Here is a 576,716-nt window from a genome sequence, read left to right on the forward strand (position 1 = left end):
GGGGACAGAGACCTGACACAAGGTATTGAAATTATTTGTGGGATTTCTCTTCTTTGGACTTTGTTTTGCAGAAAAGAACCCGTGGGTTACAGTGGACAAGAAGCTGGATGAGTAAACAGTGTGTGCTTGTTGCCAAGAAGGCTAATTGCATATTGGGCTGCATTAGTAGGAGCATTGCTAGCAGATCGAGGGAAGTGATTATTCCCCTCTATTCAGCACTGGTGAGGCCACATCTTGAGTATTGTGTCCAGTTTTGAGCTCCCCACTACAGAAAGGATGTGGACAAATTAGAGAGACTCCAGCAGAGGGTAACAAAAATGATTAGGGGGCTGGAGCACATGACTGATGAGGAGAGGCTGAGGGAACTAGGCTTCTGTACTCTGCAGAAGAGAAGAATGAGGAGGGATTTGATAGCAGCCTTTAACTACCTGAAAGGGGGTTCTAGGGAGGATGGAGCTAGGCTATTTTCAGTGGTGGCAGATGACAGAACTAAGAGCAATGGTCTCAAGTTGCAGTGGGGGAGGTCTAGGTTGGATATTAGGAAAAACTTTTTCACTAGGAAGTGGTGAAGCACTGGAATGGGTTACCTAGGGAGGTGGTGGAATCTCCATCCTTGGAGGTTTTTAAGGCTCGGCTTGACAAAGCCCTGGCTGAGATGATTTAATTGGGGTTGGTCCTACTTTGAGCAGGGGGTTGAACTAGATGACCTCCCGAGGTCCCTTCCAACCCTAATCTTCTATAATTCTATGACTTTCTGTTACCCTGGAAGGAGTGAAAATAAAACGTGACTCGGCTGGAGGGCCAAATCCCGAGAAGAGGCAGACCACCTCAGTACTGGAGCGGCCATTGGCACAAAACTTTAGAGAGAAAGAGCTGCTGTGTCGCACCCACAAGGGGATGGGAACCAGCTGTGAGGCATTTCTGCACTGAGCTACAGAATCTGTTTTAGAAAACCCTCCAGTCTTGATTTATAGTAATAATACTCTACCTATCTGGTGGTGCTGTGAGACATAAACATTTGTGAGGTGTTTTGAGATCCTCAGATAGAAGGCGCTGTCTGGAGTATTTAAGCCAACAAAAATTACTGGTTCTTAGCTCCTCACTATTTACTTTCATGTGGGTTTTGGTTCATTCATTGCACTTAATTTGATCCGTCTGGAATTCAAATACCCAACCGCAACTGGGTGTTCCACTAGTGCAATGTTTTCACTAAACATATATTTACATTCTGCCAAATTCCATCCTCACTTACACCGGAGTAAATTTAGAGCAACTTCACGGAAGTAAGAGTTATTCTGGATTTGTGCTGGTGTTAGGAAGGAGCAGCATTAAGTTGTAGCCAGCACTATCACATCACCAGAGCATACAGCTGCTTTTTTCTGATGCTTCAAAGTTTGCTCAGACCTCTGGGATTTTAGTATCACTGCCTTAGTGTTCTGTTAGCAAAATCCTCAAGCTACTGATCTCCATTTGGGTGTGGTGCAATAGAAATGCAGACAGAAGGCGCTGGGTTCTCATGGCCACTAATCCCAAGGAATGTGAACTAGATAAAGAGAAATGTATCTAACAGAGAGTCAATTTTTTTAAAGGAACCACTCTAGCTAGCGCCAAGCACTGCTGTATCACACAATGACATGCATTATGAAACAAGTCTGCTTCTATTAGCAGCACAGATGGGCTAACCAGTTTGGAAATGTCTGTGATGCAGTCACAGGGTGTCCCAACTGACAGAATTGTTAAATTACATGGAAATCCCCTGCTCCATCCTTGGTCAGGGGGACTTACCTGGGAAGACACATAATGCATTAATTTAAACATCCATAATACTGCATCTTCCAACAAAAGTTCCCCAAACATTTCACAAACACCTCCATAAAGTATAGTATAGTATCAGTTTTAAAGATGGGTGAAATGAAGCATCCAGAAATTAAATGACCTTTTCATGCTCCGGAATGAATCAGTGGTGGAGTCAGAAATAGAAGCCTAGAGTCTCAACTTCCAGCACGTGCTCTGATTTCTGAAGACAATGGTTCCCATTAAAAGAAATAAAATTTTCAAGTGTTTGCATTGATCAGCAGGGTAAGTAATTGTCCCATTTTCAGAGCAAAGAACTTATCTTTGCCATCACAGCTTTTGAACTATATTTTTTTGTTCTTTTGCATCATCCCATCCTCTTTAATTTCCCTTTATCTTTGTGATGGTCCAATATTAGTATTGATCATTTGTACTGAAGTAGTGCCTAGAGACCCCCAACTGAAATCAGGGTCTCATTGTGGTAGTTACAGCACTTACATGGAGGCAGGGAGAGTCAAAAGAGCTTTCCCAAGGAGCTAACGGTGTAAACAGGCAAGACAGGCAAAGTGGGAGGGGTATGGAGGCACAGAAAGGAGAAGTGATTTGCCTGATGTCACACAGCAAGTCAGTGTCAAAGGGTTTCTGAGTACATTTGGATGAATAACTAATTTTTCAATTTGCTGGCAGATCTGAAAAATTGGGGGGAGAGGAATTCAGTTCAGCCCAAACTACAAAACTCCGCAATTTTCAGTGAATCAAAAAAGTCAACAAAAATTTCATTTCAGATTGAACAAAATGTTTAATTTGACCTGAAATGAAATGTTTAGTTTCCAGGAATTTTTAACCCATTTTAATAAAAGCAAAGGAAGTTAAGGGCTAGATTCCCAAAAACCACTAGAAGAGAAAAAGGTGGTGCCACTTTGTATAATATACTTAAATAATGATTAAACCAGAGAGAGAGGGAGAGAATGACTCTACATCCCAAAAGGACTAGAGCAGGGATTCGAACGTGGGTCCCTCAAATCCCAGGGGAACACCCTAACCACCTCTTCCAGATGTGTGAATGGCATCTAAATTCCCTTGTGAATCTAGCCTGATTTTTTTTTGTCCAAAATTATTCTGTGAATTCATGTCAAATTCACCAATAGTTTGGGTTGACCCTAACTGCGTATTTCAATGAATAAACTATTGGCCTGAAGAATTTTGCCCAGCTCTATTCCTGAGTCCTAGTTCAGTGTCTCTCCACCTGAATTATGTTGCCCACAAGAAGACTGCTGCTGATACCACATTGGTACTCTTGATGCATGTAACATGGTAGGTGGGGGAGACTTGATAGAAACTTGACATTAATTTCTCATTTTCTTTGAGGGATGAAGGCAGAGAGCATTTATGCCATTTCCACCTCTGTGCTTAATGTTTTGGTCCATAATCAATTTCCAAGTTAAATAGTTCATTTGGTTCTTATATTCAAACTGCACAGCAATAATAGTTGAGCAAAGTGCTTGCAACCTGATGGATAAGGAAATAATACATCAATTATCTCCAATATAATCTACCAAATGTTTCTTTAGTGTTTTAGACATGCATGGAGGAACTGAGATCAGGCTATAAACTGAATATATTGTGCTGTGGTGGCAGTTATGTAGCTGATCAATACATGAGCTGTTATCACAGCCAATCAAGAAGTTAACTAAATCATTTTGTAATAATGAAATGAGGGTATTTTTTAATAAACCCCATTGAAAGAAGATTTCTTCACTATTATTAAAAGAAAAATTGTAAAGGAATTAACCCAGTAAATGACCCCTGTAATTTAAGAACACTGAAATAGTCTAAAACATGTTTGTTTCCAAGGCCAATAATCCCTGCATGCGAGGCTCTAGAGGAATTCTTGGCTTGCAGATGAGGAGTGATTGGCACAACTTGAAGGGATGAAGGTGCAAAGGTGGCTTTATGTCACTTTTGTGCTCCCCTAATTCAGAGGCCATAAGGGTCATTTTGGGGCCAGGAGAGTCCGCATGAAGGTACTGGTTTGGATCTAGAGTGAATTACAGCACTTTGAAGGTTACTCTAATTTACTGTAGTTGTAGAGCAGGCTGAAAAAAAAATTGAAAAATGCTCATATATTTTTCCCCTTTCTGGGGTCAAAATATCAGATTTTGTAACATCATAAAATTGCCAGGTTGGAATTTCAAATTCCCAAAATGTGATGAGCCAAAAGCATGAAGAGCCTGTTTGGTAGCTGTAGATTGGTAGACCACACCTCTTTCCCTCAGCCACACGCCCTACACCGGCAGCTGGACATGGCCAAGGAGGGTGTCAATTAGTCCCACCTGTGGTGAGGGTTTTGTTTGTGAAGAGGACACCCACCCACTAGGAACTCGGACTCCCAAGGTCTTTCTGCTCAGCAACCACATGATAATATTTTGTCACTGCCCATCTGGACATGATTCTAAAGGAAAATTTTAGGTAGTGAGTGTCAGTTTCATGAACCATCTCGTCCCAAGCCAGCAATGTATTAAATAATAATCATTTAAAAGTGCAATCTCAGGAGGGCACCATTTGTATCAGCTTAAAACAAACTGGGAAGGTGCTGACATTACAAACACTTTCAAGAAAAGCAGTGTAGAACAATTCCAGAGGGCCTGCAGCCTGTTTTGAGCCTGACCCAGCAAATGGATGAAGAATACAGAGTGCCCTTGGCAGGGAAATTCAATTGAGAACAAGCATCTGTCACTGACTTGACACTGTGGCTGAAGGATGCCGCTCGAATGTGGGAAGTGTGCAGACAAAGGTCCCATCACAGGCGCCCAGTATGCAATACTGCGGTTTCTGTAAAAGGCCATCACTGGTTTAAGCCCATTATCTCTGACACACAATCATAGAAGATTAAGGGTGGAAGGGACCTAAGGAGGTCATCTAGTCCAACCCCCTGCTCAAAGCAGGACCAACCCCAATTACATCATCCAAGCCAGGGTTTTGTCAAGCTGCACCTTAAAAACCTCTAAGGCTGGAGATTCCATCAGCTCCCTAGGTAACCCTTTCCAGTGCTTCACCACCCTCCTAGTGAAAAAGTTTTTCCTAGTATCCAACCTAGACCTCCCCCACTGCAACTTGAGACCATTGCGCCTAGTTCTCTCATCTAGTACCACTGAGAACAGCCCAGCTTCATCCTCCCTGGAACCCCCTTACAGGTAGTTGAAAGGCTGCAGACTAAACAAGTCTAGTTCCCTCAGCCTCTCCTCATAAGTCATGTGCTCCAGCCCCCTAATCATTTTTGTTGCCCTCCGCTGAGCCCAATGATCTAGCCAGCTTTCTATCCATGTTATAGTCCATTCATCCAACCCATACTTCTTTAACTTGCTGATAAGAATACTGTGAGAGACCATATCAAAAGCTTTGTTAAATCAAGGTATATCACGTCCATTACTTTCTCCACATGCACAGATCCAGTCATCTCATCATAGAAGGCAATCAGGTAGGTCAGGAATGATTTGCCTTTGATGAATCCATGTTGACTGTTCCTTATCACCTTCCTCTCCTCCAAAGCATTGAGTACTTCAACTTTTTCCACATCATCTGTCACTAGTTTGCCTCCCCCATTCTGTAAGTGGTCCACACTTTCCCTGACTGTCTTCTTGTTGCTAACATACCTGTAGAAATCCTTCTTGTTATCCTAGCTGCAACTCCCATTGTGCTTTGGCCTTCCTGATTTCACTCCTGCATGCTCGAGCAGTATTTTTATACTCCTCCCTCATCATTTCACCAAGCTTCCACTTCTTGTAAGTTTCCTTTTTGTGTTTCATCTCACCAAAGACTTCTTTGCTAAGCCAAGCTGGTCACCTGCCATATTTGCTATTCTTTTTGCACATCAGGATGGTTTGTTCCTGCGCCCTCAATCAGGTTTCTTTAAAATACAGACAGCTGTCTTGGACTCTTTCCCCCCTCATATTAGCCTACAAGGGGATCCTGTCCATCAGCTCCCTGAGAGAGTCAAAGTCTACTTTTCTGAAGTCCAGGGTCCATATTCTGTTGTTCTCCTTTCTTCCTTTTGTCAGGATCCTGAACTTTATGTAAGTGAAGTATTTCGTGCTAGGAGTTTAGGGCATTTCCCTGGGCTCATGCTTACTGAGTTCATAGAGGGTTTGTTTGCAAAGTATAATTTGGCAGGCTTTCTTAACCAACTAGGCCTCGGCCCTGAAAGGAGTGCCACTGGGCAGACCGTCTTGCAGAATCAGGGCCTTAAGTTATCAGCGGGAGAGGGCTACAAAGCTGCTAATGTCATACGCAATGTGCTGTATGTAGCTGTGCAATTCACCAGTGGCTCAACTGCGACTTCATCACAAGCCCTGTGTAAGGGGCAGCATGACTCAGTGCTGCGCCAGGGCAGACCAGGAACCATTCTGTGACTCCTCTGGTCACAGTCGTGTCACTGGTTTCCCCCTTGCCAATTTGTGCTAACCCTGAACCTGCCTCAGTAGCATGTTCAGACTCCTGTGCTACACCTTGTAACTTAAAAATTTCAATGCTGTCTTTTTAAAAAAGGTTGAGATGTAAAATTAAGGTCCCGGCCACCTTCTAGTCAGTAAGGGTCACATTCTCCCTCTCCCCACAGTTATGAAGGGTCCCCTTGCAGCGGAGCAGTTCTACAGCATAGAGATAGGGGCAAACTGAATCTGGGGAGCTGAACAGGGCATGAGGCACTCCCTGGCTGGAGTTGGGGATGGGACCAGTGTGAGCGGAGGTGGGGCACTGCCGAAAGATCCACCACGTGGAGAACTATGTAGAATATAAAAATAATAGTTAATGGGTTTTGTGCTTTAAGATAGAATAGTAAAGTATATAGCTTGGGGAAAGGGCTGGAAGGACCTGATAAGGGCTGTCCGGGTGCTAGCACAGCACAAATAGAGAGCAGGCATAAAAACAAAGGCTGACCAGAGCTGACTACACCCGGCTAAGTAACACTTGAAAGTGCCTACAAGTCAGGATGACTCAGCAGAAATGCTCACTGATTGGTTAAGCTGACCACAAAAGTGACACTGTTCACTAATTGATTACATACTGATAGCAAAAGTGACACTGTTCACTGATTGGTTACATACTGATAGCAAAAGTGACACAGGTCACTGATTGGTTACATACCGATAGCAAAAGTGACACAGGTCACTGGTTGGTTACATACTGATTAAGCTGATCAGTTTGGTGATCAGCCTGAGGGTATTTAAACCCCCAAAAGTCAGTGGCATTTTGGACTGCAGCCTGCTGGGATCCTCGGTAGCTGGACTGAGCTCTTCTATGAACCAGCAGCATCCAAGGGATGGCTAACACTTATCAGAGTCAACTCGGCTCAAGGGGCTTAAGGAGAGAAGCGTTTTTGGTAATGTATGAAAGTACACTTGCTTTAAGATAACAAACGAACATCTGTCTGTTTATCTGTCTGTGAAGAGTAACTAGGATTTTACAAGCGACCATCTGTCTGTAAGCACGAGGTAGTAAGTAATAGAATTGTGTACTATAAGAGAGAGTTTGCAAGCTACCATCTGTCTGTAAACACAGTTTACAAATGACCATCTGTCTGTAAACATGAGGCAATAAGTAGTGAAATTGTACAAATGACCATCTGTCTGTATAAGGTAACAAGGAGTTTACAAACGACCATCTGTCTGTAAACATAGTTTACAAGCAACCATGTGTCTGTAAGCATAAGGAAATAAGTAATAGAATTGTGCACCATAAGAAATGAATACATGCATGGTAGAGTATTAGGCCTTTGTATCTTTTTCTGATTTTGTGTTTGTATTAGTTATGTCTATGTACTTTGTTCTTTACTAAGGAATAAATAAATGAGCCATATTTCTTCGATTGAAACCTTGTTCGCATTCTTGTTCGGTCACCCCCGACCCTCGGTTGAGGCAACTCCTCTGCTCCCGGAGACCCATGATCCTAAAGCTAAGGCCTTTCAGCCTGCTCTGAGTTCACGAAGTACTATGTCAGCCAGTAGGGTTTGGGTTCCAGGTTCTAGTTCTGGCCCGTCTCTAATAGTTGTATATGTGACATGGCTCTTTGAATATGTTGCGTTTATATAAACTGATATGAGGAGCCTCATTCTGCCCACAGAGGTGGATGTCTGATAATGATTAATTATTTTTAATATTGTAACACCTAGAGGCCCCAACCAAGATCAGTGTCCCATTGGGGTAGGCACATAGTAAGAGACAGTACCTGTCCCAAAACACTTTCAATCAAATAGACAAGACAGAAAAGGGCAGGAGGGGGCAGATAGGTGATGTGACTTGCCAAAGGTTGCCCATTGGGCCTATGGCAGTGCTGCAAATAAATCCAGGTAATTTGACTCCCAGTCCAGTGCCTTATTCAGTAGACAATGCTGCCTCTTCAAATGATTCCTGCGTGACTCTAGTAGAAGTTATATACACAAATTCAGGGGCAGAATTTATCCCCACTGCATGTCTATAAAATGATTCATAGTCTTGTGCCTCTGAAAGTCACTTTTATAAATAAAATGTATTATTATTAGCAGTAAACAAATCTTCAAAAATTACTGCCCATTTTATTTCACACTTCACTCGAAGGCAACAAAGTAATCCACTTTTTTAATATTTCTAAACAAAAGCCACAGGCATGTCATATTTACGACTAATTACAATGCACTTTATTATGCAGCCCTGATTGGAGGGGTGGAAATTTTGAAGTCTAAAGTGTCAAGTGAGAATTGCTTCATGAAGTAAACAAATGTGTTTCCAGGAATGTATCTATAACTAAAATTTACTGGGAAAAGCAATTAAAGATCTGTCAACGGAACCCTTCCCATTCCTTGGTTAGGTGCACCCAGCGTACACTGAATAGTGGCCCAGTGCATCCCCATTACATGTATCCCATGGAGCACATCTTCCAGTGAATATCCCTCATCCACATAGAGGGAAGGAATGTTGTCTGTGTGGCACCATCTCCCCAACCCTCTGGGACCCCACTGATGCTTTCTATATGGGAGAGAGCATGGTCTGGTCCAGTATGTGCAAGTGTGCATTCAGCCTTTAATTCCTTTACCTTTGCAGACTCCGCTGTTTCACTTGGCAGGATGCTCTACAAGCCACGGATCCTCCGATTAGTAATGCATTATTTACTGTGCTTTTGTGACACATGATTTTGCTTCAGACAAGCAAACAGAGAATGGCTTGTTCCTACAGGGTTTCCTTATTCAATCCCATATCGTTTTATTAGTAGTAATCTGCTGGTTGCTAGAACTATACAATTCTCTCTGCAAAATAGACAGAGATCCTGATGTACCCCGGTGGGAATAATTAGGCCCCTGAATCTTATTAAGCAGTATAAGTAAAACAATAGGATGCTGTGTTTTAAATTGAGACTTTTTCTGGAAGAGTTTCAATACTTTTCAGTAACCCACATTCTAAGAAGCTTAACCCGCCCCCCAACCCTTGTAATGTCTTACATTTGACTTCATGTCTCACACCTATACTTCAGAAAATGTTGTACAAACTATATAGTAGGCCAGACCCTACTCATCTTACTGGTGTACTAATTTTGATGGACTATAGGGGCCCAAAGAGTCAAAGATGTTACCATGACCTTGAAGGTTAAACAACATTAAACAGGTTTAAACAAAATTCAGGGTTTGGTACACTGAGCACTCAGCCACCTTAGTACCATGGCAAGCACACCACTGAGTATCTTTTAAACCTCTTAAAGATACAGAAAGAGAAGGAAAAACAGTTAAAGCACTTGAAATGTAAAATATTAAGTAAGGCTTTTATTTTAACCATAGCCCACGTTCCCTTCGCCTTTAGCTGTAGAGAGGTTTTATAAGGGAAAACTCCTTGTTTGGCAGTCTTTTAGATAGCATTACAGTTGGTAATAACTGTCCTTTTGGGGGAAGAGAGAAGAAGTTAGTTGAGATGGGCTGTTGTTGTTAAGGTCTGATCCCATTTCTTAAAAGACGAAACAAACACACACAGGAGGGGAGAGAAACGAACAGCAAAGATAAGAAATGGAACTTCTGTCTCTGATGTTGACTCTCACTAATAACCTCACAGCTAAAGGGGCAAAGGCACAGCACACAGTCTGATCAGCCACTCTGAGACCTGGCAAACTTGTACCAGTATCAGGCTGTTTAAGGTATTGCTCTCTCCGGTCACAGGCTTCCAGCAGTGTTGCAAAATATAGTCTTGGCTCGCTAAGCCAGATTTTTATTAGACCAGATTCTTATCAGACAGAAGGTAAAAGGAGAGGGATAGGAAATAGGAGAAGAAATAAGCTGGGGAAGGAAAAGAACACTTGGAGGATGTAGGACAAAGTGAGGGAATAAGGCAAAGTCTCACATCTCAGGTAGTGTTTGGGACTGAGCCAGAGCTGATGGAGTTGGCGATGTCATCTGGGTCCCTCTCTCTGGCCTGGTCTGCTCAGAAGACCTCTCAGGATCTGGACAACGAAGGTCCAGTGGTGTTACTATGGATCCTGGGGTTCCAGGAGAGAGGGATGGAGGCAGTGGTTGTTGGCAGACACTGCTTCTTCTGCTAATTTCCCCTCAACAGTCTTTTTATTTTGAGACGCCCGACTGTGAGCAATGGGTGGAATAGGCCATCCCTTCATTATTTTATTCACCAATTAGGCCTAGTTTTTGTCACACCAAATTTGGTTCATTGATTTCTGATTCCATGCTTTTCTTGTTCACACTAACCTGTCCTTGAATTATATCAGTGGGTGTTTTTGTTTGGATTAATTCAGTCTGTTTTTTGCCTCTCTCCCCCATCAACATTTGTTGTTATAGGTTATAGTGACATTTTATAAACATTTATCACCTTTTCCACAGTTAGGCTCACAAAGGGAAGGTAAATTTGTAGGCCCAGTTATTACACCATTACTCCCATGAGACGTCTCGTTGAAATCAATTATGACTATTTGCATGAGCTGAGCAATTTGTGGTCCCCTGGACAAAGATCACTTGAGTCATTACAGTGAGCCATTGAGATCACTTGAGCCATTGAGCTCTTACATACAGTCACCCACCTGTGGTGCAAAAAACAGTAGGAGCCGTGTAACAGTGCACAAGAATGTTACACAACAGCTTAGAATAGGAAGTAAAGATTGTAACTCATTTTAAACAATAGGGAGTGTGTCTCAGGGTTCACTCACCGTTGGGCACCTCCTGGTGGTTGCATCTGGGGATTAGCTCCACTTCAGGTCTGATACCCCCTTCTGTCGTTCACTTGCCCTGTGGCCTCTCTCTCTCTGACTTGAGGTGCCTCCCGCCCCTTCATGACTCTGGCCAGATCACTACATAATCATCCCTTCTGGGGTATCAAAATCCCTCTGGACCAGCTGTTCAGCGGTATTTCTCACAATCCTGTGCCACTTCCCAGTGGCTGGTAAGGAAATCCAGACCCATCCTCTACACTTGGTTGCAGCCTAGGGACCCTATAACAAACAGCTCAGTCCTACTCCTTGCTGCTGTTTCCCTGCACTTCTCCCTATTCAGCACTCTCAGGCTTTTTTTCTCCACAGTTCCTCTGGGACTTCTTCCAGGGCAAGGATCCAAGGCATATTCTTCCTCTTGGGTTTTCTCCTCCCCTTCTCTCTGCTCCCAGAAAATGACTGCTGACTGCTGACTGTCTTCCTGCAGCCTTCTTCCGCTCTTAACTTCCTGGCTTTATACTAAGCCGCCTGCTCCTGCCCAGCTGGGCTTCGTGTTCACTTAAGCCTGCCTCTCCTTCCAGATGCAATTAAATGTCATAATTGGCCACTCAGGCCCACATTAAACCTTTCATAGCCTGTTTAGGGTCCACATCCTATCATAGAAGGAAGACTGTGTACTCAAGTTAAAATTTGTTCAGGACTACATGTTTGGTGCATGGAATTCCTTTGAAAATGACTTGATTCTAGATGGGCTGTCTGACGGTCCCATGGGATGCAACCCAAAAACTGGGAATTGTGTGCCTCTGACTTCTCCATTCTGGGCTGTCCCTCACAATGCCTTGCTAGTGAAAAGCAACAAACCCCTCCAGGCACTGTTATCACCTAGCTCAAGTGCATGTGGAGCACCACACCCAACTAGATCACATGAATGTTTACCTGGGTTGCCTCTAACTCTGTGATGCTGTCAGCAGGGTACACTTACACAAGCATCCACAGGCAGGGACATAACCAACTGGGATATATGAGTGTTTTGCCCGAATCAACAATAGAGAGGCACCAGCTAATTCTCCAGCACTATACCCCAGAATTATACTGTCTTGCACTGGTCAGAAACCTGGACCAGTATACGTTCATTATTCAGTTCACCACTTCATCAAAGGAAAGTGGACATGCACCAGCCTTTATAACTTGAGCAGATTTCCCAATCACTTCAACCAAAAACACTGTTTAGGTAAAATATAAAACAGATTTATTAACTACAAAAAGATAGATTTTAAGTAATTATAAGTGGCAAGTGTAAAGAGATTAAAAGAAGTTACCAAAGAAATAAACATCAGATCGCCGTCTAAGCTCTACACACCAACACAATTTGAATATAAAAATTACCTCACCCTGAGAGATGGTACATTCAGGCTACCAATCCTCAGTTCACAGGCAGAGTCTGCTTTCCCTGCCTGGGACCACCCCTCCCCCAGTCCAAAGTTCTTTCTCTTCCAGATGCTCCTTCAGGTTTTGAATGGAGGGGGGGGAGAGAAGACAAGTTATGATGTCATGCCCCCCTCTTTTATAATTACGCCTGCCCAGCTTTCTGGAACAGTCCCTGCATGGGACGTGGCAGCTGCTTCCCGTTGGTCAAGCAATCCCGACTGTGAACATGCATCTTAGGGTGAAGCCACTGTAAGCAATCCCTTGTAGTGCAGTCATTAGCACCTCTGGCTACTCCATGGTTGTACCTGAAAAGCTGGTTTAGGTGGTGTTAGAAATAACCAAAAAGGTTGTCCCTGGGGTGGATTGGGGAGACCGAACCTTTTATTGCCTGCTCGTTCCACCTCGACGCCGCGAGTAAGCAACGAGAGGGTTACTTTACAATTCTTTTAGTCATAACAATATGTAAATGTATACATTTTTAGCAACTCCCCTTAGACCCTTCTGTGGTTACATTGACACCTATAAAATGAATATTAACAACTACATGATGAATACAATTATACCCGCCCCTGTTTGTTGTTTACAGGATTACCATACAGAGGGCAGGCACATCACCTCAAAACCTATTAATTTTACCCTAACATTCTTTGAAGTAAAGGCATGCTAGAGGGGAAGGAAGATAATGCTTTCTTCCCACCAAAGGCCTTGTGCAGGAGTGGTGATAGACTCATTCACTGCGCAGATGGCTAGGAAGGGAGGAGAAGAAGAGAGATAATAGACTCTAACTAGAATTCACACCAATTAGAAGAAACAAGATTTGCCCGTGCCTTGACCCCGTTCCCTGTGGGTTAGGCCTGACCATTTGTCCAGCTTTTAACTCTTTATTTTCCTACAGGTGGTTTTTCACCTCACAACATGTTCTAGTAGCATTTACAGAAATATTTTATATCTTCCCATACAATGATAGCACGTACAATTCGACAAGATAATAATGTTTAGCAGATCAGGACTTTTAAAATAATACCAAACAAGGCATATTTTGTACAGAACATACCATCATTATATCACATTGCTGAATATGGGTTTTTTTGGGGTGTTGTTCTCAGACACAGAGTGTCACAGACTGATCACTTTATAAATAACACAGGTTCTTAAATTCAGTGTTGGTACCTGACTACCAGTGAATTTTACCTCTCAAGGATCCTGAATATGTTGCCCCTGAATACTTGATCCTGAATACCTTGCACACTGAAAACACCCACTGACTTTAGTGCAGGTTGGTCCTCTTGGATGATTTAGTTATTCTTATGTGTACTTAGATAAACTGATAGAAGAGAGAGAAATAATGGCACAGAACCAAAAGCGTTTTGAATAATTTAAGCCAACCTCTTAGCTCATTAAATCATTCCTGTTCTAGCTATATGAGTAGGACACATAGGCAATTCTGTCATGGGTAGCAGACCCTCAGGATACTTGTTCTAAAGGATGTAGTATACCCCGTCTGTACCTGTCCCACCAGAACAAAGGGAAATTAAGTAAAGGATTCATAGTGCAAAAGGAAGGACTGGTGCTTTGAAAAGGAGATGCTTGGACAACTTCCAAATCAATCAAATATCTTTGTTGGTACATTCCATTCTGAGCCTAGTGGATATTCCAGTGCCATATGGCTAGTCTCAAGGACAAAAGTTACCTGTTGGTATATTTTGTCTTATTTATATGGACTGAGATCGATGGAGACCACATGTTATTCTGTCTTGCTTTTTAAAATGTAGATAGTGTCTCTTCTCATTTACATCATCCTTGCTGCCTCTGGGTCAGAAAACTAGGTGTCACATAAGCTTGGGACAAAGGGGTTGTTTCAGAGATCTCTGTTTGGTGCTCATGAAGTGTCTCTTGGCATTAGTACATTGCACCAATTTCTTCTGCTTCTTCTCCTTTATGCCTTCTCCTTTTTCCTGGTGAGGGTTGTGGCTGCAGCATGGAGAGTAGGGGGCACCAGACCTCCCTTTCCTCCACAACAGATTCCAGCTCCTCCTGGAGGATTCTCAGGCATTCCCAGGCCAGATGGGAGATATAATCCCTCCAGCGTGTCCTGGGTCAGCCTCAGGGCCTCCTCCTAGTGAGATGTGCTCAGTATAGTTCCAAAGGAAGCTTACCTGGGGGCATTCTTATCAGGTGCCCAAACCACCTCAGCTGACTCCTCTTGATCTGGAGGAGTAGTGGCTGTACTCCGAGACCCTCCCAAATAGCTGAGACCCTCACCCTGTCTCGGAGAGTCAGCCCAGCCATGCTGCGGAGAAACCTCATTTCTGCCGCTTGTATTTGCGATCTTGTCCTTTCAGTCACTACCCAAAGTTCATGACCATAGGTGAGGATGGGGATGAAAATTAATCTGTAAATTGAGAGCTTCATCCAAAAACTTAGCTCCTGCTTCACCACCACGGGTCAGTTCAGTGCCTACATCATTGCTACCGCTGCACTAATCCGTCAGTCAATCTCATGCTGCCACTTACCATCACTTGTGAACAAGATGCCTAGATCCTTAAACTCTTCTACTAAGGGCAGCTGCTCCCCCTTCATCTGGAGAGAACACTTCACTTTCTTCCTGTAAAGAACCATGACCTCTGATTTAGAGGTGCAGATTCTCATCCCAGCCGCTTTACACTCAGCAGCGAAGTGTTCAAGTGCACGTCGGAGATAACAGTCTGAAGAAGCAACATCATCTGAAAACAGCAAAGATGCCACCTCCAAGTCCCCATACCACATACATTCCCCAAAACGGCTGCACCTTCATATCCTATCCACAAAGATCATGAACAGGAGTGGGGACAGGATGAACCCTTAGCAGAGTCCAATGCCCACCTTGAATAAACTTGACTTAATGCCAAGAATGTGGACACCTATTTCTAGTAGTAATAAATAATTATCTGCAGTACCATCCATGACACTGCAGTTCACTCTTCCCTGATGTAATTACCCCCGTGACATTGCTATTAACCTTGCATGTAGAATGTCATCTAATGTGTTTTCTGAGCTGAAAGCAATTTTATCTTTTCATATGAAAATTTGTAGTGGTGCTCCTGAAAGATTTCTCATGTTAATCCTCTGATTATGGTCTCTGTTCCCTCTTTAAGTATTACATTTCCAGATGGAGGCTAACAGAAGTTCCTTCTGCTGTCAATCCTGGCATAAAAAGACTTTGACAGCTTCCCTTCCGCCCTCACCCTTCCCCCTCAAAATAGAGACAGTACTAATTTTCATGAATAGTGAAGAAATTCATTTAGCAGATACAGATATATTAATCACAGACAGAATGGGTTTTTTTAAATATATATTTAAAGAGCCCGGGATATGGTTACTGAAGGAGCCTTAACATTACAGTCTTCTCAAAAAGATGTCTGTATAATTTTCTGCTTTATTGCACATCTGACAATTATCCACGGTGAAAACCCACCTGAAATCTGAGATGAATTTGCAAAGGAGGCCCTTACAGAATGTCAGGGTCTAAGACCCTGCATAGAGATGCAGTCTTATGCTGTTGATTCACCTTAGTATCAGGTGTGAGAAACATCCCAAGAGATGCAGTTTTTTCTGCCAGTTGACTTTGTCAGTTGGACCTGGTCGCTTTTTTAGTTCCAACCCAAGAGTATCTCTCTGAGGCAGGAATCTAGGGGTAAAGGAGGGTGCTACAGGAGTCAACCCTAGAAACATCCAAACGCATTCTGAAACTGAACACCACTGTTATTTTAGTTAACAATTAAAGCTGGTTGGGAATTTTCCATAAAAATAATCTTTCAATGGAAAATGCAGTGTCAGCAAAATTGAAATTTTCTGCAAGAAAATGTCAGTTTTATGATTTTTTTTTTAAATTTCTCATCAGGTTGTATTGAATCTAAACATCTGGATTAGTCGGAATGAATTGAAACATTTTGTTTCCGGTCAGTTTGATGTTAATTGGTGTTCAGCTGAGCTGCCTTTGTGTCTCATGGGAGCTGTAGTTAGGGTGTCCCATGCCCCATACTACTGTATGGGCTAGGATCCCTGGCTGAACTATATCTCCTATGATGCACCATGGTCTACCCTCTAGCTAAGCCACAACAATATATCGGGGAGTCTCATGACTACAGTGCCATCTTTTGGGCAGAGGGTTCTGGCCTATAGGGAAGAATGGGGGCATGATATACTTGAACTACAACTCCCATGATGCGCTACAGCAGTTTAGGTGGGTGCAGTTCATTGGTGAATGGAGCCAGAATGATTTTTTTCAACATTTCCAGATAGAATTTTTTCAGAACTTCCCCTTCCATAAAAATAAAAAAATGGATTTTAATATTTTGTCTGATATGGAATGGCAACATATGTCAAAATATCAGAAGTTCCCATGAGATAGAAATCCTGATTTTTGACCAACTATACTAACAATAGAGGAAACTCCAGGAAGGGTGTAAGTTTGGACCCTCTCTAATGTGCATGTATTGTGTTAGTAACAGGTTGGGAATGGAACCTGCTTACAGAGCCATAGCTCATATCTTCAGCCTGCCTCTATGTTTAGACAGAGCACACATGGATACTGCAACTTCCATTGAATAAGACTAATTAAAATATATCCTTCCAGCTCCACTTACTGCAAGGAGCTGAGAGCTCTCCAGGGAGCACTAAAAACAGCTGGTTGAAATTTTTCACACAAGGTTTTTTTCATAGAAAAATGGCCTTTTTACAGAACCAAATCTTTCCATGAGAAATTGCTGACATTCTCAATGTGCCATTTTTCATGACATTTTCTGTAATGTTGTGATCAACTTTTTTTCTGAAAAGTTCCAGAGGGGTAGCCGTGTTAGTCTGTATACAGCAAAAACAACGGGAGTCCTGTAGCACCTTAAAGACTAACAAATTTCTGCGGGCATAAGCTTTCGTGGGCTGCAACGCCCTTCGTCAGATGTCTGCCCACGAAAGCTTATGCCCGCAGAAACTTGTTAGTCTTTAAGGTGCTACAGGACTCTCATTGTTTTAACTTTTTTCTGAAATTTTTGTTCTGTTTTGTTTTGAAATCCTAATCAAAACGGTTATAGAAATTTTTGATTTACTGAAAACAGAGATTTTAATAAATGAAACATTTAATAAATCCCAGACATAACTTTAATACACATTTTGGTGACGATTTTGTGAAAAACAGAAAAATGTATTTGTTTTCAAGCCTGCTAAATGAGAACTGAACCTGATCAGAGGGCCCAAGCATAGGTCCATCCTTCCTCTCTTGTTCCATGGTAAATCTCACATTGACTGAAGTGGGGGCAAAGTTAGGCAGACACTGAGCACTTTTGGCTATCCTGCCATATATATTTATATCTAACATTTTTCTTTCAACATTAGGGATTACTTGATTTCACCAGCCACAGGACAATGATTCCCTTTAATAGGGAGTAAAGGGATAGGGCAGTACTGAACCACACCAGCATTTATTTCATTTCTCTGCCTCATCTGCTAGTTGATCTTGAGGGTAGGTTTCAGATGAACAATACCGTAGCTCTTCATCTGATTTTGTCTGACACCTGTGCCCCTAATGTGAGTTGTGAAGTCATATTTACTTGCATTGCTGAACACATTTCTCCTCTCTTCTTGGAATTCATGCTTTTCACTTGTGTTTCTGACCATCGTTTTGATACAGTACAGTAACCCAAAAAAGTCACATAACAATAAGAGAATAATAATCCACCCAGCCCAAAGCATTCAGCTACTGCTAGAAGCCATGGGCCAGATTTGGGGTATGTCCTCACCCCAAGTGAAGTTGTGATTGTGGCACAGACTGGAAGATCAATGCTAGCTTTAACCTAGCTAGCATGGGTAACATGGTAATGAAGAGGCGACTACAGATTTTAGCACAGGCTAGCAAGGAAAGTACTGGCGGGCTGGTTGCTAGACCAAGCTGCCATGTCTTCACTACTATTGTTACCTGTGCTACCTAGATTAAAGCTAGTGCAGGTATGCCTACCCATGCTACAATATCACCTTCAATACCATGTACCCATACCATGCATGGGGAAAGAGAGTGTAATGAGCTGCTTCTTCCTCCTTTCTCCCTCCTGCCCCAGACAGCCCCATCCGTATCTGGACTCCATGTGTCCTAGCTCTCCAGAGAGTGGTAGGAGATAGATAAGTTCCTGCTCAGGTTCGTCCACTGCAGTGTCTCAGGGCCTGGCGTGATGGCTAGCAGCATGGTTATCTCTCAGCGGGTTAGTGTGTGTACCACCGATCACAACGAGTACAAGCCAAAGATCCTTTTGAAAGGAACAGCAGTGCGTGCCCCAGTTGGGCACCCCTTTAAAGCAGTCTATGGAATCCTGAACTGGCCGGCAGGTTTCTAACAGAGATGCCACAGCCTCTGGCCCTCTCCCCCTTTCATCATTATCCAGGGAAGATTTTGTCCTTAAATAAATACAGCCAACACTGAAGAGGAAAGCAATGGCCTTTCAACAGTGCACAGCAACCTTACCCACCACGAAAGAACGGGCAATTAACTCAGCAGGCCAAATTCTGCTCCTAATGCAAACCTCACTGAAATAGGTAGAACCTCTGAGGTTCCAAGAAATAAAAACAGAATTCAGCCCAGTCAGTTTTGCTGAGGTTTAACTAAGAGAATTTGGCTTATTTTATACTATTTAGGAAAAGTTGGAAAGAGCAGATGCTTTTCCTAAGTGCATTTAAAAAAAAAAGAATAATTTCAATCCTTTTTAAAGCAAGAAGCCCCGTTCCATTTCTCTTTTCTTCTCAAACACCAACAGGGCTAAGACTTGTGATAAGAAACCCTCCAAATCTTCAGAGCCAGATTCTGTTCTCAGTAACATCAATAGAATTCCACTGAAACCAAAAGGGTTGCTATGGGCTGATGGTGGCGTAATTGAGAGCGGAATCTGGACCTCTGCCTTCCCCTTCCTGGGAGACAGCAATCAGGGTAATCCTGCAGATTCGTGAGAGTAATTTGATTTCTATTCAGCCACAAAAGCAGCAAAGCTTCTGCTCGACAAAGATGCAGGTAAGTGACACCTGGCAAATTGAGAATTACTTGAGAAATACTGATTTGCAACACGCACTGAGAGCTTAAAGATTCCCTTTCGATCTCTACTCTTCTGCTTTATCAGAAAGCTTCTATCCTCTGCTCTCCAAAGTTTGTGAAGAGACTTTTACTTAAAGGGGAGTACCTGAATCTGTGTGTGATCTTTTCACAGTTAGTCTCAAAGAAAGTAACAATCCTTTTTCCATTCTCATCTTCCTAGCCTTTTTTCCCCTCTTAAATACATAAGGGTGATAATTTCCAAGGCAGGTCCTTACCTGCAAGTAAAAGATTTGCTTTCTATTATTTGCTACGAGAGCTCCTATGGACTGTATTCTCCACAGGCTGTCAGGTATTGTCTAGAGAGAGACCTGCTGGGTAAGATGTAAATCACGAGCTCTACGCCTTCGCAGTTCAGAAGAGTTCAGATCCAGGCTTATTATAGGAAAAAGGAGTTAGCCACAATATTCAGATATCTATGTGGGTTCAGGATCAGAAACACAACCCCCTTTCCACTAAAATGCAGGGGTATTCAGGTCTGGGGGGTTGACTTTGAGCCCAACTGTGTTATTAACTCTTAGTGATGGTGGATAAATCTCAGTAAGTGTATAGCTTAGAAAAGAAGGACAGTTCAGTGGGAGATGCAGCTTCAATTCCCTGCTCTGTTACAGAATTTCTGTGTCTGACCATGGGCAGGTCACTCAATCTCTTTCTTCAGTTCCCCATCTGTAAAATTAAGATAATAATTCTTCCCTACTCATATGGTGTTGTGACAAAAAGTATATTAAAGATTGTGAGGCACTTGGGTACTATGGTAACAGGGGGGCATATAAGTACCATAGATAAATAAGTTTGATTCACTTCACATAAGTAATCCAAAATCCGGAGGTGAAATTTTGATCCCATTCATGTCAATGGCAAAACTCTTATTGACTTCATTGGCTTAGGATTTCACCCTGGACATTTATCCAAATCTCTTGGGTGAGTGGGCTGGAAGGCTGAAGAGAGCAAACCTTCTGCTGAGGTTGAGTAGAGTTTTCCCATATGGCTAAAAATACATATGTCAGAGAGTATTGTGAGCACATTTCTTAGTTAATAACGCTGAAGCACTTTGAAGATTAAAAGTGCTATGCAGTATAGATGCTACTATTGTTGTTATTCCACGGGGGGGAACCACCTGTAGGAGAATCTGACATTTGCACAAATAAGCACTCTGATGTAAAAGCTAAGATTTGCCCTTTTTGCTTCTTCATGATGCCACACATGTAGCTTAGAGAATATTATGAAAGTTATTTAAGACATAATATTTGATCATATAAAAATACTATATTCAAAGTCACATATATAAAGGGACACAAATAAAGTTGTGTGTTCAACCTTAAAAGTGCAAAGGATTGCTTACAATTTGGACTAGTGCCCTTTTTTGTTTCTTATGGTGACCAGAGAAGGCCTGGAAGGTGTGTGTGTCTGTGGTGGTGATGGAGGTAACCTTTTCCGTCTCGTTTTTACCTGAGACAGCTCTGATATGTAAAGTCTGAGCTTCTGTTTCTTGGGTTTTTTAATGCCTACTGGGAGGTCTAAGGATGTTTAGTATTTGTTCTTAACACCTTAGTTGAAGAGGCTGAAGTTGACTCTTTAACAAGATCTTCTTTTATTCACAATGGTAATTACATTTAATAGAGATTAACAAAAACTCAGAGTGTTTAACTTTCCAACTGAAGCTCCTTCCCTCCTATTAGGAGCTCAATTTACACACCCTTGGCTTTTCTGATGTCGCCATGTCATAATACAGTCTTCCAGACTAGACAGGTCCTGAATTTCTAGTGTAAATTATATTCTCTTTCCCATTTGAGGTAGATATGTGTCTACTTTGCAGCTGGGGAAATTGAGTGAAAGAGACATTAAGGCCAAGATTCAGCAAACTGCTTTAGTGCTGTGCTGGTTTGGGGCCTCAGTGACTTACTGAAGTTCCCACATCAAGTCAGTTGCAAAGCCAGAGCAAAATTCAGAATTCCTGACTCTCAGTCCCTGGTTGTAACCACTAAACAAGGCTCCTTCCAAACCTTATGCCACACTGAGAGAACATGCCAGCATAGTCCCCCATATGCTTTTATATGATCTACTTGTAAACATTTCTGCCAGTCAGCAAATTTATGGCATTTGTTTTAACAATTTAGGTTCTCCACTCTCATCCTGCAGATACTGTGATGCATGGTCTACCATACCCTGCACCCTGTTATGATTCTGCTATGTGTGGTATTCAACAGCTATGCTTTAGTCAATGCTAATGCGGCTGTATTTCCTGTTCTCAAGGTACTGATTCTAAGCTGTGTGACACGTTGCTGGGGACACTCAGAACTGTGAGCCTCTGTGTTAGCTCTCTGCCTCAGCAAGGGTGAGTTTTGCTAGAGATTAGACAGTGTGTCAGCGCCTTGCCACACCAGTCTGTCTTCCCAAAAAGGAAACAACTCAAGGCTCTCCTGGCCCAAATCTTACCAAGCAGGTAGCAATCAGTGAATGGCAGCTGCCAAGGTCTTTAAAGATGTTACTCTGCAATGCAAAGCACCTATCACTGTGCATTCACAGAAGGTGTTAAGTTTGCTGCTCTATTAAAGAGTCAGTATGTTACACCTTATTGATTTAACTGGGGTAAATACACCCTTCCCTTCAAACACTGCACTGAGTTGTTTTATAGTAAAAGTAAAACACGTTTATGAATGGAGGAACATGGATAAAGTGATGCCAAGTAGTAGGAATAAAGGCAGAGATGGTTACAAGCAAATAAAAGTGAAAGTGAAATAGAAGTGAAAACACACACTTGAAAGCACAATACTTGAGGTTTTCCACTGAGCCATTTATCTGTACAAAGTTTATAGACCTCAAGCCTTATGCTAACTTGCTGAAGTTTATGTCTTACAGTATATACAGGCCTTTAGGTTATTTGCATTACTGCTGAATATAATGGAAAGCAGTGAATATAATAAAGGCAAGCTAGCCTTATTGACTACACCCTGGGTAGTTACAGTACTCTCCAATACTGCAGCTCCCCTACTGGCATTCATGAAGCAGTAAATCTAATAATTAAAGCAGAGCGCTAAACAGTGAGAACTTCTGGATTCTGTTCCTAGCTTTTCCAGAGATTCATTGTGTAACACAGGGCAGGTCACATGACTTTGGTGTCTGACTGTATCCATCAGTAAATGAGCATAATATTTACCCATTATTTTTATAGCGAAGCCAGTGTACCTGTTGCTGTATGGGACCTGAATTTTGTTAATCAAGTAACAGGCTCCTTCTGCAAAGAGTTTACAATCTAAAGATGTGAGTTTTGAGTGGATATGTATAAAGACAACCTAATGCAGTAGAATACACAGTGTCACATGAATATTATACTCCAAATGCTCCCTCGAATACATGCTGTGTATGGTATTTTCCTGCCACATCCATGGAAAATTATATTGAATTAAGATTATGTAGCTTTGGATTCCGTTGTATTAAATGAATGGTTTATGTATTATTGTGGGTCACAATTGTGTGAAACCGCTCCCTAATGGGAAAGATGGGATGTCAACCCTTAGGAGTGTTATGAACTTCAAAGGACTATATTGAGCAATGTGACAGATAAGAATGGACATTTGAGACAAACAGGAACAAGTGGTTTGCCTGGGTAATCTCTAGGGGAAGATGAATCAAATTCCCCATCTCTGGTGATGCAAACTTCCAGCGTTTTGAACCTATGCCCTGAAGAAGGGACCATTATTAGCTGATCAACTGTTTCTGGAATCTCAAGATCAAAGGCTCATGCTCATAAAGGAAAGACTAATCGATTCATGGGGGTGCTAGTTCTGAGCTACGGCTGTTATGAATTTGTAATCACAGAGACACCCGTTGGTGGGGTTTCAAGGACTGACTCCTACCAGGGTCTTCTAGGAATTGGAGCTGATCTCTGGTAAGCTTATTAGCATATGTGTTTTTAATTTCTGTGTGTTTATTGTTTTTAATATTTTTTCTCTGTAATGCTTTCATGTAAAGAATAAATGTGCTTGCTGAGTGTTAACTTGTAATTGCAGACAATTACAGCTGTTCATAGCCTTTGGAGAGAGAGCAAAGGGCAGTCTCTCTTGTTTAGTCAGTCTGGCTTGCGGCAGGTACCACAACGAGTGTAGGCAGAGAATTGTGCAGCCTGGAAAATAATCCAGACAGAAGGACCCCGTTCTCTGCCCAATAGAGGTGATGGCTGAGGAGGCAGGAACCTACAGTCAATGCTTTTTTGGTGGATCTCAGAGGGGGAAATACCGATGCAATTGCCCTGAACAGTGACACCTGGGTTCTGTAGAAGTCCTTTGACATATATGAGGGAGTAGTGACTCAGATGCTGTCAGACTTGCATGCAGCCAATGGGAAAATGGTCTGATAAGTGACAGAGACAGTGCTCTGAACTGTCAAGACTGCCACTGATGACACTAAAGGGGTGAAGAGCATTGTGGGATTGCACTGGAAGGACTAATTGCACCATTACTACCGTTACTAATACCTGCTGTCTACATTGGCACAGCAACAGTTCAGAATGACAGGTTGGTGGATAATACAATAATTAGTCTTACACAGAGAAAGTATAAACCCAATGCTGATGTGATGGTAGCAATGTTGTGCACAGATGCCTGGTGTGTGGCAGGCCTTCGAAGAGAGTCGATGGGGCTTGTGACACCAAAATTCTTTTGTGCAGACGAAGCTGCACAGGAAGCAGCAGCAAAGTTTAGCAAGGTTCAGGATGGGTGAGGAAATGGAAAGAGAGGAATCAAAGATGATGCTCAGTTTAAGGGAAGAGGAAGGCTGGATTGAGAATAACAGAGAAAAGGAGGGTGGTGCGTCTTAATTAACTGTGTATATATTAAAGCATTTTGATCTCAGCTGAGAGGAACTCTAGGTAAAAACTTCTATTAAGGCAAAAATGACAAAGATGACTAGCTCATGTTTATTACATAAATGGACAGATACCTTTAATCAGAAGGAGCTCAGACCTGCCTGACACCCCTGGGTCTGAGTTCGGCTGGCTAGCCCAAGCCTCCATCACCAGTGCAACAACATACATACTTCTATTTTTAATGCTCTAGCTCAACCCCAGGTAGCATGAGTCTGTCTAGACAGGCTGTGAGGCTTGGTCCCAGCTGCAGTGTAAATGTACCTTTAGGTTTTAAAGTATGTTGCAGTGATTTCATAATCAAGGATTAAAATAGTTCTATTTTCTCTGCTTAACAGGAAGTTTCTCTCTTTGTAAACAGAAGAATATGCATCTGGCAAAATAACACACATTTTAAAACATGTTGGTGTTTTTCTGATTAAGTAACAAATTTAGTTCTAATTAAGGATCATTTCAGAATCTCTTACGGACTGAAATTCAGATTTTTCTAGGTATTTTCCTACCTCAGCAGCTTGTTAGTGTCTGCTGGTTTTACTGAAAGAGTAACAACAAACTAAACACAATCTGCTTTAAATATGAAATTGTAACAAGTCATTTGTTAACTTAGCTTTTAGAAGTATTTAAGCACAGAGCTACTGTGCCTGGGGGGAAATTTTATAATAAATACGAACAAAATAGTTTGGTTTTAATTAGAAAAGCACTAAAAATACATTGTACATTTCCAAACATCTTTAAAAATAAAATAAAATGGCCTGGTTATTCGTCCAAAGTGCTAACTAGTTGTTTTGCCAGTTCTGAGTGAATTAAATGGATTTTTAATTTTGTGTGTGCATTAAAATTTTATGTTGCTCATGAATTTGGGATGACAATTTGATGGTTTATGCAGTATTGCTGTAGCTGTATCGGTTCCAGGATATTAGAAAGACAAGGTGGGTGAAGTAATATCTGTTATTGGACCAACTTCTGTTGGTGAGAGAGACAAGCTTTCAAGCTACAGACAGGTACACAGAACATAACCGTTAATAAAGACTCTGGATTTATGGCTTTTTACAACAATCTATAACTTGTTAACCTCCTTTTTTGTCCTAAGACTACAGGGGTGTTAATGGGCCACTTCACCTACACTGCCGCCTATAAGTACGTCCACATTGCACACTCGTATACACTGCACAACCCCCAGCATAGGTATAAATAACAGTGCAGACAGTGCGTGGCATTGCTTAGGTGAGACCCTGCACAAGATTCTTACAGCATATATACCCTACCTGGCTCTCTGCTCACACACACAGTGCTTCCCCGTTCCACACTGCTGTTTTTAGCAGTGTGGGGTCCTGCTGCCTCACTGCTGCCTGTGTCTTTCCCCAGCACAAGGAAAGACTCCAGCTGTGGGGAAAAGCTCCAGCAGCTCCTGTCGTGTGGAAAGGCTCTGGCAGCTCCTAACATAGGTCAGTTTAAGATTGTAGTGTAGACATGCCTATAGAGTTGAAGGCCAGAAAGGACCACTGGATCATCTAATCTGATCTCCTGTACATGAAGCATGACCTTTGACTGCCTTTCACATAGTAGCTGTCACTAATGATCTCATTCAGGACTATACAATCACGAAGCACCTTTCTTAACCTAAAAAAAGGGGGGGTTAAATTTTATGCTCATGAAAGCTGCTGGATGGAATGTCCTTGGAACTGAAATCCATAGCACAGGATACTGGAGAGCCGAGCTGCCTGCCTCCACTGCCAATGTGCCTCCACGCAAACTCGGAGAGAACACCATAATCAGGAAGTCAGTCTCCATGCCCATTTGTTGCTTGGTTTCTCGACAGCATCTGCAAACTGGAGAGTGCTTATAGACTATAAGGTCAGAAGGGACCAATATGATCATCTAGTCTGACCTCCTGCACAATGCAGGCCACAGAACCTCACCCACCACTCCTGTAATAAACTTCTAATCTATGACTGAGTTATTAAAGTCTTCAAATCATGGTTTAAACACTTTTAGGTACAGAGAATCCACCAGCAAGTGAGCCATGCCCCATGCTACAGAGGAAGGCGAAAATCCTCCAGATCCTTTGCCAATCTGCCCTGGGAGAAAATTCCTTCCCAATCCCAAATATGGCAATCAGTTAAACCCTGGGCATGTGGGCAAGACTCACCATCCGGACACCCAAGAAAGAATTCTCTTTGATAACTCAGAACCCACCGCATCTAACATCCCTTCACAGGCAATTAGCATATCTACCACCAGTAGTCAAAGATCAGTCAATTGCCAAACTAGGCATATCATCCCGTACATAAATTTATCAGTTTTGAAGCCAGCTAGGTTTTTTGCTGCCACTGCTCCCCTTGGAAGGATATTCCAGAACTTCACTCCTCTAATGATTGTAAGTCTGCATCTAATTTCAAGTCTAAACTTCCTGATGGCCAGTTTATATCCATTAGTTCTTGCGTTCACATTGGGGCTGAATTTAAATAATTCTTCTCCCTCCCTGGTATTTATCCCTCTGTGCTCTTCATTCTGTGAACAGAACTCTGCTGGGAAGTGCGCAGAGATGATTGGACAGGGAGATTTAGCAAACCCTTCTAATAAGCCTGCTGCAGCCTTTGACTCAATGACCTCTTGTAGTAGTGTTAGTGAATCTCACGTGATGACAGTATGCCATGGGAAGCCATATTTCTTTATATTTGCTCTGCATTCACCTGCCCTTTCACTTCACATGTCCCCTAGTGTTCTTTAATGGCAGGAGAGAGAAACAAAGGGACTTCTAAGTTTTCATCACACCAACCTTAATGGCAAACACGTCAATAAGATCCCCTCTAACTCATTTTTTTAGCTTGTGCCTGCTTCTGTATGTCAGCTTACTTTGTCCACTCCCAGGGGTCACCAGTCAACAATAATTTCATTTGAAAGATAACATATTTTTACCTGCAATTTTATTTCTTGTATGGGAACCAGACTTGGTTCTATTGAAGTTAATAGGAGTTTTGCCATTGATTTTAATGGGAGCATGGTTAAGCCTTTAAACATCTGAAATCTCTTAAGTGCTTTATAAGGTAGCTTTAGTTTTTAATTCTATATACTAATGCATAGTTTTGTACATCCCTCTCCCCGCTGCCACCCCAAAGTCTGTCTTTTGAAGTATCTTGGAAGGTGAGTCAAGGAATATTTCACGTCATCAGCACGTAAAAGCTGAGACCTTGGCATACATTTCTATAGCTCTCACCATTTTCAATTTCCTTTGAATTCTAGTGAATTCAGATGAAGAACAAGAACTTACTAAAATGATATATAATTTCAGTATTTCCCAATTAAATATGTTTTAAAGCTTTTGGCTAACAATGCCTTACTCCACTCATTTGCTGATCTATTACCCTTTGAAATGAAATAACATTTCATTAAAAATGTACCCTCTTCTGCTCTCCATCCCATAACTTCATAACGTTTCTTGCTTTCAGGAATAACTTTGGTAATTACCGACAATAAATGCTGTTTGCCACTTAGTTTTTCTTGCCCAAAAGCAAAGCATGTATTTAAAAAAAAAAAATCTTTAAACAATGACATCTGCAGCACAATCTGTTGTGTGATTCCTTCTGGTATCATCAACAAACTGCAGATTACTTATTATCCCCTCTGAGTCATCTAAGGAGATAAGAAACAGCGTGCATCCCAGAACTCATTTCTGCACATCTCTCGGTTACTAATCCTCTCCCGTTTGGCCTTTTTTACATTGCCGTCTATTTTTGTTTTGTGTTTTCCAGTTTAGCTTCTATGCATTTGTCTGTTTGCCGTACTTCCTTGCTCATCTCTGATAATTTCCTGCAAACAGCTATATTACTCGCTCTTTGATCGTCCGCTGTGGCTGTGGAGCATTTGGGGCAACCAAGGAGTTTTTAAGCCACCTTTCTGCTCCCCCGTATTCTGGGGCATCTCTGCAATGGACGAGTTTCGAACACAAGTTTAAAGCAGCCTGCAGCCCCAGTGGGGAGATGTAGCATTTGGGGATCACTGGAACATAAACATGCTTTAACCACACTCCCTTTCCCTCTGCCACCTGACTGCAGGGGGTTGTAGGAACCACTATGGGAAACCGCACAGGGCAGCTCTGGAGCTCACATCCCCTCTTGTCTTACAGACCCCAGGTCTTGTTAACCTTCAGAACATAGGGCAGCACCCATCTGTGCTCTTGAAGTATTCTGGAAGTGGTGGGCTGAGAGTGTTGTGGTGCCTGACCGTGAGGCGTTGTGATTTATGGGAGGCGTTTAACTGTCCCATAGGCTATTATGCTGTGAAATGTCTTGGGCAATAGAAACTTTTGTATTAAGGGTTTTTATACTTGTTTTTTTTTAATACTTGGACAGGCACCAAGAACAGGCAGATTTAATACATTGAGTTTATAGTACATTGGTAACATATATATTGTAACAGCTTTGTTAAAGAATAGAGGGGAGGGGAGAAACTTCAGGGACAGTTTAGGGAGACAGACGGTTATCACCCAAGGTGGAGTTTGAGCAGGAAATGGGAAGCCTTCCCCACTCTCATATCATAGAGTGCCCCAAGGACCTGTATATTTAGATCTAAACAAATCTACTCTATTGGCTAAGCTATAAGACTCAGCTGTGCTAGTTCAAAGCCTGTAGCAGACGCATAAATCTCCATGAGCTTCAGCCACTTGAGGGAGCCAGACAGCCTCACCATGAGTGGGGCTGATACTTGCGGAAAGTCTCATGGGATATGTAATGACTAGAAGCGGTCAGGTTCTCTGTTTTATGTCTCACTCACAAGACGGCACCTCCAATAGAACATTACATCTAGGTGCATCATTAATGGCACAAAGAGAAGAGAACTGCTTCCCGAGGCCTGACTCAAGGCCCATGGAAGACAGTGGAAAACATCTATTGACTTCAGTGGGCTTGGGACCAGGCCTTGAATCATTAATACCACTTTCTGCAGCATCTGAGGTTTTTCCTTGGAGGTGTCCTCTTCAGACACTAATCAGGCCCAACTGTGTGAAATTTGATGAACTCACAGACCCGTCTCTTGGTCTAAAGCTAGAACACCTTGAAGAAAATATTTTTATTCGAAAGCAGGTATTCTGTGGGGTATATGGCCCTGTTAGGAACCTGTACGTGGTAGAACGCCCCTTTTAGGAGCTTCATAAGGAGCGCGCATGTGTAAGTCTGCTTAACCCTACCCTGTGGCTGCTGCAGGGTGTGTCTTTCTAGCAGGCTGGTGCTCAAACCTCCGGCCAAGGCCTCTTGGCTGTTTGGTCCCCTCTCAGGGTCTCAGGTGAAACAATGAAACAGCCCACAGTCAGCAAATGAGGTTAAACAACAGAGAGGAAAAGGAAAACCTATGGGCAGCTCCCTCCAGGATATGGGCCTCTTTAACTTCAGAGTATCATTGTCCACATTACAGTTCACTGGGGCTTTTCCATCTTTTCAGTTAGGGAATCTGCATTCTCCTTCTGCAAGGTCAGGGGCTCTACAGTCTGCCAGTTCTCTCTTCAGGACTGGAGAAGCTCAATAGCCTGTTCCCTTCCCAGGGTTGTCCCACCTGAATGGAATTCCTTCCTTTTAACTCCTCCTCCAGTCCCGGCATGATTTGCAGATGTGGAAGGGACGGATCACTCCAGCCCAAAGCAGCTCCTTAGCCTCTTCCATGTCGATGCGTGGTTTATATTTCTCATCACAGGTACATCCTATACTAAAAGGTCTCATAACATCTGTGCACTTTATCATCTGTAAATGTTAGCTAATTTAAGATCATACAAACTTGTTTCTAATACAGATTATGAGTAAAATTTTCAAAAGCCACTTAGTCCCAAATTTTTAAAGATATTTAGGCATTGTTCCACCCAATGTTGCTACACCTAACTGACTTAGAAATCTAAGACTCATTTTCAAAAGTGACTTAGGTATTTTAGGAGCCTAAATCAGCTAGCTCTTGCAAAGTTGAGCAGAGCAATACACAACTTTAGGTGGCTATATCACTTATGATCAAGTTTTTCCAGGTATTTAGGCACCAAAAATTGAAGATAGGTACCTAGTGGGATTTTCAAAAGCACGTAGGCGCCTGATCTGAGTTGACCAAAATCTAAATACCTTTAAAAATCTGGGCCCAAGTCACTTTTGAAAATGGGTCCTAGCCTCCTAAATCACTTTTTAAGTGCCTTTTAAAAAATTTAGCCTTTATTTATATAGGTGGCACAAACCTGAATATGATGCTCCTCTTTCCCCAAGAGTAACAGATTAGGAATCTGAAGCCAAGTGATTCTGAAATTTGGTTTAATGAATGCTGGAAAAATCAACTTGATTTTTGCTTTCATGCCATTTGCTTCAAAATACTGATCTTTTTTTCCACTCAAATAAATTCTCAGATTTCTGTTTACACTCTGATCTTATCATGTTTATATACCACTTAAAATCTAATATGATAATTATTGTCAATTATAATTAAAAAGTAACTACTGTCTTATAATTACCATCTTCACTGCCATTAACATTACATATAAATCATAACTAGTTATTCCAATTTAGAAGGAACAGTCCTAGAATTCTAAATTATTTGTCCTGTATCTTCTTGGGGGAACAAACCAAGAAGGATTATCAGACTTATTTTCTTTGAATTTTTCTGCAGTTTTCTTCCCTCGTGATCTTGTTTTTTCAATGTGGCCCCTCCTCTGTTGCAAATAGGACAGAGACCACTAATTAATTTTACACAGGCCACTGAACAGGTGTCAGATGGTAATTGTTTAGGTCATTTCTGAACTGGATTATACGTGAACTAATGATCTAGTCAGTAGTAAATATATCAAGATTCAGCATGGGCAAATGCTGCCATTAAAATGCCGGGCAATGTAATTTTATTCTGTCAAGTATTCTGTATAGTACAGCACAATAAAGATAATGGATTTTAAGAAGGCAGACTCCTTAGCAAACTCAGGGAGTTGGTAGGTAATATCTCATGGGAAGCAAGTCTAATGGGAAAACAGTTCAAGAAACTAGGCAGTTTTTCAAAGAGACATTATTAAGGGTGCAAGAGCAACCTATCCCACTGCATAGGTAAGATAGGAAGTATGGCAAGAAACCACGTTGGCTTAACCAGGAGATGTTCAATGATTTGAAACTCAGAAAAGAGTCCTACAAAAAAGTGGAAATGAAGCCAAATGACAAAGGATAAATATAAACAAATAACACGAGTATGTAGGGAAAAAATTAGAAAAGCTAAGGCACAAAATGAGATTAAACTAGCTAGTGACTTAAAGGGTAACAAGAAAACATTCTACAAATACATTAGAAGCAAGAGGAAAACCAAGGACAGGTTAGGCCTTTTACTCAATGAGGGGGAAAAAACAATAACAGAAAATATGGAAATGGCAAAAGTGTTAAGTGACTTTTTTGTTTCAGTTTTCACCAAAAAGGTTAAGAATGATTGGACATCAAACATAGTGAATGCCAATGAAAATGAGGTATGATCAGAGGCTAAAATAGGGAGAGAACAAGTTAAAAATTAATCAGGCCTGGTCTACACTGCCGAGTGCTGGCGACAGAAGATACGCAAACTACATATTGTAACTTGCGTATCTCCCGTCCACTTAGTTATGTTCATAGAATCATAGAAGATTAGGGTTGGAAGGAACCTGATAAGGTCATCTAGTCCAACCCCCTGCTCAACCCCAACTAAATCATCCCAGCCAGGGTTTTGTCAAGCCGCACCTTAAAAACCTCTAAGGATGGAGATTCTGCCATCTCCCTAGGTAACCCATTCCAGTGCTTCACCATCCACCTAGTGAAAATTTTTTTTCCTAATATCCAACCAAGACCTTCCTCACTACAACTTGAGACCATTGTTTCTTGTCCTGTCTTCTACTACACTGAGAACAGCTTATTATATCCTCCCTGGAACCCCCTTTCAGGTAGTTAAAGGCTACTGTCAAATCCCCCCATATTCTTCTCTTCTGCAGACTAAAGAAGCCTAGTTCCCTCAACCTCTCCTCATAAGTCATGTGCTCCAGACCCCTAATCATTTTTATTGCTCTGCACTAGACTCTTTCCAATTTATCCACCTCCTTTCTGTAGTGGGGGGCCCAAAACTGGAGACAATACTCCAAATGTGGCCTCACCAGTGCCAAGCAGAGGGGAATAATCACTTTCCTCGATCTTCTGGCAATGCTCCTACTAATGCAGCCCAATATGCTGTTAGCCTTCTTGGCAATAAGGGCATACTGTTGACTCATATTCAGTTTCTTGTCCACTGTAACCCCCAGGTCTTTTTCAGCAGAACTGCTGCTTAGCCAGTTGGTCCCCAGCCTGTATCAATGAATGGGATTCTTCCATTCTAAATGCAGGACTCTGCACTTGTCCTTGTTGAACCTGATCAGATTTCTTTTGGCCCAATATTCAATTTGTCTAAGTCAATTAAGCAATCAATCTGCAAACACCTGGAAGATAATAAGGTGATATGTAACAGTCAGCATGGATTTGTCAAGAACAAATCATGTCAAACCAACCTTATATCTTTCTTTGACAGGATAACAAGTCTTGTGGATAGGGGGGAAGCAGTCAATGTGGTATATCTTGACTTAGTAAGGCTTTTAATAGCGTCTTGCATGACCTTCTCATAAACAAACTAGAGAACTACAACCTAGATGGAGCTACTATAAGATTGGAAAACCAGTTGGAAAACGGTTCCCAGAGAATAGTTATCAGTGGTTCACAGTCAAGCTGGAAGGCATATCAAGTGGGGTCCTGCAGGGATCAGTTCATGGTCCGGTTCTGTTCAACATCATCATCAATGACTTAGATAATGGCATAGAAAGTACACTTATAAAATTAGTGGACGATACCAAGCTGGGAGAGGTTGCAAGTCCTTTGGAGGATAGAATTAAAATTCAAAATGATCTGGACAAACTGGAGTAATGGTCTGAAGTAAATGGGATGAAATTCAATATGGACAAATTCAAAGTATTCCATTTAGAAGGGAACAATCGGTTGCACACCTACAAAATGGGAAATGACTGTCTAAGAAGGAGTACTGCAGAAAGAAAGTTTGGGGTCATAGTGGATCACAAGCTAAATATGAGTCAACAGTGTAATACTGCTGCAAAAAAAAAAGCAAACATCAGTCTGGGATGTATTAGCAGGAGTGTTATAAGCAAGACATGAGAAGTAATTCTTCCGCTCTAGTCTGCGCTGATTAGGCCTCAACTGAAGTATTGTGTCCAGTTCTGGGCACCATATTTCAGGAAAGATGTGGGCAATTTGGAGAAAGCCCAGATAAGAGCAAGAAAAATTATAAACGTCTAGAAAACATGACCTAGGAGGAAAGATTGGAAAAGTTGGGTTTGTTTAGTCTGGAGAAGAGAAGACTGAGGGGGGGACGTGACAACAGTTTTCAAGTATATAAAAGATTGTTCTTGTTAACCTCTGAGGATATTACAAGAGGCAATGGACTTAAATTGCAGCAAGGGCAGACTGGATAAGCACTGGAATAAATTGCCCAGGGAGGTTGTGGAATCTCCATCATTGGAAATTTTTAAGAGCGGGTTAGACAAACACCTGTCAGGGATGGTCTATATAATACTTAGTCCTGCCATGAGTGCAGGGGACTGGACTTGAGGTCCCTTCCAGTCCTACAATTCTGTGATTCTATCTTTAATAAAAATCAGAGTATATGTCTCACAGCACTTCATAAAGAAAGGGAAATCACCTCAATGCTTTTAGGATCTGATCCAAATCCTATTGATGTCAATTGACTCTCATTCACTTATGTAGATCATGCCCTACACCTGCAAAAGTCTATGCATCACTTATGTCTTTAACATAGGACTTAAATAGTGCATAGGCATTTTGCTGGCCCTGTGCACAAGGGGAAATTTTATACCTGAATTAAATAATTACGGTCTTGATAATTTACCCTAACATCTGGGAGACCCATTGCAGTCTACTGAATTTTGCAAATTAGTAGTACACAAATGAACACAAAAATCAAGAATTTGGCAGGAAATCTACTTTATTAATTTATTTTGACAACTGTGAGTTAGTAATTATCGGATACTCTTAGATGTACTAACTATGTATAGGATATTCATAAATGTACTTAATATATTTTATAAAAATAAGGAAGTCTTTGAAATAAAGAAGAGAAATTCTTAGAAAGAGACTGTGTGACAATCCTTTGCTGTTAAATCTTTGCTAATAAGCAGAAAGAATCAAATATTTTTGTGAGGGTTATAAAATGTAACAAAGAGCAGATTAGTGAGGTTCTACCATTTCTATCTATTTAACTGACCTGTAAGAAATCTGTGCTCTCCACATGTTGGAATCTGGAGATCTGGAAATTAAGGAACAGAGAAGGATGTTCAAACAGATGAATAAGGATTTCAACAGAGACAGAGTCAAAGTAGTGAGGTGCGACGCCAACATGGTGCAGATATAGACAAGGATATAGGAGGTCAGAGTCAAGAAGGGATAAGAACATAAGAATGGCTTTAGTGGGTCTGACCAATCCATCTAGCCCAGTATCCTGTCTTCCAGCGTGGGCCAGTGCAAAATGAACAGAACACGGCAATTTACCAGGTGATCCATCCCGTCATCCAGACCCAGCTGCTAGCAGTAAGAGATTTAGGGACACACAGAGCATGGGGTTGCATCCCTGACCACCTTGGTTAATAGCCATTGATGAACTTATCCTCCAAGAACTTATCTAATTCTTTAATGAACCAGTTATAAATTTGGCCTTTATAGCAACCCCTGGAAATGAGTTCCACAGATTGACTGTATGTTGTGTGAAGAACTTTCTTATGTTAGTTTTAAACCTGCTGTCTGTTAATTTCATTGGGGGACCCCTGGTTCTGGTGTTGTGTGAAGGGCTAAATCATGCGTCCTTCTTCACTTTCTTCACACCATTCATGATTTTATAGATCTCTATCACATCCCTCTCAGTCATCTCTTTCCAAGCTGAACAGTCCCAGTCTTTTTACTCTCTCCTCAAAAGGATGCTGTTCCATACCCCTAATTATTTTTGTTGCCTCTTTCTTTGTACTTTTTTCAATTCACATTTTTTTTTTTTTTGAGATGGGATGACCAGATCTGCATACAGCATTCAAGATGTGGCTGTAACATTGACTTATATAGAAAACATCATAATACCACTATCTTATTTTCTATCTTTTTCCTAATGGTTCCTAACAGTCTGTTAGCTTTTTTGACTGCCGCTGCACTTTGAACAGATGTCTTCAGAGAACTATCCACAATGACTCCAACATATTTTTCTAGAGTGGTAACTCTTTCATGAGTAGTATCAGCTAATTTAGACCTCATCATTTTGAATGGATGGTTGGGATCTTGTTTTTTAATGTGCATTACTTTGCACACATCAACATTGAATTTCAACTGCCATTTTGTTGTCCTGTCACCCAGTTTTGTGAAATCCTTTTGTAACTCTTTTCGATCTGCTTTGAACTTAAGTATCCTCAGTAATTTTGCATCGTCTGCAAACTTTGGTCCCTCACTGTTTACCCTATTTTCCGGATCATTTATGAATATGTTGAACAACACAGGTGCCAGTACAGATCCTCAAGGGACTCTGCTATTTACCTCTCTCCACTGTGAAAAATTACCATTTATTCCTACCTTTTTTCCTTTTTTCTTTTAACCAGTTACTGATCCATGAGAGGACCTTCCCTCTTACCCAATGACTGTTTACTTTGCTTAAGAGCCTTTGGTGATAGACTTTGTCAAAGGCTTTCTGATAATCCAAGTACACTATATCCACTGGATTATCCTTGTCCACATGTTTGTTGATGCCTCAGAGAATTCTAATAGATTGCTAAGGCACAATTTCCCTTTACAAAAGCTGTGTTGACTCTTCCCCAACATATTGAATTAATCTTTGTCTGATGATTCTGTTCTTTCCTATAGTTTCAACCATTTTGCCCAGTGTTGAAGTTAGGCTTACCAGCCTGCAATTGCCAGGATTGCCTCTGGAGCCTTTTTTTAAATTTTAAATCAGCATCACATTATCTATCCATCAGTCATCTGGTACAGAGGCTGATTAAATGATAGGTTACATACCACAGATAGTAGTTTTGAAATTTCATATATGAGTTCCTTCAAATCTCTTGGGTGAATACCATCTGGCACTAGTGACGTAGTACTGTTTAATTTATCAATTTGTTCCAAAACCTTAGCTATTGATACCTCAGATTTATCACTTAAAAAGAATGGCTCAAGCATGGGAATCTCCCTCACATCCTCTGCAGTGAAGACCGATGAAAAGAATTTATTTAGCTTCTCTGCAATGGCCTTGTCTTCCTTGAGAGCTCCTGTGGCACCTCAGTCATCTAGTGGCCCCACTGATTGTTTGGTATATTTCCTGCTTCTAATGTTCTTAAAATATTTCTTGCTGTTAGTTTTTGTGTCTTTTGCTAGTTGCTCTTCAAATTCTTTTTTGGCCTGCCTAATTATACTTTGACATTTGACTTGCCAGAGTTTATGTTCCTTTCTTTTTTCCTCTGTAGGATTTGACTTCCTATTTTTAAATGGAGTCTTTTTGTCTCTAATTGACTCTTTTATTCTGTTGTTTACCCATGGTGGAATTTTTTCCCCCTCTTATTGGGGTATACATATAGTCTGAGCCTTTATTATGGTGTTTTTAAATGTTTCTATGGAGCTTCCAGGCATTTTACTTTTGTTACTGTTCCTTTTAATTTCCATATTTTTTGTAGTTCTCCTCTTTGAAGTTAAATGCTAATTTGGTGTGTTTCTTTTGTGTTTTCCCCGTTTCAAGTATGTTAAATTATATTTCATTTTGGTCGCTATCCCCAAGCAATTCAGCTATATTCACCTCTTGGACCAGATCCTGTGTGCCATTTAGGACTAAATCAAGAATTGCTCCTCCACTTGTGAATTCCAGGACTAGCTGCTCCAAGACACAATCATAAATAGTGTCTAGAAAATTTATCTCTGCATCCTGTCCTGAGGCGACATGTTCCTTGTCAATAAGGGGATAGTTGAAATCTCCCATTACTATTGAGTTTTCTGTTTTTATAGCCTCTCTAATCTCCCTGAGCATTTTACAATCACTGTCACCATCCTGGTCAGGTGGGCAGTAGTACATTCCTACTGCTAAACCCTTATTATTCAAGCATGGAATTTCTATCCCAAAGGTTCTATGGTATTGTGTGATTCATTTAAGGTTTTTACTATATTTGACTCTGTGCTTTCTTTCACATATAGTGCTACTCCCCCATCAGTGCAACCTACTCCATCATTCCTATATATTTTGTTCCTTGTATTACCAAGTCCCATTGATTATCATCGTTCGACAAAGTTTCTCTGATGCCTATCATATCCATATCCTCATTTAATACCAGGTACTCAAGTTCACTCATCTTAGTATTTAGACTTCTTACATTTGTATAAGAACACTTATAAAATTAGTCAATATTTAGCAGTCTGCCTTCATGTGGTGTAGTTGAATGAGACTCTTTTTCATTTGACTGTTTCCCTTCAGTTCCTACCCTGTACTTTACCAACTTCTATCCTCTCCTCTTTACTAGAATATGGAGTATCCCCTTTAATAAATCATCTGCTCCAGGATGTCTCTGCACCTGTCAGCTTTCCCTCAGCACTTAGTATAGAAACTCCTCTACAATCTTTTTAATTTTACCTGCCAGCAATCTGTTTTCATTTTGCAATCATCCTTCCTGTATAGGCTCCTACTTCTCCAAAAAGTTCCCCAGTTCCTAATAAACCTAAATCCCTCTTCCAAACACCACCATCTCATCCACACATTGAGTCTCAGCAGTTCTGCCTGGCTAACTGGCCCTGTGCGTGGAACTGGAAGCATTTAAAAAAAAGTTACCATGGAGGGCCTGGATTTTAATCTCTTACTTAGCAGCCTAAATTTGGCCTCCAGAATCTGTCGTCTACCTTTCTCTATGTCATTGGTACCTACATGTATCAGAACCACTGACTCCTCCCCAGCACTTCACATAGGTCTGTCAAGATGTCTCTGCAACTTTTGCAAATGGCAGGCAATTCACCATGAGGTTCTCTTGGTCATCACAAACCCATCTATATTTCCAGTAATCAAATCCCCCAATATTATTACCTGTCTCTTCCTATCAACTTGGGTTGCCACCCCAGAAGTCAGTGCTAGAGGATACCATGACATCATCTGAAAGGAGGATCCCAAATACGGGATCATTTCCCTCCACTGCAGCTTGATATTCTCCTTATCCAAGACTTTCATCCTCCTCAACAGCACAGAGACTGTCAGACTGTGGATGAGACTGCTCTACTGCATCCCAGAAAGTCTCATCTACGTTCCTTTCTGTCTTCCTTAGCTCCTCCAGTTCAGCCACTCTGGTCTCAAGAGCCCGTACTTGGTTTTTGAGGACCATGAGTTGCTTGCACTGAATGCACACATACACCACCTGTCCACAAGGCAGGTAATCATACATGCTGCATTCAGTGCAATAAATTGGATCACCCCCACTCTGCTGCTGGACTTCTGCCTGAATTATTTTTACTCCTGCAGGGCTTTGTTTGGTTGGTTTTGTTGTTTGTGTTTGTTATTTTGTTTGATTTTTGTTTTGAGGAGAGGCATTTATTGGCCTAGGTTTAGAGAATATTTGTTAGGTGTATCTGGCTCTCATGAGCCTTCTCTAAACTCCCTTGCAAAAGTCTCCTGTTTGCTAGCTCCTCGTGTCACTTAGAAGATGGTTTTTAAAACACTGAGTTAGCCCCACCTCATCAAGGGACTCTAAAGATATTAGGAATCAAGGATGGCAGGCTAGAGCCCCTTTAGGAAGTTCTCAGCCTTGCCTAGCAAGCTGCTAGGCTCAGCGCTCAGCCCCCCTAACAAATCCCACTATAAACTTAAATCAAACAGGCACACGGCCAGCAAGCAAGCACATAACAAACAAATGAACAGACAACAAACTCACTCCAAGGATCATGTAGTCTCTCCTCCTTCACCTGGAGAACTCCCTTGCAAAACTCTTGTTTGCTGCTCCTGTTTGCTAGCTCCAATTTAGAAGAGATTATTATGGTAACACCTAGAGATCCCAATCCAGATCGGGACCCCATCGTGTTAGTTGCTGTATAGCAAGAGACAGTCCCTGCAATAAAGATCTTATAATCCAGGTTTGCAATCAGACAAAATAAGAGGGTGGGAAGGATGGAAGCTGGGGTACCAGTAATATGAAGACATTTTTGCATACATTGACTGTATGCACTGTGTGTCAGATTATACCTGGTATTGTTGCTCTTTCCTGAGTGAAGAACTGTCTGGCATATTTAACTGCAGACATGTTGAGATAAAGCACAAATTTACTTGGTCAAGACCACAGAGTGAGGATAAAAATGGGAAGGGTCATTACAGGTGTCAAAGGATCTTGACAGTTGAGAATCACATATGTTCATGCAAGAAAGCAGGAGCGAATACCCAGGAGTGTGCTTAAACTCTGCTGCTTTAAAGAGGAGTGTGCTTGTTAGTCTGTTCTGCACTGTGATCTGCTCATAATGGAAAACTGGAGACAGTAGCCATCAGGAGGCCTACTCTAATGGATAGGAAGTATAATGACCCCTCCCCAGAAGGGATTCAATCTGTGTAGTGCTGTAAAGAGCAGAATGAAGTTCCAAGGTCGTGTTCTGACTTTGCAGGGTTGGAATAAGGTTGATGTCCTAAGGAAACGTTTAATGTTGAGACTTGTACAAAACCTTCCTTTTCTTGAACGTGCTGGAAACATTATATTACAGAGACTTGACCTTTTTGCTCGGTCACTCTTATACACCCACAATAAAACCCCACTGAGGGAATTCAGGGCTACTCTTCACTCATTTAACATGGTAGTTAAACTATGGACTTTGCACCAGCCACTAAAATAAGTCTGATTTGTTGATTTCTTTTTTAGAATTCATAAGAGCAATAATCACTTCATTCAGGAATTCATTTTAAAGTTGTCTGGTCTTAGGTGGGGGATAGACTCATAAAGTTCAAGGCCAGAAGGGAACATCATGATCATCTAGGCTGACCTCCTTCACATTGCAGGCCACAAAACCTCACCTACCCACTCCTGTAATAGGCCCATTACTTCTGACTTAGATACTGAAGACCTCAAACCTTGATTTAAAAGACTTCATATTACAGAGAGTCCATCATTTACTCTAGTTCCAACCAACCTGTTACCTGTGCTCCATGTTGGAAAGGAAGGCGAAAACTCCTGAAGGTCTCTGCCAATCTCACCTGGGTGAAGATTCCTTCCCAACCCCAAATATGGCAATCATATAGTCCCTTAGTAGGAAGGGTGAGACCCACAAACCAGACACCTGGGAAAAAATTATCTGTAGTAACTCAGAGCCCTCCCCATCTAGTGTCCCTTCTCCAGCCATTGGAGATATTTACTAATAGCCTGGTCATAAATGGGCCACATGCCATTGTAGGCAATCTCATTATACCATCCTTTTCATAAACAGATCAAGATCAGTCTTACAACAATTTAGATTTTTTGCCACCACTACTGCCCTTGGAAGGTTGTTCCAGAACTTAACTCCCCTGGTGGTTAGAAACTTTCATTTAATTTCAAGCCTAACTTTATTGATGGCCAATTTATGTCTGGCAGCAGCAGACCACCTCTGTGAAACAGACATTTGAAGATCCAACGCTAGGTTAATGAAGCCTGAGAGCCATAGCATCCTCAGCCAAAAAGGCATAAACAGTATCACTAAAAACATAAGGACAAAAGAGCGGCCATACTAGGTCAGAACAATGGTCCAACTAGCCTTCCAACAGTGGCCACTGCCAGATGCTTCGAAGGGAATGAACAGAACAGGGCAGTCATCAGGTGACACATCCCCTTTTGTCCATTCCCAGCATCTGGCAGTAAGAGGCTAAGGGACACCCAGACCATGGGGTTGCTAATAGCCATTGATGGACCTATTTTCCAGGAACTTATCTAATTCTTTTTTTAACCCAGTTATACTTTTGAGCTTCACAATGTCCTTTGGTAACGCGTTCTACAGGTTGACTCTGCGTTGGGTGAAGAAGTGCTTCCTTCTGTTTGTTTTAAACCAGCCGCTTGTTAATTTTATTGTGTGACCTCTATTTCTTGTGTTATGTAAAAAGGTAAATAACACTTCTTCACTTTCTCCACGCCACTCATTAATTTAAAGCCCTCTGTTATATCCCCCCTCAGTTATCTCTTTTCTAAGATGAATGGTCCCAGTGGTCTTAATCTCTCCTCATATGGAGGCTGTACCATACTTCTAATCATCTTCGTTTCCCTTCCCTGTATCATTTCCATTTCTAATATATCTTTTCTGAGATGGGGCAAACAGAAATGCACACAGTATTAAAGGTGTGGGTGTACCAGGGATTTATATAGTGGCATTATGATATTTACTGTCCTATTATTTATCCCTTTTCTAATGTTTCCTAACATTCTGTTAGCTTTTTTGACTGCCTCTGAATATTGAGCAGATGTTTTCAGAGAACTATCCAAGATCTCTTTCTTGAGTGGTATCAGCTAATTTAGACCCCATCATTTTGTATGGATAGTTGGGATTATGTTTTCCAATAGGCATTACTTTACATTTATCAACATTGAATTTAATCTGTCATTTTGTTGCCCAGTCACCCAGTTTTGTGAGATCCCTTTGTAACTCGTCACAGTCATATTTGAACTTAACTATTTTGAGTAATTTTGTATCATCTGCAAACTTTGCCACCTCACTGCTTACCCTATTTTCCAGATCATTTATGAATATATTGACCAGCACAGGTGCCAGGACAAATCTTTGGGGACCCCACTATTTAACTCTTTCCATTGTGAAAACTGACCATTTTTTCCCTACTCTTCGTTTGCTGCCTTTTAACCAGTTACTGGTCCATAAGAAGACCTTCCTTCTTATCCCATGACAGCTTATTTTCCTTAAGAGCTTTAGCGAGGGCCTCGTAAAAGACTTTCTGAAAGTCAAAGTGCATTATATCTACTGGATCACCATAGTCCACATGTTTGTTGACCACTTCAGAGAATTCTAATACATTAGTGAGGCATGATTTCCCTTTACAAAAGCTATGTTGACTCTTCCACAACAAATTGTGTTCATCTCTGTGTCTGATAATTCTGTTCTTTACTGTAGTTTGAAACAATTTGCCTGCTGCTGAAATTAGATTTACAGGCCTATACGTGCCAGGATCACCTTTGGAGCCTTTTTAAAAATTGGCATCACATCAGCTATCCTCCAGTCATCTGGTACAGAAGCCGACGAAAGTGATTCATGGCTGTTATTCCTATCTTTTGTATTGTCCTGGTGTGACAGACTCTTGGGAGCTAGTAGGTGAGCCATCACTCTCACACTAATTAGTTCCCCCAGAGAGGTATGATTGAGGAATAGAATAGAATAATCTAATCAGGCTGGCAGGCCAGGTGAACTAAAGGATTAATTAGCCCATCAGCTGAGGGCTGATAAAATGTCTTAGCAAGGTCTGTATGAGTTCTCCCCTGACAGCTGATGATGCAGAGAGGGAAAAGACCTCAGGAGAAAACTGTATTTGCATAGACCCACCTACTCTGACTTGGTGTTCATCAAACAGACCTGCATTGCCACAGAGATCAGTTTTGGCTGCTTTTGGGTTACAATTCACATTAGTATTGGGTGCAGGCGTAAATAAATGTTGTTATCCTTACTGTATGAATAAAGGGCATCAGAACTGTAGTTATCCTGCCCTGATCAAGGGGGTCCCCCTAAACTGAGCATTATTTGCTAAGCAAGGGATAGGGATGCCAAATCCCAGTGAAGATGAGAGGTTGTGGGGAATGTGTTTTTGTTTGATGGTATGGGTGCTGTTTAAAGGCTCTTAGACACTATTGAACTCTTTCCTTCTCTCCCCAGTGTTTAAAAGCAGAGCTGATTGGACCCAATTGAGAGCTCTTGTTTCTATTCAGTAATTATTGGAGTTGATATTGCTGATGAATAGGTCCAGGGTTAAACTTTAGGCCTGCTATGGAGACAATATTGCAGTGAAAGATAATGAAGAGGCAACAGCACAGGAGTGCCCTGCTGCACAGGGAAATCATGAAGAGCTGGGCTAAGTGGGGGAATCTCAGAACACGGCCTTCCAGAAGTGGCAGTGAGCAACAAGTGACAGCAGAGATAAACAGCGGTAAAGGTGACAGCTTGCGGCCAGCAGAGGCAGAGGTAACAGTTGCTGCATTAGCAGAAGCATTTCTTTACACCTTCTCCCCCCTTTCAGGGGTGGGAGGTGAACCCACTTGAATACACCTTGGAACTCTGGGTCTTTGCTAACTAAGGGCAACCAACTGTGAATGGGGTGCAATGGAGGGAAAGGGGAGTGGTGTGTTGAAGAGGCATTTATTTGGACTTTCCCACCACAAGGTAAGAAACAGAAGCAAAGAACACTGCTCAGCATACTGTGGGGTGGATGTTTGCTTATGGTTGCATGCTTTTGAATGTGGCTGTGGCATTAATGTTGGGTTCCATTTTAATAAAAAGTGTTCTTTTGTTACACACAGACTCAGTGTTTCCAAGAGGGGAAGGATTACCTCTTAGAGGCAGTCAGGGATGGTGTTAAATTTTCCCAGATTACTGGTTGGGGGCTCGAGCCAGTTCTGTTTTGTATAATTAAGAGGAACTCCTAGATACTGAACCCGGTCTTTGTTGCTGCTGACTACATGTGGCAGAGGGGTTACAAATGCTACAGCAAGGAAGCTCCATTAGGATCTTATTTGGATGTTTTAGACAGAGCCCTGCTCTACTTATCCCTAATTCTCTGATGATAGAAATAGTTGGAGGAGGGGGTTATAATGCTCCAATCTGAAGTAGATAATGGATGCTTTCATTCATGTTTTGGCCTTTCCCTGGGGTGTTCAGACTGGCGATGGGACAAAACTTCCTAAAATTCTTTCACTGTTCCATAAGGTATCCCCTCTGGACAATGTCCAGTGACCTCATTTGGTCAAAGCTGTAGGTGGCTCTTTTTCCCTTAAATGGAGAGAGCCTACCACCAACTTGGGGTCTAACGCCAGATAGGCTGGTTATGAGACCTTCAGACAGCTGTGAAGCGATAGCGACAGCTACTGATCCGGCACTTATTCTGGTTACTACTTGCTAGAGGCATTTTCTCCTGTTGTACTACACAGATGACAGGAGTCAGGACTGTAAGTTGAGCCATCTGGGAATTATTTGACAAACGGTTTTCCCTCAGAAAATGCCAATTTGTTGGAATTGAAACTTTTGGTGAAAACATTTTGATGAAAGTTTCTCAGGTCCAGGAAAGAATTGCTGGTTGAATAGAGAGAGAGTGGGGGAGACCCCAAAATACCTGATAGCCTAGTGATTAGGGCTGTCTTCCCCCAACCCCCTACACATACTTTGCCTGATTAGTAACATTCATTCCCTAAGTAAATTCAAGAAATAGTCCTGCTTCTGCTAAGTATCATAGTCCACTTCTTAGAAGTGCTGACAATCTCCGTGCAGAGTAGTCATGTCATGTCTATTGTGATCTGCTAGATGGTCATTACTTTACCAAATGCTTCATATTGATCATTCGATCTTAGCCAATGCCATTTCCTCTTTTTTGGTAGAAGTTTTCTCTATAATTAGTGTCTGGGAGAAGGTGGAGGAGATATTTATATATAATCTGACTCATTTTGGATCCCCATATTTAAAAGATGATCCTTCCCACCCTGGAGGCACACTCCTATAAGAATCCCATTGTAATAAATCTGTGAACCATAGCATGAAGAATAGGAGAATGTATCCATTCTTGCCTAAGAAGTTTTCCTTCTTCAAGTAATGACGTCCACAGATCCAGATCACCCCTGGAGACAAATGGAGCATCTAGAATACAGATGGAGATTGTCATTCAAGGATTTAGATGTGTGGTCATTAGGTGGCGTTTACCATGCTGTATAGTAGGAACGTTTTTTTTCCTCCTCAAAGAATATTTAACTCAATCTGTAATTTGGGAAAGAAGATTTGAATTATCCTGGTTTATGTAGGTTATCTCAACTGGAGGGAACTTCAAGAGGTGGGGCATTCCTTTAGCTGCTAGTGACTGACAGGCTGGTTAGGTCGACTTACAGCCACTGAAGTAATTACTGGGGTTTCTCACATCCACACTGCTCCCCCTCTGTTGATGATGCACATCCTCACCAGGAGCGCTTCCACCGGTTTGGAAGGGGCAATGTTGGGAGCTGAGAGTCCAGGGGAACAGTGGGGCTCTAGCTGGAGCCCCCCACCCACCCTGGCTTTCTTGTCAATTTCAGGGCTCCCAGAATTGCCAAGAATGACAGCCAACAGCCGACGTAAATAACCCTCAGTGTCCACATGGACACCAAATCCCAGTGACATAAGCCCTAAGTCTCTCACGGAGGTGTGGAGTTATGGTGTCGTTGTAGCAGGGCACTTACATCAATGGGACCAAGGCTGTAGTGTGTTCACTGGCATAATTAAGTCGACGTAAACTGCCTTACGTCGACCCTAACGCTGTAGTGTAGGCCAAGCAGAGAGAGCTTTGCATAACTGGAGGTTGCTCCAAAAGGACGAATGGATTCCTGCAGCAAAGTACCTTTGCCCCTCACTCCCCTTGCCTCCAATCCCTCCCACAACAGTGATAAGTGTCCCAAACCTGGCACTCCCTCCCGGCTGCCAAACACCATGTGACCCCACCAGGACCGAAGAGACAGATGTACTCTTTGTGAATGGGACTCGTACAGTCATGATTGCCCCCACCCCATGACTTTCATGGTCTCATGCCCTTTTAAGCATTTACTGAGCACTAAAGACATTCATCTGCTATTTTACTGAAGATATAAAAAGTGACAAAATGTGTCAAATGTCAGTAAGGTTCGATGGCAAGGCGAGGTCATTTAAAAACACCTAGTGTAGCTCCAGGGTTACGCTGATGCACCGTACTGTAAGGACACGATCCGGTAAGATGCTGAATACCCTTAACTCCTGTTGTCTCCACCAATTCGAAGAATGAGGCCCTGAGTGGGCATTTAGCTATTTATCACCCAGGCTTCATTATCTATGATTTCTGTTGTGGGGGTACTACCTACAGGCACCAATCAGGGCCCATTTTACACACACACACACACACACACACACACACACACACACACACACACACACACACACACACGAACTGCTCCAAACAGCTTTCAATCAAAGCTTTGCAAAAATAATCACACATCATAACATCGCTGTTTGCTTGCATAAATGATGTTCTTCTGACTTGCATTGCATTGTTCTCCACTGCCACACTGTAATACGTACTGTCATGGAGAAAATGAGTAGTACAGACCCTGCACAGTTACAGAGGGACACCAAAAAATAGAAGTGTTTTGAATGGTGTGGCTATAATTAAGCCATCAACACATCTCACAGAAATAAAATGGACCCTTTTAATTAGCTGTTTGAATGAGAATAAAGGCTTCATTATTCTTAACCATATCAAGCTGAGAACATTATTAAAGTCAGAAGTAATAATGAACAACACCATGACAGAAAACACATTAGCACACATGCGGGAATGCACTCACCTCTTAGGCATTTTGAATGAATATGTCTATCCTTGCTGTCTAGGAAGAAAAGAATAGCAAAAGAAACAGTGAAATCAAAAGGAGAGGACGCACATGGTTCTTATTTTCCTGTAGGCAAAGAAAGAGTCAGTCATAAAGAAATGTACCATTTGCTGGAGCTGGGAGACCATCAGGGCTTGGCAGTCAGTTGTAAATAAGCACCCAGGAGTTTGGACGCCTTTAGTTAAAGTTTATCTGAACTTCTTGGCTGATTCTCTTCTCAGTACATTTTCTGTGACGTCAGTGCACTTATTCCCAACTTACTGTAAGTGAGAGGACGTGCCCCGTAAACGGCTGGAGCAGCCTCTGTAGCCCTGATATGATTCCCTCTAATGAGGGCAAGGATCAAAAATCCACATGGTGGATCCTCCATCCGTGGTCCTGGTTCCCCTCCCCAGCATGCTGCCCTACTGTCAGCTCTCTCGGAGCAGGGGTCCGCACAGTGGATGTGCACCTGCTGCACTGCTCCCCCTCCCCCACACACATGCACAATCAGTCCCACGCCAGTCCCACTGCTTGTGGGGCCTCGGCAAGCAGAGGTGGGGGGGATGGGTTTGAACCTCTCAGCAGTGCTGGAAGGCCTACAGGTCTGCTGGCAAGCTTCTCCTTATGTGATGGGATTGCCCCAAGCGAGGACCAAGTTTTAAAACATTTTACAGGAATAACTGGAGGGAGCTTTACTCAGAGTTATCAGCTACTGATTAAAAACTTGGCACTGAGAAATCCCAACGTCAGGCAAGACGAAAAGTTCAAGAAGAGACTCCTACTCAGACATCACATCAGGCATTTTTAGTTGTCTGTTCCTCTCTGCTGTGTTCACAACATAAGCCAGACACCGCATATTCTAAGAACTAGCACATATCTGCATGGGTTTAATTGTTTATTCTCCCCATATCTTTTAGCTGCCTGCAGGCCTGCCGACTGAAGGTTTAAGGGGGGCAATTGCCCAGGGGCCCAGCGATTTAAAAGGGCCTGGGCAGATGGGAGGATAGATATGTATCCTCCTCTCTTCCATAGCCCCCCTTCCCTCAAGGCCGCCACCGCTCGCGCTCTCCTCCCCTCCCCTGAGCCGAGATTATTTATTAAACACCAGACACGTTCCCGGGCGGCAGAGGAGCTGGTATCTGACTGCTACTCAGCTTTCCAGGTTCATCAGTAATCTCCCTGGGGAGTCCAAGGGGCTTGGGAAACTGAGCAGCAGAAACCGCCTCCTCAGTTGTCTGGGAACTTGCATGGTACATAATGAATAAGTAAAAACCTCCAGCAGTTGCCCACTTGGACCTCAGCCCTCCCTTTCTAGGAGGGCAATTGACTGTTCTGCCCTGGGCCTGGAATTTCTGCTGGTGGGCCTGGCTGCCTGGTGGCTGCCTCTGTCTCCTTGAGACGGACATTAAGAATCACATTTTAAAACACAATTTTTTCTGTAAAAATCCCTCTCGTAGCAGATATTGGTTTAGCTGAAACTTGAACCTGCATCACTGAAGACTTGAAAGAGGGGTGGACCTCAGTGGCCCCTTCTTGCCAAAAGGAGCACTTATTTATAGAAACCAGCTGGGACGCCCTCGGGGCTATGTTGACCCATTGTTGTCACTTGTATTATGTCCCATTTGCTTGGAGAGCTTCTTGAATTAAGATCCTGAGGCTGAGAGACGTACAGGGTGAAATCCTGGCCCCATTGAAATCACCAGGAGTTTTCAACTGCAAACTTTAAGTCTGATGCAAAGTCCACTGAAGTCAAAGGCGAGACTCTCATTTAGGGTGACCAGATGTCCCGATTTCATAGGGACAGTGTCGATATTCAGAGCTTTGTCTTATATAGATGCCTCTTACGCCCCACCCCCGTCCTGATTTTTTTACACTTGCTATCTGGTCACCCTACTCTCATTGACTTCAGTGGGCTGTGAATTAGGCCCAATGATATTTATTAGCCATGTCTGCCTGCATGGCTTTTCACAGGGCAGTTCTGTCCCAGAATGCATTGAATGCAGTTTAAAACCCAGCGTGCATTCTCTGGGACACAGTCGCTTTGGCTGTTCCAAAACTGGAAACTGGATGGGATATTCCCCAAGGCATTACCCTCGATCTCAACTCAACCAAAAACCAGCTCTCTAAAGTAACTGTTAGTGTTCAACCATATAGTTTGACTTTTGTCTTTGCTCCAATATACCCACTTCTCCTATGTACTGGAATTTTGATTGAGAGGATCTGCAATAATTATTTAAAAAGCAGTGATTTTTATAAATACTTTGTGAGATTCAAGCCATTTTTCAGAAAGTGAGCTTCATTCCTAATTAATGTAATGGGATGGAACAGCTAATGTATCAAATTTCATGCATTTGAGCCCAGAGGGGATCAAGAGGCAGGGCTCTCGAAACAAAGACATGATTCATTATATGAAGCGGAAAATGGAAATAATCACATTTGTGGAAATGAATTGTGAAGGAGATTTAGGCCAAAAAAAGAATTAAAAAAAAAAACCAAGCTAGGATAAAGAGCAAGAAATGTACCTGTTGTTAGCAAAGAGAAGAGTCAGAGCCTGGAAAAATATTGTCTGATTTTATTTGTTACCCTCCAGTAACTCCTATCCAAAAAATCATGATAAGAAATTGGAAAAGGAAAAAAACCCATCTAGCAGCATGAATCAGAAAACATTGACTTTCTTGCCATTTTAATGTTCATGAGTCTTTTTTCTGAACCTGCAAGGCATCTGCCTTCTTTTCTCCCTATGGCAAAATAAAATAAGCAACCGCTTCCTGCAGAAAAAAACCCACACAACAATCAAATTAAATGCTACCGTGCTGCTGGGATTTCATACTCTTTCGCCTTCCACCACTGACTGCTGATAGCTATGTTTTCTCTTCTGTCACCCCTTAGTCTTTGTATGACTCTCTGATTCAGGGGCTGCAGAGCACTATTTAAAGTGGGAGACTACAAAATTGCCTCTCTGCATGACCCTTCTCTTTCCCTCTCAGGTGCCTCTCACTCCAGCATCCCAACCCCCCTGGCCCATGAGTTCCTACACCCACCCTCTCCCAATATGAGTGAATAGTGGTGTGACCTGGTACACAGGGTCGAAGTGCCTCTCAGGTCTGGGCCCAGCCAAAAAGTGGCTGAGCCATGGCTGGGTGCCCTCCTTACCCTATGGCTTCTGTGATCTTTCAAGTTTCATAAACAACATACGTTTTTCATGTATTCAGTGTAGTTGTTGCCATGTCGGTCCCAAGATATTAGGGAGACAAAGTGGGTGAGGTAATAGCTTTTATTAGACCAACAAGTTTCGAGCTACACTGAGCTCATACTGAGCCCCTGCTTCTGGCCTTCAAACAACCCCCCAACCTCTCCAAGCTCATCATCAGAAGCAAACTCCCGACAGAGCAGTTCACCCCAACTCAAAGCGGCACTAGACCCTGCCAGAACGACAGATGCAAAACCTGCAGATCTTTCTCCACTGCTAGAATGTTGAACACCCCCAAAAACACACCTCTCAACACACCTACCCACGCCTGTCACAACATGTGCTGGGCCTCTTCCAGTCCCCTAAATGCTGCAATAACAACTATGTGGGTGAAACCAGACAATCACTACGCTCTCAAATGAACTCCGATAGAAAAATGATAAAAGACACAAACACCACGTCGCCTGTGGGTGAACACTTTTCACAAAGCCATCACTCCACACCTGGCCTGTCAGTCCTCATCCTCAAAGGAAACCTGCACAACGCTTTCAAAAGACGAGCCTGGGAACTTAAATTCATTACTCTGCTAGACACTAAAAGTCATGGACTGAACAGAGACACTGGGTTTATGGCTTATTACAACAATCTGTAACCCACAAACCCATTCTTTTTGTCCTATGACTGCAGAGGTGTTATGGGCCACTCTACCTTGAATGGTCCCCACAGGGTGTGTCTACACTGCAGTTAGACACCCATGGCTGGCCCGTGCCAGCTGACTCGGGCTTGTGGGGCTTGGGCTGTGGCGCTGTTTCACTGCAGTGTAGACACACCCTGGAGCCCGAGAACTGGGACCCTCCCATCTCCCAGGATCCTAGTGCCCAGGCTCCAACCCCAGCCCAGAAGTCTACATTGCAATAAAACATCCCCGCAACCCAAGCCCTGCGAGTCCAAGTCAGCTTGCATGGGCCAGCCACAGGTTTTTCATTGCAATGCTGACATACCTTTAGACAATGTGCTAACTCCTTACACTAAACAATCTGCTCCATCTTGCATTGAGCTGTGACACTGGGAGTACCTTTCCCAGACCTGAAGAAGAGCTTTGTGTGCCTCCAAAGGTTGTCTCTGTCACCAACAGAAGTTGGTCCAATAGAAAATATTACCTCATCCACTTTGTCTCTCTCTAATGTGTTTTTCATGTCCTTTATTTGCTGCTGATGTACTGCTGCTCTTTCCCTGTCCTTATCTGCTGTCACTGTTTCCTGTCTCTTTATTTGTAGACTGTAAGCTCTCAAAGCAGGGACAGTCTATCTTTTCTGTAAAACATGGTGAATAGACTGAGTGACTTCCTTAAGAGAGCACACAGACCCCGAGTTAGTGTTTAAACACACCCCCTGTTCTGGTAACTACTGTTCTCAATCTTCCTGCCTGAAGTTGGTTGTCCCTAGGGTTTACCAGCAGGACCTTCTGGCCAAGATTTTCAAAAATGGCTAGTGATTTTGGGTACCCACTTTGAGATGCCCACTCAGGGGGTCTGATATTTCAGAAAATGCTGAGCATGCTCCCTCCCAAAATTGAGTTCCAATGTATTTCTAAGAGAGCATGCAGAAATGGAGGCAATCAAATTCACTGGTCATTTTTGAAAATCAAGGTCAGAAAGTCCTTGCTGTTCAGTTCCCTTTCCCCACAGGGTCACTTCCATCTCCTGGGTGTCCAGGATAGAGTTCTGTTGATCTAAAGAACTTTTTCACTAGGAGGGTGGTGAAGCACTGGACTGGGTTACCTAGGGAGGTGGTGGAATCTCCATCTTTAGAGGTTTTTAAGCTGCGGCTTGACAAAACCCTCACTGGGATTATTTAACTGAGGTTAGTCCTGCTTTGAGCAGGGGGTTGGACTAGATGACCTCCTGAGGTCTCTTCCAATTCTATGATTCTATATGGACCCCATCACCAGAGTATCAGAGCACCTCACAATTGTCCAGTGAAGTAAGTAAATACTATTATCACCACATCACTGATGGTAAACTGAGGCACAGAGAGACTAAGGAACTTGCCCAACATCACCCACAAGGTCTGTAGCAGAGCAGGGAATTGAACCCAGGTCTCTCAAGTCTTAGGCTAGTCCCATGCTCTGATTATTGAACCCATGCCACGTTCTAATACCAGCTTGGATCATAAGCATACATGCGCCATACAAACTTTTGTTACCATATATGTATTAACTAGGAAAAGAATGATTACATGTCAGTTACTGAAACGAAAATGGTATGGAGAATTCTGAATACAACTTGTGGCAGTGAGCAATGAGCTATACACGCCATGTTGTGTTGTAATTTGTGGCAACAAGAGAAAAAGTAAGGTTGTGAGTTAGAAGTTCTCTAAAACTGCTAAAGAGTTGTTACTTTTTTGTTACTTTTTCCATAAGAATACATGGACTGTGATGTGAGAATTAAATCTTCAAAGAAAACCGAGGTGAAGGTTTACTCTGTGGGATGGAAACATTATGTTCAAACACTTTTGGAATTAGAATTGCACATTTCCAGTGTGAAAGTGGCTGTGCAATATAGTGCAGCATGTTATCTGTCAGGAGAAAGAGTTATCGCAGATTATTTGAGTCTGCACTGCATCCACTAGCAATTTTGTGTATCTATCATTGATTTGGAAGAGAAGGGGAGGGGAAAAAACACATGAAAAAGATAGGAGACGGTTTTTGATGTCTGGGTTGGAACAGCAGAGAAGGAAATGTAATACTCAGTGGGTATTTGAAATACATACATTTTTAAAACTTGCATTATTCAGTGCTCAGAGATTTGGAATTTTGGAAAGATTCATAGGTCAAAGAAAGTTACACATTGTTTGGATTCGTTGTTTTCATTTTGGATATGCTTTCTATACATTTGATCTTGTCCATCCATCCCTTCTGTTACCACCAAGGACAGACTAACTGCGGCCTGGATCCATTACATTTTCCCTTTTCCCCAAACTAAAACTGCTGATTTTCATCCAGCTACACCCAAGATGAACAAGTACAAAAAGAATGGCTGTTTTCATAGTATTTCTAGCCCAGCCAGAAACAAGCACTACTGCACACCTCATATGAACTATTATTTACTAGTTATGTCAAGGTCAAGTCATGGACCAGGACCCCTGTATGCTAAGTGCTATACAAAGACAACAAAAAGGAATGCCTGCCCCAAAGATCTTATGATATACACAATTCTTGATTTTGTGATCAATCTGGTTGAATTTTCTTTATTTTTGAGTTTTCAATAGTATTTTTCAGCGAAAATTTGATTTTTTTCATTAACAACAAAACCAAAAGTATTCATGTAAGTTTTTCAGGCTTTTTGATCAGCTTACAGAGCTCGTGAAATCTGCTCTTTAATGCTAAATTCTTTCACACTTTCCATTCAGTTGTGTGTTCTCTAAACAGCAGTGGAGCATTTGAAATGGAAACAGATAGCAGCCTCACATCAAGAACCAGCATGGTTGCTGAGTTTGTCATTCAGGCAAGAATGGGAGAAGGGAGCTGGTGGCAGGGTAGGGACTGGGAGTTATTAAGATTGCTGTTTGCAGGAGGGTGATAGCCAGGAGGTCTTCACTTAGTAACCTTCATCTAGCGAACTGAAGGTATGTCTACCCTGCAATCACTGGGTGTGACTGCAGCTTGAGCTGATACCCTGGAGCTAGCTTTAATCTAGCTAGCTCGTGTTCCCAGAGCAGTAAAGCTACACAGGGAAAGCTTCAGTGCAGACTCCCCCTGCAAGTCAAAGCCCCATGCTCACCAATGTCATATTATTATGGTATGTTCCGCACAAAGGATGCCTTGTTTGGCATTATTTTAAAAGTCTTGATCTGTTAAACAATAATATCCAGGTAGGCGTGTACCGCCCACGCTGACGCTGCCTCTGACGTGGCTTCACTGCTCTGGGACGCAAGCGCTCTAGATTAAAGCTAGTTCAGGTATGTCAGTTTGAGCTGCAATCACAGGGTGTGACTGCAATCTCGACACACTCTAAGACACTTTGCCCTTAATGTTGGGAGCCACTGTATTAAAAGCTTCCAAGATCCAGAGACAAAGCCGCTGTCATAAATGTCTCTACATAGATGTTTCTTCTTTGGGCTGGCTATCGATCTCACTTACACAACACAATGGAGTTACCCCAATGGAAAATCAGTGCAAATGAGAGGAGAATCAGGGCCTTTGTTTTAAACCTAAAAGTCTGATGTGCTATGCTCATTATTTGCCTGAAGGCAAGAGAATCATGCTCATTATTGTAGCCTGAATGACAAGGTTCACCCTCAAACAGCAAATATTGCTCTTAGGTACACCATTATAAATCTGCAGGAATCCCAGATATCTCCATGGAATTGCTCAGGATTTACATCAGAGTAACAGAGGGTAGAAACAGTGCCTATCTCTTTAACATAAGAGAGAAGTATTTCAGAAAATGCTTTAAAGAAGAAAAACCCTTAGATAATGAAGCAGATGAGAAATGTAAATCCCGATCTGGTCTTTTCCTCAGGAAAAACATATATTAAAGGGTGCCTGCATTTTATTGCTGTAGAAGTGTGATTTACTATACAACAAGCACTTTGTGGCATCTTTGCATTCAGCTCCACTGATCAAGAAAATAAATTAGATCCTGGAATCTTTGTACCCAGGATAGTTGCTTAATATAAGAAGTCATTAATGCAGTAAATTATACGCACAGCTGTTAACAACCTGTAAGTATCTTGTTTTCCTTCTTTTGGTTCAGATGAGCATCAATTAGTTCAGTGATATTTACACTAATATCTTTATTTATTGGGTGCAATTGTCCATCTGTTTCACTGAAGACTGAATTACAATGATTCTGCCAGGAGTGAAGGCATTAGACTTGCTGATTGTTAACCTCTCCCAGGAGATAAGAGGAGCCATGTTTACAATTTTCCTACATACAGGAGATAACAGAAAGGTAACATGACGGCTCTGAGTGGAGGGATTTGAGAAAAAATCCTAAACAAGAGACGGGGGCAATTAACAAACTTGCACTTGCGAGTATTCTGGCTGAAAACGATGGCCAAAGGAAAATCAGGATAAAAAATGAGCCACATCCGATTAAAACTCAAATGGATTGAAATGAGTGCAGATCCGTGCCCCATGGTATATTGTGTGTCCTCTTTGCTTGCGTATGGAGGGGGAGAACATGAATTTAAATTGTTTAACATGAATTTAAATTGCTTGCGTCTGTGCTTCTCTGACATCTCATCCCAATTTCTCACTGTCAGTTTAAACTTATCTTGGACAAATGTGAGGTCCTGAACTTCCTTTCCAAACTCTCTTCACTTGAGAGTTGACAATATACCAACCTCCCTGTCACCTACCAATCCAGGAAATGGACTTTTGCTCCTCCCTCTTCCAGGCTGCATCAAAGGCTCTATTCAGTGCTCTGCTAAACTCTGCCCTTCCCTACTCATTTATCTTGTCTCCTGTTGAGGTGACATCACCCTTTCCTCCACCAGCAATGGCATAAATTGTGCCTATTGCTAACCTTTGTAACTGCACAGTGGGGCCCTGCCTGGGGATTATGAGTGCTATCAACTTATAATTAATAAATAATTCACATTTTGCAGATTTTTGCCACAAACACAAAGGCTAGAAACTTAAGAGAACAATGTAAATTTGGCAGACACTTTATGGGTTCACCAAATAATTTTTGTGATTTTCAAACATGGGTTTGAACCATAAATTTCTGATCTGAATGTGAACTTCCCCAAAGGTTGAGGAAGATTTGGATCTGATGTTAAAAAAAAACAAATTTTGTGATTTTTGGGCATGAGCATTTTATTTTCAGTATGGGCATGTGGTTTTGGACAAGGGCATTTGATTACTGGGCATAAAAAACAATTTTTGTGATTTTCAGGCATGGGTTTGAACCATAAATTTCTGATCTGAATGTGAACGTCCCCAAAGTTTGAGGGAGATTTGGAACTGAAGTTCTGGTTTAGATCCATTTGTTCTTCGACCCCACCTTCATCAAAGTAATGTGGATCCCAATTTCCCCCGCATATGAAATTGATGAGGATATTCAAATTTGGGCCGCTGCCAGGTAGTTATGAATAAAGTGCATAAAAATTAATCATGGCTCTGTCCTTTTTAAGTACTACTTTTCCTAAAATGATGCAATATAAACATGATTAGGAGCTGGAATTTTTCTGATGTGATTTCTTTGTCAACAAATAAGGTTAGTGCGTGCTTCATTTATATTGCTACAGCTGAGTAATTTACTGTAAAACCAGCACTCTTTGTCTTTTTTGCAGGCAAATCCATTGATCAGGAAAATAAATTGGGTCCCTGAATCTTTTTGACTACAAATAATGCTCTCTATAGGAAGTCATTAATGCAGTAAATCACATTCACAACTGTTGAGACCATGAAAGCTTCTTTATGCCTCCTTTTGATACAGCTAAGCATCAGTTAGTTCAGTGATATTTACATAAATATCTCTATTTAGGGGGTCGAATTTTCCATCTGTTACACATAAAATTTAATTAGAATGATTTTGTTGGAAAGGAGGAATTAAACTTTCGGAATGTTAACCTCTTTCCATGAAAGAAAAACAGCTATTTTTACAAGCTAGGTGCAGTTAGATAGGATCTGCTGAAATGTTTTTGCTTTAGAAGACAGCATATTTATTTTTTTAAGAAGTTACTTTTCAAATATAACAAGTCCTAATAAACTGAATCAAAGTTAGATTCTTAGCCAGGTGAAATTGACTTCTATAGTTTGGTGGACACATGTCCATATCAGAAAAAATACTATCACATTTTGTTACCAAGTGGTATCTTTGTTTACAGTCTGAAAAGGGGTCAAAGACAGTGAGAAAGACATGCTGTTCACTCACTTACAAAGGTGGTCCCTTCAGACCCAAATGAGGCAATTGGAGGGATTGTGGTGTGGAAGCTTGTTCTGCCCATATTTGCTATGGCTGCTACTGAAATCTCACAAGACTGGCTGTTCTCACCAGTTTTCATCAGAGGTTTGTTCAAGTATTTCAAGATAGTTGTTCTCATGAGATTTCCATCCTTGTAGATGGCCTCCAAGACCACTCAACGTCCTTTGCTGTTTCAGGCAAAAAGCTCTCAAAAACAGTTCATGAAGTTTCGGTGCTATCAACTCTGACATTCAGCATGAATCAGTCACTGTAAAACACATTCTTTGTATGTGTCATCTTGACACCATGTACTGACTCTCATTGAGAACAAGGGACCAACTGCCAAGGCTAGCCAGGAGAGATCTCCTTCACCCAAATGATAAAGGCCTTTATTTTTGGAGCTGGCAGATCAGGTTTCTAGTTTCCTTTCCTCATCTGTCATTTTTTAGTAATTGTGTTTTTTGTTTGCAACACACGGCTTTGTTCCATCACCAACAAGACTCTGATCCTTAACTTACACGTAGGACCTGATTTTCTTCTCTTCCAGAGTAACTTTATTACGTCAGGAGTAATGCTATTAAAGTCAGTGGAGTTGCTCTGATGTACAATTGGTGTAAATGAGAAGAGAATCAAGTGCTTAATCTGGATTCGGAGATGAACACCACCTTTTTGACCAGTCTCTAACTAAAATAAAAATGAGCTGTAACAAGCACTCAACTCATCCTTAAAAAGTGCTCAACACTGCCCCTTTTCTGAGTTGTTTCCACATAATGCCGGATTTCCTGCAGGACTTTTCATGTCAGCACAAGTTTTGTCTAAATTTGGCGATCACCAGCCCCCCAGTCTCTGGATATTGGTGAAAATTTCAGTGCAATTGTTCATGGTGTATTTTTGAACAGTGAGCCGAGTTTGCTGATGTTTTGTCACTGGTGCAAGTCCTTGATTGGCTGAACCTATTGTACATGAATAAGAGGCTCTGCAGAAGCTATTTTAACTTCTTTGCACAAGTCTTTGCTAAAGAGCGGAGAGATGCCCCCTCACAGACATTAAATTGGGAAAGAGAGTGTCATCTGCTAAAGACTAAGAATAGGAGTGGCTGCCAACCCCACAGTAACAAAATGCCTTTCGTTTCACATAGTTGTAAGTGATACCATGATAAAATGTAGACAGGAAAAATAAATCAAGAGAGCTTCACTACATTTCCAATATGTTTCCAGATGCAAATACAACAGCAAGAGATTAATGAAGGAGGAGATTGCTATAGTAACGAAGGGATTGGGGGGGGGGGGGGGGGAATAGAGAATATCAGAAGCTTCTATATAAGATGATTGATTTTTTTTTCCTGACAATGTACTGACAACTGCTGGCACTGCTACTGCTAAGGGTTAGTCAGGGTTTCCATTATAAACTCCTGTTTCTAAATCTTATAACTCAGCTGCAAAAGCAGAGCACGTGTGAACACTGCAAATATGATTATAGGACCAAATTCAGAGATGAATCAAAAGGAATCTAGAGAAGTTCTCAGATGGTATAGTTCACATCTTTTTTTGTCTCCCCCAATATGGGATACCAATGCAGATTCATCCAACCAAATTCTGTTTCAATTACATGGGGTTAATTTGATCAATAGGAACCAATGGACTTTACTGGAATTCCTCTTGATTTGCACCATTGTAAATGAGAGCAAAATCTGGCCTCCTGATTTCAGGCCAAATTCATTCCTCACTTATCCCATGGCAACTCCTGAGCCTTACTTAGACCCATGCCTGTTTACCAATATGTAATTTATACACACACACGCTTTTGCATTACCTCAGAATTTGTCCCTCAGGCTGAAATTAGGGGAGGACACACAAATACAGGTCAGTAGGCTGGAAACCTGCCTTTTGAGGGAGTAGATTAAATTTAGGGAAAATCTATTAACTCATCAGATCATGTTATGGAAGCATCCCCAGCTTCTCCCTGTCTTCAGCAGCAGTATGTTGTACATGAAATGTGTCTGCTTGCAGAGGATATAGGGCAGTTACTAAAACCAGTTCTACTTTGAAGATTTTTATGTATACAAAAAAATTGTTTAGTCCTCTATTCCTGGTATCTGGTTGTTATGCATCCTGTCTTAATGCATTTATTTCCCCTATCCCTGTACTCATGTAGGATCAGCTCAGTCAACAGAATACTTCAGTACCAAACCAAAAATACCAGCATGTCTTTGTTCCAGATCCCTTAGATGCCTGGAAATGTTAACTTTTAACATACATCGCATATTTTTGTGATGGCTTTGTTGATCCTATTATCTCTATCTTCAGAATTTCTATTGTCTTTCCCTGCCAAGATCATGGCCTGATTTTGGTAGCAAGCAGGAATTCTAAAAGGCAAATGGGTCAGCTACTTTTATGTTTTCGGTTATAATATGTTTTCTCTAAATTGAAGCAGGAAGTAAGAGTGTTCATTCTCAGCTTTAAGCAGGAGAAACAAAAACTACTCATACTACAAGTACTTTCGGAATTGAATTGATTAACTGTTGGCAAAGTGCTTTCAGAATTTAAAGCACAATGTCCCAGATCCTCTAAGTTATTTAGATACCTAATTCTCATTGAAATCAATGGGAGTTAGGCATCGAACTGCCATTGAAAATCTGGATCTATATACTTACTAAATAATACTGTGATAGTTAGAATAAATTTATTGAAGATCTTTCTCTTACCAATGTTAATTTCAAATTCCATTCTTAAACTGGCAAAATTGGCAAAATTTTGGGAGCGGTGTGAGGGAGAGTCTTATTGTAACCCAGACATTTCTCCTAGCTTCAATTTAGGCCTAGTCTACACACCATTTTTGCACCGATTTAGTTAAACAATTTCAAACCCCGGTGTGGACATTCTTATTTTAAGTTTAGTTTCCATCAATTGGGATTGGTTAAATCAGGTAAAAAATTTATTTATTCACGTGGAATCACTGCAACTTCTCATGAAAAAAGAAAATAAGAGGATTTTCCTTAAACCTTTTCCTAGTCAGTTTAAGACAATCCAAAACAAGCCTGTTTAAACCCAAATAAGAGTGTCTACACAAGCTTTTCTATCAGTATCAGTTTAAAATCAAAGCATTCAGACCTGTTCTACACTTAAAAAACTGGTTGACCTAGTTACGTGGCTCAGGACTGTGAAAATTTCACACCATGTGTGATATATTTAAGTCAACTTAAGTGCCACTGTAGCTGCAGCTAGGTCACTGAAAGAATTCTCCAATCCACCCACCTTTCTGGGCTGGTCTACACTGGTGGCGGCAGTCAACAGGAGATACGCGAGCTACATAACATAGCTTGCATCTCTCCCGTCGACGTACTTACCTTGACGTACCATGGTGTTTTCACAGCGCTGCATAGAGGGGAGATACCCTCCTGTTGATGCTGCCTTCTGCCTTTTCTGGAAGTGGACTACTTGAGTCAACCGAAGAGCGCTCATGCATCAGCTGAGCGGGTCTACACAGACCTGCTCAATCGATGCTGCTGCATCAATCCCTGCCGCCACAGCAGTATAGACATACCCTCAGGGATGTGGATTACCTACACCAATGGAAAATCCCCGCCTGTTGCTGTAGGAAGCATACCTGCAGAGTCGTAGCCATGCTGCTGTGGCCACTGTAGTTTAGCCATGCCCTAAGTTAAATGCATGAAACTCTGCATGCAGGCAAGAGGTTAGGCAATGGTTCAACTGCTCACAGATGGTTATTTATGGCTCAGGCTACTAAAATTTGAGTTGCATTGTTGTGTCTGATAAAGAAAAAAGTCGATTAAAAAAAAGTTTAATTGTTCACTTAAGGTCTTTTTCAACTCAATCCAGTGGGTCAAGTCCACAACCATTAGCATGAACTGACTGCCATCCAAAGGAATCAATACAGTAGGAGTAGGCAGCAAATATGATGTCTCTATCTATAAAATGCTTGCATGTTCCCAGTGTTAATATGCACTCCGTTGCCAAACTCTACTGATTTAGACACCATGCAATCCCACTGGTCCAGATCCTCAGCTGGTGTAAATCAACGTACACCACTGAAGTGAATGGTATTACATTGATTATCCCCAGTTGAGGATTTGGCCCAAAATGGAGGCACAGGGTGTAAGTCAGTGCAACAACCTGCATTTGGTTGCTAGGAAATGTCATGCAGAGCTGCGCCCAACTCAGTGGAGTCACAAGGTTGTGTGACACTCTTCTCTAGTGTTCAGTGGGTTCACATCATTGATGCAAAAATCTCAGCCAAAGCCTGCAGGTTTCAGCTAATTTCTCCTGGAAAACCTATGGTTTCATATGATTTTATAGATTATAAAGCCAAAAAGGGACCATTGTGTCATCATCAGCCTCACCTCAATCCCTGGAAAGATCATGGAGCAGGTCCTTAAGGAATCCATTTTAAGGCACTTGGAAGAGAGGAAGGTGATCAGGAACAGTCAACACGGATTCACCAAGGGAAAGTCATGCCTGACCAACCTGATTGCTTTCTATGATGAGGTGACTGGCTCTGTGGATGTGGGGAAGGCGGTGGATGTGATATACCTTGACTTTAGCAAAGCTTTTGATACGGTTTCTCACAGTATTCTTATCAGCAAGTTAAAGAAGTATGGGTTGGATGAATGGACTATAAAATGGATAGTGAACTGGCTAGAGCATAGGGCTCAACGAGTAGTGATCAATGGCTCCATGTCTAGCTGGCAGCCGGTCACAAGCGGAGTTCCCCAGGGGTCGGTCCTGGGGCCGGTTTTGTTCAACATCTTTATTAATGATCTGGAGGATGGGGTAGATTGCACCCTCAGCAAGTTTGCGGACGACACTAAGCTGGGGGGAGTGGTAGATACCCTGCAAGGTAGGGATAGGATACAGAGTGACCTAAACAAACTGGAGGATTGGGCCAAAAGAAATCTAATGAGGTTCAACAAAGAAAAGTGCAGAGTCCTCCACTTAGGAAGAAAGAATCCCATGCACAGCTATAGACTGGGGACCGACGAGCTGGGCAGCAGCTCTGCAGAAAAGGACCTGGGGGTAACGGTGGATAAAAAGCTGGATATGAGTCAGCAGTGTGCCCTGGTTGTCAAGAAGGCCAATGGCATATTGGGCTGCATTAGGAGGGGCATTGCTAGCAGGTCACGGGAAGTGATTATTCCCCTCTATTCGGCATTGGTGAGGCCGCATTTAGAATATTGTGTCCAGTTTTGGGCCCCCCAATACAAAAAGGATGTGGACAAGTTGGAGAGAGTCCAGCGGAGGGCAACAAAAATGATTAGGGGCTGGAGCACAGGACTTATGAGGAGAGGCTGAGGGAACTGGGCTTGTTTAGTCTGCAAAAGAGAAGAGTGAGGGGGGATTTGATAGCGGCCTTTAACTACCTGAAAGGGGGTTCTAGGGAGGATGGGGCTAGGCTGTTCTCGGTGGTGGCAGATGACAGAACAAGGAGCAACGGTCTCAAGTTGCAGGGAGGGAGGTCTAGGTTGGACATTAGGAAAAAGTTTTTTACTAGGAGGGTGGTGAAGCACTGGAATGGGTTACCTAGGGAGGTTGTGGAATCTCCATCCTTAGAGGTTTTTAAGCTGCGGCTTGACAAAGCCCTGGTTGGGATGATATAGCAGAGGTTAGTCCTGCTTTGAGCAGGGGGTTGGACTAGATGACCTCCTGAGGTCCCTTCCAACTCTAATATTCTATGATTCTATGATCTAGCCTGACCTCCTGCATGTCACAGACCACAGAACTTCCCTGAATTAATTCCTGTTGGAACTAGAGCAGATCTTTTAAAGAAACATCCGATCTTGATTTTAAAATGACCAGGGATGAAGAATCCACCACATCACTACATGTGTTCCAGGTACAAATGTATACCTTATTTTTAGTCTAAATGGTCTAGCTTCCTTCTGAAGCCATCTGATCTTTATAGCTGTGTCTGCTAGACAAAAGGACCCATTGCCATTTTTTGTTCCGCGTGGAGTATTTATGATCATGGGTGTCATAACCTTGGGCAGGTGTTGAATTTTACGCCCCCTTGCCTCCCCATGTACAGATCCTTTGACCTGGCTGGAGCTACCCTCCCAAATACAGAAGTCAAATTATGCCTACGCTTGAGACCTGTGATCAAGTCACCCCTTAAACCTCTTCTTTGTTAAGCTAAATTGATTGAGCTCCTTGAGTCTACTACACACTTGTTGTCACTGATATAAAGAGAGGCAATTTTTTTTTACCTCAGGGTAACTAAAATGCATGAGGTATCTCATGGTAAAAACACAGTGAAGATCAGGCACTTTAGTTTTACTGTGAGGTAAACTCGCTGAGGTCAAGCCCTGGAGGGGGGAAAGGGTTGTTTACCGTGCAGTAAAACTACAATGCCTGGTCTTCAGTGTGTTTTTACTGCACGATAACACATGCATATTAGTTACCCCAAGGTAAAAAACACACGTTTTTTCAGCCGTGAAGACAAGCCCTATCACTATAAGGCTTGTTTTCCAATCCTTTAATTATTCCCTTGGCTACTGTCTGAACCCTCTCCAGTTTATCAACATCCTTCTTGAATTGTTGACACCAGAACTGGATTTAGTATTCCAGTTGCAGTCATTCCAGTGCCAAATACAGAGGTAATCTAATTTCCCTACTCCTACTCAAGTTTCCCTGGTTTTGAATACATAAATCACAAATAATCCCAGGTTAATTAGGAACCAGGCTCACATTTGCTCCACAAACTTTGTGAGCCTTTTTATGAATCTGAGCTATCAATCTTTCTCCATAGTTTTTGTGCACTAGTCCCCATGGTGCCTGCCACAAGAATTAAAGTCTCATAATCAGCCTAGCAGGCTGAGTTTCAAGTTTATGATGAAGCCCCAAAACAAGAAAAATGCACCTAGTTTTGAGTCTCATTGCAAATGTTTCGTGGAGCCCTTATGTTTCGTTGCATGCTCTGAATATGGATTAAACTACATCATAAAATATGCCAAGTGCAGTGGGCTAAATGTACCTCTGGTGTTATTTCACTGCTTTCAGTGGGTTTATGTCAGGGATGAACTTGGCCCAGAGTTTTTTATGGCTCTTACTCTTCTTCATGCACTATTCAAGATAACAGCCTATGAGTCCCAAAAGTACTGTAAGAACATGCGTCCTGAATGCACACTCAAAATAATAATACACAAATCTCAATGAAATATTAATGGATTGACTGACAAGATATCATGTCCGAAGGCGTTTCAGATTCCAGAGTATTTAAAATACCTAGATAAAATGCGGTTGATAGTGAAGGACAGCATTAACTCTGAAATCATTTTAGTTTAAATCAGACCTTTAATGAAAGTATCTGTGAGTATTAGTTTTCCATTATTTGGAGGCCATTTTGAAACAAAACTGACCATTGTAGGTGAGTTGTCCTTGATTGTATCTGCATGAAATATAACCACTTTAACAATTCCTTACCAATTTGCTTTATACAATACTTGTTGTCTCATTATTTCCCTAATTCTTCTTTTCTATCGACAGCATAGACAGAGGAGACACTAATACATGTTGTGAAGTGCTGTGAATTACTATGTGTGAACATTATGCTATAATTCTGCTGTATGGAGCTGTATCAAATCTCCACTTCCTGTGCCTTCTCAAAACCAAGCACTTGCTCATCTCAAGTTAAATACCTTGAATTTCTAAGGATAAGATCCTCAGCTGGTGTAAATCAGCATCGCTCCATTGAAATCAATGGGACTATGTCAATTTACACTGGTTAAGATTTTGGCCCTAAATATCAAGATTTTCCGCTTTAATTACAGTACATGACTTCTGAATCTGCCGCTGGGGGGAAACAGGGTATCTGTCCTCTTGCTTTGTGGAGTCCCCATGGTCGATATGGATCCTTGGGTGTCCCCTGGACGTCAGGATCATCCACACATTGATCCTGTGTCTCTATGCCAGGTCTAGAGACCCTTTGCTCCTTTCTTAGTGTAGGCACCCTGTACTTCAGGGGCCTTGGAACTTGATTGGGAGTTTACAGTTGGGAAGAGCCTGGGAGACTACAACTCCCATGATGCCTTGGGGAAGAGGGGAGAGACACTTCCCCCTTCCAGAGAGACAGGGAATAGCATGTGGGGGACTCCATTTGGGTGCTAGGGTGGAGTGCAGCTGAGGCTGGAAGCTGCTGGCTGCCTGCTGCTGGCTACTGCCTGCTGCTGGAGTCCCAAAGCTGCTGCTGCCTGCTGCCGGGGTCCCAAAGCTGCGGCTGAGAGCCTGCTGGAGCCTGTTCGAGCAGGGAGCTTCGGAGGTTGCTGGCATTGCCCAAGCCAGGGCAGGAACTGAGCCTAGAGCTGCCTGAGGTGGGCCTGCAGTGGAGGTAGTGTGAGTGCCACCCCCCGTGTTGTTTGGGGCAGGGCGTGTAAGGGAAGGGGCACTGCACAGAGACTTTCACTGGGCCTGAGAAGAGGCAGAGGGAGAGTCTTTTCAAGCAGGGCCAGGACTGCAGACCTTTGGTTGGGCCAGCTCCAAACCTCCAGCGTGACAACTGAGCTGAACTGGAACACCGAACCCACAGAGTGCTGTCTTCTGCAGATCTTCAAGCGCGCCCACGCAAGCAAGGGGTTAGGGCTCTGAACTCTTGGGGAGTGTACACTCTGCAGGTGGGGTACACAGTGGCAGTGCAAATGGAAGTTTAGACAAGTTTCATTTGTTTTCATACTAATTTTATTAATTGGTTTATTCAGCTGCCCTGTGGATTTAACATAATAGTGATGTTTAGTTTCAGTCTGTTATGCCATATTTCTTTAATTTGTTAAGTAAAGTTGTGTTAACCCTAATTTAAGTATATTGGATGTTTAGTTTGCATAAGTGCAATTGTTAAGTTAGACCTGTCTCAGATTATTATTATCATCAGACTAGGTTTAGTCCTGGAAGCTCCCAAGGCCCGCTATTAAGCGTGTGCAGGGGCCAGCCAGGTGGAGGCACCACCAATTTTAAATTCCTTTAAAAGTAAAGGGACTGCAGCAGAGGGGTGGATAGAGGATTCCCACCTATCCTACATCACCGCTGGGATACTCAGGATCTCCTTTGTTGTTAACAACCTTAGCGCCCTTGCACACAGGTGAGTGTTGCTGGCTCCCAAGTAACCCAGAAATAGAAGGGGGTTACATTAGGATTCCCTCACCATTGGCAGCTGCTGGAATCACCCATTAAAAGGGGTTTCCCAGAGAAGAGGGGATGATGCCCATCACCCCCAGATTCCTCCTCAGCACATAACCAATTGAGCTGTGGATTTCTAGACCTGCAGACAGTCCTGCAGGTCCAGGGATAAGGCTGCCAGAGAGGTGACTGCCATTCTTGGCCTACACATCTGGGCACAGACCCTTGTTCACAACACATTCTGGCCTACTATTAGAAAATGTTTGTTATCCAACCTAAATTTTCCTTATTTGCTAGTCATATCCTATCAGAGCAACTCCTTAAGGGAACTGTATTGCCAACCTCAGGAGATCAAAAATCATGAGATTGGCCTCCAAAATCATGAGATTTAAAAACAATCAGATTTTTCAGTTTGTCGTTGGAGTTTTAAACTCTGCTGTATTCCTCTCCTGATGTGGGTGAGAAAATTTCAGGTTGAAAAGCCAACCTTCAGTGCGCACAAAAATGCACCTCTCTCCCTAGCTGCTCAGATGGAGATTTCACTTACCCTCTCCTCACCCCTAAGATAGGGCAACTGCCATCCATTTCCTATTACTGCCTTGACCAGCAGCAACACTTCTCTGCCTCCTGCTGCCCCAGGACTCTACCTGGGACCACTTTCCTGATTTTTCCCCCTTCTCATGACTCCCACTGCCCCTGTACCCTCTTTCTACTATATGACCACAGGGCTCAGTGACAGGGCAGGCCTGTGACCTTTGCCCTAAGGCTCCTGGAAAGTGCTCACATGCCCATCCCTGGGAAGAGTTTCTCAGATCATCTCAACACCTCCTACTACAGGTGCCAAATTCCAGGGACTCGTGATCAATTTGCAGGAGTTGGCAACACTGCGACACTGCCTTCCCTTGGCTGACTGGAGGGACTCCCCTTCCCCACCACAGCCTCCAAGCTGGGGAACAGCCATTCTACTCCCTCCATATCCTACCCTCCTCACTGTCCTTTGATGCTGCTCAAGCTCCCCACATTCCCTGCACCCCATTCCCCTGTAACCCCTAAATCCACCTCCTATCCCCCTAGTGCCTGATCCCACTCACTCTCTCCCCCATCCACCTTTCACAGTGCCTCCTCACAGCCCCTGTGTCCAGTCTAGCCCCCTGAACCATAGCATGGCAGCCATTTTTCCTATGGGCATGGCTTCAATCATACTGAAAAAGTGGCAATTTTATTAAGTGCAGCCTCACTCCCATATGCAGATAGATTGTAGGGAAATGGCGGCCATCTTGCTGGCTTCAGCCCTATTGACAGTAATGAGAGATGGAGGCCATTTTGACTAAGGGAAAATTCACAAATTGGCACCCATTATTGTGGTTCATGAGACAGGTAAAAAAAACCACCCCAAAATTGCTACAGTCGCAATAAGATCACAAGAGTTGACAATAATGAGGAGAAAGAGCCGCAAAGCCCAGTAGCAATTTTGCTATCACTGGTCTGTCATTCAGGGAAGGTGTTCAGATGCTACTCTGATGGACACTGCAAAACCCTAAGACAAGATCTATAGTTTTTACTCCCTACAGATACTTATAATTATCACGCTCCCCCTTGGTTCTTCCTTAGCCAATGAAAATATTTGTCCATGTTCAGTTGTTTCGATGTCACCTCTTGAAAGGATCATTACAGCCACAAAAGCATTTTTGTCACTCTACTAAATTCCCAAAAGTGCAGTAACATCTTTTTGGTCCTCAGGTGTGAGGAAGATTCTAGAAGACTGGGGACACACACAGAGCATGGGCAACACAGATTAGCCCTAAATTCTACATCTGGATAGGACTGGAACCCACCAGCCCTGGATCAAGTTGGGTGTAAAGGTGTCTTAAAGCCACCGTTCCACTCCCAATCAACTGAGCTAATAGGAAAGCCAAAACCCAGGAAATGGTTCCATGTATTTATTCCAGATTTGCAGAGGTATAACCAAGAGCATAATTTGGTCCTGTGGGAGGATTTGTGATAAAAGAGATCCAGGCCTGTCACCCGAAACATAAGAATGGCCATTCTGGGTCAGAGCAATGGTCCATCTAGTCCAGCATCCCATCTTCTGACAGTGGCTAGTGCCAGATGCTTCAGGGTAAATAACAGAACAAAGCAATTAATGAGTGATCCAGTTCCAGCTTCTGGCAGTGAGAGGTTTAGGGACATCCAGAGGATGGGTCACATCCCTGACCTATCCTCCATGAATTTATCTAATTCTTGTTTGATCCCAGTTATAATTTTGGCCTTCACAACATCCCCTGGCAATGAGTTCCACAGGTTGACTGTGCGTTGTGTAAAGAAGAACTTCCTGCTGATTGTTATAAACCTGCTGCCTATTAACTTAATTGGGTGACCACTGGCTTTTGTGTTATACAAAGGGGTAAGTAACACTTCTCTATTCACTTTTTCTATGCCATTCATGACTTTTTCTATCATAAAAGTCTATCATATCCTCCCCCCTAAGTCATCTCTTTTCTAAACTGAACAGTCACAATCATCTTAATCTCTCCTCATATGGAAGTTGCTCCATATTTCTAATCATTTTTGTTGACCTGATCTGTACTTTTTCTGATTCTAAGATATCTTTTTTGAGAAGGGTAACTAGAATTGCATGCAGTATTCAAGGTGTGGGCTTATCATGGATTTCTATAGTGGCATTATGAAATTTTGTTTTATCATCTATCCCTTTCCTAATGATTCCCGACATTCTGTTAGCTTTTTTGACTGCCGCTGCTCACTGAGCAGATATTTTCAGAGAACTACCCACGATGACTCCAAGATTTCTTTCTTGAGTGGTAACAGCTAATTTAGACTCCATCTTTTTATATGGATAGCTGGGATTATGTTTTTCAATATACATTACTTTGCATTTATCAACGTTTAATTTAATCAGCCATTTCGTTGCCCAGTCACCTAGTTTTGTGATATCCCTTGTAACTTTTCACAGTCTGCTTTGTACTTAACTATCTTGAGTAATTTTGTAACATCTGCCGACTTTGCTACATCACTGTTTACCCCTTTTTCCAGATAATTTATTAATATGTTGAACAGCACAGGTGCCAGTACAGATCCTTTGGGGATCCCAAGGTTTACCTTGTCAAAGGTGGGGGTTTTTGAAAGTCCACGTACACTATATCCACTGGATCACCCTTATCCCTGTGCTTGATACCCTCAAAGAATTCTAATAATTGGTGAGATATGATTTTCCTTTACAAAAGCTGTGTTGACTCTTCCCCAACATATAATGTTTTTCCATGTGTCTGATAATTCAGTTCTTTATTATAATTTCAGCCAATTTGCCTGGTACTGAAGAGAGGCCTGCTGGTCTAAAATTGCCAGGGTTGCCTCTGGGGTCTTTTTAAAAAATCGATGTCACATTACCTATCCTCCAGTCATCTGGTACACAAAGTTATTTAAGTGGCTACATACCACAGTTAGTAGTTCTGAAATTTAATGGGTGACTATCGTCTGGTCCTGGTGACTTATAACTGTTTAATTTATAAATTTGTTTCAAAACCCTCTCTACTGACACCTCAATCTGGGACAGTTCACCAGATTTCTCATCTAAAAAGAATGGTTCACGTGTGGTAAACTCCCTCACATCCTCTGCAGTGAAGACCGATGGAAAGAATTCATTTAGTTTCTCCACAATGGCCTTACCTTCCTTGAGTACACCTTTACACCTCGTTTTCCAGTGGCCCCACTGAGTATTTGGCTGGCTTCCTTAAAACATTACTTAAATTTTTGTTGTTGTTAGCTTTTCTGTCTTTTGCTAGTTGCTCTTCAAATTCATTTTGGCCAAACTAATTATACTTTTATCCTTGGCTTGCTGGAGTTCATGCTCCTCTCTATTTTCCTTACTAGGATTTGACTTCCAATTTTTAAAAAATGTCTTTTTGTCTCTAACCACCTCTTTTACTCTGCTGTGTAGACATAGTAACATTTTTTTTAGTCCTATTACTGTTTCTTTTTTACCTGATTCTATTTTCATTTATATCGATGTAACATGATTTACTTCAGTAGATTCCGAACGTACAACTGTGTAAATAAGATAAAAATTAGAATAAAAGAATTATAGAATAGTAGGGTTGGAAGGGATCTCAGGAGGTAATCTAGTCCAACCCCGTGCTCAAGGCAGGGCCAACCCCAACTAAATTATCCCTCCCAGGGCTTTGTCACCATCTCCCTAGGTAGCCCATTCCCTAGGTACCCCATTCCAGTGCTTCGCCACCCGCCTACTGAAAATGTTTTTTTCTAATATCCAAACTAGACCTCTTCCACTGCAATTTGAGACCATTGTTCCTTGTCCCGTCATCTGCCACCACTAGATCCATCCTCCCTAGAACCCCCCTTCAGGTAGTTGAAGGCTGCTATCACATCCCCTTATTCTTCTCTTCTGCAGACTAAATAAGCCTAGTTCCCTCAGCCTCTCCTCATAAGTAATGTGCTCCAGCCCCCTAATCATTTTCATTGCCCTCCACTGGACTCTTTCCAATTTGTCCACATCCTTTCTGTAGTGGGGGGCCCAAAACTGGACACAATACTCCAAATGAGGTCTCACCAGTGCTGAATAGAAGGGAATAATCACTTCACTCTATCTGCTGGCAATGCTCCTACCAATACAGCCCAATATGCCATTAGTCTTCTTGGCAATAAGGGCACACTGCTGACTCATATCCAGTTTTTTGTCACTGTAACCCCCTGGTCCTTTTCTGTTGAACTTCTGACTAGCCAGTTGGGCCCCAGTCTGTAGCAGTGCATGGGATTCTTCCATCCGAAGTACAGGCCTCTGCACTTGTCCTTGTTGAACCTCATCAGATTTCTTTTGACCCAGTCTTCTAATTTGTCTAGGTCACTCTGTATCCTATCCCTACCTTCCAGTTATCTACCATTCCCCCCAGCTTAGTGTCATCTGCAAACTTTCCGATGTTGCAATCCACTCCATCCTCCAGATCATTAATGAAGATGTTGAACAAAAGCGGCCACAGGACCAACCCGTGGTGCACTCTACTTGATACTGGCTGCCAACTAGACATCAAGTTGTTGATCACTACTTGTTGAACCTGATGATCTAGCCAGTTTACGGGCCACCTTATAGTCCATTCATCCAACCCATACGTCTTTAATTTGCTGGCAAGAATACTGTGGGAGACCATATCAAAAGCTTTGCTAAAGTCAAGATGTATCACATCCACCGCTTTCTCAACATCCACAGAGTCAGTCATATTATCATAGAAGACAATCTGGTTGGTCAGGCATGACTTGCCCTTGGTGAATCCATGCTGACTGTTCTTGACCACCTTCCTCTCTTCCAAGTTCCTCAGAATGGATTCCTTGAGGACCTGCTCCATGATTTTTCCGGGGACTGAGGTAAGGCTGACCAGTCTGTAGTTCCCTGGATCCTCAGTCTTCCCTATATTTGCCTTTTTCCAATCGTCTGGGACCTTCCCCAATCACCACGAGTTTTCAAAGATAATGGGCAATGGCTCTGCAATCACATCAGCCAACTCCCTCAGCACCCTCGGATGCACTGTATCTGGCCCCATGGACTTGTGCATGTCCAGCTATTCTAAATAGTCCTGAACCTGTTTTCACCACTGAGGGCTGCTCACCTTTTCCCTATTCTGTGCTGCCCAGTGCAGTAGTCTGGGAGCTGACCTTGTCTGTGAAGACAGAGGCAAAAAAAGCATGAGTACTTCAACTTTTTTTAGACCCTCAGGCTCTGGTCTACCTTGTTTTTCCTTGACTAGGTAGTTATTGAACATGTTGAGGTAGGTAACAAATACAGATTGATATTAATGTACATTTATAATTTATTCTTTGTGACTTTTCAAGATTTCCATAGTTTTATTATGCTATGTTATTACCTTTATACATCCTGACACCTAAGTCAGAGAAACTACATAATTATGAGGCTTTTATATGCATTACTCTTATCTAAAGATAACCAGCAGTGCATTATCAAAATTACTATTCTAAGACCCTGTTTGAAAGTCTGAATATCTTAGGCCAGCAGACACAGTGAAGGGGGAAAAAATAGCTATTTTGCTGTATTTTCTTATTATACCCAGCCAGGTTCAGTGCCATTTGAAAGAACTCATTCAGCTAAGAAAATGACACAAAATTGATATGATAAAGAAAAGTATGACAGAATCAAAAATATTTCCCTTCAGTTTGATTTATTTATTAAATTAATTCCCAGCAGACCGAGGGGACCCAAATATCATTTCGTGGCAGGATGTACCATTCCTACCAATGGACCAAGGTAATAAGAATGTACATGCACACAACATTGTTTGTACACAACAAGCTAGATTGTGACTTGGGCAAGGAATAATGTGCAATTTGCACCACTCATCAGGTACTCTAGGAGAAATTACGATTGAGAGACACTCCTCTGAGTCAGAATTTCTCCTCTTCTTCAGTGACTATGGAGGGATCCCATGGCTGTATGCCAGCTGTAGCAATCTCTATGGCTTTTCCCCATTCCACACCCTTCCCCTCCACGCCCAAAGAGAATGCCTACTGTTGTGTACTTTGTGTCCTGCCTAGCTTGCCATAGCTAACAGGGATATCTTAGCCAGTTCTGTCCAGTCTTAGAGTAGAATAATAAACCTAGGCTGTGTGTGTTTACACCTTTGTGTTTTCCTGTCTGCTGGTTTCTCTCTGAGTGCAAGTAACTTCCAAGTATCCAAACGTAACAAAGTGGTGACAAGTATGACGAACCTATGCCTGCACTACCACTGGCTACAAGCAACAGCTAAAATGTAAGGAAAATCTTTTGCTGTTTTGGGTGGCTCTGCTGTTTGTGCTGATGGCACAAACTGAAAATAAAGAAGACAGATTGAGAAGGGAGAGGAAGGAAGCCGTGCTAGTGAAAGAAAATTACTAGTAATTGTGTGTGAACGACCCCCAACACACATGAATAAAAGACATGAAAAGAAAAAAAAAAGGCAGCAATGGCTACACTTTCAGGGCCCCTGGGATATTTTGAAGAAACTGTGGAGCAATGCAGCTCATATACTGAGCGTTTTGAGCTTTTTGTTGTTGCAAATGGAATTGGAGGTGATAAGAAGGTGGCAACTTTCTTAAGTGTTCTGGGAGCTAAAACATTTCGTTTGCTGCGCAGCTCAGTGCAACCTGATAAGCCAGGCACAAAATCTTACAGTGACATTGTGAAAATGTTGGAGGCACATTTTTCCCCAAAACCACTGATAATTGCAGAGAGGTTTAGGTTCCACAAAAGGAATCAAGAAGGTGAAACAATTGCACAATTTGTAGCAGCTCTTAAAAAGTTTGCGGAGTACTGTGAATATAATGATGTGTTAAATGACACCCTGTGTGATAAGTTAGTGTGTGGTTTGTGTAGTGAAGCAATATAGACACGCCTATTGGCAGAGGCCAAGCTCACCTTGCAGAAGGCCATTGAAATTGCAGTTTCCATGGAACTGGCAGCAAGGAAGCACAACTAAGTGCATCACCCAGAATGCATCAGGTGTCACAAGAACCTACCAACAAGACAGTGGGGAGCCAGGAATGTTACCGCTGTGGAAAACCAGGTCACCATGCATCAGAATGCTGCTGTAAAGACCTAGTGTGTCAACAATGTGCCAAAAAGGGACACATTGAGCATTGAAAACAGAAGAAAGGAGAGTGAAACAGAACAGGCAAGCAGGAGAAAAAGAAGCCTGCTGTCCGGCAGACCAACAAGAAAAATCTGCACACGGTAGAGCAGACTCAGGATGATCAAAGTGACACCCAGTCAGAAGAAGAAGTGCCACTCCACATCTTGTCCAGGGCAGTTGGCTCACATGAATACTGGGTAACCCCGCCGTTGGAAGGTAAATCTGTACACATGGAACTGGACACAGGAGCAGCAGTTTCACTGGTCTCAGACACTGTGTATAAGGAGAAGCTAAAGCATCCTCCGCTTAAGCTGACAAAAATTATTCTAAAGACGTACACTGGAGAAGCTGTACCTATGTTGGGTACCACTGATGTTAAAGACTGCTAAACTGCCACTGCTTGTGGTGGAAAGCAATTACCCTGCCTTAACTGGAAGGTCATGGCTTAAGAAGATCTGGCTGAATTGGGCAGAAGTGCACATGATGGCTAAGGGAGAACAGGTCTGGCAGCTGTATTAAAGAAACGTGCTGCTCTTTTTTGAAGATGGCCTGGGAAGTATGAAAGGAATCACTGTGAAATTGAACATTAAGCCTGACAGCCAACCAAAATCTCTGAAAGACAGAACTGTGCCTTATGCCAGCAGGCCAAAAGTTGAAGCGGACTTGGAGAGCCTGGTCAAGAATGGAGTCCAGTTACCCACAGCCTATGGGCAGCACTAATCATTCCAGTATTGAAGAAAGATGGCTCCATTTGGATTTGTGGGGATTTTAAGATTACTGTTAACTTGGTGTTGTGTGCAGAGCAATACCCCCTTCCCTGCATCGATGACCTCTTCGCTGGGTTGGCTGGTGGACCAAAGTTCAGCAAGACTGATCTGTGTCAGGTGTATTTACAGATGCACATCGATGAGAAGTCCCAAGAGCTATTGACTATCATGACGCTTAGAGGGGCTGTACCAATACTGTCACTTGCCCTTCGGAATAATGTCTGCTTCAGCTTTGTTCCAGAGGGCTACGGACCAGATCTTGAGTGGCTTGCTAAGAGTCCAATGCTATCTTGACAACATCCTGGTCCCTGGCAAGAATGAGGAGGATCACCTTAAGAACTTAAGAACTTAAGAACAGGGATGCTGCCCTGAGAAGACTGGAAGAATACAGCCTACAAGTCCGCAAAGATAAATGTGAATTCTTCCAGCCCTCTGTTGAATATTTGGGACATGTCATTGATGCTACTGGCCTTCGTAAGGCTTCTGCAAAAATCAAGGCTGTTGTGGAAGCTCCACCTCCTCGAAACGTGAGCGAACTTCACTCTTTTAGGGCTATTGAACTATTATGGAAAATTTATTCCACAGTTAGCAACACGACTAAAATCACTGCTAAAAGCAAGATTTTTTCCATGAGGCTCATACTCAACTGTCCTCTCCAATATTATTCAACGCAGGGTGGACAGCAGGAGAGGTGTCCCACTACACCTTGTCTCACTTCTGTCTGTTGTTTTGCTGGAAGCTCTTTGGTGAAAAGACTGCCTTTATTTGTGTCCCGTGCCATGCTATGCCTATTGGGCCTGATTCAAAGCTCACTGAGGTCAATGGAAGTCTTATCATTGATACCAACAGGCTTTGGATCCTGAGCACTGTAAAGTGCTTGGTCAATAAGAAACAAGCAATAAAAGGGACTGATCCCAGAGAAAATAGCCATACTGGGCCGGGTTTGCCTACCCACTCTCAGCTGGTATCAGCCTCCACACCTATTTCAGTGGCCTTTTGGTCCCGCGTTTGGCCTAGACTTGCACTATGCTAAGCAGTGTCTGGTGCTGAATGTCCTCAACATCCAGTGAAGTCTATGAGAGAATAGGGCACACAATGCCACTCAGGAGGCACTCACAATGTTAATCCTTACTTGTTAACAACACATTTCTGTATTCAGCTAGTGAGAAGTCTGAATTGGCATCACCACGGTTGTTTCAAATGCTTCTACTGCCCCCGAGCGAAGACCTGACTAGGGGAGGGAGAAAGCGTTCATGATTCATCCTCGACAAATTCTGTCATCATTTAGCAGTTATGTTTTGATTTGACAGTAAAACTGTGGTGTGCATTCTTGTATGAATTCCTGCAGAGCTTTTAAGATCAGCAGCTGATTAAAGCCATTATAGGTTACCACTTTTCTTCTATAAAACATCCAAGGACAGGAAAGAATCTTCATTCAACACCTCTTCTTATCCCATTGCGACAATGATCCCATTGTTGTGCTTTCTGTATTTAGACAAACATTTAATGGCTTTTGACAGTCACCTCAAACCGGGTCTTTTGATGCACATTTCTGATTCATATTTTTTTCCTTCCTTTTATATTTCATTACCAAAAGTTTGAAAAAAAATTGCTTCCTGTCAGGTTTGAAAATACTAATAAGCCTCTGAATTCCCTTACACTAGACACAACGGCAATATCAAACATTTGTTCTGGTTATTTATGTTCCCCTTCCAGTATTTCTGGTCCATACAGGGCAGGATTTCATGGACACCTTTGGTGAAATAAAAAAATAAGCAAGAGCAAATCAAAAGCAAAAAATGTTTATTTTCTTCTGATAATCCCATGCCCTTTTTTCTAATAATCTTTGACATTTCAACCATAGCTTTTTCCCCAATTGACCTCTTTCCAAGCACAAAATACTCCCTCCCCCAAGATTTTTTCCTATGAAAACAAAGACCATGTACGTAACATGGAAACTCTACTCTGTCTCTGGAGGTGCTGCCACCAAATATTAGTTTATTTGATGAATTAGTGACATATTCCAATTTACAGAGAAATAAATCCAGCCCCCAGCCAAGCAGCCATGGACAGGCTCCTGGCAGAGGAAGTGGTGGTCTCCACTGTGCAAGTGGGGACTGGATATCAGGGGCAGAAGTGCTCTGGGAGGGGTGGGGGAACCACCTGCGTGACACAGAGCCAGTCTTTGCCAGGGACCCTCTGGACAACAGACAAACAGGTTGAGTGGGGTATGGAAATGTTGGGGGTGGAGCCAAAGGGATTTCTGCTAAACCAATCCTCCTATTCTCGCCCCATCTGAGGGAAGCTGGCATATTGGTTCTACTTTAGTAGCACCCATGGAGCAGCTCCGTGGGCTGGAGTGAAAGGATTCCTTCTACCCCAGCTCCCTGTGACATTATTCATTGCACAGTTTGGCATTCAGACTGTGTGCTTGAGCAGTGGATTTGGGCCAGGCCGCACATTAGCTACTAGTATTAAAATGAATGTGCTTGCTGGCCTATGATTGTATGATTGATAGCAAGTGTGACTGATATTATTTATCTGGCAGAGAAAGTATTGAGACTGCCGGCACAGCTGTATAATCAGCAGTTATAACAGCTCTAAACGCTGGAATAATTTTCAGTTAAAGCTGGAGATTTTTATTACTATTTTACCTTGAGGAACCTGTTTAATTATCCAGACAGTTCTCTTCAATTTACCACATTATTTTTCACAGTATACAAGGGTCCAGGAGAAGGTAGCATGGTTTAGTGGATAGGACATGGGTCTAGGACTCAGGAGATCTGGTTGTTGTTCTTGGCTCTGCCACAGACTTCTTGTGTAGCTTGGGCAAGTCACTTAATCTCTCTGTTCCTCAGTTCTCTCTCTGTAAATGGAGATATCTCCCTGCCTCACAGTGATGTTGCAGGTAAAAATCCATCAGTGATTGTGAGCTGTTCAGATATTACAGTCATCAGGATCTCATGAGTACCTGGGTAGACAGGACAACTTTCAAGAAAGATGAATCTGAGCTGCAAAATTTAGATCTGGCTTTTCAACACTCCAGTGTTCAGACATGTTTGGATCCAGAGTTTTGGTTTATCTTTTTATTGAGGTAGGACCTTTCCTCAAAATTCAGACCTGGTTCCGGTTCAAATAAGGGAAATTAAGATTTATGGGTTTTGGCTCAAATGTCTCCCTAATTTTCAGCAAACCATTACATCTTCTTTCCACCACCGAACAGACAAATGAATAAATGATTACTGTCATCAGCATTTAATCAAGGACCTGGGATTTATTGCACTTACTTTCAAGTATCTTTTCAAAGAAAATCATGACATGCAAAGAAAAAATCTGCCATTTCCAAATACAGCTCCCTGCGTTTTAGTGCTCATAGAAAGGTGCCAGATTAGTGGCCTTAGAATTTGAACTCTTCTGTTTGTCCCCCCATACAGCAAGGGCAGCAGAATTGTAAGCGCTGCCCACCATGACCCTGTCAGTGTGCCTGTCACTTCTACTAGACTTACTGTCAAATCCCTGTTTCCTTCTATGGTTCTCACTCACCAGAACTATTGTGACCTCCTCTCAGTTCTCCGTGGCCCTCCAAGCTCCAGCCTGCCCAGCATTCAACAAATATAGTGATATGTCTCTCCCTCAGCTCTGACCATGCCACCCCTCTAGCTGAGTCCCTTTCTGAGCTCCTTGTCTCTTGCTTCATAATGTTCCCACTCCTCATCCCCACCACTGGCATCTGCTCAACTGTTCCCTGTGACTTCTCCCACATCTGCTCTGCACATCACATCTGCCCACCTTAGGGTGACCAGATAGCAAGTGTGAAAAATCATGACAGAGGGTGGGAGGTAATAGGCGCCTGTATAAAAGAAAGCTCCAAATATAGGGACTGTCCCTATGAAATCAGGACATCCGGTCACCCTAGCCCACCTTGTCTTCACTCCTTATCCCTCCTTCCTACCTTTCTTTCCTGCTGCCCCCTCTATCTAGAATGAAACCCTCATTCTGAGCACACCCACTCTCTTCCTCAAAAGCCACTTCTGACTCCTTTCTTTCTTGCACTGGATTCCTCTCCAGTGCTAAGTCCTCCTTCTCTCTCACTCATCTTGGGCTCAGCTTAAAAAAAGCTACTCAGGAAATATTTTGCTCCTACAAAACACTTCGTGAAAACACTTTAATTTTCACTGAAATTTTCCTACAACTTTTTGCAGTTTCTAGCAAAAAACCTGAAAATCTTTTTTTTTTTTTTTTTGTTTCTCACTTTTGGCAACTGAAAACAAAAATGTCAACTGATCTAGCCAAAATGTTTACTTCTACCTAACATTTTTCAGTTGCTCAAAACCAAAAAATTTTCAACAATTTTGGGGATTTTTTAGCTTTTCAGTGAAAAAATTGCAAAAATATCAAAATTAGACATTTTTCATAAGAATTTTCATTTGGACTAAAAAAAATCATTTTTGTCAAAACAATATTTCAAATGAAAAATTTGGACCAGCTTTAATCAGTACTAATGAGATTCATAGAATCATAAAAGATTAGGGTTGGAAGGGACCTCAGGAGGTCATCTAATCCAACCCCCTTCTCAAAGCAAGACCAACCCCAACTAAACCATCCTAGCCAGGACTTTGTCAAGCTGCACCTTAAAAACCTCTAAGGATGGAGATTCCACCCCCTTCCTAGATAACCCATTCCAGTGCTTCACCACCCTCCTAGTGAATTTTTTTTTTCCTAATATCCAACCAAGATCTCTTCCATTGCAACTGGAGACCATTTCTCCTAGTTCTGTCATCTACTACCACTGAGAACAGCCTACCTACATCCTCCCTGGAACCCTGTTTCAGATAGTTAAAGGCTGCTATAAAATCACAGAGGTCACAGCGGAGAGGCAGGTAGCAGCGGAAGATGATGGCGCAGGACCATTGGTGACGGAACAGGCGATAGCATGGTGGAGTGAACAGTAGCACCATGAATGACAGCAGCAGAGTGAATGACGGCACAGTGGCGGCATCAGGCAGTGACACAGAGTGAACAACAGCAACTGTGAGCCCGTGGCAGCGGCAGCAGCAGCGAAGGCATTGCTCGATGTTACCCCCCGCCGCCCATGTGGGAGGTGAACTCACATGAATGCACCTCTGAACTCTGGGTCTTCACTCACCAAGGACAGTGTTGCCCAGGGTTCTGCCAACCCAAAGTTCATGGTAACTTTACTTTGTGCGAGGTGGTGTCAGGAAATAAGTCAAATGGAGACACGGCTGTCCAGCCGATAGATGGACTGGTAGAAACAGTATAACACAACAATGCTCTTACTGCAAAGTCATACCTTTACTTAGGCTCAAGCACCACACGAGCATGTTCTTACTTTGAAGATATACTTTTACTTGGGCTCAACCCCTACACACGTCTGCAACAAGTTAGTAAAACACCCAACCCTCAAACCTTAAAAATTACCGAAGTCTGGAGTGCCTTTCGGGTGGGAACAGCGATGGCTTTCCGTTTGGCCAGATCTTCCTACTGTCGTTGTAGGATCCAAATAAAACCCCTGAATCCAAATAGAGATCCCCCCACTCCATTTATCCTTGTTAGTAGACAATCACACGTCAAGGAAAAAGAAAAAAAGTTTCATAAGCTCGACCTAAGGTTACCAGAATACTTAATCAGCAAGGTATGTTCTGGCAGAATTTGCATATCTTGAGGCCGGGACAAACATTTCCCCCAGGGCATGCATAAATAAGCTTATTGGTCTTTTACCTAAAACACAGATCCCAGCACATCCACCAGAGCGTCAGGGAGGCAGAGCAGGGTCAGGCAAAGGTTGATAAAGGGGCTCCCCTCCCCTCCTGGCTTAGTCATGCCAAGGCTACACAGGTTTGCTGAAATGCCTTCCAATTTGGGATGCTGTTAGCAACAAGAGTGATTCACTATCACAACATCCTTGGCCTTTTTATTGGTCTATTCAAAATCTTCCCAAACAACAGCAGTTGTGAGTGAGGTGCGGTGGAGGAAGAGGGAAGTAGGGTGTTAAAAGGACATTTGTTTGTTGGACTGTCACACTGCAAGGTGAGAAATGGAAGCAAAGGACACTGCCCAATGTACTCTGGAGCGGCAGTTTTGTTCATGGTCAGTGTTTGAATCATGGTTATGGTGTTTTCCGAAATTAACGCCAGGGTCCTTTCCTTTTTTTATTAAAAGTTTTCTCTGCTATCCACAGCATCAGTGCTTGTGAGTGGGGAAGTATTACGTCTGAGAGGCACCCAGTGATGGTGTTTAATTTTCTCAGATTACTGGGTGGGGCTTGAGCCAGTTCTGTGTTATATTGCTAAGAGGGACCTCAGGATATTGAACCTGGCCCTTGTGATTGCCAACTCCACCTGGCAAAAGGGTTACACAAACAACTTCACATGGATTAAGCACACGCTGCATGTCCGTCTGCATTGAACATGATGAAAACAGCATTATCTAAGAAAGCAAATCTAATACATTTCTGCTTTGGCAGCTGGAGCTTCTCTTTAGTGTTTTGCAAAATGACAAGTATCAAGATCAGAGAAAGTTATGACATAAAATGTCTCAAGAAAGGTCAGATGATTACTAAACAGCAAACCTAATACAATGGCAAAGTTACTTGACTGTGGGAGAATCCAATGATCTATGGTTTCATTTGCTTGATTACCAAGAGACATGACCTCCCTTTTCCTCCCCATCTTAATGAAGTGTTAATTTAATTTAATTAATGAAGTGGGTTAATTTATCAAAGTTCTGCCTTGTTTGATCCTATGGGACAAGCTATATATTTAGAAAAGCTTTTTCTATATCCTAAGAATCCTGCACCACTGGGTCAAAGTCACTTTTTCAATATTATCAGGTACTGGGGGTCAGTGAAAGGAGATGGAACTGTATCTAAAATGATTAGTTATTAGGGGTGGTTGAACTTTTTCCATTAAAACTGGGGGGGATCCCAGAAAATTAAATTTTTGATAAAAAAATTTCACAGGAAGCATCTGTTTTCCTCATTTTTTTCCAGAGAACAGAAAATATTCAGCCAAAACTCAGAAAATTTTCAGCTCTCAGCAGAAAATATTTTAATTTTTGTCAGGTTTTAGGCAGAGGTTTTTAGTTTCCTGAAAACCAAAAAAATTGGGCTTTTAGGTTTTCATATTTTTGATGGAAAATCAACATTTTCCACTGAAGATTTCAGCAAAAAAGGGGGAAAAAAATCATTCTGGTCTAGATTTTTAGCTCTATCATTTATACATAATGGTAGACAGCAGAAGAAATAAATCGTTTAACAGACTGCCGAACTTTTCAAGAAAAAAATACTGAAAATGATTCTCACTGACCTACTTGTGTCCAATCTCCCCCATGAACTGATAATCAGCAAGAAAGAAATAATAAATCAGGAACACAGGCATTCAGTTTCCAGTTATGTAGGTTTTTCAAAGAGCACCACAGCATGGCGAAGATGGTAAAGGCTATTCAGCTCTTCAAAGAATACTCCTAGAATCCTAGAAATTAGTGATGACAAAAACAATGGAGAAAGAACAGTTTATTAATTAGGTCACAGTCCCTTCCCTTTTCTTTGCAGAATTGTTCTCTATAGTCAGCAGCTTTCCCTAGTTTATCATGTTATCAAGATATTTAATTTAGATTGTCTTTTCCTTGATGTTGACCCATTATTCTTAGTTATACTGTATACTGGATGTCACGGGGTGAGCTGGCCCTGTAAGAGGGTTGAGGATTCAGGCTCACCCATGCCAGGTGTAACCTCCCTCCCCAAGTAGATTGAATGAGTCTAGGGGTCAGGTGACAGGAGCAAGTGCCTCAGAACCAGGCCTGCTGGGAGATATAAAGAGCAACCTGAGCTGAAAGAGGCAGGTACATGACCTTGGATCAGGTGAGGGAACGTGGGTTTTTAGTTGACTTAGGAAACAACACCTCCGCTTTTGAGAAAAGAGATTGAACTCCTGCTGCTGTGAGTGTCATCTGATGTGTGAGTCTCTCTGCTGCCTTAGCCTGAGTGATTAGGCTGTGTCCTTTCTCAACAGCCCAATATAGCAGCCATTCTCAGACTATTGGAGCAGGTACATGAATAGTGTTTCTAGGCTTGTGAAGGTGGCCAGATTCTCCTCCCTGCTCATCACAAACCAGGGCAGTGGAGGCATGAGATTATAATCTAAGGCATTTTAGTTTAAACTGATCTTTTAAAGACATGGGGAGCGGGGCCTGTCTGTATTATTATTATTTTTTTTTACCTTTATGATTTTTGTTTCTCCAACAAAAAGAGGGGGAAAGTTTGGTTTTTTTGTTTGTTTTGTTTTAATTTTTAAAGAAGTGAGGAGAGAAGAAAAATCTCCCACCCCCCCCAAAAATGTAGCAATCGTGTGAAAAATTGTGTTTTGTTCACTTTTCTGAATTTGTCTGTGTGTACATTTTTTTTTTAAACTGACTATCTGGACTTGAGGCTTGTGGTCATTATAATCTAGGCTAATGAGAATAAGACCAGTAGCATGATACAAAGGAATGGCTTCATATTATAAACACATCAATCTTAATTGAAGTAAGAGCTGTGCATTTAAATGTGTTAGTAATATGGAAACATATAAAGAGTAGCTCTTTTTGGTTTTATATGGATGTACTTGCTTTGAATGCAAAAAAACTAACTGAGATGTGATGTGGATGCTGTAGGCTTTGCATGGAGATACTGTGCAAGTAAAATTAAATTGCTTTCCTTTTAGTGGGAGGAAGAAAAGAAGGTGTGAAGATAAAGATACAGGTGGTTACAGGAGTGCTCTATGAAACAGATGTCTGTATAGCTGTAAATAGATAAGGTGCCAGTAGATGGAACTCACAAGTAAGCTGCATTGCTCCTAGGTTTTGTAGGAACACTTAAACTTTTTCTTGAGCCCTGCAAAATGGCTTCTTGTGCAGCTCTTTACAGATAGCTTTTAACATGGGTAACAATGATGCTGCTACATCTTCATAGTCTAAGGAGTCCTTATTGTTCCTTTTCCTGTTAGAGCAGGGCTGCCCAATCTTTCCCCCACAAAGGGCTACTTGAGCATCTTGCTAGGAGCACAAGGGAAACAAGTAACATGCCTAAAATTAACCAGAGTTCATGTGCCTTCATCTCTAATACTGAGGTGTGGTCCATGGAATCTGCAGTCTTTGGCATGCAATGATCCATCAGGAACTGAGCAGCCTTTCCCTCTGCTAAAGATGGAACATTGCAGATTGGATTTGCCATGGGACACTCCTCTGAAATAACAGTGAGGAAGGACACTGTATAACGTCACAGACAAACTGAGATGGATGGGGTGCACTTCAGTCATCCCTCTGATAGACTGAACAATTGCACTCACTATATATAGTGAATTCCCTTCTGATCTTCTAAACTAGGCTCATGATATGGGATGGCACTGCCACGTGTAACTTGGCATGGATGCCCTATCAGACTATCTGTTAGGCTGCATTAAACCAAGAAATCACTCCACTATTTTTTTCAAAATGGTTTATACACCCTTATGGTGCCATTTCAAAAAAAAAAAAAAAATACATGCAGGTGGATTGCAAAGTTCACCATCTCCTTCCATTCCTCCCTGATTGCTCCTCTCCTGAAGATGGTCCTAAACATTAGGCAGTGGCCTATAGAGGGCCTGCAAATGTACAGGAAGCAATCAGGGGTGTTTTTGTTCCTGGCTGATTGATAAATACTTCTCGCAACTTGCCTGACAGTTGAATTACTTTGTCTTAGTGAAACTCAATTGACTTAGCAGTGAGCTAAATTTCACCTAAAGTCAAATCAGCTATAGCAGGTGCAAAGCCACTTTTCTTTTTTCATCTGCATAAATTAAGCCTGCCGGTTTTTCCAATCTATTTGACTTCAGGGTTTGTTCAAGCATTCTTTTATTCTTTTCTTGCCAGTGACTTTAAAATGATAAATAGGCTTTTTTTTCCACTGGATTTCTCTTATCTGCTTGCCCTTTCGGAAACGTAAGTGGGATGCCCTTTCTTTAGCTCAGTTTGAAGACGACATCTCTTGTCACGTAACTTATATTTGGGAGACAGAAATGGTAATACTGTAATATTTTATCACCGGGCTGATAGCGAACAGTTATGACGCTCTTGTCATAATAAGCTTTTTTTGTCTCCATTGTGCTTCTTCTTTGGTTTCCTCTTGTCTGTTCACCTGCCTTATTTAAATGCAGGACTGTTTAGTCTCTATATTGTGCTGTGTTTTCTTCTGAAGAACTATTTGCTTCCCACTGTTATATTTCCACTATAGGCCCAGTCCCCTTCAACTCTTCTCTAATTACTATCTCAAATACAGAACAAGTGAATTGGCTTAGGGTATTTTCTTGCTAGCAAATATTGTGGAAAAGAACAAGCTGCTAACATGCCTACTTCACCCGTAACAAAAATATACGTCACTTAACAAGTGCCTTTGTCAGTTTCCATGCCTTAACAAATTTATGCATCGCATTATTTGTACACTCCATTAGCTCTTAGAGCAGCTCCAACTGAGATCAGGATCACATTGTGCAAGGCACTGTAGATACATATGGTAAGAGACAGTCTCTGTCCTGAAGTGCTTACAATCTAACTGTACAAGATGGGAGGGCAAAGAGCAGCAATGGAGTGACTTGCCCTAGATCATGTAGCAGAGTCAATCCATAGCAGATCTTCTGGCTCAGTTCAGTATCTTATCAACAAGGTTCTGGTGCCAGATGTCCTTTGAGTGGCTAAGGGCTGCAATGTCTCTGGGGATATGTCCTTCCCATTCCACATTGGCACTAAAACAAAACCTGTCAAATGATTTTGTGAAATCAAAATTAGTGGGTGGAGAGGCATGTGTGCCTTGTCATTTAGGCCATTGGCCTGGGATTTGTGAAACCAAGGTTCAAATCCCTGTCCTGTCTAATTCAATGCCGTGTTTTTCATCCCAGCGGGGCCCAAGCATAACTTTTTTGGGCCCAGTACAAACTTCTAACACAGGCCCCCTCCCACACACAAACCCATGGGGGTTGTAGCCTGGGCCGGGCTCCCCAGGATCTCTGGGCCCTACTAAAGTGTACCCTGTCCCTCCCCGTGTGGGCCCTGAATCCCAGATCCCTCTAATTCAGGCAGAGCGGGGATTTGAACCCCTCTCCCCCATCCTAGGGTAGTGCCCTGACCACAAGGCTATCAAGTGTGAGTTTGACTGGACCAAAAGAGTTTTGATGAAGACATTCTCAAAAACTTCATGCCTCCGTGAAATGTGTTGGTCTTGATGAAACCACATATTTTGACAATTTCATTTTGTTGCTAATGTTCAACCTGCTCTACTCAGTGCCTAGATGTCAGGAGTTCCATATGAACCTGGGACACAACAACTCAGCCAGAAGTGGTATTTTTTTTTCCCCAACAGCTAATGCTACGTAGTTCATTAAGCAAGCAAAACCTGACTGGTGTTATCAGGCAAACACAAAGGGGAATAATTTGATAGCTGGAGTAAGAACAAAATCAAAGCCCAACCTTTGTCTACAACAGTTTTATCCAGAGGCTGAATTCCTAATTCTGAGAGGTTGCTGACTGGCCATGCTCCAGCAGGAACAGAGTGATATGCTGTGCTGACTGTGAGTGTCTTCAGTGTAAATATGCAGTAAAAGATCTATCTGGCTTTACTTACAGCCAAAGTACAGTGGGTTTCAAATAACTAGACCATAAAGGGACTTTTCACTAAACAGGGTCATCCATAGTCCATCCACCAATCCAACTGTTGACCAGACCCGAACAAGAGCTGCTCAGATATTAGCTGACCAGCTGTTTGATCAGACAGCACCCATTCAGACCAGTGCCCGTTCATCATCTGGTTCCTCCAGCTGTTGTTGCTGGCTCATTGCCACATGCTGCACCGCATACAAAGTAGGAGGAGGAGAGGGAGAGGAAACAGGAGGCACTGCTGTTGTCCGTTGTAAACATGGTGACAGTATGAGAGGGAGCCACTTTGAGCAGCAGCAATTGAGAGGCAGATGGTGTGGGTCTTTGCAAGGGGAGAAAACCTGAAAACATAGGGCTTGCAACAGAGCACTGGAGTGGTAGCGGGAGGAAGCTAAGGCAGGGGAAACGTTTGAGAACTGAGATAAAGAGCAAGTTTGGAGACAGGAGGGGAGGAATCTCAAGACAGGGATAAAGATGAAGTGAGGCAGAAGGCTTAGGAGTTTGGTAGCCCTCCTGGCAAATCTTGACCCTCTTATACACATGGGTCTGTTTTTAATTTGAAACACCCCCTCTCCCCCAACGTCTAGGAGTTTTCCTTAAAAGTACTTTTACACTAGATTTATATGAAACATCAACCAAATGGGCAATCTGGTGTAACACACACTACAGTCCAGACTCATCAACAGGTCTGTGAATCTGGACCAAGAATCAAATGAACATGGGCCAATCCATACCCAATAGCAGAAAAAGGGGTATTATTCTTCATAAAATTTCTCCCTCCATTTCATCTGGGCTAAGTCCCTCTTTGAAGGTTGTTTATCTGGAGAATAATTGCATTGGGTTGACTAATTACAACACATCCTGTACTATGGCATCTCTTAAATAGAAAACTGTTTGAATCATATGCTTAATACTCCTTTCCCAAATTGCTTTTCATGGTACTTTACTACTCAAACTACACAGAAAACTGAACATAACCAAAGGTTGCCTTACATCCATAACTAGAATTGTTACTTGTCCAATCCTGCCCTTAATCACCTCTATATGGCTTCATTGACTGCAACCAATAACCTTCTTATTATATTCCATGCTTCTCCGCCTGTCCCAAAGCCAACCATTCCTAACATTAGCTTGGGGTCAAAGGAACTCTTGTTAGTGTTTTTTCCAGATGAAATAACTTCTTGTATGTTTGTTTGCAATTGCAACCTACCACTATGATCTACTGTTAATAGTCACTGGGGTATCAGTTCCAAAATAATCTCATGCACCTAGACCTTCTCTAAAGTATAGGATGGTTCAGACACACACATGATATCACAATGAAATATAGCCACCTCTAGGATGCAGGGTGAAGCCGGGATGAAGACCAGCATGCAGCGTAATGAGTAACAGTGATGAGGAAAGGATATTTCTTAGCTAAGGAGGAAAAAAAGCCACAACTTATTACAAGTGCCATGGAATCGCTAATGTTCATCCAGAGAGCACCTCTAATAAGTCTTGATCAAAATACCCATACATAGAATCATAGAATCATAGAATATTAGAGTTGGAAGGGACCTCAGGAGGTCATCTAGTCCAACCCCCTGCTCAAAGCAGGACTAACCTCAGCTATATCATCCCAACCAGGGCTTTGTCAAGCCTCAGCTTAAAAACCTCTAAGGATGGAGATTCCACCACCTCCCTAGGTAACCCATTCCAGTGCTTCACCACCCTCCTAGTAAAAAACTTTTTCCTAATGTCCAACCTAGACCTCCCACCCTGCAACTTGAGACCGTTGCTCCTTGTTCTGTCATCTGCCACCACCGAGAACAGCCTAGCCCCATCCTCCCTGGAACCCCCTTTCAGGTAGTTAAAGGCCGCTATCAAATCCCCCTCAATCTTCTCTTTTGCAGACTAAACAAGCCCAGTTCCCTCAGCCTCTCCTCATAAGTCCTGTGCTCCAGCCCCTAATCATTTTGGTTGCCCTCCGCTGCACTCTCTCTAACTTGTCCACATCCTTTTTGTAGTGGGGGGCCCAAAACTGGACACAATATTCTAAATGCGGCCTCACCAATGCCGAATAGAGGGGAATAATCACTTCCCGTGACCTGCTGGCAATGCCCCTCCTAATGCAACCCAATATGCCATTAGCCTTCTTGACAACCAGGGCACACTGCTGACTCATATCCAGCTTTTTATCCACTGTTACCCCCAGGTCCTTTTCTGCAGAGCTGCTGCCCAGCTCGTCGGTCCCCAGTCTATAGCTGTGCATGGGATTCTTCCTTCCTAAGTGGAGGACTCTGCACTTGTCCTTGTTGAACCTCATTAGATTTCTTTTGGCCCAATCCTCCAGTTTGTTTAGGTCACTCTGTATCCTATCCCTACCCTCCAGGGTATCTACCACTCCCCCCAGCTTAGTGTCGTCCGCAAACTTGCTGAGGGTGCAATCTACCCCATCCTCCAGATCATTAATAAAGATGTTGAACAAAACCGGCCCCAGGACCGACCCCTGGGGAACTCCGCTTGTGACCGGTTGCCAGCTAGACATGGAGCCATTGATCACTACTCATTGAGCCCTATGCTCTAGCCAGTTCTCTATCCATTTTATAGTCCATTCATCCAACCCATACTTCTTTAACTTGCTGATAAGAATACTGTGTGAGACAGTATCAAAAGCTTTGCTAAAGTCAAGGTATATCACATCCACCGCCTTCCCTACATCCACAGAGCCAGTCACCTCATCATAGAAAGCAATCAGGTTGGTCAGGCATGACTTTCCCTTAGTGAATCCGTGTTGACTGTTCCTGATCACCTTCCTCTCCTCCAAGTGCCTTAAAATGGATTCCTTAAGGACCTGCTCCATGATTTTTCCAGGGATTGAGGTGAGGCTGACCGGTCTGTAGTTCCCTGGATCCTCTTTCCTCCCTTTTTTGAAGATGGGCACTATATTTGCTTTTTTCCAGTCCTCAGGGACCTCCCCCTGTTCCCACGAGCTTTCAAAGATAATAGCCAATGGTTCTGAAATCACCTCAGCCAACTCCCTCAGCACCCTCGGGTGCATTGCATCCGGCCCCATGGACTTGTGAATGTCCAATCCTTCTAAATAGTCTTGGACCCGTTCCTTCAGCACTGTGGGATGTTCGCCTCCTTCCCATTCTGTGCCACCCAGTGCAGCAGTCTGAGAGCTGATCTTGTCTGTGAAGACAGAGGCAAAAAAGGCATTGAGTACCTCAGCTTTCTCCACATCCTCCGTCACTAGGTCGCCTCCCTCATTCTCTAAGGGGCCCACACTTTCTCTAATCTTCCTCTTGTTGGCAACATGCCTGTAGAAACCCTTCTTGTTCCCCTTCACGTCCCTTGCTAGCTGCAACTCCAATTGTGCTTTGGCCTTCCTGATTTCATTCCTGCACGTTCGAGCAGTGTTTATATAATCCTCCCTAGTCATCTGACCAAGCTTCCACTTCTTGTAAGCTTCTTTCTTGTACTAGGCAGTTTTTTCTACTGTGCCTAACACAAAGCTACATCCACCAGACCTAACTCATGGCTCCCTTTGACGCTCTACATGATGTTCTAGATAGCACAGACTTGCTTCTCAAGTCACCAAACAATCCCCCCTAGCAATGGGGAGTGGAATTTTCTTTTCATTACCCACTACAGTAATGATGACGGTTGAGGCCTGCATCTCAGAGATGCAAGATGGAGAGAATTCTGAAAGAAAACAGCAAATACGCTTAAATAACACAACTGCAGTATGTGATCCAATCAAAAAAATAATCAGTGGAATCAAACCATGGTGTAGAGTCTGTTGGGGCAAATGACATTTTTACTTTGTAATAAGTGACCTTGTGGAAATTTGTTTTTCCTTCACACAGAAAGTGTGACTGCTAATTGGTGCAGGTATAGACTGCAAAAGCGATGTTTCTGTATGATTTGGGATGACTTTTGGACTATTAAACTAATATGTATTGTTTTTCCGTCAGTCACAGAGCACGAGCTGCATGTGCTGCCTATTTTGTCTTTGCCATCAGATAGCATAGTGAAACTAGTAACTACAAGCCTTATAAATAAAAACAAGCCCATCCCTGATTATAAATAAAATATATATATTAAATAAGTGGATTGCCTACTATCAACTGAGACAAAATTTTTGCCTAATACACTGAAGAAAACATGACTGACTTCTGTAGGCTAACATATAGATATTACCCATGTAGTGTTCAGAGACTTTGGCCTCGTATACACAGTAGGGTAGTGTATTCTACATGGCTGGGACTTCTAAAGCACAGCATTAATTGGTCCATGTAGCTGCTGGTGGTGGTGTGTTTTGACATAAGGTTAGTTGAAACAGCACTACATTAAACCTCACTAAGGAACTTTTACTGCACATCCTCAGCATCTACATGGACCAATTCATGCGCAACACATTGGTGCACTTCGGAAATCATACCCCTGTAGAGTGCAGTTCCCCACTGTGCTGACCAGCCCTTTGTCAGATTCTGCTGCAAATAAGTGCCAATCACGCAGTTACAACTGTGAATAAAACATAAATTAAATTCTGTAGGCCAAGAAAACATCTTCAGTGAGGGCCTGCCATTCCATTGGCTTCAATAGGCTTTGGGTCAGGCCTTCAGAGAAGAAGGGTGTTCCTGGGGCCAACTGGAGCTGGAGATCTGCATTCCATCTCTAACTTTGCTACAGGTTTCCTGTTATGATCCTGCAGGCACAAGGTATGTTTACACTGCAGTTAAAAACCCATGGCTGGTCCATGTCAGCTGACTCACCCTTGGGTTAAGGGGCAGTTTAACTGCAGTGTAGACATTCAGGCATGGGCTGGAGCCTCGGTTCTAGGATCCTGCAAGGTGGGAGGGTCCCAGAGTGCATGTTCTAGCCTAAGCCCTAACATTTACACTGCAGTTAAACATCCCCTTAACCCAAGCCCCCGAAGCCTGAGTCAGCTGGCACAGGCCAGCCATGGGTGTCTAAGTGCCATGCAGACATAACCACAGAGTGCTATGTGACTTGTCCATTTTCCTTATCTGTAAAATGGAGATTTTAATGCATCCCAAATTCACATGTTTAGCATTTGTAATGCACTATGAGATCCTCTGATAGAAGGCAGGAGGGAAGTCCAAAGTGTTATAATGGTGCATTTAAACTGAAAGGTTTGCTGACAGCAGTTCATTTCGATTTACAGTGGAAAAGCGTTATCATCAATGGATGGCTGAGCTGTAACTTCCAAACCCATCAGATGAGAAAAGTTGGGTACAAGTGAAGCTGCCTCAAGTATTGCCTTCATTTTTGGTCGCTTGTAAAGGCTCATGTACCAGGGCACTGGTCCCTGAGTGCATTCTTATGGCCCAGTGCCCTATTTCAAAACTCTAGCTCGTCACCTGCATCAGGTGACCAAGGATCATGTGATAGCAGACTCCCTCTTATAGGAAGTGCTGTCTCCAAGCTAAGTAAAAAGGAAGATGCAGGGTGAGAGGGAGGATCCAAGAGGGGCTCTTTGTACCAGCCATATGGAAGGACTGTAGGAGATAGCTACACCTCTGCAGGTAAGTGTTAATGGGGGGAGTTATAGGAAAGGCCAGACAGCAGGTCATGGGTTCAAGAAGGAACCATAGAGTCAGACTTGTGTGGAGTTTGAAGTGAGATGGAAAAGGTTTGTTAAATGAAGAGTGGGACTGAGATTCTACCTCTGTGGAAGGTTTATTTCATGTACAGGCCAGTGAGTTGGCCTACTAACTTTCAGCTCAAACTTCTTCCCTTCCCCAAATGGTGGCACCACCACACTAGATCCTGGCATCTGTAATAAGTGTTCAAGGGCCACCTGTAGATGGAACTTATTTTCAAACTATACACAGTGGGGTGCAAGAAACTTGCCTCTCAGATAGTCTGAGTGTTCTCAGTGACTTTCAGAAAAATTGGCTGCTGGGAGAAGAGGACAGGGTAACCATTCTTTTTGGTTAATATCTAATTATAACAAAATATAGTCCCACAAGTCAAAGATCTAAACAGCTGCTGGATTGGAGATAAATGGACAGTAGATGAGTTTGGATGGCTTGTATGGAAACTTGATACTCTGTGACAGCAGGTCCCTCCCCCTTCCATTATAGCTGACCAAAGATTTTGTTTTTTGATGGAGTTCACAAGTCTCTGGATTGGAGGTTGTGACCCTGAGACCCCTTAGCAAAGGGTCCCATGTTGTATGCGAACAACTCTCAACTCAGACCTGACAAATTCAATCTAGCAGAGGAAGGTACAACACTAGCCAATGGCTGGATGTTGAAGCTAACCACATTCTGACTGGAAATAATAAGGTGTAAATGTGACAATGAAGGTCACAATCAGTGGAACAACTTACCAACGATCGTGTGGATTCTCCATCACTAACCCTCTTTAAATCAAGACTAGGTGTTTTGTTTGTTTGTTTGTTTTTGTTTTTGAAAGACATGCTCTAGGAATTACTTGGAGGAAGTTCTATGGCTGTTCTACAGGAAGTCAGACTGGATGATTATGAGGGTCCCTTCTGGCCGTGGAATCTATGAATAATAGAAAGGTGCATTAAGGTTGCCATCCCTATGCTCTGCTGGGCATAGAGCCTGTGATTGTGCGGAGGCCCTCACACCTTCTTTTCCTCTGCAGACACCTACAAGGGCCAGAGCAGTGTTTCTCAAGCCAACAGGGTGTAGCACAAGAGACCAGGGTTCTGTTCCCCCACTGCCACGGACCTGCTGCATGATCTTGGGCAAGTCCATTCCCCTATGTCTTGACTATTTAGATTGTGAGCTCTTTAGCGCAGTGTTTGTTCAGTGCCTTGTACAACGGGGCCTGATGTTGAAAGGTGCCCCAAGGCACTGCTGTTAATAAACAAGTAAGAGCCTTAAAATGAACATCTATATAACTCTTCCTGCCCAATGATCCTAAATCACTTGGGATAATCTGATTGTTTCACAAAGAAAGGGGCTTCTCTCTTCTCATCCTATAATCTCAAATATTTTTTATGACCTCAGCAAAGCTGGCCAGCTCCCAGTTAATTAACTAAAGCCTAAAGGAAGTAGTGACAAACAAAGTGAAAGCTTTTCAATTTCCAATCAACCCACTTCCTCACTAAAAAGTAATAGCATTGCCTCGCTCTTTACTCTTAATATGAAAAGCTACTTTCAGATGCCCCTAAAAACACTTTTCAGTTTTTTATTGCTGCCCCCTGCCCTCACTCCCAAAGAAAGTGGTCAACTTATTTCAAATAAAGAAATAATACAGGCAACTAACTCACTGAAAAGTACCTGGCCCGGATGATTCTGTTACTGAATAGCATTCTCTTTGACAATATAGAGACCTCTTAAGTGCCCAGATTCAAAGTTTGAATCCAGATACAGCACTGGCAAAACTTTCTAGAAACCTGTTCCCCCAACTTAAGACTTTGGGTTTGTCTATACTGACGGTGACAAAGTTTGCCGCTGTCAGATCGATCTTTCTGGATCAATTGAGAGGTCAGTGTAGACCCGCTCAATCGATCAGGAAGTCGACGCAGTAAATCTACTTCCTCAAGTGATGTAGCGCTGTGTTGACGGGAACACGGTTCCCATCGGCGCAGTGCAGTGAAGACGACACGCAGAAGGGAAGCACAGCAGTTGACCGGAGTTATGCAAGCTACTCTGCGTAGCTTGCGTAACTCCCGACGACTGCTGCCGAATTTCCAGGTAAGTGTAGACCAGGGCTTACAAACATGAGCAGCACTGCTGAAGTCCATGAGACTGCACACATGCATAAAGATAAGAACACAGGTCTTTGCAGGATCTGAGGCATTAATTTATCATCTGCCTTCTTTGATCATTTGACTCCAGTACTGCTGCTAAGTTTTTTTTCCCAAGATTTTATCCTCTCTGAGTCAGTTTTAATACACATGAATTTAGCACAGATAACACCAGAACCCTGGGTAATACATTTCTCAGCTAGAAATCTAATTTTTCCCACTATAACAACTAAGACTGAAATGAGTGCCCGCTTCATATGCCGAAAATTATTTGGTGAAAATCTCCCTCTTTATAAAATGAGTCTCTTTGTACAGACATCTGCCGCCTAGAATTTCTGTAAATGATACCTCTTCTTAGCCTTTGGCTGTCCATTGAAATACCAGACTAAAGGAAGAAGGAATTAAAACTAGCTGCCCACAATTATTGGAAGGAGGTATTTAGATATATTTAGCATGGTACAAGGGTTTATTGCTAGCAGTATTTGCATTAAATTAAGAGAATATTGTAGCCTGAATATTAGGAAAATTGTCTACAGAGCAAGCTCTACAACACACTGAGATGCCCCCCGATTGGAACTTAGTTACTAAGTGATTCTTCATCTAAAAGGCGGTCAGTTGTAGCCCTATACATAGGTGCTGGAACTAGGGGTGCTGCCATACCTCCTGGCTTCAGGTGGATCCCATTGTATAAAGGGTTTGCACTTTGGTTCAATAGCTTCCTGCACCCTCACTATAAAAAATTGTTCCAGCATCCTCGGTGCTATGTTGGTGCCCAGGGAATTACATGGGTAAAGCCCCGTGTTTCCAGAAGATACTTACATTTATCAGCTTTTTGGGGTAGAAGCTGTCTTTTGTTTCTGTTTTTTGTACAGAACCCGTCACAATGGGGGTTATGGTCCATGACTGGAGCTCCTAGGCACGACAATAATACAAATATCTACAGACCAAGCAGCTTGCAACAATTAATCTGTTTTGTTGATGCACAATAGGTGGAATATTGAGTCCTTACTCACTTTCTACTCAATCTCATCTCCTCCCAATGAAGCCAATGAGAATTTGGCAGGATCAGTCTCTTTAAAGACAACTTCTTAAGGTGTCTTTTTTTGTCTGTTTGTTTGTTTTACTGTTATTACTTTGTGACTTCTTCCTAGCCCACTGCACATTCCCAGTAAGGCAATAGCTCAGTCTGGAGGACTGAGCACAAGGGCTAGCAGTCGGGAAATCCTGTTTGTTTGGGGGATTTTGGTTTTTTTGTGTTGTTTTTTTTAAACTTAGTCCTGCCACTGATTTACTGTGCAGCTTCAGATGCAATACGTTACTTCTCTGCCTCAGTTTCCTCATCTGTGCAATTGGGATAGCACTTACCTGCTTCACAGGGGGGTTAGGAGAGGAAAATGAGTCACTATTTGTGGATGTAAAGTGTTGGGAAATAGCCAGCTCTTACTAGTTTTGCCCTGGAGTGTTCCCATGGTATGCCTGGTGCTCCACCATCCTGTAGCGATGCTGAGAGAACACTCCAGTGTTAATGCTTCACAAATAATTAAACTTGTGCAGGAAAAATCAATATTACATTAAATGAGATATGTAAAGAGCTTCCAAAGTCAACACTAAGCCTGCCTAATGAGCTATGGGATCAGCCGACCTGTGCTATTTAATGCAATAAGAAATGTTCTTCTGTGCATACAGGTCACGAATATGATGCCTTCTCGTTATTTGAGGTTTTTAATTTAAATCCTCTTTGCTTGTACTTCCTGTGCTTGAAGCCACTCTGTTCTGCAGGAGCAAATAAAGCTTTCTCTTGTTGTCCTTGAGCAGACTTTCAAGGAGGCAGGTAAAATGCTATGGGGATGCCCCTCCTGCACCCACTGACATCACGGGTGCTTTGCCACTGAAGTCAATGGGTGTTGCAGCAGGCACATGATGCAGCATCTTAAGTGTAATTAAATCCCAAGGAACTCTGGGCTCAACCCTGTGAGGTACTCAGCCCCCTGAATTCTGAGTGATCTCACCTGGTGTGGAGGAGACTTGGGACCTCCCAGGAGGTTCTCATCACTCTGCAGGATCAGGCCTTGTTATTGGGGAAACCCATCTCTTATCACTACCAAGTAAGACCAGGTGCTGCTTTGCTCCACCCTTGCATACTCTGAGCCTGTATGCTCAAGATGAGATACTGTCCTGTGTGATCAGACAGGAGACCTTCAATAATCGAGGCACTTGGTGGGAGGGATCCAGAAGGCATCTAGATATTATGGTGATGGGCACACTAGAAAAATACACATGCTTTTAGCTCTGAAGGTCCTTGGTGTGCTGGCCAAGATGCCAGCTGTCACACAGGAGAGGTTTGCTTTGGATTGGGTTCCTCTGAGCAAAGTGTTCAGACTTCCCTAGGTACCTTGGTTGTCTTGTGCCTAACCTAAGCTCAGATCTCATGAACTGCAGCTATGCTGACCATAATAATGTTTAGGATTGCCCCTCTTTTGTGACACTGTTACTGATATCTTGTCGGTGGGTGTTGTGCAGGGCAGGCTGGATCAACTTGTTTACCCTTGTTTGAGTCTTGCCGCCTGACCTTTAGCCACTGCTATAAAGAGGCTGTTGGGACGCCTTTAGGTATGAGTTTTGTCTAAGCAGAAAACAGCCTGTGCTGCTGCTCACCTATTGCTGTACTACATGTCGTCATGCCTGGGATAATCAGCGTTCAGTTGTTCCACTGAAAAATCCAATGTTTAATTGCCCGCTTCAATATTCATTGGGGAAGTTGGATTCACTCTGTATTTAGCAAAAACAACGAGAGTCCTGTAGCACTTTAAAGACTAACAAATTTAATTTCTGCAGCCATAAGCTTTCAGATCTGACGAAGTGGGTTGCAGCCCACGAAAGCTTATGCCTGCAGAAATTAAAAAAAAATGTGTTAGTCTTTAAAGTGCTACAGAACTCTCGTTTTTGCTGTATACAGACTAACACGGCTACCCCTCTGGAACTTTTCACTCTGTATTCAGCAGCTCATGTGGTACCCCCAGACTGAAATCAATATCTGGCTTATTATACCTATCGGTGCCAAATATCCTTCAGCTTAGCTCATCTCTGAAAAAACTGTTTTTTTGGTAAAAGTTTTTAATTATGGATTATGAAGATGATGTGCTGATGAGGGGAGCCTGAAGCATATGTACACCTCTCAAAGGAAATCTCAGGTCCTAGAGAAATGTTTGTTTGTTTCTGTAAACAGAAAAATGTATCAAAAACAACGAGAGTTCTGTGGCACTTTAAAGACTAACAAATTTAATATTTGCAGACATAAGCTTTCGAGAGACTTCAGCTCTCTTCTTCAGATGTAGTAATACAGAAAATAAGTAACACAGAGGCATCTTATAGATATCCAGGTGCATTGAGAACAATGGGGGAGCTGGAGTCCGGTACTTAAGACCTAATGACGACCATTGAGTAGGAGGTGAGAACGGGTGAGCAAAGTAATTTACCTTTGGTAGTGAGATAGTCTTTAAAGTGCCACAGAACTCTCGTTGTTTTTGATGTATACAGACTAACACGGCTACCCCTCTAGAAAAATGTGTGTTTGACCATTACCCATATGTCATTTCCCTAATCAAAAGATGCAACTGAAAATAAACCCCAGGGAGCAATGGCAGTGTTTCTTGACTAATTAAGAAACTCCTTAGAGATAAGCAGCTCTGCAATAATATCCATTTCTACTAAAATGAAATATAAGCATAACCATAGAAGCATCTCTCATAGTAGACAAAATGAACATTAATACTAAATTAAACTAACACGGTGGAAACTTGCTAGCATTACACGGGGCAGAAGCACCTCCTAATATATTCTACCTTTAACTTCCCTGTGCTTTTTTAAAGTATTATTTGCAGCTCTAACTGTGGAATGACTGGAAAGAGCACTTTAGCAGCAGAGGTAGCTGTTATTTCTGCTCATGTAATCATTCTGTAGTTGCATTTTAGCCAGATAGGCATTTCCTAGGAAATGGATGCAATTAACATCCATTTGTACAGAAAAAGCCATGGATTTACAAGTGCATTACAGAAGTGACTGTTATAAAAACAAGCATGCCATTTAGTAGCTTTTCATAGTCCTCTCAAAATAGAAGGCACGATGCATTATACTTGAAGGTTGGGGAGGGGGGAAGGTCTCGTGGAATCTGTTTTGATATCATAACCCTCAGAGTTGGATTGGAGACATTAGGGGACTCAAAGTATTTCAGTTTCTGACCAGCTTGTCTAACTCCTTGCACCTGGGGTTGTCATTTAAACCTGTGTAGAATGGGTATAAAATTCTCTCACTAGTGTACACGAAGGAGAATTCAAAGCTGATCATTCTGCATGACTGTAAGTGATAGCACAAAGTGCAAGTCAGAGGGAAAAATATTTCCTACATTTATGGGACTGGGTGGCCCTTAAATATGTAATCCACTCATAGAGGCAAATGAGAGCCACTGGGTAGAAGGCAAAAGGTCAGATCCTCAGCTGATGTAAATTGACATAGCTCCTGTTGACCACAATGGAGCAATGCCTAATAACACCAACTGAGAATCCATTTTAAAATCTCCCACTAAGGATAGCTAGACAAAACTAGAAGGGACAGAATGGGTCTAAATGTAACCCTTACTGAGACATCTTTTGTTGTCTCCTCTCTCTTATGGGGTGCGGGAAGAAGAGTTTCATTATCACAAAAACTGTAATAAGTGACCTTCTCAAACTTCATTGAAATATGTTGCAACAGACAAAGGGCTTAAATTAGCTTTAGTTATCTTACAAATTTGGATGCAATGGACAGCATACAAGTGCATTGAATAAACTCAAGTGCCGTAGGGCTGGTGAAATATCTGCAACAATCACAGGGTGGAAGGAGTAAATGAGGTCAGGAGAGTCTGAGTCCTACCTGTGAGGATAGACAGAGCATGCGCTTACACAGGAGGACTAGACAAGAGTTGTTGATTCAACTTTTTGTTTTCCAAATCCCTTCAAGTTGCCTCTCAGTAAAATTTCACCATCTGCCACCAATCCACACAGGTTTGGCTTAGGGCTGTGGAGAAAATGGTCACATTGAGCTAAATTCAAAAAGGATTTAGGTGCTTAACTCCCACTTTAGGAACTTATATCTAAAATTTAGATCCTCAGAACCCCTCCTCACTTGCTGCCCTACCCGGGAGGTGTTTGAAGTCCTAGGTGCCCAGGTTTCCATCAGTAAAGTCCCCTGTGCACCCAGACTTCTGCTGCGGGGCCACAGAAACCTAAATCCCAGCAGGGTCCTCAAATGAGGCATTTCTCCATCTGCCTCATCAGAAGGCCCAATCCATTAGGCCTTCTCACAGGCTGCTTAAGAGTTTGCTTACTGGATTGGCCCCACATAGAAGGAGGGTGTGATAACACCACTGCTCTTGTATTGAATAGCCCAGTGATTAGTGCACTTATCTCAGAACACAGGAGATCCAGGTTCAAATCCCCACTCTGCTGGAATCAGAGCAGAGACTTGAATTCAGGGTCCCACCTCCCAGGTGAAGCCCCTAACCAATGGGCCATTGGATAGTCTGGGGTGGGTCTCTCTCAGTGACTCCTGCTGAAGCTCTTCCACTCTGTATAAATTCCTTGGAGCATGAACTAGAACCTGAGTCTCTTATGTGAGTGCCCTATCTATTGGGCTCTCTCTCAGGGCCCATAAATACTGCAGTATTTCATACCAGCTTGGTTTGAAGGCCAGGTCAGCTCTTTAACTCCAGGTGTCGGTTTGCAGCATTGAATCATGAGCAGAAGGAGGCATCCCTTGGAGGGCTGGGGTTTAGGTCTCACCCTTCTCCTTAGTGTAACCTTTGGGTGTGTTAGAGTTCACTTCACTTCATTGCCCTTCTCCAGTGCCTAAGAAAAACCCAACTCCCATGGAAAAGCAGCTGGAGATCCAGAATTCAGTCTTTAAGGATTTTCAGCAAGGATTGCACGGGATCAACCTCCCCACATTCAAGACCGAAAAAGAACAAAAAGGAATGAACTTCATGAAGTACCAAGTTTATATATCTTATGATAAAGAAACAAATTTAAAAAAACTTCATTTTTACAACATAACATGACTATTTTATAATCCACATACATTATCTTCACAATTTTACATAAAGATAAATAAAGAAAATAAATAAAATTAAACAGGTCAGTCCCCACAGAAACACAGTGAGAAGAAATTCAGACTTCCCAAAGTTTAGGCTGGGTTCACCTGAGTCTCCATTGTCTTTGATCACCAAGTCTATAGTCTGCTGAGTCAAAAGCAACCACTTCCCTCCAGTTGCTTGTTAGAATCTTCAGCTGGAATCCATGCAGACTTCTTCTTTTCCTCTGCTGAAATCACCATTAATCAGTTAGCTCACAGATTAACCAACCAGTTAAGTATATAGATTTAAAAAACCAAAATCCTGTTACAAGAAAATACAAAACTGAGAATAGCAAAATAATAATGGGGAATGAGTCATTTATACATTTTTAAAAAATGCTAGTGAATCCGTTGAATCAATTTAGTTGAGACAATTTAACTCAGTTTGGCTAAAACACCATTCAAAGTATACAATTAAAATAAAATATTTCCCCCTTTTCTATAATTAACACTGCCAGGGCTTCCCTGTTGGAGGGTTAGCAATACCACTAACCTGCTGCAAAATGCTTTGGAGTTGGGGGAAAAGAGGTTGCTTTCTCCTCCAGGGGCTCAGCCTCGCCCAACTTGCATAGAGCGTATGGTCCTTTGTAAAGCCGCTGCCCTGATTGCTTGTCCTCAGGAGACTGGTGTGTCTGACCCCAGCAACAGGGAGTACCCAAATTACCAGACCGAATTCCAAAAACTTCTGGATGTGGAGTCCTAAATCTGCCGAGCAACAGTGACCAGAGTCAAAGGTGAGGAACCCCGGCGGGCCAGTCTGTATTCCACCTTTGGTTCCATGGCCCGCTGGGGTTATCGGCTGGCGGCTCCTTCATGGAGCCATGAGCACGGGCATATACCTAGCATGGTTCACCCCTTGTCCTGAAGCCTGTCCCTTTTGTGGTGTGAGGATGACCCTGGTGCATATCTATCTGGAGTGTGCCAGGTTGCAGCCCCTATTTCTGCTCCTCCAGAACCTTCTCCTGAGGTTCTGGCTGCACTTCTCCTCACACATCCTGATCTACGCACACCCCAGTATGTGGCTCCGCAAAGTCACGGGACCTCCTCATCAACCTCCTCCTTGCCTTGGCCAAGGTGGCCATCTACAACACCAGGGAGGGGAGGTTGACTGAGCAGGTGCTCTGTGACTGTGGGGCCTACTTCCGTTCCTCTGTCCAATCACGTCTCTGAGCAGAGTTCCTCTGGGCTGCGGCCACCCTTCATGCCCGTCCCTGTTTTTTCTTTCATTGTCCCCCATAATTAGTTGAGTCCCAGGTTCAGTAGCTCCTTCCCTTAGGCTGGGGGAGGGGCTTTTATCTGTCCTGGTACTCAAATAATACTATTCTGATGATGCAAAGCAACTACAAATGAAGCTTGATTGGTCACCCGGAATTGACACAAGCTGTGTCCTGGCAGTTTCCGTTCCTACTTTCTTAAAGAGGTACAACATCTAAGTGTACCAAGTAGGAAGAGAATTCCTGTATCCATGAAAAGGAGTCAGCTGAAAAAGACCACTCACTGTACAATGTAGCTCTGTATTTGGAGGCCCACAACCCAACTTTCAGTTTCGGCTTCTGTTCTTTCTAGTTTAACACACAGATTTTTCCTATCAATGAAAAAATTATTTTTGATCAGTTGCTAAACTCTTTTCAGAGTAAACTGTGTGGGATTTTTAATGGTCATATACTGATGTAAGCAAGGTCAGAGTGGCCCTCCCCTTGCTCAGTCAGCTGAAAGGGGGGGCACTTTATTTGCATGGTCTCTGTATCTGCGTAAGCCCACCTCGGAGCTGAGGGAAACAGTCAGTTTGGGCTGGTATTGGGTTACAAGTCACTGGAGTGTTAACTGCAGGGGTAATGAAATGTTGTATAAACAAATGGCAGCAGAACTGTGCTTAGTCTGTTCTGATGAAAGATTCACTCTCATCTGAACAGAACTCAGCAAAGGAGGCATTTGGATGCCAGAGACTGTAAAGAAGAGCAAGGAGGAGTTGGGGAAATCTCCTGCTGAGACGGCACTAGACCTGGCAAAGGGCTATCCTTGGCCATGAAGTAACTATATCTCCTCCCACTATTAAAAGGTAGAATTAATGATTCCTGTGTCAGTAGAAGGTTTTGCCGTGGATGAAAGCTGGCAGCTGAAATTCACTAAGAGCAGAAATCACTAAAGAAACTAGGAAACCTTGACTGACAACCAGCAGAGAGGACCTAGCAGGGCCTGCAGACAGCAGGAGCCTGCAGCGGGGACTCGGCGAGGCCACAACCAAGAGGTGGACAGTGTAACGATGACAGTCAGTAGGGCAGGGGAAAGCAAGGAGGGAGAGCGAAGTACATGCCCCACACACTCTGGGGTGGGGTGGGTTTGGCTCATTGTGTTCATGAATTCTGTTTGCACTGTTTTACCAAACCAGTGCTAAGTTACTTCCTTCTTTTTATTGAAAGGTTTGCTTTTTACACTCCGACTCTGTGCTTGTGAGAATGGAAGTATTGCCCTTTGAGGGTGCCCAGGGGATAGTGTGTGATTTCCCAGGTGACTGGGTGGGGGCTCGAGCCACTTTGGTGTTGTATTATTGACAGGGACCCCTAGATATAGAACCCGGCCCTTTGCTCCTGCCGACTCTGCCTGGCAGAAGGCTTACACTGCATAAACAAAGTAGTAGTTGGCTTGCTATCAGTCTGAGTTCCAACCCACAATGAGAGCACTAAACTGCTTCAATTAGTGAAATGATTCATTGGGCTGATATTGTCTGAACGTATTTTCTAGCCCTCTGTTTAACAAAGTATCCAAATACTACTTGGCTACCATCAGAAATGGAGGGGAGAGAATTGGAACAGGAGAAAAACTCCCTCACCCCACCTCCACACACACATCTCTTTTCCAATTTAACTTATATCCAGACCATTGGGTAATAATTATGAATTTTCAAAATTAAGTATGGATTTCTTTGGGACTAATCAGATTCTGTCCATATAGAAGAATGGTTCATGTTCTGTTTCCCTCTTCATCAAACCAGAAAAAATCTAAATGTCTTCTATTTGTTTATTATGCACTTCTTGTTTAAAAATCAATATTGATGACTGACAACTCTGCCTGGTACATCTTCCATATCTGATGGATTAGATTATTATTTATGTGTTTATTATTATTATTTATTTATTTATTTATTATTACAGACAATGTATGTAGTTGTCCTTGAATATAGCAGTTTTATCCTCTTAGTTGCTTTCGATTTTTCAAAAAAAAGGTTTTAATATACAAAACAGATTACCATTCCACCCTGTTAAATGCCTTCTCTCTACCCACTGACATATAGATAGTAGGGTGTATCACAAACTCTCCATATTAAAATGTAATAAAGGCTTTGTTATCCATTGATTTCCTTCCTCTCATTAAGCTGTGAAGGTGCAGCTATTTTCATCCAGCCGTTATACAATGAGCACAGCATAAATGTCTACATTGATTAGAGCAATAATCCTTGCACTCTAATGGAGTGCTGACTTTCCTGAGCACTAGAAGTTTTAGCTGTGAGATGGGTCACAAACATGCCCTTTGGCCTTGATTTCTAACGCCTTTAGCTTTTACTAACATAGTTTGATGGCCAGAGTTTCCTAGTCTTTTCCCACAGTGATTTAGCTGCTCTTAAATGCTGTGTTGATGCTTTAGATATCTCAAAAGAAAGTAAACACTTTCTATGTTGTCTGTGCTGGAATCTGGTAATCTTCATAAAAGGAATGTCCACATAAAGTAATCAGTGGTAGTACTGTCTTTATTACACTCACATGCATATAAAAATACATAACATTAGGTTACAAATTGAGGTTACAAATTACAAAGCCTTCTTGAGTTGTGATGTTTGGGTAAACTCTTCTTTTTAGAGGAAGGATGGTCTTGGGTGACCTGAGTTCAATCACTTGTTCCATGACATACTTCCTGTATCACCCTGCGCAAGTCATTTAGCCAATCTGTACCTCCGTTTCCCCATTCATAAAATGGGGGAACAGCACTTCCCTACTTCACAGGAGTGTTGAGGATACATAAATTGTAAAGAGTTTTTAGATCTACAGATGAGTTTAAGTATAAAAGTATACAGTATAAGAGTTTGGTGGTGATGGTTATTTTTATTATTATGATTGGGATGCTGATTTCTTACCTGCCCTTCCATCCGGCTCATTTAAGTCTCAAATCAAAGAGGCTATACTCTATTTTTGTTGAGAGTTTTTTGAAGTCAGACCTTTATTTGTTCTCTTAATATTCTAAAAAAAAATCTAGTCACTTTTTACTCTATTCTACTATATATGATTTACTCTGTAAGAGGAATCCTTACATGAGGTCAAACTAAACACTAAAGCCTCCATACACTGGTATATGAAATAACTGTACTTAGCCTCCTCCACATACATTCCTTAATCTCTTCTACTGCAGCCTTGTAATAGGACAGGTTTCTGTATGAATTTCCTGATTATATCAGGTACCAATGAAAGCATTAACAAAATTGATGAATCTTTGATCAGGTCTGATAAGCCTGATGATATTTGACAGTCACCTACATTTTTTTAATCAGGTATCTTGAGAGGAGGAAAAAGTAAATCATCAAAACTCTACTGTAATAGGGTGTTTACTTTCCACTCCCTCTGTTTGTGAGATGATAGTTCCTCCAGACATCCACCATGCCTCACTCATGCCACTGCCAGCTAAGCCCTTTTCCCCTTGTATCTTTAATTAGGAAGGTCAGGTTCATCCACAATTTAAGTATTGTGTTTGGATTTAATCTCCTCCAATTACACAAGGGAGGAATGCAATCCTCTAGTATTTTTAGTAAGCTTTAAAGTTAAAATAACACTTTAAAATGCAGAAGGTGGGATCTTCCAGGCACATACACAGACCCTCCCAACCTCTCCTCTGGGGAACTCGGTCTCAAAATTAAGTTCATTCCTTTCGGCTTACAAACACTGTGCCCCAACTAAAGAGAGACCTCCCACTGAGCTTCTGACCTACAGTTTGCTTCTGCCTGGTATGTAAAGCATTTTAGCCTGGTTTACTCCCAGAGCCTGAGCCATGCCAAGAAGCACAGGTGGGGAGAGGCTTTTGGGTTGGACTCCCCTGGATTGCCCCAATATCAGCATCCAGTGATCTCAAGATCCAGGTAGCCCATGCACCCTTCCACACTGTCTGCTTAATAGAAGTGTAATACACAGTAATAGCCAAGTAAATCATTACCCTACCAGCTTCAGCCTTGATTTAAACAGGCACAGTTCCCATTGCTACCGCTGCCTCACATTAAATCTCTGTGCAGCTGTGTTCAGTGGCTAAGAAAGTAGTTATGTTACTATTTTAGAAACAGCTCTTTGAATTAGTCTTGGCTCTTTTGTAATCTGATGATGTAAAGCATTGTTAATGAATGCCTTGTTAATCTGCTGATCACGCATTTTAACAAAATTAACACAATAAGTTTTACCTAGTTCAAGCGAATTATTAGCTAAATGTCTCCAGTGTTATTTTGGAAACCTTTCTGAATTACACTAAGGAAGTATGACACACCATGGAATTTTAGACCCCACGGAGAGGAGTTTAGAAAAATGTAAGGTGGGACTGCCTCCCCACCTATGCTTCTTGGTATGGTTCAGGCTCTGGGAGTAAACCAGGCTAAAATGCTTTACATACCAGGCAGAAGCAAACTGTAGGTCAGAAGCTCAGAGGGAGGTCTCTCTTTAGTTGGGGCACAGTGTTTGTAAGCCGAAAGGAAAGAACTTCATTTTGAGACCAAGTTCCCCAGAGGAGAGGTTGGGAGGCTCTCTCACAATAAAAGTCCTCTTTCGAATGTTAAATAGTCATAATCCAATACTCAAGCAGTTCAAGTGAATTTTGTTAGCAAGAATGGTCACTGCAGAAAACTGATGGCAATTTCATGCTCATGTTAGTTTGCTAGAGAGTTGCTGCTTGGGCTAAATCTGTGAAACGTAATTTAACAGTATGGATTTTTAAGAACAGCAACTTCTATCCACTGCCAAATTTGCTCTAGTGCATGCTGTTTATAGAGATCAGGGTCTGTTAGCCTTTGGGATGAGCCTGTTTTCATGGGAGGAAGGGTGGTCAGTGGCTATAGTACAATCCTGATACTTCAGAGAATCAGGTTCAATCCCTGCTCTAGCACAGATGATGTACATTGTCATAGCTCACATTGACTTGAATGGAGCTATGCTGCCACCTAATTACCTCTGTGAATCCTTCTGCAAGCAACTTGTCTAAGGTCACACAGGAAGTCTGTGGCAAAGCAAGGATTGAACCTGGATTTCCATATCCTGTGGATTTCAGTGGGAGTTAGGTGCCTAACTACCTTTGTGAATCTCCTCTGTTCCTCATCTGTAAAATGGGGATAACATCTCTTTCCTACCTCACAAGGGCGTTATGAAGATAAATATGTTAAAGGTTAAGACACATATATGAAGTGCTCAGATACTATGGTAATATATTCAATATATATAATATATTTTTTTAAGTTTGTTAATATCCACCCTAAGCTGGGAACAGAAATAACATGAGTTCTTGGCTGTAGAAGTGAATTAGCACTGCAGTACAGTTAGTTATTGAGGTCTTATCCCCCAAATTGATTTTATATGCACAGCGAGTAGATCTTGTGGAGGAACGCCTGAAAAGCAAGCTCGCACCTAGGAAAACCATATTGGTCATGCTGGTGAGTCTCCAAAGCATCATTCAATAGATGGGAATAAGCAGAAGACAGAGATACTGAAGCCCAGATTTTGTGATGTGATTATGTTCTGAAGGACAAACAGAAACTGACTTGATCAGTCTGGGAAAAATTGTGAGCAGTCATGTGTAGAATAGAGCAATTGCCACTGTGGTGTAGAACTACTGAAACAATCTAAAAAGCTGTTGTTTTCCATTCTAAGTACAGGAAACAAATCAATCTCTCAGATACCACAGTGTTGCAGATGTTGACTCTTTAATGGAAACTACAGTATATGGTAGTCATATTTAAACAATGCAATTGTTTGTTGGTAGTTTTAGTTCCAGTGAGAGCTTCCGCCTTTTAACTGCAAGGAATTCTGCTAAAAAAACAGTAGATCTTTTTAAGACAGAACGAACTCTCTGGGTCAGATACTCAGTATCTGTAAACTGTAATTGCTGACATTGATGTATTCAGTGTTGTTGTAGCCATGTCAGTCCTAGGATATTAGCGAGACAAGTTGGGTGAGGTAATATCTTTTATTGGATCAACTTCTGTTGGTTAGCTATGACACTCTCGGTACCTTTCCCAGACCTGAAGAAGAGCTCTGTGTAAACTCAAAAGTTTGTCTCTCTCACCAGCAAAAGTTGGTCCAATAAAAGATATTACCTCACTCACCTTATAGCTCATATTGACTTTAATGGAGCTATGCTGAGGATCAAGCCTTTTCATGGCAATCATTGTCTATCATTTTTCCATGGAGGCAGCCTGTTGCTAGATCACCCCGCAGGTAGTGGAAAATCAGAGTTGCCAAGGAATGGAGCCTACGAGAAGCTCAAGAGTTAATGTTGTCTGTTCTGTAGGAACCATATTCAAATAAGTTTCCTGGAAGAGTGAATAATGTTTGGGATTTTTTTGTTTTTGTTTTGCAACTTCACTCATGAGACACCTTTTTCATGCAGAAAATAGGTATAGTTGGGCTTTTTTAAAAGCACCGTAAAGGGTCAAATATAATCATGTATGTGTATGTATGTATGTATATATATATAGTTTTAAGTACGAGCCTCCCTCCTGTGGGAGCTTCCTTTCTCACCTGATTAATTCTGAAAAATTTGTGAAGGCCCTTTTGTTATACTTTATATATATAATACAATGGGGAAATATTTTATATAATGGGGGAAACAATCTTTATTGTGGAAGAGGTAGGATTTGATGATTGCAGTCTTCGACCAGCAGAAAATCTTTTGGAAAACAGGAACCATCTGAGTGATTTAATGTTTGGGGATGTCAAGCTAGCAGAAAATCACTCCGTAAGATAATTAACTCAGAACAAAAGTTAGCCATGACATTTGAACTCTTACTTATTTATGAGATGTACTTCACCACAATATCTAGGAGTCAAGGCACAGAAATATTTCTAACTACCCTAAAACTGGACTGATATGGCTATTGTTCTTGCACACCTGAATTTAGCCACTTCGGTTTTACATTTTGGTTTTATTATTTTCTTCCCTCTCCTTTTTGTAGTTCTTTATCTTCTGTTACTGTGGAAAGACTTGCAAGAAAATGTGAGGTTTCAAGAGGATCAGAAGTTGTTTTCAGACTGCATCTGGTAGGGAGGGCCGTAAATGTGTATTCTTGAGTGACTGTCTTTCCTCTATGTTCTTAAAGTTTCTCTCTAGACCTCAGTAACTTCATCTTCCTTGACAAGAACATCTGTGTCTGTTGGTCATGAATGATAAGGCTTTCCTTAAGACAGATCAGTCCAGCCCACTGAACTCTTTAAAGATCATGACCAGCACCTTGGACTGGATCTGGAAGTCTACTGGTGGCCAAAGGAGAGCATAAATGCAATAGTGGGTTCTCACTGGATCCAGAATTTCAGGATAGCCTTGATCATCTGTTCTAGATAAGGAGTTAAAATACTCCAGTTCTGAGGTGATGAATGTGTGGCTCATGGTACCTAGATTAATGCCCTTGGGTGTAATTGTCTGGTAAATCACATGTGGTGGAAGACACATTTTGCTACCTGTATCTCTCTCAATAGCAATTATTAATGTCATAGTACCCCCTTGTGACACATTAACTTGGCAACTGGAGAACTACTGACTAGTTGCCTCTTCCATCTTTCCTAGGTTAAGCTTGAGCCCTCTGTTTTTCTTTAAGGTGCTCATCAGTTGCTGGCAAAGCGACTTCTTTGTCACCATATTTACTGTAAAACTGGTTGGAAAGTGGGTGAGGGTTTGGGGGGAAGGTTGGGTTTTTGTTTTGGGGTGGGAGGTTGTGTAAAATTTCAAAAGAAATGTTTAAAAATTATTTGCAGAATTTATCTTTTTTTTTTTTTAATTAAAAACAAACCCCTGGAGAAAGTGGGGTTAGAATTAATGTTGTAGAAGTGGAACTTCCTCCTCATACATCATCTACATGTGCCTAATCTGTAAAGATTAGCTGGCCTATTATTCTTAAACTTAAGTAGTTTAACAGCCGCTCCAAAGTCCACAAGTGGTCATTCCAAGAACTAGCAAGCAGAGATTCCTCATCTGTTGTATTATGGAGCAAGCTGAGGGAAAGAGGTGCTTTATCCCTGAAAGCGTGATTCACTATGCAGTATTTGATAGTCCTACAGCATCTATATCAAAAAACATTTTGCTATTTATATGCAGAACCCCTGAGTGTTATGGGTTTGGTGCAGGGATCACAGGGGAGGGGTTTGGGCCTCTGCTATGCTGGAGGTCAGACTAGATGATCATAATGGTCCCTTCTGGGCTTAAAAATCTAAGAATTGCAGCAGCCTCTGGGGTGGAAGGCAGCAAGTATCTCTGTCACAACCCATTGTACAACAGTGACAGGAGGAAAGGAAATCTTAGCCAAAGACCACCTATTCTAAGAGTGCAGACAGACCTTCAGTGCAGACTGGGACAGGACCTTGTTTTAAGGACTGATCTTACAGACCCAAACACACTAATATGCATGGTAGTTTCCTACATAATTTGTTCTTCCGCTTTCCAAAGTAATACTTGCTGATTTCAAACGTGTAGTTCCTGTCTTATGTGGCTCCTGTTACTATAGTGTCTGAGCAACACACAAATCTCAATGTATTTAAACTCACAATACCCTGGGGAGGTTAAAATGGGGACAAACCTTTTTACAGGTGGGAAATTGAGGCATAGAGTACACCCTTTTACCCAAGGAGCAGGGAATTGCACTGCAGTTTCAGGAGGCCCAGGCTCACACCCTAACCACTAGACTATCCTTCCTCAATTTTTAGATAGCCTGTAAAAATCCTACCAGAGGCTTAGACAACTAAGCCAGTTCTCTTGTCAGGTAGCATGCTAAATCCATATGCATAAAAGAAAAGTAGCCATCCTTCACTTTTGGGAAGAGTTGAAGAGGTGTTATGGTTTACCTTGTTCCAAAGCAAGAGAATATCAGGCTACTATTGTTTGCCTTTTTTTGCCTGGCATTTATTCATTATTCACAGAATGGGCTATAGTTAATATTTATAACTCTGATAGAAGCAATTGAGACAAGCAGCAAAACTTTAATTGGCTTCCCTCCTGGGTTTGAATTCTCTTGATATCCCCATTACAGCAGTGCTGGCGTTGTGCTCCGGCTGTCTGGAGCAGTACGACATTGTCACATGAAGAGGATGAAAAATTAAAAGTAACATTAATGCTGCTTAATAAAAGAAAAATGGTTACTCCATAACCTCCTTAATAAGGTTATGTCCAGTGCACATTTTACGGAGTTAATTGTCTGTTTGGGGTTATTGGCCTGAGACAAAAGCTTAGCAACATCTCCCATCCTCAATCATTACTGGCTAGTTAGAACTCGGAGACAAGAACTCCATCACAGCCCAAAGAGAAAGTCACAGCCCAAGGATCATGTTTAATAAACTTTGGCAGAAGTTTACATGTTTGTTCCTATCAGTCACTGTTTGTATTAAAGTATTGCTAGCTCCTACCCGCTATGTTAAAGTATTTATCTTAACTCAGCCTTTCATTCCATTAGCAAGGACTCAAGTTTCTTGTTGATTACAGTATTTTTTTCTGTGTGGTAGAGGTTACCATGAGGTTTCTGCACTGTCGGTTGTTTGATTCCAATATGTCATGTCATCAGGGCAGAGATGGTGCACCTCAGGCTTCTGAGATGCTCGGAAAAAATGATTAAACACTGAGTGCTTAGATTCTGGAACTCATCCAGGTGCCATGTCATCTCCTATTCCAAGCAAAGCTTTCAAGCCCGCTCCAGAATGGCCCATTTTTATACATGAGCAGTTAATAAATCCTAGCGGTTGACATTTACTGATTAAAACTCCTGAGAAAATTGGCCAGGTGCTATCTAGTGTTGGTCGGCTATTACCATAATAAGCTGTAAGGACATGAATGTTGTAATTTGAGGTTTTTGTGTTCTACCAGCTACAGCAAGCAGCTAAGAATAGGGCTGGTCAAAAACTTTCTGTTGAAACTATTTCTTTTTTATAGAAAATTGGGTTTTCAACAAAAGGGTGGCATTCTCTAAGGCATTGCCTATGTCCAGAATTTAGATCCTGAAAGCCCTGCTCAGCTGCCGCCTACTTCTGTAGGCACCTAAACTCCCTATGTGCCTAAATTCCCACTGGTAAAGTACCCTGGTCCCCTACCTTTTTGCCAGTGGGCATGCTCACAGCTGCCTCAGTCTTGACACCGAACAGCTCAGCATCTAATTCACATCTAAGCCCCAGCAGGATACACGAGATAGGCCTTTCCCCACCTGTCTCACCTGCAGGGCCCAATTTGGTAGCCCTGAATATGTCCACCATATTGGTTCCCACACAAAACAAAGAATGTGGTGGTTGTTGCACCAGGGCTGCCCTTATAGCATGCACCCAACTTGTAGAAGACTCAGTTTCAAATCCCCACGCGGTCTGATGTGGAACAGGGACTGAACTCAGAGTTTTCTACCACCCAAGCGAGTGCTCTAAACACTAAGCCATAGTCAGTCTCTCACTGGCTGGCAACACTCATCCTAAGTCCCACTTGTAAATTCCCCCCAAAGTGTTTGCTTTCCATGGAACACTTCAACTTTTTGAAAACAAAAAAAAACCCCAATGTTTTAGTTTTTGACAAAAAGGAAATATTTTCCTTCAAGGGAAATTGTTTTGTTTGTTTTTTCCACTGAACTTTTCCATGGGTGGAAGCGGATAGTAGAGAACATTTTCTGGCCAGCTCTAAGACTCAGGAGCTCCATGTACAATTCCAAACTGAGCCACTAACTCACTGTGCGACATTGGCAAGTATCTTATCTTTTCAATTTCCTCACCTGAAAGTGGAGCTAATACTCACCCATCTGAGAAATAACACTAGCTAATTGCTTTTGAGGTGCTGAGATATGGGATGTGCTACATATATACAAATTGTGATTGACAAATTCAGGGCTGTAAGTATAACGGATCAAACTCTATATTTGTTGTCAGTTGTTGGCTGTGTGTGTGTCCTCCCAGTGTGTATGCTGTCCCAGCTCTGCACAGATAACTGATACACCAAACCACGATTGGATTATCCAATACTTATTAAAAAAAAAATATAAAATTGACTTTTGTTGCAACAAAAGTAATCATGTGACACACACAACACAAACAACACACATACATATAGGACAAATTTACAATTAAAAACAAATGGCACCAGACATATTTATAACTATACAAGATAAAGTATTAAGAGCTAAAATTATTAAGGCAATGCATTTTAAAAAATAGGTAAGACAAAGAGTTAAACATTTAAACAAGCAAGTTATTACCTTTTGATTTTAAAAAAATTAATAAAAAAATTAATATCAAGTTATTTGTCAGATTTGTTGTATTTAGTAATATAATTTATTTTAAAGCTTTGCTATATGGAATAAGAAATGCCCATGTTTCAAATATTAGTCAGTGGTAAGGATTGAAAGCAATCTGCATTTCTATTTCCTTGGCAACCGTATCTTCAAGAAAGTGTGGAATATTTCTAACTGTTACATTCCTGAAGGATTCACTGGACTTATTTAAAGTAGTTTTTACCTGGTTTTCTTTGATTTGTTCTATTTTGTTTTCAGTTGCTTCATCTTTTAGGAATGGTGGTTTCTGTAATAACTATCACTTTTAAAACAAAGGGAGCAGAAATGAGGAGAGGGGAGGGGGGAAGAGAGATTTGAGCCAAGACAGTGGGTAACTCTATCAAGGTATCTCAAAGTACAGGTAGCAACAGAGATTTTAGCAGAGACAGTATAAAGGAAAACTTAACTGGTATGTAAAAATATTTAAGAACCAGTATCTAAAAATGTATATTATGAGCTCCGAGTGAGGCGTGGGGGTGGATTAAAGCAGTTGGATTAAAAGCAGTTGCACCCCTGGTTTTTATCCTGGCTCTGAGGGGAGAGTGGGGGTCATTACCTGCTCTTATGAAACCTGAATGTGTTCCCCCAGTGTCTGTTGCTTTTGTCTGTATGCCAAATGGATTGCAGAAGCACCCTTGCCTAGTGTAGTTAATTGTTTCTGGGCAACTCCATGTGTTAATGAATTAATTTTAGACGTTAAATTGCTTACTCTCGGTTTTTCACTTTGAAATTCTTTTCTATCCATTCCCCTGCAATCAAGTCACAGTTCCTGTCTTCTAACGTGCTCTGTGAACTGTTTTATTTTTTTCTTTTACTTGATTTACCAATCCAGTGAAAGTATTGTTTGCTACATCTCCCTCCTGTGCACTGACTTCTCCCATTCCTACAGGCACCAGCCTAAGTCTTGGTTTAAGTTTTACTGGAACTTGGCTTTTGTCATACAGTGATGGTTGCAATGTGGTGGCCCCAGTTTCATTTTTTAATTTTGCTAGAGCCACCTTTTTCCATTTCTGTCCCCATTCGTCAAGCACAGGGTAAGTACCTGAAGCCTGCTGTAGACTACAAATATTTATAACGGGACGGCACTTCTCTTTTTTGAAGATTTTTTACAACTGTTTTATTCTGTTCCTGTGCTTGCTGCAACGTATAATGTCTCTGGACTGCTTGCTGTCCTGCTAGGAGAGAGGGAGCATTCCAGGGCTCTGTTGCTTTTCTTAATTCCTTTAACTCTTTATTTGTTTGTTAGTTGCCTCACCAATTTTGTGGCATGTTGTGTACATTTTTTACTCTTATTATTTTTCCAGACTACAGTCTCTGCCCTAGCCTTACAGATTCCATTCCATATTTCTTCCCCGTTATCTTTTTTTAAATTCATATGGACTGTCTTTGCTGGCAACCCAGCATGTCCATACCTTAAACTCTGTGGGCATTTGCAGGGAGGGGTAAGTGAATTCCCTAGCTTGTGGTTTTCTGCCATGTTAGATCGCGATTCCTACAGAGGAAAGCTCATTTACTTATCAGATCAGTGGTCAGGGTCACCGGTGTTGTCAGTTGTCGGCTGCATGTGTGTCCTCCCAATGTGTATGCTGTCCCAGCTCTGTGCAGATAACCGAGACACCCAACCATGACTGGATTATCCAATAAGACCACAGCTCCCTTTCAGCAACAAAGGCACCAGGCCAGGTTTATTGTCAAACGCGTATGGTAAAAAAGCTCCCCATGCATGCTACAAGTTCACTTAATACATGTATGCCCCTGACACTGGACCAGCTCATTGAACGCAGGACTTTCCGTTCCTCACTTGGCCAGAAAAAGACACTGCCTTTGAGACCCTCCTTTACAAACTGATACAAACAAGTTGCATGTTGCCCCTCTGACATGTGCAGTTGCCTCCCTCTGACGTGGTAAGATGCCATCTTTCACCTTGTACCAGATGGCCCGACCAAAACATCTCTATCCATCATATTGTCATCCTGAGGGGTCAGTGTGCCTTGTTATCTTTGGGGTATTGGAACGTTCTGGTACCTTTCTGGAATGTGCGTGCGTGAGTGTTCTGTACCTAGTTCTTCTTTAGGAATGTGTGGTTCAGCTCCGTTCTTGCCAGTTACTGTGAGCCTGCCAGCATTCACAGCATGATGTCTGCTAACTTTACTTTATAACAGACTTGGCCATTACTTTGGCTCAGGCCTCATAGCCAGCTTGTTATACTAGGCCTCATGTCTCAGGATCTCACTTTCTATACAATATTACTACCAATGAAATTCTGGGAGTTAGTTCTAAAGGCGACTGCAATATAAAAATCTAAAAAGCAGGGTTCCAGTTAATCAGCAATTTTTAGCACCTGGTCCTGTGAAGCCCGTGAGAGTTGAGAGTGTTTCCTACTCCCATTTTCAGGGTTAGACCTATTAATGATAGCCAAGGAACACTGCAGTCAAATGGGGTTGATGTGTGAAATATAAAACCCCAGATGAGTTAAGATCAGAAAGCAGCACTCACTTTCATTCTATCATCCTGGAATGGCCATGGGCAAACACAGGCAGTAGTGTGCACACACATGCACTGAATTTTGAAAGTCTACAGAGGTTATTTTTAATGTGCTCCTGGTTTTTTTGTTTTTTTAAATTTGCATATCCCTTTAAAAATCACTGAGGGATATTATGGGATTGAATATCCACTTTGTCACTCCCACATCTTTTCCTTTCCATTGGAAGAATACCTCCCCCCCATTTTTCTGTGGGTGAACCTCTAAGTTCAGGGTACAAGCATGCCAAGACCCTGCACCCTGGTGTGGGTGGATGGGCAGCTGGCTGGGGAGAAGGTGGAAGAACTCGTCTTTTCATGTGTCTCTGTGCAGAGCTTGCTTCCAGAGCTTGCTTCCAGAGAACAGGGAGGATGCATAGACCTAGCATCACATCAAGTAGCCAGAGGTGGTTTCTTTGTGAAAACTCAATAACAGATTCAATCTGATGCTGCAGAACTATGGGAAACAATCCATGAGTCCAGCCCTAGCCAAACATTTCTATTTATCTCTCCACTTCTAGGTGTACCCACTAACCCTGGAGGGGTCACCTACACGGATCTGGATCTGGATCTGCTGTGCTAGCAAAAAGACCTATCAGCAGTTACCTAAAAGACAGGAATACAGGAAGGAGAGAAGAGCTCCATCGTGCTCTCTCTCTCTCTCTCTCTCTCTCTAACCTTTCGACATTTCTAAAGCTGAGAGAGAGCTCAAAATCTCCCCATCACCTGCCTTGGGCTAAGTTTCCCTGGCACATGAATATGCTTATTCTAAGCCAGCTGTACAACTGCTGCCAAGGACGCTGCCTTCCTCCTCTCTTCATAGTCAGTGCGGAATCTGAAGTTTCTTAGGCCCTGCTGGACTAAACACCCCGTCAACTGATATCTTCACTTTAGGGTTTTATCTGTGAATTTGGCCCTTAGCAGAGAAGCTCGTTAATCTTCCTCTTGTTCAGCCAGCACAAATGTCACATGAAATAGTGTATCATGTCACCACTAACGAGCTATTGCCGAGCAGCTGAATGAAATGCTATTTAGTAGAGTTCCAGTTTTCTGGCAGTTTTTCACTGTTTCCCCTTTTCTGTCTTTCTGAAAGACCAGAGTTAAAAGACAGTTCTTCAGAGCGTTTATACACACAGTAATGGGACACATTAGAAATCAGTTCAATTTTTAAGGAGTAAACTTGGAGGGATCAACAGCTGCTGCTGCATCCCTCTCTTTCACCTCCCCCTAAGCCACTGTGGGTATAGCTACACTGCAAGTAAACACTCATGGCTGGCCCATGTCAGCTGATGGGATCTGATCACTGGACTGTAAAACTGCAGTGTAGACATTCGGGCTCAGGCTGGAGCCTGAGCTCTGGGACCCTCCCCCCATGCAGGGTCCCAGAGTACAGGCCCAAATGTCTACACAGCAATTTTGCAATGCCACAGCCCATGCCAGAGTAGGCTGACATCGGCCAGCTGCTAGTGTTTAATTGCTGTGAGGACACACTCTTTGTTGCTCTTTGTTTATCATAAGAACATAAGAATATCCATACTGGGTCATGGACCATTATCCATTAACCCACTATCCTGTCTTCTGACAGTGGCCAATGCCAGGTACTTCAGAGGGAATGAATAGAACAGGTAATCATCAAGTGATCCAGCCCATCAGCCATTCCCAGCCTCCAGCAAACAGCAATCCCTGCCTATCCTGGCTAATAGCCATTGATGAACCTATCCTCCATGAACTTATCTAGTTCTTTTTTGAACCCCATTATGGTTTTGGCGTTCACAATATCATCTGGCAAGGAGTTCCACAGGTTGACTGTGCTTTGTGTGAAGAAATAATTCCTTTTGTTCATTTTAAACCTGCTGCCTATTAATTTCATTTGATGACCCCTAGTTCTCATGTTATGTGAAGGAGTAAATATTACTTCCTTATTTACTTTCTCCACACCAGTCATAATTTTATAGACCTCTATCAAGTCCCCCTTTTGTTGTCTCTTTTCCAGGCTGAAAAGTACCAGTCATATTAATCTCTCCTCATATGGAAGCTTTTCCATACCCCTAATAATTTTTGTTGCCCTTCTCTGTACCTTTTCCAGTTACAATATATCTTTTTTGAGATGGGGTGACCAGATCTGCATGCAGTATTCAAGATGTGGGCAAACCATGGATTTATAAAGAGGCAATATGATATTTTCTGTCTTATTATCTTTCCCCTTCCTAACGATTCCCAACATTCTGTTAGATTTTTTGGTTGCCACTACACATGCAGTGGATGTTTTCAGAGAACTATCTACAATGACTCCAAGATCTCTTTCTTGAGTGTTAACAACTAATTTACATCCCATCGTTTTATATGTATAGTAAGGATTATATTTTCCAATGTTCATAACTTTGCATTTATCAACAGTGAATTTTGTCTGCCATTTTGTTGCCCAGTCACCCAGTTTTGTGAAATCCCTTTGTAACTCTTCGCAGTCTGCTTTGGACTTAATTATCTTGAGTAATTTTGTATCATCTGCAAATTTTGCCACCTCACTGTTTACTGCTTTTTCCAGATCATTTATGAATATGTTGAACAGTACTGGCCCCAGTACAGACTCCTAGAGGACACCACTATTTACCTCTCTCCATTCTGAATAACTGACCATTTATTCATATCTTTTGTTTCCTACCTTTAACCAGTTACTGATCCATGAGAGGACCTTCTTTCTTATCCTGTGGCTGTCTCCTTTGCTTCAGAGCCTTTGGTGAGGGACTTTGTCAAAGGCTTTCTGAAAATCTAAGTTCACTATATCCACTGGATCATCCTTGTCCTCATAGTTGACTCCCTCAAAAAATTCCAGTAGATTGGTGAGGCATGATTTCCCTTTACAAAAAACATGTTGACTCTTCCCCAACAAATTGTATTCATCTATGTGTCTGATAACTCTGCTCTTTACTATAGTTTCAACCAATTGGCCTGGCACCAAAATTAGGTTTACTGGGCTGTAGTTGCTGGGACTGTCTCTGGAGCCTTTTTTAAAAATTGGCATCACATTAGCTATCCTCCAGTCATCTGGTACAGAAGCTAAACTAAATGGTAGGTTACATACCACAGCTGGTAGTTCCGCAATTTCACATTTGAGTCCTGGTGACATATTACTGTTTAATTTATCTTTTTTTTTTTTTTTCAAAGCCTCCTCTAATGCCACCTCTGTCTGGGACAGTTCCTCAGATTTGGCACCTAAAAAGAATGGGTCAGGTTTGGGAATCTCCCTCACATCCTCAGCCATGAAGACCGATGCAAAGAATTCATGTAGTTTCTCTTCAATAGCCTTATCTTCCTTGAGTTCTTATAATCTTATATACCTTCCTATATTCTTACTATTCAAGCATGGAATTACTATTCATAGATGTTCTATGGTAGGGTTTGGTTCATTTAAGACTTTTATTTCGTTTGACTCTGCTTTCTTTCACATATAATGCCACTTTCCCACCAGTATGACCTATTCTGTCCTTCCGATATATTCTTAATAAATCTCTTGCATCTGAGTTCATAGCCAATCTAATATGGAACTAATCTGTTTTTCCTTTATATTGTAATTCTGTTTTTGTTTTAAAATGAACAACACAATCAACTTTGTCTGGCAAGATTCATTCTTCATGAATTCATTCTTCCTATTGCTTGTGACTCCATTATCTAGATCACAAGGGGAAGGGACTGATACAGCATTAGCTAGAGACATTCATAGTGTTGGATGAGCTTCCCCTGCACACCTCTGCCAATCCATGTAAATGCTGATTTGCAATGCTCCTGCTGTTCCACTCTTTGCCTTGAAGACTGACGGATTAGAAACTGTCAGTCACATTTAATTGTGCCAGATTGCACAATTGTTTGGAGAAGTGACGAATTGTCTGCTCGGATCCGTAATGACACCATCCATGTTTTCAGCTGTCCCTCATTTCAGACTCTCATCTACCCCTGCTCCACATCTCACCTGTATTATAAGTTTTATTTATATTAGACATGCTGAATCATGAAACTGACGTCAGAGAAAATATTGATTTGAAAAACAATCCAGTATCATCCTTAACTTCATGTGCTATTATCTCTTTTCCTTCTGTCCTTTTTATTTTGAGTCTTTATCCCACATCATTTCTTATGTGGATCACAGCTGGATGTGTCTTTTCCAAGCCATATTCATTCACTGGTAGTTATTCATTGGGCCGCTTCTTAACCCCATTTGACTTTCATGTTATTTTCTGATCACAAAACTGAAATAGCTAGAGCTGGAGTTTCACGGAAGCCACTTTGCAATAAAACCAGAACCTCGGACAAAATATTGGCATATCGTAAATTATCACACTGTGAATGTACACACTTGGGACTAAATTCCCCTAGAGCCAAGTATTTAGGGTAAGGAGAGGGAGCAGAGATGTATCACCCAAGCAGTAAGGTTGAATTTTGCCTCTGCAAATCAGAAGCACTCAAAATGATTTTAGAGTACTAGAGAGTTTGAGAGGGGGGTAAATACCTAGCAACCCCCGTTAATTCTTTGGGCAGCTGCTGCTCACAATAATATCCTTGCCTTTGATCACCTGTTGCTGTGAAAATTTGGACTATGTTTAAAGCATTAGTCTGGTTGATGGACAAATACTTAATGAGGTTTTTTTAATCTTTGCCTAACTATGTTTTTGGAGCTGTCAGCTGAAAAGTCAGAACTTCCCCTCATTAAAATTCCCTGTCCGGCTTTATTGTTTGTACTTCAGAAAAACTGTTTTCTCCACTTCCATTCAGGTGCCCAAGAATAACCGAAAGAAAGAGATGCTATTTTTTTAATCACCAAGCTGTAATATTTACACTGTCGCAAATATATTTCAGGGATATATTTTTGGAGAGCATCCTACAGTTAAAATCTTGCCATCCACTGTGTATATTTTCAAAGAAGAAAAGTATTTAATTGCAGGGAAACATTTTTTGGAACTTTTGTTGGTACCTTAAATTGTCTGGGATTTATTTCTCCTTTTTTGTTTTTTCTCAGTTGCTTAGGGTCTGATTCATCAACCCTTTCCCAAACTGGGCCAGATCTGCAGTTGGTGGAAACTGGTCTAGATCCACTGAAGCCAGTGGAGCTACACTGAATTTATACAAGCTAAAGACCTAGCCCCATTGTGCCTTTGATCTCAAGAAGCAATTCACCCCCTGCACACCCCACAGGACAGTTCCATGGGGGCGTCTTACAGGTGAGCACATGATAGATATCATGGGAAGGCTGGAAGAGGAGTAGGGCTAGAGGCAGGGTTGGTTGACCTGCTGCATGGATCCCCCCACATTCTGTCAATGCAGCAGTGAGCACGAGAGTCTGTGGCACCTGATGCTGAAAAGGCAGCCAAGGAGAAGTTCTGCGCCCACTCTACGGCCTTGCGGGTAACTCTTTCTACCCTACTGATTTCCACACACCTTGTCAGTTCAGAAACCTTTTACTCAGGCAGTGTGCTGGTCTTATGGCACAACCAACCTGTAATTCAGAAGTTACACCCAGGTAATCCTCTAGTGCCTTCACCAGGAAAGCAAAGCTGCATTGTCACCAATGGGGCTGCCCAAGATACACTGAAAGCTGAATTTTATCCCAAAGTTGCAACTGAGCTGAAAATCCTGTTGATGATGCACAAGCCAGCACAGAATCCAACTATTTCTCCCACAGCTGTGTTAGTTCTGCAAGATGGACAGATGTCAAAACTTATTTTTGATATGAAAGCAAGCAGCTGTGACTCTGCAAACACACATCGAGCAGACCTGCTGAGTAAGAAGGTGCCATTATTACATACACACTTGTCGGAATAGAACTGTACTCTAAGGTCAAAGCTACAATCAGTGGAAAGGTTACAGGAATCAAGAGAATTCTGGCAAGTTATTTCCTGCCTGTTATTTGATCTGAACTTAAGAAGATTTGCACTTATAGAAGTCAGTGGCCAAACTCAATGGGCCCTTAAGCTTGCTAGCCTTTTGTCGATATAACGTTGCTGTTTTCTAAAGTGAACATTGTAAAGAAGAAATGTTTATGCTGAAATGAAAAGAAAACGAACTCCCCAGTAGTTCTTTCAAAGACACTTTCACAAGTCTCTCTGGAGAGCAAAAATTATCTTAGCTTGTCTCCATTTCTCAGTCTGTCAACAAATCCTTCACATTTTAATTGTGCCATCTGTGGTTTTGAATATTTCCAATTTAATTTAACTGTTCCAAAGAGTCAATTCTGCTCTTTAATTCAATGAAGGAAAATACTGGGCAGGAAGTATATTTAGGACAGATAAAGGCAAACAGCAAAATGTTTCTAAAACATAAACAGCTGGTGAGAGAGAATTCCCTTTAAAGTATTCCAAAAGTGGAATGTATAATAAGTCACTTTGATTTTCTACTCTTAGAAAAATGATGTTGATGGGATTCAAATTCAATCTGGATAAGATCAAAATGATAGGAGGAAGCATCTACAGGATGAAGCTTGGACCACAACCGCTGTTTGCATTGGATATGTATTTGAAAGTCCATTGCCCTATGACCTTCAGTCTCAGTATATTGCAGCTGTTGCTGCTCTCTTACACTTGGGTGACAGAATTGCCTTTTGCATATAAGACTCTGTCTTTGCTACAGTAATCCCAGCCTTTGTGAACTCAAGGCCAGATGATTGCTAAATGCTACACAGGGCTCCTCATGAGAAGAGCTAGTAGAATATAGCCAGGGGCGTGCACAAGGGGGGGAAATAGCAGGGGCACTCCCCCTCTCTCAGTAACCATCAGGGGCACAGAACTCCTCTAGCCCTGGGGCTGCGGTGACCAGGGGGGCGGGGGAGAGAGGGAAGAGGGAGTTCATGCCGGGGTGTGGGGAGGGAAGATCAAGTTGCTGGGGGCCAGGCTTCCCGGAGCCAGATTGGGGAAGAAAGGGAAAAGCGACCTCCTCCCAGGGCTGGGGCCAGGGCAGGGGCACAAAACTTGCTTCCCCCCTCTGCCCCGCAAGCGATCAAAGTTAAATTTCTGCGCACGCCCCTGAATACAGCAGTTTGCCTCTTGAATAGCATGAGCTGCTCTGAGTATGTAACACCAGCGTCCCGTGCACAGAACTAGCTGTCTGTCTGCTCCAGGGCACAGTTCAAGATATAATCTGTAAAATTGTTAATGGCCTGGGGCACAGTTATTTGAAGGCTCGCCATTCCCCTTCTGTCCTGTCACAATGACAGTGAACTACTGCTTTGCCCTGGCTGTTGGTTTCTAGGATTGATCCATTCTCAGTGGAGACTACATACGTGAGGAGTTAGCACAGATTTAGAGCACTGGGAAAGATCACCTTATTTTCTTAGACCTTGAATTCACCTTGGACCGTTCACGTGCAGCTTGCCTCATGTTTGCTTCACTACTTTGTTTTTTTCCAGAGGCCTGTATTTGGTAAATGATTTATTTTGTTTTTGAGTGTGATGTCCCCAGGTTGTTCCGTGAAGGGCATCCACGTTCCGGAACCCAACTAGATGTACACCTCGGCCTCGCTAGTGACTTCAGGCACCACCAGGAGTAAGGGGTGAGCTGGAATTTACACCACCGCAGGAGGTTTCGTGGTCATAACTCCTTCCCTAATTTCTCCCTGGCTCCAGGAGAGAAACAATCTGCTGCTGGCCTATTTCAACAGTGAATTATTACCTCCCCTCCAGCCCCTGCACTGACCATCTAGTGGGAGCAGGGGGGACATCTATTCCCTGTCCTGCTCTGCTCACTTCTTACCCACCTGCTTTCGGAAATGGGTAAGAGGGAACGAAGCCCCACTTACTCTGGCGTGCACAGATTCAAGAGCCAGCTACCCCGCACAGGAATGTAAAGTGGGTTCTCGTTCCTCCTTACTCCCCTGTGTGAGTGTCGCCCAAGTCCCCATCGCCTGTCATTTCTATTCTATCTATTTTGTATACATCGCCCCCATGTGGGAAATTGGAGAGGAGTGGAGGAGGAGGGAGGCAGGACCTGAGGGATGTTAGACTGGGAAAGGGGAACAGAGACAGGCTGGGAGCACAGGGCCAGAAGGATTTATAACCACTAGCGAACAGTCCCCTCCAGAGCCTGGACCTGAACCCAGAAGATGCAATGCCCTCCATTCCTGCGCTGTCAGCAAATAGCTGTGAAACCCTTTAGCAAAGTGTGTGTCTCATTCATCCCCCCAAGTGGTTAGTCTGTGCAGAGAGCTGCCTGCTACTGCTGCTGTAAGCTCAAGTGATAAAGTTCTGATCCATCTATCTGAAGATCTGAACCCTGCTGATAACTCAAGTTTGGAATCAAAATGATTCCACATGATTGAAATTCTGGGGTGTTTTTTCAGGTAGTTTAAAAAATAGACAAGAAATTACAGTATAAAACCTACATTAAAAGAATGTTTAAGTTCCAAAGTCAAGCACTCAAAATTTGGGAGATGGCAGAATTAAGCTTGTGCATGAAGAGTCATAGATTCAAAGGCCAGAAGAGACCATTGATCATCTAGTCTGACCTCCCTGTAGAAGACAGACTACAGAACATCCCCAAAATAATTTCTAGAACAGCAGTTCTCAAACATCATTCTGCCACGACCCCCTTCTGACAAGAAAAATTACTCCACAACCCCAGTGCCCTGTGTTACTCTGAATAATTAGTATTTTAAATAAAAAAATGCATTATGTGGCTGTATCTACAAAAAGTAGCCACTAAATATTTTAATTCGCAACACAATCATGAGACACACTTTGTATCCAGCAGTAAAAAATGAAAATAAACATGCACCTAATGGGAGAGGTACACACATTTGATGAACATAAATCCTTGAAGTGGGGCTCTGTGTGTCTGAGGTAAAGACCGAAGTGAGAGGGGCCCTGTATTTGTTTTTCAGTGAAGTCAGTTCTGAAAAGCTGTCTGCATGCAGATGGGTGGATGAAGATGGCACGAGCGCTTTTAAAACTGCAGATGACAGCTCTGGCTATTCTTCTCACACAGCAATCCAGAAGTTAGCAAGAGGTTGCTCAGAAAATCTCAGCCTCAATGTCTCATCACAGGAAAGGTCCATTAATGTGTCTTTCACTGTAAGCGACATAACAGCACTTGCAATCGCTTCTGCATTAAAGGGATTTCTAATCCATGCCTCTGTTTTCTGGTCCTTTTCAGGGAAGTACTCCTGAAACTGCACTTCAAGACTTTCCAGGTGGCTGCTGCTGATGGGTTGCACGTCTTGCTTGGCAGGGCATTTTCATCCAACGTCATCAGTTAAAAAAAAAAAAAAAAAAGCTTCAAAACTGCCACCGTCAACACGAGCATACCACAAGAAAAGTTTCTTGATCCAACTTTTGATTTTCCCAGTGAGACAAAAAACGGATGCATCTCGCCCTTGAAGTGAGGTATTTAACACATGTAGGTGTTCAAAAATGTCTGCTGGTAAGGTAGCAAAGCAAGCCACTTGGTATCTGCAAACTTTTCAGCCAGCGGGAAATCTCTGGCTGAAAGAAGAAATTCTCACTTCCCAGCCCACTGTTTCTTCCAGTCATTGTACAAGCACCATCACTGCAAATTCCTACACAGCGCTGCCATTCCAAGCCAGAATCAGAAACAAAAGCATCCAAAAGTGTGAAGAGCTGTTCCCCTGTAGCGTGTTGTGGTAGGTAATAGCCTGCAGAACAGAAATTCCTCTTGGAGTTTTTTGTCATTCTCAAATTTTATGTATGTCAACATCTGAGCAGCGCCCCAACACAGCTGTCATTTCATCAAGTTGAAGGGGAAAAAAAGGGCCTCTGCTTGATTTTGACAATCACTTGTTCAGTCACCTCATTTGCTATATTGTGAATGTGCCTGGTATAGTGTCGTTAGACATGGGAAACAAATCAAACTGGGTCACTGCACCTTGCCCCACCATAATCAAAAACACTTTTTTGGCACATGGCAGAAAAAAGTTTCTCCAATAGTGTGCATTTTCCTAGTTTTAGTTCTCCAGTATGACACAATAGAAGATGCCTCAAGGGCTTTCTCATTTGCTGTAGCTGCCGTTCTCAGTACTGTTTTCTGGCCCTTTTTTCACTGAAAAAATCCAGTGGTTTTGTTTGAAGAGAACTATGCCGTGTCTGCAAGAGCCACACCATTTTAAACAGTTTTAAGCTCTCTTTTGCCAAAACTTGGCCACACGCTGTGGCCAGGAGTCCTCCTGAAAACCAGTCTATGTAAATCTATATTCCAAATATTTTGGATCAGTTTCTTAGGCATGTTTCTGGTCTACGGTGCCGGCGAAATTCAGTGGCAGTTGACAGGAGTTACGCAATCTATGCAAAGTAACTTGCGTAACTCCCGTTGACTTCGTAACTTCCGTTTAGCATGCCGTCTCCACTGCACAGTACTGATGGGAAATGCATACCTTTCAACGCAGTGCTATGCTTTTTGGAGAGGTAGTTTTATTAAATCAACTTTCAGATCATTTTGAGCGGATCTTCACTGCCACTCAATCGAACAGGAAAAATTGATCTGAGGGCAGCGAATTTGCCACCACCACTGTTGACATAGCCTTGGTATTTTACTGCTCTTTGGATCCTCGTTTTCAGCCCTTCTTTTGCCGCAAGTGGCAATTGACTCCCTTCATTACCCCCTTTTCCTCCACTTTTCTTCAGAAAAGGCCCATTGCTAAAATTATTTCTACAGCAACTTTTCAAACGGTTCAACACAACATGTGCTGAATGGGCTTCCAGGTAAACCCAGGTGCCTGAGTAGAGGAAGTTCCACAGTATAGGAAGTGGTGCACAGGGCCTGCAGGGAGTGAAATGAGGGCAATTACAGGGCCTCACACCTCAGGGGGCTCCACCAAACTAAATTGCGGGGGCTTGAATGAGGCTTCGCTTCAGCCTCCTGCTGCCCATGGAACTGCGGGATGGGGCTTCAACCCCTCCTTCCCTCCACTAGCTCTGGAACTCTGGGCTGGGGCTTGAAAGAGGCTTGGGCTTCAGCCTCCTACCGCACACATGAAGCTCCAGGCTGGGGCTTCTGCCCCACCATCAACCCTGGAGCTCACCTGCCTAGTTTCCCCCCCTTCTCTCCCTCCCCCAGGTCTCTGCCTCATTACCATGACTCCCCATACCCTGTTAGCCTCTAGGTCCTTGCTTCCTCCATCACCACCATTCACCCCAAGTCCTCTGACTCACTGCTTCCTCCACTGCCTCCCTTTGGGTCTCTGCTTCCTCCCGACACAACATATCCTCCCTGTAAAGCTCTCTTCTTTCCTTTAGATTCCAGACTATGGCCAATCTCTCCATACCGCAAATGACGCTGCTGCCTCTGGTATGTGTTTGCAACAGCATGGGGCGGCAGAGAGATTCCTCTGCCTGTAGCACCAGGCAGTCAGAGGGCCTGGATTTTCTGGTCAGTCAGGCATTCCGGATGCTCTGATTTGTCCCAAACTCAGTAAGGTTGTGCCTATCTATGGCTAGAATATTCCCTGAATGTTTGGCACTGCAGTTGCTGTGCTATAAAGCTGTCATGTTACAGACAGAAGTGCCAATCGAGATGACTATTGGACCTTGCTTCATTCAGCCATCGAGGTCCATAGGCCAATGAAATGTGGTGTTGGACACATTTTAGAAAGCCATTTTTGTCCAGTCTGGGTCTATTCCACCATGGGGCTCCCACTGAACTATACAGTTTTTGTTACTATGCTACCTCGATGGTTGTTTGGAGCTGTAACTTCTGTAGGCACCTAGTAGTAAACTAGTAACACTGTCCACTCTTTCAGATTAAGATTGAGATTCATTGTTTTTTTCCCAAATATTGCAGGAGATCATTCTCATTTTGCTATTGGGTTTTGGGTATCAAGCAGGTAACCTGGGGCCCAAAACACCACTGGCATTAGTAGTTGTAATAGCAGTGGCCGCTCTAGCTTTTCTGGGTGGAGAGCACACCAAACAGATGTGCTATTTCAGTCCTGAGCCCTAACTAGTGCAGTTTTTATACACAATTGTTTGATAAGACTGTATTCTAATCCATTTCAATCTCTGAGAGGTGCGTCTCTTAACAGATAATATAACAGATGGAAAACAAGTCTGCTAGCCTAATAATGAATATTTGTTGTATATCTCTAATATTCTATTGGTAAAAATGACATCAAACTCTAATCTTGTTTTTGCATCTCTGTAATGAAAGAGAATGTAAAAAGGAGCTGAATTCCTTGAAGTCATTAAGGTTTCTGCAATTGCTTTCAGGATGACGTTAATGAGTGTGCTGCAATTTAAGCAATTAAGGAAAAAAAGTATTAGAGTAAGGAAGTTTGGATATCACGTTATTTTGCAGAGCACAAACAATGCACTATCAAACTTCCATGAGCTCATTTCAGTTTAGGGCACTCAGGCCTTTACATAAGGCATTCATTGTTTCATGGGAACAGACCATAAATGCTGATGGCTGTGTGACAGTGTGAGTAGCCTAGAGCTAACTTACTACTCTGTGCATTTTGTAAGGGTCGCTACATGGGTCAAATTGACCAGATCATTGGTTGGTGAGATAATATCTTGTATTGGACCAACTTTTGTTGGTGAGAGAGAAGCTTTTGTACTACACAAAGCTCTTCTTTGAGTCTGGGAAACATACTCAGAATATCATAGTTAAATGCAAGGTGGAACAGATTGTTTGGCATAAGTGGTTAATATGTATTTCAAGGGACCATTCAAGCAGAAGCGGCCCATTAACACATCTCCAGTCATAGGAGATGGTGGAGAGGGTGACGGTCGTCACAAATTTGCCCCAGGGACCTTGTACATGCTTCCCAACATACACAAATAAGGAAACCCAGGCAGACCCATCATATCTGGCCAGGTCACTCTTACAGAAAGAATATCAGGACTCATAGAAACCATCCTCAAATCACTCACTACACATAGTGAAAGCTGCCTCCAGGACACAAACAACTTCCTCCAGAAACCCTGCAACATTAACTACTCCCCTCAGAACATCATCCTTGCCACCATGGATGTCACCTTCCTATACACCAACATCCGTCACCATGACGGCAGCGCTGCCTGCCTCAAATATTTACAATACAATGGACAACCCTCAGATATCCACCCTGAACACTTCGCCAAACTCCTCCATTTCATCCTTACCCAGAACAATTTTACATTCAACGACAAACACTTTGTCCATACCTTGGGAACAGCCATGGGTACTAGCATGGCTTCCCAATAAGCCAACCTCTTGATTGGCCACCTTGAAAAAGAATTTCTGGACAAATCCACAATGAAACCAATGGTAACCTAAGACACATCATCCTCTGAACAGATGACCTAAACTCGTTCATAGATTTCCACCACAACTTCAAGAACCACCAGCCATTCATTAAACTCTCTGTGGAACACTCCCACACTATCATCAACTGTGTGGACACCACGATCAGCTTCAGCAATGGAACCCTACAAACAATGACACACAAGGAACACACAGATCACAACACCTACCTTCACAGATCCAGTAACCACCCCAAACATACCAAGAAATCCGTTTTCTACAGTCAGGCACTCAGATACCACAGAATATGGTCAAGGAAAAAGTCTGGGACATACACACCTTAAAACACTCAAAAACTTTCACCAAACAAGGACACTCCACCAGAGAAGTAGATCACATCATGGAATGGACCACCCAAATATCCCAAGAGAATCTGCTTCAATACAGAAATAACCTCCCCCCCCCCCCCCAACTGCACAGCCTACTCGTCCCCTACCACCACACACTGGAACCCATAAAAGGTGTCATCAGATAATTACAACCCATACTCGATGGGGACCTGTCCTGAAAGAAATCTTTCCTGAACCTCTTTAGCCTTCAAACAACCCCCAACCTCTCCAAGCTCATTGTCAGAAGCAAGCTCCCCACAGACCAGGACACACCAACTCAAAGTGGCACCAGACCCTGTCAGAACAACAGGTGCAAAGCCTGTAAACATATCTTCACTGCTGCTATGATCAACACCCCCTAAAACACACGTTTAAAGATCCATGGGTCTTACACGTGCCTTTCACAACTCGTGGTGTATCTCATCAGGTTCACTAAATACCCTAACAACTACCTGGGTGAAACCAGACAATCACTACGCTCTCAAATGAACTCACACAGAAAAATGATACCAGACAAAAACACTGTATCCACAAAGTGATTGCTCTATATCTGACCTCACAGTCCTCATCCTCAAAGAAAACCTGCACAACACATTCAAAAGATGAGCCTGGGAGTTTAAATTAATAACTTTGCTAGATACTAAAAATCATGGACTGAACAGAGACACAGGATTTATGGCTTATTACAACAACCTGTAACTCATTTAAACCTCCCATCCAAAGCCTCCATCCCACTCTTTCCTGTCTGTGACTGGAGAAGTTTTCATGGGCCACTTCACCTTGAATGGTCCCTTGAAATATATATTAACTACTTATTCTAAACAATCTGTTCCACCTTGTATTTAGTTGTGATACTTTCAGTTCTTTTCTCAGACCTGAAGAAGAGTTCTTTCCAGCTCAAAAACTTGTCTCTCTCACCAAGCAGACAATGGTCCAATAATGATATTACCTCACCCAGCTTGTCTCCCTAATATCTTGGGACTGACATAGCTACAGCAATGCAGCATATGATCATTGATTAATCACCTGGTGCTTTATCTATTAACAACATGATTCAGCTTTTAGCTGAGAGCAGTTAAAAGAGACATGAAGGAGTGAGGAAGGCTGGAAGGTCAGAGAAGCCCAGTATCTCAGGGAGTTGAGATCTCTCCATTCCCTTATTGGCCAGAAGGCTAACAGTATATTGGGCTGCATTAGTAGGAGCAATGCCAGCAGATTGAGGGAGTGATTATTTCCCTCTATTTGGCACTGGTGGGGCCTCATTTGGAGTATTGTGACCTGTTTTGGGCCAATACAGAAAGGATGTGGACAAATTGGAAAGAGTCCAGCAAAGGGCAATGAAAATGATTAGGGGGCTGGAGCACAGGACTTATGAGGAGAGGCTGAGGGAACTAAACTTGTTTAGTGTGCAGAAGAGAAGAATGAGGGGGGATTTGATAGCAGCCTTTAACTACCTGAAAGGGGGTTCTAGGGAGGATGGAGCTAGGCTGTTCTCAGTGGTGGCAGATGACAGAACAAGGAGCAATGGTCTCAAGTTACAGTGAGGGAAGTCTAGGTTGGATATTAGGAAAAACGTTTTCACTAGGAGGGTGGTGAAGCACTGGAATGGGTTACCTAGGGAGGTGGTGGAATCGCCACCCTTAGAGGTTTTTAAGGTGTGGTTTGACAAAGCCCTGGCTGGAATGGTTTAGTTGGGATTGGTCCTGCTTTGAGCAGGGGGTTGGATGAGATGACCTTTTGAGTTCCCTTCCAACCCTCATCTTCTATGATTTTATGATTCTAACTCTTACCTGATGTCTAAAGCTGTGAGGAACAAGCACTTTTATAGCACACTGTAAATAAGGCACATGGTGTAGAACTTGCCATGGGGAGTGTGTTTGCAGCAAGGAATCCAGGGTGAGAGAATCCTGCCTTGTGACAGGCTGTTAAAATAATGAACTAAAGAAAAGTCACAGAAGGGAGGATATTACTTAGCATGCAGAGTACTGAAAGGGTGTAAATAGTTTAATCAACAAATCACATTAATATTAAAATACAGACACTCATTTAAAAAGCAATTACTGGTGAATAAAGTTGGTGCTCGTCAGAGCAGGATGCATGGCCTTTTAGTCTAATCAGGCTTTTAATTGGTGTATTGGTTAGTTTCACCAAAGCAAAGAGGGGGAGGAGCTCTGTCTAAATAGCGCAGTTGAGATTTAAATGAATCACCCATTGGTCTATATATTAACTGTAAGGAATTTACATGGTTAAGGCAATGTGCACACTTGAGTTATTTATTTGATTTACAGTAGCATTTAGGATCCCTAGTCCTAGATCAGGACTCCATTGTGCTAGGGGCTGTGTAATTCCTAAATATCACGAAAAGTTACCTAACAGTAAAGTGTCTTAGACTGCAGTTGCTTATGATTCATTTGAGGTTTGCCCATCACTACTTGAAATACCAAAAGCAATCCTAAAATACTAGCTACATACTGACTGCAATAGATCAAGTGCAAAGGAAACTAGTACATGAAATATGAGAGGAACCGCCTTTGGTACAAACACACACCATGGACTCATAAGGGAATCTATATACATGTCTATTTCAAGCAAACATGCACATAAATATCACTGAGCCTTGCACTGATTTTTTGCTGTATGATATATCAACATTAGGAACAATTTTGTTTTGAGCAGTGTGGCAGGGATTTTATTAAACCATTGAAATGGAAGTCTTTGAGCAGCACGAGTTTGACTCCAACACTTTTGAAACCAGGGGCTGGATTCACCAAAGGACTTAGGCAGCTAACTGCCACTTTAAGCACCTAAATCCCAGAATTAGGCACCACTGGGATTCATAAAACCCCCACTTAGCAGCCCCCCAACCCTCTAGATGCATAAAATAATTTGGTGCCTAAATTTTTGGCAGTAAAGGTTCGCTAGGCGCCTGTTTCTACCTCTGGGTACGCACACTGCTGCCCTACGCCTGCTGTCCTGGTGCCTCAACACCAGAGCACTGCACAAATCAAGAGAAGCTTGATGTTCCTCCACCTAGCTTGCCTGTGGGGCCCAATCCACTAAGTGTTTTTACCTTGCCTACCAGAGTGGGCCCAAATAGACAACTCTGCTTTTAGACCAGTGCCTGTGGAAGACCCCCCAGTTCAAGTCCCCCCGCTTCACCTCAGGGGAAGAAGGGATTTTCACAAGGATTTGTAACCTCACCAGTGAGTGCTCTAACCACTGGACTACAGGGTATTCGGATGTGGTGCTCTCTCCGTCTCTCCTGTTGAAGCTGTTCCACTGTGGATAAATAATATTAAAAGGGCACTTGTGATGCTTCTTGGGGCACACAGGGCAGAGAGTCATCTTGTTATCATCTGCCGGTAGACCAAGAGAGTCTTGCCTATACTATGTGGGTGTAAGCTCCCTAACACCACCAACCTGTCAGCCGCTCAAGCATTTTCCTCTGGGCTACGCCAGCCCTATCTTTACCCAGCAGGTTGACAACAGATGCACCCCAGCCCCCAAGTCCCTTCAAAGTATCCTCCTATGGTATCCAGGCCCTGACCACAGGGTACTTCTAAACCTCAGATCCTCTATTCCCAAAAGAATAGTGTACCACCATTTCCCAGTTTTACTTTAGCCCACCCCTTTAGTATTACACGTCATTACTTGAGTTCAGTTAAGGAAATTTATTCAAGAAAGAATAGAGAGTCAAAATAAAAATCAATGTGAGATGGAAACAAATGGTTACATATAAAACAAAATCATAACACACTTTCTAGAGATTTAATGGAGGGGACTGCCTTGTTAGTTATCTCCTACAAAATCGTTTATCCCAAGTTCTTTCCCTAGTGTTTTCAACCTGTTTGGCTGAGACCGCTTTTGATAAACTCAAGACTGTGGCAGCTTGTCTTCCTAGATTGAAAGAATACCTAGGGGCTCATCTGGACCTCAGGTATTGTTTCAAAGGTTCATTGTCTTACCCCTAAACACGATACCACCTGCTGTTTACCTCTGTTAATTTCCTGTCTTTGAAGAGTTCACAGTCCTCGGTTAGTATTCACTCAGACTCGTGAGTGGATGCCCATTGTGAACGACACAATACTCAATTGGCATATGACTGGCTGGAGTGAGCTAGGCATCTCTTCCCTCTGCCTGCCAGGAGTATGCAGATTACTTTTTGGTATCCTGTCTTTAACTCACAGGACTAGAGAACATAATTTTTAGTTTATACACGACTCCTTAAATATTACCCACATATACATCTCACAATGATTGAGAACCAGTGTGACACAGCCTTTCATTAAAGATCTTACATGACCTTCTTTGGTGAAAGTAAATGCAAGATCCAGAGGATTCCTGTAACCCTTATGCCATTGCCAGCCGGCATCAAGAGATCCCTGGGTCATAGAACCAGAGCAGGAGCATTGGATCCTGGGTCTCCAATGTGAGTGCTCTAACCACCAGTCTAGAGAACCATTCATGATGCTTTTAATGGCCCAATTATTTGTTCATTATTTAACCACCGTGCAACAGCTTCAACATTGGGCACAAAGAACATGCAAACATAAGTGACTGTGTAGCATGCTAGTTAGAGCACTCACGTGGGAGATTCAGGAGCTAGTCTCCCCCTGCTCCAATGACATTTTAAATGATTTATTTACAGTGGGACAGCTTCAACAGGAGAAACTGAAGGAGCTAGCATCACCTCACCTACATTTCTTTGTGAATCTAGCCCCAGTGACACAAGAGATTTTTCAGCGGCTCTCTTCTGTGTAAGGAACACAGCATTAAGAGCCTTTGCCCTGCCACCACTAGCTGAAGCAAAGGAAAGATCAGAATTAAACTTATTTAAATTATTAAAACTAGGGTGATGACACTGAATCCTAATGTTAAGGGGCATATCAATGTGTAATTCTTTATAGTTCTACGTGTTTAGTAACTAATAAAGACAGTTTTAAGCAGTTATGGCCAGGGATAACAAAATGGCGGTTGCCGTGACAGAATGGAAGGACCATTTTGACAGATCAGAGGGAGAGAAGATTGCGGAGAAGTAAGTATGACAACCATAGTATCAGGAGAAAATAGGATGTCTGAGTGTGTATGCCTGGAATAATAAAGCTGGATGTTTGTGTATGTATGTTTCCTGTAATGTGTACAGTTTTAATGTTTAAGTAAGAACTTGCTGTCAGCATCCTACGTGTAACTGATCACCACATGTGGATTGTAACCACCTAAAGCTATTTCCAGCTGTATATATTGGATATTTTAATGTGCGTATCTGTGCTAATAGAATTTGTATGAGGTTCTCTTGGTATTGCTTTTAAGATTTATTATATCAGGGATTGGTACATTAAATAAAGAATATTTTTGTTTTCAAAGACTGTTGCCTGAGTGTCAAAACTTCAAGCGGAAGGCTGTATCCATGTCCTCCCAAGGATCAACAGAGTTAGTCTGTTCTGGGGAGTTTTCCAAAGATCAGAGGGAAATCCTTGGTAAAATCCTGGCAATTTGTCTAGGGCAGGTGACTGCCTTTCACCTACCAAAAACAAATTGACAATTGAGTCACTGATATAGGCAGGCCATTGTGGGGGGCCTTGAATCTGATTTTTGGGGGTAACACCAGATGCTTAAAATTATACTTCTCAATTCTTATTCAGACACCTAAATAAGTGGCCAGATCTTCAAAAGTACAACTATGCTCCTATGGAAGTCAGTTGTAATCATGGCAGTTCAGCGCTTTAGAAAATCAGGCCATTTATTTGACACTAGAATAAGAATTCAGGTGGCTAATTTAGAGCCCCCAGTTCTGAAAATCTTGGCCTGAGCTGAGAAGAATGAATGTTGCTGGACTTTTAAGTAAAAAGAAAATAAAGTTTTAATATTGGGCTGGATCTTAACAAGTGCTGTGGAGTAGACCAGGCACTCAATGAGTTCAACAGGAGTTGTGAGTAGGGTTCAACGCATCCCAAGATTTCATTCTTATTTTGGCACTAGTCTATAAATAAACCAGAGATTCTCTTATAAAAGTCACACATTCTGTACTTAATTCCAGAGCGTGATGCTAAGTAGACAACTACACGTGCACAACACATCCTTAGGATTCCACTGGTAAAATGAGAGATCTGGGAATGAAACTGGTGTTAAACATAGACGCCAGTTAAACATAGTGCCTGAAAAAAGGGTTTGAGAGGTTGTATTTATATACTGTAGCACCCTTCATTCTGAAAGAATGAGAAGGCCTTCATTTTTATAAGCACTAAGGATATTTTAGTGATAGACAGTATATGGTTGAGTTGAACTTACTGGGCTTGATCCAAAGCCTATTGAAGTCAACAGGCATCTTTCTATTAATTTCGCTGGGCTCTTAATCAAGACCAGGTTGAACTAATGGTAAATCAGTGTTATTGGTAACAACTAGAGAGAATAGCAGGACAGGTTTTTTTCAGTACTCTAAGAGCATTAAGGCCAATTGAAAGGATGGTGATTGGATGACCCTGGAAGAGAAATGTTCAAAGGTCTAGAAGAAAAATATATAGATAAATGAAAAGTAAATATACATACCTATTCAACAGGACTCTGTTAGATGAAATAGAAGATACACTGGCAATAATTTGGAAGAACTGCTCTATATGCAGAAGCTTCATGGAGTCTCTAAGAAAATGCAAAACAAAGGAAAGCAAATACTCAATTTTTTGCATAGAAGCCGTATGTTAAAACAATGCATGTAACCCAAATTTGGATTGGGAATCATGATGCTGAGACAATTGTTACTTAAAGTTTTAGAGTGAGAAATTTAAGATAATGTACTAATGAAGATTTAAGAGCTCATGAATAGTGGGGATCTGAGAGAGAAAACTGAGAATGGAGGGGATCTTAGTGATACGAGGTTGGAGATATCTCAAGGAATAAACTGATTTTATTATTCCATAGGTCACTTGTGTCATGATAATGGGATTGGGCAATAATTTCCCAAATGAAAAGCACATGTAATTAGTTGGATAATAATGGGAGTTTTAATTATCTAGGCCTACATGGAAGGCAAAGATATTACCTTTGTGCTTTGCAAATCCAGTGTGGGATTGTGTCTTAATTTTCTGTTATTAAAGAACCAGGATGGGGAATGATGAAAGGGAGTGCACATCAACAAATTGGCTTTCCAATTTTGAGAACTGTCCATTAAAGAGAAGAAAAGCCTGGCACATGGAAGACTGATCTGAAAAAGTCCCAGAAGGTTATTAAAAATTGGCTCGGAAAATAACAGGGGGTGTTTGTGGAACAGTTGATTTATTGCTGATATGCCCCTCATGGATGGCTGTTGCATAGTTGCTCTTTCATCACCTAGCACCCCGGGCTAATGGTCACTTTGGTCCCATGATGGTCTGCTTGTTCTTATGACTCAGCTCTCTGGCCAAGTCAAATAAGAGTCTCTCCCCTCCCAGAGTAAACAGAGTCCAATAAACTAAAACCAAATAAATATAACTCTTCACCCGTACCAAGGTTCATGTTTCCACAGACACTTTGACACTTATTGTGCTCTGCAGGGTTGTTGTCCTTGTGTGGAGTGGCACCTCCTGTTGGATGTCCAGTGCAATCTGAGTTTCTTGACTACGGTTTTGAGGCCTAACATGGCTTAAGTTGCTTGCTTGACCATTCTGACCTTGCAGCTTGACGTCTTCCAGTTGGCAGAGACAAATAGGACTACTGTCTCAGTTTCTGCATACCATGGCACATAATGAGACAAAATACATAACATGTATGCTTAAAGCTGCACATAGATAATGGTGAGGGGAATAGCATGTTATCCTTGAACGTCTGGGGGTACACTTTTCCACTGCCAAGGAGTATGCTTTCTCACCGCCCCGCCTATCACAAGATGTTGTTTTGATGACCGCAGTTATCATGGTGAGAATGGAATGTAGTCAAGGGTGAGAACCCAATGTTGGTAATAGACTGTGTAATAATTGGTAAGAAGTAACTGTGTATAAAAAAGTCACTACTTAGCTAAAGGGGTACACTCCATCGACACCTGACTCCGCGGGAGGTGCTGCTGGTTGGACCAGAGCATCCACTGACTCCCTGGCAGGGCCTCTGAAGAAAGTCATTCCTGTATACAGCCTTCTGCGTGACTGCTTAGCCCTCCAGGCTTAGTGAGTATGATATATTGTAGTTAATTTTAGGATTTGTATTTAACTAGTATAGTTATTGCACATTAAATCTTATTGATCTGCAAATCGGGCATACCGTGTCTCACTAGTATCCAGACTGATCACTAAGCGTCCAATATCAACACCTCCCAGGACTTTCTCCCTTGGGATTGGTCCTAAACTCAATAGTCCTTTTCCCTGAGGTCTGCAGAGTTCCATTTAAAGTTGGAGGGCATAGATTTCCCTCACACCTAATCCTTTTAGGCACCTCCCCCCCACCAGCCTGATCCTCCTGGCCCACGATCCCCTACACCCACCCCTTCCATATTTGAGTGAGTGGCATTGTGACTTGGCATGGAGTTGCAGCACCATTCATTTCTGGACTGGCTGCCCTGCTCCATGGTCTATGCTTCTCCTCCTTGTGTCAGGGTGTTCCATGCCATCTTTTCCAGTGGACAGGAAGCAGAATCTAGGCCATCCCTCTCCTCTTGGTTCTAATCCTGGGACCCTGTGGCCAGCATCTAAGGACTGCTCCTTCAAACTCTTTGGTGCCTCCTGGGTTTTCTCCTTGGCCTTCCTTCAGGCCTTTTCCCACAACTCCTCCCTGGCCTTTCTATACATCTGCCTCTTTCTAGGCCTTTCCTCTGCTCTCTAACAAGAGAGGCACTGCAGAGTTCTTCCCCTTTCTCCCTGCAGTCTCCTTGTTCTTCAGTTCTGTGGGGTAGGAGATTTGCTTCCTGAGCCTATGATCACCACGCTCTGCACGTAGTAACTTTTTCACAACTTAGAATGTCGCATTTTTCCTGGTGTGCTTAAAGAATTACAGAAGAGCTTTTTTTATTGGGCTCCATTTTCCTTGTATTTTTTCATAGATGTTGCAAAGAAATCTTTGTTACTGTAAGGCCTCTGAGTTTTCTATATAAAGGCCACTTTTCATTAGTATAGAATTTATAAGGGACCAAGGGATGTGGTCTGTTGTTTCCTGGACCTTACACGTTATGTATAATCCATCTTTGTGCCTGTTAATTTAGAAATAAATTACTATTTAATCCACAATGCGCTGTTAGAATTCTAAATAGAGCCACTTTGCTCTTCCTCTCAAGGCTTTGGATTATGTCAACTGTGTCAACTGTAGGGCACACTTCTCGGAATTTTTTCCCCTTTGTTTCGTTTGCCCACGGTTCTTGCCATTCTTTCTTTAGCTAATTTTTTACTAGGTGTTTAAATGCCAGTTTGTTTAAGGGTCAACTTGTTCATGATTAATGGCACTTTTTGCTTGCTTGACTGCCAGTTCATTGCGTGTTATCCCAATATGCACCAGGATTCATGCTATTACTATGGTTATATCCATTTGCGCCAGTTCAGCTGTTAGCAGTTATATTTGATTAAGCATATCATTTTTCCTGTCAGACTTACCACTGTAAATTGCCTGCTGCCATGATAAGGAGTCAGATAGGCCACAGCAGCTGGCCACACATCAAAAGCCCAATTTAGTGCTAGCAATAATCCCTGTTAGCTCAGCCATAGAAGACGGCTACAAACTTAGTTAGCCTCACGGGTTTCTTGAGTCTGAGGGAAGACATGAAGAAAGCTGTTCCCACTCTTTCTGTTCCTTCCTCTATGGAGCCATCTGTATATATATGTCAATAATGTCCCCACTTATCACAAATATATTGATTAATTAACTTGTATATCTATCAGCTTGCTGCTTTTATTTATTTTATTATATAATTCCATGTCTATCTCAGGGGGGCTGGTTTTCCAGTGATATTTTCCTATAACGATAGCATTTGGTCTTTCACAATCTTTTTTTTTCATTAATATCCTTTATCTGCTTCTGTACCCTACTTACATGTGGAATTTTGATTTGATTTTATTTTTTTAAATCACTTAATTCCCAGAAATTATTATATATTAGCTTCATGTTTTCATCTCCACTATTATGTAGTACTTTGGCCCAAAAGGTTAAGTCTAGGAGCTTCAATCTAAGAGTGATAGGCATGTCACTGGCTGTTATCTATAGTACACACAGAGGCATGTTAATGAAGACACACCATGTGATATGCAATGACTGTGCTTGGATATGGTTTAATTTTCTCAGAGTTGTATTCACTGCTGATCCAATACCCAATAATTGGTCTAATTAGCACTCTCTATAGCATTACCACTGTTTTCTTATCTGTTCCCCAGGATGTTCCAGAGATACTTTTAAGTAAGTTAATTCTACCTTTGCACTTATTTTTAATATTTTCAATATGGTCATTCCAAGTGAGAGCTTGTTATCAATATCACACCTAAGAATTTGTAATTTTTCACTATATTTATTTGTTGGTCATACAGATATAACTTTATATCTTCTAGGATTTTCCTTGCTGTGAAGATCATTCCCTTAGTTGTGTCAATGGACAGCTGGAAGCCCCCCATGTTTCCCCATTCTGCGCTTTTTTTAAGTGAATCATTGATTCACTTTTGGTGGCATTTTCAAGGTTTCTGCTTTTGGTCCATATGGCCCAGTCATCAGCAAATAATATGATCCTGATCCCTGCACTGACCTCCTTACAAAGGTCATTTAGCATGATGTTAAAGAGGATTGGACTAATTACACTCCCATGTGGAGTTCCATTTGCAATTGAAGGTATGTTGGAAATAGCTTTCCCTATTTGAACTTGTATAGTTTCGGGAGGGAAGGGTTTCCTTAAGTACTCCCTTATCCATATGTACATTTTTCCTATGACACCCATGGAGGCCACTTTAAGAAGTAATCCCCCTCTATAACACATTGTGGGCTTTGTCTAAGTCCAGAAATATTGTTCCCATGAATTCTTTGGTTCTCATGCTTTTTTGTGTTCCATTTTCTATACTTACAATGTAGTCAATAGCACTACCTCTTCTGAACCCACTTTGCGTTCCATCTATGAACCTATTTCTTTCTAGCTGTGCTACTAATCTCTCCATTATCATTCTTTAATGGTTTTACTTAGACATGGTGTGAGGGCATTTGGTCTGAATGCCTCAGCTCTTGCGCTCAACTTACCCGGCTTTTCTCACTGGGATAGTAATAGCATATTTCCAGTCTTTAGGTGTTTCACCTTTTCACCATATGTCATTATATCATTTTAGTATAAACCTCAGGCTTCCTTCAGCTAGCTGTTTAAAAATGTCAAAGCTCATTTCATCCTTGCCCTGGGCGGTGCTTTTGCTCCTGATCACTCTTTGGCGTTCTCTCATACTAAAGTTCTCATTTAAAATAATATCAACATCCTCCTCCCACCTCTTCATCATCTCATAATTATCCTTAACCAATGTTCTTTTTGTTCAACATCTTTATTAATGATCTGGAGGATGGGGTAGATTGCACCCTCAGCAAGTTTGCGGACGACACTAAGCTGGGGGGAGTGGTAGATACCCTGGAGGGTAGGGATAGGATACAGAGTGACCTAAACAAACTGGAGGATTGGGCCAAAAGAAATCTAATGAGGTTCAACAAGGACAAGTGCAGAGTCCTCCACTTAGGAAGGAAGAATCCCATGCACAGCTATAGACTGGGGACCGACGAGCTGGGCAGCAGCTCTGCAGAAAAGGATCTGGGGGTAACGGTGGATAAAAAGCTGGATATGAGTCAGCAGTGTGCCCTGGTTGTCAAGAAGGCTAATGGCATATTGGGCTGCATTAGGAGGGGCATTGCCAGCAGGTCACGAGAAGTGATTATTCCCCTCTATTCGGCATTGGTGAGGCCGCATTTAGAATATTGTGTCCAGTTTTGGGCCCCCCACTACAAAAAGGATGTGGACAAGTTGGAGAGAGTGCAGCGGAGGGCAACCAAAATGATTAGGGGCTGGAGCACAGGACTTATGAGGAGAGGCTGAGGGAACTGGGCTTGTTTAGTCTGCAAAAGAGAAGAGTGAGGGGGATTTGATAGCGGCCTTTAACTACCTGAAAGGGGGTTCCACGGAGGAGGGGGCTAGGCTGTTCTCGGTGGTGGCAGATGACAGAACAAGGAGCAACGGTCTCAAGTTGCAGGGCAGGAGGTCTAGGTTGGACATTAGGAAAAAGTTTTTTACTAGGAGGGTGGTGAAGCACTGGAATGGGTTACCTAGGGAGGTGGTGGAATCTCCATCATTAGAGGTTTTTAAGCTGAGGCTTGACAAAGCCCTGGTTGGGATGATATAGCTGAGGTTAGTCCTGCTTTGAGCAGGGGGTTGGACTAGATGACCTCCTGAGGTCCCTTCCAACTCTAATATTCTATGATTCTATGATTCTTTTCTGCTCCCCAATTTCTATCCTCTGATCCTCATCATTACTGACTTTTTTAAATATAGTGGCCAGATTTTCACTTTTTCTTTGTTGGAGCTTATTACTCCATGTCCTGCAATGACAAGGCTTGATATTATGTGGCTCTGACTCTTTATTTCATTCATTTTCCTAATTTGTTTATATATCTCTGCTGATATCTTTATGTACTTTCTCTCAGGATATTCTCCAACTTTCTCTTTTTGCCCTTTTTATAGCCATTTGTGCAACCGCCTTACTTTTTTTATATACATTTCATTAAATCCACACTATTTAAGGAATTTTTTGCAGTCTTGTATGCTTTATTCCTTCCCTAATTACCATGTCACATTCCTTGTTCCATCAAGAAACACTTTTCCTATCTTTAAGTGTATTGATATCCTAGGAATAGCTAGGCTGGCTGTCTTCATGATTCGCTTAGTAACATTACTACAGAGTTCCGCAATATCTTCATTATGCATTGCTCATTCACATATCACTGACTTTTGTTTCTAAAGAGTTTCCAGTTTGCTTTCTTTATATTCCAAGTAGAGCTATTATCCTCATCTTCACTATTTCCTTTTCCTTGCTATGTAATTAATGTTGGGAAGCAGTCACTACCCAGTTCCTCCTCTCTGTGAAATTCCCAGCTGCATTTATTTGCTATGGTGCTAGAAGCAATTCCCAGATCCAGGCATGAGAAGCTTCTGTGAGCTGTATTGAATCTGGCAGGTGCTCCATCACTTAATATTACTAAATTATTCTCTTAAAATAATTGCTCTAAACGTTTTCCATTTTTATCATTTTTCTTACTTCCCCACAATCTGGTGTGACTATTCAGATCACCACAGATAATGAACCGGCATGAGACATCTTCAGTTAATTTTTTAAGGTCCATAGCCTCTAGTTTCCTAGACATTACAAAGACTTAGAGACCCAGACTTGTTTTGTATTGGTATCTCAATAGGACTATACTCGATATTTAGCTTTTTAACCTCTACTTCAAGGTAGTTCAGATTATCCTTAATGAAGGTGCAGACCACCTGTGACGGAGTTCCCCAGGATGGTACTCTGGAACCACTCGGGACACTGTCAGTCAGGACTCTAGTGCTTTGGGGTCTGCCCCCTTGGGTCTCCACACAGTGATGCAGCCGCTTCCTGAATCTGGCCTCGGCAGTTCAGCACCCCTGCTCTGCTTGAGCTCCCTCTCTGGGTCCCCCGGGATGAGGCCATGAGGAGTTCTTCCCAGCCCCAAAGGGGCCGTGCACTCCGCCTTGCAGTCAGAAGTGACTCACAGCCAGTGTGGAAGTCAGAAGGGTTTGTTAGATCTCAGGATCACAGCATAGAAGAACTTTGTTAGCAGCTTAATTAAAAGTTATGGCAGTGACCACCTGAAAAGTGTCAGAGCCCCACTCTCAGGCCCTACAGCCCCCCATCCTCTCATGGGGGACTGGGATCTTCCAGCCAGCCATCCCCAGACCCCTCTCCAGTCCTTTGTCTCTTTCTGGGCAAGGTGGCCACTCCTCCTGGTCTCCACCTGCCACAACCTGTTGCAGCTGGTTGGGCCAGGGCAGAGGGTCCCGGCTAGGACTGCGTACATGGGGCTGGGGAAGGGCCATCCTCCCTCTAGTGGCTCTGCAATGGTCATACATCTGGGTCCCATCACCGAAATACATATGGGGAAAACTGAGGCACACACACTGGCACCCAGAGGAAACATTTGGAGCATCTCCACTTCATCAACCCCCACCCTTTCTATCATTTCTATATATGCCATATCCTGGGATTTTATAATTGACTAGCCAAGTCTCCCTGTATTACATCAGGCTTTGTTGTCATATCACTAATATTTTTCTTTAATTCCTGCCTAGGCCATGGGCCTATTCCAGATGAAAATAATCACCATCATTCATTTAACCTTCAATATTTCCTTCACTTGGGAAAGTATGAAGTCGTTCCACTGATAAGTTGCTAGCCCATAGGTAGTTTTCAGCAGCTTTAGGTCTCATTTTCTTTCCTGTTTGAGACGTACAATTTATTACTTCAATCATAAATGCAAGGAAACTCTCTGTTTTTATAAGTAGTATGTGTGACCTGTCTGTTCCTAGGGTAGCCCACCTAAAAATACCAAGGGCAAGGTATGTTGCAAAATCAGAGCCGATTGTCCCAAACTGATGGCTAAAACTGCAGTTAGATTCACCAACCAATCACAAATAGTGCTCCTGATTTCCCACACTGGTTATCAAGAAGCTATCACAAGAAATACACAGCCCCCTTTATTGCAACGGGGTCCAGTAAAAAGATAAGTTATTAAAGTTCTATTCCCTTTACCAAAAAGGTTCTCCTGATCCCCAAAGGGTCAGCCACATTACCAGATCAATATGAGTTTGGATCTTACGCAAAATACCACACTGCCAGCCAATCCTTTAGTAACTAAAACTAAAGATTTATTATAAAAGGAAAGAAACAAACAGTAAGAAAAATGTTAAATAGTCAATAGTCAAATGTTAAATAGTCAAAGCAATTAGATACACACAAATGACTTTGAAATCCACATATATCAGATTCTCAATAGAATTGTGGAGTTTGCAGGCTTGTACAGTTCCTCTGCTGTACACCCAGTACCCAGATGGGTCTCAGTGCTTTGTTTCACAGCTTCAGCTGTAGATGAGTTGATCCAGAGACAGGAAGCAGGAATGAAGACCAGATGGAGAGGGTGCAGCTGCATTTTATAGTTTATGACAAGAGGCTTGTGCATTCCTTGTCCCAAACACAGCCACACAACACGCAAAAGCCTCAGAGTCCCCTGTCCATAGGCATGTTCTATACATGTTCTGGTGACTCGTAAGGTGTAGCCCGTGGGTTCTTTCACTGGATTCAATATACATTTGAGTTCCCTTGATGAGCCATTAATGCTGCTGCCATCCTGTCTGGGGGTGTCACCCAGAAACACAGCACCAGTTTGAAATACAAATATGCCAGACATATTTAGAACTTATAATACAAAACTGATACATACACATAAACAATATTATTATACTTAGCAAATTATAACCTTTCCAATGGTACCTGACATAGCCTATCTCTTACAAATTATTGTAATTTTGCAATATTGATATCAATAATATTATAAATGGTCACCCCAACGCAGACAGCATCACAGTAGGTCCCTTCCAACTCTAATATTCTATGATTCTATCTCATTTTACCCCAATTAATTCCTTCCCATTAATTTGTTGCTGGGTATTCCTTTTGCCAATATCAGGTTTACTTTTTTCCTCTTTTTTTCCTTTCATTTTTTAACTATCTCCTAGCAGCTTCTGTATATGAGATGTTATTAGTATGAGATTTTGGATTTTTGTATTTCTCTTGCTCGCTTTGCCTCAATATGTCCTCCATATGTGTTTTCCTCCACAGCTGCAACATTTTTCTTCTGTCCCTTCTTCACAACTATCCTATGAATGTTCATCTCCACACTTATTGGGCTATATTTTCCCTTTGCAATTATTTGCTATGTCACCAAATCTTTGACATCTGTAGCAAGCATCTCACAGGCAAGGAATGTGGGACTTAGTTCAGAATAGCTGATATTCTAAAGTTATTCTGTCTGATAGCATCCTTTTCTTAAATGTGACCAGACCACCTCTTCTGCTAATTAGTTCTGTTACATGCTTTTCTACTAATTAGACTTCAAGCAGTTTTCACCTTATCATCACCAATTCCTGGCTGTATTTCCTCTTCTGACATTTCAGGTGGAGCGCTGTGCACTATTTGCATTGACTGGCTATAGTAAGAGACAAACCACTGAATGCAAATTTAGTTCAAGGCCAGCTATTCAAGTACATCTGAGAGCAATAATTAAGCTGAAGTATCCACCGCACATTTCAAAAACCTAATGATGAAACCCTTTTAATATCATATAGGTTAAATATAGCCACAAACATTTCATTTTCATCAATGGAGTAATGTTACCTACAGTGGTCACAGTGAATTCAGTTACCACAAGATTGACTAGGAAATCTCTGAAAATGCCATGTAGCTCCATTACATCAAATGAGACTCCCCCATCTCCCCCATGGTTCTTCAATCCATTATTTGTTAAAGGTTTTGGAAATTAAGGTAACTGACAGAATAGTATTTGGGATAAATGGACCTGGATGATCTTTTGTTATCATTGGTCTACCAACGGCATTCTTCAAACAGAAGAATAACAGTCAGTGTCCAGTTAGACAGCAGTATAGAAAATGCATCTTCTAATTCTTTTCTCTTTGGATTTAGTGCTTGTGAAAATTGTCAGACTAAAAGCTCCAGCCATGCAAGTCCTCTGTGTACTCACAGGACAAATCCAGTCCAGACTATGTCAGGACAAGCTTACTCTTCCCCCTCAGTTCTTGATCTCTCGATCTGAGACTGACAGAAGCAATGGTAGCTAATGACAACTGTATTATTTGCATGACATGGACACCCCTCCAGTAGGACTGAAACTGAGGCTACCTATCCTTTCATATAGGCCATCTATAGTCGCTGCAGTAACAGATTTGTGCACTAATACCTTTGATTTGGATTAATCAAAAAATCAGACTGTGTATCCTATTAACAATGCTCTGAGCCATCTAATTCCCCTGCGATGTTACTTTCTAATGGGCTGGTCCTTTGTAGTGCTGAGCATATTTTATGAGGAGCTGCTGAACACCTTCAACGCCCATTGAAGTCACTGAACTCAGTACATTACAGGAGACGCTCAGCACCGTGCAGGATTGAAGCCCTCTGATGGTACATGGTACATGTTATGAGCCAGTTTTTGCCACCCTTGTCATTCACAAGTACTGCAGATTTCAGTGGTGTGATTCATGGAACAAGGTATTACTCAGTATAAGTGTGGCAAAATCTATCCCTATTTGATTTGGTAAGTGAAGATCTGAAAGAGACTGGGAAATATTCCCATATCAGTATGGTTTGTATGTACAATGGAATCTGCATTAAAGATCACCTACAAAATGCACAGTCTTCTTTAGCAACAACTTTGAAGTATCCCTGTGCAGTTTTCTTTTATCTATATTTTCCTGGTCCTTGGATGGATTGCTCAAGACAGGTTTCCCTTTTAAAAATATGCATTAAAAAGCCCAATATTGGAATAAGGATACATTTCTCTTTAAATGTGTCGGTGACGTGATGACAAATTGAAAATTGCTGATTGCTCTGTGTTCTCACGTCTCCAAAGTGATAAAGAGCCTGTCAATTACAAGCTATTGAGCTTGACCTTAAAAACTGTCACATGAAAATGAAAAACTCCTTTACAAATCATGTCCCACGCTGCAGGATTTCTTGTTGAGTAATAAGCCGTGTATCTTCACGAAAGGAAGGATACACACGACTGGATCATTGACTGTTCGGGTGCCCCACACTCAGCTTCTGAAAAACCTTGTAGCAATTATCCTAAGGTAAAATTCTAAAAGCCTCCCTACTTCTTTCTTCCATCCCAAATTAATGGCTGTGGAAAGCTTGTTGTACCACTGCAGTTGGATATATTTATCTTTCTCCTCCCTTTAATAGGAGACATGCAGTAAGTCTCTTGCTTGTCTTATCACAGCAATAATTACTGTCTACCATCCTCCAAAATAATAGCCTTCATTTATCATTGAATTTAGAGCCACTGAATGCTTACTCTTTCTCAGTACTTAAGAGATACAGTAGTGACTTAGGCAACTTAGATTAAGGAGATCACTGTTAATATCTGTAGGTATGAACATGCCATGTGCACACAGCTGAGTTGGGGGTTAGGTGGGGTTGTATTTCACCATGGCTTCTCCTGGCCAGTCACTAATATACTTCTTCATGGGGTGCACCTTATCCCTCCCTGCCTTTCTGGCCAGCTTACCGCCCCCCCCCCCAAGCTATGTGACTGCATAGGGGTTATAGAAAGGAGCCACTTGTGCTGCATATATAATTTTAAAACAAAAATGAAGACATTGCTACCTCTAGCTTTCTTTGGCCACTATCTTCTTTTTTATGGCTGCCTGAATATAGTCTCCTGAATGCTTGTTTAGGCACCCAGGGAGTAACACTTTCAAAAGCATCTAAGTGACCTAAAAGCCTAAGTCCTGTTTTCAGAAGTGATCAGGCATGTATGGCCAGATTTGTAAAAGTGTTTCAGTGCCTAATATAGAGATAGGCACCAAGTGAGATTATCAGGAGTATCTATGGCCTGAATCTGACACCTTTAAGTACGTTGACTAGTACCTGACCGTGCAAGTGGTGCCATTGAAACCAATGGGACAAGATGTGGAGTGAGGGCCTATCTCACTCGAGGCACTGGTATCCTCTGGCCAAATGAAAAATAGACCCATGTTAGTAAGTGGTTAGCCATTTCAGTGGCCTAGATAATCAAGCCACAATTTGGAAGACATTACTCCCTTCTCTTGAAGGGTTTAATCACTCACCCACTGGAACACTTGTTCCAGAACTGGGAGAACAACATATTTAAATTACCCTTTTCTGTGCCCTTTCTATAATTTTTTTCCCCTCTTCAATTGGGGTCCGATTTTGCCACCCTTACGCATGCTGAGTGGTACCTAATTCTGTAAGCACCGTAGACTCATCTTCACCTAAGGTCCCGCTAGCCGATCGGTCAATAGCACAATTAGGAATTATAGTGGCCTGCTCAGAGTAGTGCATCACTCAGTGTGCCTACCACAATGGGGCCCTGACCCATAACGGCGGCTCCTAATCGCTACTGCTATACAAATATATCATTATATAACAGCTCCAGAATTTGACTATTTCAAAATCCCATTTCAATTTTTAGCCAAACATCTTATCCTGAAAATGACCCATAGGACGGAGGCACAAGAGGCCAGAAAACATGTCTGTAATCTAGCACAAAATGAGGACAGAATGCTTCCAATTCCTGCAGACAGATTAGTCCCTGCTTTGACTCCATTGATTTTATTGGTGTTACCCCAGGGATAAACTTGTCCCCTGCTCTTCAGTGCCCTAGAGGTGAGTTGAATTTCTGGTCCTGGCTTCTCTCCCTTGACCAAAATCTTCCTGGCTATGGACCAGCGAGCCCACTAAGCACCCAAATTCCACATTTAATTACAGCATTTAAATAATGATGTAGAGCATTGATTCCATTTGCTCACAATAAAGCAACCCGGCTTTATGTCTTTAACACCTAGGGCTCTTCCTATCTCTATTAGACCTGTCTCCACTTGCTATTTCATCACCTTCTGTCAAGTATAAAATCCTTAAGAGGTTGGGCTCCTTTTTACCATTAGAGAAACTGAATGCCTCTGGCATTCCAGCAGCTTTCAGCTAGCGTGTTATGTCCTGGAGAGAGAAAGGTGATTGAAACGAAGTAGACTGCATATTTGAATGTTTTTAATCTATATATACACCATGCTCTTACAGCTCTATTCGAACGACTGTGGGGTGTGGACCATCTGGCCTGAATGATCGGTGACACTAAGGACCCCTTTATACCACTCTGGGAATAGTGGTAGAGGAATTCTGAGGTTCAGAAAGACACCAAGAGCCAGATTCTTAAAGGGATTTAGGCACCTAAACCGGCAGATGGATGCCATTGACATTTTGGAAGCCACAACTTAATGGCACAAGCACTACTTAATGCCCTCCTAGGTGCCTAAATCCCTATGGCACTTAAGTTTCTGCCTGTCAGCATTTTCAGAGCTGCATAAGCACTGATGCCATCCCCATGCCTAAGGAGCTGCTCAGAGCCCTACCTCAAGCCCCAGAAGCCCCGAAATGTGATTCTCAAACGGGGCAGGAGATGCCTATCCCACCAGCATGGCCCAAACTTGTAAGTGGCCGCTGAGTGTGCCAAAGCCTGATACTTGGCAGACTCTGCAGCTGGAGGTCCGGATGCAGGCCACGGATAGGTGTGGAGGCCACACAACAGCCACACAAAAGACAGCTGGAGGGCACAGGGAAGTGTTGGATGTGCATCAGAAGGGAATTACGTGTGAACAGGAGATGGGGGGAGAGCGAGAGAAAGAGAGCAAGAGAGAAGGTTTTGAATGCCAGGGCAGGGGCTACCCAAGCAGCTGAATTGTCTTAGGTGCCTAACCCCAGGGCAGGATTCAGGGCTGAGGATCTCATAGACTCATAGGCGTTAAAGCCAGAAGGGACCGTCATGAGCATCTCATCTGAACGCCTGCACATCACAGGCCACAGAACCTCACCCACCTTCTCTTGTAATAGACCCATAACCTCTGGCTGAGTTACTGAAGGAGTGGAGGAAGATGCCTAGCTCTGGCCCATCAGACAGGCACACCAGGTCAGCCACTTAGGCGCCTAAGCTCCTTGCTCAGCCCCTCCTTGCCATCTCACTCGTGGCTAGCCTAGGTGGCTCCCTGCTCAGCTTCTGGAAATCCATTTCTTAGGCACTAAGGTGTCCCCATGCACTCTACAGGGAGCATAGACAGCACAGAATAAATGTTAGTAGCCAGTGGGCTGCATTGCTCTGCTCAGCTGAGCAACACCTAAATCCTCGAAGAATCTGGATCCCAGCATATGCTGAATGGGATGTTTATTGCATCATCCAAGATCCCTCTGAGTGCTCTAGCCCGCTAAAGGCTAGTCCAACTTAAAACCGTCAAGCATACGTAGCTAACGTATGTAAATTTGCCCCGTGCATTGTGTCCCTGCTGCCAATCCACAGATTTCATGCTTTGGCTGGTAGCTCTCACCTTTACCACGGCAACCTCCTCATCTTTAGCCTGATCTCCCTGCACACCCTCACCTCTCCACATCCCATGAACAAAGAGATGCTTCTTCTGATAGCTCCTTCCCTGTCCTGTCCATTGGCTCGTGGCCTCCTTCCCACTGAGTTCAAACTCCTGGGGTCAAATTCAGCCCTGCAATGAATAATCACTTTACTTCCTTGGGCAAGGAATATGGGCAACTGCATAGAGCAGAGGCTGGGGGCTGAGTCTCCACTGCTTTTCACCTCAGCCTTCCTGAGCAGCATAGAGCTTAAAAGCCTACCAGTCTGATTAAATTATTTTTAAGGACAGAGGGGACTTGCTTACTGTAAAGCTCACAACGCAATCCAGATCTCCCTCTTTCTTGGGTTCTCTGAATTCCACAATGATACAGCAGACAATACACAGGGAAGCTGTTGTTTTATTTTCTACTTATCTGCTTTGAGGGTAGCATTGATAGAATGGCACTAATATAATGGTGCTCTCTGTGTGGATAGCCAATGTTAGTGTGTTAATGGAAGTACGGGTAGTGTCAGGCTCTCATTTTGTCATGTGCTGCCTTTGGCTCGATCCTTTCTCCCATTGAAATCGATGGCAAAGTTCTCACTGAAACTGAGGATAGCAGGATCACACCCCTTGTTACTGTGTTTGTCTGTGAGGGGTTTTTTTTTGTGTGTGTGTGTGTGTTCTGGTGCTGCAGCATTTTTTGAAAAGTAAATAGCATTTGGAGCTAGGGAGAATCCTGAGGGATTACAAGATGTCAAACGGGACAGCCATAGTTTTGCCTGACAAGTTTTGGTGTCTTCCTGACACGGAAACGAATTCAAATCCAAAGCGTTTCTAGCCAAACGCAAATTCTCCAAAGAGTGGCTTGTGGGTTGACCAGCCTCGCTGTATTCATTGTATCATTTTGGTTCAATGTTTATACCACTGGGGAAACGCCTTGAGCAGCTTCCTTGCAATGGTTCAGAGCAGCTTTGTAATAGTGGCTTTAATAATAGCCTCTTGACAGTTCTTAACAGTGATTTACAAGGATGGTGCTGTGACTGTACCCGTGTAAATGGATGAGCTGCGAAGTCCTACTGCTGAGTGTAGCTGAACCAGAAACATCACATCTGTTGACTCCCCAGACCTGGCCCCACTGAGGACTGCTAGAAGGTAGGACTTATTTTTTTCCTTTCGTCCTTTGTAGAGTTGCCAGACTGTGTCAAGTTTACAGAAACTTGTCAGCTCTGCATAGAGCCCATTATATACCCACCTAAGAGACCTTTACCCTGTTTCTTAATAGTCCTCCTACCACCTGTCGACATTTACCTCTTCATGGTTTCGCTATCAATCTGATTTGTTAGTTTGCTTTCCAGGGAGAGTTTAGGAGAGGTTAATTTGCTGAAAACATAGCTCCATCTGTCCTTACTTCTTCCAAGACTTGTTAACATGTTTTCTAGCTCTCTGTGAATAGCACTGGCTCCCGTTGCTCAAAGAACATAAAATCAAGAGGCTCACTGTTGTGTCTAGGATCATGTTTGACTTTCCAGGCACCTGCCAGTCTAATTTAACTGAATACTATTAAATATCCAGAAGGTCACTGTTTGCTGTGATGACTCTCAGTGACGTATTCTATATGGATCCCATCTTGAGCATTCTCAACATTCTGGCATCAGTACATACTGAAGTTGCTCAGCAACTCCCAGAAAGGAATTAACAGATGACAGAACTAGGAGCAATGGTCTCAAGTTGCAGTGGGGAAGATCTAGGTTGGATATTAGGAAAAACATTTTCACTAGGAGGGTGGTGAAGCACTGGAATGGGTTACCTAGGCAGGTGGTGGAATCTCCATCCTTTGAGGTTTTTAAGGTCTGGCTTGACAAAGCCCTGGTTGGGATGATTTAGTTGGGGTTGGTCCTGCTTTGAGCAGGGGGTTGGACTAGATGACCTCCTGAGGTCCCTTCCAACCCTAATCTTCTATGATTCTATGAACAGCACTTTTCTTTTTTTCTTCAGTCTTAGGAATTGCCCTGCCTTAAACTACTTGTTCACTTACCTTTTCCCTATTCCAAATCTTTGGTAGCACTTGCCATTATTTTATGGCTATGTCAGAATCTAATAAAGCCTTCACTGTCCCCTACTCATAATCCTAGGCCTCCTTTCTCCAGTCCTCCACTCCCCATATTATAACTATTTATTAATATAACAATTTATTATCTTTCAGATGAAACAGAATTCCTGACCATTAAAACTCTCCTACCACTTTCTCCAAGAATAGTGGAGATGTAAGCCCAGTGTAATGTCCACAAGCCGTTCACAGAATTACATTCTACCTGCCTAAAATCTCGTCATTTGGACATGGCAGTTCTCTTGTCTTATTCTGGAGTCGTGTTGCATGCCTGAGACCTGTTACATGCCTACTGGAGGCGGTTCAGTGTTTGGTGAAGTGATGTGTGTATATATTAAAGTACTTTGTAAAGAGCTTTTGGATCCTTAGAGCTACAGGATGCTATGTTGCATGGGAGGGGGAGTGTTGTATTCCTGGCCAGCTAAATGCATTTATCCAGTCCCCTTCACAGATTCACAGCTTTGATCTTAGAAAGGGCCCGATTCTCCACTGTCTTACTCCTTGTGCAGTCACTTACACCTGTGCAAAGGGGGAGTAAATGCTCCCATGCTGCTCTGATCGCATTTTATACCCACTTGGCTCTCCCTTTAGCTGGGTGTAAATGGCCACACAAGGGGCAAAGCCATGGAGAATCCGGCCCTGTATCCTTAGCCCTGATGCTTGGAGAGGTAGGTTTCGGAATGTGAACAGATGGAGCAAAGCCACAGACAGCCTTGAATCAGCAGATAGGCGTGAACAGATCCGCTCAGTTCAGTGGAGCGCTGACTCTTATGTATGATGATGGTGGCAGAAGGACCAGATTCTTCAAATGACTTGGCCATGCATTTGCTCACCCAATTTGTGGAAGCAGTTACTGCAATGCACACTCCAAGGGGGTACTGTAATTGCATGTGGAAGTGACCTAGAACTAGTGGAGGCAGATCAGCTGTGGGTCGAGTGTAGTAGGTGGCCCTAACTTTATAGCCTCGGTCCATGGGCCGTAATTAAAATTGTAATTTGGCCTTCTCCACAGAGTGGGTTTGATACACACTGGGCGTATCCTCTTCAAGAGACAGTTACAGCTCCCTGATGTTGTGGGCTAGCCTGCAAATGGCTCTGGTCTGTCCTGAGTAAAAGCAGGGTGGGCCATAGGCTAGCTGACGACTGGCAGAAAAGAACTTTGCCCCATCCCCCACTCTCTCTGGCATGTCCTCTTACAGTGACGGGGAGCCAGCTGGCACAGGAACCAGCTCCTCTGTCTTTGTCCCAGCTGAAAGCTTCCCTCTGCTCTCAGCTGGCCAGTCACAGGCAGAGCAGGATAGCAAATAAGAACCTAGTGTGCTAAACATAAGGTTTTTAACCCCCTTCCCTTATGATTATAGTCTTCTGCAACACAGCCAAGAGCAAGTCGCTGTGTTTCCAAGGCTGTGTCTACACTTAAGCTCTACCACTGTAGCTCTGTAGTGTAGACACTGCCTGCATCAACAGAAGGGGCTTTGCCATCACAGTAGTAAATCCACCCCCTCGAGATGTAGTAGCTAGGTCAATGGAAGAATTCTGTATTGTCTGTATACCAGGTCCTAGGTCGGCTTAACTACATCTCCCATGGGTGTGAATGTTTCCCACCTCTGAGTGACGTGGGTAGGTCAACCTATGTTTTAGGTGTAGACCAGGTAGAATCGCCTGGATTTTGCAATGGAAATGACACAGCTAGCAGCAGCACCAGGATCTGTTCTAATGTGAATCCCCCAAAGTAAAAACAAAAGGATTAAGGAGGTTGTGTTCATAAAATGAGATGAGGTAGCAAACCAAAAGGAAGCATTCCCAAAAGTTGGCTATTTCAGTTCCATCCTGCTGGCATCAGCCCCCACAGAACAGAACAAAAAGTCCAGAGAGACATACGCATTTGCCATGTAAAGCTTTTGTCTGATGATAAACAAATTTGGAGCCACACACTGGAATTGTTTGATTCGTCCTGGTAGCTAGAAAAACAAGTCACCCTCCTGGGTTATTTTAAAAATCAGAGCTATTCACTATTGTACAGTATCTAGTGATAGCTGCTTTGAGTTTCTATCAGCCCAGCAGAGCTTCCTTGTAGAATGAGGGAGTAAGGCTGAAGTCCCTGCGCCAATGAAGATTTAAGTATTTTATACACCATGAAACTGCATCAACAGGAGAGAATGAGAAACCCACCCTAGTGTATCCCATAGCCCGATGGTTGGAACACTTATCGGGGAGGTGAGTTCAAGTCCTTGCTCCTCCAGGTTATGCACAGATCACAATGCCCCTCAGTTAATTTTGGCCCCATGACCCTCACTGTCATGGCAGAGGGGCTGAAGAGCCAAACCTGAGTGGCCAGTGGGTCAGCCAGAGCTGGTCCTCCATGCTACTGGCATGGGGCAGGCTTCTCCACTGGAACTCCCCTCCAGGGCCCTGCCTGTTCTCACCCCCCCTCCCAGTACCCAGTGTCTCTTCTGAGGGATGGGGAGTGATGCTACACCTGACTGGGCTGGGCTGGAAGGTGTGCGCTGATCATGGTGCTCAGTTGGTGGGCATGGTGCTGAGGCAGGGCCAGCAGCTACAGCAGGATAGGGGCTGACAGTGCATACCATCTCAAAAATTTCTGGGGGCACTCCTCTTTATTCCCCCCCTTGCCTGGTGCTATCTTCAGAAGGTAGGGGTGGCTCAGTGAGCTATTAGCCTACCGCACCTCCAGATATATTGGAGGGAAGTGGTGAAGCCCCTTCTGGATCTTCAGGATGGGTGCACTTCCACTGCCCCCTTTCACTAGCTGGAGCCTTTGAAGTGGTGTGGGCCACTGGAACGCCCTTACCCTCCTCTTCACAGGAACGTGAGCCTCAAACAAGAGAGGGCGGAGGAACTGCTTTTTTGGTGTGAGGTTGTCTTGCCAGGATGGAACCAACCAAGGAGCCTAGTTTGATTTTTTTAGGCTTAGCTCAAACCCCCTGGAAGTTGGCTGAAATACTTGCTCCTTGGGGAGTTTCCTTGTCCTACTGAAACCCATAAAAACAGAAGCCTAGAGTTAGGTGTTAGGAGGAACCAAATGTCATGACTTTAAAGTCTAAGAGTGTGTCACAGTTAGAGGGGTTGGTTAATAAGTTTACAGTTTTGTGAAAGACCCCCACAGTCATTCTAAGCCTTCACAGATGTCCCTATTCTGTGCCCAAAGCTCATTCAAAACTTCATGCCAGAACCAGGGAGAGAGCTCTACTCCTCCTGCTCCTCAAGAACAGGGCTGAGAACTTCAAAGGTATTCAGATATTTGAATGGGAATTAAGCACTTAATACCTTTGAGGATCTCTGAGCGCAGGTGCCAATAATTTAAACTCTACAGAAACAGTGGGCGGCAGACCCATCCTGGCTTACAGACAGCCCCCAGCCTGCAGCAAATATTCACCAGCAACCATACACCCTACAAAAAGTCCAACCTCTGCAACAAAGCCCATCGCCAGATCTGCCCACACATCGACTCTAGTGACAGCAGCACTGGTCCTAACCACATCAATCACACCATAAGCGGCTCATTCACCTGCACATCCACTAATGTTATATATGCCATCATGTGCCAGCAATGCCCCTCTGCCATGTACATTGGCCAAACTGGACTGTCACTACACAAAAGGATAAATGGACACAAATCAGACATAAAAAATAATAACATCCATAAACCAGTGGGAGAACACTTCAGTCTCCCAGGGCACTCTGTTGCTGACCTGAAAGTTGCTGTACTTCTCCAAAAAAACCCTCCAAAAACAGACTTCAAAGAGAAACTGCTGAGTTAGAAATGATCTGCAAACTTGATACATTGAAATTGGGTTTAAACAGAGATTTGGAATGGCTCTCTCATTACAAGAGGTAAATTGCTTTGATCACCCATTCTCACCTCCTACTCAGTGGTTGTAATTAGGCCTCAAGTACCCGGCTTTTATCCACCTACCCCATTGTTCTCTATGCGCTTGTACATGTATATGATGCCTCCTATATATGCTACCTATTTGCTGTATCATTTCTACCTGCTGCATCTGCGGAAGTGAGCCGAGGCTCACGAAAGCTTATGCCTGCTGAAATTAAATTTGTTAGTCTTTAAAGTGCCATAGAACTCTCGTTGTTTCTACGGAAACAGTCACCCTTAGCACTATAAGGTCATATTTCTGACTCCATCCAAATAGAAGGGAGTGGTGCATGTATCTATACACTGGGCAGTACATTACGGTATTGAAACAGAGGGAGACTAATGAAGAGGGGAGGGGTATTCACATACAGATATGTGAGATCTGCTATATAGTATTTGGTTTATTCCCATTGAATCCCCATCGGAATGATGACTTTGCTGATATAAATAATTAAGTTTTATATTGTATTTATATTAGTCCTGCATCAAAAGTGAAGTGAATGAAGAGGTTTTCTTATCGCTTTAGCTACCACATGTAGTTTTATGCCTAGAAAACGTTACAGAGCATTGTTGGATGCCCTTAAACCAGCTACTGTTAGTCAACACAAATGTTATCCCGTTCTTTCCCAGGGTAGCCCCTTGGGGGCAGAAACATCAACATCTGCTCTGATCCCAAGCCATTATTCAGTGCACACTTGGGAATAATGGAGTCATTGTGATGTGTCATCTCAGTGGCACAAGTAACTCCATTACCAGTAATGGGCAATACTTACAGGGATCAAAGGGAGACTTCATCTCAATGCGTCCCTCTCACTTTCCACTTGAAATGAAAGGAAATTGTTTGTTTCCTCCAACCTGGGGAAGCGAGTCTTGATTTTTTGCTTACATGGATTTTTACTCAACTAGTGCGTATAATGTAAACAAGCACAGAACCTCCCTGCCTGGGTTGTATGATTGTGCTTACATATATATGAATGTAATTAAGGTTGCATTGTAAATTACAGCTTGGCCAACTGATTGCATAGCCCGCATATTTTTTATTACTGTTCTTCATTTTTCTCTCCATAGAGGCTGGCAACCCCACCTCCTCTGAACCATAATGCCAAAGGGCAAGGGACTGTAACACGGAGTGGGGAGAGTTGAGTGGGGGGTACACATACCTCTCTGAAAAAAAAGTGTTTCTCTCAAACTAAGTTTAGTTATCATAGGCACAAAATCATCTACTAAATAATGCAACATATAATCTTAATGGCTGTTCATTAAAGAAAAAAATTAACATGCAGAAATCTAATTTACCATATGTCCTGCCTGGTAATTGAAGGGCAGGAAAAGGGTAAATGTGGATTAGATCATAGAAATGATTATACCTATCCCTAATAAAGAGTATTAGTGTCATCAGGACGGCTTGATATATTTACAGCCAGTATTGTCATCATCCCATTGCATCTGTTGAGATTTAATTATGGAAGTAGCACTGGTCTGTTAATATTGTTTTGAGCTAGCTTAATTTGCCTTTTGTAATTTGCACAAATTTCACAAGGTGAAAGGGGATGAAAGAGAAACTTTATTAGTGAAAAGCTTTTTGAATACAGATTAAGTGAAGGTTAGAGAAAGAAAATATTGTAGAACATTCAAAAGGAAAATGGCCAAAGTTGCTTGCTATTAAGAAAAAAAGTTAACTTACTTGACACCCATGTTATAATCAATTTTTTCGTTAGTTTTTTCCTCCTTAATCTGGTATTTTGTTGTTATCATAGCAAATGGATGTCACAGGAAATGTGACTTTACCTAACAACCATTATAGGTCTTTATGGTAACATAGAGCAGCTTTCCTAAAAGAAAAGCCTTCTGCTTGCGAAAATTGTTTGTATTGAATTTATACATAACTTTTTTGTCCATTAAAAAGAAGGTATTGTTTCTTCTCTCATTCTCAGCAGTATAAATCAGGAGTGACTTCTTTAAATCTATGGGATTTCACTTGTGTAAATAGTGTGGGAGGAGAATCAGGCCCATGTTTTTTGCCGGGAATCATAGAGTCAGTGTATCCACTTCTTCCTTCAGCTACACCAATGGGAGCTGCAGATACCCAAATTGGGAAGAATCAGGTCCAGCACGCCTCTGATGACTGTTCAGTGCTTTGCCCACTTTCCCAGTCTATGCTATTGAATAAGTCATTATGTCTTGATTGATTTTACTTCTTCAGGCATGCATATTTATTTGCCATGCAATTACAGTAAAAGAAAATAAAAGGTGCCACAAAACATTAACCCCCAACTTTTCAAAGAAAAAAGTTACTTGTGAGGTTCCCATAAAAGGAAAGCTGCAGTGACTAGCACTGTTGACACCTTAATAAATCCTAGAGGAGAATTTTCAGTATCGTTTTTCAAACTATGCCATTGTTTTATCAGTGCCTCTCACAATTGTGACTGATACTGGCATCTCACACTAGGAGCTTATTCAAAGCCAATGGAGGTCTTTCCATTGACTTCAATTGGCTCTGGAACAGGTCTAAGAGCTGTGTGGGATCCCCAAAAGCACAGGGTCGGGTCTGATGTGCCATCTCTCTAGTCTCAGACTTCAGCATAAGGTAACCAGATTTTACACCACTGCTGGTTGGGGAAAAGGTGGGTTTTTTTCCCATGGAAAATTCCAATTTTTTGGCAGAAATTCAAATGCCGAAATATTTCATCTGCAAACTAAAATATTTCAATTTGGAAACACTGCTGCCATGCCTCAGGAGAATTGTAGTTTGAGTGCCTTGAGCTTCTCTTCTCCTGTGCTCCCTGCTCAGACTACTTCTCCCATGATGCACCACAGCTTTCCCCCTTGCAGACAGAAGGTTGTGGGCATATCACGGAAATACCTGGCCATGGTGCATCATAGGAGACATAGTCTGGCTGGGGAGCTCAGTCCACAGAGGACCCGAGGACATGAGACAGAAGAATTACAACTCCCATGCAGTCTGGTGTGATTATTGGACCTAAAACATTACCCAAACTCAGTTGTAAAAAGTATGTGGAAGTTCATAAGCTATTACAATAACCTTGAAAAATAGGTCAAGTTATTTACGGTGATGAATGTTATAATAGGTGCAAGAAAACTAGAGAAACTGTATTATTCCAAAAACCGAGGCCTACTGATATAATTTAAGGACTATGTGAGATCATACTTGCTAAACAAGAAAATGTGGGAACAAAGTTACCTATGCCAAGTTACCTTACAGAAATGGATTTAACTGGTGAACGAAATAATGGGGATAAAAGATGCCATCCACTTTCACTGTTTTTGGGGTTTTTTTTAAAACAGACGTTGGTTGTGAGGGGAAGAATCAACTTTGCCCAGCTCATCTCCCATCCCAGCTCATCTGATCTCATCTTATCTTTCCTGACCCCAAGACTGAAGGAGCAAACCACACTGAAATACTGTCTTTCAGGAAGAAAACCAGTTGGCCTTCCTCATTTTTAACTTCCCGCTCCCTCCCCCCCCCCCCCCCCCGCAATCTATTTAGCTTAAATTTTAAAACAAAAAGTCATTTTGAACTGGAAAACCAGCATTTTTTGTTTGGAAAAATGTAATTTTGCTATGAGAATTTTGAAACTTTTTTCTCTACTGTTTTTAGATGGGAAATTCGCCAACCCTCCCCTCCCGCATTTTGTGAAAAGTTTGGGTTTCAACAAATTGGCATTCGTTGATTAAAAAAAAAATGTGTTGTAAAATTTCCAACCAGCTCCAGCTCCCGTGTTCTTAACAATTGACAAGTACCATCCTTTTTCCCCATCATGCCTGTCTCCGCTACAGAAGATGAATCTCTCCTTTACCGTGTTTCCAGCTCATGTATCTGTCCATCCTTCTGCCTTGTGTCCATCCACTGTCAATTTCCTCTGCTCATTTTACAGAAAGGAGGGCTCAGTGTTCATTTTTACAGAGAACATTTTTTTTTCTATTTTTCTATTTATGTTTTTTAATCCAGAAGAAAGGCCAGCTGGCACTTGCGTCTTCTGCTCCCCTTGCTCTGTGACGCTCAGCTGATTTCAGCTGCAGGACTCCCACCGAGTTGCTATAATCACAAAGGGGCTGGGACGTAAGGAGCTAGATGAAAAATGAGAAAAAACCCACCGGGGACATTAGCTGCATTAGCCCAGGCTGAAGCTGCAGACCCCTTTGACAGAGGATTTACCTTTGAATCTTGCTGATTTTCTTCTGCTGTCAGGTTTCTCAGGTCATTGCCACCCAGTGGTGAAGGGCTGTGGTTCTGGAGTAAGAGGATTTGAGCTGCATGCCCACTTCTGCTATGCCATTCCCAGTAGTCCTGTTGTTCAGAGTGTAACATTTTAATAATCAGGCTCTGAATACACAGCATATATGTGTTATATTCAAAATCCCCTCTGGGAATTCACCAGCCTCACCAGGCAACTGCTGTCTTATTCAACAGAATCCCCCCTTCTACCTTCTCCTACACTGGCATCTCAACGCTGCAAGCAAAGGTCTATCCAGGGATCTCAGGATCAGTTGACATGACTCCCCCAGCAGTGCTCTCCTAGCCCATGCTACCTCTCTGCTACTCTGGAGACAGTGTTTCTATCTGATCCTGCTACACCCACCACCCTTCCTTTACTGGGGAGACAAAAGGCAGCTACCTCTGCAATCGTCATTTCCTACAGCTTCACCAGTAATTCACCAGACCCAGGAGCAGAGGATGACTGGGTGTCCCTGCACATGCTGGGCTCACCTCAGCCCCCTACCTCATTCCTGTTATCTGACCCATTTCACAAGCAGTATTTTACAGGGTTATAGGGTGTAATTTATCTCAGAGAAGCCTGGGAGTCGGGACTCTCGAGATCTAGTCCCACCTCTGCCAGTGACTCACTCATCTGTGTCTGTTTCCCCATCTCTAAAAATGGGAATAATAATATTTCCGTTGGTCACAGGTTGAGTGTCTGGTTATGAAAAAAACACATTTGCCTAAATGAGGTGAAGAATTAATAGTGCCATAGTCCATATCCTATTTTCTGGAAAGAACATGCACCCCCGGGACATGAGGTTTATCAGAGACCAAGGAGAGAAAATGTCCCCTTGTTTACATTTGGTAGAATTATATCTGCAGCAAGATTTTAACACAAAACACTTAAACACCTCCCTTCTTTCCCAGCTGTAACTCAGAGCTGGATCCCATTAGCACACAGCTTTACAGGGATTTCCCTTCCCCTCTTCTCTCGGTTTGCTCAGTTTAATTAAAGTTAAAATCTCAGCCACCTCTGTCTGACTGAGGAAAAGTCACTTGCTCAGACCTCTCTTGCAAAAATTGACCTAACGGCCATTGAGGGCAACAGGAGTTTTTCCATTGATATCAGTGGACTTTGGACCAGGCCCTGAAAGAAAAATCCCCTCTTTGGTCAGCTCCTTCCTTCTTCACAAATCCCACTTAGAACAAATAAATTCCCTTAAATCAGAAACTTCCCTCTTTTATCTTAAAATACCTTGACTTGCTCCTGTCAACTGTCTATCCAGCTGCATGGAACCTGACCAACAACTGCTCAGGAGATTCATCATACTCAATGCAATTAGAATCTTATAGATCTCTCTTTCCATTTGAAACACCAGACTCATGTGTTCCCAGACAAGATCTACATTAAACTGGAATTAAGTTTGAAAGCACATATCACTTGTTTAGGGTAAAAAACATTACAGGAATATTGTAATTTCCCCCCAGAAATGAAGCATTACCCAAGAAATTCAGAGTTAAGGTTACATTTAAAAGCATTCCAAACATATTAAGGAATGGATATGCACAAACAACCTTAACTCTGCCCATTAGTGATGCCATGCAGTACCCATGCAGTTAGGATTTATGCATATAAAAATCGGTGGTCCCAGATTAGATTAAACTGATTTTTAAAGACAGAGAGAGTAAGACAAGGTGGTTGAGGGACAAACTTCTGTTGGCGAAAGAGACAAGTTTAAAAGCTTGTCTCTTTCACCAACTGAAATTGGCCCAATAAAAGTATCTCAGCCTCCTTGACTCTCTAATATCCTGGCACCAACACGGTTACAACAACACTGCAAATTTTAAAGACAGTTGATTTGTTCATCTTTTTCCCTTCTATAGTGGCATGATAGCATTTACAAGTTGAAGAATGTATTATTTCCACAGAAAATGGAAGGCTATTTCTTTTGAGCTTTATTCCTAACCCCTTATTTTGTTCTGAGTAGTGTTTACCTATAGAATTTTAGCATATATGTTTGCTCCCTTCCATACTGCACAAACAATATTTGCTTGAGACCAGGGTAGCAAATACAGATAAACTAGATTTATGCATGAATGAGCCTTCTTTTTAAAGATTCAGTGCCTGAATAAATAATCTTGGCTATATCGCTTGCCTTACAATTGATGAGCTACTGCAATGATATTAAAGATAGTTAAGAATTACCCTCCATGGTATACATCATTTCGTTGCTATGAGGGATGTCACTTTGTATAACAAAAACGGAAGCACAGAAAATTAGAAAGGAGATTAATGTCATGTTCTGATGCTTTTGCCTGTAATATTTTATATGGCTTGCATCTTTCTTGCTTGAAAGTCCCATACCTAAAGGTAAATTAGCTTATGAAACACCCAAAATGCACTTAATGAAAGATTAGATACAGTAGACATTTAAATTACTCTGTCTATCAAGTGTGCAGAACCAATACCTGCATGTAGATTTTCAGCATCTTGAGCTAAATTCCTCTCTAATGAGAAGCTTATTTTTTCATTTTAATTCAACTCTTCTGAAAGGCAACTGCTTGCCATGAGCATGGCAACATGAACTTCCCTTCGTATTTGACTTGACAGAGCTCAATAGAGTGAAGTTCAGAATCCCCTCCTAACAATGCTAGAAGAAGACACTTGATCAATACCCAAGTCACCTTGTCATGCGAGACATTGTGGCATAGGAGGCAGTGACTCCACGTAGCACAAGCTGTCGACTAAGCAAAATTGAAGTAGGACACATTTTTAAATGAGTGTCTACACAGAGACTTGCACTGAAATAAGGAAAGGTGTTAATTAAAACCGATTTAGGTGCAGATTTGTGTGTAGCTAAGGGCTTATCTACACTAGAAAGTTTACTGGTATAGTTAAAGCAGTACAATTGAGGCACCCACAGGAAAATTTCTAATGAAGTTTCCTTCACAAGCAAAACTGAATTTTTAAAGAAAACCCCATGTTTAAAGCCGAGAAGAAATGTTGACTCTAAAGAATCATCATGTTTTCCAAAAATACATCTCCCCTTTCTGGTAGATTATGGGTGGCATAGACTAACATATATTGACATATAACATTGAAATATAAACATGAAGGATTGCTAACTGGTAAAATTAAAAGCTTGTTAGTTTTATTTTAATGATTTGAAACTATGTATAATGAAAGAGTACAGATGAGGTACCTCTTAGACCAAGTCCTTGCTGGCATAAATGTGGTCTTCTTTTACATGAAATTGATGATCTTCTTAAACTGATACTGCTGATAGAATAAAGATATCCAGATTGTGCTGGAAGATGTAAGCAAAAGATCCCAAACAAACATGTATTGCTAAATAAAAAAACCCTTTTTCTGGGAAGACCGAAGGCAGGGTGACACAAAAACATGACCTGGAAATTGCGAACCCAGAATGAAAAATACAAACATTGGGTAATTGAAGCTTGCAAAGACATAATATCCAGGTTACCTAAAATTCAAAGGGTTGATGTGCTAAAAGCCAATTGGCTAAAAATTAAGTAATTTGTAATGTAGAAATTTCTAAAAGACCTAAGTGAACATAGGCCAAAACTGTAGAAACACTAGACCAGAAACTGAAGAACAGGACTGAAGGAGTCACCAGACCAAGGGATCAGAGAAGGTGACAACTATCATGGAAGGTGGAAGAATTTCCTGGTGCCCCAGAATGTGGTGACTTGGGCCAATTACCAATTCTCTATTGTCCATTATTATTTGTCTGGCATCAGTGTATGTCCAGACATCTTCTGCCCAAGAGGTTAGCACAATGACAGCGGCATGCACTGCTCCTATCATCCGCTACCCTCTCCTGGGCTGTGTGTGCACTGCAGAGTGAGAGGCATTGTATTTCCATCTTGGGCACATTCCCTCCACAGCACACAATCAGGTGGTGGCAGCCAGCAAGAGCAGGGTATGCCGCCATTGCCAACCCCCCAGACTGGAGGAGGAGAGCCAACTCAACCCAAGCTCAAGAGGGTCTGGCTGTTTCCCCACCTGACAACACTTGTAGTCAGGTCCGGCCGGATTTGGGTTCAGTTGCAGGGCTCTACCGGTGATGGTGTTTAGTGCCTGGAATGATCTTTCTAGGACATAGGGTGCCTGTCACCCAATAACCCCTAACAGCTGATAAGAGTCATTAGGAAGCTCTTGTTGCACAGGCTATTCAAAAGCTGCTTTAATCGCAAACCTCTTGCAGACTGGATGTGAACGCTCCCTTCAAACAACATAACTGTGAGGATGAGTTAATCAGAACCCTCCCCCCACCTAGGACCAAAGGAGTTGTGAACCCACCCAGGAATTTGGACTGAGTAGGCAGAGGGGTTTTCCTGAGTAGCAGCGGGGGAGGAGCAGAACACATAGAAACAGAGAACAGACAAAGGAGCAAAAAAGCAAGAAAGCCAAGTCATAGCTGGTGAGCTTTGGGGTCTGGTGTTGGCCAAAGAGGGTAGGTGCTGTAAGCTATGACACTGCTTCTTTTATATTTGATTCCTTCTGCATACAGAGACATAGGACGCTTTGTAAATGCAGTTGCATTAGAGAAAATAGCAGACTCCACCAATGCCTACTTCTGACTGGAACATCTTCACGACTTTGGAGCCACTTGGGTCAAGGAGGTGCAACATACACTAAGGCCAGATCTACATGTAAAACTTTGATCAACCTAGATACATCGCTATGGGGGTGTGAAAAATGTACACCCTTGGGTGCCGTAGCTAAGCCGATATAACTCATGGTGCAGATGCGGCTAGGTTCACAGAAGAATTCCTCCGTCAACCAAGCTACTGTCCCGCAGGAAGGTGGATTAACGACATCGACATAAAAACTCCTTCCTGTCAGTGCTGCAGTTGTGCTGCTGTAGTGCGTGTAGGGACGAGACGCCCTAAGGCTGAGCACACCTTGTCTGATGGCCAGGCTCCTGCAAGGGAGGGACAACGTCTTTGGAATTCACTCCCCTGCGCTGGCCGGTAGAGTATCAGCCTAGCAACCTTCTGCAATGCAAGATACATAAATCCTGGGAACTTTTCTAGGATTCCCCATCTCCTGTTCTGTAGCATATTCAAGCAGCCTGGTTATTTTTTGCTATTGAAATGCTCTGTCAAAAGGGGAAACAAATCAGCCAATAAACTTTACCTTTGTAATTACAATTTGACTTTTAAATAAAAGGCGGAATACGCCAGCTTGACGTACTGTGCCATCTGCCAGCCACAGCCCCTGGGAGAGAGAGAGAAGCTGCAGCACAAAGCGAAGAGTTCATTTTCCATAATAGTTTTACTGTTTGGTCCTTAGATACATTTAAATTAAAAGAAATTCTAGTGAATGCCCATAAAGAGCTTTTATGGAAACAAATGCTTTCGAATTCTCTCTGTGGCTCTGGATTCGGCACATTTTGAACTGGTTTAGTCTGCTGACTAAGTCTATTTGTAATAGCACACGGTCTGAAATGACAGCTAATGCCTAGAAGGCTGGTATAAATTGGGAATTATTTTAGAATTATCATACCATGGCCTTGTCTGACTTAGATCTCCTCAGATTTGTAGTTTGAAATAAATTGGGTAATTAGAATGTATAGTATGGCTAATGCTAATGAGCTGGTTGGTTTAATTACTTAAGAACACAGCTCTAATCATGTGAGGTTTTTTTTTTTTAAGTAGGAACAGCGAGGCTGCTAATGTTCTCTGAACCGCACGTCTTCTGATAGCACATTTACTATTTATCATGTCTGATTATAAAACCATCAAAATGTCAAAGAGAAGACAGTAAAATCGTGTTGAAAAGCACTGACTGATGTTGATTTTCTGGACACAGACACAGTTTCTTAACTTAGTTCTTTGTGAGATATGTTGTAATGATCAACACCTTCCAAAGTAGGAAGAATAATGGGGATAAGAGCTAATATCCCCAGTGCATTAGAACTAAGGAGAGTATTTAACCGCATCTACTAAGGATAAACATTTTTCAGTCAGCAGGCCCTGATAAAACAAGGTAACTTACCAGTAAATGATCTTCTTTGAAATGTGTTGCTCATGTCCATTCCACTATAGGTGAGTGCACACCTCCATGCACGGTTACCCGGAACTCTTTTCCCCCTAGCAGATCCCATAGGGCCGGCTCTGGCGCCCACTGGAGTCCCACGCACATACCACGGTATATGAGGCACTGCCGACCCTACACCCCCCCAGTCCCTTCTTTCTGCCAACTCCGGCAGCGGGGACTGGGGGTGGGTTGTGGAATGGACAGGAGCAACACATCTCGAAAAACATCAGTTACTGCTAAGTAACCTTGTTTTCTTCTTCGAGCGATTGCTCATGTCCATTCCACTATAGGTGACTAACAAGCAGTACCTTGGAGGTGGGTAGGAGTTACTGGTGAGCAGCCCTCAACAACACTCTGCCGAATCCCGCGTCCTCTCTCACCTGCTCGACGATGGCGTAGTGGGACGTGAAGGTATGCACCGACAACTAGGTGGCAGCTTTGCAGATGTCCTGCAGGGGCACTCTCTCCACGAAGGCTGTAGATGAGGCTTGAGCTCTGGTTGAGTGCGCTGTGATGGTTCCCCGAAGCGTCACCCTCGCCTGCTCGTAGCAGAACTTGATGCACGATGTAATCCACGAGGAGATGTGCTGGGTGGAGACAGGTGAGCCTTTCATCCAGTCAGCCACTGCAACAAAGAGCTGCGTTGATTTACAGAATGGCTTAGTACACTCGATGTAGAAGGCCAGGGTTCATCTCATGTCCAACGAATGCCATCTCCTCTCTTCCTCTGAACCATGAGGTTTGGGAAAAAACACGGGGAGAAAAATATCTTGGTTACAATGAAATTAGGAAACCACCTTGGGTAGGAAGGCCGGATGTGGCCTCAGCTGGACCTTCTCCTTATAGAATACTGTATAAGGGGGCTCCGAAGTCAAGGCCCTAATCTCGGAGACCCTCCTGGCTGGAGTAATGGCCACCAGGAAAGCTACCTTTCATGAAAGCAGGACCATAGGGCATGAAGCCATGGGTTTGAAGGGGGGCCGCGTGGGTCTCAAGAGGACCATGTTGAGATCCCAGGAAGGCACCGAGTCACGGACCTGCGGATAAAGCCTCTCCACCCCCTTGAGGAACCTGACCGACATGGGATGGTAGAACAGGGATCTCCCCTCTAGCAGCTGATGGAAGGCCGAAATGGCCACCAGGGAACCTTCAATGAGGCCAGCGCCAGACCCTGGAGCTTTAGCTGGCGCAGATAATCCAGGATCACCTGTATAGGCGGGACACTGGGCAGAATACCCCGGGACTCTGCCCAACAGGTAAAACGCCTCCACTTAGCCCGATACACGACCTGTGTGGTAGGTTTCCTGCTGCAGAGCAGGACTTGCTGGACCTGCACTGAGCAGGCTCTCTCTCCCTCCGTCAGCCACAGAGCCTCCAGGCCGTGAGGTGCAGGGAGTTGAGGTCCGGGTGCAACAGGAGACCATTGTCCTGGGATAGAAGGTCGTGCCACCTCAGGAGCTCCAGAGGTGGAGCAATCGAAAGGTCCAGCAGCATGATGAACCAGGGCTGTCTCGGCCAGGCCGGAGCGATGAGTAAAATGTTCTCCCTGTCCCTCTTCAGCCAGACCTTGGGCAGGAGCAGAATGGGCGGGAACATGTACATGAGGGTCCCCATCCAGTCCATAAGGAACTCGTCAGAAATCGACCCAGTCTCGTGACCCCGGAGCAAGCAGAACCTCGGACACTTCGTGTTCCAGGCCGATGCGAATAGGTCCAGTTGGGGAACACCCCACTTCTGGAAGATCATAGCCACCACCTCTGGGTGCACTGACCAGTCATGGCGGGGTAGAAACCACCTGCTAAGGCAATCCGCCTCGTCATTCCTTGCTCCCGGGAGGTGAGAGGCAGTCAAGTGGAAATCGTGCCTCACAGCAAAGTCCCACAGACGGATAACTTCCTCGCAGAGAGCCGAGGAGCACACCCCCTCCATCTGTTTATGTAAAACATAGCTGCGGTGTTGTCCGTCAGCACCTGCACCACTCTGCCTGTCAGGAATTGGAGGAACACCTTGCATGCTAGGCAAATGGCCCTCAGCTCCTTCACGTTGATGTGCAAGAGCCTCTCTTCCCCCTACCAGAGCCCCTGAGTGCTTAGATTGGCCCTGATGTGGACTCCCTATCCTACATCGGACGCGTCAGAAAATAGGGTGACCGACGGGACCAGTTCCCTGAACGGAACGCCCTTCATCACTGCCCTGGGAGTCCGCCACCAGTTTAGGGAGGCTAAGAGGGGTGGGGGAACTGTGACCACCCAGTCCAGCGGGTGTCTTCTCGGCACATATACTAAGGCTAACCGTGCCCTAAGCGATCTGAGCCTCAGGCGAGCGAGTCTCACTACGTACGTGCACGCTGCCATGTGGCCTAACAGCTGTATGCAGTGCCTGGCTGTTGTCGTGGAGCATTGGTGCAGCTGGGAGATGATAGAGATCATCGCCTCGAAACATGGCTGAGGCAGGAAGGCTCTGGCCTGGGAAGCATCCAGGGTGGCCCCAATTAATTCTATGCTTTGCACTGGGGTTAGTGTGGACTTCTGCTCGTTTATGAGCAGTCCCAGCCTGCTGCATGTGGAGCAAGTGAGGGTCACACTCTCCTGCACTTGGGACCTGGACCTGCCCCTGATCAGCCAATCATCCAGGTAAGGGAAGATCTGCACACCCTTTCACCTCAGTTGGGCAGTCATTACCACCATGCACTTGGTGAACACCCTTGAAGCCGAAGACAGGCCAAAGGGCAGGGCTGTAAATTGGTAGTGGGAGCCAGCCACTGTGAAATGGAGAAAATGCCTGTGGCTGGGGAGGATAGACACATGAAAGTATGCGTCCTTGAGGTCGAGGGCAGCATACCAGTCTCCTGGATCCAGGGAAGGGATTATGGAAGCCAAGGAGACCATGTGAAACCTGAGTCATTTGACATATTTGTTTAGATGACTCAGGTCTAATATGGGTCTCAGACCCCCCCTTTATCTGGGGGATGAGGAAGTACCTCGAATAAAACCCCTTCCCCCTTCTGCTTTGAGGGACCATTTCTATCGCTCCTATGTTGAGGAGGGTGTCCACCTCCTGGAAGAGGAGTTGCTTGTGAGAGGAGTCCTTGAAGCGGGACAGAGGGGCAGGGCTGTTGGGTAGATGTAAACTGTAGGGCCTTGCCCCCTGAGACTATCCCAAGGATCCAATGGTTCAAAGTGATCTTTGCCCATTCAGGATAGAAGGGCCTTAACCTGTTTAAGAAGGGGCGGGGTGGATCCAGGAGAGCAGTCGGGGCGCCACCCTCGGGCGCACCATCAAAATTGTCTCCTCCGGTTGCCCAAACTCCTGGGGGGCCCCTTCTGGGGAGCTGATTTCTTGTTATAAACCCCCTATTCCTGTCCCTATTCCTATAGGGTCGAAAAGGTCTAGGCGGAGGCCTTGGCTGCTGCTGAGCCTGAGGCTGTGACTGACGCCTGGAAAACTGGGGCATGTAAAGGGAGCGAAGCGTGGCCCTGGAGACCTTCAGACCGTGCAACTTCGCATCGGTCTGGTCGAAGAATAGGGTTGACCCATCAAAGGGGAGGTCCTGAATTGATTGCTGCACCTCCTGGGACAGGCCCGAGGATTGCAGCCATGAACACCTGCTCATGGCTATGGCGGAGGCTATGGCCCTGCCTGCTGAGTCAGCAACATCACAGGACGTCTGGAGCACTGCCCTAGCCACCATGATTCCTTCCTCCACAATGGTGCTAAAGTCTGCAGCCTGGTCCTGGGACAGGGCCTCAGTGAACTGTCTGAGGGAGTCCCACAGGTTGAAATTATATCTACCCAGGAGGGCCTGATGGTTGGCAATCCAGAACTGCAGGCTTGCCATGGAATAAACCTTTCTCCCAAACAAGTCCAGCTTCTTATTGTCTTTGTTCTTGGGAGTGGACCCTGGCTGACCTTGCCTGTCTCTCTGGTTAGCCGTATCTACCACCTGGGTTCCCGGGGCGGGGTGAGTGAACAAATACTCAAACCCTTCGGCCAGGACATAATATTTTTTCTCGGCCACCTTTGACGCAGGGGCAACGAGGAAGGGGTTTGCCACAGGGCCTTTACAATCTTAAGGACCCTTTCGTGGACTGGGAGGGCCACTCTCGCTGGGGCAGCCGCCGACAGCACATTAAAGAGGCTATATTCAGCCTCTTCTAACTCCTTCACCTCCAGCTCCAAGTTGGAGGCCACCCTCATGAGCAGCTCCTGGCGCCGAGTGGTCCTGGGAGACTGCCTCATCCGGTGAGGAGGAAGAGGACTGCCGAGGTGCGTCCTGTGGGTGCGCCCCCTCCTGGCAAAGGATTGCACCCGTTGAGGGTCCTTCCATGGGATCCAACTTCTCGTCCAAGGAGTGGTGTCTATGGGCTTTCTCCTGTTCCGGAGGCATGGACTGCACCCCTGATGACATAATGGATTGGGGCCCCGGCACCATCTGGATACCCCATGGGCCCAATAAAGCCATTGTTGCAGCCATTGACCCTGGGGCCAACCCAGGGCTGACTGCACCACAGGCTTTGATGCTTTGTGGGGGTGTCGGTTCTCTTGACGACTGTCCCTCCTGGTAGACCCCAAGTCACTGGACCAGCGGTGCTGTGTACGTCCTCGATCCCGGGCGCCCTTCCATGCCGGAGACTGCCCTCTCGATGCCTCCAACCTGGAGGACGATGAGGACTGCCTCCATCGCCGCAAACAGTGCCGACAAACGGAAGTGCACTCTGAAGAGCTAGAGGTACTGGAGCGTTGTCTCGGTACCAATGATTTCCACTGACACTTGCCTTGCGGCCCTGCAGACACGTTCGGTGACCGAGATCGGTGCTGCTCCGAACTCCTTGGTGCTGAGCTGGACTCCGGTGACCAGGTTCCGCGTTGTGGACTGTGCGGTGCCGGGTCCTCCGATGGCGACCAGGTTCTGTGCCATCTAGGTACTGGCCAACTCTTCGGTGCTGGGAATCTGGAGCGGGAGCTGTCCGAGCACCACCTGGCAGACCTCGGCCGGTGCCACCTCCTGGCAAGCGCTTCCTCCTGTGCCGGGGATCACCATTGGCACTGAGAGGGAGACTCCATGTCCTGTGCCGGAGCAGGTTGGTTTGATGACGCCGACCTGGAGCGACTGCTGTGGGAGCAGCTCTGCTTTACCCTCAGAGACCATCTGGCGGGAGATCTTCCTCCCTGTACAAGGGATCTCCACCGCCATTCAGGGGGACCCAACACGGGTTTCCCTCGTGACACCGGCCCCTTCTCCCTTGGCGGAGGGGAGGGGGCAGAGGTGGTGTAGGCAAGGCCAACAAGGTTCTTGCCGCCTGAAAAGCCTCCGGTGTCAACGGTGTCGGCAGGGGCACTCTCCCACTCCCAGGGGTCGGGGGAGGCTCCCTGACCAGAGATGCAGGCACTGGAGAAGACTCGACAGGCCGGATTCGGCACATCTCCATACTCAACTCTGCCCATATCAATGGAGCAGGGGAGTGTCCATGCTCCTCACACTGCTTCCTCCACTTTGGTGCTGACGATGTTGCGCTGTGCCGAGTCAAGGCTGGTGCCGGCGGTGCGCTCTGTACTGAGGTCACGCTCGATGCCGAGGTGGAGCGGGCGAGCTCGGATGCCGGGTGGAGCGCTGCCTCCATCAACAGGGCTTTCAACCGGATTTCTCGGTCCTTTTGAGTCCTCGGTTTAAAAGCCCTGCAGATCTTACACTTCTCTTTTCTGTGTGCTTCTCCCAAGCACTTAAGACAGCGGTTGTGCAGGTCGCTGAGAGAGAAGGCCTTTCTGCAGGAGGCACACGGCTTGAATCCCGGTGACTGGGGCATAGCCCGGCCGCTCGAAGTCCCCACAGGGACTTGCCTTATCTCTAACTACTCTTAACAACACTTAACAACAGTGGAATGGACATGAGGAAGCACTCGAAGAAGAACCTGTACATATAATATACTTTCATTTTGTAACACGTTTAACTTAATATCGCATGATATTCTGACCAACGAATTAGCAATATTCAGCATCAAAAGGACAATGTGAAAAGGATTAAGAACTGGCTAACTTACAGATCTCAATAAGTCAAGGGGGCGCATCAACCTATAGGGGTGTTTCTAGTGGTATTCCACAGGGATCAGTGCTAGGCTCAAGGATATTCAATATTCTTATCTATGATCTGTATTGTGTTTTGTGTGATCTCTAGTGTGTAGTATTGTGGAAGTCAGGTGAGAGGCTTGGAACAGTTGAGACCATGAACCATGTTCAGGATGTGTGTGTGTGTGTGTGTACACTGCAGGTGCAGGTATGGCTCATGCTATTTCTATTTTCAGTGAAATAGCATGAGTGTACCTGCAGTGTATTTCACTGTTGTAGTCAAATTTAACTATATAGTCTACCACAGTATACAGCGAATCTAATCAATCTCCTACACAGGAGACACTCTTTATTGGTACGCTGGCTTTCAAACTGGACTATTTCCTGTTTACCAGAGTGCAAAACAGAATGAATGCTAAGTGTTTCCAGAAATTCTGAATAGAACAAAACCTAATGAACTGACATTACACACATACACATTCCTCCACTATAGAGCAACAGAAGCGTTCCTTAACAAATGACAATCCCTTGCTATTTACTGGAATGGCATAAATAACATCTATCTCTTTGATGAGCAGCATGTACATTTATGTCTTATTTTTCCCAATTACTCTTTCACTCACTTATTGTTCGGATTCAGCTCTTGCTAACAAGAAAAAAAATGGGGACATTTATTTCCCCCATATCTGTTTAAAAGTAATGGTCTCATACCATTTGTCATTTTCAACACACTGTGGCTAACAGCTAAATAGATACTGAAAACCCATTTCTGACTTCAGATTATAGGCAAAGAAGTCAGTGGGAGTTGTGTTTGCATTGGTGGAGAGGATAGAGATTTTATCTGCTTCCTGGATCAAGGGCTATGCTACCTTTAAGTATTAAGATTTATAACCTAGGAGACTAATAGGTCCTCATCACTGCTCCAGTCCTAAAAAAAGAAATGCCAGAATGCACTTCCATTACGTGATTGTATCAGGATGCTATTACAGCTCACCCCCTCCCCCCCAAAAAAGTATTCCTGGACATTCCAGCACAACTCAAGCCCTGGTCTCTTTGTATGTGGACTTTGCCACAGTTAGCCATGCTATTATTACCTCCAGATTGGGTAACTGCCCCATGCTCTGCACCCGAACCCACTCAGAAACTTTATGTTGGGAACAGTGCAGCTGCCCACTTAATCATCTGTGATTATTCCTCTGCTTAGTCCCTTGCCCTGACTTACGTGAAGTTTTTGGGAGTCATGCAAAGTATTGGTCTTGAGCTATGATATGCAATGGGTTGGATCCAAAACTGGTGCAGATTGGCATCATTCTACTGAAGTTAACTTCAAAGATTGCCTCCCTCCGTGTATTGATCAGAGAGGCCTGCCAACTCAGGCTCTGTTAGGCCTTGGGCAGAAGAAAAGGCCTCAACTCTGGAGCTTGCACCAAGAATTTCCCTTCCTCCAGATTTTAAGATTGGGAGGATTACTAATTTGTGCATTTCTATGGAGCTCAGCTGTCAGGATGGAGCACAGAGACAACTCTAATCAGCTTGGATTTGGTTTCTCCTGACCCCTGTCTGTCTTCTTTCCGGGCTACCCACCTTGGCCAACTTTGCAGGCCAGGCACATACCTGGGAACCAGGCAAAGTACTTCCCCTCTCCTCCTCCACTTACGCCTCTTTGTTAATTGTAGCTTCTTGGTACTAATGACCCATATGCCAGAATTTGTAGCCTAATGAGCCACAGCTTTGACCCTATAATACTCACCTCCTGGGTTCCTGTGCTGGGACTGGATGCTGAAAGTGATGCGGTAGTGGTATACATTGCATCTTGCTTGATATCTTTTGTCCCTCACATCTCTCTTTCCTAAAAACCTGGAGGATGATCAGTTTGCATGAATCCCTCACCAGCCACGGCTAAACCATGAAAATAGCTATGTATATGTGATACATAGGGATCCCAGCAGTGCCTGTAAACCTCAGTGTCTTCACCTCCTATCTTTAAGTGGCTACCCCCACAGGGCAAGTGGAGTTGGGGACAGGAAACCCAGATGTGCTGACCTTTAAGATGCAATACAGGCACAGTATAGTATTTGCTTTCTTTTTATTTCTTTTTCCCCCTCCACTGCTGCCTGATTACTTACTTCCGGTTCCACATGGTGTTCAGTTGACCGGTCAGTTCGTAACTCAGGTGTTTGTATCTTTGAGGTTCTACTGTAGATAATATTGTCCTTTCATGTCACTCTGGTTGACTTGTTTGTATTGCCTCATAATCTTTGTTACGATAGAAAAATTCTTAAATGTGCAAAAAAGATTTTGTATGTGGATTTTCAAAGGCCCCTTATGTGACGGCGTCCCACAGGGACAGGGCTCTGGAACCACTCAGGAGGAAGCCAGTCAGGACTCTAGTGCTCAGCATCTGCCCCGGGCCTCCACACACCAGTGCACCCATCTCCTGAGTCTGGCCTCCAAGCACTCAGCTCCCCTGCTCCGTCTGCACTCCCCCTGTGGGTCCCCCTGGACGGGATCCCAGGGAGCTCCTACATGCCCCCAAAGGGGTCAAGCATCCCGCTTTGAAGTCAGAAGTGACTGATAGCCAGTGTGGAAATCAGAAGGGTTTATTAGTTCTCAGGATCACAGCTTAGGAAGACTTTGATAGCAAATTAATTAGAAGTTACAGCAGCAACCACCTAGGGAGCCTCAGAGCTCATTCTCAGGCCCTGCTCCCGAGCCCCATTATGGGAGCTGGGCCTTCCAACCAGCCACCCCTCACAGAGCCATCCCCTTGCCCCTCCCCAGTCCTTTGTCTCCTTCCCGGGCAAAGTGGCCACTCCTCCTTGTCTCCGCCTGCCGCAACCTGTTACAACCTGTTGTAGCTTCTTGACCCAGGAGGGCAGAGGGGTCTGGTTATGGTCTGCATACGTGTGGCTGGGCAAGGCCCATCCGCCCTCTAGCGGTCTCTACAATGATCACACACTCGGGTCACATCACCGAAATACGAGTATCATATGGGGGAAACTGAGGTACACACACAGCACTCAGAGAAAACCCCAAGAATATCTCCACTTTGTCATACCTTAACAAGTTCGGTGCCCTACTCCCATTAACATTCAGGGGGAAATGGGCATTGATTTAACTTAAACGCCTTTGAAAATTTCAGCTGTAATTAACATAATAAAGAGGTGTTAGCCAAGTCCAGTTTTGGAGTATTGCATCCAGTTTTGGCTCCCCCCCCCCTCCCCACTATAGGAAAAATATGTACAAATTGGAGAGAGTCAAGTGGAGGGAAATGAAAATGATTAGGGGGCTGGAGCACATGACTTATGAGAAGAGGCTGCAGGAACTGGACTTTTTGCAGAACTTAATTTGCAGAAGAGTGAGGGGGGATTTGATAGCAGCCTTCAACTACCTGAAGGGGGGGTTTCAGGGAGGATGGACATAGGCAGTTCTCAGTGGTGGCAGATGAAAGAATAAGGAGCAATGGTCTCAAGTTGCAGTGGGGGAGATCTTGGTTGGATATTAGGAAAAACGTTTTCACTAGGAGGGTGAAAGCACTGGAATGGGTTACCTAGAGAAGTGGTGGAATCTCCATGCTTAGAGGTTTTTAAGGTGTGGCTTCCGTGGCTGAGATGATTTAGTCTGGGTTGATCCTGCTTTGAGCAGGAGATCGGACTAGATGACCTCCTGAAGTCCCTCTCAACCCTAATCTTCTATGATTCTATGAACGCATATATGTTAGGTTAGTAAATGCCACATTATACGAATGCCTGGCAGTTATAATAGCTGATTTGGCCTATGTTTTTTCCCAGAATGCTATTCACTCATGCTAAGCTATATCCCACAATAGCCTGCAACAGTACAACTCAGCATTTGACGTAAGCAGGTAGGAAACATGTCAAAATCAGGATACATTCACTCTATGTCTTAATACAAGCAAAGGGGAGACCGTCATGGACCAGAACCAGGAATGCTAGTATCCAAAACAAAGATAAGGAAAAGAACAGAGCAAGTTAAAGAAAGGGGATAAAATAATGTGTTGGATTTTAGTGACATGCAAAGAGTTTTGTAACTTGTAAAATCATCCTATAAATACTCCTACATGAAATGTGTAACTTTGGATGCACACCATCTATGCAAGGTGAATGTAACAATGCTGCACGAGATGGCTTCCTGGTAACTAGTAACATAGACGCATAGAATCATAGATGATTAGGGTTGGAAGGGACTTCAGGAGGTCATCTAGTCCAATCCCCTGCTCAAAGCAGGACCAACCCCACTAAATCATCCCAGCCAGGGCTTTGTCAAACACACTGAACCTTTTTCCTGTACTATACTATTATTGGCTTATAGCAATAAAAAAGGCTGATCTCTTGAATATATTTCGTAAAGAACCAAAGCGTGGTTGAGCAATCGACTATATGATTTATCAACAGAGGTGAACAGAAATGTCTTTCTGAAACTCCTCTGTGTGTAATTTTTCACTGTGGTTACACAATGGCATTGGATTCTGTATCTTAGGCTTGTGTAACTCAAAAGCATGATTGGAAGGACATTTCCTACTTAATATTACTACGATAAAAATTGTTTGTAGTGTTGTTATAGACATGTTTGTCCGAGGATATGAGAGAGACAAGGTGGGTGTGGTAATATCTTCTATTGGACCAGCTTCTGTTGGTGGAAGGTACCAGCTTTCAAGCTACACAAAACTCTTCTTCAGTTCTGAGGGAAGGAAGCAGAGTGTCTGCAGACACTCTCAGATAAAAATAACTTACCTCATGCAAGCTACCTCATGGCTAAGTATCTAGTTTGTTGTAGCTGATTAACAAGAACATCCCAACTTCAAATGTCTTTTCAACAGTAAAATATAAGCTTTGTAATTTTTGTTTAAATTTTGCTAAAATTAAACTCTGTCTTGATCTTTAGGGCTTTAACATTATTCTGCTTAACAGCTTGCTGTGAAATGAAAACTGGCTGCACCTAGTTTATCCCTTGACAACAAATACCAGGCATATAATTTATACAAGGAGAGCAACATCTGGCTCGATCAATGTTGTTGGCAATAGTGAAAACTGCGAGTGCTCTCAAAGCTTCTGTTCAAACCAGCTGTATTCCCGTTTACCCTCGCAGCCTAACTTTGCTAAGCTCATTTTAATGAAGCAGGGAACTGTGTCTGCTTCTTCAGCCCCACTTTCTGTGAGTATATTGTATTTAACTACCCGAGCAGCTGTATGGTGCTGGGAGATGGCATTAAGTGATGTAACTTTGTTGATATTAGTTATATTCAAATGATTTTCTAGATTGGAAAGTAAGATTTGATTGCCTTTTATGGCAGGGTCTGAAGCCTAAATGAGATCTGACACACGAAGGAAAAAACTGCTGTAAGACTTACATCGGCAGACTGCGAAGTGCATCTGGAAGTTTTCAGAGGGGTAGCCGTGTTAGTCTGTATACAGCAAAGAAACCGAGAGTTCTGTGGCACTTTAAAGACTAACAAATTTAATATTTGCAGACATAAGCTTTCGAGAGACTTAGCTCTCTTCTTCAGATGCAGTAATACAGAAAATAGGTAACACAGAGGTATCTTATAGGTATCCAGGTGCATTGAGAACAATAGGGGAGGTGGAGTCCGGTACCTAAGACCTAATGATGACCATGGGTATCTCACTACCGAAGGTAAATTACTTTGCTCACCCATTCTCACCTCCTACTCAATGGTCGTCATTAGGTCTTAAGTACCGGACTCCACCTCCCCTATTGTTCTCAATGCACCTGGATACCTATAAGATACCTCTGTGTTACCTATTTTCTGTATTACTGCATCTGAAGAAGAGAGCTAAGTCTCTCGAAAGCTTAAGTCTGCAAATATTAAATTTGTTAGTCTTTAAAGTACCCCATCTGGAAGCTTGATAGCTATGACCTAACCTTTACAGTTATTTCAGTCCCACCAGTTATTCTCACATTTTTCGGTCTGCAAATGCTGTTTAATCGACATTCTGAATGTTAATATCAACTCCAAGGGAAAAATGCCAACCCACTGCATCAGTTGATATTATTATTGCAAGAAATGGAAATGCACCGACTGATTTTCCGAAATTAACACCAATAATTTATGGCTAACCTGAAAAAAGGTGGACTAAGATTCTGGAAAACACAGTGTTTTATTAAGAATCAGCTAATAAAGATAACCTTACAGGCAAAAAAAAAAAGTCTAAAAGCAACGGTGAACCAGAACAGAAAAATTCCAAGAGAAATACTTGGCATAGTATATTTAAAATATTAGCAACACATCACCATCAAATAGAAGCTTCCATCTAAGGACCTTAAAGTTCTTTACAAAGGTAAGTATAATCATCATCCTACAGAAGTGCAGGCATAGAGAAATGAAGAGGCCGTTTCTGCTACTTTTACTCATAGTGAACAGTACTTTACTCAGTAAGTAGTCAACAAGGCTACTTGTTCATCAAGATGCTACTTCAGATGAATAAGGATCTCTGGTCCTAAGTGACTTACTCAAGGTCATTGAGTGTGTCAGTAAAAGAGTTGAGATTTGAGCCCACAATATCTGACTCCCAGGTTCTTTCTCTAACCAATAAACAAGTCTACCTCCACGTCTGAAATTCCTTTACAAAGCACTGACAATTGGTTATCACTAAAACAGGAAACTCAGCAAGAAGAGTTCCAGAGGGGTAGTTAGTCTCTGTTAGTCCATGTTAGTCTCTAAACAGCAAAAACAACGAGAGTCCTGTAGCACTTTAAAGACTAACACATTTAATTTCTGCAGGCATAAGCTTTCGTGGGCTGTAACCCACTTCGTCAGATGCAAGGAATAGAAATCACATAGGAGGCATATATATATACATATCCAAGGAAAGTAACAACAATGGGGGAGGTGGATGAAAGCAAAGTCCATTCAGTTAGAGTACTTGAGGTCTATTCACAACCATTGATTAGGAGGTGAGAATGTGTGATCAGTGGCAATTACTTCTTGTAATGAGAGAACCATTCCAAGTCCGGATTCAGACCCAGTTTAATTGTGTTAAGTTTGCAGATGATTAGAGAGATCCTTGGATATATGTAAACTATGCAGTTCTGAAGGCCTAATCTGCTAAGAATAGCTTTCCCAGGATGTTTTACACAGTATTTTTATATAGAAACCCTAGAAGAATGTGTTTAAAAAGATGTTATATTCATACATATACAATGTAACAAACCTGATTTGTATATGCACCTGCATTTAAAGTCCCTATTAATAAGTATGATGCCAGCATGTCTAAATGCTCAGCCCGGCAGTTCCCAGACTAATGTGTCAATAAAATAATGACAGGGGATAGAGCCGAGAGTCACCTAGGATAAAAGTTCACATCCTGTGCTCAGTCATGGGGGAAGATTGTCAGTACAGGTGGATAAATTGGGGGTAGCTTTTTTTGGTTTTGTAAAAGCACAAGCGGAGGTTGTTTTGTTTTGCAAATACCTGAACCTGGCATGCTTTGGATCCAGATTCTCCAAACCTTCCATATTGAGTGGGGTTTGCTCCCAGTTTTAATCTATATCTGCTCTCCAGTTAGCCATCCGGTCAAATTAGGAGAGGTGGCAGCTTAGCTAGGTGTCCTGCAGGAACTACTGATATCAGTAATATCTAGAGTGTATTTGTACCTTTAAGAGAAAATCCAAATCAACATGCAAACTGAATACATAGCTAACCTGTATAACTTTGTATTCCTATCTCCATTACTTTCATCTGCCCCCTCCCCCTGCCCCTCCCATTTGCTATACCCACTGGCTGCCTCTTGTCTTAGAATGTAAACTCTCCAGGGCAGGGACCATCTCTTACTGATTGTGTGTATAGAGCCCAGTCTGATGGTGGCCTCTGGGCATTATAATTATTATTTGTATTTCAGTAAGTGGGGCGTGAACTGAGCCAGCTTTTTTAGGCTAGAAGGATGGGTTGTTCCAATGCTCACTGAACAGTTTCTGCAGGAGAAATAATGAAGGAAAATGAATAGCATCCCCCAAAATAACCAAAGAAGGTAACATTTTAGCACAATTCTGGTGGGATTATATATATCCATATCAATACTAAAAGTTCCCTGAGTTATAAAGCATTGTTATAAAGCAGTCTATTCAGCTTCTAGATTTTACAAATAATTAGATCTATATATGCCTGATGGTTCCACAGGTTTATTTGGGGGGGGGTGAGGGGGGAACCCAGCAAAATCAAAACTAGGAGATTTTGTTCTAAGGACAAACATTTTCATATATGTCCTAGTAAGATCAGTGTTAACTCTTCATTAGAACAAACGGTTTGTCTTTGTTTGGAGTATGCCTGTTGTGTAGTGCCTGGGAATGCAGTTGGAAACACACGCTGGAAACACACACATTCTGTTGATTGTGAGCTGAAATATCCTCTTGGGTGAGAAATGCAAAATAAATTTATTCTGTTTTAATTAGAACTCTAGCATATCCTCCTCCTTGTAAAGCAAATGACAGCTCTGAAGAGACGACAAGAAAGCTATTTTCTTTAGCTTTTCAGCACACTATGATAGATATGGAATATGACAGAAGGGACTAAGAGTTAATAAGAATCATTAACCAAAATATGCCCTCATAGCAAATAACCATTCAGTTGCTGTATCATATGCCTTTCATTTCATGACACACCGTCCTAAACCTTTACAATTGTTCCTGTCCTGCAGGGTGAATTCAATTGAATAACACTGCGTCCCCTTTTTTAAAGAAAAAATGCAGACAGGATAAATGTTAAAAGGGCTGTGACCGTATCATCCCTTATTTAAAATACTGCTGTGTTTGACAGTCATGGCACAACACATTGCAATAATACTAAACTATAGCAATTTGGACCATTACTCTAATACATTTAAGGGATATGGAACTTATGAGAGCAAATATAATCCACACAATAGCAGAGTGTCTGTGGTTGCCATGGTTTGACTGCTTCACTATTTAAAAGTGTGTAGACTTGCAAATATTAAAATATAGCGTGTGTGTGTGGTGGGGGAACCAAACACAAAAACACCATAATAAATCATTTCTCAATTCATCTGGCCTCTTCAAGATAAAAAAGTACTGATAAGGAACATCAAGACCAATTCTGTCCTAGCTTATGATATGGCTTGGGCTGTGCTCAAGCCTTCACTTTCAATTCTGTATAGTTTGCATCTACTGCGCCTACAGAAAAGGGCAACAAAAATGATTAGGCGTATGGAAAAGCTTCCATATGAGGAGAGATTAATAAGACTGGGACTTTTCAGTTTGGAAAAGAGACGACTAAGGGGGGGATATGATAGAGGTTTATAAAATCATGACTGGTGTGGAGAAAGTGAATAAGGAAGTATTATTTACTCCTTCGCACAACACAAGAACTAGGGTTCACCAAAAAAAAATTAATAGGTTCAGGTTTTAAAAGAACAAAAAGAAATATTTCTTCATACAGAGCACAGTCAACCTATGGAACTCCTTGCCAGAGGATGTTTTGAAGGCCAAGACTATAACCGGGTTCAAAAAAGAACTAGAAAAGTTCATGGAGGATAGGTCCATCAATGGCTATTAGCCGGGTGGGCAGGGATTGCTGTTTGCCAGAAGCTGGGAATGGGTGACAGGATGGATCACTTGATGATTACCTGTTCTGTTCATGTCCTCTGAAGCACCTGGCATTGGCCACTGTCCTAAGACAGGATACTGGGCTAGATGGACCATAGATCTGACTCAGTATGGCCATTCTTATGTTCTTTTGCATTGTTTCTTTCATGAATAATGAATTCCACTGGCATTATTAGTTGTTATTATTATCATTATGATAATTATTAGGTGCTTAAGTGTACAAAGCATAGTTGAGAGGTGACCTGCTCAGAGCTGAAGAACATATCTGATATTAAGGGTCACTTTAATCTGGCAGACAAAGTCATAATAATATCAGATGGTTGAAGACTGAATCTTGAAAAATCCAGATTAGAAATAGGATGCAAATTTTTAAGAATGGAGCACCTTGCCAAGAGATGTGGTTGATTCATCACCATCTGGATTCTTTAAATCCAGACTGGATGGCTTCCTCAATTATATGCTGTAGTTCAACTGCCAAATACTGATCTTGACAGCTTTCATTCACAAAGAAGAGAATAATACCACTCTCCATTGCAAATGGCATCCTACTAGTCTGGGTTATGCACCTAGTGATCCCTTTTGGCCTTAAAATAAATAAATAAAATCTGTGAATTCATCAAGACAGTCCCTGCCCAGAAAGCTTCAATCTAGAAGGCATACAAGATCTCTTGAAAGAAGTGGGTCTTTAGGGCAGATTGAAATGGGGAGGGGAACCCGTCACAATGGGACAATAGGTGGATATAGACAGACAGATGGGGGAAAGCAAGGTAACAACATTGGTCAGTCAGTATGATCAGCAGTGGTTTCACACCACTCACACCAGCAGCCTAACTAGTGTCAAGTGTTTTGTGGATATCATAGCAAAGGGGAGTTTGGAGGATAAAGCATTTGTTCGGTGGATGTGTACAGGGAGCTCCTTCCAAATGGGAGGGCCAGCCGGAGAGAGAGCCCCAATGTGCTTCTTTCAAAATTAACTCAATGGGCAATGGAGGCTAGCATCAGGGCCAATCGGAGGTGAAGTCAACATGTCAGTACTGAATAAGAGAGGTTAGATAGGGTGAGGAGGAGCTGTGAAGGACCTTGAAAGTGAAGACAAGCAACTCCCACTTCATGCAACAGAAAAGGGAGAGCCGATGGAGGGAAGCAAGGAGAGGGTGACATGGTCAAAGTGAGCAGGTAGGAGACTGACCTTTGTAGCAGCATTCTGAATGGACATAAGCAAGACAAGCCTGCATTTGTCAAGGCCAGAGAAAAGGATCTTTCAGTAATCGAGATGAGATCATGAGAGCCTGGACTAGAGTTTGTGCGTTGCTGGAGGTGTAATTTCCAGCTTGCTTAGACAAACGTGTGCTAGCTTTGATCGAACTAGTGATTTAGGTGCAACAGCAGCAGCATGGGTAGCAGGAGGGGCTAGCCACAATGAGTACAACCTCACCCGGGACTGTTCCTTGGGCGATTACCCCATGCTGCCAACCGCACAGTGGCTACACAGCTATATTTTAACACACTAATTCACAGTTGGTAAGCACACGTCATCTATGAAATTCTGTAGCAAACCAACTGTTCTAGCCTCAGTAAGCCCTGGGTGGGCGGCTAGCACATTATAACTACCAAATGTAATGCCATTGATTCAAAAGTGTCTGAGCCTCCTGCCAGAAAATCCTTTAAAAAATGAGGACGCCATTGAATACAATCATGTGTACAAGTCAATGATTTTCTTTTCCAGAGGGAAAACTTAATGAGTGCACTGTTAAATGAGCCTGTCCAATGGAAGAAATCTTTGGTGACAAGAAGGGCCACTTTGTAATGTGACTGCCCTGACTGCTTCTCCCTATCTGTTTGTCTATGTACTCCCAACACCTCATGACCTGAACCAGAACTAACATGTGTGTCTCCTTGAGCTCATAGGAGGTCTTGTTTCAGTACTTTTACTTAACAAAGTATTCCATAATGTAGGGTCTTTCCCAGCAATCGCTAGGCAAGGAAGAGCTCAGTACCCAGGATGACTGGGATAATATAATTCTGATTAGGAGAAAGATATGCCAGTCTTAATTCAGGAGGATCAGGGAAGGACCAGTCTGGTCACATGAAGTATGATCCAGGGTGTTGCCTCCTCAGTACAAACAGGCAAGCAGCTCAGGGACGAGGGGAGAATCATAATGGTAAATGAATGGAGGATAAGTGAATCTGTGGAAATACACCTGAGACCCTGAGCTAACGAATCGTCAGGATACGCCCTGCAGTACAAACACAGCATGTGCTGCCTAGGTTGGCAGACCTGATGCGGCAACAGAAACATAAAAAATCCAGCAAAGAAGGGCAATAAACCTTCTCCTGCTGCAGATGCCACGCTTTCCCTGTCCCTTCTCCTAGTGTCTCTCTCCTGCCATCTTCTCTCCCCAGAACACCCTAAAGACAGAGAAGAACAGGAGGGTGTAGAGAGCACTTTAGTTTTGTTTTATATTGCCCACATGATACAGTTTCTCAGATTTCCCTTAGGAAATTATTTCACAGGCTAACACAAACTCTGAGCCTAAATTTCTCTTTTCTTAATTTCATCCCTCTCCTCCTAAATCAGCTACATATACACCCACTGTGGTCGTGCTACTAAAGTATTTCCTCCTTGGTTTTACGCCCCGCAAATGTGTTGACTATCTTCCCATTTAAAGGCAGATTCTGACACTCTTGCTCACACTGAATATTATCTTTTTCCACAAGTAATCCCGTTAGTTTCAGTAGGATTACCTAGTAGAATAAGGTACTACTCCATGTACGAAAAGCAGACTCTAGCTCTTACTCATCAAGTTTTATTTGTGACCAAGCTTTATTTATTTATCTGTTTTGGGCCCAGTGAGCAAAACTGAGTCCTTAATTTCCCTCATAATTTGACCCCAACACCTTCAGAATATTTATTCTGCTGTTCTGAGAATTTACTCCCCACTGTACTTTCTCCGGCTTTAAATTTATGCTATTGAGGTTACCAGATTGTGACACAGTATTCTAGGGCTATGTCTACACTGATGGTGGCAAATTCGCCGCCGTCAGATCAACTTCTCTGGATCAACGTATTAAGACCACCTTCTCAAGTGGTGTAGCGCTGCGTCGACAGGAACGCGGTTCCCGTCCACACAGTGCAATGAAGACGGTGCGCAGAAGCAGAGAAGTCAATGGGCGTTATGCAAGTTTTTTGCGTAGCTTGCGTAACTCCGGTCAACTGCCGCTGAATCTCCGAAGTAAGTGTAGACAAGCCCTAGGTTGTGGCAAGGGTCTCACCAGAGTTGTATGGGAGACACGCTCTTCCAATGCCTTGATGTAAAATGTGATAATGTCTCTACATAGATAGACTTCATCCATTTTCTTTCTGTCTAATCACTGTAGTATGTTGGAGCTACTAGTGGCCAAATTACCAGGCTACCAGGAGCAGCCAGAGTTATGCTTTCCATTTCCAGGCCCCACACTTCAGTCCTGTGGCCATGAGTTGAACGAATAAAGGAGGAGTTTTACAGTCATATGATTCTAAAAGATTTGAGCAGATTTCACTGCTAGTCCAGCCGTCCTGTCATTTTTAGTATTAATTATTAATTCATTATTAATTATTATTATTATTATTATTATTGTAGTAGGAGGTCCCTGAAAGAGAGAGCCTTTAGAGATAGGCTATTGTTGTTTATGTTCAGTAATAATTTTGAGTATTTATTACTGTATTTGTATAATATGTATTTCTTATTTCAGTTAATAGCTATATAAATTCTATAATCAGAGACATGGAGATGTCCCTTTAAGAATAGGTGGGGCACTTGGAGTTAGCTCTTGTAGGGCCCAGCAAGCAGCATGTGTGTATGTGTGTGTGCTGCTGTTCAAGAAGGTTGACTTTTAGCTGGGAGATCTCGACCTGCAAGAAGCTTCCAAAAATGGTTTGGATTCCCAGAATAAAGATCTCCTTCAAAAGGTATGTCTTGTCCTGGAAGAGGTGACAATGGCACCTAGTCCAATACAAACATACAAAGAGTAGGGGGTGGGGATACAACATGCAAATGAACGAATCTGATAAAGAATTGGCACAGCTTTGTTAGCTACCTGCATTGTAGGGTGTGTTGTTGTTTTTCTTTTATATTATTGTTATTATTATTGTTGGGGAGGGGAATGATAAGGAGGAAGGGTGAAGGGAAAGGAAAGGGGAGGAGGAGTCATAGTTTGTCACTTTTCTAACCATGATTCAAAGATAATAAAGCAGAAGGGGCCATTGTGTTCATCTCATCTGACCTGTATAACACAGGCCACAGGACATCCCTTAATTAATTTATGTTTGAACTAGAGGAGATCTTTTAGGAAAACTTGTAATCTTGATTTAAAAATGTCTAGTGATGCAGAATCCACCATAACCCTTGGGAAGCTGTTTCAAAGGATAATTTTTGCCTGATTTGTAGTCTAAGTTTGTTTAGCTTCAACTTCCAGGCACTGGATCTTGTTATACTTTTGTCCACTAGACTGAAATGCCCTCAGTTACCGAATTTTGTGGCCTTTGTAAGTATTTATAGACTGTGATCAAGTCACCCCTTTATCTTCTCTTTCATAAGCTAAATAGATTCAGCTCCTGGAGTTTTTCACTATAAGGCAGTTATATATATATACATATATATATATATATATATATAAGGCAGTTCCAATCCTTTAATCATTTTCATGGCTCTTTGCTGAACCCTATCCAATTTATCAACATCTTTTTTAAACTGTGGACACCAGACACAGTGTTCCAGCAGTAGCCACAACAGTGACACATACGGGGTAAAATAACCTCCCTATGCCTAACCCGTGTTCCCATTTATATATCCATGGTCAGCAGTCTGGGTTTTGTAGGCATCAGAGCAGAGGTGAGACTTCAGGGGGGATTTGAATAATAAGGAATTGATGGTTCAGATTTCATTGCAGCATTTTCCCCAGGCATAAGGGGCAGCATGGGAAAAAGCACAGAGGTGTTTAAAAGAGAGGGGTGGGTAGAACAAGTTAACAGAGGAAAGGTGAGAGTTCACATCACAATATATTACTAGATCATCTAGGTATGGTGGGGCTAAGTTATAAATGGCCTTAAAATAAAAATAAGATGTTTGTATTTGGTGTGGAGGTGAGTGGAAGCCACTGGAGACAGTCAAAGATCACCTAGGCCTTTCTTGTGCAGACCCTCAGCACAGAAGTCAATTTCCTTAACATAAAGCTCTCAAATTTGCAGGAGTTTAATCCAAGTAACAAGATCTGTTTCTCCTGAGAAAGACAAGGGACAATGTTACAGTGGGTAAAAACATACATGACCTTCAGGAACAACCTTACAGGCACAGTGTCTGAAATGAGTGAGTCTTCAGTACAAGTGGATTTCATGAGTCTATGCAAATTATTTTTTTTTAAATCTATTTTCCCTTCACTGAGTTAAAGTGTATTTTATAGACTTATATATGCCAACATATGGTAAATCTTCTTTTCCACTGACAATACAAATAAACAATTTCATTTTTCAGGTGACAAATTACTTACTTGGCAGTTGATTAAATTTGTTTTGTGGCTAGAAAAAAAATCTTATGCTGCAGTTCACTGATACAGAAACAATTAAAATAGATTAGTTTTGCTGATGCAATTCTAGACATGTGATAATTATCCTCTTATGGAATCACGTCTGTAAAAGGATAATTAATTGGAATGAGCACAGTAGGGAGCATGATCATCCTATTTTCTACCACTACAGAATTCTTTTATGGGCCTTAAGAAACTTAATGTGTCTTGGGGACTTCTTTCTTTTGGTGGATTTCTTCATAGATGTATAGATATAAATAAGGGACCCCTGGGTGCCAATTGGCAGAGGGCACAGGAGTGCATAGGGTTGCACAGGGATCTCCTGGGTTGGATACATATATTTGTGTGTGCAGATAATATTTAAGGAGTTATGTATCTGTACTGAAAATTATGTTCTTGAGGTCTTGGAGTTAAGGCAGGTTACCAGGAGGTCACATACCTCTGTGATGGTTCTTTCAGGCAGAAGGTAACAGACACCTCTCCCCCTGTCTGGACATGTGTGTACTGTATGCTTTACAATGTTTGCCTATTTGCAAACTGAGCTGGGGCTAAATAAGAGATAGCAAAATCTACAGGATGAACCAATCAGCTGGCGGGTGTCCTGTTTATGAATTAAGAGAAAGGGTTAGGGTTTTGGTATATCTTGGGGTGCAAAGGAACACACTAGCTCCTTCATCTAGGAGGCACGCTGACATCAGGGCTTGTCTCAGGAAAGGAGGGTCACAGCTACCATGGCTATAAAGGGCTGCAAGGATTTTGGGTGAGCAATACACTACTAGACATGTGAGTATCTTGTTAATTAAGTCTAGGCTCTAGAATGCATGTTATGATTTTATTTTATATGTAACCATTTGTTTCCAATACTTCTGCTTGCTACTGCTTAAATCTGTGTGCTTTGTTAAATAAACTTATACTTGATTTCACTATAAACATATCTCAGTGCTGTGTGTCCAGTGGCGCGGTGATCTGAGGTGATAGTGTTTCTTTGGAAGCCCAGAATCTGTGAATGCTGCAAATGTCCAGTGGACCATGGGCTGGATACTGCAGGGAGTTGCTCAGAGGGCTTGACGGTTGGAGTGGACCATTCACTAACCTGTAGAATGAGACCAGGTCCTATGAAGCCTAGAGGGGAGAGCTTGTGTTGCCCATTGCCTGTAGAGTTGGGGAGCTGACCCCCAGCAGGCACAAGCAAGGCTTCCTCACATTTGTATAAGTACTGGGCAAGTGATATCGAGCTGTCTCAGAACCCTGGTATCCCTGGGAGGCATCACAGTATATTTTGAAGTAGAATTTTTGGTTCTTAAAAAGCACCAGTCCATTGTGGGGGAAAAGGCCTCGTATAGGAAGAATGGGATGACTTTGGCAGCCTTCAATTTAGTTTTCTTGTCTCCATAGATTGGCCCAGGGGTTCAAATATGGTTTAGTGAAATATCTGAACTGTTAGGTACTCACCTGAAATGATCTAACCGTCCAAAACGTAGCCCTTAACCCAACCAATAGAAATATTCTTCTTATACAGCCTTGATTGGAGCTAACATGGAGCATAGTGTAGGATATTTCTTGTTGACCCTCATGGACTCCTTCAAACCCAGAGATAGGCTTCTCACTGTTTTATCAGAGAGAGATTGAAACTGGAGGGAATCCAAAGAAGAGCCACAAATCTCATAGGATTAGAAAGTAAGATATGAAAAATTATTAAGAGAGTTTAACATGTACAGTCTAGAAAAAAAGACAACAGAATATGTGGTGGTGGTGTATGGCAATTAAGGGGAGCCATGTTCAAATAATGATATTAAGAAAGGATATATTCAGTGAAATATTGAAAATAGAGCTAGTCAAAACTAGTTTATTGGACAAAAAGATGGAGTTTTGGTCGACCGGAAACTCTTTGCGAATAGTTTTGTCCATTCATAAAACATCTAGAAGAGAAGATGGAGATGGCAATGGTGCGGCAGTGATAGCTGCTATCACCGGCAGCTTTTGCCACTTGCCCCTGCCCACTTTGTACCTTTTGGCACTGTGACTAGGGCACTCACCTGGGATATGGAAGACTTAGGATCAAATTCCTGTTCTGGAGCAGACCCAGAACAAACTTTTTTGATTCACTGAAAATTCCAAACCATTTTAGATTTGGTTCAACCTGAACCTACTTTTTTGTTTCAAAAGAGCCAGTGAACCAAAACGTCAGTTATTTGCCTAACTCTAAGTGGGAGGGAATCAGTGGAATTTAACAATAAGGGCAATTAGACAACAGAATAATATGCTGATAATAGGCTAGTAAAACAAGTAAGGCACTAAGTATAGTACTTTAGGCTGTAGTTTGGGAAAGCACCTTTTTTTCAGGCCTGCACTGAACTGGAATCTTAGTGGTGACTGAAGCAGATTTTAGGAAAATTTACTTAATTAACAAAAACTAACTTCTACAATGCAGCACTGTGTTATTTATACAAAAATCTTTGACATATTGAATGCTGAAAATATGGGAACAGCATGAAATAAATGGAATTTATTATCCAGATAAGTAACACAGAGGCTGTAGTACTGGTTGTATTATTCAGATTAGAAGTTCTGCAGCAGCTTCATGTAAATTGTCAAAAAAGTAGGGGTTTAGTTAATTAAATATGAAACTGAACAAAATGAAAAGAACAGTAGACCCTGCATTACTCATTTTGATCTTAGATTCTATTTATTTTATGCTGTCCCCATATCTTCAGTTTTGGGTATGCAGTGAATAAGATGAGCAAGATTTGGCCCTCTCATAGGCTCAGAATCAGATGGAATATAATACTCGTGTGATTAAAAAGCTACCCCATCTAACATGGACCTTAAAAATATCTATGTGGGAAAATAATATTCTGAAACAATCTACAAATTGATTGAATTTCCATGGAATTAAATGTCATTTAAAGTCTTCTGAAGGACTGGTGATCTTCTCACTCCAGCTGATCTAGCTGATGCTTAGCCCATACACTGTAGCTATTGAACACAGTTTTCTAACTGGAATACATAAAAACTATAGCACGTTGTCAAATGCCTTATTCCCTGTATATGTGATGTGCCAAAAAGTCAACAAATGAAAGAGAGAGAAAATATTTGGATTTAATTAAGTTCATCAAGGAAGCTGATTCATTTCGGTTTTTAAAGCATGGACTGTACAGTTAGTCCATAGAGTTATTAACCTCATGATCAGAAGAAAGTCTTGAAAGAATTACAGATTTTCAGTACTGTGCTGTTTTGCACTGCCGCAGTCCTACAGTTATTGTAGTTATTTTTATAGGCAAGTGCAGTCAAGTTAAAGCAATTAATCTTTTATAAAGAACTCTAGTTCTGCAATTCAGAAATATAATGAAATCCAGTTTATGGCTCATGATACTTAACAGGTGAGAGCTGGGAACATAAATTAGGTTTAAATATTGGATATGCTTAGATATTGTCTTGTAACCAAGTACATTCAGTAATATCTCAACAGCTATGCACCAGTAATCTTTGATGCTTCATTTTCATGATTTGCTTGCAAATCATTGACAAATAACTTCCGCTGTCAAGACACTGGCTGTCAAAAGTTTAGTAGGAGAAATACAGGTGCTGATATCAGAGCCACACGGGTTGAGGAAGGAAACATTATTGAGTTTGACTTGCTCTGTGGTGCACTCCCCTGTTTTGCCCTGGGAAACTCCCATTTAAGGCACCTTCTCTTGGGTGTCCACGTGACTGCCTGAATCTCCCATCCAGAGCAGAAACCAAAGCACTGCAGCGACCACAGGGATTCAGTAAACTGCCTAGAGCGCCACTGCTCAGGCAAGAGAGAACCAGTTCCTTAGAATGGGCACCCTATGGTATGTCCCATGTGGGCAGCAGTACTCTAGAAAGCTGGGTACAGCTCTCAGTTCTGGAGTCACCTTTCTAGACACCTGGCACCACCTCTGTGATAGGGCAAATTCAGGCAGTTGCTCACAACGGCCATTAGTTCTGCGAGACAGAGCCACCGACCCAAGTGGTTTTTGGCTCCCGCCACTGTCTTTCCCACACGAGACCCACGATAAGTGTCAGCTCCCTGGGGGCAGAGGGTGCCCAGGAGGCTGAGAAAACACTTCAGTCCAAGGCTGCAATTACCAGAGAAATTCTCCAGTCTCCACTTTATTTTTTCTGGCCTTTATTCTGAATAAGCCAAAAGCACATGCACCCTCCCTCCCCCCGAGCTGGATGCTGCAGGCTGTGAGCCTGCTCAGTGAAAACTTAAGATTTCTAAAATGGTGCCCTGGCAAAGAGCCAGGTATGTGTGCAGGTGGACCAGCAGAGTCTCAGCTGTGAGGTGAAGGACAACAATGAGCATGTGCAGGAAGGGGTGACAAAGAGGTCAGTGGGCGGAGCAGCTAGCTGGGCGGAGCCCACTCGCACGGGCCACACCTTGTTTTAAAAGTCAGAGCCGCCAGTCAGAATGCTGAGGGACTGGCTGATACGGGGCCCGTGCCAGTGAAGTAACTGCTGCTAAGACTAGAGGGTTTATCAGAAGGGAGCTCCAAGGCAGCATAAAAGGGCAGCGGCCAGCAAGAGTTTCGGCGCCCGGAGTCTGAGCCTGAGAAAGAGGGAGACGTTCAGGAAAAGCTGAGAAGCCAGCAGGAAGCCAAAGAAAAACTGCTGCAGAGAGAGAGAGAAAAGGAAACTGCAGCCGAGCGGAGCTGACTGACTGGAAACTGAGCAGCAGCAGCAGCGATTTTTAAAAGGAAACATCAACCGATTTGTAGAGTGAGTCTGTTATCCTTTTAATTACGCTAAGGGCACGAGTCTGTCACGGAGGTCATGGGTTCTGGGACTTTCTGGGACCTCTGCGACTTCTTCTGGGGCAGGGCTGGAGCAGCTGTCAGCCTCGGGGTTGGCCGAGCAACAGCTGCCGGAACAGCTGCCAGGCAGCCAGTCGCAGGCCACCAAACAGCTGAGCAGCTGATCGGCAGCCAGTTCAGCCCCGGGGCCATGGAACAGCTGACTGGTGGCCAGCCCCAGACCATGGAACAGCTGATCGGCAGCCAGCCCCAAAGCCACGGAACAGCTGATTGGCAGCTTAACCCAGGGCCACAGAACAGCTGATTGGCAGCCAGCCCCAAAGCCACGGAATAGTTGACCGCCAGCCAACCCAGGACCATGGAACAGCTGACCACCAGCCAGTCCCAGAGCCACAGAGCAGCTGGCGCCAAACAACTAATTGGCGGCTGGCCCCGGGCTGCCGAGAAACAGCTGAGGTTGGGTGATCCCCCTTGGGTCAGACCCTGTTTCTCCCTCCTCGCCTAGGGTACTTGTAGTAAAAGTCAGGGTCAGGTCAGGGGCTTCTGTACATTTTTGTTTATTGCCGGTGACCTGTTCCTGACTTTTACTAAAAATACGCGCGGCAGAATTATAGCATAGTGCAAGTAAAGTGTAAGAGAGTAGAAAGAAAGAGCGAGAGCGTGTGTGTGTGTGTGTGTTGATAAAAATGCATGCAACTCTGTTCACTGCAACATATCTGTGTACATTTTAAAGCAATTTAAGATCCGTTGTCAGCAATTTGTTGCAAACTGGCCACTTGCAACAAATTGCTTCACTTAGAATCATTTGAACTGTGTGCTATTGTAGTCTGAATGTTCTTTAATTTGCAATAAGGGATTTGTGTCCCAGGGATTGTGTCTTGTTTAGGATTTTTAGATCATAGTGTAGTAGGGATTATTAGTTACTTTAGTTACCTTAATCTAAAAAGATACTTCGTTTTGGAAAGAATAGTGCCTTTGTCAATCACTTTATTGGAAGGTTATATTCATGTCCTTTAGTGTTTCCTTAACAACTCTAATAGACTAAGAGAGTGATCATAGCAGTGTCCCAAAATCCAATTTTTTGGAGGAATGCCGCATCCCCATTTCCCCTTCCCAACACCCCAGCCTACCCCTTGCAGATGCACTACAATCCTTCTCCCAAGCCTTCCAGCCTAACCCACCCCATCCTATGCATCTCAGCCCCATCACAACCCCATTGGTCTCAGATGTCAGGCTTAACCCCAACCAGCCACTCCATTCTCCCCACACCACAATCCTACCCCAACCCTACCCATCCCAGCCCACAAGTCACATGCCCCCTCTTTAACCACCCTTTCTAGTGTTCTCCTCCCTACTAAATATCCTAACTCACCAACCTGACCCTGATCCAAAGTTAATTCTGCCCTAGCGCCTCATCTGAATTTTATATGTAGGAAAGGCCTATGGGGTGAAATGGCTCATCAAAATGAGGCAAGACTGAGCGGGCTGGGTGTTAATGATCCAGGTGATGGGGCTAACGTAGCTTCTGTGTTGCATATATGCACGTTGGTGTCACTTACATAAATGAGAAAATTGAATATTAATGAAATATGGAAATAAAGGCATATAATTTGCATACAATCTTCAGATTGTGGGATCTTCAACCTTAACATGCATGGTAGTTAGATTTAGAGCAGAGTAAGCAGAAATTTAGGCCTATTGTGCCTTTCTCTGAACTCCTGAGTCTTCCTTAAGCTGCTCCTAATGCTCTCAGGGTAATATTGCATTTACTGCTCAGTTAGCATGGGATACAACAATGAGTTAATCAAGTATTTCTATTGCAGAACCAAAATATTTATTTTATAGGTAATTAAATTAATCAGCACCATTTGGAACATTTTATAAAGGGCTGGCTTTCAACTACTGATCTTCATTCTTCATTCCCTGGTCACCCAAAACGCCCACTCAATGACATGAGACTCCCATTCAGTGGCAGTTTGGGGAAGGCCCAGAAATCAAGAGCAAGCCAATTAATTTTAATGTTATTTGCACAGGAAAATGGTTAAGTAAAGAAAAGCAGAACTACTGTTGGCAAAGGAGCCATGACTGAATCCTTCTGATGGGGACACAGTTCTAATTATGTTTGGCTTCAGACTCTAAACTATTCGTATGGCAGATTGCTTCCTATGCCAAAAGCATTTGAGAGCTCCACTAAATTAAAGCAGGAGTCTCTAAAGTTTAAAACTTGCAATTTACAAAGCAATATTTCATGCACATCAAGTGCTTTTCAAAATCAATGCCAACCATCTAAAGTAGAGGAGATATCATTTTAAAACTTGGTAGCAGCTGTGATGGATTTATTAGCTCAAAAGCACACTGATATGGAAATAATGTTTGATGTGGGGTAATACAGTCCATCAGTTTCATTTCCAGTGGAATTTATTATGTAAACTCCTATAGCTTAATATGAAAGAACAACATTATAGGGAAATTGCCGTGATTCAACTCAGAATATATTGAGGCAACTATGGCTTTTTGTCTCGGATTAAAAGGGCATGTACGGAGATGTATTAAATGCTAGGGCAGCAGATTTTAATCCTGACAAATAGGCCTTTTTCAGAGCACATTTTCTACTTTTAAGGATTTTCTTTCTTTCTTTCTTTTTTCTTTTAAGGATTTTCACTTTTCTTTCAAATTAGACCTCAGAAGGCTCAAGAGTAACCTCAAAGACATGTTACAGACATAAGGGCAGGAGCAGTAATATTAATAAAGTAAAATCTTTGGGCAGGCTTCAAATATATCAGCTGTTTTTAGATACTAAACTTCTCTCTCGCATACTGGAAGCAGATACATGCACTTCAAAGATGAAACCAAAGCTGAACTTCAGCCTCTCTTGTATAAAAGAAAAGAGCTAGCAGAGATTAGATGTATTACTAAACATATATGTATTTAGTAGTATGACTAATCTCGTGTGTGTGTGAGAGACAGGGAGAGAGAGAGCTGATTATGTTGATAGCCTAAGGGAGAAAACCTTTACCATTTTGAGTAAGGAAGATAATGGGCCTGATCCGAAGCCTATTGAAGACAATGGGAATCTTTCCACTGATTTAAGAACAGCCATATTGCATCAGACCAATGGTCCATCTAGTCCAGTAGATTGTCTCTGACAGTGGGCAGTGCTAGTACACTGGATCTAACGGTGGCCAGTGGCGAGATGCTTCTGTTAGTTGGAGGAATAGGGACACCTGGAGCATGGGGTTCCATCCCTTACCATCTTGGCTAATGGCCCTTGATGGACCTAACCTCCATGAATTTATCTACTTCTTTTTTTAATCCCATTATAGTTTTGGCTTTCACAACATACTCTAGCAATGAGTTCCACAAGCTGACTGTGTGTTGTGTGAAGAAGGACTTCCTCATGTTTGTTTTAAACCTGATGTCTATTAATTTCATACGGTGACCCACAGTTCTTGTGTTATGTCAAGAGGTAAATACTTCCCTATTCACATTCTCCATACCATTAATGATTTTATAAGTACCTCAATGATATCCCCTCTTAGTCATCTTTTTTCTAAAATGAACAGTCCCATCTTTTCTAATCTCTCCTCATATGGAAGCTGTTTCATACCCTTAATTATTTTTGTTCCCCTTTTCTGCACCTTTTCCAATTCTAATATACCTTTTTTGAGATGGGGTCACCAGAATTGAAGGTGTGGGCATACCATGGATTTATATAGTGGCATTATAATATTACGGTTTTATTATCTAACCCTTTTCCAATGGTTCCTAAAATACCATTAACTTTTTTGACTGCTGCTGAACACTGAGTGGGCATTTTCAAAGCACTATCCACAATGACTCCAAGATCTCTTTCTTGAGTGTTTAACTGCTAATTTAACAGCTAATTTAGACCTCATCATTTTGTATATATAGTTAGGATTATTTTTTCTAATATGCATTACTTTACACTTATCAACATTGAATTTCATCAACTATTTTGTCACCCAATTTAAGGAGATCCTTTGGTAATTCTTTGCAGTCAGATTTGGATGTAACTATCATAATTTTGTATGTTTGCAAAATTTACCACCTCACTATTCACTCCCTTTTCCAGATCATTTCTGAATATGTTGAACAGCACAGGTTCCAGAACAGATCCTTTAGGATCCTCTTTATTTACCTCTCTCCATTGTGAAAACTGACCATTTATTCCTACCCTTTGTTTCCTATCTTTTAATGCATTACTGATCCATAAAACGACCTTCCCCCTTTTCTAATTACTGCTTACTTTGCTCAAGAGCCTTGTCAAAGGCATTCTGAAAGTTCAAGTAACCTATAGCAACTGGATTACCCTTGTCCATGTATTTGTCGTCTCCCTCAAAGAATTCTAATAGATTGGTGAAGCATGATTTTCCTTTATAAAAGTTGACTCTTCCCCAACATATCATGTTTATATATGTGTCTGACAATTCTGTTCTTTACCATAGCTTCAATTAATTTGCCTGGTACTGAAGCTAGGCTTACTGGCCTGTAATTTCCAGAATTGTCTCTGGAGCCTTTTTTAAAAATCGGCATTACATTAGCTACCTGCCAGTCATCTAGTACAAAGGCTGATTCAAGTGATAGGTTACATGTCACAATTAGTTGCTCTGCAATTTCATATCTGAGTTCCTTCAGAACTCTTGGGTGAATACCATCTAGTCCTAGTGATTTCTTATTGATCAGTTTATCAATTTGTTCCAAAACCTCCTCTTCTGACACCTCAATCTGGGACAGTTGTTCAGATTTATCACCTAAAAAGAATGGCTCAGATGTCGCAATTTTCCCCACATCTTCTGCAGCGAGGACTGATGCAAAGAATTCATTTAGCTTCTCCTCAATTACCTTGTCTTTCTTGAGTGCTCCTTTAACACTTCAATTATCAAGTGGCCCCACTGACTGTTTGACAGTGTTACCTGGCAGCTCTGTGTTCTTGGGGAACCAGGGCACAAAACCCCGACTCTCTCTGGCTCACCTGAATAACCCCCCCCTCCCCCAGCCTCTGCTTGAACCAGAAACCAAAAGCAATGAAAAGGCAGTGGAAGACACATCTAAAACCCTCCAAACAAGGGTAACAATAGGATTAAGACAACTCCCCTAGCCTCATCTACATCAAAGATGTAAAAAGGAGGCATCTCAATTAACACATCGAATGGAGAACAGAAGCCTCATCTACATCGAAGATGGAACAAGAATTAGCATAGCGAACAGAGAACCAAGCTCCAAAGCAGGGACCGCACTGAACTCTGGGACTGGCAAAGCAGGGACTGCACTGAACTCTGGGATTGGCAAAGCAGGGACGCACTGCATGATGGGAGATCTCTGCACCTGATCTAAATGAACCCACACCTGCACACATCCAGCTCCGCAGTTATCAGACCATTCTAGTTATTGCTATGTAAAACACTGACTCTTCCTGATTGCATTGTGAGCCCATAGCCAGGAGTGATCGGCTCCTATTGTCCAGCATAAAGAAAACCACTCTGGGATACTTCCTTGAGACATTGTTTACCCATAAACAAACCTGGTGGTCTACAAAAACCCCTAGCCAAGTTCAAACCCCTGTTCTAATGCCTGGATCCAAATGCTGCATCAGGTCCACTGGGACTTCCCCTTTTCTTGACTGATCGTGTTGGGGACTCTGCCTGTCTCAAGCGCTCCGGACCCTAAGCTGAACAGCCTGTGTCCTGGGAACCCCTGAGCTGCATGGAGTGGTGAGACCCCTCCTCTTATTCCCCCCCCCCCCCACCAACTCTCTCTCTCTCTTTTAGTCCAGGTATAACTTTCTACTTTTGTAATCAAACCTGGGCTAGCTTTCTCCAATACCCCAACTGTAATTATGTAGCATTGTAAGTATGTGATTGTTTTTCTCTCCTTGTATGGTATTACAATTAGTATCATAAGTTTTATATACCTGGCAATAAACTAACTGTTATATTCAAGCTGATTGCCACTCTCTCTCTCTCTCCAAACTTCATTTACTCCTTTGTGTTCTGGGCTTCCCTATCTTGCTCTGCAGCAACGCTTCTTTTACCTAAGCCAAAGATCCCTGGGTGCCCAAAAAACCTATGGGGTTTGCTCATCAAGGGGGTTATGACTAGAATAATTGTAGAGTGAGGGGGGAGGCAGCTGAGAAGTGCTGCTCTGCCTAGCCTATGGAGTCCAGGGGCAAATAAGGGTGGCAGCTGAAAAGTGCTGTTTGGACCCAGCCTGTTCAGAAGTGCGCTCTGTTCTGGTGCGTTGTAAAGGGGCATATAAGAGTGGCCACTGAAAGTGCTGTGTCACCCAGCCTGCTGAGTTCAGGGACATATAAGGGGTCAGCTGAGAGTGCTGATAGCCCGGTCCGCTCAGACGCACTCAGTTAATCTGAAATGTGTGTGTGTATCTGTGGGGGGTTTATTTGAATCTGGGCTGGAGGAACCCAGCCCTGAAAACTTAGGTCCTGCAGGATATCTCCATTGGGAGGGGCTTGTAGCCATATGAACACACAAGTAACACAAGCAGTACATGAATAGAATCACTCCCTTCCCCCTTCCAGGAAGGTAGCCCTAATAAATGAGCATACCCCAAAGTGACGGGCAAGTCTGGTAACAGCAGGCTTCCTTATTCTGATGTACGTAAAAAACAATAATTTGCTGTTAGTTTTTGTGTCCTTAGCTAGTTGCTCCTCAAATTATTCACTGTACAGCTGACTTGCCAGAGTTTATGCTCCTTTCTATGTTCCTAACTGATATTTGACTTCCAGTTTTCAAAGGATGCCTTTGTGCCTCTAACAGCCTCTTTTACTCTGCTGTTGAGCCAGGGTGGCATATTTTTGGTCCTCTTGATTTTTTTTAAATTGGTGTATACTTATAGTTTGAGCTGCTATTATTGTGGTTTTAAATAATCTCCATGCAGTTTTCAGGCATTTCACCCTTGTGCCTGCTCATTTTAATTTCTATTTAACTAGCTCTTAACTGGGAGGCAACAGGTTGCTGCCAGTGCCTTTCCCCACTGCCGGAGTGTTTCACTGGGGCAGGGAAAGGCTCCAACAGCATGGAGGCAGTGGAACTCTACATTGCTAAAAATAGCAGTGTGAAATGGGAGGCACTGCTTGGGCATATAGAGAGATGTGTAGGGTATATACCCTAAGGTCCTGGCATGCTGCTGCTTTATTCACCTAAGCAATGTCTTGCCCTCTACACTGCTATTTTTACACGTGACAGCAGGGCGTGCAGTGTCTGTCCTCTACACACCAGCTCAAGTGTAGACCTGCCCTCAGTGGTAGTACATGAGAACCAGGAAATGAATCTAACTAGACACGGACTAGCAACAACTCGAAAGTGAGAATTTCTCCTGTTTTCATCGCCCATGCCGAGTGGAATGGAAACAGTAAACAAGCCACATAAAGGATGAAAAGTAAATTAGATTTTTAAATCATCTGTATACGTCTAGTAATCTAAGATTTTGTTAATAACATGAGAAAGGACATTTTTTTTTTTGCCCAGCACTAAACTAGAAGTTTAATCTCCTATCGATTTAAGCTGATGTACAGACTACATTCCAATTTACTTGATTGATTCTTGCAGCTCGAGGGACTCAAGTCACCTGTACATTAGACATTTTTTCTGGAGGTGACCATTAGATAAACGTTTCTGTACACAAAATACCTTTATTTTTAATTAGAGGCAGTAGGTGAAATTCACTGCTGGCATAAGCTGGTGGGACATCAGTGAAGTCAACATCAATGGTGAATGTGGCCCTGTAAGTATTAATGTGTACAAGATTCTTTGGGTTCAAGGAATTAGATTCAAGTGAAAAAACTATTTTAGGACCCAGAGGTCACATATTCTCTCGGGAAATGTTCTAATGTAACATTAACCCACCCATATTACAGGTATTGAATATTTTTATGTCTAAGAGGCCGGTCATTAGAAGGAACCAAATCAGAATTCAGGGGATGGGGCACCCACTTTGAATTTGTACTTGAGGGCTCATCTGGGTATTGCTAGGCCCCTTGGCAGGGTTATGTAGGCCCTAAGTTTTAAAACAGGGCCTAGTGTTTTTGGGTGCTTCAATTTAAGGAACCTGATTATCGGGAAGCACTGAGCACCTGCCCTCTGAAAGCCATTAGTCCTCATTAGCAAGCATAAGAGTAACAAGCTTGAACATTATGGTCACCTTACTAAGCAAGAGTTGGAGGCCCCATTCCCTCCTCTAAAAATAAATCACTTTAGAAACAGGGCTGAATAGTAGGCAACTATTCAAGATTCCAGTGCCCCTTTAATGGCTCAGCTCCACATGTTATTGATATAGAACTCCTTAAGCATTCTCTTTAAAAGCTTCCTGTCAAAGTTCCTCCAGACTACTTGATAAATCAAGTTTTTGCTTCACTGAGCCCAGCAGGGGGAAGGTACTGCAGCTTACAAGAACCAGAAGCTAAAGAATTTCTCATTCATTTCAAACAGCAGCAGCCAGACTTAGATAATGGAAATCAAGTTCCTCTTTTCCAATAATTATTGTTGTGATTCTAAATGAAGTTGTCTCAGGCAGAAAGGATATAGTTTGATTTTTCACATACACTGTATCCCTGGCAGGATCTGAGATCAGGGGGAAAAGTACTTTGACAAGGAAGCCCCACTAACATTGTGTTGATGTGTTTCTGATTAACATATTCAAGAAGCAGGGATGTATCCAAAATATTACAAATGAATTTACATAGTGTTCTGAACTATGTATCTCTTGACTTTGAAGTAATTCCTTAGATTAATAAAACTGAGTGATTTCTTTTAAAATCTAGTCTACCATTTATGCTCTTTTTTCTCCTTTTTGCATTTCATTCACTTTCAACAGTGAAGCTAGATTTAACAGGTTGTTCTACATTCCCACAATGCCTTTAATTATATGTTGGTTTTTTTTTTGCAGTATACTATTCGGCTCCTAAATACAGTCTCTGTATTCTGTATAGAGCTCCCGACAGGATGTATTCCCCAATAAACTTCAGAAACAAAGCTGGAACTCAATGTGTGGAGAAACCTGTTTACCTGTTTGTTTATCTATGCATTGGAGCCTTTTCCATTTTTTAAAATAATAACTGCCTCTTGCCTAAGATCTGATTCCATATATATGACAATACTATTCTTTCTGGGCTTCCAGTATTGCTACAGGATGTTTAAATCCAAATGTAAAGGAGGAGGGGAGATTTGCCTCCTGAAAAAAAAAAAATCTTTTCCCATAAGATCTGATAAAACCTACATATTACATACTTGCTTTACCCAGTTACTTAGTGTGCAACTAACGAGTCAGTTACCTCTCCAGGTGCATGCTCTTGAGTCTGTTGGGTATGTCTACACTGGAGCAGAAGGTACAAAGTCCAGCTCAAGTAGACATACCTATGCTTGCCTTGATGAAGTTAGCATGCTAAAAATAAAATCGTAGCTCTGGTGGATGGGTTGGGCTACACACCTGCGTACGATCCTGTCTGAAACCTTACGTCTATACTTGGGGTGATTACAACCACCACAGCGACTCTGTTGTTTTTAACACACTGGCTCCATCAGCGCGAGCACAGGTATTTCTACCAATGCTGGAAATGACACTTCCAGCTCCAGTGTAGACATTACCCTGGGTGCCTGCCATTTATCTACTGGCTTGAAGAAACTGAGATCTAACAAAAAGATACAAGGTTGCAACTAATTTTCTTGCTGGCTTGTGTAACTAAGCCCAGAGGCACAACTGAGCAAGGCAGAAATGTCATGAGATTTGGTCTGAGATGAGTGAGACGGTTCCATTCTACAGGGTCGGGAAGCAATGTTCCCTGCATACCACAGCTTCAGAAGAAATTTAAAAGCTCATGATCGCTCAAGTTAATCGGGCTTCTGCAAAAGCAGCACAGAAAAGCTTGTATAAGCAGCAAGCCTGGGTCTGGACAGGGCTGAATCTTCCATTTCCTGTTGTGGACCTAGGCATGTGCCAGTGTATACAGCCCATGCTTTTGGATTGAGAAACGCACCCACTACATATCTTTTCCTGCTGAGCTGCTCCCTCCACCAGCCACACACATCTGCAATTGCCATAACGGACATGGAACCAACGCACTGTTAAGAGTCATGTCTCCGGGGTGTGTTTGGTTCATTAATACGTCCCAGCATTTGAAGGCACTGTGCCTGCAGCCATGTGCCCCAGAGACACCCAAGTCTTGTATTACTGGATCATTAACACACAATACCTCATATTTAGGTGATACTGAGAAGCATACTGTTGAATTACAAAGCCACAGCTGTGCCAGTTGCAGATGTGTGTCCTTGCAGGGTAGAGATATCACAAATACAACAGAGGTGCACTTGGATTTTATTTTTTCTCTTTAGGAATTATTGGTGGCAGAGCGGGAGAGATTCAAGACTCCACTGGCTGCGTTCCTGGCAGATTAGGTGGTAAGGAAACTATTTTTGGAAGACGCCTCTATAAAAACACAGAAGATGAATCAACTCCTCATCTCTCCCACAGAGCATGACTTTTACTTATTTACTTACCATGCAGTTCTAAAGAACTTTAGTTAGACACAGCCCATAGACATAAGCACAATGGACAGGGATCCCTTTCCAGATGCTCTGTGATCAACAGGTTGATAGACTAGACTATGGGAGTTTGGTCGATTATGGGTAGGACAAGTGAATCAGGTTTTGAAAAATAAGCACAACCCTCACACACCCTTTGAACCTATGACCACTTCCGGAACTGTGAAGATGCTGAGTATTTACTTAGATTCATTTCCCCCTCTTCCAAATAAGCTTTCATTTTCATGCCCCTCTGAGTGTCCAGGGTCTCAGAGATGCCAAACTTCTGTACAAAATTGGTTCTGATTTGCGATAGTATTTCAGGTCTAACTGTGCAGTGTCCCTTTTGGTACAGAAGAGATGAGACAGTTACAATGAATATAAAGGGATTATTTATTGAGGCCACTGGACATGGACAAGTTCGGTAGTTTTCACTGGCTCTCTAGTCTTCAAAGAGACTAAATACACCACAAAGGCAGCCTAGACTAAGCAGTTGTAGCAGGGACTGCTGACTGTTCTACAGACTAGAAATATTGAGAGAAAGCTGGATCTTGAGATTTCCAGCCTGTTTGTGCAGACTCTAAAGGTGTGCTTAGTTTGGAGAAGCTTTGGGAAAGCTTCTGAACAATATCTGGGGACTTTGTCCAGTCCAAACTCAGAACCTTTGGAAGTTCATCCATCACTAATTATGGCATCCCCTTTGCTTGGTTTCCAAGACTGAACATACTGTGTTAAGAAAGTTATCCACCACAAAGCAGTTCAGACTGTATCGGTTTAAATAGCTATAAAAGAGCTTCTGGAGGACACATGGACCTTCATCTATGTTACAGGCAGCAGCTCAGTTGTAGGAGAATATATTTCTATATTGTACTTGTGGGAGTTGTTTTTTTCTTTTTTAAAACACTTAGCGCTGCTGAAAGATGCCAGATTGGCAGCCCTGGTAAGCAGATTTCCTCTCTTCATCCATTGGACAGGAACAGCCCGGGCAGTAGCAGTACAGGAGTCCTCATGCTGCCATATCATTATCCCCGTTATTGAGGACCACATCCTGGGGTGAGAGAATCAGTCGGGCTCCATGCCCCGATATTTGAGACTGTCAACAGAAGTGCCAAATTGTACCACTTTTTCCAGTGGGAACTGACTTGATGCCACTAAATCTCATAAAATCTCCAACAGCTCTTCCAGATACTTTTAAAATGCCTGAGACCTGAGCATGATGCAACAATGATTACAGCTCCTAGGTGCTACGATAATACAAATAATAATAATCATCAATGTTGGCCTGAAACATGCCCTAAATAGCATCCTGATTGTCTCCTTATATTTTTCTTTTATGCCTAAACTCCTCTAGGCCTAAGCTTCTCTAACGTTCTGCAATCCCTCCTTTCCAGTCCATCTTTTCCATTATTCTAATATTTTCTTGGTAGCTATTTCGGAATAAAGTCTTGGTATGCAAGCACCTATTTGTTTCCCTATATTATGAAAAAACAAAAATGGAATAAACTATGTAACCATTTCGAAGGGCAAAGATTAAGCAATGGTTAAAGAAAGTGGAGAACAATGGTGAGGGAGTGGAAGCAGAAGACACATCTGTGCATTCTCTGTGCATTATAAAGGCAAACAAAAGGAATATGGAGACAAAGAAGATCTTGTGTCAGGGAATGTCTTAGATAATCTATGGCGCTCCTGTTGGAGGAGGAACATGTAAGGAATAAATGTGTCTAGAGGCTGAAAAACAGAACCATGAGTCCGTTTTCATCTCAATTCACCCATCTATGCAATGGATGTAATGATACCTACCTCTCAATGGTGTTGCAAAGCTTAATTAATTCAAAAGTTCTTTGCTATGGAACTACTGAATCGCAGAATTTACAAATCTTCCCTCTTTTTGCTTTGTAAGCTGAAGATGAGGTCTTTAACTACACCCTCCTCAATAAATGAGTCTTTAAAAATCATTATAAAAACGGCCAGCAAAATAATGTGCATGAGCATTAGTGCTGACTGTAAATATTCAAAACTTTAAAACTATTAAACCAAATTTCCTCTCACCTGAATTGCTTGTATAGATCTCTGTGAGGTGTACAAAACAAGCGGAGTTTGAAATGATAGCTTTAGAGTTATCCAAGCTGTCGCAGAGCAAGCGGACCCATCCCCCTCCTAGGGACAGATGGGGGTCACTGGAGCTCTGTGGCTGTGTCCCCTGACCCTTTTAGTTATAGGGGGGCAACTATGCAGGGGCCAAAAGGCCTAAAGGATTAGGTCTTTACCACTGCCCTTGGCTCAAGACAGTGTGGCCTATGAGCCAAAGTCAACATAGCTGTCCTTGTCTCCAAGGCTGTAAGGGTTAGGAGTTAGTCTCAATATGGCTGCTCTTGTCTTTAAGGCTGCGAGGACTAGGGGTTAGAGTCAATATGCCCTTGTTTTCAGGGCTTGTGGCCTGATGTCTGGAGGGGACTGGGCCACCTCCCAGAGGTGGGTGGTGACTAGGGTAAGGGGACCCAGGCCCTCCCTGATCCACCAGGTCCCAGCCCAGGGCCCTGACAGTGGTAGTGAGATTTGCCTCTGGCCAGCCAGGATCTAACCTCAAGACACTGATATCATCCGGCTTAGAAGCCAGCCCCCTGGGCTACTTCCTACCCTGCCTCCTCGGTGGCTGTCTGCTCATCTTCAGGGTCTGAGGCTTTCTCGGCTGGGATGGTTCCCACTAGGTCCCGCCATTCCTGGGTGTCCCATGTAGTCCTGAGGTCTGCTAGGGTCTCAAGGCATTTGACTTCCACGGTCCGGAGGTTCAGTGGCTCCCTGATTGCAGCAGGCAGGCTTCATCCTCCCTCTTGAGTGGTCAGCCTAGACTGGGCTGTGTCGCTCCCTCTTATACCTGTTCTCCAGCCGGAGCATGCTCAGCAGGGTCAGGAGAGCCTGACCTCCTCAGGCCGTGAAGTAGAGTTAGCCCATGGCAAACCAGTGCGAGGCAAGCAGGCCCCATCGCACAAGCACAAATGTCTTATTCTCCACTACATTAGCTACATCTTTTTTTTTTATTCCCCAATCTTCTGTGGGTTGAAACTAAGCATGGAAACTTTCAGCTCCTAAGTGATGATTTAAATGGAATGGAAATTGGAATCCAACCTTAGCGATAGCTGGCACCCACAACAAATAATATGTATTAAAATAATAACATAAAATGCGTAGTGATTTTAAAATATAGTCATAATGGTGAAACTTGACATTAAAGGATACTGGCCCAATCAACCATCACAGGTGAAAAACAATTCATCTGATAATCTTTCAGAAATTGATGGTGCTTGGAGCTAACCATATTTCCTAAAGGTAGGGTTTTATAGCACTTCCTTGCTCTTCTGACTGGGCCCAGAAGCACTTTTGCTGCTGTCCAAAATGACGGCGTAAGTGAGATGGAACCGGGATGTGTACTGTATAGGCTGGGGACTGGATACTTTAATCATATGACCAGGTACAAAGGGGAGCTTGGTATTAATGAAAAATTGCGAGTTCACTGGAATGAACACGCTGCATTCTCCTCAGAGCATAATGAGCCGATCATTTAGTTATCAAGGACCTGGAAAATCTTACTGCAGAAACCCACCACAATTTGGTAGCCCTGGCAACTGCTTCTACTCAACCCAGAAGGGAGGGCTCAGCATCTTCATTATGCTATGATTTGTCAATAGTGCCATTACAAGTCATCACCACTACTAAGATTTCACATGGCACATCACTGTAACCCTTCTGCCAGGTGGAGTCAGCCGCAAACAGGGTTGGGTTCAATATGTAGAGGTTCCTCTTAACAATGCAGAATAGAACCGCCTCCAGCCCCAACCCAGTAATCTGGAAAAACTTACCACCCGTGGGTGCTTGTAAGAGGCATTATTTCCCCACTCTCAAGCACTGATTCTGCGTATGACAAAAGAGAACTTTTACTAAAAGGGAATCAAGCATCAGTTTGGGAAAACACTACAATCACATTCAGAAGCATGCATCCATAAGCAAATCCCCAATCCCCACAGTGCATTGGGCAGCATCCTTTGCCTCAGTTTCACACCTTGCAGTGGGAAAGTCCAATGAATGAATATTCCTTTAAGACATCACTCCCATCTCCCCCTGCTGCACCCCACTCACGGTTGGCGGTCCTTGGGTAGCAAAGACCCAGAGTTCAGAGGTGCATTCACATTGCCTCTCATTTCACTACTGTCCCTACACCAGGTCTAAGGGCTATACCTGTTTCTCAGGGATTCAGCCTGGTAAACACTGAACAGAAAACAATGACTCTCCTTTGAGTCTAATCAGCTGTCTGCAAACACTGGAGAGGGGCAGATCAAATAGTAGAGACCACACCACCAGGTATGAACACTTGTCCCCACCCCCTTTCAAGTTCCCTGGGATTTGGGCAGCAATTGAGGCTCAGTTTAGGGAAACCCCCTCAATCAGGGCATGCTACGCCCAGTTCTGCTGCTCTTTCCTCATACAGTAAGAATAACGACATTGAATTGTCCCCTGCATTCAGATACTAAAGTGATTTGTAACCCAACATCAGCCAAAATGAATGGTTTTGGCAAAGCTGATCAATCACGCTGCGCACCTAGGCAGAGTAGGCGTGTCTATGTAAACACGGTCTGCCCCTGAGGTTTTTTCCCCCAGAGCATCACTAGATGTCAGGAGAGAGCTCATTCAGACCCTGCTTACATAGTGAAGGGGGAAAAGGTTCTAGTTGTAACCCATCAAGTATGGTTTGATGCTGTCAGAGCCAACATCTCATATTCCTGTAAGAAAAATCAGACCCAGAAGCACTTGTGAAAAAATAAAGGCTAGCAAAAGCAGAGTGCAGCACTAATTCAAAAAGAAATTCTATAGCCAGCGTAGGCTTTGCAGTGGCAATGGTATAAAATAATAGGTTACAAGCCTCTGATTCTCTTTAAAACACTAAACCAAACCACTTGAATTCATTACTTACTGTCCACCTGTTTAACAGTAAGGCTATCTTTTGGTTGCGCACTCGGAGAAATTTCTCTTGTCAACAGACTAGCACCAATTAAACTTTAACATCTAATTCATCATATACTTTGTATCTAGAGAATGGAAATTCCTCCTAAATCTAATGCTGATCTTGCAACAGTGAAACTAAAGAGAGTTTTAGCATTTTACTCAGTGCAAGCAGGATTAGACCCTAGGTTACTAATACAAATAATAATATAAAACTGTGTGTGTGAGAGTGACAGAGGGATTTGAAAAGGAAAAAAAATAAAAATAAAAGAGAATCTCAAACATTTAAATCAGAAAAATAAACAGAAAGTGATAACAACCAGTATGTGCCATGTCAATTTTACCATGCTAGGTTATATTAAACTGAAAGGAAAGTTCATCTTCTGCTTAAAAATGGGATTTTTATCCTATTGGCAGAACAAAGCTATGCTAAATTATTTTTAAAAATATATACTTCATAGCCTTCCATTCATACTGCATGGGCGTATCTAAATGGAGAGAGACAGACAGACAGACAGAGTGTGTGTACTTTCTTACCAGTGTGTACTTTCTTATCACCAGTGTGTGCGCAGGGTATGAGAAGGGGTGTGGATGTGTGTAACCAGTCACATTTCACAATGGCTGAGTGACAGCAGTTGCTCTGACACTCGGCTGGAATCTTTGACTAGCTGCCGGAATGACACATTGCTGCCCTTCTCTTGTCATTCAGCCCCTGACAAATGCTGACATCCCTTTGCCATTTTTTTCATTCTTGGATAACAGAAAACTGCCGCATTTCAATCTGAGTCCTGCACTCTTGACTCCCAAAGACGACGCTGCATATTAATGCTTCTCGATGATGTGCAGTTCCGTTTCTACAGGGCATTTTTCCCATGGCTACCTATCTGAAGCAAACACGCTTTGAAAAGCAGCAGCACTTAACTGCTGCTTTGGGAGCAGGATCTAGCTAAAACCTGTGTGGTAATGGTCTCCCCCAGGGGCTCCAGTTTACTCTTTTAGCCAAAGAAATAGAACTGGACTCTGAATGTTGGAACAAGGAACTATTATAGAAGCCACAGATAAAAACAATTGTAATTTTTTCCCTGCCATGGTATCTGACTCTGGGCCCAATCCTGGAAGGTGCTGGGCACCCTCACCTCCCACTGATGCTGAGGACATTTAGGCACCTGTGCAGGATGTAGCCTTGCAGTGTCAGGCCCTTTACACTCATGTACTGCAAGCTGCTAAAAAGGTTTCTGCTTTGGTTTATAAAAAATAAATGCTCAGAAAGTGATTTTCAGGGCATAGAGCTGGGGATTCCCGAGTTCTCTTCCTGGCTCTGACACTGCTTTGCTAGGTGATTAACGGCCACGCTAATTCAACACCCTGCCTGCGTCTATCTGTAAAATGGGCGTGCACATTTTATAGATTCCTTCATCTGGACATAGTTATGGTTAAGATTTTGTCACAGGTATTTTTAGTAAAAGTCAGGTGACGGGCAATAAACAAAAGTGCACAGAAGCCCGTGAGCTGCCCTCGGTCATGCTGGGTAGCACCTTATTGTATGAATGGTCCCAATGACTTCCTAGAATCATAGACTCGTAGGACTGTAAAGGACCTCACGAGGTCTGTGACAGGGTGTACAAACCCTGCACTGGACCGGCAGGGGTTAATCCCACTCTATGAGCCCAGCAGGCCACGCCCCCTCGACTCTACTGCGCATGCTCCACCTGCAGCCTCAGTACAAAAGAGAGCAGCCCAGGAGGGAGGATGCACCTTGTATGCTTCTGTCTGGGAGCTGCCAGAGCCCCAGACTGTGGAGGCTAAAGATACTGCAACCCAGGCTGGCACCCCACAGTCTGCAGGAGCTGAAGAGGTAATGGAGTCGCTGGGAGCTTCACCAGCTGACCCAGGAGGACTATGGACCTTGACACTGGAAAACAGGGTAGGAAGTAACCCAGGAGTATTAGACTTTGGTCTGTTTGTGGAACTGGGAACTAGGCAATATGTTTCGGCTGGACCCCTGCTGGCCTAGGGGCGATCCCTTTGCTACTACCAGAACATTGGGCTGGGACCCAGTGGAGCAGGAAGGGCCTGGGTCCCCCTACACTAGTTGCCCCCACCCTCGGGTGGCAGCCCATCACCCCCTGACTCTGGCCACTAGGCCACGCAGCCCTGATGGCTAGGGTAGCTATGCTGACTCTGGCCACTAGGCCACGCAGCCCTGATGGCTAGGGCAGCCATGCTGACTTTGGCCACTAGGCTATGCAGCCCTGAAGTGCAGGGTGGACCATTAGACCCAACCATGGGGCCACAATGCCCCTTCCCTGCAGTCCAAAAGGGGGATGGGGTGTACAAGCCCCGTAGTCTTCTAGTCCAGTCCCCTACCTTCAAGGCAGGACCAAGCATTATCTAGACTATCCCTGACACAAGTCTGTCCAACCTACTCTTTAAAATCTCCAATGACAGAGAATCCACAGCCTCCCTAGGCAATTTATTCCAGTGCTTAACTACTTCAACTGTTAGGAAGTTTTTCCTAATGTCCAACCTAAACCACCCTTGCTGCAGTTAAAGTCGATTGTCTCTTGTCCTATCCTCAGAGCTTAACAAGAACAATTTTTCTCCCTCCTCCTTGTAACAACCTTTTATGTGCTTGAAAACTATTATCACGTCCCCCCTCGGACTTCTCTTCTCCAGACTAAACAAACCCAATTTTTTCAATCTTCCCTCATAGGTCGTGTTTTCTAGATCTTTAATCATTTTTGTTTCTCTTCTCTGACCATACTCCAATTTGTCCACATCTTTCCTGAAATGTGGCACCCAGAACTGGACACAATACTCCATTTGAGGCCTAATCAGCTTAGAATAGAGCGGAAGAATTATCTCTTGTATCTTGCTTACAATACTCCTGCTAATACATCCCAGAATGATGCGGAGGAGGGGGATTTGAAGCAGTGTTACACTGTTGACTCATATTTAGCTTGTGATCCACTATGACCCTCAGATCCCTTTCCACAGTACTCCTTCATAGGCAGTAATTTCCCATTTAGTAAGTGTGCAACTGATTGCTCCGTCCTAAGTGGAGTACTTTACATTTGTCCTTACGGAATTTCATCCTATATACTTTCAACCATTTCTCCAGTTTGTCCAGATCATTTTGAATTTTAATCCTATTCTCTAAAACACTTGCAGCCCCTCCCAGCTTGGTATTGTCTGCAAACTTTGTAAGTGTATTTTCTATGCCATTATCTAAATCATTGAACCGAACCAGAACCAGACCCAGAACTGATCCCTGCAGGACCCCACCTGATATGTCCTTCCAGCTTGACTGTGAACCACTGATAACTATTCTCTGAGAATGGTTTTCCAACCAGTTATGCAACCACCTTAGCTCTAACTAAGTTAAATTTCCTTAGTTTGTTTATGAGAAGGTCATGTGAGACAGTATTAAAAGCCTTACTAAAGTCAAGATATACCACATCTACTGCTTCCCCCCATCCACAAGGCTTGTTACCCTGTCAAAGAAATCTTAGGTTGGTTTGACATGATTTGTTCTTGACAAATCCATGCTGACTGTTACTTATCACATTCTTATCTTCTAGGTGTTTGCAAATTGACTGCTTAATTATTTGCTCCATTACCTTTCTGGGTACTGAAATTAAGCTGACTGGTCTGTAATTCCCTGGTTGGTCCTGATTCCCCTTTTTATCAATAGGTACTATATTTGCCCTTTTCCTTTTGGTAAAAACCGAAACAAAGTCATTTAGCACTTCTGCCATTTCCACATTTTCTGTTATTGTTTTTCCCACCCCATTGAGTAATTGGCCTACCCCGTCCTCAGTCAGTAGGAATACTTCAGTGGGAATACCCTTGGAATTCTTCAATGGGAGTAAGGATATTGGAATCTAACTCTTAGATAGAAAAGCTTTTTAGGGCAGGGACTACAATTTCTAATATGTCTATAAAACCTACTACAAAGGAGCCCAATCTGAATTTGGGCAGCTGTAGCTATACAAACATTAAATACAGATGTGATGATCATTCCTCCTATGATGCCCCAATAAAAGGGACGCAGTAGCAATTATATTTGTTAATTAATCTTCCAAGATATTCATGTGGCTAAATGGAGGATCTCAAACTCAAACATTAAGGCCAGAGGGGCCATCATAGAATAATAGAATCATAGAGTTGGAAGGGACCTCAGGAGGTCATCTAGTCCAACCCCCTGCTCAAAGCAGGACTAACCTCAGATAAATAATCCCAGCGAGGGTTTTGTCAAGCCGCAGCTTAAAAACCTCTAAATATGGAGATTCCACCATCTCCCTAGGTAACCCATTCCAGTGCTTCACCACCCTCCTAGTGAAAAACTTTTTGTCCAACCTAGACCTCCCCACTTGCAACTTGAGACTGTTGCTCCTTGTTCTGTCATCTGCCACCACTGAGAACAGCCTAGCCCCATCCTCCCTGGAACCCCCTTTCAGGTAGTTAAAGGCTGCTATCAAATTCCCCCTCATTCTTTTCTTCTGCAGACTAAACAAGCCTAGTTCCCTCAGCCTCTCCTCATACGTCTTGTGCTCCAGCCTCCTAATAATTTTTGTTGCCCTCCACTGGACTCTCTCCAACTTGTCCACATCCTTTTTGTGGTGGGGGACCCAAAACTGGACACAATACTCCAAATGCGGCCTCACCAATGCCAAATAGAGGGGAATAATCACTTCCCGCGATCTGCTCGCAATGCTCCTACTAATGCAGCCCAATATGCTATTAACCTTCTTGGCAACCAGAGCACACTGCTGACTCATATCCAGCTTCTTATCCACTGTTACCCCCAGGTCCTTTTCTGCAGAACTGCTGCCTAGCTTGTCGGTCCCCAGTCTGTAGCTGTGCATGGGATTCATGATCATCTACTCTGACCTTCTACACATTGCAGTCCACAGAACCTCACCCACTCCTGTAAATAGACCCATAACCTCTGGCTGAATTACTGAAGTCCTCAGATCAGGATTCAAAGGCTTTAAGTTACAGAGAATTCGCCATTCACACTAGTTTAAACCTGTAAGTGACTTGTGTCACCTCCTGCAGAGGAAGACAAAAACCCTCAGGGTCCCTCTGCCAATTTGATCCAGGGGGAAACTCCTTCCCAACTCCAAATATGGTGGTCAGTTGAATCCTGAGCATGTGGGCAAGACCCTACAGCCAGACACGTGGAAAAGAATTCTCTGTTGTAACTCAGAGTTTTCCCCATCTAGTGTCCCATTACTGGCCATTTGGAATATTTGCTGCTACTAGTCACAGATTGGCTACATAACACTGTAGGAAGTCTCATCATACCATCCCCTCCATAAATTGATTATGCTCAGTCTTGAAGTCAGCTAGATTATTTGCCCCCACTGTTCCCCTTGGAAGGCTGCTCCAGAACATCTCTCCTTCGATGGGTAGAAACCTCCACCTAATTTCAAGCCTAAACTTGTTCTTGGCAAGTTTATATCCATTTGTTCTTGTGTCAGTGTTGGCACTTAATTTAAATAACTCCTCTCCTTCCCTGGTATTTATCCCTCTGATGTATTTATAGAGAGCAATCATATCTCCCCTCAGTCTTGGTTTGGTTAGGCTAAACAAACCAAGCTCCTTGAGTCTCCTCACATGAGGTAGGCTTTTTATTCCTCTGATCATCCTACTAGCCCTTCTCTGTACCTGTTCCAATCTGAATTCATCTTTCTTAAACATGGGAGACCAGCACTGCACACAGAATTCCAGATGAGGTCTCATCAATGCCTTGTATAATGGTACTAACACTCCCCTATCTCTACTGGAAACACCTCACCTCATGCATCATAGGATTGCATTAACCTTTTTCATGGCTATATCATATTGGCAGCTCATTCATCTTGTAATCAAAAAATGTACCCAGGTCTCTCCTTCTCTGTTGCTTCCAACTGATAAGTCCCCAGTTTGCAGCAAATATTCTTGTTGTTAGTCCTTAAGTGAATGACCTTGCACTTTACACTCTTACATTTCATCCCATTTCTATTATTCCAGTTTTCAAAATCTCCAGATCTTCTCGTATGATATTCCAGTCCTACTCTGTATTAGCAATACCTCCCAACTTTGTGTCATCTGCAAATTTTATTAACACACACCCACTTTTTGTGGCGACCTCATTAATACAAATGTTATATAAAAAGTAGGTCCCAAGACTGATCCCTGAGAAATTGCACTAGTAACCTCCCTCCAACCTGACAGGTCACTTTTCAGTGTGACCTTCTGTAGCTCCCCCTTTAACCAGTTCTTTATCCACCTTTCAGTTTTCATATTAATCCCCATCTTCCACATGGGAAATTATTAGTTAAACTGGAGAACTGTATCAAATGCCTTACTGAAATCTAGGTAGATTAGATCTAGAGCATTTCCTTTGTCTAAAAAAATCAGTTGTCTTAAAGAAAGAGATCAGGTTAGTCTGAAACAATCTACCTTTTATAAAGCCATGTTGTATTTTATCCCATTTACCGTTTACCTCTATGCCCTTAACTACTTTTTTTTTCAAAATTTGTTCCAAGACGTTGCATACAAGTGAGCTCAGACTAACAGGCCTATAGTTTCCCGGATCACTTTTTTTTTCCGTTTTCTTAAAAATAGGTACTCTATTAGCAATTCTCCAGTCATAGGGTACAACTCTCGTTTTATGGATCCATTAAAAATCCTGGATATTGGGCGTGCAATTTCATGTGCCAGTTCTTTAATATTCTTGGATGGAGATTATCCGGGCCCCCTGGTTTGGTCCCATTAAACTGTTTGATTTACACCTCGATGTGGTCATTTCTACTTTCATATCCTCATTCCCATTAGCCTCCCTGCCACTACCCCTAAGCTCCTCATTACCATTATTGAAAACTGAGGCAAAGTATTTGTTTAGGCACTGGAACAGAGCACAGAAGAATAGGGAGGTTTTTATGCCCTCCGCCTTTCACTGTTGCCCAAGGATCACTGACAACCTGGCTCACAAAGTACTTCCTTGTGTACTCATCAATAAGCTCATAAGTAGTTCCATTGACTTCAATTATTTCATTGGAATGACTCACCTACTTTAAGGTGAGCACATGACAAAGTGCTTGGCTGACATGGAAGCCTTCTTTGTATTGACGGTCACTTAAGGACAAAGGGACGACATCCATCGTTTTCACATGGCGGTGTCTGAAGTTCGGCGCCGAAATGCAAATGGCCTAAGTACTAAGCACCTGCAATTCTCATTGTGGATGCTCAGCACAGGTGGAAATCATGCCCTACTGGTTTAAACTTGGGCAACCAACTTTAGACTCCACTTTTGAAAGTTTGGGCCTTCACCTCTCCAGACCTTTGTTTGTTCTTCTTTGAACAGCCACGCCTACCAGCTCACTTGGGGGATGTCATTAATATTTCAAAAGTGATTTGTGCTCTTTGGATAGAACAGGTTATGTAAAACATTGCAGTATTTCATTAGAACATAATATAGGTGCTGAACGTAAAGTCAATAAAAATGTATCCCTTCCCTAACGCAGGAACAAGGCAAACTCTATGCCAGTCTCGTAACAGATCACTAAGACAGCCAGGAAGTAAATAGAAAATGGCCCTTTTCAAAAATAATTGTTTCCGTGTTAATATACCTAGGTTGTATAATCTGGGTTAGAAAAGGTTTTCAAAGAGCCAGGTTTATACAGAGACAGAAATTAAATATATAAGGAAAAGAGAGAGATAAGGAAATATTAAGGTTAAGAAGAAATTTGCAGTAAACCGTCTCAAAGATCACTCTGTCAAGGTTGAAAGGCTCATGATCTGCCCTCCTTTAAGAAGTTACATATTTTCTAATCATACTTCCTTTTTCATTGCTTAGAAAACAAATCAATATCATCTGTTCCCCAGAAGGAGGGCTACAAAAATGTTACAATCCCAACTTCTCTGCTGGGAGATCTTCTAATAATAGTGCCATGGGTCAGTTTCCTGCAGGATCACAAGGATGCCATGAAAATATATTTGATACCATCCCATGGCCTTGTGTTCCTGTTTTCCCCATCCTATAAGAAAGTAAGAAATTAATCCTGCTATCTGAGACTGATAATTAGCCATCTGCAATGGCAGCTACAGCAGAAAGGCTGAGGATCAAATGGACATTTGACTTGGAAAAGGATTTTGTGAGAAGGACCAGATACAAATGGAAATAGAGATTCAAGGAGGGAGTGATTTGGTGTGACTTGCTGAGGACTTCAGGATCATAAGTGGATTGGAATTCAAACATTTTACTCTAAAGCAGAAGTCTCTGCCACTTGATTTAAACTAAATTTGGCTGACTCCCAGTCCAGTCCCCTATCCACTAGACCATGCTACCTAGATTAGATAGCTCAAATAACAATAGATTAGATCAAATGGATCAGGCAGATAGATCTGTCTAGATACAATACAGGATGGGATTAAGCACCATGGAGTGTACAGGAGGACGGTCAGGAATGAGTACATGGCAGCAAATTCTGTTCAGAATGTAGACAAAGGGATAGTACAGTGCATAAAGCCATCTCTGCCTTTGTGAGGCCACATAGGCCAAAGCTAGGAAATATATATGCATGTGAATATGGCCTGCCCTTCGTTGCTTCCAATTCAGTAAAACCTGGCTATCAGCATTGACTGTGCCATGAATTTGTTGGGTTTTATTTATTTATTTTTAACTGGGCTAATCCAGGAGACAAGAGTTCACACACAGTCTGTTATGAAGATCTGATCAAAGCAGTAAAGGCTCATTTTGGCTAACAAAGAAACACGTTGTATTCAGGGTGCCTGATATGCAAGAAGAAAAGTCACCCAGCCTCAGGAGTGGCATATGAACAAAATGAAATCTTGATTAGACAGGGTTAGAGGGAATTGCAGTATAATTACTTTTGCAAGCTTGCAGAGGATTAAACTGACTTAATTAAGATGACTTAACCTGAACACACTGCATCAGTTGTTTGATAGCAATTAATATGCATATTAGAAAAAACAGAGTAGTAGATTTTGCATTAAGGCAAGTATTTCCTTTCAGAATGCCAATGACATTTCAAGTTATAGAAATTATAGATTGGGTTACCTTTTCCTTTTACTTAAGCATTAGGCAACTGATTCTTTTTTAGGCATTCTTTTTAATTTCCAAACAGTTTAGTGTGGGTTTAGAAATTAAAGTTCTAGTTTTGCATAACAGGTTTAGAAGGAATTAGTGATAACTTGATTGTTCAAATGACTTAATACTAGAGATGAAGGAATGTAGTGTTGTATAAATTTGATTTGGTTTAAGTTTGTGGTTTTAAATTATGTAAGGCAGCCAGAGCACTAGATATGCTTAACTGCTAAAGCTATTTATTATTATTAGTTATTCATGTTGCAGTAGCATATAGGAGTCCCAGTCATAGACCATAATCCCACTGTGCTAGGCCCTGTACAAACAGAACCAAAGACAATCCCTGCCCCAAACCGCTAAATAAATACATGGGACTTTTGCAAAATCAGTCACCTGATGATAAGTTAGAATATCACACTTTTCATCCATAGATCTCAATGCACTTTACAAATGTAAGCAAGCATTATTATCACCATTTTAAGGATAGGGAATTGAGGCACAAAGAGATTGAAAGCCAACATTTTGAAGTGTCCATTAATTTTGGATGTCTCAATTTGTGTGCACTCATTTTATGTCACTTGCAGCTTGATTTTTCAGAGAATTCAATGGGAGTTGCAAGTACCATCTCTAAAAAATAAACCTTAGGCATCTTAAGCTGGGCACAGAATTTTAATGGACAATTTTCAAGACCATAGCTCTGTATATTTCCTTGTCAGGAGGACTGAAAATTCAGTTATTAACAGAAATCATTTTGCAACCTTAACCGTGGTGCAGCTACTTGTTGGCCAATACTAGAACTATATTGGTTCCGTCTCTTAAATTCTGCAGTCCCCCTTCCTCCAAATAAAAGGAAAAAGTAATAGCAAGAGCAACCCATTAATGTTGAAATATTACTGAAAGTCAGCAGATGGCATTCCTGAGACAGCCTTAGAAGTTCTGCTTAACAGAATGTATAGGCCATTAGACACTGGGAGAAATGCTGTATTGATAGTTGTGGTGCAGTTCTTTTTAGAAGTTGTGCATTTCACAAGTAGAAGTTTCTCACTGCCTGAGTCTCTGACTAGAGGGATTTCTTAGGTGCTGAGCTGCTGCCTACAAAAAAAATTACAAGGACAGTCAGGTTATATATGATCAATTAGCTCAAAAAGCAGTATTACATGCTGGTATCTGTAGTCTTTCTGAATCACATTATGAGGGTAGTGGCAATGTTCCATTTTATGGAAGTAAGGCATGACCTTTGAATACCTGAGACGTTGCCAGTGCAGCTCCACTAGACAAATTCTGAGCACTTCCTCAGGATCTTTATAGCAGCTTTATCTTGCATTCCGGACCCAATGACAGCCATCTAGTGCTCCTCACTATCTGGGACCAATCTGGTGTTGCACATCAGGCTCACGCCTCAATCAACTCAGGTGCTGAGCACCCGCTGCTCAAGGGCCTTGCTGTGGCTCAGCATCCTGCAGAATTAGCTCCTTTGTTTATATACAGTTGGTTTATTAACTCCAGCCGTTCATAGCTGATGCTGCTTTTAGCCAAATGAGCCGATCCTCTAATAAATCTTCAAAATCTCCTGAGAAGTAACATAATCCCATTAGTTCTCATCTTTCATGTTACATACTCCTAGCATATGCAATTACTGTATGCATAACTGCCATCTCACATAGGCTCAGTAATTCATTTCTCCAGTTGATTTTATTTTTAAGTGCTTTTCCTCCTCAAATTACCAGGAGGCTGATTTAATATGAACTAAGACAATTCCATCTACCCTTGTGCATCAGCCTGGGCAAGACAATTTTAGTTTGCAGGTCTGTTACTCATGATAATACCCCAATCTTAGATCCTTTTGTTTTACAAGGCAGGATCTACTGTCTTACAGACAGGACCGAATCCTTCGATTATCTTCCATCTTTTAACCTAATGGCTCTGAGTTTCTGGGAAAAGTGAGTTATCAATTAAATGTATTTAGAAAAGGTCCAGCCTAGAAGCTAAGCGGCCACCAGAACAAAATGTGTTTAAGAGATCTGAAAGCAGTGTGACAGCAGCATGTACATTCTGTTGTATTAATAAATTAGAAGAGGCAGGCATATGCAGTTCAGCTGGATCCTGGCTTATTTGGGGAACAGCAATTCAACTACAAGCTTGCTGTTACAGTTCAGGGCAACTGCACCTCTATTCTTGCTCCATGGTCCACAGGGCACGCACATGTAGCCTTCCAGCTTTCCCGCCAACACTTCTCTTGGGAGGAGATGTGCATCTCTCCCTTTTGTGACCGGGGTGTTTCCAGGCTGCACAGTTCTCTGCTGTGACATTGGCCTCTAGGAGAGTCCTGCTGAGATTGCTCAAACTAGGGTAAACTGCAAAGAAAGGGGCAGGCAAACCCCCAATGCTGGTGGTTATTCTTCCATAAAATATGCCAAGCCAGCAACGAACAGCTTCTGATTGTCTCACTAGATATTCAGAAGACAAAACACAGTTCTCTTAAAGCCATCCAGCTGTCTGGCTTCTACCCAGACAGCTGAGTCAAATATGATGGAGTTTACTGAAATTCTTTGTCCATCATATAAAAATGTTCTACTAATCCCAAAGGATCAGGCACATTACCAACCAGGTCAACGAATATTTCAGATCTCACCCAAATACACGCTTAAAGCCAATGCTTATTAACTAAACTAATATTTATTAAAAAGAATATTGGTTAAAAGCTCATATACATACAGATGAGAATAAAGTCCAAAGGTCAGTTTTAAAGTAAAGATGATAAACTGAGTTGCAAAGTTCTTTCTTTGCAAACTGCTAATTTACAAAGTCTCTCTGGAAATTATCCAAACAGCTTGGGGGGGTCATCAATCCTTGTTTAGAGCTTTTGTGACAGAAATCCAGTCCGGAGAAATGAGGCAGCAATGAAGACAAAATAGAGATGTTTTCAGGCCCTTATGTACCTTCTGCCATGTTAGCAGATGCTCTTTGTTTTAGCTTATGGAAATTTACAGGCACAAGATAGAGTCCAGGGTCACGTGAGCAAGTCATATGTCCTTGCATGCTTTGAGTCATAGGAGGCAGCATTACCCACATATTGGCTAAAACTTCCACAGGAAGGCTCATGGGATGGGGATAAGCTACTTCTATGGCCCATTGTGAAAGCTAAATGTCCTTTGATGGGCCATCAACTGGCATTGTTCATTCACAATGTAGCTAGACTGGATATAAGCTGTTACCCCTGGAGTAAACACATTTGAAATCCGGATGGAAAGTCATATTGATATCTTCAGATACCAAGATAATACATGTATATAAATATATAAAATTTATAAATATAATCATATTTAGCAAATCATAACTTTTGCATTGATACTGTACATGACATACTTTGTATTAGATTTCCTGCGATTATATAATAGTGGTAGCAACAATGATATGCATGGTCATATTTTAATCATACAGTGTCACAGCTGCCCTATACTGTGAAGTCCCCAGCAAGTCAGACTGCCTCAGCAGGCCTGCTTTGCATTCCTTCCTCAGAAGCGATAAACAGTGAAAATGCCCACAATTAAATGACTGCGCAGCTCCCTTCTACGCAAGCACATTTATTCTTAAGGTTAAAATAAACAAACAATAAAAGAACCTAAACGCATGCTGATCAGCTTACCAGAGATCACCCCCTCTCCAACACAGGATCTGGCAGGGGAACAGTCCTTCAAACCCACCACAGGTTTTCTTCTGTGGTTACAAGTTCATAACCACCTGGGCTCAGAACAAGCACAGCCATAAATCTGTGAGACACTTTTTTATACCATTTGGGTCTTGGAGCTGTCCTCATGTAACAGGTGATCAGCAAACAAGCTTCAAAGGGCTGAGTTCTTGCATAATTAGAGGTTCTTACACTTGCACTTGGATACACCTCCCCCTAGAGATTTCCTGGGAAACCCACCTTACTTTAAAAATTCACATAGTTTCAGCTAGAGAGACAAGGTGGGTGAGGTAGTATCTTTTATTGGACCAACTTGTCTTTCTCAACAGAAGTTGGTCCAGTAAAAGATATTACCTCATCCATCTTGTCTCTTTATATCCTAGGACTGACACAGCTACAAGAACACTGCATTGTTTCAACTATTCCTTTGAAGCTCACAGCACTTACCAGGATTTATAAATTATGCCTCTGTCTAGAGACATTCCACACAATCCAACAATAATATATAAACATTTGCATTTTATTACAGTGAACTCCAAAAATACATACACTTGATTCAATATGATTTTTTCAGGATATTGCAGGAAATTGCCATACCTGTCATGCTAGTTCTGTGCAGGGCTTTGATATAAGACGTTTTGAAGGTTGTGCGGGCTGATGAAAATAAGAGGAACATGTTGATGGAAAATTTGAAAGATTTCCACCTGCTGTATGAGCTGTTGTAATGAATTGTCCTTTCTTGTGCTGCAAATCTAGAGGCAGTATTGTGGATGAGAATGCTTCGACTGCCAATTTTCCAGGAGATTATTATATATCTTGCATGTGGCTTTCAAATAAACTTCAAGTGTCAATTATACCACACTTCACCTGAGTTTGGGACCCAACATGACCCAGTATTTTCGAGAGGATATTTTTCTTTGAACTGAAGGAAAAAATAGTAGTTTTATAAATTCACTCCAACAGGTTGGTTTCCATCCAAAACACCACAGGCCCATTGGTCCCCCTGAATTTACTTAGGTTCATAAAGCCATTTCCAGCATTACAGAAGAACTTACAGCATTGCTAAAAGGAAGTCAAACCTTGGTGCAGTACATATGGAGCAGGAAATTGCCCTCTATTTAGCCATTGCAAATAGGACTATAAAAGTAACTATTAGAGAAAAAGAAAGTGGTCATTAACAACATTGTCAGACCTTTTTATTTTCTTGTGCTCTTAAATTATTGGCAGGCATTGTTCACTTCTAGTTTTCCATGAATTTTCAAAGGAAAAACAAAAGTGACAATCTTACCCTCATTTCAGATCCTATCATTGTGTCAAGGAACAAACTTTGAACACGTCTTCTCTAGGCACAGCTCTGAATATAAATCAGATTTTCTGTCATTTTGCTTCTCCTGCCTTTTTCTTATTATTAAAACCACAGAAATTAGAGCTGGAAGAAAGATCTGTGAGGGCATCTAGCCCATCCCTGTGCCAGTGCAAGATTGGTCCCTGTGCTTTGTCCAGCCCAGTAGAAAAAGGACTCAAGCAGCAGAACTTCTGTTATTTGATTTGGGTGCCTATCCCATGATAGATCTTCCCAACAGGAAATGATTCTTGATATTCAGCATATTTCCATTGCTCAGTTGCATCCCTGCATTCCTACTGACAGCTGCCGGTCCTACACAAACGAGTCCCATTGCTCCTGTGGTTAAACCCTTCAAATACATTCCAAATGTTGCATCTCCTTTCGCAGTCATCGCTAAAACAAACTCCACATGGCTCATTTAAAAGAGAAGGGAAAAAGGGTTGGATTTCCACTCTGAGACCACCTTCACTCTGGAACTTGCTTCCCACCTCTTGGTCTGAGAGCCTGAATTTGGTAACTTCTAGAAGAGGTGGCCTGATCCAAAGCACAGTCACTCCACGGAAAGATTCCTTTTGACCAGTGGTGCCAATTGAAGTATTTCTTGCAGGAAGTGGGAGCAAATTCTTGTCCTTCCGCCTCTCCGACAGCAGGGACCCTGTTCTGCTCCTCACTACTTTCTCCCCATCCTCCTACAGGGAGGCACATGAGTCAGTGCTGCCTGGAGTTACATGCTCAGTAGATGACATTTGGCCCCTCTGTCCAGATGGAGCACCCAGGCCAGATCTGAATTGTGGTGTGATCCCTGGAACCATGTTACAACGCCACTCACTGGAATTTGGCTAGGCCATCCTGCCATCTCTACGGAGGGGCGGCTGGGTCAGATTCCAGTGGCGTTGCGACCATGAAGCTGGAGTGATGCTCCAGACTGCCCCAGCAGCTACCATTCTGATTTAGTAGAGGGTCACTGCTTAAAAGTGGCTGGGCCGTGGTCCCTCCCTGGACTATGGAACTTTGAGCAAGAGCGAGAACCTGGAAGGGGGAATATTTTCCCCCACCAACCCTCCTAATTGGCACCCCTGCTGTTGACCTCAGTGGGCTTTAGATCAAGTTCATGGTAAGGTCTGAGAAAAACAAGTGTGAGAGAGACAACAGTGATTTTAAGGGGACTTCCCTCGCCTGAGACTTAGCTTATATATTTGTTAACATTCTTGTTAAGTACCTTGAACTACAGTTAGGCATAAACAGGAGAGGAGAGAAGTTAATCTAATAATACATAGGCCCATAGGATGTTCCCAAAATAATTCCTAGAGCAGATCTTTTAGAAAACATCCAATCTGGATTTTAAAATTTCCAGTAATAGGGAATCCAGCACGAGCCTTGGTAAACTGTTCCAATGTTTAATTACCCTCACGGTTGTTAATGTACACCTTATTTCCAGTCTGAATTTGTCTAGCTTCAACTTCCAGCCACTGGATCATGTTCTACCTTTCGCTGCTAGCTTAAAAAGCCCATTACTAAATATTTGTTCTGCATGGTAGGTATGTATAGACTGTAATCAAGTCAGCCCTTAATCTTCTCTTTGCTAGACTAAATAGATTTAGCTCCTGGAGTCTGTCACTATATCACATGTTTTCTAATCCGTCAGTCATTCTTGTGACCCTTTTCTAAACCCTCTCCTAGTTATCAACATCCTTCTTGAATTGTTGACACCAGAACTGGGCACACAAAGCAGCAGCTGCACCAGATTATCCATCGATGTTTGGCAAGACAGATGTGACCCTTCCTGTTTTCTCTACTTCTTGAGCTCAGCTGGAAGCTCTGCCTGGTAGAGAACAGGACACCTGGCAGGTAAGCAGTGTTTCAGGCAGAGTGCACATAACAATGGTGCTCTGCACTCGTTTCTCAGGGCAGTTCAGTTGGTTTTAATCTATAAAGCCTGACAGTTTAGGAACTAGTTGCTTCAGAGATCACCTGTCCGATTACTTGGGCTTTGTGGAATTTGGGGCTGGGGATGTTTTTGACCCTGTGGGTGGGATGCACAAGGGGAACCCAAGTGCCTAGCTGCCGCTTTAGGTGCCCAAGTCCCACATTTAGGCACCCTGCCATTCACAAAGCCACTGCTCAATTGCTGCCTAGCCCCGAAGGTGCCTGAAGTCCATAGGTGCCTAAGTTGCCACTGGAAAAGTAGCCAGGAAAAAGTATACTGGAAAACTCTTCGCAAAATTACTTCTTTAGACTCTCCCTGAAAATGTGGCTACATTCTTCCTGGCACTTCATTCTCCCCAGCTACCTGTACAATCTGATAAATTCTCTCCTCTTTCTTTATAGTTTGCAAAGCACAAGGAGATCTTCAGATGGGAGAATTTATAGAAGTGTGACCTGTTATTGTGTTGGTGCAAGAACTTAAGGCTCAGGTCCCTATTTTATGTAGCACTAGTAAAATACGACTGGTGGATTTGCAGCACTTCCTAACTTTTAGTAAGTGGCTTTATGCTTTATGAAATGGAGGACTTGAGAGATACATGTTAAATTTCCTGTCGTGTTTTTTTAAAACTAGTCCCCTATAACAAATTTGCAGAACAGTAAGTCTTACACTTCTGTAACTTTAAATAAAACAAGGCATTTTTAAAGTCTCTTAAGTGTATACATCCTAAGCATAGGCATGTATTTGATTAAGAATGATAGGTCAGATCATGCCACCTCTGAGCCCTCTCCTTCCCCTTCTGTTACCTAGAGGGGCCCTCTGGCCCCAGCCTGATGATGACATAGTGGTCAGAACGTGTCAGGTGTCAGACTGGCAGGGTCAGGTTACCAGGAGGCCAGGAGCAGGTAACAAAGGGGAGGTTGACCTAAGCAGGGGAAACCCAGATACACAAACAACTTCCTGTTCCTCTGGTTCCCTGCTTCTATTTAAACCATGCACCTGAAGTTCCACCGATCAGACCCCAGGACTGGAGTCCTCTGGCAGTGCTGAGCCTGTAGTTCTGGCAATTTAAGGATGGCAGGCTTGCACTTACATGAATCGGTGCTCAAGATCTATGGCCCCTGACACCCTCCTCGTACAGGCCATGAGTCACACTGGGGAAGGAGACAGTGATACGAGTCTCTAGTAATGTATTAGGTTAGTCCTGCTTTGAGCAGGGGGTTGGACTAGATGACCTCCTGAGGTCCCTTCCAACTCTAATATTCTATGATTCTATTATCTCAACAGGAGCCGAGATTACGGGGCCCAGGACTGGTGCAGGGACAGCATAGATAGCCCTGAGTTGTTACGGATCCCTAGAATGCACCATATTTGGGCGCCGGCACCACGCCCTCTTCCACTGTGAAGAGGCAAACCCTATGCCCCTGCCAGGACAGTGGGGGGGAATCTTCAGCATTGTCCAAGTAAAGTGTTCAGGATGGGGTCACATGCATTGACCAAGGCAGCTTTTTAAAAATGATTTCTAAAATACTTCTGTGGTTTTGAGGATGTTACTCACCCCTCATTTTTCACCCTTGTGTTTACCAAGTCAGCAGAACCCCTTCCTGTGTTTTTTAGCCTTGCAGATCAGTTACACAAGTCATTCATATGGTAGAAGCCTTAAAGGGTTCGCTTTTGCCAATTATTTCCACAAAGCACAGATACCTCCTTAATCTAGAGGAAAACTGCAGGGATTATAATTTCAGATACCAATTTATGTAACTGTTGGAAAATACTGAGTATTTAGCGGTGCACTGTGAGGATGCATCAGCCCCTCAGATATAAGAGAAAGGAGGAAACTTGGGAACAGTGTACTACAATAGGAGCTAAGAATAGTTACGGGCTGGTAGGGAGGAAGGTGCAATTGGCAGAAATCAGATGCTCTATGGCCGTTTTAGAGCTACAGCTGCTTGTCTCTTTCCAAATTAGAAAAGTATAATGGGATAATCATAGAATCATAGAATATTAGAGTTGGAAGGGACCTCAGGAGGTCATCTAGTCCAACCCCCTGCTCAAAGCAGGACTAACCTCTGCTATATCATCCCAACCAGGGCTTTGTCAAGCCGCAGCTTAAAAACCTCTAAGGATGGAGATTCCACCACCTCCCTAGGTAACCCATTCCAGTGCTTCACCACCCTCCTAGTAAAAAACTTTTTCCTAATGTCCAACCTAGACCTCCCTCCCTGCAACTTGAGACCGTTGCTCCTTGTTCTGTCATCTGCCACCACCGAGAACAGCCTAGCCCCATCCTCCCTAGAACCCCCTTTCAGGTAGTTAAAGGCCGCTATCAAATCCCCCCTCACTCTTCTCTTTTGCAGACTAAACAAGCCCAGTTCCCTCAGCCTCTCCTCATAAGTCCTGTGCTCCAGCCCCCTAATTATTTTTGTTGCCCTCCGCTGGACTCTCTCCAACTTGTCCACATCCTTTTTGTATTGGGGGGCCCAAAACTGGACACAATATTCTAAATGCGGCCTCACCAATGCCGAATAGAGGGGAATAATCACTTCCCGTGACCTGCTAGCAATGCCCCTCCTAATGCAGCCCAATATGCCATTGGCCTTCTTGACAACCAGGGCACACTGCTGACTCATATCCAGCTTTTTATCCACTGTTACCCCCAGGTCCTTTTCTGCAGAGCTGCTGCCCAGCTCGTCGGTCCCCAGTCTATAGCTGTGCATGGGATTCTTTCTTCCTAAGTGGAGGACTCTGCACTTTTCTTTGTTGAACCTCATTAGATTTCTTTTGGCCCAATCCTCCAGTTTGTTTAGGTCATTCTGTATCCTATCCCTACCTTGCAGGGTATCTACCACTCCCCCCAGCTTAGTGTCGTCCGCAAACTTGCTGAGGGTGCAATCTACCCCATCCTCCAGATCATTAATAAAGATGTTGAACAAAACCGGCCCCAAGACCGACCCCTGGGGCACTCCGCTTGTGACCGGCTGCCAGCTAGACATGGAGCCATTGATCACTACTCATTGAGCCCTATGCTCTAGCCAGTTCTCTATCCATTTTATAGTCCATTCATCCAACCCATACTTCTTTAACTTGCTGATAAGAATACTGTGAGAAACCGTATCAAAAGCTTTGCTAAAGTCAAGGTATATCACATCCACCGCCTTCCCTACATCCACAGAGCCAGTCACCTCATCATAGAAAGCAATCAGGTTGGTCAGGCATGACTTTCCCTTGGTGAATCCGTGTTGACTGTTCCTGATCACCTTCCTCTCTTCCAAGTGCCTTAAAATGGATTCCTTAAGGACCTGCTCCATGATCTTTCCAGGGATTGAGGTGAGGCTGACCGGTCTGTAGTTCCCCGGATCCTCTTTCCTCCCTTTTTTGAAGATGGGCACTATATTTGCTTTTTTCCAGTCCTCAGGGACCTCCCCCTGTTGCCACGAGCTTTCAAAGATAATAGCCAATGGCTCTGAAATCACCTCAGCCAACTCCCTCAGCACCCTCGGGTGCATTGCATCCGGCCCCATGGACTTGTGAATGTCCAATCCTTCTAAATAGTCTTGAACCTGTTCCTTCAGCACTGCGGGATGTTCGCCTCCTTCCCATTCTGTGCCACCCAGTACAGCAATCTGGGAGCTGATCTTGTCTGTGAAGACAGAGGCAAAAAAGGCATTGAGTACCTCAGCTTTCTCCACATCCTCCGTCACTAGGTCGCCTCCCTCTTTCTTTAAGGGGCCTACACTTTCCCGAATCTTCCTCTTGTTGGCAACATGCCTGTAGAAACCCTTTTTGTTCCCCTTCACGTCCCTTGCTAGCTGCAACTCCAATTGTGCTTTGGCCTTCCTCATTTCATTCCTGCACGTTCGAGCAGTGTTTATATAATCCTCCCTAGTCATCTGACCAAGCTTCCACTTCTTGTAAGCTTCTTTTTTGCGTTTAAGTTCGCCAAAGACTTCTTTGTTAAGCCAAGCTGGACGCCTACCATATTTGCTATTCTTTCTGCACATCGGGATGGTTTGCTCTTGTGCCCTCAATAAGGTCTCCTTAAAATACAGCCAGCTCTCTTGGGTTCCTTTCCCCCTCATATTAGCCTCCCAGGGAATCCTGCCCATCAGTTCCCTGAGGGAATCAAAGTCCGCTTTTCTGAAGTCCATGGTCCGTATCCTGCTGTTCCCCTTTCTTCCTTTCATCAGGATCCTGAACTCGACCATCTCATGGTCACTGCTGCCTAGGTTGCCACCCACTTCTACTTCCCCTACCAAATCTTCCCTGTTTGTGAGCAGCAGGTCAAGAGAAGCACGGCCCCTAGTTGGTTGCTCCAGCACTTGCACCAGGAAATTGTCAGCGACACTCTCCAAAAACTTCCTGGATTGTTTGTGCTCTGCTGTATTGCTCTTCCAGCAGATATCAGGGTGATTGAAGTCTCCCATGAGAATCAGGCCCTGTGAACTGGAAACTTTCCCCAGTTGAGTAAAGAAAGCCTCATCTACCTCATCCTCCTGGTCTGGTGGTCTGTAACAGACACCCACCACGACATCACGCTTATTGTTCTTGCTTCTAAGCTTAACCCAGAGACACTCAACTGACTTATCTCCAGTTTCATACTGGAGCTCAGAGCAGTCATAGTGCTCTCTTACATACAGTGCAACTCCTCCCCCTTTCGCCCCTGCCTGTCCTTCCTGAACAGTTTATACCCATCCATGACAGCGCTCCAATCGTGAGAGTTATTCCACCAAGTCTCAGTTATTCCAATCATGTCGTAGTTTCTTGACTGTGCCAGGACTTCCAGTTCCTCTTGCTTGTTTCCCAGGCTTCTTGCATTTGTGTACAGGCACTTGAGATAAGTAGCCGACTGGCCTACTTTCACAGTATGAATCGGGAGGCCTCCCCTGCTGCCCCCTCCTCCTTCTGCTTCCTTGCGGTGTCCCTCTTCCCCACTAACCTTCGGGCTTAGGTCCCCGTCCCCCGTCGAAACTAGTTTAAAGCCCTCCTCACTAAGTTAGCCAGCCTGTCTGCGAAGATACTCTTCCCTGCCTTCGTTAGATGAATCCCGTCTCTTCCTAGTAGTCCTTCTTCCTGAAACAACATCCCATGATCGAAGAATCCAAAGCCCTCTCTTCGACACCACCTGCGTAACCACGCATTTACTTCCACAATGCGACGGTCCCTACCTGGGCCTTTTCCCTGAACAGGGAGGATGGATGAGAACACCACTTGCGCTTCAAACTCCTTTATCTCTTTTCCCAGAGCCACATAGTCTGCAGTGATCCGCTCAAGATCATTCTTGGCAGTGTCATTGGTGCCCACGTGGAGAAGCAGGAAGGGGTAGCGGTCTGAGGACTTGATAAGTTTTGGCAGTCTCTCCGTCACATCCCGAATCCTAGATCCAGGCAAGCAGCACACTTCTCTAGTTTCCCGGTCCGGACGGCAGATGGATGACTCCGTCCCCCTTAGGAGGGAGTCCCCGACCACCATCACCCTTCTCTTCCTCTTGGGAATGGTGGTCGTGGAACCCCCATCCCTAGGAGAAATCCCTTGCCTTCTGATCAAATGGGTCTCCTTCTGATCCATTCCCTCTGAAGGGTCCTCCAAATCATTCTCCGCCGTAGTACTTGTGCAGAGAGGATGAAAACGATTCCTTACTTCTATCTGCATGGTGGGCACAGGGGTTCTCTTTCTTCGGGAGGTCACATGCTGCCAATTTCCTTCCCCGTTCTTCATTTTCGCCTGCCCGGCCTTCTCTGAATCTTGCTTACGCTCTGCCTGTGCCTGATGGAGAAAGACATTGTTTTCTGTAATGCACCGCAGGGTTGACATTTGATAAAAGGGGTGGGAACCCACAGTGAGAAATGTAGTGATGAAAATGAAGAACTTGCTAGGGAAAGGAGTGGATTCTTACCTTTCTGAGGTTCAGGGAACTAGTTTGAAGACACTCAGGGTCAGATCCCCAGCTGGGGTCTTCTGAGCGGAGGACTTGTATATGTGAAATTCTGTCCCTTTTCTTTCCTTTTTTAAAACAAGTTTCTGTAATAAAAATCTTTGGACATTCATTTACATCATTAAGGCACCACGATAATGCTGCAAATTCTAGAAATAAGAAAATACAGTAACTTACGGAGGGAAAAATGTGGTGTAAATCAGTGTGTAATACCTATGATAGGTCAAATTCTTTCCTGATCTTAAACCCTATGCAACTCCAACAACTTCAGGTCAGGGCTGAGCTGAACTAGGCCTATACATATATATACAAGGAAGATTGGAATTCTAGGTAGAGAACACTTGCACACAAACATTTTTAAAACAGCAGAAGAGAAGCTAATAAACACTAGCCATGCTGCATTCAGGGTATAAGGTAACCTTTACATACAGTTAGCCCTTTATTTTTCTTTTGTAGAATTAATAATATTTAGTAAAAAAAACCCAGTCATTTTCTTTCCGAAGCTGCAGGAAATGCAAATGCAGTTATCTAATACAAAGCAATTCAAGCCTTACATTGCTGTAGGTATGCATGACAGTGATATATTAGAATTTAAAAAAAGAAACCCACAAATGTCATGGACAGTAGATGTGCAGAGTCTGTTTGAAAATAATTTACTTGAGAATCTGTAAGTGATGCAGGGCAAATTAATTTTTCCATTTTTTCCCACAGACAGCTATTAATGCAAAGAATGGCTTAATTAATTCAGAAAGGGTTCATGCTAATAGTGTGAATCTGTTACCATTTATGATGATGATGATGCTCTTCCAAATGTGGTTCTAATGGCAAACAGACCACGGATACAGTAGTTGAAAACTTTTAAAAAGACAACTGTTTGCAGCTGTGTTTCCTGCCCTTCATGTAATAGCAAGAGCCATCTCTTCAAATGAACAATGAATTTTAATTGTAAACCACAACGCAAGTTAATTTGCTAGATTAGCCCAGTTTAGCTATTAAATGCATCAGTTTCTTTTATATTATGTAAAATGGCTATCAAGAAATTCCTGGCTACTTCCATTTAAAGTTATGTAGATGTTCCTTAAGTTAAAAAAAAGCACTTAACATTTTTTATCAGGTTTAGTTCAGCTAAGCTTCACATGTACAGTTACACTGTCTACCGGACAGGCCCCAGTGCTCCAAACAAAGTCAATAGGACTACTTGTGTACTTAAAGTGAAGCACATGTATAAGTGTTTACAAGATTGGGGCCACAAACTATAGCTAGCTCCAAACTGCAGGATTTTTATTCCACTTAAAATTAAGACTCTACTGTAAATGCCTAAATTCCAATAAATGTTATGTGGATCATCAGGAACATCCCTCAGTGGCAAGGCCAGGTTTTGACTGCCAGGGTGAAGTGGTCATTGAACATTTACAATTTAATTTAATATAACTGAGGGCAAACGACAGATGACAATACTAGCAACATGCAGGCGCTAACTCAGTGCATCACCTGTCTCTTCCTCAGCCATATTCAAAAGCTGCTTTCTAACCTAGAAAGGCTGTGAATACCTCTAACCCAAGCAAGTGGTCATGCTGACTTCAGTGGGCTACTTCCTTGAGTAAAGATTACTTGCTGGAATAAAAAGTGCTTGCAGGAGCAGGCTCTGACTTATTACCCTGTCGGCACAAAGCAGCACCCTCTAGCTAGATGCAAAAAGGCAGTATTTCTTGTAAAGTACATGTAGAAATTAGCCGCATTTAATCCAAAGAATGGAACATGACAATTCTGCATTATTAATAGTTTTTATAGTTTAGATAAAAAACATTTTATCAGAAATAACTGCAAGGCCCAAGATGAAAATCTGAAGCTATTTACAGGCAGGGACTAAGAATCTTTAAACTCTTTCAGTATACACTTCATATTTTTTGTACAAATTCATTCACACTGTCATAGCAGTATATTTACAAATGTGTATTTTAATACATATTAACACAAATCTTTTATGGCATATACAGAGTATTTTGACCATTTAAAAAAACAAAACAATGTTTCACTGAGTTGACACACATTGGTTTGGTTTCACTGCATGGTACTAGGCAGTCATTATTCAAGGAGATGCTGCTGATAGCTCTCCTCATTATCCAAGTATTTAAATTATAACCAGCTCACTGGCATCCAGAATGAATGTATATTGTTGGGAGTACCTCACAGTACTCAGAGCACATGAATATACCAGTGCCAGTCTGCGACATCCTGCTGATTACAACTCAAGACTTTCAATTTGCTTGCTAGGGCCACAATCCTGCAAACATGTACACCCATACATTATGTATGAGTAGGTCCCATTGACTTCAGGAGTATTAATATGTAAGGTAAAGCATGTGCCTAACTTTATGATATCGGAGTCTAATTTTGTTAGCAGTTGTTTTTTGTAATATAGGTGGAGGAGGTTTATTTTCCCATTTCACCAACATTTCATTATGCCCTTTTAATGCCTTTTTATACTGTTCCATAATTATGTTGTATCCTGCTTCAGACACGAGCTCTTTATAATTACCAATGCCAATATTCAGTCACCCTCACTCATGCTTAGCTTCCACTGAAATAAATGGGATTACTCAAGGAGTAAGGCATGACTCAATCTGAGCAGAGAGAGGACAATATGGTGCAGAATTATTAAAAGTGCCACCGCTCTACTTCAATGCTGTGTCCCCCATACCTCAGGAGAGGCACGACACAGCACTGCCTGGGGATTCATGTCATATAGAACTTTACAAAATCTAAACCATACAACCATTTTTGCATTTCTCATATGATTACTGTTACTTTGAAAGACTGTACAGTTTTCATTCCAGGAAAGGTGTGAAACAATGCACCAGGCTCAAGGAGGAAAAGAAATATCCCAATTTTTGTGGCTGAAAAAATGGTCATTACACCAAATCTGCACTAATACAGCAGGGGCAACAATTCAGACAACTGCTTTTCATGTGTGTACCATGTTTTTTAATGCTAGCATATCTAAGCCCTGATTCTGCAAACACTTAAGCAGATGGTTAGCTTTATGCATATGGATAGTCCCACTGAGTTGAAGGGGCCTACTCACCTGAGTAAAGTTAAGCATGTGTGGAAATGTTTGCAGGATCACAGTCTTATGTTGTAATTTCACCTCTGGGATCTAGACTAGGAACATTACTGTACACGTAATGCACTTATTTCTTTGACATTTCATAGCTGAATAAACATGAGTGGAGAAAAAACACCCTCCAAAGATAAAAGGGCTGAAAAAATCCCAGCAAAAGGATTGAACGACCTCTAAATCCATGTGGCTAAATTCAAGTGTACAGTCTTCTTGAACTGTATACGAAATTAAAGGCAGGTAAATTAAAAAAACAAAACCTGGAAGTTTTCCTAGGAAGCTATCAAAAGTCTCCATCAACCCAAAACATCATTTTTCTTTGCATTTTGGTTTACCTTTTGAAGCCGGATGACATAGATATTGTTTTGTTAACTTAGGGGTAAATGGCTTTGAACTCACCAACTATGTTTCTGAGGATCTGCAGGATATAATTTAGATACATTATTAGAAATGTCAGAATATTTTCTCTTGAAAGTGTAAAAACATGAGCATTTTTCAGCAGCAGGCTATATGAGGCTGAGTGTATAGAATGTGTTACCTACTGGCAAAACGCCACCAGCCAGATCAATAACCAAAGGACTAGGAAGCAGCTGAAAGTATTGCTAGCACCCAGCTTGCGTCCTTGCTTAAGGGTTCATTTAAAAACCATGGTTTGGCTTTGGCAACATTGTGTAGCCATCACCTACAAATATTTCTTCTAGATTTCCTGAACAGATTGTTCCAGTGCCTGTTCTTCTACAGGCTGCATAGCTTCCTGCACATAAACTATAAACTCAGAGGCCTCTCCACCCTGTGTGTATACCGTCACTGTCTCAATTCCCTCCACTTCATCTGATGAGACTACCAGGTGATGCTGTTCTGCCAACTCCACTGAAGCCTGCTGCAAAGTCTCTTGAATCATTACAGTGTGATTGGCTGTTTGCTCCTCTTCTTTCACCTAAAAGAAAATAAAGAGTTTATACAAGCTCCAGCTATTAAATAAATAAATGGTCCTGTAGTGATCATAGAACATGTATTAAGCGAACATGCTAGAAATCAAACAGGTTTTTTTTTTAAAGGATCTGTCAGATGTATACTGTCAATTTATGGTAAGTACCTTTGACTATGTGAATTTATCACATAATTCTTTAAGTTATACATTTTCATGTAAATCTGGAATAATTCCATTAAAGTCACTGGAATTATTATGATTTCCAGTGCATAACTTAGACAAGGATCTCTCCCATAATGCTCTATCTATGCTATGCATCAGAACAGCTTATATAATATTACTGACAAAATGATTCAGACCAGAACTGTTGACAATTTACCATTTTTGCAGAAGCTCGCTCTTTTTTTGTTGAAATTTTGACAAAAAAATTCATTGACAAATAAAAATTCAGAATATTTTAACCAGCTCTGTTTGGGAGTCATTCACATAACCACATCAGTAACACTGAACATATTAAACTTCAAGAACAGATCTTCATTCACTACCAGATCCATACAACATGAGAAACTCATCTAATCCTGAGTACAGTGCTCCAGTCCACAGTTGAAAGTGACAGAATGTTATGATTCTTCAGTCATTTAGAACAAGCATAATCTCTCAAATAGTAATAATGAAAAAAACCCCACTAAAGCATATGGGGAGTAAAGAGGATGGAATTGTCATTTTGTAAAAGAAAAGTGCAGGGTTTTTTCAAAATGTTTACTGCTGTGCTCAATTTCATTTGTAAGCATTTGTAAGGGCCATTTCATTTGTAAGCAGGATAGTAAATGACAAGTCTGTAGCTCCATGTAATTAATTTAATTGTCTTCTTTTTAAAAACAAAAATTGATAGTTTTTATTCAAGCTTGTTTCTGTTTCATTTAACCTGAACAAATGTTTTGTGAAATGACCCTCCAGAGATAAATAATGATTTTAATTCACAGTGGAAGAAGGTAACTGACAGAATTTGTAGGAGGTGATATTCACTCTACAACGAATGCTAGTTTCATATCACCAACTATATCTATAAATCCCCTACTTATAACAACAACATGGAAAAATGGGAGTAATGCTAGCTCAGCTCGATCCCAGGATAGACAGCAAAAGTCCACAGCACTTCAGGTAAATACACAAAGTATAATAAAAGAGGAGATAACAAATGACTGATACATTATCATTTTCTTGTATCCCATTGTATACTATAACACAAAGTCAGGAGATTCTTGTCTCTGTTTCTCTGAGGGTACAGTCTGGCTCCATATCTGATGGTAACATTGAACATATGCAAAATAAAGGCAGGTTAGAAAAAGAAAAAAGTCAGCCATGCAGAAAGCATGGCATCTACAAAATTAAACAAATTAGAAAAAGGGCTTGTTATTTAAATTATCAGAGAGGTGGTGACCCAATAAGTTTTTTGCAACTCTCATTTCTATTAAACTGTTATATAAGTGTTAAATATTACACTGTCAAGTTCAAGAAAACATAATGAAGGTCAATATTCTTATTCCCACTGCTTGGGGGGAAAAGAACTCTAAAATGAAGGTTCCAAGCGTATATTTATGAGTCCTTGGGGAAGAGGTTGGCAAGGATAGAAGAAGCTATTCATGCATCTTGTTTTCTTGACAATTTTTTTTTCTAATTTGATGGCTTTTCTAACTATTCATTCTTGTCTTTATACACTGACTTTTCATTTAACATTTTATTCAACATTAAATCCTTTTGATCAGATAATTTATAAAAAGATCCACAATCCCTAAGGACGTGAATTTACACCTCATTGAACTTTCTCTCAAACACTACACAAAGCTTTGGTGAAACAATAACAATAATGTTCAGGTGTTAAATTATTGGGGGCGGGGAACACCGCCTGGGAATATATGGGGTTCCACCTGGTGAAGGATTTAACAACTCCTGAAACTTCTTGCTATTGTCATTTACCTTAATGGTGTATCACAAGGCAACTGCTGAGAGAAGAATTTGGTTTTATAAGTTCAATGGAAGTTTTGCCTGAGTAAGGACTACAAGTTAGGGCTCGGATTGCAAAGTTGGGGGTGCAGAAAAGTGTTCCTACTGTACCCAGCTTATGCTCACATGACCAGAGCAACTGAGTGTTACTGTTAAAACAATCAGCTCTAAAATGGTTGACACTGACAGATAAGGTCAACATTTTAAAGAATGGGAAGTGATTTTGAAAACTTGTGGCAATCGGGGGAGGTCCCAGATGACTGGAAAAAGGCAAACATAGTGCCCATCTTTAAAAAAGGGAAGGAAGAGAATATGGGAACCTACAGGACTGTCAGTCTCACCTCAATCCCTGAAAAAATAATGGAGCAAGTCCTCTATGAATCCATTTTGAAGCACATGGAGGAGAGGAAGGTGATCAGGAACAGTCATCATGAATTCACTATGGGCAAATCATGCCTGACCAACCTGATTGCTTTCTATGAAGAGATGACTGGCTCTATGGATGTGGGGAAAGTGGTAGACATGATATACCTTGACTTTAGCAAAGCTTTTCATATGGTCTCCCACTGTATTCTTGCCAGCAAGCTAAAGAAGTATGGGTTGGATGAATGGACTATAAAGTGGACTGAAAGCTGGCTAGATCATCGGGCTCAACGGATAGTGTTCAATGGCTCGATGTCTACTTGGCAGCCGGTATCAAGCGGTATGCCCCAGAAGTCAGTCCTGGGGCCACTTTTGTTCAACATCTTCTTTAATGACCTGGATGATATGGTGGATTGCACCCTCAGCAAGTTTGTGAATGACACTAAACTAGGGGGGGAGTAGTATATATGCTGGAGAGTAGAGATATGATACAGAGTGACCAAGACAAATTAGAGGATTGGATCAAAAGAAATTTCAACAAGAACAAGTTCAGAGTCTTGCACTTAGGAGAGAAGAATCCCATGCACTGCTACAGACTGGGAACCAACTGGCTAAGCAGTAGTTCTGCTGAAAGGGACCTGGGGGTTACAGTGGACAACAAGCTGGATATTAGTCAACGGTGTGTCCTTGTTGCCAAGAAGGCTAATGGCATATTGGGCTGCATTAGTAAGAGCACTGCCACCAGATTGAGGGAAGTGATTATTCCCTCCTATTCTGCACTGGTGAGGCCACATTTGGAATATTGTGTTCAGTGTTGGGTTCCCCACTACAGAAAGGATGTGGACAAGTTGGAAAGTGTTCAGTGGAGGGCAACAAAAATGATTAGGCGGCTGGGGCACATGACTTATGAAGAGAGGCTGGGGAAACTGGGCTTATTTAGTTTGCAGGAGAGAAGAGTGGGGGGGGGGGGGGATTTGATAGCAGCCTTCAGCTACCAGAAGGGGGGGTTCCATGGAGGATGGAGCTAGCCTGTTCTTAGTGATGGCAGGTGATGGAACAAGGAGCAAAGGTTTGGGTTGGATATTAGGAAAAACTTTTTCACTAAGAGGGTGGTGAAGCACTGGAATGGGTTACCTAAGGAAGTGGTGGAATCTCCATCCTTAGAGGTTTTTAAGGCCCAGCTTGACAAAGCCCTGGCTGGGATGATTTAGTTGGGGTTGGACTAGATGACCTCCTGAGGACCTACCAACCCTTATTTTCTATGATTCTATGACTTTTGATGCCCAGATTGAAACATGTTGAAAGGCTCTGCACCCACTGTCTGAAAATCAGGCATATTTAAGATGTCTCAGAACAGAGGCACCCAAAATTACTGGTCACTACTGAAAATCCTGGCCTACGCATTTTTGAAAGGTAGAATGCTAAATCCACTTGCAAAAAGATGCACACCATTGTTCACCTACATTCAGCATCTACAGCACCATTTTGCTTCATGTTTGGAAGGATATCTACACAAATAGGAAAGGCTGACATTAAAAAAAATATAAAATAAAAAAAGATGAAAGCTTAAATTTTGCAGAGACATGAATCTATATATAAATCACCTTTCGCATGATCATAACCTCCTCTCATGAGACTAACTGCTTTAGTAGCTGATCCAGTGTTGAAGTAAGGGCTTCACACAACATGTACGATTCAAAACTGTATAGGCCAGACAAACCTCTAGTCACTAGAGAATTTAGATAGGGAGCCGAATTTGCAGGGCACTTAAAATCCCATATGTGGCTGCTAAACTTGCACACAACCAGCAATGTTTGACACAAGTAGTATTTAGAAAAGGACTCATTTATAAAGAGGCTTATGTATGAAAACTGGGCTTTTAATACTCTAATTTATTCCAACTTGTACTTTGTTATTGCAGCACACACCATCTTCTAACAATGGAGTTCAGTTCAGGAGAGGGACATTACATTCATTGACAGCTGCAAGCAAGCATAATGCAATCTGAATGGGAGTTTGGATTGCCTTGTTTTAGTCATCCTAAATCAAAATCCATACCTAATTTTTAACACAGTCTTGAGTGTGTACATAAATAAAGCACAGTTGACATGAAAATGAAAAAAAAAAACCCAACAGAATCTCATTCAATTCCATGGCAGCAATCTAATACTTATTCAATTATATTCTTTTGAAATGAAAATGGCACATAAAGTTAAACTAACCAACCCACCTGCCTGCATCCGTGTGTTTTTATTGTCCTGGTCATGCAGAGTAAAAATGACTTAATACCCTTATTCTTGTGTTCCTAACTTTTGGTATCTCTTTGGGACAGCTATCCATAATCCTTTTAGTTTGACAAATTGCTGTGTTACTTGGGGTATTTACATTTCAAATTAGTTCAGTGTTTACAAGCATTCTAATTGGTCCCTATTAAATTGTTCTATAGGATATAATCTTCTCAAACTGTTAATTCACATCCCTCAAATGGGAGAGATAGTGGGGCCACTGCCATCAAAATGAATGGAGATACCATTTTCAATTCTTTTTATTGGCATCTCCATTTTTTCCAAGGCTAGCAACCATGACCTCTTTTCTGTTTGAGAGGCAGCTGAAAGGCATCTGGTCCTCTATCATTCCTTAAAGAATGGCAACAGGAATCAGACGATATGCAGTACTTGCACAGATTTGTTTTATGGACTAAGTCCTGATCTCAAAAGCAAAACTCCCAATGGCTTCAATAGGACCATGATTCGTCTTTAAGTGCAAATATCTAATAATGTTTGTATATACATATAAATATCATACAAGTATGGATAGCTGTAGATTAAAGAAATATCATCCCCCAACACTAGCCAATCATAGAGCAAGAAAGTATATTTTTACTTGAAAACATTAATTAATCTGAGTGAAACAGCTATTTAACACTAGACATGAATGCCTCACCACTAAAGAAGGGGGAAAAAAAATGCTAACAACAAAACAGTAACATTGTCTTCTTCTGATGTAAGGGCCTGTCCCTAAGAAGAAATGAGCATCCAATAACTTCCACTGAAGTCAGCAGGACTTGAGGATGTACTCAACATCCAAAGACCTGATCCAAAGCCTATTGCGATCAATGTGAGTCTTTATATTGATTTCAGTGGGCTTTTGATCAGGCCCCCTCAATTTAAGGGGGAGGATAATTGTTAAACAGACAGTCAATTAATTACAGACCTTGCACTGGGCTAAACAGACAAAACATTATCCACATAATCTCTTAAATATATCTCAAGATACCACAATAAAAAAATTGACAAGAAATTACAAAGAGGTGAAAGAAAAGAATGTATATCCATCTTTGAACTGCAAATGGCACCAGAATAATAAGAGTGGCCTGTTCGTGGTTGGTGTCTGTCATACAATCTCCCTTGTTTTGTTCTATGTGCTTTTAAAATGGCTCAAGCAAAATAACCTGAATTAAAAAAAAAAAAAAAAAAAAAATCTTGAACAGAATACACATTGAAAAAGATGAATAAAGCCAATTCTAGGGTTTGATCATGTGAACCTGCTTAATAAAAATAAGAAGAAGAAGTCAGGCATAACTGCCACACAATCTTTTCAGAAAAACAGGGGTGCGCCATTTGCTTTTTGAATTTTGTGATTTTAAATGGGGGGAAAATCCCTTAGGACTCGGACAATGATGCAAGAAGGGAAAGAGCCAGCTTCATGTTTAAATACAATGGACATGTAAAAAGAAGTTTCTTTAGAAATTAGGCACTTAGATTAACCCCTCATGGTGCAAAGGGAATGCAGTTTACAGCCCTGTGTGCCAGCAGGAGCTGCTGCCATCTGTGGGTGGATTCCCTTCTGAGGTCAGGTGCTGTTTACACTGACACTAGGGAAGTTGTACTAGGGAAGACCAGTCTTGATACATATGGCCAGAGCTCCACAGGAGTCTTGCTAACAGAGGATACGTGGGGGGAGGGGAAGGGTGGGTGCAAAACCCCAAAACCCCTCCTAAGCTAGCACTTATGAGGTAGTGCCTGTCTGCGCCATGCCTCAGTTCAGAGATTTCTTACAACACCCTGCTTGGTGGGTGTGGCACTAGAAAACCAACCAATTTGTGCATGACCAATAACAATTTAACTAGAATCATTACAGTTGTATCAGAACAATTCATTTGTATGTGAATTTTAAAGAGATGTACCAGACCAGCAATCATTAACACATTCATTTGTAGTAATAGAAATCAAGGGTAGATGCTAAATGTGTTTGTCTGTGTACCTGCATCCAGTTAGAAGTTTCCCTATGTAACCAAATTAGCTTTTAGATGCTAAATCCTTTTCATATCTTAATTGCCTTACATTATATATGCGACTATGATCAGTTAAGCTTATGATCAAAGATGTGAGATACTGCATAAAATTAATATTATCTACATTGTCTTCAGTTTATCTATCTCTGTTATAATGAAGGACCAGCTAATTGCCTTATGCAAATGAGTGTAATTAGTTTGCAGGTGTATGCATAGGAAATTGAATGTTAAATTCAAAGTGGTGGGTTAATGTGTGCTCAACAAAGACTCCTCCTCAGTCACATGCTTTGTTCAAAACACTTAACAGGATGCTTCAGCTATACAAGTGAAACCTCAGGCCTGATCCTGACTCTCTAGTCTGCTGAACTTTAAATAGAGAAAGTTTAACCTGTGAGACTGAGATCTTCCAACTAGTTATTTGGAATACTCTGGAAAATGCATGGAAAGACTCTAAGGCCTTGTGTACACTACAGAGTTTTGTCAACAACAGTCAGCATTTGTCGACAAAACAGTGTAGGTGTACACAGTACAATGCTCCTCTTGCTGACAAAACTCCCCTGCTTTGCTGACAAAATAAAACCACCTCGACAAGAGAGGCATTGAGCTTTTTGTGGCAAAGTTAGAGCGACAAAACATCAGTGTAGACGCTGTGTTCGTTATGTCGCCGTAACTGGCCTCCAGGAGGCATCCCACAATGCCCACTGTGACCTCTGGGCTCATCTGCTGCCCTGCATCCAGCTACACAGACATGCCCTCCTCCCCTTTCAAAGCCCCTGGAAATTTTGAAATTGCTCAGCGTAGAGAACTCACACAGCTACTGCCCAGCTGGGCATGCCGGCTCCTGGAAGGAAATGCACTCCTGCCTGGACCACAGGGGAGGAGGTGGATTTCCTGGGTCTGTGGGCATATTGTGGGGCCATGTGGGTGCCCATAGCTGTGCCACTGACTTGAAGGTATAGATTGGCTCCAAATCTGAGGTAGTTGTGGGTCAGGACAAAGTCACAAAGTTCAGCTATCAGATGTGACATATCATCATCAGGGAAAATTTCCCACCCCACCATCAACCTCAGCCTGGACCAGTCCACACAAGAAATCTACTTCCTGGACACTACAGTACAAATAAAGGATGGTCACATTAATACCACCATATACCGTAAACCAACTGACCGCAATACATATCTTCATGCCTCCAGCTTCCACCCTGGACACATTACACGATCCATTGTCTACAGCCAAGTCTTAAGACACAACCAGATTTGCTCCGATCCCTCAGACAGAGACAAACTCCTACAGGATCTCCATAAAACATTTTTAAAACTACAATATCCACCTGGAGAGGTGAAGAAACAAATTGACAGAGCCAGACGGGTACCCAGAAGTCACCTACTACAGGACAGACCCAACAAAGAAAACAGAACACCACTGGCCATCACCTACAGCCCTCAGCTAAAATCTCTCCAACACATCATTAAGGATCTACAACCTATCCTAGCAGATGACTCTTCACTCGCTCAAGCTGTGGGAGGCAGACTTATCCTTGCTTAAACACACACCCCCAACCTGAAGCAAATACTCACCAGCAACCATACACCATACAAGAAGAACGCTAACTCAGGAACTTATCCCTGCAACAAACCCTGTTGCCAGCTCTGCCCACACATCGACTCTAGTGACACCATCACAGGTCCTAACCACATCAGCCACATCATAAGGAGCTCATTCACCTGAACATCTACTAATGTAATATATGCCATCATGTGCCAGCAATGCCCCTCTGTCATGTACATTGGCCAAACTGGACTGTCACTACGCAAAAGAATAAATGGACACAAATCAGACATAGAAAATGGTAACATCCATAAACCAGTCGGAGAGCACTTCAATCTCCCAGGACACTCTGTAACTGACTTGAAAGTTGCCATACTTCTACAAAAAAACTTCCAAAACAGACTTCAAAGAGAAACTGCAGATCTGGAACTCGTCTGCAAACTTGACACAATCAAACTGGGTCTAAACAGGGACTTGGAATGGTTCTCTCATTACAAGAAGTAATTGTCACTGCTCACACATTCTCACCTCCTAATCAATGGTTGTGAATAGGCCTCAACTACTCTAATTGAATGGACTTTGTTTATATGTACCTTCCCCATTGTTGTTCCTTACCCTTGGATGTATATATACACCTCCTATCTGATTTCTATTCCTTACATCTGACAAAGTGGGTTACAGCCCATGAAAGCTTATGCCTGCAGAAATTAAATTTGTTAGTCTTTAAAGTGCTACAAGACTCTCGTTGTTTCAGTTGATAAAGCAGCTGTCAATCTAGTAGGATGCCCATGGAATAATGGGATTCAGAAACCTTCATCATGTGACTCTGTACCTGCCCCTACGAGGCACTGCAAACCCTTTCCAAAGCATCCTGCACGCAACTGCACAGTGGGATAGCTACCCATGGTGCACTGCTCTCTGTGTCAATGCAAGAGCTGCTATAGTGGATGCACTTCACTGACACAAGGAGCATAGTGTGGACACGCAACAGTGGTTTAACTACAGTGGTGGCTGTACGTCGGTGTAACTTGCTTCTACAAAACTCTGTAGTGTAGACAAGGCCTAAGAGACTTTACATCTAAGCTGCATTTGGATTCTGACCTTTTGTGATCATTCCAGAGAGACTTTTAAAAGCCAGCAGACTTGTCCATCACGGCTACAAACCTGATATAAGGACCTTGAAAGCACTTGTAATGTATATAATCTTTTAACTATTCCGTAACTCTCTTCTTTTCTTTTATTAATAAATCTTTAGTTAGTTTACTAAGGATTGGCTGACAACGTGATATTTCGGTATGATCTGAGATACATATTGACCCTAGGGTAAGTGTCTGATCCTTTGAGATCAGTAGAACCTCAGCTATGGTGAATCGAGTTTTCAATAACCTCTCAGTATATTACACCTGTTTGCCTAGATAGGAGCCAAGGCTGGAATGTTTAAAGGGGACTGTGTTTGGCTTCTTGTTAATCAATGTGGTATTGCAGAAGCTCTTTTAATACTGGTTTGATTGCTCTAATTATAGAATAAACCACCAGTTTTTAGGAATTGCCTGCCCTGTTTGTAGCCCATCCAAGCACCCGGTCACAGTGGACTTTTCCACCACTGGGAATAGTGCACCCCAAGCTATGCTATGTCAGGGTTGAATTAAGCCTGAGGTGTGCAGATGAGACTAAGGATATATCTACACTGAAAGGTAAAAACACCAGCACTGAGTCTCGGAACCCAGGTCAATTGACTCGGGCTTGCTGAGCTTGGGCTGCAGTGCTAAAAATAGCAGTGTAGACGTTCCAACGCAGGTTGGAGCCCGGGCTCCAAGACCCTCTCCCCTCGCCAGGTTTTACAGTCCAGGCTCCAGCTTGAGCAGGAATGTCTATGCTGCTATTTTTAACCCCATAGCCCGAGCCCCACGAGCCCAAGTCAATTGACCAGAGCTCTGAACCTCTGTGCCACAGGTGGCTCTTTGAAGTGTAGATCCATGTGCAGTAGATTTAGCCATGATGGCCATACTAATACCATCTGGTGCCCATTTTTTAAAGACATGTAACAGTACAAAATTCTATGCTGTGGTTGCCTTCAAACTGATATATAATCTTTATTTTGCCTTGCTACTGCTGTCACTTTGAGACAGGATGCTGTTGCCATAGCAGGAATTTACCGGAGCCTGAAGTGGCTAGGAAATGAGAGGATGAAGGAAAACAAAATTAAAGGGAAAATTATTCAAATGCCAATGTTTTCTTAAGCGTGTTAAAAAGTCCAACTTGGAGGAAAAGCCAACCCTATGAGAATACTGAAGCATGTATAGTGCTTAGCTAGCGATATGGTAAGGGGATACTTTTACACTAAAAATCACGTTTACCATGCTAAGTTACAAAACAGCTAAGCCTTTTGTCCAGCTTAGATATAGTACCATTCTAAGGTTCAGAGATAGTAAAGAAATGAATCTAGTCAAAAGTTTTGGGGTGGGAGGAAGAAGAAGAGAATAGACAATGGAGCAACTTTCTCCTGTTATTATCATTTTATTATTTATATTACCAAAGCACCTAGGAACCCCCAGTCACAAACTAGGACCTTATTGTGTTAGAAGCTGCATCAACACGGAACAAAAAGATTGTAAGTGCTCTGGGGCAGGTACTATGTAAGTATAAAATAAGAGGCAACCGAAGATGCAAGGAAACAATGAGAAAATACTGGTCTGGATGACAGACAGTGGTATCAACACGCCAGCAGCCTAAACCACTGTCAAATTTTTGTAGGCATCAAAGCAAAGGAGAGTTATAAGGAAAAATGTAAATAAAGATAATGAGTTAGTATGGACAGATGGAGGCAGGTCTAGAGTAGAACAGATCTGTGAGTTATCAACACAGAGATGGTAGTTGAATTGTGTTTGCAGTTGAGAGTACCAGAGATAAGTTGTAGAGGGAGAAGAGAGGGCACCCAAGGACAGAGCCCTGTGGATCCCCCACAGAAAGTGGGAGGAGGGATGAGGTGGATCCTACACAGGACATGTGAAGGAGCAATTAGAGAGGTAGGAGAACCAAAAACGGACAGAATCATGGAAGTCAAAGGAGGGCATGATTTCAAAAAGCACATGGCTGACAGTGCCAAAGGTGTCTCACAGGTCAAGGAAGATGAAGATGGAGTACTGGTTCTGAGATTTGGCTAAGAACAGGTCATTAAAGACTACAGCACATGTGGTTTCTGCAGAGAGCAAGGGGTGAAAGCTGGCTCGGAGAGCCTTTAGGATAGAATTGGAGATGAGCTCCAGACAGTGACAGTAAACAGCGCGTTCAATGAGTTTAGAGATGAAAATGAAAATGGAGATGGGGCAATAATTGAAGAGGCACACAAGTGGGGTTAGGTAGGTTTATTTAACATGGGAGAGACTAATGACTTTCTCTCTGCTTCCCGCTGCTTCTCATATAGAGGAAGTAAGGTGGGTGAGGTAATATATTTTATTGGACCAACTTCTGTTGGTGAAAGAGACAAGCTTTTGAGCTACAGCTAAATACAGGGTGGAACAGACGGTTAAGCATTAGGAGCTAACATATGTTGCAAGAGACCATTCAATATGCAATAGGCAATTAACACCTCTGCAGTTACCGGACAAAGGAGAGTTAGTGAGCTACAGATTGTTGCAATGAGACAGAAATTAGTGTCTACTGAGTCCATGATTTTCAGTGTCTAGCAAAGTTATGAATGTAAGCCCCCAGTCTTATCTTTTGAAGGTGTTCTGCAGGTTTCCTTTGAGGATGAAGACTAGAGGTCAGACAGAGTGACCATTTTGTGAAAAGTATTCACCTATGGGGGATATGGTGTTGTCTTCTGTCATTTTTCTGTGTGAGTTTATTTAAGAACACAGTGATTGTCTGGTTTCACCCACGTAGTTGTTACTGGGGCATTTGATGCACTGGATGAGGTACACCACGTGTTGCGATAGGCATGTGTAGGACTCCTGGATCTTGAAAGGTGTGCTGTGGGAGGTGTTGATCATTGTAGCAGTGCAGATGTGTGTGCAGGTTTTGCATATGTTGTCATGGCAGGGTCTGGTGCTGCTTTGAGTTGATTTGTGAGGTTGGGGGATTATTTGAAGGCCAAAAGAGGGGGATCAGAAAAGACTTCTTTCAGAATGTGGTCCCTATCAAGTATGGGTTGTAATTGTTTGATCATACCCTGTTTGGGTTCCAGTGTAGGTTAGTAGGTGACAACTAGGAGTGTATTGTACTGAAGAAAGTTCTCTCAGGGTATTTGGGTGGCTCATTCCCTGATGTGATGGAACCAATCTAACTACAACAACACTGCAAACAACTCTCATATATAGGGCAGATAAAAATCAACTTTGACTGGAGATAGAGCCAGTGTCCTGATTCACACTGGAACTGATGAAAATGGGGGGGGGGGGGGGAGTCAAAATTTTACAATGAAAATCAAATAGAAAAGAAATGCAGAAATAAGATCAATGGGGCAATTGTTTCTAGGACATTATAGTTTGTATACCATATTTCAGACCCAGAAATGAATCAGCATTTCAATAAAAGTAAATTGAAAAGCTGAACAAGAGAATCAACCAGCATTATGTGAATACTACAATATCCTGAGCTGAAACTTGATGTGGGGATACAAATCTGAATGGGCTGTTGACTTAAAAACAGATGCAGAGAAAATGATTTGAATATGGACAGAAGCTGGAAGTTGTTTTGAGTCAGATTATACACAGATCTATACAGGTAAGAAAGTCTGCATCTGAACATAAGAATGGCCATAGTAGGTCAGACAAATGGGCCCAGTGTCCTGTTTTCTGACAATGACCAGTGCAGCTTTTTCAGAGGGAATGAGCAGAACAGGGCAATTTCGAGTGATCCATCCTCTGTTGTCCAGTCCCAGCTTCTGGCAGTTGCAGATTATGGGACACCTGGAGGATGGGGGTTGCGTTCCTGACTATCTTGGCTAATAACCATTCATGAATCTATCCTCCATGAATTTATCTAATTCTATCCAACCCCTGACTCTGAGATTCAGACTCTGACCACTAGGCTAGACTCCTGCTCTGACCCTAGGCCAGACTGCCTATGACCTGGTCTCCTGACACCAATCAAGATTGCCCAGGCGCACGCACATCCTGACATGGAGTACCAAAAGGGACACTACTCAAAAAAAAGAATACATACTACTTGACCTTTTTTTCTCTCCTTTAAACGAAAAGAAAGAAATACACAAAATTACTGAATTTCTGCCATAGAACACCTCATCTGAAAGCTTTGTTAGCCAAAACACTAATAGTAACCCTCTAATGCATAGTATAGAAATGCCTGGACTTCCAGGGTGGATGCTTTGTAAATCTCCTCTATAATATGTGGAAATCTATAGTTTTTGGGGACACCAGCACTAATGTAAGGAGCTGAATTGGAGTTATGAAACAGCCTACATATAAGTATACCTATGATCATACAGCGAAAAGTCGATCAATTTTCATTAATGTCTTGGATAATGGAGTACACTTATAAAATGTGTGGATGACATCAAGCTGGGTGGGCTGCAAGCACTTTGGAGAACATGATTAAAATTTAAAATGACTGACAAGTTAGAGAATTGGTCTGAAATCAACAAGATGAAATTCAATAAAGACAAGTGCAGAGTACTTCACTTATGAAGAAAAATGCACAACTACAAAATGAGGAATAGCTGGCTATGTGATTGTACTGATAAACGGACCTAAAGCTTATTATGCATCACTAACTGAATATGAGTCAATAATGTGATGCCATTGTGAAAAAAGCTAATATTCTGGGTGTATGAAAAGGAGTGTTGTAGGTAGGATACAGGAATGTCTCACTGTACTCAGCACTGGTGAGGCCTCAGCTGGAGTACCATGTCCAGTTCTGGGCACCACACTTTAAGAAAGATGTGAATAAACTGGAAAGAGTCCTGAGGTCAGCAATAGAAATGATAAAATGTTTAAAAAACCTGTCCTATTAAGACTGGTTAAAAAAATTATAATGTTTTGTCTCGAGAAAAGAAGACTGAACGGGGACCTGGTAACATTCTTCAAATACATAAGGGCTGCTATAAAGAGGACGGTGATCAATTGTTCTCCATGTCAGCTGAAGGTAGGACAAGAAGTAATGGGCTTAATCTGCAGTAAGGCAGATTTAGGTTAGATATTAGGAAAAACTTTCTAACTATAAGGATAGTTAAGATCTGGAATAGGCTTAAGAGAGGCTGTGGAATCCTCATCACTGGAGCTTTTTAAGAACAGGTGGACAAACACCTGTCAGGGATGGTTTAGGTTTACTTGGTCCTGCCTCAGTGCAGGAAGCTGGACTTGAAGACTTCTTGAGGTCCCTTCCAATCCTACATTTCTATAATTTTATGCATACTCACCATAAACATAGCTGGGTAAGAATAACAACAGGGGGTAAAAAATCTAAAGACATTCAGAGACAAGAAGAGGTAGCTTTATATGGTAAAGTTTCAACATTCTTTAAAGAAAAGAATTTGCAAGACACAGAAAAAGTAGTCTGGTATTCTTGTGAAAAATGTTTCAGAGACGAAGCTAGCATAATTTTGTACCACCATCACATATTTCTCCAGTTCTGTACAACATACTGGGAGCTTTTCAACCTCACGAATGTGTCCAAAATACCAGCTCACCTATTAAAAATTACAGGTGTTTCCGAAAATGCATGTGCATATAAACACCTCCTGCAGGTACCAATTTTACCAACAGCAACTCAAGCAGATCAGTCTTTAAGCAACTGAGGAAAGAACTGATTTCTTTCTATTTTAATCCTAATGAAACGTAAATTAAAAAGAAAATCCAAGGACTACACTACTGTGATCATATCAACCTAGTATGGATTTGTTTAAATGCACATTTCATTAGGATGTACATTTTTCTGGACTAGCATGGTGTATGCATTAATTCTACTACATGAATAGCGTGTATTTATATTCATGTGTATTCCTTTTACAGATACCCCAGGAGCCAGCAAAAGTGAAAATTAAGCAAAGCTACTATTTTATTGGGGCTTATGGCTTGGATCTTTTTCTTCATATCTTTCAAACTCTTAAGACTTCCAACTGAAAAAAATTGAGTCATATCAATTCTTTAAAAGACATGGAATTTGCTTTCCTTATCTTTAGAAAATATCCATTTCCTTGAACAATATTCCTTGTAAAAAAAGCTTTTAATTGCAGTGGATCAGTTAGAGGTTGTGTTTTGCATTCTGCTCCACTCTCTTTGTCACAGCCTCTATTCTCATTGAATTGTGCTTCCTCCCTCCCATACATGATGTTTCTTGTCTATTTCTACCATTCTTTATCTATCAACCACTTCTTAGTCTCTCTAACCCTTTATTAGTTTATTTCCCAGTTACTCTTTGGTTCTAAGTCTCCCTCTTTCTTCAATCTATTTCTCTGCTTCACTGCTGTCTCTCTACCCTCCCTTTAACAGATCCAGAACAACTCAAGTACTATGCCACAAAGAAAGCTCCTCATCAGATCTTCCTCTGGATAAGATTCTGATAGGAGCATTAGTGCTGAAGTGGCTTGAAACTGACAAGACTGAGCCTCTGTTCACCCACTGCTGTCAGAGCTGCAGCATAGAGTCTTGTCAATTTCAGACCATACTGGTAATGCTTCAGATTGACATCTTGGTTTCCTCTCAGGCATTTGACGCATATTATATTTCCTAGTAGCAGCTGTACATTTTCATAGATGTCACACAATCAATTTTTCCCAGCCTAGATATCAATAGAAGCCTAAGCTTGATAACATTTTTCACACTGGCTCTCAGCGAGGGTTGGACTATGGCAATTTAGGGCCATAGGCACAACTCACATGGGCCCTTCAATAGCCTCACACCTATACCCCACCCCTGACATGGGCCACCTCCTGCTTGTGCTGCCTCTGGTGCCAGGGAGCAACGTCAGCGCCGGGAAGGAGACTCCATGTCCCGTATCAGTGCAGGTCGGCTCGACGACACCAACCTGGAGCGACTACTAGGGGAGCGGCTCTGCTCTACCCTACGTGACCATCCGGAGGGAGATCTTCCTGGCTGTACCAGGGATCTCCACCGCCATTCAGAGGGACCCAACACGGGCTTCCCCTGTGACACCGGCCCCTTCTCCCTCGGTGGAGGGGAGGGTGTAGGCAAGGCCAACAAGGCTCTTGCTGCCTGAAAAGCCTCCGGCGTCGACGGCGGCACTCTCCCACTCCCAGGAGTCGGGGGGGGCGCGGCCTGACCAGAGATGCAGGCACCAGAGAAAGGGTCTCGACAGGCTGAGTTCAGTGCATCTCAGTACTAGACCCCGCCCGTACCGACGGCGCAGGGGAGTGTCCGCGCTTCGCATGCTGCTTCCTCATCTTCTTCGGTACCGGTGCACGGTGCTGAGTTGCGGACGGTGCCGACAGCGCGCTCTGTACCGATACCACACTCAGTACCGAGGCGGAGTGGGTCAGCTCAGATGCCGGGAGGAGCGCTGCCTCCATCAGCAGGACTTTCAACCGGATTTCTTGGTCTCTTTGAGTCCTCGGTTTAAAAGCCTTGCAGATTCTACACCTATCCTTTCTGTGGGCTTCCCCCAAGCGCTTAAGACAGCTGTCCTGAGGGTCGCTGAGCGAGAAGGCCTTCCCGTAGGAGGCACAGGCTTGAAGCCTCGACCACGCGAAGTCCCAGCTGGGACTGCTAACTACACTTAACGGTCTTAACTAACTAAAACTAAACAGATATTTACAAACAAGTCCAAACAAGGGGAATAGTACTTGCTGTGAGCAAGGCTAGTTCTAGCAACCATCACGGGCGAAAAGAAGGAACTGAGGGGGCGTAGGGCCGGCAGCACCTCATATACCACGGCATGTGCGTGGGGCTTATTTGCTCTGCTCCTACCCTCCACCCCCTAGAGGGCTGTAGCCAGAGGTGGTGCTGCCTGGTGAGCAAGGATGACACCAAGGACTTTTTGCCATGTGGACTGACAACCCTGCAAGAAGGGGTGACTCAGTGGGTATGTCCGGTACAATGTTGTAGTGCCAGAAGAGGGCAAAGCCCCCTTTTTACATGGTGCCCTGTGACATGGATATAAACAGAATATTTAGCCACCTCATCCCTACTTTATACATAGAGATAGATTATGGAGATGTTGGCAGTGACTCCATTGTTAGGACTGCTTTGAAATTTGCACTTAAAGCAGGACTGAAATCCCTATTTTTCACTTTAATGACTGAATGTAGTCTCCAAATTTGACACTAACTCTTCACGAACCAGATAATTTTAGTAAAATATTTACTAACTTGTGCAGAGGAAACATTTTTAAAATGATGCTTTTTGAAATGTTGCTACTTCCCTGGCACTTTTTTGGAATTTTTTGGCTAAACAACCACATTCCCCACAAACGCTGAACTTTACACACATACTCATGCTGATAACATCTTGGATACTTTGAGAATTTTAAAATTAAATACTAAGAATCAGTGCTGGTGTTCAAGACAACTAACTGAGGGTATGTCTATACTGACGGTGGCAAAGTTGCCGCCGTCAGATCGACCTATCTGGTCAGTGTAGACCCGCTCAATTGATTCAGAAGTTGACGCTGGTAATCCACCCCCTCAAGTGGCATAGCGCTGCATTGACGGGAACACGGTTCCCATCGGCGCAGTGCAGTGAAGACGCTGCACAGAAGGGAAGCACAGCAGTCAACGGGAGTTACGCAAGCTACTCTGCTTAGCTTGCGTAACTCCTGTCGACTGCCGCTGAATTGCTGGGTAAGTATAGACCAGGCCTGAGTTTGGGCAAGATGAGCCAAAAGAAATTCTCAGACCCTATAGCTACTTCCATCTTCTCAGGCCACCAACCTGACATCCTGCATCAGCACCTGTGCTCTGAGGAGCCAAGCTGGGAAGAATTGGGAAGCAGGGACAAGCTGGTATGTCAAGGGGGAGAAGGCAAAATGAGTGTGCCTCGGGGTATGTCTACACAGCAACGTAAGCCCGGTCATAAGCTGGGGCTCAAGCCCAAACCCCCTTAAGTCCTTACACCAGTTGTGCTAACCTACAGCTTGGACTTAGGTCCCAGGACCCTGCAAGGCTGAGTACGTGTTAAGCAGAGATCTAGGATCTGAGCCCTATTGCTTTTCTGTGTGCACGCAGCCCGAGCTTGACTCGGGTCTCAAATGTCCTCTGTATGTATCCCACAGTTCCCCGCGGCAGAGGAGCAGCACTGCAGGCAGCCAGCACAGCAGCCAGAAATGCCATTACTGTCTGGCCTAGTGTGCTCCGTGTTCCTGCTCCTCTTGCGGCGGCACCAGCTCCTGCTCCAGCTCCTTCTCGCTACTGTCTGGAGCTTGCCCAGAGCAGGGAGCAAAGCTGACAAGCAGGAGGCAGCTCTCAGCCGCCAGGATGTTGGGAGTCATCCCTCCCTCAGCTGTGCTGAGCCAGGAGTCTTGCCATTCCCCCTCCCTGAAGGGCAGCTGCTAGGCTCCCCACTCCATACTCTGGCCCTTGCCCGCAGATCCCCCCCCCACCCTCCTTGGGGCTTTGTGTGCAGAGGCGCCCAGGCAGTGTGCACTGTGAGGGTGGAGAATGGGAGCCAGCCCCAAAATTTCCCCCCAGCCTTCCAAGGATCCCTTATCTCTGCCTCCTGGAGTGTAGCGGGGGCAGGGATAAGGGATCCCTAGGGGGTGCTGGAGTACACTGCTCCCCAAGCCCTGGGGATGCACGTCACTGCTCTGCAGCTGGCAGCAGCCAGGCTGGGGTGCAGGTGTTTTTCTCTGAAACCTACATTTTATGTTAAACATCAAAACAGACAGACAAAAATAAATAAAAACCCAACCAAACAAAAACACCTTCACTGAACAGCCCATTTGAAAAATTAAGAATTGCAAAGTTTAATTCTAATAATTTGACAGCCCTGGAGACCGGTGTCCTAATTATCCTCAGAACAGGTGCACGTGGGTAGTTTCCTGCCCATGTGACTCAGTGCAGAGGTGGAATGCCCAATTCTCACATTAGATGATAGTTCAATATAAAGTCTTCTCAAACCACAATCACTCTACTGAGACAGCCACCACAGGAGCTAATTATGCAGTTTATGTACTCATTTGCTCCTTATTGGCACCTGAGTCCCATTAATGGCACCATCACAGTTGGGAAGAAGGGTGGGCAGTAGAGTTTTCCTACAGTGTAACACATTCGTAAGGTTAGAGTGTTGACATGGGGGGGAGGGGGAGGACACCAGGCACTCTGTTATAGAGTTACTTTGACTTGAGTTTGTGCACTGCAGTGTGGATGCCAGAGCACTAGGTTCGAGCACAGGTCAGATCCTTAATCTAGGGTTAAAATGCAGTGTAGACTCTCACGCCCAGGGTTCCCTGATCTGGGTTAAATGACTCAAGTCCCACTAACCCTAGGGGTACATTGCTGTGTAGATATACCCTTGGAGTGAATGAGAGGTTGAGTAGAGTTTTGGGGAAACAGTAGAAGGTTAATAAGGACATGTGGGGACTATGGGGAAGCAAGATTTGAGGTCAGGGTGCTGGGGGAGGGGCACCTGTGCAGGGGCATAGGGTGAGAAGGAGCTTGGTGCCCCTGTGCCAAGATGAATTAAGATTACTAGATTCAATAAGGAGAAGTTACTTAAGTACAGTAACTTGAGTTCTTCAAAATATTTTGTTCCTACAGGTGCGCCACCATGGGATCTGTGTATGATAGTACACTCTTGACCAGAGATTTTAACTAGCAATGTTTGTGGGTTTGCACCTGCACAGAACAACGCATCATGGTCCCAAGCAAGGGCATATAAGGAGGTGCAGACCGGCCACTGCTCCAGTTCTTTTTTGGCCATGAAGCCTGGAAGATTCCACAGCAGAGGGGAAGGATGGCAGGACATGGAGCATCCACAGGGAGAAAACATCTCAAAGAACTAAAGTTACTGTACAGATAAGTAATTTCTCCTCCTCCCTAGAGTTTATGTCCCTATGGGTGCTTCACCACAGGATGTGGGCGCACCTATGCACTCTTGACTGGAGACTGTAAATAGCAGGGTCTGCAACTGTACAAAGCAGGAGTCTTGTGCTTCCAGGTGAGGGCATACAAAGCAGTGCAGACCCACCACTGCTTTAGTTCTTTCTCAATCACCTGCAGCTTGAGATGGAGCAACTGTGGTGTCTGTTGTTTCCAGCTGCTTCCTGCCTTTTTCAAGATTCTTGTTTATGTTGTCTGAATCCCAAAACAGGCAGCGGTTGGAGGATTACATTAGACCTCAGGAACCTGAACATCTACATTCTATCGCTGCACTTCAGAATGGTGACGCTAGCTACCATAATCCTATCCCTGGATCCAGGGGACCGGTTCATTGCACTTGACCTGCAAGATGCCTACTTCCATGTGGCTATTTATCCCTCCCACAAAGGCATTCTGCATTTTGTCATAGGCTTGGATCATTACCAATACTGTGTCCTTCCCTGTCCAATACTGTCTCTCCACGGCTCGGAGGGTCTTTAGGAAGATCCTTTTAACAGTGGCAGCCCACCAATGTCAATGGGACATCACGGTCCCTTTCCATATTTGGATGATTTGCTCCTCAAGGGCCACTCTGCGCAACAGGCCCGGCTAGCAGCTATCAAGACCCTAGGCCTATGTCAGTCTTTGGCCTGTAGTTACTCAAGTCATCCCATTGCTAATTTGAATATTGGCACAACATTATCACTCTTCCAGTGTTCTGGAATTTTCTCAATATTCCAAGATTTATTAAAAATTAGCATAAGCCAGCCCGAGATCTCCTCAGTCAACTCTTTCAGGACTGTTGGGTGCAAGTTATCTGAACCTTCTGATTTAAAAATATGTATTTCTAGTAGATGTTATTTAACATCCTCACTAGTTACTAATGGACTGATAAGTACTACATTATCCTCAAGTGACACGAATACACCATTCTGCTTTCTTACATGTACAGCACAGAAATATTTATAGCATACTAATGCCTTTTTTGCATTATTATTAATAATGTTACCATCTTCATCTAGTAACAGGCCTATAACCATTAGTAGGAGTTTTTTTTATTTCTAATATACTTAAAAAAACTCCTTGTTGTCCTTAGCCTTGTCAACTATAGATTTTTCTTGTCTACAAATTACCTTATTTATTTTCTACTTTTCATAACTTCTAATTTATAACAATTACTATCTATTTTCCCTGTTCTTCTATTTGTTATATATAACTTGTTTATTTTCAATCATTGCCTTCACTTCTCCATTGAAACAGGCCAGGTTTTTAGCCTGAGTAGTCCTCTTTCTTGAATGTAGAATCATGGCTCTTTGGCCATCTAATAAACTCTTCTTAAAGAACCCCAAATTTTCATTTGCAATCTCTGCAATGAGAGATAGGGCAACAGAAAGTCCCTCAACCATCCTAGCTGTATATCATTGAAGACTTTTACAGTAAGGACTCAAGTGTAGTTGCTGGCAATAGGTAACCAATGCAAGTTGCAGAATGTGGACGTGGATTACATCTACTTGTAAAAAACAATGAAGTTCTTTAAAAAATCAAGCAGCAATTCTAAAGTTGGCTAGTAATTAGATTTTTTATTTTCTTGCTGCTGCAGTTACCTCTCAAACTAATGAGCACCCTGCACAGTGTATAAGCCTAGAAAGAGAATTCTTCGTCACCTACTCAACTAGAGTTTGACTTCAACAATAGTATCAGCCACTAAGAGTTTGAGGCTAGGAGAGCTGAGTCCAAATTAAGTTTAGTCCCCTGCTAAGAGTTGCCATGCCTCTAATGGAAAGAAAGAGAAATAGAATGGAGTTAGTTAAACCACTTCTTGATGTAGACAGCAATGTAAAGTATATTACATGTTTAGTGTGTGCGCCCTTTTAAAAAGAAGCCGTAGCAACAGATTTTAAGCACCTGAATTCTAGTCCTCCATACCGCCAGACAACACACATGAAAAAAGGAAGCTGACCATAGCTACCTGCTAATTCCAATGGGCTCTGAAAGTCATGCTGGTCTTATTTTCTTCTCTTCTCATTTATCACAAGCAACATTTTGCAGGCCAAATATGCCTATAGTGACACCTATGCCACCCTGTTGTCTTCAGTGGATTGCTCAGGTGTATCTGATTTAAATTTGGTGAACGATTATGTTGACGAGCACAACGAAGACCTGAATCCAGCTCATTTTTCTGTGATTGTCTTCACTACAGAGTAAATTCAAGTTATCTACACTCAAGTTAACTCCTCTTGAGTTAGCTCAGTTCAGCTTAGGAGACAGTGGCCACGCTGTGAAATAGTACTCAAGATACAAAGAAAGATTGGATTACTGCACAGTGATTGTGTTAACAGCTGTCGAGTTGTGCTAACTTAAGTTACTTGAGTTACAAGCACCATCATATTCGAGTTAATGGGTTTTGTGTGTGGACAGAACGCAATTTAGCAGCAACACTTGAGATGCAATTTGGGTCAACTGTTCAGTGAAGACAAGCCCTGAGTGTATTGGCTCTATAGCACTAAGTCTGTAAAGCAGTCAATCAATAAAAAACAAAAACTTATTTTTAATCACAAATATCAGTAGAGCTGACTAACCTTTTTCAGAAAAGAACTGATGTTTAAGAGCTAATGCTACTTAGCTTAATGCAAAATAAAGACATGCTGAATACATTTACTAACAAACTACTTTCAGTTTTATTCTAGGAAGCCTGAAAGTAAGTTTTTTGACACCGTATATTGAAAAAAAACTGGAACCTCACACACAGAGAAAGTAATCAACATATCCAATCTTTATGTATACGTGTCAAAAATTCCACCTACAGCAGAATATGGATTTATACTGGATGAGTCAGTCCTTTAATTCTTATTCAAAAGTTGGCCTTCACTGTACTCTCATTTACAGAGATAAAAGTTTCCTTTTGAAATAAATACATATTTTTATGAAAAAAATATAATGAGAATAAAATGTGTATTTTCTAAGAAACAGAAAAGCTCTTACCTGCTTTACCACTGTAACAGTTCCAGGTGCCATGGTAACTACAGAAGCAACAGCAGCAGCATCATGGGTCTCTGACCCCAACTCAATGATTTGCTGAAGGATGTTTACAGCTGTGGGGTCAAGTCTTTCACCTTATCAGAAAGACAATGAGCACAAGACAATTATAGCTAAGACAGCTCGAAGGCTACATGAATCAAAATGCTCCATTGCTCATCTCTCTTTGGCCTCCACCCCCACTTGTAGAACTCTTGCTATATATTATAACAGCTCAATAATATGACATTTTAATAGTGGATCCATGGGAGAAAGTGTTCACAAAATAAGTGTCCTTGGGAAAAGGGTAAATTAAACTGCATAGTTTATTTTTATCCATATCTGATAGCACTCTAAAAGAACATATTGATTAAACAAACAGGCAGACCTTACAGCAGTAACTGTAAACTACAAAGCTGCAAAACTTTATGACTCCAAATGAGTATTTGCTAAGGGTTCAATTTTAACAGAACTTGAACACTAAAGTTATAATCAAGACAGCTATTTAGTACACTGCTTGCCTGTCATTACCATCTGTTTGACCATCTGCAATTCCCCTCAATCCAGAACAACCACCCTTGTCAGTTATGTGCCGAAGGGGAAAATTAATTCTCTTTAGAGAGATCATGCCTAATCGCTCTATTTGTACAGTGTTATAATGTTTTTGCCACACTTTTTCATTCTCTCAGTGTGTGTGACTCTACTAGGGGAATAGTCAAGTTTACAGAAATTATAGAACTGAGAATATGGCCCTACAGCAGCAGGAAGGGGACAGAACATGACCATAGCTAGTCTGTGAAAAACTCCTTTTGTGGTGAGGAACTCCCATCCCTGCACCAGCTGCTCACCTATCCCCATGTGAAAGAGTCTTTGGAAGGAAAGAATGTGGTAAAGCTATATTATGTTGATACTCAATCTGCATATGTTAGAGCAGCCACTAAGCTGCTTTAACTCATGCTGAGGCAGGGGCAGATCAACCCACAGAATAAAGGGGACCATAACTGGTTCCCTAACACTACAAAGGGAGAATCTGGACAACATAACTTAGTTACAAATATGAAGAAGTTGACATGTTATTTGTACGAGTCAACATTATTTTATTTAGAGAACTGAAAACTATTTCTGCTTATTTTAATGTACATTTTAATTTGTTCTAGTGTGTGACTGTATAACTCTGCCTCTCAACAAGATGTTACTTCTCTTCAGGTTTTTCCAAATTAAATTTGTCAAACAAACATTTGGAACAAAATTTGAAACACTAACCTAACAAAATATGTTTTGAAAGTTTTATGCTTAAACTTAACCCATATTGTGCTTATTTTCAATTTAAACATATGCATGATTGGGCAAAGATTTACAAAGAATTCCTCCCATTTGTTTAAAATCCCCAGTGGTGAAAAATGAATATATATATAAATTGCCAGTAATACATTCTCATTTAATATGCTATAAAATTCCATTTCAAAACTAGAAACGTTTGAAAGATACTGTTGACTATACCCTGATCATCCTTTGCTATCAATTAAATGTGATTAGCAAAGGAATTATATGTTACCCAAAATTATAATCCTTCCAAAATCAGGTCAGGGATCAATGGTTAACACCACATTTCAAGAATGAAATATACTAACTCAAAGCAATGGACCCATTGCAAAAATGGGATCCTGTAATAAGTATTCCGGGTATATTTATGTATACATACTCAGTTCTGCTGTTTTAGCACTCAGAAGCTTGAAAATAATTTCTATTTTCCCTCCTGATTTTGTCATTTTGCATTTAGCAAACATTAATTAGTGCTCCCTTGTTTCTTGTCAAACACAAGCCAATACAGCTCTGGTGGGCTTATTTCCTTGTCTGTGTATCATTATAATTAACTGGGAATATGGTAGGTCAACTATGCAACTGTACCTTCTCTGCTGGCTGGTTGACTCTACAGCAAGGCAAAAATATTGTCTAGAGGATTGCCATTAAATATTCAACATTTATTCTGCCATACATTTTGTCTCTACTGTTATGTTTTCTATAACTCATACCGGAAAGTCCATAAATACCTCAGTAAGGATGAACAAAATCAGTGGTGTAACAAATGTTGAAGTTTTTTGGAAATCACCATATACATAGATATGCGTACATTGGTAATTATTTGGATGTGCAGTGGTAATTATAATTGTTTATCAACAGCAAGATGAATGAAAAATGAAAAAAATTAAATTGTGATTGCTATGCCCAATCAGCTTTATGGTAGACCACAATGTGGGCCCAAAAACTTGATGTTGTCCTTTTAAAAAGCATTGCAGATGAACTTACAAAGAAATGTTTACCACACTACAGTATTAGTACCTCACCACCATATAGGAAATACCTTAGTAAAGTCAATACAGAAGAATAAATATTTCCTTTTCAAGTTTCCCACTGAATTCACAAGAATTGCGAACTCTGATGAAAAGAAGATCTAGTCTATCCTTTCAACCTAAAAATATCCCTTACCATTCTCTGAGGTATATCTTAGGTCCTGTAATGCAGCTACCGCAGCTTGAGTTCCTTGAACATCTTCAGCCTCTGTGATGTGCAGATACTGAGTGGATGATTCCTCAGAAATTTCTGTTGTCAGCTAAAAACAGGTCAATGATCTCATTTTAACTCTTGAGAATTACAGAGGGCAATTGGTGCTCCAAGTCAAATAGGGAAAAACTAGATGACAGATTTATAACAGCACACTTTCTGAAAGAACATGAGTGAAATCCTAGCCCCACTGAAATCAATGGAAATCTTACCACTCATTTCAAAATAAGCCGTGATTTCACCCCATATGTTTATTTATACTTCTATTAGACTTCCAGATAGTTGCATCAAGTTCATTTACAAAATGCCACAGTAATTTGACTATTTTAATTGAGCTTGTAATTTATAATAATCATCTAATTACACATTTGTTAGACTGTAAGGAAGACACTTTGGGCCAAATTATCCTTTTAGCCACACTGCCAACATAAATTTGGACAAATTCCTTTGCAGCCAGAAAATGACCCTTTGCGTCAAGAAGATTGGTTACTTACCTTGCAAAGAGAGTTATGTTGTCCACAAGTATTCCAACTTCTGGTGTGCATGTTCCCCATTCAGATGAGATCAGATTTTTTGAAGAGCATTGTCTGTTGGGACCACACTTGCTCCCCATAATCAAGGGCACAGAGGGTGGGACAGTCACAACCATCCTTCAGTTCCTTCCCTAAAGAGGAATCCAGGTGATACAGGACTCTGCAGTAGCAGGGCAGGAGAGTGGGTGGTAGAATACATGTGGATAACACATCTTGAAGAACCACAGTTACTGTAGAGTAAGAAACCACTCTTTCTTCTTCAATGATTGTCTACACAGATCCCACTTCTGGTGATTCAGAAAAATAATCTCCTTTCATGGAGGTGGGTATTCAGAGTCTGCTGACACAAGGACTACAGGACAACACTGCTAACTCAGGCATTTGAACTAGAGTCCTCTGTCAGGGAGCAGTGTTGAGTGAAGGTGTGAAGTGAACTCCACGTAGCTTCTCTACATTTCTCTGAGACTGAAAAGCTCTTTATATTAGAGAAGCTGAAGAGGATGCTTACACTGTGGTGGAATTGGACTCTTATTGGTGAAGATGGGTCCAATTGAGCTGATGTGTAGCAGGTGCTGATACAGTCAGAAACCCATTTAGATAAATCTGAATGGATATTAGTTGATCCTTCATCCTGTCAGCAAAGGCCAGGAAGTATATCAGAGAATTCCTGAACGGTCAATGTTGACCGCATCTAATGAGTGAAAGTTAGCTTCCTTTTGACCATTATGAGGCTTGGGAAATAAAATTGGCAAATCACTTGATTCAAGAAAAAGTCAGTAACAATTTTGGGCAAGAATTTTAGATGAAGTCTCAATGTCACCTTGTCCTTATGGAATACTGTATATGGTGGCCCGGTCATGATGGCCTGGACCTCTTCTACTCTTAGGGCTAAGTTTATAGCCACCAAGAAGCAGTATTCATAGACAGCTGATATAAGGAACAGGTTGCTAAAAGTTCAAAGAGAGCTCATCAGCCTGATAACAATGTTAAGGTCCCAGGAGTTTGGGGTATGTCTAATTGGAGGAAAGACATGGATGAGGCCTTTGAGGAACCTAGCAACTACAGGGTGTGCAAAAATTATGTAATCAAAACTGTCTGGACCATGCTGGGGCTAGCAGTAAAATCTGGGCTGCATCCCATCTGATTTTCATCAAGACTAAGTATGAGTGAAATGGATGGATAAACATACATGAATCCCAGTGCTCAGGGGATGAGGAAGGCATCTGACGCAGAGCCTGGGTTTAATTCTTCCCGCCCAGCCTCCCACCCACACCCAGAAAAGAATATTTAGCATTTGTTGTTCTGGTCCTTGGCAAACAGTCTATTCACACTGCAGAAGATACTTCACAGAATTGAGTCACTGACAGAACACATGTCTATTGAGCTGGTCCACCTGGGTGTTTTCAAAACCTGGAAAATGTAGGTCCACTAGAGTTAGATGATGATGAATACACCATTCCTACAAATGGATGATTCCTGGCAAAGAGGCAATCAATGAGCCTCTCTCTGACTGTTGATATAGCACATAGTGATGTCCATCAGTATTTACACTGTGGTTCCTCAGAGTGTGAGTAGGAATACTGTGTATAGGTGAATGGCTCTTAGCTCTAGCACATTTATGTGGAGACTTAGTTCTTGGGGAGACTACAGACCTTGTGTCTGAAGTTGGTCTAGATGAGATCCCTTTCTAAAGGTGTAAATTACAGGGGTGTAAATTCTAGTACGCGCCAGCATGTCCTGCATTAACTGTAACTGTCTGTGTGTAGGCCCAAATGTGGCATATTGCCTTGTCCCTCTGAATAAAATCCTGCTGTTTATTTCATAAGTATAACATGTGTGGACCCTGCTGGCATACATTAAAAGATCACTAGTGTGCATTGACATAGTACTGCACTGCATAAACGCACACTAAGGAATTTTTAGTGAGAGCCAGTGGGATCCACATGAGAGTTGGTGAATACACTCTGGTGCACACTAGAATTTACACTTCAGCTGGTGAGCTTTAACACACTGAGTAGACAAGCCTTAAGAGTGGATACATTTGTCACCAATGTCTTGGTTGGTAGGGATGGTGACAATGATCCTCTTCTGCACACTTGTAAAGAGTCCTTCCACCAATCTAATGAGGTGAAGAATTCTTGTGGGACCATGAATATCATGTCTATTTGGCGTCTGCCAGGTAGCTACACTGATCTCAACCACCCTGCATGGAGCACAGGTGAAGTCTGGCAAACTATGACAGGTAGGTGCAGTAAACCATGTTTCCCATGAGTCTGAGAAATGCTCTAACTGTTGATGTTGGGCGAGTCTGAAGTTGATTGATGAAGTTCAGAATGGTGAGGAATCTATCTTATGACAAGTAGGCTTTTTGCCACTGTGGTGTCCAATACTGCCCCTATGAATTCTCTGTAGTGGAGGTAAGAGTGTATTTCTCCCTGTTCACTCTGAGACCCAAGGCAGTAAAGAGCACCAAGACCCTCTTTGATGTATTGCTCACTTGTTGAGGAGACTGTCCTCAAATTAATCAGTCACTGAGGTATAGGTAGACTTGCACTTCTTGCCTCCTTAGGTGAGCCATCATGAACGCTAGGCACTTCTGGGAGCCATAGAGAAAGACCAAAAGGAAGCATGCCTTATAGGTAATGTGACTAGGCACCAGCCAACCTGAGGTATTCCTTGTGGGCCGGGTGAACTGCTATATGGAAACAGATGTCCTGTAAATTGAGTGCAAACTAATACCGAGGATCCAGGGTAGGACTTATATAAAGGTATATAAAAGTATCTTATGAAGAGGGTCCCTGAAGAGAGAGAGAGGGGTAAGTGGCAAAAAGAACAACATATTGAGCACTTGTCTGAGACAGGGGCTTCACCGAGGCAGAAGAGGACTTAGAGTGTCCACTGTTAGTAGGAAGAGCTGTCTTGCAGAAGGGACAGAATCTGAATTCTGGAGACTTTGACTCTGCCATATCCAGGAGGGTCCAGTTCAGGGAACACTACTCATGGCTATCTTCTTTCTTTCAAGGCTAAATTATACTAGCCAGAACTAGAACGATAACTAACACATAGGTAGGAACAAAAAGCAACTGCACAGTGCGCAGAGTGCAGACACTAGAGAGGTTTTATCTTGGAACCTATGTGGTCAGAAGGAACTGGGAGGGTAGTTGTGACCACCCCATCCTTCACACCCTCAGCTATAAGGAGCAAGAGGTAATCCAAGATGCAGGAGCAGCCCCAACGGACATCACTGTTCAAAACAGTCCAATGTCAGGCACATGTGCAGTGAGTGGACTATGTGTGGATAATCACACAAAAAACAGCAGTTTTAATTACGAAATCATATTGAATATATTTTTATTCTACATTGTAATACTTTTATGCCAAATCTATATTTGTTTCTACTTTCTACTATCAGTGGATGCTTGCTAATTTGTAATAGTGGCTGGGAGATTCATTGCAATTTACTGGGTTTTCCAAATTTGGAAACAAAAAACCCCAAAGAAAGCACGGATAATTCAATAAAAAAATAGACAACTATTTATTTAGATCTAAGAAAAGACTCCCATTGACTTCAATAAGCACTGAATCAAGTCCTTTTTAGGTAAGTGCAAAGTTTTTGTAATTAATTTACTTCATACTAAAAAATATAAAGTAATACAAAATCTCATTATAGTTCTCTACTAATTAAGTCTTTACTGTAAAGTAGAGATAAACCATCCACATCTTTGTGTATGTGAACTATGAAGCTTTTGGATTAATGACAGGAATTAACAAAGCCACCCTTCTGCTAGCAAGTTTCATATAACAATAGGCCTATTTTATAAAATTAGTAATTGCTATTGGTGCCCTATATTATGTCAATTAGCACTTTCTTTGGAATCTTGCTGCAACAACATCCAAGAGGTTGCTCGAGCAAATGAACAGACTACCACAAAATTATTAATGCTGGATCAAAGATGCAATGTATAGCCGGGACTAGGCATAGGCCAAATTCAGAGTATGAATTTGAGGGTGCATCAAGACTAGAGCTTGGGTTTGGATTTGATGGTGCTGAAGTCTCTCTGTTTGCTCTCACAGGATTTTGGCACAAAAATGCCAGAAATGTCACAGATTTCATCAGAATTTGAATGACTAGGCAGAAACCCTGCAAGAAAAGTTGTACTTGTGTGATTTCAGCAACATCTAAACTAGAACTTATCTGCAACAAAAAGTGCACAGATGGGTTTCTACTGGGATTCAAATCCAAAAGCCCTCTCTCTCCCACATGATGACATGAAGCCGCATACACTCTACTAGCAACCCCTGTGTGAGCAAACAATTTTCACAGGGTTACAATGAGTCCTGTTGATTTCCCCCATCTTCCCCAGAATGGAGGTCAAGATCCTCATGAAAGTCAATGAAATTATGCCAAATTATACAGCTGAGGATCTGGTCTGGAACACGTAGCTGCAGCTAACTGTTGGACATTTCACACTTAGGGACTGATCTGAAACCTACTGAATTCAATGGAAAGAATATCATTGACAATGTTGCCAACTCCCATGATTTTATTGTGAGTTTTGTGATATTTAGATGTTTTTGTTAAAACACAACCTTCTGGGGTCAAGTGATCACATGAGAATCTCTTTTATTTTTTTTTAAGTTTCTTTCCTCACTGTTCTGGAGAAGGTCTTGAAAACATGAACCCCACGGCTCAAAAGCCAGAAGGGAAATAAAAAACCAGCAAATTTGTTATTTTTAAGAATCTCATGATTTTTGACTCAGTTATGATTTTTCTGAGGTCTCAACTCATGATTTTTAAAAACTTGTGGTTGCCAATACTGAATCAACTTCAATCTGCATAGGACTTGGCCCTGAAGCACAGACCAAATGACAAAGGGTTTACTTTTACTGATCAATACAGTCCCCTCTTTTCACAATTTAGAGTTTAGATTACTACACACAGGCTATCTGCGGGAATATATTATGGTTTCCAAGATGTTCAAAATGCTTTGAAAACTTACCTTGTGTTAATAAAAGAAATGTAATGCCCAAATCTAGCAAATCAGGTGAAAAGTATAATACCCTCAAATCAGACTTTTGAGCTTTATATACGTTTGCTAAATTCTACCCCCTAATTTTTTTAATCAAATAAATGTAAGAATCCAAAGTTGGAAATGTGAAGCAATAAGGAGAGCTTACTCACCTTGTGCAGTAACTGAAGTTCTTCAAGTTGTTTGTCCCTGTGGGTATTCCACTTCAGGTGCACCTGTGCCCTGCACCTTTGATTTGAGATCTTTGGTAGCAGTGCCTGTTTGATCCACACATGCATGCTTACACCCTTGCTCCCTGTACTGAAGGTATAAAGGGTACAGAGGAACCACCCTCAGTTTCTTCTCCACCATGAAGTCCCATAAGGGGAAAAAATAACCTCTGAAGCAGAGGGGAAGGAGAGTGGTAGTGGAGTACCCACAGGGGCACACATCTTGAAGAATTCCTATTGCTGTACAAAGTGAATAACCTCTCTTTCTTGAGTAGTGTCCCTGTGGGTACTCTACCTCAGGTGACTCCTAAGCAATAATCCCCCTAAGGAGGTGGAAGATTCAGAGCAGAGTCCAGTAGAGAGGGGAGAATTGCATTGCTTTCTGCAGCATCTGATCTTGCAACAGAAGTCAGGCCATAATGTATCTTACAGCAGAAAACAGGGCATAATTAGGAAATGTATGTACAGAGAACCAAGTTGCTGGTCTACAGACCTCTAACTGGTACATCTTTTGTAATTGGTGATCTTGTGGAATGTGCTATTACTCTTGAGAGATGCTGAACAGGAGTTTGGTCATATCTGGTTTTATTACATCCAGAGTTCCACTTTTATAGCCTTTGTTTCAAAATTAGTGATTCCCTGTTTCTGTCTGTGATAGAAACCAAGAGTCTAGGAGACCTTCTAAATGGTCTGATTCTATCTAGATAAAAGGCTAATATCCTGCTGCATCAAGGATATGGAAGATAACTTCCTGACCAGTGAGATGTGATTCTGGGGGAAAAACAGGAGATTAATAGTTTGATTAATATGAAATTCTGATGAAACTTTAGGTGAAAATCTTGGATGGGGCCATAGTGACACTTTCTCTGGTGAATACTGTAAATAGGGGGTCTGCTGTTAAAGGCCCTAATTCTCCATCCCTTTGGGTAGACGTAATGGCCATCAGGAAGGCTGTCTTCACTGATAAATCTAATAAAGAACACATAGCTAATGGCTCGAAAGGATGTTTCATGAAGAAATTAAGAACTAGGTTCAGGTCCCAGCTCGGAGTAGGATCTCTGATTCACTGAAAGAAATTTGATAGACCTCTTAGGAATCTTATTGTGTTTAGGTAAGTGAAGACTGAAAAATCCTCTATGGATGACTGAAAAGCTGTTATTGCAGAGGATTCTGATGAAATTAATAGAAAAGTCACAATTTTTCAGTTCCAACAGGTAATCCAATACTATGGAAAGAAAAGAGCAAGTCACTAAGATCTGATGACTGTTATACCAAAAATGATACTGTTTTTGTTTCTGGAGGTAAGTATTTCTTGTAGATTTTTTTCCTACTATTTAATAAAACATGTACTTCTGATTAATAGGATATTTCTACTCCCGAGAAGTACTGAGGAACCAGCCTTGGAGCCTCAGAATCTGCAGTGGGGTGAAGTGTTCAACTGGCATCCTGAGACAACAGATGAAGACTGACTGGAAGCTGCCATGGTATGCAAGAGATGGGTCTGATTAGATAGGAATCCATCTATATTGGCCATGTTGATGCAATCAATATGACCCTAGCCTGATCTTGTTTGATCATGTTTAGAGCCTTCAAGAATAACACTGTTGGTAGATATGCAGAGAGAAGACCCCTCATCCGTGAGATGAGAAAAGTGTCTCTTAGGGATTGGGGATTCTGGAACAATACTTGATTTTGTGTTGGCTGTGTGACAAACAGATCAACCAGTGGGAATCCCCAAACAAAGAATATTGTGTCAAGAACTTGTGAGTCCAATTCCCATTTATAATTTAGGAAGAAATGTCTGCTGAGGTGATCTGCTATGGTATTCTGAATACTAGAGAGGAAAGAAGCTGACATGACTATTTGGTTAGCTACGCATCAATTCCAGAGTTTTCTCTCATTGGCACACTGTAATGGCAAACATGCTCCTCCCTGATGATTGATATAACACATACATGCCATGTTTTCCTTCATTATCTTTATTGACTTGAGCCTGATTAGAGGTAGAAAGTATAGCCAAGAATTTTCCAGAAGATTGATGTGGAGAAGCTGCTCTTGTAGTGTCCATTTGCCCGGCACCTTGTGAGGTCCCAGATGTGCTCCACAATCTCAAAGTGAAGCGTCTGATGTTATCTCCATGGTGGGGAGATCTTGAAAGAATGGAACACTTGTGCAGGTCTTGGTTGGGTCCATTGACTGTAGAACCCATTGGGAAACAGACACTACCATGCCTTGACTGTGATTGCTCTGTCCATAAACCATTTGAAGCCATCAGAGACATAATCTGGCATGGTGAACTACAAAGATGCAAGCTGACCATGGGCCTCAGCAGTTGAAGACAATCTCTATTGTTACCTGAGGACTGTCCAAAATCCTTGAAATGAGATTCAGTGCAAGAAGTATGCTGGAAGGAAGCTAAGCTCTGCCTGTCATTACATCCAGGAAAGCTCCTATGAAGTCGATATGCTATACTGGAGTCCAAATAGACTTCTTGAGATTGTGTTGAAGGCCCAGGCTGTAAAACAGAGAATGTGTCACATTTATGGCCACCAACATGTCCTTGTAAGATCTGCCCCTCATCAACCAATCATTCAGATAAGGTAAAACATTTATACCCAGAAGACACAGGTGGACGGCAACTACTGCCAGAACATTTGAGAATACCCATGGGACAGAAGATATGCTGAAAGGAAGCTCCTAGTATTGGTAAAGTTCATTGTTGATTAGAAAATAAAGAAACCTCTTGTGTGAAGGTTGAATAGGCACATGAAAATATGCATCTTGCAGGATGAGAATCACAAACCAGTTTCCTGAATCTCACAAGGGAATTATTGCTGCAAGGTTCACCATCCTGAATTTCTGCTGTATCCCATATCTGTTTAGAGATCTGAGATCTAAAACTGCTTTCCACCCTCCATTTCATTTGGGAAACAGGAACTCCTTTAAATAGAATCTCTTTCCGCTGTGCTGCACAAGAACTGGTTCTATTGCCTCTATACACAGAAGAGAGACTACCTCTTGTATCAGCAATTGAGCATGAGATGGGTCCATGAACAGCGAAGAGGAGAGAGAATGGATAGGAGGGACAGAATTGAAATTGATGGTGCAACAAACGTTATGGCTTCCAAAGCCCATCTGTCTGATGTTATATTCTCCCATGCAATTTTAAAATGGGAATGGCGAAATCCGAAAGGAGGGTATGATGGTACAGCTGTAAAACCTAGTCAACTAGGTGTTTGAAACTCTCAACCAAGCCATCAAAACTGACACATGAAGGGTGTAGATGGCTGAGAAGAAGTAGCTGTAGCTGAGGAAGGTGTCTTTTTAGAGTATTTTGGTCTCTTGGATTGTGGCTCAGATGTTTCATAGTAAGTTGAATATGGAGCTGGGCATTCTCTTTGTGCTATTGGAGACTAGCTACATGTCCTCTTATTTGCTGCAGTATAAATCCCCAGGGATCTTAATATGGCTCAAGTCCTTTAGAATGTGAAGAAATGTATCTGTCAAGTCTGTAAAGAGCTTGTGATAGTCAAAGGCAAGGTCCTCAATGGTACTCTGAACCACTCTTGAGAAGCCCAAAAGCTGCAGCTAAGATGCTCTTCTCATGTGAACATAAAACATGCTGCAGTGTCAGCAGCATTCAAGGAGGCCTGGAGCGATGTTCTTGCCAGGAGCCGACCCTCTTGAATAATGGCCTTAAATTGGTCACAGTGTTCCTCTGTCAGATTATTAATAGAGAAATTGAATTTCTTGCCATTCAAACAGTTAAATTTGGCCATGAGTTTCTGATGGTTCACTGTACTAAAGTGAAGTGTGGTTGAAGAGTAAGATTTGCAGAGAAAAATATCAAGCCTCCTGTGTCCTTTTTAAAATCAACCTGTCTATAATTTTTTTAAAGGAAAAAGATAAAAGGGCACAACTGTTCCAACACTATAAACACTGTCAAAGAACTAACTATATACTGACCAACTGCTAAATTCAGTACTAAAGAGAACAGGCACACAGCAGATTCAGTCTCAGACCAAGGGAGGTCAACAAGGAACTGAGGGTGGTTCATACAGGTAGCAATTTATACCCTTGGGATGGGGCATGTGTGAACTCACATGCATGGACCAAATAGGCATGACCACCAAAAATCTGTGATCAAAGATGCAGGGAACAGGCACGCATGAACTGGAACAGCCACAGTGACCCTATTTGAAGAAGAACCAATTATTATCTATCTAATCCTACTAGACATTAAAGTAGTCAAGCTTAACAGCTTTAGCATTGTATGCATTCAAGCCAGAGATAATGGAGAGAGGACAACTTTCCACCATGTAATGAAGTCCATAACACACTTTTCACACTCATTCTATTTCATATCTTGTATTTTCTCTTTAGAGATTTTGGAAATGTTGGGGCAAAGATGTAGCAATTTTGTTTTTACCTCCCACTTTGCTTCCCCGTCATGTTCCACTAATTTCAGGCCATGCTTGTTCTTAAGATGTCTGTTGAATTCCCATTTTGTACCATACACAAAACTGCAAACTGGGCACTTAATGCCACCTGGGGAAAAAGAAACAAGAGAAGATACTTTTGGTATAATTTTCCTTCATTCCAATGATCCCAGAGAGTACCCTTTTGTTACCATTATATTTTTGGGATACAAGAAAGCCATACAGGCCCATTCAAATTTTTCCCCTTTTCTGTCAACCTAAGCAGTAATACCTCATAAGATTTTGCTTTCTCCATGTATTGAACAATTATTATTTTAAATATGATCAGACCAACTGAACCACTACAATTTATATTATACAATTTTTGGATGAGTCTGCTCTTCATCCAGTTTATGTATCTGTGAGGGGCATGTGAGTCTCAGGGTGGAATGTAAACAACCTCTTTACTGGGCAAGGACCTATGCTTCTTGCTTGCTGCAGCCCCTCTGGAGGACGGCGAGCATACATGTAAGAGAGATGAACTTCTCCACCAAAGACAACTGCACTGATCCTGACCTTCACTCCCCACTGTCGGGCCAAAAAAACTACTAGAGACAAAAGAGAAGTGCAGAATGCAGTGGTTCCACTTATAAATTGTACTTTGTAGACTACACTGGCTAGCAATTTGTCTCTGGATGGAATTCATATCTTGATTTTAAACCTAAAGAATCAGAGATAGGCATAAGCCACAAATTTACATCCAGATTCATACCCAAAATTCCTCCTACTCTGTGGGTATCCATATTTTTAGTTTTAATTTAGGACCATCTCTGATACAGCCCTTGGAGACTATTGGTATCTAAACACCTCCCCCTGATGCATCATCCCAGCAGTTAAGATTAACTTGGATGCTCAAGCCAACATTTTGCAAGACTGGAGCCAGGGCAGTCTTTGCCTCTGAATTTTGTTTTCCCATTGTCCTGACACAGTTTCTTGGCCCTCAAAGTATGAAGCAAGGCCTTAGAGGGATGAAGTGCTTTCATGAGTAGTGATTTCTGTCAAGTAGATGTTTGACCATTTTTTAAATTACTGTAATGATCTTAATATTGTAAGTGCTCCCAAAGTTGGGACCATATTTTATTAATTAAAAAAAAATTCTCCTTAAAGGCTGTTGTTATCAGACTTCACACCAGTACACTTAATAAAATTATTTACTTTTCTGGGACTTGTGCAACACCAAAGTAAAACAAGGAGAATTTACAATGGAAGTGTATCTTACCCTGAATATCTTTGCTTTTGTGAGTTTGAACCACAGATTTATTTTAACATTTGTATAGTATAAATACAAGTATCTTTTCATTATGATCTTTAAATGGATATGGTACATCGTTTACAGTCTGTCTTCACAACAGCATCATTAAAAAAACTAGTATGACAAAATCACAAGCTTCCAATTTTACACTAGATTTAACCAAATTTTAGCTTTTTTTTCTTATGAAAGTAATTTGGTCAAATATCAGAACTCAGATGCATGTAGTTATCCAAACTAGTATTTGTTTTCACTGGATTTTTTTCCCCCATCACTAAACCAAAACACCAACAGACTGAATACTATAGTGTGTTGTATCAGATGACTAGACCTGACTAAATTAAATAATATAAATATTAGGGAAGCTCCTTGTGCCTTCTTAAGTACTATACCACCAGATGGCCATCTAGACATCATAATCCATTACCATGGCAAACGATGGCTCCTGCTAGTGCTATCTAATTAAATGCTTGAAATGTACTCTGGTTGGCTGATTACAAGCCAAGTTCTCGTTGCGTACAGAACTGCATGAATAACAGGATTAGACAGAGTGTTTATTTGTACAGCAATGGAAAGCCAGCATATGGCATTCTGCAGGTGGAATGAAATTAAACTTGGTATCTTGATAAAACAGACTCAAATTTAGTTTAGTTGCTAGTCTCTTTCAGTGACACTTATTAATCCCCAAGGATACCACTCCCTCCCTCCCCCTGGCTATTATAATCTTTACCAAACCTCCCTTTTACAGAGAAGGCTCACTGCTATATCTTTATAACTAAAGTGAAATTGCTTCTCTATTATTGGGCTTTACATGCAACAGAGCACAAAAGCATACTATCTTTAGTTGAGATTAGGACAAAGATACCCTCAGTAGCAAAAAAGGGAAATCAAATATTCATTCCACATCACACTTTAATAAAAATAATTTAGGACTAAAGACCTTTCTATATTACTTCTAAATTAAAATTACTATAACACTACCTGACATTAATTAAAGCTGTGACCTTTGTCATCGTGACTTTAATTAAGGAACAACAAATGGAAATACACAATCAAGCTGCTAATGTATAACTGTGTGTCAGTTAATTGCCATCAAAGCTCAGGAAAATTAATTTCTACTCAACCCATTAAATACTTGGGCCAGATATAGAAAAGGTCAATGAATACCATACTTTATCAATTTTTGAGACCAATATTTGTGTCTGCAATAATATAATATAATATAAACTTCCATAGCACCTTCCATCACAAGATCTCAATGACCCAGTGAGATAGGTATTATTATTATTTGTATTACAGTAGCACCAAGAGGCCCACTCTGTGATTTAGGGTCCCATTCTGCAAGATGCTCTGCAGACACAGAAATAGAAAGTCCCTGTCCCATAAAGCCTATAGGTCACATGAACAAGACAGACAATGGATGGAAGGGGAAACAGGGTAAAGAGATAGGAAATGACTCATCTGCAGTTTAGACAAAGAAGGGATAAGTGATTTACTTTGGGTCACAAAGAAAGTCTGGAGCACAGCTGGGGACAGAATCCATGCATCCTGACTCCCAAGCTTGGGTTTTAATCACAAGATTATCTCCACATCATGCTTTTCTGTTTGATTACCTAACCGGGCAAATTACCAGGGTTCCAAAAGCAATTTAAAAAATGTAAAACAGTGTGTATAGTATACCACAAGATATTCTGGATCCCTATGCTGGCTGTCACATACTGTTAGAATATTAATTTTCCATTATTACTTAAAAATATTTTTTAAAAATCAATTTTATTATAAATTATAAAGTTCTATAAAGTTGAGGTGTATGAAAGTATCTGCTTTTCTGCCATTTACTGTTGCTATGAATTTCTAGTAGCAGTCTAAAAATAAAATACTGCTGTGTGTCACTTGGCTGTGTAATTTCTTGAGTGATTAGCATAGCACCTCTTGTACTGTATGTGCACTTTCAGGAGGCTTTGGGAAGTGTTTAATTATCTACATGAAAATAATATTTTCAATTAAGTTATTTATCTTTTTTATAAGAGTCAAGGGGAAAGGGAAAATATTTGTGGAGCAACTCACATAATTCTGAGCTGTGTGGGGAGCAGAAAACAAAGGGTAAATGGTGAAAGGAATGTGTGCATTAATGCGGAAGGCGGTCCAATCAGGTACTTGCATTCATTATTTTTCATTCTTGCTTTCTTCCTTTCAAACTGTTTCTCCTTTCATATTCTACTTTTTTAAAGGACATGACAAATGTCTCATCTGAAGTGTTTTTAATACAAAAAATTGGCAATTTTCCAAAAAATACCCTTCATACATATGCAAACAGTAAACTTCACCTTGGTACCAGCTAGTCAGGTGGCAAGTTATGATTTCTTTCCCGGAGTGTCTAAGACTGTCACCTTAGTCACCCATCCCACACTGTCCTGACCTGTTTATTCATCTCATCCTTGGTGGCCCATCCATCCCATCCTGACTTATTGTTTCTCTCATCCAGCTATTACATCTTGTCTTTCAGAATGTAAGCTCTTTGGGACAGTGACAATAAAAATACAAATCCTAACTAAGAGGGGACAATCCTGATTTTAGATCCCTAAAATAGCAATGCTACATGGTGGTAGCCATTTTAAGTGTGGCCTGACTGACTTTCCAAGTTTCTGCAAGGCTCTCCCACCCCTAATTCCTAGCAAGAGACCTTCTCCCATCAAATCTCTCCAGTCCATATACAACGACTACTGATATCATATACACAGAATCTGATGACTCCAAAAATAGTGACTTCTATCTATTTATGTGGCCCTCATCACTATACTATCTAAGTGCCAACTTTGATGAACCACACTCTTGTGAGGGAGGTAGTTATGTCTAACTTCACAGATGGGGAATTGAGGCATGGAGACAGAGAGAGTAAGTGACTTGCCCAGGGTCCCATCGGATATCCGTGGCAGAACCAGGGATCTGAAACAGGTTCTCCCAAGTCCCAGTCCAGTAATTTCACCACAAGATTATCCTCCTCCGTTTTCATATCTTATTTTTTTTCTTTCTTTCCATGAAAAAGAATTGATTTTCTATTCAGAAGTGCAGTTATGTGGCTCCAAAAGGGGAGGGAAAATAACAGTTTATGGTGAACTCCTTTTCACTTTGAGGCTTGCAAATATGGTATATTAAATGCATTTCAAATCTGATACAATCTTAGATCCCTATCTTACAGCCACATGCAGACAGACAGACAGACAGCTCCGGGGCCCATACAGACTAGGGATGTAAAAGATTAACCATTTAAACAGTAATCACCTGTTAAAAAGTTTTAAACAGCTGATTACTGTTTAAACTTGGGGGAAGGAGGGGGCAGGCAGCTGCAGACGGGCTGGGCTCCCTGGGAACCAGAGCAGCTCGGCAGCTCTTGCTTGCTGGGAAGTGCAGAGCCCAGGCATGGGGGAAGGGGTAGTCACAGCTGGGCTTGGCTCCCTGTGAGCTGGGGAGCAGGCAGCCACAGCTTGGTTAGGCTCCCCTCCACTTGCAGCTACCACTCTCTTGCCTGGGCTCTGCGCTTCCCCCCCACTCGTGGGGAGTCGAGCCCAGTGCAATGTGGGGGGAGCCACAGTTGGGCTTGCCTCAGCTCCCCATGAATGAGAGCTGCCCAGATAAGGCTCTGCACATGTGGGGGGAGCCGCAGCTAGGCAGCTCTCGCTTGGAAATGAGGAGTGGAGCCCAGCACGGCTCCCCCCGTGCATTTAACCCTTTAAACATTCTATTTTTAGCAAGTTTAAATGGGTTTTTAATTAAACTAATTTTTACATCCCTAATACAGACATTCATTGACTTCAATGGATTTCTGCATAGGTGCAGGGGTCTGCCTGAATTGATGTACTTGCAGGACTGAGGCCTTAGTTATAGTTCAAGTAAATATCACCACCCTCTTTGAAACAACTGTTGTCCACTGAGTCACCGTCTATAGCAAGATTTGTAAAGTTACTATTAATTCCATTTCAGAAATGCACAACGATCTACTTTAAAAAATGACAAAAGGGGAGACTAAGAAATGTAAAGTTAAGGCTAATTAAGACTGATGCTTTTTCCTTAACATACTGCTATTGTGTCTCCGTTTCACTATTTATACAAGTTAAAAAATGGAGTCTCAACTTTTAATGTTTTTCCTTGTGTCACAATTTCAATGTTATTTATGTGTTTCTGATGGACAAGAATTCTTTGTAAAAAGAAACATTAGGAAATGCTTTTTAGAATTAATGTCATGCTTGAGAGAATGATATTTTATACATTATCTAATATTATGGCATTATTCTGGTATCTATTCTTCTGTAACTAAAAGGGAATTTCTAAAGTTCCCAAAAGGCACTTTTTAAAAAAAAGGTTTGCATGCTGCATTCAAAATGAAAAAAAAAAAAAAAAAGACTCAAATTATCAGAAATAAAATAAGAAATTTGACTCAGCTCACAACTTTCAACACAATGCAACTTAATATTTAATCCAGTTTTCCTTTTTTCTCCCCTTCAGGAACCAGAACTGTATGAGCTTTATGCTTCCTGATTCTTTAAATACATTTTATACTTAAGAAACTATCTGTTTGCAGAGTCAGATTGTTCACTTTGGTCTATTTGTCAAGTGTACAACAGCAAAATCTCTCTTGGGAAACAGCAGACTTGTACATATCTGCTTTAGCAGCCTCTGGGTCTGGCTGCTCTGCAAAGAAAGAATTATGGTTTCTAAATAAATAATAATAGCTTGGTGCCTATCAAACATAAGCATCAACATCAGTAACTAGCAGCATTGACGACTGTTTATAATAAGGATGTAAGAAGTCAACTGAATGAATGAAAGCTTTTAGAGTTAGAAAAATCAGCAATGGACAGAATTATTTCATGCTATGAACATATATGTATAAACATACATCTCTCTTCCTTTCATTGTTGCTTTGGTTCTGAGGGTTAATCTTGAATTTCCTACATTCTCCAATTTCCAGTTCATTTGATACCCAATCTTATCCCATAGCAGCTTACATAACACAAATCAACTGTAGCTGCAGCCAAGAGGCTAGGGTAATCAGCTTTCACTAGCATTAGTTGGCCATCCTGGCCAAAAAAGATCATTAATTTTCACTTTGGAAACCAAGACAGTTTTCTGAGAGCTGAACAAACTTTCAGTTCAGGAGTCAAGAGTCCATTTCCAAATGAAAACCAAGCATGTTTTTCCCCCCACCTGCTTAGGGCAAGAGGGAGAAGTAACTAACCCCAACAGTTTCAAAGCAGCATGCGGGGCTTTAGCAATGAAATAGCCATTAAAAGGGAAAGATATTCAAAGGCAGCATGGGCAGTTAGGCACCCAACTCCGACTGAAAGTGAATGGGTCATAGGAACCTAACTCCAGTTTGTGCCTTTGAAAATCTCTTCCTAAATAAATGGGAGTTGAATGGTTAAAACCCCCATTCAATGCTTTGAATAATTATCCTTGAAGCAGCTGATCTGCACTTGTTTACTTTTTTCTAACTGACCTGTTTGTTGGAGGATTAACTTGGTGTTATTCACTCTTAGTTCTCATCTCAGTATTAGCTCAAACTTTCAAAGCTATCATTGAAATTTATCAGTTCATCTCTCATTTAAAAAGAGACTGAAAAGACTGGGATTGTTTATCTTAGAAAGGAAATGAATAAGAGGTGACCTGATAAAAGTATATAAAATAGTGAATGCTAGAGAGAAGACTTATTGAGAACTTCTGTTCACCCTGTCTCATATCCCAAGAACAAGGGGACAATGAATGAAATCAGAATGTGGCCATTTCAGAACCAAGAAAAGGAAATACTTTTTTCACACATGTAATTAAACCATGGAACTCACTGACACAGAAAGTTTACCTTCAAATCAACTTTGCTTCAACAGTGAAAATAAACAGTCAGATGTGCTGCTTTTAATTGGAAATTTACCTTGTTGGATAAGGGCTTCTGCAGCAAGTTCACCAGTACCTACATTAACATACTCTTCATTGGGATGCTTCCTGTTGTAATGCCTCTTCAAGGAACCAGATATATTGCAGGAATAATGGCAGTGTGCACAACGGAAAGGCTAGCAGAAAAAGGAGAGTTATAGTTGGTCATACACGTCTGCTATCTGTAGAAATGGGTCCAAGACACAAGTTATTATTTTCCACGATTGGTAATTATGGATCTGATCATGCAAAGGCATGTTACCAAATGTACTCCTTACCACCTTAAGTAGTTTTATTTACTTTGTAGGATCAGGGTCTCTGACTCTTGATTTGAAAGGGGAAAGGAGGAGGATAAGAGTATTTGAGTCCATGCCAGTATATAAACATTATTTTTTATGTATCAGTATGTTTTTTCGTTTTTGTTTTGGTAATGTCTGTAAGATAATAAGCCTGTGGTAAAACAGGTTGAAAACATAAAGAAAGTCACCAATGTAGGCATTTTCCATATTATTAAAATAAAAATTAATGAAATTGACACTCTGAAATTTAGTGGCATATTTCTTAAGTGTAAATTTAATGTATTCTGTCTTTTAATGCTTTACACCTCATTTCTGTTCATGTCTGGAGAGCGGGTGATGTATGAGCTGCTATGGCAGTCCTAATTCACAGCGAGATTCCCGCAGATGAGCTGAATCCTCAACTAATCAGTTGAGACAGGTTTAAAACCTACCACAGTAGGACAAAACAGCCTTATGCCAGGGTCTACACTGAGAATTTTTGCCAGTATAGCAGTGGCTGTTAGGGGTGCAATTTTTTGCAACATTTCTATACTGGAAAAACCCTGGCATAGACACAGATATATACATCGGCATAGAAGTTCTTTTGCCAGTATAGACTGTTTTGCTTGCTGAATCAGAATAAGTAATAGTGGCAAAAAGCACGTTTTTGCCAGCATAAGCTGTATCTGTATTGGGAGGGTTTTGCTGGTATAACTATGCTAGCAACACTTTAAAGTGTACATTAGGGCTCAATGAGGCTGGCCCTCTGTGTCCAGTTTTCCCATCTGTAAAATGGGATAGTATTACCTCATAGTGCATTTATGAGGCTCAACTAATTAATATTTGCAAAGTGCTTTGAGCTACAACAGAATGAATATGGAAGTGTTGTTATCCCCTAATGCTTTATGCAACGGAAAGGGTATTAAGGGCCCAGTGTTCTAGCAAATTCACTGGATATGTTTTTCTACCTGCAGTATCCTTGCACTTCCAGCTGGATGCAGTATTCTTCTCTTCCCATCCTTAACTATAGCATAGAGCTTCTGTGGTTTAGATGTGGCAGTATTTTTACCTTTTTACCTACACCTGAGGTATGTTGTGAGGCTTAATTCTTGCAAAGAGTTTTCAGAGCCTGTAGCAGGGATTGTTTGGTCAGCAGTCCTACTGGCAGGTCAATGTGTCCTGAACCCTGTGAATGGGATTCAGTTGGGTCAACCTCCTCATCAGTAACCCCCTAGTCCTGCTCATCCCAGGGATAAGCATAGAGGAATCAGGGGTGGAACACGGGGGACCTGGGCTCTCTCGCTCCACCAGGTCCTGGCCTAGGACTTTGAAAGTGTGATATCATGACAAGGCCTATGTTCAGCCCACCTCCTACTCACCTTCCCTTGGGACACTTCCTACAACACCAATGCCACAGTGTGGGGTATGGCTGCTGTTTTGTTATAGTCCTTTCCTCAAACTCCAGAGTCTCAGAACTGATGCAGGTGACCGTCTGGTGCCCCTGCACATGATTCTCTCTATCTCTGGGATGATGTCAATAAGTGCAGGGGAAAGAGCTGATTCTTCTACTGTTGCAAAGCGGTGCTCCTCCAGGAAATGGATTCTCTCCTCCCTGCCTGGGCTGCTGGAGCTCTCTTTATACCGCTTCTTTTCCCAGGTGCATGCTCAGCAGTGCCTGAGGGCAGAGCTTTCCTGGCCCAGAACTGCTCCAGCCTTTCCCCTGCCTCAGCTGTAAACCTCATCACAGAGCCACAAAAGAAGGACTCTTCAGAACTGTTATTTGTCCCAACTTTCAATTATAGTACCCTAAAGTTAAGCAACTACAATTTTTATTTAGGCATCCAATTCCCTATTTATGTGCCAAATATTATGCACACAATTTTGAGAATTAGACCCATTATTTCATATATGTGCACCGCAGTGTTAATATTAAATATTAACTTTATATGCTCACAAAGACAATACAAGTGAAGGATAGAAAGGTAGCAGTAACAAACTAACATTATACATATACATTTTCAAAGCATATGGGGAAAGGGCAATAAACCTTGAAAGAAAAGAGAAATAATAAAATTGTACTATACACCTCTTTCTTTTTTTGAAAAATTTAAATAAAGGTAAAAAATTTCTAAATGCATCCTATCTTTCTATGGACATATAAAGTAAACAAATATATGGGGAATCCAGTTGATTTAGCACACTGCCTGGACTTTCTGCCAACAATTACAACTTTTAAAGAGTAACTAAAACATTTAAACACATTTATGCACAAGAGGATCTTCTAATGACATCATTACAGCTCTCCATCTTTAATATTTCATGTAATTTTGAACGTAAGGCAAATTAAAGTAATTCTCCAACTGTAACTCAAGATTTAAGCTTCAAAATGTTAATTTGTCATTACATGCTAAAACGTTTTTAATCGGCAGTGGATCATATCTATTTGATCTGTAACACAGTGCACCCAAAGAGCAGAGCTTTCTCCAGGTAATTAAAAAGAGCTTTCTGAATATTCTGCCCTCTGCAGTTAATTATTTCAATTGTGTATATGCTGTGCTACTTAATTATGCTAGTTAGCCTGTCAAAAGTATTCAGAGTAAACAATATTCAGAGTAAACAACCACCTCTTTAAATTTGGTTCAATTACTCGAAACTTGTATGGATAGAATGTGATGTCATCTTCTGAATCTTGATAAGCAATTAATTATAATAAATTACAGTATTCAACTCAGTAGGGAATAGGAAAAGCTAGGTATCTGAGGGAATGGGAGTGCAAGGAAGAAAGAAAGACAGATAGACAGACACACACAAGCCCTATCTACAGCAAGGATATTTTTCTAAAAACTTCTTCCCATTGCCAATATCTGTTCACAGCTTCACCAGTTTATGAACATTAGGAGCCCAAATATAGAAAGGACTGCTGACTGCTGCAGGAGTTTCTGAACACCGAATCCTTGTTTAGATTGACTGCAATACTGTCCTCCATCTGGAATTGCTTATGACATGTGCAGACACACAGAGATAAAAATTGTTACATACCTTCTCGGTAACTATTCTTCTTTGAGATGTACTACACATATATTGCACGGCACAAATCCTGCATCTTGGCAGTGGGTTAGACTCGATGATCCTTGTGATCCCTTCTAACCCAATGGTTCTATGATTTTATGTTGATCTATCTGCTCTAGGCAAGGGCTCATAATGTTGTAATACCAGCAGCGCTATAATGTTATGGCTCCCAACACTGCAAGCTCTGGTAGGACTGAACTGGTGTGAGCAATGCTGGGAAATGTACGATTTCCTTACTGTAGAAAGGAACAGAGATAGACAACGGGCTGCAGTATAGCTGGAATAAGATGAATTCTGCTGACCGTGACAAAAGCCCAAGAAATTTTGATCTTGTAGAATCGGTATTGTGTGTGCATCTAAGAGCTTGACGGTTCACCAGAGTACAATCTGTTTGACAGCAGGTTTGTAAGTCTATGCAAAAATAATTCTAATCAAATTGGGTAAATCTAACTTACATGTTATAAGAGATCGAACAAGTTCACAGAACTGTTTTGAGACAATCATGACACATATGCATTGACTGCTTAAAAGGGTCACCATCAACTTAAAATCTAAAATGTCCAAAAAGGTAGTTAAAAGCGGTTTCTGGCACACTTGCATCCAAGCCCATCGCTAGTTGTTTGAGTTTTACAGTCGCATTTTTCTATTATTTTTAAAACGTTTTGCTTTCCATTTGCTATGTGAAAAATCCACAAGAACAACAGAAGAAATGGACTACAGTCCTACAACTGGATGCACAGTTTCTTCTGTGAAAGTGAACAAGGTTTGGAATTTTTTTGTAATAGTCCTCTAGATTTCAGTGGAAATACTCTGTTATTCTATCATTTTAATAAAGATTTGTTGGGGGAAAAGCCCTGCAGGAATTAGAAATTAATATTAATGTCTGTCTCTATCTGTGTGTCCCAGTGTGTGTAATTAAGAGAAGTACTAAGAGATTACAGAGCCACTTGACCAGTAAACTGTTAACATTAATTTCAATCCTTAACTTTTAAAAAAAGGAGCTATGTAGTATAATACAGATAGTGACCTATGCAGGTATCCGGGTAGTCCTCAAAATATGTCAGTGGTGGTTCCAGCCAAACATTAATGTGACAGACAGGGAAAATCCATGATTCTTTTTCTTTTAAAAAGATCTACTTGTATGTTTTGTTCTGTGTGAACAGATGATGAAAATCAAAAGAAACCTAATACTTTTATTTGCCTATGGTTAATACCTGAATATATCCTACAATCATAAAATTGTCCAGCACTTAGGCACACTACATGGCAGTAAATCAATCTGTTCTAAAAGATTTGGCAAAAAGGACATTCTTAACTCATTGATTTTCTTGTTATTTTGCTGGCAAGTGCAATATTTCCTGAGTATGGAGGAAGGAGTGAATTGTCAAGGAATGCTTAATGTAAATGTCATATCTTTTCTTTTGAAATGTTGTAAATGTGCCCTAAAAATTCTTTAAAACATATTACATGATAGGGTTTTTTAATGTATAAAGTACCACTATGCTGCTTCCAAAAGAGATATTTGTAAACCATAAAATCATTGGCTCTAAAAAAAAACCCAACAAAAATACTAGAGAAGGATTGTGACAAAGTGCTGAGGCCTAATAGTGGGGTAAGCACTCTGATCACTGTAGCCTAAATTACTTTCCCCAGTGATGGTTGATTGAGAAAATAGAGAGGAATTAGCTAATCAGACAAGGAGCCTGGGTGAGTTAAGGAACCAACTGGCCCATCAGCTGACTAGCTTGATAGAAGGAATGAAGTGTTAGCAAGGGGGGAGGACAGCGCTAACTGTGTCCAGACTGAAAGAGATTCTGAGGAAGGAAGATCTCTTTTCCTCTCAGGGCTCTGACGAACAGGGGCTGAAGATAATAGGGTCATAAGTATTAGAATAATTGTATTGCTTTGTACAAGTGACAGTGGAGAGGACTTGAATAAATTATATGGAGTGGACCCTAAAAGAAGAAAGCCTGAGCAGTTTCTGCAGTGATCAAGGATGGGGGGGATTAGGGGGGGAAGAGATATATGCTCCATTACAAGGATACAAAGAGTGATATACAAAAATAATTTGTAAATAGGTCAAAAAATTGTGTCAAGTAAAAACAGTAAGTACACCACAAACAACCCAAGAACATAATATCACACAATGGTATGACACACTCAAACAGCCCTTATTTGTATATAGTCTACTTGGACCAGCATAAATCTTTAAATGATTTGAACCCTTTTTATTCTGGGGGCACTTCAGTTGGAATGATTACAGCATGCCTGCTAGTGCTGCAGTTTTAATCCAATTTGTTCATCCCCATTCCACTCAGTTCATCTCTAGGCCATCTTCCTGCTCTCTACCTCCTTCTGCATGCATGGCCCCTACTTTCCGCTCCCTGTAGTACAATCTGGCACAATCTTGCCAACATTCATATTGAAAATAAGCCAGAAAAACCAATTTCAAGCTTTCTCACATGCTGCTCCACATGCTTGGAAGCTCCATTTGCTCCTCACTGACATCCTTCAAATTACTCCTCAAACTGGCGTTTGTCACGTCTACAAAAAACTTGACAATGGCTAGGCTGCTAATTTGCAAAGACCAATGCCCATCATGCTGACCACTGATGTCTCACTGTTCCCTTGTACTCCCCTGTCTGTCTGTATCCAATGGTCATCTCCTATTTTATAATTAGATTGTAAGCTTCATGAGGCGTGGACCATCTTTTTGTTCTGTGTTTATACAGTGCCTAGCACAGTGGGGCCCAGGTCTACAACTAGAATCTGTAGGCACCATGGTAATAATAATAATGATGTCTCACCAGCTGCTCCCGCTCTACCACCCCTTACCTCACTGTGCGCACACCCATCCTTCCAATCCTACCCTCTCCCCTCTTGGCTGCTCTACTTCCCCCTTCCTCACAATCTCTCTAGATACTTGAGTGGTCCCCATCATTGTAATATCTGAGCAACTCACCCCATTTACAATTTCCGAAACCCTCTTCCTTAGAGTGTTGCTTCATATACCACCATCCAATCCTATACCAACCACCACTTGATGAATCTTTTAATAATTTTTAAATAAGAATTCAGCAATATGGTTGTTGTGGAGTGGGAACTATGTTGATTTAAAATTGTTTGATATGAGAGGCTGTCAGAGGATAAATGCTAAGCAAAATTGTATGATGGGGTATGGTATTAGTTCACAAGTGTGCATTGATTCATGGCTCATGACCTTCTCCATGTTTCCACATAAACTCAGGTGCCCTCAGATTATTCTTTTGAGCTATTGATTGGATATTAGGACTTGGCACTCCACACGTTGGAATCAAGGCTGGTCAAGAAGTATTTATCCACCAAGATGATGCCAACAACTCTGCTTTGCTTGTGGAGAAGTCAGAGAATTTCAGCTGCACCCTCCAAGGTCTCAAAGACACTGCCTGCACTATGGGCTGGACATCTCATGACAGAAAACCAAAGTCAAGAACCCTGGAGATGGGCCACTGAAACCCCTGGTGCAGATGGGGTCAAGTACAAGGTCTATCTGCAAGCACAGTTCAAATGGTCACCACAAACCAGATGTTCTTTGACGAACAGGTCTTGACACTTCCCGCATGAAGTCCGTGTCTCGCTTATAAATGATAAAACATCTTTGCACTGAGACAAAATTCAGGATCTATCAAACCTGTATATTACCTTTATTGCTATTTTGCTATATGGTTCAGAAACCTAGATCCTCTTACAGAAAGACTTAGAAGCATTCCATATGTGCTGTGAGCACCAAATATTGAGCCTAAAGTGGTTTGACTTTGTGCCAAATGTCACAATCTTGCAAAGATCTGGCCTTCCTTCTATCACTCTTTATATCCAAAAGAGGTGTTGCATGCTCTTCAGCCATGTTACCAGGACAAAAACACCCCAGCACACTGTGCTCTCAAACTGTCCACTGACATGCAAGGGGGTACATGCCCAGACCCTTCCTGGCGCTGCCCATAGGGACCATCCCGGAAATTCATGGATTCACAGGATTAGGCCAGATCTGGGAACTTCTCTACATGATGCCTGGTATTGTGCCATGAACTGTGGTCCTAAACAGCCTATATGTGTTGGTTGATGGTATGTTATGGGATGAAGATCAAAAAGAACATACGCCGGTCAGTGCACAGACACACAGAGGCATGCATTCCTGGGCAGAAGTTCCACCCAGACTCATTTGGAACTTTGGGGTGGGAGGGTGTTCAATTTGAAGGATTGATTGATAGGTGGCTCCTGGAGAGGGGATACAAGGTTTGTTGGTTGTCTCCTGAGAGGTGAGGAAATACTACTGTGATTTTATTAGCTTAGGTTTTCCCTATCAGAGTAAGTAGTAGGAAGTACTGAAGGTTATGGTTTTGTTTGTGTTATGTTTACTCAGGTTCAATGGAAGTTTAGTGTTTTGTCAAATCTAGGAGTCAGAGGTGTAGTCAATCAATGGATTTTGAGAGATCTACAGGGCCCCTGAAATAGAGTTCAGAAAAAGCAGCCAAGCTCACCTGATATTTACAGGCAAGTGTCCTGAGAAGTTTAGTGGGTTAAAAAGGCTGTGCTGGTGACCCAGTACAAGTGCTGAATAAGATGTGTGTGAAGAATGGGACAGGTCATGACAGTGAGTAAATAATTTAAATTACTTCTAAATTTAGTTTGGTTTAAGAGACTTCTTAAAAAGGGTTCTAAAGTAAATGAGCCTAAGCAAAACGGTCCAAGAATATTGTCTAGCTTATAAGACGATACATCTATTAGAAATATCCTATTAGCACAGATCAGTTCATACTGACTAGCTATTATTTTAAAAACAAAACACAACTCATTTTTGTCCCTCTCAGACATACTGTACCAGGATAAGCTGCAGGAACCCTGGTATTATCTTTCAAAACAGATCTATTTGTAACAAAAAGGCTTGAACTTGAACTGCCCAGAACCGGGAACTATCTGCTATATACTCTGCAGAACTCTAGTAGTTACATCAATTATGCAGCAAGCTAAAGGAAACAAGAATTAACTCACAAACAGAGACCAAACTTTGATCATCCCAGTTCCTGCACTCTTTAATGTTTAATGTCAAATTCCTTATAAATTCTTTAATGTAAAAACTACCTAAAACCATTTGCCACTACCACCATTTCCTGGTTGAACTACCATCTTAAAATTGTAAAATACCACTTTATTATATGATTTAGAATTATAATAAATTAGAATTAGACAGACAGACCACATGACTGATATTCTCACTTGAGTTTTATGCACATGCAGTGATCCCACAGGCAGAAATGCACTTACCAACACACTTTATTTTGAAAGGATCTCTGACAAACAAATCTCTTAACAATTCATTGGGTATTCCAATTACTGTGCAGGCTGACAGTAGGGTATGAAAGGAGGTGCTAGGCCATGAGAATTTAAACTCTATCTTGTAGTCTACCAGGACAAGTGCTGCATTTTAAATGTTTTTGTCCAAAAACACAATACATTTTTTTAAAATAATGAAAACAGAGTTCAAGCATCTATCTCAATCGCCTACCAGTTTTGTGAAAGAAACATTTACAAACAAAAAGGAACTTGTTACAAATGTTCTGATGCTTATTTAGCAGTTTTGTATTCTGTAAGAAACAATCAACTTCTCAGACGTATTATAGCACCATTGTTTGTCTATCATAAAATGTAATCTATCAGAAAATGAAAAAGTTGAATTCCTATCCTACAGAAAAGATGCTGGAAATATAAATATAATGTAAAAGGAATGAATATATATATGAAAAAATAAAGTGATGCCTTCTTCTGGATTTCTCAATTCATTTTCTCTTTCTATACCTGTCTCCCAGAATTTAAACTCTGGGCCAGGGAGTCTCTTAATTTCTGCTTTAGGCAGGCAATAAGCATAATGTTGACTCTTGATATTAATGATAAAAGGTTTGTTACTTAAAAGAAGCAAAATAAATCATCAGGAACTGAAAGCTGTTGAGTCTATCCCCTTTCCCCCACCAAAAAAGAGTGTAACATCTCTGTAGAATGGCTTAGCGGTTTACTCTTTATCAGGATAAAGTGTTAAACTATACTGAACAATTTCCTTAAAGATAAAATTTTGGATTTTGCTGAAAATGAAAGCAAATGTCATTTTTCATTCTCTGAATATAGAATCCTCTGTGTTCATGACATCTTATTCTACCACATTGAGAGCCAATGTAATATTTAGAAATAAATAAGGTAATGCTACATTTTATTAATATAAACTGATCTCCAATCTAAGCACTTTTACAGATACATTAACAAGCTTCCTTCTCACACACATTTTAGACAGACTGACATCCTCTACTGTAAATATGTTGGCCAGCTCTCAAAGAAAGCTAAGGGGGGCAGTGAACAATAACCTATGGAAGACAACTTCTTACTTTACTAGGAAATATTAACATATAGATTTAAATAGTTGTGCTTCTTTTACAGTGAAAAATACATCCATTTTTAGAAAAAAGACATTAAATAAAATTTCCACAAACAAAATGATTCCATCATGTTGTTGCACAGTTTGGAGTGCATTCTTCGAGCAATGTCGCTGAATGTTTGAATGCCAAAATTCCCTTTTTAACAGTAAAAACATAAAGATGGCATATGTTATGTCACCAGAGATAAAAAATATCCCTCTTAAAAGCTGTTGTGTAGTCTAAAGACCCTCTCTGTTGTTACATGAGTATTAATTCATCCTGGCTTATTTGCTCTCTTACCTTGAAAGAGACATGTTGTTCCATGTGACGTAGGAGCTGTGGCTTTTGGGCTGCAGTATAGTCACACACTGTACATTTAAACTGCTTTCCTGAAACAGAAATAGAAAACTTGTTCAGATATATTGCCTCTTCATATTTAAATACAGAAAGCTATCAATGATATTTCATGATAAAAATGATTCTCGACAGAGTAAGGACAACCAAATATTTACAATTTATCTGTTAGAATTTAGTATCAATACAGAGCTGAGATTTGCAAAATTCTGGTCAAATAGGGCTGAACAGAATAAGACAGAAAGAGCCTCTGCTTGCAATTTTTAATGACAGCTGTTAAACAGTGGCCATATTATTTGGGATAGCCCTTGGGAAAAAAACACTCTTTAGCCTAAATGGCCAGTGGACATCATTGCTGCTTTGCAAAAATACAGCTGCAAGCACATTTATTTGGTTGCAAATAATATAGTCCTTAAAAGACAGATGTTCAGACATGACTGTTTCAGGTGCTTGCCCCATCTCTGTCTCAATTATCCATGTTATGATTCATATACATTTTTATTTTTGACACTCACTGGATTTATTTTTAGAATAATATAAATTATTGCAGCTGGTCTTAAACAAATTATTTTTATTGGCATGTTTCACTAAAATCTTAGAATAATGACTCAAAAAGTCTTGAAAGGGGTACCTGCAAACAAAGACAAAAAGCCCCAAACTCTGCCACACAGAAATAAGCAAAATAAATATAAAATAGTATGTTAACATGCCAAGTGGTACTGAGGCTTTGTTATCAGACCTTTCACTTCCGTACACCTGGATTCAATGCCTAACTGAGGAAACAAACTATAGTGAATGTACCTTGCCTTGCCTGGCTAGTCTATGCTCAAAAGGGACTCATAATGAAAACAACAGAAGTGTTGCAGGCAGACTGGAAAAAATCCTATTACCTGGAAAATGGGGAAATGTAAAAGTGTTATCTGGTCATCTAGATGACAACAACTTCAAGCTATTGTTTGACTAGCAGATAAGTCAATTATGTTGGAGGCATCTGCCATGTACCTGGTGTTTCTAGTCAGGCCAGAGCACTGTAGTCATTGATGAAAAAGATATAATTGAGCTGTTACCCATTTGGAACATTACAGAACATAGTCATGGATTGACATAGCCTGAATTTCACTGGTTGGAAGCTGAAGCTATGCAAATTCAGACTAGAAATAAGACACAACATTTATAGCAGTGGTTGTAATTAACTATTGGAACAATTTACTTAGGAACATGACTGATTCTCCATCACTTGAAGTCTTCAGCTTTCTAAAAGCTATCTCATAGCTCAAATAGAAGTTATGTGTTTGGTGCAGAAATTAACGGGTGAGGTTCTGTGATCTGTGATATGCAGGCAATCAGACTAGGGGATCATAATTCATATGGTCCCTTTTGGTCCTTAAAAAAGCACAGAATTATAAAAAAGTAGGGCTGGAAGGGAACTTGAGAGGCCATCTAGTCCACCCCGTGTGCTCAGGCAAGACAAAATATATCCAAGCCATTCCTGACAGGTGGTTGTCTAATCTATTCGTAAAAATCTCCGCAGCCTCCTTTGGAAGCCTATTCCAGTTCTTAACTATCCTTATAGATAGAAAGATTTTTCTGGTATTTAACCTAAATCTCCCTTGCTGCAGATAAAGCCCATTATTTCTTGTCCTACCTTCAGTGGACATGGAGGGCAATTGATCATGGTCCTCTTTATAACTGCCCTTAACATATTTGAAGACTGTTATCAGATTCCCCCCTTGGTCTTCTTTTTTCCAGACTAATGATGTCTTTTTTTTAAACCCTTCCTCATAGGTCAGGTTTTCTAAACCTTTTATCAGTTTTGTTGCTCTCCTCTAGATTCTCTTCAGGTTTTCCACCTCTTTCATAAAGCATGGTGCACAGAACTGGACACAGCTGAGGACTCACCAGTGCTGAGTAGAGCAGGACAATTATCTCCTGTGTTTTACAAATGACACTTCTGTTATGCACTCCAGAATGATATTAGTCTTTTTTTGCAAGTGCATCACACTGCTGACTCATATTCAATTTCTAATGCATTATAACCCCCAGATTATTTTCAGCAGTATTACTGTCTAGTCAGCTATTCCCCATTATGTATTTGTGTACTGGACTTTTTCTTCCTAAGTGAAGCATCTTGCACTTGTCTTCACTGAATTTCATCTTGATGAATTCAGGCCAATTCTCCAAATTATCAAGGTCATTTTGAGTGTCGATCCAGTTCTCAAAGTGCTTGCAACCCCTTTCATCTTGGCATCATCTGCAAATTTTATAAGAATACTTTCCATTCCATTATCCAACTCATTAATGAAAATACTGAATCAATATGTCTCTGAAGGTGGTCAAGATAGTCAAACGTGGAGACAATGTATTTCACCAATGGGACTGAAATCTCTCTTACATTTCAAGGAGAGGACCATTATTTGAGGCTTTGCAAAAGCTAGGACATGCTATGCTGGAACTCTGAAACTCAGTCTATTGCCCTATCTATTCGTTTTTTTCTTTCTTTTTTAAAACATTTGCTTGTTTTCTCTCTTTTTTAATACTCTCCTTCCCCTTGATTTGAAAACAAATATCCTTCTTTCTCTCTTCCTCCCGTCTCCATGTTCTTCTATATTCCTCCTTTCTTTATCTTCCTCCCTTAGTCACGAGTTCAGACACCAAAAGGATGGGACATATTAAAATGCACAGAGAAAGAAAGAGATCTCTTCCCACTGCCAGGATGGCCAGACCAGAGAGCTTTTTTTGTTCAAACCATTTTAAATGCTTATTTAAAAAGTTTTCAAAAACTAAAAGAACCAAAGCAAAAGTGGAAAAGGCAGATTCACTCCAGCTTGTCATGAAACAGGGCAGGTTCTTTACATTCTGAATCTTGTTAATAAAAGTTGCAAATGTTTTATACTGAAAGTGACAGCTCCAATAAAAACAGCTAAGAAAAATCTTGAAACAAATTTTTGCTACCTAATTAAAATAATGAAAGTCAGGTTGTATGCTTCATTTCTAGTCATAAACTGTAATCAGCCTAGACAATTGAATTGTTTTCTGTCATATCATTCTTGAGAGGAATAAAGCAGAGAAAAAAACCACTATTTTCCAGTGGTTAAATTGACCCTGCAGGGCTGACATTTGAACAAAAAATGCATGAATTCATAAGCTAGGAAGACAAGACAGAAACAGCAAAGCAATTTTTAAACCCATTCCATTTATTTGTAGAATAACAGAACAACACTGGACTGTGTTAGTAATTTTTGAAGTGCAGATACTTCAGGGATGAGGGCACCATACAATGGATGGTGTCACTATTCAAGAGGCTGAAAATCCTTAGACACATCATACAGCACATCTCCAAGTAGAAATGTTATCCTATTTGCCACTAGGACTTAAAGTACATGCAGTGTTTGAAGTGGTGGGATTAAGGAGGGGCATAACTGAAAACTCCTGGAGGTTTTACATATATAGAGTGAAATCCTCATACTGATGAAGTCAATAGCAAATCTCCCATCTGATTTCAATGGGACAGGATTTCACATACAGAATTCTGGAAAGGAAATAAAGAAGAAAAAGCAGGGAATAGAGAGGCAGGAGACCCAGATTAATTTATATCACTGAGAAATAGCAGCAGTCAGAAAAGCAAAGCCATTCCACATACTCCAGAGGTAGATGGCAGTCTTAGCCCTGACCACAAAAGCTACTGGGAACCTATTTGCTTCTCCTTGTGGCTAGGGTTGCCAATTTTGGTTGGACATATTCCTGGAGATTTCTTCACATGACACAGTGTTTAATTAAAGACTCCAAGACAATCCTGGAGGGTTGGCAACCCTAGTTATAGCGAAGACTTTAACTCGACCAGCTAGTGTGTTAAAAGTATCCAGGACCTAGACTACACTAGAAATTTAGAAGATGTTAGTTAAAACACCTTAGATAATGTGTCCTAACATCATACCTTTAAATCCTGATCTAGACACTATAGCCCTATTCTCATTACAGTCAAGTTTGGGTCAAGTTAAGGTCAACCCAGTCTATAAAGTAGCACACCAATCACTTACTTGCACATATGAAATAGATCAGACATTGAACTATCTGATTTACAAACACAAAAAACACTTCCATCTCCAATGTGATCTGTGCCTGAAAATAATTGCACTTGAAAGTGAATGAAAACACAAAGGTAGTTTTTTAAATTAAGCAATAAGAGCAAAAAAGAAAATAAGATTTTACTAGATTTTCATAGTAAAACCCACCCTTATTTAACAGCTGCTGATACAGAATATGAGCATGCAATCAAAACCAGAAAATGCTTCTTTGTAAATTATGCCGCAAAATTTCCTTTTGATTCGAGTACATGGACAAAAATCAACAACTCAGCCTAGGAGGGTTTTACTTGGCAGGATTGACTTGATTCCAAAATACAGCCATTCTACATCATTTGGACTGACTCATTATTGTGCTACTGTTGATCCAGTTACAGCCCTGCAACCCGACTCCAACTCAACAGGACTTGACTACAAGTGTCTGAAAACAAGCTGACCCTCTCAGGCCCAGTAAGCTCTGATCACCTCCTAGTGTCTTGTGGTCTTGATGCAGTCAGCATGACCCGCCCCTGCTGGCTGCTGCCACCTTGCTACACTGTATGTGCTGCAGAATGAGTGTGCCAGCTAGGGGGACACCACCTCTCACTCTGCAGTGCAGACAGTGTGAAGAGGCAGAGATGGGGGTTGGCAGGAACAGAGCACGTAGCCACTGCTGCACTGATCCCACAGGCAGTGGGCAGCCAGAGAGGGATCGCAGGCTTGAGGCTCTATCAGCACAAGCCCCACGAACAAGGCAATGGTGCTGACTCAAGCTTGGGAGGAACTGGCAGGTTTGAGTCGGGCCAATTCCAAAACGATTTGACATTCTCAGGTCAGGTTGGCCATGCTCGGCTTGGGTATGGGTCAGACTTTAAAATTAGTCCTCTGGATCCAATTACATTGGTGCTACTGGAAAATGCAATTTTTTTAAAAAGGAAAACAGCAATGGGGAGTGATTTAGTGATCCTAGTGAATATTACAATAATTACATGTGCCCACAACATTTCTGTCTACATCTTCTTGTTTTCCTTTCACTGGGACACTAGGGTAAACCATAATTTGAAATATTAACCTCATCATAGAATCATAGAAGATTAGGGTTGGAAGAGACCTCAGAAGGTCATCTAGTCCAACCCTCTGCTCAAAGCAGGACCAACCCCAACTAAATCATCCAAGCCAGGGCTTTGCAAGCTGCACCTTAAAAACCTCTAAGGATGGAGATTCCACCATCTCCCTTGGTAACCCATTCCAATGCTCCTAGTGAAAAACTTTTTCATAATATCCAACCTAGACCTCCCCCACCGCAACTTGAGACCATTGCTCCTAGTTCTGTCACCTACTACCACTGAGAACTTCATCCTCCCTGGAATCCTCTTTCAGGTAGTTAAAGGTTGCTATCAAATCCCCCCTCATTCTTCTCTTCTGCAAACTAAACAAGCCTAGTTCCCTCAGCCTCTCCTCTTAAGTCATGTGCTCCAGCCCCCTAATCATTTTTGTTGCTCTCTGCTGGACTCTTTCCAATTTGTCCATATCCTTCTTGTAGTGGGGGGCCCCAAAACTGGACACAATACTCTAAATGTGGCCTCACCAATGCTGAATAGAGGCGAATAATCATTTCCCTTGATCTGTTGGCAATGCTCCTACTAATGCAGCCCAATATGCCGTTAGCCTTCTTGGCAATAAAAGCACACTGTAGACTATATCCAGCTTGTTATATTCAGCACTGTAACCCCCAGGTCCTTTTTTGCAGAAATAGGTTGCCTACCCCATTCTGTAAGTGGCCCACACTTTCCCTGACCTTCTTCTTGTTGCAAACATACCTGTAGGAACCCTTCTTGTTACCCTTCATGTCCCTTGCTAGCTGCAACTTCAATTGTACTTTGGCCTTCCTGATTTCACTCCTGCATGCTCGAGCAGTAATTTTATACTCCTCCCTTGTCATCTGACCAAGCTTCCATTTCTTGTAAGATTCCTTTTTGTGTTTAAGTTCACCAAAGACTTCTTTGCTAGCCAAGGTGGTCGCCTGCCAGATTTGCTATTCTTTCTTCACATCAGGATGGTTTGTTCCTGAGCCCTCTATAAGGTTTCTTTAAAATACAGCCAGATCCATTGGACTCCTTTCTCCCTCATATTAGCTTCCAAGGGGATCCTGCCCATCAGCTCCCTGAAGGAGTCAAAGTCTGCGTTTCTGAATGCCATGTCCATATTCTGCTGTTCTTTTTTCTTCCTTTTGTCAGGATCCTGAACTCTATTATCTCATGGTCACTCTATTGTGAAGTATACAGTGAAATGAAAATCTAATTTCAAAATAAATTCTCAGAATGTGATGGAAAGGGAGATCACAGAAGAGTATCAGTGTTAGAAGACAATCTGTTAAACACACACTCACCATCAGCAGTGTGGAGCAGTTTATGACTCTTCAAAGTGCCTTTTGATTTGAACTTTTTCCCACACATATCACACAGGTGTGTTTTCTCAGTGCTATGGCGATTCATATGAGCTTTCAGATTACTCTTGCTGCGAGTGGCATATTCACAAAGAGAACATTTGAATGGTTTGACACCTACCAACAAAGGAAAAAAATATATCACCTATCTTATGATTTTTATAAACTGTATATTTGGCTGGTGGGAGAAAGAGAATGGGCAATTACTGAAGAGAAAAATTGTTCTAACTGTGTAAGCAACGTAGCCAATAAGGCTAAAATTTTCAAATTTGGATGCCTACATTTAGGAATCTAAATTTATACTTAGATTAAGTAAGCCTGAAAAGTTGCCTGATTTTTCAGAGATGCGGAGTCCATAGAAGACCTATTGACTTAACTGGAAGTACTGCGTGCTCAGCATCTCAGAAAATTAGTCCACTTACTTAGGTGTCTATGTATGGATTCAGGTGCCTCATACAGACATGAGAGTTTGAACATTTTGGTCTGGAGTGTTTTTCACTGCTCACTTTGCTTTTTCAAGATGAATTTTTCCCACACACCCTCTTCTTCCACAAGCTAGGGTGGATGGTTTCCAACTTTCTGGAAGACAGAGCTTTTGTGGGTTAGAGCACACTAAGCTTATGGGAGGCAGGAATTGTAGTGCACAAGGACCAGGAATATCAGCTCATCATTAAGGCACAGACGAGGACCTAGAGTGCTAGTATAAACACCTGAAATACTGTTATGAGTCTAGTATTTGGAAACCAATGTATTTGCTCGTCAGCACGCAGCCCATTATACCCTTTAGGCAGGGAGGAATGGATACAGTATGGAAAAGACACTCCTCTTCTAGGTCACGATCAAACGCTGACACAAGACTTATTAATGGACTGAAGATGCTAAAAGCGCAGAATGGCTGCCATCCTCCACTTAGTGAATTAATTTATCAGCCTGACGATGAGCCAACTGTCACAAACAGACACAAATCCATCTGCTGTCCTAAGATTTGTAATCTGTAAATTTCTGCACTGTTAAATGTAGTCTGCACAAGCTCTGACACATCACCAGCACTTTTTCATGCTTTTCAACATTTTCTATCTTCAGTTTAGTCATCTAACACACTCTCCATCTTATTAATTTACTTAGTAAGTGATTAACATGCACAAATGCAAATAGATTTAAATTGTTTTATTAATAAATTTTCATTTAATGTATTTCTGGACACATGAATGGAGTGGTATTCATTTGTGAGGAATTACTGCGAACGATTGGCTTATAGACTATAATATGAATTTAGCTCATCCTTCCTTATTCAGATTTCTTTTAGCAGGCAACACTCTGGATTTACAGCAGTTCATGCATTCATAAACAAAGAGGGATCACAAACAAGTTCTGTGTTACTCATGGCTTGTCTATTGACACTGGGAATCACAAGAAGTGCAGTTCTATAGGAACTAGAGCTCAACAAACAGGTTTACTGAACCTTTACTTTGACTTCAAATAGAAATACTAAAGAGACAGCAGAAAACTTCAAATTCTCCTACGGCACCAGCTTGTTTACAGAGTACTAGACAAACATGAATAGGATGGAAATGTCATTCATTTTCAATTTATTATTTACTATATTAATTAAGGGACCATAAGTAAGGAATAGAAAAAATAAATAAATAATGAGGATTAAAGTTTAAAATTGAACATCATTACCTTCATGAGCCCAAATATGACGCTGAAGGTCTGATCCATTCTTCATAAAATAAAAATCACAATAGGGACATTTCACAGCTCTTTTTCCAATTAATCCTTTCAGTTGAACCCTTCTGCCGAGAATCTCTGAGATGGTGCTCATTGAGACCTCTGGAAAAAATATGCAAGAAAACAAAGAATTCCAGAAAGGTGTGCAAAGAATTTGCTCCGAGATATACTATATAAAATAAAATATTGCAGATTTAGATCATTCCTACTTGTATCTTTTTATGTAGCTTTATTTAAAAAAAAATAAAAATTAAACAAACTTTCCACACAGACAAGATTAGCTCAAAGTAAACAGCCTTATTAATTTATGGCTTTTTTCTGCATTAAGCACTGACTTGATCACTGTGTAGCCCTGCACAGTGACTTACTTCTTCAGTGACAAATAAGAGCCTTGGTGCACCATACGGTCAGAAGTCATTTTCCAGCTATGAACATTCTCAATAGTCCACTAGGTAACAAGGCAACATTTGTACAACAATATTTATCATTTTCAATGTCTTCAAACAGGTTTACGCCATGTGTTAAAGATTTCAGTTGAGATTTCCAGAAGAGCTTGTAGGAGAGTAAAGTTAAAAACCGGACAAGTAATCAGGTCTAAGCTACAGGGAATGAAGTCATGGTACAAGCAAAACCTTGTTTCTATTACTTGGTGTGAATTTTAGCTAGAGTCTGTTATCTCTCTTTTTTCCCTCCTTTCCTAGCCATTTGTGCAAGGAATGAGACCAAAAAATAACTATTCTCCCTTCTGTTCAAGGTCTTTGGTGGGAATACAGCATTATCTTCTTTCCCTCCCTTGCATCCAGTATATTTTAAAGAATGTTAGTAAGTTTCGAGGTAATGTGCCTGCACTCTGTGCAGTAATCCTGTAAACAACAAATAGGGGCGGGTATAATTGTATTCATTACGTAGTTATTAATATTCATTTTATAGGTGTCAATGTAACCAAATAAGGGTCTATGGGGAGTTGCTGGAAATGTATACAGTTACATACGGTTATGGATAAAAGGATTGTAAAGAAACCCCCTCGTCACTCACTTGCGGTGTCGAGGTGGAACGAGCAGGCAATAAAGGGTTCTGTCTCCCCAATCCACCCCCGGGACAACCTGTTTGATTATTTCTAACAGAGCTGAGCACCTTTAGCTTCTCTTCACTTCACTTTGAGTTGTGGTCATTCAACCCCTCTGACAATCAGACCCTTCAGTTAAAAGGAAAAAATGAATAGCCTAACACTCTAGAGATGTCAAAATAGTTTTAAAACATTAGACTTTATTATTTTATTATTTAAAAAATTAAAAATCACAGCCACACATGCCAAGAGACATTACTGAATGTTCTTTAAAAGTTCCAATTATTCAATGACGGACTTTCAGTGGTTTCCTATAATATGGCACTACATGAGAATGGTTAAATATTATGTGTTTATGACTCTTATCGTAACCAGAAACCTTAAGAATTGAGAACAAGTAGGGTAAACATCTAGAGTGGAATCCTAGCCCCAATGATATCAAACAGGCCAGGATTCTACATCTCTTGTCCAGAAACTTGGAACAAGTATTAGTGCTGGGTGGGGAAGCAAAAGTACCAGGTTTCCTACTTGTTGAACAAGAAAAACAGTGAAGACTGAGAGCAGGTTGGCTGACACCAGAGTCAGAGGGAAGGGAGAAGCTGTCAGAAATATTACTTTATGATAAATAAGAAATGATTGCAGTTTAAATTAATTTTTGATAAGTTCTTCTAAAACTCAAATCCTTTGAACATTATCATGTTTTGCCTTTCATCTTTATTCTCTTGCCACTGCATTTTTAAAAACAACTACATGCACTCAGTTCCAGCACTTGTCACTTTATGCTATCAAGATCTCTAACACCCCTTAATGTCATTTTGTTTTTAATGGAAATACGCTTGTGACAAAGAAAACCCAAAACCCACACCACACACACACACCCTAATGACCACAAAGAGAGGGTACGTTGGAAAGCATTATGCAAATATTTTTCTTTTAAAATCTAATTACAAATAGTCTTTTTGTATATTAGTTTGCAAAGGTTCTGTGTATCTTAGACATAAGGTTTCTTCAATATATCACTAAAGTGTCTCTACTAAATATACTGTGCTTTTTGCATAAGTTCTGATAGACTATACGCTTCATCTAAGGAAAAAAATATAGGCATTAAACAATAAGATTGAGCAGATTTTTAACCTTCCCTATTTTTATTAGTTAAGTAAGCAGCACTGGGCTAGCACTTTAAAGAACATTTTCTGACCCAACCAGCTCACTCTCCAGTACAGACCCAAGCAAAACAATACAGAAAATAAACAGTGGCTAAGTTATCACGCAATTGGGGTGGCTTATAATAATATATGAAGTAGACAACTTCTATTAAAAAAAGCAAATGTATATTAGTATACAATAATTTGCATATATTTTGATGTACCCATTTCTCCCACCCTTCATGTGTCTTCGTCATTCTTTTCACTATGCCCTCTTCAGGGTAAGAATGATGAGTCGCCTGACTTTCAATGGGACTTGGGTGCTTTTGAAAATGTTATCCCATATCTCACTACACGTGTTAAGAATATTTAGCACCCAATTCTGATTAGGGGCTTCTAGGCACCACCCACAATATAAATTAACAGCAGCAATATAGAGCATGTGGCACTGGTATGATTCTGAGGTGGGGAAAATCTTGCAGCGGTTACCGTTGAAACTAAGCATCTGGTAATGACTATTATCAGTAGAATTATACTGGACTATGGCCTGACCAGTGGCGTACATAGGGGGCCAGGTCCCCGGGCGCTGGCCTGAGGGGGGTGCCAGGCTGGCCTTTCATGACGCGCAGGTGGTGGGGGGCGCAGGAGCCTCCTGCATCCCCCGCCCTCCATGAAGGCTTGGCCCAAAGCGCACTTACCTACTGCTTCAGCCCTGCACCAGCTGAGATGGGGCAGCCTCACCCGCTGGCCCGGCAGGCCCTTCACAATGCACGGGGTTTGGGGGTGCAGGAGCGGAAGCACCGCCCCACAGCCTCCAGCGCCCCCCCACCCGTCGTGAAGGGCTGGCCTGGCCCGGCGCCCTCCCCCCAGGCTGGGGGGGTGAGGCCACCCCCGTCCAAGCCAGCACAGGCTGGGCTGGAGTGGTGGGTAAGTGCAGAAGGGGGGAGAGAGGTGCTGGGCCAGCCCTTCACGCTGGGCAAGGGGTGCAGGAGGCTGAGGGGCGGCTGCTCACGCTTCCGTGCCCACCCCATCCCACGCGTCATGAAGAGCCAGCCCAGGCCCAGCCCCTCCCCAAGGCCAGGGGTGAGGCCGCCCCCCAACTGAGCCAGCATCAGGCTGTGGGGCTGCTGGAGCGGCAAGTGCAGGGGGGGGGGGCTGTGTTGGGCCAGCCCTTTGCAACAGATGGGGGCATGCAGGAGGCTCTGGGGGGCACCCCTCAAAGCCTCCCCGCCCACGTGACCTGAAGGGATGGCCCAATCCCCCTCCCCAGATTGGGAGGGCGAGGCCACGCGTCCGAGCTGGTGCCGGACTGCAGCAGGAGAGGAGGGCACTGCACGCTGGATAAGTGCAAGGAGTGGGGGGCAATGGAGCCAAGCCTGCATTTGAGACCCCCCCCCCGCTCCTCACGCCCCCCTGCAGGTACAGACCCCCACCCAGGGGCAGCTGGGGGGTGGCGCCAGGACCACTCCTGCCCTATGCAAGGGGGGAAGTGAGGTGGGGGATGGGGGTCGTGCAAATGTAGGCTTGGCCTCCAAGCACCGGAGACCCTCCGTAGGCCACTGGGCGTGGCCTATTGTGCTGTATTTCAGACAGACAGTGATGCATAAACTCTTAACTGGTTCCTCCCCCAAGACACACTAGGATTGACCAGGACCAGCTAACATGTTTTTAAAAGGTGTTAAACAATGCCTACACTGGGTACCAAGCAGTGTTTAAAAACATGTAAATTAAAATGTATCGTCTACTATATATATTTTTTGTAAATGTCCTTTTTTTCCTCATTTAGACAGGGCCATTGTGATTCACCCTTTTATTATCATGGCCCTTTTTGGCTTGAACAATATTACTGAATAATAAATTATTTAATACTGAATAATAAATATTCCTTGATATATAAATAAGAATAGATGCTAGCACATAGAATTGTAAAAGAGAGTGTCACCATGAAAAGCTGGCTTTTTATTTAAAAGAGAAAAAGGGCTGGATTCTGCAAGGTTGTGAGTACTCAGAACCATATCCAGCAGTAGTTTTTTAGCACACAAATAGTTTCATTTACTTCGGTGGGACAATTCAGATGCTTAGTTAAGCATATGTTTAAGTGCTTTGCTGCATCAGGGACAAAGGGCTCAGCACGTTGCAGTGTAAAGCCCATAAATATCACACATCACGCCGTTTTAACCTGCCCCTAACCCACAAACTAGTGCATTGTATGTTTACAATCCAATCCTAAAGATCTGCAAAATCTACTGAAATACTAATATAACTAGTTTAGAATAATAATGTAATTTTTTTCCTGAGAGCAATCATGTTATATTGCTTACTCTAGGACAGTCTTTCTCTGTTGCACTAGACATAGAAATGTTATCGTAGTTTCTCTTACCAGGATGATTTGTCTTGATATGTGATTTTATAAGTCGATCTTCAGAAAATGATTTCTCACACACAGGACAAGAATAACTCTTTTTGTCCTTAAAGGAAAGGAAGAGATTACATTATGAGTTTACTGGTCTGACTACTACACTCGTTATGCACTGAATAATAGATGGCTCCCAACAAAATTATAACCAAAATGCTCAGATGTGAACCTCAGTGAGCATTGTGAAAAGCTAGCATCATTATTATAATAAAACATAATGAAGGAGTAATATAAAATTACCCTAAAAACCCATGTCATTAATCCTCGGATGATTTAGTGCTTTGATTTGTAGCACATGGGAAAAAATGTTAAATAAATTAAAGCATTATGATCTACCTAACTCTTTACAGAGTTTGGAGGTGAAAGATTACAGTACAAGTCACACATCAGAAAGAAAGTTGCAGGGTTTCATGTGAACAGGAGTATTCATTTTTTTCATCATTTGATCAATCCATCCTTCCAAGCCAAAGGAACAGATCTCACTGTGGACTTAATTCTGCAGGCATCAGTTGGCACAAACCTTTCCACCACAATTCAATGGGACTTTGCTTGAGCATAAGGGTGATGATGGCAGATTTCACTAGAAAACCAGGGTCTAAGGTTTCAAAATGCCAGATAAATATTCAGCACTAAATACAAATGGATTATTATTATTCAACTATTTCAAGTTAAAAAAATGTGTCAGAGTTTCATGTGGGTGTTACTTATATAAAGATTATACCATAAGTCAAATGGAATTGGGGAGAGTATTAGCAACATCTTTTTTTCTTTTGCATATATAAATTATTATTATTATTATTATTTTATTTTATTACAGTAGCACTAGAAACCCCAACTGAGATTGGGACCCTAAACATACAGTGAGAGATTGTTCCTGCCCAAAGTCCAGGGGACTTAAACACATCCTTAAATGCTTTAATGAATCAGATCCGATATCATGGGTTTATGTTACTAATACAAACATACACCATTATAAATAAATTGTTGGATAGCCCTTAGTTGTCAATAGTTGCACAACATTTTTCATTTGTGAAGGGGAGAGGAATTTTGGAAGGGATCTTAGCTCTACTTTACCCCCATGGAATACTCTATGAAGTGGGTCTGCAAGTAGAGCTGGAATCTCACTAACCCTTCTTGCTGAGCTGATGGCCACCAGGAAAGCAGTTTTGAGAGAGAATAAAAATAGTAAAATGATCAGTCCTTTGTGGGTTCCAAAAGAGATTTCAGTCAGGACAGAGGTGGCTCTCAAACTGGGGGGTAAGCATGGATCAGGCCTTTGATTGTGGGGAGTGAAAACAGTATGTAAGCCTAGAAAGGTGACATACCAACATTGCACCCAGAAGAAGACTTAATTGAGCTGATAAGTCTTCCTATTTGCTTCAAATGGAGGAACTGGTCCAGGATATTGCAGATAACAGCCTCTGAAGGATACAAGCCTTAATAAATATCCACGATGGAGAATCTTTCCTATTTCATCCTAGAAAGAAATCTGGTGGATGGTTTCCTGCTTTCTATTACAATGGCCTGAATGCCAGACTTAGTCGACTGGACCCGAAGAGCCTTCTCCACGGATAGAGGCATGAGGCAGCCCTCTTGCCTTTGCGAGTTCAGACAATCCCCATGCTGTAAAGGGACCTTCTTCTTCTTAAGAAAAGCTAAGTAACTGACAATCTAACCGGAAACAAAAATAGTCCCCAAATGGCAAAAGAAAGCATTAAGGACACTATATAATTTGAGTGTGCTGTACCTCTGGCAGTTAGCAACTAAAGGTAGCTGGGTACACTCATGCTTTTATATCATCAAAGGGGAAAAGGAGGGAGCGGCTTCAATGCACAATGTTCACTAGAAGATTCAGGCACCTTGGATCTCAGAAATGGGGACTATGCAGAAGCACCTCAAAGAACTATTAATTTGACGAGGAGGGCAAGAGGGAGTGACACAGCCCCATTATACCCAATCTGGCACAAATGACTTTGCAGCACCAGATTTCACACTATTCAAAATGATCGATATTAGTATGTTAACTTTTAATAAAATTCCACACTTTCCAATTTTAAGTGTTTGTATTTAGAGTTTTAAAAACATATGCAATAATAAAATTATTCTGATCTAATGGCTATTCAGTGGCCTATGTGAAATGAGTTGGTGGATATCAGTTTATTCCTGAAGCTCACCATATATCCTATTAAAAATGATGTTTAAACAAAAAATAAAATATATATTAATTAACAGTACAGGGCTGCTGAGCTTTTTTTGTGATTCATTGTGCTAATAAATATTTGCAGAGGTGCCTGGAGCATTCAGAAAGGCACATCTTATTTTATAGGTCTAAATAAATTGAAAAATTCATCAGACATGACTTTCAAAGAAATCTTATATTCATGACAAATAGAAATAGCAATGATATGAAAGTTAAATGGAAAAGCATAGCCATGTCCACTAACACTGCATAAAGGGTTGTACTCATCTATTTTTCCAACTCTGAGGAACATAGGTGCCCAATTTTTTCAAAACTGGGTGCCTAAAGTTAGGCATTTAAATAAGTACTCTTATTTATAATAGGCACCCACAGCTCCCATTCATTTAGGATTTAGGTATCTAATTTTAAACCCCAAGTTTGCAAACGGTGGTCATAGCACATTTCACTCTTGCTTTGCTTTGTGTCACAAAGGGAACATTCTTTTAATGTAGCTCTAGTGGCTAAATACTGTATTAAGTTAAGTTATATGCACTCAGATAGATATTTTTGTGCCTATAAACACACAGAGCTGTTTGTACTAACACATATACATTACAGAAACTTATAAATACATACCTATATCTGAAAGAAAATCTTATTTTCAAGTTACCAGTAAATGCATGCAGAGCTACAGTACCAACAATAATATTTTTCCAGGATGACTGATTTTTAACATCAAAGGCTTTCCACAAAAAAAAGAAAAAGTAGTCAAAATCTATTTCCTTGGGCAGTTAGAAAGTCATCTTTACTAGGTTCTATAATCAATACATGATCTTCAAAAACTGTGTTCTTTGTAGTCTCACACAGAGATTGCACTTCTAAGCACAGAGTGCCTTCAAAGTACACCTTGTCAACCTCCATAATCCTACAGAGTACATCCAGCTGAAGCTGAACCTTTCAGAGTTGTTTGTCCAAGTCAGTGCCACAGAGTTTCACAGGGTTGCATCTTACAGTTTGGAATCTAAGAATATTCCCGTCACTGTCCTTCTGAGAGCTTGTTACAGCACTAGTCCTTCAGAGTAACCCTGTCACTCTCAGAGACAGCCCTGAAGAATTCTTCTGTTACAAATTAAGCATTTCAGAGCATACCCAGGTCACAAATGCAGAGTCCCAAAGAGGACCCCCATCACAGCTCTAGCTCTTCTCAGTGCCCTTGTCATGGATTATGACAGAGCTGTTAATAGGACTCAGACCGAGGCTGTAATAATACCCCCAGCACATTCACAGCATCTGATTTTTTTCCTTTTCTAAGAATAGAAGTAATTTATCCCATGCCTCATCAGGATACCTGCCTTTTAAATGCCTTTGAAGATTTTTTGAAGGACACAAAGAGGCAAAGTATCCTGTGAGATAGCTCTACCTTTGTTATAGACTGGCGGCACAATCCAGTCAGCTACTTCAGTTTCAAAACCACAACCAGTTCCTGAGACTAAAAAGTTAGGTCGACCCAGCTACATTGCTCAGGAGTGTGAACAATCCACAGCTCTGAACAACATAGTCAAACTGACCTAAACCCCAGGCGTAGACAATGCTAGGTAGACAGAAGAATTCTTCCCCAGACCTCGCTACTGTCTCTTGAAGAGGTGGCTTAATTACAGCGATGGGAGAATCCCTGCCATTACTTTAAAGTGAGTGTCTACACGGAAGCACTACAGTGGCACAACTTCAGCAGTTTAAGTGTAGACACAGTCTTACTTAATGCCCCTATTAACCAACTTAGAGAAAATACAAGAAGCTTTAAAAGATAAAATAATTTCTATGCAAAGAAAAAGTTAGTTTTCTCACTCTGTGAAGACAACAGAATCAGATTCATATATGCTCTCAAACCTTGCGAATTAAACAGTCTATTACAAGCAAGTGCAATTTCTTAATTTCACTATGCTACACTTCATTGCAACATAAGGCCATTCACATAGTGACCTTGTTGCCTTTTTATTATATGAATGTATTCAAATCTTGCTACAAAGGAATCACAAGATATATTACAAAATCTACACACAAAGAACAGTCCATTGAACAGTGCATTGTTTCCCTGAGGCATACACAAGTTTCTAGATTAATTAAATGGCTAAATGTACTAGAATACAGGCATTTTAAAAAACCCTGCCTTTTGATATGCACTTAAAATACACCCACACCACTGTGAAGTTTATTTAATGAAGCAAAAGAAGTGCCAAACTTGTCCTTAGCTGGGATACAATAGAAACCAACAATAGTAGGATTTGATATAGCACAAGCCAGTGGAAAAGCTCTTTGAAGTGGCAAGCAACTGTGTGACAAACCTCTCCCCTTCCTTTGAGTGAAATCCTGGCCCCACTGAAGTCTTTGGGAGTTTTGACATTGACTTAAATGGGGCCAGGATGTCACTTGCTGTTTTTACTACTAGAATGTTTTTGCTAGCAGTTTCCCTAGTAACTGACACAGTTCAAGAAATGAATCAGGATGAACCTGGCATAAATCCCCTTGTGGCCATGAGTATACAGAAATTATTCAGGTCCAAATTAGAGAACAGTGGTACAGAATAAAGAGTAAACTTTTATTCCTTTTTTCTACTAGAGATGTTTATTTCATTTGGAGGAAAAACCTGCAGAGACTGATATTACTATTCATTATGTGTGTATTGGGATAGCACCTAGGGGACCCAGGAATTGAGGGCCCCACTATGGTGCTGTACAAACACACAAAAAGATGGCTCCACCCCTGGAAAAGTATACACTAAGTAAATATGAACTGTAAAAATGATATGAACATCTCTCTGACATCAAGTTTTCTCCACACTTTGATTCTGGGTGACTATAATTATACACATTATGACTGCAGTAATTTTCTAACATGAGTGTCTATTGTTCCTGCCATTAATCACCCTACAACAATTGGGTTATCTGAACGGGCTATACAAACCTTTGATAAATTATCATCTTTGATCTATATTGCAAAGATAAGTCATATGAATTAATTAATGAATTAATATATGAATTAGCAGCCTATTCAGTGCTTTGCCCACTATGCAAAAATATTGAAAAGCCCATTTCTTGTGTATGGCCAAAACTACCACTAGCAACGTTACAATTAAACATCAACTGATGCTTTGAGTACAATTTGAGGAATTGGTAGTTCTCAATAATGCCTTAAGTGCCCAATGATGAACAGACAGCAGAGCATTTTTGGTAAAGAACCTCAGCCCTGAAATTTGATTCCTCTGAAAGGCTATTCAAGTCCAAATTTGGCAACTTTTAGGATACAATGCAAAATAACAATTCAAACATGACTCTTAAGGAACCAGAATAGTGATTATCACTGGAAGGTGGAGGGTGATTCAAGGTTTGTAGCCCAAATGCCTGATTATTATTAATTTATCTTTGGAACATAACATTGAGATATTATGTGATGAGCTGAAAACAATGTTTTAGTATTATCTGTTTCAGTGTTTAAAGACCAAATGGTGAATTCCTAATTTGCACAAATTACAATAAGTGCCAATTATGTGACCGGAAATGTTTTATACTATTGCCCTCCCAGAAGGAAAAAAAAAATAATCTCACATGCGGGGTTAACTGCCCATGCTGGATACGCAGTGCTGCTGTAGCCGTGTCAGTCCCAGGATATTAGAGAGACAAGGTGGGTGAGGTCTCTCTCACCAACTTTGTTGGTGAGAGAGACAAGCTTTGTGCAAGCTCAAAAGCTCATCTCTCTCACCAACAGAAGTTGATCTAATAAAAAGATATTACCTCACTCACCTTGTCATGCTGGATATAACAACATTACTCAACATGATTTCCTGAAAATGATAGTAAACTCTGCTGACCACCATTACATTTCAACGCTGAAAGCAAAAATTGGAAGCCACCTTGCCTGCCCAACCCTAGTGTGCCAGCCATCAGTTGCTCAGGAAACACCTTTGGCTCCCAACCAATTCCTAAAGCTACATAGCCACTGGGAAACCAAGGCTCAGTGGACTCTCTGCAAGGGAGCCTGATGGCAAGGTGGCCATAAAGAAGAGGAACTAGGGAATGAGACAAGGTTAGGGAGGCAGGAGAATGGGTAAGGCACAAAGGAAAGTGCAGCTAAGTGGGTAAGAAGAGATAAAAATAAATCAGCAAAATAGACTGATACTGGCTTGCAGCAAGAGGCAATAGCAAGTTAAGAAAAACCCCCAGGAAAAATAGTTCCTTCCACTGTGCATATTGCCTTCAGCCTTCAAGCTTTGGGCAGCATAGCACCATTTACCCCACAAGGTAATTTTATTTTGCTACTACTTTTGCAGATTTTTTTATCATACAAATAAAACGAACAGTAAATTAACACAGAAGCCTACAAGAAACTTGTACTCACAGCAAGGGGTCTGTATAGATTTAGACAAACAGCAGCTTACATAAACAACACAAAGATATGTCTAAATGCCAAAAACTAAGAAGAGAAGAGAGAAACCAAAAAAAGGAAACAGAGACAGCACTGTTTACTCTTGAAATGAATAATGGAAGAAACAGCCCACTGTCACAAAACACCTGCTCTGGCACCATGATGGGCTTCATTCACCTCATCACCAAGTCAAAGAGCTGCTAACCATATCCTAGAATTTCAAACATTCCATCAAAACTGTATTGCTTCCCTATTTAGCTCCTCTCTCCACACCCCATCTTCTCTCCCTCATTTCCTTCCCCTATCTGCTTCAAATGTTTTTACCATTGTATCTTACCATTTGGAAACAAAAAACAAAAAACAACCTCTTGTATTTTGATAGTTTAATTCATGAAGTTTTGTATCATTTTACAGCAATAAAAAATGTACGAAAAATGTCTTTCGTTCCTTAACAGAGAATAATTATGACTAATAACGTTGGCTAAAGCTGGTCAGTGTTGTATGTTGCTGTGCAAGCCTTTCCACGTGTACATTTTGTCCTATCATGCAAACCTTCTGCTGTTATAGCTCCAAGTCTTCTGTAAGGAGAAGTTACTAATTTTGCCGAAGTATACTAACCTGAGGCCTATCCTGTTTCCATTAAAGTCAATGAAAGTTTTGTTATTGACATCAGTGGGAGCAGGATTGGGCACCTGCACAGAACTTTTGGGAGGTGAAGGAGTACCCAGAACCAACCACCACATTCACCATCATTGTGACCAAATCAAAATTTTCAGAAGTAAAAGACTCCTGCATTAAGCCAACGTCACATATACTTGCTGAAAAGGACCATTGTTTATGTTGATCATAATTTACTAATTTACTTGGGAAGTGCTTGGCTGCTACGGTGATGGGAGTTCTAAAAATCCTAAAATGATAAATTAGATAAGAGTTTAACAGCAGCAATGACTAAGAATACAAAGGTCCCAGTTTCCATATATAGGAAGAGCAGCAGCAAGCCATATATTTAGGTTGCCTAACATCTAGCTCTATGTTTATAAAATTCTAGCACCTTTAAGGATTTGCAGTAATAACCTGAAATTTGGCAGGCAGATATTGCTGCGGTCCAGGAGATGACTTTTGCTAGCCCCATGAAAATCTGTTAAGATTTGGGCTAGTTATGAGCAGTTGAACATTGTAATGTTCCGGTCTGTTTTGTTCAGCAAAGCTTGTTCCTGGCTTGCTGCAAACATTCTACTAGCACTGCACATGCACTGCTCCAGGATCTTAGCTCAACTCGTCACACAGAACTGCTCTGAATGGGACACAGAGAAAATGATGGCAGTATCTGCTGCTGCTCGCTTTGCTTGGAATGATGCAAGGGACTACAGGAAAAGAATGAATATTCATATGATTAAGGCATCTGAATACCATCCAAGAGAACTGGGTTCTATTCCTGCCTCTGTCACAAACTTCCCATATACAGGGGTGGCCAAATATACTGACCCACCAAAAACTCCCTCCCCACTGGGCAGAATCCTCTAGCCCCACTACCCTGCCAAGATCCCCACCCCAGTCTGGTGGGTGGAGAATAGGGGGGGCATAGGGAGTTCCATTAGCCACACTTTAACTGTAAAAGAGCCGCATGTAGCTCATGAGTAATCAGGCTGGTAAAAGCCAGGGCAACGCCATTGTGCTGTAAGTCGGCTGCTGGTGTCAGGGCGTTGAATCAAAGCTGCACAGTACAAAAGCACCCAGTCATATTGGGCAGGCAGTGACACAACCCTTTACATTAGCATGGGTGAATCCCCAAAGTGTCACAGAAGATAAAGAGAATTATTGAAAAGAGCTGCCTCATCCTCTGAGCACCATCCATTTTGTGCACTGAATGGGGCAGGGGTCCTGTGGAAAAAATAGGTTATAATCTATAATCATGTAATTAAAGACTGTGTCATAATGCGTATATTCAAGAGAGCCAAACTAAGGTTGCATGGGCAATTTTAATTCTGGCATTTACTAGCTTTTAAGAGCTTGACTTTGCAACTTATATAACATTAACATAGGGGTTTTTTTGGTATATAACTGCGTGTGCGTGTATATATATATATATATATAAAAAATATTTTATGTTGCAACTGGTATTGAATATTTACTATTAAGTAAAAATGCATTAAATAGAAATGACAGCATCAGGTGCAACATTCCAAATGGAAAACTGTAATTACTTATATCATCTTAATGACTTGGCTAGAATATGTTAATTGCTCTATGTATTTTAAAAAATAAAATGTTCAAAACATTTTTAGTAATATCTGTTCCTATGAAGCTTTGAAAGATCCGGTTTTCCCATGCATTCCAACTGGAGATGCATTTTCTCAGTACCACTTTGCATCATGAGATTGGACCTCCTGCTGGGAAGAGCAGCGGAAACTGTTGAGTGCATAGCATTTTTGAAAATTAGGCCTTGTATTTAAGTGGCTAAATATAATGGTAGGAGCCTACCCTTAGACTTCTGTTTTGGAAATCTTCACCATCATTTTTCACTGATTTCCCCATTTTGTAGTCAGATGCAAATATTATAATATAAGCAGACATATTATACTACACTCACTGTAAAAAAATATAACTATAAAATTGCAAAAAGAACAGAAACCCAGAGTCTAAAATTAGCTTGGATTTTCATTGCAAAATATTGTTGTTTCAGTGAACTAGAAAGTATCAGCTATATATAGCAAGTTCTAGTCTATCTTAAATGAAATATAGACAGACAGACATATGTATGCATATCTATAGCAGGATTGCTTCCTTCTCCTTTGTGGCACCTGCTGCTTTTAGAAAAGATGTCCTGTACTTACCAAAAAAAAAAGTAGTTAGTAAGACTAGCAGGTGAAGTATTCTGTCCTGTTACAAATTCTTTTAAAGAAACTCTGACTGCTAGAGGTTGGCAGACAGAGTATCCCCAGTCTGTGTAAAGAAGATCTGAAAACATTAGACACACGACACTTAATTCATGCACTTAGGACAGCTGTTGCAACACAGGAAGGAATTTAGGAAGGGGGAGTTGAATCCAAAAATTTTAGATCTTCAAGATAGTTATGTAGAAATTGTCCATATTTTGATGGAAATGCATTATAATGCCAACTCTTAATTCTAACATCTCACTTTCCCATTGAAAATTAACAAGTCACACACTTCACTAATACATAGATACCTAGAAAACATGTATGTTAGGGTAACTGAGGTGGGAATTAAGATTTTGCATTCTAGTGTGATCAGGACGAATGTACTATACTGTAAATATTGGAGGTGTATGGGATTTATTTATGAGAGAGATGGAGCGTCTGTGAAAAAGCAATGTGATTTGCAGTGTTAATTAGCTGGATAGTTCCTTGTTTTTAAAGACATGTGAGAGTGAGTTTTCCCCTTAGGTAACTAGTTTTACTAGTTTTTTTTTTTTTTTTAATTAAGTTTTTTCATTGTGAAAATAAAGATAAACAATGGAGTCAAGAGTAAGGTTAATGAATTCAAAGTTAAATTAATAGAATTGCTACTGTGAGAGGTATCTTACAATAAATCCAAGTTATTAGAATATAGCTCATGCACTATCATGGCATTACCAGCAAATAATGTTTATTTATAAATGCTATAATTTCAGAGATGTTTGCTAATGTTCCATGAAATTAGAAATTGTGCTTTAGTCAGAACCAGTTTTACTAAAACATTTATCTAAATGAATTAATAAGAACTGGTATTTTACCCTTGTAAAATAAATACTTGAGATTTGTAAAAATACTGTATTAAACCAATTATATAAAAAAGATGCATATGTCACTTGAGTGCCCATAATGATCTTATTACAAATTCTGCATCTCATCAATAAAAATAATCATATATCCCTTACATGCTCATCAGACATTTCTTATGAAATTTAAAACCCTTAGCTCGTGGTACTAAAATACAGTTTAAACTCATGCTTGAGATAAAATTTGAGCAACCTTGAAACAGAAAATATTGTTCAATATATAGTAAAGAATTCAAATAAAAGTGTGAATCTTGGCAAACTGTCATAAACAAAGAAAATGACTCCTGCTAACTCTGGTGCTTTAATAATATTTCCCGTATAGATCTACGTTCTTTGGATGTGTATGATCCATTGGTGTCAAATTTGAATTCTCTAGAAAGCAAGTACTACTGGAATTATACATATTTTCCTGCAGTTTGCAGAACTTTCATACCAGAGGGTATGAAAAAAAAAAAAAAAAAGATATTGCAGTCTCAGTTATCCTCAGGTTACTTTTATTTACTCAAACTATACAAATTATGAAGACATGGGGAGAGTGGGAAAGGATTGTAGATTTATACTGACAATCTACTCAAAGAACCAGAGTTCCTAGGTAAACAAGTTTTTGTCTCTTTCAAGAATTGTCAGTATAAACCCTCACACTTGTTACAAACAGTAACAACCAACTAACAAGGTGGATCTGAAGATGGCAGAAGAACTGTTCTGAAGTGACATCTCCTGAAGCTCTCAAATCAAAAGACTATTGCAGCATAAATGTGTGAATTTAACTGTACGTAGTAGCCTTGTATTTCTCATGCATGGAAATATTTCTCTCACATGCCACAGAAGCTGTGTTAGTCCTGATGGAAGGTATTATTCTAGTGCGAACCCTCCATTTCAGGAGAAGAAATCATGTTTTACCAACAAGCAAGTCATCTTTCTAGACTCCTTATCCCAATATGCTTTTCTGTCTGATCTCTCCTTGGCTGCAGTAACTACAAAATAACCAGTTACTAGGTAAATTTTAAAAAAATATATTCAAAGCCTTGAGATGTTACCTGGTATATAATGGCAACTTCATTAGATACAGAAGGTGCCATCAGAAGGGAATGAAAAAGAGAAGCTGCTTACCTTATACAGTAACCAGAGTTTTTTGAGATGCATAGTCCCTATCTGTATTCACTGTGGGTGCATGTGTACTTCATGCGCTTGTGACCAGAAGATTTTTGCTTGCAGTGTCTGTTGATCTGTGCCTGAACCCTTCCTCTCCTCATGCTCTGAACTAAGGATATAAGGGGCAGTGAATCATATGTAAGGCTCTGAAGCAGAGGGGAAAGGGTGGGGATTGTGGAATACAGGAGGGCGGGTAGTGACCACACATCTCGAAGAACTCCAATTACTGTACAAGGTAAGTAATTTCTCTTTCTTCAAATGATGGCCCTTATATGTATTCCTATGTGGGTGACTGACAAGTAGTATTAATTGCAGAGGAGGGCACGCAGACATCTGTGGTAACAATGCCTGAAGGACTGATTTGGCAAAAGATGTGTCAGCTGCAAAAGCTTGCACTAGGGTGTAATGTCACGTGAAGTATGGATAGAACCCCATTTTGCTGCTTTACAGATGTCAGTAACAGAACATCCTGAAGTGAGGTTATCAAAGAAAACTTGGTCCTCGTCAAGTGGGCTCTCATACCTTGTGGAGGAGGGTTAACTGCTAACAGAGCAGAAGGAAGCCTGAAATCAACTTTGAGAGTCCATTCAGCAAAAGATACAAACAGGCTAGGCAATTCCCTAAAAGATTTTGTTCTTTGTAGACAGAACGCCAAAGCTCAACAGACATCCAGAGAATGAAGTCTCCAATTCTCACTGGTGATGTGAAGTTTTGGGAAGAAAGCCAGGAAGAGAATTCCAGAGGGGAAGCCGTGTTAGTCTGTATACAGCAAAAACAATGAGAGTTCTGTAGCACTTTAAAGACTAACAAATTTAATGTCTGCAGGCATAAGCTTTTGTGGGCTGTAACCTGACGAAGTGGGTTACAGCCCACGAAAGCTTATGTCTGCAGAAATTAAATTTGTTAGGAAGAGAATTGTTTGCTTCAGATGGAAAACTGACATTACTCTGGGAATAAATTTAGAGAATCTGTGTCTTTACAGAAGATTGTGTATGGTGGATCAACCATAAGGGACCCCAGCTCACCTGTCCCTCTAGTTGAGGTGTTAGAGACAAGAAAGGCATGCTTTTTAGATAAGTAGGTCAAAGAGCATGAGACCAGGAGCTCAGGCAGAAGTCTTTTTAATGCTGAGATGACCAGACTGAGGTCCCATGATAGAGTAGAACTTTTCGGAAATCATACAGTCACAGGATGAGTGTAGATTGAATGGTTGTCAATAAGATGACAGGTAGAAATAGTTGCTAAGTGTACCCAAAAGGAACAAAGGGAAAGACCTGAAGTCTTTAAGGAAAGAAGATATTCTCATACAGTGGGGTGTCTAAGTCATCTGAGGTTATCTGGCTATGATGACATCAGACACGGAACCTTTTCATTTAGTTGTATAGCGCTTTCTAGTGGACTCCTTTTCCCTAGTGTTAAGGATAGCCTGAACAGCTTCTGAACATGTCATTTCTAGGTCCAATGCCCATCAAAATACCCGACTGTCAGGTGGAGGGAAGCAGGATTAGAATGCCTGACCTTGCCCTTATCTTGGGTCAATAAGGTCCAAGAAGGACTGGACACTGATGTATGGGCATGCTGACAACTGAAGAATGTTGAAGAACCACAATTATCTGGGCCATCTGGAAGCAATCAGGATAATTAGTGCTCTGTCTTGATCGAACTTCCTCAGAACCTGAGGTAAGAGTAGACTGGCCAGGAAGGCACACATCAGATTGTCTCAGCCAGGGAACTAGGAGTGTCTCCCTTCCAGAGCCCTTCCCTTGAGCTCCTTTGCAGCTGTTGATCATGCATTTTCTTTTCTCTTGAGATGCAAACAGGTCCCAAGATGGAGACCACCACTGGCAAAATAAGGTCTTTACTACAGAATCGCGAAGCTCTCACTTGGGATCCTTGGAGACGTTCTTGCAGAGGCTGTCTGCCAACATGCTGTGTATCCCTAGAAGTTGCATTGCAGGCATGGATCAACAGATGCTGCTAGTAAAAATCTTCCAATCTCAGAAGCATAGAGCACATATACACCCACAGTGGAATACACACAGGAACCAACATGAGAAGAAGAACCACTTTTATATATCACTGATGGGCATCGTATAAGAACAGAGGTTAGATAGATTAGATGTGTTTTGGGAACAGAGCCAGAGGTCAGCCAGAAGAATCTCATCAGCTTCAGAAGATTCATAGAAAGAGCCAGCTGCCCTTCCTCTGCTACTCTAAAATATCAAGCAAGTGAAGAGACTTGGAACAATCCTCTTCAACTTAATCCTTATTTTTTTATTTTCTCTTGGCAATGTTTCCTAGGACAGGTGTGAAGTAGTCAAGTCTCCCAGAAACAGAAGGATCTGAACAGACTGATTCAGGTGGGAAGAAAAAAAAATACTCAGGAGGATCCTTCTGGGGAATTTTCCATTGAAACAACAAATTCAATTATGCATTAGTTACATAGGCCAGCAAGACCATACTCGATATAAGAGACCCAACATAGAACATCAGGAAGAATATGAAGCCAAAGGAGGAATAACTACATGACAGGCAGGGCAAGGGCATTTTCTGAATGCCTTAGCCTTTTAAAAGGAAGCTGCAAGCAAAAAATGTATTATATAGAAGCCTTGTGAACCCCAGGACTTCCTGGAATGAGCCTACAATTCCATCTCATTGGCAACGGGGCTGAAAGCTCTCAGGCCTAAAGCCTCAGTACCAAGGTAACTTCTAAATGCCTGACATTGAAAGGAGACATGATCAGAAATGGATCCTGACTACAATCTAACGAAGATAGAACTGGAGAGAAGATAATGCTAGATTAAACTCTCTTCGACTACTCAGCAGCGCTGGTGCTGAGAACCCAATCAGCACTGATAAGGTAACCAGTAGGGAATCAGACCGTACCAAAGTATCCCCTGACAAGAAAGAATCTCCAAGTGCCAATTCCCTTGACAATGAAATTCCCTCCTGCACCAATCTACATCCCATGCAAGCTTCATCCCTAATTTCTTCTGGGGCCATAGGCAAACGTGAAAGGAACAGTTCTTCTTTGATGCTGAGAAGGAAGTAGTCTGTGTGAAACTCAATTCTTGGAATTTGAGGACTTTTAGGAAGTCTGACTGACTGCTGATTGACAAACCAGTCTCAATAACATTACTCTGAATTATATCGGTATTTATTTCATAAACATTTCTCAAGCATACATAATATTATACAAACATGGGTCCAAGTATAGGCATTGTATTATTATGATTACAGCCAATTGCACTTGAAATAAACCATTCCTGTCAAGTAATAGTGTCACTTAATTTTGAAAATTATGGTAAGGACATAGAACTTAGATTAGAAATATACTATTTAGTTTGGTACTTACCAGCTCTGTGTGAACTTTAAGATGTGCCTGGAGTTTGTATTTATCTGGAGTGGAGTAGTCACAGTCTTCGGTGGGACATTTCAGCAAAATGTTACTGTGTTTCTGAATGACATGACGCTTAAGGCAATTTTTGGTAATGGAGGAGTAATTGCACTGGGAACAGTAATACAAATGCTCTCGAGTGTGAGTACGAACATGCATGTCATAATGCACCTGGTACCAAAACAACTTGCCTAAAAAGAAGATTAAACAAACATGAAAACAAATTTTTTCTAAATTTTTTTTTAAAAAATTGATATTGTAAAAAATTCAAATACATATTCAATTTAAATTCAAACCACAACATTTTAATCCTTTCCGTTTGTGTTTAATGAAAGATTAGCTGTTAAAATTGTCTTAAACAGTCGTTCTCAAACTTATTTGATCACACAGTCCTTCTTTGTGTCTGTAGCGATTTACGCCTCTGCCACACAAGTACATATACCAATATATGTGGCAGTGGAGGCAATTCACTTCAGTTTTAGCTTCTTTGTTTTTCACTTGAGTTGTTTTTTTCTGTTGCACAAATAAACCAACAATCCATTGTAATAAGAGCAAAAGCAATACTGCGATTGTGGTCCATGCTTATAATTAAATGTGCACACTGTGTCATAACAAATGGATTAAGGTACAGATGGCAACGACTCTGTATAATACTGTGCAAGCTTAACAAAAATTCGTCAAAATGCACAGCGCCATCTGAGAACCTGATATGTCTGGAGGAATCAGATTTACTAGTTACTCATTGCTGTGGGTAAAATGTGCGTAGTAATTTTTTCCTCTAAAGCTTCTCATGCCTCGCACAAATACATTATGTGCTCCTCCAGTTTGAGAACCTCCGTCTCAAGACACCTCACTGATGCAAATAGGTTTAAACATCACCACTTTAACTGATGTGCCAAAGAGATCTTAACAAGGGACCCCTTAATGCAGGATATCTTAACAAATATGTTCCTAATGAGGAAGTTTTCTAAAAGGTGTGCCCCTAATTGAAATATGAAAATGTAGGAATTTTTAGCAAATATGGCTTAGCTGAACCAACCTTGTTGGCACTTACCCTTCTGTTCCAAACTGTTCTAAAATAAGGACTCCAGAAAACAAAAAGTGAATAGAAAATCTTTGAACATGCCTGTACAAACATGCTGACTTTAAAGGATAACTTTACATTTAAATAACTGAATTTCTTCTAACTTGAATTTGTTCCCCTTCTCAGCGATGAAGACAATAACAAGTTTAGAGTTTCTGACTTTCTCCATTTTTGAATTATGCAAGCACAAAACTTTCAATCAGAACATCTGAGAAAAGTGTATGCAGCTCCCCACTTTTGTAACTTCCCCTAAACAACAATTTTGGTCTGAGATTAAGCATTGAAAATTTTCACCCCAATGGAATTTGTTTGAGAAAGTTATGAAATAGAGAAACCACATCAGTAATTTAACATTACATCAATGCATCTGACAAAGTGGGTTTCTGCCCACGAGAGCTTATGCCCAAATAAATTTGTTAATCTTTAAGGTGTCACAGAACTCTCGCTGTTTTGCTAAAAACAGACTAACATGGCTACCCCTCTGGAACTCATTAATATTACATTATTTACTATCAGAAGATGTCATCATACATGTCTGGTGTATACATATATATAGATACATACTACAGGAACATGGAAGGCTGAATTCTCCACTATTCCCATAAAAAGTTTGAGTCCATGGGTTGATGGGGAGCTGACTGTAACTCCTTAGTTCTGCTCTGGCCAGCCTGGTGAAAGTTCAAGTGGCAAGGAGAACGGAAACCAAGGAGGGGAAGAGAGAACAGCAGCTTTAACTTACATTGCAAGCATACCATCCCAGACGGCTGTTACCCCAGCAGAGAATCAGGCATAACAGAGCCTCACTTTGCCATGCCTTCTCCCTTTCCCAAGGTTTCCCTGGAAGATTTAAGTTCATTTTGCACTGCTCATGCAACACAAAATAATTTCAGTGGACCAAAACCCAGCTCAGAATCTTTGTACTTAACTCTGAAATTACTATTGCTATAAATGAAAAGATACACAAATGCATCGAACTATAAACCAGAATGCAATGAAAAAGTACTGTTATGCGACTTTGAACTAACTCAGAGTATTCCACTGCTCCTTACCACAGTATTCACATTCCAAGTCTCCATAAACCTTCCTGATCTTCTCACACAAGTCTGTGTTCATTTGTCTCTTTTGTAAACTGTCCAATATCTGCATAAAGGCAACAGCGCCACTTCGATTATCAGAAGGCATATTACAAGAGTCCAGTTGTGGACTGATGGCTGTATTGGAATCTGATGCTGGAGGAGGGTTTGTGGAATCGGCTGTGTTTTGATTTGGTGACTTGCTAGTTTCTAAGTCATTAAGACAAAAGGATTGAGCTTTCTCTTCAGAAACTGAAAGGTTCTCAATGTCTATATTGTTCTGATTTATATTAGAGCTTTTGCCTCCAGACAACAACAGCTGAATATCTTCACCCTGCATATTCACTGAGCTATCATGATTGGCTTCCTGTACATTTTCAGGAGAAGCCTTTAGCTCGTATGAAGCACAGGTATCATTTTTCAGTAAGAAACAACCTGAAGCCATGTGTGATTCAGGGTCTGGTGGAGCTAGGTCTGTTGATGGTTGACTTGGTGGTTCTGATACATTCTCCACCGGAGGGTTTTCACATTCTACAGAAGGGATAGTCTCAATTTTCAAAAGACCTCCATACTGATCATTATGGCTGCCATCTGTGGTATTTGATTCATCTTTAAAAGTGGCTTGCTTTGGTAAGCTAAGTGAATTAGCACTTAAGGGAACCAGTGCATCTGCAGTCTGTGATAACTGTTCTCCAAGTGCTTCTTGTTGGATATCACCTCCTGGTTCCAGAAGACAGAAACTTTGATTGATAGAACTGTTAAAAACAGAAGTCTCTTGTAAATTTCCATGAACTTCTTTGATATGTGCTCGGAGCCTTACAGAACTGACAAATTTCTTCAGACACACAGAACAAACATACACAAATGGATGTTTTCGGACATGAAGTTCGAGGGCTTGATACTTTGTAGCTCCATGGCCACATAGCTCACAAGCAAAGGGCCTTTCATCACCATGGACTAACATGTGTCGATCTCGATCCAGTTCATTTTTGAATTTACGTTCACAAATATGGCAGTCATACAGCAGTTGTCTCTTGCCTTCTCGGGTCATCAAGCGGAGTTCATCAAATACATCTTTCACTTTTTTGTCTTGCAAGTCATGTGTTTCCTTGATATGCTTAATTAGATTTTTGACATCTGAATATTTCTTTTTACAGAAGCGGCAATGTTGCTTAATTTTCTTGTGGACTCTCTCAATATGGACTTTGAGATGGCCTTTGCTGAGACAGGTGAATGCACAGTAATCACAACTAAACTTCTCTCCTGTGTGTTTCCGCATGTGAACATTAAGGTTGGCTTTTATAGCACTGGCATAGCTGCAGTATGAACATTTGTAAGGCTTTTCGTTTGTGTGAATCCTCAAATGAGCCTGAAGAGAGTGTTTAAATTTGAACACCTTGTTGCAGTATTCACATGTAAAAATTTTTAGCTGAGTAGGACCTAACCTAGAAAGAAGTCAAACAACCAGAATATCGTTATGTTTAGAATACTGATATCTTGTTGAAAAATATGCCAAAAGCAGCCTTGCTGTGTATTATGGACTAAGGCATATAAAAAACATCTTTCTATAGATGGAGGAGATGCTAAATTTTCAATTAACAGATATGCCTCTAACACCCATTTGTTCTCCCCACACACATCCCACTCACACAAACTAACTGCCATACTTTACACATCTATTTTTTTTAAAAATCCTATATCTTTTTTTTTTTTTTTTTTAATAATTCAGGACTAACCCAATCTAAAGTTTAAGTTTCCAATGTTTTGTACTGAATTATTACTATTAAAAAAGTTAAGGGAGAAATACTAAAAACATATTTGCAGAAACTCAGTTAAAGTTTCAGTCTTAGTACTTGTGAAAATACGACATTCGGAAGACTAAGTTTTGGTAGCAGATATATTTAACGTCATTGAGCTTATAACTATTCAATTTATAAAGGGAAGGCTGGTTGTCTTGAGAGAAAGCTGACATCTGCCTCACAAAGTTGCTGAAGAATAAGATATTAAACAATTTAAAGTTAACAAAAGAAAGGAATAAATTCCAACAGACAAAGGTGCTATTTTAGGTTATGATGATTCTTTACCTATTTTTATCTTCTTATATTCTCTAACTCTTAATATTTGACAGACTCTAATGTTCTAGCTACTCCGACTCACCTGATGTATAATCTGTTTCTGCCTGCTGAAATAAGGGAAACAAACGAAGGAAGTTCCACTTACATGAAGCTGGATAGGGAAACATCTCACTCCTAAATTTAACATGAACATAAACTCAAGTACTTCAAAATTACCTGCTTGATTTCATTGGCTGCTCATATGGTGTTTGTTGAATGGCATATTCTTGATATCCTCTTCTCTGACCTGTGTCTGGAACGGCTGTCTCAGGATTTGCTGCTGATTCAGTTTCTAGGGGAGCAGCCTCAACTGGAACAATTTTTGTAGCCCCTAAAATTAAAATAAAACATAGTGCGTATTCAAATAGTCAGATTAAAATGTGTGTTCCTGTGAACAGGGAATTAAAAAATACAATTGTCCTGTGACTATTAATCTATTTTACTTTGGTTTGTTCTACTTATTTGCATGTAATAAAAGAAAGACTTCCAGTAAAACTGTAGTACTTGCATTGCAGATCTTTGTTGTGTTATAGGTGGGCCTGATAATGCTGCCAATTATTAAGGTTGCCTGACACTTCCATTATGAGATCCTGTTTTCAGTTGCTAAGATCTTTGCTGGACTTTAATTGTTTTAATTGAAATTTTACATGACAGAATATTGGCCTCAGGCTGAAGTTTTTGGGAGAATTTCAGTCAAAATGATCCAGCCATTTCCAAGAATGAGGCAAGGGAAAAATAACTTTTGCCAGCATTAAAAAATATCAATATCTTTTCTTTGAACAGCTCTAGTGACCCTCTGTTGGGGCAGAGACTTGAAATGTGGTGCCAAGGGAGCAGGTGGAGCTTTGTGAAAATCTGCCCAAATTTGGCAAAGTTGTAAGCCTTTTTAAAAGATTATACTTTGCACATGCTCAGTAGGGCCTTTGAGTTTAGCAGCTGAAATCTCTGAAGATCCCATCCTTGCTGAGCATGCTCCAGCCGATTATAGATTTTATAGCTGATCAGATCGTGTATGCACTTTCACTGCAGAGCAACTGAAAATGCACCAACTCAGGGCTACAGAAGCGAAGCTGGACTTCCCTGTAATGACTGTTCCCAGATGCTGTAGGGCCAGGCACTGAAATTAAGAACAAGGGAGCCTATGTCTCCTGTGCTCTGTCATCCCTCTGCTGGCACCAGTCAGCATGGAGGAGAACCTGTCCAATTAAAATGCAGAGGAGACAAAAAGGAGTGAAGGAAGGATAGAAATGAGACTGGCTGTGCAAGAGTACCAGGACTGGAAGCTGGTGAGGGAAACTATCACATTCTGTTTTTTCCACAGTAACCCTAACTCATTCAGTGCACAGAATGGACCTGTTCTATGAATGGATCAGGACTGCACAGTAAAGGAGGCTGTTGTCTGTAGGACCCTTACCTCATTTATTACAGAAGTTCTAAGTTGTGTAGTGAATAAGGCAGGGGATTGCATGAAGAGAAATCTCTTTGTCTCAGCTCACCATCTGTAAATTGGAACAATATCATCTCCTCACTTCACAGGGGCATTGGGACGACAAATAAATGTAAAAGCCCATGAGGAATGTAATAAATTTTGTCTTCAGAGGGTTTGAATGGTGGGAATAAATAAGGTATCGGGCCACACACTGAACAATAAGGAGAAAACAAAATATTGAATAGCTACTCATTCAGTGAGTCCTGCCCAACCTGTGCACTAAATAAGATAGCGGTCCTATGAAAAAAAAGTAGCATATGATCATATAACTAAAGACTGTAGCATAATGTATATTCACAAGAGGAAAAAAATAAAGGTTACCTGTGTAACCTTAATTCTGGCATTTCCAAACTTTTGAGTGCTTGACTTTGCAAACAATATTATTTTAACATATTTTTTTTGTGAGAGTGTAATCTTAGACATAAAACAGCTTAGTAGAAATAAGTTACTTCATGCACAGTTGGCTGCATTAAGTCTCAAAGATTTTTGTTTGTTTATGTAAGCATTTGATCACATTTCAGTTTATAGCATTAGAAACTGAGAAAGAAAACAGTAACTTGTTTCTTTTTGTGCCAAAAGAAAGCACACACATGAAATGAAATATAAAGATGTTTGGGAAATAACACAATAAAGTGGAGAGAACAAAATAAAAAGGTAAAGTCACATAGGACTGTTTAGATATAGTAATGAAAGAATTTTTTGTAAATCTAGACCCACTATGTTACTTATATATAGATAGACGAATCCACTATGCTATCAGGGCTGTGCCACACATCTCCAGACCAAGGACAATGCAGGTTTGGTCATTAAATCTTGACAGTCATCCAATTGAAATGGTAGCACCTTAGCACAATGGGTTGGCTGACACTAGGAGAACCATTTTTTTCAAACTTCTCTGTAGAGGGTTGGGGTTTTGAGCAACAAAAGAATTTCCCGAGGAGGGGGGACAAAGAGATGAGCCCTTTAAAACAGAGACAGGGTCAGTCAGAAGGAGAGAGGAAGATTAGGGCAAAGAAGAGGTACAAAGGGCATGCTTTTGTAGCAGAGGGGATTTCTGACTGCAGGACCAGCAAAGGTCAAAGGAAGCTGGATAGAGCAGGGGAGGAGAGAGAGACACACACACACACTCTCCATAATTCAGAGAAGAACCATGAGATGCAGGAGGAGGATCCTGGACACACTACAGTAGACTAACCTAAGCCCAGAGAATGCTCCAGAATGGTGAGGAAACTGAGGCAGTGAATGCCAGACATACCAACTCCCGCAAATTTATTGTGAGTGACACAATTTCTAAGTAAAATTAAGCCTCATCTGTGATCTCATGATAGAACTCTCAAATGTCAGGGAGTTTTTTCAGACAGTGGAAGGGTGAAATGAGGGCGGTTGGGGTTGATGGGGTAGAGGAACTGAACAGATAGGATGGTGATGATGGGGGTTGGGGAAGGTTGGGTGAGAACAGAACTGATGGGAGATGGAGGACAAAATAAATTGGTGGGCAAAAAATGGGCATATGTGGGGGGTGAGAGCTCCTGTGATATGGACCAAAATCACCTTATCCAGTACACGTGGGAGAGTGGGCATCACTAATTGTCATATGCACACATGCTGGGGATGGGCAGGGGGAGTTCAACAATTAAGAGACTGACCTAATATATATATATATATATATATATATATATATATATATATATATATTAAATCTCATGATTTTTGGGCCAATCTCACGATTTGGGGGGTGGGGTGGGGGGCACTCTGACACGATATTTGATCTCTTGAAGTTGGCAATACTTGTGGAAGATGTGTCTTGGTGGGGAGGAGAAGATCAGCCCTGGGAGCCTAGGGTAGCTGGACTGCAAAGTCCCATTTTCATGTAGAGGTAACAGAGAGCTTGTGATCAGGGGGTGTGGAGAGGCCAAGAATGGAACAGTGCTGGAGCCTACCCAGACTCAGGCAGTTTAAAGGTCACAGGGCCCATTGTGGTGGGAACTCAACACAGCAGTCTGTTGAGTGTCCAGTAGGGCAAGTTTTGCCAAGGTTGTGACATCAAGGCTTACCATTACCATTCCCTGGGTCTGGGGAAAACCCAACTTCTTCAGACTCTCCCTGCAGTGCCTCTCTCTGTCAGCTTGTGTCTCTGAACAGCCACTGGGAGGGAACCTATCCCCCTTCCTCTCTTGACAGGGCTTTATAACTGTTTAGTGTCCTTATGATCTTTAGACTTCAGCCATTTCATGCTGAAACCTGGCAGTATGTCACTGTCCTGTTATTTCCCCCAGCATTTGTTAGGAGGTTTGCTTATTTATAGCTATTGTGTCACTTTCCTGCTTGTTTTTCCACCAGCCCTCTATTAAGCTAGATCAATAAATTAATATAGAAAAGTCTTATAATCAGATATACAACAACTTCACCACACTGACTAGGTCACATACAGTGTTCATAAAATGATTACATCTCAGTATTTTTAGATTATTATATAGCAGTTCCATGTCTGCCTCACTCCTAATCCCAAACAGAAGAAGAAAAGAAGAAGAAGAAAAGAAAAGCAGCATACGAACGGTAGCAGAGTGAGAGACAACCAAACATATTTTATATACACTTGACATTTAAGAAAAAAAAATTGCATTACATAAAAGAAATTTCAACATTCCCAGCTTCCTCTCAGCTGAACCATCACATATTGGCTGACTTCTTGCAGGTACTGAGCAGATGCTGCTTAATAGTACTAATTAGTATACAGTAGTATCTTGGTGCCAAATACAGAAAGTTTAATTTTCATTGTAGTTTTGGTAGAGCTATATTCACTGCTTCAACCTCAGAAAGGATTTTAGATCTTTAGATTTTATTTATCCCTTCCTTCTTGTCAGGCACAGTGTCACCACCTCTATTGAGAAAAGTCTAATGCAAAACAGTGAGTGTATACTGGTCTCTAAAGGAGAGAAGATTTGAGTTCATCCTGATCTTCTGTAGCAGAGAATTCTACAGGTGTCCTTCACCCAAAATGATTTAGCTGTGGCTGAGACACATTTTTTGATTTCAAACAGACTGTTGAGGTGGGTCCCTGTTTCCTTGGCCTGCATGGGTGTAAAGGATGACACTGTATAGTTATGTAGCAAACCTCTAAAGAAGTTGCTGTAGTCTTTCCTGATTTTGAATTTTCTTGTCTTGGGGTTTCTCAAACCAGTTGGAACTGGGATCAAGTAGGGAAAAAGGGTGTTAATTTATTATCTTTTTATTTTATAGATAGTTCCTGTGGGTATTATATTCTTGGTTCTAGACAGATTCTGTCTGCTGGGGTATGTTGTTAGTAACATTATAATTTCTGACACATTATATCTGCTGTAGCCAGTTTCTTGTGTACTACATCATCATTTTCTTTGGCTAGCTGTTCTTGTTTTCAGTGGTGAAGGGGACTCTAGGATAGATTGTGGTAGTCCAAAGATTTTAGGGTTGCCAACCATGAAAGCTTCCTTCTCTATTTAGACACTTTTCCTGTGACTTGTAAGTCAAATAGTGCCTTCTGCTGAAGGTGCTTTCTACCATCAGCATAGCAGGGATAATTTTACTATGATGTCAGCTTCAGGTCCAGATTATTATTATCCATAGATGTGGAAGATGGAAACACTGTATCAAACTATATATGCCCATTAATGCCAGAGGAATTATGCAGGGAAAAATGAAAATTAACAGAAATAGAAATAGAAGACTGAGGATTTGACATTGGATTTAGCCAATGGTGGCCACTAACACATTTCTACACACTACCAAAGAAAAACACCAGTCAATCAGTTGCTAATGTCCATTCCATGCTAGGTGTGTGTTGCTGCAGTTGTTGGAGAGTCTTCCCCTCAGTGGTATCTGTTGGTCCAGCTCTAGCACCCTTTGGAGTCACATGCATATGCGCCAGTATAAGGGAGTTCGCTGGCCCCACGTCATCTCAGTTCCTTCTTGCTAGTAACTCCATGTGAAGGAGGGTCAGGGAATGGACATGAGTAACACACCTCAAAGAACAACAGTTACAGAAGATTAGCAACCATTTTCTTCTTCAAGTGCTTGCTCATGTCCATTCCATGCTAAGTGACTCATAAGCAGTAGTCACAGAGATGGGCTCAGAGTACATAAACATGCCGATTGCAACACCGCTCTCCAGAAACTGGCATTGTCATGGGCCTGGTGATGGCACAGTGAGGTGTGAAGGTATGAACTGATGACCATGTTGCAGCTCTGCAGATGTCCTGGATTGATACCTGCATGAGGAATGCTGCTGACGAAGGTTCTTGTGGAATGAACAGTCATGGTGGCCAGAGGCAGAACCTTCATCTGCTCATAGCAAGCTTGGACACAGGCATTATCCAGGATGAGATTCTCTGGGATGACGCATGCAGCCCTCTCATCCTTTTCACTACTGCTACTAAGAGCTGCATGAACTTACTGAAGGGCTTACTTCTTTCAACATGAAAGGTGAGGGCCCACCTAAAATTCAATGTATAAAGCCAACATTCCTCAGCGGTCTTGTGAGGTTTTGGAAAGACCACCAGTAGAAAGATGTCTTTGTTGTTGGGGAATTCTGACACCACCTTTGGTAGGAAGGCTGGATGGGGATGCAGCTGGACCTTGGACCATATAAGGGGGTTTCAATGTAAGGTCTTTGAGCTCAGAGACCCTTCTGGCTGAGGTGACTGCCACCAGGAAGGCGACCTTTCAAGAGAGGATCAGCAGGAAGCATGATGCTAACGGCTCGAGGGGGGGGAGGGGGGCTGTGAGCCTTGAAAGGACTAAGTCCAAGTCCCATGGGGGGACAGGTTCACGAAGCTGAGGGTCGAACCTTTCCAGTCCCTTGAGAAACCTGATCGTCATTTCGTGGGAGAACACTGATCTGCCATTCACTGTAGGGTGGAAGGTTGAGCTGGCTGCCAAGTGAACCTTAATACACCATAGAGCCAGACCTTGATGTTTTAGGTGGAACAGATAGTCCAAGACAGACTGCAGAGAAACCCAACAAGTGAAACAAGTGGCCAGCTAGGTAGCCCTGGTGGAAGGCTTTCTAATACCTACCAAGACCTGTTGAACCTGATCCAAGCAGCCTTGTTCTTCAGGGTTCAGCTATGCAGCAACTATGCAGTCAGGTGCAGGGCAGCAAGATTTGGGTGAAGCAGCTTGCCGTGTTCTTGTGAGATCAAGTCCGGACAGAGTGGGAGCATGAGTAGCACTGCCACCGAGAGGCCCAGAAGCATTATGAACCAATGATGGCGTGGCCATGCTGGTGCTGTCAGGATAATATTTGCTTTGTCCCACTTGATTTTCAGGAGAAACTTGTGAACCAAGAGGATCGAAGGAAAGGCTCACAGTAGACTGTCTACCCACGAGAGCAGGAAGGCATTGGAGAGTGAGCCCTCACTGTGCCCACGCAGCAAATAGAACTGATGGCATTTCCTTTTCTGCCTGGTGGTGAACAGGTCAACCTGCAGAGGCCCCCAGTTCTGGAGCTGACACTGACAACTTTTGGGTGACGATACCACTCATGGTGAGAGGAAAAGGATCTGCTGAGGTGATCCGTTTAGGGCTCCCGGGAGATGTGTCACCTTGAGGTGAAAGGCGTGTTTGATTCAGAAGTCCCACAGCCGGAGATCCTCTTGGCACAAGGCCGAGGACCAAGTCCCTCCTTGCTTGTTGATGTAAAACATGGATGTGGTGTTGTCTGTTAAGACCTGCAACACTTTGCCTGAAATCTGCGGAAGGAACACTTGGCAAGATAAGCGTACCACACTGAGTTCCCTAACATTTATACATAGGGAGAGTTCTTCTTGGGACTAAAGATGGGCTCCCCACCCTAGGTCTGAGGCATCTGAGACTAAGTCTACTGATGGCTGAGCGGAGCAAAGGTTTACAGATCCTGAGTCTTTCCATCAGGTCAGGGAAGCGAAGACCGGAGGTGGAACTGAGTCTAAGTGGTGTCTGCTCGGGAATAGACTGATGACAGCCACATCTGGAGGGGACTGAGACGCAGCCTTGCATACTGTACCACGTAAGTACATGCTGCATGTGTCCCAATAGCTTGAGGCAGATCCAAACAGATGTTATTGGGGGGACCATGACCTTAGATATCAGGCCTGATATAGTCCGGAATTAGGGTTCCGGTAGCAAGGCTCTGGCTTGGATCAAACACTGCCCCAATGAACTCTATTCTCTGAACCAAGACTAGAGTCAACTTTTGCTAGTTTAATCAGCAGACCAAGCACCTGGAAGGTGTCATGCACTGTTCTGATGCTGTCCCATACCTGAGCCTGCAACTGACCATTGATCAGCCAATCATCAAGGCACAGATAGACTTGTGTGCCTCAGTGCCTGATAAAGGCTGCTACAACTGCCATGCACTTCATGAAAACTTGCGGGGCTGCCGATAGGCCAAACGGAAGGGTGGTGAATTGGAAGTGGCGATGATTATACACAAACCTCTTTGATTAGTTGAAGCAAGTTATGTTAAAATTATATGGATCACTCAAAGGATCATTTATGTGTAGAGAAAACATTTGCCTTTTTATTTATTGTATGATTTTGCCATTAAAGATTATCACAAAAAAAAAAAAGAACAACAGTCAGCCTCTCTTGCTTTTCTTCCTTCTCTTTTTCCCTTTTCTGTTCCTCTTTCCTTTCCTTCTATATCAGGTATTATTACTTCCATCTTTTTTAAGTATATGTTTTCCCTTACATTAATTTCTCCTTTCACTTCCTTTGCACTCTTCCTCATTTTTTCCATACTTAAAATAGTGCCAACCCAAAGCCTTAAAAAAATCAGTAGTCAAACCCAAAAACACAAATTTGGCTTAAAAATAATAAATATAAGTTTTGTTTTATTTGCCTCTGGCTTCTGAGCCTGTAGGGTATAGTCACTTCACTTTTTCAGGGTTTTCTCTGCAAATATGAAGACTAAAAGTTACTTTAATCACCCCCCACTCTCCTCCCCCCACCCCAAAAAAAAAACCAAACAACCCTGAAATTCTCACAAAAATCACTTGACTGTAGTAGCTGGGTCTTGTAGAAAAATGACAAATATGTTGATACTTGCAATAAAAATCACAATTCAGCAACACTGCACTTTCCCTTCCTATTCTTCCTTATCCCTAGATTCTCTCTCTCAGATAAAATATTCTGAACATTTGTTCATCTCATTACATTTACTTTATTTTATATTTTGTGAGCATTAAATAATACCATGAACTGAAATCAATCTGACCATACAGTGAATAATTATGGTTACCTGGAATAGCTTCATGTGCTGTCAAAACCACACTTATAATAGGATTTTTAGCTCCTGAAATCTGGTCAGTCTCCTTTGCTGATAGAGTTTTCTCAGTTTTCTGTATCCGTGGCCTCTTTGGAGTTTTTTCTCGCTCATCTTCCTTCCTGTCAAGGTCAACGTCAGAATCATTACCTAAAGAGCAAACATCAAAAAGAATATAACTATGTACAAGTGAAATGTTGTTACATATTTGCTTATACCATGGAAAGAATGGGAAGATATTTAATACCTTTGCAGAAAGAAAAAAATTTGCTTCTAAAAATGGGCAACATTGCATCAGACCTCAAGGCAATCTTTTTTTCTCTAAAGCATGAACCAATTTGTAATGCAAAAAAACAGGCAGCAGAAAAAATATTTGGGGGCTGAGGTCAGGAAGATATGTATTAGAGAAAGTAGATCTAAAAATAAAAGGTGGGATTTTCAAAAGCACCTGAGTGATTTAGGAGCACAAGCCCACTGAGAGTCATGCGTGTTCTTAAATCACATAGGTGATTTTGAAAATCCCACACAAAGGTTTGTGCAACTTGATATGGTTTCTTCTTCACTTCATTTTTCCTTTCCTGTGCAGAACTATTTTGATGATCTTTAGGTAATTTCTCTAGGGCCTGATCTATTGTTCATCAAAGTCAAGCCTTTATTGGCCAGGTTTTTACTATTCAGTCAGCAGCCAGTATAAAAAATGTCCTCCCCTACTCATCACTTGTTAGCTTTAGAAAATGCATTGAAAGATGGGAAGAGCTGTATTGTTCGCCAGGGACTATGGGTTGTCTGTGTACCTATTATATTGTAGCCAGATCAGTCAAGTGCTTACTGCATTCATTTCACAAAACGATTTATTTTAAAAATACATGAAGAAACCTAAAAAACATCTCAAGACCTGAGATTACACAAGAATACCTATGCTTCTCTAGCAATTCATGATACTTTACTTAAAGCTTTATTTGTGAAAAAGCATTCAAAGACGTGGATAAGCACACACACACACAAAGAAACCTAAACAATTATTTATTAATTATTATTATTATTGAAATCAAAGTAAACATTTAAAAAGATATTGGGTTAAAATTCAGGCTTCTGTGTGGAATTGTATTCATTATTATTATTATTTGTATTTGTAGTAGCATGTACGAGCCCTAGCCCAGGACCAGGACTCCATTATGGTAGGTACTGTACAAATACAGTACAAACAATTGATTATGATGATTGAAAGATAAGTCTTCTTTTTTAAAATTTACTTTGTGCATTTGAAACCATTCTGTATACAGGCATTTCCACTGGCCCCTGCCCAGTACAGTCAGTTTTCCTCCTTACTTTTCACACAGCAATGGGGAGGAGGGAGAATAAAAATCGCATGAAAATGTGACCATGAAACCACAAAATTTCACAGGGTTACTAAGCCAACAAGTAACACCTAAGACAATTATAACTGAAAGAGGTGATTCCCCCCCCTTTTTTTTCTCAACAGAGGTAGATGTAGTCTGATTTATTTTTTTTTAAACGGTCAAATGCACTTTTTGTCTCATGCAATAACAGAATGATATCACAGCCCTATCACATCACACATTGCTCTGAGAGGAGCTCTCTTATACCCAGGGCCAAAGGCAGAACAAGAGACTGTTTGCTATAACACAGATGCAGAGCCACTGCTGTTGCTCAGTTTGGAGCAGGAAGTCCCTTTGCTCCTAAACTTCTTCACGGAGTCAGAGAGCAGGAGTCATCTACGATAGGACTGAAATGTGCTCAAATCTTCAGGGTCACATTGCTATTCAATGCAAAGTCCCTGGACTTTCATCTTATGGGGGCTTTTAGAGAGAGAATGTTGTTTGACTAGGTAACTTTCAAGAAAGGTGAGATACTTTTCCTCAACTTTTCCATTTTGCAGTGAAATCTGATTAGTTGCTGCTGCGTGTGGTGGGGTTTCACTATTGACTTTGTTTTTCTGTCTGGTTCTGTTTTTAGGCTAGGCACCATTTTGGTCTCATTTTATAGATATAAATTAATTAAATAAAACTCTCCCTAAGGAAGGGAGGGCAGAAAGATCCTTCCCTTTCATGGAAGGGCTGAGCACAACTGTCAAATATCTGGCACTAGAATCCCCAGAGGCTGGGAAGCCAGGAGAGCAGAGGCTGCACCCTATTAAGCAGCACAGGAGCCAGCAAACAGAGATGAAAACAGGGGAGTTTGAGTGGGCCTGAGGGGCATTGACTGAATTTTGTGGAGTTGTGTGTATTTGTTTTTTGTTTGTTTGTTTGTTTTGTTTCTTTTTGCTTGTTTGTTTGTTTCTTCAATTTGCGGGAGCTGGTATTGGGTGGTGTACTGAGATCAGCTGACCCTAATTAGAGGTGGGGCTTCCCTAATTAGGGGGCCTATAAAGGCATCCACTCAATCAGGTAGCAACACAGGAGCCAGCAAACAGAGCTGAAAATAGGGGAGTTTGAGGAGGGTGTGTGTGGTGTTCTGGTATTGTTGGGGTGTTTTTGTCTCTCTCACTGACAGGAAGAAGGGGGAATGGCTATGACAGATATAGAGGCGGTAGTGGTAGTCACTCAAGCAGTGGAAGAGACCATGAAGATGACTGGATGTGGAAGCTGCGGGATGTACATGATCCTGGAGGGGGTACCTCAAAAGAGCTTTGTTTGTATGAAGTGCCGCATCATAGAGCTGATGGAAGAGAAGATGCGAGGGTTGGAGATGCAGGTGGAAACTCTGGCTGAGTTTAGAAGGGAGTTCAAGCAGATGATGGAGCACAGGAATGAGGAGGCTGAAGGGAAAAACCTAGATCTGCAGATGGAAGCAGGACCAACGATCTCTGAGGGGAGAATGCTGGGTGAGGAGTGTGGCCAGTGGAAGCATGTGATTGCGAGAACCCGTCAGAGAAAAAGAGCTCAGAAACTGGTTTGTGGTGTTGGAAAATGAAGAAGGAGCACAGCAGGTGGTTACTGAAGGTGGGAGAGTCAAGGAAGAAGACAAGAGCAGCTAGTCCTACACAAAAAGGGGATGAGCCAATGGAGATACCATCAAATGAGAGCCCCAGGAGGATACAGGAATAGTTGCAGAGGATTGCAAAGATGAATAGTAGACGAGATGACTTGCAGCAAGGAAGAACAGGGGATAAGCTGGAGAATCGCACTGTTACCAAGAAAAGGCAGGTCTACGTGACTGGGGGACTCCCTGCTAAGAAGAACAGACAGCCTGTAACCAGAGCTGATCCAGAGAACAGAAGGGTGTGCTGTCTGCTGGGTGCTAAGATACGGGATGTGGACCTGAGGCTGAAGAGGATTCTAACGGGAGCGGGGAAGAATTCACTGATTGTCCTTCATGTGGTACAAATGATATAACTAGATTCTCTCTGGAATGTATCAAAGGAGACTATGCCAGGCTGGGGAAGACTCTTAAGGAAATCGAGGCTCAGGTGATCTTCAGTGGGATTCTGCCTGTCCTTAGAGGAAGACAGCAAAGGTGTGACAAGATTCTGATGATCAACAGATGGCTCAGGCAGAGGTGCTATAAGGAAGGCTTTGGGATGTATGGTCACTGAGAGGCATTCATGGACAGAGGACTGTTCTCTTGGGTTGGATTTCACCTGAGTAGGGAGGGAAATGCACTTCTAGGATGGAGGCTGGCACAACTGATTGAGAGAGCTTTAAACTAGGGAGTTGGGGGAGATGGTTGGGAGATGCCCAGGTAATCTCCATGCCTGATTTTAGCATTGAAAGGGAGGACAATGAAGTAAGAAAGAACACAGCAGTGGGGAGCAGAATAGACATTAAGAGGAAGGGTAGTGTAGATACCTGGCTAATAGGTGATATTGGCCATAGAATGACTGTGACAAATCAGGTAAGGAACATGAGTGAAGCCAACCAGCAAAATTAAGATGTTTGTATACCAATGCGAGAAGCCTAGGTAACAAAATGGAGGAACTAGAGCTATTAGTAGAGGAAGTGAAACCAGATACTATAGGGATAACAGAAACATGGTGGAATAGTAGTCATGACTGGTGTACAAGTACTGAAAGGTATGTGCTGTTTAGGAAAGACAGATATAAAGGCAAAGGTGGTGGAGTAACATTGTACATCAATGATGAGGTAGACTGGAAAGAAATTAGAAGTGATAGAATTTACAAGACAGAGTCTGTCTGGGTAAAAATCACATGGGGGAAGAAAACTACTAGAGTTTTCCCTGGGATAGTGCTTGGGGTGAGCTACAAACCCACCAGGACCTGATTTAGACATGGATAGAGACCTCTTTAAGGTTTTTAATGAAGTAAATACTACTGGGAACTGTGTGATTATGGGAGACTTTAACTTCCCAAATATAGACTGGAGGACAAGTGCTAGTAGTAATAATAGGGCCAAGATTTTCCTGGATATAATAGCTGACGGATTCCTTCACCAGATAGTTACTGAACCAACAAGAGGGGATGCCATTTTAGATTTGGTATTGGTGAGTAGTGAGGACCTCACAGAAGAACTGATTGTAGGGGACAACCTTGATTCGAGCAACCATGAGCTAATTCAGCACCTTCTCTGCACTTGTTCCAGTTTGAATTAATCTTTCTTAAACATAGGGGACCAGAACTGCACACACTATTCCAGATGATGTCTCACCAGTGCCTTGTATAACGGTATTAACACCTCCCTATCTCTACTGGAAATACCTCGTCTGATGCATCAAAGGACCACATTAGCTTTTTTCACAGCCACGTCACATTGGTGGCTCATAGTCATCCTGTGATCAATCAATACACCCAGGTCCTTTTCCTTTGTCACTTCAAACTGATGTATCCCCAGCTTATAGGAGAAATTCTTATTAGTCCCTAAATGCATGACCTTGCACTTTCCACTATTAAATTTCATCCTATTTCTATTACTCCAGTTAACAAGATCATCCAGATCTTCCTGTTTGATATCCCGGTCCTTCTCTGTATTGGCAATACCTCCCAACTTTGTGTCATCCACGAACTTTATTAGCACGCTTCCACTCTTCGTGCTACAATCAGTAATAAAAAGGTTTAATGAGATTGGGCCCAAGACTGATCCCTGAGGAACTCCACTAGTAACCTTCCTCCAGCCTGACAGTTTACTTTTCAGTATGACCTATTGTAGTCTCCACTTGAACCAGTTCCTTGTCCACCTTTCAGTTTTCATATTAATCCCCATCTTTTCCAATTTAACTAATAATTCCCCATGTGGAACCATATCAAATGCCTTACTGCAATCTAGGTAAATTAGATCCACTGCATTCCCTTTGTCTAAAAAAATCTGTTACCTTCTCAAAAAAGGAGATCAAGTTGGTCTGAGACAATCTACCTTTTGTAAAGCCATGTTGTATTTTATCCCAATTATTGTTAACTTCAATGTCCTTAACTACTTTCTCTTTCAAAATTCTTTCCAAGACCTTGCATACTATTGAGGTCAAACTAATGGGCCTGTAGTTATCCAGATCATTTTTTTTCCCCTTTCTTAAAAATAGGAACTATGTTAGCAATTCTCCATTCGTACAGTACAGCCCCTGAGTTTACAGATTCATTACAAATCCTTGCTAATGGGCTTGCAATTTCATGTGCTAATTCCTTTAATATTCTTGAATGGAGATTATCTGGCCTCCTGATTTAGTCCCATTAAGCTATTCGAGTTTGGCTTCTACCTTGCATGTGGTAATTTCTACTTCCATGTCCTCATTCTCATTAGCCACCCTTCCACTATCCCCAAACCTTGTCATTAGGCTCATTAAAAATGGAGGCAAAGTATTTGTTTGGATTTTCAGTCATACCTAGATTGTCCTTAACCTCCACCCCATCCTCAGTGCTTATTTGTCCCACTTCTTTCTTTCTTTGTTTCGTTCCTATTTATATGGCTATAGAACCTTTTACTATTGGTTTTAATTCCCTTTGCAAGGTCCAACTCTACTTGGCTTTTGGCCTGTCTCACTTTATCTCTACATGTTCTGACCTCCAAGAGGTAGCTTTCCTTGCTGATCCCTCCAGTCTTCCACTCCTTGTAGGCTTTCTGCTTTCTCTTAACCACGTCTGAGTTACTTACTCATCCAGCATGGTCTACAACTCTTACCTATGAATTTTTTCCCCTTCCTTGGAATGCAGGTTTCAGATAGTTCCTGCAACTTTGATGCAAAGTAATTCGAAGCCTCCTCCACCTTTAGATCCATGAGTTCTACAGTCCACTTCCCCAACTAATTCCATTTAATTTTTTTTGGCCCGGTCATCCTAAGCCCCTAAGGGCTCCTATTAGATCCTGAACTACCCTACTTAACTACTCAACACTACGAAACACTTAACTAACTATGCACAACAAAGCTCTATCAGGGGAAAGTACTTGCGAGAAGCAAGAGATGTTCCAGCAACCATCACAGGCGGAAAGAAGGAACTGAGGAGCCTTAGGGTCGGTGGTGCCTCATATATCGTGGCATGCGCGCGGTACTCCAGGGGGTGCAGGAGCCGACCCTATGGGGTCTGCTAAAGGGAAAAAAATTCTGGGAACCCATGCACGGTGGCGTGCACTCACCTATATTGGAATGGATATGAGCAACCACTCGAAGTAGAAAATTTAGTTATCTCTTTGGGAATAAACAATTCTTCCTTCACGGTTGTAGTATATGCATTCTGGCATCAGTTTTTTGTTTTCTCCAAATGGGACATCTCTCCCCATATTACTCCTATTATATTATAAAAAAAAAGTTCCATCCGTATTTTAAGTTGATTTAGGAGAAAATGAAGTGCATTCAGCTTCAGATGTCTAAAGAAAGTTTTGCCAAATGGTAAGCGAGAGTGTTTGCTTTCTCATAACAGCTTTATTTAAATGAAGTGCCTCAGTTCAGCTCCCCCTTGCTAAGGCACATTACGTGAAGAGTCTGAACAGCTGGCACTTTGATTCAACAGACTAATAAACAGACCTTCCCTATCCAGCGATAGGCATTTTAAATCCCTGTTGTGCTCATACAGGTAATGTAATGCAGTGCCAGACCTTTATACCACATTTAAAGAATGTTCACTTCTGTGTTGCTAGGGAAGGCTACTGTCAAATCCATGCATATCAGTATTTTCAATGTTATTTCAAACGAGATTGTTCAACCATCCCAATTTTCTGATCACAGTCCCTAATTTGGGGTGCTGCCATGTGCAGCCCTAATTGGAAGTGTACCTGGTGGATTCTCAAGACACCACTACCAGTTCCTAATTGGCATGCTGGAATGCTATTCATTAGAGGGTTTTAAGTTTTTCTTTATTCCACTCGGCCTCTACAGGATGCTGGTGTTGCACTGATCCAAGAGGGGAAAAAATTCCTTTTGTAACTGAACTGCAAATTTTAAAAACTGTCCATGCAAAAATTGTATGCAATATCTGTAATTACTGTAATAATCTTTCATGTGTAGGCAAGCCTTTTTATGCAAAGCCCCATTTGTACATGTAAATGTGGATTTTGTGGGCACAATGGATTTATATGCAAATTTTGCAAAGGAAATTTATACAACTAATTTTGGGTTTGTTTTGCTTTTTTTTTTTTTTTAAATTGGCCCTAAAAGGCATGAGAGTTACTATGTACTGGAGGTAGAATTTAGCCAGTCTGATCATGTTACCAAACCCTGTTAGTTCTATTCTAATCTATATAGGTTTTTATACGGCACTCACCACAGTAGTAACTGAGTGCCTTTCAGTAGTGCATTAAAGCAACATGACTACACATCTGTCATGTGTTGTTTGTGCTCATATCCTCTCCCCAAAGGGAGAAGTGTATGGAGTGTCATGTTTTGGTAAAGTTTTTGTCTATTTTGTTAAATATACCTGTTGCTATATGTTTATATTAGAGAGGACAAGGTCAAAGAAATGAACCTTGCACTTGAAGCAGACAGTGGTGAAGTCTGTAATAGTCCTTAATTCTTGGGGGAGCTCTTTTTCAGTTTTAAATCATAATACAGAAAGGTCTGTCTCCCATACACACAAGCGTTACTCTTATTGTTGAGAGTTCCATTGTGTCAGAGGAGCAAAGGTGTCGACCTTGGTTCATTCCAAAGCTTTAAAGGATCTTTTAAGTATCGTGGGCAAAGGCCATGAAATGTTCTGAAAATAAGGACTGAGACCTTAAACTTGATTCTAAATTCTATGAGAAGTCAGTGTAGAGAGCAGAGGACAGGTGTGATGTGCTCTTGATAGCTTGTGTTGCTGAGGAAAGGTGCTGCAGAGTTTTGTAAAGCTGGAATTTCCTAATGGCTGAAGGTTTCAAGCCTACTTATGTCAAACCTCTGAAGTCCATCCAAGAAATGACGAAGGCATGAATAACTGAAGTCAGCTCTTCTTCTGCCAAGATGGTAAGGAGTCTCCTAGCAAACCATAGATGGGGAAAGCATTACTCTCAGCTCTTGTGATGTGAGAGCTTAGTGTCAGTGAGGAATCCAAGACTACTCCTATTCCACAAAAAGATTAGATCAAATTGTGATGTGAACCTTTATCAAAGGAGATGATACTGTGGTTGGATACGCCTCAAAATACTTTCATCTACCCACCAGCATCACCTCTCTTTTGCTTGGGTTCAGCTTCCGCCAGCTGTTCTTCATCCATGAGCCGATCTCAACCAAGCATTGGGCCATTTTGATGGTAGTGGTGCGGTCATATGTGGTGAAAGATAGGTAAAGCTGTCTGTCATCTGCATATTGATAGCTCTTAACTCCATGTCATCCGACCAACTCAACTAGTAGTTGCATGTAGATGTTGAAAAGAAATGGAAACAGAATTAATCCTTACAATACCCCACAAGTGAGGGATCTAGTGGTGGAGGTGTATTTTCCCATCACTACTCTTTGGAAACATCCCTCCAGGAAGGATTCAAAACATTTTAGCACACTGTCCAACCATAGATAACCTGTGAAAGTCCTAAGGAGGAAAGTGAAGAGATGAGCCAAGTCAATATGAATGGTGAAATCTCCCAGGACAAGAAGTCTGGGGTATTTCTCCACCACTACAGACAAAGTCTCAGGGAGCACTTTTCTATATCCTTTTTTCTGTAGTGGCCTGTAAATAAGCATAAAATCTATGTTGGCTTTGGCTCTGGTCTCCACTGTCAGTAGAATGAAGTTGTCTTATCTGAGGCACCTCTCTTGCATTTGATGTTTGCAGAGAAGATGAATGCAGTACCACCTGTTTGTCTAGGTCTGTGGGATACCGAGTACCCTTAGGGAGATGAGGTGGACTAGCACAGTGCTTGCAGGATCATCCAGCCAGATTTTGGAGATGAAGGCTATATCAGGCACTTCATCACTGATGATGTTGGGTATTGTTTTTTTGTTTCTTAGCAGCAGATCTTGCATTGATCAGCATCAGCTTTAGTTTGTGATTCTTTCTGCTGTCTGCTTCTGGACTACCTAGTGGACCTGTGCAGTGTGATAGATGTTTAGAATCTGGTCTGAGATACACAAGGAAGGTGAGGTAATGTCTTTTATTGGACCAAGTTCTGCTGATGGAAGGCACAAGTTTTCAAGCTTCACAGAGATCTGCTTCAGTTCTGAAGAAGTAAACTATAGTGTCAGAATCTAGTTTCTTATTTCTGCTTTTTCTGTTTCCTTGGACAGTTCCTCTCAATTTGAACTATGATAGGAGATGAAGTAAATGTTATCATCACATATTCCAAGTGGAAGAATGGTTATCTGGTTTGCCAGGTTCCAGGGGAAAGGCAGGTCTGGTTGGATATCTTTTGGAACTGTAACCTGGATGAGTCCTGGAAATGGGCAGACTAGCAACAATGTGTGCCTGGAGAAGTGGTGTGTGCGCTGGAAGCATGGCGGCATAACAGCAGTGGTGGTAATAAATGGTAGGTACACAGGAAGTATAAATGGCCTCAGACAGCTTATTTCAAGAAAATGGCTGTGTGTGTTGTCATGATGCCCCTGTTGCTCTTACGTGCTTTGGGAGAGAGGTGGAGAGGAGAGAGGAAGAAAGGTAGCACCTACCATTTAGTCTTGTCTCAGCAAAAGCTGAAAACTAGCCTACTGGCCAGTGGATGGCAGCAAAGGCTGGAGGAACAGGGCTGGGACTCCTTTCTTGTAGAAGAAAAGAGTCCTTGGGCAGCCTCCTTCCTGCTGGAGGTTCCTGAGCTGAGGGAGGAGCAGGCAGGAGAGTCACAGCCTCACTTTCACCTTTTGAGAAATGAAATAATTTTTCTGAAAAGTGCCTGAGGGTGAAAAGCACCCAAAAGAATTCCCCAGAGTCTCCCCGCAGGGGCAAGCTGCGAGAAGGGCCGGCTAGAGGTGGACCCAGACTTGAACCCAACTACTGTCGCTGGATCTGCGTCCCTGCTGAAGGGAGAAAGGAGAAGCTGGGACCCAGCTCCTGTAAGGGCTCTCAGGGTTCTCTGATATTTCACTGCTGGTGCTGGCCGTGTACAGAGCCACACGGAGTTGGATCCTGTTTCTGCTGTTGTGTTCCCACTGGGGGGGGGAAGAGGGGGGGGGGAGGGGAGAGGAAACTGGCTGTTCACATCTGAAACAATCATCATCATCGCAAATGCAAAGGGAAGTACCTTCCTTATAGATGAAGCATCACCCAGATCAATCTCTGGCTAAGTCCTTAAGGTGGTCTGCCAGGATATTTGGTTTATGTGCATTGTTGGAAATCTTATTGCATCGCCAAAGCTTCTAGTGACCACATGATCATCAGCTGTGAAACAACAGCAGGGCATCAAGAGATTTTTGAGAGGTCCATCTGAGTCATAGAATTATAGAAGTAAGAAATGGTAGAGACCAGTTAGGTCTACCTATTCATTTCCTTGTGGACAATGAATAGGATTGTCTCCAGTACAATTTGGTAGTGTTTTGTCCAGTTTACTTTGAAATCTCCCATATGATGGAGCTTCAGACATTTCACTCAAGAGATTGCTCCGCAGCCTAATACTTTACTGTCTAGAAGTTTCCTGATATTTTCCCTTTAACTTCAATAATGCTCATCACAGTTGAGTTTACACCTTTTAAATAGTTGTTAATTTATCATAACCCCTTTAGTCATACCTTAACCAAAGTAATTTTTCCTCAGTCAGCAAGTGACTAATGTTTTTATTACCCAGTTTCAACCCAGGAATCGTACAAAAAGGTATATGTTAGCTTTACCATTCTTTTAACCAGAAAGTGCACTTTATAATCATGAATTTATTTTCACAGAAAGAGAACAGCTGCAATATCAACTAAAAGTAGAATAGCATTATACCATTCCATACACAGAAGTAAGGAAACTCATGGTTGCCACAGCAATCGTAATTTGGCACCAGAGAGCATATGTAAGGTTTTTTAATATTACTGAATATGCTTTTTAATTTAAGCCTTAATAAATGACACATGCGGTGGAGTTACAGTTACTGTGGAAACCATAACTGAATTTCCTGGCTTGTGTGTGCATAAGTTCTCAGTATTTTGGGTTTTTTTAAGTTACTTGGCGCTTTTGATTTTTAATAATAAAAGAGCGAAATTTTGAACTGCCATTTAAAATTGATATGATTGCACACAGAACGCACCCATACTAAGCTAGTGCATGCTAATTAGGATTACCACACCTTCTTCTTTACCCTCCCATGCTCTAGGTCAATAGAGCGTCCACCAGTTTCCGCCATTTATTTTGGTCTTGTGCCAGTCTATTCAGGCTTCTGAATGTCATGCTGATGAATCTGGCTTCTTTCTCTATTGTTGTGTAATGTTTCTCTAGGTCACCCTCTTTTTCTCTTTTCAGGTGGTTCATGTTATCACTTGTGATGGAAGTCATGTTGGTAGCAACCTTAAAGTGCGTCTTTAGATAGGTTTGCTCAACTTAAAATTTCTGATGTTGTAAGAAACTCTTTCTAATAGACTCTGAAGAACTTCCACAGACATTTACTTTGGAATGAGCTGATCTCATCAATTTCTGTTGTAGATTTTCTTGACTCTTCTCCATAAAGGAGGACAGACATGATGCTAATGTTAAAAAATTCATATTTTTGTGCCAGTGCCAATCATTCTACCTTTCCAAATTGTCTCAAGTTTAGGAAAGTTGTTTGCTGCTTTTGATGTTCATTGCTTGACTCTAGCATGGTGTCATCATCATTGTACAGCTCACTCCCTACCTAGATAAATTGACTTATTTTGTCTAGTCAGTGTTTCCTGACCCACACTAATGGTTACTTTAGGGACATTAATAGCCATACATTTTATCTTTCTTTTCTTCATGAACAAACCTACTTATTTTGTTGTATTTGCCAAAAGTTGTGTCTTTTCCTCCAGTAAGCGATGTGTCGAACTAAGCAGGACAACGTCTTCAGCAAAAACAAGGTCATCCAATTGTACTTTATCATTAGCCATACAATTTCTCGGTTGCCTTGTTTGTTTACTTTCCTCATGATATAGTCAATGATTAGCGCAAACAATATTGGGGACGTAATACACCCTTGCCTTACTCCACTTGTTACTGCAAACCATTAGCTGATGTTGTCACTATATCTGACTGCACATTCAGCATTATCAGATAGTTCCTTGATTATGCTAATTATTTTTGCTAGTATTCCACAATACGCCATAATTCTCCAAAGACTTTCTCTTAATACACTGTCAAAGACTTCTGGAAATCTATAAAATTTATCACAAGAGGTGCTTGGTGCTCCATACTTTGTTCTAGGTCTGAGAACAATAATATGGTTTGCACATGATCACAGTGACCTAAAACCTGCTTGTTCCTCTCTAAAATAAAAATCTATTTGTGTCTTGATACTGCCACACGTACATATAATGAAATTACTTCATACTGAAATGTGTGTTTGTTTCAAGGTACAACATGACAATCAAGTATGTTTTCATTTATGTGGCAATCAGACATTCATACAACACTAAATTTTGGAGAAAACATGAACTTCACTAAGGACAGAAAAATAATAGATAGGGTCCTAGAGAAGGTAGATTAAAGTACAGTAAAATGAGATTCAACTTGGAAAACCACAAGCCATAATAAAGCCAGGAAAAAATAATCCAAATCACAAATACTATGTGAGAGGAAAAAGCCTAGAAAGTAGTAATGTCTGCAAAGATCTAGGGGTATATGTCATAGTGCTGGAAGATAATAGCACCTCTCTGTTCAGCATTTATGACACCTACCCAGAAATAGTACATCCAGTTCTGGGAAATTCAGTAACAAGAAGATGTAGTCAATTTACAATATTGGGTAATTTTTATCCTCAGAAAGCGCAAAATATGTAAAGTTTAGGTAAACTGATGACTGATATGCTATCTACACTAGGCAATGTTGAAGCTAATCGTACCTACTCAGGTACCTGAAATACTTTTGAAACGTTATTTGCACGTGCAATAACGATGCAAGTGCTTCACTAGCAGGTACAGTATGGATATAACTGTCCCATCTCCATACAGTTCTAAAAAATGCAATTGCATGCATTGATTATATTCAAAACTATTTTAGCACTAACAGTATTGCCAAATTCAAGCATTAAACAAAAATCATGAATCAACTTTCTCAAAATTAAGAGATTGGCTTAAAAATCATGAGATTTTTAAAAATAATAAATTGTGGATCTTTTTATGCCTTCTTTCGAGTCTTATGTTTATGTTCTGAAGTGTTTCCCCAAAATCATGAGGTTTAGAAATTGTTTTCTCTTTTAAATGAAAGCAGAGAGCCTCATATACTCAATCACATGATTCCAGGAGCTGAGGCTTTAAGGAAAAGAGCAAATATTTTAAGTTTCACAATAATGGGTTTGGCAACACTATGCTAACATGACAGAAACTGCAAGCACTGCAACTGCATTGGTTCATTTACTTCCAGCACAGTCACACAATGCTCCTGTCTACCCTTTTGAGCTGGGTTTTGAGAGTTTTGAGCTGCTTGGGCCTGTTAAAAGCTTGTTTTGGGGACAATACATCCACTCCCTTTATCCTGTGCATTCAGACACAGGAGAATCTACCCCTTGAGATGATTCAGGCCTGCTCTACACTTGAAAAGTTAGATCGACCTTGCTACAACCCTTGGGGCTGTGAAAAATTTCATCCCCAAAGCAACATATCTAGATTGACCTAACCTCTAGTGTAGACATGGCTAAGTCAACAGAAGAATTTTCTTCTGTCGACCAAGCAATAGCCTCTTGGAGAGGTAAATTAACTACATAGATGGAAAAACCCTTTCTGTTGATCTAGGAAGCATGTACACTACAATGCTACACTGGAATAGCTACAGCACCAGAGTTATACCGCTGTAACGGCTGCAGTATAGATAGGGCCATGCATAGCAATCCAGCAGAGAGGAATCAGACTCTTCCCTTGGGAAGGGAAAGGGTTAGATGTCTGCAAAATATACATATTTTCAAGGAGGAATTATTCTCTCAGAATAGGGAGTCCTTGTTACTGATGCACTCCCCCTGATGCTCATAAACCCTCCATAGGTTAGCAGCCAAAGAGCAGGACTTGGGCTGGAGAGACCCCGAGTTAAATGCCAGTGATATGCAGCACACATTACACAATTCCTGAGAATTATTTCTTATGCTTGATTGGTTTGCTTTCCCCAATAGATAAATAAAAATTATTCCCTTCACCTACAAATAAAAAAGTTGTTTTCTTTTGCAAAGGGAAAAATTTCATTCTGAAAAACCTGCCAATGTAGGATATCAGATCCAGCTAAGATTTAATGATTTTAATAAGCAGAGGGGTCAATGGCAGCTAGTTTAAGCTGTTACTCTGACCTCTGTGGTTTTATTTTTAAAAGGCACTTACTAAAGGCAATTTTGCTAGAATATTGCAAATGCTAATATTGTGCCTAGCACGTACAAATAGCAAGGGGCACTAACACTTCTGATGTCAGAGATGAGACAGCTGGACAGGAGGTCGCCTATGTATATTTTCAAAATCCCACCATTGCCTAATTTACAAAAATAAAGTACTTTACCGAAGTGACAGCTTCTGTGTACTGTCAGCATATTAAAATACATTTTTGTTATTTTCAGACAAGCAAATCCAACTCCATGTTTATGTGAGTAAAGTAGCCTCATGCCTGTTTTGTACATGAATGTTATTTGTGGTTTTGAATGAAAATACTAGGATGGGCAGAGAAAAGGTGCTCCATCAGCGAGAGGAAAACCAAATGCAAGTTTTGACTAGTAAAGTGAACGAAAGGGGCATAAAAGTCAAAACAAAATTTATTAGAGCCTTGCAAAATTGTTAAAAAAAACCCAAAACTTTAATCTGATTTAAATTTTCTTTCAAGCTCAAAATGCAGATCAAGTAAGCAATCCTGGACCAGTATATTGCTTTGCATCAGAAGGGCATGACATTTAGTGTCTTGGTGCAAAACCAAGTGAAACACAATATTCTTGATTTAATTTTGATTTGGGATTCTAAGTACCTTCAAAACAAATCTTAAAACAAAATTCAGGCACAAGAATTTGCACAGACGAAAACCAAAGAAAAATTCCATATGATCCTACTTTATATATAGTACTACAAAACCTGTCTTAAACAGCCATGCAAAAGGGTCGGGGGAAAAAAAATCAACGTCCACAGAAATGGTCCATAACTAAAAGGATGACATTATACTGAAAATCATGTGGGGATTCTTTAAAGAGGTCCCTTAAGAAAAAGGTGGTGCCTTTTGCAGGTGGCTCAGATTTCAAAATCTCTCTCTCCATCTTACATACTTCTATAGTCCTGACTACTGTAGTATCTGAACAAACAAACAAACAATATTTAATGTATGTATCTTCACAAAACCACTGGAATGTAGGAAAGTTCTATCATCCCCATATTGCAGATGAGACAGAAAGACTAAATCAGTTGGGTCATACTGGAAATCTATTGCAAAGCAAGGAATTGAACTCAGGTCTCAGGCTAGCACACTAATCACTGGACCACCCTTACTCTTGGCATACATTTAGAATGATAGAAGTGTGAAAGGCTGAAAAGGACCCAGCGCATGTCATCTAGTCCGATCCCAATCCCCAAAATCCTGTTATTACAGAACTTTATTAACTATAAATCAGGATCCACAAACTATTTCATGGCGTGGGCCACAATTTAAACAGTCTCATGAACCGCCTCCTGACATTCAGAATTGTGCATCTCACCTTCCTTCCCATTCACAATGAATAACATCGCTGTCACAGCTACAGCAATTGCTTATACAGACACGTAATGTTCAAGAAGATTTAAGATGTCAATATTGCAATAAGTACTTTATCCTTTTTGAAAAGAAGTTAAATCACACTGTCTACTTTTCTATTCATTTCATTGCCTCCCATCTGTTGTTTCTCTCAGCTGAAAAACAAAAGAAAGCCAGAAGCATGTGACCAGCCAGCTTTCTGTGGCTCACCAGCAAGTGGTCCACAGACCACAGTTTAGGAAAAAACAGTTACATGCCGATTCAGTAACTCGTGTTCTTGTTCTCTTGTTGTTTGTTGCGTATGTCCATTCCACTTTAGGTGTGTGCACCAGCGTACCGAAGCTGGATAACTTTCTCCCATAGCAGTACCCATTGGGGTGGCACCTGCACTCTCCCACATGTTCGTGCTGCCAGTCGAGGATATAAAGAGAAGGAAACCTGACCCCCCCTCAGTTCCTTCATCCTGGAAGTAAGTTTTTGTTCCAACATAGAGGGGAAGGAGGGTCATGGAATGAAACACAGGCAACACATCTAGAAGAAAAACAGTTAAAAAAAACAGGAAAATAACCATTTTTTCTTTAAGTGTTGCAGACATCCATTACACTTCAGGGGACTCATAAGTGGTTCCAGATGGAAGAGGGTATCAGTCTACCTAAACAAGGACTGCAATATCACTCTCCCAATCTAGCATTGTCTCTTGAGGTCTGGGAGAGAACACAATAAGCAGTTAAAGTATGAATAGATGACCAAGTTGCAGCACTGCAAATGTCACTGATAGTAATGTGACCTAAGAAACAACCCTTTGTCCTTTAGCTGAAACAGATAATCTAGAATTAACTAAATTGGAGAGTGTGAAGGACAGACATCTTTCTACTGGGACCAAACAGAGAACGTCTTCCATTTGTTAAGGTAAATATACCTGGAGGAAGGTTTCCTGCTATTTAAAAGATTATTTTGAATTCCAAAGGAACAGACAGCTTCCTGGGGAGCTAGCCACTGAGCATCCAAGCACACAGCTGTAGACTCAGATGGCTGGGATGCAGCATTTGACCATGGTCCTGGGAAACTATGTCTGAGACCTGAAAGACAGATAGGGGATCCCAATGCTGACAAGGCCAGGCTGGTGCTATCAAATTAGCAAGGCATGATTTGGTCTGAGTTTTCACAAAGTGCTTGGCACCATACGGATGGGGAGAAAGCATATAGATGTTTCCCCTTCCCAGGTAGTAGGAAGGAATCTGACATGGACTCCGCAATGTAACCTGCCCTTGAATACAATTGATGATACTTCCTGTTCTGTCGGATGGCAAACAGATCTATTTCTGGCATTCCCCAGATCCGAAAAATGGACTTTGCTATGTTAAGTCTGAGAGACCATTTGTGATCTCTGTTGAACAATCTGCTGAGATAGTCTGCTGGATAGTTCTGATAACTGGGGAAATGAGATGCTTTGAACATAAATTCCATTCCTGATGCAGAAGGGCCAGAGATTAATTGTTTCTTAGCAAAAATAGTCTGACCTAGCACCACTCTGCATGTTTAGATAGAATATCGCAGCAGCGTTGTCCATGAGCACCTGAAAAGAAAACCTTAAGATGTGGGAAAGAAACACTTGACAAGCCAGATGGATAACTCAAAGCACTCGAACACTGATGTGGAGGGAGAGATCCTGATCGGATCAGACACCCTGAGTCTGAAAGTTCCCTAAATGAGCTCCTCAGCTGAGAGATGAAGCAACCATAACTAGGCTCATGGATGGCAGGTCTGGGGCAACAGGAACCCTGGTGCATACTTTGGCAGGGTCCATCCACCAGTCCAGGGATGATAACACTTGGCAGGTACATGAGTCAGCATGTTCAGCAGATGACAAGAGGGACGGAAAACAGACTTCATCCACCTCTGCATAACACTGAGATGAAGTCTGGCATGCTGAGTGACGTACATATAAGCTGCCATGAAACCTAGAAGTTTCAGGAAATTCTTCACTGCTGTATGAGGATATGCCTTGACGTCTTTGCATAAATCCAATATTACCTGAAACCTGGCCTGAGGCAAATATACTCAACCATCGCTAGAGAACCCTTCCCCTGAATTCAATTATCTGTACGGAGAGAAGAACTGATTTCTTTTGTTGATTAACAGGCCCAATGAATGAAAGAGGGACTGGATCTTCTTGATGGTCATCACTGTTTGTTGTCTGGACTAACCCTGAACCAACCAGTCATCCAGACATCAGTACACCCGAAACCGTGCCTTCCGGAAATGTGCTGCAACCACTCATGTGCACTTTGTGACGACTCAAGGGGCTGACAACAGGCCAAAGAGAAGGACCGTAAACTGACAATGATCATCTGCAACAATGAACATTAAGAACCTCCTGTGACTCTGGTGAATGGCCAAATGGAAGTAGACATCTTTTAAAATCGAGGGCAGTGAACCAGTCATTGGGGTCTAGAGATGGGATAATAGGTACTAGGGAAGCCATATAAAAACCTTTATCTGTTGAGGTTTCATAGATCTAAAATAGGCCTAGCCTCCCTTGGACTTTGAAATGACAAAATTATGGGAACAGAATCCCTTCCCACGACGCTGAAGAGACACTTGCTCTATGGCCCCTAATTAACAAAGACTGAACTTCTTAAATTAGTGGAATGATCCCTGAAAAGGGATGGGGGGGAGGTGAGAAAGGGGATGGAATTGAATTGCAGGATATATCGCAGTTCTACTGTGCTTAGAACCCATTGATCTGTTAATATGGGTCCAGGTACTTAGGAAGTGGGACAAACTGCTGCCAATGGGAGGGAAAATTATAGTGAATGATTTGCTGGCTTTGACTAAGAAGTCAAAAACCTGCTTGGATACTACAGGCCATTTGGAGGTAGCAGAAGGTGGTGGTGGAAGAGATGGTCTCTTTCTTTGAGTCTCATGGTGCCTCATAGATTGGTTTGGCTGTCTAATCGCATAAAACTGATATCTCAGCTGGATCTGAGGGGAGGACTGCTTTCTCTTAGAACCCAGAATATAAATATCCAAAGACTTTAGAGTTGCCAGAGAATCTTTTAGAGAAGGCAGAGTTGTCTTCACTTAGAATAGATATGAGCTTTCAAAAGGCAAATTGTCTGCTGGACTTCAGTTACAATGCCAGATGACTGCAGCCAAGATGCACGACTATCATCACCATCACCTGAACTACTGAATTCACTTAATCTAATGCAGCCTACAAGATGCTACCAGGTGGCCCTCATTCACAAGCATTCTGTATTCCTCCTTAGCCTCATCTGTCAACTTATCTAGGAATTTTAGCATTGAGTCCCAATTAGAGCTTGATGGTCCACAACTCTGAACTGCAACCTTGATGATGAATACACTTTTCTCAGACACAAACCCAATTTTTGTGCGTCTTGGGAGTAGATTTAGATCACCCCTGCCTTACCTTTACATTCACAGCAATCACTACCAAAGATTCCGGATATTGGTATGAAAAAAGCACTCGTACCCCTGCGATGAAACTCGGTACCTTTTCTCTATCCTTTTGGCAATGGTAGGGAGATTGCCAAAGAATTTTGAGTGACTCCAAGATGGCATTAGTAATAGACAAAGCCACTCCAGCCAGTCCTTCATTATGTAAAATACCACTAACTTGTGAGGATTTTTCTGGATCAGTTTTACGTGAATATCCAGAGATGTGGCTACTTTTTCATAATGTCTTGATATGTTTTGTAATCATCAGGAACTGGGGAGAATGACTCAAAAACAATAATCTCATTCAGGGATGATGAGGAAGCATGGAAGGGCTGCACTGTAGTGTCCCTCTGTCCTGCTGTCTGCTGAATCTCTCCACTGGCAAGGTCAGGCACTGGAGAAAACATATCCTTTACTTGACGAATACTAGTATCAGGTAGAGTAGGGTGGCTTGATGGAGATATACTGGTATTGTGTCTAGGCAACGAAGACCTCAAGTTCAGAGGAAACCCCCAAAGAGTCCAAAAGGGTCACTGTTGAACCTGATATAGTACCAGGTCCCAAAACCAATGCATCCTGTCCCTGTCCCTACTCCTATAAGAATGATGGTCCTGAGATCTTGACTTGCATAAAAAGGAAAGACGAGAGGTTGCAGACCTTCTGTAATGTGATTCTAATGCATAAATCCCACCTCTGACTCTGAAGAGGAGTAAGTATAGTCAAAGGCCAAGATAGTGCGGTACCATGAGGAATGGCAAGAGACCAGGACCTGAACTAACGAGATGTCAGACAATATCAGAGTAAGCACTGGTGGCTTTTCCACAGGAGATACCGGACATCTGCCTTGCTGCACCAGAGAGCATCCAGCAAGCTCCCAGACCCTGATGGCACTGAAAGTGTAGGTGCCAAATATTATCCCAGTACTGTGGCTTGTACAACAGGGATAAGCACCTGAACCTCCTCTCGCATCAGTAAATGAATCGAGAACCAAGAGTGAAAGAAGGTCCCCAGTCACCATCTAAGACTCACGAGTTGTTGATACCGAGAGTGTAGGGTGTACCACAGACTAACTTGAAGTTGTAGAAGGTCTTGGCAATGGAGTTTGTCTAAATGATACTGAAAGAGGTGCCGGAATCTACACCTCTACACTGCTAGATGATGAATATGATACCAGGTAATGGCTAGCAGGGGATGGTTTAGCTCTAACCTCAGTACCAGACTTCTTTCTATAAGTCTCCGTTTGACACCTGGCTCTCAAAGAAGTGGACTCCTGGCTAGAGGGACTTGAAATACCTGACTTCTGGCGCTTCATAACACTGGAGAAGGATAACGCCTTCTCTCTGGTTCCATCTGATGAGGGGAACCCACCAAGTTTGGCGATGCACTCTGAGATGGAGTAGAGTCTGAAGCCCCATGTATTGAGTGACTGGGTTCCAAGATGGGATGCAAAGCTGCTTCCATCAGGATATGCCAAAGTCAAATTCCCTCAATTTCTTAGATCTAGTCTTAAACCCTCTATAGATAGGGTACTTATGCCTTATGTGACCCTCTCCTAAATACTTTAAACAACTAGAATGACTAGCATGGTTTTGTTACAGCCACAATAGCATTTAAATCCCAGGAACCAAGCTTATAGCCTGAAAACTATGAATATATAAAATGAAACAAATGTCTAAAATGAGTACCATTATCACTGTAATTCACTGACTAACAAACGATGTACAATGAAGAGTAGAAAAACTTCCTCTAAGAGAAGAAAGACAAAGAGTGCAACAAGCATACACACACATTCCAACTACTAATCTTGGGCGATGGGAAGGCACGGAGGGGATCAGGGAGGCTTTGCACCTTTATGCTCTCAGCTAGCAGCACAAGCGTGCAGAAGGCGCACGTGTCATCCCAATAGGTACCACTATGAGAAAATGTTCTCCAGCTATAGTGCACAGGAGCACACACACCTAAGGTGGAATGGACATGTGAAAGCACCTGAAGAAGAATCTCTGCTTCAATCATCAGCAGGTGCTCACCACACTATGACTTGAAGGGATTATCAAGCTGTCATTTTAAGTAGACATATATTTAAACAGAAAACAAAATCTAAACCCAGTATTCCACTCTAATTCAAAAACAATACAGTCTAGTATTATAAGTTGATTCTACCAGATCATTTAAAAATAGAACGAGATTGGTCCACATGGTTACATGTCCTTTTGTAAGACATTTGCTTACCTGGATCTCCTTCTTCCTCTCCTTCATTTAAAACAATAATGCAGATGTGTTTTCTTAGCTGACGTGGGTTAGAGAACTTCCGACTGCATTTCTGGCATTCCAAGTTGCCTGGTAAAACTTCAGCCAGTTCTGTTCCTTCCTCTGATCCTTGCTGAGTTTCCTCACTTGGAATGCAATTATTGTTTTCCGATGATTCTTCGTCTGCACAGAACTTCTTAGTGGATCCTTTTGGTCTGCCCCTTTTTCTCTTCACTACATGAAGCTCTATAAAGGAAAATTAAAAATAAGCTGTAATGCAATTTCACAGCGTTATTGGGAGGATTAATTAATGTCTGTACAGCTCCTTGAAAATGGAAAATGCTAAAAATAGAGTTCAAGAGCTTCTCCCTTTGAAATGTGAAAGCATTGTTAAAGTTTCACACTCAGACTTTTGTTTTTTAGGAGTGACATTTGATGGTATTTCTGCCAGCTGCAAAGCAATAACACTTTGTAGTATTGATACCAGATTCAAATTACATTAATCAAAATTTTAAATTTAGGCATTCTTTTAAATTACAGCATGTTATTTTATCAGTGTGTGTATTCTTTCTAGAATTCTGCTCTGTTCTGCTCTGTGTTTTCTGACTGACATTTCACGGATCACAAGTTCTATTCCTTGCCTAAATCTCATTTTAATTTATATTATGTTCAAAGAAATTGCTTAAGCATTCCTTTGAAAAGTGTTGAGCAAAAGAAAGGCATCTTAACTCTAAGTCAATTTTTTAAAATCAAAAGCTTATTGTTTTATAACCAATTGCACAACTATTCTTACTTACTCTCATGATTCATAATTATTACCAAACTTGCACGGAAAAAGAGAAAAAAATTCTTGTTGGAAATGAAATTAAAATTTATTTTTTCCCCAAGTCACTTAAATATTCTTTCCTTAGCGACCACTGGAAAATGTTAAAACCAGAAGCCCTTCACAAAGCTAAGTAACTACTATATAATTTAGGCTTCCTAATTACCTTTTTATTTCTGAAGTTAGATTCATGAATGAGGAGTCTTAGTACAGGAAAAGAGCGAGAAATAAAAGGAACCCCTCCTCTCACTGAAATCATGTCTACTGCTTAGATTTCTCTCTTCGCCACTCTGATTACCTACAGAGGACATCTGGGGCAATCCTCTTACAGTCTGAGCAGACCAGGAGCACCCATATCCCCATTATGAAATTTTACCTAGTGAATCTATGTACTCCACTGTGGGGGGAAAAGTTTCTGGTAATCCACTCAGGTTCTACTCCAAGAGGATTTCTTTCACCCTAGCCACTGATCATATCCTCTCTTTCACACTATGAAAGAGATGAATCTATGTCTTCCCTGTTGGAAGTGGTCATATAGCCCTACCAGTTCTATACTCAGTTCTGTCTAGGGAAGAACTGGGAGTATATTGCTATAATAGCCATTGCAGAAGCTGGTGGAATGAGGATAATCAATAGGACACGATAATACCAAAGTACAAAATAGATAGGAATGACAGAGTACGTTGTGCTGGTGGGGCACTATATGTTTAAAAAAGCATAGTCAAGTAAGGTGAAAATCTTTAATGAATCAAACTGTACCACAGAATCCCTATAGACAGAAATAATAATAATAATAAGAAGAATAATTGAATAATAAGATATAGCAGTAGGAATATACTACACTGACCACTTGACCAGGATGGTGACAGTGACTATGAAATGGTAAGGGAGGTTATAGAGGCTACAAAACCAGAAAACAAAATAAAGGGTGATTTCAGCTATCCCCATATTGATCGGGTAAGTGCCACCACAAGATGTGATGCAGAGATAAAATTTCTAGACACCGTAAATGACTGTTTCTTGGAGCACCTAGTCCTGGAACCCACAAGGAGAGAGGCAATTCTTGATTTAGTCCTAAGTGAACCACAAGATCTCGAGTTACCAAGAGGTAAACTAGAGTTGAAACCCTCAGCAATAGTGACCATAATGTAATAAAATTTAGCATCCTTGTAGGTGGAATAATATCAAAAGAACCCACCCCAGTAACATTCAACTTTAAAAGGGAGAACTATACATGAAGATGCTAGTTAGATGGAAGTTAAAAAGAGCAGGCACAAGAGTAAAATGCATGTAAACAGCATGGAGACTCTTTAAAAACACCATAACTGAGGCTCAAATTTAAAATATACCCCAAATCAAAAAGACAGCAGGAAGACCAAAAGTCTGTTACCATAGCTAAATAGCTGAGTAACATAGGCCATTAGAGGTATTAAAAAAAAAATTTGAAATCCTTTAAAACGTGGCAGTCCAATCCTAATGGGAAAAACAGGAAACAGCACAAACTTTGGCAAGTAAAATGTGAAAGTATAGTAAGGCAGGCCTAGAAAGAATCTGAAAATCAACTTGCTGAAGGCACGAAATCTAACACTAAGAATTTTTTTTAAGTACATCACAAGCAGAAAGCCTGCCAAACAGGCAGTGGGGCCACTACATGACAAAGGTGTCAAAGAAACACTCAAGAAAGACAAGGCCACTGCAAAGAATGTGAAGGAATTCTTTGTATCAGTCTTCATTGCAAGTGATGTGAGGGAGATACCCAGATCAGAGCTATTCTTTTTGGGTGATAAATCCGAAGTACTGTCCCAAATTGATCTGTTAATAGAAGATGTTTTAGAACAAATTGATAAACTGAAGAGTAATAAGCCACCAGGACCAGATGGTATTCACTAATGATCTGGAAAAGGAGGTAAACAGTGAAGTGGGAAAGCTTGCAGCAGTACAAATTATTCAAGATACTTAAGTCCAGAGTGGACTGAAAAGAGTTTTAAAAAGGTATCTGACAAAACTGGGTGACTAGGCAACAAAATCCAGAAGAAATGTTGATAAGTGTAAGTAATTTACGCTGGACAAAATAATCCCAACTATACATACAAAACGATGGGGTCTAAATTAGTTGTTATCACTCAAGAAACAGATCTTGAAGTCATTGTGGATGTTTCTCTGAATAATATCCTCAGTGTGCAGCGGCAGTCAAAAAAGCTAACAGACTGTTAGGAACTATTAGGAAAGAGATAGATAGAAGACAGAAAATATCATAATGCCACTATATAAATCCATAATGCACCCACACCTTGAATACCATGTCCAGTTCTTGTCACTCAGTCTCAAAAAGGATATAGTGGAACTGGAAAAGGTCCAGAGGAGGGTAACAAAGATGATTAAGGGTAAGGAAAGGCTTCCATACAAAGAGAGATTAAAAGGATTAGTGTTGTTCATCTTAGAAAAGATATAACTAAGAGAAGATCTGTCATATCCTCCCAAAATAATGAATGTTGTGAAAAAAATGAATAGAGAATGTTATTTACCCTTTCCCCAATACAAAAACCAAGAGTCACTCAATGAAATTAACAGACAGCAGGTTTAATACAAACAAGAAGAAGTACTTTTTCACACAACACACAACTAACCTGTGAAACTCATTGCCATGGGATGTTGTGATGGCCAAAAGTATAACTGGGTTAAAAAAATAATTAGATAAGTTCACGGAGGATAGGTTAATCAACAGTTATTAGTCAAGATAGTCAGCAAAGCAACCCCATTCTCGGGCCAACCCTAAACCTCTGACTCCCTGAAGTCTGGAGTGGAAGATAGTGATGGAGCATTCCATTCTTAACCTGTTCTACACACTCTTCCTGAAGCCCTGGTACAGGCCAGGATACAGGGCAAGATGGACCACGATCTGATCAGTATGGCAGCTCTTATGTTCTTAGATTGACACTAGGTGAGATTACCCACATTGACACTGACAGAGAGGAGGGACGCGTTCTCCCATCTGGATCTTGAGAGGACTCTGGATATAAGGGCAGGGGCATCTAGAGAAGAATCAGACTCAAAAAACTCCTCTCTGTATTATGCTTGTAAGCAGGACATGAATCAGATAAGAAAGATTCTTGGGAGTTAGAGAAAATCAGTGTGTGTGCTGGAAGAGTTCACCTTGTGCCATTAAGAAACAAAATTACAACAGGTGGAGCCTTCTTTAGCACGTCAGAATTAGCAGAAGGGTTAGAAGAGTATTTGGAATTTTATTATAGCACTCAGTAACTTTGAGTTGTGCTAAATGCAGTAAGAGGGGCATAAAAGCACAGCCAGTGATCTTTAAAATATCATAGAGTAGAAAACAGCGAAGCAGTACCCAGCAAATCCTATATTGTGCCAATAATCTTACTTTAAGTGTTCAGGGAAAGCAAGCAAACAAAAAAAGATGCATACAGGATTTTAAGTACATTTATGGTGGTGATACTGGAGAAGTCACTTCATTCTAAGTATCTAAGGTAGAGAGATTTTGAAATCTTGCTATTCTCTTCATGCAAATAAATGCTGCTGTGACAAAGATTATTCTGCTTGGAATTTTACACACCTGCTATTTCTCTTTCCACCTCTTTTTGAAGCCATACATAATCAAAACAGAGGGAAAAAGTCATAAAATAAGTTTTGTGGGCGCAGAAGAAGTACAAAGTAGTAAATCAGTTGCTGCAATTTCAATGATTTTAATTAAGACATTCTGAGTACCATTCAAGCTAAAATACATTCCAAAGGTTAAATCTGAACTGAGCTTATTACAGAGACATTTAGATTTTCCTCTGCTCTCCTTCCAAGAACTTTCACAAAGTGGTATTACCAGCTAAGATGATAGTCTAAAGCTCTTTATCAAGTATTTGTTTAAGCCAATAGCCCTTCTTCTATCTGAAAACTTGAGACTGACATGTAAAATTCCTAAATGACATAAAAGGAGAAGATACTAAAAGGGCAGTCATGATGATTTTCAAATAAATGCGGCAAAAACCTCACAAACTAGATTAACGTAGGCCATATGAAAAATAATTAATAAATGACCTCACAGAGAGTGGGGTGAGTGAGAAAATAAAGGGAAAGAAAGAACAAAAGAAAATATGGACGGAAAAGGAGACATCTTATTCAAAATCCAAAAGAGCAAGCAGGAAATACGGTATAGCAGTAATCATTTTACTATTTTAAGGGAAGAGGAAAATATTGTGCCTAGTTGCATTTTTTGACTGTTTAAGGAATACAGAAAAGTTTTTACTGAGTACTTTAAGCATCAGCTGTTGAGTAAAACTCTGAAAACTCTGTAAATAGGCCAAAAAATGACTTTCGCATATTATCTTCAACAGAAGCTGTGTTCTGAAGGTTTAGGTTATCCAAATCGAGTGAAAGTATAGCTTTTCCAATAATTAAAAATGATCAGTCAAGACAAGACAGGCAGTTTGGCAACCCTCAAAACTTTCCATGTATACCTCCACACATAACCTTTTAATACTCATGTCAGTGGAGACAAGTGTCACAATCAGTATTTGGCACCTTGTGTTAAATAAGTTAACATGTCATCAAAAAAGAATGATTTCTCCTTGTAGCTATCAAAAAAAAGGTCTTCACGGGCCTAATGTGTCAAACCTAACACACCGAATAGAGATTTTGATACAGCTCAAGTTACTATAGAATAAGTAATGTCAAGGATTTAAAATGTTAATAAAGCTACACTTCTCTCTTTCCAGAAGACTTTCACTTTTCTTCTATAACACAGTCACCACACTCAGGATATTATCCAAAACCTTATTAAGCATGTTATTCAAAAGGAAATCAAGTGAGACAAACAATAGGTGACAGAGGGGTGACTCTTCTTGGATGGCCAATATTTTAAGAGATTTATTTTATTCTCTCTGCTTTCTTTAAATGTACATTTACTTTAAAAAATGAAACAGTTAAGATACTAAGTAGTCTAACTCTTTAGAGGTCTCGTGGTAGTTCCTGCCTCTGGAATGTAGGATGGCCTTTAAAGGGTGACTAGTAAAGATCTGGTGCATGTGAGGCAAGGGGTTTGTGGGTAATGTCAAGCACTCTCCCTGCAAATGAAGCTTAAATATCCCTTCCTCATCAAGAGAGATGAGGCATGATTTGCAGAGATTCCCAAAACATTTTATGGGGCTTGGTGGCAATTTGTTGGTAGCAGAATAACCTGGAACGTGAGGGGTAACGTGGATCTTGGTTTAATTGAATTAATCATTACCTGGAAATTTTGAAAGGCTTTAGATGCCTATGAGAGCTTTCCCCTGCTCCCTCTCCCCCTTTACTGATTCCTGGAAAGGCTGTATTTCAAAAATTATCCAATATGAGTTATCTTTCTCTCGGCATGATGTTCAATAAGGCTGCAGTCACTTTGACAAAAATTCCAGACTCCTGTTTCTGACCACACTGGCCCTTTACCATTTATAATGTTGCACCTATGCCAAAATTACTATAAGAAATAAAAAATTTGAAAATCTTTTCTTTTTTTCCTTTGTGCATTTGACATCACTTTATGAAGAGTCAACTGCATTCTTTCACCAGCATACCAGTCATTTAAGTTTTAACCCTTGCTGAAAAGATACTTAACATCAACAGGGGAAGAGAGATCTTTTAACATTTTATGTATTTATTTAAAATCAGGACATATTATTTAAACACTCAATCAGAAATTGGAACATTTTTAAATTAGTAATTTTTTTTAAAAATTCAAAACAATGGCATCCCTTAAAACATCCCCAATAATATCTCATTAAAAATCCATAGTTATTCCTGATGATTTTCACCCTGCACCACAAGCTTCTCCTACACAATCTTTATCCTGCATCCAATACTGATCAGCATCAGAAGATGTTGGGAAGACAGTCCATGCTATATAATTAGATCCCCAGAGACAAAAAAAGAAGATGACACTTAAAAGGGGACTAATGGAATAAACCATATACAACTATTTCTATACTGCTGTTTCCTAGCAATTATTGACACAGGCATCTTAAAATGAGTCAATTTGATGATCAATTCTCTAAAAAAATTTCAGAACATTTATATAGTGCTCGACAAAAGATTTCTATAGATGAGCCTCTTGTGTTTTGTTCTGAACAATTATTTTTAAAAATATTCCCTTGAAATTTCCCTAGTACAGACTCAAATCATACAGAGCACTGTGAAAAGTCCAGGAATTATTTGTGTTGTATTGTGGTAAATAATGCAAAAAGGTGCCAACAGGACCTTTCGATTATCTCCATGACTAGCCCTGCACCACCCCCAACCCACCCAAGAGTGAAATATTTGGGCGGTACCCAGGGCCCCCACATGGGGGGCAAAAAGGGTACACTTCACTGAGGCTCGGAGGACCTGGGGGGCACAGGCCAAGCTGCAACCCTTATTACCATGAGGAAAAGGTTTAAGCTAAATTGTAAATCATGTCTGAGGGTATTTATGGAAACGTATTTCACTGTATCTATTGTCCAGATCTTGTGAGATTTGCTGGAGCCAATCAGAAGTACTGTTAGAGCAGTCTCAAGCAACATTCTGAACAGGGAGTTGCTGGGCCTGCTAGCCCAGCCCAGGCCCTTCTCTAGAATAGAGTGTGTGCTTGTGCAGTTAAATTAGGACTTGTAGTTTGAGACAGAGAGATTTGTGCTCCTCTCCCTGACATGGTCTATCATACCAAGATCAAGAACTACCAGTCCCAGAGTTCCTTGTGCATAGGCAGGAGGGAGGGACAGCTGGTGGGAGAGGCAAAGCAAAGCACCATAAGACAGTGGGAGCCAGTGCCTCTTCTTCTGGTAGGATTTGCAGGCCCAAAATATATGTAAGTGTCTAATTCACTCACAGTCACACACATACTGACATGTCTGGTGGTGGTTATAAATACAAATCAGACAGCCAGAAACATAAGGTGGCAAAAGAGAGGGAACTAAAAGAAGCTAAAGGACACCAATCTATCCTCCAGTTTTTCAAATCAGACAAGGCCCTTCTGCAGTCAGGCAATATACTAACTAGGGAAGCAGATGAACAAAATAAAGATGAAAATGATTTCAATATAGAGACTGTCTGTGGCAACTGATGACAAAGAAAAGCTGCCAGAATATGCATCATGTGACTCCAATCTAATGCTTGAAGATAGTCAGGTAATATCACTATTAGCACCACCACATTCAGAAGGTTTACAAGAAGCAGGAAAGACTAGTGCTACACTATCTGATTCTTGTATTTTCAAAGATCCAGGCTTGTGGCGTGAAAACATAAGATTCTATCCGTCAAAAAATTGTTTTATCTGGTGTCCTGACTTTTGAAGAAATGCGGAATCTAGCAAAGTCAATGCCAAAAGATGTCGATGGGCATAATTTTCCTGAATTTCTTCTCAAATGTAAGACTTCCAACAAGAGAGAAAAGATACCAAGAGACTGGCTTGCTTGGAGTGCTACCAACCAAGCATGAGGCATTGTGGTATGTGTGTGGGAGGAGGCCCGTGTTACAAGTTTGTACTGGGCTCGAAAAAATTATGCTTGGGCCCTGGCTGTACCAACTTCTTTATACTACATACATGTGGCAATTTGTACATAGACATGTATTATTTTAGCACAGAATCACATGGTACCATGCAACTTAACAGGAAAGTTAAACCAAAAACCAATTGTTCACCAACGAGCAGAACTCTTGGGAGAAAAGTTTTTGGGTTATTTTTTCTGTTCTGTGTGCGACAGTTTAATGAATGGATGAAAAATTTGTGCATTTTAGATGTATCAGTTTATTCTTCACCTCCTTCTGTCTCTCTGCCTCTCACTCCTCTTTCAATCATATGTAATATGTAGATTATGAAATGACAATCTGACTCTGCGTCCACTTATACCACCAACCATGCTGATGCAGTAGCAATTCAAGGACCTCAGCCTAAGCAGGGCTAGATATCGTAGAAAATGAACCTGGTGATTCATCAGATGGCATTCTTTCTTTAGTTGGTATGAACAAACACCTCAGCATGATGTTAGAAGGGCACTGGGCTGCTAATTGTAGTGTCTTTCAAATGAGACAAAAAATAAGAGGCCCTGACCTTTTGCTAGAAGATCACACTGCACTTTTTGTAAGTACATTAGTGTTAACTCCAGAATCCTGGCCAAATTCTAACGTAGGCAGTATGTGTTCTGTCCCGTCTAAATTCCCCCTGAAGTTTCAATTGGAAAAGCTTATCTTATTCCTATAATTTAATATTTATATTTGCAGAAGAACAGAGGCCCAATAGCACCAGGTGTGATTCAAACCCATACAAAGAAATGATACCTCTCCCATAGAGCTAGAAGATGGTGGCCTTAAAGATATCTTCAGAGAGGGTGTTCCAAGCAAAAGATGCACTGTATCCTAATCTGATGTACAGGCTTATTGCAAGACGGTAAATGGCTGCCATTTTCCAAGTCAGAGATATCTGTACTTTATTGTTGGACACAGCGATATCTATGAGTAGTCTATATAATCAGTAGCAACATTTGTCAAAGTGTATTGGGACCCACTGAACAAGAGATGATATAAAAATGTAAAATCATTATTACTGAAGATAATAAAAACAGTTAAGATAAACCAATTCTTGAAGGCACCATGATCTAACCACTAAAAGCATGGTATATCTTATACAGTTGAGATAGGGAGTAACAACAATAACAACCCTTAGCATTTACCTAGTGTTTTAGTTTCATAATGCTACAAAAACATTAATTATTCCTCAGATAGAACTGCTAAAAGTAGGTATTCCAGAGAGGGCTCTAATAGAACCTCAACATTTACCAACCACTTGTAATAACCTTAGATTTTTCCTATTCTTAGAATGCAGACCATGCTGCCTAGCAAAGTACAATATTGTTGTATACTAGTCAACAAGCATTTTTAAAAGATTGTCATTTCTAGATTGCCAGCCCTCAGTCGTACCCAGTCACATCTGCTATAGTACTAACCTGGTTGAAGTACATAGAAGAGAAGCACATCACGGCTCACTGAGCAGAATTTTATAAGAAAAAAATTGTTCACTCCCTTGCCCACTGTAGATTCCACTACAGCAGAGGAAAATGTAATGTCATGAAGGAACATTTCCCACAAAATCCCTTACGTCACTCCAATAGAGAGAGCTATAAATATCCTACATTTTCCAACAGACTACTGGAAGGAATTCCAACAACAACAAGCTTGTGTAATCTACAGTAGAGAAGCAAATACTTACATGGGTTGAAAATCTTTTTATGATGCAGGGAATTCAGTTAATAAGACTGAAATATTCGTATGGGTGTCAGGAGTTGTAACACGTAATTTGAAAAAACAGCAGCCATATGGTCTACATAGAGCAAATTAAGGCTAACTGAAAAGAATTATTCAGCCAGCTTTATGAGAAGACAACTTTTAAAAAATAGTACAGCTGTTACTTTTCCTCATAATTAGATATGCAAAGTAGTGACAACAACATTTCTTAAGTACAGCTGCATAAGTCTGATACCTCATATTGTGATTATTATTTATTATTTGTTAAGCACTGACAGTGTTATCATCTTACAAGACACAAAATGCAGACAGTTCCTGCCACACATGCAAAATGTTCACTAAACTAAATACTAAAAGGAATACATATGCATTGCAAAATGGAAGCAAGTTTCACTATATTTAGAGATACTGTTTACAATTTGTGAAGGGTTAATGGGAACAAAACTGTGACAAAGGAAGATGTGTTCCGCATGCCTGCGATCTTCATTCTGTATAGATTTAATCCAATTATAAAGGCATCAATCTAGATTGCAAATTAGTAAATGAAGACATACCATATGCATATATTATAGATCTAAAAAGTATTAAACTGGCTTCAATATTTTTAAAAATATGTTTTTATATGCTCTGGATAGAGTTTAGCCATCACATGACCAAGTAGTCACAAAATCGTTGACCAAGTAGTCACAAAATAGTTCTGTAAAATAAAGGATTAGCCAAAAATATAAATCAGTTGTCCAATAGGGCTCAAAAAGAACGTTATCATGAAATTTGAATTTTTTTTAACCCCCACAATATCACAAGGATTTGCAATTACACTCACCAGTAGAAGAAATTACATTTATTACCATGATAATTATTCTGTGTAACTAATTAAACCTTTGACTACTGGATGGCTTCATTTAATAGCACTAGTGTCAATACACAACTATAAATTATTAATCATGCTATTTCCATCTTTGCCTAGAGTGAGTGATGATCTCTGAAACGTAACTCACACTGAGTAAGACAGACATCTCGAGGCAACATTGAATCAGCCACCTTGCCAAAGCCTGTAGATTCTTTTTTTCTGGTGTGCTGACTGATCGTCTTGGCAAATTTAACTGTTTCCACTGCTAGGGCTGAACAATGTGAGTCACACAGCTCCAAATTAAAAGTTCATGAAGGAGGCTCAGAAACACTTGACTTTTAAAATCAATGAACCAATGTAATCATCCTCTGCCACACATTGATTTTTTCCAAGTCCCTTTTCCTATCTATTTTGTACTGAATGAAATCAGTTTTAAGTAATGAAATCTGATCTCTACCGAAACAGATCATGTAAATAACTCTATACACTTTAAAGTCATCACAGCACATATTTTTAAAAACTTAAATTGATAATCAAACATTGCATCACTGTCAATTTGTGCCAGTACCTTCTCCACTTTTGCTTATATTTGTGGGTGCTGTAAGTGGTCTGAGAGGAATAACAATGTCGTCCACATTAATTCCTTCTTCTGCATGCTTCTCAGAGACGTGAGACAATAGTTCTGACCGATTCAGTGAAAATAAGTTACAAAGTTTACACATGAAGATGGAATTGATTCCTGAAAAATAAATTTGAGAGAGGCATTAACATTTTTGATGTCAGAAGTTTATTTAAAAACCTACTGGTCACTCAGATTAATTTTTTTATTTTGTTTACCCAAACCAGCCAATAACCAACTACAAGTACTACATTATAGTTTTAAATTAGTGTTTTTATAGAAAACAACAATATTAAGTAGGTCAAGAGTACAGTAAAGGAGAACACTTTCTCCCCATCTCCTCACAGCCAGGAGAGAGGTATGGACGGATACACAAACACTCACCCTCCAGCAAGGAGGCTCTCCAAGCGGTAAAAGAGAGAAAATCTCCTTTTCTCTTTCAGTATCACTGAGGGATTCCACTTCAAGTTCACCAGACACCTACTAGTTAAAAGATGATACAAGATGGTGTCCTTGAACAGATTCCATGGACAGCACCCTGATAACTATCCCAGTACCTTGCCCTCAGCTAAGAGCTCTGTATGGTAAGGGAAGCTGAGTTTCACACTGGGTTGATGCACCTGGACCTCACTGATGCTTCCCACTCACTTACCCTTTGTATCTACCTTTAATTAGTAGGTCTAGCTCTCCAACTGGTAGGTGTCTGGTACATTTTTCAAGCTCTATAATGATTACAAAAATTTAAATACCACAGAAAGTACTTGGAAACTGATCCTTTGTTATAATACATACATTAGAAAACCAGAAGATATATATTCCCTAACAATTACAAATGCCGATGTTAACACAGTGCTATACAAACAGCTAAAATGGCAAGTATTTGTGTCAAGAAACTCACCATCTAAATCTTAGTGTTTAGTCTAAATTCTGAAACATTTGAGGCCTGATCCCGCACTCTCTATCTGGCAAAACTTCATCACTCACTCCAAAACTGAAAGGGGGCAGAGGCAGCACGCAAGCTAACTTCAACAGAAAACTAGATGCACAAAGGTAATGCAACATTAGGCCCACTAACAGGGAGATTAACATTTTACATTATTTTAGCAAAATTAACATTTTATAGATTCTGTGCCACAAACCAGTCTTGTGCCCAATTGCTCTTGATTCCAAATAAATTTTGAAGCAGCAGTAAATGAACATGCTACTTTAAAACCCTCCAAGGTCACAGCTCTTTTACTGAATACAAAAAACAGTGTATTTAAATAGTCCCATCACAGTCATGGGAATATAAATCCCAGACTGAAGTTTGAGAAATGCTAGTTGTAATGCCATCACTAAGAGCTGTTAAGGAGTGGGAATAATGCTAGAGGCGTGCTTCCTTCCATTACAGAAAGTTTTCAAACTCATCCTCCACGGTGTAAGAAATTAGGATCTGGTATTCCAGATGAGAACAAGTCCATCAAATCCAGTATCTAATGACCGAGCCATTCAAATAAACTATATAAGGGAGGAACAGATAAGATTGCCTCTTGGAAGAGGGACAGTTAGGCAGGGCATAGTGGATTCAGCACAGTCACAGACAGGAAGGCCACCTTGATGAAAGCACACCCAGGTCAGATCTACGCCAAAAAGTTAGGGTTGACCCAGCTATGTTGCTCAGCAACGTAGTTAACCCGCTCTAACCCCCAGTGTAGACGGTGGAAGAATTCTTCTGTCAACCTACCGACCACCCCTGGGGAAGGTGGATTAACTTCAGCGATAGGAGAACCTGTCTAGATGTCTCAACAGGTCCACAATAATCATGGCAGGCAATTCACCATGTGGTTCTCCCAGTGATCACAAACCCAACTATCTATATTTCCAGTAATCGAATCCCCCATTACCATTACCTGGCTCTTCCTAATAACAGGGGTTCCCTCCTCTGCAGAGGTGTCCCTCCGTGTGAGAAGATACCATGACATCATCTGGTAGGAGGGTCCCAACTATGGGATCATTTCCCTCTGCTCCAGCTTGATGGTCTCCTTCCCCAAGATTTTCATTCTCCTCAACAGCACAGAGAACGTCAGACTGGGGGTGGGACAGCTCTACTATGGCGTGGAAAGTCTCATCTATGTATTTCTCTGTCTCGCTTAGTTCCTCCAGTTCAGCCACTCTGGTCTCAAGAGCCCATATTCAGTCTCTGAGGCCCATGAGCTACTTGCACTAATGCACACACATGCCACCTGCCCGCAAGGCAGGTAATCATACATACAATCATTGCATTCAGTGCAATAAACTGGATAGCCCCACTCTGCTACTGGACTTCTGTGTGCATTATTTTTTACTCTTGCAGGGGGGTTGTGTGTGTGTTTATTTGGTCTTTGTGCGTGTGTTTTTGTTTTTATGAAAGCATCGTCTCATCTTTGAGAATAATGCAACTATCTCAAAACTAATGCACAGAACATGCATCTACATCTCCTTTAACATTATATGTTGCAGGAAAACGCTTAAAATTATGTTTTATTAAATTATGTATGTAAGCTGTTAAAGTGTGTAGTGTGTTCTCAAAAGATCAGTATGGCTCCTTCCCAGCCATTCTGCAGTCTTGGCCACATACATATTTTGGAAATTTTAAAAAAATGTATTTTATGTGCATGATAGAAATACTCCTTTGAATAGATTCCACTCTATTTGCTTCGTATATATAATTTTAGATAATCCATATTATTTACCCAGTAGGTCAGAACTGTTCTTTCTAAATGTAAATATGTATTTAAGATTCATGCTGCACAGAGTAAAAATACCTATGAACATCAAACAAAAATGAAAAAGCTGATATGCAGTGGCCATTAGAGAGAGATAAAATGCTCCAATATTCAGATGACATTCACATTCTGGGGTCTTATTATGCGGTTGATACCCAGATTCTATATGGTCTGCTCTCCCCTTCCTGAACCTTTGGGGAAGGAAAGAACTGACATGGCTGGCCCACTTTCCACTGCCTCCTCATCCCTCCTTAAATTCTCCTGGTAATTATCTTTGGTGCTAGGTTTTATCTCTGATTCTGCAAGAGTCCTAGAGGAGGAGTGACAGCTGTTAGTAGAAGACTAATGAGTGCATAAACAAACAATGAATTTTTTTTTTTAACAGAACCCAAAAGTTAAGTAAGTGTCTGGCAATCATAATAAAAAGCAGGGTCTCCCCCGAAGGAGCTTACAAGATAATATCAGACATATTATGATATAATAAAAGGGATACCAAAACAGTGAAGTGAAGGTAAAATTGGAATATATGGAGCCAAAGAACAGAATGGGTGGCATGAAGAGTGTGGATTGTGGTGGTGATGAAACGTTGTCAACGCAGGATATGAATTAATAGGGGAAATGCAAGATGATAAAACTGGTGTAGAGAAGTGAACACAAGGAGAATGTTAGGAAGAATGGGCAGAGGAGGAGGGCAGGATCCCAGGCAGCAGGAGAATAAGTTGACTGATCATAGTGCTTAAACAATTAGATGATGAGTAAGCAATTGATAATTGATCAACCAGGTGCTAATTAGGTAGTGAAGCAACAGAGCAATTAATTAAATAGTCAATTAAAGTGTGATGCATCAAATAAGCAATAAGTCAATTAAGTATGAACAGAATCAATGATTAAGCAGTAGATAATTAATTAGGTGGGAAGTCAACAGAGCAATTAATTAGACAGAAATTAAGTATGCAGAGAATCAAAAGACAGTAAATCAATTAAGTATGCAAGTAAACAAATATGAATATTAACCAAAAATATTCACAAATATTTTGCTGAATATATTTGATAGCTGTGTTATTTGAATAAGCTTCAAGTTACATAAACCTAAATTTTAATATAATTTTAAATTAAAAAGATGACAAAATGAATTTTAAAAAAATAAACCAACCGCCCACCCCAAAAAACCCATACATTACAAAGCAAGCAAGTAACAAATAGTTTATGAACTTAAACTGTTTCTATACTTTGTCGTCATATTCTTTTTCCAAATATCTCAAGCACTTAACTAAATCACAGGAATGTGGTGAGGCTTAATTAGTTAATGTTTGAAAAATATCTCCATTTCACTGATCAAGCATAAAGAACAGGGAGATTAAGTGACTTTCCCAAAGTCATACAGCAAGTTGCATACCCTAGAGCAGAACCCAGGCTTCCTGACTCCCAATCTCCTCCAGTGACCACCAGACAACATCCCTCCCTTTTGATTTAAAGCACACAAAAAATTTGACTCAAACAGGTAACACTTGACACTTTTCAAAGCTACAACAGAGCTTCATTTAAATAAAATGGTTGAGATATGATCACAAAATGTGCTTGTAGGCTGTCACAGTGATTGTGTGATGGGAAGAGTCTGGAAATATTTTTTAACCAAAGTGTAAATATTTAAAATATTTCATAAGGGGAAAAACTCACTGAAATTAAACACTTCCAAGGGTATTGCCGGGCAGAAAGAAAGATGTAGGTTATCTTTATATATATTTACACACATATACAGAGCCAGCCTTCGGGGGGCCATCAAAGTGGGCAACCGCTTGGGCATTGTGGTTGGGGAAGAGGAGGACGCTGTCAAGAGAGTGTTACAATGGCAGCCCCCCCAACCATCTGTACCCAGCACTATCCCCCCAGTCCAGCTCACAGCCACAGTCCGCCTCCAGCCCCGGCCCACTCTCATTTTCTTTACCTCCGAACTGCTGCTCCCCAGTCCACCTCCAACCATGGTCCACCCCATTGCCTGCTCTGCCTGCTGCCCCACCCCCACCCAGCTCCACTTCCAGCATCACCCATGACGCCATTTTCCATAAGGCCAGCCCTGCACACATACCAAAACATCAAACAAATCACAGTAATATGTATTCCAGGCAATGTTTTTGGCATACCCAATATTTTACAACAGATATATCTAATAACACTTTTCTTGAAGTTCTGTAGGAGTGAATAGCAAATGTAACTCCATAATTAAATGCAAAGGTTACAAGTTTACCTGAAACCTACTACTACTGGAATTGGAAAAGATACATAAAAGGACAACTAAAATGATTAGCGGTATGGAAAAGCTTCCATATGAGAAGATATTAATAAGCATATGCATAAGTATTTGCAAGACCACATTATGCCTTTGTGACTTTCCTCCCAATTTCATTGTATAGTTCTTTCAGTGCAATTTTTCTTCTGTTTCATAACTCTTCCCTTCCTTTATTTCTCCTTTATTTCCTCTTTATTCCCACTGTTTCATTTGCTTCCTAACATACATGCCATTTCGATATTTCCCTTTCTTTCCCCATCCAATATCTTTTCTACTGTCTACTGAGTTATCTTACTCTTTCTTCTCTATATTCTGACCACATATTCCTAAATTACACACACACTCCTCTATGCTTACTCTCGTACACACATCCATTCAGCCACAGGGTACTTGTTCTCTTGCACCTCCCAGAATCCTGCTTCTCCACATTTATGCCTTGGCTTTACTGTGCAAAAATATGTTCTTTATTCACATTAAAATTCTAGTGAAGACAAAGAAGTTTATAGTTTGCATTCAAGTTAGCAGGTCGAGTTAAAAGCTAAGACTTTGTCTTCACTAAACTACAGTTTGTATTTTACAGTGAGACAATTAACATGTATTTGCTATCTTGCTGGAAAAATCTTAGTGTACACAACTTAGTAGTTTTTAACCACGATACAAGTAGGCGATGTCAACAATATGCCCCCACTTACAGCTGAGCTTGCCTAACTATGTCACCGTATAAGCTACAGTGCCTCGTCTCCACTAGGATTTCACAGTGAGATAGTTATGTCATTGTAAACACACACGTTTTTGACAGCGAAAACAAAGCCACAGTGTACATACGTCCTTAGCCACAGATCTGCCATCTCTACACCAGCAACACAGCTGGCAGCTTTCCAGCTTCAGAATCTCTCAACTTCCCACTCAATCTCCTGGCCATGGCTCAGGTTCTCAGTTTCCCTATGCTTCTTTCCAACTCCTGCTAGTGCCCCACTCCTCCACCATTCTACTTCTCTCTAATTCCTCAAGATCAGTTCATCACAGTTTTCTCACTCCTTCAGCAGCCTGCAGAGATAGGCAGGCAAGTACTTGTGCTACCCAGCATGGATAAAGCACCCTTGCCCTATGCCAAGCAGGTTTTCAAGGACAGATCAAATGACATCACAAAACTCAACACTCAACAACTCAATCGTTAGATAAATAATCTATAAAAACACTTTTAGATTTCCTGTTTGAAAACCCTTAAAACCACTGCATGCAAGTTTCTTTTTGCCTTCATGCACACATCCCATCTAAAAATATTGGGAATCAGCCAAGAATAAGAACAGATGCTTCTGAGCTTTATAAAATGTTAATCACAAACACAAAATAATTGGAAATACTTAACAAAACTTTTTTTGGCAGCAATATTCTTGCTATCCCTCCTCCAACAGGTCTAAGTTCCCCACTATGAGCTACAGCTCCAAATCTCTATCAGCGCTCACACCTGTAGAAGCAGCTATGCTTGTGTACTGAGTGAAGGACAGATACCACAGAGCTTCACTGCAATATATTTTACCATGTGAATGGCACTGCACAGAGAACTCACTGTATAATAACTAAGCAAGGATTTTAAATATTCTGCAAACATCTCCATGGCTATGTCTTCACTGACGGCGGCAAATTCGCCGCCGTCAGATCGACTTCTCTGGATCAACTGAGTAGTCAGTGAAGACCCGCTCAGTCGATCCAGAAATCGACATATTAAGACCACCTCCTCAAGTAGCGTAGTGCTGCATCAACGGGAAAGCTGTTCCCATCGGCGCAGTGCAATGAAGATGGCGCACAGAAGAAAAGCAGAGAAGTCGACAGGAGTTACGCAAGTTTTTTGCGTAGCTTGCGTAACTCCGGTCGACTGCCGCCAGATCTCAGAGGTAAGTGAAGACAAGCCCCATGTTAACATCTGCCACTATATCAGCGTTCTCACAAAAACTGTGTACATGAATACTGCAACAATACTGCCCTGTGCAACATGGTCCAGTTATAACTCATCTATCAGCAGGACACACCAATGTGACCTCTAGCAAGCCTAGCTATGAAAACATGAAGGGTATGTCTACACAGCAAAGGCAAACCCACAGATGGCCTGTACCAGCCGACTCGGGCTTGCAGGGCTTTAGCTGTGGGGCTGTTTCATTGCTGCGTAGACTTCTGGGCTCAGACTGGAGTCCAGACTCCAGGACCCTGGTGGGAGTGTCCCAGAGTTCGGGCTCCAGCCCAAGCCTGGAAGTCTACATAGCAATGAAACAGCCCCACAGCCTGAGCTGGTTGGCACAGGCCAGCCATTAGTTTTTCTTTACTATGTAGACATATCCCAAGTGATCAGTTTCTGTCTACACTTTGTTGCTATATGCTACAAAAATACAAAACTTTGCTATTTTGGCATTACTTCCTAAATATACTCAGCCACTGATCTAAAATCTGCAGCTGGTTGATCACAATATAACAATGCTAGAATTATTATTCATATTGCAGTTTTGTACTGTAATAGGAAACATGATAATACACTGAGAAAATAAACCTAAAAGGATTGCTGTTCAAAACTCAAGTGCAATATAACAACTGATGCTTTTCATTATATCAGAAAGTGGACACGTAGCTCTCCTTACAAAAAATTATGCTTTTTTGTAACAACTTACACACAAAAAAGAGACCTTTCAGCTCCAAACCCTGAGTATCATAATTTATGGATTTGTGACACTAGCAGACCAGGTGTCAGCTTGTGCCAAGATCCCCACATCTCAACTGAATACTGACAAATACATAGCTGGAGCAGTCTGGTTCATCTGTGTGCTTGCTAGTTAAAATAGGCATTAGAATTATAAGAATGTGGTTAGACTTTATTGAATGCTTGCCAGTTGCTGCATGCATTAATCTCTCTTATAACATCTGTATCCCTCAGGCAATATTTGAGCAGTTGTATTTTGAGCCTCTGTGACTGTGTAAATCACCAGACAACAGAGACAATAATTAGTGAGAAGGGCTGAACTTCAACAGAAAGTGTTACACCCTTTCCAAAACAAAATGTCCATTGATACCAGAGAGATTATTGTGGGACACTGCAACTGGAATTACCTTATGTACCATCAACAAGAGGACAAAAGACTTCTTTTTTCTGCTCTCCTCCATGTGAAGATGAGTCATGCAAGTGGACTCCTCCCATGAACTGAGTTTGCAGCTCCACTCAACAGGAGGGAGATAAAACCCCAAAGAAAAAGAAGTTGGGTATCTGAATACTGCTTGGACTCTGGGGGCAAAGTGTTTCTAGGCATGAGAAAGATCCCCAGTGGCTCAGCCTAACTCAGGACATATAGGAAAAACAGAATCTGATTATAGCAGCTTTTATTACCATTTTAAATTTTAGTTTGTAACTCATTTGTGTATCTATCTTTACATGTTCTAACTTTGTAAATAACTCTGATTTCCTTTTCCTATATAATAAATATTTATATAGTTTATTACAGCATTGGCTACAAACATTGTCTTTGGTGTAAGATCTAAGATTCAACTGACTTGGGGTACGTGACTAGTCCTTTGGGACTGGGAGTAACCTGAATATTGCTGATTCTTGGTGTAAAAGACCATCTATCACAAAGGTATGGTCACATGAGTGGCAAGATAGATTGGAGTACCCACAGGGGCTGTCTCTGACTCCATATTAAGGTTTGCTTTAGTGCTTGAGGAATTCACACTTGATAATAGGTTGGGGAAATCTAAATATAGAACTCACAACTAATTTGGGGTTTGTAGTCTGGTCCTTAACAGTCTACCCTGAGGTTGGTACTTATGCTCCTGAGTCACTGCAGACAGCCTTACAGGGTTTTGCAGAAGTGGGGGGGATGGGGAAATCACACATGAATATATAAGATTTATTTTCCCTTTGTGTAAGTACTTTAGCTCAAATAAGAAGTACCCATGTTTCATAGTAATATTTAACACAGGAGTAACAAGTCAATCATTTTAGTTGATCATAAAAAGAACTGAATGACTTTGTGAGGTGTTAGGTAAATAGACTTGTATTTTGAACTGCACATATGCAGAATTATAATAATATATGCAGCATCACATATTATGTTACTCCTTACAAACTCCAAATGCATTTACAAAAATAACATAGAAAAATGGCATCAAATCCTTCTGGGCTTAACAGAGAGGAGCACTATTTTCTGCATATTTGCAATCTGTATTCAAATATGTGCTACTATGTAGCTATGGGTTGTTTGGGCTTGCTGCTAAGCATTGTATATTCAGGGTATTCCACATAGAAAATAAGCAGGTTCAAATAGATACACAAAGAAAGAGTCAGACTTTCTTCAAAATATTGTGAAATATGCTAATGAACTTATTTTTATACCTTCTGGCAATCAGCAGTATTTCATAATCTTGATGAAATGCAACTAACTAATTGTGGCAATTGCATTTTTCCATCCTTCAAAAATGAGGGTGGAATAAGTATGATTTTCAGTTACCCATAAATTAGCCTCAAGAGCAGACACTTAGCCAAAGATTTGATGTTCAGGCCTTGCCTCCCCACAGCCCATTAATATTTTAGAGTTATAATCTGAGGAAAAATACTGGCATTAACTAATTTTACTTCTCTTTCTTTGCTGACGTGAAAATCATCATTTCATTGTTTCTAATCAGTATGCTCTGCGGAAGTAAAGCTTCAGCAAGAAGTTTAAAGATGCTACACATCCTGTGGGACACTAAACGATGCCATATTTCCTGTTGATTCTCACAAAAGCCTTGTCTGCATTACATTTAGTGGCAACACTGAGTTTTAGGGCTTATGTACACAGGGATTCTCAGGAAAGCTATAGTGAACCAACTGAATGTACAAAGTCAATGTGCAAAAGTTAGAGTGTTAAATCCTCACGTAGATGCTCTCACTCAGAAGTAAAGTGGCCTTAGCTCATTATAACTTAATCCTCCTTGGAATGTGGGAGACCTGAAAGGAGGAAGAGATAGTGATGGAATTTGGGTCAGAGAAAGTGAGAATGACTCTGTAGCCAAGTAGTTAGCATACTCAACTGGGAGACCCAGGTTCCAATCCCTGCTGCAATCAAAGTGTTTATACAAAGTGGAACAGTTTCAATAGGAGGGATGGAGAGAAACCCAGACCACAGTACCTTGTAGTCCAGTGGTTAGGGCACTCAGCTGGGAGGTGAGACAACTGGGTTCAAATCCCTGTTCCAAATCAGGTAGAGTGGTGACTTGTTCCTGGGTATCCCATATGAGAGTTCTATCCATTGGGCTATTGTGTATAAGAGACTGGCACCATCCTATTTTTTGCATGTCAGGTGTGCTCTGACCTCATTTCCTGGATCAGGCCCAGTTAGCAAGATAAGCGAGGGAACATTTAGTTTCTGAGACTAGGTGCAAAGCTGCTCTGTGGTAACAGGACTTAGGCAGTTTTGTGCAGAGGGCATGGCTGCCTTAAAAATTAGACAAAATAGTGCTCTATTCTACCCCTTAGGGTTAATTCAATAATGTCTTAAAGATAATTGCAGTCAAAATTTTCTACAGTGGCCAATGATTTTAGATATCTCAACTTTTGGGTGTCCCACCTGACAGGTCTGGAACCTTTGTGGACCTAGCCCTAAGCATCTCATGTTGTGCACAAAAAAAATGAGGTCACTTTTTAAATTGTGGTCCTAAACAACTTGCCTTAGTTCACAAAGTCAGTCAGCAGCAACAGCAGAAGTAGAACACAGGTCTCCTGACTCCCATTTCATGGTTTGAACAACAGTACACTCTAACGATAACAGATTTTTTTTCCCCTACAGCTAGCATGTCTGCTCCTAGACTTGTCACAATATTGGTTTCTTCGTAAATCTTCTCAGCATTACAAATTCTTAAAGCTCAACTAGAGGGACAGGATGGGTGACACTGTGAATATATATCCCAAATCTGAAGAGCTCAAAAGTTGGTCCAATAATAGTTGTTATTTCATCCACCTTCTCTCTCTAATATCCTGGGATCAACATGGCTACAGCAACACTGCATACAACAATTAAAGTTCAACTAGTGAAAGTTGATGAAGTAGGTTCCTACACACATCTTTTTTATTAACTACTAACAGAAGTAGTTATGTAGAGCACTTTAAGATAAGAAGATGCTCTCTCTCTGTGTACATTATATTTATATAAATAAACATTATGCTTGAACTATACAGAATTCGGAATTGGATAAAAAAATCTTGTAAATTACTTGTTTAGTCTAGACAGGATGACTCAATTCTAGGAGCTTGTCTAAACTACCACTTTTATTGGTATAACTTATGTCACTCATGGGTATAAACAAAACCACCCCCCTGAGTGACATAAGTTACACAGATAGATGCACCGGTGTAAACAGCACCATGTCAGCGGGAAAACTTCTTCCACCAATACAGCTATTGCTACTTGTGGAGGTGGTTTTATTATGCCTACGGGAGAATGATCTTACAGCAGCGCAGCTGCATTGGTACAGATGTACCATTATAAGCTCCCCCAGTGTAGACATGGCCTAAAACTCCAGTGCCACATCTCAAAATCAGCATTGCAATATACATTGGCAACAGGAAAATTAAACAATGGAAAGCTGATGCAGTCTATTCATCACATAAGGAAAGTGAGGCTGTTGCCTGTCAAGATGGCAAAACAAACTCATGTTTAGTTCTTGCTTTCATCTGACTATGAATCAAACATAGCAAACTTTCTCTAAAAATGGCTGAAATTGACATGCTTGACAAAATTAATAGAAGGAAATTAAGTCTGTAAGCACACTGCTACAGTTTAAAATAATCAAATTACTTATCAAGGGACATAACCAACAGTTCAGTTCTTACTATATAGGAAAGTTTATTACAGTGTTGGTAGAGTTCGAACTGTTACAATAACTGTATAAAAGATCCCACAAAATATCTATACTATGATATAAATATCTGATTTATACTATAATATACATACCTTTTCTCACATTATTATTTTTAAAACGTGCACCAAGTATCGAAGTAAAATAAATGCTCTACAATGCTATCCTTATCTTACATTCCTACACAACAAAAGTCATATTCCATGTTCTAGTAGCAACCTCTTGTGGCCAACCATGGTTTCTGCATTCTACACTTCAATCCACATATGATAGGGACCCAATCCTGCAAAGTACTGAATGTCCTGAAGCAAGACATTCAGGACTTTCATAGGAAAATAAACCAAAGTCCTTGAAACTGGCCACTGATTTTGGGTGCCATGCTTGAGATGCCTTGAACTTGACTTTCTGAAGTGCAGAGTATCCAAAACTCTATTTGAAAATACCTGCAACAGTAGGTGTTCTGCACTTCCGATAATCAGATTCAAGGCACCCAAACATTACAGAACTGAGGCCAAAATGCAGGGCATGTCTCCAATTTTAATATATGCCCTCACTTTCATAACATTATGTAGATTATGCTATTTGTATAAACTAGCCATACTATATGCTTATTTATTGACATTTGAAGTATAAAAAAAATACACTCGTGTACATTAGCAGGACGTTTTACAATTACTCCCCTTTTTAAGTTATTTTCACCATGAACATTGGAAACTACTTTTTGCTTTTTTCTGACACCCTTCTGAACAGTTTAGGCTACTGGCTTTGGTAGATAAGAATGCCTTTAGGAGTCTACATGTAGCAATGCTGAGCTGTCTCTAAATACACCTAGCAGCACTGAAACTTCCTTATTGTGATTTAGCAGCACTTCTTCCTTTTTATTTTTTCCTTTAACAGTATATTACATGCCCAGAAACCCTATTAACCACTCAGACTGCCAGCAGGAGGGGTAGTCTGAGTCTCTCCACCCTTTCCCACTATATGGGGGACAGGGGGAGGGGGACACACACACACACACACACAGTACAGTGGGGAAAAGTGGAGGGATGGGAGAGAGACTCTCTCATCATAACCACCATGTCTAGGTAGCAGGGAGGAGCTCAGGACCCCACTTTACCCACCTTCCCCTCCCTGCATATAGGGGCTGGCTGGGCAAGGGAAGTGGGGACCTGAAGCTGGGTCTCTGAGTCATCTCACGCTCTCCAGTCAGTGGCATTTTTAACCGCAGGAGTAACCACATATAAGGGAAAGGATCTCTCCCCTCCCCAAATGGAAGGGACTTCCCTTCCCACAGCAGAAAGAATCCCTATTCCCTCCCCAGCCTCATGGGGGGGGGCCTGCCCCAGGTCCCCTGCTGCCTAGACAAGGCAAATCCCGGGGCTCGGCTAAAAATGGGGCAGACAAATCCTTTTCCTCCCAAAATGGGAGAGGAAGGGGGCACGGGGTCGCTCTCCCTGCCCCCAGAAAAGGAAGCCTGGAGGAGAGCAGGCCAATCAGTCACCCCAAAGAAGGGGGGGGAGGCCCAGCCCGCCCACGGTGGGGGGTGGCTGGCAGAAGAACTGGGGACTGGGAGCAGGTCGGGGTCAGCAGGAGGTGAGCTGAACGTCACGGGGCATAGACACCTCTCCGAGGGGAGGGGCAGGCTGGCAGTTGGTGGGGGCGGGGGCAGGCTGAGGGGTTGGGGCGGGGCGGGGCGGGGCAGGAGAGGCTGGCCGGGGTGAGGGGGGGACTAGCGAGCAGCAGCTTTCCCAACGGTTCATTTAGCTCTAGGGTCTGGCCTATGGCGGGCCGGACGGTGCCCAATCCCCGCCCCAGCTGCCTGAGGCCGGACAGGGCAGCTGCTGAGGATGGAGTGGAGTCCTTGGGGCAGGCCGGGTGTGGCAGGGGAAGGAAAGGCGCCGCCGGTGGGACCATACGTGCGGCCCGGCGGGGACTATTTCATACGCGGAGAGATCACAGAGGAGTCACACACGCCGGAACTACTTTTTCTGCTCCCCCCCCTCCTTCCAGAACAGAATCCCTCCGCGCGCCTTCCCCTCCCATCCCCCCCACTTCTCACATTCAGAGCCAGACCGCCCCGCGCTCACCTGCAGCCGGAGCCTCCATAGCCGGGCGCGGGAGAGGGGTGGTCGTGAAATAAAGCGAAGGTGGGTTTTTAAAGCATTTTCGTCCCAGTGGACTAGGCCTCCCGGGGACCCCGCTGGCTTCCCGGCTCCTTGTTAAATTATTATTTTTAATGGGGGGGGTGTCAGAAAAACGAGGCGACGGATTATGGCGAATCTGCCGCGTCCGACACGGTGGCTTCTTCCTCCGCGACGTCGCACAGAGAGAGCGCGAAGGCTGGGAGGGGCCGCGAGGGCAGGGGGGGAGGAGGCGCACGCGCCGCCCAACCGCCGCTGCCGCGCTGTCGTTGGATGGCGCATGCGCCTATGCCTCTTTCCTGCCTCGGCCTTGGTTGAGTCGCGGCTCGCGACCGGCTGCTCCTTTCCTCCGTCTTCCGAGTAGCAGCAGCAGCGCCGCCGCCGCCGCCATTGATGTGACCGGGGCTGTGGGCCTCAGAGCCAGGCGGCGCCGCGGGCCTGCGTTGGTTGGCGTTCGGGTGGCTGCAGCCCAGAGCCGGGGTCAGGCAGGAGTCCAGCCTCCCGGACAGGGCAATGAACTTGCGGGTCCGCCGCCATTTCCCAGACGCTGACCTCCAGCCTGTGGTGGAGCTGAGAGAGGCCCAGGGAGGAGGGTGCCCTGCGGCCTTGCCTTCACCTTGTACTTGGGGGGAGGTGGCGAGGCCCTGAGGGAAATTAGGGCTGGTCTACACCAGAGAGTTTTGGCAACAAAATTCACCTTCACTTTTTGTTGACAAAACGGCACTGGTGGACACACTGCTATCACCCTACCGCCAACAAAACCGCCCTGGTTTTGCAACAAAATAAAACTACCTCAGTGGTAGGCCCTTTGTCGGCTGAAGCCTGGTCTACATGAGAAAAGAAGAAGAGAAAAGAAAAAGTTGGCTTTTTAAAACAAAGCAGTGCTTGTGTACACACTGCAGTCACACACGCACAAACACACAAAACCTGATAAAACCACCCTATTTTTTCAACAAAATAAAACCACCTTGATGAGAGGCGTAGAGACTTCTGTGCCATATTTTAGTGACAAAGCAGTGTAGCCACTGCACTTGATTTTGTCATGGTAAATGGCCTCCAGGAAGTGTCCCATAATGCCCATCCTGACTGCTCTGGCTGTCAGTTTGAACTCTGCAGCCAACTGCCCCTCTACCTTTAGAGTCCTGGAAAGTTTTGAAATCCCACTTCCTGCTTGGTCAGTGTGGAGACATCTGATCTTCCCAGTACATCACAGCAGCTATATGCACCAAATACTCTCCCACTTGGAGCACACCAGAGCTGCTAGACCTGATTGGCATTTGGGGAGAGTGGGGCATGCAGTCCTAGCTCCGTTCCAGCTGAAGGAACTTGGATATCTTTGGCCAGATTTCTCATCCTATGGCAGAGAAGAGCTATGAGTGAGGCATGCTGCAGTGCTGAGTGAAAAGAAGGCTAGAGAGCCAAACAGTCGCTCTGGTGCAGAGCCAAAGAGCTGAAAGCCACCCACAGCAGTGACTCCACATCCACTTCCAAGATGTCCATGGACCCCTCTGCAGCCCCAGAGCCACCAGACACCGGAATCAACCCCAACAAATAAGTCATCGATGAGGATGTGGAGTTGGAGGACGACCTGAAGCCAGGGACCAATTTCCTTGGTGAGATTGGGAGTCAGGATCTGTTCTTGACACCAGAAGGTTGCAGCCAGCCCCAGCTCTACAGCTCAGGCATTCAGGATGCTGGAGAGTAGGAAGGAGCCCAGGGAAACAGCAACGGGTTCTGAGACTAAGCAGACCTGGTTGGCTAGTGATAGGGTCCCTGGGCTGGAACTGGGAATAACAGGCAGGCCTGGATTCCCTTACCAGCCGGTGGGAAAGTGGCATAGGACCTAGAGAGTTGGAAGACTGAGACAATGTCCAGACAATTTGTCTGGTGGGACTTTAGTCCTCCCCTTCCAGAGTAACAATGACTTGGCCGAAGGGCTGAGTCTCAAAGAGGGAGCACCCAATGTCCCAAAGAAGGAGGTACCCTAGTGTGAGCAACTGATGGAAAGGGGTGCCAGATGAGGTGAGAACTTCTCCCCAGCCCCAGCCATATGGTGGTGCCCCAGCAATAGTCTACCCTGTTACACTGTCCTCAAAGAATCTCCTATGTTTGGTAAGAAACCCAGAATGTAGATTCACAGTTTCCAAAGGCAGAAGGAAACTTTGTGATCATCTAGTCTGACCTCCTGTACAACACAGGCCATAGAACTTCCCCAAAATAATTCCTAGAGCAGATCTTTTAAAAAAATATCCAAACTTGATTTAAAAATTGCCAGTGATGGAAAATCCAGCATGACCCTTAGTAAATTGTTCCAATGTTTAATTACCCTCACAGTTAAAAAATTACACCTTATTTCCAGTCTGAATTTGTCTAGCTTCAACTTCCAGTCATTGGATCATGTTCTACCTTTCTCTGCTGGATTGAAGAGCCCATTTTTAAACATTTGTTTCCCCACGTGGATACTTACACACTGTAATCAAGTCACCCCTTAACTGTCTCGTTAAGCTAGATAGACTGAGCTCCTTGAGTCTATCATTATAAAACATCTTTTAATAATGTTAACAGCTCTTCTCTGAACCCTCTCCAATTTATCAACATGCCTTTTGCAATGCTGACACCAGAACTGGACACAACATTCCAGCAGCAGTTGCACCAGTACCAAACACAAAAGTAAAATGACCTCTCTATTCCTACTCAAGAGTTCCCTGCTTATACATCCAAGAATTGCATTAGCCCCTTTTTGGTCAATGTTGCACTGATAGTCCATCTTCAGCTGATTATCTACCATAACCCCCAAATCTTTTTCTGAGTCACTGCTTCCCAGGATAGAGTCTCCCACTCTGTAAATATGGGCTGCATTCTCTGTTCCTAGATTATACATTTAGATATCTTAAAATGCATATTGTTTGCTTGCCTGCAGTTTACCAAGTGATCCAGCTCACTGTATCTGTCTCACTTGTATTACATCTCTATAACCTGTCCTCTTCATTATTTACCACCTCCCCAATTTTTATGTCATCTGTAAAATTTATCAGTGATGATTTTGCTTTCTTCAGGTCATTGATAAAAATGTCAACTAGCATAGGGCCAAGAATCGATCCCTGAGGGACCCCATTGGAAACACACCTGCTCGATGACAATGCTCCGTTTGCATTTTGAGACCAATCAATTAGCCAGTTTTTAATCCATTTAATGTGTGCCATATCACTTTTATATCATTTTAGTTTTTTAATCAAAATGTTATGAGATATCGAATCAAACATCTTACAGAAGTCTAAGTAGATTATATCAATACTATTACCTTTATCAATCAAATTTGTAATCTCGAAAAACATCAAGTGAGTATGACAGTATTATTTCCCTGAGATAAGATGCTTAAAGTTTAGTAATTCAGTTTAAACATCCAGCCAGAATGGATGTGCTCAGTGATACTGCTAGTTCTTTACAGAAGTGGTCATTAATTTTGTGGTCCATGGAGAGATAGCTGGTCACACTGTACTTGATCCCGCATCCAATAGCAAAGCTGGCATTTATTTACCTAGTACAGGACCAGGGTCATAGTGGTTACTGTCCTTGTTTCCAGCTGCTAGAAAAGGTATTTCAGTCCCCCCCACCACCACCACACACACACTCTCATGTGGAGAGATGTTAGAGATGTTCTGAGATATTACGAAGACCTGGTCACAAACACAAGAAATTTAAAAGCAGAAAAATTCCTTGCAATTATGTTATAGAGTAGAATCTTGTATGTTGGAGAGGATTACGGTATTTGTTTTAATGAAAATCAATTGGTTTTAATTTGGAGAAAAGTTAAACTCACAACTCACATTATTTTCTGCAATGTATCTACCCAGAAAAGCACAGCATCTTTTTTGTTTGTTGCCTTTAAGTGAACTCAGGCTTACACCCAATTTTACAACTAATTTTACAATCCCAGCTTTCACTCCCTCTCTCTGGCTCCCAGTCTCTCCCTCCACACTCTCAGTCTCACCAGACTTCTTCTTTTACTCTTTTCCCTCCCCCTGCTTTTGACCTATCTGCACTTGAATCAACAGAGGAAAGACAGCTCCCTGCTATCAGTTCCAATGCCTGGTCCCACTGATTCAGAAAGGTCATTATAATGAAAGTTCAGCTTCATACCTGTAGCCCTAGGCTGGAGGAAACATGGTCACCCACTCTGTAGGGATGGAATCTGCAGAGATTTTAGCTGCTAAAAATCAAGTGTCTCTACTGAGCATGTGCAAACTGCAATTTTTGGCTCATAACTTGGCCAACTGTAGGCAGACTTTCATGACAACAGCAAAAGGAAAATCCCTAACACAGAGGCCACCGCTCTGCCAAATTTAATGTTCATGCTCCAAAGCATGGGAGAGGACTAGAGCTTTTCAAAGAAACAGCAATCAGAATTTAACATGGGCAAAATAATGTATTATTTCCTAGCCTCGTTCTGGCTGGGAGTGCATGCCTAAAGAGTTAAAGGTAGTCTTTTAGTTGATAGATGATTCAAAATAAATACACTTGCTTATTTGTTTCATTGCACCAGATGGTGACAAAGACAGGGTCAGGCATCAGCAGCCTGAAAATACCCAGCCCATGTTACCTCACTAAGGGTAAAAATCACCCATGTGTAGAACTAAAGGTTTATCTGCTAATTAAATCTTATTTTGAAGGATTAAGGAGTAGGTAGGCCTCATGGTGGGCTTTTGCTTGGGTGAATTTCACTCTTGGTGAATGAACATGAGCTGTGATGCTTTTTATTATTTTAAAACATTATTTTTAAGTTAAGGAAATATTTATATGTAACACTTGTGTAACAGGAAACATATTTTGGTTACTTTATTACACTAGTTGATACTTAAATTAATTATTTCTGTTTTTCTTGCATCTTGTATTTGAATACATTTACAGTGTGTAAAAACTAAAATAATTAATTCTGTATAATAATCTCTAGAAAAGAGTACAATTTTCATTCCAGCCATTTGCTCTGAAATATACTAGAGAGACAAAGACTATTGGAACTCTATACTACGGTCATTAAAAATAAAATATATACAATAATTTTCACAGTGAATAATAACAAATGGGATAAAACTGATATTTAGTCAGCACTGGTGTGGAAAGGAAATCAAACATCTTCATGTGGCAATAGTGGGTATTTATCTCATATGATCCACCTTATAGCTGTATTGTGCCATTAAAGTGCTGCTTCTGCTGGGACTCCCACTAGGATTAGCAAGTGAGGTGTCAATGTAATGTCTGAGTTTGGTCCAGAGACTACTGCATGTGAATGATTGAAAACTTTCTAAAACACATCTTTTTAAAAAAAATAAAAGTAACCTTTGAAGTTTATTCATGGTTAGAAAAGGTACTGTTCCTCCTTGGGACATCAGAAGCCTGAGCACAGAGACATTGTCTTGTCTGCTCCTCCGCTACCACAAGCAGCATACCTAGTCCTGCATCAATCCTTCTTCTGGGCCCCAGGACCACCTCAAGCTCCACCGCCCTCCAGCACTCTCCAGATTCCTTTCCTCTATGTATCTCATCTGAGAAACCAGAATCTCCTCTTCTGAGATCACCATAAGAACCCTTTTCCCCAGTACCACTTTGACAACTGGTGATTGAACCCTTTCCCACCAGACCAGGATCTGATCCACTACCTCCAGTACCAGCACTGATGCCCAAAGCTCCACCTTTCAATTCGGGGGATTACACATCCTCAGACTCTGAGGTTTCCTTACAGGGCTGTGTCTCAGCACTGTGCCACTATGTTCCTTTAGGGACATACTCTGAAGACCTTCCAGAGCCCAGCAGATGACCTAGGTTCTCTGGGCACAAATTGCAGACTTTTCTCCTATTCACCTGCACAGTGGGCCTACTGGAATCCCTGGACACATTATGGCTACCAATTTTATAGGGTATCTGTGTGGAAAAAACACCTGCCAGCTCTGTAATGGCTGCTGGCATTGCAAGATCACTCACTGGTATCATGTGTTCCCTCAGTACCTGAAAAGCCCAAGAGGAGAGAGACGCACCAAAAAAAGAAGGATCGCCCTCTCAGTCAAGTCCTCCTCTTCTTCAAGGAGGCAGCAAAGCCACCACTGCCCTTTTATACAGGTGATTTTAGGGCCTTCCAGGACTTACTGAGGTGTCTAACAGAAACCCTGGAGATTCCATTGGAGGAAGTCCAGGAGTCTCAACACTCCCTGGTAGATATTTTACACATCAACCCTCAGGATAAGATCATCCTACCCATCAATGAGGCACTCTTATCACCAGCCTGTGCTTTATGGTAGACACTTGCCACTATTCCGCTCCCTTGCAAATGGGCAGACAAAAAATATTACATTCCAACCAAGGAATGGGAGTTGGATGGGAGGAGTAGTACTCCAACTCCCGGCAGTCAACAAAGAAACTGTCAAACACTCTACAGACCATTTCCTTTTGAGAAGGAATGTAAACACCTTGATGATCTGAGCAGGAAAAGCTACTCGTCGGCTGCCCTTCAATTTTGAGTTGCAAACTATCAGGCCTTAATGGCAAAATATTATTTTAATAACTACTCAATGTTTACTCATTTTATTGAACTTCACAGTTCTTAGCCACTGCAGTAGTTATGTGGCCAGCATCTTGGCTCCAATCTTCTGGTGCCCCAAAGGAGATGCAAAATACTATGGAGGACCTCCCCTTTGAAGGGCTCAAACTCCAGAAGCAACACAGACTCCTTGCTCCACTCCCTTGAAGACTCAAGGGCAACATTACAGTTGCAGGGAATACACATCCTTGCAACAAAGAGCCATTTCAGCAAATCTTAAACTGCACAATGCTCCCGACAATTCCATTACCTCCCACAAAAGCTCTACACTAGATCTACAGAGACCCCGGAAGGAGATCCAGACCACAGAAAAGTGGACCATCATCTTCCATGTCTGCCCAACATGCATTTTCCTCTAAGAGACCATTTTGACAACCTGTTCAAGGGCCTCAAACAACAACTTCCTCTGGATCTTCTGCTGCACAATTCCTCTATCCACCCTCCTTTTGGAGAATGCCTATCCCACTTCCTACCTGCCTGGGAGCTCATCAGCTCAGACAAGTGGATCCTAGAAATGGTCAATATGGGATACTCTGTCCATTTACATTCTACCCTCTCCCTGTCCATCTTCAGGGACCCATCTCACAAAGATCTCCTCAAGCAGGAACTCCAGTCATTCTTGTATCTGGGAGCAATTGAGCCAGTCCCCCCCAGATTTATCAGAAGAGTGTTCTACTCCAAATATTTTCTAGTTCCGAAATGAGGTGGTGGCTGGAGACCGATATTAGATCTCAGGAACCTGTACACCAATGTCCTATTGCAGCATGTCAAAATGAGGATGTTAACCATAATCCCATTCCTAGATCAAGAGGACATCTCCCTTGACATCCCTCTTGATGTCCAAGACACTTTCAAGTTGCTATTCATCCCTCTGCATTTTGTCATAAGCTGGACACATTAGTAATGTGTCCTTTCTTTTGGACTCTCCATAGCCCCCAGGGTCTTAACAAAGTTTGTCCTCATCTGCGTCAATGGGGAGTTATAGTCTTTCCATATTTGGACAACTGGCCCCTCAGAGGTCACTCTGCCCAACAGGTCCAGTTAGCCTGATATATCAATCTAAAAAAGTCCTGACACCAGTTAACTTATTCAGGGCCATGCATTATTCCCTAAGCACCAGGGCCTACCTGCCCATGGACAGATTCTCCACTATGTCCAGCCTGATCTCTAGTCTCCAGCACAGCCCCCAAACTGCATAGACCTGCTTGGACCACATATCAGCCTCCACATTCATTATGCTGCATGTGAGACTTCACTTCAGGTGTCTTCAGACATGGCTAGTGACTATGTACACCCAGACAGTCTTTCCAAATGAATCAGTGTGCCTATACGACTGTCTCAGATGGTGCCAAGACCCATTAAAGTTCTGTGTGGGAATCCCATTCTCAAGTCCACCACTTTCAAAATTCCTGACACATGCCTCTCTCCTGGGTTGTGGGGGAAGGCACATCTATGAGGTGCCACAGCACAGGGCAAATGGTCCTCACAATAGACACCGCTTCCAACATCTGGGAACTAAGGGCAGTCAGCAAAACAGAGGGCTGCTCTGTAAGGGTTATGTTGGACAACAGGGCAGCTATATACTACATAAGGATTGGGATCTTGCTTCTTTTGTTGGTTTACATGCAGAATCACTAAGGCTGTGGAACTGGTGCATTTTCCATTACATAGGAACCTTCATGATTTATCTACCATGCCTTCAAAATGCAGGTCAGACTCCCTATGCAGTAACTTTTATCAGGACCACGAATGGGATCTGAACAGCTCCATTTTCCAGAGCATCTGCCAAATCGGGCGCCTCACAAGGATTTCCTAAAGAAGGAATTTTGACCAATGTGAAATATTGCTTCTTCCACTTCAAAGGAGGATGTGCCCTACTAGTTCTTTAGCCCTGAGTCCTGCTCTTTACTTACCTACCTAAACCTGTAATCCTCAGGATTTTGCTCAAACTGAGACAAATAAGGGCGAGGGCTATCCTGAGAGCACTTTTGTGGCCAGTGCAAGTGTGGTACTCAGATTTACTTCATCTTTCTGTGACAATGCCTTTCCATCTTCCACTCAGGGATGATCTCCTGTCACAAAGCTCAGGTGCCCTGACCCATCCTAACTTTTCATCTCTGAAATAGAAGACTTGGTTCCTAGATGGTTCTTTGGCATAGAATTAAACTGCTCAGATAACATTCAGTCAGTCCTCCTACCTAGCAGGAAACCTACCTCTCATAAAACTTACTTGCAAAAGTGCAAATTCTTCCATTCCTGGTGTATTCACTGCTCTTTACAATCCTCAAAAGCTCTACTCTCAAGGATTCTAGATTACCTTCTTCATTTAAAGATGCAAGGTCTGAGTTTCAGACTTTGCATATCCAACCACAGCCAGATTCTTTATGAGTTTATACAATTTATTCCCCTGTCTGTAACTCTTCTCATCCACAGGACCTTAATCTGGTCCTCAATGTCTTGAACAACCCCCAATTTGAGCCAATGGCTACGTTTCCTTTCCCACTTCTCTCTCAAGACTTCATTTCTGATAGCCATCACCTCAGCCAGAAGGTTCAGTGAACTCAATGCGCTCCTAGCAGACCTACTTTCTACAATGTTCAAACCTCCATTCCTCCCTAAAGTCTCATTGGAATTTCATATCAATGAAGCAATCTGTTTACCAGATTTCATCTTAAACTCTAGCCCCAAGGGAGGAAGCTAGTCTCCACACAGACATCAGGACGGCCCTTGTCTACTTTGACAGAACAAAGACATTTAGGACTTTTCCCAGTCTCTTTATATCCTTTACCAAAAGGGATTACAAGACAGCCAATTTCCACTCAGTCTGTCAAAGTGGGTTTTGGGTTCTCTCTTGTTATGCTATGAAGCTGCTGGGATAATCCCCCCACAGTGTGACAGCCCACTCCACTATGACTCAATCCATTTCTATAACCCTCCTTAAGGACGTTCTCAGAGAGCAATTCTGCAGGGCACCAACCTGCCACATTCAAACTTTACATAATCATACCTGCTGTCACACTTAGGGCACTTGTACCTATATTTCCCCTAGTAGTTCAGCAAGGGCACCCATTCTCAGGCTTCTGGCTCCGTATTTGTTGCCTTTCTTAGGCGGAGACCTGCATCTCTTTCTCTCTTGGCTAGAGTATTTCCAAGATGAACAGTTCCCTGCCTTCATTGTTGTTGCCTTTTATGTTATTTAAAGTGAAATTATTAATGTTGTATTACACCACCGTCGGTTCAGTTCTGATGGCTACAGTTTCAAGCTCAACATAGTGAACCTCTGCTATTTGCTTCAAATTTAGAGTCTCTAGGAATATAAAGATCAAAGATAGTGATCACACATACATTCACAAGTAAAAGGTCTAGTCTGTTTGACAAGTTTTATTAAAATTACAAGGAAGGTTATGATTTCTCTTGCATATAGAAATTCTGTAAAGACCTGTGCACAAATTACAAATATAGTCATACTCACATCCTTAATGATATTCTTAGGATCTAATGGACGCCTTGCCAGTTGATCATCAGCAGTAGAAACCGACCTTGTAGAGTTTTTCTGTAAGGAATCCATTTTATCCACATCTAACATTTAGCGCATGAGCATGAAAGTGTCCACCCTCTTTTTCCCTATTTGTATTGTGTCCCCCAATAATATCGGTGTTATCCTGTTTTTCATAGGTTGGTTATAGTTCCTTTTATTCTCATTAGCATTTATGCATGACATATACCCTGTGGTTAGGGCACATGTTAGAACAATGTGGCTACCAAATATCTTGTAAGCAAAAATTTACTCTTACAGTTAATTTTTCACAATACCACCCATTGGTACATCTTTTCCCGTAATCTTGGTGCTTATGGTCATTCTTTGGTCAATTACTTTTGTCAAGCATTTCTTTAACCTATGGTCTAGTGTGGCTAAGCTGACATCTTACAGGCCTCAGCCTGTAGAGGCTTTGCATTTCAGCCCAATTTATTTAGATACCTAATGCATACTTATCACTTCTAAATACTTATCAATTTTGTACTTTTATAATCCTACAATTTAATTCTAGCTGGACCATTGGTTCATATGTTCTTAACAACACATATTAATAACCCTAAACCCAAATCCGCATGAGGGCTCTGGTCCGCATCACTCGTTCCAATTCTACCCAAGGATTGGGGCTCTCTATGTACCACGGTCCTATCCATTTATTGGATCAGAACAAAAAGCCCTTTAAAACAAGGTATTTATCCAAAAATCCTTTGTCTGTTGGTCCCTAGGGAATCCAGATCAGGTCTTTGAACTGTCCTCCTGTAACTGGTGATTAGCAGACAAAAGATCTCCCCCTCAGTGCGAAACTTCAAAGACTGAGTCCATAGGTGGGGGTTTACAATTGCCTCTCCCAATACTTCCTATGAGTTCCACTTCACTCTTTGCCCACATGATCATTTATGTCTGCTATATGGTTCAACATAGTCTTTTGAAGTGCACATTATCTCCCAGAGATTATGTTAATCCTTTTTCCTCCTAAAGAAGTTCCATACAATCCCACAATACACAAACATTTGCATTTTCAATACAGTGGACACAAAATATATTAAATGAAATTCAATAATGTTTAATTTAAATCCATAAGGTTTGCCCAGGATATTGCAGGATACTGTCATATCTGTCAAATGCACATCCTGAGCTGATACTACCTTCAGTGACACAATTTTAGATTTGCCTTCTCAGCACCTATCTTTACACTGAGATACTGCTTGAGAGTCTCTTATGGTGAAGCATCCATAGGGACATAACCTCTTCTTCTTTGAGTACTCACCTGTACAGTAGCTTGAGTTCTTCAAGTTGTTTTGTTCCTATTGGTGTTTTACCTCCAGTTCTCCTCTGCTGCAGTCTTCCAGGATTTATAGTCCAGAAAGGCTGTAGTTCCATGCCTCCTTATATGCCCTGACCTGGGAGCATACTGCTATTTACCATCGCTGGTTGAGAGTGTACGGGCATGCACGCATCCTACGATAAAGTCTCCATAGAGACAAAACATCTTGAAGAATTCAAGTTACTGCACATGTAGATAACCTGTCCTTTAAAATTCAGAATGAATATTCATTGAATTATATTTGAAGTAGTTGCCCAACTTAATTCCGTCTCATGTATCAAAGTTGTTATATAAGTTCCAATTGTAGGGCCAAATTTTACCTTACTGAGTGGCATAAGAGAAATGAGGGCAGAATATGGAGAGCTGAACCTTTAACACTGGTTTATGAACCAGGTAGGAACAAGAGTTTGTTACTCACAGGTCAAGTTTACAGAGCTGGCAGTTACAGAAAACATCCCTTTACTTGTATATTGTGAAAACTCTAAAGGTAATTGAGGCACAAATATAGAATTACTTTTCAGAGTATAACTGCATTCTGAGGCCTTGTCTACATTAGAAAAATAAGTCGACCTAATGTAGGTAGACTGACAGCCACCGGTGGCTGACATCCACACTACCCTCCTTGGGTCGGTGGAGTACATCCTCACCAAGAGAACTTCCACTGACCTAAGAGGGGCCGTGTGGGATGCCTCTCCCACTCACCATTCCCTGCTGGGAGCCAGCCCCGGGTTTCTTCCTTCCCAGTTCCCCTCCGGAAGCCGCCCGGGTCTTCTCCGCTCCCTGAGGGAAGAGGATGGAGAAGCACGCGGACTTCTCGTCCCGCTCCCAGTTGTAAGTGGAGACCAACTGCTCAGCTCTCCAGGGTGCTTTGCAATTGATGAGAATGACTGTCCCACAGCCGATATAAGGGACGCAGTGTCTATGCCGATACTGCGTCAACCTAAGTAAGCCAACATAAACCCTACATCTCTCATTGAGATGGTTTTATTATGTCAGCATAGCAAGGGAGTTACATTGGTTGGAGGAGCATTTTAGTCTGTGCACCTCCACTGTTTTATCAACAAAAGTTGACTTTTGTCACCAAAACTCTCTAGTGTATACCTGCCCTAAAGCCCCATTCCTACAAAGACATGATTGAAAGGGAGTACTTTCATAATTAAAGTTAAGAACATGTGTTTAAGTCTCTGGAGGATGGACCCTTCAGCCGAAGTGGACACCAGTTTATATTTTCTTATTATAGTCAGTTGTCAAGACAAGTGAGATAAATGGTGGTCACTTAAAGGACCCAAAGGAGTTGACAGTATTGATAAAGAACTGAATGTCTCTTTTGAATGAACTTTCAATAGTCAGAGCTGAAAACAAAGTAAAATATCTCTTTAAAAAAAAAAAGCCTTCTTTGGTGTATTATCAATAGTGTTCACAAAGATGTTGTGAACCAATCCATCAGCTAATCAATACATAATACTTTCTATGTTCTTTGCAGGAAAAAAATAACAGCAGGAGGACAAACTTTTTCAGCTCCATTGCACAGTAGCAACTTGCAGGTTCAAATCAAACCAAACCAAAACAGTAGTTTTGCTGGAAAATAATTATTGACATATTTCAGAATATTCAAGGAAAAGCAATTACATCAATGCTAATAATTATTTTTAATTTCTGCTTATGATGAAAAAATCTAACAAGACTATTCTAATAAAGTAATATGGATTGGTGTGGACTCCTATGAATTTATAACAAAACGCTCAGGTGACAGTAAAACTAAGTGCTTTGCTAAATAAGAATGGATTTAAGCACATGCTTATGTACTTTGTTGAACTGGAGCTTAAGGCCCAGCTCCTACAATGAACTCTGCAGGTGGATCCCTGGGCTCACAGGAAGTCCCATTAACTACTCATTGCAGAAATGAGGATCTGAGATCATAGATGTTACCTATCCTTCAGAAAGCACAAGTTTTTTTCCTGATTTATAGCAACTTATTTGTTCTAAAATGCTGTATTTATTACTTTAACTCAGTGTTATTACTTTACAATAAAGAAAGAGGTTGGGGGAGAGAGGAATGTGGAGAACAATTAAAGATTCTGCAGCACCACAGCAGAAATCCACCTAAGGACTGTTCCCTAGATTCAGGTACTAAGAAGAACTTTTACACATAGTCTTCCAACATAAAACTGGGTCTTAGCTTCCTCCACAACACTATCGCCATTTGTAGGATTGTATAGCAGGCTCCACACAAGATTGGGATCCACAAAGGAAGAGGGGGTAAGGACAGACAGTGGGTGTAAAGTGGGAAACCCCCTGGGAATTCCTTCCCTGCTGAGCATCATGGAGCTGATCTACAAAGAGTAATATATCATTTATTATAGTTAGGATTGAATACTTAATATATGTACAGTATTTGGAAAATAAAGGCTAAGTACTATAGATGCTACATATTATTAATCTGGTATTTATAGAGAACATTTTATTATATGTACCTACAACTGTTAGAACATTATCTAAAAAATCCCAACTGCTTAAAACAAGAGGTTGGATTGGCTTATTTTTATCTTCTTTTTCAAGTGTATTAAATTCAACCTTGTTATAGTTTATATTTTACAAAAAGAGATATGCGGTGAAGTAGGGAATGAAGCATAAAGAGGCTAAATGATTTGCCCACGGTCACACAGGAAGTAAGTGGTGGAGCAGGGAAATGAACCTCCCTCTCCTGAGTCACAAGCTAATGAATGAACATGAAGAGATTAGCTATGGGTGCTCAGGGCCTCTGAAACTCAGGCAGTTTTTACTTAGGCAACAGAATCCACATTTATAAATCTAACTTTTCTATTTCTTTATTTAAGTCTATGGAAGAAAAGAAGTTCCTACTTGAGCTCCAAGGTGCCTTTAATATAATTTTAGAAGTACAACATTCGAGAGCCAGCAGCTTCCTCAAAACACACAAACAACTAAAACAATCAAATCCAAGCAATACCTTACCACCACAAATATCAGACCCTCCCCCAGGTGAACAGAGATGAGCTTTGTAGTGTGGCCTGAAAGCCATCCGATTCTAGCCCCGAAGGGAGAGAGATGCATCCCGCACATCACCTTGCACCCAGCTCCCTTCTTTTATAAAAGGGGGCTCAAGCACATCTCCAAACTCTCCTACATCAGTTTCAGAGAAAGGGAAAAAGGGTGACCAGCTGTCCTGATTTTATAGGGACAGTCAGGACTTTTTCTCACATAGGTGTCTATTATCCCTCCACCTCCATTCCAATTTTACACACGTGCTATCTGGTCACCCTAAAGGGAAGCAGTGTCTCGGGGCACATCTACACTGCACAGGGAGGTGTGACTGCAGTGGGAATATCTGCACTAGCTGTAACTAGCTAGCACACCTAACAACAAACAGTAAATACGTGCAGCAGCCCAGGCTGTATCAGCCCCCCAGGAACCCTTCATCTTCACTGCAATTTTTAGTGACCTAGCTCAATTAAAGCTAGCACAGGTGTGCAAGCACCTTCTGCCTGGCACTGCTGCCTAGGTCCTTGTCGACACTCAAAACATAAGTCGATATAATATATGACATCCACGTCGGTGGAGTGCATCCTCACCAGGAACATTTCTACTGACCTAAGGGGGGCAGTGTGGGGAGCTGAGAGACCAGCTGAGAGCTCAGCTCCCTGCTGGGAGCCCCACAGGCTGGCTCCTGGCAGGCTCCCCCCCACCCCACCCCCTTCCCTGCCAGGAGCTATCCCTGGGGTTTTCCCATACCAGTTCCCAACTGGAAGCCAGGGGAAGCTGCAAGGGGCTTCTCCCATCCCCATTCCCAAGCACTTCTCGTCCCTGGGAAGTGGAGTCCAGTTGCCCCAGCTTCTTGCCCTCCCCTTCTCCCGGCAGGGAGCCTGCAGCCTTGTCAATCTCAGCCATGAAATTGACAAGGCTTCCCGGGGCTTCTCCCATCCCAGCTCACAGCCTGGAGCTGGGATCCAGCCACTTGGTCTTGCAGTAGCCTGGGCTTCACATCCAGCTCCCAGAACCAGCTGCCCTGGCTTGCTGCAGCCTGGGATTGGGCTTTCTTGTCAATTTCACTGGAGTGCTGAAATTCACAAGCATGACAGCCCCATCACCAATGTAAGGGGACACAGTGTCTACGCTGACACTGCATTGCCCTACGGCCTTGTCTACACTAGAAAGGTTTGTCAACGATAGTTATATCAGTGTTAAAAAAGCAGGGTAATTACAGTGCTCGCACCCCTCCACACAGCAGTCATTGTGCCACCAAAGCGCATCCGCACTTGATGCTCTGCTTTTGACAGTGAGAGCAGTGCACTATGGGCAGCTATCCCACTGTGTAACTTGTCACCTTCAGCTGCTAGGAATTGTGGGAAGGGGGATAGGCGTGTGGAGCAGCATGGGTCAACATCCCATGATGCATTGATTTCTGTCCTGTCATTCATTGCATTCCTGGCTGCATTTCGCACCTTTTCTCAACAGCACCCCGTTTTCTGCGTGCCTGCCATCTCTATCTGAAAGGATCATGGATCCTGCACTGCTCTGCACTGTTGCTATCAGCGATCTGAACATATTGCAGCTGTTCACACAGTATGTCATGAGCTCCGAATTGGAACAGGAATTCAAGATGCCTGACCTGTTGAGTGGCATGCAAACAAACAGCACCGCATTACTGTTTTCATTCACGGAGCATCTGCACATGGAACTGCCACTTTTAGGCACGTGAGACAAGCACTGAGTGGTGGGATTGCTTCGTTATACAGGTCTGGGATGATGAACAGTGGCTGCAGAACTTTCAAATGTGCAAAGCTACCTTCATGAATCTCTGCATGGAGCTCGCTCCTGCCCTGCAGTGCAGGGATACCAGAATGAGATCTGCCCTCTCGGTGGAGAAGCATGTGCAATCACCATGTGGAAAGTGGCAACTCCAGATTGCTGCCAGTCAGTAACTAATTGGTTTGGAGTCAGCAAGTTCACCGTTGGAGCTGTGTTATCACAAGCGTGCAGAGCCATTAATCGATTCTGCTGTGAAGGATTGTGACTCTGGGCAATATGTATGAAATAGTGGATGGCTTTGCGGCGATGGGATTCCCTAACTGTGGCGGGGCAATAGATGGCACACATATCCCAATTTTGGCCCTGGACCATCTTATGACGAAGTACATCAATAGAAAGGGGTACTTCACTATGCAGGCGCTTGTGAATCACCATGGGCGTTTCACTGACATCAATGCGGGTTGGTCAGGAAAGGTGCATGATGTTCGTATCTTCAGGAACACTGGCATATACAGGAAGCTACAAGCACTTTCTTTTCAGACCAAAAGATTCAAATGGGGGAGGTTGAGATGCCCATAGTGATCCTAGGAGACCCAGTCTACCCACTAATGCCATAGCTCATAAAGCCTTACACGGACAACCTGGATAGCAGCAAGGAGTGCTTCAATTACAGGCTGAGCAGGTGCCGAATGACTGTTGAATGTGTGTTTGGCAGGTTAAAGACACGCTGGAGGTGCCTTTATGGAAGGCTGGACCTAAATTAAGACAATATTTCTGTGGTTATAGTCACCTGCTGTGTGCTGCATAATTTATGTGAAGCTAAAGGTAAAAAGTTTTCCCCTGGGAGGACTGCAAAGCTGGATTGCCTTACATCTGCGTAAGAGCAGCCAGATGCTAGGCATATAAGAGGGGCACAACAGGGGGCCATATATGGATCAGGAAGGCATTGAGGGCCCATTTTGAGAATTAAAACCCAAAAGGTGTTTTTGTGAACAGCGCTGTGCCATTCTGCGACTGCTATCCAGCTTGAGCTGTGTGTCGGTGAGAGGTGAAAGTACAGGGTGCAACACAGAAATAAAGAATGCGTATTGTTCTCAGAGCTTGCTTTTATTAAATGCAAAATAGTTCACAACACAAAAAAACACACAGGCCTGGGGATAGAAAGCAGTGGGGGGCAGTGTGAGCTATGATAGCTGTGTGTAAGTCCAGCTCTCATTCTTCTAGATGTCTGAAGGGGTGGAGTGTAAGGGGTACTGAGATGGGCTGGGATTTTGGTAGGAATGTGTGTGGATTTTTCAGGCATTTCTGCAGGCATGTAGGTTTAGAGTAACAGTCTTTTTTAAAAATGTGGATCTGAAGGATATTGGTGTTAGAGTTATTGGAAACCCTATATTTATTTATTTATGTCAAAGGTCTGATTTGGAATGAGGAGAGATTGGTTTCCAAAAACAAGTATGTGGACATCTGAACAAAGAAGCGCTTCAGCAACTGTATGTGAAAATTAAAAAGATTATATTCAGTAGTGGAGAGAGACTTGGTTTCGGTCCTTGGACCAAAGCCAAATTAATGTTTAATTAATTAATTAATTAAAAATTATCTTTAAAAGCAAGCCTTTTCCAACCTGCAAATGGAAGCAACTGTTCTTTATAGCACAAATAAGGATAAGTCTTCATGAGAAGTCATGAGGAAGAAGTTCAAAATGCATTTATGATATTTTCAAAGAATACAAGACATGGGGAAATAGCTGTTCATTCAGAAAATACTGCAGCAAGAATGATCTAGTCTATCCTCGTTAAAATAGAGGAATATGCAGAGAGGAATTAAAATTAACAAATGTGAATTATATGCAAATAAAAATAATACAATAAAAAGAAATGGGCTGGACAGTAGTAATCCAGAAATATATCTTAGGCTAGAAAGAAAAGATTTTAATTGAAATAAGAGGAAATCAATTTTAAATATCCAAATATAAAATCATTTTAATAGTAAGAGCTCAGCTGGAACGCGGAAGCAGCTTCCAAAAGGAATGGGTGGAATAAAAATCGCCAAAAAAATCTTCCATTCAGTTTGATCTCTGCCTACTGGAGAGACTAGGAAAAAAACAAAAACCGATAAATGAATGATGGCCTTCTACAGTTCCTTACGAGCCCAAGCAATTCCACTAAACAAGTTCTGTACTCGGTTGTACACACTGTTCTTTGGATGCAGTTGCACAATTCTCTCATATGTCAAATGTGGCCCTGTGATTCTGGGCTTTTTTTGGAAGGTCAGAATGCTGAGAACTGAGATGAGCCTTGTCTGAACATAGATGGACGCTTTATTGCTTTGACTTTAGGACTTTTCCATCTGTATTCTTGACAAAGGGCATTGCGGCATGAAACAGCTATGATCCAAATCAGATAAATGTAGAAAGGAAATCTTGTGAACTGGACTATTTTTATACAAAACTATTTTTTGCTTTGCTAGATAAGCACATGACTTAATCTGATTAATGGCTAAGGGCATAATTCGGTCATGTTGTTCTTTAATTAATATACTGTAAAATGTTGCTATGCAAAGTTTTTGCCCTTTCATGCAGATACAATGTATCTTACTTGGGTATAAGCAATGCTTGATGGATTTCTTTTTACAGTTGCTTCAAGGCTGTTGCATAAACACAAAGTCAGCAAAACTGCTATTCTTCAGAGTGGCTTTTGCATATTTCCCTTTGTGGGATGCATATTTCACCACTCCCCTGGCTGCTGAACTATAGGAACCTTCTAGAAAACTATCGCTTGTTGACACAACATGTGTCCTCTCATAGCACCTAATATTTAGAATCAAAGTTATAAGAGTTCATGCAATTTCAGGGCTTTCTTTGGCTGTGTTTCAGTGCATCATATCCATTACCGACCACTGAGACTCAGAAAACACTGGGTTGAAAGCAGTATATTTCATAACCCTCTGTTTTATTCGTATTAGATGTATATACTGCTGCTCAGAGTTCTATAAGAAAGTCATTTCCTCAGATTATTGTTCTACTTACCAGACCTTTACGCAGACACTCTTGGTTCTAGGCCTTCTTCCTGATGGCATCCCATTGAACTTGAGCCTCAAAACAGTTCTTGGTTCATCAGGATCCCATTCCCTTTCATGCATAGAGATGGCTTTTGTCCCATTTGACGCCCTCTAAAGATAGGAAATGGAATTTTTATGTCTAAAACTGGAACTTTCCTCTGGGCTCAAGCTGCTGGAACTTCTGCTTCAGCCATGAGGTGGCTTGAGCTATCTGAATCTCATGTTCCAACAATTTCTGTGGAGGGAACTTTGACTGTACCTGCTTCAGTTGCACTATTTCCATAAATAAGGAGCACTATAAAAGTGAAGGGTTTCAGGATTAGAAATATTCTCACTAATTATTTGTTGAACATCAGTTCAGAACAAAAGTAAAGATAGTTCCTTTCTCACATATCTGACTGGGCTCTTCACTTGCCTTAGTTCTGCAGGAAGTCAAACTAGATCATCATAATGGATCCCTCTGACCTTAACCTATGAAACTTTTCTGCTCATTCTCATTAGCTATAAAACAGGGATAATATTTACTTTGTCAAATACAGTGAGATCCTTGGTAGATAGATACTGTATAAATGGAAGTATTAGTAACTTACCTAATTATTGTATACTAAAGAGCAGTGCTACTCTGGAAAGTGACTTGTTTATTTTATCTCAATGATTTCCCAGTCAGATTTTCTCAGTTTACAAGAAACAATTTTTTTTCTTATTACCAGACCAGCAAACTCCACATGGGAAATGAAAGTTTCAGACTATGTTTATTTATTGTATTATCACAAGTAATAAAAATACCCTCCATTACACCAACTCAACCCTATTGCCTTCAAGAGCATTGCGCAGAAGTAATTCAGAGCAGAACTTAAAGAGAATGGGCACAGACAGTTCTTCATTTGGTAATTGGTTAATAATTGTGTTGACGAGGCATGAACCAGAGCTGAATCCAGTTCACTCTTCCATAGCTATGCTGATTCTGCAGGAATTAGTAGCGAAATCTTGTCACTCAGCAGATATGACTCCAAATACAGAAGGGGAGCAGATCTGCTGTGTAAGAAATGACCGTTTTTATACATTCACTTTTCAGAGTCATACTGCAATGTAAAGGGCTCATTGTAAATGGATCTTGTGTTGGTGTACAGAGAGCAGGGGACCTTCCCCCTTTGTGCACCCTATGCAAGACTAGGGAGAAATGCAATTCCTGCATTTAGAGGAGTACAGGAACTGCTGCCTCCATGAGCTCCTAGATGAGCATGTGGCCCCTACCTTGTATCAGCAACTGTAGTGATCCATTACAATGGTACAGCCCAAGCACCAACCTGGGTTTTGGACCCCTGAAGCACAATCCCTTCCCAGCTTCCTCCTGGAGTTGCACACATCCACATATGCCCCAACACAGACCAATTCTTTAATGACACAATTTGGCCATAAAGAAAGTGTATGTAGTAAGCTCTGATGCTGTAAGGTGCTGAGCACCCTCAGCTCCCATTGATTCCAGGTGTTCCCCTCAGCTGGTATCCTGTCTCTAACCTGGCCAATGATGCAAGCCTCACAGGAAGAAGTAAAACTCCCCATAATATTGAACCATGTGCAGGGAATTTTCTTCTTTACCCCTCCTGGTAATTTGTTGCAGCATGAGATATGACAGTCATTGGCATTTAATATTATAGAAGGGGAAGTAAAGCTGTTCTTATCATAAATGTAACCTTTTCAAAACTTACTAAGCTCTTTCTATCAATAATAACCAATAGCCTGCACAATCAGGGATAAGTGTATATTGCATAAATCAGTTTCTTTTGATCCATGTTACATCTGTTGCCTCTAGGTAATGTTAATTTGTTTTAATTAGCTGAACCATTTCATTATCTCAGGTATTCGGGTCTCTGCTCTGGTAAGGTGATGTTTGGTCAATGCTTAAAGCTTCTTTATTTTTGATCTAGTGCTTGTACAGAAGCTCTGATGCTTGAAATATGTACACTCTGTGTGTGATTTTAATGGCCATCTTCTATAGCCTTCACAAGTTTTCAGGGTTACGTTAGTTATTCACTAATCACACATTTTGTCTTCTAAATGAGACACTTCCAAGATCAAAATCATCTACAGTAAAAAACATTGTTGCTTGTTTTTGGTTTGCTTGTTTGTTTGTTTTAATAGCACCTTATGTAATTACACATTTCACCATTTTTCACTCCACTCAGCTGGGACAACAATGAATCGGTCAATTTCTCTTTTAGGGTCTCATATATTTACACAATGGTTTTTCTCTTTCGGTTTCTAATGCTGCAGGAATGTTTTAATAAAAAGAGAGTTTTCAAATTAAATTTAAGTTAACTCAGTTCTTCATATGTTTTCCATTCTTCCCCCCCTCCTCCCCCCAAACAGCTAAAATTTGTGGCCAGAGTTACTTGTCAATGTCCCTTTAAGATACTCAAGATTTATAGGCTATGTAATATAGTTACAACGAAGGAGAGCGGGTGAGAAGAAAGCAGGAGGTGATTCTTTAAAAAGATTAAATATTATAGTTCCTGACCTGCGTTCCCTCAATTTGATCATCTAAGTAGGTTAAAAGTTCCAGAGGGGTAGCCGTGTTAGTCTGTATACAGCAAAAACAACGAGAGTCCTGTAGCACCTTAAAGACTAACAAATTTCTGCGGGCATAAGCTTTCGTGGGCTGCAACCCACTTCATCAGATGCATGAAGTGGAAACCACAGATAGGGGGTATATATATACATCCAAGGGTAAGGAACATAACAATGGAGAGAGCTAGTGCTAACCAAGTTAGTTCAGTTAGACTAGATGAGGCCTATTCACAACCATTGATTAGGAGGTGAGAATGTGTGAGCAGTGACAATTACTTCTTGTAATGAGATAACCATTCCAAGTTCCTATTCAGACCCAGTCTGATTGTGTCAAGTTTGCATATGAGTTCCAGCTCTGCAGTTTCTCGCTGAAGTCTGTTTTTGAAGTTTTTTTGTTGAAGTATGGGAACTTTCAAGTCAGCTACAGAGTGTCCTGGGAGATAGAAGTGTTCTCCGACTGGATTATGGATGTTACCATTTTTTATGTCTGATTTGTGTCCATTTATTCTTTTGCGTAGTGACAGTCTGGTTTGGCCAATGTACATGGCAGAGGGGCATTGCTGGCACATGATGGCATATATTACATTAGTAGATGTGCAGGGGAATGAGCTCCTGATGGTGTGGCTGATGTGGCTAGGACCTGTGATAGTGTCACTAGAGTCAATGTGCGGGCAAAGTTGGCAACAGGGTTTGTTGCAGGGATAGGTTCCTGGGTTAGTGTTCTTGTTGTATGGTCTACAGTTGCTGGTGAGTATTTGCTTCAGGTTGCTTCTGTAAGCAAGGATAGGCCTGCCTCCCACAGCTTGAGCGAGTGAGGGATCATCTGCTACGATAGGTTGTAGATCCTTAATGACGTGTTGGAGAGATTTTAGCTGGGGGCTGTAGGTAATGGCCAGTGGTGTTCTGTTGTTTTCTTTATTGGGTCTGTCCTGTAGTTGGTGACTTTTGGGTACCCGTCTGGCTGTATCAATTTGTTTCTTCACCTCCCCAGGTGGGTATTGTAGTTTTAAGAATGTTTTATGGAGATTCTGTAGGTGTTTGTCTCTGTCTGAGGGATCGGAACTGAATGACTTTGTTAGCACTAGCCCTCCCCATTGTTATGTTCCTTACCCTTGGATGTATATATATACCCCCCATCTGTGCTTTCCACTTCATGCATCTGACGAAGTGGGTTGCAGCCCACGAAAGCTTATGCCCGCAGAAATTTGTTAATCTTTAAGGTGCTACAGGACTCTCGTTGTTTAAGTAGGTTAAATTAGTCTCTCAACAATACAAATATCTGAGGGTATGTCTATATTGATGGCGGCAAAGTTGCTGCCGTCAGATCTATCTTTCTGGATTGATTGAGCAGTCAGTGTAGACCCACTCAATCAACCCAGAAATCGACGCAGTAAATCCACCCCCTTAAGTGACGTAGCGCTGCGTTGACGGGAACACGGTTCCCGTCAATGCAGTGCAGTGAAAACGACGCGCAGAAGGGAAGCACAGCAGTCAACGGGAGTTATGCAGCTTGCGTAACTCCCATCAGCTGCCACCGAATTTCCAGGTAAGTGTAGACCAGGGCTCACTCACATTAATATGTGGGCTGGGATTTCCCCAGGTGCTCAGCATTGATCTAATTCTGCCTTATTAACTCCCATTAATTTCAATGGGAAAAGCAATATGCCTAATGCTGAGCAGTTCTACAAATCTTAGGATGGGATTTTCAGGATCTCAGCATCTATGTTGCATTTAAGAATTATATGAGCTAGTCTTGCCCCGTTAGGGGTCAGGAAGGGATTTTTCCCTTCAACGTATTCTGTTTTTTTCTTTTTGTTTTGTTGTTGTTGTTGTTGTTTTGTTTTTGCCTCTGAAGCATCAGAGAGGGACATTGCTTGAGATGAGACACTGGATGGGGTGAGTCAGTGCTGTGAGCTTTCTCTCTCTCATGTGCTTAGTTGGCTGGTTCTTGCTCAGGGTCTAACTGATCACCACATGTGGGGTGAGGAAGATATTTTCCCCCCAGAGCAGATTGGCAGGGATCTTGGATTTTTTTGCCTTCCTCTGCAGCATTGAGTTGAGGGTCACTTGCCAGGATTATCTGGGTATATCTCACTTAATCATTTCCCTGCCATTGCAGGAGCCTTGGGCATTGGTGCACCTTGGTCCCTCCTGTTCTCTCAGTGGACGTTCTAGCTTAGTCTCCTGTGGGCTATAATACTTTGATCTAATTTTGGTAATTGGGTTTAGTGTGTGGGAGGTGTTGGTGGCCTATGATATGCAGGAGATAAGACTAGATGATCTTGTGATCTCTTTTCTGGCTTTAAACCGTATGACTCATACTGCACTTGCTGAAATTAGAGAAGGGATTTAATTTTAAATGCCTTATTTTTCATGATGTACATTTTGAATCAGTGCATCTGCCAATTATCTCTATCTGTTATATTTATGCAGACTTTGGGCTCAGTGCTTATATCCTTCTGCTATTTTTTTGTAACAGAACATTAACTCTCTTCCTGCCAAAAACACCTTTAGAATAGAAATGCTATTACAACTACAAAGGTGCAAATCGTATACATACAAGTGAGTATGGAATTTAATCAGAGGCCTGATTTAATTCATGCCAGCTCAGGACGGGATAGCCTGGTGATATTGATTAGGTTTCCTTTAATTCAACAAACATCTGCTGCAGTCGTGAGGCACTGGCAACAATTAACAAGTCATTGTAAATAATTTCAGAAAATACGCATGTGAAGGAATACGTTACTGAAAATGTTTCAAACAAACAGATTCTAGTTCTGTTGGTCTAGCAATTCGAGGTCTGTAGTACGTAGTGATAACAGGTTATATTAATCCCATTTCTGCTTGCAGGTGTATGTTTAATCTTATTAGAGATCTTTACAACATGATTTTATGTGATGTTATGTGATGTCAGACACTAGGTGCAGGCAGTGGCACAGCTGGAGCACTACTGCAGATTTAAATGGATGATTTTCTTGTTCCCTGAATATTATTTAAAATAGACTCCAATTTAGGGAAATGGTACAAAAATTATCCAAAAGTAAAGCAGAATGGAGTTCATATCGGTTTGGATACGTGCAACCCTTCTGCCAGGTGAAGTCAGCAGCGACAAGGGTTGGGTTTAATATCTAGGGGTTTCTTTTTAACAAAAAACCCACAGAACTGGCTCGAGCCCCCACCCAATAACCTGCGAAAAATACACCCCACCACTGGGTGCCTCAAAGAGGCAATACTTCCCCTCTCACAAGCACCGAATCTGTGTGTAGAAAATAAACTTTTCAATAAAAAGGGGAAAGTAATCCAGCATTAATTTGGAAAATGCCACAAGCATGATTCAGAAGCACATGACCATGAGCAAAACACCCACCCCAGAGTGTCCTTTGCCTCAGGTTTCCACCTTGTGGTGACAAAATCCAGCCAACAAAAGTTCCTTCAACGTGCCACTCCCCTCTTCCCCCATCACACCCAACTCACAGTTGTTGTCCTTGGTCAGCAGAGACCCAGAGGTAAGAGGTGCATTCATGTGAGTTCATTTCCCACTGGGAGGAGGAGGCATCTAGGCTCACTCCGCCATCGCTTGCTCCACCTTCAGCCGCTCCACTGCTGCTTGTTCACCGTCAGCTGCTCCACTGTCGCTCACTCCGCCATTGCCCTCTCTACTGCCACTATGCGGGTGTCTTGAGGTCCTGCCACTTAACACGGCTCTCAGTGATTTCAGCTGTTGGTAAGGAAACCTCACTGCTGGTGCAGGCTGGGCCATCTTTCACCAGAGACACTGTCTCATCTAATGCTTAGGCCAGGTTATCGGTGATGTCAGCTCTAGTGATCCACAACAAAGTCTTGGTCAGTTCTGTCATTACACAGTGGAGAGTGGCAGGGGCCATGATGTCTAGGACCCTTAGGGGGGGCCCTCACCATCAGATAGGAACACCTGTCCTCACCCTTTCCCATTCTGAGTCTGGCTAGGCTTCAGCACACTCCCTGGCACAGGCTCTCTGTTACCCCTTTACATAAATGGGACCCTGTGATCTAGCTGCCCTCGGCCCCCGCAGCTAGAGCTGACTCCCCAAAGACACCCCAGTTGCTTAAACACATCCTTTTCTAGAACTTCAACCTTGTGGCACTCTGGGTTTACAGTTCACCTCTTCAGGGACACGTGATAGTTGAAGCACATAACATGCAGACTTTGCAAAAAGGGATTCTAAAACACTGACTAGATCTTTTTGTTTATACCCATATATTACCAACACATGTGCCCAGCACCATGTCGTTAGCTATCACAGATATTTAACAGAATGGACCAATGTTAGGTATACAGTTTTCAAGCACTGTAATTCAGCCACATTGTCCAAGTGACATGTTGGATGAAAATAAGCCTTATAAAACATGAAGATTTTAGATGTAGATCATATCAACCTGAGGTTTTCTCTTCGCTGTTTAACTAATCTGTGATGGCAATTACTTATATTGGATTAATAGCACAAGACATTTTGCCTGTCCAGTATAGAAATCATGACTATAAAATATATTATATACAACATAAAGGTAAAGTTTCACCTCCTGGTTGCCTGAGGACTTTCTACCCCTAAATACAGAAACACCCAAAGCAGTAGTGAGCAAGCTGTGATAAAGATCCATACACTTAGAACTCTCAGACTTTCAACTTGAACATTGAAACAATATAATTCTGCTGGCTGGCTCTTGGTTGAATGAGAAGAACTGAAGAACAAAGTGGGATGTCACTGAAATAAGAAATGTAAGGATTATTATCTGTTCTACTACAAACAAAGCAAAGACAGAGATGTCTGTGTTAGCATTATGATATACAAGAAATTGGCAGGAAATAACACTGAATTCTAAATGATTGGATTGCTCAAATAAACATAAAATAAAATTATTTAATTGCACCCCCAGCCATTCCTCACCCAGGTGAAGATGGAGGTAGAAGATTTGAAGCAGACATCAAAAGAGTTGGAGAAAACTATCATTATGGAAGAATCCAATGCTGAAATATGCAAAAAAAAATATATGGAAAAGTTAGAAGTAGGACAGGATAGTGCAGGGACACAAGGACTCAAGGAGTTTATAGTTCTACTTTAAGACTGTGAACAAACTCTGGGCTCAGTTCTCCGATGTTTTGCTTGTACAGTCATTTGAATCTGCCACGTGGGTATAAAGTGTTTTATATACACTTTGCATTCATTTTGCACTGATGTAAATAATTGCACAATGTGAAAGGCAGCGAAGAATCAGAGCCTCTGTGGACAATTAGGTTAGTAAAACTTAGTCTGATGTCACCTGTGCTGAACAGAGGAAAGTGAATATAAACAAATAGCTAATCACAAGGCTAACCTCCCAGGCAGAAACTCTCAAAGAAGAAAATGGTCCAAGGACGTGGAAGTCTTGCAGAAATAGACCCATGAAGAACAGATAGAAATTCCAAACCAATTTCAAGCGCCAATAAAAGCTGAAAATGATGAACCCAGCTTATGAGAAAGCTCTGTCTCCCACACAGATGAGCTTTACCCTTGTGGAAAAAAGTTTCATCCTTCCAGATACCGTGGGTTCAGGTCACTGAGCACCTTGAAGATAAGAACCAAGAACTTGAAATTGATCTGGTAGTCTCTGGGAAGCTAGTGGAGAACAGAGGCTTTTGTTGTATCTGAAGTCTCACCTCTTATAATCCTTACATAAAATCAGTTTCACTCTTCTCCAGAACGCCTTAACTGGTACAACCAGTTTGAGTCATCTCTCTAGCTTGTTCAGTGAAGCTTGCACACAGAGGTTTCACTGAAGGATTCTGAAACACTCAAATGTTGAGAGTCCTGTCTGGACTTGTTCCTTTGGCCAGGCTGGAACCAAGAATATAATTATAATTTATTCATACAAAAATTACATGTTGGTTTCCCCAGAGATACCATGAGATCATCACTTCAATACTATGACAAAAAGCTGAAATTCCATACCTGACCTACCTGTACAGTTCTTCCATTTTTGGAGAGCTCTTCTGAAAGTTTTGTTCCATTTTATTTTGGTGATTACTGGAGATGAATCAAAGCTTGAGATCATTTTTGTTCGCCTTACTTCTCTTTCATTGAGAAAGCTGTACCTGACCAGATACCAAGCAAATTGTTACAGAATTTGCAAAACCATCTGCTCACCCATCTAGTTTCATTAGTCCTTTTTTTTTTTTTTTTTAAAGAGCATGGACACCATTGCTTAAAGACTTTATAAAAAATAAATGAGTTCACCTCTCAAATTTGTACTGTGAAGCTGGAAGTGCTAATAAATTAATCATTTTTGTCAAGATATTTTACTTAGTATTTAACTTTACAAAGTTTGCTTACAATGAAACTTACTTATGTATCGTGCCTATTCCCTCTGCACATTTTGTAAGATAGTTGTGTACATCTGTACATATTTAGCTTCTTTGTTATAGCTGCATACTCAGGGCCTCTTTCTGATTTCATTTCCACCAATATAAATTAGAAATAACTCCTTTGATATCAATGATGTTATCCTGGTGTAAATCTGATGGAATCAGAATCAGCCCCACAACAATAATAGCTGACTAAAAGAGTATTAAATTAAGCTCTAGTATTATTTTATAGTGAAGGCAGCTAACAAAATCTAAATCATGGAATGTGGGCCACTGCTTAGAGTAAGGAACTGGAAGCAAGCCACTGACTCAATGTGACCTTATTTAACCTCTCTGTGTACTAGTTTACCTACCTGTAAAATGTAGTCGTGTGGAGTTTCATTTCCTGAGTTTGTTGTTTAAAATTAGTAAACAATTAAAATTGGAAAGATTTCGGAAAAGAGCTACAAGAATATTAGAGACATGGAAAATGATTTATAATGAGAGACTAAAGAAACTAAACAAGTACCTATCTAGGGACGAGATTTCTGGTAGTAAGCAGCTATTTAAACTAGGTGAAAAAAACCATAAGAACGACCATGGTTCAGATGATTGGCCCATCTAGCCCAGTATCCTGTCTCTGACACTAACCAGTACCAGATGGCTCAGAGGGAATACACAGATCAGGGTAATTTTGAGTGATCCATCCCTTGTCATCCAATCCCAGCTTCTGGCATGAGATCCAATGGTTGGAAGCTGATGCCAGACAAATTCAAACTGAATATAAGACACATATTTTAAATCATGATGGTAATTACTTACTGGAACATTTATCTCAGGATTTGGTTGATTTTCTGTCACTTGCAGTCTTTAAGTAAAGATTGGATGTCTTTCTAAAATGTAGTTAGCTCCAACAAAGGTTTTAGGCTTCATGCAGAAATTACTGCATGAGGTTCTTTTGCCTGTTATACAGGAGGTCAAACTAGATGATCCCATCTGGCTTTAAAATCAATGAAGCGATGAATAATCATAGAATCATAGATTAGGATTGGAAGAGACCTCAGGAGGTCATCTAGTCCAACCTCTTGCTCAAAGCAGGCCCAACCACAATTACATCATCCCACCCAGGGCTTTGTCAAGCCAGGCCTTAAAAACCTCTAAAGATGGAGATTCCACCGCCTCCCTAGATAACCCATTTCAATGCTTCACCACACCCCTAGTGAAAAAGTTTTTCCTAATATCCAACCTAGACCTCTCCCACTGCAACTTGAGACCATTGCTCCTTGTTCTGTCATCTGCCACCACTGAGAATAGTCTAGCACCATTCTCTCTGGAGCCCCCCTTCAGGTAGTTAAAGGCTGCTATCCAATCCTCCCTCACTCTTCTCTTCTGCAGACTAAATAGGCCCAGTTCCCTCAGCCTCTCCTCATAAGTCATGTGCTCCAGCCCCCTAATCATTTTTGTTGGCCTCTGCTGGGCTCCCTCCAATTTGTCCACATCTTTTCTAGAGTGGGGGGCCCAAAACTGGACACAATACTCCAAATGTGGCCTCATCTGTGCTGAATAGAGGGGAATAATCACTTTCCTTGATCTGCTGGCAATGTTCTTACTAATGCAGCCCAATATGCTGTTAGCCTCTTGACAACCAGGGCACACTGTTGACTCATATCCAGCTTCTTGTCCACTGTTACCACCAGGTCCTTTTCTGCAGAACTGCTGCTTAGCCAGTTGGTCCCCAGTCTGTGCATGGGATTCTTCTATCCTAAGTGCAAAACTCAGCACTTGTGCTTGTTGAACCTCCTCCGATTTCTTTTGGCCCAATCCTCCAGTTTGTCTAAATCCAATGATGTTAATATATATCATTTTTTAGAACTGAACTTGTATCAAACTTTTTAAAAAGTGTGTTTAATGTTGGAATAAATCTGTTTGTTTCTGGTTTCCAACTGGATCAGATATGAAAGTGCACAACTCCTACAAGAAAGACTGTTCTTATAGTATTTCCATTTAGGATTGAATGGGGAAATGCCTAATGAAAGTCTCTTTTTGTGAGATACCCAGTCAAATTTTGCAGACCTAAGAGGCTCAACTAATTCAGATAGCCACCCAATGGAAAACCACACACTTAACCTTTGAGGTTCACTCACTTTCATGTTTTGTAAAGATCATTATTATGTTTTGTTAAGCACTGCTATTCACTCTGTCTCTGAACACAAGAACAAAGGGACATTCAATGAAATGGAAAGGGAACAATCTGACAATTGATAAAAGGAAATATATTTTCCCACAATGCACAATTAACCTTTGGAATCCATAGCCACATGCTATCACTAAGAACAAGAGTTTAGCAGGAAACAAAAATTTGTTAGACATTTAAATGGATAATCAAGATATCCAGACATATAGTAATACATGATTTTAGGAACAAACAAGAATTTTGGAAGAGATATAAACCCTAATACTTCAGGGCATAAACTAACCTCTAGCTACTGGAAATTAGGAGAAATTTTCCCTGAGAGTAGGTTATCTCATAACTGCTTACTGTATGGTTTTATTGCACTTTCCTCTGAAGCATCTGGAACTGACTATTGTCAGAGAGAGGATACTGGGCTAGATGGATCATTTTTCTGAGTCAGTGGGTCAATTTCTGTGTTGCAGTATTTTTGAGATTCGATTTGATATAACTCCGTTTCAAGTCTCTATATGTAAATCTGTTAGTTAATGCTACATCTGGATTTCTACATCCTATGACACAGAACAACTATAGAAATAATTCTTTTAATTCTTTCTAGGCCCAGGGCACTGTGAAGCTTTTTGCCAATCCAACAGTTACAGTCTACAGATTTCTTTTCATCTCTGTCCTTTCGCACCTTTGAAAGAAACAGCATGATGGAACATGTGTACAAGATACAAATGATAATGTGCATCAACTTTTTACATTAATAAATTGTGCAAATCACTTTACTTTCTTCACTGATTAAACTCAAAACATTCACTTTAGGTATGACTTTTCACCGCATGCCCCCTCAAATTACTTTTGCATTACTTTGCCCAATTTTTAAAACTTGATTTTTTAAAAAAAGTTCCTATTTATATATAGCATAAACTGCCTCCCATGATTGATGTTAGTTCATGCTAAGCAATCCTCCCCTTCTTCCCACCAGAGCCAAGTCTACATTCCCTGTTCTGATATCCAAATACCGTCTGATAATTTCTTGCAGATATGGTCATTTCTTAGGAGGAGAGACTGCCATGTGGTTAAGGCCCCAAACTGGGATTTAGAAGATCTCATTCCCAGCTGTGCCACAGACTTGCCGGCTTTGAAGACTAATTTTCTTTTTAACCGTATTCCACTGGTGCAAATTTGCCCTATGTCCTCGTCCCAGTTGTATTCCAAAAGTGCTGATACAGTTCCTCCTGTATCAGATCATTAATCTCCAAGTGTCATTTGCCAAAACCTCATTCCCACCAGAAACTAGTCCGCATATCCTAGATGTAGAGAGGACTTTGAGATTTTATTTGGTTAGGACTAAGGCATTGGGGGTGGGGAGAATCACAGCCTTTGAGAACTGATGTAAAAGGAATGAGAGTTACACTCAAGAGCTGCTGAAGTGAGTTACTCTGTGTATACACGGCATTGGAATATTGCCTAGAATGTCAGTACCTCCTAACGACCTCCTCACTGCCAGGGCTAAGGCAGCCCGTAGCAAGCCTCCGTAATGTTTTCATCATCAAAGTCTGCAACACTGCTACCAAAAGTTCTGTACGCCAAAAGTTCTGTACACACATTTTTCATCCTACTTGGCATCTAGTTACAATACTTGTTTGGGCGGCTAGTTCTGTGGGCTTGTTTAAGGTATAACTCCTCAGGCCATTTACTTTGAGTAAGGAGGGAAGGTGAGTGACTAGTGTGATTACGCAGAGGCAAGACGGTTGAAGAACCACGTTTAATTTGGTAAGTAACTATTTGTAGTTTGTCCAAGATAGCTTTTGCCTAACTCCATTGGTTAGGACTCTAGGTGGGTATTTATGATCAAGTAAACATGTGACCATATAAGTGCTTACAAGAGTTGGGATTCATCTGTGCTGAACAGGAAAACTGGCATCCTCTTAGGTTCTGGTATATTGGCCCATTGTGGAATGTGGTTCCTGAATTATCCTGCATTCTGATGAACTGGAAGCAACAAGAATTTCTCTTTTCAATCATTGCTACCAGCTATGTGAGCTTTCTCTTCTGCGGATGGGCTAAGGGTTTTCCTGAGGTTCTGCTGCTTACAGCAGTTCTTATTGTGGTCATGCCACTGAATTCCTATTGTTGACATTACTTACCAATTATGCAGAGGTTGGTGATGAAACCAGAGATTATTTTACATCTCAGAGAAAAGTATGTAGGATTCCTCATGCACTGTCTGGGTTGGATCACCCTTTCCCATGATCAAACCCACAGGAAGGGGTGAAGGTGTAGAAAATCTCCATAAGGAACCCCATATGGGAGTTTCTTCCAGGGCTGGGGTTTGTTCCTCTCTACAGGATGAGCCACGGAGCATGGCTCCAAAGTGGGTGGATTGTCACAGACCCACAAGAAGCCAGGCTTGCTATGTCTTCAGTAACTCTGCTCACTGCAGTTCCACTGGAACAAGACTGCCTATCAAGAACTTCCTCTCGCCATGGCTGAACTAACCAGTCACCAAAGAATGAATCGTACTGTGCTGGGGACTCAGTAATACAAGTAATTTAGCCTCAGGGTGTAGTGTCTTTTCAGCATAACCTTTGTGATGTGTATCCCCTCCACACCTGACCCCAATCCAAAACACGGCAAGCTATCCCCAGCACACACACTGTATCCACAAATCCTAACCCCAGACCAGGGTGAGATCTGCACATGAAGGGCATACTCAAGAAGTGGCTCTCGGGCTGGAGGAGCACAATCTGGGCCTCTGATTCTAAATGTCTGTTATGAAAAACAGCTATGTGGATTTTTACAAAAGGACACAACAAAGATGACAAATAATAGGCTAAATTCCTCCCTAGGATAAGCAGCTACAACTCCTTGCTTAGCCTCTTGGTAAGGTTAGTGAGCTGCATACACATGATGTTTAAACAATGTTCTCAACCGGGCATAGAGTAATCCAATTTGCACCCACTTTGCATTTAGTTGGTGGGCAAAGTGGCATACTATGGGAACAGAAACAGGTGTCTCAGGAAGAGGATTTAAGAGGAAAGTGTAAGTAGCTTTTCCTGCTCTCCCCTCTTCCACTTTCTGAGACCCTGTCTACACTTGAGCAAATACCCTCTTGCCACCTTTAGCATGGGAGGATCTTTGACTGGACAGCGGAGAATGAGAGAACCCCAAACACAGGCAAGGCAGGGAGAGGGGCTGCCATCTTTATCTCACCCCCCTTTGGTTCTTGATTTAACCATTGGCTGGGTAAAGGGGATAGGGCCAGCTGATGGGCTGCTATGTGATCCCCCATCCCTGGACTATTTGAGCTAAGCCCGAGCTTTGCAAAAGCCTTTTAGAGTATATCTACACTGCAATTAGACACCCTCAGCTGGCCTGTGCCAGCTGACATGAGCTAAGGGGCTGTTTAATGGCAGTGTAGCCCTTCGGGCTAGATCTGAAGGCCAAGCTCTAGGACCTTCCACCTCCCAGGGCTCTAAAACCCAGGCTCCAGATTGAGCCCAAACCCAAATATCTACACTGCAATTAAACCCTCCCTTAGACTGAGCCCTGCAATCCTGAGTCAGCTGGCCCGGGCCAGCCACAGGTTTTTAATTGCAGCGCAGACACACCCTTGCCCTCCGGTTAGCTATGCGAGAGCTGGGTGGGGCAAAGTAATGCTCTGCCCCAGGGTATAATTAAGAGTTGCAGCCTGCTCTTCAGACCCACCGCACATCTGTCAATCATTTGCCTGCTTGTCCTGGTCAAAGAGTCACCTCTGAAAATGTGAGCGAACTTTGCAGCTTGTGTAGACACCGTTTAACACCTTTATAAAGGTATTATCTGGTCATGGTCCACCCTGGGGCAGGTTGCCTTTTCCAGTAGATTAACTACCTTACACAGAGTGTACAAGTAAACCCCATGAGATCTAATGTGTTGTTTGTATTAAGGACAATTATGAAAATTACATAAGCATAAAAGGACAACAGGGATTTTAGACTAACCATTTTTGTATTACCATCATGCCTAGGAGCCACAGTAGTGAAGAATCCCACTGTGCTGGATGGAGCATGAACAAAGAACAAAAGTCAGTCTCTTCCGCAATGAGCTTACAATCGAAGTACAAAACAAGACACGATAGATAGTAGACAGACATATGGAGGAGTAAAAGCAAACAATGAGACACTATTGGCCAGCATGATAGGCAGTGGTCTCAGCTTACCTGTGGTCAAGTTTTATGTAGTTGTACAGAAAAGAAGAGTTTTAGAGGAGGAGTTAGTTTTGCATATGTTTACGGGGAGCTCGTCCAACCAGTAACTGTGGTCAGAAAACTGAAAGTAAAAATCATTCTCTTATTATACAGATCTGCTGCTTGTATGTATTATCCCATCTGCCAACTTGTAAAAACTTATTGTAATTCTAATTTACTAGTTAACACTGCACTGTGAGCCACAACAGCTTGGGAGAGTGAGTTGAGTTCTTTCTTTGCTCACACAGGAACCCTGTTAACTTTCCTACAATGGAGTGATGGATACAAATGAGGCAGAACTAGGGTTGCAAAATCACTGTTAGTGATGTTAGTGATCCACAAAGAATCCAGCTTGACGCTTTTATCCAGGCTGAATTTGCATAGCCAGCTGTTAGAAAAGCTCTTTTTAAAATACAGACCCTCATTTTTGAGAGTGGAACTGTACTTTTCATTTTATTCTATCTAGTTATTTTATTAAAAATACCCCCAATACAAAACTACAAGCAACAAAAAAGCACAGGCAACACTTCTCTCTCACATTCCCTCCCCGTGTACTTTTCTCTAGCCCATTATTCATTTTTCTGTAAGTTTCCTTATACTGGTACTTATTGCTTTTCATTGGTTACAGCTTTGGCTGGGATTTCTGTACCAGTCAGAATTCTCTTATTATTGGAGCAAAGTGCCCATCAGAATCATCTCTTTTTTGGGGTCAGACTCCAGATGAAGGATTCTGTATTATATCAAGACTAATAGATGTTCCCCTCTTGATGCCAAATTTTGCCTTTGGAAGCATGAGCCTGGGTCCCAATTAAATAAAAGACTTATGCATTTACGCAACTGAGAACAGAATTTAGTTTCAGCCTATTCAATACTACTAGAAATCTCACCAAATAATTGAGACACTTCTTGTTCCAGCAGGTTTCTTTGCTAAGAATTTTGAGTTAAGGTATATTTAAAAGGTGAACAGCAAAATTGCTAATAGTTAAAAAATTTAAGGCAAGATTCCAAAACAAGGCAAACATACAGTTGGTAAAGTTATAACTGATCATGTACTATACCAAAATTTCCTAAAATCATGGGAAATCTGAGCTACAGATTTCCTGGTTTCTCAGCCAGAATGACATCACAGCTACCATAGACAAAGGAAATACAAATAAAATAGGAATTAGAATGGGATAGTTCAAGCCATCTGTTTATGGGATCTATTACGTCTCTTGCTGAGAAATCAGGAGGTGTACAGCTCACATTTGTCATATTAAGGTGAATATTGTTGCAAATTTTAGCTAAATGTATTTTGGTGGTATTGTTCCGTTAAATCCAATGGCACATTACAGGATTAAAACTGTCTCATCACTAGACGACAGATAGAAACTACAACAGCAAATCAATTAATCAGTGAACTTTAGCAATTTCTGATTTACCAAGAACTAGTTTAACTTCTGTGGATTAAGGTAGCACTCCCATTGAAACAGAGCAGTGCATACATGCTCACTGAGGATGGTACACAGGTCTTAGGGAAGATGATAGGACATTTTCCCCCCAGTGTATTTGTTTTAGATTCGTTTGTCTGATAGATTTCACATAGAAAACTTAGATTCCATTCTTGATGCCACTTACTTTTGGGAATATATATATATATAGAGAGAGAGAGCAAGAATATATAGAGAGAATATAGAGAGAAATATAGAGAGAGAGAGCGAGAATATATAGAGAGAATATATAGAGAAATATATAGAAAGAGAGAGCGAGAGAGAGCACATTTTTCTACACCTAAAGCCAGGGAAAGAACTAATGCTCCAGTTTACTGTGAAGTGATGTACTGCTTGGTATAAAACTAATAGGATAAGTAATGATAAACAAAGGGTGGTAAACTTGTTTTGCAAGTTTGTCAACCTTCTTGGGAGTACAGTTCCACTGGAAGGCAATTTAAGTAAGTGGCACACTGTTTGCATTAAAGTTTTATGGGGATTTTAAAATGTCAAGTGTCACCATGACATAGATGGTAGCAATAAGAGCAAGATTCCCTAAACTCTAGAGCTCACCAGTCAGATGTGGGGTAATTGAAGGTCAGACTGCACACACCTAATGCACCTAGGATACTAGGGTGATGATGAGTGCCAGTACCAGCTAGGAAAGCTGCTTTTGTTTAATATTTTGTTTCAACTATATAAAGAAAATGTAGACCCCACACTGCCAGAGAGTATCTTCTCTATTCAGCTCAATTTTCAGAGACACATCAAAGGTGATCTAGTCATTAAGCGCCTTCACAGATAGATATACAGAAACAATTTCCAAAAAATACTGATGTGATTTAGGAGCATCAGTCCCATTTTCAGAATTTACAAAGCACTTAGAAGCCTACGTCTCCATGGCTTAGCTTCCCAAGTAGCTTTGTTTGAAAATTTTGCGCATGGTTTCTCAAAAATAGGTCTTGATTCAGATGGTCAATAAAGTCTCCATACCCTACATCAACCATGGAGACACTGGGTTGTGCCTTGTGTCAGGAAGCCTTGAAGGGTGGAGAGTGGGGTCTGTCCCACAGCACATTTGTCATTACAACTTATTCTGTCGACATATTGTCTATCCCTGACAGATAAGTCACTCTGTGGTAGATCTTTAGGAGTTGTCTCTAGGTCAGGGAGTGGTGTGTGGATCAGCTCATCTTTTGCTGGAGATACCATTGCTAAAGTTGTTTACCACTTACCAGACATCTTCATGATTGAGGAAAAGCCATGCTAGTGAGGAGTGTGTACTCTGTCTGCTGGAGAGGGGGGCTGCTGTAGGCCTATTCACCAGTATCTCACGTCAAAAGTCCTCCGTACAAAGTAATACGAGGGTCCTTGCTCCATTCGTTCACCAAGGATTACTGCTTGGAATCAGTCTCTAGGAAGAAATCTGTTTCACTTAGTTTTAATAGAGCCTATTCTGGAGTATAGGGAGCCCAAAATTTCCTCCTAGAAGATTTTCTTTCAGGATATTCCTTATTACAGCACGACATACTTCTCCAGTTTCGTTTTCTAGATACAACCATAAAACTGATTGCATTTAGCCCTCATATAGCAATAGTATCATCTCCCATTAATTGAAAGAGAAAGAAAAAGAAAATGCAAGATAGAAGGAGAGATCATCTGTCAACTTTTTGGATTTGGCCTTTGGCTTTGGATGTTGCCTGTTACAGTGCTTCTGACACTGTTTTTAGGACAATCCTCTCACCTACTTACTCTCCACCCAAGAGAAAGTGGAAAGTTCAGAGAATGGGAAATGACTTATTTTGTTCCTCTGCTTTCTCCTTACATGCAAGATTCTCTCACTCAACCATCTGTCCTCAACTGGAAGGCATAAATGATTAGATGGATTCTCTGTACCTTAAGTCTTTAAACCTTGATTTGAGGACTTTAATAACTCAGTCATAGGTCAGGAGTCTATTACAGGAGTGGGTGGGTGAGGTTCTGTGGCCTGCGTTGTGCAGGAGGTCAGACTAGATGATCATATTGGTCCCTTCTGACCTTAGAGTCTATGAGATAATGGGTTTAATTTCTGCCTTATGACCACTCACTTCTCTATTCCCCATTACCTCTTTGGGGATGTTGGACTCCTGCATTATTTGGGGGAGAAAGGGATGAAAAATACATGTTTATTTCATCTACAGTTAAAAGTTAAGGGAATTCTTGCTTCTCACTTTTGAAATGAACTGGCTGGAATGTTCTGGAACCTCTGAAGTAGGGCACATCCCTTAAAGCCAGTTTATAGGTTCCTGAATGGTTTAAAAAAAAAAGTTAGGGGCTAAGAGAATGTCCTAGAATAATTCATGGTGGTGTCATGTGACCCAAGCATGAAAGTCCAGCATGGTTTTATCCTCACACGAACAGAATTACAAAAGTAGGTAATTATCTCATCTCTGTGAAATGTTTCTTCATTTGTGCAGCCATGCGATAAACTGCACTGATTTTTCACCTTTGTCTCTCTCCCCTCTTCTCCAACTCCTCCAGCATTACTGAACAGCTTTCAGTAGTTTCCATTTAAAATAAAACAAATAGAAAAATTTGTCACAAAAGTGTCTTGTCACTTGCTCTTAAATCTGGCTCAGGTAGAATCTGATATTTATAATTGGATTAAACGATATTCAGTATTGACAATAGTCAGTTCTGGATCAGTGATAGGTGTCCAACAGTCTGTGAACCAACAGGGCTAGGAATGCCTAGCATATTAAACTGAAGAGCTAGGAATCCCTAAACCATTTGCTCCAGGCATCAACCCTTAAAAATCGTACCTCATTCATTTAACACACAAAACAAACGTTTAGAGGTTTTTTTAAAAAGTATTAGTTCTTTTTCTGTCACTGCAACATGTACAGGGTAACTAATGCAACTAGTTTTCTAGAAAAGATAAATTGTACCAATGAAAAAGGTAAAACTCAGATTTGTAATATGTGGTATATGATATCTAAGGCTGTGAAATGAAATAAATATTTTATTGACATTTGTTTAGAAGGACTTGCATCGCTCACCTCTTAAAAATGTACCCATTCTAAACTTTTGCAAATAAATCCATTATAATAGGGTTCTAAACGTGTGCATCACATCCTCTAGGGTCAGGTACAGGTTTCAGAGGGCCCTTATAGTTGTGGAGATAACCTTGAATATGGGAACAGAGTGCAGACAGGCTGAAACAATACTCTTAAGAGATATGAACTGCCCCACTAATTTCAATAAAGGCCCTAAATACTCAGCAATCCTGTGGACATGGAAAGAATGGTTACTTACTAAATAATTGGTTACTCTAAGGTATGTTCTGGGCAAGTGGATCCCACTCATGGTGATTAGCAAGCAGTCTGGTCAATCTGGATGTGAGAGCTAGGAGATCTGAATAAAGACTGGGAACTGCCCTGCCAACCTGGGTGTCTGCTCTTGATACTGCCACCAGTGCGTAATGTTTGGGAAATGCATGTACTGAAGACCACGTAGCTGCCCTACAGATTTCTATTAATGGTACTTTGATGAAACATGCTGCTGCAGATGAAATAAAATAGGGGACATTTCTTGTCATCTTCAGCGGCAAAAAGGTTTACCTGAGGAAATCTCCATTTCTGGAAGACCTGCTGAAGGACTATGTCTTTTAATCTCCACTCATGAGATGATACATTCTTCTTACTTAACTCATCTACCAGGGCACTGGCTTCTCCTGCTAGGTGTAGTGCTATGACATTGACTTGGTGCAAAGTGCAGCATTCACAAAGGGCATCTGATCTTACTCTCCCTTGTCTGTCATGTAATACATGCCTGCAGAATTGCCTATTAATACCTGTACTGACCCTTTAGAATTGGGAGAAAGCAGCTGCATGCTAAACAGATAGCCCTCACCTCCAAGACATTTATGAGGTCCATCAAGTCCGTTACTGACCAAGTACTGTGAGTCTGACACTGATCTAAGTAAGCTCCCCAACCCTTCCTGGAGGCATCAGAGATCAGTATCTTGACAGGGACTAGTGTTTTAAATGGATTTCCCTGACAGTTTGCTGGAGTTCAATCACCACAGACACCACTGAGCAGATAAAAAGCTGTGAATACCTGGACAAAGTTCTCATGTGATCTCGGACTATAGAAATAGGTGCTGGAACTATGGGTGCTGGGCGGTTTGCTGCACCCCCTGGCTTGAAGTAGTAGTAATAACCCAAATACATGGCTTTTGCCTTCAGCACCCCATCATAAAAAATTTTCCAGCATCACTGACTGTAGAAATCCTAGTCTGAGTCTTTGAAAGGGCATCACATAAGTACACAAGGCTACATGGCTTAATAGCTGAATATAGATCCTTAGGGGGTTTTGGGGGCAAGCTTGAACCTGTAATATTAGTTGACAGATGTTCCGGAATCTCTTGAAGGAGAAAGGCTCTCACTACTCTGGAGTCCAAGATTGCTCCAATGAATTCTGTTATGATGGAAGTAGGTATGGATTTCTTTAGATTGACTATGAGACCTGAACAGGAAATTTGGTGCAAGATTAGTCCAACTAGATTGCTCTACCTGCTGTGCTGATGTCCCTCAAATCAGCCAATTGTCTAGGTAAGGGTATATCTGTATCCCTAAAGGGCAAAGGTTAGCTGCAGTGACCAACAAGCACGTTTTAAAAACTCAAAGGGCTGTACAGTGATAAAGAGAAATAATTATTATCAATTCAGAATGCCTGATGGTATCAAAGGTAGAAATCTGTTGTGCCCTTCATGAATGGGTCTGCATCCTCCCTTCTTTTTTGAAATAAGGAAATATAATCTTTCTGTGAATTCTTAAGGTACCAACACTACTGCCCCCATATGGATCAGAGTCTCTCTGTTACATAAGGATTTTGTGAGATAGATCCCTGAAGAAAGATTGGGTGGCAGGAGGGACACTGTAACTGAATGGTATAACCACCCTGGATGAACTGAAGGACCCAATGGTCCACAATAATTCTAGCCCAAGCCCAGAAGGTTGAAAGGCCAGACCCAAAGGTCAAAGCTTGGGGGCAGAAGGAGAGCGATATAGATGCACATAAGATGGAACAGTATCTTTGATTCTGCCATCAAAACTGCTTTTTCTGAACATGGCTTGTCTGCAAGGTGCCAGAGAATGAAACACAGGGTCACATCTCCTGAAATTTTGATCTTTGTCTAAATTGATCAGAAGGTCTTTGATGGTAGAAATAGCTCATGGTAGATGGCTGAGGTCTCTGCTTAGTGGGTGCATGCAGCCTGTAGTGTTTTCTTCTGAAAGTTGGGGTATATAGGCCCAAACATCTTAAAGTGGCCCTAAGATCCTTTAATGAATGTAAGGAGTCATCCATTTTAGAAACGAACAAGTCTTGATGATCAAAAGGAAGGTCTTGAATTGTTGTCTAAATCTCCTTGGGCAGACCACAAGCAGATAGCTAAGAGTCCCCTTTCACAATAATTCAAGTTGTCACCACTCTTGCTACTATATTAGCAAAAACATCTTTGCATGCTTCTTTAGATTCTGCAATCAGTTGCCCCTTAGTATAAATTGATTTAAATTTGTCTCTTAAAACCAGAAGTTTGCCTATGAAGTCCACTCCTCTATCCCATTGAATATAATTGTATTTGGTTTAGCATTGAGCCCAGATACTGTGAAATCCTGACCGATAGTGAACCAGAGAAACAGATCTTTCTGCCAAAAAGATCCAGGTTTTTTTTTCTTGTTATGGACCTTCTTTGGATCTCTCATTAACAACAGTGATGATCAGATATGATGAAGACAGATGAGTATAGAAGAATTAAAATACTTGCAGTAATATTTGATATTTATTATCAGCTTGTCTGGAGGTTGCTTAGATGGAAGGTGATGTTGCCTACAAGTCTCTTGCAGGTTCAGTGGGTTCTCAATCATCAAATCGTAGTACTCTGGTTTGAGTAGCTAGTTGTAAAATGTCAAAAAAAAAAAAAAATCCTGACCAATTCAAGAAGAATTTGTAGTGTTTCCACCATCCTCCTTAAAAGCTCTTGAAAAGCCTTAAAATCATCTATAGTTGTAGGTACCAACAACATCATGGCATCCTCTGGAGAGGAAAATGAAGTGTTTTGAGTGGGAAGGGAAGATTCCTAGTGATGTACTTTCTCCACCTCTTCCATCACTAGTTGCTGAATTTCTTAGTTTTTCTGTTTTAGAGGAGAGTGTGCAGGCTCTGAAGGATCTCTTTGAGAGGATCTACTCTCAGATCTCAATGGAGGAGGAACCTGATGCCCTGAATGGGGAGACCAAGGAGACCAGTATGGCCATAAGAGTGAGGCATTGAGGACCCCTCTAAAAGTGGTATGACATGACAGCTTATGCTGGCTACTCTCCATGGATGAGGGTGCAGATTTCCTGCTTGAGACAGATGAAGATGATGATGAAAATTCCTCCAAAGGGGTAGAAGGGGCTTCCTAGAAGGGACAATCACTTGTCTGGCATAGCAGGATTTAAACTGATCTTTAACAGACACTTTATTCTCCAAAAAGTAAAGGCTAATAGCAGAGAACAAAAATTAGGCCACAATTTTTTGCACAGGGAGTAGATGATCTTCAGTCTTTCCAGATTTGTGTGACAGAGGCAACGTCCTTTGACTTTCTAAACATCTAGCTTTAACATCCAGTTGCTGTGGTGATTGGCCCTATGTAACTCTCTAAAATAGACAGATAAAACACCCAAAGTGGGAGCTCTGGATTATAAAGTAGTAGGGGGGGGAAGAGTTGTCATTCTGAAGAGTTACTCAAATAGTCACATCATTGACTGCAGGTCTCAACTTTCATAATACATCACCTTTGTATTTTTAGAATTTTATATATAGTATTGCACATCCACTCTGTCCAAAGTTCATTTTTAAATCTAATTTTCAAGATTTTAATTCTGACTAATTTCTTTTCCTATTAAGTCAAGTTTCTGCCTAGCACAAACGGAGCTAAGAAACCTTGTGATAAACATTGTGCAAGAGAGAAGAAATAGGCCAGCTTCCAAGATTGTCCAAGTGGGGGAGCATAAGGAAATGAAACAAATAATGCACAAAGAAGGCAAAACACATCACCTCCCTGAAGCATAACAGATTACACCAAAGTTAGTCATTCATTTATGCATTTTTAGAACACATTGTAAGAAAAATTAAAAGTTGTCTTAGCAAAGCCTGCAATTTTCAGTGTATTAGGTAGGGCTCCATTCCCAGAGAGCAGACTAGTAGAAATTTCTCCTATTAGACTCAAGTGTCAGCAATAATATTTTGCAGACACCATCAGTCAATGCATTTCTAATCCTCAGCACTTGATGGTAAGTGAAAGTATTAATTATGTATCTAACTTTCCCTAAATACTCCTTTGTTACTATTCAGCTCTTTCTGTCAGATTGCAAGCTCTTCAGGGTATGAACTATTGTTTAGTGTCCTTTATGCTGTATAAAAAAAAACCCTATCAGCACTTTATCACTTGACATCAATTTTGTTTACAAAGCAGCCAGTGATAATGTCTAATGGATTTTTCATCAAAAGCGAAGCTTCATAAAGACATTCAGTTATACCCTCAAAAGGCGTGGGGAGAGATAACGGGACGGGACAGGGAGGGAAAGTGTAGCAAAGTGATCTTGTTTTTAGGAAATCGCACTGAACACTATGTAACTTGCCTCACTGCCATTATTTAAAGGCTTAAATGGAGCCAAACTGAAGAATGGATTCATTCCTTTTTACAAGTTAATTACAGTAATAAATGTAAGTGAATTTACATGAGACAAACAGATACAAAAAAAATTAGCTTTCCACTGATTGGTAGACAGTGTTTCAAATCTGCAATTGGTGTTTTATTCTGAAATTAGAGAGATTTAGTGAAGTATTATCTAGACCGTAACTCTTACAAAATGCACTGGGCTCACTGATTGCACATCAATCTTTGAAATTCTTAGCATGGTTTCTTAGTTTCCCACACTGCTAATTGCATACAAAGTTCACTTTACTGAGTAGGGGCCCCCTTTTTGCAGTTTTAAACAGGCCTTATCTTCCTCAAGAATGAAAATATGCTTTTTTACTTTCTTAAACTGGTCAATTTCTAAAACAAACACATTGTTTACAGGAAGTTATTTCTCTGATAAAAGAGATGCTATCAAAGGTTGATTGATCCAAACTGACAGAACTACATTTCCTTAATTCTGCATGAAAAGTTCATGCACTACTTCTCTTTCTTGTGCTAGATTCTTTTCCTTAAAAGCAAAATACTTCAATGCTACAGTTAACTAAAAATAAATTTTAAAAGCAACTTACCTCATCAAAGCAGTATGCAAGTGGGGAGGATGAAAATGATTTTATTACTGTAAGGAGTTAAAAATCCATCTAGGTATTTATAAAAAAGGCTGCATGATATCTAGAGCTAAGCAGTGAATATAAAGTGATGAAAAAAAGACCTTGACAGGGCCCTTTAATCACTCGCTACTCTTGATGCTGTTCAGAGAGGTGTTGAAGTTAGTGACTTTTTACTGCTGTAAAACGTTAAGTAAAGCATCCTCAGGTTATAATTGTTAGTGTTGCCCTTTCCACTTCAGATTCAAGTCTCTCTTTTTATTGGCTTGCCACCACAAGTGTCTCTGCTGTCTTCCAGAATGCTATACAATTAAGGTAATTTTTATACAAACACTTATCCTACTGAAAACAAAGTATTGCTGCAATTCAAATCTATGAGTTTTCTTAATGACATGGCATCAATCCTCCTTTAATACTTCTCACTAAACTCAACATCTGTGCATTATGTTGGACATGTAATAGATTTTAAGATTTCTAATTCCATCTTTCTGTTTTTCCTCCATGTTCTTGCATACTGTAGGTCATATTTACACATTAAATTCTAATTTTTCAAAGTGGTGTGAGAATTGCAATCAAGGGGAAAAATAATTCTGATCATGGCTTTGCCAGTGATTCGGTACATTTATAAGCAAAACATTTCAAACTAGAATAGTGTCTAAGGGCTTGTCTACATGGATAAATATACCAGTATAACTATCAGTGTGACTCCCTGCGTGGACACTTATTGCAGAAGTAAAGTGTCTTTTTACAGTTTAGCTCACATCATGGAAAGCAACAAAATTTGACAAGAGTGCCTAACTTTAGTCAATTAAACAATAGTCTTTCAGTTTCTGAGAACCTGCAGGCTTCCACTGACATGACTGAAAACTTCTGAAATTCAACCCATTTACGAGCCTAAATGTAAGCATCCCTTTGAAAATGTTCTTACTGTGGGCTCAATCCAGCAAGGAGCTGCCCACTCCAGCAGTGATCCAGCAACATAGTATGTTGTCTATGCTTCTATTTCCTAGCTAAGCCACTGAAGCATGTTTTTAAACAAGCTTTGAAATCCTCTGCTTGAAAGTGCTACAGAAAATGCAAAGTACTAGCAATTAGTTAAATGACAGTATGTCAGAGCATTTTTTAATAAATTAGGGTTTTTGTTAGTTTGTAAAAACCATTTTTAAAAAACTTGTGATTTCTTAGGTATTTTACTAGCAATATGATTTCTGTAAGAAGACTTTCTACCAAAAAGTAACTGAGACACCTTACAGTTTTTGAACCAGCCTAGGAACCTATCCCTACACAAACCATAGTATGGGATACAGGCAGAATATAGACCACCGACTAAATCTTAAGCTGCTTCAGATGCAGGTATGTGGTACAATCTGATTTTGCAAGGAAAACTGTCACCAACTTCAACAGGAGAAGAATTGGGAGCACAGTTTGTGCCTGTACACTGCTTTTTAAAATCCCTTTTCAACAATTGAAGCCCAGGGCTGGTAGTCTTGAAGACAATTTAAGCAGACTGCTGGTACAGCAGAACCAGTTTAGAACTATGTGAAAAAGGTAAGAGTTTTAACGTAGTGTTAGCCAGGCCCTTGGTCTAAACAAAAACACCATACAACTAAAGCCAAGTGTTTCTATTTAAAGAGACCTTGGGGTTTTATTATGTATAGAAGGTAGTGATGCAGGTGTTCTTGTAGGAAAACCTATTGAAAAGAGTACAAATTAATGTTAGTGTGTTTTTCTAAGCTGTGCTTTTGAAAACAAGTTTACACTGTGCTTTGTTTTCTTAGAATATACAGATGATTATAGCTGAAGAGTTATGACCAATTTTAAGACCATTATGGCTGAAAACCCACCTCTGCCATGATGCCTATGTAAAACTAATTGACTGACAAAAACAAGCTTAATTGTGTGTTTTGTATCCCTCCCACTATTTGTCCATCTTTATTTTGTGAGCTGCTTGGGGCCAGGGATTATGCCTTCTTTTGTATTTTTTTTTTGGGGGGGGAGAGAAGAAATCAAGCACAATGTGGCCCCTAAAGAAAATAGTGAATAACTGATGTGCTAAAAATATATGGTTATCTATGTGTTTTCAGATTTTAAAGACCCAAAATATGTACAAAACATACAAATCAATGGAGAATGCATGCATATCTGAGTCCAAATTTTGATCCTTTATTTACTTTTATATGCCATTGCAAGCAAGTGGAACAAACATCAGCTAGTAAATGGGAAAAGTGGTTTTTTTGTTTGTTTTTTAATTCTGGTTGAAGAAGTTGGTGAATGAGACAACAAATACTACATTCTTAGATTACTTTATTATACTCTCAGAGAGGGTTTTTGGCTGAAAGAGCAGCAACAAAATTTACAATTTGCACAGTATCTTTAGATTTGAAACTCCAGCAAAAGCAGCTAAGTGAGAACACTTCCAGAGGCAGTGCCCATTTCCCAATAAATCCTCTGCTCCCCCAAACACATTATAGAACATGTTTGGCCTACCACTAAAAAGTCACATAGCCTCAGACACCTGGTTCTGGTCATTTGTCAAGTGGCTCATCCCCGTACCTTACTCAATCCAACAGGGGTTTCCTGCCAACAAACAGCATCGTTTTAACCAGTTACACGTTCAAGTAATTGTTGCCTATTTTCTAAGGACCCCAACTCAGAAAATGATCCCTATTCAAGACAGCACTTGAACATGTGCTTAAGTATCACTTAAGTCAATGGCACTTATGTGCTGCTCTGAATAAGGGTGCTTTTTAGAATCAGAATCTTAGACAGTAGATTTAACAATGCTGCTATCAATAAGCAGATCTCCTCCTCCCCAAAAGCTTTTTAGGGATCCTCGACCGCATGTAAAACGCAGCAGTTAAGCCCCTTCAGACCTGTTAGAAATGTGTTTCCATTACAGTGCTATAAAACACAAATCAGAATTAAAGACAAAGCTAATATTCTGAAACTAATGTGCTCTCTAAATATTTAAAGTATCACTCCAACCCCCAGTGAAGTGCTAACACAAGAACTCTGTTAATGTTGGCCGAACCACAATTTAACACCCTCCTGATGCTTTTTAAATATCACATCAAAAACAAAACATCAGAAGTCATGACAGTTCCTTGGCGGGATAAAGAAACCAACAAGCACCCAGGACATTGGGTTGTAGTGACTGCATCTCCTCTTATACAACAGAAATAGAGCACAAGTCTTGAGAGATTTATGAGAGCAGGCATCTCTGTAGAGCTTGTAAAGGAACAACATGATAGGCAGAAGCAATCCCAACACTTCTGGTGTACTGCTGTCACCCAGCCCAGACGCTGGAGTTTCCAGAGTGTTGCAGCCTTTGGAGGACACTTCTAAACAGGAAAGATTTGGGGGTGCCAGAGATACATTAGCAACTCAGCAAAATGGTGTCATCTCTGCTGTTGAGAGCTACTACTAGGGCAGCTCTTTTAAACAGACAGTAGCAAAAGGGAGAAAAAGCTGGACAGAGAAACAGACACGAGCTTGTTAAAGAATGAGAATATTGTTTTCCAGTGGATTTCTGGATATATACATCTAATCTAAGCATGTAGTTATGCTTCTGGAAGGAAAACTTGTAACGAATTACAAAGTCTCTAACTTAATGGCATAAGACAGCTTTTATGACTTGCACATAAGAAAACTAGTTCACAATATATACACATGCATAGTACATATATTATGTCTAGGTATACTTAATCCTTCATCAGTGTGGGGGGGAAAGGTGAGGGTCTGGACTAGATGACCTCTTGAGGTCCATTGCAGCCCTGAATTTCTATGATTCTATACATGGGCAAAGGAAAAGTGTTCCATTTTTTTGTAACATAAGCAAGCTCTTAGGGGCAGGGACTGTCTTTTTGTTCTGTGCTTTAAAGTGCCAAGCACAATGGGGTTCCGGTCCATGACTGTGGGTCCTATATGCTACAATAACAAACAAACATGGCATGAAATAAAGTTTGCCATTATCTTTTCTGAAACTGTGGCATAAAAGATATGCATTCCTGATATTTCACTATTTTATCATAAATTTAGAAAATTAAATTGGCTTTGTTTCTGTAGTCAATGCACTCACTTAGTTCAAATATAAGCTATAGGAAAGCCAGAATTTCTTTAACATGTTATTTGTTATAGGAGTTCATATTATAAATAAGAGGTGAACACATGCACAAAATATATTCAAGTGTTTTGAGCAATTGTGTACAAAGGCTTTTCTGTTTATTTTTTTAAGCAAGCTTCAGTTTGGAAGCAAACTGGAGACTGATTATAAGAGAATCTACACAAATGCAAGTGTTTACTATGATTCTTCAAAGCATGTCTATAGTTCCAGGAAGAATCAGATAAATTTCTCCTAATACACTATTCCTGCTGTGCAGCCTACTTGTTTCTGGTTCACACCAATGGAAAAGTATTTTTATGTATAAAATGTTCCTATTAATTTATTATCTGTATTACTGTAGCACCTAGGAGCCCTAGTCATGCATCTTTCCTAAAGTTTTTGAGGCTTTAAAATTAAAGCTAAATTAATGCCCCATCCCCTTGATACTGTACACCACAGCAATAAAGGCATGCTATACAATGTTTGTGTGATTAATGTGTATATGTATAAATAAAATAGTGGAAGGTTTGTCAGGGTGACAAGTTATTGTTGGCTTCTAACAGCTTTCTAAAGATTTAACAGTGATCCTTGCACCAAGTATTTGTGTAACTGTAAAATAGAGTTCAGGAACACCTAGATTAGCTGTATATAAATTTTAAATGTTAGGTTTTCCTAAATGACACACATGAAATACTAACTCTACAATACAACTCTCTCCACCCCACCCACTTCAGTCTGAACATCTTCAAAATATTTTTTATTTGCACTTTTCGTATATATATCTGAAAGTTGACAATGACTGGGTAGGTGGCAAGTTGTGATCATTACTACTAACTGGCCCAGAACTGTACACACCCTATAAGACTTGTTACCAGTCACCCTCACCCGTAGCTCACTTATTTTCTTGCCACCTTGTCTCAGACTGTAAGCTAACAGTGCCTAGAGCAAACAAAACCCAGCCTCATTGTAGTCTTTAGCCTTTACCACACTAATAAATAAATGGTATCTAAATCTACAAGCCAGATGTATAAAACAATGGCAATATTTTAAACTACTTAAACTTATATTCATCTACTTTACAATAACTATATTCAGTTACAAATATTTCCCAAACACAATAGAGGCAATTATTTCAATTTTATTTGCATATTTTAAAAACAAATAAAAATATCAGCAATTCACTAAATTTACTAATACATGTCAAACCATATACAGTAGGCAGATGATGTTTGAGTTGCAATTTTTAGGCTTTTATACAACAAATATTTTTATAGGTTTCATTACTTTAGAAGAGGATTTACACTACATGAAACTTATTTGAACATTACTGAATCAAACCGCTGCATAGTCTCTTCTTGCCAATAGGTTTCTTGATTATTTAGGAAGGCTGCCTTTCCAAGTCAGTTGAAGTAAACATCCACCTCCCAGCCCTTCCATGTGTTATAGCTGAGTGTAGGATGTTTACATGAACTAAAAATCAGTGAAAATATGAATTACTGCATTGGCAGTCAAGATACACAAAATACACTTTTGAATGCACCATACTTCAGTACATTATGTAAACTACATCTAGGAGGAATGCACAGTACACATCTGATAGGGTTATTACGCTTTAAGAAATTAGAAAGCACGTTTGACATTTGGATGTTAATTCAAAACACATACTCCCAGATGTTGGGCTACAGGGGTCCAAGCAATGGAGAAGCAATCTTCAGAACCCTTGGGATAAGGTGCTCTTGCTGCACTTACTTAGTAAGGTTTCTTTGAGCTCGATCAGAGTACAGATACTCTCAACAGCTTTCTATAATCTCCATTTCATGATTATTTCTGATACAATTAGTTTTCAAAAATTGAAACAAAGGGATGCCATGTTTGTGAGAAATATAAATTGTAGGTTTACAATGACTGAAAGCTCAAAAAAAGATACAATTGGCTCAGCTGCATCTGCATAAACCCAAGTCTCCCACCTTATCTCTTGTCCAAACCATACTAGAGTGCTCAGTGGCAGCCATTGCTCTTCTCATCACAAAGTCTATAACAATGAAGAAGTGGGGATAGCATCTACCTTTGCCTCACGCCATTAACAATCTTAAACTATTCTGTGCCTCCGCTCTCTCCTGATGGAGCACGTAGACTCTTCATACAAAGCTTTTATCAAATTAATCTCTGCTGGAATTCCATGTCTCAGGATCTTCCAGAGGGCTTCTATGTGGACACTATCAAACACTTTCATAAAAATCAGTGAAGTTAAAAGACATCTTCTGATGCTGTTTGAAGCTTCTCTAGGTGAAAAATTGACCTGACCACAACCTACCAGATCAACACTTAGCTTGTTCTTCCCTGAGTACTTGGTCAACAGCTGTTTTCATCTATTCAAAAATGATAATGCAAAACTTTTCCAGATATAGGTAGGAGGGTCACCCCTCTCCATTGATCACAAATAAGCAGGTTCCCCTGCCTTTTTTAGGCATTTTGCAGATCCAGCTAACAGGCAGGACTCTCTGTCCAAGCAGGTCCCGCATGGGACCTTCATGGGAAGGGTTGGAAGGACTTTGGCCTACTGAGGCCCTATAGGAGTGATAGTGACCACTGGTGAGCTTTTAACATGCGTGCAGGAACTTTTATTGTTTTGCACTTACCTTAAGAATAAATGTGCTTGCCTAGAAATGGATGTGTGGTAACTTATAACTGCTGGCAATTGCCATAAGCCTTTGGAGGGAACCAAAACAAAGATGGAGGCCTGTTTAGTCAGTCTGGATTTTTGGGATATCACAGTGTAGGCAGGGAACTGGTCAGGAGGAAAAGAAGTGGGTCTCTGACTAGACAAAGTGACCGATGAGGGGCCAGAAGCCTAGAGTGCAAGCCCTTGGTGGACCATGGAGGAAACACAGTGCAGTTGCACTAAAGTGAAACCACCTTTTTTCCCCACCTTTAGGGCATATTTTCCCCCAAACCATATTGTACAACCTGTAAATGTAATTTCACCATCACTTCCTCTCCAGTTTTTAACATTTCAGCATCTATCTTACCAGACTGGTGCTTCACCACTCTTCAGTTGCTTCATGGCCTTAGTTACTTCCTCAAAGGAGGTTACTTCTAGTGATATAGGTAAGTCAACTATTTCCTCACACCGCTCACTGTGTTAGTGTTTCTGACTGGTTGAGCACAGCCTACATATGTTCTGTCCAACTGGTTCTCTGACCTTCCTCTGTGGTTAAAATTGTACCATATCAAGTTTTCACAATGCCGCACTGATTTAATAATTGTGATTTGTCAGGGTGACAAGTTGTTGTTGGCTCCTAACAGCTTTCTAAAGATGTAACAGTGATCCTTGCACCAAGTATTTGTGTAACAGTAAAATAGAGTACAGGAACTATTGTACTTAGATATTAGAAAAAGCTTTTTTCTAATCCTATCTTGTACACCTGCTCAGCTTCTCTTGCTTTATTTTCCATGCACTCTCTTTCATCTCTTCTGGCTAATCTTTTAACTTCTCTTCGTCTACATATTTTTGTTGCAGAATACTTCTTTCACTGCTGTCTCATTCTTGCTGGATTCTCTTATTCAATTCTTGCATTGGCTTAGGACTATATTCAAATTTATTACCAACCATTTTGAGACCAACACCCATTCAGAAAACATCCAGAATGCTGAATTTCAAAAATAAAGCGATAAAAAAGTGGGATGTATTGTGCTATATAAAATAAATCATAAAGTTGGTATATAAAATACATCATTTCCTTTACATCATATGTAACAGAAGTGACAAAATAAAGCAAACTCACAAATGAAATAGGCAAAGTTAAGCAAGAAAATAAGGTTTTTAAACACTACCCATTGCCGTTATGAATTAATAATCATATATTAGTATCATAAATCATACTATACAAGCTATCTGCAGACTAGCAGAGACAATCTTTTGTTCACAGTATAGTCTTTTTTTAAAGCTTAAAAACACATTACTTCTATGGTTAAAGTACAGAGGGCTGTACTTTTGTCGGAGGAGATTAGATCAATAAATCAAGATGCAAGGATGCTGTGCTGCTTCTCTAAAGGCACTGCACTAAGCCTGCACCCCAAAGGTAAGAAGGACTAAGATGGCTTTAAGCCACCTTTGTGATCTCCTGGTCTCAGGCTGCTCTGGGGGCTGGAGAGGCCCTCAGTATATCTTAGACAGCCTTGAGAACCTGCCTAAGTTACAGCACTCTCCTAGGACACAGTCCCATTCCTGACAAGACCCTCCATGCTTCCCCCAACCCAAACTCCTATAATAAGCCTTGCAACAGGGCCTTCAGAAGACATCCTTACAGCTGTCTTGTGCAGTGCCTGCTCCCGGAGAATTCTCTCCATCAGAATCCAGACTTTTATGACCCCTTTACACCACTTTGGCCATTTTAACCAGCAGAAAAGTGATCCTTGCCCCTCACCAGCACTTTTAAAAATAAAAACGATGGACCTCACATTTTAAGATATTTTTCATGCAAACTGGCTGATGATGGCATACAGGCTGCATGGAAGTTAATAGAGCTGGAACTCAATGACAATAAAAAGAACCCAGATCTTCCCTGCACTTGCCAAAGACAACATTTATTTGTTTTTACTAAAATAGTTTCTGGGACAGCAATTTCTGCATTTTTCAAAATATGTCACTTTTTATTCTTTATACTAAAAGCCACTTTAAAAAAAAATTAGAAATACAGACTGTTTCCAGTTTTCTGCTCTTTCCTCTATGGTATTCTGACAAAAGTCACAATCATGCATACAAGTTAGTGTTAACATTATATATAATCTTTTCCTTCTTATGTTGTCCATGAATAGCCGGATGCAGCAAACATCTGACTGAAAGCTAGAATTTCTCTTACAGCTTCCAGTCGGGGATGTTTACAACAACAGACTACAATACGGTATTACACCGTGTAATAGTACAAAGCAATGGGAATCACCTTCAAAAGGAAAAAAGATACAGTTTATAAAATGGAATTCCATGGTACCCCTACTAGTTTATTGCTGCACCAATTACAACAACATAATACTTCACCTCATTTTCCGATAGCTCATGTAGGCTGAGAAAGCACAGCTGTTGATCACAATTATCTAAAAGAAACATCTGAAATTTAAGTTATGGAGCAAAATTTGTAATTAAAAATACTTGTGAACGTAAAGAATTTTTAAAAGAGCACTCTGTATTTTAAAGTGTTCACTTCATGATGTCTTCATTCCCCAGAGCTCTCCAAAGAATGCAACTTCCTTTAAACACCTGCAGTATTTTCCTAATTACACTAAGTACAAAAAACCCAAAGGTGACAGAACTGAAAACTTAAAATTGTGGCTGTATTAAAAAGCATTATTTAAAAAAAAAAAAAAAAAAAAAAAGACATTTGGGTTCCACAATTATTTACCCCCAGCACCCCACCTATATTATCTCAATTTAAGTCAAAACTTTCATTTCTGTGGGTCCTGAAAACTGAAACTGGGATTTGAAAAGTCAAACTGGTTCATTTTACTTCTTAAATCTTCACTTGTAAAATGAAGATTCTGCAGTCAAAGCTTAAATGAAAATGTTGATATGGAGCGTTGAATCCAACTCTCTGACATAGCTATAAGGGCTCCACAGTTTTATAAGGAGGAAAAACTCAATTTTGTTTTCAGAGCAAGTAAAAACAATGGACATAGGGAACAGATATACTGAATACGGGGGTGCTATTTTTACATAATCAGTAAGGCCTCAATCCTCCACCGTTTTGCACCTAAGCAGACTCCTGTGCCCATGCAGAGCCCTATGCACTTCAATGGGGCTCCATGCAGCTGCAGGAGTCCGCCTATGCACTACCCATGGTTGAGTCAGGTTTGAAGGGCCCGATCCTGTGGTCAGTAAAAGTCAATGGCAGTTTTGCCATTGACTTATGGGCGTACGATTGAGCCCTACCATCTATTAACTTTGAGCTACAAAATTAAAACTAGTATTTAGTCTAGAATCATGTTTCTTTTCTGGAAGCAGTGCTCAATAAAAATCAATTCATATACTTCAAGATTAGCATTAGGTACTCCTGCTAAAAAGAATTTTGAAGGCAAAGCATTTTACAGCCTGATGTATAGTCATTCTGCATGACTGATAGTTACCCAGCTAAACAAATTTACAATCTGACAAGCAAAATACAAACTAAAAAGAAGCATATGTAGACTCCTGTGAGAGTCTTCTTATAATTTTTCATTTTATTTTTTGGGAATAAGTTTATTTTGTTTTATCCATCCATTCTTGTCGCTGAGGGGAAAAGATGTCCTGCTACCACAGGAGGGAGAGAGAAGGGTGCAGAGCAAGCCCACCCCACACTTATTTCTCAGCAGTGACTCCTGTGCGGTCACAACACCAATAACTCACTACCCTATCCCATCATGACAGAAGGGGAGCCAGGACAAATCTGAGCAATGCTGCAACTCTGTGAGGCTGGATTTTAATGTCTGCAGCAGAAAGCTGGGCCAAGCCATGCAGGACAGGAACAGTCATTGCCAGGTGGGTTTTTTGTTTTGTATCATTTTAATCTTTTTTTGTTTTATTTCACGTTATTTTGTATTTGCAAAAAACATGAGGCTCTAAGCGTAAGTGCCCACCAAATACTACAAACCAAGTGGTTTGTATCACAACTCTGCACATTGAGATTCTTTGTATCTTACACATTTAGGGTCTCTCAGTTCCTGAAACCTGATCACATTCTGTTTACATAAAAAGTTCTCTTTCTTAAATGGAGAACCTGTATTTTAGTTGTATGTGACTCTAGCTGTTCCAGGGGTAAACCAGGATTAAGGAGGAAACTACATGCGGTCTCTATGGATACCATGCTGACCTTCATTGTTTTTTAGTTAAATAGTTAAAAAAGCCAGTGGTCATTTACAACAAAAAGCTGTTTGGGTTGCTCAAGAATCGAGAGTTCCAATTTTAAACTGGAAAAAAATGGGTTATTTTATGCAGAGGTAAGCACATGGTATTTGACTAATTAGGCTGCTGGGCATTAAGTTGCAGTGAACCATTTATTACAATGTTCTACTTTAACACTCATTTATTTCTTGAGAAATAAATGAAGGTTACTACAATGTCATGTAACGGAAGAGGACAATATCCCCCAAATAATTTCTTCTTTTAGCTCACAAAGATAAATCTCATCAAACAGCCAGCACACACATGTACAGACAAGTTCCTTTCAGTCATCACTCCTGAACATGACAATCTTCCCCCGTTACATAGCTATGCCATTTTATCTAACTTAACATTAACTACAAAAAATTTATGGAGCATATTAAAAATGGTCAATCTCAAGGGGGAGTTTAACTTTTAAAAAAAATCAATGGCATAGTATTTGGAACAAAACTGAATAGTACATAAACTGAACTGTCTGCCTTTGAGCAAAGTATGTAAATATTATACAAAGCTTTGAGACAATTCAGGCTGGACACAGATTCAGTTTTTTCTTACCAACAACAGCTCTATTTTTTTTAATTTGAGTAGGCAGCATGTTCTAACTTTCATCAATAGCTATGCCCTCCCATTTTGAGACTGTTGACCCCTCAGATCAATGTAAGGACCCTCTTCTAATATCATCATGGAATCTAAACTATATCTTTGTTGCGGAGTTTTGTGAACATTGTGACAGGAGTTAAGAGGGGAAACAAATGTAGTACTGCTTAATTATGACACTTTTCCTACCCACAAAGAAAAAAAACTACAATCTATCTATACTGCAATAGAAAATTACTGAAGTCTTTATCTGGAACCACTGATTTTACTTATGAGATAGGAAACATCATGTATTTGGCAGACCCAAGGGAGCAATAGAGGATTACCTGCCTGTGATGTCTTGTTCCAATATACTCTGGATCAATTTATGATAAAACAGCACCATCAATTTAAAGAAATATCTGTAGTATCTAGCAAAGTGCAAGCTTCTTTATACCGCTCTTTTCAATGCACCTGGATTTGGACCGCAATTTATTCCAATCCTAAACAAAGTAAGAGTTATACGGAACGCTGTGTGATTGTGCAGGATGAAGCTGAAGTATGGACACCAGCAATAACCATAAGCAGAGCTCACTGGCTGGATTGAGATCTTGATTTACCTGAATAGTGCATACATGCAATACTAAAATTTTGTATGGAAACAAAGGGAACAACTCAAAGTCCAGACGAATCACTGTTGAGCATCGGGACGCTACGAGGTTCCAAGAATGCTACATCAGAAAAAGATTCTAAGAGCCATAGGCTGGTTGAAAGAGAAGAATGTAAAGAGTCAAGGATTCATTTAGGCTTCTGAATCCCTGAGCCGATCTGTTCCTGGTGTAGTGTGCCCAAAGAACCTACTGAACCTAATATTGTCTACTTTGGTGAGATAAGGGTCAGACAAAAGAGTCTGGTATTTTAACATCATATGGAAAGGGATAAATAGGAAATTATGAACACAATGGAGTGAGGAGTTAAGGAGATGATCACTGAAGTGAAGACAGAAGACAACAAAAACACCAACAACTTGTCAGAGAAACAGCTGAGATAACGTTAGACGAAAACAAGGTTTTAGAACTGACACTAACCAGAACTAAAGATCAGATATAGAAGGCAAAAAAAATGACATGATCCAACAGAAAGTCTAGATTCCTGATGTCAGAGACTGCGACATGAGCAGTCACGTGAAGTGGTTGAGCAGAAGTCAGTAGCCAGGAATAGGAGCCCATGGTTTGAGCCAAATGCCAGATCTGGAGTCAGAAGTCAGAGCCAAGAGTCAAAGCTGAGTTACCTGGAGTGAAGTGAGACAGAGGTGGGAGCTACCACAGCCGTGTGTGAATGCTCAAAGCAGCCACTAAATTGCTGCTGGGCTTAAGAGCTGGTCTGCTGACTCTTCCAACCTGTCAGACAGAGTAGCCAATTAGGCAGCCTACTACTACAGGCCAGCTACACTCATTCGGTTGCCCTGAGACTGGTTCTGCTGCAGGCCCTGATTTCTGATGCCTTAAAGAAAGCAAATTTTCAAAGATGCTTCAATCTAGCCAACCCTTTGGCTGTGCAACTTGGTATACATTCACTTAGGCTAGGGGTATAAAGTTTACAGTCTGACTTGAGTAAGACCATAACAGAGAAGAAATATTTACTGTCTCACCCACTCCCTCCCTGGTTCACCTCTTGCTTTGAGGGAAGAAGGAAAATGGACAAGAGGAGTAAGTAATCTAGTACAGCAGATTAACCCCACCTCCACATCAGCTCAGCTGTTATCTGGCACCAGAGGTGGTGAAGCCATGGCTCCACCTGTCTCCCCCACTCAGTCTGCCCACGTTCCTCTGCACAAGTGGACAGAGGAATAGCAGCCTTGCAGAAGTGGTTTTCATACCCCCTCCCCCCAAACTCCCAATGTAAGGAATTGGCACAATGGACTAGGAGGATCTTGAGCACATATAATAAGTTCGGTAACTTGAGTGCATAAATGGTAATGTGAAAAAACTGCACATATAAAGTAACTGTATAGGAAAAGTGGTGCGGACAGAATGGAAATCATGGTTTGAAAGCCTGACCCCAGGAGTGAATGTGATTTTCCATTAGATTTTTTATTTTTAAAATTACAATAACTCTAAGTGGAAGTTTAGTGCTGTAAACGTTTTCATCTGTAAATAAAAACAATAAGCCAATCTACAAAAACTGAAAACCGTAACAAATTAAGTTTGATAGTAAAGCCTTACAATGCGGAAGATATACCTTAAGAAATATACTTTAAAAGATTGATTCTCTCTTTTGCAGTTAGCCGTAAGCTAGATGGGTAGAGCAGAAGTGCGCATAGAGTTCCCAGAATTAATTCTATTAAGTCAGTGAGGGCTTTACACATGCACAGGGTTTGTCCAGATGGATCCAATTAGAAGACAGCATTGGGGCATTAAGTGAGTGTATTATAAGGGAAGCAAGGAAAGATCATACTGATATAGGTGAGCTTTGTAAATAGCATGATTGGTTCCAAGATATTTGGAAGTTATTTCTCTCTATAAAGAAATGAATACTGTGTAGTCCAATCTATCCATCATGGTTAGATGATTTCTCTATAGCAGTGGTTCTCAATCTTTTTGGCTCAAGGGCCACAAATATCATTTTACACCCTGAAGGGCCACCAGTCTATCAACTCATAAAAAATGTACTGACATATACACCATTAAGGACTACAAATCACTGAATATTTAAAGTAAACATTTTGATGCTATTGTGCTCATTTTTACATTCACTATTTTACACCTACAAATTACTCTCAGTGTGTCACACACTCACAGACAAAGCACTAGTGTAGATGAGTGACAGTCACTACACACTGAAGCACATGGCCTGGCAGCTAAGTCACGGTGGGTGGCCTACTAAGTGCAGGCCAAATTGGAAGGCACTGATTTTTAGAGTTCTGTCTGTCTTTCTCCAGCATGGTGAGTCCTGGCTGCTCTGCCAGCAGCCCCTTCCTCCCACTGCAGCCAGACAGAAGGAGTTCAGCAAGGAGGCAGTTTCCTTGCTGATCTCCCATCCCCCTGACTGCAACAGGGAAACCGCATGCATCCTGTAGCCCCATGCACTCCACCTTGGTCTCTAGGCAGTGGCTCCCTTCTGCAGCCAGGGGGACAGGAGATTAGCGCTCCCCTCTTTCTGGCTCCAGGAGGGACCCCAGCACCTAGGGACCCAGGCGGAGTGCTTTGCCGTGCTCCCTGCTACAGCCAGAGGAAAGTGAGCGCTGATCTTCCATCCCCTTGGCTGCAGCAAGGAGCCTCCACTGGTCTTGTAGTTCTGCGGCAACTCTCTCTGCCAGGGTCCTTAGGCAGTGCTCCCTTCTGCAGCTAGCGGGAGGGGAGTGGCAGGTCACTTTGAAAAGACCCTGCAGGCCACTTTTGGCCCCCGGGCCACAGGTTGAGAACCACTGCTCTACAGCATTTATTTAACTGCAAACTGTAAAGATCAACAGGTATTTAAAAAGGTTGGTGAAATCTAATCCAAGTTATCATTACTTCTAATTCTCACTCAAACTTCAATTCAATATTTGTGGACTTTAAATGAGACTGAAAACTGCTGATTCTAAAAAAATCAGCCATGATGTGGGGAAAAGGTTGAATCAGGGTCATCTGTTTTAAAGCTGTGCTAAAAAAGTCCACATACCATAATCATGAATGTACAATAAATAACAAATTGGCCTTATGAAAAATGAGTTCAACTCAAGCAAAGCGTTCCCACCCTTCAGTTTAAAGTCCTAAAATTCAAAGTGATGCTTTAGCTACAGTCTGTTTTGTGTTTTTCAAGTTTCCTTACCTGTAAATTTTTGTTTCTCAGAGTGGAGACATCAACTTATCTGGACATCAGTGCTGGTTTAGACCTGCCCCATTGAGGTCAGTGTAGGCTGTATTTTAGGTTGTTTATAAATTCAGGTTCTTCCAGCTGGAAAACTGCAGCATGGTACTGTGACCCTAGAACACGGCTTCCCTATAGCTGAAACTATATAAACATGGTAGAAATATTAACCACATGATAGAAAGTAAGATTATAAGAATTAAACAGTAATATCTACTTAAATTTATCAAGAAATGTTGAATATACAGGGATGGCCAGCGGATGCCTCCATTATGAGAAATATTTGATTTCTCCCTCAAGCTGAAATACTGGGCATTTGCCAGCTAATGACTATCTGCTGTCCTTTGATTTTAAGTAGGATCTCTGTTGATTTCTAGCCTGCCAAATTGCAAGTGGGGAGAATAGTTCCACAGGAACAAGAGGAATGGAAAGACAGAGTCACATCTGGCTTCACAAGTTCTGGGTATTCACCTGTAGTTCCTGTATGGAGGTGGGAAGGGGGTGTTCCTCCCTGATGGAAGAGGTGGACTGAGGAAGCATGTTGTTTAATTTGGTTGGATCCTTGAAAGACTCAAGGGTTATCCCAAATAATAATAATGCATGGTAATGATGACATTACCAGTTCTGAATGAGGTATCTCTACTCTATATTGAAGATTCTTTGGTTTTCTCTGATTTGCACCCTCAGCCTTTCCCTTCTTCTCTTCTCAACTGCTTTGGACTAAGATTAGACCGCTGTAGCTCAAATTATGCAGGACACAGATACTTGCACAGCTTTGTTTTTTTTTTTTAAATTAAAAAGGAAGCTAAAGACATCTTTGAGGATTGATGATGACCCTCGCTAACACTAAGGGTGGAGGGAATCATGAAAGGAGGCATGAATTCTGAAACTAAGCAAATGTAAATAAACATTTCCTGAAAACCAGTACCTTAAAATGAAGTGGGTGCAGACAGAACCTCCTGCAGAGACTTTGGAACCAGTCCGTATTTGGGACACTTTTCTACCTTCATCACCAACTTCTCATATTACATTCATATTTATAGTCAACTGCACGGATGGTCATGAGAGCCACTAGAGCATACTGCTGTAGTACTGTGAAGCGAATCACAGCAGGTGCAATAAAATAGGCTGGAGTAGGCCACAAACAGACCCTGGGAGGAAGTTAGGTTGCAAGAGCCTGTCGTCCTCTCTAGAATCATGCAGGAAAAGGTATTTGGATGGTCCACTAACTTTAGCAGGCTATTGGTATTGGTATGGGCTGGAGTATTTGGTTGTATTGCTGATGGAAGTCAATAGAAGATATGGAAAAATGGCAAGCTGGAGTTGGCCATTGACAACCAGAGGGAGTTGGAAGGAATGGCATTAATCACAAAGAATGCCCTAAAAAGACATCAACACATTCCAATTACTAGAAATCCAGTTTAGATTTCTCACCAATTTAAGAGCAAAAATTCTCACTCCCAAGTTCTCTATTTTGGTTAAGCAAGGAGTGTAAAGCTGCTCTCAGAGGCACTGGATTCAGGTCAGAATGCAATTCTGCAGCAATCTAGCAGGGAAGTATGAATTTGAAGTACAACTAATGCTGCCTCAGTTGCAATGAAATCCTGCAGAGATGTGCAGACCAAAAGATGCCTATACAGAAGCTATCCAGACAATAACTATAGCAATAACTATAGTGGGATCCTGATCCCAATGAAACAAAGAGGAATTTCCACTGACTTCACTGAAAGTAGGCTCAAAGCATGCAAATCAACGTTATTAGAGGAAGCATCGGTGTCTGGTTCTATGCAGCTTGTCCTCCTTACGCAAAGATCAACAAAATTTGAATTGTTATTATTTGTATTGCAGTAGTGTCTACAGGGCCCATCAGAGATAAGGGGCCTATTTTGCTATGCATTGCATACATACACTCCCCCAAAACAGCTCAAACCCCAAAGAGCTTACAACTAAAGAATCATAACATCCACTTTAAAATGTTAACCAGTAGAATATTTATATTTTTAGCTATCCTCATCAGCACACAGCATCTTTATTTAAAGAACTAGAAACATTTTAACAAATCTGTTTTGAAGAAAAATCCATCCCCCCCATCTCAATTTTCTAGTTTACTATCAGTAACTGGAAGACGTTAAGAACTACAAGTTGACAGATAAAGTTAGCTATAAAAACAATGATTCTCATTTAATATTTATGGGTTTTATTGCATTTTCTAAAAAAAATCTGTGAAATCTTAATATATAGTGGAAAGAATCTTAGCAAATACTATTTAGTCCTGAGTAAGCTTCTTTCTTAAGTAGTTTCTTCCCTTATTAGAAATTGGTCTGACCTCACATAGATCTGCTAGTTCTATAATATTTGAGTCATTTCATTATTTGGAACACAGATGTTGTATTCAATATTGATTCCTATTTCAGTTAATCGCTTTACCAGCAATTATATATCCAGAATCTGAAATGGAGCAGAGTAAACGTTCTTCCACTAGAGCAATTCTCTCTCTCACACATTTTCCTTTAAATTCTCATCAAAATCTTTGAATTATCACTATTAACAAAGGTGGATGTCTTCATCACAACATCTATTTAAAAACCCAGAGTTTTACCAGAGCTACATGAAGTCAGAATAGAGTTCTTATTTCATTAGCCCCTTCAGTGTTTTGAAAATGATCACAAAGGTCCTGTTTAAACAGTCGTCCTGTGCTTCATATAGAAGAAGTCGGACACCTCTGGAAAGAATAAGCTGTAGGGTATGTCTCCACGACCCACCTCAGTCAATCCCATGAGAGCTCTATGGTCGACACTGTTAATCCACCTCCCCAAAAGGAATAAGGCTGCATCAACCAGAAGGCGTCTCCTGTCAATGCAGTTCAGGGAAGATGCCGTGGTAGGGCAAGGTAAGCAAGTCGATGGGAGATACGCAAGCTACATTACGTAGCTTAAGCATCTCCTGTTGACCACAAGCAGCAGTGTAGACCAGGCCTCAGTGATTGAGCAGCATAACCCTTCCCCTCCCCAAATAAACAACATCCATACTAGCTGCTAAAACACAGTCCTTTTGAGTGTTCAGTAAGAAAATGTAGTTCAGGCTGTTCTGTAAAAGTGAGCTTTGCCATTAATATTTGTAGTTAATCTTGAATTACAATTTTCAACAAATTTGAACTATGCTTGAAAAATAAAACTAAAGAGAAAATAAGAATCTCATACCTGAGTCAGTTGAATTCAGATAACTTGCAAAATACTCCTGTGCCCATAATTAATTTAAAAACAAGCAAATTTGCTTATAAAACGACCCATATTGCTCTTTCACAAAGAAACATTTATATGTACAACTCTTCTGTTTATTGCTATTTTATGCCAGCATTTCTAGGGAACTGAGAATATGAAAGATGTATTTACAGAATACTTGGTGTGTATAAATAGAATAATCCACAAAGAAAAATGTAGTTTCTGTGCCATGTAAACTACCATGACTATGAAAACTGATGGCATATATAGTATGAAAAGCTTGTTGCTAGAGAGGGGGGAAAATCTCTCATTCTAGAACAGCATACAAAAGAGCCCTATGTGTTTAAAACAGACTATAGATTTTAGGCCTAAATATACTTCCCCCATCCCCCCATAATCAAGTTCAATTTATAGATTCCTCCTAATAGTAGATATTTGTCAGGCAACAAGAAATGAAAAATAAGGATTGACCGGTAATAAGATCCACTCACTGTACACGTTACTTACTATCATAGCCTGACTGCAGAGCTTTGCTGATGTCAGGAACTAAATCAAGTCACTGCTTTTTAAAAAAATCTATTTTCAAACAAAAACTATATAAACCTCATATTAATTAAGTGATATCTGTACAAGTTACAGTTATGTTATAGTTTTGGATTTCTCTTGTTTGTTGCTAGCATGTAGGACAGACAGCAAGATCGGCCATGTTTCATCCATATCTTCTGTCCACTAATAGCTATCTGGTGTTGTGATTGGTTAGGTTACAGAGTATACTGTATTCTGTGCTACTGTGCCTCCCAACCTAGGCTGGAAATCAATCCCAACTTCTTGAATAGGAGCCCCAGGCAACTTCACCCTTGATCTGCTAAAGTCCTGCATTCCTCCCTCTTTCCCACACATAGCCCATAACCAAGTAAAGCAACCAGCCAGAAAATTTTAGTCATTTACATTAGGAAGAACTTACAAAATGCATGTATTGCTCTGAATTGCTGTTACTGCGTTCTGACATACACAGTATTCTTGAACAGATTAGAGTTAACACAATCTGCTCCAGAAACATTCTACTGATTCTGACAGGGAGAAGTGATTACCAGGGTCCAGGATGAAGTCAGCTAGGATTCAAATTCAAGCAACAGAAGAGATGTTCTGAGTCTTGGGAGGGGAGGGGGGAAGAGCAGTAGTTATGAAACTGTAACCTACTAGCAAAAGCAAGGTGGACAGCACTTGTGCTGAAGGTGCAACTAAAAGGCAATCCTGAATTGCTATGACTATAAGAAATGACTTGTTAAATTGCTGGAGGAGAAGGGAAAAATAGAGATATTGGCATCAAATATAACTATCATAACAAATTAAACATATATCTTGGATTCTTTGTATGCTACCATCTCCTTAGGCCCCAATCCTGCCAGCTGATCTGAATGGGCACAGGGGTCCACACACACACAGAGCGTCTTTGCAGGACTGCAGCCTTACATTGTGAACTCTTTAAACAAGGTTTGTATGTGTCACTATAGCAACTACAATGATGGGATCCCTGGTCTGGACTGGAGTGCCTAGCTCCTACCAGAATATAAATAACCCATTTCACTCTTTCTTACCAGAGGTCAAATGCCAGCTGTTGGGTATATTTTAGCATTATATTAACTACAATGTTATAGGATGTTATATTTAATGTTATATTTCTGCTACAAGTTGAGAGGACTCAAATTAGAAAAATGGTGGCATTTTACTTTACATATTTTTCCAGTTTGAGGGCTTAGCTTAAAGGGGAAGCTCTGTTATTCTCCAACTTTTAAAGGAAACATGGTACCAAGCATAAAACCTTGACTGTTAAGGTGTGACAAAACCCAGCAAGAACAAGACAAATGTGAGTTACAAAGACACTCTGAAAATGAGATTTATTATTTACCAATTATTTTCTTATGTCATCCAAGCATCTTGGTTTGTTACTGGGAGTTACACAGAAGTGTTGGGCTGCTGGAAGAGTTTTATTTATGATTTAAACTCCACACATATGTATATACATGTAGTTTACATGGATTTTTCAAAGAGGAAAGTCCTCTCCAGTCAAAAGTATCTTTGGTTGCTAGAGTGTCCTCAAAAGGGCACACATAGTAGTTGCACAAAAGGTTAAAGTACTCTGAGAAAATGTCTGCCAACTGCACAGAGAAAATCTAAGCACTGCAGCAGGGTGTTACAGTGCTCAAGTAAACAGCTTACCACTATGCAAAACCTGGTGTTCCCTTCCTATTATATGATGATGTGGGAGTCACTAGATTTGGAATAACTCTTTAGTGCAGATCCAAATAGATGCTTTTGAAAACAGTGGAAATTTTCAAATGTTGCTTATAGGGCCTAGTTTTCTAAAAGGTGCTAGACACTTGCAACTCCCATTGAATTCCATGTCATTGGTAGGTGCTCTGGACTCTTGGGGGAAGACAAAAAAAGAAGTCTCAGACTTTAAGATCAGAAGGGACCGTCATGATCATCTAGTCTGACTGCCTGCACAGTGCAAACCACAAAAATCTCACTAATCCACTCATTAATAGATCCATTAAGATGAGCTAGTGAAGTTCTCAAATCCAGATTTAGAGACTTGTAGTTACAGAGAATCCACCATTTACAATAGTTTAAACCTTCATGTGACCCATACCCCATGTTGCTGAGAAAAGCAAAAAATCCCTAGGGTCCTTGCCAATCTGACCCAGGGGGAAATCCCTTCCCAACTTCAAAAATGGCAGTCACTTGGACTCTTAGCCTTTTGGCAAGACCCAACAGCCAGACAGTTGGGAAAGAATCCTCTGTTGTAACTCGGTCTCAAGGTAGGCATCCAAAATTAGCGGACACTTTTGTCAATTTTGGCCTCAATCTTTGTGCTTCAGTTCCTGATCTGTAAAACAGAATAATTCCACTTTACATGACATGAGTATTGTGAAGATAAATTCACTAATGTTTGCAAAGCATTCAAATGCTACAGTACAAAGTGCCATAAAAAATCCCATGAAGAAATTAATCTATATTCACTTTAGGCTTTAAATGATACATACTAAAAGAGGCATGGGGTCCCTTAGCAGCCCCACCCCCACAAACACACACACTGAACGAAGAATAGGTACTGAGCAGGTTCCCCTTCAGAAAGCACCTTCTACCCTGTGCACTAAATGAGGCAAGGATCCTGTGGGGGGAAAAAACAAACCAAATGATCATGTAATTAAAGACTATTATGATGCATATGCACAAGGGGGCTGAATTAAGGTTGGATGGGCAACCTCAATCCTTGCAATTCCTAACTTTTATATGCTAGACTTTGCAACCTTAAAGTTCTTTTAACAATTAATTTACGTACAAAAAACTACAGGCATGATTCAGTTAACATGTAAATCCACTGGAGTCCTTCCACTAACTTCAAAGAAAGCTCATCTGGGCCCTTAAAAGTTAAAAGAAAAAAAAAAAAGGAAGGAAGGAAACCAACATTTACCAGTTTCAGTACATTTTTCATTGTGGGGTGGGTTTTTTTGTTTGTTTTTAATTAATCCTCAACATGCTTGAACTTTCACAATGCAAATTCTAAAACCAAACCTGTGAAAACATAACTAAGGCTACACATGAAGAGGACAAGATGAATCAATAAAGTCTGCCAAGAAGGAGACTTGTGCTGGACCTCCCCACATTAATCCTTTCAATTTCAGTTTAATATGTACTGTACTACCTAAATATGAGAGTTTGAGAAATGAAGTATTCTTTCTAAAACTTAAAATAATGATATTTTGAGAAAAGTCAACACTCGGCATTTGCAAACCATTTTACACTTTCAAGTCTATACTGGACATTCCGTTTCAGTCACCAATGCTTTGCAATTTTGTTTGGCTATCTATACCTGTGCAAAGTAAGCGTAAAATGACAACTCTGATTCGGTAGCCCTTTATAACTTCTTTGCACAGGTATAAGTAAACAAGGGGTAAGGCAGTAAAGAACTGGATTTTTTTTTTTTTTTTAAGAATTCTCATAGGTATTTATGGGATTCTTTTCTAAATGAGGAGGGTGCACTGGTAAGGAGAGGACAGAAAGTAGAAAAGGAAGTCAGGCAAAGACACAAAAAACTTCAACAAATCAGTGATGACCATTAAAAGTTATTTATGGAGGAGATCAAATTAAGATATTCTAGCTGCTTAAATCCATTAAGCAAATTTCTACCAAAGTACATTAACGCTTTTGGTATCAGCTAGGAGAGAAAATTGTGTTTATTTTTCCCTGCAAAGTAGCTCACTTTAAACACTCCCTTTTTTTACTGAAAATTAATATCCTGTTAAGAATGAATGATTAACAGAGTCCTTAATGTGTTATATGGCAAAGCAAGATTTAATTTTATTATTTTAAAATAGACTTTAATGTAAGATAAAGCACAATAAAAACTCCAGTTGTATAAATAAAGGTCTGATAATCAATTCAGAAAGGTAGTAAGCAGCAATGATTTAATTCAAATCACCAGAGCTGATGTTATCAGATATGCTAGTACAGGCTGGAATCCATCCCTTAGTGTCTAACAGCAAGCAACTATAACTATTTCTTACTTCTGACTTGGTAACAGACTCCTATGTTAAAAGGTGCAAACTAAAGGTTGTGTCGCTGTGAGAAAACTAAGGGGATGCCTGCATACATATGTTCCCAGCAGCTAAATTTCTCCTTCTGAGGTTTCATTGCTGTTAGTTTTTATTGGGCATAGACTGCCTTTAAATTGAGCAATAGGCTTAGTAGTTTCCTAGCCACCTAATGTGCGTGTTAAGACAATTCAATTTGTCACTGTATTAAAAAAATGAAAAAACCATTATAACTCTGATTAAATTTCTGAAGTCAAAGAACTGAACAGGCTGAGATATGTATGTCCAACCCCATGGTCACCTATCCTCAGAAAATATTTAGCATCTCCCTACTGTGGCTAGGGCCATAATAAAGATTAGCATACATTGCAAGACAGTTTTCAATTAATGGAGGTTAATGAAAAATCAGGGGGAGGAAGAAAACAGCTAAAATGGAGAGCCCCATATTTTAAAGGAACAAAATATCATAAGCCACTTTCAGCCTGATGTCTTCATAGCGATTCAGGTTTTGCACATGGATAGCACTATTTTAGGGCTATACCTTCCCCAGCTGTAAAGCCAGCAGAAAAGGGACTAGGGTCCTTATGAAGATTTGGAATGTTCAACCTCAGAAATTCCCTTGGAATGTTCTGCAGAGTTTGGAAGGGGGTGGAGGATAGCCTGCAGGAGAGGCAGGAGACTAGAATTCAGCCAACTCACTGATGCCAGAGCAACCCCAATGTTTCAATGACCTGAAGCCAGATGAAGATTCCTGACCTAGTACTGAAGGTGTCAGTTTTCCCTCTGTGGAGGGCTTCAAAGCCACTCAAATTCTACTCCGTGCATGAAAGAAAGTGTGAGCTTCATCTGGGGTTGGGTCAGCGAGTCAGGATTATAGAGCTTCCATCAGGAAGGAGGCCTGGAATAATGACTGGCCCTTTAAGGACTCAGGAGAGACATTCAATATGCTGAACTTCTGCTTAGTAAATAGCCTGCATTATGATGCAAACAGGCAGGTGGTATGTATGTTTAAGCCCAGGAAGACAGGGAGGCACAAACATCTTAAATGTGCCTTTTTTCTCTGGATCTTTTGGTCCAGACCAGAACACCCCAGAAGCAAACAGGTAGCAGTGTGGGAATGTAGCTGTGCAATAGCACTGAAACTAAGTAAAAGCTTCTTAAAAGCTACCTAAACTCCAGTAAACCTACCAAAATCTACCACCAACAGGAAATTTTGATAACGAAACAAAAGCTTCTTATCATGGAGCCTATACCACTTCTGGACATGGAGCATAACTACTTCAGTTACTTCCTTTCCACAGTTAGGAGCCACATAGCTTCTTTAAACACCTGTTCTGAAGGCTTTGTACTGCAAAGTGGTGCACTCTATACAGTCAAAATGGACTTTGCTTTTCTAGAGGTTCTCCAAGTTCAATGGTGAGTGGGGAAAACTGTAAAATGCAGAGGCAACCTTGAAGAAACTAACTTTCACTTTTCAAATACATCAACTGCCATCTAGGCCACTGGTGAACCTTCTGGCCCTAATTATTTAATTGAAATTCACTGATCACATGTGTAACATGTTATCACACATTTCAACTACATGCAGCTAGTTGCAAAACTATACATTTACACAAAAGAAGCCTTACTACCTGCTCATTCAAGAGCAAGTTCTGAAGGAGTCCTGTTAGCATAAAGCATTGTGATACAGCAGGATCAGAGGGCAGGAGAGGGATCGAACAGAAGTCTATCAACCCCAGAATGATCAGTGCCTTGTTCCCTATGGAATGAGGAAAGGTTACTACAGATCAATTAGAGCACCTGGGGCCAATCAAGGCCCTGCCAGGCACCTGATAAAAAAGCCCTGCTCCAGCCAGACAAATCTAGGAGTGAGAAGAGCTGCTGGTAGTGTTGGAGGAAAGTTGCAATTGACTGGAGGACCAGAGAACCAGGCAGAAGGGAAGACTGGGATAGAGGCTTTCCTCCAAACCCCCAAACTCAGAGGTACAGAGACCAGGGAGGGGAAACCCTGTTCAAGCAAAGGAGGGGGACTTCTCAGACACCGAGACCTCAGGAAAGAGGCCCTGCCAAGGGGAGAAAGGGATAGGAACCCAAGAAGCTGAAAAGAATGGGCCCAGGATTCCCCCCGTCTCCCTCCCCTTCACTGGGTGCAATTGGAGTGGCTGACGTCCAGAACCAGGAGCAAAAGACAATGCCCAGAGCCACCACAAGCAGGAAAAGCGCAGGACCCACAATAGCAAAGCTGGAGATTTGCCACAGTATGGACTACTTTCAGCTCTAATATTAAATTGACTGAAATATGTTTGACACCAAAAGCGAACACTAATATAATGGAAACAATTAAATGGTGCTCAGTCACTTGTGAAGCAACAAATGCAGTTCTGAATTAATTGAGATAAAATTTACCTTTTAGTTTTATGGCAGATACATTAACCTTCTACCTAGTGTGCAACTTCTCAATAGATTACATTAGCAAATGTAATTCAAATTATGTTTAACTTGCTATGAAAACTGAACTATTGTGAGAAAATAAGGAGAAACATTGGATCTTGAGAAAAAACTCTAGTGACACTTGCAGACCCCTGCACTTGGCTGAACTGCACTGTGTCAGCAAACAGAAACAAGGAAGTCCACTAAGGCTCATATAGTATTTTAATGTATTATATGAGTTAACGCTAATTTTTTTGTTCTCTAAATAGGTCTCTAATTCTTTATTATACACTAGTTCCTCCATTTTGCACTTTGACTTATTCTGTATACATAGAGCGATGTGTCTGAACTCTTGTAATGTCAAGTTATTCTTCAGCTTTAGTTTGCACCCTCTTGATCTTGTGTTTGACTCCAGATCAAACAGCTTGTAATACCTTTAGCTTTCTTTTTCCTGTAGGATTCAACATACAACAACAGTATCTAGGACACTCCTGGTGAATATTCAGTTTACTTTTAATCTTTCTAACCCTCACTTTTACAGAAATATCGACCTATATATAAACTTTTTTGAACAGTTATAAATTATAAGTATGGCATTAAAAGTGTCATTCACTTAGTATAATCAGATGAAATAAGTATGTCCAGTTTTCCAGTGTGACCTCTAGACCAAAAACATGAATAATTTCTCCTCTTATATTTCATGCCTTCATTTAGGCACCTTACTAATTAATGTTAAAGCTTAAGAGGACACCAAGTTATTTTGCACCCAGCCCAGTCACAGAATCTTGTCTGCATTTACCATTTGTATTCCAGTACTGCCCAGAAGCCACAGAGATTGGGGTAGTTCCTGCTCCAAAAAGCTTTCAAACTAATTAGACAATACAGGCCAAGAAAAATAGACAACATTCAGGCTAGGTTCCAGAAGTTCATGTCTTAATACTTTTTTTTTTTTTTTAAATCTGTCCTGTCACGTCCCATCCTCTCCCTCACTTGCATTATTCAGGTTCCCAGCCACTCTGTTATCTCACTACTGTCCCAGGTTACAGGCCCGTATACCATCCTACACACCCTACTAAAATGGATATTAAAACAAAAAACCATGCACCACCCCAAACACACATTGTGCCTGTGTAATTGGAAGATTTGATAAGATATGCCTTGCAGTCCAGGGGGTTCCAGCTGCTCTTCCTCACAGAGAGGTTGGAAGGTTTCTACTTCCATAGGCACTCCTTGGGAATGATGGTAGGGACTGGCCTTCAGCTCATGCAGCTCCAGCTATTCAGCTTCCACACCTTCTCAAGGTTTCTAGCTCTTGACTGTTTTATAAGTGTATATTTTGATACATTCCATTTTCATATGCTAGCTTTGTACTTAACATTTCTCTAAAACAAAATGCACAAAACATTTCTCTCAGGATCCTAGTCAAGCCAACTTACTCTGAATTTGATTAACCACCTCTTTTGTGCTAACAGCCATCTGCCTACTCCTCCCCCTTCATGCCTCAGACAACAGCAGAGTGTGTGTCATCTCCTGAGCAAATTTGTATCACCTTACTGCACATTCCTTCTTCCAGGTCACTGATACAATGAACAAACTTGGTTGTGAGACTGATCCCTGTAGCACTCCACTCGTTGCTTCTGGCATTGACTCTACTAGCACACAGGACAATTTACTACATGAGATTTTTACAAACAATTTTTAAGACAGTAAGGAGATTTGATATTAAGTATTCTTTAGGGCAAAGCATTAATTTAAAGTTTTAAATTTGTTTTCCATTTCACTAGTATACCTATATCCCAACTATACATAAACAGGTAAACAAAAGAATTTTAGCACTCCCTCTCAGTAAGGGTAGAATGGTACAGCTAAATCTCATATGCTGAAAAGGACACTGGAGTTCATTACATATTTCCAGTCTAGTCCTTTTATTAGTATCTGAAATGTTCATTTCCTAAATTGTACATGACAGTCACTTAGAACTCCATCTGGCATTTTTTATTTACACAGGGAAATTCCATGTTATAATATGATGTGTAAATTTTTAACAGTGAGTGTAATTAACCATTCAACAACTTATCCAGGGTTGTGGTGGATTCCCCATCACTGACAATTTTTCTGAAAGATATGCTGCATTAGGAACTTTTTCAGGGAAGTTCTAGAGCCTCTGTTATATATGATGTCAGACTAGATCACACTGGCCCCTTCTGGCCTTGAAATCTATGAACATTAACAGCACTATTTTTTTCCCCACTGAATATTACAAAAACTCTTGGCAAAAAAAGCTTAAAACAGAAGCAAAAATCGTAAATATCTATCAGTATTTGGGAAAGTCTTAAGTTTTCTTTAATGAACACCACAAACTTTTGGAACTATAGAAACGCACAATCCAACCAGCCGTAACTCTACCCTGCCTACCAATACCTTCAAACCTGCACACTAAACACATAATGTGAAAGATGGAAATTTATCTGGTGAAGGAGATTTCATATGCATTTAAGAAGTTTGCAGGTCAGAAGTTTAAATAGTATGCCTATGAGGTTTAGGAACTATAGAGTATGTTACTTTAGGTTTTGTACATGTGTATGATATTAGTTTGTTTACATGCCAGCCTGAATGAATGGAATGGAATGTAGCTAGTTTTTCGGTGCATCCCTTAAAGAAGTTTACAATTACAGTTGCTATGGGTCTCTGCTAAATCTCATACTACAGCAACACTTTCGCATTTGAAAGTTCATGCACATTTGAGGAAACCGTCCCAAACAACGGTCCTGAAAGAAAACAGTTCAATGTAAATGCCCCCCTTTTTTGATAATTGTGTATTGTTTTAAAGAAGATAATTTGTTGTAGTTGTATAAAAACGAAAGTAGTGCACAAACAAGAGTAAAGCAATCCACTTATGGCTCTTCTCAGTTTTCGGGTTTACTGATGTAATGAAGATGTGGATGGTCTGAGGACATTTTCTCCTAGTTTTCAATTCTGCTGGCACTGACACAGACTGTTGAGGTGTTCTTCAATGTGCATTTCCATGTTTTCTTTGCTTTTAAGTATAACATGAACTCTAATTTCCATACTAACTTTTGTGGATTTTGATAAACTATAATCAAGTATTTGTCCTCTGATCATGGTTGGTATTTAAAATACTAAACTCAGTTTAAGTGTTTTGCCTAGGAATTTCCCTCATTTTAAAAAATGTGTAAGAGCTGTTCAGTTACAAGAGTCCTTTAGCTTATGAACTTCAGAAGGATGGACACTGCTCCTCTTCAGATACCTGGCCTTAGAACATTCAGAGAAGGAAGCTATATATGGTATGAAGAAGGGAGTATATTATGTGAATTTATATGGGAAACTATTTCTAGAAAACTAAATGGTCCCTGTTTCTTCCCAGACCAGCACTACTCTCCACCTCCCAAAATGGCATTCGCTTTCTCACTCTCTCTCCAAGCCTACCCTCTCTGCACATGGTTCCTTACATGCTATTCCTCTACTAGAGCTATGCATTTTAAAAAAAAAAAAGAAATCCCCATCGGGCCTCATCAGGTATGAGGAAACCCTTGAATAAATAGATAGTTCTGCCAACAACTTCCCACACTAGAACAAGCCAAAAGCACATGCCCTCACCAACCGTAATAGATAAGTTTCGCATTTGTTAGCTTCACAACAGCTTGGGAAAAAAACAAAAATAAGAACCACCATGCGAAAAAGGGTTCAAGAAGTAAAGTCATTTCATCAGTTAACCATATGATTCACCTCCCAAACAGCATGTCCAATTTACCTAAAGATATTTAGAAACATTACATTCCGACAAAATTCCTGCCAGTAAAGTTTCAGGAAAACAGATTTAGTGAGCAGAGAAGCGAGAGGATTTTTTTTTTTTTTTTTTAAAAGGCTAATGGAAGGTTAGTTTCAACCATAATTATGAAAAGTTAGTGTCTCCATTATGCATGACTGAACACTGACCATAGAACCAGGTTACAGCACTGCTTTATTTAAAGGCAAAATTCCTTTTTGGGCATAGATAAAGGCACAAGTGACAACATACAAAGTGCTTGATCCTGCTGTCCTAACACCACAGCAACTTCTGTTGAAACCAATAGTGGCCCATCTACCCCAGATAATTACACATTGGCTAATGGTATAACTGGCATGTAACAAACCATCCTCATCATAAATCCTATTTCATTTACATCTATTTCCACCTCCACGCCCATCAGTATGTAAAGTGATGTATGTTCATTGTTCATTATTGGATAGTATCTGGAGAACTAATGTACTTAAAGTTACTACACCAGTTTCTTATCTAAACCAGCAGCGTAACGTTTGAGCATACCCTTAAAAAGTTTGTAGCAAATCTGTGTGTAGACATTTGACATAATAGGACTAATACCTTTTTACCACTCTCCCAAGCCCTGAAAGTTTTTCATGTGAGAGAACTGCAGGTTGGGATATAGTGTACAGTTTACATGAATATTCAAGTAGCACACAAGTCCCTGCTTGGAACTATTAGACATGGAAGGCACAAACGACTCAAGAAAATGCTGATGTCACTCCCATAGATGTTTTGGCAGCACAGGCTTTCCCTGTGCCAAGATAAAAATAATACAAGTTTCTCCAATCCAAAAGTGAACAGTTGTTAAAGAGTGACAAACCTCATCATTTGTTGTTTCATTAGTATCCTGATGGAGAATATAACATTTTTCTCTAAAAAAGCTGCTTCTCCTCAGGATCCTAGATTGAGGAATACAATTCATGGAGATGTGGGACTTTGCAATGGCTACAGTAAGTGTCTAAAGAAAAGAATATCTGAAAGCAAAAAGGTATATATACACACACACACACACACACACACACACACACAGGAAAACATATATATGGCTAATACAGAGAAAAGAGTTCAAGTTCAATATGTGTGTTAAAATATGATCTCTGTAAAGCTACTGTGGTCAATGAGACCTAGAATGACCTGCTGGCTAAGTGCTGCTTGTACAAATTAAAGATGCCTAGAGGTAGTTATGAAACTGGGTACTTTGTTTTTTCATGGCTCCTGCATATCAGGGATTAAAAGTTAAATGTAATTTGTTTTGTTACAAGAGATGGCAACAGCTCCTCTCTCTTTGTAATTTCACTGTGTCCTTTTGGACTTGTCCATCCCTCTCCTTCAGGAAGACGGCTAGATACGTGGAGGGTAAGTCTAACATTAAAACTATGCCAATTATATATAAAACTTCAAAAGTGATACTTTGTAGTTCAAATTACTGGAGAAAACCAAGATACTGGTCAAATCAAGTCTCTTTTTTGCCCTATTGACATGCTTGAACCTTTCCACAAACGAGCCAGAAATAGAAGGGAAAACTGCTTGCCAAATGAAACCTCACAACCAGAATTACAGTAAAACTTAAAAAAAATTACTTGTAGTCAAATTCACTCTAGGAAACTGCTGAATTTGTTTCTGTGGTGACTTTAAGCCTCTTGATAATTTTTTTAAAAATCAACATATCACACCAGCTACATAAGTAAGTCAGGTGAGAGGTGAAATGTTCCTTGAAGTTGAAATATTATTTACACTTCATTGCCATGTTTGGGAACTTCCTGTCACCAGCCTTCCTTATTACTTTCCTGCAAAAGTACTGGCAGACTCAGGTGGTATTTGGTCAATGCACTGGCAAGTACAAATAAACTGTACTGTGATTAGTTGCAAACTGATTGCAAAGATGTGTTCTTGAACATATCAAGTATATCGGGGTAATTTTCTCCCACTACAGTAAGGTTGACATTTCACACTCACTTCAGATGCATGGCTATTTAGGTAGATGCAGCTTTTTTAAAAAAATGATGTCCCTTCCGCTCCTCTAAGGGGGAAAAAGATATTAGTTTTATTCTACGCAAATACACCAAAAAGCACACATAAGTTACTCTCACAGTCAAGTTGCAGTACCTTATAACCGGTATTAAAACATACACCTCTTTCTGATATACAGAGTGTCATTCACCATAATACTTGAATATGGCACCTTGCAAATAGTGCAATGCAACAGATTAGGACTTTCCTTATAAGCAGGAGTGTTGTCTCTTTTCAAATTCACCTTCTCCATGAGAATTTTACATTCAGCACAAAATTTCTGGAAGCAGAGTTAAACAAAGATGGAGCCACCAGCCACCACTGCAGTACATATAAGTAATCTACTATTGCCATAGTAGATAAGCACCTAAATCACTAACATGTATATTCTCCTACACCCATCATGGTATAGAAATACTTTCCCTAATTTATAGAGGGGGAACTGAGGCACAGATAGACTGTCACACAGAAAGTCTGTAGCAGAGTAGGAAGATCTCCTAAGTCTCAGGCTAGGGCCCTAACTACAGGACTATCTCTCCTTTCTAAACCATATCTGTTCTCCTTTACACTTGTGATTTCACATGCACTCCGTGTTTTGCCTCAGGTCTAACTCCTTTGAGCGGTAGAGTTTGTGGGCCAACTATTTCCTCTACCTGCTGATGGTCCTGGTAACTCACTCTTTGCACTGCATGGTTTGTGCCACAGACCCTGCATTTTCCCCATTTATGGGAAGACTGCAATTTATCCCTAGCATCTGCTTCCCGAAGGCTCCAGGGGTGGCACCCTGAGTGGAGAATGATGCTTGTGCCCCACCCTATGGTGTTGCCCTTTAGGGACATAGACTGATGTTGGAAGTGGGAAGCTATTGGGTAATGGGATGACCACTATTGGGCAACCGATCCCACTTAAGAATCTAGCTCTCAGAAGAGTGGGGCAGGGGCAGTCACTGGGTAGCCTCATTTCTTCACCCTGCCCACCCCCGTCTTGATACGGGGCCACCAGGGAAAGGGGGGTGGAAGAAGAGGAAAAAAGGTCCTTACCATGCTGCCTCCCCCAATACTGGACCCAGGGAGGGGGAAGGGAAGAGAGATCCTTCCCACGCCTCCCCCAATACAGGGCAAAGGGGGGAGACCCTTCCCCTCCCCCAATAGAGGAGAAGGGGGGAAGGGAGGTGCTTCCCCTCCCCCCAGCGGAGAGTCCCAGGGCGGGGGGCAGTGCAGGGCCCCCAGAATCAGAGAAGGGAAGGGGGTGCCCTCCTTATCCCGCTTGGCCCCGGGGGCCCTGGACTGGGGGCGGGCCGAGATCCCGGCTCCCCGCCTGCCCGGGCCGCAGAGCGAGGCCCTTGCCCGCTCCCCCGCGAGCCTGGGGCCCGGGCCCGGTGCCGGCCCGTGGGGCTGAGCTCTCACCCCGCCCCTACCTGTGACGGGCTGGGGGCTCCGGCTCCTCCCGCGAGGGGGGCTGAGGCCGGCCGGGGAACGCCCCGGGGCGGCGGGGTGCAGCGCCGCTCCCGCTCCCGCCCCGGCCTCGCGCCGCTCCAGCCGCCGCTCTTCCTCGCCTTTAGTTTGACCTTTTCCGTGTCTCTCTCCGCTCCCGTCCCCGACACTCTTTGACGTCACTCCCATAGCAACCAATCCCCGCCCCCTCCAACTCTCGCGCTCGCACACCAGGTGGGCGGGGAACCCGGCTCAGAATAGCCAATCAGCGCCCTGGCCGCTACCTTCCCCCCCCCCTTCCTCTTCCTAGCGCGCGCCGCTGCCTCGTGGCCAGGAGGTGCGCGCGGCGGTGGGAGGGGCCGAGACTACAGAGAGAGGGTGCTCGGCGCGAGCCGCGGGTCGGATTACGGCTGTGGTGCACCTGAGCTTGCCTGCACCCAACCCGTGCGCGCACCGGACTGCACCTCGTCCATGCGCGTACCGCGCCCCCTGTATGCGCTGCGCCGTCCCCACCGTGCAGCCTGCCTGGGCTCCGCCCCGTCCTCCCTGTGCACCTGGCGTGCACGCCGGGTTCGTGTCGCCCCGGCTGCGGGACACTAGTGCGCTTTCCTTTGCCAGCCCGCTCTGGTGCGTCACAACCGGGAGCGCAAGCACCGCTGAGGAAAGAGCAGGGCAACCTAGGACATCAGAGCGACATGCCGCAGGCTTTCAGCGGGAGAAGAGCAGCTGCACTTCCCCGTCGCGGATCAGGTGTAGGGTGCTCTTTACACCTTTCTCCCTGGCCAGAGGAGCGGCAGGGACGCAGGGAGAGAGGCTTGCATCCGAGTTGCGTGTTCCTCTCCCCCCCAAAAAATCCCCAATCCTTGAGCTGACTCCCGACCTCTAACGAGTTCAATGATCCGCATCCCTCACTGTTCCTTCCTTCGGCCCCCTCCTCCCATGCTCTTGGCCCAGTCCCTCAGTGGTCCAACATCCCTCTCCCCTACGCACAGGTTGCAGGATTCCAGCCAGAGGTGCTGCAACAATTTGTATAGCGGGGGTGCTGAGAGCTGAGAGCCATCGAACAAAACTGTAAACCCTGTATGTGATGAAAACCACTTCAAGGCAGGGGGTGCTGCACCTCTGGCTCCAGCTTTCTCTTCAGATCCCTAACCTAAAGCCTGCTTCCACTGCCGGGGGGGGGGGAAGACAGGGCATGTCTGTGCAGGACAATTAGCTACTTTCTCTCTTCTGCAATAAATAAATAAAGTTGCATAAACCTTGGTAGCTACATGCACCTGCTATGTCCAACACACCGTACATGCACTGTTTATACACTGTATGCCCATTTACTGTACATATACCCATAGGTGGCGAGTTATATGGGCCCATGGTGCCCATGTTCCACCAATAATCAGGAACGTGGGCCCAGCTCCACCAATATCTCTGTGTTGCTGGGGGGCCGGCTGCAGAGCCTCCAGTGGTGTTCAGCCATTTAGGAGCAAAGGGCAGTGGCCCCCAGTGCCCAGGGTGGCCTGGTCCCCCGACACAGTCGCAGTGGCTGACCAGGAGCCGCTCTGGCACCAGCTCGCCCCCATGCAGTGTGGTGGCCATTCCCACCTTCTGGCCCCACCTCTTCCCCTGCCCTCTCTCACGTGGGCCCATCGCCCTGGCCAAGAGCCACTCCTGTCCCAAGTAGTGTAGTGGCCACTCCCACCCCCCTTCCACATGGGCCTGGCCAGCTCACCCCCCTCTCCCTCAGAGGTTTAGAAGGCAGGTGTGAAGGGCGGGACCTGGACCCGATCTGGGCACCATCAAAAATTATACAAACCTGGCGCCCATGCATATACCATGCTTGAGTACACTATAAATTGTGCATGCACAATATGCTCTGCAGCCTGTGTGTGTAACATTTGGCGCAACATTTATATGCTGTGTGTGTATTCTAAGTCAAGAAATATGCATCCATTATCCACTCATAGGAGGCCAGGATTGTGCAGTATATACATAACTCTATACATTCATGAACTGTACATATACAATGGTGTCTGTGGCACATATGGTGTACCATTTATCCATGTACGCACTACATACCTTGCATACACAGTATGCCATGAATACACTGAATATCACACATGTGTTATTCAGGTTCCAAAGCTGACAGTTTGAATGAGATTTCAAATAATTTTGAGTAAGATTCTAAATGTCTCATTGAGGCATATACAGTAAACTCTTCATCATAAGATACTTACAGAGAAAGGGTGCAATTGCTCTTCCTTTAAAATTGATGAGCAGTTGGTTGCATACAAAGGCTGAGGACTTCCAGTATGCAGGGCTTGCACGTGCATTGCAGCAGCAGCACTAGCTCTACGCTCAGATTCAGTCATTTAAAAAGATTTCCTATGGAAAAACATAAGGCAGGATTTCTAACAGTTCCTGGGCCAAATTCATCCTGCTGTAACTATAGTCAGTGAAGTTACATAGAAACTATAAGTACCCTTGCTCCAAGTACTACAAACACACTTTGGGCCAAAGCCTCTGCCAGACTCACACTGTGCTACTTGCACGAATAAAATAGCAGGGTTTGGCCTTCTGTGTTTGTCGTCTGTCTGACTTCAATTTATGCCTTACAGGTCCAATCCTGCAAAATTCCTATTGACTTTAGTGAATCAGGAACCGGGCGCTTAGCTTGTAAACTCTTTGAGAACAGGATTAATTTGTTTGGCACATTTTCACTGTGTACACTTACAGTTTGATAATCACATGATTGTTAATGATAGAATAAGAGATGCTGCCTGCCATGAAGCAATTGTAGTTTAACATAATACACGCAGCAATAGAGGTAAAGCAGGGTCTGGAAAGATCAGCATAGAGAAAAGATCTAGCAACTGTAAAACAGTAGTGAGGCAAAACGTATCAATTCAGATATAATGTTGGGGGGTAGTGGGGGTAACCTTGCAGTTCTTCCTTCTTCCAGATTGTGGTGGATTCCTGTATCTAATGGAAACTTCCGGCATTGAAATGCTACCCAGAATGTGTCCCCTCTGCAAACTTTTTCCTCAATGAGATATTGAATGGGGAAGGAAGGAACAAATAGTGGTTTCCGACAGTGGTTGGAATTGTCAAAGAGGTCTCTGAAAGTCAATTTTGTCTAGAGCGGAAAAATAGAGAGTAGATCTCTGCTGATAGTGAGTTCAGACACACTGAAATTCCAATCACAGTGAAGTAGGCAGAGAATCTAGAAGAATTTCAGTGCATTTATTCAATTCTCCTTCTAGTGAATCTTTGCTTATAGTGAAGCAGTTATATGAGGGAAAAATCACTCCAGTATTAACTAGATATTTCAGCGAAGGATTCATTATAAATGCCCTAGTTGTGGGCCAAATTTTTCCCTCAGATACATGCAGACAACTCCCACTCATTTCAGTTCTCTTTGATTGTGTCTTGGGCAGAATCTGGCCCTATAAAAGAGTTCATTCTGTGTATATACACGCACTGTAATATAGAGATTTTCATTTATAGATTTTAAAGTGCTTTATAAAGGAGGTCAAGTGTAATTAAATCCATATTAAAGTGGGAAACTGAGGCACAGAGGTGGGTTTTGAACGCAAATTATTTTTAAAAGGATTCTTTTTTAATCTTTGAAAAATAAGATGTCTCACTCAGTTTGTTGCAAATAAAGCAAATATTATGCAAAGATACACAGTACCAGATAATTTGTGCATACAGATAGATGCTATTAAGCCAATGTCTGGCATGCTATGTAGAAAGTGTTTCTTGATGGTCCTTAAGGAAATTTAAAAGAAAAAGCACTTCATGTTAGATTTTAACAGTGTGTGTGTATGTTTTAGGTACTTTTAAATGTAAATTGAGTACATCAAAGCCTTTTATTCCAAAATGCCGTCAATCCATATAAATTTGTGTAACCATGTAATTCGACCTGTCTGCTGTATGTGTTCCAATAGGCTTATTATAGGAAGCTTCCAAATTAAGTGTGCTGGAATATTTGATGCTTGCTTACTTGTGTTTCAGTGCCCACATGTTACTGCTGTGGAAATGGTTACATTTTATTCTATGGCATAAATGCACGGTATAATGCAGTGGTTCCCAACCTGTGGCCTGGGGGCCAAAAGTGGCCACGGGGTATTTCAGAGTAGCCCGCTGCTTCCCTCCCACTGCAGAATGGAGCCGCTGCCTAAGGACCCAGGCGGAGCCCGTTGCTGCAGGACTTTCCCTGGCTGTAGCAGGGAGCACAACAAAGCGCTCTGCCTGGGTCAGAGAGAGGGGAGCACTGATCTTCCATCCCTCTGGCTGCAGAAGGGAGCCACTGCCTAAGGATCCAGGTGGAGCCCGTGGGGCTACGGGATAGGTAGAGTTTCCCTGCTGCAGCCAGGGGGATGGGAGATCAGTGAGGAGGGAGGCAGCCTCTGAACTCCTTCTTTCTGGCTGCAATGAGGGGGAGGGCAGCTGCCGGTGGAGCAACCAGGACCCACCGTGCTTGAGGAGGGGCAGGACTCTAAAAATCAGTGCCTTTCGGTTTGGCCTGCACTTAGCAGGCCACCCACCATGACTTAGCTGCTAGGCCATGTGCTTCAGTGTGTAGTGACTGTCACTCATCTACACTAATGCTTTGTCTGTGAGTGTGTGACATACTGAGAGTAATTTGTAGGTGTAAAATAGTGAATGTAAAAATGAGCATAGTAGCATCAAAATGTTTACTTTAAATATGTAGTGATTTGTAGTTCTTACTGGTGTATACATCAGTAAATTTTTTTTATGAGTTGATAGACTGGTGGCCCTTCAGGGTGTAAAAATGATATTTGTGTCCCTCAAGCCCAAAAGGCTGGGAACCACTGGTGTAATGAGAGAAGGGAGACTGGGAGTCAGGTGTTCTGGGATTTCTTCTTGACTCGGCCACAAACTTGCTTTGTGACCTTAGGGAAGTCATTTCATTGCTGTGTGTCTCAGTTTCCCCATCAGTAAATGGGGATAATACTTCCTTACGTTACGGGGTGTCACAAAACTTAATTAACCTTTATAAAGAAATGTGTAATTTGCAGATGAAAGGCACTATTGTATGTCTGTAATAGTTCAAGTGAGTCAATAGTCAATCAGTCCAACGAGACCAATCATTCCACAGACGAAGTTCAGCAACATTGGCTGGGAAAACCTCAAATATTTTTACTGTGTTTTAAATAATATGGTTATATAATCAACAAGACAGCCACAGACTGATTGGCTCGGTCATATGTTATGCAGCGGTTTTTCACCCAGTAATGACCTTGAAACTGGCAAGGGCCAAATTCTGTTCTCACTTACCTCTGTGCAACTATTATTTGCATTCCAATAGCACCTAGAGGCTCTATGGCGGTAGGCACTCTACAAATACATAGCAAGACTATCTCTGCCTTGAAGAGTTTACAGTCTAAATAGATTAAAGGTGGGAGGGAAACAGGCAAAGAAAGGTGAAATGTCTGTCCAGGGTCACACAGCAGAGTTCGTAACAATGCCAGGAAATGTATCCCAATCTCCAAAGTCCCAATCCCAAAGATTATCCACTGTAATGCACTGTTTTTCTAGATTTCAACCACAAATAAAGGATGAATTTGATTCTATGCATATAATTAAAACATACTGGTAGATATCTATGCCCTGCCTGAGGCAGCAGAGTTTATAGCAGATTGTGCCCTTTGATTTTTCTGTATATTTGGCTGTAGAAAGGAAAATTCTAAGAAAGGAAAATTCTTTACAATACTTAGGCAAAGATTAAATTGTATGTAAAGTTCTATTGATTTCAGTAGGGGCAGGATTTCGTCAAATAACCTTCATAATAAGATCCCAGAGATCAACATATTTTTCTTCTGATTATTTACACAGAACCAGTACTTGGAAGAGTTCACAATGGTCTTGAACCCACTTATATTGGTTTGACAAAGATTTTTAATCCTAATAGGTCCTGAGATACTGAATCTTAACATCACGTCACCTAGTTACTATCATATTTATTTCCCCTTCACCATCACCTCAACTTCAGCTTCATTTAAACAGCCAATATTTGACATAATGTTAGAGATAGATACAGTTGGCATGAGGTTTTAGCTCAAACCATGACAAGATTTCTTCCAGTTTATAACAAACTGTTTATAAACTAAAACAACGAGAGTCCTGTAGCACCTTAAAGACTAACAAATTTCTGCGGGCATAAGCTTTCGTGGGCTGCAACCCACTTCGTCAGGTGCATGAAGTGGAAACCACTGATAGGGGGTATATATATACACATTTAAAGGTAAGAAACATAACAATGGGAAGGGCAAGTGCTAACAGTTAGTTCAGTTAGGGTAGATGGGGCCTATTCACAACCGTTGATTAGAAGGTGAGAATGTGTGAACAGTGACAATTACTTCTTGTAATGAGATAACCATTCCAAGTCCCTATTCAGACCCAGTCTGATTGTGTCAAGTTTGCATATGATTTCCAGCTCTGCAGTTTCTCGCTGAAGTCTGGTTTTGAAGTTTTTTTGTTGAAGTATGGGAACTTTCAAGTCAGTTACAGAGTGTCCTGGGAGATTGAAGTGTTCTCCAACTGCTTTATGGATGTTACCATTTTTTGGTGTCTGATTTGTGTCCATTTATTTTTTTGCGTAGTGAGAGTCCGGTTTGGCCAATGTACATGGCAGAGGGGCATTGCTGGCACATGATGGCATATATTACATTAGTAGATGTGCAGGGGAATGAGCTCCTGATGGTGTGGCTGATGTGGTTAGGACCTGTGATGGTGTCACTAGAGTCGATGTGCAGGCAGAGTTGGCAACAGGGTTTGTTGCAGGGATAGATTCCTGGGTTAGTGTTCCTGTTGTATGGTCTACGGTTGCTGGTGAGTATTTGCCTCATCTACCCTAACTGAATTAACTTTGTTATCACTTGCCCTCCCCATTGCTATGTGTCTCACCGTTGGATGTACATCTATACTTCCTATCTGTGGTTTCCCCTACATGCATCTGACGAAGTGGGTTGCAGCCCACGAAAACTTATGCCTGCAGAAATGTGTTAGTCTTTAAGGTGCTACAGAACTCTCGTTGTTTTTGCTGTATACAGACTAACACGGCTACCCCTCTGGAATGTTTATGAACTGGGTTTTCTCACTTTCAAATGGTATAAAATGTCACTCAATTCCTGGAATCACTTCCTTTGGCCATTTAACTATTTATTTCAGTTCAAACCAGTTCCTCTTTTCATTAAGACTGTTTTTAACACGGTGTTCTTATTTACAGTACAAACTAAAGTCTCAAGCAAAAATTTTCAGTGATTTGAATCTTTTGAACAAGCACCTGCCTTCATCATATTTCTCTCAAACTTTGGATTTTGTACTCCCTTGCAGACACTAGAGTTTTCTTTTATCTCATTTTGCTTTGGATTCCAGATATTTCAATTACAATCTGTACTGGTGGCTTTAAAATTCTCCAAGATTTACTGCACATAGGTACCTTAGTTTTCTGTGCTTTAATATGCAAAAGTTCATGCAAACTTTTTATTTCATGCACAGGGCCAGATCTTCAATTGTTGTAAATGGTGTATAGATCAATTTAAATCAATGGATCTGTGCTGATTTACACCAGCTGGGGACCTGGCTTTTCTTGCAAAAGTAAAGATTCAGGTCCCTGACCAATAGGAAATGTCATTGTCCCTTTTGATCTTGAGAGGTTTTCTGCACTCACAATCTCTAATGTCCTTCTGCATTAGGCTAGCAATAATTGGAATTAGTAATAATGTAAGTGTAACTCTAGCGAAGCGGTGTGGCCTCCCTCTGAGGCTGACACTGAGGGGCTGATGCACACCACCTGGTGGGCAGGTCCAGGTACCACACCACTTCCAAACCAGAAGTGCAGGGGTGGTAAAGAAAGTATAAAAAGCCAGACTCTGTAGCTTGGTTTGGTGGAAGCTGCTGGAGGAGAAGGAGGGCTCTCTCTCCCAGGGCTGGGACTTAAGCCTTACTCCGTTAAAGGGGCACCCGAGTTACCCCCTGGTAGAAGCCTAGAGAGCCTGCCTGAGCTACCGGGTGACTACCAGCGACTGGGAAGGGCTGCCTATGGCCCATGGTTTGGAGGAGCTACCTGCCACCTGCGACTTGTCGGAGCAGCCTGCCCCGAATGACTTGGAGGAGCTGCCAGATGCTAGTGACCCCAAGGGCCTGCTGGGGCTGCCCCTTGCCATCTACCCTCAGGAGCTGGACTACGACATGGGCTACAGGTACCGGGGTACAGGGGTGGAGGAAGTGGCCCTGGGATAGCTGGCCTTGGTCTGGCTCTGCCCACGCCGGGCCACTAATCAGTGTGTTTTGGCAGGAGTCCCACTGACTCAGTGGTGGGACACCCTGCCACGGTTAGGTCCCTGGGCTGGGACACAGTGGAGTTGGGTGGGCCTGTGACCCCTTCCTTTCTGGCCATCCTAAGTCTCAATAAGCTGTAGCCCGTTGCTCTGTTTGTCTTGCCTCCCCCTCCTGGCCTGAGGACCTGGGCATATAGACGGTGTATTTTGCCTGCTCTGCCCTGTTGGAAGGGCCAGGACTAAAGACTCGTTGCCTGCCCCGCCGTGACTGAGGGCCACGGCTACTGACTGTCCGCCTGCCCATAGCGAAGCGGTGTGGCCTCCCTCGAAGGCTGACACCTCAGGCCAACCCCAAACTATTACAGGTGGTGGAGAATGCAGGCAACCACCCCCCTGAAGTAAGGGGGGGAGCACCCTGCATGTGGACTTTCCCCGTCGTCCCTCACCATGGAGTGGGGCAAGCTGATAAAGTGGTGGGCCGAGAGCCAGCAGCAACAGCATACCGCCCAGCTACAGCAGCAGGAACAGCTAATATAAGAACTGGAGGCCCAGCAACAGCCAAGTGAATCCGAGACACCTCCTCCCCCCACCCCTGGCTTGGGGATACCCTCTCCGAGGAGCAAGTGAGACAGGCTGATTGCCTAGTCGAGGCTTTCTCAGACCTTCACTGCATTGCCAAGGCAGACCACAAGGGCATACCACACCATCACCACTTAACCTGGAGAGGTTGTCTGTGGAACAACTTGACCCATTCCCCCATCACATGCGAGAAGCAGTGGAGAAAGAGGTCTGGACCATGTTTGAGCTCGGGGTGATTGAGAGGTCCTCGAGCGAGTGGAGGAGCCCAATTGTGCTTGTTCCCAAGCTGGTTGCCACCTGTCGTTTCTGTGTGGACTGCCGGAGGGTAAACACAATCTCCAGGTTTGATGCCTACCCCATGCCCTGGGTAGATGAGTTGCTTGATCACCCCGGGAAGGCCCGGTACATAACCACCCTTGACTTAACCAAGGGATCCTGGCAAATCCCATTGATGCCAGAGTGAAGAGAGAAAACTGCCTTCGCTATTCCCAGTGGGCTGTACCATTTCATCAGGATGCCTTTTGGCCTTCATGGGGGCCCCTGCAGTCTTCCACAGGCTAATGGACCACCTCCTCCTCCCCCACCTTGAGTATGCCACTGCATACTTAGACAATGTCATCATTTACAGTGGTCAGTGGAAAGAACACCTCAACCACGTGGCACCCGTTCTGAGAACCCTCTGGGAAGCAGTGCTCACCGCAAACCCCAAAAAGTGGCGGATTGACTGGAGGGAGACAATGTACCTCGGGTACACCCTCGCATGAGGCAAGGTACGCCCCCTCTTCAGAAAAGTACAGGTGATCTGGGACCACCCACCACCCACAATGAAGAAGCAAGTATAGCAGTTCCTGGGGCTGGTGGGCTATTACAGGAGATTCATCCCCGACTTTGCCACGATTGCCATCCCACTAATGGGGCTGCTCCCCAAAGATCAACCCTGGGAGTCCATAGTCCATCAGGTTCGCGAGATTGCATTCCAAGAACTGAAGCACCGCCTGTGTTTGGAACCAGTCCTGTACAGTCCAGCTTTTAATTAGAGTTTCATCATCAAAACAGATGCATCGGCCGTAGAGTTTGGGGCCGTTCTGTCCCAGAACATCGATGGAGAAGAACACCCAGTTTTGAGTTATTAAAAGAGACTACATAATAAGGGGGGAAAATCCAATTAATAACATGGACTGATACTAAAATACAATCCTTGAAATTAAACATAAAAAGCCTCCAGTAAGAAAAGGATTGAAGAAATTTCTTAAACACCAACACCATCTACTAGATGGATAACCAATGAAAGCATCAGAGAAACTGAGAGATGACATCTGAGCACTCAGTTGGCAAATGGCCAGTAGAAATCAGAGGGTGGCTGCCTCCAGCGAGCCCTGGAATCAGGATATATAGAACTGCGGTCACCAAATGGGTCCTTAAGGGTGACTAAACCCATGAAGAAACTGCAGAATCCCCAGGGCAATAGATCCCTGGATTCTCCCCACAGCCCAAGTTTAAGAGGATAAGAAGAAGTAATGAGATTTAATTTCAAGGATTGTATTTCTCCTTCTGTCCTTTAATATAAATAACTGAAGGTTGTTAAGTCTATATTCTCAAGTAAGAACTCAAGTAGACATATTTTAAATTTTAACTAACATGCCCTCTTTTATGAGTCCAGGCAAATTGGCTTGAGAGATTTGAACCATAACTGTAATCAATTGCTTTTGATATTCCAAATTTGTCCCTTTTGGATTGTACACTGTTGGCATGGTCCAGCCGGGGGCCCAGGCTCTGAGGAAGGCCACCGCACCTTGGTCTACGGGGATAAACTTCATGGATTATAAATCTTTAGCCCTGGCCCCCAATGGGGTGGGCTTCCCTCATAGTCGGTGGCCCCCGGCCCTTAGGCAGGGCGGGGCAGGCAAAGTAGTTTCAGCCGCCGGCCTTCCAACTGGCAGGGCTGGCAAGGTTGGTATCCTCTGGCAGGCGGGTTCAGAGGAGCCAAGCACTCCCGAGGTGGCTAGAGAAGGGGGGAGGGGGACGCAGGCCCACCCGACTCCACTGCATCCCAGCCCAGGGCTCTGTCAGTGGCAAAGTGGTTTGCCACTGGCTCAGCAGGGCTCCAGCCACAACACAATGACTGGATCAGCCACAGCCGCTGCCAAACTATGTTCGGCTGTCCCTGGGCTTCTTCCTCCCACCCTGTACCCAGGTACCTGCAGCCAGGGGTCTTCCTCCGGGTCACTGGGGTAGACGGCAAGCGGGAGCCCCATGAGTCCCTCACTGTCAACCAGCAGCAGGTCTGGAAACTCCTCGGGGTCATCAGCGGAGGTCAGCTCCTCCAGGTTACAGGGTCCCAGCGGGTCCTCCAGTACACCAGGTTCGGGCAGCTCCCCCAGGTCAGGGCCGGCCATGGGGGGTTGCTCCCATTCAGTGGTCTCAGATAGCTCTTCCCAGTCACTAGGGCCCGGCAGCCCAGGCAGGCCTTGGAGGCTCTGGTCGGTGGGGCGGTTGCTCCACAGAGCCACCCAGACTGCAGCCTCGGGGAAGACACATCTGTCTCCAGCAGCAGCTTCCCCTTGACTGACCTCCTAGGCCGGCCTTTTAAGCTTCCCTTTCCTGTCCTGGCTCCGCCCCTTTTCTCCTGGGGTATTCGGCATGCAGGGCCTTGCTCTGCCCAGCAGGGGCGTTGCAACCCTTCCTCTGGCCCAGGCGCCGAGGTAGGCCACAGTGCCTTGCTACATGGATCAATCCATTCAAATAGCAGGGACCATATTCTCAAAAGAGCCTTAAAGACCAGTACATTTTTCCTCCTTGGAGAAATACTGGAAGGGTGGTAAATGTGTTAGGTACTGAAGAGCTAACAATTGTAAACAAATGTAATAAGAAATCCTGGTGATTTGCATAACTGCTGAGCCTCAACTCTAGTCTTTGACACTTGCTTGCATGTCAGAATAAGTGCGCGCAGTACATACCTAGAACATTCATTGTGTCTGCACTGGAGGGGTGAATTGTTGATTGTATATTGATGTTGTTCTGGGTAAGTTAATAAATTGTTGGTTATTAAGAATAACCAAGTATCCTGATTTGAGAAATAGTTTTCAAGCTATAAGTTGACCTGAAAAAACCCCTTAGCATTAAATATATTAAGTTAACATTCTCTGGACTCAATATAAAAAGCCATTCTAATATTGGCTATAACACTTAACCACATGGCAAATCTAGCATGTTAGACTTCAGCTTTAAAATCTTAGTGGTGCCTTTGCAAATGCATAAAATTGACCCCCTTACACACTTACATCTCTTCACCCAACTTGTGTGTCCTTTTCCTTCCCCACATTATTTCCCCTCTTGCCTTCTGTTTAATAAGAGACTGGCTTAGCCAGCCACAACTGTTTATTTTGCTTCACTGCTGTAAGCCTGTGACCAAAGAGGCAGCTAAAAGAAGTCCCCTAAACAGCCTGATGCTGGTACAAGTTTGCGAGGTCTCAGAGTGAATAATAAGACTGTGTACCCTGCCTGCATTTCTCCAGCAGTGAGGTTGCAAGTGAAAGTTAACATCAGAGACAGAAGCTGCATTTTCTATCTTTGCTGTTCTTTTCTTTCCCCTTTTGTATGCATTCATCTTATTTGTCTTTTTGGAAATGGGAATCAGACTTTAACAACAACAGCTCCAGCCCATCTCATCTAATTTTGGTCATTTTCCCAAAAAGGACAGTTAATATAATCTTTAATGCCACCGAAAAAACCTGTTAAGTGTGGTGGTGGTGATGGTGGGGGCTCAGGTTTCTATCATCAGTTTGGGGTGTCCGCCCTGATTTCTGACAGTCTGCCCTGAGGTAAGCCCTCAGTTGTGAGACATTCCAGACAGCATCAAGGCATCAAGTTTCTGCAGAACATCATTCCTCAGGGCTGCTAGGACACCTAGTGTGCATTGTGATGAGGAGTCCCCACCAATGAGAAGTGGTGAAGTATGGGATATGATGGAAGAGGGGAAAGCATATGTGGGCAGAAGAGATCAAACAGAAATGTGATATGCCTTTGGTTCCAGGGATGGATGAAGGACAAGGGGGAGCCAGTAGTTTTGGGTCAGATTGCCCATCCTTGAATTTCACAAACCACTAGCGTTTGGGGAAAAAAGGAACTAAAATAAATTTGAATTTTCTTTTTAAAAGCAGCTCTTTTCTCTAACAAAATCTGAAGTTTAACCCCTCATCAAATTCACTCCTGCCTGTGGGACTGTGTGAACCTGTCTAGGTGCTGGGAAGGCATATCACACAAGCTGATGCAGCCTGTACATTTCTCAAAGGGGGGAAAAGGAATCTATACCAGGCATACAGTCTAGCTGAGAGTAGCAAGCACAGCACCTAAAGAAGGGGATCGTAAAGGTGGGAAGAGCAGGGGAGTGACTCTCAGTGACTCTCAGAAGGACAAAGGTAGGGTAAAAAGGACACAAGGGAAGTTGGGGCAGAGACAGAGACAGTAGCTAATTTAAAGCAATCTTACTTAATTTACTTGCAATCTTACTTTGCCATTTAGCTTTCTACTCTCTCCCTGCACTGACTTCAACCATTATAAAAGTAACACTATAATGTAATGATTATTTAATTCATTTACACAATCTTTCATCTACCAGGATCCCAATAGTTTTCCAGATGGGACAGACTGATGCACAGAATCAGCTACACAGGTAAAGAAATAGTGAAAGAAACAGATCAGGTGTTAAATGCTGGGAGTAGCAGCCGCTATTCTTAAACTCAGCAAACAGTCACATGAATCTCAGAGAGAGAGAGGCAGGGAAGAGGGACAGAGAGACACTATCTAGTTTACAAAATGTTACTTTTTGTTTCAGTTCCGTAATAATTTTTCACAATTTCTATGCATCTCCTTTGCCTATTACAGTAATTATATTTGTATCTTTCTCTTTTATCAGTTTATATATTGCCTTTCATCCTGAAGGACTCAAAGCACTTTACAAACACAGCAGGTTGATTATCTGAACTACAAATAATGATCACTGCGCCCATTGCTGGAATGAAGTCACCTCTGGAGTGGATCATGGCAATTGTGGGGCAACAGACATCAATGCTGCACAACAACTTAAGATAGGAAGTGAAGAAGGATACTCTTTCCAGCTGAAAGGATGAATTTTAGCTACACTCATTTACACCAGCTGAGGATCTGCCCCTATACATTTAATCCAAAGGAGACAAGGCTGAGTCTGTAAAAGAAAGCAGGGTCATTCTGGGAGTCTTGGGTCCTCCTTGGACAGAGGTGAGAGCATGTTAACAATACTAGGAACTCCAAGAGACACTGCCGGTGCTCAGCTGAATTCAGACGATCAAGACAGAGGGAGTTTCTCTACATTATTCCAACTCTAGGAAAAGTTCACTGGAGCTGGAAAACTAGAGGCTGAATTGGCTCTGAATCTGAGACACAGCTCTGTCTCCCTCCCTAGGTTTTTAATACACCCATGACCATGGTATCTAGGCACCTCCCTGGCTATATTAGCCTAACCAAGTCTGAGGCTGAAGGTGTAGAGGGTTTGTAGGAGCCAGGAGTAGGTGTAGGAGGGACTGATTCTGGGAGAGGGTAGGAGGCCATGGAGGCAGCCCTGCACTGGGTGTCAAGAGAGTCGGAGAGATGCAATCAGGAGGAAGGAGGTTTTCTCCAGAAAAATCTGTCACTGATGGAGAATCCTATTATTAAAGGGAAAGCTTCCCCATCATGATTTCAGCTCTTTCTAGCTGCTCACTGGGAAAGCACTGTGTTAGAAAAGCCAGCTATATATTAAGGAGGAGAATCTCAGTTCTGTTTCCAGAGCCTTCAACACTTTCTAGACACTTTCAACACATCCAAGAGCCTTCAACACTTTCTAGAACTGAACAGCACATACTTCTAAGCCGTTGTAGGCTCCAGCTGGAACAGTTATGTGACCTTGACAGTGTAACCATCTATACTACAAATAGGGACTGCATTATAACCAGGCTCATGGGCTCATTTATATCTGTAATATAGATGGGACACAAGTTCAAAACTTAACACCCAAATGAATTTAACCAAAGCTTAGGAGAGATGCAAATACGTTTTTGGGATGATCATTCCAAAAGCATCCTCCCAGTTCTCCCCTTATCTTTCTGGTTGCAGATGGGGGACCCTCAGAATGTGAGAAACCCTCCACCCCACTGCTGCTCTGCATGCTAGTGATTAAGAGACTGGTAGGCAAACACTCACGTTTTCGTGTGACTCAGTGGTTCTCAACCTATTTACCATTGTGGGCCAGATATGCAGCTCTCTGTGTGTTATGCGGGCTGATATCCACACAATACATATACTACTTTATGGCACAGAGGATGTCACATGGGCTACAGCTGTGTGCTGACTGGGCTGCAAGCGGCCCGCGGGTTGAGAACCACTGCTGCAACTCTTCTCATCATCTGCATAATACGCCGCCCGACACAGAATGCCACCAGGCCCTAAAACACTCATTTCAAAAGCCGTGTAAACAATCAGTAGTCCCCCACACAATAACACGTAGCTAAGGAGGGAGAAGCAAAGTCTGAAAATGGAGAATATGGCTGCCACAGCCCTAGTCAAATTTTCCCTTCTGCACTCTGACCAGGCTGTTGGTGCTTGGATCCCATCGTACTGGACTTGCAGACACTTGAGCTTCCTTTGGTCTGGGAAGCGCCCTGGCTCTTTCTTTGGCCTGTCTGGCATATTCTCTGAGCACAGGCTCTGTTTACTAACCTTTCATGGAAACAGGATCTCCTGATCCAGCTGTGGTAGGCCCCAGCACCATTTCGCCGCACCTCCCTCGAGACCTCCATAGCAGAAGCACAGCCTTTCGCAGAGCTCCAACCTTGTGGGCACTCTGGGTTGCAGTTTACCTCTCCAGGGACATGTGATAGTTTAAGCACATAAACTTTGCAGAGATTTTTGACACAATTACTCTATACTTTAGATAGCACAAGCAAAATACAGATCTTGGTAAAAACAATAAAACACCAGTACGCCATCCCCTGCCTCAGTTCCCTCACCATTCTTAAGCATTTTTTGGGATTTGGTCAGATTCCTGTAGGGTGTCCAGGATCCTCCTCCTGCACATGGCTTTACCTCTGAATCATGAAATGAATCCATCTTCCCCCTTCCTCCGCTGCAGCCAGGCGCTTTCTACTCTGTATCCAAAATGCCCACAGAACATCTTTCTTTGGAGTCCCCTTTGTCAGGTGATTCCCAATCAGCCTTTTCTGGTGATCAAAACCCCACACCAGCTGAGCCATTGCTCGGTTACCAGCCTAGCTAGGTAGACAGGTTCTTCTGGGCAGTAGCCAACTTTCTGTCCAAGATGCTTCTATTTGAGTGGAAGACCATTTGAGTGGTTTAACGACCCTCCATTGTTAGCCTTAAGGCACTACCCTTTGGAATTGCAGTCCAACACGGAGGTAAAAGGACAGAAGAGAAGGCAGACTAGCCTTTCAATCAAAATGGAGTTTGCAGTTTGAAGCACACACATACAGCGTTGAGCAAAGGAGAAAGGGGAGGTGGATATGGATTTGGGTGTGCATGAGGATTGAAGGGAAGAGCACAGGAAAAGCTAAGGAAGGAGGGGAGGGCAGGAGGAGGAATGAAGACAATGCAGAGGGGAGCAGTGCTGAGTGTGAAGGGGGAGCATGGTTAGGAGACAGCATTTAATGGAAGGAGCAATGAATCAGACCAAACCAGAGTAATCGAGTACATTAGTAGAGTAACCAAGAGGGTTTTATAGATTCATATATTTCAAGGCTAGAAGGGCCCACCATGATCATCTAGTCTGACCTCCTGTATAACACAGGCCATAGAACTGCCCCAGGCATATTTCCTAGAGCAGATCTTTTAGAAAAACATCCAATCTTGATTGTCAGTGATGGAGAATCCACCCCACGGTAAATTGCTCCAATGATTAATTAGCTTCAGTGTTAAAAATTTACACTTTATTTCCAGTCTCAAGTTATCTAGCTTCAACTTCCAGCCGTTGGTTCAGGTTCTCCCTTTCTCTGCTAGACTGCAGAGCCCGTTATCAAATATTTGTTCCCATCTAGGTACTTATATACAATAATCAAGTTGCCCCTTAATCGTCTCTTTGTTAAAATAAATAGATGGAGCTTCTTGAGTCTATCACATTAAAGCACACAGACAGAAGGTAGGCAGGCAGGCAGTGGTCACATGGGACATGAGGAGCCAGCCAGTCAGAAGCAGATTAACACTGACGTGAGGCAAGCAGGAGAGACATGGAGCCAGTTAGGATGCATGTGTTGAGGCTATGGTTACTATGGCAATGCAAATAATGGAGAAGGTTCACCATGTGGCAAAGAATCTGAGTAACAGGAGGCAAGCCCTGAAGGCAGGGAGGAGGCGGCCCTTCTAGCACACACACTGCCCCATGCTTCTGGTTCCACCCGGCTATGACCTGGCACTATTCTGCATCTGTGCCTCAGTTGTGGTAACCAGCATTCTCCTGTGTCTCTGCCCCCTGACAAACAAAGACTGCCCAGCACGTAAGGCCTGAAGCGCTCTCATTCCTCCACACTTCTGCTCCCTGATGCAACCAGCACTCCCCAGCACCTACGCTCTGTTGCACACACATTCCCCCACATCTATATCCCTCATTCAGACAGCACTCTCCAGCACCTCCACCCCCCCGACATCCCCCGCACTGTCCAACGCCTCCACTCCCCAACACTCCCTGTACTCTCCAACGCCTCCGCTCCCCGATGCCCCCTGCACTCCAACGCCTCCGCCCTCTGACGCCCCCCGCACTCTCCAACGCCTCCGCCCCCCGACGCCCCCTGCATTCCAACGCCTCCGCCCCCCGATGCCCCCTGCACTCCAACACCTCCGCCCCCGACCCTCCCTGCACTCTCCAACGCCTCCGCCCCCCCGACACACCCTGCACTCTTCAATGCCTCCGCACACCCCGACGACCCCTGCACTGTCCAACGCCTCCGCCCCCTGCACTCTCCAATGCCTCCGCCCCCCAACGCGCCCTGCATGCTCCAACGCCTCTGCTTCCTGGTGCACTGACATTCCCCCACACCTCTGCCCCCTATCGCACCCAGCACGTCCCAGCCTTCCACCTCAGTGCACTCACATTCTCTCTCTTGACTCTGTCCTGACACACCTTGAACCTCCCAATACCTGTGTCCCAATGCACTCAGCACTCTCCAGAACATGAGATTTCAGAACCCTACGGTCAAACACTGGAAAACCAGGTAATGCTCAGTTAAGGTGTCCCCAGATACCCTGTAAATATTAACTTTAGTGCCAACCAAGCATTAATTTAAGAAGATCAGGAGATGCCCAATGAAATCAATGCTTCCCACACACTTTGTGGTGTTGGGACCTGTGTCTTTAAGACTTTAAGCAGAGAGAGAGTCTGGACAGCGCAGTATGAAGCTCTTGTTATGCAGACACTTGGAACAGGACCCAGCATAAATCAGAACGCTTGCAAGCACCTTAAGCTCTGAGTGATCACTGAACACCGCACACCTCAGTCAGCCTTCTCTCTGCCCTCTTTGCTATGCCAACACATGGAGCTCAGTCAGGAGCTGTCCTGGCTACATGACAAACAATGTCATTTTCTACAGAGAGGTAAGATACTTTGACTTTGTGACTTCTTTGTGGCATCCCAGTTAGCTGATGCAGTGCTGCACGTGATTTGTCCTGGCCTACACTGACTGAGTAGCATTCAGTATCACGTCACCTACCTTAGCTTTCGCAACTGTGTGCAAACACCCATAACATTTTGTAGTGTAGATCCACACATGCAGAAGGCCCTGCTTGTAGTGGAATTGATGCAGGCACCCATATCCACTGCACGGTGGGTACACAGTTCCACCATAGCTGTGCAGTTGCATAGCCACACATATCCATTAGCCTTTATCCCATGGAATGAGAGCACAGCCCATGCAGTGCTACAGTATTCCTGAGGCTGTAGTCCATCTCAATTCTCATGGTGCATTCCTCATTCCTCCTGCCCCTCCAATGGTCCAGTAATTTAGACCATTGTTATACTTGTAAAATAAAAGACTACAGGATCTTATTCAGGGGATAAGGCAATATGCCACGTTTATTGTAAAAAGTTATTGCATTCACACATTTACACACCCATTCACACCAAAGAGTTCTGCAAGCTGGTGTAATATAATTACCAGTCCTTATTATGTGTTGCTCGAATCAGCCTATTGGTCAGGTCGGCTGAGCATGAGGAGGGAGCCGGGCCTCTGTCGGTACACAATCCGATGCTCCATGATGATTGCAGAATGAACCCAAAGTTTCCATATTCTCACCTTGTTTTTTATAGTGGTTAGTCCCCATGCAATCCTATGAGTCTTGCTGTGTCACGCAGCCTTCGGATTTTGTATGGAAGTTAATTACAAGCATGAATTCTTCTTTTCTTATTTCACACTTTGTTCCATTTTTAGGGTGGATTCTTCCATGTTTTAGGGTTGTTATCTGTATTCTTTGGCCTTCAGGGTCAGGATGATAGTTGCAGCTGGCATCTTTACTCCCCTCTTTGTTGTTCAAACGGTTTGGGCTGTGTAACGATCTTGAGGGTTCATTAAAGACCACACTATGAATGAGTAAGGAATAGAACTTTAATAACAGAGACAGAAGTGATTCCCAGGTGTGCATCTGGGAGCAGCCATGTTAGATCTGAAGTAGGGCACATCTCCCAATTCACACAACATTGTTCCATGCTAGGGAGTGTCTCTAAATCACAATCTTCTACAAGCATATTTCTACATCTTCCCTCCTAAGGAAAACAAGCTAACCCTTAGATACAAATAAAAAACTAACACATGCATTATACAATTCCGTAAACTCAACGTGTCAACTATCTAGAGAGGAGAGGTTACTAGCACATCACTCTCAAGTGAGTCTTTACCACCCACTTTCCTCACATATCCTAGCAAGTCTCTGAGTCTTTTCGGACATTTGACCGCCCGATTAGATCTTCTCAGTACAAGCTCTTCATTCGAGTCTGAGTTCTCTCGTTCCCTGACAGTTTCTTCACCATATGTTGATGATACCAGATCAGTCAGAGGAGATATACTGGAATCTTTCATAGTGTTGGAACTCTCTGGGATAACTTGTAGATCCCATCAATTACGTCAAAATGTCTCCCCTTGATTTGTCTGGACCACATAAAACTGTGGATGCAGCTGTTTTTTAATGGTACCCTTTTGGTGCCAAGTGTTAGAGAGGTGATTTCTCAGACACACTCTATCATCTGGGTTAAGAGATGGGAGATCATGGGCCCATCTGTCAAAACAATATTTCTGCTTCCACTTCTGATTTTCTTTCACCTTCTGAATGGTGGCATTGTTCTGAGATTGCAGCAAGTTATCAGTAATAGGTAAATTAGATCTGATCCCTCTTCCCATTAACAGCTGAGCTGAAGAAAAGCCATTCTCCAGGGGTGAACTTCGGTAGACCAGCAATGCTTTATACATATCACCCCTACTGTCAAAAGTATTTTTCCATCAGGTTCTTTACCATCTGTATAGACCTTTCCACCAGTCCATTTGACTGGGGGTAATTTTGACTGGAGGTTTCATGACAAAAATCCCAATCTGAGGCAAATTGCTTAAACTCTGCACTGGAAAATTGTGGCCCATTATCACTGAAGACCTCATCTGGAATTCCATGTCTGGAAAAAATTCCTTTCATGCCAGCGATCACTGATTTACTACTAGTACCGTGCAGTGTGTAAATTTCTGGATCAAGAGTAATAATCAGTGACTATTAAATAATCTTTTGAATGCCAGGTAAATAAATCAGTGCCTACCTTCTCATAAGGCCTTTGTGGAACAGGATGGGGTCTCAGTGGCTCTGCCTGTTGGCATGGCTAGTATTTCAAGCATGCAAAGCAGTTTCTTACCACATTAGTGATGTGATTGATTTTCAGCCAATATAGTACCTCTCATGCTCATTCTTTGCACTTCTCAATTCCCAAGACCCTTGTGGATCTTCTATAGCATTTCTTTTCAGAGGCTCAGTGGAATTATGACCTTACCACCCTTGAAAATCACCCCATCTATCATGGTCAGTTCATGTTTCAGTTCCAATAGTCTCTTATGCTTAGACAGCAACTGCTTATTACTTCAGGCCACCCTTTAATTATCACTTCTTTAAGGATTCCCAATGATTCATCTTTCTCAGTCTCCTCTCTTATTTGTTGCAGTCTCCTGTTAGCTATGGGAATCGATCTCACAATCATATCTACGTAGGCTTGCACATCTGTCTCCAGGGTCTTCTCAGGTGCCATGGGCGCCACTGGTCTGGAAAGTGCATTTGCTGTGAACATAAATTTACCAGGCATGTAGGTCACCAGCAAATTATACTTCTGTAACTTTATCATCATTCTTTGACTCATTAAGGTACAGTCATTTAGCAGTTTGCTAAATAATGTAATCAGGGACTGGTGATCCGTTTCAACTTCCACTGTCTATCCATAAATATACTGATTGAATCTCATAGGCAAACAAGATTCCTAAAAGTTCCTTCTCAATCTGTGCATATCTAGTTTCTTTGTTAGTCAGTGATTTGGATGCATATACCACTGGTTGCCAGCAATCCTCATGCTTCTGTAAAATCATTGTTCCCAACCCAAACTGTGATGCATCTGTTGAAATCTTAATAGGCCTTCCTGGTGCATAGAATTTCAATACTGGTTCTTGTATCAGGTGTTGTTTTAAACCTTTCCATGATTCTTCCTGTGCAGCACCCCAACACCATTCATTTTTGTCCTCTAGGAGTTGTCTCAACGCTGCTGCTTTGGCAGAAAGATTGGGTATGAATTTTCCAAGATAATTAACCATTCCCAGGGACCGTTGGACATCTCTCTTTGATTGGGGATGTGGCATCATTTCAATGGCTGAAATCTTCCTCTTATCAGGTTTTACACCTTCATGGGAAATAATGTCCCCTACAAGAGTCAATTCTCTAACTCCTCAGACACATTTGTCCCTATTTAGTTTGAGGTTTGCAGCTCTAGTTGCATCCAGCACTTGCCAAAGTCGATGATCATGCTCCTCTTTCGTTGATCCCCAGATGATCATGTCATCCATGGAGGTGTCCATACCGCTAATATGTTCATAGATCATGTGTTTGGTTTTGTGGTATACCTCTGGTGCTGAAGCTATACTGAAGGGTAAGTGTAAAAATCTGTATCTTCTGAATGGAGTGCTAAATGTGCATAATTTTGAGCTTTCCTCCATTAATTTTAGCTGTCAAAACCCTGAGGATGAATCCAATTTACTTGAATATTGAGCATTTGCAAACTGAGCATTTGCAAACTCTTCTCTGGTTGGTAGTTTGAAATGTTTTCTTTGTAAAGCCGTGTTGAGGTCTCTGGGATCTAAGCATATGTGTAGCTGGCTGGTGCTTTTTTCCACAATGACTACAGAGCTCACCCATTCTGTTGACTCCTCTGCTTTTTGTAGTACGTGCATAGCTTCCATCCTTGCAAGCTCAGCCTTGAGTTTATCACAGAGTGCAAATGGCGCCTTTCTACACGGATGACTAACTGGAGGGACCTGCTTGTTTATCCGGATTGTATGTTTACCCTGGAAACAACCCAATCCCTGGAATAGGTCCTGATATTCCTGAAAGAGTGCCTGATATCCAGATGCAGTATAATCTTGTAATGAGAGCACCCTTTTTACCAGACTGAGTTTCTCACATGCAACCAGGCCCAGAATTGGTGTCACCTCCAGTAGCACTATAATGAAAGGGAGCCTGTGTATGGTGTTTTTATGGTTAATGCTAGCAAAGCATCATTCCTGCACTGGTATATTTGTTCCAGAATACCCAGTTACTTTTACGTTTGTTAGTCCCAGTTTAGGTCTTATTTTCAGTTCCTCATAATCTCGTGCAGATAGAATATTAAGCTGCACTCTGGTGTCCAGTTTCAGTGGAATGACTGTTCCATTCACTGTGAGAGGCAGTATCCAGTCCCTCTCTTTAGGCTTGCTTGATCCCAGTACATCTACAAAAAACTCCTCAGTCACATTGTCAGTTAAGTAAATGCACTTGATTTTTCTGCTTTTGGGATTTGCAACATGATTAAGTCTCCCACAGTTATGACAGAGTTCCCCCATAGGCAAGACACTGTTTGGGGCCATGCCGTGATCCACACTTACCACATGACCATCTAGTATCAGTCCTCCCTTAGCAGGGGTTGGTTCCACATTGTGATTTGAGCCACTCTGGTTATATGCTGCTTTCCTCAGTGCATGAATAACCCCTTCTGGTGAATTCAGGTGTTTTACTTGTGTTTTTACCATTTTGGCAGCCATACCTATTTGGAGAGCTTCATTCAAATATAACTCCCCCACCCTGAGCAGTCTCTCTCTTAACACATTGTCTGTAATGCCACAAATGAGTCTGTCTGTGATCAGAGACTCTGTTAAGCCACCAAAGTTACAGGTTTTACTGAGTTACCTTAATTCTGGGACATATTGCTCTATGGTGTCACCCGGTTTTTGCGTGCATGTAAAAAATCTATGGCCCTCAAAAGTCACTTTCCTTTTTGGCATGCAATATTCCCCAGATTTAGTCAACATTAAATTTAAATTCATGCTTTCACCTTCCTTAAACTCAAAGTTATTATAAACATCCTGTGCCTCCTCCCCAACAACATATAAAAATATAGATGATTTTTAGGTTTTCATCTTTGTTCTGTGCCCCAATGACAGATAAATACAACAGAAATCGCTGCTTAAACTTTATCCAGTTCTCTGCAACATTGCCTGACATTTGCAGAGTGGAAGGAGGTTGTAAAACATCCATTCTTTGAGCTTTCACTTACTTGCTGAAGGCTTTCTTTGTCTTTGTTTTCAGAGATTCTCTGTGTTTTCAGTTGCAAATGCAAAATTTCCTCCAAATCCTTGTAGTTTCTGAACTCATTCACCACTGCTAACACCATGTAATGATCCTGAGGGTTCATTAAAGACCACACTGTTGAATGAGTAAGGAATAGAACTTTAATAACACAGACAGGAGTGATTCCCAGGTGTGCAGCTAGGAGCAGCCATGTTAGATCTGATGTAGGGCACATTTCCCAATTCACACAACACTGTCCCATGCTAGGGAGTATCTCTAAATCACAATCTTCTACAATCATATCTCTACAGGCTGGAGTCTTTTTTTTTTTTTTTAATCTATTCACACCCTATAAACACATTCCTTACTCATACCCAAAAACCAGTCAATCAAAATATTTTTAGGTTAAATTGTACAAGGTTCAGAAAAACAGCAAAATGAAGGAACCTAACAAAATGGAATTTATTTATGTCAAGCAATAACAAATTCCATTATTAAGCAGCATTATACTTTAATATAATAATAATGATTATTGTTTAATTTTAAAAATATAAAAGAAAAATGTATCTACATCTATTTTTATTTTACTGGGGCAATTAAACAACAAATCTGATTTGCCTATACAAGCCTTAGTGAGTCAAAAATCTGGTTTGCTTATACAATTCTTAGGGTGGTTTACACTGTGCATAGGGACAACAATTACTTAGAATAGGTTGTGATGAAAATGAGCATCTGTGTTCTTTTCCTACTAACACCTTGGATGTGGAATGCTGATATTGTATGTGTAAACAACTGCAAAGTTGTTTTACACATCCTTTAAACGTGGTTGTTTATTTTATTATTAATGAACGTAAAATACATTTTAGAAGCAGAAGAACAGAAGCTGTATTTGCATGCCTTTGATTCGTTTATTGGAGACTATGTTAGAGATCTTCAGCTTTGCATAATTCAGAAATTGAGAAGGAGCCACTATTCATTCTCTAGAACTAGGACATTTTGTGTTCTAAGGATTTTTTTTAGTTGCAGCAGCTTCATATCTTATCCAAAAGAGCACAACATTTAAGAACCTGATCCCACAAGCCCTTTTGCACATGAGAAGCCAGTACAAGTTGCCCTATGAAATTAGTAGGATTATGCACACAAGGGCTGCTCACATGAGTAATGGCTTGCTGATTTCTTGATGCAATTGATTGTTTGAAGAGTGTTCCACTGCACTAGATGAACTGTCAAGCTTGACCTCAGGTGGTCTTGTTCATGAGCATCTATTAATTTAGCACAGTCCTATTAGTCAGTCATAAGTAGACTTTAGTAGGACCTGCTAAATATGGGCAAAATCTTTCAAGACGCTAAGTGCCTCTATTGCTCCTTAACTTCAATTGGAGTTGCATGTGCCCATGTGCATGTGGATCTGCTCCTATATCGTGAAAAGACAGAAACACATTGTAAATGGCTGTAAAATGCCCACATTCTATTTCATTTTAAAAAAAGGAAGTCTGACCTCATGAAAGGAAGTTATAATCTCTCTTCATTTTGCTCCAGATGTTGTAAAACTGGTATTTGAATTGTAGTTTCCTTATGACAGTTAAGGAGAAATAATAAAAATTAAAATCTATTAGATAAGAGCTCCAACAACTTCGGGGGGTGGAAGAAAACCCTAAGAAAAATCTAACTCTTAGGTCATTGATGTAACACTAAAAAAACACAACAAAACAACCCACCAACAACTGTAAATGCTGAGAGCTTTCTTGTTAGTTTGGTGCCACCCTTTATGCCATTTTTGTGGGGCACTGTATTACAATGGGGCCCTGCTGGCGCTGTTAGAGGTAACAGTCTTTCAACGTTGTTATTATAAACCCCATTTTTATAAAGTGGGCGTACACACTAGCTGTCATTTGAAACTTATCACAAGAAGGTATAACCCACTATGATTGTTTTAATGGGTTGACAATTTTTCAATTAGAAGATTTAAAAGAAAACACTGAAAGAAGCAGCAAGTAGCACCATCATCATTATTATTTGTATTATCCTAGTGCCTAAAAGCCCTAGTCATGGACCACGACAACATTGTGAGAGATGATGTACGAACACAGAACAAAAAGACAAGGAGCTTACAATCTAAATAAGGTATTTATAAGGTATGTAATTATAAGTATAGATTATTTCATGTGTGTTGAAATGACAAATGTCTTTGTTTACTTAACTTCTTGTAGGTCATTAGTCCATAAAGTGAGTTTGGGAGTGCTTAAATGTGTTTTATTGAATTTATTGCTGGTGAAAGATGTTAGATTGAGAGTTATGGAAAATGTAATTCTATTGATTATTATTGATGTGTATTTTGGTATGCATTTGGGCCCACTTGGGATTTGGGACCTATTGTGCTAAATTCTGCATATATGCAGAATTACACCAATTCAAGAAAAATACTTAAGCATGTGCTTAACTTTAAGCATGTGCATAAGTACCCATCCTGACTAGGGATGCTTTCCTGAACTGGGGCCAATAAAAGAGAGTCCCTGCCCTAAAGCCTATATAAATAAGGCATACAGAATATGGAGAAAGGAAGCATTAATTATCTCTGTTTTACAGCTGGGAAACCGATGCACAGAGAGTTTCAGTGACTTGCCCAAGGTCCCACAGGAAGCCTGTGACAAAGCAAGAAATTGAATCTAAATCTCCCGAGTTCCAGTTCACAAAAAAAATCTTTGCTTTTTATTTAACCACTGAACCGGTGCTTATGAATCGCTTCACTGCAGTAATCATGGCAAATGGGCCTGACATCTATCTCACACACCAACTCTGTCATGGACACCTTGGTAGAAAAATTTATTTAACCAGCCTCAATCATTCAAATAAGGTATCATCAGCCCAAGCTTCCCTAACACTGCACGAATGGTTCCCAACAGGACCCAGAAGGACCCCCTTTTAGGATGGAGAGCGTAAATCTGACTCCAGGCATAATCACTTCTTGGTCCCTCTGCTAAGTTTGACAAAAGGGAGGGCAGATATTCCCCATAGCAGTGGTACTGACTCTTTGTCTGGGATGGGAGGATTTCTTGGATTCCCCTGCAGTTTTTTCTTTTACTATTTATTTTTAACATGGGGTTCTGGAGGGGGCTCTGTCCTGTCACAGGGTGGTGAAGGCACAAAGTAATGTGATGTACTTTCTCTCCTGTAAGGGACTATGAACACTGCCAGGCAAATGAGTTATACATCCAGACTTAAATCTCCTCTAGAGTAATGCATTTTGCTGCCACTAAAGACTGCATGCGCAGTAACTTTTATTAAAAAATTTTTCATAAATATATTTTACTACTTGGACTTAGTGGAAAAGCACAACTGCCTCATTGACTCAATAGATTTAATTGCTCTCCAGGAGCTTTTATGGTCTATTGTCTCAATTATAAAGTGAATTACATAGTCCCCAAGTACTTACTCACTTTGCTTTCAAGGAGAGTGAAAAGATCAAGTTGAAGCAGGAAATTCAACAAAAAGGACATTATTTTATTGAAATTCTTCACCTTTTCAGTGAGGAAGGAAAGGTTAACAAGACCAGTCCAAGACATTTGCAGATGACATATTTTATCCCTCCTGAAGCCATGAAAAGCTCTGAAGCACATCAACTCAGGAGCTGCATGCAAAAGACACAAACTGAGCTTAATGTATCTGTGGAAAAAGAAAAGATCATAGTGGATGGAGGAGAAATGGAATTAAGCAGTGTTTCTTCCTGTGATAACTGATATCCACTGTCTGACACAAGGAATATAGATCAAAGCTAGGAATCAAGGCTGGAGGGATGATTTCTGAAATGCTGAATGCTATTGTGAGGAGCAAGTGCCTTCTCTACCTAAAACATGAAAGGGTTTTGAAACCTGTGATTGCCACGATATCATGGCACTCCTCAAGAAGAGTTAGCAGAAGCTAAAAGCAGGACAGAGAAGCATCCAAAGACACAGACTTGATATTGTCTGAAGGGATAAGAACTACAACTAATAGATCATACCAAGGTGAAGGACATCTTGTGGTGATACTGAAGTAGTAATGCTGGGCTGGCATAGAGCAAAGAAGAGAGACTGAAAATGGCCTGTAATAACAGAATAAAGATCAATGAATGAGAAGAAGAGTATGTGAAGACAGTGGCGGACTGATGGTTGGGGGTGGGGAGGGCCATGGCCCCCAGGTGCTGACCTGGAGACAAGAGATGCACAGGGAACGGGGGTGGGGTGGGGGGTGCAGGAGGCTCTGAGGGGCGGCTGGACAGAGCCCAGGGGAAGGCAGGGGGGCGGGGAGCTATGGGTGACCAGGAGGAGGAACTCCCCCTCCCCTCGCTACTCCCTGACTGGAGGGTGAGGTTGCCCCGCCCGGTAGGGGGAGCTGGCACCGGATCTGATTGGGCTGCATGGCTGGAGCGGGAGAGGTGGGTGCCACGCAGCGGGTAAGTGCAAGAGGGGGGCAGTGGAACCTAACAAGAACTGGGAGGCTGCCACCATGAGCGCCAGAAAGTCCCTGGAGCACAGGAGGAGGAAAGCGGCATGTACCCCGCAGGTACAGACCTTCCCCTCCCCGGGGCAACAGAGGGTCAGTGCTGTCTGGTGGGAACTGGGGACCTGCCCTGCATGGGGGATGCATGAGGCCTGCGGTGGGGGCCGTAAATGCAAGCAATGTCCCCCAGGCGCCGGAGACCCACAGTACTCCACGGTGTGAAGACACGTTTCACCCGTTGAGTTCTTCAGTTAGGGAAGACAGTTCAATTGTTCTCACCCCAAGGCACAGGATTTTCAAAACACTCTGCTGCAATATGAGTCAGAGTGGGATTTCCGTCACTGTATTCTATCCTTTCTCCTCTATATGTCATCAGCTGCAGGTTATTTATAAGCCACAATGAAGGTGACATACAGGAAGTGAAAATGTAGGATTCACCACTGGCAGTTAATGACAAAAGCTCATCACCATTTAATAAGGAAGAAAAGGCTGAATAGACATCCCACGCCTCAATAAGGTATCGAAGTTGGAGTTAAAGGCCTGTGTTCGTGGGAAAATGCAATCAGACACTGCTGAGCTGGGTGGAAAAATCCTCAGCGTCACCAGCCCAGGAGGGACAAATCCTAGTCCCTGGTTTCTGGCGGGTAGCAGCAGAAGTAACAGATAGTACCTGCTGCTCAGCTGATAGACAGGAAAAAATCCATATGGATTTGTGTGGTGCACAGACCCAGTGGGCATGCTCAGGCAATTAATGATACCCATAATGGGCATAGTATAAGAACCTAAATGTATCAAGTGGACTAGAAATGTCCCTGTTTCTAGTTGGCATGTTCACTTTTCTCCGCTCAGCATTGCCGTGCGCTTATCCACCACTGCATACCTATAGCACACATGGGGGTGCAGAATTCCCCTGCATGATTTCTTTCTCGGTTTGCCTTCTGTAGTGGCTGTCACACTGTCTGGAGTGGGTCATGACCATGAGTGCCTACTTCAGAGCAGACTGTCAAAAACAGGGCAGACACCCCAAAGAAGTGGTGTGTTCTGTAATCAGATTTCACAAAGCCAGTAACAAATGTGAACTCCTGGGTCACTATAACAGTTACCATGCAGTCAGACAGTCCCCTTAAACTCTCCAGTCTAACTTGCCACCCGACAAACTGGACTTAGTGATAAATGGTGACTTCCACCAAAAATCACACCACATTCAGGTTGCTTCCAGTCCCAAGAGACCATTCACACCAGATCAACTGTTACTCTAGATCCGACACCAAAGACAACGCCTGTAGTCAATCCTATAATAAACTATCTAAAAGTTTATTAACAAGGAAAAAGGAATAGGAGAATTATTTACAGGTTAAAGCAAGCAAACATATGCACAAATGAGTTAGCATCTAAATCCTAAGAGTGACAGAGCTGAAGTGATCTGTCAATTTAAAGTGTCTTTCAGGGCAGATCCCAGAGGCAGCCCCTGGGGATCTCTGGCTTCAGTTAGAATCTCTGGCCCTTCAGAATTCAAACAGCCAAAGTGATGCAGTTTCCTCTTGTCAGGGATTTTTATTCCACTCCAGAGTTCAAGATGGTGGAACGAGTTCATGTCTCCTCTTCCTGGGTTGTGAGGGGAGTAATCAACAAAGTCTTTTGTCTTCTGACGACAATGTTTTTTTCTGGTGTCTTTTGACGGGCAGGAGATAAAATCTCTTGTGGCAACTAGTATTTTACACTTGGTAAAGGTTCTCTCCTTACTTTGGGTTAGGGATGTAAAAATTTGTTTAATAAAGAATGTTTAAACGTTCTAAAAATAGAACGTTTAAACGTTTAAACACATGGAGGGGAGAGCTGTGCTTGACTCCTCATTACCAAGCAAGTGCTGCCTAGCTGTGGCTCCCCCACCATGCGTGCAGAGCCATAGCTGGGCAGCTCTCACTCGCGGGGAGCTGAGCCGAGCCCCGATGCGGTTCCCCCCACTCTGCACATGCAGGGAGAGCTGTGCTAGGCTCTGCGCCTCCCCGCGAGCAAGAACTGTCCAGCTGCTCTCGCTATGGGGAGCTGAGCCCAGCTGCCATTCCCCCCCTAGTTTAAATGGTAATCAGCTGTTTAAAATGTTTAAACAGCTGATTACCGTTTAAACGTTTAGGTTTTTACATCCCTACTTTGGGTGTTCACAATTTCAGAGCAAACACTTTTACAGTTACAGAGCAAACATTCAAATATTATCTCATAACATAATATTATAAGTGAGATTAGTGCATGCAGCAACAGACAAGCATTTCATAAAATCTAAACACTCAATACATTCTTATAAGGCTAATACCTCTTTTGAGCAAAACCAACATCCAGGTGAGCTGATCTGGTCTTCAGCTATGAGGTGGTCAGTTCTTAGCTAATGCCTGCAGCCTCGGCAAAAGCTGGCATGTGGCGTGCCAGCATTATGGAGGCAATGAATCATTTCTACTGCTTCTGGGATTGATGTGCATGTGTTATCTGACCCATAACTGACCCAGAAGCAGCAGCCTGGCTGCCTGTAGGCTCCGTCCCATATAGACAGTTCTCTTAATTGATGAACTATCCCAGTTGCAGCTGGCTGTTATTCTCCATTTGGTAAGTGGTCATTAGCAAATAGTTTTGTTTTTGTTTTTTTTATTAGACAGCAAGATTTTTGATCCTTGTTCTTTTCATAAAAATGTTTTCCGTGTTGGGGGTGTGTGTGATTTGGTGCTTGTTATTTACAGAAGAGTTTTTATTTTAATCTATCTTGTAAAAAGGTCTGTAGCATGCAGGATCGCTTGTTGTAGTACTCACCAATACATGTACAACTAGGGTTGGTTTGACTGATACTAACAGATTTATTTAGAAATCTGTCTCAGCATTGGGAGCTCACCTTGGCATCTATTAGAGTTCTCAGAAAGTGCTTTTGTATGCTATCTTGGAAAGAGATGATGCTGAGTGAAAGGTGTTTGGAAAACATAAATAACTAAAAGTAAATGTATTTATTTTTATCTCTCTATTCTTCCTGCTAAGAAATGATAAATCTTATAAAATATCATTCAGAAACGAGTAATTTGTTTAAAAACATAACATATCCATTAATGTTCCATGAAAAGAGTCTATAGCATGTAGATGTCTGAGGGTGAATGTTGCATGAACGGTAGAAGACGCCTATTTCTAAATTCTTTAGCATACCAGACATATCATTCTGGATCAGATTACTGGGAAAAATAACCTAATATTCTGCTTTTAGCAGTGGCTATTACTTGATGCTTCACAGGGAAGGCTGAAAAGTCTGATAAAGTTTTTCAATTCTGCTTTAAGGCACCTGGAAGAAAAGGGCTTCAATATCCCTGCAGATTAACTATTTACAGTCTAAAGCCTGGCATTCCTGCTCACATTGGGTAGTGCCTCATTCTATAAGTAAACCCACTCAAATCAATGGAAGGGTGCCAGAAGCTGACCAATAGCTTGTTTCGCTACATACTTTAGTGAGTAATACATTTACCCAGCCCTTTCTTAAATCTACACACAATATTTATTGATGTCTTACTCTAGCAGTAAATATAGAAATTGACAGATTCACTCCACAAAACGGCGTCTTTTTTATTGATTCCATGTTCTTTTATTTATTGTTCCCCTGTGGTAGTATTTGGGGATAGAGGGTGGGGTCACTTTTACAGTAATACTGTAATAGAAAATGAGCATGTTGGTCACTGAAATGGAATGAATAGCAACAGGGTGAAATGGGAAATGTACAGCTGTCTGCCCAGAGGCCCTCAGGCTTTCGTAAAAGAATGTGTTGATACACAGTTGTCATGTGCTTTTAAGATTCCTGTGGATTGTCAAAGTCTGAAGAGCTAATAGTAGGGCAAAGATTCAGGATAGGCACATGGAAGATACTGGATTATGAATGGCAGGGTTCAGTGCGGACTGACACTAACAGTAGATTTTGGTCAAATAGCTGCAAATTTCTTTGTAATGTGAACAGTATCGCCAACCACTATATATACATTAGGGCACTTGTTAGTTGCCTTCTGGTTTCCTAAGTCTTTAGGGTGCTCTCAGTTTGTGTTTTCAATCTTTTCTCCACGGTCATGAGGGTGAGAAACTTTCTTTCTTTTATAAGGAAAGCTGAGATTCTCATGCACGCTGTTTATTCCAGCAGATGAGTCTTTAAAAAACACAAATCTTTAAAGAACATAAAGGCTGCCTGTCCTGGCAGCACTGAAAGAGGGAAGGTGACAGATACTGTGAGCTGCCATCTGCCTATCCCCATTTTGTTACTCAGAACCTGCACATCCTGACTGTCCCTATTCATGGGAGACATAGTATGGCCGGGAAGCTTGGCCCATAGGGAAACCGGAGCCTCTCCTGCCCACCAGAGCCTTTCTCTGCGGCAGGAAAGGCTCGGGCAGTGGGACACTACACTGCTAAAAACAGCAGTGCAGACATGGGAAGCACTGCTTGGACGTGCAAACAGCCTGTGTAAGGTAGATACCCTGGGGGTTCGGGAGTGTAGGACACTCTATCTACCTAAGCCATGCCTCTCCATCTACACTGCTATTTATACCCTTGCTAGCTGGGTGTACAGAGTATATACTTTACATGCCGCTCAGGATAGCTGTACCCTGGGACTATACAGCTTTTAAGACACAACCTACACTGGGGGTGGAGCTATAACCCTCCAGCATTAACACTGGGAGGCAGAATGTTTCCTGGAGCTCCACAGTGCACAGAGCAGTGCAGCGATACCCCTTCCCAGGACTCAACTTACGCCCCCTTGTGCTGCCTGAAGGAATGGAGCCGGGGCCTTGCCTCCTCCCTATTCCTTTTGGAGCATTGTGCACCCTCAAGGAGGGAGACATCCCTGTGCTCCTCTGCTTCAGGGACTGCAAGTTTAGCTGGCCCTTTCTTACATGGGACATCTAGCGGGGGAAGACTCCTTGTGCCCTCCCAGACCTCTGTACCTGCATATGGGTCAGGAACAATTTACTCTGGGAAAAACCCCATTGGGTCAGATGCTTGCTCAGAGATGGAATCTGCAACCCTTACTCACATGGAATGGGACTTTACTGGGACTGGCATCCTGTCGTCTGCGAGAGACGGTGGAAATTGCAGCCTTACTAGGCAAGCCCAAAGAAGACAGGGGGACCAATCACACAGTAAGGTACTACTCAACATAAGAGTGGCAGGAGCAGGTCCTTTGTTTTTACCTAGTTGATATTCTAATTGAAGTCACCGGGTGTTCTGCCTCAATAAAGCCCAAGACAGAAATTAGTAAGGGCCTCACGATTTGGCCTAAGAGAAATACATCGTTCAAAGGGCAGTTTTCTGTTGTTGTCCATTAAAGTAACATATTTCCCATTCCTCTTTGTGAATACTTATTGCTCACAATGAATTCCAATCTCTCTTTCTGACTGCAGTTGAAAATAGCACTCTGCACTTCTACAGTACTTTTTCAAAGCTTTTTTTTCTTTTAAATCATACATTAGTGGACTAGTCTCACTACCCCTTCTCCTGTGTGGCAGATCTATAATATTCTTATTCTCATTTTACAGGAAAGTGAGGAATTGAAAAATAAAGTGACTTGTTCAAGGGCATACAGGAACTCCCCAACCGATGTGGGATGTGATTCCTGGGTACTGATTCTGGTGCAGTAATACCCAAACTATTCTCCTTTTTATATGCCGTGCTATACGAGTACACAGCACTGAAGAATAGGTAAACCGTGCCAAACAAATAACAGAATCCGTTTCCCAAAGAGTGTGCAATTTTGAGCTCACAGGTGAACTGCTGCACCCAGGTGCCCTCTCCAGCAACTCTTATTCCCAAAAGTAGTTTTTGCACTCGGATATCATGGTGTCAGGCCGTTTAGTAAAATCAGACAGATTTCATTGTGACTGCTCATGTGAGAACAGATTACACAGGTAGTAACAATTGCAATATCAAGCCTGTAATGGATAATCAGGTATGATACAATACAGCACAGAGTGGTATGTAGCTTTTATATCTAGAATTAGGACAAAACAGGTTTTGAGAGGGTTTTTGGAAGAGAAGGAGGGGGTTTGAATGCTGATCGCTTAATCCTGTCCAACCCTTTAGTATTTTCTACTATTTTCTAACCTTTTCAATAAAACACAACACAATATCGCCAGGCTCACTAGAACTCGGAGGTGATACATTTTGCAGATAGTTTATTCTTTGTTTAGCCACGGGGTTGTGCTGTTACTCTATATTCTGTGCACTCATTTCTCAGATACCAACTCCCAATACATTATTCAGCTGAATGCATGTTGCCAGTGGCAGACTTAAATTGTACAATGTCATAAGAATATGGTCAATTAATGACACAACAGCAACTTTCCCCCCTCTTATCGTATACCTGAAGAAGAATGCTGTAAAACACTTTCTGCTGGATCAAAATTATTCACAGACTCATCATTAGCATTCACTAATTCAAATGACTTGTAATGAATTCCATGGCCCAGCTATCAGCTTGTCTGAAAACAGATGCCCACATCTGTACAGGTAAATTTAATAATCAAGCTGACTTTCTAAAAAAAATACCCTGTAGCATTGTATAACTTATGTACAGTTGGGTTCACTTTTTTCCCCACAGTACTGTTCCTTGTAATCAAAAACAATCAGTGTTTATCCTTTTACTGCATGGGTATGGGTTTTTTAAAAGGTGTCATGCCGGACAAGTGTACAGCATGCTCAGTATACTCCACTAACAATAATACCTGATACAGAAAATCAAGCACGTGGAGGTAATTCCTCCGTTCCTCTCAGCCTGCGTAGTCATTTTTTATGTTCAAGGTTTCACTCCGTATTGCCATTTTTTCTTTGGGATCCAACTGCTGTATAAGAAGATAATAAAAATTCCATATGTATGCTCTGTGGGTTTTAACTTTTTAGCCAGTAGATCTCACACATTTTGTTTCAGTAGAAAATGCAGTGACTGATGTGCATCAGTAAGTGTGTATTATTTGCTAATAAAGCACATACCCTTAAGAGATCTTGGCTCAGTTTGCCGATGTAACCCCATTGGATCTGGTCTGACTACATTAAAGCAGGAAGTAGACCTCACTTGATTAAAATAGAACTTAAAGGGATATGATTACAAATGTGCTAGATGCTGTACAAATGCAGAACAAAAAGATGGTCCCTGCCCCACACAGTTTACAATCTAAGTAATTTACTTAGGTCATTAGCAGTGTGATAGGATGCCAGCCTCTAGAGCCTCAATTCAGAAAGTTCTATGTTAAATATGTGCTTAAATGCTGTCCAGAATAGCGATAGGCTTAAATACATGCTTTCCTGCTTTCCTGAATTGGGAATCAGTTAGATTCTGGCTCAGAACAATAGTGATCAAGAGCTGTCTTCACCTGAATGCTCTTTGGAGGTCTGCATGAAATGTGCTGTTGGTCACAGTTCAACTCCCAGTGCACAGGTGTTCACATCACAACTGGCAGTCTGCGCAGAGGTCAAGGAAAATGCATATCCACAGAAAATGAATTACCCTAGAGGTGGTCCAAGAGGATGAGAGTTGGGGCACGTTAAGGAGATGGTGTGGAGGAAGCTAAGCTCTTACATTGCCCACATTGAACTTGATATGCAGCTACTTTAGGATGTCAATTGGTCACCGTTCAGGAGCACTACATGCACTTTAAAATCTCCTGAATTGCATTAATTTTAATGCACAGCTTAAGCTGTAATTAGCCAGAGATTTTCCAGTGATTGTTATGTCAATGATTATTAATTTTTAGTAGGATATTTTTAGATTTGGTCACTGAGATACATGTACATTCTCAGATTTTTATTCTTCTCCTGGGATGTGGAATTATTTCCTTCTTTCAGGGGACACTGTTAGGTTAAAAATCAGATTTCCTAGCTGTGTTATTAATAACACCACCTTAGATCATTAAAACACGTTAAAAAAAATCTAATTTACTTTTTGTCATTAAGGATACTTGTTCACTGTTGTCTTTCACTGAGCTTGGAAAATAAAGATAGTAGTTAGAGTTTTGTTTATCTGTTACCCAGGGTTCCTCGACTCAGTAACTTTTAGTCTCTGTGAGTTGATATCAGAAAATAAACCAACGGAAACACAATACCTCTACCTGCTATATGGCTGGCACAGACAAGTCAAAACCAAGTGCTCTTAACTTAAAATTTACTTTATTGGTCTCCGGCAATTTCCATTGCAATTACCTTTACCATAAGTCTTCACTTATTAGTCTTAAGCACATATAAATACAATAGGTACCCCAAAAATTGATAGTTACCCCACAAGTCTGAGGCAGTCTTTGGGTGATAGATTTCCAGATGGCCAGTCCTTCTGTCTGTGCCTGGAGATCTTTTGAATGCATCCACAAATGACCTGCCTGACTCAGACTTGCTATCTCCTTCTTATACTCCAAAAGTTACAGACACATGTCAATCAAAAAAAACCTTACATAGCTGACCAAACAAATCAATCCTGGGGCAAAAGCAGGAGTTACAGAAACATGTCACAAAAAAAAAAAATTGTTAAGCAAGCCGTCTTTAGCTGTTAGTCTGATAGATAAATTTCCCCATACCGACCATTTTAAAATATATCCAGACTTCTTCTTTTTCCCAGACATTCACCCCAGCGTATTTAGAGATAGAGAGAATGCAGAGTAAATTCCACTTCACATGGTCACTGTCTGACCCTCCCCCGGTTTGCCTAGTGATGCTAAGTTTCTACAAAGGCCTGAAAATGGCTAAAAGCAGCAAGCAGAATACTTGATAGTCCATCCCAGTAATTGGCAGTGGCTTGGACACCTGGCTGGTTACTAAAATGCCCTTGTACATATCATCAATTTCACTTTCTGGCTCTTATACCCCAGGACAAGACTACAGTATTTGGGATGCAAACCCAACCAGAACATGTTTAAATGCAAACAAACAACTGTTTTCACTGCAATATCTTTTTGTTTAAGTCACAAACATTTACTGAAGTTACCGTAAGTTTTGTATTATCTGGATTTTACAAAGACTAAAGGTTGGTGCTGAATATGACTCGATAGAGGGCTGAAGTGAAGTTTAAACATTCTTTTTTAATGTGTGCGGGAACCCCAGAAGACACCTTTGTCTCTTGGGTCACTGTGACTGGGTGTCTAAACCCAGCACCAGCATGGAAGGGCGCAGGGAACTGTTTTTACAGCGTGGGGCTACTGCAGCTCAGTCATGCCAGGAATGGAGGAGTTTGAAAGAAGAAAGCATCCCTTGGTAGTGGACAGCTTTGGAAGGGAGCAGGCTGTTAAGCTTCCCAATTCCCAGGAAGAAGCCTGATAACTAGCAGAAGCTCTGCCCTCACAAAGAGGGGACACGGATCCTCTGTGCTAAAAAGGAGGAAGAGATTGTATCCTAGAACTTGTCCTGGAGACCTAGTGTCCTGTGACCCAACCAGGGCCCCTCTGAAGAAAGATGGGCCAATATCCTGATTAGAACTGCCTACAGGTTTTAGGGTTTTTTTCTTTCACCCTTTTGTTTAACTTCTTTTGCTGACTTTGGATTGTTGGTTTGTTTCACCCGAGTTGCCGAAAAGGGGAGAAATGGCCAGAAGGCTTTGCCACTGCTAGACAGGCAAGGAATGCTCCTGCCAAACGGACTGGCCTTGTGGGAGTGCGCTTTCCAGATAACAGTGAAAGGGGCGCTTTGATGGGGACAGACCCTTGACAGTTCCATTGTGCTCTTTAGGTGGATGGAGGCCTCGTGAAGGATACAAGTTGTAGTGCTCAGTAGGACTGGAGGAGATTCTAGTTCAGCACAAGTTGGAGACTTATCCAGCTGTAACGGACCCTCAAACTGTCTTCAGAAAGGCTTTCGTGTCCTTTGTTCAGCAGTATTGGACTTTGGAGAGTAAGCATCCATAACAAGACATACAGAGGTGCGGGACTGTAGCTCTGACAAAGAATATTGATTTCAAAATGGTGACCGTCTTAGAACACCCAGGATGACTTCTGCATGGAAGGATTAATGGTAAATCTACTTGTTTTCAGAACCTCAGCCCCTCTACGTTTTATCCAGCAAGAGAAGTCACCCACTTGGCTTCTGGTCTCCTCTTCACCCTTCCCTGAACAAAATAAGATGATTTCAACCCACTTGGCTTCCCTGCACGTGATGAATCTGCCCTCCTGAAGGACAGTGGCTCGGTGTGCTCAGCTCCTGTCAGCCACTCTTTGTGCCATTGTCTTGAGCCATTCTGGGCAAAATGCCATTCTAGAATCCAAATATGGCCTTTCCTCTTGGTAGCGTCCCTCTCAGCGACCTCCTTAGTATGTCAGCAAAGAGCCAGTTCCAGGCGACACATTAAATTCTTAGGATTAAACATTCCTGGCCAGCAGGGTAGTGGAGGGCGGTGAAGCATTTCTCCATCTTTGATGCTGGATATCCTGGGAGATGGTACATGGAAGGGAAAGGAAAGGTTCTCCAAGTACTTTATTATACAGCACAGTCAGATTTGCTCCTGAGTTTACAAGGTTTACTCCTGGAAAACTCTCTTCAAGACCCTTGTCCCTCAACTACAGACCTCCGTCACTGTTCATCTCTTGACCTCAGCACCTAGTTATAAAATTGTAATTCTAATGTGAAAACAAACCAGAACAAATCCTATAAACAGCAGAAGGATCAGTGGATTGTGTGATGAGTACATAGTGAGAGTCAGAGGGAGCTGCAGCAGCAAGGGATTGAGAGAGGATTGAGAAAGGGTATAGAGGCTGGATGACTAAGAGGGGATGTTACTGTCAGAGGGCGACTACGTTAAAAACTGAAGTCGACCTGTGTTAGGTCGACTTACAGCCACTGCAGTAATTACTGCGGTGGTTCATGTCCACACTGCCCTTCTTCTGTTGGTGGTGTGCATCCTCACCAGTTGCGCTTCCCCTGACTTAAGAGGGGCAGTGTGAAGGGCTGGAAGCCTGGGCTCTCAACTCCGTGTGCAGCTTCCTGCTGGGAGTCAGTGTCCCCCTGGGCTCCCAGCTCCCCGTTCCCCATGAGAGCCCAGCTGCTCCCCTCTTGGCTCTCAGCTCCCCATTCGGTGGCTGCTGTGCTCTTGGCAGGGAGTGGGGACCTGAGAGCCCCCGGCGGCTGCCATCTGCCTGTGGAGGGGTAGGATGCTGGGAGCCTCAGGGTAGTACCCAGGGTAGTACCCAGGCTCTCAGTGGGAAGTGGTGAGCCAGGAACCTTAGGGCAGCCGGGCTCCCAGCAGGGAATGGGGAGCAGAGAGCTAGGAACCTGGCAACAGCCCGGCAGGGAAGCCAGGACCCTGGAGGGCAGCATAGCTCGGATACGGAGCACTGGGCAGGGACCCGGTGGAAAGCACGAAGCTGGGGGGAGCCAGGCTGAAGCCACCCCCACGCACCCGGCTTTCTTGTCAATTTCACAGCTCTAGTATGGAACCGTGAATTGACAAAATGCCAGCCAAGAGCCAATGTAAGTAACCCGTGGTGTCCACACAGATACTGCGTTGTCCCAACTACACTGACATAACTCCTACGCCTCTCGTGGAGTTATGTTGGTGTAGTAGGGCACTTCCATTGGTGGGAGCAAGAATGCAGTGTGTACACTGACATAATTAGGTCGACTTAAGCTGCTTCATGTCGCCCTAATGCTGTAGTGTACACCAAGTCAGAGATTTTCCACTTTAAAGTGTAGTTATCATCAGGAAAATGTAAAAGTGACATCCTGGTAGGCCTCATTTATTCCTCCTCCACAATTTCCCTTCCAAATTCACTCAGTCTTCAAATCAGGTCAGTGGGGTTTTTTTTTCTAGCTGCCAACATTATAAGCTCAACCTATTACCTGAAAATCCAGCTATATTCTTTCTGCTTATTAAAACATCACCAACTGGAAAGATTCTGGAGTGAGAAGTTAACTGGCAATACCGTGGAAGATGCAGGAAGCAGTATATGACACAGCTGGCATATCTACAGGAAAGAGGAAAAACATTGTAATTAAACTCAGCACATATGAGTCAGGAAGCACAGTGAGAGTGGGTATTTACAGCAACTAGGTGTAATTTTTATGCTGTTTCATGACTATAATCACATTTCAAGGTAGAGGCTCTAAACAAGGATCTGAAAATTCAGATCCCTGTAGCAACAGATTTGCAAGGGACTCATTACAAGAGAAGCAAGTGAAGAAACATCAGTAAGGATTTATTTACTATTTGCTCATTTTTAATTCCTAAACTGCAACACTTTCTGCCATTCTTATTAGTCAACTTAACCGGCCTACAATGTACTTATCTGTCTCCTATTTCTTTATTTGTGGGGGCAGTTTAAATGTCAGCTTTACAAATACATAAGCAGATCCACGAGTGAAAAGAACAACTGTTAAGTAGTGATGGGTGAGACAAACATCCAAAAAAGTTCAGAATTTGTGTTGGCTTCAGATAAGCATCCAGAAATTCACATGCTTATCCAAACGATCCGAGCCTCTCAATCTGCAGATGTGAGCAAGATATCACACGGGAAGAGTCTCTCTGGCTCTGTAGCTTCTAGCCCCAGCTGGAGGGCCTGATTCTTCACTGCCTTACACCTTGTACAGTCATTTAACCCTACCAAAATTGAGGGTTAAATGCTATGAAATCAGATGGTAGCATTTTGCACCCACTTTGCCCAATAAGTGACTGCACAAGGTGCAAAGCAGTAGGGAATCAGGCTGCGTGAGTTCAGAATCTCTCACTTTAGTCTAGCACTTTTGGTTCTGATCCCAGGCAACTCTGTAAATGTCTCTCTGACAGCAGCCCACCCGAAAGGTCAATGTGTCTATCACTGTCAGCACCTGAGTTGTCTTCAAAATTTTTCTTGGCTTTAATAAGAAAAAAAAAAAAAGAGTAGTAACCTCAGATGACCTTAATTTTTCAAAATTGAAGGCTGCAGAGCTCCTATGCCTACCACACGGAAGGAATTAATTCAGTGTTTGTAAATTGCTTAGACCACTGACATTTTGGTGACCTCTGATGAAAGGGTCAGAGTTCAGATCTGGACAGTTCTGCCACTCCCTGGACTCAGCACCCTGTTATGAATGAATGCCCTAGATGTCAAGATTCTACTCCAGTGAGAACATGGAAGTTAATTGTGTCAGTCCCTCACCTGTTGCAAGCGTCTATATTGGAGTAGATATTGTGGAGTAATTAAAAAAGTGTCGAGGGCAGTCATCTCTTCTCATTTCTCTCTGTCAGCTCCCTTTTTATTATCAGCCTGGTTCTTCGGTGCTGCTGCTGGTCCATGTCTCCTGTGCGTTGCTCTTGGCCAGGCTCCTGTGGCTAGAGTTGTAAATTATATTCAGGAAAGAGGTAAAATCAAGTTAAGATGGTAGATATATTTAGTATTTTTCCCTCCCAAAGACCACCACATACTATGACATCCAGAAGAAGTGAGTCAGCCACTACAGTCTAAGTTTATTAGGCATTTATGTTCTATATTTAGCAATAATAAAAAAGAAAAAGTCAACCTTGCTGTGCACATGACTTCAAGGGACTGTGGGGATCAGGCCCTGCTGAAAAACCACGTAACCTTGTTACCATGGCAATTCTTTCCTTCTCTGCCCCATCCGCTGCATCATTGCTCCTGTGTGACATCATGCATGAAACTAGAGTGTAAGCTCTTCAAGGCCCAGAACCATGGGCTAATCAGCTGTATTGTGAGCTGCCTAGAATGCTGCAAAATTATAATTAATTAGCGAACAAACCTCTGCCCTGGAGAGGTATTTTTCTAGGTGAAGGCTCATTGGTGGGACAATAGGGAGGAAGCTTGCACTGACGCGTTCCATGTTGTATATATATGTTCTGTGTATAAAATAAGGATTTCAGTCTACAGGACAGTCAGCTGGACTCTTTTCCATCTGAAATTTTCTGTGCAGCTTCCTCTTCTGGTTCTTTCATTTTGACCCTAGGACCAGCCTCCCGCCGCTTCCTGTTTGTCCCCTTTACTCAGTTGTTATCTGGGATATGTGGCCCCTATCATTCATCAAATAGATGGCGTCTATATATCTGGGGTTCTCTGCTTGGTATCTTCCACTGGCACTCTCCTTTTGGACCTTTGACCCTCACCATGGCCCCAACTTTTTGGTTTCACTTGACTCCAGTTGCCTTTTTGGCCCTTCTCCTCTGATTTGAGGGGGGTGATCTTTGTTGCCTCAGGAAGGGGCCCTGTCAGTTTTCCCCACATGAGGCGGAAGATCAGTGAGGCTGGGCTCCTTTACCCTGCACGGACTGCAAAGGAAAAACTACAAACCAGCACTAGAGTGTGTAACCGCATGGCGAAATTTATCACTGGCAATAATCCCACAGCTCCCTCAAGTTCAGTGGAGTGAAATCTTTATAGGCTAGTGCTGAATTTGGGCCATGTTTGCTTAGGGAAATTTCTGAATAAAATAATTTAGCTTCCAGTTTATAATGGGGTGCGGAGAAGGTGGAAAAGAGAAACTGAAAATCTGCTGAATGACTTTATGGCGGATTGACCTTATTTCTGGTTCACACACACCAAGTGGGGGTAGATAGACAATGCTTAAGACAGCATGACACTTCCACAGTAAAGGGACCTTGGAAGTGCCCTTTGCCAGCATTGACACATGGGACATGTCCTTGTATGGATTTTGCAGAGAACGATCTTTTTCTACAAATCCGTTTTCCCATTGCACTGGAAAAGCGGCATCGCCCCAGAAACAGGCAGCTGCTGTTGTTGCCATTCAAAGTCACTTAACTTGCTTAGGTGCTGGTGTTGCTGCCGCTCCTGTCACTCAAGGAAATAAGCTGTGTCTGGACTTTTAAATGCACAGGTGTGAAACTGATCTTCCTTTTCCTGAATGACTCACGAGCTAATGGGAAAAGCAACTGAATGTTACCAACTGCTGCACAGAAATATGGCATTGGAGGACTGTGTCAAGCCTGTGTACTGTGTGGAATAGGACCTGATGCAGTGGGATACTTGAAGTGGGTTGTGGGAGAACTGAAACATAGCTTTGGACCATCAGCTTGGTAAGTGGTCCACAAGCCAATTTGCCTGCAGATTTGAGAGGGAAGGGCAGTGGCCCATGGACCGGCACTTCCAGGGAGCGAGTGGAGCTGCTTCTAAAGTGAAACATCTGTCAGTCTTCAAGCAATCCTATCTCTCTATTAGGTGCCAGTCCAAAGCTGTTAGGATTCCCAGAGGGGAGAGTCTGTCCTAGTCAATATAGGAAGACCTATGCCCACAGATAGGAAATAAAAAAACTGGGCAGATACAGAACGGCAGCCAGAAGGGGGAGAGAAGCAAGTAGGAGCAAAATGAATTTATTTTCATCTTATTAATAGGGTCCAAGTATTACTCTCACATGTGACCAAGCATTACAGTTGCTGCAGCGAAGGCTTGGGATTGGGATTTGGAGAGGATGTGCCTCTGAGACGATTACTCCCTTCGGAAGGGTTCCACAGTCTAGAAAAGCTTCAAAACCTCTGGGCTAAGCAAAGCAGAACATGATTGCATGTTTCAGTACAAATCCAGCCAAGGATTATTTGTTTGCAAAAGGAATCAGAAAATAAAAGGTGATGAATGGAAAAATAGTTATAGGACTTAGAGGGAAATGCACATAATAGGATAAATAAAAGCAATAAATATAGGCAAACAGACAATATAGGATAGAAACCCAATACTATACCTCTTCCCCTGGATCCCAGCAGCACCTGCCTTTTGGGATCACTCTTAAACCACTTACTGGAGTTTAATCAGAGACCAGCTAACTACCTGTGTACTTTCAGAGTGTCTCTCATTGTGGCTTATGGGCAAAAGGGAGACTAAGGGCATACAGATAGGATGCTGTGCTTCAAAGGGTCCCAGCCCCTTATCACTGATTCAGTCTTAGCAGTATAGATACATACACTCACAATAAGATGGAGACAAGTATATGGAAGTGTCTATAGTCATGGCGGAACCATGATGCTTGCCCTGACGGACTATCCCTGCACTTCCATGCATATGCAGGCCATGAGTCACGATACTAATGCCAGACACTCATATATCAGAGTCTCCTCTCCCCACAACCATCTGATTGTTATGTCCATGAACTCAGTACCAGCAATGGTATCACAGTGACTTTCATGCCTTGCTAGTTTCTTACCTCCCTAGCCACCGCCATGGTATTAGGGACTAGCACAGTCCTGGTTCTGTTAAGGAGAACACAAGCATCTATCCCCTCTCGGTAGGTATTATTTTGGTAACTTTCATAATATGTGTTTAGTTTAATTCTTTGTTTTGTGTCGTAAAATTAAAAGAGGACCAATCTCCTTTCCTGCCTCCACTCTCCAGCGGTCCTGGAGGAACATATGCTCAGAAATACCCCTTAACTGCATGGTTTAGCACTGTGTGTAGACCCAGATTTGGTTACCACATCTGCTATTGCCTGACAAATAAGACCAGTGACAGAGAGATATAGAACAGAATCTTAGTTGGTTTGAATCAGTATTGCTCCATTGAAGCTTGAGGATCTGGCCTATTGCCTAGTGATTTGAGAATCAGCAACTTTCCTTTATGGCTTTATCCTCTCTGCCTCAGTTACCCCACATGTTAAAGAGAGGTGATACCAGCTATGTATGTCACATGGAGACGGTGAGGATTAATTTGTTAGGTACAGTTGTGCATGACTCCTACTGAAGCTGTGGACATGCATATGAGGGCCACATGTGGCTACTCATTTACAATGCACCACTGAGTGAAGGATCTCTTGGAAATGGCCTTGTAATAAAGGAATGCTGGCAGGCGATGATCTTTTTTCCTGGTTCCAGCTGCATGACATGGATCTGGGTCACAAAACACTACTATCCCTGTCACGTGACAAAGCTCAGTATCTACTGATCCCAGTGGCTGCTGTTGCAGATCCCAGTTCAATTTATCCCAGGGAGGAGGAAGAATTTTAGAGTCTTCTTCCAATGACTTTACGATACAGGCAGGGAAATGAGGGGCCAGACTGCCAGCTGATGTAAATGAAAACACCTTTAGCAAAGTCAAAGGAACCGTGTTGATCTACACCAGCTGAGCAACAGGTCTGAGAACTCTTACCAAAAGCTTTTCTGTTTTATTTAAACTTTTAAGGTAAACTAATTATGTGAATGAATATTTCTGGCTGCTGCAAAATCAGCTCTTTGAAGGAATTCAGCCAATGAACTATTAAGTGCAGTATATCTTTAGCAGAGTAGGAGACCACGTCTCTTCTGTGACAGCTGGTCATTGTTACCTTTGCTTTGCTCATTTGTTCCTTTTACATGGAGTTACACCCACTCATAAGCAGCCCATTCATAGTCAACCATGCATAGAATCACCTCCAAATATACATATTTCTGCTAATTACCAGTCATGCTCTCACTTTATAGTCCCATTCAAGGTATGATTCAATGCTAAAATGGGTGTCATCAGAACACAAAACACCTCCTAGTCCTTTTATTTAACACAGCAACTCCTTACTCTAATCTGCGTACAGGCACAGTCATTCATCTACTCCAGAGAGCAAACATCTCCCAGCGTCACTTCTTATTATAACATTTGCCATCTGCAGCACTCTTATATAAAAGCTTAATTTGTGGATTTAAAAAAAGATAATAAAATAAGGGAGTGGATTTCCAGAAGCCCCTGCACGATTTAGAAGTACAAGTTCCATTGAGTTAATTGAGGTGCTTTTCCAAACCCCACCTTAAATTAATAAATAATAATAGTACTTTGCTTATTTAGCGTGAAATTCAGCTTAGTGTATAGAGTCTGTAGAAATCTCTGGACATGACCCACCCAGCAGTCTACATGCTCATCCCTGTGGGTCATGAGACTGAGCTCTGTAAGCGTCACTGCTTGGATGCCCCCTCTCCCCTGCCATAAGGGAATTCTGAACAGTGCCTGTGCAATCCACCTTCTGCCATCAGTGCACTCCTGTCTTCATCAGCGCTTCCTGCTCTGCCTGGAGCACAAGACCAAGCCCAGGTAAGGGGCCCTATGGGGATCAGAGAAGTGGTCCACACATGCAAGCTGTCTTCCAATCATTGTCTTAGCTGCTCTAGCCACATGCTTCAGGCAGAGTGAGACGTGGATGAGAGAGAATATACTGTCAGTGAGTGGCCCTAACACACTGGGGCAGAACTGGGAGGGAGAAAGAAAAGGGATTAAAATCAAGGCAGGAAGTGGGGGAGGTAGAGCAAGAAGAAGAATCCCTATCTCTTTTTTACAGTCTGTAAGAGGTCGCAGTAGAGATGCAGGTGGCAGCAGAAGGCGACGGTGTGCATCGGAGTGGCTGGCGGAGCGGCCAGTAGAGCGGTTGGCAAGGTGGCCAGTGGCCGTCGAGGCCACCAGCTGCTCTGACAGCCACTATGGTGCACCTTCTGCTGCCACCTGCTTCTCTACTGCAACCTCTGCAGGTCAATCTCCTGAGGTTCCTCCCAGCTCTCAGTGATTTTCAGCTCTTAGTGGGAGAACGTCATCTGGGCAGGAACACTGACCCACAGCAAGTGATTTCAGCTCTAGTGATCACTTAACAAAAGACTCCTAATGGAGCCTTAATTAGCTCTATCTTTGACAATGGGGATAGGCAGGTGAAACCACACTAGGGCTCTTAAGCAGAGCCTTCATCTCCCAGCAAGGACACCTGTTCCCACCCCCTCTACCTTTCACAGGGGGTCTGCATCCAAGTGTCCTGCGTACTGAGTTCAATTCAGATGAGTTAGACCCCCTCAGTCAGGACAGGCTTAGCACAGTTCTGCTGCGCTTTGCTCATACAATAAGGAGAAAAACATTTCATGACCTCTGCAGTTAACACTAAAGTGTTTTGTAACGCAACACCAGCCAAAGTGATCATTTGGGCAAAGCAGTCCCATCATGCTGAGCACCAAGACAGGGTTGGTGTGCTCATGAAAATACAGTCTGGCCCTGAAGACTGTTCCCTTCCCTTCAGCCAGCTTGGCAGAGGAGAGCTCTTTCAGACCCTGCTTATGTAGTAATACCAAGAGATCCCAGCCGAGATCAGGGCCTTGTGCTAGGTAATGCACAAACACTTAGTGTGAGAGAGTCCCCACCCTTAAGATCTTAAACTCCAAAGTGGCCAGCCCTGAAGTTAACGACTGACTTCTCTCCTCTCCCTCCATGAACCAGTTAAATTCTTTATAGGTAGGAAAAGCCGAATCTTGGGGTCTAAATCCTCTGTGCAAGTGCAAGAGAAAAAATATTCTGTTTAATAGGCCAGATTGAGACGGATTTCTACATTCACTGCAGCTACATTGACATGAGCCAGGTTGCACAGGCTATAACCCAGACCTGGATTTGGCTCAATGTCTATTGTTTTTGTATGTATGTTGCCCTTTTGTTTGAATTGGTTTCACCTATATTCCTCTTAGATTTCCTAATTTTAAACTGTGTCCCTTTAATTTTCTCAGGCAGTTTTGCCTGTATCAGTTTCCTCTGTAGCTTAAAAAATGTTGTCAGGGCAACATGAATTAGTCTGTTTAACCTTTTAAGTTAATTTAAAAGTCTTACAGAGTATGTGTGTTCATGCTGCACTCCCTAGGAACAATCTCCCCTTCCTTCCTGCACAGTGTACTATACTGTATGGTAATGAACATTAAGGGGCACACACTCAGCAAGTGATTCCTGGCTTTTTCACACATTTCACCAGTTTGCCAGACTGAAATCTTGGTCCCATTCTCTATTGCCTGGCAACTTGTTTAGTCAGCCAAATGAGTAACATCCTGCCATTGCTACATATTTTAGCCGAGCACAAGTTACTGAGCTCAATACAGGGATAATGGGGTGAATTTAAGGGCCTGTATTACACAGTTGGTCAGACTAGAGGATCTCCCTCATGGCCTTCAAGTCTAGGAATTGACCACTACATTCTGTGCTAAGACTGGTGGTAGATCTTGCCAAAGCTCTCACAAGATGTCCATGGTGGAGCAAAGAATTGAACTTGGGTCTCCCAGGTCAACATCTTAAACACTGGACCATCCTTCCTACTGTTTAGAGAACATACTGTTCACGAAAAGTGCTAGACACTCAGCCCTAGGAGTTCTCCATTTACCCACACAGCAGAGACAGCACGGGCAGTGGAAGTGCCAGATTCCTCACCTCAACCTGCTGACCATCTTGAAGTCTGGGAGGATAGTTTAATCTTCACATCCATTCAACTTCATGTGCTTTGATTCACATAGCTCTGATTTGTCAACCAGTGAGAAGAAATGTACATTGAAATTTGAACAACGTTTTTTGCACTTTGGACCCTTCAAGTTCCTCGTTCCTGCAAAATGTGATGAAATTACAACTTTCCCATTGTAAAGATGGAAATATTCAGTATGTCAAATTTCAGGTGAACTCCCAAGACTCTTTTTGCTTGGAGTGGGACTATTTATGCCTGCAAACCTAGGCTCACTTTCACAGGAAAAGGGGTCATTTTTGAGCAAAACATTTCAGTGAAATTGACTTTTTTGTATGTATAATGAAACACAAAAATGTTCAAATTTAACTTTTTCCTGTGAAAGTCTCACTCACTCACGGCAATGGTGGTGGTGGTTTGTGTGCTGGTGACCTCTGACTGCAGGGAATGTGGTGGACACCACCAAACTCAATTTCCACAGGACATTGAACAGCCATTAGAGGTAAGTCATGGATTCCTGGCTATAAAATCATCTTCCTCGACAGTTTGGCTCAAGTCACTTATAACCTTTCTGCCTCAGTTTCTCCATCTGTAAAATAGGATTAAATCCATTGTTACTCTGGGTTGGGTCTGAACTGCTGGTAAAGCTGAGCCCAGCCATTCTGGTCTCTACTATAAAGAAGCATCAGTCAGTGACCTGCAGCAGTAAAGTGTTTAATTTCTCTTGCCCCTGTAAGCGTGAAAAGGAATACATTTTTATGAATTTGCCGAGGTGTATTTGTCAAATGGAGAAGTGTAATTGCCAACATTAGCATGGGCTCTAAAAGGATAACCCCTACATCAGTGATCTTCACTGTTTTTCAAGCAGGGGCCACTTTGGCAAAAAACCTTCAATGTGAAAACCACATCAATTACTAAATTAACACATTGGTTGCTATAGTAATATTACGGTTACTATACAACGGATATACTTAGATGTACTTATTGGTGCACATCGTACCATGTGGTCAATGTGATGTGTGAAGGAGGCAGATTTTGATAGGCTCGGTGCATATTCTAATGTTAAAAATAAAATAAATTGGAATGTAAACAATTAGTCAGGAAGCCGCACTTAGGGTCAGTGGGATCCGTTACTGGCTCCCGAGCCTTGCAGTGAAGAACACTGCCCTACATAGTGAGTCCAGCAAATATTAGCTTATTAATTTTAACACTGGGATCCTTTCTGGGCAACTTGTAACTTGAACATTATTTCTCAAATCAATTCACTTGGTTATTCTTAATGACTAAACAATTTATTAATTCACACCAAACCATATTAGTATATTATCAACAGTTCACACCAGTGTAGACACAGCCAATATTCTAGGTATGTACTGAACAAACCAATGTAGTCTTGTAAGCAATTGTCAATGACTAAGGCTGAGGCTCAGCAGTTATACCAAGGAATAATGCAAATCACTGAGATTTCTTATTACAGTTACTTAGATACTAAAGAATTGATCATTGTAACACATTTACCACCCTTCTAGGTATTTCTCCATGGAGGAAAGATGTATGTGTCTTTAAAGGCACTTTTGAGAGCATGGTCCCTGTTATTTGAATGGATTGGATCAAAAGGGACAAGTTTAGAATATCAAAAGTAATTGCTTATAGTTCAAATCTCTTTGGCCAATTTGCTTGGACTAACAGAGGAGTTAAAATCTAAAATATGGTTATTTGAGCTCTCACTGGAGAATATAGACTTAGCAAGAAAACCTACAATTACTTATGTTGAAGAATAGAAGGGGAAATACAACCTTTGAAATGAAATCTCACTACTTCTTCTTATCCTCTTAACCCTGGAAAGTGGGAGGAGTCCTGTCAACGTGGCTGATCTGGGCATCAGTCGCATTTTGGATTCTGCAGATTGTTATGTTCACATACTCTGATTTCAGGGCTCACTGGAGGTAGCCACCCTCTGATTTCTGGAGATGGGCCAGCTGAGTGCTCAAATTTCATCTCTGTGTCCATGCTGCTTCCATCAGTTGCCAGTAAATGGTTGGTGTAGAACAAACTTCTTCAGTCTATTTCTTTTTATGTTTGATTCAGTTCAAGATTCTATTTCAATACTAGCTCACATTATTAATTAGAATTTCCCCCTTTTAAAGCAATTTCTTTTAATACAAAGTTATAAGCCGGTTTATACCTTCCAACATTCTTTCTCCCTGGGCCATACAATTTCTATTACTTCAAGAGTTCCACAAACATTTACAAAGAGAACCAACAAAATCCCTTATAATCTTCATACATTCTTTGATCGTATGTACTCATCTCATGTTATTTAAAGTTTGCAGCTGTCAGTGCCCGGGATGTGGGTGGTCATGCCTGATAGTCAGAGCAGGTGTCTGTAGTCAGGAATCAGAGCCCAGAGTCAAAACCGGAGTTAGAGGCAAGATGTGAGAGCCAAGGGTCAGAGTTGAAGCCAGGAATGGGAGCCAAGGTTCAGAACTAGGTTGCCTGGAGTGAATCAAGGCAGAAGTAGAGCAGGGACAAGGCTGGGAACAAATAGGCACAGGAGCTGTCAGAGCCAGGGGCAAATGCTCTCTGGTGAAGCAGTCTTCACTGAATAGTCTATAGCCGCCACCAACTATAATTCCTCAGTACTTCACTTTATGCCCTCTCACTCTGTCCTGTGTCTTTCAGGAAACATAACAGCACCTTCTTAATAATTCTCTATTTTCCCAAGGTTTTTGCTAAACAACAATGTAATTTGTTATCTTAAGACATTTGAATGCCTCAGAAAGTTTCCCCCTATATCCAAGCCCTCACATACCCATAAAAGGTAATCAATTGTGTCTTCCAACTTACAGAATGCGTAGTTCATCTTTGTGTCTAGGTATTCAAAAGAGATTTTTGTTTAAGCCACAATGGCCAGTTAATACTCTAAACAAAAGCACGACATTAATCATATCCAGGCCCTGAAGTATGTTGTTATCCTCAGCTTGAGGGCACAATTCAAAAAATCTTTTTTCATAAATCCAAATATTTGTCATTCCTCTTAATTTTTTGTGTACTAGGTTCCTGAATTTCTGTTTACTTCAGGGCATTTCTAGGTCTATCCTTCTATTTCTTACAGCATTTTTAGCTGCTTTGTCTGTCATTTCATTCCCTGTTATCCCTATATGTGCTTGGATCCAAGCTAGTGCTAAATGTATCCCTGTCTGTACTAACTCTGTTATTAGAAATATAATTTCATGGATTAAATCACTTCTGCATACCAAGACACCTGTTTTTTTTTATTGTCATAAGGCCTGAGATTGAATTTTTAAAAAATGAATGCTGCTGCTGAGCATACATCCCAAATCCAATTTAATGCTAGTATTATTACTACTAGTTTGGCTGGCATGACAGCTATATAATCAGATAGTTTCTTAGATGCACTAAATTCCAGTTTTGGTATACAACATGCCATCCCTATTCTTCCTGTTTTTTCATGGACCCATCTGTATGTATTTAATAAAACTGACTCCACTTTTCACTTATATACTGGTACACTTCATTTTTAATGCCCACTCTCTTTTTTACCTTTTTGTTTATAAAATAAATCTAAATCCACGTTTGGACATGTAACTTTCCATCCATAACTCATTTTCCCACGACTAAAAGTTTTGACTTAATTTAGTTTTTCCTCGTCTTTCAACTCTTGCATCCACACTTCAATTCAGACAATATGTGGAGTTCTAACATTGTGTGCTACAGTTCATCTATCGAGTTCCCAACAATTCTTATATTTATTTGATACCTTCAACATTGCAGTTCCCATTAACTTTGTCCAAGAAAGTTAGGTCCAGTAGTTCATTTGTAGCGTGAATATAGATGTTCTAATAAATGCACTGCACCGTTTGTGCAGGGCTTGTATTAAATCTAATTTTTTACATTCTGATTTTGATGCTGACTGAACAGCTTGGCAGCCATAGTCAATAACTGGTCTAATTAAGGCTCTGTCTACTATCTGCAGGGCTTTCTTATTCACCTCCCAATTAGTCCAGCAAGAGTTTTAAGCAGGTTAATTCTTCCTGTACATTTATCTTTAGCATAGTTTGTAGGATCTTTCCAAAGTAATTTAGTATCAAATTTTAGTATCAAATTGCTCCTAAGAATTTGAACCTTTTAACTATATCTGTTTGTTCTCCATACAGACACTGTTTACATTCCTTTGAGATTTTCCTTTTTGGAAAGATCAATCCTTTCACTTTAGAAATGGAGAACTTGAAACCCCATGCATTTCCCTAGTCAGAGGTCTCTTGTAACACTTCATTCCTTCTCTTTTCTGCCACCTCAGTATTTCCGCTCCTAAGCCACAAAGCACAGTCATCTGAGAATAGAGTGACACCTACTCCAGCTCGTTTGTTTGGGAAGATCATTTATCATAATATTAAATAAGGCTGGGCTGATAACAATTCACTGTGATATACCATTTTTAATATTATATATATTTGACATACCTTTCCCAACTCTGACCTGCATGGTTGTCACCATGTCTCAGTGGGTCACAGCTGAGAATACCAGATTCAGGACAGACTGCTGAGAAATACGGCAGACTCACCCCAAACTGGTGGGTGAGTGATAGAATGATATTCTATCATTAGATATACCAAGCCAGTAACAAACGTAAACTTCTGTCTCACCACACTGGTTAACAAGAAGTCCAAAGTGCAGTCTACTTTTCCAGCCCTTATTTCACTCCCAAGACACTAGACTTTTTGATGAGTGATTATTGAAAACCAATTTCCTTAAACAAAGGATTCTTCTAATCTCAAGAGATCAGTCACATAGCTAGGTCAATATATAACTCATCTTAACCCCCAAAATCACACTGCTGCCAATCCTTTCGTAACTAAAATATAAAGGTTTATTCATAAGAGAAAAGAAGGAGAGGTAAAATGGTGAAGGAATTCATATACATACAAGTTATTGTAAAGGCTTGATGCAGTAATGGAATAAACTGCTAGTTTGCAAAAGTCTCTCTGGAAATTACCCAAACAGCTTGGGGGTCATCAGTCATTGTTTAGAGCTTCCTTGTTCGAAATCCAGTCCAGAGAAATGAAGCAGGAAATGAAGACAAAATGGAGATGTTTCCAGGGTCTTTTATACCCTCTGCCATGTGGATGGAATTTTACTGTTCCAAACAAAGCTGTCAGTCTCAGTTTGTGGAAAAGTACAGGCGCAAGACAGAGTCCAGGGCTAAATGAACAAGTCACATGCCCTTATGTGGCTTGCTGACGATTCACAGGGGCAAGCCATTGGTCACTTGGAGGCTAAGGTGTCTTCAAGAAGAGCCATCTGGGAGGAGTCAGTTTCTTCTATAGCCCATTGTGAGAGTCAATTGCCTTCAATGAGCCATCAACACAAAGCTGTCTGGTTTCAAAGTAGATTTTACCTGGTGAATCATACTCCAGGAACAGACACTGGAAATACGGGAACATAGTCAATAGTCATAACTTTAGAAGATACACGCATATAAAGAGAATAATCATATTTGATAGATTGTAAATTTTGCATGGATACCTTACGTGACACACTTTATGTAAGATGTGTTGCAATTGTATAACAGTGGTAGCAACAATGATATACATGGTCATATTTTAATCATATGGCATCACAACAGTTCTTTTACTGAAAAGTTCTTAGGTGCACTAGGGATAAGGGGAAGAATATATGGGTGGATCAATTTCATACCAAAAGCCATGCCTCCATAGCATATTATATGCCTTGTCAGTGCCTAGAGAGACAGCTATCCTGAAACACTTGTGCCTCACTTTTTTATGTTTAAGTGTCTAATAACAGTGTCATCAATGGTGCATCTTCCTCTCCTAAAACCATTCTGTTCTTTATCTATAAAGTCATGGTTTTCCAGATAGGCAACCAATCTTTCATTCACTTTTCTCTCCATAATTTTACCCAGGCAGGATGTAAGGACAATTGGTCTAATAGACACCTACTCTCGTGGCTAGTTTGCCTCTTTTTCATATTGAATTACTACTTGTGATGGGGTGTACCTGGCCCTTTGAGGCCCCCTGCTGGAGGCCCTGCTGTCCTACCAAACCCCACCTCAGGAAAGGAAAAGCAAAGGTGGGCTCTTCAGGCCTGCTTAGAGGTGCCTCATGGAAGCAGCCAATCAGAGCCCAGCAGGCGGAGATAAAAGGAGCTGCAGGGCTTGAGCAGGTTAGATCCTGCTGGGGACCAGTGGGGTGAGGAAGTGTGTTATACTCTGGTCAGAGGCTGAATTTACTGGACCTGGGGGAGGGAGAGAGGATCCGAGAACCGTATCCCTAAGGTAACAGGTGAAAGGAACAAAGCTAAATGGGAAAAGGCCCAGGGAACTGAAGGCAGTGGTACATGGCTGCTGTTCAGAGGGTCCCTGGGTTCGAATCCATAGTAGTGTGTGAGCATGGGTTCCTCTACTGACCACTGGATGGGAAAAGGTTCCTTTAGAAGCCCAAGGGAAGGGTGGGATTTAAAAGGCCCAGAGATGGGGCTGAAGACCCTGGTGATGGCAGATAGCTTGCTGGACTTTTGCTACCCCGAAAGGGTCCATTCATTCACCTTTTGACTGACTTAGCTAGAGGGCTGAGCCACTGGAGACCTACCAAGTGAGGTCAACAACCTACAGTGGGTACCAGGGGCAGGGAAAAAAGAGTGCAGTACCACACCCTGCTGCTAGGAGGCCCTCATGAGAGTGGAGTCTCACCTATACTGCATGTTTCCACCCTACTGGTATCACTCCTTTTCCCCCATATGCTGTGTGGCAGACGGCCGGCTCCCTTCTAGTGGGTCTCGTGCTTCACGTCTTGTCATGGGCCAGGGAGTTGCCTGTCACCAGTCTTCCCTGGGGAAGGGGGTAGGGACCTGGACCCACCCGCTCCTCTGGGTCCCAGTCCAGGGGCCCTGTGAGTAGCAGCTGTGAGCTGCTGGCACTGTATTTGCAGCTGCAATCTTTTTCCCCTGAGCTACTTTCCCCCCCTCAGTCCTTCTGGCCTCTCAGGCCCTGTTTTCCTTGTTGCCCCAAGCTGGGCTTCCTGACCCCAGCCCCTGTGCCTGAGGAAGGGTTTCAGTCTGGCCAGGGGCAGGGTCTCCCCTCTCCTGGGCTCAGTACCTCTCTTGGGACTCCTCCGTCCTTCCACACTTTCAGTACTCTCCAGTCTGCTCCACAGCACAGCAACTTCCTCCAGCTTGCACCCTGTTTCTCTGGAGCAGTGGGCTTTTATACGGCAGCTGGCTGGGCCTTAATTGGCCTCAGTTGCTCCTGATTGCCCTCTACTGATTCTGGCTAGGCTGCAGGGAATAAAGCCCTGATCATTCTGGGGTTTACATACCTCCCTTCACCGGGAGCGGTGGGCGCTGTCCGGGGTTCTCTGCTCGGTGTCCCCTTCCGGTTCCCTTCGTTTATACCTCTGACCCTCACGCCCCTTCCTGTTTTTCCATTAGTTGTCCCCTGATGTTAGTTGTCTCCCGGGTCCAGTGACTCCTCCCCTTAGGCTGGGAGAGGGGCCTTTAGCAGTGGGTGGGCGCAAGCCCACCTACTTCCCGGGTCGCAAATAGGACCGGGAGCGGTGGGCGCTGTCCGGTGTTCTCTGCTCGGTGTCCCTTCCGGTTCCCTTCATTTATACCTCTGACCCTCACGCCCCTTCCTGTTTTTCCATTTGTTGTCCCAAACATTCAGTTGCGTCCTAGGTCCGGTGGCTCCTCCCCTTAGGCTGGGGGAGGGGCCTTTAGCAGTGGGTGGGCTTAAGCCCACCCACTTCCTGGCTTGCAAATAGGCCGGGAGCGGTGGGCGCTGTCCGGGGCTCTCTGCTCAGTGTCCCCTTCCGGCTCCCTTCGTTTATACCTGTGACCCTCACGCTCTTTCTTGTTTTTTACATTTTTTGTCCCAAGCAATCAGTTGCATCCTAGGTCCGGTGGCTCCTCCTATTAGCCCGCCCACCTCCTGGTTTGTAAATAGACCGGGAGCAGTGGACGCTGTCCGGGGTTCTCTGCTCGGTGTCCCCTTCCGGTTCCCTCTGTTTGACCCTTTGATCCTCACGCCCCTTCCTGTTTTTTCATTTGTTGTCCCACGGAATCAGTTGAGTCCTGGGTCCGGTGGCTTCTCCCCTTAGGCTGGAGGAGGGGCCTTTAGCGGTGGGCGGGCGCACCTACCCTCGTACTCAAATAGTCATACTCTCCTGCTGCCCTCCGCCCTTGCTATATCACAGCTGTTATATAATTCCAAGAGAACCCTCAAAACACTTTCATAGAGATATTTAAACATTATGTCACATTTATTATCTTTACCTGGCGATGTATTCTTGCTGATATCAATAGCTGTCTCAAGTTCCTGCATACAAAACCATCCATTCAGTACAGTATATTCATGTTTATCCTGATTACATAATAGATCATGACTCTTTTCAGTGAATTGTCTTTTAAGTTGGTGGAAAACTTCACTTTGATTTTCATTACTACTCACCCTTCAGAAAGCTTCTGCTAAAACTTCTGCTTTCTCTTTATCAGCACTTCAAACTATGTTGTCAGTCCCAATAAGACCTGGGATGTGGCTACTCAGATTGAATTCTATTCATTCTTCTAGTTTGCCTGTATATTTCTGATGTCTTGGTAACTTTAGTTATCTGCCCACAGTACTTCCTCCAACACTGATTTTTTTTTAAATATAATTAATTTTGCTATTTTCTTACTACTTTTATACTTCATTAGATCTTCACTATTCATTGCTTTTTTCTTTTTGTTTTTTTTCTTTTTTCATAGACTTTATTCCTTTATTTAATTGCCATTTTTCATTCCTCATTTCACCATGGAAGTGAATTTAGTTTTGGGGTACTTTAATATCCTTGGTCTGGCTACTGTTGCTATTAATCCCTTTATTACATCATCATTGAATGCTGTCATCACTCACACAATGATTATTCTCAAATTCAATACACTTACTTTTAAATAACTCCCAGTTAGCTTTCTTAAAATTCCATGTGGGTATTTTCTATACCTTCATCTTTACCTTGCCCTTGAAAAGCAATAAGTATAGGGAAATAGTAATAAGTATACTTTGCCCTTGAAAAATAATAAGTATAGGGAAATGATCAATATCTGCTGTTTTAATTCCCAGGTCTAAGCGGAAAAAACTACCCTCTGCTGCATTAAATCTAGCTGGGGTGCCATCATTTAAAGCCACTAGAATTGTTTTCATCAATGAACTTTTCTAAGCATGCACCATTTTTATCAGTTATCTTACTTCCTCACAATTTATTATGGCTATTTAGGTCACTGCATATAGTATATGATCTTTTAGCATTCTTTACTATTTTTTGTAACTCTAAACTTTCTAATTTCCCACATAGGTTATGGATATTATAAATCCTTAAGAAAACTTCTCTTCTGCTTTGGGATCTCAACAGCATTATATTCTAAGCTTACTTCTTCATTCTCCACTGCTATGTAATTCAATCTTTCCCTCAGGAAAGTACAAACTCCTTTTTCTCTTTCTAATTTTCAGTTTTGCTGAAAAGCAATATACCCTGGAATTTCAAATGCAAGCTTTCCAACCAACCATATTTCCTGGATAAATATGACCTAGACAAATTGGAGGATTGGGCCAAAAAAAATATGTTGAGATTCAACAAGGATAAATGCAGAGTCCTGCACTTAGGACAGTAGAATCCCATGCACTACTACAGACTGGGGACTGATTGGCTAGGCAGCAGTTCCGCAGGAAAGGACCTACAGCGATGGGAGAGCTCTCTTGCTGACATAATAAAACCACCTAAACAAGCAGTGGCTGTCATATCAGCGGAGAAGGCCTCCCACCAATATAGTGCTGTCCACAATTGCACTTATGCAAGCAAAATTTATATCGCTCGAAGGGGGCATGTAAACTTTTGCCGGCATCACCGCAAGTGTAAACAAAGCCTTAATCTTTCAGGTAGAGTCCCTCCCTGAAATGTAATCAGCACAGCTTTTGATGGCTTTCTTTCTCCTACTTGTTGACCAGTGAGCCATTTACTCACTAATACTTAACCAAAAGCACAGGAGAAGATAATTTCATCACTCGTCACCCCTAATAGCACTCCATATGTTACCCCTTTCATTCCACTCAAATATCCTGGTGGCTGGCAATTTATTCTAACTTTCCCTAGAATTTTAGTTTTTAAGCAATTTATCAGCATGCTCTTAGTTTTTGCATTCAACTAAAAGATCACCATCTAGTAGCCTCCTGGCTATACTTTTTTTAGTGCTACTTTAGGATTAACATCGCCTAATCTTATTTCTTTGGCAGGGATCTTGCAGTTATAATACTTTGGTTTATTTCCTTCCTCAGCTTTGTTTTTTCACTGATATCATCATCTGCTTCTGCTTCTACTCTTTTCTTTATTTCCCCCCCTATCCATTCTCCTTTTCTAATAGACCCTTCTTCGGTTTCCAGAGCGACTTTATTTGGGGTCCGAAAATCCTGCAGCCCAAACCAAACTGGTGCTGCTGCAGGGCTTAAGAATCTGTCTGCTGACTCTTCCAACCAATCAGGTGGTGTAGCCAATCCAGCCGCTTACTACATCCTAGCTGTGCTCATTTGGTTGCCTGGAGACTCTGCTGTAGGTTCTTTTTCCAGATAGCAGCAGAACAAGACACTATTCACATTCAGAGAGAGAGATATCTGACACACAAGGCAAGCAAATGTATAGCTTCCAGTATGGGGTGAAAGACATACTGATGGGGCAAAACAGATTATCCATGGTATATTTGAGTTAGAAGGCAAATAAATGTATAGTTTATAATTCTGGGGTGAAAACGTGGTTTGGATTTCTTGAAGTAACAGGCAGTTTGCCCTATATGACGTTCAGTCTCACACCCATCTCTTGATCTGCTCAGTGTGCAATGGCCACTTTGCACACTGAAAGCAAGGTGTTTCTCTGCTTGGTAATTGTTTGGAATTCTTTTGAGCTGGGCTGGGAGTCAGGAAGAAGCTTTATCCATATCCAGATTTTGAGATTCTTGCCTAGGCAATTAACAATTTCATTTAGCTACTTTTTTATTTCCATGCTTGGGGAGTGGAACTCCCAACATTGGCTCATCTGTGGGTCCTTAGACAAAATGTCTTATGTGACATGAACTATTTTTCTTCTTGTCTTTACATCCTAGGTGGATTGTACTTTGGCATAAACAGAGGTAGATAGCTTTTCTAATTTTTGAGGACCAAGAGGAATTACTTATTAATCTTACAAGTCATATGTGGGGGTTTTTTAATACCCCTTATACCTCACTGACAACTTTCAAGAATTACAAACATGGGATAAATCAATTTGTAGCAAATGCCAGTGGTGGGTGAACACTGCTAACGACTCTTTGATATCTCAGGGCAAGCTCTGAAACATTTGATTGAGAAGCAGTCCTGCTATATATCATACACATTCTCAGCGTGTCTTCCCTGGATGGACAAAGAAAGTCTCTATCATCCATGCTAGCAACAAAGACATTAGTACATAGCTGTAAAGCATAACTATATAGCAACCCAGAGCTATGTGTGTCAATCCCTGTTGACTACATCTGAGAGTTGCCTGAGACGGCATTAGGTAAATGTCTGACATGAGCATGGAGGGCTAGATTATGACATCTAGCACTAAGAAGGGCGCAGCATAGAGCCATACCCCTCCTCATCCTGGGGAGCAGAATACCTTCCCCCCCAAAGTGTCAACCCCACTTTGTCAGCCAGTGCAGAGGAGTGAGACCATGGACTCACCTTCTCCATGCTATTTCCCATCCCCTCTTGGCTACCTTGGTTCCAAGGGAGGAGGTGAGAAAGGGGGCACAAAAGCAAGCTACTGTGTGTTGCCCCTAAGCAGCTGCACCGGATGTGTGTATGTGGGAGGGTGTGCGTGTCTCGGGCCTCTCCTTCCCATCATGGCCATTAAAACCAGTACACAATTTGGTCCTTTTTATGGTGGGCCTGATCCTGTAATCCTTACTCACCTTGAGAAGTAGCTGCACAGGCAAGTAGTGCACATGGAGTTCAATGAGATTTACTTCCAGGAATAAATAGAACTCATTATGAGTAAGAGTAGCAGAATCTGGCACACTGGATAATATTTTCTAAAGCTCCCAAGCCCCAGTGACTTTCCGTGAGACTTTAGGTTCTTAAGTGTTACCTGGCAGCTCTGTGTTCTTGGGGAACCAGGGTGCAAAACCCCAACTCTCTCTGGCTCACCTGAATTATCCCCCCCTCAAGCCCTGCTTGAACCAGAAACCAAAGGCTGCTTGAACCAGAAATCAAAGGCATTTCAATATGAAAAGGCAGTGGAAAACCCTCCCATCAAGGGTGATACAACTCCACATGCCTCATCTACATCAAAGATGTAAAAAGGGGGCATACAGAAGCCTCACCTACATCGAAGATGGAACACGCACTGAACTCTGGGATTAATAAAGCAGGGAACGCACTGAACTCTGGGATTGCTGAAGCAGGGATGCACTGCATGTTGGGAAATCTCTGCTCTTGATGTAAATGAACTCACACCTGTACACATCCAGCTCCGCAGTTATCAGACCTGGTTGCATTGTGAGTTCTCTCTCAAGGAAAAGCTCCCTTCCAGCAAGGAAGTGCTACTCTGCCTAGCCTATGGAGTCCAGGGGCAAATAAGGGTGCGGCTCAAGTGCTGTTTGACCCAGCCTGATTGCTTCCAGGGGCAGATAGAGGGGAGTAGACGAAAGGTGCTGTTTGGACCCAGCCTGCTCAAAAAGTGTGCTCTATTCTGGTGTGTTGCAAAGGGGCATATAAGGGTAGCCACTGAAAGTGTGGTGTCACCCAGCTTGCTGAGTTCAGGGACATATAAGGGGTTGGCTGACAGTGCTGATAGCCCGGTCCGCTCAGACGCACTCAGTTAATCTGAAATGTGTGTGTGTGTATCTGTGGGGGGGTTATTTGAATCTGGTGCTGGAGGAACCCAGCCCTGAAAACCTTAGGTCCTGCAGGATAGCTCCATTGGGAGGGGCTTGTAGCCCTATGAACACACAAGTAACACAAGCAGTACATTAGTAGAATCACACCCCTTCCAGGAAGGTAACCCTAATCACACCCCTAGAATCACACCCCTTCCAGGAAGGTAACCATAATAAATGAGCTTACCCCAAGGTGAAGGGCAAATCTAGTAACATAAGGGCCAGATTTTTAAAGGTATTCAGGCATCTTTAAAGGGCTTTTTCTGAAGTGCCTTGATGCCTGACTCCAATAGGAGTTGTATATCCAGGTGCTTTTGAAAATCCCAGTGCATGTCTCTGCATCTTTAGGAACCTAAATACCTTTAAAAACCCTGCCGTATGTCACTTTTGAAAACGGGACTTTTAGAGCTTTTGAAACTTTAACACGCTATTTTTTTTTCATAGCCAAGCCTGTTTCTGTTCAGCTCTGAGTCCTTTCATTACTTGCTGATCTCCCCCCATTGCTATGCATTGCTTAGTTCTGCTATTTCTTTCAGAAGGTGCCTTGTTTTGCTCTGAGAGCAGTATTCCCTCTTTTGTGTCATTTTATATCTCTCCACGTAATGATATACTGATATACTGCTACACTGATAGAGTCTGATCATCCCATTACTTATGTTGTTCCTCTGTTTGGGTCACGTGCTTGCAGAATAATATTGTGCAGTGTCAAACTAGTTGTATCATCAGACTTCTAAAATTGCTTGACCCTGTGCAATCTTGGGTTTCCTGATAGATTTGTCTTCATTCTTAAGAAGCCATAAATTGCAAACTTCTATTTAAAAAACAAATCCTTAAAGCGATAACGTCAAGTTTGACAGGCCCCAAATATACCAATGTAGATTATACTGCCTGGGCAGATACCAGAAATAATGTGTCTGCAAGTAAGGGCGACCACACTATTAATAGTCCCATTGCCTAAGCTAGGCTACCAGTCAGCAGCAAACCCAGAGTGATGGTCAGAGCTGGTCACACAGTGGAAAACCTAACTGGTGAATTAAGAATCTGAAGCCTGAATTTTATTCACCATTATTAGTGGGTTCTCAGTATGTTATTTGCAAATACACCGGCTATTTCCGGGTATTCATGAAAATACTTATGAAACTCGACATTTCCACCAATCTTAGTACACAAGCGTTTGTCTGAATAGCGATAGCAGGATTCGTCATTTGCTATTCATTATTCCCCCTGCTTAAAAAAGTTCCACCAGTCCAATCAGAGCAGAAACAACCCCCATGTGACCACCGATAGGAACTGCAAATAGGAAGTTTGCAAATAGCCCAAAGTCTGAGAAGCATTTGTCTAAAATTACTCAGCAAGTTCTCATGATGCTAAAAGAAAATGGGGGTTGATTCTTCAACAATCTCAACAGAAAATGGGACATAAATAATTAACTTTAATAATTCAACCAGCTCTGGCGCTTGGTTTCTTGCAGTGTGAATAGAGTTGTATGAGTTTTTTGCCGGGGGTGGTGGAAGGCCCATTGTTTGGGTCATCTGAAACTGCTGTGGACTGCGCACCGCATTGGAGAACATACTGGAGGGACCTATCCTGCAAAGATCTCCCTAGATGACCTAATGGGTCTGTTCCATCTCTAATCACTCTGGCTCCAGAGTATGGGCATGTCATGCTGCTCCCGTGCTCCATTTAAACTAGCAGGAAGAGTACTGACATTCTGGTGTTTCAACACCCTGCCTACTCACACGCCTGATGCACACAGTGGAAGGGACAGACAGTGGAAGGATGGTGCCATCTGCAGGCACCCATCCTGGACGTCAGCGAACCCGGTGCTCAGTGTTTGCCGAGTGACACGGCAGAGGAACTGGGGCTTTCACTGAATTGTGAGCCCTGGATTTACAGGTCTCCAACTTTCCTGTGTCCTGTTGCAAATAAAAAATAGGCCTGGATTTTGGTTGTCTCAGCCCAGGGAGATGGCATACGGAGGCCCTGCCAGTCCCTCTGTGGATCCCTTACATGCACGCCAAAACAAGAGACCACAGCCACATTGCTGCACCACAGCCGGTACGGTGGGCAGCACACGCTGCACTTCTGAAAAGGAGTGTCAGTTCTAAGCACCTGGAAGCACTGTGCCTGCTTCTGCCTCCCACATTACCCCTGGGGCACTATCTCCTCGTGCCCTTCTGCAGCTTGGCGCCGGCTGCCGAAGCTACAGGAAAGCCCTGCATATTCTGGGTAGATAAGTTGTTGCCATATCTTCTTATCCACCTCCGTTCTAACGTGGGGATAAAGATCACCCACTGGACAGCAGCCCTGCTTCTAAAGTTCGCTCCGTGCAGACCAGCAGCGTGGGTGTTAAGTGCTAGCAGGAGCTCTGCTTTAGCTTCACTTAGGTTCTCTCAGACCGGCAGATATCTGAATAATGAATACAACCTTTACAGGCTGAATTAAGCATTCAGCTTAATTAGCGGAACAATTATTCAGGGAAGAAATCAACACGTAGAGTAGGGGAGACAGTGCATTGTTCAAAGCGTTGTGTGCGGAACGTACATGCAACGCCCGTTCACAGGAACAAGCCGAAGGCAGACACCGATGTGCCCTTCTGCAGGCGACTGAAAAAGCGGAGCCAATGCCTGCAGCTGGTGCAGAATGCATTATTGTTCTTGCGCAGCTCAGCTTCCATCACTGATGAACAGGGGGCGAGTCAACAGCCCCTCTGCTGTGTTCACCTCACTAGCTGCCTCTGAGGGCACAGATTATTATTTATATTGTAGTAACGTGTAGGAGCCCCGGTCATGGATGAGGGCCCCCTTGTGCTAGCTGCTTTACAAACACAGAACAGTACGGGCCCTGCCCAAAAATGTCTGCAGGATTAGACTGGGTTTTAACTTTTGAGTCTTCTAACACAGTGGGTCCCAACCCGTGAGATCTTTCAAAGTGGCCCATCGCTCCCCTCCTGCTGGCTGCAGAAGGGAGCCGCTGCCTACAGACCCAGGCGGAGCGCTGCTGCGGGGCTACAAGCGATGAAGATTCCTTGCTGCAGCCAAGGGGTGGGAGATGAGCACTCCCCTCCCCCTGGCTGTAGCAGGGAGCATGGCAAAGCGCTCCATCTGAGTCCATAGGCGCTGGGGTCCCTGCTTGAGCCAGAGGGAGGGGAGCACTGATCTCCCATCCCCCTGGCTGCAGAAGGGAGCCACTGCCTAGGGACCCAGGTGGAGCACATGGGGCTACAGGATGTGTGTGGTTTCCTTGTTGCGGCCAGGGGGACGGGAGATCCTCGCTGAATTCCTTCTGTCTGGTTGCAGTGGGGGGGACCTGCTGGCAGAGACTGGTGACCCTTCAGGGTTGTAAAAATGACATCTGTGGCCCTCCCGCCAAAAAGATTGGGAACCCTTGGCCTAATGTAATGGGACCTCAATAGCTTTCTGAGCTTCAGTATCCCTAATTTACCTGGCTGTAAAGGTCTGACCAGAGCTTGAGGTTGACAGATGTAGGAGGCATAAAGTCTGTACATTTCTTCTGTGACCTTGCAACCAACTCTGTTTTTTGTTTTAAATAATCTTTAGAATGGGCGGTAGGAGGTCTGGGTCTATTCCTGACTCTGCCATTAACTCACTGCGTGAACTTAGGTACATCACGTCAAAGCTCCGTGCCTCAGTTTCTCCATCTGTAAAATGTGGCTAATGATAGTGTCTTTTGTAGAATGCTTGGAGATCTATAGATGAAGAGTGCTGTATTTGCGCCAAGTATTATTTAGGTGATATCTACTCCTATGGTAGCATGTAGAATACAGACACTGCACACCCAGCTAACATGGGTGTAAATAGTAGTGTACAGTGAGACATGGCTTAGGCAAGTTGAGTCATGTCCTACACTCCTGAGACCCCAGGCTACATACACTATACAGCTCATTACATGCCATCCAGTGCTTCCCACATCTACACAGCTATTTTTAGCAGAGTACTGTCCCTCTGCCTCCCCACTGCTGGGGTCTTTCAGTGCTGTGTGTAACTACCTGTGTAGTGTCTGCAGTCTACATAATACCTTAAGTGTAGACATAGCATCTGATTGTTCCTGCCACAAAGAGCTTCCAGTCTTTTTGCTCTATTTTTGTACAGCGCCTAGCACAATGGAGCTGTGGACCATGAATGGGGCACCTAAACATTATCAAAATGCAAATAATTAATACATAATTTATTTATTATTATTATGGGCTCTGAAATGTACCACCCCTAGCGCTGGGGGTGTTTGACATCTGGATCCAAGTCTTTGAAGCAGGAGTTCATCTCTGCTTTTTGACCTAGAGAATAGCCAGAGATTTAGCCTTTATTGTAAGCAGTTTTAAAATCCATTTTAATCCATGAGCACTTTAGTCCATTCATTTCATACATGGTTTTATACTGATTTTTCATTTCTGCTAATTTTATATGACGTTAGCCATTCGGGACAAGACTCTCTCCTCAGGCACATGCTTATGTCCTTGATTTTGTAAGGTACTTAAGAAGGTGTGAAATGTAAAGCCTGTGAGAGCAGTCCCATTGACATCAATGGAAATACTCACGTGCTTAAGTTATATACACACTTAAGTACTTGTTGAACTGGGCCTAACTCTGCAGTAACACTGTTGATGTACAAGCACTCCTTTGGATTAATATTTGGTGTAAATGGGAGCAGAAACTAGCCTTAATCTGAATTTGTTTCATTGGACGCATCTCAGATATGCTAATAGATAGGTTCTGTGCTGTATCAGTGTAGTTAATGAGGATGATTTCCAGTTTCCCATATGCTATATTTTTGAAGATATACCCTAGGATATTGCAGATGTAGCAGAAGTTGCACAAAGTACCATATCCCCATGGCATATTACGTGCAGCACTTCTTAGAGGCAGTAAATGTTCTGGCTTAATCAAAAAGATCACATTTCTTTCTATTAGACTGCCTGGAGAAGCTAGAATAACTTTTAGCAAAGGAATACATTAGTTTAAATCTTAAATTTCAAAACTAAATTACTCAAAGACTTGCAGATGTAAATCATACGTCCCCTATTACAGCCAATCGCTCTTTTCTGCTAACTCAAATTTATGCATGAATTTTAGTGCTCATGATACTAACTATACTAGATGAAGGCAGAGGGCAGGCAGCTACAGGCCACACTCTCCCACACAGCTTTGCCAGTGCAACTCAGTCTCAACAGACTAGCACCCTGGTTGTTTCAGTAGTCACCTTCTCCAAGAGGGGACTATTGCTAGGTAAATTATTCCTAGCATGTTTTTTATTCAGTTGATGTCTCACCTTTAGTTCTGCTTGCAACTTATTCATAATCAGACTTAGGCCTTGTATACATGAGAAAGTGTTGTCAATCCAAGTCACGGCGATGATTAAAAAGCGCTGTAATTACAGCACTTGGGCCTGTCCACACAGCACTCGTGTCGCGGAAGCGCATGCACCGTTGGTGCTCTAGCATCAACAGTGAGAGCAGTGCACTGTGGGCAGCAATCCCACTGTGCAACTTGCCACCTGGTGCTGCTAGGGGTTGTGGGAAGGTGGAGAGGATCACAGTGCATCATGGGTACGGGCTCAATGTCCCAAGATGCAGTGGTTTCCTTCCCATCATTCCATGGGTTTCCAACTGTGTTTTGTGGCATTTTTCAACGGCCCCAGTTTCATGTGCGCCCGCCATCTCTGTCTGAAAGGATGGACTCTGCACTGCTCCCCACTGTTGTTGTCAGTGTTCTGAGCACATCGCGGCTGCTCACACAGTATATCATGAGCTCCCAATCATAGCAGGAATCCGAGGTGTCTGACCTGCTGTGTGCCATGCAAACAAACAGCACCGGATTACTGTTTGCTTTCACGGAGCATCTGCATGTGGTGCACCGCCACTTTTGGGCGTGTGAAAGAAGCACCGAATGGTGGGATTGCATCGTTATGCAGGCCTGGGCTGACGAGCAATGGCTGCCGAACTTTTCAATGCACAAAGACACTTTCATGGAACTCTCTGCGGAGCTCACCCCTGCCCTGCAATGAAAGGACACCAGAATGAGAGCTGCCCTCTCAGTGGAGAAGCACATGGTGATCACCGTGTGGAAGCTGGCAACTCCAGACTGCTATGGGTCGATCACTAATCAGTTTGGAATTGGGAAGTCCACCATTGGAGCTGTGTTATCACACGTGTGCAGGGCCATTAATCACATTCTGTGACGAAGGACTGTGAGTCTTGGAAATGTGCAAGAAATAGTGGATAGCTTCACAGCAATGGGAAGTTGTAGCAGGGCGATAAATGGCAGGCAAATCCCAATTTTGGCCCCAGACTATCTTGTGACGGAGCACATCAATAGAAAGGGGTACTTCTCTATGGTACTGCAGGTGCTTGTGGATCACCGTGGGCATTTCTCCGACATCAACGCGGGTTGGTCAGGGAAGGTGCATGATACACGCATGTTCAGGAACACTGGCCTGTACAGAAAGCTGCAAGCAGGGACTTTCTTTCCAGACCAGAAGATTCCAATGGGAGATGTTGAAATGCCCATAGTGATCCTGGGAGACTCAGCCTACCCCTTACTGCCATGGCTCATGAAGCCTTTTATGGGCAACGTGGATAGCAGCAAGTAGTGCTTCAATAACAGGTTGAGCAGGTTGACCATTGAATGTGCATTTGGCAGATTAAAAGCGCACTGGCGATGCCTTTATGGCAGGTTAGATCTAACTGAGTAAAATATAGCTGGTTATATCTGCCTATTGTGTGCTCCATAATATTTGTGAAGCTAAGGATGAAAAGTTTCCCCCTGGGTGGAGCATAGAGGCGGATTGCCCTGTGGCTGACTATGAACAATCAGGTGTCAGGGCTATTAGCTAAGGTTAGTCCTGCTTTGAGCAGGGGGTTGGACTAGATGAGGTCCCTTCCAACTCTAATATTCTACGATTCTATTAGAAGGGCACAATGGGGAACATTCAAATCAGGGAGGCTTTGAAGAGCCATTTTGACAATGAGCATCAATAAGGTGTCTCTGTAAACGGCACTGTGCCATGCTATGACTGCTATCCAGCTTGCGCTGTGTATCAATGTGAGCTGCAACCACCGTGTGCAAGAGACAAATAAAGGTTGCTTATTCTTCACAGAGTATGTCTTTATTGAGTAACAATTATTCACAACATAGACAAAAAGCTGGGGTGGAGGAGAGAAAGCAGTGAGGGGCAGTGTGAACTATGACAGCTGGGTGCAAGCCCAGCTATCATTCTGGAAGCTGTCTGAAGGGGTGAAGTGAACAGGGTACTGAGATGGGCTGGAAGTTTGGTAGGAATGTGTGAGTGGAGTTTGGGGAGGGCCTGGAAAGCAGTTCTGTATTGGCTGCAAGGAGCGGGGTAGGGGAAGCATGCACTAATTCAGTTTTCAGTTTAGCAGTTCCATTTCCTCTTCCATGGCTTTTATCATGTTCTTGTGACCTGCTATTACTCACTCCTGGTTTTTCTTCCTATCCTGCCCATCAATTTTTTGATTTTTGGTCACAATGTGTCTCCATGCCCTTTTTTTTGTGCCTCAGAGGATTGGAGGAGTTCTTGGAACATCTCCACTTTGCTTCTCCATGGTCGTTTTCTTATCAGTCGCAGGTGCTCGGCAGCTGAGGAGAGGTTTCCCCTCAAGGGCACATCTGTAGAAGCACAATAAACAATGAACAGAAGCATGACTGTCAGTGCCCTAACAGCATTGATTCATTACTGTACAATACACCTCTGTCTCACTGTCCTCTAGCAAGCACATAGCTCAACAATCAACCAGGGCATGGTGAGCTGTGCCCGGGGGGAGGGAACCCTCAATCTAGGGAAAAGGTTCCGGGTAGTTGTTTGGGGTATTGATTCAGGTAGATAGAGACAAAATTTCAAATTGTGCCTCCATTTTCCACAGGCGGGGGCCATAGAAGCTGATATCTCACTCCTGAGAGTAAGCAGAGATGCTAGGGTGTATCTACTCCATGTAGCAGCTTCAAACCGGGTCCCTGTGCTGCTCACCTGTGTGCTGCTTTGGTCCCAGCTTTTTGGTATCCCTGCACAAGAGATTGCTGATTGGCGTGGGAAAGTTTCCTGCAATGGGGGAAGAAACAAAGCAGCTCTGCCAAGGCATCTATGGGGGCAGAGGGAGATTGCAGTACGTACACCACCACTGTTTTGGTGCAAAAAGCTGACTTTGGTCAATGAAAGTCTATGTGTAGACCAGGCCTTAAATATTTATGAGGATGGTTGTTGGTGGAAATCAGTCAGCCAACACTGTATGAGAACATGTGTCAGCCTCTGGGCTTTTCATGGATTAGTCACTGGAAATCTCAGAAATTTGCTGCTTGCTTCTTATCTGTGGGATGAGACTGGCCACACGTTCTGAAATAGGGATAGTAATACTCCCATACCTACCTCACAGAGATGTTGTAAACCTCCATTAATTGATCTTTGCAAAGAGCTTTGTGTATAAATGTGCAAAATATTATTATGCAGAAAACAAACTAGGATTCATTTTAATAAAGTAGAAATAATTGAGGCAGCACAAGGCTGGGAGTCAGGAGACCTGGACTCTGTGCCCAGCTCTGCCACTGACCTACTGTGAGACCTTGGGCAAGTCAGTTCACCTCTGTGCCTCTGTTTCCTTCCCATACATTAGTTGTCTTATCTATTGTGCTTGTAAACTCTTCAGGGCAGCGATTGGCTTCCACTGTTTGTACAGTGCCTCGTACAATGGGACCCCAATGCCCTACTATTAATAAATATTCCCAGGGCTTCCAGCTCTCTGGATTGGAGACTTCAGCCAGATCTGAATCTGAATCTCCAGAGATGAAACCTTAGCAAAAGCACCTACTGCACCACTGACCTTTTATTTAGGTCCATCTGTAAATTTGCCCAGCAGTGTCCATCTGGAACATGACACCGGCTTTGCCACCATATGCACCAGTTCCGTTCCAGAGTGCCATGGATTTCAGCGGAATGTTTGTATCACAAGCAGTTCTAGGGAAGTAGTCTCTGGTTAATATGAACACACTGCTGGGCTCAGTACAAGGGTAACTCAATGAATTGTAATGGCCTGTGATATACAGGAGGTTGGACTAGATGCTCTAGCCTTAAACTCTATTAATATAATTTTTTTTTGATAATCTAGCTTTCCCATAGCTATACAAATATATTTGCTTTGATATTAAAAACCTCGTAGGCTGCCTAGTTTGACATTTTCCTTAACAGCAGAGCTGCAGCCTGTATACATATAGTGAGCTACCTACCCATTTTTCTCTCATAATGGTGGAATATGCCATTATATTCACCCACACACTGGGCAAGATCCCTAGCTGGTGTAAACTGACATAGGTCCATTCAAATCAGTGGAGCTGCAGCAAATTATACCAGCTGATGATGTGACCCACTGAGTTTACTAGTCCTTGGCTGGGTTCCGTTGGAGCCTGAGTCTGTTTGACTTCTCTGCTGCCCTACTGTAAATCATAATGAAGGGCACGGTTTTAGAGGAGCCTCCTCTGTCGGTGCACAGAATTTCCATGTTTCCTTATTTGCTTGTGCAAAAATCTTTATTACCCTACATGCACCAGTGTGCAACTATTGGATTGTACTCAGGTTGCTGTACACGTGAGTACTTAGGTGGTCATATTGTCACATTAGAAACTGAGACATTTTGTGCTTTTATATTTTAGGATCGCAAAATAAAAGAAAATCTATTTCATGAATGTGGGCTGGTGTCATTGCCACCAGCTTCTGATTCAGTGCTGTGCATATTTTGATCAGGAGGACTTTCCCCCCACCCCCAGTAACTTAGTGTTCAGACTGAGTTAACCAAAAACAGTGAACAACTGGCATTAATGTTCACTCTGAGCTGAAGAATAGCTTCGTTAACGCCTACACTCCAAGCACAGTTCATCCCACTGAAGGCCTTTTCTCTTGGCCTGTTCTTGGTAAACACAGAGCAAATTCTAGGCAGCACAGCAGGACGTCCGGAACAAATATTTTTAAGTTATACAAAGACAAAATGTTTTGAGTGATGAAATGAAAAAATAACAGGACATTTCGGCCATAATATGAAAAGCTTCAACTTTCCTGATAAAACTAGGACATATGGTCTCTTTACTACTTACCTAGGTTGGATCGAAAAATGTTGATTTTGCCCCTGGAAATTCTAGTGTTAACATTTGTCACCAAAAGCACCCCTGTATACATACCCTACACACTATCATGATAATTTTTGTGCAAAATATGCCTTGTGAGGTATCATTTAAAAACTGATAACATACTGATCATTAATATTCTTGTGTAGTGTATGTATGAAATGCACAGTAAGAGTTATGAACATAAGCTGAAATTATGACTGCAATCAATGTGTTTACCAGACAAGTCTGGCGAAAGGGTAAACTGGTTTCTCTTTGACACCTGACTAATCACCTGTCAAGTGGCCATTCTTTGGCAATGAAGGGGAACAGGAACAGATCAATCTGTATTTTAGCAAACAACATGGAATCTATACTCCATGTCTCCATCCTCAGAGTTGGAATGAACCTTATCTAAAGGTAACCCCAGGAAAATGCATTACAAAGGGTGAATGGACTATAAAAATGAAGGTCAAAGACACTCGAAGCTCTCTCTCTCTCTCCTACGTAAGACAACAAAGGAACCAGTGTTTTGACTGTGGTGAGATCCTGACCTAAGAATTTGGTCAGCCATGTTGCTGGAAACTTGCGATAAAGATTTTACTTTGAACCAAGCCTAATTTGGTTTCCAATCCCTGGAAAAATCATGGAGCAGTTCCTCAAGGAATCCATTTTAAGGCACTTGGAAGAGAGGAAGGTGATCAGGAGCAGTCAGCATGGATTCACCAAGGGCAAGTCGTGCCTAACCAACCTGATTGCTTTCTATGAAGAGGTGACTGGGTCTGTGGATGTGGGGAAAGTGGTGGACGTGATATACCTTGACTTTAGCAAAGATTTTGATACAGTCTCTCACAGTATTCTTATCGGCAAGTTAAAGAAGTATGGCTTGGATGAATGGACTATAAAATGGATAGAGAACTGGCTAGAGCATAGGGCTCAACGAGTAGTGATCAATGGCTCCATGTCTAGCTGGCAGCTGGTCACAAGTGGAGTGCCCCAGGGGTCGGTCCTGGGGCTGGTTTTGTTCAACATCTTCATTAATGATCTGGAGGATGGGGTAGATTGCACCCTCAGCAAGTTTGCAGATGACACTAAGCTAGGGGGAGTGGTAAATACCGTGGAAGGTAGGGATAGGATACAGAAGGACCTAAACAAACTGGAGGATTGGGCCATAAGAAATCTGTGAGGTTCAACAAGGACAAGTGCAGAGTCCTGCACCTAGGACAGAAGAATCCCATGCACAGTTATACAGACTGGGGACCGATGAGCTAGGCAGCAGTTCAGCAGAAAAAGACCTGGGGGTAACAGTGGATAAGAAGCTGGATATGAGTCAGCAGTGTGCCCTGGTTGCCAAGAAGGCTAATAGCATATTGGGCTGCATTAGTAGGAGCATTGCCAGTAGATCGCAGGAAGTGATTATTCCCTTCTATTTGGCATTGGTGAGGCCCCATTAGGAGTATTGGGTCCAGTTTTGGGCCTCCCACTACAAAAAGGATGTGGACAAGTTGGAGAGAGTCTAGCAGAAGGCAACAAAAAGATTAGGGAGCTGGAGCACAAGACTTATGAGGAGAGGCTGAAGGAACTAGGCTTGTTTAGTCTGCAGAAGAGAAGAATGAGGGGAGATTTGATAGCAGCCTTTAACTACCTGAAAGGGGGTTCCAGGGAGGATGGAGCTAGGCTGTTCTCAGTGGTGGCAGATGACAGAACAAGGAGCAATGGTCTCAAGTTGCAGGGGGGGAGGTCTAGGTTGGATGTTAGGAAAAAGTTTTTCACTAGGAGGGTGATGAAGCACTGGAATGGGTTACCTGGGGAGGTGGTGGAATCTCCATCTTTAGAGGTTTTTAAAATGCGGCTTGACAAAACCCTGACTGGGATTATTTAGCTGAGGTTAGTCCTGCTTTGAGCAGAGGGTTGGACTAGATGACCTCCTGAGGTCCCTTCCAACTCTATGATTCTAAGTTTTACCTACTAGAAAGTGTTTTCTCTTTATTTCACTTGTTACCATTTCTGACTTTAATACCTCGTACTTGTACTAACTTCTCTGTAGTTAAACTTGTTTTAGTTTTAATCTAAACTAATCCATTGTTGTGTTTAAACTGAACTGTTTGGTAACTCCAATTAAAATAGCATTCTGTTGATTATTGACCATCTACAGGGGCAACGGATCTATAATATCTGAACTGTCCAGTAAAGGGCTTGACAGTGCAGAACACACATTTGGGGAAAATTCAGGGCTGGGAGTGTATTGGGGTCACCCTGCAAGGAGTAGCCAAGGCTGGTGGGAACCAGAATGTGGCTGAAGTGTTGCTAATAGGGTGCTGAGGTCAGAGTTCCTGAACCAGGACTGCAGTGATATAGACACTCAGGGTGTGACCTTCCTGGTGATAGGCTGTTTGTGAGCAGCACAATTTGGGAGCTACAGCAGCAAAGCATTTGAAGCACCCAAGGTTGCAGGGCAGGTGGTGACAACCCCTCACTGGTCTGGCTTGCATCCTGAAATGTGACAGCATCTCAGATTTTCTATGAGGCTTCCCTAGTTTAGGAAAAAACATTGATCAGCTAACATTTTTCACTTACTTTTTAAGGTATTTTAGCCCATTTTCATTCCTCTGGGAACTTTGTTCATGTCAAACCTGATAAAACTGCAGACATCTGTGGGGGAAAAATCAGACTTGTAGTTATTGATTGTCAGCTAGTTTGTCTACAAAAATACTGCATTACATCTCACTAGAAAACAATGTGATGCAACAGCCTTTGTGCAGAAGGGAAGTTCTATATTTTGTGCCCATTTTAATTCTTTCAGATTAAATTTGCATTTAAACAAGATACTTTGCACCCTTTCAACTCACTGCATAAAAACACACAATTAATCCGTTGATTTTATGCAGATTTCTTTTTCTTTAAACAATTCACCTTGTCAGTATGACAGTGCAGGAGCCCTGACTTTCATGCCCATCAAAACAAACAGGTCAGGGTTCTTGTTTCTTGCAGTGAACCCTAGCAATTTCATAATTTTCAAAGCATTTCTCAGGCATTAAGTAATGAATGCTCACGCCAACTCAGCCAGTGTAGTTTATCTTCATGTTTCAGGTAGAAGAAGCAATGTATAGAGATGTCAGGTGATGTAGTCAGGGCCTGGGTCTGAGAATTCAGCACCAAGATTAGAATTCAAGAGATCCTGGCTCCCAATGCTGTGTACTGACCACTACATCTGTGTTTTGCACACTGCCATTCTACAGCCCCCCAGGGTCAATCTCATGGAGCAGGCCTCTCACCACTCCTTTATATTCCCCATGGTTTTCTCTGTATGGTCTTGCTGAGAACCAGAAAGTTTTCATGGCCCACTACTGGTTTATGGACCACACACCACACTGGGCAGTACCTTGGCCATAATGAAGTAAATCTAGCGTGACTATATCTCGTGAAATAGGTCTTGCGCCCCTGGGCTAGCTGCTCATGTCTACACTGCTGTCCAAGGCGTGACTGCAGCACATGTAGACACACCTTGGGTAGCTTTGGTCTACTTAGCTTGAATAACGATAGCAGTGAAATCATGGCAGCCCGGGCAGTATAGCCCACTCTACAATACAGACCAAACCAAGGTTATAGGTTTGATTCCAAATCCACTGAAATCAGTAGGAGATTTTTCACTGACTTCAGTGATCATTGAATCAGGTCCTTTATGAGGATTGCCCCTTGCTGGTATGCAGTGGCCCCCACAGCCGTATACACATTATATACCATGGGCAGGGGCACCAAGTCATCAGTGCTGGGCTTGCCCAACAGCAAGGAGGATCTGTGCTGGCTGCCCCACTGCCCATTCCGACTTGGCCCTGTAGGTCTTCTGTCATGACAGAGGGGACCATAGAGCCAAACCTGAGTGAGCAGGGGTGTGACCTGACTGCTCCCCTTCTGCCGCAGGAGCTGCCTGGCTTTGCCCCACTGCCAGCAACCCATGTCCCCTCTGCTCAGCCCACAGGACTCGTGGTGAGTGTCTGCATGGGGAAGCCGAGTGGTGGGGAGCCTAGGGGTGTACCATGATAGAGATTTTTGGGGCACCCTTGCTAATATGTGTACTGCCACAGACTCCTTATGAGCTGATGGTCTAGCATATACCCCATCTCCCTCTTTCATAGGGTGTGTCCACACTGCAATCAGAGATCTGACATTAAGGGGCTGCATGCTGCCCAGTGTGGTACCATATGGCCAACCTAAGAACTAAGGTTGCTCAAAGTTAGGCATGTGAATCCGTAGTAAAGAACCTGAATAAGTGAGCTGATGCTGAGCACCCACCACTCCCTCTGGAGGCAATGGAAGCTTCAGTTACTCAGCATCCCAGAAAATCAGGCATTATATAGAGCCTCAGCACTGCTCTTCTAAAACCAGTGTCCCATTCTGACTCCCTCTGCCAAGTGGTAGCAGAGGTCTAGGGCCTTGCAGTTTGACTTCCCAGTGCAGGAGAAATCATTGACATAAATCTGGGTATATTCTAAGTGTAACTTGTTTCATTTCTACATATGCACCAGACCTGGATCAGAGATGGTCAAACAACATGCAAGACAATCCCTTATTTCATGATTGTCAGCCCAAATGCCAATGCCTTTTCCCGAGGGAGCAAGTCTGCCTCAAGAATTAACTCCAGTCAGAGACCATGGCAGAGAGAAAACTCTCCAGCTGCTCAGACAGCTCCCTCTACCTAAAAACTGCATTTGCCAGAAACTTGCATAACCAAACCCAACAAATACAGCATGTCTTCCGAAGACTGAACACTTGGTCACATGCTAAGAAAATATGTGGAAGACTATGTGCAACTGCTCCACTTGGTGACACCTGCTATAACAAGACTGATTTAGGTATCCAACTATAGGTTCCCAACTTTGAGAATGTCATCGTACGCTCTATGTGTTGATTAGCTCCATGTTGGCTAGACGGATCAGAGGCACTGGTAGAAAGAAATATTTCACACTGGCATGATAAGCTGAAGTACGCAATGCTTTTTTTGCATCTGTCTTTACAGTCATGGTCAGCTCCCAGACTACGGCATTGGAAAGCACAGTATGGGGAGGATGTGAGCAGCCCTCAACAGTGAAAGAACAGGTTCAGGGCTATTTATAAAAGCTGGACTTGCACAAGTCCATGGGGCCAGATGCAATGCATCCGAGGGTGCTGAGGGAATTGGGTGATGTGATTTCAGGGCCATTGGCTATTATCTTTGAAAACTCGTGGCGATTGGGGGAGGTTCTGGATGATTGGAAAAAGCCAAATACAGAGCCCATCTTTAAAAAGGGAAGAAGGAGGATCCAGGGAACTACAGACAAGTCAGCCTCACCTCAGTCCCTGGAAAAATCTTAGAGCAGGTCCTCAAGGAATCCCTTTTGAAGCACTTGGAGGAGAAGGTGATCAGGAATAGTCAGCATGGATTCACCAAGGGCAAGTGATGCCTGACCAACCTGATTGCCTTCTATGATGAGATGACTGGCTCTGTGGCTGTGGGAAAAGCAGTGGATGTGATATACCTTGACTTTAACAAAGTTTTTGATACTGTCTCCCACGGTATTCTTGTCAGCAAATTAAAGAAGTATGGGTTGAATGAATGCACTATAAGGTGAATAGAAAACTGGCTAGATCATTGGGCTCAGTGGGTAGTGATCAATAGCTCAATGTCTAGTTGGCAACTGATATCAAGTGGAGTGTCCCATGGGTTTGGTCCTGGTGCTGGTTTTGTTCAATATCTTCATTAATGATCTGGATGATATGGTGGATTGCACCCTCAACAAGTTCACGGATGACACTAAGCTGGGGGAAGTCATAGATATGCTGGAGGGTAAGGATAGGATGCAGAGTGACCTAGACAAATTGGAGGATTGGGCCAAAAGAAATCTGATGAGGTTCAACAAGGACAAATATAGAGTTCTGGACTTAGGACGGAAGAATCCCATGCACTGCTACAGACTTGGGACTGACCGGCTAAGCAGCAGCTCTGCAAGAAAGGACCTCGGGATTACAGTGAACAAGAAGCTGGATATGAGTCAATATTGTGCCCCTGTTGCCAAGAAGGCTAATGGAATATTGGGCTGTATTAATAGGAGCATTGCCAGCTGATCGAGGGAAGTGATTATTCCCCTTTATTCAGCATTGGTGAGGCCACATTTGTGAGCCCATTTTTGCCCCCCCCCCCCCCCCCCATTAAAGGAAGGATGTGGACAAATTGGAAAGAGTCCAGCGGAGGGCAACAAAAATGATTAAGGGGCAGGAGCACATGACTCATGAGGAGAGGCTGAGAGAACTGGGCTTATCAGTCTGCAGAAGAGAAAAGTGAGAGGGGATTTGATAGCAGCCTTCAACTACCTGAAGGGGAGTTCCAAAGAGGATGGAGCTAGGTTGTTCTCAGTGGTGGCAGATGACAGAACAAGGAGCAATTGCAGTGGGGGAGGTCTAGGCTGGATATAAGGAAAATCTTTTTAACTAGGAGGTGGTGAAGCACTGGAATGGGTTAGCTAGGGATGTGGTGGATCTCCATCCTTAGAGATTTTTATGTCCCGGCTTGAGAAAACCCTGGCTGGGATGGTTTAGTTGGGGTTGGTCCTGCTTTGAGCAGAGGGTGGGACTAGGTCTGTGGTTCCCAACCTTTTTAAGTGAAAGCCCTACTAGTTAACACTAGGTAAAACACGCCCTCCCCTCAGCTTCTTCCCTCTCTGCCCCCTCACCAGCCATAAACACATATAACCCTATAAACATATATGATAGTAATGATTATGATAATAATAATATGCTAATAATAATACTAAATTACATAAATAATAATCATAATAAATTACTCTTTCCTGAATACGAAGTGAAGCCTTCCACATGCCCCGTGTGGTCCCATCTCTTCCCGTCCCTTGTGGATGGAGGGTAATGGAGGCAGCGGGTGCTGGTGGGCTGGCTGGGGCTGCTCCAGGCCCACACCTGCTCCAGCTGGGGGTGGAAGGGTGGTGCTGCTCCTCTGCTCTGGCTGGCGCAGAGTTTGGGACTGCTGTACCTGGCTGGAGCAGAGTTCAGGGCTGCTGCTCCCTCAGGGGGGCCGTTTCTCCGCTCCAGCCAGCATGGAGATCAGGGAGGGCTTCTCCTGTGCTCTGGCTGGTATGGAGCTGGAGGGGGATGTGCCCGGCCAACACAGAGCTTGATGGGGCTGCTCCTCTCCTACGACTGGTGCGGAGCTTTAGACTGCTGTGCCAGCACAGGACTTGGGGTCTAAATGACCTCAATATTAGTGGAGCCTCACAGACCCCCCTGTAATCTTTGGCACTCCCCCCACAAGGGCGTCGCGCCCTACAGATTGGGAACCATTGGCCAAGATGACCTCCCAAGGTCTCTTCCAACCTTAGTCTTCTATGATTCTATGAACTCATGGAAATAATGACTATGCTTTACATCTACAGATTCCATGTGATGCAAGGTCTGGACAAAAGGGCTGTCTTACAGTTTGATGATCTACTGTGTGGTCCAGCCAACTGAAGTTGCATTGAAATGAATGATGCGATTCTTATGATTGGGAAATTGAAAAATAAATAAATAAAAAAACAGATTTCTTATAGGACAGAGGGAACCTTGAACTGGAAACAGACCAGCCCTGACACTACGCCCTCTTTCCTCCCCTCACAATTTTGGCATGATATCCTTCGTCCTGTCAGGGGTGACTCAGTTGGAAAAAAAATGCTTTTTAGTCTTTGACCTTTGCTCTGACTTGCAGGAGTGGAAGAAGAGAGATATTTATACTTCTCTGCCTGCACTGCTCACGCCGTGCTCACTTTTGTTCATATTATAATTGATTACCTACAGGGGTGTGCATGAAGGAGGGCAAGCAGGGTCACGGGCCCCCCCAGTAATCATTGGGGGCATAGAACTCCTATGGCCGGGGGTTGCCGGGAAGAGTGAACTCCTACCGGGACCAGGGCAGGCAGAGAAAAGCGAGCTTCTCCTGGGACCAGAGTGGCGGGGAGGGGAGAAGAAGAGCAAGCTCCTCCTGGTGCTGGAGCAGGGGAAAGAATAGCAAGCTCCTGTGGGAGGCGGGGGAAAGGGGACACAGAAGGTGCCCCTCCAAGAGAGGTCAAATTTAAACTCCTGCGCAAGCCTGATTACCGATGACAAATGCCCAATTTTCATGTCCAGTCCCCCTATGGTTGTTTAAAGGTGATCTGTGAAGTGCAAAATAATGTGGTGTTTTTTCTTGTTTCTTTACATTGCATCAAGATGACTTGGAAGACTTTAAAATATTCTGGTTAATATAAGAACGGCCATACTGGGTCACATCAATGACCCATCTAGCCCAGCATCCTGTCTCCCAACAGTGGCCAGTGCCAGGTGCTTCAGAGGGAATGAACAGAACAGGGCAATTAGCAAGTGATCCACCCTCTGTGGTCCACTCCCAGCATCTGGCAGTCAGAGGCTAGGGACACCCAGAGCATGGAGTTGCATCCCTGACCATCTTGGTTCATAGCCACTGATGGACCTATCCTTCGTTAACTTATCTAGTTCTTTTCTGAACCCAGTTATACTTTTGGCCTTCACAACATCCCCTGGCAACAAGTTCTACAGTTTGACTGCACCGTGTGATGTCGTACATGATGTTTATTTTAACCCTGCTGCCTATTATTTCATTGGGTGAGCCCTGCTTCTTGTGTTATGTGAAGGAGTAAATAACACTTCCTTATTCACTTTTTTCATATTATTCATGATTTTATAGACCTCTATCATATTGCCCTTAGTCATCTTTTTCCAAGCTGAACAGTCCCAGTCTTTTTAATCTCTCCCAATATGGAAGTTGTTTCATACCCGTAATCATTTTTATTGCCCTTCCCTGTACCTTTTCCAATTCTAATATCTCTTTTTTGAAATGGTATGGGTGTATCATGGATTTATATAGTGGCATTATGATATTTTCTGTCTTATTATCTTTCCTAATGGTTCCCGTTAGCTTTTTTGACTGCCACTGCTCATTGAGTGGATGTTTTCAGAGAACTATCCACAATGACTCCAAGATCTCTTTCTGGAGTGGTAACAGCTAATTTAGACCACATCATTTTATATGTATAGTTGGGATTATGTTTTCCAATGTGCATAACTTTGCATTTAGCAACATTGAATTTCATCTGCAATTTTGTTGCCCAATCACCGAGTTTTGTGAGATCCTTTTGTAACTGCTCATAGTCTGCTTCTGATTAATTTTGTATCATGTGTAAATTTTGCTACTTCATTGTTTACCCCTTTGTCTAGATCATTTACATTCAAAACGTTCAGTCTTGACTTCTCTATTTTGGCTTTAGGAGTCTTTGGAGGATAGAAGATCTAGTGGAAACTAGTGACATCACAGAAAATCAAAGATCTGAAATCTGAGCAATTGGAAGGGATTTTCAGTCAAACTGTTTAAGCCCTTTGGCTTGTTTTGTTAACACCTTGGGAAAAATTCTCTCGTGTGAAAGAGCCAGCGCCCCATCTTTTCAACCCAGAAACATCTCACATTCTAGGCTTCCAAGGAGTTCTCCAACAAAACCACAGAAGACAAAATAGCAGAACCACCCTCCCATAATAATTTTTTTCAAACTTTTCCTTACCGAGACGCAAAAAGGGAAAGAATACAATTAGTTCATGGGCCCTGCTTTACAGACAAATAAAAAGCCATGACTCTTTGCCATCCACATTTCCGCCCTCTCCCCTATCTCCTTTGGGGGTATTGATGTGCCTGCAGGGAGCAATCATTAGATCTTCCCCAGGTGCAGGAGTGAAACTGTGTCTGGCCCTTATGAGGACTCCGCAAGTGTGGAGACATTGTTTGCACACGTCTGTGCTGCTGCGTGCATGTGTAAGGCTTAGCACAATCGGTGCCTTAGATAGTGGCTAATGCTGGTTTGTGGATCACACACTGCGCTGGATGGTATCTGTTCAGTAATGAAGTAAATCCAGTGTGACTAGATCATTTGAAATGAATCTAGCGTCCATGGGCGAGCTGCTCAAGTGTCTGCACTGCAATCAGAGGTGTGATATGCTCGAAGTAACTTGAATAACAATAGCAGTGATGTGATGGCTGCCCTGGTTGTACAACCCATAATATAATACAGACCAAAGGCAAGGATCTCAGTGCAAAATGAGATCCCATATCCCAGAATAAGAAAAATCTCCCTGTGCAGTATTTTAAGGAGGGTAGCTAGCCACAATTCGCCCTTCCCCCACAACCACAGCCACACAAATAAGACTCAGGATCTCTCATTCCCCGTGACTTCCAGCCTCTCCGATTTCCCAGTGGACAGCCCAAATGCACTGTGCTTTTTTAAAAACACATAATAGTCAAGGATTTTGGTCTGTATTGAGGTAGTTCACAGAGACCCCAGCCATAGATCAGGTTACATGCTGTACAAACAAAACCAAAGGTGTCAGTCCCTGACACAAAGAGCTTCCAACGAAATATAAGATGAAAGACAATAGGTGGATAAAAACAAACAGAGGGGGACAGGTGGGTGACAGGAGTACAAGGTACATTGTGCCAATGTACTGGTTTTGTACTGTTTTATATCTAACATCCCGGGACCAAGATGGCTACAACACTGAGAACAATGTATTGGTTTGATTTTTTTTTTTTTAAGTAAGTCTGGGGCAAAATTCCATAGCTCTGAACTCTATTTGCAGTAGCAGAGCCAGATCTATAAGAGGGGAATTGAAGCGCTTAGTTCTGGAAGAGGAGAGAGAGCAAAATAATAAAACAACGTTCACAGCAAACAAGAAATGGCATTAATTCTTGGCTGTAAGCCCAACACGATACTGTCAGAAACTCTGACATTCGATGCAGTGCATGAGACTGGAAGATAAGCTCAGAATCAACACTCGTGTCAGGGTTCCTGATAAATAGATGTAAACTGATGGCCAACAAAGTTCTATGCCAAGGGAAAGATATGTCTTAGGATATGTTGAGTTAGAATTATCATTGGCTAAATTGAGTTGTAAAAAATTGGCATACAGCCCTTTGAACTGACAGAACAGACACCAGCTATAGTAAGGGGAATGGGAATCTCTCTTTTTTGTGTGTCTGAGTTGACAGGTGTTTGGATTTGAAAACTGCTGGCATTTGTGACCTTTGCATTTCCTTAGAAAGTGGAAGAGCTTCACATTAACAAAATAAGGGAATCGTGGATATAATAGCCTGAATATGTAAGTAAAATATTCCATATGATGCTAGCAAATAAGCCACAAACGGGATTCCTGATGGGTTGCTCATAGCTTGTGTGTGTTTGACCTTATTTGACTGATCAGAAAGGCAATAGTGGAGATCCAGAATGTAAGTACTAGCAATGATATAGTTGGGCAGGTTAGTTTAAATGTGAGAGAAAAAAGGATGAAACTTCAGGGAGGGCTAAACAGTAGGTGCCCAACAGACTTTACTGGAGAAAATAGCTGAATCCAATCTGATGTGGATTCACTGATTGTCAGCAAAAGTGCCATACCGGTTTTAATTTTGTGCTTAAGTGTAGAAAAATGTAATGTCAGCTCCTAAAAGCAACACCGGCCTCAAGCTTCAGCAAGAGTTATCTTCTTGTCTGTTCATCAATGAAAATCAACAGGCATCTGTGCTGTATCTTTTACACAGAAGTCAACCTCTGCTTTTTGAACCCCCTATATTCAAATCTTGTATCTGATCCAGTATCCAAAGTTCATATTTCAGCCAACATTTGGTTTTACAAAGCTGCAACTATTCAAAGGTGTCAGAGGTTCTGCTCGAGTTTTGTTAAACTGGGGTTTTTCTGTAATGCCCCCAAAAGAAGTTTTCAATGCTCTCTTATTTTTCTGAGCTAGTGTTTAGAGCCAAGAGATCCCAAAGGGCCAGCAAGTGGCCTCTCTTTCTTTCTTTCTTTCTTTCTTTCTACTAAACAAATTCTGGGCCCAGTCTTCAGCTTGCTTAAACTAGCAGCTACACGCAATTTACATCCTGTAAAGATCCATCCCATTACCTGGTAGGTGCTATGTTTAGTACAGAAGGTCTAGGAATGCAGTGTAGTAAATTTGAGCTAGATTCTTCTTCCAGTTCCTCCTGTGTAAATCCAGGGAAACTTCATTGACTTTACTTGAGTTGTTCCTGATTTAGATTGGTGTAACACAGCAGAATCTCTGTGTAAGGACATAAAAGAGTACATTAAAATTACTGAAACGCTGGTTTTGTGCAAGCCAAAATTTAAGAGGCCCGAAAACCTTATTTATGTAATTTTTATTTTCCTTTAGCCCCTTGGCAATAGCTGGTAGGAGCTTCTGCCGTAAGCACTAATGAATTTTGCATTGAATTCTGACTTCTGGCATTTAGGGCTTGATAAACTTTCTCCCTCTTTATCTGAAAGATTCCTTTTCTGCTAATTGGTGTCAACATCAATCATGATCAGGGGTGCAACAACACAAGTTTAAAGGCTCTTTTCTGGTTTGCCTTACACCCAGAGTAACTTGGAGCTGTGGGCAGCTTACACATAAGAGTGGCAATAAACATCCTTTCCATCCTAAACTCTGCAAATCTAGGAAAATTTAAAAAAAAGTTTGTGCAGTGGCCACAAACAAAAGCTGCTTCCAGAAGGGCTTGTCAGCTATGTAACTGGCACATGCAGAAGATGAGACTGTGTTAAATGTGTTACGCAGCAAAAGTGAGAGATTCCTCCAGATTCCTGAACCTACAAGCCACATCCTGCAGCCCTTCCTCAGGCAAATCTTGCACTGAAGGCAAGGGAAGGGTGACAGCTCCGTGCATTTATACAAACAGCAAGAGTTTTTGTTAGGTGTAACCATCACTTTACACTATTTATACAAGTAAAAAGGGTCACTACATCCCTTCTCTCTTTTCCCATTATACACAGTATAGAACTAAAATAATGGACAATGACTGAGACAGCTACAGTATAGACAGACAAACACAAATGGGACGGATAGGATGGAGACTGGCTAAGGGATTTTGAGGGTTTTAGCTCTATGTTGCTGGTTCAAATCCACTCTAGAATAGCAGCGACCAAGAGTTGCTACCATCTGCTCAATGGCCCATGTGAACTGAATTGATGGTCTGTTTCCAGTGAGCAGTTATCCATGTGACAAAGCCACGCCATAACAACACCCCTTTTGCCCATCTCAGCAGAGAGGCCAAGGGTTCAAAAACGGTCCTGGAAACTGAACTGCCTTCTCCCTCCTAAAGGTGGTCCCTCAAGGTCACATTGATTGGACAGTGGGGGAGTTAACACTGACTCTTCTCGCATCACGTCTATTGGGTGGAGCGAGGAATCTGCAGGGCTGCCTGAGTGGCACCTTTGATGCAACTTCTTCACTAACAAACGTTATATATGAACTATGAGAACAGGCCGGATTCAATGGCTGGTGTGGATTTAAAGAGCACAGCCGGCCGGAGGTCCTGATGGAACTCCAGGTCTGTTAATCTTTAAATGGGCAGAGCAGCACAGGATGGGACACTCCTCCTGAAGGTCCTGTTGGCAGAACTGGATAGGCTAGATATAGCATTTGAACTGGCCAAGGACTATTGGGTCTTACTGTGCTGCACACACAGATTTCTGAATTGTTTATCTGAAAAATTGAAATGTTAAACTATTGCATTCTCATACCCACCTTACCAGTGTCAGACTGAGAATAGGTGTATAGAGAAACAATGATCCATACAAAGGGGAATGCCAGCCTATTTGGGCCCAGACATTTCTCTTCTTAAAGCTGAGGGTAAATCCTGCATGCATGGTCTTTGGGAAATCATGTATATATCCCAGAGATACTACATTGTTAGGTTTCTTTGTGTTCTACTCTATATAGATTCCCATACTGTCCTCCTCACGGTAATAATATCTAGCTTTCATATAGCACTTTTCATCAGCAGATCTCAATGCACTTTACAAGGGAGAGCAGCATCATTAGCCCCATTTTACAGATGGGTAAACTGAGGAACTGAGAGGGAAGTGAGTTGCCCAAAGTCACCAGGTAAGCCAGTAGCTGAGCTGGGAAGAGTACTCAGGTTTCTTGAGTCCCTGCACAGTGCTCTATCCACTAAGCCATACTTTTAAATAGGGACGTGTCCAGATCTTGACCCTGCCCAAAGATTAAGGAAAGTCCTATGCAGGATTTGGTCTAGCCCATAACAGACATAGGTGTCAGGTGCAGAGTTCAGATTCAGATATCCAACACGCCAATGGCTGGGGATATTCAGATCTGAGGCTTTGGTCCATAACAGAAAGAAGTGAAATTTGGATTCTGATTCCCCACACTCCAGAGTTCAGGGTTGTTCTGACCTGAGGTTTTGGATTGGCCCATAATACAACCAGGCATCAGCTGCAGAATTAAAGTCTGGCTCTGGATTTTCACCCTCCTCCCTGCACCCTGTCAAGCTAAGGGGTGTTCAGATGCAGGGAGGTGCTGCAGGCTCATTTCCACTTTTAAGTAAGGTAAGTGTAATGTCTAAGCAGGTTGGCAGTTTCCCATTTACCAACTATTCTATCTTTGCACAAGGCCCGTGATTGTGATGGAAATAATCAAGAGACGTTACTGCTCCATCCCACTGTAAACACCGGGGCTGGCCTGCAAGTAACCATGAGCAGAGCTGTTGAACTGTACATTGTCATTAGGGGTATTTTCTTTTTCCAAATGTGAAGCCATCTGGGCCGAGGTGCTTCCCTCCCCCTACACAGGCAGAACAGGTGAAGAGGGGTCTCATTTGCTGGAGCCCTTTAAGCCTGAAATTGATACTCCTGACAAATCCTGTGACAACGAACAGCAAATTATCAACCACCTGAAATACAGCAGGCACCTATTCCATCTCAGGCTGCCTTACAGCTCACTGAGCATTAGTCTTAGTGCAGTTAGAATCTCTTTGCTGCCTACTGAAGCCTAAAATGTGATGGTAGCAAGCTATGATATCTCAGCTGTTAGGACAGTATGACATCCTCATAGTCTCGGTGTTAGATGTTCGAGGGAAAAGGGACCCGGTAAGAACATGTAACAATCTTCCTGGATATCCGCAAAGAAAAATCCTTGTGCCTTCTGCATGTGACTCAAAGTTGAGAATACGAGTCAAATGCTGAAACGACCCTTAATTACCATGTCCAGATTACCCTAAGAAAGGATGCGAGATTTGATTCAGGTTCTAATAGCATATCTTATGCTGGGAGACCCCCCCCCCCCCAGCTCTCACAAGCTAACCAGTGCTGGGCCGAGCCAGTTCTTGGATGAGACGCTGAAGAACACTTGTTGTAGGAATTGTTGATTCAGTTGGTAGTACTCCTTCTAATCGGCACTGAACTACTGCCCTAGCATGGGGCTTAGAGATACCAAGCTGCTAATAGTGCAGCTGGCTTTTGGATGAGATGTAAAATGCTGGTTCTGATCACTTCTGAGCACAGCACTTCTTGTAATGGGCATACAACCAGGCTAAAGAATCACAGAAACAGTCTCTCGCTCTCCCCCCCAACATCGAGCAAGAATCTTTATTAGAGTTCTTCTGAAGCATTAGGTGCAGGCCCTAGCCAGATACTGCTACAACAGTAGTGGGCTCATCAGAAAAGTACTGGCACCTTTGTTACACTAGCAGGCTCAGAAGGGTGGGCAAGGCTTGAATGATCATAGAGAGTGTGCTGGAAGCTTATACTCCTGCTGACCTGTTGTATGGAGACGTCAAAGACTTCCTTCTCATTGACTGGTATCTTTTGCAAACTCCACTTTCACTAAACCATTCAATCAGCTGTTGCAATTTGTTGATGGATCAATGGCAGTTCTTTTGGGCATGTGGCAAACCACGGTGAGTCAGGAAAAGGTACTAACTACATGCAAGATGCTGGCATCGTTTGCTGTTACCAGTATGAATAGACGTGAACAGAAAAGCTGAACTTTGAAGCGATAACGCATCCATGAATGAAGCTGCTTTTTTTTTCACCTTTGACATGAATTTTCTTGTCTTGGATACTGCACAATAATCAGACTTTGCATTGCCAGTGGCAAAATAAGGGCCAGTTTGACCTTCTATAGCAGCAGTATCTGTGTTTGTGGACTGATGGGAGAGTCATTAGTCTAGAAAGTGCCAAGTGTCAGCACTCTACTTCCAGTCTTAATGCATTGCCCCTCAGGTACCACACCTGGATGCTCAATATACACAGCACATAGGGATTGTTTGCCTAAGAATTCTCTCTAGGATAATCCTGAAAATTGCTAAAATCCTGGGGGGAGATGGAGAGGGGGCAGGACAGTAGGATCACCTCACATGGAACGAATGCAAGCTCTTAGTGTAAATTTAGATCCAGAAGTCGACACTGTAAAACCACCCCCTCAAGTGGTGTGGCGCTGCGTTCACGGGAACGCGATTCCCGTCAGCGCAGTGCAGTGAAGACACCGCACAGAAGGGAAACAGCAGTCTGTGTAGCGTGCGTAACTCCCGTCGACTGCTGCCGAATCGCCAGGTAAGCGTAGACCAGGGCTCAGTGTTAGTCCTTTGGGCAGCAGGGCAGGAGGGAATCCATTCCCATTCTAAGGGAGGGAGTTGTTTTCAGTAGCTGAGCTCAAGTTGTAAGCTGACGGACAGGCAATGTTTACAGCTATGGTACTACTGGCAGATGGACCTTGTTGAGGAAGCAGTTGTGACTTGTGTGCATAGATGAAGGATGGCTAGATAGTCAGACAAGCTCAAACTGAGAGGTTTGTTTCCCTTCCACCTCCTGGAAAGATCAGGGCAGCCCTTAATATTGGGCTCCATTTTATGCATCCTCTCCATTTTACGCATATTTCACCATATAAACAGGGATGTGCTATTTATTGTAACACACAATGCAGGTAATTTTGCAGAGCGTGAGGCCAGCTGAGCAACGTGCTCTGAATATCTAATTGCTCATTCTCCTTTGCTATTAAGTTGAAGGATAAGCCAGTGAGAGTATGATTTTTTTTTTTTTGAAGGAAAAGCTAGATACCGGGCCCCTTTATTTACACACAACAACGAAACCAGCCAAAATGAACTGCTACATGTCAATAGGCTCTCACGCCTTTATTAGTGTTAATCAAATGCCAAAGGTGTGCTTGATGCCTTACAAACAAATAAAACTTTATCCCAGCCCTGGGGATCTTACAATCTAGTTGTGTTTATTTATTAATTCTGCAGCACCGTACATGTGTATTGTGGTTTGCAAACTAATGTAAGACGGCAGGTTCTTGCCTTTGGAGAGTGTAATCTTTCCTTTAGAAAAAGCACTTCAAGGTATCAACATACTCCAAATTAATAAGTCTCCGAGAAGCACTGATTGATGTGCAATTGAGCAGACTAAACAGATGCGAAACGAATAGTGCACAGAACCCCAGTATGAGTTGGGAGCAGAGTAAGAATCTAGCAGAGGTCACTTTTGCAATGCATTGCTCTAAACACACATTCTTGACTTGCTAGATATTAGGACATAATGCTGAAGGGTTTTTGTAATAGAGGCATAGTAGTAATATAGTAATATAGTACCCACTACAACAAGGATGTGGAGAAGTTAGAGAGAGTCCAGCGGAGGGCAACAAAAAGATTAGGGAGCTGGAGCACAAGACTTATGAGGAGAGGCTGAAGGAACTAGGCTTGTTCAGTCTACAGCAGAGAAGAATGAGGGGGGATTTGATAGCAGCCTTTAACTACCTGAAAGGGGGTTCCAGGGAGGATGGGGCTAGGCTCTTCTCAGTGGTGGCAGATGACAGAACAAGGAGCAACGGTCTCAAGTTGCAGTGGGGGAGGTCTAGGTTGGACATTAGGAAAAAGTTTTTCACTAGGAGGGTGATGAAGCACTGGAATGGGTTACCTGGGGAGGTGGTGGAATCTCCATCTTTAGAGGTTTTTAAGCTGTGGCATGACAAAACCCTCGCTGGGATTATTTAGCTGAGGTTAGTCCTGCTGTGAGCAGGGGGTTGGACTAGATGACCTCCTGAGGTCCCTTCCAACTCTATGATTCTATTATTCTATACCTGAGTGAATGCAGAGCATGTGTTACTCAGTACTCTATACAGCTTAACCTACGGTATTTTGCCTATAATATGGAGCTAGAATTATGTGAATGGTACTTAACTGCTTTCCCTGTTGTGGCAGTTCAACAGCTTTCCCTCATCTCAGGGGATGCATAAAAAGAGGGCGAAAGCATCCTTTGGTGTTTGCATTTTGCACGAGGGCGACTCCCCTCTGGAGTTTTGATTGGATTTGTGATCACACCTTAGTTTGTGGCATGGTCTGATTAGGTAACGCTGAGCACCCACAGAGCTCCACCCCACTGATGTGCTAAGTGATCCTATTATGGAGCTCAGACAATGAGCTGGTAACGTTTGTAAAGCCCTTTGCTCTGCCGCTGGACGGAAGGCTCCATATTGTTGTATATTTGAATTTAATAACAATGCGTCATTTGATCGTCTCAACTGGAATGATTCAATCAGAGATTATGAGTCAAAGATTAACTAACACAGCACAATAGGGAAAGGAAAAGTATGCAGATCAAGCCAGTCTGGGGGCAGTTTAGCAGCATTAGATTGTTTCAACTAGCTCCCAGAATTACATCCGCTTATATACTGAATCAATAAACCAAATACATCAGTAACTATTTTGTCACTGCTGGGACTATTTGTGACCACAATTAGCTCTTAATGCTTAGACATTAATATATTACTAGTTGGCTGCTATATTGATTATGGAACACATCTGCTTTACCAAATGTTCCTTGTCCATTTTGTCAATTCCTATTCAGATCAATTACAGTGCATTTATTGAGTATTCCTTATACATTACACTATTTTGTCCATTATAACACACACTTATAGTAACAGGCAACTCTTTATATACTATACATGTTTAAATAAAAGAAAATTACCCATTGTCCATGAACCTATTTTCATTGTATCTGGTTTACATAATTGATGAGCTAATGACACTTGTTCAACCGTCCATTATTTTATCAATTACACAAAATATCTGTAACCAAGTCATGATGACAGAAATCTGTTAGAGTAATTTCTGATAAATAAAAGCATCTTTTAACAGATTATGATTTTATTAATCACTGAAATCACCAGCCCCATATCAGTTACATGTGGTCCCTTTCTGGCCACCTGGACACATTTCCCCAAGAGTCAGGGGCTTGAGGAAAAGGACACAATCCATTATTTAATAACTCACTAGGGTCCTACTAAAATGAAGGTTATTAACAACACACTAGGTTCAGCTAACATGCAGAGTAAAACCAGAGTGGATAACTGAATACAGTCTTACTATGATACAGACATTCATTAGTCCAGAAGAAAACAGTCTTTAACAGAGTTTAGCCAGCACTTTTGGCAAACACAGAAAAGTTTCTGGGATGTTTTGCCAAGAAATCACGAGAGTTTAATATAGAGAAGAATCAAAGATTAATGTTTGCTAACAATAAAAATCTAAGGGAGCAGATCCTAGCCCCTGCTCCATCCCCTTTGCATTGCGTTGGTGGGAAGGATAGCTGGCTCTCACAGCCATCTGTTTAGGGAAATCCTGTGGTGGTGTAATAAACTCTTTGCTACAGACTCCAGCCCTCCCAGTATAGGCGGCATGTCAGGGTCTTCGTTGAGCACACTGAGCTGGAATAATCCTGGGCTGGCAGGACAGCCCTTGAGGCTTCTGCTTTAACTTGCAGTTGGGGATGAACCGACCCCTGAGAGTTCCCAGATGGCCGGGTATGCCCCTTCCCCCTCAGATTTTCCCCTCTGCTTCCCCCCTCTGCTTTTTAAAAATATAACCTTGGAGCCTCTCAAAGCAGCATTTCCAATTCAGCGAAATGGCTCTGCAGATGTGTTTCCTTCACGCTGGTTTCATGTTTCTACACAACCGTGGGATCACAGGTTGCACATGAAGCTATCCATAGCATTTGTGGCTAGGGCTCAGAATATTAAATACATTTGCCTCACCTGCATCCTTTTTTCCCCTAGGGACTTTTAAATTTCTTTAAATATTATACCTGGGCACATATCTCTCACACCTTTCTCCTGAAAACCTCCAGGACGCACTCAAGTTACTTGACCCCTTTGATGTTCACATCGGATATGTCTACACTATAATTAGACGCCCACGGCTGGCCCGTGCCAGCTGATTTGAGTTCATACAAAGGGGCTGTTTAACTGTGGTGTAGATATGTGGACTCAGCCTGCAGCCCAAGCTCTGGGATCCTCCCACCTCACAGAGTCCTAGAACCCAGACTCCAGCCAAACATCTACACAGCAATTAAACAGCCCCTTAGCCTGAGTCTGACGAGCTCCAGTCAGCTAGCACAGGCCAGGGGCGGGTTTTTAATTGCAGTGAAGACATACCCAAAGTGTTGCTCAGCAAGACTGCATGCATCCATGGACATTTCCAGCAGCAATGACGTTTATAATCTGCTTACTTGATATTGTCATGAACTGGGACATGGGCGGTCAGACCTACTGGTTGGAACTGGACTCGGCAGCCAGGAACAAAGCCAATGCTCAGAGCCAGAATCAGGAACCAAACTGGGGAGCAGGGCTAGAGAAGACTGAGCAGGACTGAAGCGAGGTTGGGAACAAGGTTGGAACAAGACAGGAGCAGGGCAGGCCTAGGAGAGGTCACAGCTGCAGGCACATGCACTGAGCAGCCAGAGATCAGTTGTTGCTGTTGGGTTTAAGAGCAGGTTTGCTGACTTCCTTGGCCAATCTGGTAGCCCAGTCTGGAGCCTGGGGAGGTGCAGTTGTAAGTCCTCATTGCTGACAGATATCCCAATCTATGCAGTAAAGTGCCTTTTGTTTCAGAACTGGGCTTTTCACACTTTCTGCCCATTTTATTCCAACTTCAAAGCAGTCATTGTCAAAACTAAAGCATATTTTGGGCTTATAAAGTACCATTCATCAGAGAATCTCAGCTTGCTTTTTAGACCCTGTAGAGGGCCCAACCTCCCCACATAATGTAGATATTATCCCCTCTTTACCCAAAAGGAAACCAAGGTACTTAGTGTCACTGGCAAATATGGGAACAAAACCCAGGAGTTCTATGAGCAGTTGACTGGATATAACACTCTACCACACTCCTTACCCCGATAGTGTTTGAGCAACAGATTTTAAGATACATCGAGTAGGTTTTCTGAATGCAACAGACAGCAACAAGTCAAGAAAACTCAGAAAATCTTTAGGGTTTATTTAACATGCAAAACTCATTCACTCACTTTACTACAGAGGAGCTCATTTTCACTCACTGGATCCAATGCTGGTAGAATACCAGGACAAATCATTGGCCCTCTATTTAATTCTCAAATTAGGCACTGTACAAGCAAGAGTGTCATTCACCAAGAGCAAATATGGGAGTCATAAGATAATAAAGGCTCCCCGCTAAAGTAGCATTAGCCAGTATACAGAACCAGTTCTTTCCAGAGCTGCCACGTTAACATTAACCTCAGTCAATTTTCCATTGACGAGCAGATGCATTTCCAATTTTCTAATACACTATTCCCTTGGCTAACCAGTGCCTATTTATACTTGCATCTGGAGCATCCTTTGACTCCTTGCTGTATTTGCAAAAATATCAGATATGGATCATTAATCACAAAGGCTGTCCTGTCCTTGAATTATTTAATACAAAATTTGCAGCATTTTGAATTATTTAATACAATATGTGAAAGGTTCTCTGCAATACACATGCAGAGATTATTAAGAGCCTTCACTAAATGGGACTTATTTGCCAGAACCCAATAGCAGCCCTGAATGTTTCAAAAACAGTAACCACCCCCTTATGTCTTATAGTGATAGATTTAAGGAGCTCAATTTATTCAGCTTAACAAAGAGAAGGCTAAGGGTGACTTGATCACAGTTTATAAGTACCTACATGAGGAACAAATATTTGATAATGGGCTCTTCAGTCTAGCAAAAGCATAACACAGTCTAATGGTTGGAACTTGAAGCTAGACAAATTCAGACTAGAAATAGACATATATTTTTAACAGTGAGGTTAATTGACCTTTGAAATAACTTACCAAGGGTTGTGGTAGATTCTCCATCACTGGCAATTTTAAATTCAAAATGGGAAGTTTTTCTAAAAGATCTGCTCTAGGAATTATTTTGTGGGAAATTCCATGGCCTGTGGCATGCAGGTGGTCAGACTGGATGGTCACAATGATCCCTGGTTGGTGGGGTGATTCACAGTCATAAATAAAAGGGCCTAGTATAAGACACAACATAGAGATTGTCCCTTCCTGAAGGAATTTACATCCACAGCCCTAATGCTGCAAACACACCAGCACGTGTTGTGACAGGGTCAGACTAGATGGCTACCAGAGAGTGCTAGAAGGCCAATATTCAGCCCCAGGCTCGGCAAATCCCTTTTCCCCTGGTAGCTGAGCAGGGGTTACTCCAAGTTAATTAACACACCTGGAGCCAATCAAGACCCTGCCTAGGATTTGTTAAAAGTCTCCCCTCCAGAGAAAGGGTATGGCTGGAGTTGTGAGAAGGAGGTGAGCAACCGACCAACTGACCGACCGACCAGAGTGTGTGAGCAAGCAAGAGGCTGTCAAGAGCCAGAAGGGTTTAGGAAAAGGAGCAGAAAACTGGCAGAAGAGACCCCGGCAGGTACAAAGACTGGGGGAGGAAAAAACCCTGCCGCAAGAGGGCCTGGAGGCCTAAGGAAAGAGACCCTGCCAGAAGGGAAAGATTGAACTGGACATTTGGCTCTGCACTACCATGCCCAGTGTGGCTGTCAGGGGCAAGAGTCTTCCTTGGCAAGGGAGGATCCCTGTCTGAGCAGGGTGTGGACATTAAGTCAAGGGACACGGGGCAGTAACCCAGGAAAGCTATCAACTTTCCTGAAGCCACAGCATGAGTCTGTTACTTGTAGGGTCCATGGGTTGGGGTCTGGAGTCGAGGGTGGGCCTGGGCCCCCACCCACCCTACTGGCCATTCACTGGAGGAGCAAGAACTCCAGCAAAGAGATAAAGGCCTGTGAAAATGAGAGACAGGACCGGGAGCCATCATAGAGAGGCTGTATTACCCTCCGCCACCACTAGAGGGTGGAAGAACACTACAGGGTGAAGTAGAGGAAGCGCTTTGCCACAGTGTGTATGTTTATTGTCATGAGTAAAGTCACGGACATGCTGTGGTGTTTGCAGGGTCAGTGCCTAGAAGACAAACACAGAGGCTTTGTTGAAATGGGAGCAAGGTGGAAGACGGGAACTGGGAGCAATAGGCACACCAGGATATGAAGCACTCTGTGACTCTGGCCCCAACCTAGGGCCATGACCCTGCCCCCATCTCTGTCAAGACCCTACCCCCCATTTAGAGAGGTGGAGGCAGCAGTATAAACACCCTTCTACTTGCAGGAGAAGCAAAAATGGCAGGAGAGGGCCCTTTCACTCTTGGGGAGGCAGGAATAGCAGGAGTACTTGCCCCAGCCCTCAGAATGTGTGTGCTGGGTGAGTTGGGCTGATGCACTCTTTTCCTACTACATACACAGTTCTTTTACTAGGGTGGTGTTGGCAGCGACTCACAGGGCAATTGAATTTGGAGTTAACGTGCCATTGAGATGAATGGGACAGAAATATTGTTTCAGGCTGGCTGCAGACTGAGACAGTCACCCCTGCATCAGTTATACTTGGGTCACATTTTCAAACTTTTCTTCCCAATCAACCATGAGATTCCGGTGTAATCACATGACTCCAGGAGCTGGGGATTTAAACCCAGGCCTATAATGCCTATGCTGTAACCTGTCCTTAGATGAGAAACTTAGTGGGATGAGTCACTTTAAATAGATATCTTTCTTTCCTCTCTTTTTAAAATTAGTTAATATCTGTGAAGTCATGGTGCATTATTTCCTGGAATACTACACAGCATTGGCCTCAAAACAATAGCCATGCCATTTTAAAATATATTACCAGTGGGACAGAGGGAGAAAGAGAGCATTAGCATATGTTCTTTAGCAAAATCAGAATGAAAGAGTTAATCTGTCCATCCACAATTTTTCTCTTTAAGATGGCCATAAACTTAATATATAACAAACAGTAACTTTTGGAGTTTTTTGTTATGTAGCTGTGAATCATCTCAAGTAATATTTGGAGGTTTTTTATTACATAGCTGTTAATCATCTCAGTTTGTCCTTTCAGCTTGCCTTGCTTTTACAAGGCTTTAATATCCATTTACTTTTCACCTCAATGAGCCCTGATAGTTGGTATCCTTGATTTACAGGTACTGCTGCAGCTGAGAGGATGAGACTTGCATGTCTCTCCATTTGGATTAAGGCGCATGGTATATTGTAGCTAACGTTTCTATGCTCTAGCATGTACATGAGTGTGTTTGTGGTCTGTGCACCCGCAAAAATTTAACAGCATTCTTGGAAGGATTACATCTTGATTGACTTCAGCCCCAAAGCAGCACAGGACACACACTAATGATAATGGAGAGGATTCCTCGTAACATGTTTTCTCTCATGGCCTAAGTTTTTATTCCAAGAAAAGAAGTTGAATTACATTATAGTGGCTCAGGCAAGAGTAGAACTGAGAGAATTTGGGATATAGTTCTTCCATCCCAGTACCCTGTATTGCCACTGGCTTTGAGTGTCCCCAAGTTTGGCCCTTTCCTGTCACTGTGGCTCCGTTTTCTGTAGAATAGCTTTATCTCCATACCTAACCATCTCCTCATAACTTTTCTGACATTGTCCCTGAATGACACTGGGCTCTCCTTTCATATGGATCCAAAATACATCATAAAATTCATGGGACCAATGTCTTTCCTGATGTAACTCCACTTAAATCAATGAAGTTACACCAGGGATAAATTTGGTCTCTGGTTCTTCTTTCCCACTAATCCTTGTGTCCTTTTATAATTTTTTCCCAAATCCTTTAAAAAAAACAAAACCAAAAAGTTTTACATCCTTTTAAAACCAGATGATAGGATACTTCATCCCTTTGTCTCTGTTGGTGCTTAGAAAAAAAAAGTTTGTGCTGAAAATCCTTTTGTTCCTTTGACATCCGTTCTCCTCACTCCATTTCTTTGAAACCATTTTTGCATTTTCTGAACTTAAGAACTGTGTCCTTAAACGTAACATCCTTACAAAGATATTCAATCAACCGCTTTATGTTAATCCAGAGCCCACAATATCCACCATAAAATTAGCTTTAGGACGATGTAGACTTTAAAAGGAAAACATAATACAAAATAATTGTTTTTAAAATCATATTTTCCTCAGGCTCTGGCTAATTTTCTTAATTTGTCTGCTTCTTTGAAAAATGTAATTTATTTTTATATTCCACATTTTTCCTCCTGCTGTTCATCCTTTGAGACACACAAATAACATAAGATCTATATATCCATCTTCTTGAGCCATTATCATGGCTCTTCAAGACTCTTCTTTGAATTACTTGTGCTGCTGAAAGCATTAAAAGGCTCTCGGTTCATATAATGTGGCCTTTTCAGTTAATTTAGGCATAGCTAGTATTGTTCATTAAGCCCATTCAATCTGAAGGCACCATCCACAACAAGTAAAATGGTTGCTCACCTCTAATTCACTGCTGTAAATTTCACATTCTGCTTCCCATTTGAGCACGGTTTTTTATCTATTGTAGCATTTCTTTCTCTGCCAAGAAAAACATTTACAGCCAGTTTCCAATATGCTTACTCATGTTGCATCATTACTTCTTCCACAAGTCATCCCATTGAAATCAATGAGAATAAAGTGCTACTTTAAGAATAAAGTGCTACTCAGTCTGAGCAAGGGAGACAGAATCTGGCTCTAAAATATTTGCATGTATTATCTTTTAAATCTCTTCAGCAACGTTTTAAGAGCATGCCCATACATTTTGCTCCCCTTCTGCTCATGGACAAATGTTGCCGTTGCCATTGCCAAGAGAATGGTTTTCCAAAATAAATACATTAAAATAAAATTAAATTAAAACCAGGGAAAAGAAAAAGAACCAGAAAAGGGAAAAAATTAGGACACAATCACTCATTTTGATTTTCAACAATCTCCAAAATTCATATTAAGCAATTATTTTCTTGAAAAGCTAGAAAGGAGATTTGTGACAGGGTGCTGTACGCACCGCTTGATGGCACCTCCTTGTGGCTCTCCTGGGGATTCATTCCTTTCCAGCAGTTGCACTCCATCACTGTCTCTCTCTCACGCTGCAGCCCCTCTTTCGCTCCAGGAGCTGCAGCTTTCTTTCTTGACTTGGCTCTCTGGCCAGGTCACTAAGTGATTTTTCCCTTCCAGAGGGGCATCCTTCGAAGTCTTTCTGCTCAAATGCTGTCAAACAGGCCTTATGCCTGCCGCCCTGACCCTGTCACTCCTGCACCGATCCAGGCCATCTTCTAATTCACTTCCCCAAACAGTACTCACTTGGCAGCGGTTGGTAGGGGAACCAGGCACACCTCTCTCTGAGTTCCAGTCCAGAGACATTTACCACGCACTCAAGATCTGCAGCTTCTCTCACCTTACTGGTCTTGCCCTTGGACTACTTCCTATCTTGCTTCCACTCATTGTAGTCAGACCCCGCTCTCCCTCAGCATCTGCTGGGTCTGAAGAATTTCTAGCCTGCCTTCCCTTTCTCTTCCCTCAGGGAGCATGACCATCACTCTTCACCCTGCAGCCCCCATCCGCTGCCAGTCTCTTGGCTTTATGTAAGCTTCACCTGTTCCCGCACAGGTGAGCTTGCTTGTAATTAGTGGCCTCCTCCCAGCCTAAATCTCTCCCCTGTTTGCCACTTAATTGTTTGATCAAGCCTGCCTGGCCTAATTCAATCCTCTCAGGGCCAGTGTGGGGAGCCTGCCCCTTCATAAAATTCTTTAACGGTCATTTCGTAACTGCCATTCATAACACAAGGGGGGAGAGGGCAAAAGAGAGTCTGTCAGCTATAGGGACATTCAGGTTTTACTAGAATTTCTATTAAAGGGAAATGCACCTTAAAATAAATATTATATATGCACACATATGCTGAAAGACAGTTGCTGTGTCTTTGTTTATTGGGTCCAGAAATATTTGAGGCACCAAAAACATCTGACCAAGAGGGTGAATGAAAATCCATTGGGGCCCCATGGAACAGATATGCTGAAAGCCAGGATTGCAATGGTATACCTATGGGGAGGCTGCTGCTTCAGGTCCCACAAAACCGGCACGGTGTGGCAGGACCAGTGTCTTGAAGACCTGGCATGACGACCAGTGGCTACACAACTTCCAAGTGAGGAAGCAGATCTTCATGGAGTTATATCAGGAACTTTGGGTGGTGATTGCCTTTAGGAAGCTGGCAACACCTGAGAGCTAATGGTCAATTGCCACCCATGTTGGGCCTGGGAAGTCAACTGTGGGATGGTGGTTGTACAGGTTTGCCATGCTATCAATACTGTAAACTACATAACCCAAGTCCCTGAAATTATAGCTGGATTTCAGAGGATGCAGTTTCTGACCTGTGCAGGGGCCATCCACAGAACACATATCCCAATACTTTGGCTTCCAAAAGGGACCAGAGAATACATGAACTGAAAAGGTTTCTATTCACTCATTCTTCAACGCTTAGTGGACTACAGGGGTCAGTTCATGAATTCCGACACTGGACACACCAGGGTTCTCATGAGATCAGGACTGTATTTGAAGGGAGAAGAAAGGACTTTATTCCCCAGAAATGACATGGTTCTGTATGGTGTTTCTGTTCCAAAAGTTATTTTGGGGGACCCTATGTGCTTGCTCCTAACGTGGCTCATGAAGCTGTATACTACATCACCGACCCAAGAAAAAAGGAATTCAGTTACAGACTGAGGCCTTCTGTACACGACTGAGTTTTGCCAACAAAAGTCAGCTTTTGTCAACAAAACAGTGGAAGAGTACACACTACAATGCTCCTTCTGCCGACAAAATTCTCCCACTTTGCCAACAAAATAAAACCACCTCGGTTTTAAAACCACAAAGCTTATATCAACAATGGGTCAGTGTAAGCACTGAACTTGGTTATGTTGCTGTAAATGGCCTCCAGGAGGTGTCCCACAATGCCCATCCTGACCACTCTGGTTAGCAGTTTGAACTTCACTGCCTTGCACGCAGGCACCCATCCCCCTTTAAAGGTCCAGGGAGTTTTGAAATTCCACTTCCTGTTTGTTCGGCATGGAGAGCTCATATCGCGTCTTCCCAGCTGACCATGGTAGCTCCATGCAGCAAAGGCTCTCCCGCTTGGAGCACACCAGAGCTGTTGGATCCGCTGAGTATATGAGGAGAGGAGGCTGTGCAGTCCCAGCTCTGCTCCAGCTGTAGGAATGTCGATACCTACAGTCAGATTTCTCATGGCATGTTGGAGAAAGGCTACAAATGGGAAGTGCTGTGCGAAGATAAAGGAGCTGAGGCAGGCCTACCAGAAGGCCAAGGAGTCAAACTGTCATTCTGGTGCTCTGCCAAAGACCTGCTGCTTCTATAAGGAGCTGGACGCCATCCTTGCTGACGACCCAACCTCCACTGCCAAGAGCCCTATTTGATTCTTTGGCGGGGCTGGAGACAGCAGACAGTAGACTCAGTCCTGAGGATGAAGTCATGGATGAGCAGGTCAAGTTGGAGGATGAGATGGGACAGGTGACTGGGTCATCCAGTAGTGTGGGGAGCCAGGACCTCTTCTAGATCCAGGATGATTCGAGCCAGTCCCAGCACTCCATCTCTGGCACGCATGATGCAGGAGAGGGGAGCCGGGTAAGTAATCTTTTTGAGTTGATGCTGCTCGGTTATGTGAAGTAGAGCTGTCCTTCACTTTGTTACATTCTAGACGTGGGTGAAGGGATAGAAATGTACAAGACTATCTGTGTTTCAGTGTGCTTCACATTCCCTATACAGCTAAGCAGTGTGGCGGAAATGTGTGTTAATGAACACTGAGATATCACGGGAATCCTCCAGAGAGAACTCTAGGAAACTTTCCCAGAGGTATTCGCCAATCCTCTGCTGAAGGTTCCTTGGCAGAGCTGCTTTGTTCCTTCTCCCATTGTAGGAAACTTTCCTGCACCAATTGACAATCACTTGTGCAGGGACCAAAACAGCACACCGGTGAGCAGCACAGGGACCCAGTCTGAAGCCACACACATGCAGGATATGCACCTTTGCATCCTTGCTTACCCTCAGAAGTGAGATATTGGCTACAATGACCCCCGCCTGTGGAAAATGGTGGCAGAATTTACAATTTTATCCTTAGTTGCGTGCAGTGATCCCCTTAAAAAATCACTTAAATCCTTGGCCACATCTTGAGTGTCCCCCTCCACCCCAGGCTGAACTCACTATGTTTAGGGCTTTTGCTGAGCTGTGTGCTTGTGAAGAGACAGTGAGAAACTGATTTGTATTTAAAAAGAGGTGTATTTTACTGTAATGATTCGATGCTGTGAATGCACTAACCGTCATGTTTCTGTTTCTTGTGGTTCTATAGATGGTAGCCTTCAGGGGAATCCCTTACTCACTGGCAGAGCGCCTCCACCAGCTAAGGAAGCAACTGAGGAGGAGAAAGGAGGACATGTTTCAAGAGATGCGCCAATCCTCAGAGGCTGGAAAAAAAGAGGGCAGGGCATTGAAAGAGACTTTAAAAGAAAATTATAAAACAGACATGTATGAGAGGAAGGAGCACCAGGAGAGAATTTTAATGGGCCAGGAGCAGATGATAAAAGTGATGGAGAACCAACTGGAGATGTTGAAGTCCCTAATCACGCTGCAGGAAGAATTCATACATGCTTCTCCTGCCTGCAGCCGATACCAAACGGCTTGCCATACCCTCCCCTCCCCAAATTCCTCCCACCCATTCCTTCCAACCTCCCGGCCCGTCTCAGTACCCCGTTCACTCCCCCCTTTGGACAGCTTCCAAAATGATAGCTTGACTTACACACAGAGTCTATAGTGCCCTTCACTTGTTATCTCCCTTCCCACCAAGCATTTTGTGCATGTTGTTAATTGGTATTTAATAAAAACATACTTTCTGAAAGATAATCAATCTTTATTTGTCTCCTTCACGCGGTGGTTGCTGCTGAAATTAATACAGACTGGCAACTGGATCATTTGCAGACTACAAATCCCAGTCAGGAATCATCAAAATTTTCATGCAAGGTGGCAAGTTAGCATAGCATGGCAGAGTGCTTTATAGAAAGACACCTTATTGGTGTTCTTTGTCAAAATGGTGCCTAAGCTTTCCTAATTCAAATAGCCCCCTGTTGTGTCCTGCTAATAACCCTGGTATCTGGCTGCTGAAAATCAGCCACCAGGTGATCTATCTCTGCACTCCACCCTGGGGGAAACTTTTCACCCTTAGCTTCACAAATTTATGGAGCATACTGCATACTGTTATGATCTTGGGAATATTTTCCTCAGTTAGGTCTAACCTGCCTCAAAGGCATCGCCAGAGAGCTTTTAGTCTACCAAACACACATGCTATTGTCATTCCGCAGCTGCTCAGCCTATTGTTGAAGTGCTCCTTGCTGCTCTCCAGGTTGCCTGAATAAGGCTTCATGAGCCATGGCAGTAAGGGGTAGGCTGGGTCTCCCAGGATCACTATGGGCATTTCAACATCTCCCACTGGAATCTTCTGGTCTGGAAAGAAAGTCCCTGCTTGCAGCTTTCTGTATATGCCAGTGTTCCAGAAGATGCGCAAGTCATGCACCTTCTCTGACCATCCCACACTGATGTCAGTGAAATGCCCACGGTGGTCCACAAGCACCTGCAATACCATAGAGAAGTACCCCTTTCTATTGATATACTCTGCCACAAGACGGTCCGGGGCCAAAATTGGGATATGCGTTCCATCTATTGCCTCGCCACAGTTAGGGAATCCCATTGCTGTGAAGCCATCCACTATTTCACACACATTTCCAAGACTCACAGTCCTTTGTAGCAGAATGCAATCAATGGATCTGCACACTTGCGTTAACACAGTCCCAACGGTGGACTTCCTGACTCCAAACTGATTCGCGACCCACTGGTAGCAATCTGGAGTTGCCACTTTCCACATGGCGATCACCATGTACTTCTCCACTGAGAGGGCAGCTCTCATTTTGGAGGCCTTGCTCTGCAGTGTCAGGGCAAGCTCCGCACACAGTTGCAGGAAGCTGTTTTTCCGCATCTCAAAGTTCTGCAGCCACTGCTTGTCATCCCAGACCTGCATAATGATGCAACCCCACCACTCAGTGCTTGGTTCCCAAGCCCAAAAGCAACGGTCCACTCTGTGCACCCATTCCATGAAAGACAAAAGTAATCTGATGTTGTTTCTTTCCATGGTGCACAACAGGTCAGGCACCTCTGATTCCTATCCAGAATGGGAGTTCATGATATACTGCATGACCATTCATGATGTGTTCGTTACAATGACCACAACAGTGGAGAGCAGTGCAGGATCCATCCTTTCAGGCAGAGATGGGGGTGCACAGTAATCAGGGGCCATTGAAAAATGCTGCAAAACAGTCAGAAACCCATGGAATGGAAAAAATTGCATCATGGGATATTGAACCCATGATGCACTGCTATCCACTCTGCCTTTCCACAACTCCTAGCTGCAGAGGGTGATGAGTTGCACAGTGGGATAGCTACCTACAGTGCACTGCTCTCACTATCGATGCTGGAGAACCAACAGTGGATGTGCTCCGCTGACAGAAGAAGTGTTGTGTGAACATGCACAAGCGATGTAATTATAACGCTTTTTGATCGTTGGTGTAACTTGTGTTGACAAAACTCTGTAATGTAGACCAGGCCCGAGTACTTGCAACATGGTGGTGGAATGCACCTTTGGGCGCCTGAAAGCTCGTTAGAGATGCCGGTAGACCAGACTAGATGCCAATGTGGCCAATGCAGTTTCCATAATTGTGTCGTGCTGTGTCTTGCGCAACATATGTGAGACTAAAGGGGAATACTTCAGGATAGAATGGGCACAGGGCAGATCTGGTTTGCAAACCTGGCAGCTGGATTCCCACCTGCAAGCACTTTGCTGTTGGTTCCTGGTGGGCAAGGGAAATTTGTGATGTTATTTGCTCACATATCAAGGAACAGTGGGGAGCCAGAAATTGACTTTGGACAGTGCCAAGGGACACTATGGTGCAGCTGGAAAAGTTGATAGATCATTGCCGCACACTGGTGTTGCAACATATCTTGGCAGGTTTTGAGCCCCAGCAGCTGACAATGTACTAACTGAAAGCAGACAATTTTATGAGGATGCTTTCACGAGGTTAACACCTTTGGCTGTGGTTTTGTGCTGTGGAGGACTGGGTTAATCTTACGCTGTGGGCCAAAGAGGCCATGCCCCCTCGGCTCTACTGGGCATGCTCCACCTGCAGCCCCAGTACAAAAGATCAGAGCCCAACTTAGTTGGGGTGGACTGCGGAGGAGAGAGGATGCACCTTTTATACTCCTGCCCAGGAGCCACCAGAACCCCAGAATGCACAGGCTGAGAACGCTGCAACGCAGTGGGCCACCTCACCACCCGAAGGAGGCCCAGAGGGAACAGTGTAGCTGGGACCGGCAGCAGCTGAGGACCCCAGAGACAGTGAGAGTCATGGACGTTGTCACCAGGAAAAGGGGTAGGAAGTAGCCCTGGGGACTTAAACCTTGCTACAGGGGGTGAATCGGGGAAGCAGGCAGTGTGTTTCGGGAGGACCCCCTCTGACTTGGTGGTGAGTACCTCCACCACTGCCAGGCCCTGGGCTGGGGCTCAGAGGAGCAGGGAGTGCCTGAGTCCCCCCTACTCTGGGAGCCACACACCCCTAGGTAGTGTCCCACTCCCCAACATATCAGTTGGCCACATTACCCCACAAAAGGGGGTGACTTTAACTCACTCTGGCCATTAGGCCACACTCCCCTGACCAAAGGGGCCACTTTATTGTTTTCGGCCACTAGACCTTGTTCCGCTGCCAAGCAGGGCCACCCTACTGATTCTGGCCACTAGGCCCAGACTGTAAGGGCAGACATATTGACTCGGGGCACTAGGCCAAACTGCCCTGAAATGCAGGGTGGGAGGTTACACCCAATTGTGGGGGTCGTAATACCCTGCCCCCACCCCACGACATATGTTCACAGTGTTTAAGGGTGCTTTATGGGGCACACTTTATCATTGTTAAAATACTGGGAAAACAGTTCAGTAAGGTTTTGGGAGGGTCTTCCCAAATTCCTTGGTCACAATCTTTTCTGCCACAGGTGCTCATAATATTTTTCAGCTATTATCCATGGGTAGACTCAGGTTGCAAGTGGTGAATGTTCGTTGGGAGTTGGAGGATGAGGCGTCGTTAAAGCATAGCTCCATGTCAGATAGCTTCACGGTTCATTTTTTAGTTTTGTTTCCTTTCTCTGTATCCTCACTTGCTTTATTTATAAAGGAATAAAGACGTTTCTCTGCACACCTTTTCTGTGCCACATTCCGGTGCTGTGGACAACAACAGTTATATCATAGCTTAGTTCAGCATCATGAACCCTGTGGGTTTGTTTTTTAAGTTTAGAAAATTTATGACTGGAAAGGGGAGGAAGGGGAGTGTGGGAGGGACAGAGAATTCATTGCATTTCTATGGCACCAAACAGTTAAAGAAATCACAGTCATGTGCTGTAAATTCTGCTGACCCATTCCAAATGTGGTGGCACTAGCCCATGCATCATATTAAAAAAGCAAGGTACACACACAATTTAAGTGAACAGTAATTTTTAATTGAAGAGAATCGTGGAATCCAGAACTAAAATGGTTTATAAGGAACTGAAAACAAACAAACAAACAGAGTCAAGTTCCCTGAGAAATGTAGAACATTAATGTCTGTGAACCCATTAATGTCTTCTTGCCCTTCCTCTCTGCCCCACCCTGACAAGGGATTGAGGAACAGTTACAGAACATTGTGCAGGGGAACAACCAGGGATGTCTCCTGCATGGGATCTAGGGGCCAAACACAGGCTGGGATACAGGGACTGACTTTGGGCTCATTGTTCCCCTCCTGCCTGCTCTGGGGGTTTCCCTGTGAGGGTTTTCAGGTGCTGGTGGAGGATTCAGGGCCAGGCACCCAAACGTGTTCCTCCTCATCATGATGGGGGGCTGGATCCACCACCTCAGCAGCAGCCTGGACAGCCTGGTGTTGGTGTGTGGTCCCAGAGAGGAGAAATGGTCATGGTGGAAGGTGGGCCCCAAAAGCATTCAGCCACCAGTTGCACTGGGGACTGCATGAGTGAATGGTCCCAGTCCCTCTGGGCATACTCCCATTCCCTCCATTTCAAGGAGCTGGTTCATGAGTGCCTCTTCCTGTCTCAGAGCCTGATCCTCCCTTGCCCTAAGGAACTCAAACTGCCCCTGACTCCTTCTGTCTATGTCAATGAGAATGTCCTCCAGGGTCTGAGGTCCTTTCTCCATTTGTCTCTACTGTCTGTGGGGTGCTGCTCCTGTCCTTCTGGTGGAATGGTTTTCCTATCAGCCTTGGTATGTCCAGAAAAGTCAAAGACAAGAGTACCATTAGATTTAATTTCTTCTTTGAAGGAACCTAAGATATCCTCCCAGATAACATAACTGCTGCTGAAAGCCACAATATTGATACTTTCCAGCATCTCAGGCATGCAACCATTACAGTCTCCTTCCTTCTCAGACTACTTTTGCAGACCACGAGAAAGGAGCTCAGGGTTAGTACTGGTAAGAGACCTACAGTACTGCCATTAAAATGTTATTAAAATTACATGAAGGGGCTGTGTGGGGCAGAGTTCAGTTTCCTTTCAGGGACAATGTTACCTATTACTTATTTGTTCTTTAAAGGCTGGCCATCATTTGGAGAACATTACAGTTTTGAACGTACCGAAATGGAAAAGAGAGCTATCTTTCCAGTCCCGTGGAGGAGATCCAAAGAGATGTTTCTGCTGATGGTGACCCCTCCGCATATTGCTGAGTGGAGCGGTTTGGTGAGCTACAAAGGTGGACCAAGCACATTTGCCATTACATTTGAAGAACCAGCTTCAATTTCTGATACACCAAAATATATGCTGGAGTATGTTTACGGGACTGGGAGGCAAGTCGAAAGGAAACTGACTTGTCCGAAGCTGTTTGCAGTGGAGTTGTAGTCATGTTGATCCCAGGATATTAGAGAGACAAGGTAGGTGAGGTGATATCTTTTATTAGATTTACTTCTGTTGGCCTGTATTCTAACTCTGTATTCTAAACTAGCAGATGGAGTTCCTATGAAAGAGGAATAGAGAACCACAAAGAATGGCCACCCATCACATAACCACTCTAATCATCAGAATGTTTGGCCACTGTGTCCACTGAACAACATTGAAAGGGACAGGGAAAGGGAGAGTCATGCCGCAAGTGTATTTCCTTCCCTGAACATTTGTTTACACCACAAGCCTGTCACCTCTCCACTGATAAGGGATGCAGCACTGTATTTGTGCAGCCACCAGAGTGATTGCTTCACTCTCCCCTGCTTCCCCCAGCATCTTCAGAGTGCATCAGTGCAGGGAAAGATCAAACATCAAGGACTGGGCATGGTAATAAACATCTGAAGTGGTCACAGTGAGAATGGACGGCTCTGACATTCCTTGGCCAACCAAACCATTCCCTTTCTCTTCCTAGATCTAGGTGGGCCTGCACCAAAGCCAGCAGCCCCGCCCCTCTGCACGGCTAATGTTCCTAAAGGGAAGTAAAATTGGGAGGTGTGGGAAGCCGAGGGGTGATTATGGATCTTCGAACAACCATAAATGTCATACAACTGCTCTTTCCCCACCTTTTCCCAAACCTGCCCCCTCCCTTTCTCACCCGTCCTCATGGCCCAGGGATATCACTGCCGAAGTGCTGGTCGAGAAATGCACAGATACAGATGTGCAGTGATTGCTCATTAGTAATCTTTCTTATAGCTTCTGCTACTTGAATGACAGTGGTTTATGGGATTTCGATAAAATCATTGATTTACAGCTGTGTGTTGCTCAGGGCCATGTGGGGGGTGGGGGTGGGGCAGCTTCACTGGTGCAAGAGGGGATATTTCCAGGAAGTGTGTGGGGAGGTCAATTGTAAAACTTACCAGCCTCAGGTTCTGGATCCTGCTCTGGGTCTTTCTCAACGAGGTCTGCCGAGTACAGATGCAAAAGCATATGCTCCTCTTCCTCTAGGTCTCCCTCACCGATCCACACTGCCCCTTATCAGCATCCTGTTATGTGGTAGGGCTGGTGGGATTGAGGAGAGGGTTATGAATCATTTCAGGCTCCATACTTGCAGCCCTGGAGAACACCTTGTCCAGCTCATTGTAGCAAGGTATTCAGGAGGTTCCTGCCAAGAGTGATTGTTTGAATCCCTCACCCTATGGTAGAAGAGCCTCATGTCTTCATATGCTCCTGGCACTAGGACAGAGCCCAGTGAATGCCACTTCCTTTATACATTTGCATAAGGGTCGGGCAGAAAAGGGTTTGGTGCATTGAGGGAATGACCATGGAGGGGTATTGATACTCTTGTCCAGGTACAAGCCCCTTGTCCCCATCAACAGTAGGCACTGTAGCACAGGTATGGGGCCATGCCACAGCGAAGGCATGTATGCATACAAACCCTTCTTGTGTGCTAATTTCCTTACTGTGCGCTGTCCTTCAGGAATGTTTCAGATGTGAACAATAGGAGAGTTATGGCACTGTGACACTCTGCACCCCGATGTTCACCCTAATAGTGTAATTGTCTATTGTTTAATGCAAAGTTTGTCAGATAAGATGTTTTTGGAATGCTCATGATGTACTGAGCATTATTGTTATAGTAATATCTTTGTTTCAGTGTCATGGGTAGGTTATGATGCTTCACTATGTAATATTCCCAAAGATGTGTCCTCATGACTTGAAACATATCCAGGCAAAACTCTCCAGGAGCAGAGGGGCAGTTTGCACCTCATTAAGGTGTGGATAGAACAAACCCAGCTCAGCATTCCAGAAACAAAGGACTGGCCTGGGCATCAACAGAGAATCAATGGGACTCTCCAGTGAGTCACCTACCTACCCTTGGCCAGCTTGGAAGCACAATGAGGTAATGCTCACTGACTCAGGACATGAATGAAACCATACAAAGACATTGTTTGTCACCTGACTCTGGGGGGATGGGTGGCAAAGCCCGAGAGGGGAGAAGTAACTGTATAAAAAAGGGAGATATTGGCCATGCTCTCTCTCTTCCACCTCCATCTACAAACACCATCAAGCAACTGAAGTGCTGACCAAAGGGGAGATCCTGGCTGAAGGGAAACCAGCCAGCCTATGGTAAAAATCACCTAAATTTGTAAAGTTGCTGAAATTGTTAAACTTAGTTTAGAATGTGCTTTGCTTTTGTTTCCTCTTGACCAAATCTGACTTGCTACCTTTGACTTATAATCACTAAGAATGCTTCTGTAGTTAATACATTTGTTTGTTTCATCTAAAGCAGTGCATTTGGTTTGAAGTCTATGGGAGACTTCACTGGGAATAACAAGGCTGATGCATATTAATTTCTTTCTTAAATTGACAACTTTATATGAGCATACATTGTTCAGTGGGCAGCACTGAACATTGTAAGATGGAAGTTTTTAGGGTTTCACCTAAGACTGGGGTTATTGACTGCAGTCATTCTGTTGTATAATCCAAAGAGTGGCTGGCTAGAATCGCTCACTCACTTGGTTAAGAGCCACTTTCATGCTGGAGGCTGTGCGTGAACTGCCCAGGTGTGGGGCTTCTCATAGCAGAGCAGAAAAGACAGGCTCCAGAAGTGCAGGATTGTGGTGACACAGCAATTTACCAGTCCAGATTGCATTAGGGAAATGTCACAGGCACCACAAAACACACATGACCATATACAGTCACAAGTGTAGAGATAGTGTTAGGGCTTGACCACATGGCAAATTAGTGTCCAGCAAACCAGGGTGTTTATCTACATTACACCAATTTACCATGGACTAACTTGCTGCATGGACACTTTCACACACAGCGAATGTCTCAGAGTGCAGCTTAGCATATTGCTGGTTGGTCCAAAAGGAACTGCATCATGACAAGTTGGTGCACTGTAGATTCACATCCTGGGTTGCCATACTCTAACTCACTATGTAGATAAACCCTTAGAATCACAGAATTATAGATATGTAGGTCTGGAAGGGCCCTCAACAGGTAGACTAGTCCACATCCCTTCATCCCCACCCCTAATCCCATGTGGAGGTAGGATTAGGAAGATTTAGACCATCCCTAACCAGTTCTGAAAAAAACCTGGACTGGTGGAGATTCCACAACCTCCTTAAATAACCTATTCCAGTACTTAACTAGCGTTCATAGTTAGAAAGTTTTTCCTAATATCTAACCTGAATCTCCCCCACTGACAACTAAATTGATTACTTCTTCTCCTCCCTTCGGTTGACACCAAGAACAATGGATCCCCACCCTCTTTGTAACAGCCTTTTACATACGTGAAGACTATTATCAAGTCCCTCTCAATATTTCCTTCCTCTAGACTCTTCATATGGAATGTGAAGACTAATTAAAGATGCTTCCCAGAACTGTGGATAGTAAGATGAATGATGCTGAAAGAAAATCTAGTGCAGATGGAGTTCAGTAAAAGGACTTTTTTTCGAACAGTTATTCTTTACTTTCTTACTATGGGCCAAATTGCAAACCCCTTACATTGGTAACCATTTACTCACATGTATAACCTCACTGAAGCTAGTGGGTAACTCCTTTCTGGTGTATGGGGTTTGCAGTCTGGCCCGGTTTTATAATACAGATAAGATGTATGTGGATGTGCAAGACTTCAGACTACTTCCTCCCGAGACTCTCAGCCTTCCTCAAAGGCATCCCTCAGTGGGTCTGAAGATCCTATTCACAAGACAACATGTTGCCTTATAATGTTTTGGGGTTGTATACAATATTCAGTGTTTATGATGTTCCATGCTAAACAGAAATAACAATGAGAAAACCCCATATCAGTTTTTTGATTTAAACCTTCCCTTGTAAACCAAGGAAACATTTTAAAATGCCATCAATGTAAAAATCATCAATCTGGTTGTTTAATAGTCCCTGCACTGCCAACCCCCATGACATGGAAAGCCAGATTCGAAATACTCTCTCTCTCAACAGTGCAAAATGCAAAATTCTGTGACTGAAAAGTAACTCTAATATGGAAAATAAGGTTGTAAAACACTGCAGCCTGCCCACAGCACAAACATTTGGAAGCTATAGTTTAGAGCAGAAGTGGTGAGGTGATAAATATGAAAAGTCGACTTAATAATAGTAATACATAATGATTCTGATGGCTCTAAAATTATTTTTAGAAAGGTATGCATTGCTGAAATGTGCGACTGAAATATCACCCAGTGAGACTCCAGCATAATTAAGCAATGATTAATCAATACTTAACTAAAGAGATTAAGCTCAGGAGAAACAATTAATTGAAGTTAAGTAAACTTTGACAACTTGTATTAAGCTAAAGCTCTAATTAACAAAAGGATTGTGTATCCTCTAAGTGGAGGGACATGCAGATTTTAGATGCTAACAAAGGAGTGGGTCGTACTCATCCTACAGATGTGTAGATACTACAGAAGAGTCTTTGATGGGGAACTGTACATCTCAGTTTTAAAAGAGAAACCAATCTATTTTTTCCCTGCTCGTCCAACACATTAGTTGTTGTTCTGAATCTTAGATCTGATCCCTGCAGAAACAAATACAGTGAAGAATCACAGTGAAATGAGGGGCATGTAATTCAGTATGAAATAGAGGACACGCAATAAAATTGTTTGGATCAGCCCATTAAGAATGAATCAAAGAGCGAGTCTTGAGCCAATGTGAACTGGACTGTTCAGTCCATACTGTTGATACTGGACACTTAGTGATCAGTGCGGATACCAGTGAGACACGATACGCCCGATTTGCAGATCAATAAGGTTTAATGTGCAAGGTTTTCTATAACTATACTAGTTAAATACAAAGCCTAAAATTAACCACAATATATCATACTCACTAAGCCTGGAGAGCTAAGCAGTTATTCAGAAGACTGTATACAGGAACAGCTTTCTTCAGGGGCCCCGCCAAGGAGTCAGTGGATCCTCTGGTCCGACTGGCAGCACCTCCCGCAGAATCAAGCATTGATGGAGTGCACCCCTTTGTCTAAGCAGTGACTTTTCATACCTTTCTATACACAGCTTTCACCTCATTACCTAGCTATTAATTATTACATATTCTATCACCTACATCAGGCTCTCACCTACATTCCATTCTCACCATGATGATTGGGGTCGTCAAAACAACATCTGGTGATAGGAGGGGCAGTGAGAAAGTATGCCCCTTGGCCGTGAAAAAATGTACCCCCAGACATTCAAGGATAACTTGTTATTCCCCTCACTGCTATCTATGTGCAGCTGCAAGCATACGTGTTATTATTTCGTCATATTATGTGCCGTGGTATGCAGAAACTGTGACATCTGCAAGGTTACTCAGTAGTCCGATTTGTCTCTGCCAACCCGAAGATGTCAGGCTGCGGGGGCCAGAATAGTGAAGCAAGCAACTTAAGCCTCAAGACAGTGGTCAGGCAACTCAAATTGCACGGGGCCTCCAACGCATACAAGGGCTCTGATTCAGGAGACATAGCACAGAAGGTGCAACCCAGGGATGAAGTGAGGACATAAAGATGTCTCGAAGCTACTTTCACAGGCCGTCAGGATTCTGGGCTTCTCCAAAGAGCTTCTAAGTTTAGACAGAGTGGCACCTGGCTGCTCTAATGCATGTCAGCCCAATCCAGGCTGACAATGTGTTCCACTGCAGTCCAGAATCCCCACGGCACCATGCACTATGGGTCTGCTCCCTGTTACCTTCGGCACACTCCCTACACTGGGGCCTGCAAGACGGGCAGCATAAGGGTGTATAGAGGAGCAACATGCTACTCTTACACGGGGCCAGTTATGGTGCATTAGCAACCCCTTGTAGTCTGCTAGAACGGCAGTCAGAATAGGGTACAGAAACTATCCCACAGGCTTAGCTCATCTTAGCGGGCTCTGTCTTTAGGTGGGGATAGTGTCTCTTTTCAAGGTATATCCCTTGCTGCCCATTGTCACTGTTTGCTGCATTTGGAAAAGTGGGATGCAAACCCGGTTAGAGACGATATCGTAACGAGATAATTAGATTATTTTGGCTAGTGATTAATAGCTCTGTTAGCAAGGTGCTCTGCCTCTGGTCTTCAGATCCAAAGGAGGAGAGGCCTGAAGGTTATCCAAACCCATGCTTCTTCCCCGAATGATAAAGCGATTAGCCCATAAGCACTGGGTAACGAGGACTATCAAATATAAATGTGACAAACTACCTGGAGGGAACACAGGCAACTGACATGGCTGCAGAGAGGATATATATATATATCTGACCTTACCATATTTCCTAATCTTCACTCGCTGTTTGCAAGTCATTAATTAAACAAACACCAAGGGTGGTTATTTCCAAATATACTGCATTGTTCTTAATGGCAGCTATTCCACTTTTTATAATGTGAGATTCTCTCTCTCTCTCACACATGTGAGATTCTCTCTCTCTCTCACACACCCATGGACACATACCCACACCCACCAGGACACAGCACAAGACCTAGGCATCACTTAAATGGCTCATAAGACTCTTTCTCTGCACCGGGGTGAATTTCACCCTTTGCCAGCACAGGACACCCTTCACTCAGGAGTGATCTCTCCAGTTGGGAGGCAGACCATCGTGCTTTTAAGTTTCCCTGGCCTACGACATTCTTCTTGTAAGGATGAATCTCTTTCCTTTTGATCCCCCTTACTTCTTTAAATGAGAGAGGGCTGTAACTTTGCTGAAGTTGGGCTAATTAAAGCAGCTATTTCTAATCTCATTGATCTGCATTTTAAAGCTCAGCGAGGTAAGGAGGGGAAAACAGTTGATTAGAAATGGCTTTTGCCAGTTATCTACATCAAAGTGTAGACTGCAGAAAAGTAGATTAACTGGACGCAGGCTACTGCTTCTGCAGCTCCTGGTTGTTAAAAGAAAATGAACAGTAAGACAAAACAAGATCCTGGGATGTGCTCCCTCTATATTTCTCCACGGCAGATGGCAGCATCCTTTTTTCCTTCTTGGACAGAGTGTGATAAAAGATATGTGAAACTATGACCCACAGAAAACATTTCCTTAAATTGCACAATGCTTTGGACAGTCTCCTATATAATAGCAGAGAGTGAGCCTGCTAAAGCACTAATAGCTTCTCATTTTTATGGGCAGATCCATTCATCACTTAGTTCTGGACTCTGCCACCCTTACTCACACTGACAAGCACCGTGTGTGGAGGCTCAGGACAAGGCCTATACAGTAGCACTTACTCTTTGTGTTGGCCTTCTGCCCAGGGTGACTTGTAGCTGCCAGGTTTTGCACAGTTCTACGTGTGACGTGTATGCAAATTAAGCTAATTTGCATATTTACCTATAACTTTGAAAACCTGTGCAGTGTAGAGTTGGTGAAAGGCGTCAGCTTTACAGCTCTGGTGAATGAAGTCCCTTGTTGATCAGAAGGGCAGCAGCACAATAAGCTTTCCCCATTGCTCTTCCAGCATGCCTTACCCGTGATTTGGAGAAGGTGAAGGGGATTTTCTCTAGGGGTAAAAGGAGAGGTTTGGTCTCTGTGGCCCAGGCAGTTTTTGGTCTTCCTCCTGATTTTTCTGCTTAGTGCAAAGTATGGTACTGAGTTTGCGACATGGGAGTTGGAAGGGAGACCCTCTTAACTTCCCATATAGGGGCCACGAGACATCCATTAGATGGAAACAACTCTTAATTCCTCCTGAGTTGGGTTGGATTAAAACCAGTGATTTATGGTGCATCAGTCTTTTCCCATTAACAGTGACCTGAAGAGCTCCACAATAATAGCTAATGTAAGAGGCATCCTATCCACCTGAAACACAGAAACATTACATTAAAAAAAATCCACAAACATTATGAAATCAAAAACAACGAGAGTCCTGTTTAAAGACTAAAAAATTTCTGCAGGCATAAGCTTTCGTGGGCTGCAACCCACTTCGTCAGATGCAAAGTACGAAATCAAGAACTTAAAAGTTAGGAAATGTCAGAATTAAGATAACTGGGTGACTTTAATTTGGCCCCCATGTGTCTGTTCATTATGATACGTACTCTTTAGTTACATGACACACACAGTACACACTCACACACACAAGTCCCCAGCAGGGCCTGGTCTCAGGCCTTGACCACAGTACAGACCTAAAGTAACATAGTCACTGGTAGAAGTAGTTATTCTCTTTATGAGGTCCAGCACTAGAGCATGAAGACATGAAAGATTCTGCCAGTGGATTGCACAGCTGTTTGTGAGAGACCAGTTGAATGTGGGGTATCCTGATTTCTACATTCTGCTTCTGGTTCTGGGGGTAGAATGTGATCAAGTGATCAGAGCAGGAGTTGCAGACAGCATAGCCAACCGCACAGATTTGGCACATTTTTTCTGAGAGGCAGGCAGAGGGGATGTAGGTGGTCATAAGAGAGACCTAGATGTTTTTTCCCCCTGCTCTGCTAGAAATGATTCTGTGGAATCTTTTACCTTATTTGTAAAATGGGGGGATGATAATCGTAGCCTGCTAGGCTGGGGGTATGAGGCCTTAGTTAGAAATAAGGGATGCTATAACCAGGGAGCCCAGGATGCCAATTGGCAGAGGGCATAAAGGCTGCATAGGGGTTTACAAAGATCCCTTTTGTCTGATGTCTACATAATACTGCAAAGGGTGGCATATGAGGTCTCTACCAACAGCCAGTAATGCACTGGTCATCCTAATTATTGCAAGATGATATTTAAGGAGTTGATTTTCAGTAGAGATACATATGTTCTTAAAGCATGTGAGTTGAGGCAGGTCACCAAGAGGGGAAAAACATGTTCTATTCAGGCTGGGGGGAAGAGGCACTTACCTCTCTGGCTGGTCATTGTGTAGTTGCAATGTATGTCTCTTTGCATTACTGAGCCTGATGCTAATAAAGAGATTGTGAATTCACATGAGAGCAGGTCTGTAGGAAAAAACAAAACCAACCAGGGAGCATCCTGTTTACAAGTAAAGAGAATGGAGTTCTGAGGTACAAGCGGGGTCCTTCACCAAGGAGACAAACCATCAGCATGTCCTGTCTTAAGAAAGGAGGGTCACAGCCTACCTGGCTGGAAAATGCTGCATAGACTTTGAGTGAGCTAAACTTCCTTAGACGAGACAGTAACTTTTTAATTAAGTGTAGGCTTTAGAAGGCGTGTTATGATTTTATTTTACATGTAACCATTTGTTTCCAATATTTTCACTTGCTACTTCTAGAATCTCTATACCAGTGGTTCTCAACCCTTCCAGACTACTGTACCACTTTCAGGAGTCTGATTTCACCTCACTACTTGCTTACAAAATTAGGACATAAAATTACAGAAGTGTCAAAGCACAGCATTACTGAAAAATTGCTTACTTTCTCATTTTTACCATATAATTATAAAATAACTCAATTTCAATATAGATATTGCTCTTACATTTCAGTATATAGTATACAGAGGAGTATAAACATGTCTTTGTATGACATTTTAGTTTGTACTGACTTCACTAGTACTTTTTATGTAACCTGTTGTAAAACTAGGCAACTATCTAGATGAGTTGACACATCCATCGGAAGACCTCTGGATATTCTCAGGGGTACGTGTCCCCTCGTTGAGAACCACTGCTCTATACGTTGTTAAATAAACTTTTACTTGTTTTGACTATAACCATATTTAAGTGCTGTGTGACAATGGAGCAGTGATCTGAGGTGTAACTGGTAAGGCAATGTGTACTGATCCTTTATGAGCAGCAAATCTGTGAATATCTAGTGGACGAACACTCCAGAGAGATGCTCAGAGGATTTGGGGATTGGAGTGTGTCTATCACTAACCTGCAAAGGGACAGCAGAGCCTGCAGAGGCTGAAAGTGGAGGGCTTGTGTTGCCTGTGGCCAGCAGAGTTGGGGAGGTGACCCCAGCAAGCATAGACAAGGCTTCCTTATGCTAAGGGCAGGTGTCTCACAATCCTAGGCATCCCAGGAAGGATCAGAGAAGCACAGTAATAGTAACAGCTGTCCGTAGAAGACCAGAAGGTTTTCTGGCTCGAAGCCATGTATACCTTCCCCTAGCCTAAAGATTATTTTCTTGGGCAGGGTTTTGGGTATTTTCTCCCTCAGACATTTGATCTGAACTGGGAATATGTGTGACAGAGTTGCCAGATGTGTAAGAATTTACAACACTGGGCAGAGTTGGTGAATTCCACCTTATGGTAACAGGAGGCAAGGATAAGAAGGACTAATCACAGAAAGGCACCTCTAGGAATCAGACCCTACACATCTAATATTGTGGGGTACCCCCACTTGACGCACTCCAACTTTGGGAACAGTTCTGAAAATATGGCCAAAATGTTTATGAGGAAGCCGTTCTTGCCTTAGATTCAAACTTTGAGCAAAACTTTTGCAAAAGTGAAACACACAATAAAATAAACTGAAAGATGGTCAGCCTGATAGCACAGGCTTACTGAACAGGCTCCACTGGTAAGTAACACAAACAAATCCTAGCAATTCATGCTTCAAATCAATTTCTCATTGGTGTCACGAAAGAGCCGATGGATGGAATCACTTATTTAATATTAAAATAAAACAAACACTATTGGATTGTTAAAGGAGCATTAGAGGAGCCCTGTGCAAGTGATTATTCATGTTGTGCCATGATTAGATTCCCAAGTGTATGGGAATTATTTTCTTACTGCAATGGGTGCATTTGAAGTTTCTTCTGGATGGAGAGATAATATCAGCTTTGCTGGCATAACCCATTGAAATATAGGCAATCAAACCAGTAGAGTCTTTCAAAAATGGAAGAGATATTTCTAACTGCCATCACTATATAAAACCAAGCAAATGGGCTCATCCTAAGAGATGCTGAATGCTGTCAACTGCCAAGTCAATGGAGATGAAGATGCTCAGCACTTAGCAGGATTGGCCCTATGTTCCCCAACTGTGGTTTTTCCATTGCCGGCAATGGGAATTGCCCAGTAAGACCCTGGGATGCTGAATTCAGAATTTACTCTTTAATTTGCATTTTCATTACCTATATAAAATGAGCAAGGCATTGCATTTTCATATAATTCGATAGCCACAGCCAACCAGGTAGATATCAGTTAGAATATTTATTAATGTCACGTGCCAATAAATCTTTGAAACAATAAATATCTAATCACCTTCCCGAGGTTTGCTTGTTAAATGCCAATTCAAAAATGCCTACCCATTGCTCACATGTTTAATTTATAAATGTCTAATAATTCACTTTTGTTAACTGTATGACAGCCGAACTGATCCCGTTTCAAATCTCAGTAAGTTTCCCTTTAATAGGCAAATACATCAGCCTATGATGACTGCCTCCATTAAACCTAAATTAAATGCTTATCTGTGATACTTAATTTTTATGCTTTCCTAAACAGAAGGAGGGTAACTTGTAGCCCAGAGCAGTCCAACACTGTCCTCTGGGGCTTGTAGCTAATGTTTCAGCTTAAAGACCTGCTTCAAGAACATTTCTTCTTAGAGATGGTAGCTCTGTTTAGATGGCAATGTGGGAGGTGCCGGTATAAGAGACATTGTAACGATGATAGTAATTGTCTCTGGGCAATATAGTAGGTGGAACTGACACACAGTTTATTTGGTGAGGAGGTATTGGAGTGAAACTGGTGTTGCCAAGTTTGCTTTTTTTATTGCAGCAATTAATGGAATATTAAATTCCTGAATTCAAGGCTGTCCTTGCGCCTTGCTTCACACAGGCTGGCCGTTCAACAGAAATGCTGTGGATTTGTGCATGCAGGTAAGATGCCACTAAATGGTTCTCTTAAAGTGTGGCTCTCCCAAGGAACTATTTTTCTGAGGAGACCTTTTCTCTGCAGTTCCGCAAAGGGCTGTTGGCCAGGGGTAAATAGAGACAAAGTCCTCACTAGAATGATCCCATGGTGTCTGTGTGATGCTGCATGTGCAGTGCTCAGATCCACGCCAGGATCTGCACCCAATCTGAAGCCAATGGATGTCTTCCCCCTGCCCTATTCTGACTCTACAGCCTCTGGGTGACTTGTTCACTCAGTTTATCCCAAGAATTCAAAAGGATGTGATATAAATAGGATGCATCATAAACAGGAGAGAAAGGGACATTCAGTCAGGTCTGGTGTAAGGAGGAAAGATGGAGTATATTAAACACAGGGGAATGAGCTGCTTAGCAGGGTATAAGATAGGCTTTGTTTTACCATGCTTGCTGTGTAAGCATTTCCTCTTTATTCACACTCCAAGCAATGCTTCTCCATTGCACCTGAGAGACAATTCAAGGGAATTTTCCTTCCAATAACTTTCGTGATTCAGCGAGAGAGGAATGGATACAATACATTTTGTATTTAATAAAGTAGCAGTAGATTCTCTGAAACAGAATTGACTGGCCCCAGTTCTTTGCTATATCTAGTCTGCGCTGGGCCATGGTGGAGAAGGGTGGCCAGAGGGAACCAGCTGCAGCTCTCTACTCAGCTCTAGTGCACGTTAGAGAAGGACCCCAAACACCCTAACTTGTGCTGCTAGCACCGGGTCCCTTGCACCAGCAGAGCATTGTACATAGCAGAGTTCAGCTCTATCGCACATCCCTCACCCCTCCACAAGGTGCACTCGCTCCCCTTTATGCCAGGTGTGGGAGGAGCTGCTGGTATGGTACATCAGCGGAGACTTCCCCTACAGAGAAATAATTCTCACCTGGGAATCTACAGCTGGTTTAAGGCCACACAGCATTACATGAGCATTGCAAAGTGGCCTTAGAAAACCAGAGAATCCTTTCCACTAATAAGCTTCCTGTTAAGAGGATTTTTCATACTAGAGCAAGCTGATTTAGAGGGTCTCAGATACAAAAGACAGTGTTGAGAGCTCAACGCTACAACAAAAGCAAAATGCTATATTATACATGGTAGAACCTATTGCACACATATAGCTATGCCCTACAAGTTCCCCCAGATTTGTTGCCCTCTAAGATATGTAAGGGCTAGCTAACAGCCATAAGTAACTTGAACATTGTAGCCGGGACGGTGGTCCCCCTCTGAGGAGGACCCAGAGAGGGAGCCAGACCCACCCTGGCTGACAGAGGCCTGCCCCAGGGAAACCCCTGACCGGAAGCAAGGGGGCGGGTCTAGGCCTTTAAAGGCCCCAGCAGCCCCATCTGACCAGAAGCAAGGGGGCGGAGCTAGGCCTTTAAGAGCCAGGCCGGTGAGCTCAGTTGAGAGGAGACAGCTGAAGGGGAAGGATGCCTCTCCTCCGGAGCTCCTGGCTAAGGCTGGGCCAGGGAGCTGTGCTGAGAGGGAATGGCCGGCCTTAAACCCAGCCTGGGGTTCGACCGAGGCCTCCCCCAGGTACCCTACGGCCTGGGAGTTGGAGGGCCCACCAGAGACCCCCACGGCCTGGGAGCCGGAAGAAGGCCCGTCGGGGCTCCCCGTGAACTACGAGCCTGAAGAGAACCCCCTGGAGACACCCGGGGCTTGGGAGCTGGGAGCGGACCTACCAGAGCAGTGCCAAGCCTGGGACCCCGAGAACCTACCAGCCCTGCCTGAGGCCTGGGGACCGCAGGACCTGGAGGAGCTACCCTCCAAAGATGAGCCCATGGAGCTACCTGAGCTGCCGCCTGTGGACGAGGAGGGCCTAGCAGGTCTACCAAACCCCAGCGACCCAGAGGAGGCAGGTACCGGGGGTTTCGGGGAGGAAGAAGCCCAGGGATCGCCACACGTTAGTGGCTGAGTCAGGGGCAACACGGGCGGCGTGTTGTGGCCGAAGCCCCGCCGACCCAGTGGCAAATGCCGTTGCCACTGACAGGGCCCTGGGCTAGGACGCAGTGGAGACGGGCGGGCCTGCGTCCCCCTTCCCTATCCTCCGTGAGGAAGCCTTCCCCGCCGTGCCGTTCCAGAGAGCGGCTTGCTCACCTGCCAGCCCGGCCTGAGGGCCCGGCCTTGGACTGTCTGCCCGGCCAGCCCGGCCTGAGGGCCCGGCCTTGGACTGTCTGCCCGGCCAGCCCGGCCTTGGACTGTCTGCCCGGAGGGCCCGGCACTAGGCTTCTTGCCCTGAGAAGGGCACAAGACTGCTCCCGGTGAGAGGGAGCCGGGAGGGGTGGTCCCCCTCTGAGAAGGACCCAGAGAGGGAGCCAGACCTGGGCGTTGCTCCCCGGTCCCAGGGACATGTCCACACACATATAATTGCCTCCTCTAAGACATTTGATTCTGAAATTATACCAAATGGGGTTTAACATCTAGATGTGCCCATTGTTATATATTTGACTCCATTCTATTTCCTAAATCTTCTCCAAAGGTGTACATGAGGATTAATACCTTGTTGTACCTATTATTATAACAGATGAGCTCATTTTATCAGTCCTATCTTCACGGCAATAGCATGAATTTTACATTTCCTGGGGCACTGCCCAGCAACTTGTAGCCATTTTTATAATTTATTCACCTAAACCATAAAATGAACAGCTAAAGTTGAATTCCCAAATACATAACCAATAAATCCCGAGTGAAAACATTAAAATGGCAAACAAAGCAAGTGAAAAGAAAAAAAAAAATAAAGTGGGAGCAAAATAAAAATCTGTAGGTGGCTCTGTCCCCCTCTAGTGACAAGCCTGCTTGGGTGGCTCTGTCCCCCTCTAGTGACATTGAGACCATCTGGAGATTAATGAGTCTGCACAGCCTTAACTATTAGCCATGTGGCTTTTAGCTCATGCAGACACTAAGCTTCAGAGGTCCCAGATTCGATCCTGACAACCGGGGTCCGTCAGTGTTACATAGGCACCAGCAAATGATGCCAGAGCTGTACAGCGCTAATGCAAATAATCCAGGGAGGGAGCGTTCCAAAGGCACAGGCATTAGGAAGAAAAGGACATGCCTTCCACTGTCCCAAGTTTCCATGCTGGACAGTCAGTGGATCCAGTCCTGACAATCTCAGATGCTCTAAATGATGAGGGGCAGCAGGTGATGGAAAGTTGCAGATTCCTAATAAATTAAAGGTCTAGGGATTATTTAATCTGTAGTTGGAAAGTAGGGTGGATTTAAGGTCCCAGCCAGGTAGCCTAATGGCCATGGTTGTTGTATTTGCGCAACCAGAGGTCAGTCCAAGGTTTGCGTTAGGCTCAGAAGTCAATTGGAGTGGCATTAGACCAGGTTTTACTTATCTTTATAGCGATAAAAGTTATTTTTGTTTTGTGTTTTTTCAGTCTGCTGGACTTTCTAGAATGTGACAAGGGATGTTATTTAAAAACAGCCTGAGGCGTCTGAGAGAACAAACGCTGACTGCTCAGGCTTAACTTGTCACGTTGTTATGAATTTTGTGGAACAAACTGTAATCCAGGCACATGGATAAATAGTAGTTTTGAAGGACACAATGGGAGAACATGTGGAAAGTTAGGGTTTGATTAGGACAGAGTTGCAAGAAATAATAATAAAGAATTGGAGACTTTGGGATCCCCTGAGCCAACAGAGAAGTGATGTTTATTATTTAAAAAAAAAAAAAAAAGATACAGATGTGTTTACCTGGTTTTATAGTACTACACAAAACCCCCTATTCAGCTAGGTCAGTGAGTATGACAAAAAGGTGTAAGAGCGCAATGGATATTGGTGACACACAATCACATTTATGAGCTGTCACAGAACCTTATAAGTTAGGACGGAAGGATGGAAGAATCCCATGCACTTAGGATGGAAGAATCCCATGGACTGCTACAGATGGGATCAACTTGCTAGGCAGGAGTTCAGCAGTAAAGGACCTGGGGGTTTAATGGCAAAGAAGGTAATTTGGGCTGAAGTGTGCTATACAATAATTATAACAATCTATTCAGAGTTCATTCAATTAATGAATCTTTCAGGAGCTGTCAGATCATTCAGTTAGAAACCAAATTACTCCAACCCTAATGGCACAGACTGTTCTCATACAGTATTTTATTGCTAATTAGTCGGTGTCATGAAGTTCCCATAAAATAAAGCCATCATGGACAACCAGTTTGGACCTTTTCTGCATAGCTTTTGAACTTGTCAATAAAGGTGGATAGCTGGAAGATCGAAGCGGACATCAGTGTGTTTAATTACCCTTGAAAAACATAAAAGGTCAAAATAGGACATGACTGACAAAGTCAATTGAGCCTTCGGCAGGAAATCCAAATTCCAGTCCTAATTGTCCTCCTTTTCCTTCTTTTGGAGGCGTCTACTTTTCAGCGTGATGTTGAAAGGACAAGGACAGTCTCACTGCACATTGCTCCAGCTGGTTAGAAATTGAGACAAAGAAAGTCAGGTCTACTGGGACAGTGATGGTCATGCCTAATGGTTAGAGCCAGGCGGTCAGCACTGGACTCAGAAGTCAAGAGCAGTGCTGGAACAGGTAAGAGTAGGGCGGGGAGCTAGGCTGGAGCCAGAGCAGGACAGGAGAAGACCTATGCTGTGGAGTCTGTCACTACTATCAGGCAGAGAAGAGTTTGAAGCCATGAAGCAACACTTAGCAGACTGAGCTACTGGTTCTCCTGTGAGACTTATATGCCTGCTCTGAGAGTCACGAGACCAACCAAACACAGGAATAACTCGTTCCGGCATGTGGCTTAATCAGACTCTAGTTCAGGGATGAATCATCACCTCACAAATTTCTTTTTTCCTAGTGCAACTTAGAAAATGATCATGTTTTCTCGTAGTCTAATATAGTCACATTCATTATGCAGAAAGTTTATACATACACTCACTCTGTGTGTGGGGTATGTACTCTGTGCACACACACATCTGATGTAGACACGTCCACACAGATAAAAGATTAAAATTTCTTTTGCACAATGCTGATGTTTTCATGGCATTTAATCCAACAAGTCTGATGCTATTTTGTCAAAAGCCAAAGTTTCTAAAGTGCCTTCATAACAATAAATATACTGGAATCGCTTCACCTGCTATCCCAGCAGCCAGTGGAGTCAGTAGATGTGGGTCAGTCAGACTTTAGCCCATGTAATTTTGACGCATCTCAGAGGCTGCGGCCTGCAAATAAATTTCAATGGCTCGTCAGCACACCTCTGGGTGGCGCACCGTGCATCAAATCAACCACTGATTTGCATCCACCTCTGGCACTGTTTAACAGCACACAGTAAGAAGTTTAAAACAGGAAGAAGAAGAAAGATATTGTATCCTATGGAAACAGTAGGCAGAATTATACAAATAAGAATTGGGCCAGGAAATGGGGGCTGTTATATTTGGAGCCAGCTGAGAAGGAGATAGACACAGGGAGAGCTGACAGAAACGCAGCTGTCTGCTGTGCTCGCTTTATTGTTCAGGCAGCAAAACTAAAAACAACACGAAAGTAAGGCTTTGCACGGAACCCGGGGGAATGCGCAAACATTTAAAGGGAGAGGACATCACAGATGCTAACACTCATCATCTTACAAGAAATGACAAAGGATCTTTAATGACCTCATGCAGTCAGGACTCCAGTTTTAAAGCTCATCCAAAAAACAGCAACTGTACCAACGCAGTGTCGCTCCAGCATCATGCTACAGCACTGG

The 576,716-nt window shown here is 42.2% G+C and overlaps 2 protein-coding genes and 3 long non-coding RNA genes across 8 annotated transcripts; 2 read left to right on the forward strand and 3 right to left on the reverse strand.

The window, feature by feature from the left end:
• The first annotated feature begins 209,602 nt into the window (after nt 1-209,602).
• Nucleotides 209,603-224,531, forward strand: LOC137141518 (uncharacterized). The gene is made up of 3 exons (XR_010916655.1): nt 209,603-209,715; nt 223,602-223,769; nt 224,250-224,531. It is a non-coding gene; the product is annotated as an uncharacterized lncRNA (long non-coding RNA).
• Nucleotides 224,532-231,548: 7,017 nt separating this feature from the next.
• On the reverse strand, nt 231,549-376,610 carry ZFAT (zinc finger and AT-hook domain containing). Its single transcript, XM_067531650.1, has 16 exons — nt 375,402-376,610; nt 361,357-361,527; nt 349,834-350,097; nt 327,981-328,154; nt 319,414-319,567; nt 317,099-318,567; nt 314,924-315,156; nt 300,002-300,089; nt 295,363-295,512; nt 293,623-293,796; nt 287,119-287,207; nt 277,030-277,168; nt 269,806-269,924; nt 259,530-259,653; nt 257,010-257,140; nt 231,549-233,832 (listed from the first exon to the last, which is right to left on the reverse strand). Exons 1-16 carry the CDS (start codon nt 375,418-375,420, stop codon nt 233,593-233,595), a joined length of 3,738 nt encoding a protein of 1,245 aa, XP_067387751.1. The 5' UTR covers nt 375,421-376,610; the 3' UTR covers nt 231,549-233,592.
• Nucleotides 376,611-392,768: 16,158 nt separating this feature from the next.
• LOC137142348 (uncharacterized) lies at nt 392,769-452,993 on the reverse strand. Of its 3 annotated transcripts, none has more exons than XR_010916896.1 (4): nt 452,812-452,993; nt 400,773-403,407; nt 394,699-394,841; nt 392,769-393,763 (listed from the first exon to the last, which is right to left on the reverse strand). It is a non-coding gene; the product is annotated as an uncharacterized lncRNA (long non-coding RNA). The 3 variants fall into 3 exon arrangements; XR_010916898.1 differs by lacking the exon at nt 452,812-452,993 and having other exon boundaries at nt 400,773-403,150; nt 403,274-405,077; XR_010916894.1 differs by lacking the exon at nt 452,812-452,993 and having other exon boundaries at nt 400,773-405,068.
• An 18,222-nt stretch (nt 452,994-471,215) lies between these two features.
• Nucleotides 471,216-480,707, forward strand: LOC137141521 (uncharacterized). 2 transcript variants are annotated; one of them, XR_010916658.1, is made up of 4 exons: nt 471,216-471,321; nt 474,787-474,886; nt 478,590-478,694; nt 479,146-480,707. It is a non-coding gene; the product is annotated as an uncharacterized lncRNA (long non-coding RNA). The 2 variants fall into 2 exon arrangements; XR_010916656.1 differs by lacking the exon at nt 471,216-471,321 and having other exon boundaries at nt 473,895-474,886.
• Nucleotides 480,708-554,566: 73,859 nt separating this feature from the next.
• LOC137141590 (uncharacterized) lies at nt 554,567-555,340 on the reverse strand. The gene has a single exon (XM_067530524.1). It carries the CDS (start codon nt 555,338-555,340, stop codon nt 554,567-554,569), a length of 774 nt encoding a protein of 257 aa, XP_067386625.1.
• Nucleotides 555,341-576,716: the final 21,376 nt, after the last annotated feature.

The sequence above is a fragment of the Emydura macquarii genome, unplaced genomic scaffold (genome assembly GCF_026122565.2).
Source record: "Emydura macquarii macquarii isolate MOO-44397 ecotype Brisbane River unplaced genomic scaffold, CSIRO-AGI_Emac_v2 contig_369, whole genome shotgun sequence".
Lineage (NCBI taxonomy): Eukaryota > Metazoa > Chordata > Testudines > Chelidae > Emydura > Emydura macquarii.

Excerpts from the sequence above, each read along its gene's own strand:
- ZFAT (XM_067531650.1), bottom strand. Across the intron at positions 293,797-295,362 it reads TCATATTTGGGCTCATGAAG|GTGTCAAACCATTCAAATGT; the intron begins GTAATGATGTTC and ends CTTTGTTGGTAG. Across the intron at positions 269,925-277,029 it reads AGAAGCCCTTATCCAACAAG|GTGGCATTAAGTGCCCAGTT; the intron begins GTAAATTTCCAA and ends CTTTTTCCCCAG.
- LOC137141590 (XM_067530524.1), bottom strand. The coding sequence starts at position 555,340 with ATGCAGGTCTGGGATGACAAGCAGTGGCTGCAGAACTTTGAGATGCGG.